Source organism: Podarcis filfolensis (assembly GCF_964270895.1).
Source record: "Podarcis filfolensis genome assembly, chromosome: 3".
Taxonomy (NCBI): domain Eukaryota; kingdom Metazoa; phylum Chordata; class Lepidosauria; order Squamata; family Lacertidae; genus Podarcis; species Podarcis filfolensis.
Window position 1 is genome coordinate 37,562,061 of NC_139606.1, and position 504,962 is coordinate 38,067,022.

The window sequence follows — 504,962 nt, forward strand, 5'->3', positions numbered from 1 at the left end:
AGCAGGGGCTTGGAGGTTGCCCATCAAGAGTTAGCAGCACCTTGATAGTAGACTAAGCAGGAACATATGTCACCTGGTCACCGTTTACCTAATTATGGTGAGATGCGTTATATCTAAATTATAACTATCCTTTCTAAATTTGCATCGGTGCATATAAACTAGTGTGTGCACATTTTATGTACGTGTGTGTCCCCTTTTTTGGGTGATCAGCCTCTATTGGTCTACAGCAGCTTTTGCCAACCTGGTATCTATCCTCCACCATCAGCCCCAGCCAGCATGGCTGTGGTGGCTGGGGCTGTTGGGAGTTAGTCCAAAACATCTGGAGGCACCAGGATGGTGAAGGCTTGACTACAGCCATTCCCATGATCAAGGTTGTATTACCTCTAGTGACAACCACATTAATTGCTGTGATGCATTATGTTCATAACTGCCCACTTCATACCTTGCATTCATTTCTTGAATTATTACATGAACCAGACCATAGAAAATCAGCAGGGCCTCTACTAGGCAATAAGCCTTTCGTGATAGCAGATCTCCAAACCCAATAAAAGTATGTGCTCAAAATCCAAAGGCATTTGTCTTGATGGTGAACATTTAAGAGAAACATAGAAACAAACAAATACCTAATTGCCTTTTATAATTAAATAGAATAAAACATCAAATCAGGTTGTTTTAAATATATATTCTACAGTTGAATACAATAACTAATACGCATGAGGAACATGCAGATTAGCTGTTCTTGCCAGCCAGCTGAAAGTGCCCACAGAATATGTTGTTATCTTAGGAGGTCTGCAAGAAAATAGGATGAAATCATTGCAGTGGAATAGTTTAAGATGATATTAAACACCAGTTCTTATAAATTAGGTCTTATGACTATGTCTCTGTTAGCTTTATACAATTCCCCTGTATGAATTAAGAGGAGATAGCAGTTTCAAGGACTTCAGAAGATTGTGCTTTTGCCTTGTTAAATTACCTCTTGTCTTCTTCAGTAGAAATGGGGTTAAGCTGTATCTGTGCCACAGGAAGAAGAAGCTTAAGCTTGTATAGTTGGGATCCTACAAAACCACCTTGAATTCTTCAAAGCTGAAGTACTTTCTAAAAATTTCAAATGCACATAGCTTGCAGACAGACATTCCACCCCCACTTCCTGGTCTGTGAACTAGTATTTAAGTTGAAAGCTTCAGAAGTGTAGGTCACATAGCTTTTTAGCTCTTTTGAAAAGATGGACAGTGGGGGGGGGGGAATATGTTATGGGCTATAGGGAAATTTAGATATGTGAAGATCTAGACCAGAGCGGCCCAACTTTTCATACCAAGTGTACTTTGACACAGAACCCGTGGGCTGCATGGAGGAGGGAGAGCAAGGCCAAAATTTGATGCCCCCAACCTTTGTGCTATCTGCCGAAAGATAGGTAAGGAGGCGCCAGGCTTTCCCAAAAGTGAGAAGGAGGTGGAAGGACTCTAGGACCCTGTCAAAGCCCTCATGCCTCCTTCTCAAAGCCCAGTGCCTCATTTTCCTGGCTTTGAGAAGGCAGCAAGAAGGCTGGGGGGCGTCGAATGTTTCCAGGGGCCGCCACCAAAAAAAGACACTGAGGGCTGCATGCGGACCTCGTGTTGCAGCACCCTGATCTAGCCCCTTCTTTGCTGCAGTTGCTGCTCAGCATTGCAGCCACTTCCTACCCACTAGTCTCTGCCGGCCTCTCATACCTAGGTGCTTTCTTATTTCCTCTCCTCTCTTTCGCTGCTCCTTGCACTGCATTAAAAGCTGCCTCTGGAGTTCCCTTGAGTTTCATAGCTTCCAGAAAAGTGTGCTGCATGGTTCTTTAGATTGTGGCCTATATCACATAACTCTTTCCATATTATTACCTACTTGCTGTTGCTCTCCATGCCACCAAGAGAAATTGCTGCATTTTGTCACTCTGGACCTTGCTGCTTGCTACTATAAATTGTTTGATTATGTTCCAGCTTTAACACAATTGTAGGCTTTCCCCTACTGAGACTGTGATTGGTATCCGCCTGAATAACTTGTATGTGTACACACACACACACACACACACACACACACACACTTTCATTTTATTCATATTCTGAACTGCCTTTTTCAGCTTCATTAGCAATGGCAATGTAAATGAAAGAAAACACTTTACCTATTTTCCTTGTAAAGACAAGAAGCCTGCACCCTTTGCAAAAATGCATCAAGGCAGATGGAGGCAGCTAATTATGTCACACCTTCCCTCCTTCTTGGTGTGCATATGCTTCAGTCTACTGGTATGTCCTGCTGCCTTAGAGGAGTTTGCACAACGCATGATCCTTTAAGGCAGAATGCAAGGTAGCTTTTCACAACACAGGCAGAATACCCTATCGAATGAGAGCATCACATTTGTTATGCTCTACTTAAGGCTTTTCAGGGAGGGGAAATCCATACACCATGCTCCTAGAGGTCATCTCATTTACTACTGTGAAGCAATGCCCCAAAGTAGCTGTTTCTGGCAAGCAAAAAAAGTGGGGCAGGCTTGACTGAACAGGGAACGGACTTGCTTGCATTTAAAAGGGGCCCAAATTTGACATGACAACAATCCATTGCTGGCTCCTTTTTTACATTCCTGTATGTTGCTCCGCCAATACAAACTTCATGTTGCCTTAGCATAGGGGTATAGGAAACTGCCTTACACCTTTGGTTTTGGTATCTAAGAATCATATCCACTGCTGGCAGCAGTTCTCCAGGGTTTCAGGTAGGAGCTCTACTTGGAGATGCCAGTGACTGAACCTTGGATCCTTCACACACAAAACATGTGCCATGCCACTGAGCTACAGCCATCCCTTACCTGTCTCATTATCTGAGTGTAGAGTGAAGCTTTCAACAATGTCCAATCTACCTAGAGGTCAGCTGGCAGCTACCATGGTGATTTTCCCCTGTAGGCAAAAAGCGGGTGATGGAGATAGGTGACACACCTAAATATTTGTTGCACTTCTGCAAACCTCGGGTCTGCTGATGCCCCCCTATAATGTGGCTGCTACCACTTTGGCTGTATCAGAATTAGAATATAAGATGATCTACAGCATTTAGGTGACCTAGCTGAGACACCCCTGTGGTGAGCTGCAGTGAGCCCTTGAAAGCATCACTGCAACAGGGAAAGTGTATAATTTGAGGCACTTTGCTGCAATTTACTCCTGTAGGATTCAGAGTCCTGTCTGAACTATTTCAATGACATCATGACATGCTGTTCTGAAAATGGAATTGGTTGCTGTGCATTCTCTTAGGCCTATTTTTAATTGTTTTTCTCCTCTGGAAATCACCCCACACCACAGCCATGAAGAGCAACAACACGTCCCTTTGAAAGCACCTGTTGCAATAGTTCCAGGCAATCTGTTGATGACTCAAGGAAGCTATTCCTGGTGTGACACTATTCCCCCTTCCTATGCTTTTACATTTGGTCGTATTCCAGCTCAAATGGCAAAAGCTGCAACTGAGCAAATGAACAAACCCTGATGTGTTAAAAAGAAAGAAAAAAGTTCCTGCCCTTTGTGTTTGGTAGAGGTGGCAACATGGGCCACTATCGCTATTTTCAGGTTGCAAATTCAGATTGCACAGTTAAAGTTGCTTTGAAGGTAGTCTGGACCAAAAATCTGCTTCCACACAAAGCTGGACTGTTTGTGATATCGAAGGTGATATGAAAATGCACTGGAAAGTATGGCACAACACTTGCTTGGCACAATGTCATCCAGCCTTCCTGTAAACAAATCAGAATGGATGCTCAGTAAATAGCCAACATCATCTGACCTCCCTGTGAACAAATCAGAATGAATATTCAATGAAGAGATCAATGGAAGTTAACCCTGGGATTCTAAAGACTTGTTCAGGCATTGTGCCTCCCATCCATACCAACAGTAGTCATTGTTCTTGAGTGTACACTTATGTGCAGAAATGTGTGTGTGTGTGTGTGTGTGTGTGTGTGTGTGTAGGGTCACCAGTTGGTTAGAATTTCTGTAAGTATGGCAGCTGAGGAAGAAGAGCTACAGTCATGCAAGCTGATGTCCACCAGTAACTGTGATAGCTTGGGTTCACATATTTTTGCTGTCCTTTTATTAATTAATTTATTTTACTCAGAAGCATATATTCAGCCAGTCATCCCTCTTACACACAAGAAATACAGTGTCTGAGATGGTGCTAAGTAGGGGTAGCTATGGCAAACAAGGATCCTTAAAAGCAAATACCTTTCTGATTTGACAGTATCTGAAATAATCATTCTAGTAATGGCCAACCATTTATTTGGCAATCCAGCTCCATGAGAGAAGAGTTTTGTTTAACAGGGAAGTGATGGCCATTTGTCCTCCGTTCTTGGCAAACCATGACAGTTCACATATCACATAGGCGTGAGTAAAAGCACTTGCAGGGAAACAGGTTTTAAAAATTGGTTCCTTGATAATAAATCTCTGAAAGCAATTCATTCTCCTGAGTGCTAAAACATGTTAAAAATGACACAATCCTTTTTGAAGGCTAGCTCTGATTCTGAATGGCACAAAAAATGCACATTTTGCACAGCAAGGTTATTGAGTGCTGTCAATACCTTTCCAGCTTCCTCTAGTTGTGTGCCTATATATCTTTGTGAATGCATGAAGAGCTTTGGCATGTAGAACTTCGGTGTTATTTTGTGATCTTCCTGCTCAGCAGCATTTTCTTATCCTCGGTGAGTCAATTAGAATTTCTACCTGTGGGATAACTGCTGGAGTCGGAGGGCAATTAGATATGTGAAGATAACATTCCTTTCTATAACAAACCTTCATGCTCTTTTGTTTTCCAAGACTCAGTCTGATAAATCCTGCATCTTGCCACCATTACACATAGTAAGTCTTAAACACTTCGGTATTTCGGCCATATTGGCAGAGATTTGCTCATAAATAGTTTTAAGTAAAAAAAAAAAAAGAAGTCTGGAAGGATAGAGCATAGAAATTTTGACAGCTTTGTGTGTTTTGTATCCATGCCAGTACGGCAACGGGTTCTGTTAGGTTTCACCGCTGTGCTATCTCTTGCAGTTCTTTTTATGCCTGCATTTGTATAGGAGCAGTGGCTGAAAATTATTTCTAAATACTTGTTAATGGAGTTGTCACACTGAGGAAGATATGTGAGCGGTCTAGAGCATTATTCAGGTCTTAACAGTGGCCAGTACCAGCTGCTTTCGGGGAAGTTGGCAGCAAGTAGTTCTGGGATTATCGCCGCCTGTGTTTGCAGAGTTTTGTTTAATGGCTAGGTTTGATGATGTGTTTCCACCACCGGATACCAGATGGGGGCAATTGTCAACTGCAATGTGGTTTCATCTTTGTGGATAGTAGTAGTAGTAGTAAAGGAACATAGGAAGTTATCTTATATTAGGTTAGACCAATGTTTCCCAAACTTGGGTCTTCAGCTGTTTTTGGACTACAGTTCCCCTAATCCCTGACCACTGGTCCTGCTAACTAGGGATGATGGGAGTTGTAGTCCAAAAACAGCTAGAGACCCAAGTTTGGGAAACCCTGGGTTGGTCTTCTCTGACTAGCAGCATCTATCCCAGGTCTCAGGTCGAGTTTTCCCCATCACCTGTTGTAAAGACCATCAGATGGTGTTTGGGGGAGGGGGTTGGGGAGAGAACACCAGGCATTTATACACAGTTATACCGGTTTGTTGTGTAAGTAGGACCACAATTATAGACAAACACCTAGGGCTTATTTCTTCCTTTTCCATGGTTGTGGTTGTCGGTATTATGACAAAGAAGGATACAGCAGGCAAATAATGAAGTCCCATTGTGCTGTTCTCAGTATGTGACTGTCCAAAGAAAAACTGCATACGGAAAAGCTGCAAAATGTTAAGAAGCATTAACTTTTCCAGTAATCACGGCCTTGTTAACAAACGTAGCAGGCAGATTGTTCAGATCCCCGTAGGGAAACTTTAATTTAATTCAATTTTTAAAAAAATAAATAAATAAATAAATAGCCCTCAAGCTGTTTAGCCTGATAGAATTTCTGTAGTGTCGGAAAGTTCAGACTAGTGAGTTTTTAAGCTAGGGTAAAGAACACATTCAAAGAGCTCTCCTCTGATTAAAACTGAAGTGTCCCTGGCATAAGAAGTCCAGCAGCTGGATGGCGACACAACTGAGTTTGACACAAAATTGTGAAACGGCAGCAAGCAGTTATATAATCTGGCTTTGAAAAGAACAACTGCATATAATTTGAAGTGGGTTTTATTTTTCTACAGTATGATGATTAAATCTCCAAACATACTGCATTTAATAATTTCTCAAAGCGCTGGGGTCTGAGTAATGCTCCCAAGCTTAATGTACAGTAAGGTGAAAGCACAGAATCAAAATGTTGTCTTTTAACAATCTTCACTGAGCCCTCTGAGGGATGACTAAACCCAGCAAGTCAGGAAACACACTGCTCATTGAATCTTGAGTTCTAAGAAGATGGGATTAATTTAAATCTGTTGTTCTTTGCACTGAGATTTCATGTATTTCGTATTTCAGAAGGTTCTCAAGTGTCTGCCTTTGGCTGCCTATCCTCTTATGCCATGTCAGTCAGAATTCAGTTTTAAGTGTTACCAATTTAATTGCTGCTATAAAAAGCCACATTTTGGTGCAGCTAATGAATGGAAGTAGATAAAGAATACTAGTATGTGTCACTCACTGAGCCAAGGGATCCCAGCAATGGGACATAGTTTGAGTAGAACAGTTCCATTTTTACTATATGCATCTTCACTTCAGTCATCACATAGGCAAGATTTTATACTAGAGATGGGTAAAATGTGGTTCCAGGGCCCTTAGCCAAATTTCATGCAGGTGACAAGGGGAAAGAGGAAGGTTAGGATCATCATCCCCCCTCATTCCTCTCTTTGTCTCTCCGTCTCTGCCTCTTTCCAGTTGTCTCCAGACTTTTAATATATTGTGGGAGGAATTCAACTGCATACTAGAAATTTAGATTTGCAGAATTAAAGTAGGTTGAAGTGTTCTGCTATTCTATCACAATGAATCTGCTTCTGGGGGGGGGGGATTACCTTTTGCCGTTAGGAAAGCGATGGGGAATGCACTAAAAGCTGTGAGATAAATGATTGGTTAACAGGACATCCATAGAACCACTCCACAAGTAAATCAGGATGACTGTTCGTTGTTGTATAACCACACACCCCAGAATGAATGCTCGTTAAAGAGCAGGCATAGTCTATCTACTCCAAAAGCTTTGTGTAGGCAACTCAGAATGGATGAACAATAAAGAAGTCATCTGGAAGAGCCCCCCCCCCACGTTCTGAAGAGAGCAAGAGAGAGAAATGGAGGGGTGGTTATCATCTTAAGAAAGAAACAAAGAGAAGGGGTGGGTGAGAAGTGGCTCTACCCCCACTAATTGTGCTGCACCCAAGGAGACTTCCTTCCTGAATCCCAGATCCCAAGCACTCTGCCAGCTGCTACCCTGCCCCATTTTGCATAGACAAAAAAACCCCTTACATTGAGGAAGGTGGATGGCATAGCAGGTGGCAAAGGGCAGGGCTCTGATGAAGAAGGAAGAGGGCTTATGGACCTTTCTTGCTTCAGGCAAAAGAATCTGTTGGGTTTTTGTAGTTTGTTTAAAAAAATAAAATGAGAATTCCTTGGATGCCTAGATCCAGGTTTCGGGCAAACACTCTTTAGTGAAAGAGAGATCCCCAGCAAAGATTTGAATTCACAAAACATGCAGCAAATTAATGTATGGAAATATAGGTTGTTAGACCTTTAAAATACCCCCTTCTAAGTTCCTTCCAAAGTTACACACTTCCCCGTAGCATAGAAACGTTTGGTAAGTTTAAAATGGTTTACTTACAAACTCTTCAAAGGTCAGGTTCATGTGTTTTTCCATGCAACAGCAAGAAAAGACAGGCGATATAACTTAGGTTCAAAAATGGCAAGGGTTTATAAATTATTTCTATAGAAACACAAAGACAGCTTGCTAAAGTCATGTGGTCTGAGCTTGGAGTGACTAGCTTCAACGTCTTTCCTTTGCAGGTTCACATAATGGAAGAAAAAATAACAAAGAGTTTGGTAACACTCCCTCCCAAGGTGAGGGGGTGTGACCTAGTTAAGCCTGGCAGGACAGCTTACTCTATGGTCTTAACCCCTTCGTGTATTAATTAGGCTTAACCATATTGGTTATATGAGGCTGGATATCTCCCACAGAATATGCTCATGTCTTTTGTCACTGGGGACTGAATGATAGAGAGAAATGATGCTGTCAGCATCACTTCCTTGAAGGAGAGGCCCCTATCCTACTTCTGCAAGGTGGATTTTTTTTTCCATGGGAGAGGGGAAAGGAGTGACCGGTGGTAGGCAAATTGTATTAACTGGGCCTTTTGTTCCTCAAGAGGTTTCAGACATTTGATAGAAATGTTTGAAGGGACCAAATGATTTTCAAAGAGAGCAATAGGCCGCTTGCCCAACCTAGTCTATGGATAATTTCTTTGCTTGATGGAGGAGGAGTGTGTGGAATGCATTGCTATGTTGTCAAGGCAACCAGGCAATGCTCCTTATCTTGTCCTGCTGTGCTGCAAGGGTGAATTTGTTGCCCACCCTTGTAGCACAACATAACAAGACAGGCAGTACATCACTGCATTGCCAAGGCAACTGGTTGATGCTCCCCCTTTCACTGAGATATGCTGTGAGGGCAGGCAATGAAACAGTCCTCAAAGCAGAGCCTGGAAAGATAATGAGCATCAACCAGTTGCCTTGACAACATGGGATATGTTCTTTTCCCCCACCCTCATGAAAATTATTTTTTGTTTGCTCTCTGCAACTAAGCTATGTTGGCAAATCTAATTGGCTATCTTGTGCCATGACATAATCTCACTCACTATGTGGTTCCTAATTGGTTGGGATAACATAGTGCGAAATAAGAAAATAGCTCTGGAAAAGCAAGAGAGGAGGGAAACAATCTAGTTGCACACAGCCACAAAAAAGGGGGGGGGAGAAAATGCTTCTTTTTTTTCCAGGTGACACTGTACAACCTCCTGAAAAAATCATTTTTTGCCCTGATTTTTTTTACAGGTGAAAATTGTGTGTAGCATTGAAAAACACATTGCAGAAGACTGCCATTAGCTAGAAGTTCCACACCACAATGAATATAACTCAGTGTCTATATAAACATATCCCACATAGATTTTTTTAAATGCATAATGAATTAATAACTCATTCCATAAATATCTGAATTCCATGTTCGTGTTCATTAGCCAGCAGTCATTAAACCATTTTTCCATTGCTTATATATGAATAAAACATGCATTTTTTTAAAAAGGCAAGGGAATTCTAAGGCACTAAAGATGAGAAGCTTTAAAAGCAGCTATGTGACTTCCGTAAATAAACACCCCTGTTCAGCAGGGAACAAGCTTGTCCTTTTGATATAGGGAATATTGGAATGATGATTTAGAAAAGAGTTCCTATCCCAGCCCCTTACATTGTTTTTTTCTGGAATGACATCATAGACCTGCCAAGTGTATAGGTTTTTACAAATTATAACTTGTCTGTGCCCTTTTCACATTACCTTTAGCAGCACAGCTTCTTTATGCATTGCCCAGTAAAACTGGAAATCTGTGGCCACATGGGAAGAGCCAGCACTGTGACCCCTTTCCATGCTGGTGTTACCATTGATGGTAATAGGAGCAATGCTGGCATGGGAAGACACCAAGGGGCGGACTCAGAGCCAGCCCAAGACGTTTCGGCGTTTGGGGGGGAAGTGAAGAGTGAAGATTTATGTTGGGAATGGGGTTGGAGGGGAATAAAGATCTACATTGGGATCAATGGGGGGGTAGGGGATCAACTGAACCTTATCCAACAGTTGAGTTGGAGATTGTAAACCATCATGGGGTGGGAGGGGGCTCACTCTGAATCATGCCCAGGAGACCCCAGAGGGCAGCCCCCTCCATTTCCTCCCTAGGGGTGGGAGGAGACTAGCAGTGTCTCCTAACAGCATGGGGGAGACAGCTGAAGAGGAGGCAGATTCAACCCCCAAGGAGCACGCCACAGCTGTTGCTGCCTGCATGGCAAGAGCAACAAGCAATGCATTCCTTGGGGGCCGGATCTGTGGCTCCTGTTGATCCTGCTGCCTGAGGCGGTCACCCCACCTTGCCTCATGGGTGTGCCAGCCCTGTGTGGAATCTTCCCCTGTGACCACACATTTCCAACACTGCTGAGCATGGAGGCCCTTGCCAAATCGCAGGCACTTCATGCAACTAAAGTTAAGGTCAGAAGAGCAGTTTTAATCACGTGATACCATCCAGAACCCATGTAAGTTAGTGTACATGAAGTCAAGTCCAACACAGTTAATCTGAAAGACTTTGTTTTTAGTGGATGTAGTTTGGTGATTAACCACATCCCTGTCTTAATCCCACTGTATGTTGGGAGTTTAATCAAATAACATTTAATCCGCTTATATACCCTTCGGTTGATTTTAGTGACTTGAAACTGCGGATCATGTTCAGCACCATCTTGGCACACCCATCAATATGTAGCAAGTTGCATTTCTTTCTGCAAATTTAAAATCTGATGGAGTTTATTTTTAGAGCCTCATCATGCATGGCAAGGCATAGAAAAGTCTGATACAGGCAACTGCAGAGTTGGCCTCATATGGTGACTGGGTTCGGGGTGGGGAGTGTCACACATTTACAATTTGATTGCAGTACTTAGATGAGTGTGTGGCATCCTAGGGCCAAGCTACACCTTGTGTAGAAGGAGGTCTACAATTTGTGCTTAATGAAATGCAGATACCTGGGTTGCCAATTTGATTGGAACAGTGCAGTAAGAATACTTAACCCTTTCCTTAGGCTATTTTGCTTATCATCATTGTGTAAACCCCTGCCCTTTTAACCACCACCACCTTGCTATTTGCCCCACAGGGAGCAAAATAAATAAGCTTACATTTTTTCTTCTCTGGAAGGATTTTAATTGGGAATGTGGCAAGTAGAAAGGTGTTAAACATACTCCCTTGCTGCATCTGATAAAGTGGGAAGGGTTCCACAGTTGCATTTAATTAAAAAGAGAAAGGTTTGGAGATCCAGTATGGATCTCCTGCATAAAGTGTAGCTTGGGCCCCCGGACTGTCTTTATAACTAGCATAAACTCTCATAATCAAGGGCTGATACGTATAACTGCATGGAACTTAAAAGTGCAACTTGCAGAGAGAACAATTCACTAGGGACTGATAACTTTTCACATTTAAGTCGCCAGGTTTAAATCTTCTGAACTGCAGCCTTTTATCTGTGCAGAAAGAGCAGGGGGGCATCACTCTGTGGTTCATTGCAGCCCTTTCCTGGTGCATTAAGTCATGGTTTAGTATTTGCATATGGTCACTAAGCGACCGGCCAAGCAGAACACAGCCCTGCAGTGATTAATAGAAGCCCACTAGGATCTCAATAAAATTTCCCCATTTTGCCTCTTGGCTCAGGTTGTAAAAAGCATTGGGGAGTGGCAGACAGGCACTTTGTGGGCCACAATTCATGGTTGGTGGATTGTGCTGGCTTGGTAGGTCAGACGTTGTACTAGCCTCTAAGAAACCCATTAAATATATGTTAAAGAGAAGAATCTGCCCTTATTTGATTGGAAAACCTTGAATTTATCACAATATTTATATTGCCAGGATGAAGAGACAAGAAATCACATTTGGAATGGCTAGTAATTTATTTTACTACTTGAAATAATTATGAGTGTTTCATTGTCTTTCTCTCTTATCATTATTTAAAGTTTCTTTTTCTCCCCAAATGGTCAATTTCACACGTTCCTCTTTTATAGGCTGGGAAGAATAGCAAATCAAAAAATAAATCTCTATTAGAGCATTATTGTAGCTTAGATGGTACTATTAGAGATTTCTGAAAGGTGCAAAATGAAGCAGAGAAAAGCAAAATGGACAATTATAGATGCTCATGAAAATATATTTTTATATCACTTCTCCTGAGTTCTTTTTGATGGATTTTGCAATAACAGTACTCTGCTGCAACAAATCCTTTCGTACCTGCGCTGGGTCGATACAGGATTTTGTTTCAATGGCTTGTTCAGAGATTTCAACATTGGTTTAGAAAAGCCTAACTTCAGATTCACTACTTGGAGATGGCCATATAGATTCAAGAAAGCTCCCTCGTTCTCCACATGCTGCTCCCCTAACCACTTTGACAGCTACTTTCTCTTTTACTTGCACTCATTTGTTTAAACCATATGTCTTTTCCAACAAAGTTCTAACATAGAAAGGCAACCCCATTCACAAAAAAATGCAGTTGTTGAGGAAGCTTAGAGATTTGAAATGCACTTTGTCAAGAACCCTGGAATTGAGGGGCAGCCCTTAATTGAGTAAGGAAGCCCTTACTCTTCTTCTTCTTCTTTGGCAATCACTTGTAGACGAGTAAGATTGTCTTCCATAAACACAGTTTTAGCAGTGAGTCTGTAAGTGACTATGGAGGCCAATTCTACAGTGTGGACGTAGAGTTGATCACTGTGTGGATTTGCCAAGCGTGCCTTCCTCTTAGCACATTTCTCCCTTTTGTCCTGAGTTTGAGCGTCTTCAAAGTCCATGGCACCTTTGGTAAAGGCTGTTCTCCTACTGAAGCACTCACAGGCCAGTGTTTCCCAGTTGTCGGTGTTTATACTACATTTTTTAAGATTTACCTTGAGAGAGTGCCCTTAATGGAGGGTGTTACAACATAGTGAAGGAGGCACCAGAACCACTAGTTCAGCAATGTGCGGGAGAATGACTACTGAGTGGCTAACATGGGCATGATCTCAATGGCCCGGAATGGGCTCTGCTTGCCATCCAGCTTGTATGTCTTTGGTGGGAAGCTGACAGTAAAAGAAAACATATATGTGTATTTCAGCATGATGAAAGAAAGCATAAAAGGTAGGGAGATGGAACCGCTTTTTTTAAAATGGTAGATATATATGGTTAAAATAAAAGAATAAGAAACAGCCTTGTTCCAATTCAGGATAATGATGATCCATCCACCAACTCTGAGTGGTTTCCCAGATTCCTATAACTAGAGATACCAAGGACCTTCTGCATACATAGGAAGTGCTCTGCTTCAAATAACAATAGAGATTTTTGTGGCAGAGCTGGCAGCATAATTTGTCAATGTCTAACACGCTGTCATGTGTGACAAGGTCTCACACAACACCTGGCCTGAGTGCCAGAAATAGTTTAGAAATAGTTGCCAGTACAGAAGCTAATGAAATCCTATACCTAGCAAGTCAGTGGTATGAGCAAGAGTCACCCTTATAAGGAGAAATATTGGTCTGTTCCTCTCAATTTCCCAGAGTCTGGATACAGAAGCAATGGCAGCCAATTCAGCACTGCCAGAGCTTCTATCAACCACAGGACAGCCCTGAGATTAGATGTTGGCGTGCCGTTAAGTCACTACATGTAATTTTTAATTCTGTAATTGTTAATAGTCTGCAGCAGACAGTGCAGTGGGGCTGTGCAATGTACCTGATCTCCTTCCTGACCAGTGGATGCTGAGGAGGAAGGGTGAGGCGGCATCAAGGTCAACCCACTGCAAACACACTGGCGGGAGCAGCAAGTTGACCCTGCACCATGCTGCCCTCCGCACCTTCCCCTCTCCATCCTGGCCTGCAGCAGTGACTCAACCATGCTTACCTGCAGCCAGGTAAGCATTGTAGCCCCAATGCATCACCTACTACCAATGGCTATATATCTTACAAAGCATGCAGATGTGAAGAGAACTTAATGCATGGAATTGCTAATAACTGTTAGTTGTATTTTTTTTTTAAAGACAACTACTAAAAGCTAAGCTAATATGCAACCGCCAGTGGCGTTTGCCCAACCTAAATGATCTTCCTGACTTCTGTGCTGCAGATAGCATGATGAATGCACAGTGGGTTAAGCTGTTTGAGAATCACATTAACCCTGAGCACTGGATCACCTTCAGCCACTCCTGTCGCTTCTGGAAAAAAGCTTCCATGTGTTCTGACAAGCCTACATTGCCACTGGTGCAAGGAAGAGAACAAATTGTTTTGGTTTCCTGCCGCTGTCTCTGCAGTGCTCCTTCATGTTGAGGCTCTCTGGCTCAGGGGTGGCTTCATTCATTCATTTACCACTCAACAGTCCAGGGCAGGCAGGGAGGGGAACTGGTATGCATGGATTTAGCTCTTATGCATACAAATCCACGTCTGTAGCACATTTTCATTCCTTTGCAGCGATGCTCATAAGATGGCTTGCTATTGATTAAATAACCTTGAGTTGTTTTCAGTGGCGTGGTATTTTTAAGTGTATTACCACAATGTACTAGACTGGTGACACACACTGTGAATGCGTGTGAAGAGCATAATGTGTTGCTTTTTAAAAAAAAAACACAACTACAATAGTCAGTGGTATTTCAGTTCTTGTCTAAAGTTTCCCAACAGGAGCAATCCACTCTAGTCACCACATAAGTTGAAGGGCAAGAGTCTGTAACAGAAGAGATCCAGCCACATTCCTTTAAATTGTCTATCTTTAATATTTGAGCAGAAAAAAGTGATTTGCGCTGTAAATCTATTTTAAAAGTATCTAATTGTCTTAAAGCATGGTGTTTCCCAGTGATTGCCCTTCTCTCATTCTTATCCAGCTTTCTACATTCATCTTCTATCTCTGTCGTTTATTTCACAACGTAATCCCAATATGGTTTTCATCGTTTGCTGTTCCGTTCCTCCTTCTTCTGCTTGTACATTTCCCAAACTATTCTCAACCCAACTTTTCAAGGTGTTTTTTTTAAAAAAAATATTATTCTATCAACCATGACTCCCCCCGCCCCCTCTTTCCAGTTTGGCTTCTCTTTCTTTTCATTCTCACACCTTTTCTTACTTCACCTTTCCCTTTTTCCACTTCCTTCCACCTTCCACCTCATACACTAACATTCCTCTCAAAGGACAGACTTCCAATAGCAATGAATTGCACATGTCCTCACACTGATTGACTTCTCCATCAGCTGAAGTGCAGCAGCATGAACTACTCCTTATGGCTTAGCTCATGGTGGCTGGGAACTTCCAAAGTGTTAGTCATGAAAAAATATTGATGCAGATGACTGAAGAAAAACTTAGCTCTGTTGCAAAAGAAAGGCTTCCATTGACTCTTTTCTATTGAAATTATATTAATATGTTTTAAAATGTGTGCCTTTTCTCAAAGAATTATGTAAATGTGGATTTTGATTTATTTAAACTACCAAGAACTGTGCTACAATATTTAGAAAAGTGGGGGTGGGGAAACAGTAGATAGCTAAATTTTGATCTGCACTGTAGCCTGAGAAGCATGAATCAGGTCATTTTGGATGGGAATTCGCAAATGTCAAATTCCTGAAGCACTTCTCTGTATTTTATTTTATTTTATTTTATTCACAACATAATTCCAAAATGGCTTTTATATCCCTGTTTGTGCCAGGTCCCCCTACCCTGTGTCCTCGAGTTGTAGCACAATAACTATTCCCCCCCCCCCCACACACACATAATCCTTATTAGTTAAGACAGTCTTCTTATTATCCCCTTCAATAGGCAGGTTAGGCCATTGCAAAGAAAATAATTTGGGATGATGTGTGAATCATGTTTCCCTTTTTTTCGAAGGAACCTCAGGTTGAATACACGCTTCTGTTTAATCAGTAAAACTGACTAAGAGTAACTCTTGTGTTTATCAGATTATAGGACATTTTATTGATTACTTGTTAAAATGAAGTTATACTTTAATTACTTTGCAACGTTGCCTTTGCTTCTCATTCAGTTAATCCTTGTTTCACCGGATTGTTATCTTCAACCGTTTTAAAGTCACTGTAATTAAAAAAACAAAAAGCAAAAAGCAAAAGAAATTGATCGAGCAGCTGAATAAATCAACAGATTGGGCATTGTGATGAGGCCATATGGGAAAAGAAGTCCTCCAGGCTAAACTCAAGCTTTCGGGGTTCAGGGCCGGCCCACTCTTGAGGCAAGGTGGTGCAGTCACCTTGAGCAATGGAATCCTGCAGGGTAGTGGCCCACAGGCATCCCACCCTTGCTGCTCCCGCCACGCAATCCCAGTAAGCAAGGCTTTGGCATAGAGGAGCAGCCTTGCGGGGGACACCTTCCCATTTTGCCTCAGACTGCCCCTGGTGCTGTTAGAAGTTAGGAACATCATACTGGAAATTTCACTTGTTCATGAACAGAGTCTGCTGCTTCAAGTCAAATGTTCATCAAGCCAAGCATCCTCTTCTCAGAGTGGCCCATGGGAAGTCCTCGCGCAGAACCCGAGCCCAAGGGCACTCTCCCACCCCCACCCCTGCAGTTTCTAGCAACTTGTTATTCAAAGTAACATAAGAAACTGCCTTAGACTGAGTCTGACCACTGGTCCATCTATCTGGGTATTGTCTGCACTGACTGACAGCAGCTCTCTGGGTTTTCAGGCAGGGAATCTTTGCTAGCCCTACCTGGAGACACCAGGGATTCATCCAGCGACCTTTCTGCAGGCAGTGCAGATGCTCTACACTGAGCTACAATCTTTCCCCAGAAAGAGAAGAATGCATACTACTTGCAACAGTGGATGTATAACAAGGCCATTGTGGCTTGTAGCCACCGAGAGAGCAGTGTGCTTCATGTAGATACTGTTATGCACCCCACCGTTCTTTGCCCGGTTTTTCAATGAAATTTGCCCGTAAGAGGAATTTTTTTAGACAGGTCATTCAAAGTCCTCTTCAAAAACAGGAGGTGGGTCCCCACTTTCTTGCATAACATTTGATTGCAGTAACACCCTTTGGTGTAAGTGAGTCCATGGAACAAAGCAGTGAAAGATATGCTCTCTCATCAGCTGAACAGTTCCTTTGAACCGCTCTGCTGACGGACAGAAACCATACCCCTTTTAAGTGGCTGATTAAGCACCTGGTTTGTGGCTGCTTTGCATCACTGGAGCAACTCGGAAACAGCCCAAGCGTAGTACAGGATTTGGCCTCCTGGGCTGATATTCAGTAGCTGCCTGCTTGGATGCTGGTGAAACAGTTGCTTTCTCATCGCTTTCAGACATCTCTCTCAAGAAATGAGATGTAGAAGGAGGACTTCAGGGTTTCCAGAACCAGGGTAGGAGTGGCGTTATTTAGGGCTATGTTTTCAAAGCCTTGCTTGGGGCTCTTAAATTGTGAGATCTGCCTGGTTGTAATGGGAGTAACATGAAATCAAATATTGCTGTGATCTTCAAATGAAAAGTGTTTTCTGAACAGCGTAAGAGAAAAATAATGGGGGAGAGAGCCTAGAGACTCACATAAATGTTAATGGGACAGAGGCAACTGATCCTACAGATGTACCCCTTAGCATGAAGTACTTCAGGCAGAACATCAGAAAGCGACACTTCTGCATACTTTTAGATGATACCATAAAAGATTAATCACAACAGATGGAGCATAAAAACAGAGTTTGTATTTGTCATGGTGTTGGTTAGTTAACCAGAGGCTCAGTTTCTGCATTATACATAGTGGCCCCTCTCCAATTTGGTGTCTTCTAGTGCATGTGTGCATGAAAGAGAGTCTTTTTGTTGTATATATGCAATTATTTTGGACAGTAAAGCAAGAAATGCAGGTTCCACACCTCAGAGCTCTTGTGTTTAAATCACGCTAACCTTGCTACGTGTTACATATACAACATGTTGCCTGCTTTCCAGTGCACTCTGTTTGTAGGTTTCTTGCTCACGTGAGATCTCAGGTCCATGTGGTCAAGACAGTATAAGCAAAGAAAGAAAATCGTATAACTGAATGAATATTGAAACCCAGCAAATATATCCAGCAACCAAACTGCTTTAGTTCACTTATCTTCCTGTTGGGGGGCGTTGGGGGATGCAGAGGGAGTCAAGACAATATTTTTATATTAAATAGTTGTGACATTATAACTGGCTGAATTTATTGTTCTTTCGATTACACTTTTCTCTGTGCAGTCACAGTTCTGACAAAGCTCCCCTGGTTGAAAGCAGTTGAGGCAGGGCAGGTTGATTTGCCTGCAGTCTCCTAAGGCATTGTGGGTATTCCAATCATGTTTCAAGGAGCAATGACAGGTTTATTCCTCAGAGCAATTGTGCCCTTTGTTCCTTGGGCCTCTAAAGCCCTGGAACCAGGCAGGAAATCTATTATTGGAATGGAAACTTTGCATTGATTTGCTGTGAAACATGAATCTGATTTAACTTTGCAGATCTTCAATTATAACCCTTAGTTACTATATGTTAACAAAAGCTCAGGTGTCACAGAGGATCATTGGGCTGCTTGGCTTATGAATCTGGCTTGTTTCAATAAGCCATAGTTAAGACGAAGCATATCCCTGAAATGTGATCAATTGAAAGCAGAAACAATCTTCTGATCATCTCACAGCTGTACTGGGCAGGGGAAGAGTAACACATAACACCAATCCTGGTCTGACTGCACTGGCTACCAATTAGTTTCTGGGTCCAATTCAAAGCGCTGGTTTTGACCTATGAAGCTTTAAACGGCTCAGAACTGCAATACCTCAAGGACCACCTCTCCCCATATGAACCAGCCCAAGCCCTGCAATCATAATCTGAAGCCGTTCTTCAAGTGGCCACTCCACAAGAGGTCTGGAGGGGCAACACAAGAACAAGCCTTTTCTGTGCTAGCTTCCCATTTACGGAATGCTCTCCCCAGGGAGCCCCACCTGGTGCCGTCATAATAAACAAACCTTTAGCCTTTTATCTGTGGCATTTTAGAAGTGTTTGGGATGTTTGTAATGTAGCTTTCTCTCCCCCCCCCTCCGGTTTTAATGTATCTAGAAGGGGGTGTTGATTATTGTTTTGGGTTGCCTTGGGCAAGATAAAGCAACTAACAAATTTAATAAATAATACAGCATAATAATGAGCCAAGGCTTGCTGTGTGTAACACTAAATGATGATTTAATACAGGGGTGTCTGCCCTGTGGCCCTACAGATGTTGTTGAACTCTGACTACCATAAGTCCCAGCCAGCATAGCTAATAGATAGCAAGGATTACGGACACTGGAGCTAAACAACATCAGATTGCTCCTCATTTGCCACCCCTGGTTTAGCATTATGTCTGAACACAGGCACTAGCTTGAATACATTTCCCATGCCATTTTGCCTTTAAGATAAAAGTACTGTTTTGTTGCTCTTTTAACCAGTGCCTTGGTAATGATATTTAACATTTCATTGAGGATTTTTACTGAGGAAGCAAGAGGCTAATAATTGGCTGAATGGGGTTACACAATTATGAGTTAATAGTTAAATAGTTATCCATTGTCTGGATAAGTTCCGGTAATCTTGTGAAACAGGAAATAATAAAGACAGTGGTTAAATCCTGAACATATTCAGCAAGAATGAACATACTAGACTTCTGTCTCTTCAAGATATCCTGGTGAAATTTTGAGGTGCAGGGGGGAGTACTTACCTGTTGTTATTGTTACTTACCTTTTGATTTGTGAGGCACAATGCTGTTTTGGTCATTCCTTATTGTACCAATGCCCCTCTGGTACTTTTTCTCTGTATTTATTTTTTTTAATCACTGAGTCCAGTGGGATAAGTGTTACTTCTAGGTAAATGTGTGTATAATTGTCACCTGAAGCCACAGAAACCATACATTCCATTATTATGTAGGCGTCTAAGGATCCTCAGTCCTATATCAGGGTGTGCAATTATTGGTAGGTAAAAGCAGGTGACTCTGGCACTGTCCAAAAATATATACCTCACTTCATCGGGATTATTAAAAACAACAACTAACTTCTCACTTGCCGCACTTTTAAAAACCAATATTAAACCCCTCCTATTTCACAATTTTGCTATGTTCCCCTCCACTTCGTGAAGGATGTACTTTATGACAGACTTACCCAACCTGCTGCCCTCCCAAATATGTTTGACTACAACTGACATCAGCCCTGGCCACTGGGAGTTGTAGTCTAACAACATCTGGAGGGCTTCGGGCTGAGAAGGCTGCTTTATCGATGTCCTGTCCCCACTGTGCTGGTGGCTGCAGCTCTTCTTGCCACACTGCCAGTTTTCTTCTTGTTGAAATGATTGAAGGCTCCACGAGCAATGCTTAGTGAATTGTTACCTGTACTTCCAGGGTGTATGTGTGTATACACACACACACACACACACTTTTCTCAAGGTGTCAAGCAGCACTTCATTTAATAAGACGAAGGCAGCTGTGTTATTATTAACATCTTCAATGTTCTATTTCCTTTTCAACTTCCCCCTCTTCTCATATATTGATTTTCTCATCTTCCCTTATTGCCATGGGTTGCACTTTTCTTTCTTTCTTTCTCTCTCTTTCTTTCTTCCTTCCTTCCTTCCTTCTCTCTCTCTCTCTCTCTCTCTCTCTCTCTCTCACTCTCTCTCTCTCTCTCTCACACACACACATCTTCTCTCTCTCACTCACTCTCTCTCTCTCGCACACACATCTTCTCTCTCTCTCTCTCTCTCTCTCTCTCTCTCACACACACACACACACACACACAGAGAGAGAGAGAGAGACACACACACAACACAGGATGAAAAAGAAATAGATGGAGGAAACAGCATGTAATTCTGTAGGTCATCCTTGTGCCTCAGGGTGCAAAGAGTCTCATAAATAGCCAAGAATTGGTTATGGGCTATACAATTAAGCTGATGAAAGAAGTAATCATTTTCATAGAGCACATAATGTGAAAATTCACCTTTTTTCTTATCAGCGCCATCTCAACATTACGACATTTACATCAGATTTTTTTTAATAAAAAAAATGGTGATGAATTAGTTATAAGCATATGATATGCAGGTTTCTCCTCTTGGGCTGATATTTTGAAATGAGGCTCCCGGCAGTGAAATCGTCTCAAGGGATTAGTTTTAGATTATCCTGAATTTTCTAACTAGGGCTTTTTAACCCCCTCTCTCATAGCAAATGCAGTCACCAACTAGGTAAGTTAGCTGTGCTGAGAAGACATCATTTTATTATCAGGCTAGTAGCAGAACACATAGACACCTTCAGTTTTCAGGACCAATCTAGATGCAGCATTTGTCATGCTGTTTAGCCTTGCAGATATCTGTAGATATAGTTAGTGGTCTATGCCCCACTTTGCACATCACAATAAATAAATATCATTGGTTATAGCTTGTAGTTAGTGAGGAGATAGTTTAACCACAAGTCCCAATTCAAATGACATGCTGAGCCAAACCATAGCTTGGCTTGGTGCAGCAGCAAAAAGAACCAGGGGCAGACCTACCAGCCCAGGAGAACCATATGAAAGTCTTTATATGTGCTCTCATTTTTTTTTTACCAGTAATATCAGCTACAGCAGTTCAGTTCAGCCATCAGAATAATCAGCTGTTTGCCTCCTGAGTTGTATATTGTATCATCCAGCGTGTGTTTTCCCCAGCTTCCACATCTTCTCATGCATTATGCGTTTAACTGACACCCGCACTGATGAAGTGTCAGCTTTTTGTTTTGGCAAACAAAATATTTTCCAGCAGCATTGCTTGTGCCCAGCTTCCCTTTGTTTGTGTGTTTATAATCATGCTAATAATGATGAATCAGTTCCCACAACAGCTGAGAATAAATAACATCTGCATACGCCAGGTCTGCAATATCAAAACACAGAAACACCGCATGTTCGTCATTTAAAATACCACTCTTTTTTATCATCTGTCATATAATGGCGTAGCTGAGAGACAAATAACCCATCCATTTAAACCCTGTTTTGTGCAGTTCAAAGGAATAAGGCAAGCCGTAATGATCTGGATGTTAATGCCATACTGCCAGGCTGCGTGAGAAAAGATAGACCTAATGACACCATATGAGGCAAAGGAGACTGAAGGAAGAGACTGTTAACATACTAAGGGTTGGTTAGTGCTTGCCTAGTCATCTGTGACAGGACTGATGCTCTTTTAGGTGAAATCGATAAGAGGTTCAATCTGCCTATTCCCCTCTTTCCACTCCCAGATGATCAGGAGGATAACCAATCATCTGATGGGGGCATCGCACACCAAATGGGGCTTCCTAGTTCCAGGAACCTGCAGTGCTTGTTTGCTTTTGTGCTTTGTCCAGCTAAGGAAACATTTTCAGAGGAGTGTTTTCTAGTTATCTTTATAAGTCCGTTTTGAAGTACTGTGCTGCCAATGCAGCGAAAACAATGTGAGAGGCAGCAGTTACGAGTTATCGGTCTCTGTAGCCACAGCAGGCACTGTGATTCTCCAGCGGTGTGACTTCACCCCTGGAGGTGTGCCCCATTGTCTCTCGAGACAGACGGAGGCCAACAGCAGCACTTGCTTTTCAGTTCTCTTGCCAGCTGAAAAGGCTTAGCACAAAATTTTCACATGCTAATCATAAGTCTTATTGCACCACCACCCTAGTTATAATGTGATGCACTGTGCATTGTGCCATTACCTCAAGCTATGATGTTGTTCTAGGGTAGCACAGATGCTACACATGTGACGTAGGCAGAACTGGCAGCGCAAATATTTAAGGTCAGAGCGCAAGCTGGCACCTGACCTTAACTCCTCAAAGGGTGAGACAGGGATCTCAGGAAGTTGGTCTTTCCCATCTTCTCCTGCCAGATCTTTTTAACTGGAGCGGTCAGAGACTGAACCTGAGGCCTTCCATCTGCAACCAATGTGCTTTGCCACTGAGTGGTAACTTCTCCCCACCTGAACTGCTCTACCAATAAGGACCCAGACTTAACATTGCCAATAGCAATGAAGGAGCAGAGGGGGCCTTCCTAGGCAGACAAAATGCAACCTGTCATAAAAGGCACAGTCAGTCAGTGTGATTTCACCGCAATGCCATCCATCAGCCTCTTTATGTGTTCGACTAATCACTTGGTATAGTAAAAATTAATTAATGGATTAAGTATTTTGTCAGAGGCTAAATGTCTTTTGCTTTGAAAGCAAAATCTCCTCAGGATTTATCCGGCGGTAGGAGACCATTATCCTGTGACAACATTATAATCCACTGAAATTATCTATGTATTACCATGAATGTTAATGTGCATTTCATTTTGGTAATAACTGGTGTAAATTTACTCCTTTGGCTCATGTTCGGAAATGTTCACTGACAGCACTTTTCAGCAATACCCGTTTCTGTTTTAAAATTAGAGAAGTGTTTTATTTTGTTTAGTCTGGGCTGAATGTGGCCTGCCAACCTACACAGCTTTACCTCAAGATCTGACTGAGAGATAGTGCTCTGTTCCATAGAGCTCAAGGACAGACTTAGTATTTTATTCCCTGGCCCCACAGGAGATAAAAGACCCCTCTGGCTGTCTTTTAGATAGGATCTCTAAAGAGCAGTGGGGGGAGGGGATATTTTATCTCTGATTTCAGTACAAAGGACCACAGTGCTGAGATTGGGAGATAAAAAATCCCTCTCACTGCCTGCTAGGTAGGATTTTTAGAGTGAAAAGTGTAAAGTTAATTCCACATGGTGGACAGTTAAGCTCTTCTTTGTAAACCAGGGTTTTCCAAACTTGGGTCTCCAGTTGCTTTTGGATTACAATTCCCATCATCCCTGACCACTGGTCCTGCTAACTAGGGATGATGGGAGTTGTAGTCCAACAACACATGGAGATCCGAATTTGGGAAACCCTGCTGTTGGGTGAGGTGAGCATGGCAACATGTCAGCCATGACTATCAAAGCCAGCCCAAATTGTATAACCCCTGCTATATCAGGATTACCCTTTCTTAGCTGAAATCTTTTCTCAATAGGTCTAATTATTAATTTCAGTTCTCTTCTCCACTTCAGAAAACAAGTAATCAGGAAAGAGGATACAGTGATTTTGAGCTCAAGAAAGTTAGCATCCGTTTCAGCGGCAGAGCCAACTATAGCGCCCCCCCCTTTGCATTTGCCAGCTGTTATTACCAATCTATCTATTGCCTTCAATAAACGAAGCAATAAGAGTCACTCAAGTATCAAAGTACCATCAGCGGTAAAATGGAAGCGTGTGACTCATGCCAGCACCGTTGAGCTGGGTTGCTGAATTGCATTTGTATCAGTTTTACTGGGCATTTTGCCACTAGGAACAAACAAAAACATTGGTTTTATTTTGAATAAATATGGCATATTAGTAGGGAATGATTTTTTTAAAAAAAAATTGTGCTGCTCTCCCCTAGTAATAAGAATAGATTCCTCTGGATTAGATTCTTAGACACAGCAACGAAAAAGACACCAGCTATCTTCAGGATGATGCTTGTGGCTGGTAATTAGATGAGAAAGAGTGAACCAAAGCCAGTAGATGCTAAATGGCGTTTAGAATAAACATTTTGTTGATTAGGAACCAAACGAGATTGGTTTCCTATCCTGATTCAAACCCCTCCATATAATTCTCTCTATTTGGAGGTTACCTATTCTGAAGTCAAATTTAATTAAAACATTAAAAAAAAACTAGGGGAAAAACTGCATTTCTATTTCAAGCCTTCTCTGCAGGATTGGCTACTGCACTCTGAAATATTAAGTCCTTGTTTTTAAAAAGGGCGAGAGGCCATCCTTAGCCTTCTGGGAATGTAGCTTGTTGAGGCTGTCATAATGATCCAGTCAGGTTTGAAATCATCTGTCAGTGCCCAGACTCCATCACTTCTTCATTGTGTATGACAACCCAAGATGCTTATTAGCAGAGAGAATTGTATCATAATTCAGCATAAGAGCTGGCCAGGCCCCAGACATCTTCAAATTTGAGAAATGTTTTGCGTTTATATTGCCGGGCCATTTCAAATGTTTTGGCTCCTCAGCCAGCACACTGATAAAACCCCCAAGTGGAGTGCCCTTTCAGGTTTGTAATAGCTCATCCAGATCTGCTAATGAGGAAACAAAGAGTACTTTGACAGGTATTAACTAGTGTCTGAATGTGGTCCTTGCCTTCCATTGAATCTGAAGCTGTATCCCAGATATGATAGATATACTGTTAGAGCAAAAATGAATGCCCATAAATTTAAGATTGAAGCACATTCCGAATGGTTCTTGAAAGTTTCATCCAACCTTCCATCTGTCGTCATTGTTTTCCTGCTTACAACCTGCGAATCCCTACACTTTCTTTCTGTCTTGCTGCTCAGCTATGCCTGATTTTGCAGCCCTAAACAAGTGGAGGTGGTGTTATCTCCAACTGTTACCACTTCTGTTGAACTCAGTTTGTGTCTTTTTCTCTTTTTTAAGGAGTTTGGTTGATTTATGAGCTCAAACAAAGCATTTGTGTGAATTCTTATTTTGCATAATTGCTTATAACCACCTGGGAGAATCTGGGTTTCCAAACGGCAAGATGCCCAGTACACTGAGGTATTGAGGCAACCAGGAGATAAAATGTAGGACCGTGAACATTTTTCTTCTCTGCATGAGGGGACAGTGCCTGAGTGCATTCATGAGTCTGTTGCTTCTCTTCCTCTGCTCTGCTTCAGTGGGTACACATGGAAGTTGTGCACCTGAACTTTCCAGGGGCCGGGTGATCTATATGCACCTGCCACATCACTGTCCAGACCTCCCTCTCTGCACTGCCAAAGTTACTCAAGATCCAAATCTTGAGAGGGAACACCAGTGAGAGGCGAACAAAACCCAGTATCTCCAAGAATGTCCTGGTGGTCCGCTTCTCTGTGCGCATGAGGTGCCAGGGGGATAAACAGGGCTTTATAGATTCCTTCACATGTGAATATTGAACCTCACATGGGGGAGAATTATATCCAGGTCACGAAATGCTTTTATTTTTCTTACAACGTGTGAATTTAAAGCAATATGGCTGCAATCCTATGCACATGTACTTGGGAGTGAACCGCAGAGTGTGGTCTGAAGACACCTGAGGCCACATCTTGCTGAAGCAAAGCAATTCTGGGTCTGGAAGGGGAACCACATATATGCCTCTTAGGGTTCCCTGCCAGGAGAAAGATGGGATGTACGTACCAAAAAATAAAAGTAATCAACATAGTGGGGCTTAAAGGTAAAGGTAAAGGGACCCCTGACCATTAGGTCCAGTCGTGGCCGACTCTGGGGTTGCGGCATTCATCTCGCTTTATTGGCCGAGGGAGCCAGCATACAGCTTCCAGGTCATGTGGCCAGCATGACTAAGCCGCTTCTGGCGAACCAGAGTGGTGCACGGAAACGCCGTTTACCTTCCCGCCGGAGCGGTACCTATTTATCTACTTGCACTTTGACATGCTTTCGAATTGCTAGGTTGGCAGGAGCAGGGACCAAGCAACGGGAGCTCACCCCATCGCGGGGATTCAAACCGCCAACCTTCTGATCAGCAAGTCCTAGGCTCTGTGGTTTAACCCACAGCACCACCCGCGTCCCTATAGTGGGGCTTACATCTGAGCAAACATGTATAGGATTTGGCTGCATAATTGTCTATAATTACATCAACATTATAGGTCTTCACAAAGGAGAGTAAATTATGGGAGTCCCTTGCTAGTGACCTACTCCAAAGCCCAACAGAAGACGCTCTTGTACGCAGACAGTTGGGAACACTCCATATCCCCAGTGATGCAAGTAGGGGAAGATTGGTTGCTGAGAAAGAAAGGATGGTTAAAGTTGCCTTCTTCTTTGTTTAATCATTGTGCTTGAGAAATTAATTTTTTTTTTTTTTTTTGGCATTCGTTCAGTTAGTCTGTCAAAGTTGTTCTGTACTGATGGAATAAAATGGCTAATACAAGTAAAGCTAAAAGGATAAGGGGGTGGGGTGGAATAACAAAGGAGAATCTATTTTAAACACATTTGCTGCAGTATTATTTTTTTTTTAAGATGTCTTTTATCATAAAGGCAAAGTAAGAACTGGAAAATTAGAGCTAATTTAACATAAAGAAGAGTACAAGCAAATGTGTAAAATCTAATTTAAGAGATAACATTGATTAGTGGGACTAGAATTAAGCATTGCAGAACATCAAAGGATGTTGAGAGTTGCAGTTTGTTTTCCTATGAATAACACATTCCAGAGGTTTCGGTTGTTGTTTTTAAAGAGTAATATATTTTAATTGAATAGCATTCACCAACCTAATTTCCCCCCTCCCCCCCCCCCACCATTCTTTCCATTCTGTTTTTTTTAATGGAAATCATGTGGTTTCAACTGTATTCCCAAGTTACAAGTAGCAAAATTTCTTTAATTCAAAAATCTTCAAAATGAGGCATTTGGATTGTGAAACCAGCATCCCTTCACTATAAAGCTCATTTACTTAATTCAGCTTGTGCCAGCGGAGTACTTTTTAAGGATCTGAGCATGAGAGACTTAGGTGGCCACCACCCATATGTACTTGAAGGCTGCTTAATTAGTTAGTGCACTAAATTTCCCTTTGGACCTGTTATCATCTCAATCATCCTTCATCTTGTCTGATTTCATTCTTCCCAAGCTGCCATTGAGAGTGCTAATGTCAAGGATAGAATAAGGACAATTTTGCAATATGTCGTGGCAGCTCTGTGCCTAGAAATCTGCACCCCTCCCCTCTCATATTTAACCTAATTTTCTGCCCTGTAACTTAAGCTTCTCCTTCGGTCCTCCTTGGCTAATGAGAACAATTGATCCCTGTTGTTTCAGTATGAAAGACCAGCACCCCTTGGCTTATCATCTAAGTTTAATTGGTTGGGTACTGGCACCTTAATTCCATTTGTACTGTGTCAGCAACAGCGAAAAGTAGTAAACTACCGAAATTCACACCGGTGCCTTTGCTAAGTGCTTTGTAACGCCTCTGACAACTTTTGTGGCAGTGACATAGAACTATTCAAAGTGTGAGGGAGGAGGGCTCCTTTTTGCTTTGCTTTTTAATTAGGGATTTGCCAAGTACATTGTGAACTTCCAGGGTTAATATTTCTTTACTATGAACAATGTAGCACAAATTATTTGAAACAGAAGATGCTTTCCTTTCCTTTCTCATTTAGCACAACTGTGCTAAACGAATACATGGCCTTTCCTTGCAGAAATGCGTACCGTTTCTAGGGGAATTGCCAGGTTGTGTGTAAGCAATGCCAGCCCCAAATTTTGAGAGGCCCTTGCCCAAGAGACCCAAAATGGGACCCCTGTATCTGACTTGATCTGCTCCCTCCTCACTGTTAGTAAGCACTGCACTATTCACGTTCTCTTTCCCTTTGGGCCCAGTCTGCACAGTTGCCCAGAGGCATACCACATGGCAGGTGGAGGGTACTGTTTCACCTCCTCACTCTTGCCATTGCCTGTATATATCGTATTTTTCACTCTATAACACACACCCAACCATAACACGCACGTAGTTTTTAGAGGAGGAAAACAAGGAAAAAAATATTCTAAACGAAACAGTGGATGTATGAGTTTTGTGGTTCATGCTGTGGCCACTGACATGTGATCTGACAGTGAGTTTGGAGTAGCCCAATGCAAAAATCCTGAGGATCCATGTGGATCCATGCTTTGTAACCACGTTTTTGCACCACTGCGGCCCCAGGCAACAGTGGGTGCGTGATTTTTTGGGTGCAAGATGTAGCCATGGACATGCTATGTGATCTGATGGTGAATTTGGGGTGACCCAGTGCAAAAATCCTGAGGATCCATGTGGATCCGTGCTTTGTAACCACGTTTTAAGTGGGGAGGGAAGGAAAAGCACTCAAGGGACAAGGAGCACGCGTGGGGTGTGTGGAGAAGGATGCTGCTAATAATGCAGAAGAGCAGTTTAAGGGGAGAAGAAGCATGCGTGGGGTGTGTGGAGAAGGATGCTGCTAATAATGAAGAAGAGGGGTATAAGGGGAGAAGGCTCCTCTCCTCTCCCACTTTGCTCCTTTAAAGCAAGCAGGCTCTGCTTTTCTCCCTCCTCCCTGCTCATCCCCGGCTTAGCGAGCTGAAAAACTTTGCTGCTATGTAGCGAGCTGAGTGGGGAGGAGAGAGGGACAGAGAACCTGCTTGCTTTAAAGGAACCAACCGGACAGGAGCCGCTTACACTCGTGTAAGTGGCTCCTCTCCTTTCCCACTTTGCTCCTTTAAAGAAGCAGGCTCTCTGTCCCTCTCTCCTCCCCACTCAGCGGCTCTTCTCCCGCTTTGCTGTTTCAAAGTGAGCCACGGAGGAGGGAAGGAAGGGGAACCATGGATCCTCTGCTCAGACTGCAGCAGATCCCCCCCCCCCGCCACCCGTAGGCATTCCCTCCATAACGTGCACAGACATTTCCCCTTACTTTCTAGGAGGAAAAAAGTGAGTATTATGGTGCAAAAAATACGGTACTTGAAGGGGGCAGTTTCAGCAAGGAGGAGGAGAGCCAGAAAGCTCCAGAGATCATCAGCAGGTGTCTTGTAGGTATGTGGGCCTTTGAAAATTGCCTGACAATGCTGTCCCTGTGTATAAGACATAGAGTTAGGGTTGCATGGAATAAGTTTATAGAAGAAAGTGTCTTTAGCCTCAAGAAGCTATGCCAAAGTTTCTGCACTGAATTCCTAGGACGTATTCCATCATCTCAAAAAGATATTGACCGCATTCAGAAACAAACCTTGTGCACGTTCATTCTAAAATTAGGCCTACACATCTTGTAATCTACCAAACGTAGGTCAAAAGTATTGTGACAGCCAGCCGCCACCCACACTACAATTCTCTAGGCTCCATTCGTGACCAGTGCTGGGTTGTATTTAGCTTATCCCAAGTTTCCCTAACCTGGTGCCATCCATATGTTTTGGACTGTGCCCGCCGAGAGTTGTAGTCTAAAATGTATGGAGAGACCAGGTTGGGAAAGGCTTGCTTAGCTGGCCACAGGTTGTGCAGAACTACCCTAAACCCATGCTTGGAAAGTGATTGGCCTTGTTCACACAGCACAGTTTGGGGGGCTCAGAGGTGTATAAAAATGTCACCATTGTATTCAGTGGAGGGTCACCAGAATTGTCACTGTCTTACCAGTTGCCTTTGTCTACCAGTTGTTGGGGATCACTGGTAAGAAGAATCATGTTCTGCTCACATCCTGCTTTGAGGGCTTTCCATCTAGATGAAAACAAGTTGCTGCACAAGATGGGGTTTCGACCTGATCCAACAGGGCTCTTTCTTATGCATTCCCTGTGCATATTGACAGTGGAACAAATCACAAGGCTCTTTGGATGATGGGCAGTGTGCCAATGTTATTTTGCCGTATATATAATTTCAAGAATTGTGTTACATTTACTCTTTAAAACCGTCCAAGACGAATAGAATGCAGCAGAGAGAAAAGGAAGAGGGTGGGGGAAGGAAAAACCTATAGCGCTCAAGAGTTGTACAAAGGTTTAGAGAGCCACTTGCCCCAGCTTCCTGATGTGGCATTATTATATTTTGAACTTAAGTCAGTGTGTTGATCTAAATGTGCAGATAGGTGACATTTTGAACAAACTGGTGATACTCTGCATGGTTCTCTTATTTCCATTTGGGTAGTTTTCTCGTTCCTGCTGAGGCTTTGTACAATGGTTGCCTTGACTACCACAGAAATCAAAATAACTTCAAAGATCAGCAAAACCATCTTCACGGTGTGCCAGTTTGCCTCTCGTTATAATACTCTAAGCTTTTTTATATTTTATTTTAAGGGGTCCCAACACCTCCTGATTCTTCCTGCTGGCTCCGGTACTGTTGTGTAGTAGTAATAATAATAGTAGTAGTAGTAGGCTTAACAAAAGCATTGTGGCAGGAGAGAGAGAGGATTTGCTTCAGTTCCTGGTAAGGCACTTTCAAGGAGGCTCTGCCATGGCTGGAAATGAGCCAGGAATATTTGTCTTCCATTTCCAGGGCTGCTGGTGGCACCTCACCACCAGCTTGGCCTGCAGTGGCACAAATCCACAGGTCATTTTACATTGGATGCATGCCCAGCGTGTGATCAGTCCACTAGACAAGAGTCAGCATACACTGAATGAGTACCCAGTTGGCTTGCGCAGCACCGAGCCAGATTTTAGAAGCACAACATGTGCTGGTGAGACAGAAAGAGAGTAATTTGCCAGAGCTGCTGAGTTCCAGGTGCCCATATGGTGACCGGAGCCAGGGACTGCTTGTCCAATAATGGAACGGCACCTCCCTGGAATGGCTTAATAATGCCGAAGTAGCTGAGGAAGGTTGTGTCTTGCAGCTCTTCAAGCAGCACACTCTGAGAAAAATAAAACCACAGAGACTTTCCCTCTCCTCTGTTCTCCCAAAGCCTCAGAGAAGCTTCACGCCTCCTCAAAGTCTCCATGTCAAGGAAGAGCCATGCAGAATTCTCACTAAGTGGCTTTCTCGGGAAGCATCAGATGTGGTTCTGAGGACACCAAGCCCTGGGATTCCTCCTGGCCTCCCTTGCCATCTCACAGGCCCTGTTAAGTGCTCAGTTGCTGCTGAGCATATCTCCATCTGCTTAATCACTGGCAATGTTTGAGCATCTCTTCTACACTAGAGTGCTCCCAGCCCTGTTATGAATGACAGGAAACCTTGATGATGATGATGATGATGATGATTTTGGCCAGGGAAGGGGGTAGCCTTAGAATGGAAAGCAAGCTCCTTTTGCTTTTTAAACTTCTGTCTCTTTATCTGGATCCATCACTGGCAAACCACATTGTGGTCTGCCATTTCTCGTTTTCCAATTTTCCCACAGTGACTGACACGAGGCAGTGATACATGCCAAGAGTGTGGTGCAGCATTTTGACTTTGCCAGAATACATTCCGGCTTTCTTTAGGGGCTAGCGAGCTCGCTACAAATCTGCAAAAAAAAACCTTGAATTTCCTTAAGTAAAGGTTTCATCTTCGGCATCCGAGTGATTTGTGAGTCAGAGCAAGGAAACTTGTAAGGCAGTGCTGAAATGGTTCTGCCAATGCAGGTTGCAAGGATCAATTGATTAGCTGAGCAGAGTGTCATCAGCATAAGAGCACAGGGAGGGGAGAGAGAATGGAAAATCATTCTATACATAGTGATATCAACCAAAGATAATAGAGTACAGTATGGGTGGAAAACAAACATGCTGCCACCCAACTCGATGCAAAATGAAATATCCAAGTACCACAACTTAAGATTTGTGCTTAGCAGCTAAGAATAGCAATGTTAATTACAGATAGAAGGGAGAGAGGTAGGCAAAATTGCAGCCTCATCCAGATGTTGCCACAGCCCTACTTCTAAAATAATTAGTAACAAGGATTTACCATAAAGCTGTCATGGTGTTAACACCTTGAAGGATGGGGAACCATTTATCTCCTGAAATGATATGCTTGTCATGCTTCAGGAAGGGCATATTAATGAGGAAAGGAATCGTGGGTGGAGTGGGGTGAATAATGGCATATTTAAAGAGACGAGGAATTAAAATCAATGACGAGAGGCACCAAAAAAAACAACAAATGAGTCATTTATTAGGCAGTGACAGATTTAGCTGAGCACCTACTGAAAATTCTGCCCTCATTGGGACGTGTGCTTCAGGCCTAAATATTGAGGTCTGTAAGCTTAGCAGCTTGACACAACTGTTGAGATAATGTACAAAGCAAACCACTCAGAATTGTTCCGAAGCCCTGTGGCCTAGACTTCATTTGAAATCTCATTTTTCCACTGGGAGAAGACAATACTGAAATTAAACTGCTATTACAGCATCGCCCTAATTTATAGCATCATTGATTAATAACGCAAATGTATTGAATGTTGCTGGAACGACTGGCTGTGTAGCTAGCAGAGAAGGAGAAATTGTTCCTTCCTCAAGGAGACTGCAGTCTAAACAAGAAGCCGCCAGCCAAATTGGGCATGATTTAAAGTTCTAAATTAGAAGTCATGGATATTTAAATGTGTTCTCTCTTTTTAGTAAATCCTCAGTGAAAGGCCAGCTTACAGGAAACACATATCCTCCTAGTGCAATGATCGCAAGGACTTTATTAGGGGGCACAAATCATGCTTCCTCATTGAGCATGAATCTCTTACCTATACATACATGCATATGTAAGCAGCCATATCTTTCCAAATAAGCACCAAAAACCCTAAAAGAGAAGCAAATATCTACTCCTACACAACTTTTCAACGATAGACATTTATCTATAATTTGGAGGTAAAATGAAAGCTGGCACGGAGCTCTACAGCAATATGACTTTGAGGAACACTGAATTTCACTTTGTAATGCAGAGAAACACAGTCAAGGCTGCATCAGAAATGGCTGCTTCTAAGAACCAAGTAAGAACCCTGCTGGATCAGACCAAAGGCCTATGTAGTCCAGCTTCTTCTACCCAACTCTAATAAAACAGGTGCCTCTGGGAAGCCTACCAGCAAGACATGAGAGGAATAACCTCCTTCTGCTGTTGTTCCCCAGCAGATGGTATTCAGAGAGACACCGCCTCCAAACCTACAAGCAGAATGTGGCATCCAGGACTCGTAACCTTGTCATCCATGATAACTTCCAGATGCTGTTGCATAGTCCACCTTGCCTCTGACACTGGGCAACCCACATTTGTCTCCTGCAGGCCCTAGCACAGGTGCCAAGCCCCACCCATCTCGATTCACCTATATACACACACTGGTTAGCTTTGCTGCCTGTGTATGAATGGTTGATGGGATATGAGCATTCTGTATAAGCCACTCCCAATGCAGCAATGATTGGAAGGAAATCACTACGGCTTATGGGTGTGCGAGGGGACCAAATATTCCATAGGTGATGGAAACTGGTGCAAGGAGGATGGCAGCTTATGATACTTGGATTTAAAATTGGAAACACTCTTTGAAACAGATCACTAGTGCCACAGTCTAAGGAAATCTGCTTTAAAATGGGGAGAGTGCAAAGGAGGAGATTTTTCTTCCCAGGTGTTCCGAAGTGCAGAACATTGCATGGGTGGAACAATCTACCATCTCTTTGTTTGCATGATAGCCCACTCCACTCCCACCTGTTTTTCTCCCCATCAGACGTACGTGTGTGTGTGTGTGTGTGCGCGCGCGCGCGCCTGCCTGCCTGCCTGTGCCTGTGTGTGTCTGCATGTGGGTGAGTGGTTCCAGTGTGTTGTCTGAATGCACATAAGGCCACCACCCTGCTGAAGCTAATCAGGTCTGTGACAGGTCAGTGCCTGGATGGCAGATCTAGAAGAAAGGTAGGGTATAATCTAATGAAATAAAAGAAAGAGTGTGATGGGTTGTAGACTTGGGGGCGCATGGATGATGCAAATACCCCTGCTCTAGCCACACCCACTGGTACAGCTGTAAAACTCTGACAAATTCAATCCAAGCATGCAAATTCAGAAGGAAGGAGATCCCGTGTATAGGATATGCACAAAGATTATTTCTATATGGGCCATGGAAAAATTAAATAAAATGTTAGGAATTTTTGCCAGGAAGACTTTTTCCTGCTGATTCCATCTGCCTTATAATGCCTATGCAGTTGCCTTTAAGGCCTCTTTAGCAGGCATTCACACTTCCTTAAGAACCATTAACACCTGATTAACACATGGCTGGAACATTTCCCTTGCTTCATTCATTGTGTTAAAATTAAAGGAATGCCATTGAGGAACATGGCATGGTTATTTCTTTTAACAGTAAGCAGATGAGTTTAAAAAACAACAACATATGTACATAATTTTCTAAGTAAATGGACAGTAATTTTGGTGGAGACCCTTAACATGATAAAGAAATGAAAGTCTCTGGAGAGTTGGTATGGGCCTTTGCAGATGTTTGTGTGGTATGAAACTTACCATATTGCAATAAAACTATGTACTGTATGATCATAATATTGTAGAATTGTAAGGGACCCCAAGGGTCATTTAGTTCAACGCCCTGCAGTGATTGGGCCTTTGGGGCTGGATACAATCCCCTCCCTTTTGTTGTGAGTGCTTCTGTGTGCTTGGAGGGGCGTGTCTATGCATGTGTAGAAGACATAGGAGCCAACTCCTAGGGGCTGTGGGGGCTTTGGCCCCCCACAATAAAAAAAATAAGGGACCAGGCCCCCACAAAGTTTATGGGCATTCCCATTCAAGTGGTGTGTGTGCACTGCATCTTGTGATTGATTATGTGGGGCGGGGGCTTACCTGGGCCCCCACAATATTTTATTCAAGTTGGCACCCCTGCTAGAAGGTGCTTCTAATGAATCTGGCAGCACCTCATGCTGCTTTGTGGGGTTCTGTTCCAGAAGGTTTCTGAGCTTCAGAACATGGGGCTGCTATTGCTAGAAAGAGGGAGTGAGAAACAACCTCACACGAGTATGGCCTCAACTCAGTGTGGTGGTGTGGTAGTTGTGGTTGTTGTGTTCTTAATTTAGCCATCCTCTGAAACATGTACTAGGAGAACCAGTTGTCTTGAATTACTGCTAATTAATAATATAAAAATTAACAAAAAAGGAAAGAATTACTGCCATTACTTATATCTGTTTGAGTTAGATTGTGTTAATGCTCTGTTGAGTGAGACCTGAACTCCAGTTTCTAAAAATTTCTCTTCCCCTTAAAAAAAAACCCCCACTCCTATTTTTCTGTCTGGACGCTTTAGAATTTCTTTAAAATTACCTATTTTATGAGAAGTAAACATGCTTTTTGGGGGGGTGGGGGATTGCATGTGTTTCTTCTTTCCATTATACATTTATCAAACACTCTCCAGTTTCACACCTGCCTATATTTACTGTAGAAAAAGAAAAGCATAGGAGACTTTACCTCAGAACATCTCCCCATGAGCTTTAATTGAAGTACGGGAGGCATGGCTGCCTGGCTACTAAGCACCTTAGATTGGTGCACTTGCTTATTTTGTTTGTTTCCTTTACCTTTAAAAACAATCATTCCACAATGATTTATTTAAAAGCAAATGGGCTTCTCATAAAAACACCCCCCCCCATGAACAGCTGTCAGGCATGCAGTAGGAATCTTCTCCACCTTCCCATGTGGAGGAAAGCACAGCAGAGGAAGCCAGGGGGTTTTCAGGAAGAGTGGGGACCCAGGAAGGCTGCAGACTACCAAAGAGATTATTTGCACTCGCAAACATCCCTTGGCCATCTAAAAAGCACAGTCTGCACAACAAAACAGCTGCACCCCACCTTTGAGAATTCCGTTGAAATTTTCTTTCCCTCATTTGTTGATAGAAAGTGGTTAAAAGGGGGGGGAGCATAATTTTTCAGCACAGCAAACTTTTCAGCATATCAATTGTAAGGTCAGGGTAAGAGTGCCTCCGTGTCATGAGTTACTGAAATGTTCCCCACTGGTGGGACATTTTTAATGTCCAGCATGGCTCCTTTCGTTCTCTTAAACAGGGACTATCCTGTTGTAAACTGCTGAAGGACATTTCTAGCAGGTGATACGGCTTTCTGCAGAGCAGAGACAACATGGGAAAGTCAGAATACCTGCAGTGGGAATACACTGAAGACTGCATGCTCCAGCCAGCCAGCCAGACAGTTGCTGGTATTAAATAATTTCTTGTTTCAGCTGCTCTCCCACTGATCTCATATGCAGTGTGCATTTCCTAGGGAAAGGTGCCTGTTTCTTCTTTATTTAGAGGATTCTGATATGTAACTGTAAAGTGGATGGGTTTAAATCAATACACTATTTTAATCCTATACCATGGCAGGCTGCCATGTAATAAAACCAGATTGCTGCTGCTTCAACTTATTTTAATCACTAATAGTGAGAAATGGAATTGCTGCTGATTTTCCCTTTCCAGCCATCATTTTGATTAGCAGGGAAACGCCCTCAAAATTGCAACAGTTTCTGTTCATAAGATCTAATATGAAATCTGAATTGATATTGGCGCATGTGGGATGGAAGTATACTGTGGTAAATGCCAATTAATGCAGATGCCCCCCCAAATACCTGCAGTATCTGTATAGGAGGAGTGGGTGGGCATGCACACTTTGATGAGGAAATGCTCATCTATTCCAAACACACATAAGACTTGCCCCTGGCATTTAGTCAGAAGAGAGGAGCGGGAGGTGTATGTTTAGTGTGGATGCAATGTCCTGTATCTAAATAAATACCCAGCATCAAACAAGGGTCACCTAAAACATTTCTCAGTCCTGATCATTTCAACATTTCAATGGGAAATGAAACTGCTTTGCTTTGGCAAGATCCTGCTCAGTGATACCAATCTTACCAGTTTTAGGTGTATTTGTTTTGTTTTGTTTCTTTTGAAAGATGACTCTTCCTCACCAGTCCACTTTGTAATTTGTAAGGATTTAGATGATGATGATGATGATGATGATGATGATGATGATTTCTAATGTTCTGTAGCTGGAATTTTGAAGATATGAAAGTTAGCAGTGAGATAGATAAAATGCGCATCTGCAAATGAGTTCCTGGGCAGAAAATCAAACCATTTAAGGAGCTTTGCACATTCATTTGCTTTTGCAGGTGTTAATTGTGCCCTTGGCGTTATTCTTCAGTTCTTGGGCCATTGGGCTCCAAGATGTATTTACCGTATTTTTCGCTCTATAAGACGCACCGGACCATAAGACGCGCCTAACTTTTGGAGGAGGAAAACAAGAAAAAAATTATTCTGAATCCCAGAAGCCAGAACAGCAAGAGGGATCGCTGCGCAGCGAAAGCAGCAATCCCTCTTGCTGTTCTGGCTTCTGGGATAGCTGCGCAGCCTGCATTCGCTCCATAAGACGCACACACATTTCCCCTTACTTTTTAGGAGGGAAAAAGTGAGTCTTGTAGACCAAAAAATACGGTATCTCTCATACAAAGGACAAAACCACCCAATTCCAAAACGACCAGACTTGGGTCTGCAGGACTAGTCCTTCTAGAAACAACCTATGGAAATATTGTGGTTCTAAACTCTAATTTGTGTTGCATTTACATTACGTGATTGTTAATGCAATCGTCTATCTACCTGTGAATATTGCAGGCCAGCAGACTTTTATTAAATTAAACCAGGCTATGGCACATGTCCAATATGTGATTGCCATTCATCTATAGCCCTAATATTTAATTATGAAGCTTTGTTATAAAAATGCCTGTAGCCTTGTCAAGGGCATTTCTCTTCATTTTCCATTTTATCTTTGAAGGAAAAGGGAAAAAAGGCTTTACGTGCTTCTGAAGGACTCTTGAAAACATTCTGGAACTGCTAGAGTCAGAAAGGGTAGCATCCTCTGAAAAACAATTCACATCCTAATTCAGCTTGGCAAGGATGGAGAGCCATTCAAGGGCTTTCTTCCCTTCTGGACAACTCTTCAGGAACCACATGCCAGTAGCGGGTATGACCGAAGCCAAACATTGGCAAAGCAACAAATGTGAAACAGCTTAGTTTCTCAACACACTCAGGCATGGTCTATCCTCCATACAGGCAAGCAAGAAGCACTGAATGTGCAAGAGCACATTCCAGCCAGGCAAAAGCCCTCAAGGAGAATGCAGAGCAGAACCAGTACAGGGAAGTGGGCTGGGGAGAGAGGGTGTGGCTTAGAGGGCCACATTTGGTTCTGGGCCCTGAACTCCTCCCATTTACACAGGCCTAATTGGATGAAGAGTTACAACACCTGTGCTTCTCCAATTTTTTTATTTATTTTTTTGAAAGCCAAAATCCTTCTGATCCAAGATGGGGAGCAGAAGCTTGTATTTATGGTTGCATTCAACAAAGTAATTTTGTTGTGTGCCAGGACTTCTGCCTGTGCAGTGGGATGTTCTGTTCATCTTCTCTCTGTGCACCCCACCCCATCTGCTCCAGAGGTTGGGTGAAACCCCAGAACATATTTTGGAAGCACAGCGAGAGGGAGAGGAAGTCCCATTGCACGGGCAGAAGCCCTTGCGCTAACAGGGCTGCTTTCTTGGAGACGACCCTTAATTCCATCATTCCCCACTAAACAGATTTTTGGTAAAATGTTTTATTCTATCATCTATCTATCTATCTATTTTTAAAAGGCAACATGTGGCACGCCTAGGCTGCTCAGTGCATATTTGGTTGGATCAAAGACTCTGTGCATATGGCGTTGAATTTACCGAATACAAACATCATAGAATCATAGAACTGTAGAGTTGGAAGGGACTATGAGAGTCATCTGGTCCAACCCTATGATGCAGGAATCTTTTGCCCAACATTGGGCTTCAACACATGACCTTGAGATTAAGTGTCTCACGGCTGAGCTACCTTGGCTTAGCTCAGTATGGTGAAGCAGTAAAAAGGACCTGGCATGAGCAGCCAAGTGGTTGCGAGCTCTGCTACAGGAGTCTGCACATTCACGTGGTCCTGCTAAGCCATAGTTTGGTTTACCATGCCATGTGAACCAGGCCATCTTGACAAATCCTAACTATAAGCTACGTACAATTGCAAACAATTTTCACTTCTTCTTTCTAGCTTCTCCAATTGTCACTAGCTATCGTAACATTAACACGTTGTGTAAGTTTGTTTTGCCTTGGAAGGGTGTGCATTTATCTTGTCTAAATATTTGTTCAACATAGGAGGCACTGATGGTCATGTTGTTTTCTAAAGTTGCAATTAATAAAATGTCAACTTTGTGGACTTTGGCAGAACTATTTTCTAAGGCAGTATTACTTCTCCGACTCATTTGTTCCAATAGGAGCTTTTCTCCCCAATACATATTTCAAGCATGGGGGTTGGAGAGGACCAGTTTAGATCAGGACCACAATGCAGTAAAATGATAAACTCTCTTCCTCTCCTACACTAGGCTTCTGATCAGGATTTGGATCCCACCATGGCAAGAAAAAAAACTGGCATTCAAGGGCAGGCTGTGAGATTAACATTGCTTGCAGTTAGACTCTAAGCATCATTCAGCTCCAAGTGCTGCAAGCTGTGCAGACTGCATTAGGTGCTTCCTTCCAAGGGAGAAAAAGCATGTTTAATATTCAGCTTTTCTTTACTGTATACATATTTTTATTTTTGTTGTGGAACTTGTATGCTGCTTGTATGCACAAGCTCTCAAGAGTGGCAAACAAATTGTAGAAGAAAATTAAAAACACATTTTCTATAATAACTATCCAAATACCTACAGATATTCCAGAGCCCGCTCAAAGGAAGGCCAAGGAGGGAATATTTTCCAAAAGAAACATTTGGAAAGGAATTACTTGTGCCAGAGTTTGTGGGATAAATCCCCACTTCTGCCGCCCAATCTGTCTTAAATGGTCTGAGAAAACTGGCACGGCTACAGAGCTGTTCTGCATGAACGCGAGAAACCATTCATCGAACAGTGATTGAAAATGCCACCATCTCTACATGAAGCAACATGCTAAGAAACTGAACAAACTGGTCTTTGCCTGTTCTGCAGAGGTGTTGGCAGTTAAAAGTAATCTTTGGGAACAGAAACCCAAAGGGAACAAAGGACCCAAGCAGGGATTAGTTGAGTTTCCCAAAAGCTGCACTGATGTTACTTCACAGTCTAAAGTGTGGAAGAGAGAACATGTTGCTCACGTTAAATCCCTCTCCAACTGAATGCCTTTTAGCCAAGGGTGATCTAGAACTATCAGTGCTAAAATATGTAGGTATATATTTTTTATTTTTTTATATGGTAAAATATAAATTGAGGAATGTTGGAGAGTGGGATGTGGAACTTTCTTCAGGCAAAGCATGTGCTCTGCCACTGAGACACGGTTCCTCCCTTGTCTCTGTGGCAGCAGTTCTGGGGGTGGGGCATTGAAGGAGCAGCCACAGAATCACAGCGCAGAAGGAGCTGCCCGTGTGTCACTGTGAATACTGGGTGTGTTTCTTTGTTAAATGAACAGTTTTGTAATACCCCTTAAAATAAGGTTACCAGACGTCCCCGTTTCCCGGGGACAGTCCCCGGATTTACAAATCAGTCCCCTGACAAAATCCATTGATGTTGAAAAGTGTCCCTAGATTCATTGAAAAAAATCTGGTAACCTTACCTTAAAATAGCCACGGTTTTAACCCCTTTATATTCGCTTTCATGCTTAATAGGGCTTTGGAGGATCCAAATAAATTTTGTGCTACCATGAGTTGAAATAACAAATTAACAAGAAATATATAAACAAATTCCTTATGTTATCTTTTTGTTGAATATCATGGGAGTTTGGCTCAAACTACTACAGTGGTACCTCGGGTTAAGAACTTAATTCGTTCTGGAAGTCGGTTCTTAACCTGAAACTGTTCTTAACCTGACGTACCACTTTAGATAATGGGGCCTCCTGCTGCTGCTGCACCACCGCTGCACAATTTCTGTTCTCATCCTGAAGCAAAGTTCTTAACCCGAGGTAATATTTCTAGGTTAGCGGAGTCTGTAACCTGAAGCATATGTAACCTGAAGCGCATGTAACCCAAGGTACCACTTTATTCTAAAATCAGTGGAGAATTTTCAAATGGTTGGATTTAGCAACAACACTAATCAAAAAAAGATGAATAAAAGAACTTAAAAAATAATAATCCAGGGATGTGGGAAAGTGGAGATTTTAAGAATTGGTTTGGATTTCCAATATTTGTTGTTTATATATCTGAAGTGTGCAGCAGCTTTCTCTTCTCTTCTCTTCCCTTCCCTTCCCTTCCCTTCTCTTCTCTTCTCTTCCCTTCCCTTCTCTTCCCTCCCTCTTCGCCTCTTGTGACTGCATTTCCTAGAAGCATGAAAAAAAAAACAGAATAATTTGCTACCTGACACAGACATCTGTCTTCAAAGGCAAATTGTTTATTAAAGAGAGGAGAAGCAGGTTACTCAGATATTCATGCAAGTTAAACATTGAAAGCTCAATTAAGTCTTCCAGAGACAGAGATTGCATTGAAGAACAGGAGAAGTAATGCAAATTGCAGCGACTGAAAAACTGAAGCCAATATCTTTCTCCTTGTGGTGTCTGTGGGATAAGAGTACCCAAAGACCACTTCACTGTCAAGTTACCTTGAAACAATGACAGTGTGAGAATCCCCATCTCCACCCCCCTCTCTTCCAGTCAAGGAAACTGACATGCCATATCAGAACTGTGCTAGATATAACCGCCCAGCAAGCTGAATCCAAAAGCATCTGAAATGCTTACCTTAGAACAATGGCTACCCAAAAATGGTCTCAAACTACATAGACACTGAACCAAGCATTGACAATTCCTCTATTCTTGGGTGGCACTATGTTCTCCAGAAAGTGGTGCTGGAGATAGAAAACCATCTTAAAAACCATTCCAATACAAATGCAGACTGCAGAAGGTCTCAGCTTAAAAAGGCTTGTTGAAAGATAAGGGTCTTCAGTAGGCACCAAAAAGACAACAGAAATGGAACCTGTCTATAAAATTCAAGGGAAGGGAATTCCAAAGGAATCTATTCAATTTATGCCTGATCCTTCTTCCTGAAGGGGCCCAGGGCAGCAAACAACAAAATAGCAAAACAATACAATTAAAATCATTTTAAAACTCCTAAGACACTTTAAAGCAGTAATGCCCTTACAGCTATTAAGTTCCAGCTTGCCAGGGTCAGTATATTTCAGCTGTCAAATGCTTGGGTGAACAGGGATGTTTTTAAAATTCCTCCTGAATGTTAATAAGGCATCCCTACCCGCTGGGGCCACTGGTAGACTTTGCCACACTAACTGACTTCCATATGGATGGGTCAGGATTTACAATAAAGTTGGTGCCATCTGGCATTAAGGGCTTCACACTTGTAGAGCACAGATGCTCAGACATAGTCAGGGCATCATTTAGAGAATTCACGGCAAGATGCCACATTAAAATGTGGGCTCTCGTTCTCTCTTTTACACCTTTAAGATCATTTCCCACCTTCTCCTCATGAGAAAAAATGAGGGGAAGCATTTCACTACTCCTTGTTTACAATTGGATTAAGGCCACCAGGAGCCAGATAAAACTGTTTCACGAGTGCACTAAAAAAGAGCAATGGGAAAAAAACAAAGCCCTATAAATTACCCAGGTCCCAATATAGCCGTACTGGGGAAAGCCGAAGGAGGTCAAAGACAGTCACTTAACATTATTTCAACTCTTATTTACTTACTTACTTAGTTACTTACTTACTTACTTACTTACTTACTTACTGTACTTATATAGCCTGCATAAGAACTTACACTCCATTACTGAAGATTGACTCACGGAGAGACAATTTGAGACTGATAAACTCTGAGAATATATCCGAGTACAGTGGTACCTCGGGTTAAATACTTAATTTGGTCCGGAGGTCCGTACTTAACCCGAAACTGTTCTTAATCTGAAGCACCACTTTAGCTAATGGGGCCTCCTGCTGCTGCCGCGCCGCCAGAGCACGATTTCTGTTCTCATCCTGAAGCAAAGTTCTTAACCTGAAGCACTTTTTCTGGGTTAGCGGAGTCTGTAACCTGAAGCATATGTAACCTGAAGCGTATGTAACCTGAGGTACCACTGTATGAAATTTATATAAACTTCATTTAATAAAAGCGAAATAAGTTTCATACTCATAAATATTGTCACAGAGGTTATCAGCATCAAATTGTGTTTCCTTGAGTCTGTTTTTTATCTTTATTGCACCCCTTCCTCCAAGGAGCTCAGGGAAGTATACATCATTCTCATTCCCATTTTATCTTCATTGCAACCCTGTGAAGTAGGATAAGTTGAGAGACAGTGACAGGTCCAAAGTGGGGATGAAAATCTTAGAATAGGGGTGGAGTCTTTCACTTCCACTGGTCTCGCTCAGATTTATTTTATTTGTAAATAATTCGGAAAATTTGATATTGCAGTTATTTTATTTCTAGCGGATTTTGTTATTCATGCTTTGTTATAACATCTCTTCTTGTAATTGGAACCTGTGGGGAAAACGCACATCAGTGGCATCTGCCCAATGAATAGCCCAGAATAGTTTTAACAAGCGTTACTGTCACTCAAGGCTTTACTGACCTGAATAGGCCAGAGCACCCATTACCAACTTTGGTTGGTGCACGAACTATGGCAATTCCTGGACAAGAGTAGCCTTTCCACCGTGGTCCATACATTGGTAACTTTGTGTTCTTTATAAGTGCCCTGTACTTGGGGCAACTCTTGTGCATGGCTCAGAAACTGCAGCTAGTGAAAAATACATTTGCTAAAGTGCTTAGTGGGATTCACACATATCACATGGGTGTTGAAAGACTGGCTACCTATTACCCAAGTTCAAGGTTTCATGTATTAAGTGAGCCTTAAAACTTCCCTGTCTTGTGCATGAGATTCCTGGCATTTTTAAATCACACACACATACACAATCAACTTACAGCTTTTGTAGAAAACAAAACAAAACCAAAGTGTTCCATTTTCAAGATACTGCAGTACTAGATAGAAGATTATTATATTGCCAGATTACTTATCTTCAACGGGACACGGGTGGCGCTGTGGGTTAAACCACAGAGCCTAGGACTTGCTGATCAGAAGGTCGGCAGTTCGAATCCCCGCGACGGGGTGAGCTCCTGTTGCTTGGTCCCTGCTCCTGCCAACCTAGCAGTTTGAAAGCACATCAAAGTGCAAGTAGATAAATAGGTACCGCTCCAGCGGGAAGGTAAACGCTGTTTCCGTGCGCTGCTCTGGTTCGCCAGAAGCGGCTTAGTAATGCTGGCCACATGACCCAGAAGCTGTATGCCGGCTCCCTTGGCCAATAAAGCGAGATGAGCGCCGCAACCCCAGAGTTGGCCACGACTTGACCTAATGGTCAGGGATCCCTTTACCTTTACCTACTTATCTTGAACGTCTAAATCTTAGGTTCTGGATCCAGTTGGGATACTCCTCATCTTCCATGTACATCAGGAATGTGGAACCTGTGGCTCTCCAGATGTTATTGGACTACAACTTCCATCAGCTCAAGCTAGCATGACCAATGTCCAGGGTTTATGGGGATTGCAGTCTAGCAACCTCTGGTGGGATGGAGGTGGCACTGTGGTCTAAACCACTGAGCCTTGGGCTTGCCAATCAAAAGGTTGGCGGTTCGAATCCCCATGACGGGGTGAGCTCCCATTGCTCGGTCCCTGCTCCTGCCAACCTAGCATTTCAAAAACATGTCAAAGTGCAAGTAGATTAATAGGTACTGCTCCAGTGGGAAGTTAAAGGCATTTCCGTGCGCTGCTCTGGTGTTGGTGTTCTGTTGCGCCAGAAGCGGCTTAGTCATGCTGACCACATGACCCGGAAAAACGCCGGCTACCTCGGCCTGTAAAACTAGATGAGCACCGAAAAGCCACCTCCGGCCTGCCCAGGAGGTGGGGTTGCGGGCTTCATGCCCACCCCACGTGAGCGGGGGCTGGTTTCAGCCCCCGCGAGAGCAGGGGAATCCCAGCCGCGTCATCAACCCAGCCAGCCAATCGGGTGGCTGGGGGGCGTGGCCTGCCCTCTTTTGCCGGCTAGCCCCCAGAAGTGGCTTAGTCATGCTGACCACATGACCCGGAAAAACGCCGGCTACCTCGGCCTGTAAAACTAGATGAGCACCGCAACCCCAGATTCATTCATGACTGGACTTAAGTATCAGGTGTTCCTTTACCTTTACCTTTACCTAACCTCTGGTGGGCCACAGCTTCCTAGGTTCTGCTCTACATCATTTGAAAGAACAGAAATACAAACTGCTAAAGGCTACTTCTACATGGCACATAGTAACCCAATGCCAGCTATTAATATTAATTTTATACCACTTTCACTGTGCACAAAGTGCTTTCATTTTAGAATTATTCGCCATCACATCCAGCTTCATATAAATTATGTGAGGGAGGTCATTATATTCCATTACTTCAGAGTGCTGAGAGATCATCTTTTTTGAAAAATCCAAGCCAACCATTGTAACTCTTATTCAAACCTGTACTGTGCAGGTATTCACATTCCATGTGTGTGGAAATAGAACATTTTGACTAAATTAAAGAGACCAATTTTCTCCATAACTATATATGTCTTTATTTCTCTCCTTATATCAGTGTAGTGAGTGTGCACTTTTCTCAACATGATCAGTGTTCTGTTCACACAGAATAGGTTTCCTTGGTGATCTTTCAGTTAAGGATTCTGCATTGGCAAGAGCTCTCTTGCCGCAAAACTCTGCAATATAAAAATACTCTTAAAAATTTACAAAATCTGCCATGGAAGGCAAATAATAACTGTGCAAAATGAATTCCTAATATTTATGCCCCAGCTACAGCATGTAACCACAGGTATCCTCTGAATTTCTGTGCTTCCACTGTCATAATATTCCTGGTAGTGACTTGCAATCTCATACATACTAAACATGTTTTTACCATACAACCCATAAGCAAGTTTTTTTCATGAATTCTGCCCCCACCTCATCCGGTGTCCATCCATTTCTGTGCTATATATTAGTAGTTGCACGTATTGTCAATGCAGGAGCATCAATCCACCAAGTTGCACCAGCATAGTATAATCGTTCAGCAAGTGACATCAAATGATGCCACTCACTGTTAGCATGTTGATTCGACAGAGCTTATTAAGTCTCAAGCATGACTAAGACCTTTTAAAAACACCACAGAGTAAAAGGAAATTAGGCTATTTCCAGCCGCCGTTGTGTATTCGTTCATTTTATGACATTTTATGGCAATGAGCTTTGACAATGAGCATTCATCCTGAATTTGCTTGTGCAGTGCTTATACATTAAGAATTTGTTCATCCCCCAAACTTTTCGGCACATTTCCCCATCACTTTCTTAATCAGAAAACAGCTATGTGTTTTGTAACTGAAAAAGGTCATGCAAGACTATACAGACTAGAGGTGACCACTGTCTGACAATGACATTGAGTATCTTTATCACCAACTTCTGCACGGCAGCCCTAACGCATGCGCTGAATGCTGTTTATTAGATTTACATCCTGCTTTGCACCTAGAATCCTCAAAGTGACCAGCAACATTTATGAACAGTCCCATTAACCATCTGACAAGTTAAACAAAAGCCCTCCAGAACGAAGAATATTTAGTTCTTGTATAGTTTCCAAAAGGCTTTCTAGAACCTTCAGAATAGGACACTGCTCCTGGAGAGGATTTTCATGATTGGACACTACATACCGTCCAGGGCAGATGCTGTCCCAAGGTCCCACCCTCTGGGAGATGCATAAAACAGGAATTTATCTCCAGAAATGTCCCCTTCTGCTGAACTTAAGGAAGGGGAGCAGATCCTGAGATGATCCCACAGCAGGCATGCCATGGTGTGTTAGCTTAAACTATATACAACAGCATACAACAGCATAAGAAGAGGCTGCTGGATCAGGCCAATGAGCCTTCTGGTCCAGATCCTGTTCTCACACTGGCTGGCCAACTAGATGCCTGTGGGAAAACCCACAAGTGGGATCCAAGCACAATCACATTCTTGACAGTGAGCTCCAGAGCCTATGTAACAGGGTTCACCTAATCCAGAATTGGATTTCTCTCCCGCATACCAACACACACTTCTATTGTTCATAAGAAAACCAAATGTAATTTTAAATTTACTTAGGGAGGGGAATAAAACACACACACACACACACACACATTTAGGCTAAAGTCCTGTACCCATCTACCTATGAATAAGCCTCACTGCAGTCAATGGGACTTATTTCTGAGTGGGCAGTAAAATAATTGCACTGTTAATCATCTGAATTTAAGTGTTATCTTCTGCAACTTGCATTTGCTCTAAACGCTGAATTCTTTCTTGTCCATCATAAACTTAGTAGCTCAAGTATACTTACATGGTTGGGATTTTTGTTTCCTTGGTTGGATTTCAAAACCATCTTTTCATGTGGACAATCTTGTATACTGCAATATTTTACCCAGTCAAGGGGAGGAGGTGAGCAACCTGAATGGGATGATTGGATAGCATGCTGAAGCTGTTAAATATAAGGATGAATGGTAATAGAGTTTGATTCCACAACTACCTACTGTGGTTGCTTCTGAAGATCAATATGCACGCTATAACTTTCCTCTCTTCTATTCTCCCCTGTCTGTTCCTGTAACTGAAAATAATCCAGTTAGTAGGTTTAGTGCATAGTATGTTTTTCCCTGCCTGTCACTGCCGGCATTTGCAGGTACACCGTGTTGAGCCTAAATTTTTAATCACCGAAGTCAATAACACGTTTGTCCCTGATTTCATGGGGATTAAAATAGCATGCTTTTTAGAAATTGCCATGCTAAACATTCTGCATAGACTTGAAGCCTGATTCTCAAACCACTATACATTGCAATTCTCATTACACCTTCAGATCATATGCTCACCAGCCCTGAAACTAATGATTTGGATTTTAAACTGCAGGCTAAGTTCTGATGGCTCAAAGCAGCTTCTCTACCCACCCCACAATGGCCCCACATGCTGTAACCCCCAGGCGCTCCTTGAAAAGCTGCTTCTGAGGGTGGCAGGGGGACTCCAGATCAACACATACCTCCCAAGTGCCCCAGAAAAAAGGGACATCCCATTTTTTTACGCAAGATCGCAGGGGCCATTTGGGGTGCCACAACCTTGCATGCTCTCACACTGTGCTCTCGTCCCCCCCAAAAGTGCAGAAAAGTCCCCCCAAAAGTGCAAAAGCGCAGGTCACAAGACTTGTCTCAGAGTGCGTCCCAGTTTGGGGCTTGAAAAGGTTAGACGGTATGTCATGCGATGCAGTACTGAGGGGGGAGATACAGGAGGGAGGTTATCAGCAGAAAATGGTGACCTCTCCCATTGTGTAATGCAGTGGGCTCCTAGAATTCAAGCCATGAAGTCTAAACTCTGAGAAGTTATTTGAGGATTGCCATGGTGTGAGCTTTGCTACCTAAAACTTCAGTCCACTGATTGTAAGAAGTTGCTGTATACTGAGTCAGAACCTTTATTCTGCCTGACTCTGTAATGTCTTCACTAACAGGCAGTGGCTTTCACATAGGAGATATTTCCAATCTTACCTGGAGACATCAGAGATTGAACAGGGAAGTTTCTGCATGAAACAAAGATGCTCTAAAATGAAGCAACGTCCGTTTATCTTTTCACTTAAAGCAACTCTGTGGTTTCATTATGACTTGTAATACTGTTCACCAACAAAATATTATGGAAAGCATTTTGATAGCTCTGCTATTTCTTTTGTTTAAAAAAAACCAGAGACTTGTGCCACTCTAAAGGCCCAAAACATTTATTATGGGACAGGTGTGGTTTTTGTGCTTAGCTGCAGTCATCTGGGATCCAGAGCAAACTTGTGCTGTTTGATGGATATATCATTCGGTTTGCATAAATGATTTGTATATATTTTGAAGTATTTTAGTAATCTTTACCTTCACCTTTATGCTGTTTCTATTTATCATTTTGTGATTAGGAATAATTCTGCTCTCTTTCTGTGTTGTGACAAGGCATCTTCTTAACACCAGTATAGCAGGCAGGTACATCAGTTTATATACTTAAGATCAGGAAGTCAAGTAGCACTTTATGATTGAATTGGATTAGATGCTGATTTGAGATCACAGAAAATGAAGCATTTGAAAAATGAGCTTGAAATCCACCCCCACCCTCAGTATAAGTGCCTAAATTGCCAAATCCACTTTTGTCTCTGCATACATAAACACTGGCAGCAAAATCCTTCCCCACATAAGTGCCTGTCGCCTGCATACAGAGTTGGGAAGAGAGAAGAAAGACTCTAATTGTGGGACACTGGCAGTCAAAATATCTAACAGTTAGAAAGTCTAGGGACAAACAACCACAGAACTGTACTGCTAGATAGGCAGACTCATACCATAGTACAGGGGTATCTCTGGTTACGAACTTAATTCGTTCTGGCGGTCCGTTCTTAACCTGAGGTACCACTTTAGCTAATGGGGCCTCCTGCTGCCGCCACGCCGTCGCTGCGCGATTCCTGTTCTCGTCCCGAGGTAAAGTTCTTAACCCGAGGTACTACTTCCAGGTTAGCAGAGTCTGTAACCCGAGATGTTTGTCACCCAAGGTACCACTGTAATGCAATTGGTAGAGAGAGAGCTCTGTGCGATGTCATTTCCTCTGTTTACTGTAGCGGAGAAAACCAATACATTTAATCCTTCCTGCCACCTCTCCCCCCCCCCCAAGTCTCCAGTGCAGACAGGTGCATAGCTGTCAACTTTCCCCCTTTTTTAAGGGAAATTCCCTTATTCCAAATAGGATTCCTCGCAAGAAAAGGAAAAAGTTGACAGCTATGGACAGGTGTCTGTCTGCACCATCCTTGAGCACAGACCCCATTTTTGTAATCAACTAAGTATCTTGAAACCTAGGACTATTTTTACCTGCCTAGTTCTGTAGCCTTTGCTGTGATCCAATGCAATACTGTTAAGTAAGCAAAGGCTATTTTTAAGTTTCCTTTTTAAGTTGTCGTCTGATTGTTTGTTAAGAGGGGTTTAAAAAGGGGGGAATCCAGCTCCCTTTCATGAGCTGGAGTTGCTCAGAAAAGGAAAGGCTTCACAGCCTAGTTCCAAAGCTTATATTTTTGTTGCTAAGGATGGAAATTTAATGCTCTGCTTAACCCACACACATGGGAGACTGGAGGGATAAATTGTATTTAGTATATCCTCTCCTAGCCATCAACAACCCATCCCACACTAATAACTTAATAATTTTAAATGTTCATTTGTCTGTTGCAAACAACTGTTTGCTGCCAGGAAATGTAACCTGTGCAGTGTATCCCTTTAAATTACCCGTGTTACTTTGATGCTAGAGTGCTACTATGTCATTTGATATTATATTATGAAATCTCCAGTATCTAGGGCTCTGTAGTGAATGCAAAGCAGGGACATGATGGATCATAATTTACTTCCAATAGGAAAGTCAAGCTCACTTATATGAGCCATTGTGTCAAGTTTAATTAAGTGGTACAGTGTCAGATGAGAGCCTTCTATCGATGGCTTCAAAGAGCCTCTCAGATGGTAGAAACTGACATGCATGGAGGGAGGGGGATAACCCAGATAACGGTGTAGTTTTTTTACATTGTGTAAACCACACTTCAAAATATATAGAGATATGGCAGCTGAATATATAAAGAGGTTTTCCATGGGTTGAAATTATTTGCAGTTTGCAGTGAAATCTCCATAAAGCAAGGAGCTTAGCCCTTTCCCCCTTTGGAGTTCAAATGTACACTTGTAATTTGTCGGGGGGGGGGGAGAGATACTATTAGGATTGTTGGTTTGCACTGGTTCTATTTGAAAGCTGAAGAGTGCTCTACAGCTGTTGTGTCATGCATGTTTTGTAAGGTTTCATAGCCAAAAGGAACACAAAAAGCAACCTCCTTTTCTGCCCTATTGCATTTCTTACTCAAACTAAACATGGATGGTTAGCAGAACTAGCATATGTCTGAAAGATGTCCAGGCTATGTCCACACTGGGGTGTTGCCGTATTCATGGGTTTGTGCATTTTTAGCCACACTTGAGCACTATCAGTTTTATGCCTCCAAAGTCTCTCTTTGTGTTTCCTGTCCACACTAGTGGGCAGTGCTTGATGAGATGCATTTGCGCTGAGCAGTGTTCTCTCCCATTAGTACTTCTGCATGCACCATAAGTTCTGGAAACCTGAGGTGTGTTGTACACATGCATGCAGGTACTCATTTTACCTGTGCTCACACACATTTTCTCATATATATATATATATATATATATATATATATATATATGAATGAAATACAAGTTTTCTTATATACCAGATTTGACCGTAAGTGCAGCCAACATTTTTTTAAATAAATGTGTTGCTTCAAGGCAGGAAAGGATTTGGAGTCACTCACACAGGAGGCTGTTACTTCCTTTCTTCTCCTTTTCCAGCCTCCTGCGCTTACAAGGGCATTAAAAATGTAATACTGCTGTTTAGAACAAGAGCAGAGCTATGCAAAAGAGCTGCTTTAAAAATACAAATACTACAAGTGGTGGAAAAAGGCAGGTGGTATTATTACCTTTGGGCTAATAGAAACAAAATGGAAGCAGGGAATGTGTTGATAAATGTGGCCCAGAGAAATGCCATCATACGCTTTTTTGGTTTTTTAAAGAGACCTACCCACTCAATGTGCGTCAATGAATTCCTAGTTGGGGAATGTGCTATCTTGTACTGCATTTTCTTCCCTCATTAAATTATTTGAGGATCAGAAACATCCGAATTTAGAAGGGGTGGGAATTGTGGGCTGCTTTTTGGACAAGGAAGACATTATGTGGATGCTGCTCTTCCCCCAAAATAGAGACACAAGCAGCTTCAAATCCACATTAAGCTCTACTGTAGACAAAATCCTTGTCCCCCAATGGGCTGTCTTTTAACATGCAAGGAGTTTGTGATGGGAGGCAGCATTCAGGCAAATTATTCCTGCACATATGTGTTGGAATTCTTGCACACAAGTGCACACCAGGTAGACACTATTTTCCTGTCCTAATTCACACACTTGTGTAATGCAGGGATTATAAATTGTACTGTACTTTATTTTCCTGTTCCTTTTGTTATCTGGGCAGTGTACTTTCAATGTTCCCTATGATGACAGCATGACCACTGTTCCTTCCAACTGGGGGGACAAGGAAACTGCTTGGAGACATGGATGGTTTACAAAGAGGCCAGTCTGGGCTCCAAACAGAAAACACTCCTTCCCACACATGATTAGTGTACATTAATGCATGTAGTCAGACATTTTATCCTTTTCTGGTATAAAAGCTGAGTTTGTTGCATAGTAGAAGTCAAACTGTTGAAATTTTATCAGTCCTTTGATTAACTATCACTGAGTTTTAAATACAACCATTCTCTCTTTTGCTCTGTCTGCAGGGGATCTGTACCACGACCACAGCATTTTTACATTTCTTCTTCTTAGCTTCATTTTGTTGGGTTTTGACGGAAGCGTGGCAGTCTTACATGGCTGTTACTGGAAAAATTAGGACACGACTCATAAGGAAACGCTTTTTATGCCTTGGATGGGGTGAGTTCATATGACTCAGCTAAGATGTTTTTCAGCTTAATGTTTCATGCACGGATAACCTTTGGAACATGAATACATGTTTCAATAATCCTGACAGGTAGTAGATTGCACGGTTTCTAAACCGAATATTAGTACTGGGAGATTTTCTATAGAATTGCAAGCAGGAATATAATTTAATTCTATTGATCTGCTTCAAGATATGGCTGGTGATGAATGTCTCATTGATTATGAGAGTTTATCACACCATAACTTACAGCCTTTAGCAGATTCTCAGTAAAGCACGGTAATAACAAAAACACAAGCAATGTTTTATTTTATTTTATTTTAAAGACCCTTACTGAAATACATCACAGCTCAGTGTGGTTTCTTTGTTGTATACTATGTCAAATGTACTGGTCACTTAGCAACATAAAAATGATGCATGCTGGGATGGAAGCTGAACTGTTGACAAGCTCCTGGTAGGTGAAGTGGGCATTAACATTACATGCTGGTGAAAAGGTTCCCCCCCCCCTATGAAATCAATCTCTATAGGTTAATATAGTAAGCTGTGGTTTTTCACATCCCATAAGAAGAAGCATGCATTGTGGCTCACAGGAATAACGATTGGTGGATAAATTCTAAAAGAGTAGCCCATATTTCAGCAAAAACCACAAAGGCACTGTGGCACCTTAGAGACTTGACAAATATGTTGTGGCAACAGCCATTAAATGTGTAGGGAAGTAATCATACAATCACAGAATTGTAGAGTTGGAAGGGATCACGAGGATCATCTAGTCCAACCCCTCTGCAATTCAGGAATCTTTCACCCAATGGACGACTCAGACCCATGACCCTGAGATTAAGAGTCTCATGCTCTGTCCAAACTTTTTCCAAACAGGGCCAGATTTGATGAAGTGAAGGGCCGTGGGGGCCGACCAAAGTTGTTAAGCTTTGTTTTTAGGATTTTACCCCAGGAAATAAACTGCCATAGGGGCCGGATTAGGCCCCCAAAACGGACTTTGGACATGCCTGACACTAAGCTAATCACTGGGGGTTTCTCTTATAGGTCTACCAGCATTGGTGGTGGCTATATCAATAGGTTTTACCAAGACAAAAGGATACGGAACCAGTAACTAGTAAGTCACTCCATAATAATAAACGTTTTCAATGACCGCCAGCTCCTCCATCCCTGTTTATCACACAACCTGCTTTTGGGTATTTTTACTGTTCTGTGCTGACATGGAAGTTGTTTAAAGGTGAATAATAAGTGCGCTGGTTAACAATGGGCAGGCCCAGTTGAGGAGAAATGTGGCAGAAAACTACCAAAGGAGAGCAAATTGCTATCTATTGAATGGGGGAATTGTCTTCCATCTTGTCAGAGCACTACAGAAGTACCTGACCCTGGGACTTCTTCCTTAGTGTGCCTGTTCTGGCCTCTTCGTTCAGTTGTTTCTAGCAAACAGTCTCTTATTCAAATGCGGATTTACCATCCCCTTTCTTCCCAGAGCTTACTGTGATTAATAAGAGTTTGGCAAAGGAGGCATGGTGTGCCCATATCAACTCCTATTCATTTATCTCTCCCTGAACAACTATTCTGCAGGATTTGATATGGAAAAGGAAATGAGATTCAGTAGTGGCAGGGTGGGGAATGCCAGTGAGTAGGAAACAGGTGGCTTAGGAATATAGCGCACGATCATTGAGATGTTGTGGACTGCAATTCCCATCAGCCCCAGCAAACTGGTAAAACTGGGGCTGATGAGAGTTACAGACAAAAACATTTGGAGGGCAACAGTTTTGGGAAAGCTGCCTTGAAGCAGCTGTTACTTCACCATTCCTTTTGCAAACGCTGGGCAAATGAGCTAAAGTTCCCAGAGCACGGAGGGCATTCAACAGCTCTCTAGAGCAGAGCTTTCCAAACTGTGTGTCGCAACACATTAGATGGGTCATATGAACGCTCCTCACACTCCTTCTAGGGCTGGGAAGGGGGTTAGTTCAACCTCCGGTTTGCTAGTAAAACCGAATTACTGTGTTGCAAAATTATGCATATCTAAAAGTGTGTTACCAACATGAAAAATTTGGAAAGCTCTGCTCTAAAGGCACTTAGAATTTAGATGGATTAAGAGCTCCTTATTTTGAGAGAGTGCTACATGTATTCCATTAAAATCATTACATCTTATTAGGAGCTTTAGATGAGTGACTTGGTGTCTACTTCATGAAGTATTTTCAATAGAAAAGCAAGACATCAATGAAGCATTAACAGAAAAATACTTAAATTGTGTCATTCAGTCTGTGAAAAAATACTTGGAAGATGTTTTGAATGTGACAAAGTGTGAGAAATTAGCATTAGAATTGTAAGTTGAACAGTATTAAAAATGAGCTATTTTAGCATTTAACACACACACACACACACACATACATAAAAAAAGAGTTTCCTTGAAGGTAGATTTCCTTTTTGCTATGGTGCCGTAACTTGAAAACTGCTGAATGAAAAATGCTAAATATTCAGTACTGGAGAAACACTTTTTAAAGGACAGTTTATTTGAAATGTTTAGCAAGCATGAAACACAATATCTTCTCAGACATATTCTTCCACACAGAAGTAAACTAGGTTTCATATTTCTTAAGTAATACACAAGATATTACAGCTATATATGCTCTGTCCTTGTAGTAGAACAGCAAGTACAGGTTGCATTCTGCAGGGTTGGATACATTGCAGACTGCAGCTAAATAGTCTTGGAAATGGCTAGTTTTCAGACTTCCTGATTTATTGGGGTGTGTTGGCCTACATGTGCAATAAATCTCTGTTTTCTGTTTGTTGTGAAAGTGTTGGAAGTGCAACAGCAGGGATCATTCCATTTGAACATAAGGATTACTTCTGTTATTAAAGTCTTCTAGCCAAGAGGGGGAGGTGTTGCTTAGTAACTAAGCAGATACTTGGTGAAATAGCATGTCTTCTGGTTAGCCGTGTAGATATGAGAGAATTGTTCCTCTGTAAATTTGGTTGAATGTCACCCTGCTATAAACAAGGCCTAAAATAAGAGAGGCAAAATCTCTGTTTATTTCTCCTCATATAATTAGAATTTCTTTTCTCTCCTGTCTGTGTTATTTAAGTGACTTTGCTAACAGAAAGTATCTTAAACATTTTGATATTCCAAGACTGAGAAATCAGTGAGGCCCCACAATCAGTAGACAGATATATAGACAGACAAATAATAAACCTTATTAATTTTTATTAGTTCTTTTCTAATGTTCTTTCCAGTTGCTGGCTCTCTCTCGAAGGAGGACTTCTCTATGCTTTTGTTGGACCTGCAGCCGCTGTTGTCTTGGTAAACATTAAAATCACCTATTTTAAGTAACCATGGTAACATAATCACTGACTGGCTAGTATGTTGAGTGTTCTAAATTCTGATATGGAAGTTATGAATGCAAACTTATTTTGCATATACTTTCAGTATCTCAAATACACAGATGATTAAAGGGCGGTTGTCCCTCTTAACACATGTTAAATTTGTGCACTTGTATTTATAAAAGGGATGTATGTGTGCCAATGAGTGGTGTGGCCTGTACAGAGGGGGCGTGGGCTGAGGAGATTTCCGAGAAGCAAATAGAGAGCTTTGGGGGTGCATTTGGCCCCCAGCTAACAAGTTCACCATCCCTGAATTTTGCCCCATGTTTGATTACTGTTGATTATTCTCAACAATTGAACTTTATAAAGGAATACTAAATCAAATTTTTCTCAGCCTGCAGTCCCAGTATGGCTGTGTTAACACAAATTCTTTTGGAACTTCTTGTATGGTTTCTCAGGGCAAGGGGAGGGTAGAATCACCTTGTAGTGAAATTCAGAAAAAGCAAGGATAGAGCATGCAAACTTACATTCTCTCCTCCTTCATTCCTTCAAATTAATAAGCTCTAGTGAAAGTATGAGGGGGAAATTAATTTAAGAAGCTTACAATCACCTACTTGCTTAATACTCACTCCTTCCCCCAGTGCACAAAAACAGAAAACGCTGACTGTGTGTCTATTGATCCTCTGAATATTCTGAATGCAGATCTGCCTCCAATCTTACTAATCCTTTGAAGTGAATTGACTTTGAGCCGAAACTACCATATATTTATTGGCTCTGAAGCACTTTGAAGCCTCAAAGAATCTATATCTCTGCCTGGTTTTGTTTTTTGTAACTAACACAGTGCAGAAGGAACAAGCCATCGAATCTGAAACACTTCAGTAATCCAAGCAAAAGAAAACAATGTCACTTTTCATAATCGCCTTCTTGTCAGAAATGCGCATTTTCCCATCAACTTTGGCTGTATGCCTTAAAAATGATAGCAGTCAAGAAAATAATCTAGGTCATTTGAATGTCATCAGCATCAACCTGCCTGATCAAACTACTTGCCTGTGTCTTCCAATTAATATCAGCCCCTTCCTTTTAAACTCAGACAAGGTTGTGGAAGCACTCCTGTAGTCTAGAGAGGGGGTGGCAAAAGAGAGATCCTCCAGACAATCTATTCATTGAGCACTTATCCTAATTCAGTTGCACAAAGCTTGCACTAAGGTTGTTTGGTGACTGCTGCTTATTGTTCTGATTTGTTTGTGGGAAAGTTATATGACAGTGATAGTTAATTCTAATTTGTTCGTGCAGACTTCCCATCTATCAGTTGTTATCCCACACTTTTTAGTGCATTTCTCCATCACTTTCCTTACCGCAAAAAGTCCCTTATATCACAAACCTAAATGCCTAGTCTAATCCTTTCTGCAAAATAGTGATTGGAGGTGACCATAGATACAGATGTGGAGTTGGATTCTGTGTTGTGCAGAGCAGATGTCAGTGAAGTGGATAAGCCCATTCGAAAGAGAGTGGAAGTGATTTTGTTTTCTAAGTCCCCCTTACCTCTGCAGCTCCAAAAATCAGCTCTGGATTGACAGGGATCCTACACCGCAATGTCTGAAAAGGGACTGGAACCTGCAAAAAAGGAGCAGGAATCGGGGGGGGACACACACTACCTTTTTCCTCTAGGTGGGAGCTTCAGTAGAATCACAGTTCCCTCTACCAAAGGAGCCCTTCCATTCATAGTGGGGCACCTCTGAATCTGATGCATTTATATAAGATATAAGAAGTGGTGCATACCAGCAAAACTATTCCCTTTCACCAGGAATGCCCTGCTATTTCCCTTTTTCTCCCCCCCCCCTTGAATGCCATGCATTTCCCTTTGCCTGTGCTGCACTACACACTTATTATCTTCCCCCCTGCCCTGTCCTTAATTCAGTATCACTTAAAGGGGTGACTGGTTTTTGTTGTTTTTTTTTGTCTGTTTGTTTTATATTTAACAGGTCAACATGGTGATTGGCATTCTGGTGTTTAATAAACTTGTTTCCAGAGATGGAATCCTAGATAAAAAACTCAAACACAGAGCGGGGTAAGCAGAAGTTGGGTTCTTTCCCCCCCAGGCCTACTGAAAATCTGTTACTTATTTTCAATTATTTATTTTGTCTCTATGTATATATTATGTTTACCAAATGTCTATTTATTTGATTGCACTTTGAATCTTTTTTTTCATAGTTTAACAAGCTGTCTAACCAATTTTATTCATCTCCAAAACTGAGGAAATGTGATTGAGCAACAGTAAAATAATAAAACACAAGTACAGTAGTATTAAGTCAGTCAAAAGCCTGAATAATGATTATGCATGTCAAACTCATTGGCTTTCTAAAATATTGGCTTTGTACAGAATGGAGACGCAGACTTATGTAATGCTTTTTAGTTAGAATGTTCCCCTAAAAGATTTCCCAAGGTAATTCCTAAGATAAAATGGGTGGTAGGCAGACCATTTGCTTGTTTGCTTATGTAATACACCACAATAAAGTATCAGAATATAACACCAGGCAAACAAAATATTACTTTGCTAATGGTTAAGGTTTTCTATAAATTGATCCCCTTTTTTGTCTGCGAGAGGAGATTCTTTGCATTGAGTGGGTTCTGTCCATGCAATTGTGAGGCATTTCCTTTCAGACAGGGCCTGGGAGCCTGAGTCCATGAAAAAGCTGGATTCCTGCCAATCTGTTGTTGCTTATCTATTCATTTCCTCTACCCATCCTTTACCATAAGGTCCCATGGCAGGTAACAGCAATTTCAAAATACAATATTACAATCAGTTAAGAGAGTAGTTTAAGCCCTAAATATATATACCATATTTTTCGTCCCATAGGACGCTCCGTCCCATAGGACGCACCTAGTTTTTTGGGGGGGAACCCAAAACTAGGACGCACCTAGTTTTTGGACCCACCAAAAGCAGGTCGGGGAAACCTAACCGGGTCGAGGAACAGCGGGATGGCGGTGCTGCGCCTCCCTGCTGTCCCCCAAGCTTCTGGGACTGGCCGATGTCTGCCCGGCGCGAGGGGCGCTCTGCTTCAGGGCGCCCCGCCCACCGGGCGGCAGGCTGCTATCCGCAGCGTGGGGAGCCCTGCGGGGAACTCCTGCAGGGCTCCCCACACTGCGGATGTCTGTCCGGCGTGCAGGGCGCTCTGCTTCAGGGCGCCCTGCCCGCCGGGCCGCAGGCTGCTATCTGCAGCCTAGACAGCCCTGCTGGAACTCCCGCAGGGCTGCCTAGGCTGCGGATGTCTTCCTGAAGCCTGGAGAGCGAGAGGGGTCGGTGGGCACCGGCCCCTCTCGCTCTCCACGCTTCAGCGAAAGCCTGCATTCGCCCCATAGGACGCACCCAGATTTCCCCTTCATTTTTGGAGGGGGAAAAGTGCGTCCTATAGGGCGAAAAATACGGTACATCTCAGGTGCCAGACACACCACTCGGATAAGGGAATTCTACAACTTAGGGGCTGTCCAGAAGAGGGTCTGGGTGCTAGATTCTGTTACCCCTGCTCTCCCTTCACCACCAAACAGCTGATCATCAATATTTCAGCTTCTTTTATTCAAGCAAGCATACATTCTCATAGATCAGGGTTCATTGATTCGGTGGGGAAGATCTAAACATGGGCTTAACTCTCCCAGTGAGACTTACATGTGCTTAACTCTGACTAGATCCTACTCCATGATATTTCATTATTGATTGTTAATGCTCTATTTAATCTTGATAAGATTGCATCCTTTGAAGAATATTGAATTAGCATGATAAGACTGCTCTGTTAACCAAAGCTATTCTTCAATAGCTGTTTCTCACAGGCAGACTATACCATGACTTGTTGACACGTGATTTGGTCCCACTTATGTCCCCTCACAAATACCAATATGTATGTATAGCCATTAGTTGAATCAGATGAAGGAGGTTCTAGGCCATGCAAACTTGTCAATCTTAAGACACCACAGGTTATGATTGTTGAAGTTATCCTCTAGATAAGGCTACGTGAATCAGCAGCCATAAAGCAGCTGTTGCCAATTTCACATTGCAAAATCGGTGTCAAGGGGTTCTATGCATTTTCATTCAAGGAATGTAACAAACGGTTATGGAATATTATAACATACCTTAAGGTGGTAAGATCCAGACTCATATGCTTTCACATAATCATCTCCTCTTTAAGACTGCTTGATCCAAGTTTCAGAAACAAGCAATTCTTTGCAGTACTGTTCTCAACTTTTTTTAAAAAAAATGTTCACTTAGAATACTTGTACCCCACTTTACAGCTTCAAGAGGCCAAAAGTTCTCCAAATAAAAATCACTCTTTACTCCGGTACAGGAACAGAAATTGCATGATGTCTGTATGGAACCCAGAATTATTCCTACAGTGAGGTGTATCTGACAAAGTCATACTCAGAGTGGAATAAAAAAATCATGGAATCATAGAATTGTAGAGTTGGAAGGGATCCTGAGGTTCATCTAGCCCAACCCCCTGGCAATGCAGGAATCTCAACTAAAGTATCCATGACAGATGGCCACCCAACTTTTGCTTAAAAATGTAGGAGAGTCCAGTGAAGGGAGTCCATTGCACTATCAAACAACTCTTACAGTTAAAAAGTTCTTCCTAATGTTTAGTTGGAGTGTCCTTTCTTGTAACCTGAAGACATTGGTTCAGGTCATACCCTCCAGAGCAGGAGAAAACAAGCTTGCTCCATCTCACATGTGACAGCCCTTTAGATAATTTGACAACAGCTATCATATCCTGTCAGCCTCTTTTTTTCCAAGCTAAATATATCCATCACCCTCAACTGTTCCTCATAAAGCTTGGTTTCCAGACCCACAGTTTTGAATCTTCCCAGCAAATGCTGACTCTGAGCTAAGGCTAACCTCCATTCTCAGGGACTATGTTATCCCCCAGACAATTTTCAATTATTTTTATTGTGTATTTGATTTTTCTTGTATGCTGTTTTATGGGCCTTTCACCAAAAAGCAACATGAAAAAAACACATTAACATAACATTCTCATTTCCAAGAACCTGTTTGTGCAAAATAAAATGAAACTTCAACATAGTTATATAGATTTTCGTGTTTATATGGATTTTGGCTACAGTATTTACATCTATATTTTTGACAGAATGTAAAACAAAAAACAAAAACTGAGCTCCATCTTTCAAGCAAGCTGATCCCTCTTGCCATATTCCTCAAAATAGCTGAGCCATTACTCCAAGAGTCCTTAGCCTTTTGGATTCTGGGAACGCATTTGAAAATCTAAGAAACTGTTATTGGCACCAAAATAATCTGGTGATGAGCAAAACTACCAACACTACCACAACCAAGGAACGCTCCAAAGGCCTACACACATTGCAAAACAAATGAAATGGAGAAAGCAGCAGGCAACAGCTTCCCTTGAAATTGGCAAAACACCTCTCAGCCAAACAAAATACAAGGATGCAAAACACACACATGCACCAAATAAACAGGAAAACCAAAAACGCACAAGGAAACAAAGCAGATAAAACACCCCTACTTGGGACCCTGAGGCATTTTGAGGAGAAGGAGATAGAGGACAGAGTGACTGCAAGCCTGCAGTTCCCTGTCCAGCCAGCTCAATACTACCCAAAGTTAATAAAAAGCGTGAAGCATCTTGCAATTTTAAAAATAAAAAATGGAAGGAGCAGCAGGGCCTTGCAAAAGACCAAGGGGGTGTCTGAGGCTGCCATGGTGCCCACATCCATCACATTAGGGACCCCAGGGCTCAAGGTGGTCACTCTATTTTTTTTATCTATTGCTTATTCCAATAGTAAATTCCATTTTATAGGATGAGTTGTTTGGTACATGTAAGCTTTCACAGGCAGATGGTGTGAGGGGGTGGGGTGAGTAATAAGATTTTTCTCTTCATTTTATAAAAATCCAGGGTGACAGCCAATATTACACGAGCAGACTTCACTTGCACAGCAAGACTCCTCCTTCCTCTCCTTTTGCCCCGAATCCTCCTGCGCCCTGCCCCATATCTAATCTGCAGGTTCTGAAAACCTTCCTGAGAATATTGGGGGGGGCATATGTAGAGCTTCAGCAGGGAGCAGAATCCATTTTGCCAATGGAGTCTGTTCTGCTGTTGGACAGACACCCATGGATTTCATCTGCAGCAATTTCTGCCAGTCAATGAAAACCGTTCCACTACATATTACTTTTTGCATTTAATACACTTAATAAAGTAATGCATCACTCTCTTAATCAAAGAAGAAAAAACATACACAAAGAAGTTTACTACAGTGAAATAATGTGATCATAAAATATTGTATAACTAATAAAACATATCCGTAAAATGATAAAAACATTATTGAGTGACCTTGCACCAGCTACTCTCTCTCAGATCTATTTCACAGGGATATTGCAAATTATAAAACAGGGAGAGGGAGAACCACACAGGCCACCTTTAGCTCCTTGGATAGAAATGTAAACATAAAGTAAAAATAATCATTACAGTAGGAGAATAATTGAAAACTGGCATCAGCAGTCAGGGAAACGCTTGGGGAAACATGCCTGTTTTTAATGAGCAATGGAAGCGCATCACTGCTGGTGCCTGCCATATTTCAGAGGTAACCTGGTCTGGAGCTGTTAGGACTTCAGATGTTAATAGCAGGACCTTAAGCCTAGCTTGATAGCTAACTGGCAGCCAGCCTGTACTTAGATGGCACTGAAACTGTTAGGATGGATGAAAGGCTGGAAATAGCCAGGCAATTCAGTTGTTATAATTTATGGGGCAAGAAAACTGAACCAGTTGTTCGATGTTGTGATACAGTGTGTTGTACAAACAAACAAACATATACTGTACACACATATATTCACCTTAATGCTTGTGTACTGTGTTTTATTAAAATGTTGTTTTTCAAGCCTGAAATAATACTTTCATTAAATTCCATACATTTCAAACCCTGTATCCAGACCAGCCTCTGGCAAAAATTTAGAGTAAGCTAAGAAGGAGCTTATTCTATATTGTTTTAAAGCTCCTTCAACCTTTCACCCAATGTCATAGTGCACATTGACTGAGCCATCTGAGTGTGTGGTCATTTTCCAACTTCGTTCACCTCTTAATTAATTAGAGGTATGCACACGCTGCCCTGGCAATTTGTCTTTCTCTTGCATTCTGAGCAAATAAATGATCATGAGCATTTTGGTCTTCTTAAAGGTCTGAATAGAGGGATCTCACCTTGTGTGTCCTACACTAGCACGTGCTTGTTTACTTCAGTGTTATTAAGTGACATTTATCTCTGGACACTGTGGGGGCCTTAAAAAAAACACGACTTAAATGAAAGAACTAGCCCTTGCATGAAATGAAACTTCCCTCCCCCAAATAACATTACTTTTTAATTTAAAAATTGTAAAACAATGTATGATTCAAATAGAGCTTTGTAAATTCTGAATAAGTCTACCTGCTATTTTATTTTCTTGCATGACATCATATTTAAAAAGCTAAATTTCAGTCGCGACTTTTTTTGGTGACAAAAAATTCAATATTTTGTTCTTTTTTGTGGGTGTTCTGTTTGTTTGCAGTCAGATGAGTGAGCCTCATAGCGGTTTGACGCTCAAATGTGCCAAGTGTGGAGTAGTTTCAACAACAGCTTTGTCAGCCACCACCGCCAGTAATGCCATGTTAGTCCTAATCATTTACATCTTCTTGTTACAAATCTTATACAGTGCATGTGGGGGGGCGGGTTTGCTACAGTGATGAAAAACTATGATAACTAATGCTGAATATAGTTAATTTAAAGGAAAAGAAATGGCAACCACACTTTTTAATTCAACTGGAGTAACATGTAGAAAATAAAATATCAATCTTTATAGATCTCTAAATATTTGTCATTGGTCTTCACATTAACTAACAAGTTGCCACCCTTAAATATGTTATCTATACATTTGCATATATATATGTGAAGAGAGGGTTGTATTGTCCACTCATGGTTCTACAGCGTCACTGTTGTTGCTCTTTTCCTTCCTCTTTGTCACTTTCTAGGGCATCCCTTTGGAGTTCCTGCGTTGTGTTGCCTCTCCTGGCTCTGACTTGGATGTCTGCAGTTCTGGCGATGACTGACAAGAGATCGATATTATTTCAGATACTCTTTGCTGTGTTTGATTCATTGCAGGGCTTCGTCATTGTCATGGTCCACTGCATTCTCCGAAGGGAGGTAAGGAAACCACTTCCCGATGGCATTTGTCATGTGCCGCTGTGAAATTTTACAGCAATACCAAATGCTCCACAGAAATTCAGTTGTATATCAAGGAAAAATCTGGGATCAAAAGCAGGGCAATTGAGCAATGTTCTTTTGTGACAAACAGATGTGACAGCCTATTGAGGAAAAAAGCCACCATGCATAGCTACAAAGAACCAGTGGACTGAATGAAAAGTCAAAGTGGAGATTGGGCAGAGCTAAAGTCTAGAGAAACCTAATTGATTTCAGATGCAAATGTGGCAAAAAAAGAAAAAAAAGCCCAATAGCCCAACAAATTAAAGGTTTCCTTTTCTGCCTTTTTCTATCTCCAAGAGGTCTTCTGTGACTCTGACATTTACAACCTTCTGGTATTTCAACCAACAATAGCAAATGGCTTCAGAATCTGGATCAGACCATTTGGTAATCACAAGATCCTTCCCCACTTGAGTTCCTTCCAGCTCCCATATAACATGCATCTGTACCACTTGTGCAGAGCAGAATCATTGAGCATGAGCCAACTGAAATCCGGGATCCTCGTAATGGATCTGTCCTGGAAACCTTATGTGATTAAACCAATGCTAATAAAATATTACACTGAAAGGCTTACCTAAGGGTTTGACTCACCATCAAAGATGGTTATCTAAAGAAACATGGATTTCATAATGCATTTTTAAACTGTAGACTGGAAAATAGTCCATTTCCTCTCATTCTCGGCAACAGACATTTTAGTACATGAAAACGGAGAAACATATATAGGTGTGGTGAATAAATGAACTGGCAACTTCAGTTTCTATAAAAAGTTTCAAATGATATCAGTGCCGACGTGAAAGCAGCTGTAGTTGGAGTTTTTTATATGTCTTAGAATGTGTCTTACTAAATCTCATCACGCTGTCCAGAAGAATTCCCCGTAATTACTTGAGTCTGCTTCAAGGGATGCTCTAGGACTGGAAAAAACCCAGGGAGGCTTCAGATACAATCTGAAGCTTCTCACAATGTTGATTTCAAAATGTTGCACAGTAAACCCACAAAATGAAGACAAGCACCACCAACCAAGTCCATTACACTGGTACCTTGGGTTACAGACGCTTCAGGTTACAGACTCCTCTAACCCAGAAACAGTACCTCGGGTTAAGAACTTTGCTTCAGGATGAGAATAGAAATCATGCGGCGGAGGTGCGGTGGCAGCAGGAGGCCCCATTAGCTAAAGTGGTACCTCAGGTTAAGACAGTTTCAGGTTAAAAATGGACCCTCAGAACAAATTAAGTTCTTAACCCAGGGTACCACTTCTTCTTCTTCTTCTTCTTCTTCTTCTTTCTTCTTCTTCTTCTTAATTTGTACCTCACCCATCCGACTGGGTTGCCCCAGCCACTTTGGGCAGCTTCCAGAATATATAAAAACACAGTAAAACATTAAACCTTAAAAAACTTCCCTAAACAGGGCTGCCTTCAGATGCTTCATAAATGTTATATAATTACTCATCTCCCTGACATATGATGGGAGGGTATTCCACAGGATGGGCGCAACTACCGAGAAGGCCTTCTGCCTGGTTCCCTCTAGCTTCACTTCTCACAGTGTGGAAACCACCAGAAGGCCCTCGGTGCTGAATGATGGGGGTGGAGACACTCCTTCAGGGGTACTGGGCCGAGGCTGTTTAAAGCTTTAAAGGTCAGCACCAACACTTTGAATTGTGCTTGGAAATGTACTGGGAGCCAATGTAGGTCTTTCAGGACCGGTATTATATGGTCTTGGTGGCTGCTCCCAGTCACCAGTCTAGCCGCTGCATTCTGGCTTAATTATACTTTCTGAGTCACCTTCAAAGGTAGAACGCACTGCAGTAGTCCAAGCAGGAAATAACCAGTGCATGTGCCACCGACATCTGGAGGGCTGGGAGTCCTCCACACCTGATGTAAATGATAGCATGGCTACTATCTCAAGTAGGCAGAAGTAGACATTATTCATATTTCAGTACAAGTGTAAAACCACAAGTCATGAATCCTTAATTACCAGGTTTTGAATTCAGCAATTTGTTAAACATGTTTTATTGAGATAGGTGATAGATATGGTGTGTGTGTGTGTGTTCAGATCCTAATTTGAATTATGTCAAAACCTAAAGATTGGCAATAAAGTGAGAAAAAAAACCTTATTTATTTTCTCCTTTTCCTGGGTTCTTAATTATTGGGATATATATCTGTATCTGTATCTTTTTAACCCGTGCCTAGCATTTAAAGCTATACTACCACCCCATATCTAAACTGCAGAGACTAAAAATAAAAAATAAAAATAGAGGACACGTGAGGAGAGAGGGCAAGTTATAAGAGCTTTGAATTGGTTACTGTTGCTAAGGAAACCACTTCCTTGGTACCCGCACGTTCAGCACATCTGTCTCTCTTGCTGTGTCTGGCTCTGAGAGAAGCTTGCAGCTTCATGTCAGAGGGTAAGAGAAAAACCTGAAGAAACTGCTTTAAAAGAATATACCTTGAGCACTGAATATCAGAAAAGCCAGAGGAGCTACAGAGAAGAATTTAATAGGATCTCACATTCAATTGTTTTGCAGCGTGCTCAAATAATGGAGATCACCCACAGGATGGGAGCCGTCGTTTGCTTGCTCTTGGCATTTGGCAAAAGCTAGCAAACAAACAGTACCAGTCTGAAGTGTTCTCCATCTGGCTGGCCTTACAAAGCATGCATTAAATTTATCACCGGGTTTGCAGCGTTGGGGGTGCTCTTGGGCCTGTCAGTGGTTACACATGCCATTTGTGTCTCCTGGCATCTGAGGTATGGGCAGGGAGGCACACGCTTGTGTGCTGTGCATTAACCCAATGGTGGTACCATTTTATGTATTTGCTTCAGTCCTGTCAACTGTACTGCATCATCCAAAGATGGCATCCTAAACACTACTATGTGACAACTGAAGCATTGCTATTATTGCTTTTTAATAGTTTTGTCTATATTTTAAAGAGGTGTGCTGAATTCTTGGCATCTTTCACCAGGTTCAAGATGCGTTTAGATGCCGTTTAAGAAACTGCCAGGATCCAATCAATGCAGATTCTTCAAGTTCATTTCCTAATGGACACGCTCAAATCATGGTTAGTTTTTATTGCTCCTTGCCTGCTATTTCCAGTTGGCTCTTGTGGGCAAAAATGAACATTTCAATAGTGTACAGGGTTTGGTTGTTCAAGGTGCCCCACAAGCATAAGTTTGCCTTCATTATTCCATTTATTTAATTATATTTCGTAAATAGAACGCCTTCTCTCTTTTGAAATCCAGCTGGCACCGGTATCGGTTGGATTTCAGCATCAGCTAAAAAAAATATATTTCTTTAGCCATGCTTTTAGTGATGTGGGGTCTTGATGTATTTAGTCACTGACTGGTATATGGAGGAGGAGTTGTAATATATATTCGCTTTATATTGTTCTAATGTTTATTGTATCTGTCAGATTATCATGTTGATTTTATATTTATTTATTACATTTATTTCTGACCTTGCCACCAAGGAGCTCAGTGTGGTGTATATAGTTCTCCTCACAACAACCCTGTGAGGTAGGTTAGGCTAAGAGTGAGTCACTAACCCAACGTCAGCCCGTGAGCTTCATGGCCGAGTGAGGATTTGAACCCTGGTCTCCCAGGTCCTTGTCCAACACTCTAGCTTCTATGTCAATGAAGATGGAATGGGAATAAAGACACACACACACACACACACACACACACACACACACACAAATATACAGTACAAAATACACACTTATACATACACTATGAACACCTTTTCTCACACATATAGTCTAGTTGCCACTTTTCCTGCATGGAATTATAATTTCTGAGAAAGAATGCTAGGGTCATGTAGGGTTAAAAATAGTAATAAAACATAACTATTTGCATAGTGCATTTCAAATGTTCAGAAGTGCTTCGTGTACATTATCGCAGTAATCCTTACAACAGGCACCTAAGAAGGGTAAGACGCAACAGAATACGGAGCAGACTCTGCTGCTTCAGAGACACAGGGCTAGAACCAATGAGCAGAACTTGCAAGAGAGCAGACTTTGGCTCGATGATAGGGAAAATTATCTAATGGTAAGAGCTGTTTTAAGAGTGGTACAGGCTGCCTTGGGAGATGGTTGCCTCTCCTCCACCGGAGGTGTTTAAGCAGCGGCTGTAGAGCCATCTGTCAAGGATGCTGTCATTGCAAGATTCCTGCACTGAGAGAGGTGACCTCCAAGGTACCTTCCAACTCTAAAATTATATGATATATGAGTCTATAGAACAATATTATACTTCCCATATTGCAGTCTAGGGGGTGAGAGTGGGTTTCTTAAGGCAAGCTCGTGCCAGAGGTAAAATTGCTAGCTCAGATGCTGGCCATTATGCTATACCATAACCGTTTTTGAAATGGTAGTGACTTTGGCAGAATTCACTTATCCTTCTATCCTGCCTTTCTCAGAAGCTCGATGTGGAATTTGGGAATTACACTGTGATTGATGCAAGGGACTAGAAGAAATGAGTATACAGATGGTCTTCTGCATAGTCATCTGAATGGCATATGGCAGAAAGGAACTTAGTGAATCCCAGCAGCTCCCTTAGAATTCCACACTAATACTAGGGAAATTGCTTTAACTAAGCTCTGCATAATAGCCCACTGCATGTACACACAGCAAATGCGCAGTAGAACACTTGGAGCACTCTGGAAGGCTCTTCTTGCAAAGAGCAAATTAATGCCCTTGAAAATGTTACAAAACGGTAGCTGTGAAATGTTCAGCTGTATATTTATGTGTACTGTGTTAAGTGTGGAAGTGTTTTTTTTTTTTTAATGTGGAAACTCATCAAAGCCACCTGCCTCAACAGAAAGCTTGGAAGCTTTATAGAGCTGATTCTTTTCGTTATGCAAATATAGGATTGCAGGGAGATATTTAAGTAAGAGTTTTCCTGTGGCATACTCAACAGCAGCATGCCTTCTTCTGAATTCTTTAATTTGGACTAAAATATTCCTTGATGTATCCCTACACTTGATGTAAATAGAGCCATCAGTCCAAGGGGCTACATTGTTGAAATGATGATTAAGTGAAGTTAGCCCATTGTTGAGTTTGAGAACACACTAGCACAGAAAGTGCAGGATCCAACGTAGCAGTGTGGCAATCATTCAATCTGTCCAATGATTTTTTGCTTGCACAAGAGAAATTTCCCCCCCTCTCCCTTGTCCAACATGCCCCTAGATTTGTTATAGGGGTTTCCCTAAACCTCTAGAGCAGTGGTTCGCAATTAGCTAAGTACTGCAGGCCCCCTGTTTTTCAAATGCCAAACCCTGAACACCCTACTTTGAAAATTTTGATATCTTTATGGTAGCTTTTGTTATATGAATGGTGCCACGGATGTTGATGAGTGGCAATGCTTGTCTTAATAAACTTTTATTTGTTATTGTTACAGACAGATTTTGAAAAAGATGTGGACATTGCCTGTCGATCAGGTAAGGCTATCAGATCACCATGTGAATGTAGGAAGATCAGATAAAAATTTACTTTGTTAGTGTAACTGAAGTGTCAGATATGCATTTAGACAAGACTTTTTCTACCAAAAAGACCATTTTACCAATATGGAGGTAGAAATTGCTTTACAGGATATAAATATTTGATGCCATGGCCAGAAATGTATTTTGCTATGCACCAGGAATATGACAAAATGTGCAAGACAGTGCAGGCACAGTGTTCTGAAAATTCAGTCTCTAGTAATCTTCATGAGTGTGGCCAAAGAAGCCAGGGTACAGGAAGAGGCTAATAAATGTCTAATCCTTATGTGCAACAGGCTTGAGAAACAGCTCCTTGTAAGCTGTTGAGTCTGCACGCACCAGAGCTCTTGCATCTGCAAGCATTCACTGGACTGGGGTAATTATATGCAGCCAGACTATCATGTAAGAAGCCTTTGAAAAGCTGCTTGTAATAGGAATAGCAATTAAACAAGCATACACAACCTTACTATCGGCCCCCCTCCCCAAAAAAACATGTTCTCTAAATATACAATTAATACTATACCAGATTAAAGTGCATTTATCGTTCTTCTGAATTAAATGCAAATTGCCATCAATGAATTCAAAAAAATCTGAATTTTAAATGGTTCAGAGTTTCTTTCTGATTGTGCTAGCTAAAAAAGGGTTCATGATCAGCAGTTTGCTTTGGCAACTGCAAACAAAATGTTGTTTAAGAGCGCTTAAGAACGGGAATGGGATATTCCTCGGTTCTAATCCTGGGCTCTGCTGTGCCACCAAATAGTCATCAGGCTACAGATTTTTTCAGTCACTGGGTTCATTCCAATTCTAGTCCTACTCAAGAGTAGATCCATTGAAATTAATGGACCTAACTAAATCATTGCATTAATTTCAATGGGTCTACTCTGCATAGGACTAGTACGGGATATGGTAAAATGTCCTAGAGTAACACTGGAAACAGTACATTAACGCTAGCTATGCACCATGATGCCTGTTTAGAACTGCATTGCCTCATCTGAATATAATCAGTTGTCATAATGCCTTTATCATCCTTCCTTAATACTTTAATGGTCCTGTGATTTTTAGGTGTGGCCTTTAAGAACATGAGCACCCAGGTCAGCTCCCTAATGACAGGGGGAATGTGGTATTGCTCTCCAGAGCATTCATGATTAGAAACTGAACAAGAAAAAGATGCCTTGCAGAAGAAGATAGGGCAGACATGACTGGACTTTGCCTTGAAAAAATAAGACATTAATTTATTTTTTAAAATAAATGAGAGTCTTAATAAGAAGTGTGTGCTTAGAAATAGTGTAATGACCACTTTAACATTTGCTAAAATGTATTTTCTCATTTTCTGTTAAGTACTGCATTGTTAGGAGATTTGAATTGGCCTTGCCTCTTCCATACGTATCCTTGCTTCAAGGCCAATATTGCAAGGCCAATATTGATTGAAAGTGGAAAGGCAATCACATCTGTCTTAATTAAAAAGGCTGTCTTGATGTATATTACCTGGATAGTGTGACATGTGTTATAATATCTGGGCGTGTGTTATCCAAAACAGAAACAATTGTAAATTGTCCCCTTCACATTCATCAGATTAATACTAATTTGGTTAGCAGAGAAGGGGTGATAACCCTCTTCCTCAGCTGAACTGCACAGATCAGCTAAGAAAGGAGGTCTGAGTGCCTGTGTGGGTATCTTCTGGGTGCATGCAAGCCTGTGTGCAAGAGTGCAGGGTGGCTACACCCACTTTGGGCCATGTCCCCCACTGGTACACAGCCCATGAGGGTTAGCGTAGGGTGAATGCAGTCCCCGGGCCAGGAAAAAACAGCCACTCCTGCCCTAAATTAAATGGGGATGATGACATATTTGCAACCAGAGTGAGAACTCTACCTGCAGGACCTTTTGAAAACTTGTGGCCCTGCTCTCTCATTCACAGTTCTCCATAAGGATATTGGACCCTGCAGAGCAGCTACAATAACAGGAACCCTTTCTAGAATTTCACTGAACGATGACGAAGAGGAGAAACCTGCCAACCCCGAAGGAATGAGCTACTCAACGTTGCCTGGGAATATAATTTCTAAAGTTATCATTCAGCAGTCTGGAGGCATGCATATGCCCATGAGCATGAGTGAGCTGGCCAATCAGTGTCTGAAAAAAGACAACACAGAGCTGCGGCGGACTGTGTATTTATGTACTGATGACAACCTGAGAGGTGCAGATATGGACATAGTCCACCCTCAGGACCGAATGATGGAGAGTGACTATATAGTCATGCCCAGAGGCTCAGTGAATGCACAGACATCTCTAAAGGATGACAGCAAATTGAATCTAGGCATGGAGACCTTGCCTCATGAAAGGCTATTGCACTACAAAGTTAATCCTGAGTTTAGTATGAACCCCAATGTAATGGACCAGTTCAGTATGAATTTAGATCAACACCTCCCTACCCAGGAACACATGCAGAACTTGCCTTTTGAACCTCGCACAGCAGTAAAGAATTTCATGGCTTCAGAGATGGATGATAGCACAGGACTAGCAAGAAGTGAAACCGGATCAACCATATCAATGAGTTCTCTGGAGGTCAGTCATATAAAAACTTAAGTGTATGCATCGTGCTGTTCTAGGTGTGTTGGATGTAGGTAGCTGTGGGTCTCTGACCCCCTTCACATACACAGCAATAGCAGCAGCAGCAGCAACAGCAGCATGGAAGTTACTTCCCCATGGTACAATCTTATAGTAGTGAGGAGTACTGGTGAATATCAAAGTTCCATTAGTACAGGCTTCCTCTACCTGGGCCCTCCAGATGTTTTGAGGCTGCAATTCCCATCATCCCTGACCACTGGTCCTGCTAGCTGGGGATCATGGGAGTTGTAGGCCAAAAATAACAGGAGGGCTGAGGTTGAGGAAGCCTGCATGAGTAGTACTCATCATTCACTAATTCAGTGAGAAAGACTGACACACACCTACATGGGTTACTGATTATACACATTCATGGATAATAAATTTGGTAGTGGCTACAAGTTATAATGACGGTATGCTATCCTCCAGTTCAGAGGCACTGTGTTTCTCAGTTACCAGTTGGTGAGGAACAACTTGGGTGAGGGGCTATTGCACTCATGTCCTGTTTGTGGACCACCCTGACCTCTGTGAGAAAGAGAATACTGGAATGATGAGCCTTTGGTCTCCTCCAGGAGCCCCCTCTTGCTCTTATGATTTGATTCTCTAGAGAGCAGTGACATCAGCTTGCACCATGAGGCAGTGACTTCCATACTGTTATATGTGTGTTTGTGTATAGGGGACTTTTGCTTACTGATTGAATGGTGTGGTTCGGGGTGCAATGAATAGTCCACTTGTTTGTTTTCTTAACATTTATATTCCACCTTTTTTCCATCATGGAAGAAAGTGTGGTATACATGAGGTTCCCAGGCAGGTTCCCATCCAGACCAGATGCAGACATCCTTAGCAAGGTGGTTGCCTCACTTGCCTTCAAACCATACCCTGGGGTGCATTTTCACCAGCCATACATCACCATGTCTGTGCTGTGCTTATGTCACAATACTGAAAATGAGCAGGACTAGCTAGCCTCGTGTATCCTTAGACATGCAAAGGAAGGTAGGGCATGTATGATCCTCAGTGATAGGGTAGATCCAAAGGCAGGGACAGCGGGTGTTCCCAAGCTCAAGAGCTTTGACCAAGTAGGACTTTGGAAGGAAGAGAAGAAGGCACCAGGCTTGGGAAGAGTGGTTCTAGGACCGAGTTGGGAAGTACGCCTATATGATTGCTCTCAGAAAATGTACTTAGTTCAGATGTACAAAACTATCCAGTGCTGAAGCCCCAACCTATTTAATAAAACTCTTCTTCCTGTTCCCCCAATGTAATCAAGGTACATTTTTAAGCTGCTTTTGCAGGGGTAAGCAGGAACTTTGGCACATTTTCCTGGGTTTTACCTTTGCTTTTTATCTTAAAAACATAATGGGATGGTTGAGTGCTGTGTGTTCTCCAGACCTTTGCCATCTTAGCAACTATAAACAGACAAGGTAGAAGTTGAGAGATGAACTGGAGGCTCTCTGGAGACAGAACTCTTTCCCTGCCTGCTGTTTCTCTACTCCAAAAAGGAAGGGTTTTAAAAATGCATTTGAAGGGCACACATGTATTTCAAACCTCCGCTTTGGAGTGATTTGTAATGCAGAAATGGGGATGTTGGAAGGCTTAGGGCACTGCTTTATCCCTCCCCTGCTTCTCAAAAAAACACATTTAAACCCGTTTTTCTTAGTCACCATCAGGACTCCAACTTACCCATTTTAGCAAAATGTGTAGTTAGCCACTTGTTTGGTTTTAATGCATCATAATCGGCTGTGCTGACTGGAATCCTGCAGTTGTTTATATCTCTTTTATGAGAGAAGGGCCGTGATGTTGGATGGGTAGAGATTTTGTGTTGAAAGGTTTGGGCAAGCACTAAGACTCAGGATATGACATTAGGGGGAGTAGATGTGCCACAAGACAAGACCTTTGTGACAGACCAGGAGGGAGAGTGATGTTGGATGTTCCTTGGGAGAAAATAGAAGAAGCTGGATTGCCTATAAGTGGGCTTATTAACTACATGTTTTTGGCTTCATTGTCATTTTCAATTATTATTACTACTACTTTCAAATGTATAAAATATCAAGAGGGACGGGTGGTTCTTTCTATTTTATGGAAAAAAAGTTTACTGCCAAATTCTTCTCACACTGGAATTAAATGGCAGATTTTGGGATCCACTTTCACACTGGAATATCTGTGATACATGCAAAATTTATGTTTAGATTTATTAATCTAAAATATTTGGATACAACAGCTTAAGGAAACAATACAGTGGTACCTTGGTTCTCAAACTTCATCCGTTCCGGAAGTCCGTTCCAAAACCAAAGCGTTTCCAAACCAAGGCACACTTTCCCTTAGAAAGTAATGCAAAATGGATTAATCCGTTCCAGACTTTTAAAAACAACCCCTAAAACAGCAATTTAACATGAATTTTATGACGAGACCATTAATGCATAAAATGAAAGCAATAAACAATGTACTGCAGTCACACAATCAATCAATCAGTAGCTGAACTGGGTTCCACACAGTCACAAAAACAAAAAACAAAAAATAAATAGCAAAAACAGACAGACTTAAGTGTAACACCCAAATTGGAAGTGTGGCACTCAAAATGGAGCATGTTCGGCTTCCGAAAAAAATTCACAAACTGGAACACTTACTTCCGTGTTTGCAGTGTTTGGGTTCCAAGTTGTTTGAATACTAAGGCATTTGAGAACCAAGGTATCACCGTATATCAAAGCAAGGTAAAGTAACAGGGCATCACAATACGCAAACACACTAGCAAAACACAAACAGTAATAAGCAGGAGCCAGATAATCTCAAGGACTGCTATGTCAATAGCCCACAAAAGCCTGAGTGAATAAATGAACTTTCATGAGGTAGCCAAATGTCAAGATAGTTAATACCTGCCTTTTTCAAGGGTGTGCAGAGAGAAAAGGTTTTACACACTGAATGCTACAATGGAATAGACTTCCCCCTGGTTTCCACTAAATGTACTTTGGCAGGTTGTGGCACAACTAGAAGGGATCATTGCAAGATCTTAATAGCTGGGCAGGTCTATATGGCTGAAGGCATTCCTTCAGATAAGCAGGTCCCAAGCTGTTCAGAGCTCTAAAGTTGAACCGCAAAACCATAAACCTGGCCAGTGCAGGGCTTGCATCACCACACCTGATTGATTTGTAACAAAGAAATAGAGCTGGGTGTCATTTGCATATTGAAAATCACTCAGAAATCTCAGTTGGATGGCTACCTGAGAATTTGGCCAATATCACTTCATTGCAATAAGAATTGTTTATTTTTACACTTATATCCCGAACAACCCTGAGATGAAGGATAAGGATGAAAGAATGGTGACTAGCCCAAAATCACATAAGTTTCATGGCTTCATGAGGACTTGAACCCTGGTCACCAAGTCTTAGTCCAACTCTCCAACCACTACACCATAGTGGCTGTCAAAGCCGTGTCATCATATAATCTATGTGGCTATAGACTGATCTGTCATATTTATGGAATTGTCCCTCTCCAGTACAGGTGTCAGAGACAGAAAGGAATTCCCTTCCATTAAGCAGAAGCTACCATTGAACATGCCATTGAGCAGATGACAGGAAGATGTGTTCCCCAATGTTCAGTCTAATCATAACCTCTGCTATCATGATAGCTTTCTGCATAATTTACATTGCCATTTTATCATTACTTCCATATAATTAATTAGTCATGTCAGTAAAGGGCACTTGTGTGATTTGTGGCCTCTGCTCATCAATTTTAAAATCTAAAAATGCAATACCAAAGATTGTTGGATGCATAATAAAAGAGAGGAAAGATTGCCAAGGTAATTAAGGGAATTGTTTAACTAGGAAATTACTTACCAAACTACCATAATACAAATAGTCCTTCTAGTTCCCATTTCCAGTGGGGACTCTGATCAACTCCTGACTTTTCTGGGTGTAGTTTATCCTCAGAATATTTTTTCACTCCAACAGGCAGAACACTGATAATGATGGAGCAATCAAATATTACTTTCCAACAGAAATTTGGTGGGTTGTTAGTGGCTCCTCTTTGATCTTGTATTTTTACTGCTAGCATCAAATAGACCTTGCAGAATTGCAACTATTGCAGAACATATAGGCCCATTGCTGTAACTGTACTCACATGCTGAAGGAAAGGAACAATTATATGAGTCATTTGAAACTAATATCCATCCTTTTCTGGGAAATCACTGGGTTGAATCCAAAGAACCTTTGGCAAAAGGAAAATAGGCATTAGTGCTGTTCTGCAATCACTGGTGGAAGAGTTTGCTCAGTCCTATAATAAGTAGGTCCTATAACAATTCTTATCCTTTTGCAAAAGCTCACGCAGTGCTCCAGTGCAAGGTGTAAAATAGCATTTCTATGAGTTTTACAGTTGATATATGCAAAGGGGGGAGCCAATGTTAGTCATACTCAGAGCAGACCATGTGAAATCAATAGACAAGTTACTAGAACATTTTGATTTAAGTGAGTCTACTCTATTATTTACTCTATATTTCACCCTGCCTTCCAAAGGAGCCAAATATATCAATAATACAAATAAAACTTTTAAAAAACTGTTTAAAACATATTTTTTTAAAAGTATGACTAACATTGGATCGTACTTCAGTAGTGGTTGGGTTGTATCATCTTCTCGGGGGGCATGCCAGTCAGGAAGCTAGACAAAACATTGCTGTCTCTGTTAAAGAAGACTAGAACAATAACCTGAAACTCCTGATGCCACTCAGAGTGCCATCTAGTATCTAAACTAGAGAAAGCGCCTGTTGCCTGTTGCCTATGGCCAATGGCCCACCTAGTCCAGTATCCTGTTCTCCTGCCAGACACCTGCAAGCAGGACCTGAGCACAAGAGCACTCTCTCCTCCTGTGATTTCCAATAACTGGTATTCAGAAGCATTGCTGTCTTCAACTGTGGAGGCAAAACATAGCCATCATGGCTGATAGCCTTTGATAGCCCTCTCCTACATGAATCTTTCCTGCTACTCATCTCTAAATCTTAAAGCCTTCTGGATTATTTGATTTGAGTAGTACCATCACTGTCAGTCTTAAAAGATAACTTTGGCAGAGCCTCAGTAGAGGAACTTGTTTTTTTAGGTCCCAGTTGTGCATCTTGCTGATCGTACCTTGTCAGGAATAAGATGGAGCTATAGTCAGTTTCTGTTACGTATTCTGCGTTCAGTTTCAACAGAATATGATCTGCGTGTTTCCTTTCCCACCACCCCATATAGTAGCTACAGCCTGCCCTGTCTTTTCTCCATTAAATTTCGTATGAACTCTTTCACCTGACTTTAAGATTATGTACACTTTAGTAGTTTAAGAGGCAGCAAGCTAATTTGCACACTGTTGTACACACCAGAGGAGGGGTAGAGATGTCTTCACCCAATGTGCATTACCTGTTTGGTTTCCCCCCTCCTTGCAGCCCATGCCTACTCCTGTTTATGAAGCTGTCACCTGTCAATATACACTATCATCTGCCCATTCACATTGGCTTTCTTAAATATATACACATCTCAGCTTAATTGCAAAGTGAATGTGGCTTACATTTTCCTTGTGTATTGAAGCCTGGTCCACAGGTCAAAAAGAAGTCACACCAAGAGCAATGCTCATCACACACATTTCTCCGAACCTGGGATCAAGTCATGCGATGATGACAGCATGCAGGCATTTTGCAGTTTTATATCCAAATGTGTCTATATTTTGGGAGTAGTATACTATATTATTCGTAAGCCACAATGCACTTAAGAGCTTCTTCCTTCTGCCATGCCATCACAACTGTGGTGTGTGTTAGTTTGCTTTCACAAACCTACTCTCATCCAGCCATTTCCTGTCTTGACAGACTGAAGTTGGTTCAACTTCCTTGGCTTCAAAGGAAATCTCTTGGAGTGCACTCCTTCAGTTCAAAGTGTTTGGTTTTCCTGACAAAATCATTTTGCATCCTTTTGAACTGGGTTGTGCTTTGAAAGAATACGCCCAGACAACTGTTCTCATTTAAAGGAAATTACTTTGAAAGGGAGCTGCAGCTTCCCAGGTGTCTCGACTCACAGATGAAGGGCGGGAGAGTCTGGGAGAAGGTGGAGATCTTTGCAAGCCACCTCCGAATTAAGCTCAACTCTGTCTTCTAATGATGTGGGGAAATGCAAACACACACACACAAAGGAAGCAGATCTTCGCCTCTCTGTCTTTTCAGAAATGTATCAAACACAAACATCCTCAGGGAGAAGGAACAGTTCATTCTCTCAAGAAATGTGGCGTAAACAAACCCCCGAGCAAAACTGCACTATGTTAATTAAGGTTGTGCTCAAGCACACACACTTACTTGGAAGTATGTTTCATTAAATCAACAGCATTTTCAGGATGTGTTCTGTTAATGAGATATTACAAAGAAAAGAAAATAAGGTAGAACTTCCACATATGCAAGCCAGGGGGTGCTGAAACAGTAAGGTGGTGGAGGAGCACATCAAGCCCTTCTTGCCTGCCACACTTATTTATATCTTTATTGAATTTATATACAACCTTTACTCCCAACGACTGCAAGGTGATACACATAGTTCTCCTCCCATAGTCTCCTCACAACAACATTGTTGAGATCATTTAGGCTGAAAGTGAGTAACTGACCCAAGATTTGAACCCTGATCTCACAGGTCCTAGTCCAACACTCTAACCACTACACCACAGTGGTGCCTCGCATGAACTGCTGATAATACAGAGGCTTTGTTCCTTTGATTCTTCCTGCTCAAAAAGGTAAAGCAAAAGCGCTGAGAACCAGGCCTTGTACAATGAGACTCAGAGGGCCTAGTTCACAACTGACACACCACTCCACTATCATGCTGTTTCAACACACACCCATGGAAAGCCTACAGTGCCAGAATAGCACTGGGGTCATTTTATGAACAATTTACACTGCAAGAGTGAGATCCCAGCAACAGCAATGGAAGGGGATAAAATAAAAACTATGGCTCACATCCTGAAATATAATATATATCTTCTAGATTCTGTGTAAAAGGAGCTATCAAAGAATGGCTCTTAGAAAGGAATAGTGTGAAAGCAACTTTTGTGCGAGCCCAAAATTTGATAAAGGCTGATATTTACATGCAGAAATTCCAGATTAATTTTGTGAATGTTCAAGAATTGATTTTCTGACTCTCAACTTTCGCTCTAGCATAGACCCAAACGAAAAGCTTGAGTCATAGTTTAGAAGAGATATGTTAAAGTAAATAGGTATGTCACTCATATGTCACCCAGAACAGTTCTGAACTGATGCACCCCATATATATTTCTGATATATAGTAACTCGATATAATAAATCTGCTCGGTATGTTTCAGCACTCAAGTGAATAACTGCATGTGTAATATTTTTATTCATACAAAATCATTCTTCTATGACTAGCCCATAATAGTGACTAATAGCCTGCAAATCTTATATCCAGCCCTCTTAAGCCTAACTTCTGAAGTAGAGAGATCCTCATAAAATGATATTTAAGTTGGGGTGGGGGTGGAGAGGGGGGGAAACAAGCAAGTAATCTTTTCAACTGCACTTTTAAATCTCTAAAACAAGCAAAAAAGGGGGCTTCACTTTTTGCATTTCATTTTGCAGAGAGAAAATGAAATCTTGTCCTGGGCTGGGATCTTGGATGTCAAGTTTAATCTGAGAGTGAATTATAAATCACCGATAATAGGGATTTGTATTAATGGAAACATGGGTACAAGCTTCACCATAATATTATATCTCTTGTTTCAATTATAGCCTGCACTGCATAATGTATCTTGAGTGATATCTTATGTAATTAATCAGGTGGCCGATTATAATAAGGAATACAGCAGGCATTCACCCTGTCTCACCGAAGGAGAGGGTTTGCATTAGTCATTGGGTGGGAGCCGTTCCCTCCTTGCTGCCAGCAGCTTAGTGCAGGTTGCTGCATGAAAATTATCCTTCAGCGCTATTCTATTTTTGTCCTCCAGTGAGCAGAGTTCAAAGTTGTTCTGGAATTATACAGCGAAAGCTCTACATGGTTAGTTCAAAGCTAAATTGACTTAAAATGAATTATTGCTGCAGTCTTCCTCTCCCTAGGTTTTTTACTCTCTCTCTTTCTTTCTTATGCTTTCTGTATAGGATGAGGCTTTGTACCTATAATGTGGATTTCATCACTGTCATATAACCATGAAAATAAGCGAGATGGAAAAGGTGCTACTGGGTCATCATTTCCTGTCAATGCAGGAGTGTGAATAGATTACATTTGCCCCCTCGCCCCCTCTCAAACCTCTTGCCCAATGCAGTGCCCACGTTAATTTGTTCTACAGTCAATGTAACTAATGGGAAATTTTTGTTCTGGCATTCAACCTAGATACACTTTTCTTAATTTCGGCCCATTGTTCTTAATGAACAGCTTCTCAAGCAACAACCACCCTAATATATGCCTAATTAATTGGTATTTATTTACTTCTAATAACTCCCCCAGACTCAGAACAGTAGTTTATCCAACCTGGATGGCTTTTAAACTTACTTTTACCTGTTGTAAAAAACTTCTTTGTTTATTTGTTTGTTTGTTGGGTATTATCTTGCCATTCAGCCTTTCACAAAACCCCCAGCTCTCACCTTTACTTTTTGACAGGGCTGGGGAACCTGTGAACTTTCGGATGTTGCTGAACTACAACTCCCATCATCCCTGCCCATTGGCCACACCGGAGTCCAGCAAGCTTTAGAGATCCACAAGTTTCCCAACCCTCCCTTTGGAGGTTACTCAGTATGCATTACTGCCACAGACTTATTCAGTCACCAGGTTTTGTTGGGGGAGGGGCAATGATCTCATCAACTATAATATGGGACATGAACCACCTATGTTTAGGTCCTGTGTTGATTCCAGGGAGAGAGTAATAATAAACGAATGAGTGAGTAATTGAGGGTCAGAGGGATATAAATGTACTTGACTATAATTGGATTTTGCTCGTTGTTATTTGTCAAAGGGCACTTACTAGGAGACAATTTTGTATATGGTGATTGATCTCCATGTACGAAAAAAGCACATAGCAGGAAAGTATAATGTGGTGTGTAGGGATGCATGGTTCAGGTTGCAGTTAAAGGTAAACCTACTTAATTTGCAATTTCCAAAACAATGCACCTACCCAAACAGCAATCCTTCAAAATTTGGCCTTCTCTAAATTTTGCAGTGCCAGGTAATATGAATAAAAATGCATATACCAAGATAATGTGTGCATTATATTAGGGGGAATTGCTTTGCAAAAAAGTATGTATATTAGAAGAAATCTGAGTTAAAATGCTGATAATACCTTATGAGAACTTTTTTTAAAACTCACAAACTAGTGTGGAAATGTGGAGAACAGAACGTTAAAATTGGAAAAATGAGAAACTCAGAGAAACCAACATTGACAAATTCACCCAACCATTGCTGTCACAAAGAGCTGTCCACTCAGATTATTTATCAAGTACAGCAAAAAGCGAAACAATAGGAAACACTGTTGGGTACATTTCAATCCTTACAGTACACAGAACATTTTTTAATATGTGAAAACAGCCCTAAGACTACATGCAGTTTCTCTCTTTGCTAATTGATATAACATTTTAGCCTGCTATTTTAATACATGACACCTATTTTTTAAGCTTGTCTGGTTGCTTACTAGAACAATGGGTGGTTGTGAACGGGGTCAATGGAAGGTGTCAGCTTCGCTGTGCCACAGTCCAAGACCATTACGTACTGCGAAAACGATGGCATTCACAAACAATAGGTTCTGAGTTGCACAGTTTATGCAAGATCCATTTCCTTTAGAAACAGAAGTCACCGAAAAGTATTTTAAGTGCATCGGTGCACAATATGAAAAGAGGTACCAGATTCTTGAAGTGACAGATTGCCACCCCACCACTCCATACGCACATTTCACAAGTGACATTACGCAGAGTATATAAGAAATAGTGCAAAAAGGTTGGCTCCAACATCTCCCTGCATTGACCTGTTTGTCATTTGTTTTGTTCTTCCAGCACAATAGATATCTTACTTTCTTGGGAAAGTAGCATAACATCATAATAACATCAGATCATCATCATGATACCACATAACTTGTAGGAAGTAGTTCAGCATGTTAAAGTATTTCATATGCAATTGCTCTATAAAGTTATTTGCTTTTTTAAAAAATGAAGCCTTGACTCTGGCACTGGAAAACAGCTGAATGCTATCACAGTCATTGTTTCCTGGGACACTGTATGGAAAAGAAATGGCTACCCCAATGGACTTCCCATGGGGACAGCCATTTAGTTCTCTGTCCAATGACCCTATCAGTAAAACTGATGAAATGCCATCATTCTCCGCTGTATCCCAGGGCAGACGTGAGGCTTCAATTTGTGCAGAGCGTTCAGCTTTTTGATTGAGTAAAAAAGACTATCCCCCTAGCAGCCTGGCCATCTATAGTAAGATATACCCTACCTCTCATCTAAAAAGAATTGGACACACTCTATTTATTTTGAACTGAGTTTGTGGCAGGGGGATGATACTATGGAGTGAAATGGGTAATTATTAATTGAAGGAAATTTGATTTTGAACTGGAGCCATCTGTGTGGGTGCTCCGCTAACTACTTGGGTTTGAGGTAATCTGGAGGAGGGCTACAAATTGATTTATGAATTTATTTGAAGTAGACATTGTTATTACTGTTTTGATTTATGACCCACACTTCACCCTAAGGTCCCAAGGCAGGTCACACCAATGTAAAATACAATACTGAAAACAAATTGCAACCAAAAGTATAGGGTGGGTCCTAAGAAATATACATCTCAAGTGTCAAAGGGCAGGGTTAAGAGGAGCACCTTCAGGATATCATGAAAATATAAATTTCTCAACTTTACCAGAAGCCTTAAGCAGACCCCTTAAGCAGGTGTTGTGTGGGCACTCAAGACTAATTGCCCAGTTATGTACTTACATACACAATGCCGCTGTATTTGTGTCACTCATTAGCAGAGAAACGGAGAGAGTGCAAAATGGATTCTAACCACTTCGTTTTTCATTTCCTGAAGTGCCGACTTCAGCAGACCACATCCATCCATTTTTTAATAACAGCTATCAAGCCAATGAGCAAAAACAAATTTACTGTCACCTGATGGTTTTTAAATGACAATTTTAACGACCTAATTAGTTGTCGAATCATCTATTTTCTCTCTGTGGTCATAGAGGCAGATCTGCTGTATCTGACATTCTGATTTAAGAGGATATCCTAACCCCTATAAAATTACTGTTTTGTAAAACCACGTTTAAGGTTTCTTGTTTAAACCTTTGGCTTTTTATTTTTGTACAGTAAGTGTTCTAAGCAATATTTAAACAGCCTCTTTAGTTACTGGGGGGGAAAGAAACCTAATGCATTGCTTTTCGAATCATCTCTTTTCTATCATGAGGGCTGCAATCCTATACCCACTTTCCTGGGAATAAGCCCTACTGAACTCTGTGAACATTCTGTGCACATTCACTTAAAAGTAAACCCAAATGAAGTGGCTCACTACTGTGTAAACATGCATAAGGTCAGTCTGTAAGCTCTTAACTTTCTGGCTGCAAAATCAGTAGAAAATATAGCAACACCTTAATTCTCTTTAAATTGCCTTCACTGAAATCAGTGGGGTTGCAAAAATGAAAGCATTGTTCGCAGTTGCCTTCTAACAGCTGGGATAGCCATGCCTTTCGGAGACTTTAGTGATCCCACTTTTCAAAAAGCAATTTTTTATCCCTCCCCCCCCGGCGCCTTTGGTATAAACTGAAGCAAAGAGTTGTCACCACACTTAAATGGCCTTTTAGACAGTACATGCCTTTTAGTTACAGTGATATAGAGCCAGACCTACCATTGGGCAAAGGGAGGCAATTGCCTTTGGTGGCAGATGCTGGTTGTTCTTCCTTAGACCACCACCCACCTCCATTTCCCTCTGTTGCAGGGTAGCAACATATAGCCTACATGGCATGTTATCTAGTGTAAGATGGGATTAGTGTCCTGTAACTAACATAAATGAATTGTAGTGAATACACACACACACACACACACACACACACACACACACACACATGTACGTATATGCGCACCTGGAAGCAGATGGTTGCCTGCCCTTCTAGTGCCTGACACATTTAAATCTGGATTGTTTTGGGCCCACCATTGTCTACCAGAACACATTTTCCTGACAGGCTCTACTCAAAATCCCACCCACCCACACAGAGGAATGTGCCTCCCCATTCCAGGAGTAGTTGCTTGGTGCTTGACCTCACTATGGATAATCTCGGTTGCCGTATTTGGGGCCAGGGAGGACTAATTGCCCTCATCTGAAGGTTTTGCCTTCCTCATAGCAGTTGCCACAACTTTGATGGGTTAGACATTGGGTAAAGCCTTACTCATGTTCGGAGGAGAGGTTGTTAGCCTCTGTCTTCTGCTGCGAGCAAATGGAGTATCCCATTAAAGGGATCCAGGAGGAGGTGCTTCTGTCTAGATGCCCAGGAGGGGGCTTCAGCCATAGTACTCCCCAAGTAGACACATACTTGATGTTTGTCATAGGTCCTCCTCATCCCTGCATCGACTGCCATAAAACATTCAGTAAGTGGGCTGGCTGATATAGGATTTACCCAATACCTAGGTCAAATCCCCTTACTTCTGTAATCAATAAAGTTGTGGCCTTATTTGATCCAAATGAATGTTGTCATGTGTGGTTCAATAATCTCAGGTGAAGCAGCAGTTTCACAGCGGTTTGGCACACAAGAAGATCATCAAGCTCATGACAGATAGCTAGTGGCATCCTCAAATATTCTTAGCTTTTTTAAAAAAAACAACCAGCAAGTTTTTTATTATCATTTACAAAACCCAGTTTAAGGAGGATCTCAGTTTTCACTTCTGTAAGTAACCAGTTACTACTGCAAACTTTGGAGCAGTAGTTGTGCAGAAGGATGGTGATTTAAAACAAAAACTGCAAGTTCACATGATGAGCTAGTGAAATCTGTTTGAAGATGAAACTGAAAAATATTTCATAAGGTGAATCTCTGTTGTCATGTTAATATTCAGTTAAGAAATGTGTGCCGTTTCTTAATGTGAAAACTTCAAATTAATATGCACTTGTGTTTTTTTGTTTTGTTTCCCTCACTTAATCCTTAATAGAGAAGAAAATCACGCTATTCTGACCTCGACTTTGAAGTAAGTTTTCTTGCATTATTTCAGCTGTATTTGATTTAAAGCAATGTGAATGTGAAGTGTTTATCTTAATAAATATTTTGACAGCTTTTATAGAGACAGCTTTTGCTAAACTTCGTTTTTTGAAAGCTATGCTAGAGTTGTCCCTTTTCAATGTATCATAAATCTTCACTTTTTAAAGTATTTCCAAAGCTCCACTTTCACAGTCCATTTTAACTTGGATGAATGGAATTTTCCCCCTATTTTAAATATCTATACAATATTCTGTGACTCCCTCCCTTCTTGAGGATTATGGCTTTCTCTGTGAGAGAAGAGGACTAGGGCTTATTTACATATGTTGATCTATTTAAACGTTTTGCACAGCAAGAGCCTCGTTGCTGAATTTTGAGATTGAGCTGGATAAAAGAAACTCTAGCTAGCAGTCAGGGCAACCAGCCAGAACAGTCAAGGGAAAAAAAAGGTCATCAAGCTCTCTTGCATGCTGAGCTAGGCTGTTGTCAGCCAGAGAAATGGCCAGATAGCATCACCCATTCCATATTTAACAATCTGGACTGAAGCCTGTGTAGGTACTTCCAGAGAAATCTGTAACTCTGTGCTGTACACATGACAATATTCCCAGGTCTTTATGGCCTCTGAAACTCTGGGGGTATGCTGTGAACGTGCAGAGAGGCAATTGTACATAGTGAGTGGGAATCAGGCCTGCAACTGAATTAGGTAATGAGGCATGGAGAGAAATGAAACATACTTATATGAAGCTGCTGTCTACCAAATCAGACCAGATCTCTGTGGTCACAGCCTTGCTATGAGAGCTTTAAGCTGAAGAGGCCATGGCCTGCAGCTCCAGCTTTCTGTGTTCTGAGACACTGTCACTTTATCATCTACTGTTCTAGATCTTCTAAGCACTTGATTTTGGAGTTTCAGGTCCATTTAGGTTATTATAAATTGGATATCTAAATATTAAAACTGATTGTTTTTGGAAAGCCTGGGCTTGATTATTCAGTCGATGGAGATATGGGTGCTGTATAAAATCTCCACTGATTAAGATTATTTAATCCTAAACACAATTGTTATCCAGAGGGTCGGGCGGGGGGGGGGAAGAGTTCAAAGTCATTAATGGAATGTATAGGATTAGTACCTAACACTCTGATCATAACCCCACTACTTGAATATGAGTGCCACCCGTTTCAGTGGAAGATGCTTTCAAGAAATGTGTTTAGAATTGAGCAGTGCCTCTGTATACTCAGAGCAGAATGTCCCTCGTCTATTCAGTGGAATATTAATGATTTGTGGAATCTTGCTTTATGCATAAGCTTCCTGTTCACGCAAGTTAACTATCTGATATAATTAATTATGTGTTCCTCTTGTGAAGCTGAAGCTTCACCATGTTTGCATAGCCAATATACACTTAGGACCACTTTATCATCGCCTGAGAAGCATGTAGTAACTGTAATTTGAAAAATAATCCATATTAATGTGAATGGGCGCAGAGCATTATAAAGCACAAGATATGCTGTGAACAGCCTTCTTGCATTTGAGAGAAGAATCTGATTTACCATTAGCACATACCTGATAAAAATGCTATTAAAAGAAAAGCCTAATGTTTCGTGAACTGTTCCTTATAAAAAAATACCTCTAATCTAAAAAGCCTACATTGTCATAGGGACACAGAGCACTCCCTTATACTGAGTCAGATCAACTAGTCCAGGGGTTCCCAGACTGTGGCCCATGGACTACATCTGATCTGCAAGCTTCATTCAGGTGGTCTGCAGCATTATCCTCATTAAATAGTCATATTAAATGTTAATTGTATTGTTATTGCTTCCTTACTGAAACTATAATGCAATAAAACACAATGTAAGTTCTATAGAATGCAAACTGTAATACAATAAAATACAATGTGATAATAATGGAAGCAATATATACAATTAAAAACCATACAGCATTTGTAGCACTGTGCAATGCAGTTATTACAGTGGTCCACCAAGACCACCAGCAATTTTCAAGTGGCCCAGGAGGTAGAGGAAAGGTATTCAAACTATGGCACTAGTCCATCTAGTTCAGTACTGTCTATATTGACAAGCAAGCAGCAGCTCTCTAAAGTTCCAGACAGGAAGTATCTCCCAGCCCTACCTGGAGATTCAAGGGATTGAACCTGGTACCTTTCTGTATGCAAGGCAGGTGCTCTACCGATGAGCTTCAGCATTTCCCAAGTAGCATCATTAGGAAGCTGTTGTTAATTCAAAGGAGCACCATTGTATGCCTATGAAGAACAGACAGTAATCTCAACCCACACCAATAACTGCAGTACAAGATTTTGATTGCAGAATGATTTTTTTCACTTGCAGAGTGAGGCTCCAATCCTACCCCATTTACCAGGGAGTAAGCAGGTGGCGCTGTGGGTTAAACCACAGAGCCTAGGACTTGCCGATCAGAAGGTCAGCAGTTCGAATCCCTGTGATGGGCTGAGCTCCCGTTGCTCGGTCCCAGCTCCTGCCAACCTAGCAGTTCGAAAGCACAAAGTGCAAGTAGATAAATAGGTACCGCTCCAGCGGGAAGGTAAACGGTGTTTCCGTGTGCTGCTCTGGTTCGCCAGAAGCAGCTTTGTCATGCTGGCCACATGACCCGGAAGCTGTCTGCGGACAAACGCTGGCTCCCTCGGCCAATAAAGCGAGATGAGCGCCGCAACCCCAGAGTCGGTCACGACTGGACCTAATGGTCAGGGGTCCCTTTACCTTTACCTTTAAGCACTGCTGAATTCACTGGGATCTTAAGAGTAGATATGGTTACGATTGCAGCTAAAACTTTCATATTACAAGCAGACAGACAGTGATTACCTCCCCCCCAAAAAAATTGATATTAACAACATAATGTCACATTTGATTAATAATAATTTATATGATTAGTTTTAAGAATGTGTCTGTAATGTATTGCTGAGCTTGAAATATCTCTAACCATTAGAAACCCTGCCTGGCCATGATTCATGTCAGTCAGCACTTGTGCCCTTGTAGCATTAGGTGCCACTTAGACAGCCACTGAACATCTATAAAGGAACCAAAGACAACTATCTTTTTTCCATATATATATTTTCCTTTGGCTAGTGAATGCCTAGCAGCAGTAAGATCAATGAGTCACTGGCTCAGGAATCTGAATTCAACAGTTAAAGGTTCTCCCTGGCAACTGACAAAAGCTCTCCAGCTGCCTCAAAATCCAGGCTGCAAACTTGCTGTAGGGCGAACTATTATAAAGCTGCTCAGGTTGCTGCTGTCTTAGCCCCACTGTGTGTGTGTGGAAAAATGGCCAGGAAACTCTGTTGTCTCTGCAAATGGGAGATCTAATAAAAGCAGAAATTCATATAACGATCATTTACCCACACACTTTGATTTGCTTATTGCTGTCTTCCCACCCACCCCCCTTCAGCCACACTAACTTCCCTTTGTGGTGGTCAAATTTTTAAAATGCCAGAGATTCTAACTCTGTAAGTGCTCTGAAGAAGGTAGACATTCTGCAGGTGCAGCTTCTCCTGACACAGTGGTGTAGTGAAGGGGAAAGTGGCACATGTGGAAGAATGCCGTGCCCTAGGAGTTCTTTAGAGGGAAGAAATTATGCCCCCTTCAGAATGTCATCACCTTAGAACATTAACTTCCATGGGGTGGAGGAGAAATTTGATTCAGTTTGCAATTGAAAGCGAATCCAGTTTGCAGTTTCCAAACCAGCATGCGAACTGAAACCTGATCATAAAATCATAGAGTTGGAAATGACCCTAAGGGTCATCTAAGTCCAGCCCCCTGCAATGCGTGAATCTCAACTACAGCATCCAAGACAGATGGCCATCCTTTGAAATTCACCCTTCTGCGGCCACATAAGGGGTAAAGTAAAGGTAAAGGGACCCCTGACCATTAGGTCCAGTTGTGACCGACTCCGGGGTTGCAGCGCTCATCTCGCTTTATTGGCCGAGGGAGCCGGCGTACAACTTCCGGGTCATGTGGCCAGCGTGGCTAAGCCGCTTCTGGCGAACCAGAGCAGCATATGGAAACACCGTTTACCTTCCCGCTGGAGCAGTACCTATTTATCTACTTGCACTTTGACATGCTTTTGAACTGCTAGGTTGGCAGGAGCTGGGACCGAGCAACGGGAGCTCACCCCATCACGGGGATTCGAACCGCCAACCTTCTGATCAGCAAGTCCTAGGCTCTGTGGTTTAACCCACAGTGCCACCCACGTCCCCACATAAAGGTTACAAAAATGCATATTTTAGGGTAAAATGTGCATGAAAATGCTTATATTCGTGAATGAAAATGTAGAATACATTATATAGGGGGAGCATAAATATTAGGGAATACAGGCTTTGCAAAAGTGTGTACATTAGACAAAACTACATACCCATCTGTATTATTAGGAGAAAATTGCACTAAAATGCTGGAGAATCCTCGCAAGGGTTTTTTAAAGAATCATAAAGCGATGTGGAGAATAGAACTTAAAACTTGGGGTGGGGGGGAATGAAAAACAGAGAGAAACCAAACTTGACAGATTAGCCCGTCCCTACTTCCCACACTTCTGATTCAGAGTGCAAGGGAAAGAACGGCAGAAGAGAAGGCAGATACAAAAGTGTGAACCAGGATAAACGGCGCTTGCTATTACATAACGAAAAACAAGCTCAGGTCAAGGAAGTGGGGAGGAGAAGAACACTCAATGCAATTCTACTCTGTACTTCTTGAAAATGTAACCACATGTCAGGGGTGGGGAACCCTTTGCAGCCTGAGGGCCATATTAACTCATGAGCAACCTTACCAGAGCCACATGTCAGTATTGGGTCAGACCAGAGGGAAAAGTAGGCAAGGCAACTGATTCCTACCTTTTGTAACAGTAGGCGACTTTCCACTCATGTAAAATTAAGAGGCTTGCACCTTCTCACACCCACGCCCTTTCATCCAAGTAAGCATAAGTGCAAAAGCATCTTCTTGTCACTTTCCACCAGATTTTCAGGGGCAGACGTTAAGCTAACCAGCCTGTAACTTTCAGGTTCCGTCCTGGTTCCCTTTCTAAAAATTGGTGTTACCTTGGCACAGCTCCAGTCCTCAGGCATGGAAGCTGATCTGAGGAACAAGTAACACATCCTTGTTAGAAGATCATATTAGAGCTCTTAAAGAACTCTCAGGTAGATGCCATCCAGAAACAGTGATTTGTCAGTTTCAATTTTGTCTGCTAGGCCTAGATCTATCATCAACCCTATTTGCCTCAGTTTTTCAGACTCCCTTCCTGCAAAAACACTCAAAGAGGGTGCAGAGCAGGGCTGGGACCTAGGGAGTGCCCAAGGAACCGGCTATAGATAGGCACAGAGGGTTGTATTTGGCCCTTCAGCTAGCCATTCCCCATCTCTGGGCTTTAAAACTGAGGTGAGGAGGGGAGAATGAAATTAAGCGTGCTTGTCTCACCTCTTCATCGCCACACATAAATGGGCTCTTCTACACAGAATCTGTGCACGTGCAACATTGGAAGGCAGGCCTGTGGGCTCAATTGTTTTCCTCCAATAACTGCCATTTGCACATGAAATGGAGAAAAGATGCAGGTTCGGTCTGCAGCATTTCAAGTTTGGACTCACAGGTCCTGATTATTCTGCAGATTTTGGCTATGTGTCGTCATCCCCTGCCCCACCGCCCAAAAGATATTTTTCCAGGCATCCACTTAATGAATCTTTATAGCGAGTAGGAAGCTATGACGCATTAACAACTAAATCAACCTACCTTAAAGGCAATTAAAACTTTTTTTTTTTTAAGTATATAAGGAGAAATTATATAATCACCGTACTGAGCAAATACTGTGACTCATAACTATGCCATTTAGAAAGTCAGATATTCAGCTTGGTTCTCTTTCTTCGAGAATTTTTCTCTATGGCAACTGATTTGAAGACATCCTTCCTATCACTGAAGAGAGCAGATTTTAGCATCTGATAAATACAGATGATGCCTTGCACGTCTAAAACATTCTGTCCTCCTTTATCTGTCATCCTGTTACATATTTTTAAATTGTCTGACAAAGTGATTGCAAGGATGTGTGTACATTTTGCCAAGCTCACCAACTGTTGCTCCTCTTGTTGTTGAAGCGGGAGTACCACAGGTGCCCCTTCAGTATGGAGAGGCACACACATATATATATTGGCTGGATCCTAAGATGGTCAGGAAGCGTGCATAAAGGAAATTTCTCATACCTCCCACCCTGTCCCACCCTTGAAGAGCCTCTCCAGTAGTTCAAGCTCCCCTCCTGAACAATGTGGGATGGGGCACAATGGAGGGCCAATGTGGGAGGTGGGAATCTCTCAAAATCAAGCTTTTGTTCTACATAAGTAAGTTCCCAAAAGGAAAGTTCTTTCTCTTTGCAGTCCCCCACAGCCCATTCCACACTGTCTCTCCAGAGAGGTCTCTGCGGATTGCTATGCTCAATGCTTTCTTGTCAGAGCTCGTGCAGTGAGGAGGCAAGAAGCCCAGTCCCACTCAGGCTTGAATCCATGTGCTATATGCAAATCATGCATGAGTAGGACTTAGGAGTAGATGAATCTGTTAATTTTGTTTTCTCTCAGCTTCTAGTTTTCCCAGTATTAAATTCAGTTCTCTACATTTCCACAACAATGTGCAATTTTTAATTAAAAGAAAAAGCCTCATGAAAATGAACCAGCATTTTAGTGTGGATTTTTTATAATAAACACTTTTCTTTATGCTGTTGTGGCTAATATTCACATTTTTGCAAGCAGTTCCTCCTAATATAGTGTATTTTTGTATGCTGTGTTCTAAAATATATGCATTATGCACACTTTTCCCCACTATGTGCATTTTTGTACCTGCTGGTTGAAAAACCACAACACAAAATTTGGAGAAGTTAACATTTTGAAGGATAGTTGGCTTTGTCTTTCATTACGCATATTGGTTTGAGAAGTGCAAATTAGGCAATTCTCATTAAAATGCAAACAAAACTGAATTTTTCTTACAGCACAATCTTACCCACATTTACTCACAGAAAGACTCAGAATCAGGGGAGAGCACTACTTCCTAATAAGTGAATTTAAGATTGTAGCCACTGTTCCACAATCCTGTTATCTTTGGAAGTGGAACCAGTTATATGTGTAGGGTCAAGTTTGCTACCTGGCATTACTAACAGTAAGATTAATACCTTGGAAACCCAGGAAATCACTTATGTGAGACTTCCTTCATAAATCTAGGTCTACAATCTCTTAGGAGAATTATGTTTTGCAAGAAGAATCTCACTGAATCCTGCAGAACCCCACAATTCTTTAGAGGTTAATTGGTTTATAATTGCTTGCTATGTTCTCATGCCCACATTGTGAATCATGTTGCCATTGCTTGAGGCATCAGAAATCTAATCTCAGATTCAGATTTCTTCTGATAACCTTGATCCTAAACTGATTTATACCGGAGCAGGACTCAGATCCAGACTTTGCCATGCTTTGAGTAGAGTAGACCCAGTGAAATCCATGGGCGCTGGCCATGATTATGTCCCATTTTTCTTAATGTGTGTACCCTAAGAATAACAGAGATGCAGCCTAGGATAAGAGTGGTCTAGAGGGGCACATTTAGCTTTCATGCCTGAGGCTGCCAATCCCTGATCTATGAGACTTTGGAACCTTTAATGCTCAACCTATTAAAAAAACGAGTCTCCCCTGGGGTTGTGTTGACATTTTCAACACTTAAGGCTCATCCACACTTTCTTTTGTGTTGCATTTCTAGGCAAAGGTCTGGACTTTCTAGCCCCATGTCCAAGAAGGTGTGTGTATCCCAGCACTTTCCCTGGGGAAACTCGTGTTTTACTGCTGAAACACAACAAACAGCAATCAGGGTTTCTGTGGATTGCTGTTTGCTCCAATTCAGCAGTAAAACGGGTTTTCCTGGGGAAAGCACCAGGACAAAAAAATGAACTGTTCGGACATGGACTAGGAAAGCCTGAACCTATATGTAGAAAGCATACAGCAAAGGTAAGTGTGGGTGAGCCCTTACTTTTAAAAACACAAAAAAAACTGGCTTTAATTAACAAGCAATGTAGCCTGTTCTTAGTGATAGCTGCTATATTCATAGCACTTATGTGGTAGCACAAAGGAATTTGGTAGTGGTTTGGGCAACTCAGTAAAGGGAAGGAGAAAAGGCAACGCTCTGTATCTGGCAAGTATATTACAAAGATCAAATAGGAGACGGTGCAATTAATTTTGAGTTCATTGTGTCTATAGGAAAGAGACAGCCCAGCCCAGCCAAATTCAATTTGCTTTATTAAGTTGGATGAAATAATGGTTCTTTTAAAACTGTGCCATGATTCATTATAAAGTATTAAGCAATTATATTCTATTTCGCAGAAGGTCATGCATACGAGGAAGAGGCACATGGAATTGTTTCAGGAATTAAATCAGAAATTTCAGACACTAGACAGATTTCGAGATGTACCAAAATCAGGCAGTATGGTAAGTATACTATTTTATTTTATTTTATTTTGCTATCCTCTTATGTACTTTTAATCTGTCACCATTTAAGTATTGAGAAAGTTGTGAATTTAAGGTAGGATCATCTCAAAATGAGATCTTATTATTCTCTTTCAGTGAGAGTTGCCTAATAAGTAGAAAGCTCTCTAGCAGCTAGAACAGGGATGGGAAACTTCAGGCTCAGGGGCCAGGTGTGTCTCTTTAGGCAGACCACCCCATACTCCAAGCCATGCTCCCCATTGGTACCCTTCCACTAGAGTACTTTTGCTAAGCTTGACTGTGTCCTTGAATTGTGTCCATGAACCTCTGGCTTCCTGGATGAAGAATGTGTATGTGTATGTCTGGGGGTGGGAGAAGCCCTCTGACTTTTATATGGCAAAAGTGTAGCTTACTGTACAAAGGTAATAATTACATCCATTATTCTATCCATTTTTGTCTATGGCTCCATCCACAACTGGCACACCACCCTCAGAAATGAAATGCAGCCCTTGAGCTGGAAAAGGTTCCCCATTCCTGGGCTAGGGCCATGAGGGTGTGGAAAACAAGAGTTCAAATCCCCTGCTCAGCTGCAAATTTTACTGGAGAGTCTTGGACAAGCTTAAAGCACTTACTCAGCTTTTATGTGGGTGAGATCAACTTCATGTATGGTGCCCTGAGTTTCTTGGGTCAAATGTGCGATACATAAATAATATCCAGTTCTTTCACTTCTGTCATGTTTCATTGTGACAGAAATTGAGAACTTGCCTGGGAGACAGCCATGCAGTTCTCTGCATGGAGTAAGCAAAACCTCAAAGCGTTCCCTCTCCCATTACTCCTTTTCATACTTTTCAGGGACTTGCACTTCTCAGATGATTAAATGCACAAATAGCTTTAAAGGGCTGCAGCCTAAGTAACATAGTAACATCAACTCCCAAATGCATAAAAAAATCGTTGCAATCAAATATTCATATTATATGTTATTGGATGTAAAACAATTGCCTTAATAATGAATATGTATTGAATATTCACCATCAGCATTCACAGAAGACCATTTTTTAATAATTGTATATATTATTCCCTCATAAAATAGTTTAGAATTACAATTTGGAGTTATAACAAAAACATTAAATTGAACCTGAAGTACGCCAAAGCCTTCCAACATCATATCTCTAGGCTGTTAATTTAAGACCAGCTGTGGTGATGTGCCTTTATGGTAGTGTTAAAAATAAAGGTTCAATATATAAAAACAGGCTATATTTCAGGGTTTACTAGCAAGCGCTTTATTAGCTTCTGTGTAAACTTGAAAAGGACGTCGTGTTAGAAGAAAAATATTCAGGATTAGTAAGGCCCATTGTTTGTTTGCTTCTCTGATATGAGAGCTTCTTTATAATGAGAAGCTCACACATTTTGTGCCACTATCAGAATTTTATCTGGCTTTCATTATTTTCGCAAGCTCTCTTCTTGCTCCCAGAGAAGGAATGGTGATATATCTACTTAGAATTTTAAGGCCATGTACAGAATTGAGTAGATATTATTATTATTTGGGATCAGATAACTAGTTGTTAAAAGATTTCCCACTTTGCTGCCAATTTTGAAGAGAATTTATGGAAACTAGCTCGTTTCAGTCCTAAAAAAAATATTTAAATATTAAATATCAGCTTAATCCCTTTGCTCCTATATCAGATCAGCCAAGGCAATGAAAAGTGACATAGACTACACATCCGGCAGGAACTAAGCTTTGATGAGTCTCCGAGGAAAAGAATCATCTAACTGTTGGGCAACCACCAATAATGGTTCCCTATATTTACCCTCATCATATATTCTTGGCATGCAACTACAATGAAAAAGACAAGTATCCTTGATTAATCTTAGATACTGTGATGGGGCTGAGGCAAGGAAAGGCTGCTGAGGGCCTTAAAAAGTCAAAAGCCAGCACTGGATAGAGATGTTTCTCATCTGGGAGTTTGGATTACACTTAGCCTCAAGTTGTCACATGCTGTATTTGAGGGACACTTACAGTGGCTATGACGAGCCTTTAAATCCCACTTTGCAATTGAGAGGAGAGCTTTCAATGTCTTGCGTTACAGGGCCCACCACTAACCCAAACACACAGTCAGTTCCCAAGAAGGCTGTAAAACGGGCAGCTAATCCAATTTGGTGGGAAGTGCTCCTTGTCAAGTTAATTCCTGCTCACCTTTCTAGGAAATTGCAAGTAAATATATAGCTGTCAGAGATGGTCAGCAAACCTTTGCTTCACTCAGTTCCAACCCTGCTACTGGGAGTTTGTTGGCAGATCTGCTGGCAAGCCTTTCAGTGTGCTGATTGCGCGTAAAAAAGGATGAGAAAACTGGCTGAATTTTGGCCAGTTTGGCACCCTTCAAAGCCATTTTATCTCTCTTGATGTCTGCTTTTACATGTGATCTCTTGGAAGATCAAATCGGCAAAGAGGAAGTTTTTAAAAGTTGTTTCTCTCTCTCTCTCTCTCTCTCTCTCTCTCTCTCTCTCTCTCTCTCCCCCGCACCCCACCTCATTCCCTTCATTCCCGCAGGAAAATCCAACAGCAGCCAGCAAGGCTCCCTGGGACACTTTCAAAAACACAAGTGACTACCCACATTATACCACAATAAATGTATTAGATACAGAGGCAAAAGATGCTTTAGAACTAAGACCATCAGAATGGGAGAAGTGTCTGAACTTGCCTCTAGATGTACAAGAAGGTGATTTTCAAACGGAGGTTTAACGAAAGAGGAAACAAACTGAAGCGAAAGCGAGATATAGAACAATTTTGTTTGCACTGACACTCCAGAGACTTGGGAAGCCTGACACGCCAATCTGAACATTGTGGCCGAGGCGTGTCAGCACCTTCATGTGCCAAATGTCAGTGGTTTCTTTTCGTACGATATATTCCCACTAGCAAAACTAGTGGAGAGCCCAGGTGTACAATTCTTACCATCGTGTCTTGTAAGTACCCGTGGAATGGATTTGTAAGGTAAATCTTTATAGATAAACCTCAAGCAACGGTTCATGTTGTAACAGCTTCATCTGGTTTAGTTTTCAAAAAACTTCACCATGAAGCACAATGTATATATTTATGCAGTTTTTAAAGTTTATAACAGTCTGTTTGGCCATTACTACACTTTTTACTTTATAATATAAAAAAGCAAAGTTTTGTCGTCATTAAATGAATGTCTGTTGAGCTACATTCTTCATTGCTTTAAATGCAATAAAGTAATAATCTCACTTTTATATGAATAATATATTTCACATCTTTATTATTGCAGTTTTCTCTGGAAAGCTCAGAGTAGCTTCTCCTGCTGCAGCTGTGTATAAAATATTTAAAATGTTGTATGGTGTAAATAAACTTTTGTCTACATATCAGTATTTTCAGTGCATTTTATTTTGGATTTGTTTATCGGAAATTTGCATATTTATAAAGTTTTCTTAAACAAAACAGAAGCTGAAAATGTATTCAGAATTTTAATAGCATACTGTTATTACTCCTTTGAGACTAATGATTTCTCAAATGTAATAATAGGTTTGCGTGGCTGTTCTATTTTTCTACTCTACGGAGGCAACACACAATGTAAATTGGCCTTGTAAGAGCATTGCCAAATTAGTTCTACTATAGGCAGGTCTTAAGCTTTTTTATTTAGCTGCAGAAAGACAACTTTTTAGACAAATACTGTTCAACAAACAGAACTTGAGGGAAATGCTTCTCTGGCTCTTACTGCCACCACCATACAGTGTAGTTTTGTTATAATTTCTTACGATTACTCTTATTATCAAGATTTATTACCTCCTTCGGTACTGAGGTACATAGCATGACTCTCTGCAAGAAAAATTAAATAATATATTCCATAAAAGATTCAGTGCCTAAGACGACAGCAAATCTTCAATCGGAACTAAGATTTTTTTAACCCAGTATTTTGTATCAATGAATAGTATGTAAAGAAGCCAATACTGAATAAATATATTAGTAAACTGGTCTGCATGGTACAATAAAACATGCTGATGCATGGGAAATGTAAATCTGTCCGCCCAATTACATAGCTTAAAACACCTGCCATTCTGCAAGATGTTCTCCATGCTTTTATAGCTTAATTGGACTGAGAAATACCCACCTCTATAAGTATTGTAAGAATGCTGCTTGGCTTTGTCTCATGACTAAAAGATTAGTATTGTTTGATTACAACTGTTGCCAGAAGCCAAATGTAAGTCAACAGCAGGAATTCAGCCAGAATTCAGTTCCGGAACCTCTCAGATGGGTCCCAGCACCTCGCCATTGCCATTCTAAGAGAATGAGGGAGGTGTTTATAGTAAGTTCCGGCACCTCATTTTCAAGAAAAATTCCGTAACTTTGCGGGGGGGGGGGGTAGCATCGTCTAGGAACTCTGAACAAAAGCAGAAACAGGCACTCCAATTGCCATAGCTGGTGACTCAGACAGAGTAATTCCTATGGTTGAAGCACAATCATCAGCATAGAAAGTGCATAAATTGGTCCAGCAAAGGTACCAGATAGGCCTGGTTTATATTCATTCACCTCTTGAATATTGCAACATCCAGCGATTGCCTGGGGTGGAGGCTATGATAGACATAGTACCACCTAAGCTTCCCTGTCATGTTGCACGCATTGCTTTTCAGTGGAGCAACTCATGCACTGAGATGCCGCTCTTCCAAAGGATGCGCAGGCCAAAATTCAGTTACAATCCCATGATACACAGTTGCTCCAAACGGTTTGTGCATAGAAGTATATGGATGTAGCCAATGCAAAGTTCAAAAATTAGGGTTCTCCCAGTTCCCAAAATGCCATGGAGGTGAATTATCCCACCATGCTCCCACCTGGGTGACGCCCCTTTCCGTTGCTGCTCTGCACCTGGCGATTGCTGCCACAGCAGCATCAACTCACAGGACTGCAACCGCGTGGCACTGTAGGCCATCTCGCAATGCCATCATTGTCAATGCTGGACGGGTCCAGCCCTCAAGCCATGGATTGCCGATGAAGTAGCTCGCTAACCTCTTCGCTAATCATTTAATATGCTGGCTTTTCCTCTTGAAATATTATAATAATGCACTCATAATACAATCAGCACTTACAGGGCTTTCTAAAAGCATGTCAGATTACAGAGCTCTCAATTATTTATTTGGCTGGCTTAGTGTTAAACCAGAAAATGTACTGTCCTCAGGGACGCAAGCATGTTTGCTAAGAGTGTTTGCTGCTGCTGTTTTTCACATGGAGCAATGCAGGATAAGTCAGGCTTGGAAGGGGGGAATGGAAAAGTACTGTGTTTTATTAGTAGTTGTATGTGAGGGACGTGGGTGGCGCTGTGGGTTAAACCACAGAGCCTAGGACTTGCCGATCAAAAGGTCAGCGGTTTGAATCCCCGCAACAGGGTGAGCTCCCATTGCTCGGTCCCAGCTCCTGCCAATCTAGCAGTTCGAAAGCACGTCAAATTGCAAGTAGATAAATAGGTACCGCTCCAGCGGGAAGGTAAATGGCGTTTCCATGCGCTGCTCTGGTTCGCCAGAAGCGGCTTAGTCATGCTGGCCACATGACCCAGAAGCTCCCTCAGCCAATAAAGCGAGATGAGCGCCGCAACCCCAGAGTTAGCCACGACTGGACCTAATGGTCAGGGGTCCCTTTACCTTTACATGCTGTACTCCCTTTCAAATGGTAGTGGGACAATCCAACCAGGAGGCATGTATGTGTGGAGGCAGACATTTGCATGTATGCCCCTTGCTGGATAAGAACTGCCTGCACAGCAGCTGGAGCTGGGTAGACATAGCGGTGCCACTATACAGTAACATGAGTACCAATCAAAAAAATTTTTTGCAAGAAATTTGCAAAATTTCTTCTTCTTCCTCCTGGGGACTGCTCTCTAGTGAGGTGCCAATCCAGTGCTCTGTGCCTGCTCAACTGGGCCACTTACGTATGTTTTCAATTTTATTTGTACTTCAATTAAATCTTGTTTTCAACAAAAATGAGAATTATCTATTACTTTAAATGGGCTTGTATTTTATGTGATTTTTTTTGGTTACTCATTATATAGTATAACAACAGCTGACCTTGCTAAATATTCCAGACTGCATACATACCATACATTTAAAGCACATTCCAAGAATTCTGAGAACTGTAGTATACTCATCGCAGAGCTACTATTACCAACACCCTTGACAAATTAGAGTTTTCATTGGGCGGGGGCTGTTTTAAATACATGAGATGCATGCAGCTTTGGAAACTTGCTTAAAACCTTTTTCAATGAGCCTACTCAGATGTATAATTTAGCTACCTATATTGGTTTTGTAAAAGTTTTACCGATTTTATCTGTGTTTCAATTATTATGATTTTTATGTATATGTTTTATGATTCTGTGGATTTTAGCTGTGCTTCATCTACAGTTTTATTATGTACACTGCTTGGAGAGCTCTGTGATTAAGTGGTTTATAAATCTTCTAAATAATTTAATATAAAGTGACATGCTTTCCATTGCTCTGTAGTCCTGCACCGGAACTGTGTTTGCGAGAGCTAAACTGGATGAAATATTAAACCAGCTAAGCACAATGTCTAAAACATCTCTTGCTACACTTGGAAAAATTGCACGCGCCCAATATGCACCAAGTGGCTCCTTCTGTGCACAAGAACTTGAGAGCATATGTGAAGCCTTCCCACAACAGTGAAGATGTGACACTCCTTGCAGAACTGCTCCATGATATCCACTAGGGATATCATGGATCACTGTTCCTGCACCAAGTCCTCAGTATTTGTTTCTATCACAGTTAGTCAAAGGGTTACTTATAATTGCTCCAGGACCAGAGAATATCAGGGTTCATAGTTGGTATCCTTGCTGTAGCATCTGGAATGTTTTCCACCATCCTGGGTGGTAGCGTGCCATGCTGGCAACAGATTGCAGGCTTCATTTGTTCCACCCACTGTTAGTTCTGTACAATAAGTCATGTTCTGTACCCCCTTTCCGCCAGAACTAGGGTTGATCGCTTAAATAGATGGAATTCTAAAATGCTTAACTCCACTGATTTTGTACCCCCATTTTCTCCAACTCCCACATCCACTTCACATAATTAATGCCTGGTGGCATCTCTGTTTTCTAAGATGGTTGTTAACAATGCTATTTTTCTCGTAAAAAGCACCTCCCTCGTTCTCTTATAATGGCAATGGCGCCCACCCGAGAGGTGCCAGAACTGAGTTCCGGTGAGTTCTGGCTGGGAAAAAAAGCTCTGGTTGTTAATGAGTTCTGTTGAAATTATATTGCAACTGCCATCACAACATAGCTAAAGTTCCAGTGGGTCATTGTGCACATAGCTGCACATGGCTGCAGATGTTACAAATACGAAGGTAGCAAAAAGCTACCTGAAGAATATCCTTCTACATCATTTTTATTTTCCAGGTAGACACCTGCTTCTTAATCAGATAGTCTCCCCTGATGCAACAATTACTGCTTTCATCTTCGCGGAAATAATGTACTACTGGAAGATAAGGGTACAGTCCATTTTGGGCACAGTTGTCTCCAATAAATGTGGCACTTCTTTCTACATTCCACTGCTCTTTTGCCTGTAAATATTTTAGGTCATCATACCTGCATTCTTGGTAAAATTGTTTTGTTTTGCTTTTCCACAATCCAGTGCTTAAATCTTTATAAGGTGATACCATGTTTGTGTATTTTGCCAGGACAATTCAACAGCTCTTTCTCTTTCTGGAGAAGTAAATACATTTCATCAGTGTCTCTCTTAAAAATGAATGATTGGCTCAGTAAATAAAATTCTGCTTTTGACAAGAGATACCAAAGCAACAGCTCACTTCTATGATCTACTGCCCTGTATGGAGGAAGTAGTGCTTTTGAAGGTGTGACTATCACTTGAAGGGAACACTCTTGCACCAAGTAAAGAGTAGAGGAAGGAGTTTCAATCAATAAAATGTATGACTGCCATTTGTTAAATAAAGCTGTGAAGTAGCTGAAGATGTCAAAAGTACATACATCATCCTCAGTGTTGCATTGCAAGCTTCTTTCCCCTCCCCATAGCTGTTATGTGAACATAAATCTCTATTCACAGTCTAATTCTGTCTGGATTGTGAAGTCACAATTCTAAGTTAGCATACATAACAGTATTTAAACAGTATTAAACTTTAGGCTGTTCTGCTTCACTTCTTGTTCTTCCAAGTGTCCTTATTTTCCTAGATTTACAGAAGCCATCCTGGTTTTCAATTTGATCCCAGAAATGTCCCACTTTTCCTTAGGATGCCCCTATTTTCATCGGAAAAATGTTGGAAGGTATAGAGTTATCCAACCCTTGAGCCATCTGAAGGCAGCCCTGAATAGGGAAGGTTTTTAAAAATATTTAATGTTTTTAAACATTTGGAAGCCATCCAAAGCGGCTGGGGCAACCCAATCAGATGGTGGGATATTATTATTATTATTATATTTAATTTCCAATCAGTACAAACACCAAACTAAAAAAACACGTACAACAAAAAACCATAACAACAATGATAACACAAATTGACAACACAGATTTAGATACCGTAATATCCCTATGTCTACTCCTTGTTTATCACCACTCTCTCCCCCCTCTATTTCCCACTGTTATCCACCTTGTCACTTATATATTCGTTCCAAATTTCTTCTTATTTTGCGTTGACAAGCAATTCTTTCATATGTAGACAGATTAGCTACATTATTATTATTATTATTGAATAGGACATCCCTATATTCATCAGAGAAATGTTGAAGGGTATAGACATCACATTATATATATATATATATATATATATATATATATATATATATATATATAAAATCTCCCACTTTACTGCTCCCATTCCAGCAGATTCAAACCACAACTTGCTTTCAGTTCATACCAAATGTGTGCTAAATTTGTTAAAGACAAATGTGAAGGCCTTGCTGCTGTTTGCTGCTGTTTGCTGCGCCTCTGTGACTTGTTCAAAGTGGAGGTTATGATATGATTTCCCGAAAATTGACTGTTTTATGGAAAGAGCGTTGAGTAAAAACGTGTCATTGTCAACAATGAGCAGGCACTGAAATAGGCAGGGGGTTTTCTTCTGCAATTGCTTAAGTCAACCCCATATTGCACAGTGTTTGCTTCCCGTTACCTTTTCATGCTTGTGTCTGTTTCTGGCTGGAAAACATTTTTGGCCATGCGGTATGATATTTCATTTTGTGAGCAGAGAAAAGTAAACAATAAAAAAAAATGTGAAGTCCTTGTATCAATGTAAGTATAAGGGTTAGGACAGCAGTCAGCAAGAGAAACTTAATGATACAGAGGGAAGGCACAGGTTAAGGGAACAACTACCAGGAAGTGATTCTGCACAGAAAGCAGAGCTGGAGGGTCAGAGAGAGAAGTTAAAGAAAGCTTGCTTAAATAGAGTTATTTGCTTGATGATACTCTAACCAGATGACCCTCGTGGTTCCTGCCAACTCTGCAGTTCTGTGATTCTATTATTCTAACACTATTTGAAACAGTCCTTATTAAAGAGGAGACCATGGAAGTAAAATTTAGCTCACTGATGGCTTTGCCTGGCTTAGATATTACCACTGCCCACCGTCTATGAATCAGGAGTCTGAGCAGTAGATACTAATACATTAAAATCACAATATTTTCTAATAAAAGGAACTTTGTTGTTTTTAAGTAATTTAATTGTGCCAACAACTCCCTTCTCTGAAATAAATCTCTGATGGATTCTTATTTTTTGTTTGTTTTAAATAAAGTTCTACAATTTCTTTCTTGTGAGTTTTCCTGCAACAATATTAAGAACATCAAATGTCTACTAGGGCCAATTTTCCCCCAGCTTTTTATTTCCATTTTTTCCTCTTCTTTACTTTTTAGTTTGACTAAATGATTAGTAAAGCCTGTTTATGTTTAAAGCAAAAAAAAAAAAAAAAAAGTAGAGCTACAAGACACATTTGGGGAGTGTGATTAGTAGCCTAAATCAAAAGTTATCATATAATTTTTTTGTTTGCAATGACAATCTAAAAATAAAGCAAAGAATATAAACAAAACATGTGAATAAAAAAACCCTTGGAAATTTACTCAATCCTCACAACTTAGGGTTAACACCATTATAGTCATTTTTTATATCATCAAAACAAGAGTTTGAAGTTGTCCTGAACGTTAGCTAAATCAAGTGCTTGTTAAACTGATATTATATTCGCTCCTCTGAGACCATTCCCCATCCTGCACTTCTGTTATCCTAAACATTTGCTGGCAAGAAATCTGGGAAGATTTTTCACAGAATTAGGAATGCCTCTATTCCTTCTCTGCTTGTCATATTTTAAGCGGTGTTATGCTGGTGTGTGTGTGTGTGTGTGTGTGTGGTACCATTCAGCTGTTGAAAGAGAGAACAAAGAGAACAAACATCCATTTTAGGATGCTAATTTTACCTTCCCCTGAGAGACATTTAAAAATGTGCATTCTAGTTAACACAAGGTTTATCATTCCATTTGCAGGCACAGAGACTCAGTTTAATAGGGATCATCACTTCCATAAAGAACTCGACTAAGAGAAAAGGGATAGAGATTCCCGGTTACATCTCATTACTGCTCATCTTCAGTCACAGAGTGAAATGGAGTAGAAGCACCAGAAATAATTACATTTCTTGACACCACCATTCCCAGTAAACCCTGCTGCTGGGGAGTACTGGATTTCACTCTCCTTATCACAGGGTAATAGTAAACAATGGTAAACAATTTGTGTCCTGTGCACACAAATATGTTCTTGCAGGAAATCTGTTGATTGTAGAGGCTGCATATGAGCGGGATATTAATTGGACTTGCTCACTAGGAACAGTTGTTAATTAAATGCTAATGAGGCATTGCCATTTGCACAGAGTTCCAGTAATAAGCTTGCAAGTGCAGGAGCTGCCTCATCTCATAAAACGTCTCCTTTCTGTTCTTCATTCGTTCTCTCAGAACTTAGTTAAATTGGGTTCAAAGAAACTTATTCCCAGGTGAGTGTGTACAGGATTGCAGCCTTAGGCATACAGCACTGCACACATTTTAGCTGCTCAGGCTGGCTGACTGACTGCAACCCCATCAGAAGGAAGGGGAACTTGGTCTCAGTTGCAACCACAGCGGCTGTAGCTTGACTAAATGGCTGTAATGCTCTTGGCATAAGGCTGCCTTTAAAAAAATCTGCCCAAAAATTTTAGCTAGTGACAAATTTAGCAGCCAGAATGTGTGTGTGTGTGGGCTAGGAAATTTGTTCATGTCAAGGCATTCTGCATCTGTTCCATTGGTTACCCAAATTGTATCCAAGCTCAATATAACTAACCTTTACAGCTTGATATAGTTTGATACCATGTTACTTGGGGGACGTGGGTGGCGCTGTGGGTAAAAGCCTCAGCGCCTAGGGCTTGCCGATCGAAAGGTCAGCGGTTCGAATCCCCGCAGTGGGGTGCGCTCCCGTTGCTCGGTCCCAGCGCCTGCCAACCTAGCAGTTCGAAAGCACCCCCGGGTGCAAGTAGATAAATAGGGACCGCTTACTGGCGGGAAGATAAACGGCATTTCCGTGTGCTGTGCTGGCTTGCCAGATGCAGCTTTGTCATGCTGGCCACGTGACCCGGAAGTGTCTCCGGACAGCGCTGGCCCCCGGCCTCTTAAGTGAGATGGGCGCACAACCCTAGAGTCTGTCAAGATTGGCCTGTACGGGCAGGGGTACCTTTACCTTTTTATGTTACTTGGAGGATCTTCTTCAAGAGGGTTGGATAAGCTTTTTCCAGCTTTAGGACTGCATTCAACCTAGGTCAACTATCTAGAGACCACATGCTGCTGGAAGGCATGGCCCCTACACGCTCTCCAGCATACACCACAACCAGGCAGCCATTACACAGGTTATCACACCCTCTCCAGTCATCAAATGATTGATCTGATGGGTGGGAAAGGCAATATTAATCCACATCATGGTGCTGGGGATGAAAAATTCCACTTGTCTCTGTGTGCTTGCCCCCCACCCCCAGCAGGGGCACTGTTGAGACAAAACTGAGTCAGGGGCTGCCACAAGGAAAGGTTTGGTGGATCATTCTTAAGCTCAGGTAGTTTCCATAGGCCAATATGCTTGCTGCATATTGACTATGTTTCCTTCCTCAACCGCCTTGACATCAGTTGAAATCTCCATACAATTTTGGTCCTGCAGTAAGCTTTTCCAGCATATACAATTGGTACCGCATCAGTGGAAAGCTTGCCCATAATGAGCTTATTACAATTTATGTGAACGAAACATACATTTCTCATCTGCATCCAACCACGGATTTATAAGCTCCTTTTGTCATGCAGGAAAAGGGTTAGTTCCACTAATGGTAGCTGTCCAAGTAAAACATGCCTCAATTTCAGAGTTGTCTCCTGGTCTCTAAGGTGATAACTTTAGAAACCGAATCCAATTCCATTGCGGAAGTTTTAGGCATGGAAGGTCAGAAACCTACTGCTTTTGGTGAAACTCTTAAAAAGCTACAAAGGCTCCAATACTTGCTCAAAACAATTTTCTTTCCTCCACCCACATGGTATTATATACATTGGCTGTATGAAATGAAATCTGGGCAGTAGACTCATTTTACTGTGGTGCACAAACGATCCCTTTAACACATGAGAAATGAGAGTAGGGGTTTTTTTAAAGCTGGGAGGCAAGGAAATGACAGCTGCTGGCAGCTCATGCCTAGGAATCACCACTCCCCAAAACCCCATGTGCAGTGGACTTTGCTTGTTCCATTGATATCAGGGCCAGCCCACCCATGGGGCAAAGTGAGGAAAGTGCCTCAGACGGCAGGATCCACAGGGGCAGCAGATTCTGATGTGTATCTGTATTGCCCCCTAGTTCCTGATGTAGATCCTCACTCACCCCCCTCTTCCCTGGTGAGGAGGGGGGTGGGCGCCATTTTGTGATTTGCTTCAGGTGCCACAATGTGTCGGGATTGTTACACAAATAGAGGGGAAAGGCCTCATTAGTTACAGTGGTTTACATAAGTCCCCAGTGTGCTAGATCTCTATGTGGTAGGGTCCAGGATGAAAACTCAGCCTCACATTTACACACACACACACACACAGAGAGAGAGAGAGAGAGAGAGAGAGAGAGAGAGAGAGAGAGAGATCTGGAAGCGACATAGGTCTACATTTAGTTCCTCAGATGCCCCATTTGTGTGGAACTCATAGACACATGTTGTGTTTCCTATAGGGGAAATACTGCATACAAATGTTAAGACTCACTCCTATACCTGACTTAGCATGTTTAGATCCTAAATGCTAGGGACCTGATCCATCATTTTATTCTGCCTTTGAGACTGCAAACTGTCCTGAGAATGCCAATGTGGTAACGGTGCAGGATAGAGCTAAATCATAAACAAAACCTGGCCCCAAGCAGTCAGGTCTGTTGACCTTGACCTCCCAGTACATGGTAAAAATGGTATACATGAACACACTACTTTAAAAAACAAAAACAAAACAAAAATATGGAGGGGGGCGTAAAGGAACAAGCTATGCTTTTGTAGTCAGCCATCCCCAGCTCCGCTGGAGGCCCTGTCAAAGCTGAGAGAAAGCAAGTCTTGTTTTCCAGTTCCGGCACAACTGGCTTCCATTGCCAGCTACTGGAACAGTAATCAGATATCCTTTGTGCAGATCTTCATTGCCTATTGTCTATTATGAACTAAATACACCTACACAAGGGCAGGTTTGTAAAAGGAAATGAAAATTATAAATCATCTACTCTTGTTCTAAAGACAGACAAATAATTCTCAAATAGTTGATGAGGTACATAAAAACAATGTTGTTTTGAATGGGCTGGGCATAACACAGCCAGCATATTTTCCTAGTGTAGACAACTTTTGCAGTTGTCAGACGCTAACCATCTGCTGGATCACACCTGTTCAAAGAAACAAAGCCCGCTTGTTTATTATGTTGGTATCTCATTCTTCCTTTTGGAAGCTCGTAGCATTTTGCATGGAACCCCTAAGCAGTCTCCCATCCAGGTCACAAGTTGTTGAATTCTGACAATGCATCATATATCCTTATTATGTGGTCTGCAGCCCTGTGAGGAACCTCTACATTTTGATGTAGTTCAACAGCACCACCTAAAGTATTTGGGGATTATAGGTGACCCACCCACCCCTCACTGTGAAGTAGCAAGAAGCATACCCAAGTCTTTAAATAAGTGTCCAGGAACATTGCTCTTTTCACAATAGCAAAATAGGTCTGAATTGGCTGGGCCTTTTAAGTTGTGAGTTAAGAGTTAGTAAGGAGGTAGAACTAGCCTCTTTGTAATTTTGTGGTAGGCCAAAGTGACCACTAACGTCTGAAATAGGGCTTATTTTGTAACTGGGCCTCAGATTGCCATAAATGTGTGATGCTCAGCCTTGGTCTTCCTGAAAACAGATGAGGAGTCCTCAGTTGCTCTTGTTAGGAGAGCTCGCAGCATGGGCAACTTACAGTTTAAGGAGTTCAAAGGCTTCATTCATGCAGGATCTATTTACAAGGTGGGTAGAGATGAAAGAGAAATGGCTGACATCTTGTCTCAACAAGTTGGGAAAGAATAACAGAAAAATGGCTCAGCTTGTAGGGGTGGAGTTGACTTAGGCAGAGAGGCTATAAGCAAGTGTTGGCTAGATTGCTAGACAAACAGTACTTGTGTGGTTTAAAGTAACACATGCATTAACTAGAAGCTAAGAAGAAGGAAAGGTATTTGCTTTTCTCCAACAGCTCCCTCTAAGCATCTCTATTCTTCAACAAACTCTGCACATGCTTTGAAACCCAAGAAGCCTGAGAAGAGATGCAAATGAAAATAATTCACACAGCAATATCAGAATGATTAGGTTTCTCGTGCCACATTCCCTTTCTTAAACAGATGATCATTCCGTCCTCTGATAATTTAATAGTATTGCACACATTCAACCTTCAGTGAATGCCACTTTTTGGTAGTACTAAAAAGCAATACAAAAGTTTATTTTGCTACTTCCATTAATGTGCCTAGCCAGGCTGAATTAGCCAATCTCTCAGTCTCAGTGCCTCATCCACATTACATAGATAATAGGTGCGGAAGTGAATCTGGCCAGAGGGCTGAATCCAGAGCTGGACCACCATCCTGTCAATTAACTGGCACCCTATCACAGCAGGTAATATAAAGTTCAAACCATGGGAGCAGGCACATGCTAAGCTCAGAAAGAAACCTCTGCTGGTGCCATGTTGTTGTACAGCTTACAATGTAAGGATTACTGAAATGGTGCTGAAACTAGAATACTCTAATAATTCCATTTCAGGGTTCAACAGTGCAAGCCTATGCATGCCTACACAGAAGTAAATTCTATTGAGCTCTGCAGGGCTTATTCACAGGTAAGTGGGCCAAGGATGGCAGACTGAGGCTGCAGCTCAAGCCTAAAACGTTACTATCTGCTACAGCTACATGACAGCATTTGTTTAAAAAAGACGAAACACGGACAGTGGCCCACCTGCTGTTTTAAGGCCAGCTTGGCTTGCGCTCAAGTTACAAGGGCCAGTTCAGGGTATGCGGCCAATCTGTGAACAGGCTCCTTTTGCCATCCTAGCAGATTGGTATAAGTACGGTGGCTTGTATAATCTGCGCATGAAGCGGCGTCATTGGGAGCCCATACGTTGTGAAATCATTCTCTCCTTAGGGCTTTTCTTTTCCTTCTTTAATGCACACAGATTTGAAAAACAATCTGTGCCAAACAAGGAGAATGGATTCAGAAATGGAGACTCGTCATCCAAAACAGCATGAGGCTTGTTTTTGATTGTCTTAAACAGAGTGGATTGGTGGAAGGTCCAGGGAGCCAAGCAAATCATGTTTCCTACTTGCTTTTGTCTCTTCACAGGGAAGCATTGGGGAAGTGGCCAAAACTAGCTTGTTAAGTTCTGCCAAATCTGACAATGAATCAGCGAGCTCTGTGTGAAAATCTGTCCCACGGCCTGCTGCTGGCTGCTGAATACCAAGAACAGGTAAATTGATTATGGACACGGCCATCACTACATGAGAAAAAAGCTGTTCTGTTCCATAAAACATTGCTATTTTAAAATATAGGGTTGCTCAGTTAGCAGGGACTGAATGAGAGCTGGTTAACATATGCATGTGCTTCATTCAATGACTGCATGGATGTAAGGGAAGAAGTGGCATAGCGTGGGTTGCCAGTGCCTGGGGCTGTGCAGAAGGGGGGGTGAGAGGCAGGGAAATGGACGGAGCACACATGCTACCTAATGGTATCTGCGTCACCCAGGAAATCACAGCCACAGAGATGAGAAAAGAAGAGTTATATTGAGGCAGCACCGGGTGTTGAAATTTTGCGCTCCCTAGCAATAATAATAATAATAATAATAATAATAATAATAATAATAATTTATTATTTGTACCCCGCCCATCTGGCTGGGTTTCCCAGCCACTCTGGGCGGCTTCCATAGAAACAAAAAATACACTAAAATATCACAGATTAAAAACTTCCCTGAACAGGGCTGCCTTAAGATGTCTTCTGAATGTCAGGTAGTTATTTATCGCTTTGACATCTGATGGGAGGGCGTTCCACAGGGCGGGCACCACTACCGAGAAGGCCCTCTGCCTGGTTCCCTGTAGTTTTGCTTCTCGCAATGAGGGAACCGCCAGAAGGCCCTCGGCGCTGGACCTCAGCGTCCGGGCAGAACGATGGGGGTGGAGACGCTCCTTCAGGTATACTGGGCCGAGGCCGTTTAGGGCTTTAAAGGTCAACACCAGCACTTTGAATTGTGCTCGGAAACGTACTGGGAGCCAATGTAGGTCTTTCAAGACCGGTGTTATGTGGTCTCGGCGGCCGCCCCCAGTCACCAGTCTAGCTGCCGCATTCTGGATTAGTTGTAGTTTCCGAGTCACCTTCAAAGGTAGCCCCACGCAGAGCGCATTGCAGTAGTCCAAGCGGGAGATAACTAGAGCATGCACCACTCTGGCGAGACAGTCCGCGGGCAGGTAAGGTCTCAGCCTGCGTACCAGGTGGAGTTGGTAGACAGCTGCCCTGGATACAGAATTTACCTGCGCCTCCATGGACAGCTGTGAGTCCAAAATGACTCCCAGGCTGCGCACCTGGTCCTTCAGGGGCACAGTTACCCCATTCAGGACCAGGGAGTCCTCCACACCAGCCCGCCTCCTGTCCCCCAAAAACAGTACTTCTGTTTTGTCAGGATTCAACTTCAATCCATTAGCCGCCATCCATATTGCACCCAAGGCAACTGCCCCTTTGCCCACCCATTCTACACCACTGGAAAGAAGGGCCATAGCCCAGTAGCAGAGCCCTACACACAAGGTCTCAAGGTTCAGCTCCTGCTATCTCCGGCTACAAAGGGACCTCAGGTATAAAAGCCCGACACCGTATTTAAGCAAACTGAACGCGGCATCGAAACTAATGCACACCTCAATTTTCAGAACCTTGAAACCAAAAAAGTATTTGCTGGCAAATGTAAATGTGCCATCAAATCTAATGTGCACCCTAATTTTCGTGACATAATTTGGCCAAAAAAGGTACACATTACATTCAGGTAAATACGGTATCTTGGAGAGCTCCTGCCACTGATGGTAGACCAGGGGTTGCCAACATCACACTCATGGGTATCAATGGGCCTATTGGTAGCTCCAGTGGCAGATATAAAAGCTCTCTGTAAATATCCCTTTTAAAAAGCCACAGTGCTATTTGCTTTTCCTGCTCAGTTCCAGTTTGCACTGGCTCAGTTCCTCTGTGTTGAACTCACCCCCTGAAACATGCTCAGATTACATTGGATGCCAATATTCAACACCCACCCTCCCTTCTGTTCTGCGGTGCAAAGAGCTTAACCGATGTTGGTGTCTTTTCCCCCACTGATGGGACAAAAGAAGTGATACATTTCTCAATATTGAATTATAACGGGACAAATAGAATTACATATTGCTCAAAATTGGTCTGCTTGTTTCATTAGCCCTTTTCACGTGTTCAAAGAACATCTGGGGCGAGACGGTGGGGGAATCAGGATTGTGTATGCAATCCCAGCTTCCAACATTTGTGCATTTATCTGAAGGTCTAAAAAGAGCTTATATGTTACAGTTGCAAATTCATAGCCATCAGGGATAATGTCCACGGAAGGGTTCCCAATCGCAGAGAGATGCTCTTAGTGTATACAACTATTCATAACTTCAGATGAACACAGTGAAATTGGGAAGCTCTTACTGAGCTTTTCCTCCATCACACATGATGCAGAATCTCACTCACACTCATTCAGAATAGACTTTCTGGACAAGGAATAAATATTTGTGTTGCTCTGTCACCAGAGTAATTCAACTAAAATCCTAAGCTCTATGTAGATGTTAAAAGCTTCTGTGTTCAGCAAAATGGGAACAAGGGGACCAGGACGCAATTCTCAACATTTTTGTTGAACCTCACAGGAACAAACAAACATTGAAATGCCAGGCTTGGGTAAATTCTGGGCCATTACAGATTGTTAGTGCCCCGGACATTAAAGGCATTGTTCATGCTACAGTCACTGCACGAATACCACGTGCCCTGTGGAAACATCGTGGAGAAGGGCATCAGATGAGGAGGCGTGGGGTGAGATCAGGGAATTGGAGGAGACTGAGCTGAGGGAAGGTCCTAGGGGGTTGGGGTATGGGAGTTCAGGACCTCAGGAGGAGTCTGACCCCAGGGAGGGCACCAGCAGCTTGGGAGGCAGATACTTGAATTCAGGGGAAGGGCTGAGCAGGATTTCAGGAGACTGACCCACCGCCAGTTACCCCCAAGTGCAGGGCCACAACCACTTGAGATGACTCAGGCACCTATTCCCAACAGTGAAGAACTGTCCCATTCTGAAGAGGCATGTGGGAATGAGCCCAAGACTGAGCCAGCTCCTTAAACTCTTCCTTCATTTCCAAGGAGGCAGAGGTGCAGTGCACACACACACCACTTGAATGGGAATGCCCATCAGCTTTGTGGGGGCCAGGCCCCCTCAAATATTTTACTATGGGGGCCAAAGCCCCCACAGCCCCTAGGAGTTGGTTCCTACGGTAGGAAACCAGAGTTGAAATCCCCATTCAGCCATGAAGCTCATACTGGGCCAGGCTAACCTAACGTCACAGGGTTGTTGTGAGGGTAAAACGGGGAGGCAGAAACCAATGTACATCACCTTGAGCTCTTTGGAGGTAAGGTGGGATATGAACATAATAATAAACAAAATTGTCCATGTGGCAGGGTCCAAATAGAAAACCAGCAGCAACAAGCCGCAAAGCAGAATATACTGTATTAACTTGAATGTAATGCACACCTTTTCTGGCCAAATTACACCGCAAAAATTAGGGTGCGCATTATATTCGATGGCGCATTAGGTCTACGTAAATATGGCAAACTGCATAAGCCCTTTAAAAAATGAAAGTTTACAGAATTTTTACATCACTGACCCTACATAGTGAATAATACATTGAAGCACAAGGGGAAATAAGTTATTCAGCAAAAGCTCATTGCTAGAACAAAGGGCCGTCTTTAATACATTATTTTTCTTTCCAGCCTATGATAGTAATATGCTGCAACCAAAATAGCTGCGGGTAAAAAAAATAAACAATTGTGCTGTTCATTTTCAGCCTCACCAATTAAAATTTGCCCTCACTAATTAAAATTAGTCCCCATTGGTTAATCAATGAAAGCTTTAGTTAATTAATCTACCGATTAAACTGGCAGCCCTAATTAAGAAACGAGTATAATATGGATGGCTGAAATATTGTAGGAATGCGGGTGCAGAGAGGATACATGATGCCAAGTCAAACTTCCGGATGCGTAAGCGAGGGCAATGATTCTCACATGACCAAATGCTTATGCCTTTGTGCGTATGTGTGGATTTGTACATTTGTAAATATACTGCATGCAAATATATGGGAACACTGGACCCTATGGCAGGAGCGACGTGTGAGTTGAGAGCTCTGTCTCCCAACACCTTATTAAAAACCTTAAACATGAGGACTCAACCATCTCAGGACCACTACACTGGCTACAGTGGGTGTTTAAACTCTTCCTCTCTGTCATACTTTCATTCAGGGGATGGTGGGGAAACAAGTACTGGCATTGCGGCTCCCAAATATTTTGTCTCCCTGTTCTTAACAGGTCCTCTGTCACAGTCTAACACAGCCTCAGATCTTCAGCCATACCCAGCTAAGAGAAGAAAGTGGGAGAAATATTATTTCTTGGAGGAGACATTTTTTGAACTAATAATAATTTATTTATACCTAGCCCATCTGGCTGGGTTTCCCCAGCCAACAAAGCATACCGAAGTGAAATAAAATGATTTGGGTTTTAGGTACAAGCTTACAACAAAAGTGTAGGTATTTGAAGGTGAAAGCGAAATGTTTAAATTTGATATTCAGAGGGGAGGGAAGTAATTTATTCTATAATGGACCCCTTGATCAACCTTCATAAAGCTAATGAAAATGGTCTGTTTCCAATTAAGGAGTTTAATTCGGCATGAGCCTGAAATTTCACCTGCTTAAGAGAAACTGTACAAGCAATTCCTTGTGGTCCAAAGGAATGCTGTAGTAACCAATTCTAGTGATTGATGCTACATGGGATTTTCTATCTTTTAAAGTGTTTGGCTTCCAATAATTTATTTTTAAAGCTCAGGTGCTTTATTCTTTCATAGCTGAGCTCCGATTAGACTGAGGGTGAAATAAGCAACAACATAAATAAATACACTGGGACATTCACTATGGCTATCAGTAAGTCTCACCCAGGGATTCTCTCTCAGCTTCCCATTTGTTTGGACCATTCCATTGACCAATGACTACACTTCCTTTATAGAACAGATGCCAGCACTCAAGCCTGCCAGGGACTCACACTCTATGAATTGGAAATTCTGCCCTCCTAATTTTAGCTATTGAGGCCAGGGAAGTGGGTGAGGCTGAGGAAATTTAGCAGTGGGGAAACTGCCAAGATTCAGGCTTATTGGAACATCAGTTCCAGTTTCCTAATTCCAGGTGGATGGGAATAAACTAATGTTGAGGAGGGAAATGCACTTTGTACATGCCCAGAGGCACTTTTGCTTGATTTAGGGCTGGACTCTGGCCTTCAAAGTACGTCATACAGGTGAACCAGAATCCCTTTTAGAGCTGTGGAAGGAAGATACTGCATTGTTGTGGGCCTGTGTTGAAACAACGATGGATCACTGTTTGGGGTTTGAACAAAAGGATCTACCGCCAAGTTGTCAGACCCGTCTTTTGTTGGGGAACCTGAATGGGCTATGAAATCCAGCAGGGTAGGTGGCCTTCCTCCCCACTCTCCACCCCAGTTTAGGAAGATGCAGGCTAGGTCTGTGATCATCTGTAAAAAGGAACCCAAGAGAAGTTGCAGTTTGATGGGACAGAGTGGCAGGCAGGGCAAGAGCTGTCAGAATATGAAGCCATCTTAGGATGCTGCCCATCTTGGGGTACTTCCTTTTGAAGAAAGCTGAAGTAGGGCAATGGATACGCTGTAGGTAGGAAGGTGTTAAGTAGTATTCTTCCACCTACACTCACCTTTTGAGCCAATGTCTAATTCTGTCTCTAGGGAACCACATTCAGCTAAGCACTGCTGAGGAAGTGGCATGTGCATAACAGTATAAATGCGCTCAGGGAATTGGAAACTGTCTAGCATGAGCTAAGGAGTGGTTCCTATGCCTGGAAAGAGCAGGGAAAAAAGCTAAGTGTGGATAAGCCCTTAAACTACTTATACTCTTGTTTTCCATTATGCAGAGAAAGTTACATATGCTTGCATGCTTGTAAAGCTATTAACTTTCCATGAATTGTGACACTGCCTTCACCCTTCAGCTCTTGACCCAGTCTACAAGCACAGGCCATTATGGGCCCACCTCCCTTCTTGCTTTATCAAAGAAGCAAAACTCAACTTGCCTCCTGTAAAAAATAAGGTGAACACATTTATAGAAAGATTTACTGCTTGCAGAACTTTATTTAGGAACACAAAGGTACATACCCTAATTAGCATGCCCCTGAACTCACAAGGTAAGGAAGGAGGGAGGGAGAGAGGGAGAAAAGCATGGCCATCTATTGCAATGCTGAGAATAACCTTTGAAAATGCTATCTAATCTTCAGACTATTGAAATAACTTCAATTTGTTTGGTGTGGAATAAGGACACATTCAATCATGTGTGCTAGGACCTTTGCAGGACTCTTAGGAAGATTTGCAGATGTAATATAATGAAAACAAGTCCTGTGAAAAACTGTGGCTTAAATCTTCTCAGGAAGGGACCTTTCCACCTCAATTTGCTATTTTCAAATAGATTCAAATTAGATGGTTCATGCAGCACTTATGGTGGGATGGAAGGAGACACAAATGTTCTCCTAGGGAGCCAAATAAATGAGAGCAGACGAACACCACCACTTTTTCAACTTATGTTCCCAAGCAGAATTAAATAGGAAGGTTGTTTATTATAGGAAACCAGCAAACCAATGGTTTACTGGTCCAGCAACATAAACTGGTGCTCTGGAATCTCAAAAGCCAATAAGCTCCAGACCTGCCTTCCTTGCAATGCTTTCTCCTGATTATGCCTATCTTGTCCATGTCATCTGCCCAGCCAACAGGACAATGCTTTTTAAATGAAAAGCTGATCACTCTGGTTTCAAAGTCAATGGATTAGTGAGTCAAATGAGGACAGGAGAGACCCATGCTCATACCCCCAGACACAAAGTTCAATGAATGACTTTACCCCCCACTTCTCCCATAGACTAGCCTGCCTTGCAGATAAAATAGGGGAGGAAACCCATGCATGCTTCCCTGAGTCTCTTGGAGGAAGGGTGGGATAAAAATGCAATTTGTATTCCTAATTTCAGCAAACTTTTTAAAAATTATAATAATGATAGTTATGATGAAGCTATTAAGGTAATGGAAGTCTCGCATTCATCTAAGTTTAACGAGGAATAAATAATCTGCAATGTATTTACCAAACTAAATAAAGCAAAATACTGGCTAGAGTGAAGTGATTTTGCCAATGGCTTTTCATTAAGTCCTTTCAAAACAAAACAGCAGAGGAGGATGATCTTCAACAATATAATATGCAAAGACAATACACCTGAGAAAAAGCAAACTTGCTATGTTAGCAGAGGAGGTGGGCTGTTAATGGGTTTTTTTCACCAACTCAAATGAGTAGCCGGAGGATTTGAAGTCATTTTGACTGGTCAGGCTGTAAAATGTCAAAATATGTGTGACCTGAAGATCATGATTTATTTATTTTTAAAAGCCTTCTATTCGCAAGTTTTCATTGCCTTGCAATAAAATAATTAAAATCTCCCACAATATCAAGAAGCGATTGAAATAAATGAAAAAAAGTGAAAGTACTATCCTGGAGTCACTAAATAAATAACCACCTTTCGTCAGATTTGTTGACCTACAGAGCTAAGTGGGTGTATAATAAATGTAAACACAATTTTTTCAGGACACCCTTTCAGTAGCCTGAAAAATACCCTCAAACAACTCACACTGGAAAACATGGGCTCCCAAATCCATGTTTGATCAATGTAGGGGTGAGGAAAAGGGTGATAACAAAGGAGAATCAGTAAACAACCCAACCATTATTTCCCACTGTATTTATCATAATGGTGGGCATTTTGCTAGTTTTTGCATAAAGCTGTTACCAAAAGAGACCTTGAGAGTCCCATTGTATCAAACTGAAAACGACACCAAATTGTCTTTATTATGCATGACACATTGCAGGCCCAGGTGCAGCAGAACGTAACAGGGAAAGTGTTGTAAAATGGAAGGGGGGAATTAGAGGTAGAAATTTACATAGCAACAGATTATTAAATCCACATAAACAAACCATATGGAGGCGCACCATCTATAATTCTATCAGTTCAAACCAAATGTGCAAGTCTGAGGAAAGGGGCAGGAGAGAGGTTGGGCAAGGAGTGATATACCACACATGGAACTCTGCAAAGACCTCATAGTGCTTAATAGCTGGAGGATCTAAGAGGAAATAGCTAGGCTAGAGAGTTTGAGACAAAAGGCAAAGTAGCTAAAAGCAGCAGCCTGCAAGGAGGAACTTGAGGGGGAAATGAGCTGTGGAACCAAGAAAAAAACCCCACAGAACTCAAATAGTGTTGCAAGGTGCTGAATCAAGGCCCACAACACAGGAATTGTACCAGTTATGGCTTCATCAGTCAATAAGCATTGTGACCTGACATCTCTAAAAAGATAGTATAGCCCAAGAAAGAATGCATGATGAGAAGGGAGGGGAGGTTGCCTAAATTTCATGTATGGATTTGCAACTAAGCAACCAATTTCTTTGACTGCAGGCTTTTAGCAGTGAAACAAACTTCCACACATTGTTGCTACTGGGACTCATGGGAGCAAGATGGCAAAGCACTGCACTTAAACGTAACGCACATAAGTGATACCCCACTCCCCGTCTCATTGACACCCCCAGAAAAGCACCAAAATGACTTTCTATTGCAGAAAGGAGCAAAATATAAAGATATGCGAGACAGGGAAAGCGAAAAGGCGTGTTGTATGTTGCACTTCATTTAGGCAGGCAGGCTCTGAACTTCAGAGCCAACGGTACACAGCAACCACTTTACGAAAGCAGAATTTGCAGGTAGCTCCAAGCCACATTCAACATTAATTTCAGCAGCAGAGCATTCATTTCCTCTCAAGGCTACCTGCGTTAAACACAAACGAAGCCTCTTTATTGAACCAGAATAGATCTATCCTGCAAGCCAGACAGAAAGAAGAATTATCACTCCAAAGGGTCGTTAATAAAGAAGTGAATTATCTTTAGAACATATTCATAGTTTAGCATCATCCCTCTGTTCTGTGAGTAAATATACCCTAATGCATCTTTTGAAAAGTGATGTCTCCCTGCGCTGCTCTGTTGCACTATTTATAATCACGCCTTCTTCCTGTGGTGCATTCTCGAAATGGCCCTCAACAAGCACCAAGTCACTTAAGAGTCTGACTTATTTATGGCTCTGGAGCTCTAACGAGAACAGGAACAGACATTTCATTCTTGTTATTTGAATGATCAGCAATTTAACAACATCCTGGAGGTCAAGTTCTCCCCTGGTTTTCTGCACAGGTATGCCTGCCACCAACCTTCTTTCCCCCTCTTGTTGAATGTGACTGGCATCTCTCGCACGAGTGACCTGAAACTATTAGCTCCACAGGTACCTTTCTGCAGCATGTCCATTCTCTCTGCGTAGAAGACTGTGGCCTCGATTGCACTGGGTGGCCTTGGGAGCGCAGGAGCGATAGCAAGATGATCATCCTCTGCCTTACATCGGTAAACTGCATTTAATGACCTTCGGATTTCTTCAGCTCTATTCTTCAATTTATTTTAAAAAGAAAAGGGGGGAAAATCACTCAACTCCACTCATTCCCATTATACAGAAAACATAGAAACAGCAACTGGCAATCTCCACAGCTGTATTAATTAATTAACTAATTGATCAAATCATCAGTGTAGGCTGAAGGCAAGGCACCACATGCGAACAGACGCAGAATGAAGGCAGTTATGCTTTTCCCAGACATCCTGGGAAAACACAGAACTGCAGGTCAGCTTCTTACCCTAACCACACAATCCTACTCAGTAATCTTCTCTGGGTTCAAGAGAATTTACTTCCAGGTTGCATTGTGCACAGGGCCTTAGCTTTCTTGAGTACAGTGGTACTTCGGGTTAAGTACTTAATTCATTCCGGAGGTCCGTTCTTAACTTGAAACTGTTCTTAACCTGAGGTACCACTTTAGCTAATGGGGCCTCCTGCTGCCGCCATGCCGCCAGAGCACAACTTCTGTTCTCATCCTGAAGCAAAGTTCTTAACCTGAAGCACTATTTCTAGGTTAGTGGAGTCTGTAACCTGAAGCGTATGTAACCTGAAGCGTATGTAACCCAAGGTACCACTGTACAGAATACACATGCACCACACCAGGAGTAGCCAATGTGGTGCTGCCCTCTGGATGTTGTAGACTACCATAATCTCTGACCACTGACCATGCTGATAGGGGCTGATGGGAATTGTAGTCCAACAGCATATGGAGGGCACTATGTTGGCTACCCTGGTCTACACTGATGGGCAGCGGTTTTCAGGCAGGAGTCTTCCAGCCCTGCCTGAGCTGGAATTGCACTTGGTACAGTTTGCATGCAGAACGTGTCCTTTACCACTGACCTATGGTCCTTTCCCAACAACAGCAATGACTGCACAAACGTACCAACAAGTAACAAATATGATTATAATGTGTGAGTCTTTCAAACATGCTCTCTCTCTCCCTGTGACTATATAAAGGGGAAATCAAATTTCTCGTGTACCTTCCTGGCATAGGATTTAAGTAATTTAAAGGCTTCCTTTAGAAGAGGTCTAAATCTTCTAGAAGGCTTGGCAAAGCTAGGTGTCCAATTAGCTGAGACACAGACACAGCACTGAGGAAATGTCTCTTTTTTAAAAAGAAAAAGCGGCCACTCAACTTTGGTAGTTCTTTGTTGATGAAAAATGAATGTGATACTCATTGTAAATGGATTCAGATTGAGTTAAACAACCCCCTATTACTCTAGAAAGATAGCTGAGCTTTTAAAAAAGAGCAGTTGCCTAACTTAATAAAATAAAATATAGCAGGAGCAGACTGGACAGTAATTAATTAAATTACAAACTATTGCTCAGGTAACCATCTGGGATGAATCCAACAGAGCTAACACCATGTACCAGTATCTTAGCAACTGACAATCTGAATAAGTCTCTGTGTTTTGCAGTTAAAAGCCCTTACTTATAGTATGGTGTTACCAAAGTGCTCCGCCTTGCTGTCATTTTAATTCTGCCCCTAAACACCTTAACTTCTAAAGTTTTTATGCGATTATGACTGCGCCAAGCAAGGGCTTGTGCATGCACAGCAGAGGGAATAAGCAATGGTGTGCACTGGCTATCCTCATAAACGTTAAGTTGGATTACCTTTGGAAGCTGTGAGGATTTGGGATATATGCAAATGACTTACATTTCACCCAATTCCTTTTGCACAGGTGTGCTATTTGGTCATTTAAGAGCTTTGGCAAGACCAAAGTATCATTCAAAGAAGGACCATCCCTACCAGGACTGTAATGAATGGTCGTTCGTGTTGGTAAATGTTGAGATGCCAGCACCAAGGGTTTGCCCACAAAGCTTCAGTAGTAAGCCTTGAAAATGACATTATCCTCTTAGATTTCCTCTTCAATTCTGTACACAGTGCCCAAATGTGCTGTGGTAGGAATGCTTAAAATCCTCAAGCTCATTCCCCTTTTCTTTAGATCGCTCTCCTTTTGTTCTATGTAACTCATCCTATAAGGAAACAGAGTTATTTCCCTTCCTCATGAGACCTCACTAGGAACTTCCTACCCCTACCTCCTATAGCCATGGGATCCTTGCCTATTCCCTGTATTTGCTACTGTATTCAGTTTTAGTAAAAAACAGAGGGAGCAGATACATACACATAGCTTTATAGTCTTCTTTTCTATGCAATTTTATTTGTCACCGATTAGGAAGGTTCAGGGAGAATCTACCTTTGATTCCCCATAACAACCCTTTACAGAAACAAAAAGCAGCCCACAGCCTGGTTTTGCAGATGAGTGGCAAGGTGTGCTCAAGGAGGAAAAGGAGACTACACAGAAGCTGAATGAATTGTTTGCATTTGTCTTCAACAGCAGAGGATATAAGGTAGATTCCCAGAGCTTGAATGAATGTTTGCAGCAGGGGAGCCAGAGGAACTGAGGCACAGAGTGGTGGTGAGATACAAAGTCCTAGGCCTAATAGACAGAATAAAATATGACAAATCACCAACCTTGAATGGCATCCACCATGAGAGTTCTCAAAGAACTGAAATGTGAAATTGTTGATCTAGCAAAAATATGTAACTAGTCCCAGAGATACTGGAATATTGGAAAGTGGCCAGCATAATACCATTTTTTTTAAAGGGAGTCAAGGCAGTCGGGGAGGGAGATACTGTTTGGTCACCTGACTTTATGGTGATGTCATTTGATTGAGAGGTGGGTGGCCCTCCCACCAGTCAAAATGGCCTGTGGTGTGCTGGGGAGCTCCAGACCCAGGCTCCCAGCCAGATCATGTCCTCCACTCATCATTTATAACAGTAAAATGGGAGGGACAATCAAAACTTGCATGAGCACAACAACAACAACAAAGCACAATTAATTAAGAAAAAATGGATACTTTCATAAGAATTAACACAGAAACTAGTGCTAAACCATATTCTGCTAGATTTTCGGAAGTGGCTTCTACGTTGAGAGAAAGCTCAAATAAACTGTGGAGATTGGGGAAATGAAATAAACTGTTATCTGAGTGCAGCCTTACCCTCAGATACTCCCACTGAGTTCAGGGGGACTTTATCCCAGGTTAAGTAGGTATAGAATTGCAGTCTAAAAATTGCCACGAATCCCACCCCTTCCCCAGGTCCGTTATGAATGCACCATTAGTTATGCAATGTTCCAAAAGTATATATTAAGTCTTTGTGGTATCTTAAAACTTTGCTGGCAGACGATATAACTTTTAATATATTTATAACAGGAATTGAAATATGCAAGGGAGAGTTCTAGCACAAGTCTACAAAGGCATAATCGTTTTAATGCACGATACAAAGCTGCTTTTTGCAACAAAACAGACAATCACTGGGTGGGTGTTAAATGATGAGCGCAGGATAGCATTAGGATGAAAGCAAGGTGTTTTGTTCTCTCAGACATGTCACTTTCTCAGAGAAATCCAAGTTAAAATTTTACTTTAGCAGATAAGAGCAATGCGGCATGTCACTTAATTGTTCCCAGCTTTTACCTGTAGACATATCCTCCCTCTCTTTGTGTGGCTCAGCCATTTGTGCTGGGGGTTCCAGCACTCCCCCTGCTCCTATTTATGCAAAATTTAAAATCTGCCCTTAACACAGGAGCAACCCCTTCTTCCTTGGAACCATAGAATGGTTCATTATAGCATTCTGCAGCTCACGGGAGGCAAAGAAGTGCTTTCTATCAGTTGAATGAATAACAAGCAACATTTCCTACCTAGGATGATCAGAGGCTGATGTGAAATGCAGAAAATTGCTCACATGGAAGATGCAACGGAAGTCATAATAAAAGTTTGTGAGTGGGAAAATAAGTTTGTAAGATGGAATTATAAAACAACCTTCATTTTGAGCAAATTATAAGGAGCAGACATTTCTCTTCAGCTTCTACCCATGATATCCCTATGCACATATCTTACTCATGTATGCAGAATTGGTGACAAAAATATGATTGTTAGTTTAGGTGTGATTCTTGTATCTGTTGGTGCATGGGGGAAAATATATAATATAGTATGGGAAATTTCCTGGATGCCAAGATCCAGGTTTGGGGCAAGTACTCTTTGGTGAGAGAACCCCAGCAGAGATTTAAAATCACAAAACGTGCAGCAAAGTAAAGTGTGGAAATATAGGCTGTTATGCCTTTAAAATATGTCATTCCATAGTTCCTCTCTTCCCCTAGCACAGAAAATGACCACACATTTGGCAAGTTTAAAATTGTTTACTTACAAACATCCCAATGGTTGGATTCATGTGCTTCCGAAAGTTGCAAAGGCAGTAAAACTTGGCTTAGTTGCAAACTGATGAAAGTGCCTAAATTTTTGGTACAGGAACTCAAGAGTGGCTTGTGAGAGCCGTGCAGTCTGAGCTGGAGCAACCAATCAAACCTCTTGACAAACTGAGCTTCTCAGGTAGACTGAGGGGACATGGGCATTAATATGCCTGGCAGGACTGCTTACTCTATGGTATTAACTCCTTAATTAAACTTACACATGTAGATTATGGAAGCTTATCCAGAAGGGAATGTGGCCCTTCAACTAAAAAGGTTCACCACCCCTTTGTTTGTTTATTTGTTAAATTTGTATACCGCCCTGTACCTGCAGGGGCCATTTTTTGGCATGTATTACTCTGTACAACACCATGTAGAGTGATAGCATTATTCTAAAATTATAAATATTCCCAGCCCACCCCACCCAAAAAAAGATTGCTTGGAAGAAGTGTATGTGTTAACCTACATTAATTTTCCAGAATCTGGGGCTCTCCATAAATATGTTTTGGACCGTTTGGTTGGGACTGATGAGCATTGTAGTCCAAACCCCCTGAAGGGCACCAGTATGGGGATGCCTTGCCAGGGGAGCTAAAACAAAACCACCATAGTAGAAAACTAAAATTTGATGGTTTCTTTCACTTGACAGTGACCTCTAGTGAGAACTGAGGCTCATTGTACTTTGTACATGCCAACATATCCAAAGAAACTGGGGTTGCTTGATCCAGATTGCAAAAAGGACTCCTATACCAATTAAAACTGAGGGACAGGGCGTGGCAACAGGGGAGATAGGACTTGGTAATATTCCTTCTTCTGTATGGCTCTTAAATGCATAGGAGCCTTCTCTAGGACTGGCACAAAAAGCCAAACAGAAATGCCATCACAGTCTGAATGACCTGTGTTTGAAAGCGACATGTCAGAATGTAACACAGATGAGGAGCACACACCCGTTTTAAATCTCAATCGGATGTGCCAAGTCAAAATAACAGGCTGTTTGAAAGTGGAGATGGCCTCGGTTTCAAATCCCATTGTCATCTGCTTCTGCCACTGGGCAGAATGAATAGCAGGCAAGAGAGGCAACCTCATCAGGCCTTGCTAAGAGATGCTGTTACTGCCAATAAACCATCTGCTATGTAACCAAATAACTTATCAACATTTAGATAGATTCCAATTACAATGCATGCAACAGTACTGTGGAGAGTGAGGAGTCAATCTTCATAGCAGGGATCATCAGCCTTCCAGAGGCAACAAAGAAAAGCCTCAGCTCCTTCCCCAAACTACAATTCACAGGGTAAACCATAACATTTGATTGAAAACAGATGCAGCTATAGATACATCTAAGCCTGAACACAGAGCAAAACTATGGATTTCCAAAACTTTGTGCTGTGAGCTTAAGAGAACTGCTAGTGTGGTGTGGAAAATAAATTAGTTTTGAAAATGAAGAAGTTTATTTTGTTGGATTCCCCCCTAATAAAACTAATAATAATAATAATAATAATAATAATAATAATAATAAAGCCTACAGAGGATGTTGTCCACTGTCTCTCTCATCTCTTTATAATTCACTGCTCTGCCTTTCCTCCTTCCAATCAGTGTCTGCTGAGGGCGGGTAATTTTGTCGCATCTCTGCATCAGGCTGGATCACTCCATCACTCCCAATGCAGAGAGACAGCAGAATTAACTACCTTCAGTGGAGGCGCACCCACAATAGTGACTCACGCAGAATCACAGAGGAGCAAGGACTGCCAGTCAGCCCAGAGAATATTAAACTGTTTCATCTTCTAACAGATGAATTGTGGCAGCTGTTTTGCAGTTAAAACACTTAACTGACTCCGTGCGGCAGGGGAGGGGGGGAACCTTCTTACTCCTTGGTCCTCTCTAGGAACATGCAACAACAGATCTCTTTATTCCACAAACCAAATCTCTAACTAAAAAATAGTGTGGGAAGGAACCATTTTAAAACTGAATAATCTTCTATGGCTTAGTTCACAAACCATAGCTTGGCAGGAACTGGCGAGTGTGCTGGTGGGTTCCCAGAGAGGAGAGCACAGCCACTGTGGCTCCTCCCATGTTCCTCCTGGTGCCACACTTCCTAAGACAATGTCATAGCTTGGCTTCACGGATCATCAAAACCCAAGCTCCATTGTTTGTCTGCTCTAGGCAAATCACAAGCCATAAACCAAGAACAGACCTTGGTTACAGATTGTGTCATGTCTGGAGCAAAACAAACCACAAATCAAGCTTCTTAGAACAGTGGTCGCAATCTCGTCTCCAGGAATCTGCATGTTCATGCTAAGCCATGGTCTGGCTTATGACTGTGTGCAAACCAGGTCTATATTTCCCTAGCTTTAATTAAAGGTGGTCCAGCATGCCATCTTCCTATTCTTTCTTGTGGGCTCCCTAAAAGACACTCCTAGCTACAACTTTATGCAGCTTTGCAAATGGAATATAGCCACTGACATACATGAATCAGACAGCAATCAGACATGTGCATCCAGGAAAAACCAATAAGCAAACCATTCATACATATTAAGAAAATACATTTCTATAGCCGCCTTCTGACATGGTTTTTAAGAGCGGAAGTTACATGTGAAGCAGTAACCTTGCCAAGTATCGGTTTGAGGGAATTTCATACTGACTTTATTACCAAGGTTTCCAAGCAATCCAGCGCTGCAAGGACATTGCTTCAGGCATTCAACAGCACAAGACTGTTTGTGAAGGTCATTCTGGAACCCAGGGTCCCATTACCATATCCAGAGGACAGCTGACCACACTGTACACAAAGCGAGGAGGGAGGGGAGCACAACATGCATCCCAGGAATTGGAAGGTGCTTTTCCTCCATCCCCTTTCAAAATCTCTGCATGTACTGCACAGTGTGTCATTCCCATCTGGCAAATGGGTCTTTGGAAAACCAGACTGCGCTGAAGCACCCAACATCTGAAATGGGAGAGGGCGCTAGACATTATCTGACAGAAAAGCTGAAGCAATACAACCATTCCCTGCTATTTAATTTGTCTAGACGTGTCGTAAAGCTCCCTTAATTATCACCCACATTCTGGCTAAAAGTTACCCCCAATCCAGCATCGCACAAGAGTAGTTCAGCCAGTTTCGTCTAGTACTGTATCTAATATGAAGTTGTTCCACATTTGTCTTTTGTGTCCCATATGAGAATAGAGAGACAAGATAAAGCGTAAGGGGCGGAGTGACATTTACTTCAGAGCATGCACCCATCTGGCTAGAGCTCCTAAAAATCTGTGTTTTGTTGTGACCTGGCTGCAATGCATTGTATTACTCAACTGCAGAAAGCTTCTTTTATTAAGCTGTTTTTCACATCAGGTTCCCTAGGATGTTTTGTGCAATTCTGTGCTACTCCAGGTGAAAAGGGGAATCAGTTTTAAAACCATCTTTAGTTTGTCATACAGCATTGTGAGTTTACAGTGCTTCTTGTCCAGCTTTCCTTCCTTTTCAGGGCACTCAAAGCCACTCAAGAGGGTGATAGAATGAAGTTTTTGATACATTAGGCCCCGAAGAAAGTAGGGCAGCAGCATTTTCCAGAGGTGCCCTGCAAGCTGAATGGCAGCTGGGGCCACTTGCTTGTTCATCTCAACAGCAAGGTTTGGGTACAATATTAATACTAGACAAGGAATCTTTCCTGTGTGACCAATCTTCTGCTTAAGCTTTCCTTTTATAGGCAAAGTAAAATGGAAACCATCTGAGCCAAGGTGTTAAAAAACACACACTACTAACACAGCGGTTGCAGAACTTGCTGTCCCTGGCAACAATTGTTCAGCTTCCTTCAACTGTAAAATGGAATAAAGACATGTACCACAAGCTTCTTTATATATTATATAAAGAAATGTATTATATAAAGGAGGATGGGAAAACACTTCTACTCTTGAAGGGCTATCTATTCATTAAAATAAATAAAAATGCCTTAAGTTAGACACTCTCTGCAATACAATTTACTGACCACAGAGGCTGTTGATAATCCACAAACCCCTGAAATGCTCTAAGATAGACCATACTACCCAGCAAACAGCCCTGGTTTATCAACTCCACCAACCGCCTCAGGAAGGAGTCCTCCTTCCTGTTTTCTCCTACATCATATAGAAATGATGTGATATACAGAAGTATACAAGCTTGTACAGAAGCGATATATAAGAGGTGGTTATGCAGAAACATGTATACAAATATATCCTTTACGAGTTAACCTTTTCCCAACTGCTGCATAAGGACAACAGTTTTATTTAAAAGACTGTAAAGTATACGTTTGGAATTGCCCTCACACTATAGATAAATACAAGAGCATCCCTCCCCCCACCCCCACCCCATGTCCTTATTTGAGTTCCTAAGAAATGTATATAATAAAAACGAATACTCAAACAGTCGCAGCCTAAACAGAGACTTCTACAGGAAAGCATGCTTTTAACAAATGCTGTTGTGATTGGCTATGGTTAAAAAGGAGGTGGCCACTCAAAATTATACATAAGCCTTAACTTTTGTTAAGCCACACATTTAAAAGTTTCTTTCCATCGTTTGGTTCCTACCTGCTCTGCTGGAGGGGAAATGTTCTCCATGTTGTAGATGCCTCAGCCTCTGGCCCCTAATCTTCCCCAGAGCAGCTGTGCTGGTTTCTATCTCTGGTGCCTAATCGGAGGCAGGTGGCAGCAACCCTAATGAGGGCTGGTAGGGAGGAAGGTGAAAAAGTGGGACTTCCAGGTCACAAAAACAAAACCTTCTTGTTGTTAAAAGGGGGAGGCCACCTACTTCCTTTCTCTGAGCCAGAAGATTGAAAAGACTGTGATCTGGCAGCCCACCTCCTCCTATACATTCCAACTGTATCAGACATTATTCCTCTCCCATCTCCTTCGCCTGGGGTCCAGGTAGGAACTCTACCTCCTGTATTATCCCCTTGTAGCACAACAGGCTGCATGAACATGGAGAAGGGCAGGGTTTGGGAAGTTCTGAGTTCAATACTATGACCCAAGCCACCCCTTGTTGTACAGCCATGCTGTGAGATCCTGTCACGCATCCCAGAGCAAGATTTGAACCCAAGCCTCCCATGTCAGGCCCGAATGTATTAGCCATTAGGCCACATGTTATCATTGATGGGCAGAGCCCACAGGTTTTGACCAGCCTTTGCAGCCAGAAAAAATGGACACTTGTCGTGAGCCTGTCCACACACATCCCCAGCACAGAGAGGGGTTGCTTGGTTTCAACACTGTGTCCAAAAACCAGAGTGTCTAGGTTTTTGCCCTGTTCCCCAGCTCTGAAGTGGAGAGAGGGCTGGTTCTAGCCCTGTTGCACTGAGCCTCAGAGACACTTCGAACGCTGCGAGGCCTTGCTTTCCAAGTGACTTGGTGTTGCACCACATTCCCCAAATATGGAGGCAGGAAGAGGATCTCTCTGGTGTTTCCCTCTCCAGGTTAAAGCATATACTTGCAAAGGGTCAGCTGATGAGGGTACTTGTAGATCTTTGATTTGGGCCATTGCAGTGTAGGTGTTGCCCTATTAAGAATGAGGCAAGTTATCAGCAAAAACATTCTTGAACTGATAGCTCAAGAGTGTACATATTTAGTTACAGCCAGATAGTTGCTTTGTATCTGCGTTTTTGCAGAAGGAGAGTGAATGATTTCCTGTTGGACCTTGAACTGTGTTACAGAGCAAGGAAGTTGTCTACATTTCCTTAAACTGCAATGGCTTATGAACATAACCAATTCTCTTAATGGTTAAGTTGCACTGATGTCAAAACGGTCCTGACGATGTACGTTTATATAAGGGAATTCTGGCTGTGACTACCTTGCCTGCTTTGTCATAAGCAGGCTTGCTCTGAAAGTGTTTTGAGGCCTCAAAAGCAGAATTCTGACTTTAATGAGCAAAATACATGAGATTAAACCCTCCCTTCCCCATCTGCATCGGTATTGCATTAAATACCACCTTGTTGGTGCAAAACAGAGTTCACCAGATAACAAGACTCCCAAGCTTACGCAAATCACATTCAGCCGCACGCTACGTTGCCAAAGAGTAGACCAGTTCGCACAACTCTTTTGTCATTGTGAAATGTGTCCACTGGTGATGTTCAAGTCACATTATTGCCTCATCCTGCACCCTGCTCAAACCCTGAGACACTCATAACATGTTTAGAAAATTTGTGAGGTACACCTATGCGCTGATACGAATCAGTCCTCAGTCATGACTCCCTCATTTAATGTGATGAACCTAAGCTGTTCCAGTTTGCAGTATCAGTGTTGCTAAGCAACACTCTCTACCTACTCAGTATTGCCTTTTTAATTTTTATTTCATTTAGAAGAGGCAGAAATTTTTGCCACACTTGTGCTTCAGAAACCTTGCAAGATCAGAATAAAATAGTGTTATGTCTAGGGGGTTTGTGGGGTTTTGGAGTAGTATTTTGTATATTGCGGATACCATCCCTTTGCCCGTGTCCCTTTGTTGTTAGGAAGAGGTTTTCGAAGGTTGTCAGGGGCCTAGTTGCTGCTGATTTTACTACTGGGTTGTTTAAGAGGGAATGTTTCTATGTTGGGGATTCCCCATCCTCCCTCTGAGGAGGGGAGGTGCAGATATTTGGGGCTTATTCTTGTTTTTTTGTGTGAGAAGATGAATAGGTGTAGTTTTTTCTGCCATTTTCGAAGTTGGATTGGGGGGATCCAGATTGGGAGGGTTTGGAATAGTTAGTTTTGGGAGAGTGATCATTTTGATCATGGATATTTTGTATGAGAGAGTGAAGTTCGTGTTGTTCCATCTCTTTAGGTCCTTGTTAATTTGCCACCACATGGGGTTGTAGTTGTGGAGGTATAATTTATTGAGGTTTCTGGTTCTTTGTACCCCTAGGTATCTGAACTTGGTGTGGCAAAGTTTTATCTTGGTGACTTTAGCTAGTTCTTTTTGGGTGTGAGGAGGGGTGTTGAAGCACATAGCTTCTGACTTTGCAAAATTTACCTGTAGGCCCATTACCATTGCAAATGTGTTGAGTTCTCTGATTAGGGAGGTTGCTGTGTTTATGGGGTCTGGCGTTGTGACCATTAGGTCATCTGCAAAGAGCCCTAATTTTGAGGTTTTGCCTTTTATTTCCACTCCCTTGACGTCTGTGGCTGTTCAGATTCAGATTGCTAAAGGTTCTAGTAATCAAAACGTAATCAAAAACATAATCCCCTAGACGTAATCAAAAAACAATGGGAAGATGACATAGGATATGAGATCCACTCAGTGGACCAGAATGTGGTCTAACCCCCCCCCCTAAATCCATATCAACGAGAAGGAGAGAACTCACTCTGAAACTCATCTACAGGTGGTACCTAACACCAAGGAAATTAGCACTAATACGCCCAGGAACCACACCAAAATGCTAGAGAGGGTGCACCTCCACTGGCACATACATACACATGTGGTGGGAATGCCCCCAAATCCAATTATTTTGGATAACAGCCATACAAGTAATATGTAAAATAACTAAGCAAGTATTAGAAATCACCCCAGAACTGGCCCTACTAAACATATTCAGAATAAAATAGTGTTCCACTAAAGGGCTTGAACAGCCAAATACCAGCCAAGTCCAAAAGATAGTGACATTTGTCCATATATATTGTTTGAATATCGAACGTGTACAAAATCTGGGGCAGGTTACATACCCAGGTCTATTTCATACATAGCATTTTCCCCATGCGGACATGAATTCCATCATAGGTGAACATTGTACTGGTGTCTATGAGCCACAATAAACATGATGTGGCAGATCTAGTTCATTTATCTCTGACAAGAAAATGATGATGATTCAGATCATGGAGGGCCCAAATCTGATTAGGCATGTGCTGCTGGGACAGGAGGAACCAATTCTACCCCACCCCAAATCCCCACTCCTCTCTCTCTCTTTCTTTCTCTCTCTCTCTCACCCTTATTAAAATCTGATATTTGCTTCATAGGCAACTAACAGGTTTGATGAAAAAGCAATTTGAACAAGGAAGGTGGAACACTGGGAAAGAATCCTCAGCACCAAAGTTCCAGTCCAACTTGCCCCCGCTGCAAATACATGGCTGCTCTAAGTGTCTGTGTCTATATATAGCTATGTCTATAGATATAGATATATCTATTACAGGTGCATGAGATCCTAAGCACGGGTATCCAGTCCCATGCCATATCTAGTCAAGCCCCATATGTTCCCACAATTACAGATGTTCAAACCCACAACATGCAGCCGTTTCCAAACACATCCTGTAGCAGCAGCAATTGCTCATCATTTTTCCTTTTTGTACACAGCATACGTATTCCTTTTTCTGTGGAGATTGTGTTACACACACACATTCACATGCCAGGTATGATCTAGCCCATAGTCCTATGTACTGTGATTTGCTTTGAATACAGATTTTCATCTTAGTGTTTTTTCTTTTTTTCTTTTTTTGGCCAAGTGACTGGAGGGGAAGAATTAAAACCAGTGTTAGTGGGAAGCCAGAGAAAGAGTGGGAATATTAATGTTCTAATTACAAGAGAAGAATTTAATATGCTCAGTGAAGCCTGTCTGCAGCAAATCAGTCCTTGGGAGGGGAATAAAGAGTGGCTGCGGTAACCTGAGATATTTCTCCCTGCCTCTCTTCTCTCAGTGGTTGTGTTGTGGTGTGTTTTTTATGTGGAAGAAATCATTTGTAGGAAAGGAGGTATTTCAATTATAAGGTGCTATTCTTAATGAAGAAAAGGTGGTCTTGCTGGGAAGGGCTAAGGGTTGGAAGGCTTGGGAAATCATCTTTCAAAAACTCTCCTGGGCAAATGCAATTGAAATGGACACATACTTTATTCCCACAGCATGTTTAGAAGGCATGTGGTGCATTAACAGGTATAACCAGTGCATAAACAAGAGATGGGAACCCTGTGTAACGCAAGCTGCCTTGAGTTCCATGCAATAATATTCAGATATTAGTGAAATTAAAATACAAAAAGGGGGGTGCATTTCCCTCCCCCAAAGGATGGTTCATGCACCTTTGACATCTAATTCTGAGACTGTAACAATTTTTTCTAATGATCCTGGAGTACTGACTAATTAGTTGGAGGCTCGGTGTCAGCATTTGAGTTGTTGGGGCCCACATGCCACACAAAGACTCACAAAGGCTAATAGTGGCATCCCATGTCTCTGTGTATTTTCCCCCCCTGAGCTTTTAAACTTTTCCATGACCTACAGCTGAGAAGAGAAAGGGTTGAGCTGGGTAGCTACAGGCTTCAACCTCTTCATTTACCCACCATATCTCTAGGTCCCCTTCTTGACATAGCAATGATACATTGGTTCTCACGGGCACTGTGTAAAAAACAAAGATGATAGCAGCTGCCCATCTTAGAACCTCTTCTTTCATTGGTGCCCAAATAAGTTTTTTTTAAAAAAAATTATGGTGCCTGTAGTGGTGGTCATAGCTGTCAACCGTCCCTTATTTGGCGGGAAACTCCCTTATCCCAGCGCCGTGTCCTGCTGCTGACCCTTATTGATGATGTCCCTTGAATTTCCTGGGTTTCAAAGAAAGCAGCTCCTCTCACTCCCTCCCTGCCAGCCAGGCAGGAGGGAGACTCCAGCGGTGTTGCTTGGTTGTCCAGCCCGCCCCCCTCTGGCCTCCTCTGACCAGCCTCGGCCCCCGGGAGCCCCTCCCCGCCGGGACTGGCGGGAGCCTCGGGCCCTTCCACCGCCATCCTCCTCGCGGCCGCCAAACTGAGTGTCTCTGCCTGGGGTAGCATCTTCGTAACTTGAACTTTGTTTTGCGCGACAAGTGGTTGCTGCTTGTAGTTATTTAATTGCAGTGTTTCATCAGCTTCAGCAGCAACCTCTGGAAACAAAGGGCTAAAAACCGGTGCCGCTCTCCAAAATTATCTGGTCCCTTTTAACTTCATATTTCGGGTGGTTGACTAAAATCCCTTATTTTGGCTGCTGATTCCTTATTTTCGAGGCTGCTGGTCCCTTATTTTCAAATCTGTAAGTTGACAGCTATGGTGGTGGTGATGGTGAGGAAGGAGCCAGCTGCTAGGTTGGTGCTGGCAGTGTTGGGGGACTCACCCTGGTTGACAGCTTTATATTGGTTCCTAACCCCAGAGTCATCCGCGACTGGACCCTAATGGTCAAGGGTACCTTTATCTTTACCTTAAAAGTGTGCAAAACGTGTCATTTCTGTCTGGAAGAGTGATTGCACAATGTGAGGACCACAACTGGGCAGGGTTAGGCGTGGGGAAGCTCTCCTATATCCAAGTTCGCTATCAGGGAAGGTTGTAGCATTTCGGACTTTGTAGTTTAGAGAAAAGACAAGCAAGAGGTGACATGATAGAAGTTTATAAAACTCTGCACAGCACGGAAGAAGTGGATAGAGAAATGTATTTCTGTCTCAGGACCCTAGAACTTACAGACACCCAATGAAGCTAAATGTTGGAACATTCAAGATGTAAAGTACTTTTTCACACGGCACAAAGTTAAACTATGGAACTCACTCCCACAGGAGGTAGTGAGGAGGACCACCAACTCAGATGGCTGATTGGGCAAATTTATGGAGGATAAGACCTATCCATGACTACTAGTCACAATGGCTATTCTTTGACTCCATGGTCGGACGCAGCAATAGTTCTGAATACCAGTTACTGGAAACTGCAGGAGGATAGAGGGCTCCTGTGCTTGGGTTCTACTTGTGGGTCTCCCAGAGGCATCCCATAGGGTGGCCATTGACACTGGACTAGATGGGTTATTGGCCTGATTCTGCAGGCTCTCCTTACCAATTCCACCAACTAATATGAGGGAGGCACAGAAGGTGATTGAAAAATGATTCAGCAGCTCACACTGGCTCACGTGTTATAATAATTTCTCCTTGCATGTGACTTTACAGATCAAAACCAGCACTGAAAGCAAACAGGGGCTGAATGATCTTTCCTCCTTGCACATATCAGGAGATGAGCTGCCACATTCTGCGCTAACAGGAACTTCTTAATAACATGCAACGGCAGCTGAACGTATAAGTACCTATGCTGTAACTGACTTGCCTACTCAGAAGTAAATCCTACTGAATTCAGTGAGACTTACTCCCAGGTAAGTGAGGTTAGCATTGCAGCCTAAAACCCTCTAGCTTGCCTTTTCTTTCATATGACACCTTCTTAACCCACAATCATCTTTGGAACACCTGAAATTAAGGTTTGGAGCAGACCTGGAGAAAACTGACCACCTTCAGGCAGTGTGTGCATCTCCCCAACCTGAACAGAATTTGCATTAAGCTACTTTTTTTTTTTACTCCTGATGTTATTTTTTTAAAAAATGAGGGGTTTAATTAACAAGATTTGTTGCTAGGATCAGTCCCCAGCTGAAATCTTCAAAGCAGAGATCCTCTGTTCACAACAAAATTAAAGGTATATACGGCATTTAGTTGTCTATCTCCAAATTAAGGATGTTAAGGGAAATCTGTGCAAAAATCATATTAGACAGGTAGACTCCTATGTTTTTAAAGCTCCTGGTTACTTTCCCAAACCAATTTTTATCCAATTGGAAAGGAAAAAACGGTGGGGGAAGGTGTCTAGAAAAACTGTGTTTTAGATAGTCTCTCTCTCTACAAATTTGATTTTGGCAAAGTCATCTTACTCAGATAAGATACACACACACACACACACACACAGAGAGAGAGAGAGAGAGAGAGAGAGAGAGAGAGAGAGAGAGAGTCTCTGACTGAAGTGCCATAGGCATCCATGATGTTCTGTTGTACAAGCTGAAGAGGTGGCTCATCCGTCTGAGCTTCTGAAGAGCTTCTTAGCTAATGGCAGATACTTAATAAGCATTGATATCCACTTGATATTGCAAGAACCTGGACCTGCAGGAAACCTTCCTCCTGCCAGGATGGGGGTTAAAAGAATCCATTCTGTAGTTTATTAAATAATAAAGGGTTTGCATTTCAGGGTTTGGTGATCAAGAAGCCCTCATAATAAGCTAACTTATAGTGTGTGCTTGCTTTTTGGCAAGTGGCTGATCGTAGGAGTCTAAAGGGTAAAGAAGGAATAGGATTGTTATTTTAAAAAACAAAACAAGCATACACACATTGTTCCCTCCTCTGAAAAATGAAATGCCAAACACCACAAAAATGATGGAGAACGTTCTGCAATGTGGCTCCCTGCCCCCCACACTCCAGGGAGTGAGAAGAAGAAACACATTAAGAAATTTTCTCTGGCAAAAAAGCATTCTGGGTTTTATTTTTATTTTTGGCTCTGCTCTAATGAAAAACCAACTTGGGCATCCCCGGCCCTCCCTGCTGGAGCACACCTACCTGCCATGTAAGGCTTTGAAATAGGAAAAATAAAACTTGAACTGTGCTCATAAATTCACTGGAAGCCAGTAGGCCACTTCTACTTTGAGTGACACACAAAGAAAAACTCAGATTGTGGGGTGGGTAAGTGGGGAGGGATTAGAAGGAAGGAGACTGAAAACTGAGTTTAAAAGTTACTGCTACCTATCTATCTACTGACGCACGGTAACACAATTTCTGTATTGCTCAGTGGTTTAGCCAATAAATTGCCCTGGTCACCTTGCAATGGATGGCAATGCTTTGGGTTGGCCCAAATACAGGGAAATGAAAAAAGTCTCATGTAAAGAGTTGTCCAATTAACCCAAATTTACATATCACTTCCGTACAACCAGCCCCATCATCTTGCATCCCCACATGCGTCACCTGACTTTTTTAAAAATTCCCTTCATTTGCTTCTAGGTCTAGCTTGCTATTTATTAATCACTGTTGCCCATATATTAAAGGAGACTGCAGGGTACTTGGGATTCAGCTCATTGAGTAGCAATTAACTGAGCTTGACTTCAGCCATAAACTTTTACCTCCAAGTCCTGCTTTGATATATGTATCAACAAGTCCAGGAGACTGAAGCTCAATTTCAGATTCATGATTGAACCAACAGGAGCGAAGCTTTGCTATTTATAAGCCTTTCAAATTGAGAGAGAGAGAGAGCCTCTCTTAGTCTTTGAAACTTACTGCTTGCTTTTAAAAGCCAGGTTAACCTAACACTCCATACTGCATGTTAATGATTCATACATCATTAAAATTTCAGATTTTTTTTTAAAAAAAAAACAGTAAAATGAAATTCAAATCACTAAATCTTCTATAATTTGGGTATGGTGAATAGGAGGATGGATTTTGATTAAAAAGTTAATGCATCACCTTTATGCAAGCTTAATATTCTGTCCAACTGCTCAGTACTCTGTACCATTTAAATTAAAAACTGAGATATACTCTTATCAGTGCAAGTCTAATACAGAGTCACTTTCTCAACTGAAAAAAAGGGAAAAAAGTGAACATAGAGATATTTGGAAACAGAAAGCAACTTTTTGACCACAGCACATCAACTGTGAACTCTCTTCCAAGGGAAGATTTGCTTGGGATCTTCTTCGTTATCTCTTAAGTGCTGAGCAGAGTCTATCTGGTAGTTAATTTTTAATTGTTCTCTCCTGCTGTTTTACCATTCAGGCTATATTTGAGCTGGTTGCTAGAGTGCCTTCTAGCATTGCTCTTCTTTCTGCTGCTGCTTTGTATTGCTAGCAGGTTGTATTTTCTGGGTTGGGCGAGATAAACTTCCTCCAGGGAAGGAACCAACTTTCAGAGAGCCTCTCTCTGAGGGTACCCTTCTCTGGGTACAGTGCTATGGTGATGTTTTGTTAATGGTGCCTTGAATGCTACGAAAATAAATAACAAGTGCAGCAGTAATCAGATTGTCAACTGAAGTGATGGAGCAATGGAGATATACAAATACATAGAAGAAAAGAAGGTCCTATGTGTTCTTCCTAGAACTGAGGGCTGGGGGGTGGTATAAGAAATATATAATTTATTGCACCACATATCCTGTACCAACTACAAGAATGCTATTGAAATATTATAGGGATAGAAATGGAAGTGATGTTTCCTTATTAAATAATATTTAACTGATCTGGGCCCTACTATACTTTATTAAATTACGCCACCCCCTCCATCCCTCCCGCAAAATCATTTAAATAATCATGGATTTCTTGGTTGATGAAATAGCATTTTAGGTGCATTCATACATAAATCTGTTCCAAGCAGTTACTTCTGGTGGGTTGTCAAGGGGTGGTGGTAGAAACAGGATGCTTTTGAATACAAAGAGACAAAACCATCTCAGACTATAGTGACCTTGAAAGAAGAGCACACTGAGCTGTCATATATGAGCGTGTGAAAAGAACAAAATGTAACATTAATGAAAGGGCATTCATTTCACTGCATTGCTAAGATAAATGTCTGCCAACCGTGTGCCGATATTTGTTTGCTACCCACAGCTTTATTCTTTGATTGGTATTTTGACTCTCAAATCTTTTCATCGTTTTATGAGTATGTTTGAAAAATTCAATACGATAAGTATCTTTCACATCATCTAGAGAGATGTGCGTGGGATCTTCTGCCACATTACAAGAAGGGGCCGGGCGTAATTTGCACCATGAGGAGGGAGCAAGGCAAGCCATCCAACCACATCAACAACTCTTTCGAGTTAACTGCATTGATGCTGCTATTTAGCTCTGGCTGCCTCCATTTAAACAACCCTTTAACTCTCTGGATTTTAATTGATCCAATCTACTCCCTATACAGGGAAGCGGGTGGCGCTGTGGGTTAAACCACAGAGCCTAGGACTTGCCGATCAGAAGGTCGGCGGTTCGAATCCCCGTGACAGGGTGAGCTCCCGTTGTTCGGTCCCTGCTCCTGCCAACCTAGCAGTTCGAAAGCACGTCAAAGTGCAAGTAGATAAATAGGTACCACTCTGGTGGGAAGGTAAACGGCGTTTCCGTGCGCTGCTTTGGTTCGCCAGAAGCAGCTTAGTCATGCTGGCCACATGACCCGGAAGCTGTACACCGGCTCTCTCAGCCAGTAAAGCAAGATGAGCGCCGCAACCCCAGAGTCGGTCATGACTGGACCTAATGGTCAGGGGTCCCTTTACCTTTACCTTACTCCCTATACTGGGTAGAGTAGTATGGGATGTAAGCATGGGATTAATAATAAGAGCTCAGACCAGATATCTCCCAGACAACCACACTTTTACTTAAAGTTTTAGTAAGATAGCAAGTTAAAACCGTTTTTGAGATTTTTTTATTTTTTTTTAGAAAACACACGTTTTGCCATTTGGATAGCTACCCACAAGAGCACATAAAAAATAAACACAAGGTAATACACCTAGTTGCACTTTTCTTTTCCTTTTTTGCTGTACACATTTTACTCCAGTCTTTTTCTTTTTCTTTCGACAAAGTAATAACCATAAATAAATAAGAATAAAAATGTGTACCCCACCACTGAGACCATTCCATTGTCACTATCCAGCCTCCCATAATTTCAACACCTCTTGCGATGGTTTGACCCCTTTCCGTTTTAACAGTACAAATTCTACAAACACCCTCCATATCTCTTCAAAATCATTTCTCCTGCATATTCCCCGTCTTACCTTAATGGCACATGTTAATTTATCATTAATAGCTATATCCCACACCTCTTTATACCATTCATCCATTTTATCTTCTGCTTGCCCCTATCACTTCTTAGCTATGATAATTCGTGCAGTTGTCAGTAAATTTGTCAGCAAGTCCTTCATAGCCTGTGGACCTTCCACCCCATCGTAAATTGATAACAATGCTACCTCTGAACTTTCGGTCAGCTTTAACCCAGTGATTTCTGTTATCTCCTTAAACACCCTTTGCAAAAAAATGTACATATTTACACCCCAGTTGCACCTGTTCTAGAGTGTTTTCACAACCAAGACAATACTTACCAATTTGCATCCCTCACTGTCTGGTTCAAACCAGATCCCCACCCCCTGAAATTTGCCTCTGGACCACAAACAGCCCATGTAATGGTGGGATAGAGCTGAGGAGCTGCCTCCCCAGCATTGGCATTGCCACAGCATACCTGGATGGAGCTGGGTCAGGGCAGGGTGCAGGTGAGGTCAAGGGATGTGCAGGCATGCTTGCAGCACCAGACTGGCAACCACATCGCCCCAACCTTACTGCTGCCCAGCTCGCCCCCCAGGACACAGGAAGTGTCATGTAGGCACCTCTGCCCTACCACACAAGCTGTTACTGCTTTGAACGCCCCCCAAGCATCCCACCATGCTTGAATTATTGGTGGAGGGGGAGAGCTGTGGCATTGAGTGCCCTTTAATGTAATTCACATGAACTTTTCCCAAAACATGGCCACTATCAAAGTCTTCTAAAGGCAGTAGATAAAATGGCCAGCACAGAAAAAGGTAATGAACTAGTACCCCTCTGGCTTTCTTGTAATTTGAGCCCTGAAGCCACATCCGCCACTACAAAGATGTTATGTCTGACTTCATTCCATTGTGTGTCCAAGCAGATCATTCTATTATTTGCCCAAGTAGATGGGAAGAAAGGCTGGGCAGGAAGGACAAAGAAAAGACTATCTCCATCCGGCTGTGTATTGTATTATCATGCTGAGAGCCTCTTTCTGCATCAGTTTGCACTTAAAGGAGGGGAAAAAGCCAACATGAAATTTCATTTTCATGCATGTTTCTCCTAACTTACATATTTTTGTATGCAATTTCACCTAAGAGACATGTTTTTGCAAGTTGTTTTGTCTAATATACACATTCCGTATGTTTTTATTATTATTCGAGAACTGGACTAACCAGACAAAATTGGAAAACGCAGATTTTGAAAAATGGCCACATTGTTTTGTTTGAGAAGTATAAACTTGGTAAGTTTGTATTAAAATGCATACTGCATTGACTTTCTCAGCCATCTCTTAATTAGCAGGGTGTATTCCTAGTCCTTGCCTTACAGCACCTGCACCTTTAAATTGTTATTCATCCAGAACTCAATGTGGTCATGTCTTGCTTAGGTAGACCCTAACCAGAGCCTGCATTCAGTGCCAGGGCTCAGTTCAGAAAGGAATTTTGGCTTTTAAAAGAGTTCAGATATTTCTCCCTTCATCCTTGCATAGTTGCAACTATTCTGTGCACACCTGGTATCAGGGCAAGATATCCATGACAAACAGCACTTTTTCAAAGAAAGTTTCATAAGATGAATCAAACAATGAATGTACTCAGAGGATGGGGCAGAGATTTAGAAAAACCCTTGGCCAGTGCTACTTAAGTAAATGTGGGCAAAATTTATAATATATGAAAATTATATTTAGTTTTCTGTCATTCCGAGTAGCTTTCAGAATTACACACAAATTTTGATAGTATCACAAATTATTAGAACACTGAATTTTTCACAAAACTTTCCTTCATCAAGATAACCTAAGCATACCAATTGTATGTTCAGACTCTGCGTTTATATACTCACTACAGTCTGCAATCAACTACGTGCATAACCATCTGCAGGTAGGAAAGGGCTCTCTTTTCATAAATAAAATCAACACAGCAGTTAGTTTGTTTTGGGGCTTTTTTACTCATACTGAAGCACATAGCTGCCATTCATTAGAATACTGCATGCGTTAGAAGCATAGCCGATATTTATATAACAACTAACAGACACAGATTATGCACTAACAAAAGCTTCTGTATGGCACACATGATCATATTAAACTGCAACCCTAAATACTGTTCCTAGGGAGTGAACCCCATGGAACACAGTCGGCCTTCCCTCTGAGTAAGCAAGCATACATCAGATTGTGATGCACATGAAAGGAGTTGCTTTCCTCTCCAAAAGCTACACAGGAGTGCATTGGTGGCCTCCAATGTGAACTGGCAAACCCCGCTGAAGATCTAACGTGTTGCTTTACTGCATTGCTTCCACTTGGCTACACCAGTCAGCTCAGGTTTGAGTAAAATCATTGACTGAACTGCACAAATAACACATTGACCTGAATTTTCCCAATGCCTTTTTGGTACTCCCGTAGCCCGGAGCAAAACATTAATGTTTAGGTACAGGGGGGAAAGCTTTTTTAAATGGGTTGGCTGCCATGTCTAACATTTTTCCAAGTTTCTAGGCAATTGCCTTGGTTTTTCCAAAAAGACAGCCGGGTAAATGGATACAAATATACCCAGAACTGCTGAAAATATATCACACAACTCAGTGCAGAAAAAGAGTTTGGCTTTATAACGCTGCATAGCAGATCTCAAAATATTTTTTCCTTTTTTAAAAATCTAGATCAAAGCTGTCAGAACAAGATTCTTGATAGCTGCTTTAATAAATAGCCAAAAGATGGATTGACTGACATGTTTTTAAAGAAGCAGGTATGAATCACTCTGTCACAGGGCCAGTTCATGTGTGTCCCACTGTCAAAATTTTACATGCATCAAGGAATTAAGAAAATAACACATATATGAGAGCATGCAGGCCCAACCTGCAAATTTGTTCTTACAGAGTGCATGGGATGGACATTGGTGTATACAAGACTTCTATATCTCATGGCACATTGAGTTTGCACACAGAAAATCGCAACTGAACTAGTCCCAGCTGGAATGATAATACCTTTGTCCCATTTGCTCATCCATCCATGCCCAGTCACAGACAACCAATTGGTTTGAATTCTAATAATACATTGGACAACATGTGGTTCCTCTTTGTCCTTAGTGTCTCTCATCCAGGCAAGTAAAATCATGCCATGCATTTATTTGTGTGGATTCAATTGTTATTTGTGCTGCAAGATTTTTGCCTACTCATGAAAGGCTGTTCTAAACACTATCGAGTAGGTGTAGGTGTCTGCAGTGATGGGAAGAGGCCTTTGCACATTCAAATTCCATGTGACTTAGAACCCTGAGGCAACTGCCTCAGGCGGCAGGATCCACAGGGGCAGTAGATCTGGCCTCCAAGGAATGCAATGCCCACTGCTGCTGTTGTAGTGGCAGCAACAGCGGCGGCACACTCCTCAGAGGCCGGATCTGCCCCCCCACAATGCCTCCTCTACAGCAGTCTCTTGGCAAATAGGAGGTGCTGCTGGCCTCCTCCTGTCCTTGTTCCTGATGTAATCTTTATTCCCCCCTTGTTTCTGATGTAGATCTTCACTCGCTCCTTCTTCCCTTGTGGGGATAGTTGGAGGCGCCATTTTGTGGTTAGCCTCAGGTGCCATAATGCCTTGGGCCAGCCCTGACCCCAGTCATGCAGGTTTTCAAGTCATATGGAAGCCTCTGTGTGTATATGAAAGCTCCTCCCTTGCAGTTATTTGCAACGCACCAGGGGAGGAAGGGCTCCTCTGCATGCATAATACTGTACTTGTTGTGTGCTAGCAGACATATCTTCTGAAGAGGGATTACACAGAAACTGTTTATACAAGCTTGCATGCAAGATCTGGGAAGTGTGGAGTGGCTGAAAGTAGACAGGACAAGAGGATATAGGAGAAAGGAGGGGTTTTATCTTATTATGCAGATGAGAATGGATATATGGAGGAGGAAGCCTTTGCCCAAGGCCACACAGAAATGCAAATGTCCCAAGGCCCATGCCTCATCAAAAATGTATGAATCCTTTCTATAGTACACCAAAGTATCCCCAAACCTTTTGCAAACGTAACTATCTTGTAAAAATAACTGCCAGGCACAGCAAAATGAACCCACAAAACAACACTTCAGGGGCTGAAAAGCAGAAGAGAATGTTAAGTGCTATTCATCGAGTAGTAGAAAGTGTGTCAGTTGAGCATGTTCACAAGATCACCCAATAAAGATAAACATATTCAGCAGAAGGAGGGGAGCTGAATCCAGAGTTGGCAAAGTAGAGAGTACCGTTTCAGTCTGTTGAAGACAAATGGCCATTTCTAATGCTTGCCTATGTAATATTGCTCTGCAAGTTGAGCCCCTAGAAAACCGACCACTGAAACTCCACACTGCATTGCCTTTCTCATGGCAGAGAGTTTTTAATGTAGGGCATTCCGTTTCCATCAGAATTCTCTGACGTTCCTAAAGTAGCCTGAATGAATAACCTATCAGCAACTAATAAAAACCATTTAATGAGCCTAATCTTACTGGGTTAAGTCCAGAGTGCGGCTTCAGTGGACAGACGGACCTTGTTATGTTCACAGAAGGGGCTTTTATCCAGCAGAGACTTCCACTGGAGGAACAAGGAGGGGGCAATTTCCAGTGGTTCTCCCTTATACCCATTTTTTGTAACTCCCACACTGTCCTGTAGCATTACCTAACCCTCCTGGGAAGCCTTTTCTTTAATAGCATAGAGGGGCTGCAGTGGGAAGGAGGAATCAGAGAAAATTGCCACACACACCCCTTGCTCAGGGGAGAGGGAAGCTGGTGGCTCCAATAGCAGAACTGCTACCAAGGTGCGGTCAAGGCCTAGTCAGTAGGGTGGCCAGTTATGCATTGCCTAAAAAAAGATCTGTGTTACCCCCCAAAAAACCCTGAGGCACCAATTTGCATATGGTAACTTATAGGTATAGGTACAAATTTAGAAGTAATTACTATAATTTAAATAGAAACACAGTATCTCTCACCACAGTTGGGAAGACGCCAGGTGACCGATGTGCTTGCTCAATCTGCTGCTAACTGTTGATCAACAGCTTGAAGGCTCCTGCTGTACTTCTAGATGGTTCTTTATAGTTAAACCTTGCTTTGGCCTTATCTGCATTATGCATTTAAACCAGCATCATAGCACAGCCATGGCTTCCTTCAAAGAATCCCAGGAGAGGCAGTGCTGAGAGTTGTTTAGTAGGCCTCTCATTTCCCTCAGAGAGCTACAGAGTTCCCTGGGAAGAGGGATTGGTTGTTAAACTTCAGCTTCTGCAAAGTTACTGCGTCATGCATGTTCAGACCATGCACTCTTTAACCTACCATTTCTGGTAATCTATCCCCATGAAGAAAGAGTATAAAAATATCATGAATGGTGAGATGTACTATTAATTACCTCACAACATATTTTATCTCTTATGTCTCTTCTCAGGATAATTTAGAACCATATATTTTCCCTTCAAGTATTTCTTCATTTCTTTTTTAAAGAAAATGGTAGTAAAAAGAAACTGTGCTCTTGTGAACAACTGCAACAAAGTAATTAAAAGTATTAGGGGAAACACTGATATAATATGAGGTTAGAATGTTTATAGATCTTCAGATTACAAATTTGCTTCAAGTGCCCTAGGGCAGCCTTTCTCAATTTGGAGTCTCCAGGTGTTGTTGGGCTGCAGTTCCCATCCCTGAACACTGGTCCAGCCAGCTAGGGATGATGGGGAATAAACTAGGCCAGTCCTGCTATTAGGCAGAGTCAGTTGCCTCAGGCAGTCAGTTTTTAGTGTCATAAAAGGGCAGTAAATTGTTAGTTATTTAATGTAATACTATTGTTTTCTGTTTTGTTTTTTTACTGCCAGGAAAGGAGAGAAGCACTTGTGGCATTTGCTGCCTCAGGTGTCAGAAAATAACTTGACCGGCCTTGGGTACTTGGCTTCCAAAGGGAGTGTGTCATGGGCTACCCCATTTCAGGCAGCAAAATGTTGGGCCAGCCCTGGGGGTAGAAGAAAGAAGCCAGAGTTCTACCAAATGAAGTCAGTGGGCTGCCCAAGTATGATGCAAAGTGAGATGTGACAGTTTTGAGGCAGCTCAGCTAGGCCTACCCTGGGAAGAATGTTAGCAGTACCCTCATTCCCAAAGATGGCAGATCTCAGTACAAAACTCAGCACCCTCTTCCCATTTATTGCGGAAGTTTTGCTTTCCTGTAAGGAAAAAGAATAATAGATTGCCATTACTGAGGAGATATAACTCTCCTTTATTTTCCTTGGAAGAGCAGCCACAATAACTCACCCAAGAATAGTTATCTTCCAGTAAATATCTAACTCAAGCAGGGTGGTGGTGATGACAAACGATATGAATCTAGCAAAGCAATGTTATAAAGATCAATATTTCCAACCACTTGAGGGGTGTATGTCTCTGTGCGTATCTCTCAGCACGCACCCCATCCCCTACCAAGTAAAAAAGAATATTTCAAACGTATTCTGCAGCTTCAGACTCTTGTTAATGGTAAGCAAAGAAATGCTACTTCAGTTCACTGAGCAAAGAGCTGACTAGAATGCTGTGAGCACAAATTTTAATCTGGGACAAAGTCTCAAACATTACAGTATATAATGGGCACATTTTGCATGGCTGGATTTTCCCCTAAGAGATGAGGAATGGGGTGCTTGCTATTTCTGGGTTTAGGAAAGATGGTAACAAAACGAAAAAGTGGTTGCATGCTACTGTTTGTCAGGGAGGAGGCAGTTGTCTTCTACCTAGGCAATAACAGTATTAGTGAGAGAGTCAAACATTAATCCATGTGTAGTGTTTTCATGTCTGAGATGGCAGTTTGCCTGGAGGAATTACCCTGTAATTGTTGTCTGTGGTATCAACTGAAAATTTAGATCAATCAGTGATAAGGCGTAGGAAACACCGGTATCAGAAATATTCCCTTGCAACTTGGCACCAGACTTGAATGTATAGCTCTCTCAGTGTAAGGCTACAAGGAATAATTCACAAGGGAAATCAATCATATTTTAAGAAATTGCCTAATACCTGCAGCAACTTTAGTAGAATTGTGCTTGCCGACAATGTCTTTCCTGTTCTGTGAACAAATACCTCAGAGAAAAATTCCTGGCTTGTCTCCCAATCCTACATCTAGTAGCTCATTTTCAAAGCGACTTCAGTGTTGAGTCCAGAAGAAATTGCACTTTTCCCTGCTGCCATGTTCACAAGCAGATACACACACACACACACACACACACACACACAAACATAAGAAGAGCATCATTCTGTTCAACAAGATACCTGTGAGAAACCTGCAAGCAGGATTTGAGCACTCTCCCTTTCTATAGCTTCCAGGAACTGGTATTCAGAAGTATTGCTGACTCCAGCTGTGGAGGCAGAGCTTAGCCATCATGGCTGGTAGCTGTCGATAGACCTCTCCTCCCTAAATTTGTCTAACCCTCTTTTAAAGCCATCTAAGTTGGAGGCCATCCCTGCTGCTGCCTCAGAGAGAGAAGGAGAAACTCTATTTTATTCCAGACATTAAAACAGGGCTTACATCAATGACTGCATAATTAACATCACTAATGAACAGAAATTCTGCTTTCTCACACAAAGAGAGGGGATAGATAACATCCCCTGGAAGTTAGACTTAGACCAATTCTTTCTTTTTTTTTTTTAGACATATGTTCCTAAAGGATCCTGAAATCCCATCCCAAAATTGAATTGACCCATTGCTGCAGCATATTAATTTACAACTGAATATAGCGATAGGGGCATATCTCTATATTGAGGTCAAAAGGGTTGTTCTGAAATGAAAGCATACTCTTGGGCCATCATTATGGGAATTTATGATAATAGCTAATTAGTACCAGCCTGGAAATTAGCATTTGTTGCCCCCACGAGTGGGGAAAACCAGCGTATGCTCTGAAATTCAAAGGGACTGTCTGAATTCATCCATGGGCGTGCTGGGAGCTCACATATTTGTTTTATTTATTCCCTGCCTTACACCTTAAACAAGAATGAGATTTGGGGTTTTGCTACTTCAGAATGCGGAACGTGGTCAGAGAAAGTCATCGTAAAGAAAACTCCCAACGTTAACTAAGTCAGCACACTTTGGAGAGGACCACTACCATGTCAGAGATGAGGGGAAAGGTTTACCTTATTGTCACTGCATATCATTGACTTCATCTACCCAGAGTTCTATCTCTTGGCCTGGTGCTAGAAGCCCTAGGTCCACATGTTGCTCATGTGTAAGGCACTCACAGTTTGAAACAGAGGTGGGGGGCCACACACGTGCTCCTGTGCCAGGACTAGCCTCACCCTGTGCTGTGCATAGTCAGCTATGGAGGAACCCCTTACATGTGAGCTTCTCTTCACATGCAGGGGGATCCGCATGATCAGGATACCCACACAGCTGCATGGCACCCCAGCTACAATTAGCCCAGGAATGTGGTGTTGGCAGCCCCGTTCCTGCTTCAAATTCTGCTTTACACATGAGTGATGCATAAGTATAGCTGGAGCGTGATGGATTTGGGACTTCTTAAGAGAATTGGAATGTGGCTGAATGTCAGGAAGTGGTTATCCTGGATGTGGATAGCACATGTATGTTTGTGTTAATGCCCTGCCTCCAGTTGGGATGAATCCTGTGCATCAGGAGAAACTGCAAGAATACATTTTGTGATGCTTCAAAGCCAGCAAGGTGTGTTGCCACTAAGTTCCACCCAGAGTAGACTCATTGAAATTAATCACTTTGTCATGTCCAGTAACGGCAACTCTAAGTAGGACTAGCATAGGATACCTACCCAGTATCTTCTGGTGGACGCTGTCTTATATGGGTGAGCCCTGGTTGCTTTATCTAGTTACAGAGGGCAGTGGTACTTTGATCGGCTTAGGTTTTTGATAGCTGCTGTTTTAATTTCCTGTAAGGTCTCTGGTAGTGGGCAAACATGAAGCTTGTGGAAACTACTTTGGGTTTTTTCCTTGACCTCCCCCCCCAAAAAAAAGTCCCCCAGTTGGGGCCAAGTGGAAGACAGTAGCTTAGAAAGCAGGATACAATATACTCTGGGGTGGCTTGATCTAATTTTAAGTGTATCTCAGCCCAGGACTTTGTTTTCAGAATGAAGACTCAGCAAACCATTCTTTGATACAATAATCCATTCCAGGTGGGTGGCTATTCCAATTCTGCCTGTTCTGTGAGGATACACAGGCATCTGACTGGACACTGCTGGAGACGAATGTTGCTCTGTATGGGATGTTTTTATCTTTCTCGTCCAGACTAAGGAAAAGCAATTCATATATTCTGATGTGCTGCCTAAATTAACAGGAGAAAAGGCAATTGAAACACACTCGGCAGCGTCTATGTTTGTCAATAACCACATAACAAGTATATTAGTTGTAATTCCTCAGCGTTCATCCTGAAATTGATAACTCTGTCAGAACAAGTAAGTAAATTAAAGTACAGCATTCACTTATTATATGTCTAGCTCTTAGCCGGAAGAGTCCTTTACAACCCTCACAACATTCATCTTCAAAATGAAACTGTGAGGCAGGCCATTTGAAAAACACTCATTTTGCACAGAGAATTAACGTGAAAACCAGTGATTTGGGATTTGAGAAGACACTTACCCAGTGGTGCAGCAGTAAAGTCTGGCGTGCAGGAGTTCATGACGACATAGCCCCATGGCCACTCATCCAATGAGAGCTAAAAAATGGCAGGCAGCTGTGTTGATTCTTGTAGAATAACTTCCAAAGAGCAGCATTAGTGGCGTAATACCCAATTTATTGTCTAATAACAGTCAAAAAACAGTGACCTGACAAGGATAGTGGTGCGGTTCACACATTGGACTTCAGCTGGGGAGACCTGGGTCCACATCCCTGATCACCTGGGGTGTCGTCCCCCCCAGTGACTTTGGGCTAGTCACTGAGCCTATCTTAGCAAAGGATCCTGTGCCAGGACAGATCTGTCCTCCAGCCCACCCGTGCCCAGTTAAAACTCCTCCAACAGATGTCATAATTGCTCCTGCTGTGAATAAAGTACCAGAGTTGCACTTTCCCACATTTGTGGGTCAGGGGGATCACAGCAGTCCATCATCCATCGTTGGTGGAAAGGACCAATACTCCTCTAGCGTTGAGGTGGCAAAATAGGCATACAACTGAACAGCCATGAAGGAAAACTAGAAAGCTTGCCACATTAGCTATTGTTCTCTGGATGAAGAATGCAGTGCTTCAAAGTGTAGTCGGATAATTCTTACCACTCACATATACATTATTATAAATAATCCATGGCTATGCCCCTGTTTTCTGGAGAAGACCACAGCCAACATGTCAGATGTCAATGATAAATGGGGTTTATGGCTGCACCGGTCACTGAGAGTCAGAAGCTTTCTGTCAAAAAAGTTAGGTGATATGAGATCCTGTCTACAGCTGGACCTTACCTCCAGACCCATTAAAGTCATCACCATGCATCATAAGTTCACTTTTACTTGCAACCCTACTGTAGTGCTTTGAAGCCCTGCCAGGAAAGGTTCTTGACTAGAAAGCAACTCTAAGCAAAGTCACACAGCCTGGATTACAAAAAAGGATTTGTAAAGCTTCTTCCCAGATCCCGAACGCCATCTTCTTTCAGTCACAACATGAACATGTTCTTTGTCCAGTCCTGTGTGAATCATCAACGGAAGCCAATTTCAGAACAGCAATTTGGTTTGATTTCTGTAAATGTAGGCAGATCTACGAAAATCCATGTGAATTCATCACCATGGTAACTCTGCTTCGGTGGCTCTCTCTCTTTTAAATTGATCAGAGGTCACTAGCTAACTTATTGAGAGCGGGGTTGTTAGGATGATGATGATTATTATTAAACGTCCATACACACCCCTTCATAACTTTGAATATAGCAACATTTCTAAGAGCTTAAATTCTAAGACCTAGCCCAAAATAAAAAGGTGGAAGGAAAGCCGGTATGAAGATTTTAAAGTATGCAACACTCTATTGCCTTAACGGAGCAATCTTAGGGGAAGGAGTGGCAGTAGGCAAAGTGCAAAATCCAAAGCTTTGTTGGCGTGTGGTGTAGTGGTTAAGAGCGGTAGACTCGTAATCTAGTGAACCGGGTTCGCCTCCCCGCTCCTCCACATGCAGCTGCTGGGTGACCTTGGGCCAGTCACACTTCTCTGAAGTCTCTCAGCCCCACTCACCTCACAGAGTGTTTGTTGTGGGGGAGGAAGGAAAAGGAGAATGTTAGCCGCTTTGAGACTCCTTCGGGTAGTGATAAAGTGGGATATCAAATCCAAACTACTCCTCCTCCTCCTCCTCCTCCTCCTCCTCCTCCTCTTCCTCCTCCTCCTCCTCCTCCTCTTCTTCTTCTTATGCCAGCTGAGTGGTGGAAGGGAGGGTGGATGTGTTTTCTCCTTAAACTGCTCCCTCCCATTTTTCTGCCTTAAAAAATCCTTTCTGTTATGCCCAGTTGGAAAGAAAATGTGTGTGCCAGTTCTGTTCCAAAGGCAAATCCAAAATTTCCCCTCACCCACTGCCCCCCTGAACGCATCTTTTTTGCCCTTTCTGCTGTCAAAGTGCTGGTGGCTAAGAGTTCCACACTTGCAGCAAAGAGGCCTCCACTGGTAGACTTTCTGCTCCATAAAATCCAGCTCCTGGGCAGACTTCCTAGAGACAGCCTTCCCAGTGCACTCTAGATCGCAGAACGCTCAGGTTGAATCATTTATGGAGATGCCAATTTGAAAAATGTTTGCATAACCTGCTTCAGTTTGTCTTGAAATGTATATTTAAGAGTTTGTGCTTTTGCAGCTGAAGTTGTGCATAAGAGCCCTATTCAGGCATTAAAATGCAATGTTCAGAAGACTCAAGAGGGATCAGTGTGGATGAGTGTGTTAGCTCTCTCTCTAACACACACATACTCTCTCTCTACATACACACACACACTTCCCATCACATGGACTAATGGAACTGCACAAAGTGGGGAGCCCCCTGTATCCTTAGAGGCTCTTCATACAACTTTGAAACCTGATTTCCAGGGTTAGGGGACCCTCCAAAGTAAATTTGAATTATTATGCAACCTATCCATGCGAAAAAGCAATGAAGTACAGAGAGAGAGAATAATGTAAGTGCTGCCTAAATACGGCTGAAATCATTATTATGCATTTAGCATTTGTCAGTGATACATGTTACAAACAAACAAACAAACAAACAAACAAACAGGAGTAACAGTTAAATGTTACAAAATGGAATGCACTTCAATGGTGGCTAGAAAATGGCATGCCATGCAATGTGAAATTTAGGGTGTCTTGTACCAGGGGTGGCTAACCTGCACCCTCCAGATGCTGTTGAAGTAGAACTCCAAGCTCCCCAGACCACTGGCCATGCTGGCTGGGGCTGGTGGCGAATGAGCATTCAGTAACATCTGGAGAACCAAAAGTTGGCCACCCTGATCCTATATATATAATAATATGTAGCTGTACTGTGGCTGATATATATATATGTTCTGCATATAAACAATTGCCTTAGAGTTTGGTTTCTCCACTCATAATGCTGCATGGGAAGCCAGTTTGGAAATGAGAGGAACTTTCAAAAATAGTTTGTGATTATCAAACCCCTGCCTTTCTAGGGGGGGAGAAACAACTGACCACACCTAAAGTACCTTTTTGTACCTCAGAAAAGCAGCACATGCCCACTGAGAAATTAATTTTAAGTACAGGGAAGTGTACATCATTAAGACAATGTGCAGCGTGTACTGAAGTGCATTGAAAGATCATGAATTAAAATCAGTTTGTCTTTAAATTGCATGGCACCCCTAAGTTAAAGTCTGGTGAACTGAGAGCCCTGCAACCTTGTATTGATCCAGTTGGCATTTATGATGGTGAGATACACAATACCATGATGGCAAGAAGCACAAAGTGTTTTGCACAGTCATATTTCCAGACTATCACACTGCCTCACTTTAGGCTCTGCAGAACTTCGTAAGATGTTTGTTTTGTGAGTCTTGTTTTTTCAGTGAGTAGAGTGCTCTAGAATTGCTGGCACATTTATCCCATACAATTAATTTGTAGGCAGGCCTAAGAGAGGTCACATGGAAAGATTAAATAATTATGAACAGGACTGTATCCAATACACCACAGTGACCAGTTCTGACTCATTTTCACGTTTTGCCTCATTCCCCTCGATGTCTTCATAGTATTAGGACAAGGATGGGACAACCTGTGGGCTCCATAACAACCATATATTTGAAGCATCCCCCCCAAAAAAAAAAAGAATTCTGGGATCTACAGTTTACCCATAACAGAGGTACAATTCCCAGCACGCTTAACAAGCAACAGTTCCCAGAATTCTTTGGAGGGGGTGCTTTAAGTTTATTTAGTGTATGCAGCCTAATTCTGCAGTGACAGATTGAATTTGAATCACTTTCTGAAAAGGTGGGAGTCATTTCAATCCTGCCTTCTCTCCCCTAGATGGAGCTCTGAAGTCATATTTAGAGAAGAGGGTATTTCATTGGCTGCATTCATTTTATCTTCCCACACTGTTATTTATGATCTCACCCTTCATCGAGAGCAAGAACAAACCACCATCTTGGCCGCAGCCCAATTTTATTTTCTTACATGGAGAATCTAACTTGTGTAAGGTGACTAGCTGCAAGCAAACTGATTCCATTCTTTGGTGGAATTGCAGGGACACCTTTTCTAATTGGCTACAAAAATTGTACAAATGTACAAGTATTATTGATTGAGCTAAATCTTTGCCATTAAAATTTGCATGGGTGGAAATATTTAAAAAAGGGAAATCTATTATTTCTATAATTTCTAAATTCTGCAGGCCTAGATCCTAAGATAGAAGTTGCAGGTGGCAAGTTAACCTAACAGCCTCTCTCTGCAGGATTTGGCCAAGGGCTGACTTCTGCACAGTGCGGGACAGAGTGCTGGGGTCTGCTGGGAAGGGGCAAATCATCCAAAATAGGAAAACCCTCTGCCTAATTTTGGATGATGTCCTGTTAACTATATCACCAGGTGAGACATAACTCAAATCTTTTTAGTTTATGTTTTTATCCCCCCCCCCCCCCAGTGCTTATGGTTTTTGGCGTTTAGAACATCCTAACATTATGCCTCAATTCTGCCCTGGAGGGATTTTTGCCACTGAATGAAATTAAAGAAAATGCTCTGTTGAATCAAACATTCTTTCTACAAATATATAAAACTAGTTTAAAGGACTGCAAGAACTACTGCTTCCATCTGGACACTCTGATGTGTTTGTGTTTCACTTTGCAAAGAAAATGGGTTGTATTCAGATTGACCTCAGGACTGCCACTTCAAATTTAGAGTTAAGAGCCTGAAGCTCAATCTTTTCCTGCTCATTTGAATTGGTTTCAAACAGTCGTTGCCCCTAAAGCAAACAATGTACTTGGAGCCTTGTGGGCAATACTTGCAAGCTGACCTTATGCCTATCCATGATGGTAAGAGGCAGCTGGGAAAGAGGGTCATTTGGTGGCTATATGCATCCACGGAAATTCAGAAGCCTATTTGCAGATACTTTGCTCCTCTTCAAAAAAGCAACAACTAACTATCCTGGACGTAGATGCTATAGTAAGTTTTTGGAGGACTGAAAAACACTGAGGACTGCAGTGGCTCTCCTCCAGTTCCACAGGGCTATTTATTTTCTGGACCCTCACACCAATCTGACTTTTGACCCAATTATGGCACTCTTACAGCCTTAGTTGACAAGACTTTGCCTAGAGATTGATAGGGTAATTGCACACCATTGATCTCATTAGATCGTCAGCGCCATTTATCATGAAGTATTGAAGATTGACAGAGATTTGTGGATCTGCTCCAGAACAATGCTGCTCATTTCCGGCATAAAGGTCAGACAGACAGATATGGCAGGCAAATTGTTCATCATCTCCCCTGGGATCTTACACAGTTCTATTTTACCCCTGCTTCAGGTTCTATATGAATAAGTCATCAATAGGCAAGATTTGACAATAAATTTGGCATGTCTTCCTCGCTGCCATCTAATTCAGCTACAGTGTAACCTTGCTGCTCAAAGTGCTTGGCCATGATGAGACTAGATGCAACTGATATTGAACCCAGACCCGATCTATCATGAGGGAATAGACTGGAATACAAGGTGTCCATTATCTCAAAACTGTAGCTGTAAATAGCCTTGGCTATGCAGCTGTGCTTGGAAGTCCAGGCTACAGGACTGGCATGGACTCCACTCTCTCTTACCAACTCCTATGTTTTGGAAGACCACAAACCTTCTGAACAAGTTCCGGGGAGAGCCTGATGAATGCCTTCCTTGCCTTGAGCCTAGACTACCCACTGGGGTCTTCTGGGACCACCCTTAGTGATGGCCCAGAAGCTTCAGGAGCTACAGAACATGGCAGCACACATTACATTAAATACGGGTTGCCAAGATCCTGTTGCATTGACTCTTTGGTGCCTGCATTGACTTCCCATTCCTCTCCTGCTTTAAAAAGGCTTGGACTCTCTGCATCTTTGAAAACGCTCACAAGACACAGGAGAGTAACCCCTGAACAACCAGAATCGCCTCCTTGACCATACCTTCCAAGTATCAAGTTCAAAGAGTAAGGCTACACCCTTCACTGCCACCCTTTCCCAATGCCATTTGAGTAATCTGTAGCAATACGAAGGTGGACATGGTGGCCCTGCCCAAGCAGCAGCCACTACTGAGTGAGTTGGATCAGACGGTGCCCTTCTATGAGTGGGGAACCTCCTTCCACGGGACTTGGAAGCAGAGGAGGGTGGAAGGGTTTTGCTGATTTCTCCTCCTTGCTGTAGTAGGGCCCCCCTCCCACGCCATGCTCCATATTCCTTTGGCAAAGCGCCCCCATTCCCTTGGAACAAAATTTTTGGGCCATAGGGGAGCAGAGACCCAAGGATGTTCCATTTGCTGAGCACAATTCTAGATATAAACCAGTGCATTCACATTTCACCATACACTTTGCTGCATCAACTACAGCCCCATTCATTTGATTTTTTCCATAGAAGGTACCAAGAATTCATCCTAGTGATTTTTAAAAAAATAATCACATCTCTTTTTAGCTGAACTCCTCACTCAGTTTCTAGAAAATGCTTGCGCTACATCAGATTATTCCCATTAATGATTTTGTGTCACTATAACAGATAGGAGGGGGTCTTCCCCTGAGTGTTATTTTTTTCCGTGTTTTAATTTATTTTTGTTGTCCTTGTCATTCATCAGTCATTATACTCAATATGGCTTTGTTCCTTTTTCCTGTAAAGACAGCAGCTATGCCAGTCAGAAATAATACAATTGTTACTTGTTTTAATCCTCTTGCCAAGCCTTTTAGAGAAGCCTCACTTGTTATTGCACTAATGGCTGCTTCTTAATACTAAAAGCCAACGTACTTGTTTGTGGTTCATTATTTCCCGCACTGTGATCTCAAAAGCCACTCAGGCAAACATAATAAGGTTATGCATTTTAAAATAAGGAGGCAAAGTTTGTTCTACTCTAGTCGTCTGGAAAAGCTACATTTCCTTACTTTTCAACAGCAGAGTTCATGCACATTAATATTGCACCAGGCAGGTTCTGAGATTCATTTACATGCGCCTGCCAACATTCCTTTACATGTACCTTCCATGACTACTCTGCCAGTCAGAGAAAATTTAAAAGCTTCTGTGCATCTGGTCAGTGCTAATGAAATATGTAGAGTACACAAGCAACATAGGAGCAGGCATTGCTTGATTATTCTGCAAATATCCTGCTATGAGCCATGCAGGTTACTTCCCCCACCCCAAGAGTGTTTGGTCCAGTCAAAAGGAACCCTAATTGTCATGCCCGTGGCTTGAGACTAGCACAGCCCTTCACTAATTCCAAGCTAAAGCGTGGGTTGCTTTCCATGACTGTTCATGGCACATCAAGTATTTGTTTTTTCTTCTTCTTCCCTCTCACTCTTAAAAGTGGGGAGCAAGCGACAGGAAAGGCTACGGGAGAGATCCAACAAACTAGTTATGTTAGCACAAGGATTTGTGCTTGGGCAACAGAACTTCCTTTCCCACTTCATTCTCTCAGCGCCTTAAGTCACAGTTATGCATTACCTAAAAAAATTGTGGAGACTCCAAGGAATAAAAAGTCTGTACTCTTACTGTTTGTACAGAATCATGGAACCAAGTTTAAACAGACATCACGAAATGAGTCTCTCATGGAATCACCTTATTTCAAAAAGACACACAAGATATATGACCCTTTCACAGAGTTGGTGGCTGGCTTCCAGTCAAGTTATTTTCTATGACAACAAACGTTAAATGAAGCCAGAAGACTTCCCCAAAGCTTATTCTTTGAAATAAACTTAGAATCTTGGAATTTGTTCTTTGAACAAAACCCTACAAGTTGTTCTTAATGATTTTGTTTCAGCAGGTATTGTATTGGCTAACTTTGTCCCTATCAAATTTTGATGAGAAAAAAAAAGCATATGGAAGGCACTAGCATCTTTTGAAGGTACATATTAACTGAAATATAGGGTAGGAACACACACACAAAGAAATTCAGAGTGATGCTGCTGAAAGATGCAAAAACATTAGAAAGCCAATGAATGATGAAGCCTTAGAACCAAGCAAGCAAACAATAAAAAGAATTAAAGGCTGTTTTACATATTATCTTTGGCTCTCAAAGAAGAAAGCCACTGTTCTAAAAAAAAAATCTGAAGGATATATTGGGAGATTGAGGAAGTGGTGGTGGACTCTGCAGTTGCAACTATGCAACAAAACCAGTGTTTTGTAGCAGCAAAGTGAAAGAGAAAAATATGGACCCATTTGGAATTGTGAGCATAGCTCAGATAAATGTCATTTAAGCTTTATACAGGTAAGAAGAACCTAGGAAACTGAGTGTCAGTCGTGGAGAGAGAAGCACAGGTATTTTTAGACTACCTGCAAGTTCATTAGAGAGATACCAAAAGTGTGTAAAGCAGAGAGACTTTGAAGCACAATATACCTCCTGTTCTTTTCAATGGAAAGACCAAAAAAAGAAAGTTTTCTCCTGAAGTAAATGGGTCATTCTGCATGCAACAGCTTATACAGACCCCTGCATACTTGAGATGCCTATGAATTAAACTTCTTTAAAAACTCATTGATAGGCAAAACATGAAGCCCTCCCAATTGTCACTGTACCCCAACTCCCATTATACCTGATCACTGGCTATGCTGGCTGTGGCCAAAGGGAGATAAATCCGGTTATAGAAAGCAAAGCAGCATAGAAAAAGCTGCTTTACTATACTGTGATAAGACAGGAAATTAAAGAGGCTGTGATTTCTCCAAAAGCATGCTAAACTCAGCATTTTGCTTTCTTGTAAGCCACTGTTTTGAGAACAGAAAACAACACTTCTATTAACTGGCAATATAAGTACTAACCGGGGTTAAACCAAAACATCTTAATGTCAAATATTGAAACAATGATCAGCATTAAATATTTCACAAAATATTCACTGAGCCAATATAGAAAAGTGCTGCAGCCAGGAAAACTAATTCACAAATATTTGGCTTGTTTAACTGCAATCATTTAATGAATGGCAGCTAAGTCAAGGAACAGTAAAGATTACTTATTTTGTAATAACGTTTAGGTTACAAAAATATGGAAAAGATACATGTCAGTAAGATCCTGATTAGTTTATTTTACAAAATGATACAGGAAAAAGTCTTTGCATGATTTTAAATGTTTATGCATTGCATTTAGGTATAACTGAACAAAATGGCAAGGGATACAAATTTCAACAGTTATTAATTAAAAAAAACTCCATCAAAATATTTAAGTTAGGGCATAGCAAATAATAGTAACTAACTTAGGTGTTTAATTTTTCAACTTATTTTAAAATTCATATACTGTTAAGTTTAGACCATGGAGAAAGAATAAAGTTTTGCCTCTCTCCGCTTTTACAGAGAAACATCTGGATATATTCATCAAGATAATACTGCTGTCTCCAGCCCACCCCTGCCATGAATAGCAAGATTGAGAGAAACATTGATCCTCTTTCACCTGTCAGTATCACTGTGCATAGTAAGAGCTAAACCTGGAGATCCCACATTCATTTGAATGTGGAATTTCGTTAACCCTGTTACAATCCCATTCTTCATAACTGGGTTACAGAAAAACCAATGTTTTAATAAGACGAGGCTCTCCCAGGGCACTTGTATTCTACTAGATAATTCTGCAGGAGACAAAGGAGGGAAATGGAAGCCCAGGTGCTGCTCCCCATCTCACTACATCCTGTTCTTATGATTATGATTATTATTTGGCCTCTCACCGAAATCAGCAATAACCCAACATTTGACAATGATGATTACAGCTGCTGTTGTGTAAAATATTTAGTGTGTTCTAAATATTAATTGTACAATCAAAAAGCACTGCACTTTAAACTTGGCGTTCCTGTAAGAAGCATTTATCAATTTGATTATATTAACTTTTCAGCACTGTCAAATTGAATCAGGCATAAAGTAATTTAAAACTCAAGAGCAGCAAAAAGGCAACTAACATAATGACCGCAGAGTGCATATTGGAAAAAAATTATAGTACTGTTTAATCATTCCTTCATAAAATTAGCTCCTTTGTGACTATATATGTACATATTAGCTTAACTATAATACAATAGTATACTTAAAGATTTCATTTTCCACATTGGCAAATATGTGAACTTTTCCGAGAGTGAAGTCCAATGGTGGCATTTTCACAGTTTTAAATTGCATGCTTTAACCTTCAGAACTTATGGGCTGTCAACCATAATAGAGGGATGGCTCGTCATCACTTATATCTGAATCATCTTCATCCACTTCACCTTCAATAACAGATTTTTTCCCTTTGCAGCATGACACAATTAATCCAATTAAGAAAACCTGTGAATTTAAATCAGTATAATGCATTATTGGTGATCAGTTCAAGGGAGTAACAGATTTAGAGTCAGGCCACATTGCTGTGTATCAAATGATATGATAATTGCAATTATGTTAAAAGGTTCAGTTGGATTTATAATGACCTCCAAATAAGTTTACTTACTGCAATGAACGCCCAATTGCCAAAGTAATATGCAGCACTGAAGAACCAAAACTGGTGAAGGAACAGGTAAGTCCGAGTAACAGTGCATTCATCTGGAAGAAAAGAAAAGAATAAAACTTAAAAGTGTGTGGCAAAAAAATGTTATTAATTTTAGTGAATACACTGCTTTAAAAAGTCACAACTGCTAAAACATGCATGGGTTCTCTTAAAAATAAAAGACAGTTACTTTAAAATTGAAGGTACCACTATCACATAAATTTATTAAGTACTAAGACATTTTTTTTTATTTCAAAGAAAAATCAATGTTCATATTTTATACCAATACAGACAGTTTTGTTTGATCAAAATCTTAGAATGCATTTACATTTTTCAAAACCTCATATGGACTCTTGCACTCTTGTATTTGAAGTGAATATGAAAATTGAATAAAACTCGCCCCTTCCTATGAAAAGTGTTCTGGATTTTTTTTATTGGACATTGCTAGGAGATTACAATAAGGCCCAGCTACATCTCACAAGCAAGATTTGGTTTTTTAAAAAGGTAAAGGGACCCCTGATCATTAGGTCCAGTTGTGATCGACTCTGGGGTTGCGGTGCTCATCTCTACTACCTTCCTAAATTAAAGGGTACAATCAGCAGAACCAAGTGACACCTACCAAGTGTTCTACTTTCTTCTGCTTCCTTCCTTTACTTACAAATTAAAGATATGCATATTTTCTTACAATGGCTTTCAAATGAAGTTTACACATACACACTTGTTCCCAATTAAGCCATTATATGGGAAGAAAAATAACAAACTGTGCTATAAATGAACTTGTGGGGGCTCCCATTTTTAACACACCAACATGATTTCAGACCCCAAGCTATTGTTAAGCTACAACTTCCTCCATCTCCGATCATTAGGCATGCTGGCTGGAGCTGATGGAGCCTAGAGTCTAAGAATATCTGGAAGGCATCACATTGACTACCTGTCTTCTACGTTAACCATCCTTCAGCATTACTCCAACATGGTTTGTATTAAACTAATATGCACCCAAACTGGTTTCCAAAGCTGCTGGGCAATGTTCAGGGTCATAATGGGTGCAGATGGGGGGGGGGGGAGTAAGAGAGCAGGATTTGTCATGGAAAACAAGAAAAAATTAACTTGAGAATTTATTTCTCGTTTTTGCCTACTTTGCATCTCAACATTGCAGAGGTTTCCCTTAAACTCACCACAACATATTTACTACTAGGATATTTTGCAAAGTACTATTTAGTAGACCTGAACAAGAAGAGGACTTATAATAAGACAACCTGAACTGCTGTTGAAGAAGATTCTGTGAAACTAGGTCAAAGTACAGATGTGCTTCTCAGACTATGCTGACGCAGTGGAGAGCAAAACCCTATGTCTACCAAGCCAGGAATCCCAGCAATATCTGCAGAGGAAGGTGGGGATGTGTTTTCCAGAAAAAGTTTCTCTGGAGACTTGATGACTTTGAACTACAGGAGCAAATATGTAGGAATGATCGTTTGACACATCTGGCTTTGAAGTCTCAGTGAAAGAAGACGAATCCAGAAAAGAAATCTGTTAAGGAGGCTTTCGCAAGGAATACGGAATGCTTTACATTGGTATGAACCATGCCTGAAAGTTGTTAGGGTCTCTTCTTTCAGAAGCGTATTTTAAAATCAGATGTAGAATACCAGATAGGCAACATTCAAAACAGCATTTAGGAGTTACAGTACTGTCCTGAAATGCAGAAGTTCATATATAGGAGCTAAGTCAGAAAGATATGGCACAGCATAATTTCATTAATACATGGTGGAAACATGCTGAAAAAGACTGTTCTAGATGAGCTGTCACTTACTTTTCACATACTGAAACACACCACAGAAAAGTGAGGCTCTTAACAGAAGGCTTAATGTAAGAAAGACTGGTATTTCTCCAACACAGATCTTAGACTGCAAGACTAATACCATTCACATATAGTATGTTATTCAAAACATTTCAAGCTTTCCAATGATTTCTATGTAACGAGCAGTATTAGGCAGAAGAGTGATTTAGTGTAGCAATCACTACAAAGTGGACATTTTCCCAATTAGATCTAATTCAACGCTGCAATTAGTTCTAGAGAACAGATTGGGTATCCCCAAGCAGTTCACTAACTCCTATTCTTGGCAATGCTACTTAGAACAAGTGCCCATTTAGATTAGGGAGAATCAAGTTCTCCTGAATTGCAAATTTCCATAACAGAGTAAATTTTAAACACCTTACACTCGGCAGTTGTGTCAGCTAGCCTTATGCTGTCATTCCCCACCCCCAAGTGAAGAGGGAGATCTGCAATTTTTTTGTGTCTGGTCAATGAACGTGCTGGGCTCCTAAACCAGCTAGCCCCACAAGACCTCATTACTCCATTTCCCAGGATACTTTCAGTATCTTTGTGGTAAGCGGAGCCTCATCAAACAAAGATTTCTGGCATAGTGGTCCTTTCATGAACATCTCACAACTATTTCATCAAATGCAAGCATAAAAATAACACCCAAACGTTCTCGCTACAGAATTTTTGAGGGATGACTAACATAGTAAACTGACCAGGCCTTCTTGGTTGCAGCACCCTGGTTGTGGAATTCCAGCCCAAGGGATGTTCAGTTGGCATACATGTGTGTATGTATTTGTGTATATATGAGAGAGATTTAGGTGAGCAGTTAAACCTTTTTGTTTTGCCAGGCCTTTGAGCAGCATTAGATTCTTGCCTGCAAAATAGGTTTGGTTTTGCTCTATTTTGTAATGCTCCCCATTTCTTTCCTATTGTATCGTATTGTTTATTGTGTATATTGTATTGTATTGTATTATTTGGTTTGCAAGACAAACTGAGAGCCATTTTGAGAGTTGAAAGGTGAAAGACAAGTGATTTTAAAAATAAAAGAAATCTAGAAAAGACAAAACCAAAATATAGGCATAGATCTAACTGGTCTGTGAAAAAGGTTTCCTACGTTGTCAGCCACTATGGCCAATGTGAGAAAAGGAAATAAAACATTTAATTAGTAGATCAGGACAGCACATTTTTAGCACCATCTGCAACCCCTCCAGCTGCTCACCTGAATTAAAGAGTAACAAACAGACCTACAGATGGCTCTCTACAGTAATCTGACTAAACAAATTATAGTAGAAATTTTGGACCTGTTTGACCTTCATGAAATATCATAATGAAACATGACACTCGTTCAGTACCTTAGCTCTACAGTTACAATGTCTTTGTTACTTCTCTAGAGCGGCAATAATATTTGCCAGGCATTATGCAATACAATTCACGTCCTGAATTGAATTGTTTATTATGGTCACACACACCAAGAAAATTAAGTACACAAATTAAAAATACAGCTTGTAAAAACAGATGCATATAAATATACTTCTCTCTCTGAAGAAGCAGTAGCAGCAGCTAGCAGTAAATTTCTCCTGATCGGCACTGAATGAGAAAAGTTTTTGCAACCCTACCAGCAATACAAAAGTAAGCATCCCTTAAGCAGAACAATACAGGCTCTTTGGGAGATTTTCCTGGAAGAGTTCTTCATAAACTGTACTATATACACTCACTATATAAGTTACAGTGCAGAGGAATATGATCAACAGAATCTATTGCTCCAGCTCCACAAAAACAAAACTGTTCATTAACCAGGATCATGTTGAATTGCCAACTTAACAGTGCAAAAGGCAGTACATTAAAATGAGCAAAGATAAATGCTCTCCTAAATGCAGAAACAGTTAATGTATGAAGATTCCATAATGTGAAGTGTATTAAGGTATAGAGGATTTGTTAGCTGCAATTCTCAGATACTGTGGATCAAAGTCTACTAATCTTTAAACAGAGAAATGGACGTTCTTTAACCTATAATTTCCCAAAACTTCAGGAGAGAGGCCCAGCCTAAATGTCTTCTTTTCCATCTTTCATCCACTGACTAACAAAATAGTCTGAGAGCAAAAAGGAGAGAAAACTATCAATTTGCAATTTATTATTGAATGACTCTGAAACTGACAACACATATTTCTGGTAGAAGCACAAGTTCTTCTATGTCATAAATATACCAGTGTTAGGGGATTTTATTGTGCGGTGGGAGATTATCTTTTTTTCTTTTTCTTTTTGGCTTTCTGTCTGTACTTGGGATAGCTGCTCTGTCAAATTCAATAAAAATCATTTGAAAAAAATATGCAAGTGTTAAGTGTCTAATTTTAGCAATTAATTTTACAGATTGTTAGCTAAGGATAAAGATGCCAAAGAGTCGTTATTCCATATTTTTTAGTCTTCAAGTTCTGCTAATGTTTAAAGATGTAGAAAATACACTTCAGAGCAGAAGCGAACTGGAGTGGAAGGTGACAAGGGGTGGGACCAGATTAAAAGAGCATACTGCGGCCCAGCAGGTAGAATGAGTAAGAAACCAGAAATGCAGCGCATAGATGAAATAGTTCTCATCACTTTTTCACTCATTTGAATAAAAACATGGCTTTTAGAAACTTAGCTGGTCAAAGATTCAGCTTAGAAAGGAAAGCCACCAATTCATTGCAATGCCTCATATAGAAAAAAAGAATGGGGTCCACCTAAAACATCTCAAGCACTCCAAAATGAAATTGCTCATTTTTCAACAACAAATATCAATTTGTCCTCAAGATCAGCCTTAGTACCAGAGGACTAGAGAGCAGCCAAAGTAGCATGGGGGTGCATGAAATTTCACGCAAGTTAACTTAATGTCTCAAACTAGTGGAAAGCACTATTAAAGATAAAATTATCAAGCATATGGAACAGTAATGAAACTGTGGTCCTTCAGGTATTACTAAACTTCAGCTCTCACAATCCCAAATGGTTGACCATGGTGGCTGGAGCTTGAGGGTCAAAGGTTCACCATCCCCAATACAGGAGAACAATTAAAATGTGTTTAGACAACTGTATGGTGCCCAGGACTATCAAAGGCTACTAAGTCATGATGGCTGAGCTCCCTCCTCACCTTGGTACCACCTCGCCTCTCCAGCCAGCTTCTCGGCACTCAGTGACTCAGGAGCTGCCAGCTCACCCAAGACTTACCGTATAAATCCATGTACAAGACAACCTCCAATTTTTGACTTAAAAAATGGGGAGGAAACATTGTCTTGTAGACAGAAAAATACAGTACATTAAAGTCTGTGGAAGACCTTCAAATAGGTATTCAATGTTGCTAAGTTAAATTTCAGTGGTTCTGATAGAAGTATATTTAAGGTACTTTAACAATGTGTTGGGAGTAGAATCCAAAGTTGTCTTACTTGCAGGGGCATCTGCATCACAAACTTTAGGCACCCACGTTGTCACATTTGTCAAGTGTCCATCCACTGTCATATTACTCTGTGTGGAGAGAAGATTATTTCATTAAACAGTTATAATATGAATACTACAGATACATGATTTATTTTGTTTTGGCACAACAGGCTACAATAATTCTTTCCTTAGTTTTGCTTGTGAATGGGGTATTTGGGTTTCATTTACTATCAGAAGAACCACAACTAAATTTCAAATTGTTAATGTTATTAAAAGTTTTGTAAAGCAATCTGTAAGTTATTTATTAATTAAGACAGAAACACAAGAATCATCACACAATTTCAGGCAAGGTCTGTCCAAAGAGGGTGCCCGTAAAGCAACAAAAAGACAACATTAATATAAAATGCCAACTTAAAATAACCAAACATTTCTAAAATCAACTGTCCTGTCAATCAAGACAAGTATCTGCTTTAATTAACTAATCAGGATTCTTACTGTCCCTGGAATGCTAATATATTTTAGACCAGGGCAAAAGAGAGCTGTGTGAATGCCACAGTTCCATTCAAGAGCAGAACGCCGTATTATGTTGCTGAAGCTAAACAAAAGCAAATACTGCAAGTTCCTAGCCCTTATGATTGCAAAGATACTCTTGAAAGTGCACAGGCAAAACCTTGTGAAATTGCAACTGACTAAATTGATGAATACAACTACCAGTGTTAGCAGCAAAACATGCTGCATATAGAAAAAGAACAAACTATGCAAAATTATTGCAAAAGTAGTATTCCAGACTTGCCCAACCTGGTGACCACCAGATGTTTAGGTCTACAGATCCCCATCAGCCCCAACTATCACGGTCAATGGTCAGGGATGATGGGAGTTGAAGTCTAACACCATCTGGAGACTAACAGATTGGGAAAGAGATAAATATATTGTGGCTCAGGCCACAGCATTTATTGGAACAGAATGTGAGTTGCTTTACTACAGAAACCAATTAAAATAAAACAAGCAAATAATATACACTACTACCGTGCAATGTCCAATACATAGTTGTCATGGCATAGGTTCAGCATGGCCCCAGCTCAACTCAATTAACTGTGCTGCTAGAAGCTGCTAGAAGCCAGTTGAATGATGCTGTGAGCTTGATCTGTGCTGAAGCAGTTCCATGGCTCCTTCAATCTGTTCCAGACTCAGCCCAAGCTTCCAGCATGTGTCCTTTGTGTTTTGGCATCACTTTTTTTAACCAGTGAAAATACTGTTGCTGTCATCCGTCTATCTCAGGATGCAGTGGAAGAGTGCAGGGATCCCTGGGAGTCCTGCCTTCTTCCATTCTGTATACATGACCAAGCCAGTGTGGATGTCACTGAGACAGAAGTGTGAACATGACGGGAATGTGGGCTTGGGAGAAAGTAAGTTCTTCTATAGACTGAATATAAGACCTACTAAAACACTGTATTATTCCCACTTCAAAATGTACCTCATTTCCCCCAACACACAACAAATCTTACCAGAGATTGGTACTTTTGGCTTCCGTACATAACATACTGAGGGGCCAAGCTGTATATCATGTAGCTGGTGTGAAGAACAATCAACAGCAGTATCATGCAGAGAAAGAGAAGCGCCTGTGGCCTTGTCCTCCCCCGTCTGATCTTGTACAGCTAAAAGCAAAAACATTAATATGAATTCCACCAACATTATGCCTTGGGCAGACCTGGTCTTTTATTTTAAAATATTTCTGTGACACCTTTCCGAGACTTAAAGAGCTTACAAAACTTTTTAAGAACAGGATTTCTATTACTGAAGTACTAATTTTCTTGATACTAATTTTCTTGATACTTGGTGCTTCACATTCAGCTTGTACTAATCATTATCATTCCTACTTTTTTATGTAGTGCAATAGGAGAACAGAGGAAGCTGCCTTTACACTGTGTTAAGGCTATTGGTCCATCTAACCTAGTTTGGCCTATTCTGACGAGCAATGGCTTTCCAAGGACTCAGGAACAAAGGCCTTTCCATTTTCCATTACCTATCTAATTTTTTCCATTTTTAAAAAATTGAAGATGCCACAAATTGAATTTGGGATCCTTAACATAGAAAGCAAATGCTGTACCATAAGAAATAATAATAATAATACTACAGCTGACACTGTAGTGGGTGGAGGAGTTTAAGAAATGTCAAATTGTTTAAACAACTGCTGTTTACGATCTAAAAACAGCCAAGCAGAGAGAAACAGGGGAAAGAAAGAATGATGAGAGGCAAGAGAAAACTATGGCAAGGGAGGAATGAAAGCAAATGCTAGTACCTAAAGTTCAAGTTATTGTGGATGGGGAATCTATCAAGGGGCTAGTTACATCAAATACTTCTCACTTTTATTTATTTTTACAAGAGATGATTGAAAGTGGGGAGGGAAGAGGGACAATTCCACACAGGTGTTTTGGGAGGGAGTTCAAGACAGAAGCGCAGCAAGGGAAAATTGATGGAAGTCATCTGCAGGAACAAGAGAACCGTGTGACTGTGTGGTAGGACTGTAAGAGCAAACACAATTTTTACATGTCATTAGCCAAACCCACTCAAATGCCTTAGCAATGGACACCACAATCCTTTCCCAACAATGGAGTGTTGTGGTAGAAAGGGGTCTTGCACTGCAATTCTATAGATGTATACTCAGAAATAAGCCACATTCATTTTGACGGCACTTACTCCCAGGTAAGTCAGTGTATGATTGCAGCCTTAAAGTATGAATTAAGAGTTTTGCCATATAACAAAATTCCCCCATTAGTCCATTTCACCAGCAGAATTAGAATAGCACATTCTACAGACTTAAGGTGGGCACAGAGCTTCAATCAAAATGAAACAGCATGGTGCTAATAGCTCTCTGGGCAGAAATGAGGCTAGGGCATCAAAATCAGAGAGGCCCTGAAGGAATATGAGCTGGTGACTGCTATGCTGGAGCAGGAAGCCTACAATAGAGCAATCTATATATAGACACTTACTTTATCTTACATTTTTGCACAGAGTAAATCACTTTCAAATTGGGCATTTTTTAAAATTAAAAATCATATTACTAGATTTTAAAAGTTCCTTTTATAGCAAGCCTCTCTTTTTAAAAAATGCCTTGTTTAAGATGAAGTATATGTTTAATAGAATTAAACATGTTGAAGTGCCTGCAGGTACTGAGCATTTGGGCTGAGGCACTCAAGAAGATTAACAGCATAATAAGGCAATCAACTGTTAAAATACAATTTTCTGTATCAGATCCACAACAAGGAAGAATATAATGAGCAATATCCAATGAAGTAGTTCTGTGCACAATGGGGCCTTCTCTCCCTCCCTTTTCGCTGCTCATCCCCTAAATGTGTTCTGGGGTTTCTCTCACTCCTCCACAGCTAATTTGGGGAGGGTATATGGGGCATGCAGAGAGAGAGGAGATGTATTTGGAAGATTTGGTTTTAAACACTGTACACATTAAACATTATACATACAGGGAACCCCAATTTGTGCAGGGGTTGCATTCCTCCCCCCCTCCCCCCATGTAGCACGTGTAAGCCGACCCTGCCCCCTTTCCCAACCACTTCCGGATTCTGGCAATGCACGCATGCACATTCTTGCATGTTTGAACATGTACAAAATGGGCATTGCCTGTAGTTCTTTACATTCTCCATATGATGTCTCTATTGTATATGTATATACACAATCATTATTCAAGTGGCAGTACTTCTGCAACACACCGAGTTTATTGAAAGAAGGGTAGGATACAACTGTAATAAATAAATCTCTGTATACTTACCCTTATCCAGAAGAACCATATTCCCATGTTTCGAATTCCTGCCATTGAGGTGAATATAAAGTACATGATGATAGTAGTGATGAGGATATAATCAAGGGGGAAGACCTAGAAGACAAAAAATAAATAAGAGTTTAAATTTCATGAAACTCTTCCAGTTTAAAACACAATTCCTGCCATAATAAAATGACAGATCTGAGGGGGGGCCATACCAGGGTTAAATGAATTTTGCCCCAAGATTACATCTAATACACTAGGGGTAAAGACTTTCACTGGTACCTGAGACACTGTGCTTTCATTATACAAAAAAAAAAAAAAGTCTAATCATCCTGGGAGCAAAGTTATGAAGTAAATGTGCAGGCACTTTCAAAGTAATTTATGTGAAATGAGCATTATTATGGTACAGAGGAATGTTCACTGTTGCTGGTGCGGGTATCCGCCTCAAATTTTGAGTTATGCCTCTGTGGCAGCCATTTTCTTACTGGCATCCTCAGCAGTCTCTCAAAATTCAAAATGTGCCCAGTGGCAATTCCAGTAATATACCCATACCAAAAACCCAAAGGTCCAATTCACATGTAATGCCAAAATTAACCATGGCCTGCAGGAACCTATTTGCCTCTGTTTAAACAATAACCTTGTTTCACTGGAGAATTCACTGAAGAGTTACCATTGGCGTTACAAGCTTCCATTGTCTTTTACTCACAGTTTGTAGAATGGGTAACAGCATATTCAATGGATTGGTCAAATTTGTTCCCAGGATTATAAATCCAGTGTCGATGCCAGCTGAGTGCAGTGCTTTGTCCAAGCTGTTGCAATTTCAAAAAAAAAAAGAGATTATTTCTTGATTTTTGAAAACACCAGCCCTACATACAGAGTGCAGGAAACTCCTTGTTTGCACGGGGGCAGTGGCGTAGCGTGGGGGGTGCGGGGGGGGCCGGCCGCACCAGGCGCAACATCTAGGGGGGGCGCTCGCACTCGCAGCTCTCTGCCCCTACCTAAAATCCACGGGTCAGGGGGCGCAAATTACTTGCCTTGCCCCGGGTGCTGACAACCCACGCTACGCCACTGCACGGGGGTTGTGTTCTGAGGCACCGCACACGTCGGTAGTCTGTGTAAGCCCACCCCACCCCGTTCTGCCCTTGTTCCCACCCCACTCACTTCTGGGACTACAAAGGGTGTGCGTGCTAGTGGTCAAGGGCATGCCAAATGCATGCCAATGGGGAGCTGCCTGTACTCTGTCCGAACTTTAGTGTCATAATTCATTCTGCAACACTTACTCATATTACCAGACCAACCTGAAATAATCCTGTTTCATCTCTTGAGTTGTATCGGGGTGAAGATTCAAAGTAAAGAAGTTCTAGCTAATGTGCACATAACTGAAGGCTGCCTCCACGGACAAACATTACTTTGAAAATAATTCTGGCCATTTTGCCAGGACCCTTCCCATTCTTTCAACCACCGCCCCAAGACCTCAATTCCTTATTAGTGTGTAGAATCACAGGGGAAATATCTTTTAAGGAACCCATAAACTAGACAATAGTTTTTTCCCATTTCATAGCCCCCCTGACTTCTCTTCATAGGCTCAAATCTAGTCGCAGCATATTAACCATTCTAGCCCACACACTTCGACTAGCAGCCCATATATTTTTTGACAAGGCAGAATTATGCACATTATGCCACTGACATCTGTTTTAAAAACTGAATTTGCTGCAAATTCTAGGTCACCTTTTCATAGGTAACAGCTGCCTACCTATAGATATTCACTACCTGAATATCTCCATATTGCAAGCAAATCAGGAATGGTTCCCTAGAAATCTTTATTCAGTTAAGAGTGTATACAGGCATTCTTCTTTTCTTTTAGTTTTTCAAGATCAGTTCGAGCAAGTTTTGCACAATATTTTACTTCAGTGTATATGATGATCATCAAGAACTAAAAGATGCAATGCAGCAAGTGCTTGCTTTGAGCGAAACACATTACAATAAGGGAAAATCCAAAAGAGAGATGTAATATTTAATAAACTGTGTTCACTTCTGTATTTAAACCACTGGATTCATACCCACTCTCAATTTTGGGGTGGTAAACAAGAAACATATTCACATGAAAGGTTAGCGTGAATTCTACTTTGCAAGTAATATAATTTCACACAGCCTCATTTTTAAATGTAGAAAACACACTATAAACTTACTTGGACAAGAAGAGTGAAATAACAAACAGCAGGGCCACAAGGATAAAAAATATTCCCCAGACAATCTAAAAGACAAATTTTTGATTTAATAAAAATAAGTATATATCACTATAACAGGGGTAGCCAACATCTGACAGACTGCGATCTACTTTCAAAATTAAAATCTGGCAGTGATCTGCCCCCTTTTTTTAGGGGTTCAGGTGGTCAAAGTTGTTGAGCTTTTTTGGGGGAGTGAAGATGCCCCGTTTTTTTGGGGTTGGGGACTTTTGCAAAGCTCTTCTGAGGGAGGGAGGAACAGAAGCAGCCACTAATCTTACAATTGCTGGCCAGATAACAACCTCCATTTCTAAACTCCGGCTTCCCTTCTGTAGCAATAGAGGCTGGCACTGGGAGAGGGGGCGGGGCCAGAAGGGGGCCAGCGATCGACCGCAATCTACCAAAACCTCGCAGGGATCACCAATAGATCGCAATCGACATGTTGGACATCCCTGCACTATAGCGTAAAAAATAGCAAACTGCTTTACAGTTATGTACACATATTATAAAAACACATACAAAATTTGAAATCTGACACAATCAACTACGTATTATGGAAAGATGTATTCTGAATTGCCCGCATAAGCCTAGCGAAACAGAATAGTTTTCAGCAGAAGTTTAAAGGGTGAAATTGAAGGAGCCTGATTAATTTCTACTGGCAGAGCATTCTACAGAGCTGGAATGGGGACACTAAATCCTCTATTTCATGTTGATGTCAAATGAGCACCACCAACTTGGGGAACAACCAACGACACTGCTGCAGACGATCTGGAGCTGGGATATAAGTGTTTAGGTGGTCTCTAAGGCACCTTGGACCTAAGTTGTTCATGCTTTGTAAATTCTAAGCTGTCACTGAATCTCGTTTTCTCAATGGCACCCATGGCTTGTACTGCATGGGTTCATTTTCAAGTACCATCAGAGAGGACAATACAAAAATGATATTTAAAAATAGATGTTATAAAATGATGAATACTTAAAAAAAAAAAAAACTGCAATGAGGAAAGCATCCCCAATACAATTTCTTACATGCATCTCATTAAATTGTAGCACATTAGAGTGGCTGGGGAAACCCAGCCAGATGGTGGGGTACAAATAATAAATTTTTATTATTATTACAGCACACACGTAGCCCTTGCGCAAGCAGCTTTCAAGAACTTGCTACGCTGTTCTATGGTCTCCACAATGGCAGACCCCACAGTACCATGCAGAATGAGCAAGAAGATTTTAGAAAATTACCCCCACCACTATACGTGTGAAAGTGACAAACATTTAAGCAAAAATCAAAATGATGCAGTGTAGCTAAAATATCCCTTCTGTATATCTAAAGGTTCACACACACTGAAATTCAGCTGGCCACTGAATTTAAGAAATTTCACACTGAGGAGATCTGCTTAAGAGAAGTGTTTTTCTGAAACTACATAGAAAGAGTGGGAAAGCAACAAGACATCAAACCTACACACTTACACAGTAAAATAATGGCATGTAATAAAGACTGAAAAGTGTTGCCTGGCTTCTTGGCAAAAGTTTTTTTTGGTTTTTTTTCCCAAAGCAATATTCTCTGAGCAATTGAAGCCACAAGATAAATATATTCATTTTAAGATTGAGAGCACAATGTAAGACCTTTTTTCAAGATAAATTTTCAGTGGAAGCTCTTAATGAGCTGCAAATACCAAATGTAGAACTCCATATGTTCACTGCTATTCTCAACTGTTCACAAACGAAAAGTCACAGTATCTGTTTTGAGATGGGGGGAGGGGGAGAAATCACACAGATCAAATATCTATAACTCTAGAGAATGACCGGCACTCTCCAAGACAAAGTGTTTGTTTATTGTAGGAATATTCTGGGATGCGTGCATTTTGTGTTACGTGAACTACAGCAGCATAGTAATAAATGTCATTTTTCCCAATTTGTACTAGCTTTTACTTGCTACCTATCAGTGAAAAAATGAATGTTAACTAAGATCATGGTGCATTCCAAGCAGTGTGCTGGTTCAATTTTAAATCATGCAATTAAAAGGAAAACAGCATAGGCAGTATCGACGATAACCGGAGGTCACTTTGTAAAACTTTCCTACACAAATGTAACTTGTATGTGTCCCAAATTATCATCTACCCTCTATTTTTCCTGCAGGAAGATAGCCTTGAGTGAAGTGGCTCCCAATAGCTAATTGCAAACAAGATACACAATTTTATTGCAATAAATTACAAAAGGGGATGTGGCATTTAACAGAAAAGGCTAACAGGTGCCATGAAAATTTACAAGCCCCTACTATGTGCACTTTCTCTACACATGGCTACCACAAACTGAGACAGTCACATGGAACCAGTAAGCACACACAGACACCGTCCAATGCTCAAAAAACCAAACTACTATTACAACAGTGCATTAAAGCTCAAGTTTGCATTTGATCAGCTTCTGCATAATTGCAACTGTGAATACCAAATGTAATAATAATACTAATTTTATTATTTATACCCCGCCCATCTGGCTGGTAGTTGGCATGCCAAAGAGAACTATGAAATTAAGTTCTACACAACAAGGAAATGGTATAGAAAGTTAACAGACCAGGCTTTTCTACAGAACTAAACTTTTGGTGCAAAACCAAACATAATTAGCCTGTATTCTACCTAATTGCCAATATGCTATTATGTGTTTGTGGTAAAAGCTTTCGTGCTGGAAAAGGTCCTTGAAGGATATAAAGTGCCTGCAAACTTGTAAGAAGCTACTACTGCATTGTGTATATATACCAAATATCCAGAACACGTTATCTGAAAAGAGCTCTAGGGAATGCTGAAGATGCATCCCTTAACCCTGGCTTTTGACATTTGAAATGTGTATTATTAGGATTCACTCTTTTTAATGTTGTGCTTTAATTGTTGGTGATATGATATCACATGGTGATAGCCATGATAGCCATGTTCAAATATATAAAAGGATGTCACATAGAGGAGGGAGAAAGGTTGTTTTCTGCTGCTCCAGAGAAGCGGACACGGAGCAATGGATCCAAACTACAAGAAAGAAGATTCCACCTAAACATTAGGAAGAACTTCCTGACAGTAAGAGCTGTTGGACAGTGGAATTTGCTGCCAAGGAGTGTGGTGGAGTCTCCTTCTTTGGAGGTCTTTAAGCAGAGGCTTGACAACCATATGTCAGGAGTGCTCTGATGGTGTTTCCTGCTTGGCAGGGGGTTGGACTCGATGGCCCTTGTGGTCTCTTCCAACTCTATGATTCTATGATTCTAACCCTGGCTTTTGACATTTGAAATGTGTATTATTAGGATTCACTCTTTTTAATGTTGTGCTTTAATTGTTGTAACTTGCCCTAGGACCTAAGAGTGAACGGTAGGATAATGATGATGGGAATAATTTATTAGGTCTGACCTCCAGACTAAACACATGACAAGTGTGTACTTCTATAAAACTGGAAATACTATGCAGTTTCTATTTATCTTCAGTATTTTAAACAATCAGGACATTGCAAGGTCATTTTCTGATTGATTTGCATGTAACTTTTGTGTCTTTAGATATGAAGAGGGTATTTTTAAGATGAAAGAATATTTTTCTGGTGACAATTCAACCCAGATATGCTGAAAGGATCTCTGGTAGAAAGCATGCATATTGAAAACCAGAAGTACTTTCAGCAGTATTCAGGTGTAATCCTGTTTATATAAGTTTAAAATCCCCAGTGTCTTCAGGCTTTTGCTTCTACTTCTGCTACATACCTTCATTTCTCCAAATTCGTGCCCTGATGCTTTTCTAACTCTAAATTCAATTTGTTGCTTATTTGTTCATCCTACAAGTCTGTTCACACATTTCTCCACCTGTCTACCCATCTTAATTTGATCCACTATTTGTCCAATTTTATCAGTAACTTCAACCATAAATCTTGCTCCTGCTTCCAACTTAGTTTATATAGTTGCTAAATAGATTGTGACCCCGTGGCACTGCAAAACTGTCAGTGGCTACAGTCCTAAGAATATTTCAAAGGAACCTCATTTCCAAGTAAATCAACAGAACTTTTTTAAAAAATCAACTTTTTAAAAAAAGAACTGATGTCACAATTATCTAGTGCTTATAGAAGAAGAAGAAGAAGAAGAAGAAGAAGAAGAAGAAGAAGAAGAAGAAGAAGAAGAGGAGGAGGAGGAGGAGGAGTTTGGATTTGATATCCCGCCTTTCACTCCCCTTCAGGAGTCTCAAAGCGGCTAACAATCTCCTTTCCCTTCCCTTCCTCCCCCACAACAAACACTCTGTGAGGTGAGTGGGGCTGAGAGACTTCAGAGAAGTGTGACTGGCCCAAGATCACCCAGCAGCTGCATGTGGAGGAGCGGAGACGCAAACCCGGTTCCCCAGATTACGTGACTACCACTCTTAACCACTACACCACACTGGCTAGTATAAATTTGTCTATCTACCACTTCTTGCTTTTACTTTTGAATCATAACACAGGCAGCAAGTGATTCAGGCATGTCCAAATGACGCGTGATCACACACACATCACCAAACCCAAAAGTAGCCCCCCGATGTTCTAAAGACATCATGAAAAGGGGTAGGGTGGGCTTATGCGCACTCAGCCAACGTCTGTGGGGGTTTGGAATGTAACCCCTGCACAAAACAAGGATTGCTTGTATTCTTTTAACTATAAAAAGGCAGAAATAGTTGAAAACTGTGCATATAATGAATTGGCAGGTTCACAAGAGACCTGACCAGACTGATTTATAAACAGTATGTAGTGCAAACACATTTGACAAAGACGCATTGCTGTTAATGTTACAAAATATTGCAAGTATTTATTTATTGAGTTTACTAAGTTGATTCTTTGTTCCAACCTAGTGTTAAAACGGAAGTCCATCCAAGTAACATCACTGCCTATTTCCCCCTACATCTTGGCAACATAAGCACCATTTTCTGTCATTCTTAAAGGGTAAAGGGACCCCTGACCATTAGGTCTAGTCGTGACTGACTCTGCGGTTGCGGCGCTCATCTCGCTTTATTGGCTGAGGGAGCCGGCGCACAGCTTCCGGGTCATGTGGCCAGCATGACTAAGCTGCTTCTGGCGAACCAGAGCAGCGCACGGAAACGCCATTTACCTTCCCGCCGGAGCAGTACCTATTTATCTACTTGCACTTTGATGTGCTTTCGAACTGCTAGGTTGGCAGGAGCAGGGACCAAGCAATGGGACCGAGCAATGGGAGCTCACCCCGTCACGGGGATTCGAACCGCCGACCTTCTGATCAGCAAGCCCTAGGCTCTGTGGTTTAACCCACAGCGCCACCCGTGTCCCTTCATCTTGGCAACATAAGCACCATTTTCTGTCATTCTTAAAGACTTATTTGAACTTTAATTAGTATAATCCGCCCAAGAATCTTTGGTCTAGAGTGTTCTAGTCTTATCCTGCTTAGCAACAACCTGGGAAAGTAAAAGTATTGATTTTTGTTTGTTTGATTTGTTCTAAAGATGGATAGTGTGAAAAATGGATAGTGTGAAAACATGCATAAAACGTCTCAGATGCAAAGAGCTGCTTTAAGTGAGCCCAAGGTGAGCAGGCCGCATTTACCCACAGATACAGCAGATTTTGAAAGCCATATCACAAATGAGCTATCAGGGTGAGCAAACTGTTACAGTTGTACCTCGGTTTTTGAACTGAATCCGTTCCGGAAGATTGTTCCGAAAAGTTCAAAAAACCAAAAACTCAATACAGGAGTCTCAAAACAGAAAAGTCAATATGGAAGCTGCATGGCATGTTCGACTTCCGGGGTGCATTCAAAAAGTGAAGCATTTAGTACCAGGTTTACGGCATTTGAGAATTGAAATATTCATCAACAGAGACATTCGAAAACCAAGGTACCAATGTACTGTGATTATTCTTGTTTTTTCCTTGCTGTTCAGCTTGGGGGGACGACCTTGAGCACATGAAACTAACTGACCATTTCTTGTCATTTCTTGTCATCATGGTAAATATTTTTAGCCAGATAGAAAAAAATACCTTTTGAAAAAATTCATTGTTTCATACTGTGGCAGCTACCTGTATCCCTCTGCCTCTAACCCGGGGTGGACAACCTACAGCCTTAGAGCTTTCATGGGGCCCTCAGTCCAAATCTCATGTTGGTGGCAAGGAGCGGAAAAAGCAGGGGGGGAGAGAAGGGGAGAGAGAAAAAGGAATGATCTACCTACCTCAGGCTCTGGGACCACCCATAACTGGCATGCATTGTCAAAAAAGGACTTTAAATTTGTGCTCTAACCAGTTAGTGGTTTTACATAATACAGGTATACATCAACAAAATTATGTGCTGTACTTTACTTTTAGTGGCCTCATGGCTCCACAGAATCTTGTCCAGCAGCTCTTCTCAATATATTCCAGACGCCTCCCTCTCCTTCGAAGGGCTCTTAGCTTGTCCTCAAGCTGTTGCAGGGTCCGCCTATCCCGAGTTGGTAGAGGCCGACCATCTTTGCACTAACGGGGGGTGTAAGGGGGAGAACAAAAGATGTAAATCTTGAAGTTTGAGTTTGTATTTTTCCATGGTTGTTTGGGTTCTTAATTCAAAGATATCCAGTATCTCATTTTAGCAGTTATGCCATTTAAAAAGGGTTCCACTCCGTGGGTTTTTTCCTGTCCAGTGTATAATACCAGAAGCTTTGCTTCCCCCTGCTATTCCCGTCAGCCAAGTGTCCTTTGCCCATGCTGGGGCTTGCTTTTAAAAAAATGGAGGGAGAAGGAATACAAAAGAGTGTGTATGTGCATGCGAAAGATAAGTGTACTGTGGCCATATTGAATTATTTTCCCTGTTACCAGGAAATGCTCTCTGTAATCAGACAATAGCATTGTTTTGCATGTGGGAAAAATCAATATTGTGTGGTCTCCACAATCAGATTCAGTACTTGGCTGACTCCGCATGGCAAGCATAAGGTGGCGGGGGGGGGGGGCAGCAATGGCTGTACTCTAATTTTGTACTATGCCACATCCCCATGGTCACCATTTTGTGCTATGCCATGCCCCCATAGCAGCAATTTAGCTTAATTTTTAGTTATTTGACACTCAATAAACATATTTATTATGGATTCTTCATTTATTATCATCAACCTTCTAATAAAAAATGATCACAAATTCAATAAAGACGTGGGAGAGGGTGCAGGAAGTGGCGGAGTGGAAGAGGTGTTTTATTATTTATCATGAAAAAAGTACCAGCATCACTTTAAAAACAAAAACAACAACCAGAAAAGCACTAGTTCTACTCAATAAACCACTTGTTCTAGTAAGCATATGTGGAGAGATATTTTTCTGATCTAAGAGTTTCAATCCAATTATAAAGCCTCAAAAATGTCCGCTCTGCAAGTGCCTCACTGAAAAGTGTGTGTGCTTAGTACTCATATTTTTAAAAGTGTGAAAATTATTGAAACTTGTAATACCACTGCCACAGTTAAATCAAAAGAACAGTATATAGCAGGAGAGGAGAGCTAATAGTTACAGTTATATACAACTGTGAAGATTCATTTTGGTTATTTCAATCTCACTAGATATACATTACAGTATATACTTTTTTAAAATTATTAATAATAATAATAATAATAATAATAATAATAATAATAATAATAATAAATATTTATACCCACCCACCCCAGGCAGGGCTGGGCTCAGGGCGGCTAACACCAAATATGAATTACAATAAAATATAATAAAAGAAAAACCACCACCACCACCAAACAATTAAAATGCAGCCTAAAATGCAGCCTCATGTTACCCTCTACCAGGGCTAGCCCACCCATGAGGTAAGGTGAGGCGACCGCCTCGGGCGGCAGGATGCACAGGGGCATCAGATCCCAATGGATATATTTATTCCCTCCTTGTTCCTGATGTAGACCTTCACTCACTCCTCCTTCTCTGGTGGGAAGGGGAAGGAAGGGGCACCATTTTGTGCTTTGCCTCAGGTGCCAAAATGTATTGAGCCAGCTCTGCCCTCTACCCAATCTAAACATATATTTCTAAAGATGTTAAACTGCTCACATTGTAAAATATCAGAGCAAGATACAGAAAGCAAAAGTATAAGTGTAAGATACATATTAGATAAAATACAGGTCAAGTCACAGCAGTATAACACCTAATAAATGGATGAAAATTATTGGCCAGAGCCTGTTTGGCCAGAGAGCTAAAGCTGTTAAAAAGCAATATTTTAAGACAGAAACCTAACCAAACCTTTGATTTAATCCTTTGTATACTTTGCTCAACCTCTTCAATATCTTCAGTGTTTTCCAAGCGTTCATAACTAGCATTTCTTGTTCCCTTTATCAGGTTCAGAGGCAAAGCGGACATGCCATAAGCCTGGGGGGAGGAAATGCAAAGATGGTTTTAATTCTCAATTGTAAGTGTTCACCTTGAGACAAAACATTGATCAGTATCCTAGAACCAACACAGAAAGTAGTTGTTTTATTCATATTCTGCCCATCAGACCAATCTCAGCACGATATAATGAATATGGTATTGGACTACTACTGGGTGCTTAGTTAGTTAAACAAATTATATATCTCTTAACTGCAACAATCTCTACCTCAATCATCTTAGAGATCAATGGAGGATGGAGGAGAAACTTAGCATTTGGAAGACAATTGGCTATAGCGGGTCTGAAAAACTGTAGCTACTTATTCAGATGTGCTGTAAATTTTGAGAAAGGAAGGTTACATGCTCAGCTGTAGTCCAATTTTATAGGCTGAGGAACTTGGCAAGAAATAAAGCTGCAAAGGGATACAGTACAAGACTGGCAGTAGTCCATAAGAAAAATAGAAAATCTTATAAACAAAAAAAAACCAGGAGACTGCAAAATTATAAAAAGCAATAAAAATGAGGACTCTGTACATCTCAGGAAAGGGAAGAAAATAAAAAACTGGCAGTTTGACAAACACAGATAAAGTATACAAGTTTCTAGAGCAACAATTCTTTTTTTAAAAGTTGTAGGAGACGAGGAAGGAGAAATGAAAGACAGGAATGAGAGAATAGAAATTCCTTGTGGAATGGTTTGTTCGTTTTCAATTTTTTTTTACTATATATAACAATAACACGAACAATAAAATCGGCAACATAAAAATGCGGTAGTCAGCCACATAAAAATTCAGTACAACCTTCTGCTTATAAGAGCAAAGAAGTAGATAGGTAAATGGGTCTGTTGTGGGGTACAGGCAGGCAGTTGAGGTAATGAGCAGAAGAGAATAAAGGTCTTATCACTCTACACTGCTAGGGGTTTGTTCTCATTTGTTAGTTTATAAATGGCTAGTATCTCCATGAACACCTCATAAAATAGGTATAGATTCCAGAAGCGGACATGCTATTTTGGCACTTGTGCACCTACATAATCCTTATCAATAAAGGAAAGAGTCTTGCCAAGTTTTATGAAAGGAGTCTGCGGCTTTGTGGTTTCTTGATGTCCTCAAATGGTTTGTTAGTTCTTCCATAATAGTCAGGTTTTGGGGGTTTTCAAACTAAAGTTGGATGGTGAGTTTCCCAATGGTCAGTAATCGTGAGATAGTGCTGCCACCAACATTTCTTATCTTTAGAGGGAGCCTCTCTGTTGCCCCCCGAGAAAATAGAAAGTAATGCCTATATTTTAAAAACTAGTTATTTGTAACCCACCGTTAATTCCTATCTACATGCCACTTTTCAGCAAAAGCAACATCATTAAGACGTCGTTAAAAAATAAAAACTGTAAAAACAATTAGTTCACACCCCAGATAAAACAGAAACCACAGCATTATTCACTAAAAGCCTGGGCAAATAAGTTTTGAGCTGGCATACAGAGCTCAGTTGCCTAGCACCTATGTAACTCTTTGTAGGGAATGTGTTCCACCACAGATAAAGCCTTGCTCTTAATCTTCCTCTAAAGAAGAATTTAAGAACTCGAGGAAAGGAATACCTAGTAATTTAGAAAGCACATAAAATAAAGTCTGTGAAATGGAAAGAAAATGTTTAATATACCCTTCCCACCCCCACCCCCCCAAAAGACAGTAACCTATAAAGCAATTCCAGTTATGACAGGAAGGGGTGGAAAAATTAAATTGAAGCGCAGGTGTTTTGTTCAAGATGAGTGACATGACAGTATATGGGGAGGGGAGAAGCTAACTTATATTGGTCTTTAAAAAAGAGAATAACCATATATTTGAAAATACAGTATATTCCCAAGCATTAAAAAAATATAATACAGAAAGGATGAGTAAAAACAGACTATGAAGCTTATAATAATCTCAAGTATCTGAAGAAGTATGCATGCACATGAAAGCTTATACCAAGAACAAACTTAGTTGGTCTCTAAGGTGCTACTAGGCAATTTTTAAATATATTTTGACTGTGTCAGACCAACACGGCTACCTACCTGAATCAATAATCTCAAGGGTTATTCAAAATCTGTTAGCATTTGGTCACGAGTACAGTGGTACCTCGGGTTCAGTACTTAATTGGTTCCGGAGGTCCGTTCTTAACCTGAAACTGTTCTTAACCTGAAGCACCACTTTAGCTAATGGGGCCTCCCGCTGCCGCCACGCCGCTGGAGCACGATTTCTGTTCTCAGCCTGAAGCAAAGTTCTTAATCTGAGGTACTATTTCTGGGTTAGCGGAGTCTGTAACCTGAAGCATATGTAACCTGAAGCGTATGTAACCAGAGGTACCACTGTATGGGGCTTAATATTATTTAAGATGAGGTGGCAACAGGTTGCTTTTCCTCTTTAGACAAGAGAAAAGGCTTTGCTTCTTCAACTCTCAGAGCAGCCTGGTGGTGTTCCCATTTGCTGCAGAGTGGCCCCAAGGGCAGGATGCTATGTCATGATGTAGAATCATTCCCAAGAGATTATTTTCCATTTTGGTGCTGGTGGTGGAATATTGTAAGAGGTGAAACCTAACGATACTAGGTATTAATATAAATCGAAAGTAGAGTGACAAAAATGTGTGAAAATAGGTTGCTGTTTGGGAGGGGGGTTAATAGCATTTCTAAATTATACTGAAGGGGAAAAACTTGGAACTGTTTATCAGACAGTAAAGATATACAGCCATAAACTGTACAACCCTCCAAGGGTAACTGAGGAATGGAGGCTGTTTATCCAGAAAGCAAAAGCTATAAAAATGCCAGAAGCAAAGATGGCATGTATGTGTACACACATTATTGAAAACTAAAAAAAGAGAAAACAGTGTAACAGAAATGAGATCACGGTGATAAATCCTGATACGAATTATGTAAGTAAATAACACTAAGGCACTGGGGCATTTCCCACTCAAAGAAAAATTTCTTTGGACTATCTCAAATTCTCAATTGACTCAAATTTTATCAGCCAATTGCATCTCCCTCTTTTCAGTTTCGTTTTTGAAAATAAACTTTCCACTTACCCAGGATCAACTGCACTGCTGTGGAAATTCAAAAAGAGATAAATGGCGTATCACAGCTGTATATGAGCTCCATTTTACCATCTATATCCTACAACAGTATTGCTCCTTGACTCCAGCTAAGCCTATTGAATTGGCAGAGTTTAAGGCCAAAATATAAGTAACTCCTTTACTCTCATACAAGCAGCATCCAACAAAACTGCCTTTATTCACGGAACAGCAGCTCTCCAAAGCCAAACTCCCATAGCTTGTGAAATGCCAATTACAAGCAGAATATTGCAAAAGGGATCTGGCCAAAACTATTGATCTTCTCCATCATCAGTTAAGCTAGGGCCTTAAAACTTTGCATGAGAAATTGGTAGTGATGGACAACCTGTTTTTTCAGGAAAACTTGAATACCATTACCGATTTTCTCAAAGTCCACCTTTCATCTAAAACTGGCTGCCCAAGATGCTTACAACAATTAAAAATCCATTATTAAGATAAAAAAAACAAGGACTAAGGAATATATGTGCATAAGGCTCTTTATGGCAGTCCATATTCCAGGCTTTGCCCTATGAAGAGGGGGCAGAAGGAGCTGAAGGGTAGACTCAGGCAATGGCTGAAAATAAACACGCCAACCTATGGAAGCAGCCCTTTCCTTGGCTTGGTCCCTTCCTCACAGAAGCTGGGCTGCAATCTCAGATGGAAAACCTCTGATTTAGAGCACAAGAAAATATACTGGCAACCACCGCTTAGTTTTGATTAAAGGTGCAATGCTTGTGCTTTTTGTTCCAGTACTAGTAAATATCATAACCATTAAGTCCCAACAGCTACTAATAATGCCCATTTTCCAAATGTGTGGCAGTCACTGAAAGTGCCACTTGTTAATTAAACCTGTAACTTCAAGTACAATTACTGCTTGGCAATAACTGTTGTGTTTTGAAATGAATACAAACTATTTGTTAGGTTTTTTAAGAATGCATAACATGCAATTTTAGACTATATAAAGCACTAAACTGAACACAAAATACTTTCAAGATGCAATTCCTGCCCTGCAATATATTTACTGCCCACATCTGCCCTCTAGCGAAGCTGCACACAATACACAAGTAGCACAGAAAGGTGGTGAATAAAATCCCTGTTACATTGAAGTTGATGCAAGCTGTGTCCATTTTTTGAATATGTAAAGAGCGTTTCTAAATAGAAAATGCTGCCTTTTGTCTCTTAATCTCTTCAGTAGGAAAATGATTCCATTTCTGAATGGCTATAAGCTAACCTGTAGTGAAGATGACAATTCTCAAAAGGTGAGAACTATGCAGTCCATCATTTGCAAATCTTCTCTATTAATTTTTCCTAGCAGAATGACAGCAAAAAAATGAAGGGGCTCAGTTTTCCTATGTAACAAATATGCACTAATGTGAACATTTAGAGGAAGGTTGGATCATAAATTTAGCAAATGCATAAATAAAAAAGAAAGAGTACAGTACATAGAAAATAAGCCTTCCGAAAGGTGGCAAGGCAGTTGATGCAGGGGGGAAACAGAACAGCCTTAGACAGCCTTGTATGAAGGAATTGCTCAATTCTGACATGCTCGGCATAACAAAAAATATTTGCTGCTAAGAGAACTTGTTCCAAAGAATAGAAAGACATTTCACCTGTGCTTCTCTACCACATGTGTTGTGAAGGCAGTAGCAGAATCCAGACTTCCCTTGACTGTTATCTATTGTGTCTACCTTAAGGTTTCCTACCTTAAAAGCTTCTGTTCATGATGATGATACAACACACTGTGTTCATACACATTGACAGTCCCTACATCTTAACCAAGGACATTTTCTCAATACATGTCAGATTCCTTCAACAACAAAAATCTAAATCCTTCTCCATTGTTTTCCTTGGATCTCTGTGCCCTCCATTCCCCCCCCCCCCACTCTCCACAATGTATTCTCATTTAGACCACAAGCCTATGGCCAGTTTCCGAAGTTACTTGTATTATTTTTATCCTGATTAAATAAATATTAATTTAAGCAAATGTATTTCACGTTTTGGTAGCATAGTTGTGAACATGCACAGTATGATTAGAGCACAGGACAAAAGTAGTAAAATAATGTATCTTGCTGTAGTCTACAGTCTCTCGTTTCCTCACATAGTACCACCAGCTCCTTGAGAGATCAGGCACTAGAAAGGATGGGAGGGGATTCTACCTGAATTTACACTGCTATACAGAATAATATAATCAGAATATGTTAAGAGTCCAAAGATCAAGTTCAGTTTAAGTAGAAGATATGCATTAAGAAAGTCATACTAGTTTACTAGCAATATTATCCTATACTTGGCAGACAAAACATTCAATTACAGTGCAATTACACGCCCGTGCCTGCCTATTGTATTTCTGTAGCCTTTCAGGGAGAAATATCAACTGAAAGAAACCCCACTAGATATTAGGGCATTCCCAGAGCTATGCAGAATGTACATGTCCTCCCCAAACTTAGTTTGCCCAAAAGGACAATGATACAATTTAATATTCTAATAATTTTAAACTATGCTGGCATTTACAAAATGAATGATACATTTTATAGAATAATTTAAGGCAAGTAAAGTATTGGCTATCACAAAGTTTTTGTGAACTAGTAATAACGGAAAAGGTCACTTAAAAGTTGCAGCCTACATATTCAAATCTATCTTTTGTATTTTTGCATCTTTTTAATCAGCACTGGAGTGCTTACCTACAGTGACATTTTCATAGAGATGCAAACATTATTAAATGTTTTGGAAAAACTAAAGCCACTTACATGTACCCTTCAAGAACAAAGAAGCAGGGGATAGAATCAATCACGTTCATCACAGCAAAAGCTATACTGTTTTACCTTGACTTCAAATAGCAGCACAAAGCCGGTGAGAGGTTCACTATTAATACCCAAGGTTATCTAAAATCATTTAAATGCAGAACATATTTAAAGCAAGCAATGTTTGTGATACAGCTTCTAACAAAGGGTAACAGGTAGCCATGTTAGCCCATAAGAAGAAAAAGAAGCAAAATCCATATGATTTATTAGGACAAACAAAATGTCACAAAATATACAAGCTTTTGAGTTCTCCAACAGCCTAGGTATTAAAAAAGAGAAGAAAAACAAAGATTGTTTGTTGTCAAGCCATCCATGTCTGCATCTGCTCCCTCCTCCCACACTCTTAAGACTCTTGTATTTTAACCATCTGGCCTGTTGAAGAGTTCTGGAGTAACTGCAAGCTTGCACCCTACTTCATGACATTTTGGTTGGCCTAATTAGCCAATGGGGTTTCTAGCAAGCCCTTATTTATCATTTATGGTGAGGCTCCATGTTTAGACGTGGTTAACGTGAGTACAAGTTAAGGGCAGATTTGTGGAGTGTCTACCCATCCGTATCCCAAATATAAGGAAAATATTGCTACCATTCAATCAAAATATGAGAGAGATTCAGTTTTGGCTGTGAAAGAAATCAAAGTAACATATATCCTGTTAAACACTGCAATGAACAACACACCAGGCCAAGCAGTAAACGTTTTTTCTAAAAACGTTTACACTTGCACAGAGATTCCTTGCAAATAATACAACCTAGCTCAACTGGATGGTTTGCTGGATTTCAGAAGTTTGCACAGGAAGGCCCCAAGCTTAAAAGCTTTTCAAAATAGTGCCTTAAGATCACTCACAACTCACAAAGTGTTTTGAACAATAGCATAAAAGGCCAGCGAAATCAGACCAACGGTCCTCCTAGTCCAGCAATGTACACCTTAACTCTGATGGTAAGAAGACCACAAGAAAAAAATAATCTGTGTTCATAAATGAGGCTCAAAAACAAGCAAGTGAAACCTTTGCATACATAAGCCCTACCACCACAACCATTGAATGAACACACACACACAAACAGCACACCGATAGGTGAGCACAAAGGCACCCTTCCCACACAGAAAAGCCACTTCTCAATAATGCAATCCCATGACACTGGGGAGTTTTTGTGCCGTGTGTGTATTTATTAAACAACCATGTGGGTGGATCCAACTGCAGGGGTCTTACTTCCTCAGGTGGTGAATACATCAAATGAAAAATGCTTTTTAAACACTAGGATTTTGTATGCATTCATGTGCTTACACACATTTTCTCCATAAAACTCATAAAAGCGCTGCAAATGTAAGGCAGCATATGTTTATTTCCATCACACAGACAGGGAGTATGGTAGAACTGGAAGAAGCATAATTGCCACTCACCGATTGTATTTTGTTTTTGTTTTTTTAATAATGCAGCTAACTGTGGACATGTGCTGCTGGCCAATGAGACTGGTATAAAGTTCTCTAAATTCTTTGCTTGATGAAGGAACAGTTACTAGAATAAACTGTTTATATAAGTATTAAAAGATTACTTTGTGAAACAGAGCTTGCTATAGTGAAAGCTTTTAATCAGTAAAGACTTTGGCCAAGATGCTGAGAAGGTCAATATTCAGAATACAGAGATCTATAACTGTAATCCCACTTCATACCCTCAGCTCTGACACATTGACTTAGGGATGGCATCAAAATTCTGCTGACTATAGTGTTGAGTCAGGAAGACATCACATCTGCACAATTCATTTTAAAACCTTTCTCTGCCAAGGTACTAACTTTTGAGAAACTGCAACCATAGTTTACTACCATTTTAAGGCAAGGAACAAAACTTATTCACACATGAACATATATATTTAGAAGAATTTAGATCATTCTTCTATCATCTATAATCGTTTGTCATCTAAAAACTCTAAAACAAGAGTTTACTATTTAACAGATTATAATCTCCACAAAATTCTTATTAAGATTAGGTTCATCAATACTTCCAACAGGAATGGTAAAGCTCAATCATGCTCAACTAAATCAAGCTTCATGGTAAAAAGCTGCCACTATGCACAATGTTAAGAAAAGTGTTTTAAACAGTTTTGAAAAGGAAAGTATTTAATTGAAGGGGGAAGATTCCAGAGTCTAGAAATTTTCTTTTAAAGGCTAAAGCATAATAGCATTCAATTGAGTTTTACCACACACTTAGAGACATGACCTAAACTCAAAAACATTTACCTACAACTCAACTATTCCAATTCACGTTTGTTACTCCAACACAACTGAAAGAATTGGCTTTCAGTATAGATTAAGGTCTGTGGAAAGACTTCCAAGTTGTTGTAGCTGAAGCAAACATCAAAATGAACCAAGACAAAAAGATGAATACTTACTGTATATGTAACAGCTGCCACCATTCCAATAAGGGTCAAAGAACTTATAGAGAAGGATAGGGCCGCCAAACCATCTGTAAGACAAAAGGGAAATGCTTTGCTGAAATTCACATTAAGGAACATTTGTTTCCATTTGTTTTCCTTTTTTCCACTGTGTGTGTCATCTCTAAAGGTAAAGGACCCCTGACAGTTGAGTTCAGTTGCGAACAACTCTGGGATTGCGGGACTCATCTCGTTTTACTGGCCAAGGGAGCCGACATTAGTCCACAGACAGTTTTTCCGGGTCATGTGGCCAGCATGACTAAGCCGCTTCTGGCGAAACCGCCGTTTACCTTCCCGCCGGAGCGGTACCTATTTATCTACTTGCACTTTGACGTGCTTTCCAACTGGGACCAAGCAACAGGAGCTCACCCCATCGCGGGGATTTGAGTGGCTGACCTTCCGATCGGCAAGCCCAAGGCTCTGTGGTTTACACCACAGCACCACCCACATTCCTAGGAAACAGCATAAACAAATATAGAAACATATGCACAGATCAAAAAGAAAATTTCAGCTGCAAGGTTATTCTAGACACAGGAATTACAATATAAATGCTTTTGCCATTGTCCAACACAATGGAATGACAGCCTAAGTAAGCAAAACAAAGAGTACACCGTCATGAAGTTAAGAGTTTAGAAGATCAATGTCAACAGTTGTTTCTGGCTGCAGGTTTTTGCCTTAAAATTTGGTATTCCCTGCATCTAGCCTTTCTGGGGTCATGAATGTGGTCCACGTGGGCACAGTGAAAAAGTGACCAATGGGGATAGTGCCCAGGACACTCACAACATTCCAAACATGTAACTCCTAGGAGCAACACTATAACTTAAAAGATTCTTAAAGATGAATGGAATAGTCCAATGAAAACTGTCTTATTTGGAGTAAGGATATACAAAATTATTCACTTCTTAGGTCTCTAACTTACGGCTGCTTCCAAGCTCTTCAAACAAAAGTTTCACTTTCTCCCATTCCGTTGTATTTTTTTGGTTGGGAATATTCAATGGAACAAAGGCTCTAACAAGGAGGAAAAAATAAAAATGTTATCCTCTGATAAAATACACTACATCAAGACTACAAATGATCTTACAATACTAGGATGGTGACAGGGCTCATCCATGTTACCATGGAAATTTTTACAGCCTTCTGCACTACATTTCGGTGTTCCTAACAAAAAAGGTTTGAAAATATTGACTCTATATTGACTTCACAATATCTGGTGACCAAAGCAGAGGTTTCTGGAAAGCCAGTCAAATGCAGAGAGAGTGAACATTCCAGAACATCAACTATTTATTGAAACTGAGCTTTGCTACAGTTTGTGACAAATACAAAGAGATATTCAACTAAGGCTTACTAAGAGGAAACCTTCTGAAATCATTAATTTAAGTTACTTGTGCCCACTAATTTCAGTGAGTGAGAACGGCCAACATTGGCTATCAACTAAAAACACTTAAAAAGACTATGAAGACCAAACCCTGCCCAATACCCCCCCTCCCAAGCTTTGAAGGCATTCCTAAATTAAATACAGAAAACAATCTGCAAAGCTAAAATGAGGGAATTTTATGTCAAAGAAGGATGCACACATCTGCGTGGCACTGAAAGCAAGCATTTTAGCTGACAAACAACAGCTGCGCCACCAACACCTACAGACTTTACAATAATAAGCTGCTACTGCTAGCGAGGGAGCCTAACTTTGTCACAGCACACTTCAATCTAAGTGGCGGTACAGGGATGAGGAGAGTTTAACTATTTTAACAATATTGGAAAAGTAGCTGATGCAGCACAATGGACACTGTTACTGGAGTTCTTGAGAATACCTAGCGCACTAGAGGAATTACTGCATCCAGTGATAACCAGCAGCATCAGTGGCAGTCCCTTGAAACACTGACTGATTGGATGCTCATGATCTTGGCTCATTAAAACGAAATATGAGCCTTTTGACCAGCATGCAGCCTCATCGCAAAAGCAAGAAAACAAACCAGGAGGTCTTCCCTTAACCAAAGCTTTCTATGTCAACTGAACCAGAAGAAAAAAAACAGCTTCAGAACAAGACAGGAACTTAAACCATTGGAGGTAGCTTAATATCCAAAGCCAGGCAGGACTCAAATTATTCTAAGATCCCTACTGTCGAGGGTGATGATTAAAAATCATTAAGATTAGTAAATGGAGGGGAGAGAAAAGAAAAACCCTGCTCACCATTCTCTTTATGATGAGAGTACATTTCCTTTTCCATGACAGCACGAAAAGCTGTCTCGCCTCCAAGCTCAGGAGGGGGCAGAACCTCATCCATGCCATGACATTAAGCATAAGGTTGGTAAGCTGCAGACTACCTGCTGAACTTTGAAATAGGCAGCATCAACTTACTGCTGCACTTTGGAGGTGCTTTAAACATCTCAAAAGTTCAGTGTGAACAGATTCATCCCACTAAGGGAGGAGCAAGGTCTGGAAAGCAGAGATTTTGGCTGGCTACCAAGACCAAACAACCTTGGTAAATTCCTGAGCAAGACATGGTATTTTAGATACTGCTTGTATTAGGAGGGGAGAAATAGACACACAAATACATGGATGGAATATGCATTAAAAATATTTAAAAGTTTCGTAAGAGGGATCAAGTGCAAATTCAAAGCTGAAAGAGAAGCAGCAGAGAGCACATATAAGAAACAAGAAATTTGGAGAAACAAAGACACAGAGCAGGAGACATAGATTAGGGAAGAGATAAGAGGCAAGATTATGAAGAGCTTTAAAATGAGAATTGGTTAAATATAGATTTATGGGGGCTGATATATGAGAGGCAGGCGGTGGTCATTTCAGCAAGCTTGAAAACTACAACATCTTGTGGTATTAGAATGCAGAAACATAACCACTTACCCAATTAGTAGAAGAGCGGAACAAACCAGAAGAAATCCTAGAGTATACTTGACTGCAATTTTAACCTGCTGTAAAATTAGAACAAAAAGTAAGAATATGTAGAAACTAATAATATCTTCAAGCTAATTCTGCCTACTGCATCTGTCTGGATGCCCCACAAAACAGATTTTTTGAAAATTTATATTGAAAATTTAAAAAATTCTCAAGGATCCTGATTTCTTCCTGTATATCATTAAATTAAGGTTAATTATGAACTTTTATAAGCTCTGCAGTTCAAGGACAGGATTCAACTAATGAGTCCCAGCAGCTTCTGCTTGCACATTGGGGTTTTCCTCTCCTCCTCCTCCCACCCACTGCCCAAAACTGTCTCTGGAGGGGTTGGGAGAACCCCTGGAACAGCACACGGGGGGGGGGGGGTTGTTTCCTCTGGAAAGCCAAAATGCTTTCCTGACAGAACAATAAGAAAAGTGTGACTTTGAATGTCCAATTATGCATTGGGCATGCTGTTTCATGCAGCAAGCACATCAAATGGTACCAATCTTCGCTGCCACTATTTCAGCACAGTTTCTTTAAAAATGAGTAATCTGCACTGCAAATATCTACTACATAACAATGGAAAATGAAGAAAGAAAGCTCATTACTGGAAGAGCCTTCTGGATATTTTCCATTAAAATGAAAATGAAAGTTTCCACAGTATTTAGGTTCTCATCAATAAAAGAGGATTATATTTTACTTCCAGCTGTTAATTCCTGTTTTCTTGCTTAAGACAATATATAGTTTCTTTAAACTAGAGTCTCTCTGTCCCCACCATTTAAATAGGGATGTTTTGGTCCCATTTACTTTTTGGCGCCACAAAGGCACTGTTGTCAAGTCAAAGAGGAGAAAAACACAATATTATTTAACGCAATAAATTATTCTCACCCTTTAAACTGATTAAATACATTCACATGTAGCTTCTAGAGAAGCACACAAACAGGTCACTCTGTGGTGGCCAAAACTGCTTTCTGTAGAAATAATTTTTGAAAGCACTTTATCAATGAAAAAATTACTGCATTAATTACTATCCTGCCTCAAAAGTCACGATCGCCAAGCATTTTATAGAAGTACTGTGGTTACTGCTGCGTCTATTCACAAACAGACTTCATGAGCATTTATATACGCACAAGTCAATCTCCCTTCACTGACTGTGTTTAGACATGATACTAAACCATTGTTAAACATAATGTAAGAAGAGTCTTGTTGGGTCAGACCAAAGATGTATCTAGTTCAGCAGTCTGTTCTCAGAATAACCAACCAGAAGCCTGTGGGTAGTCCACAAACAGGACCTGAGTGCAATAGCACTCTCCTTCTTGCGCTCCCTAGCAACCTATTACAAGGTGTTGAGATGGTGACCATCTCAACACCTTGAAATAGCAAATGCCACGCAGTACATTTTTGCTTCATTTTCCAATACTGCACAGGAGAGAAACAGCAGGTCTAAGCAACCAATCTAAAACTATCTGCTGTGCAGTTGTACTTCCTTTTGCCTGTACTGAATTTTCGGATATTAAAATTCACTGAATTTTGAACCAGCTAGAGTTCACATACCCTCTTCCTCTGGCATGGCTGCAAGGAGATTAGAAACGTTCTCCTTCATTTTAGTTTAGCATGTCACTTAAATTCTAAGCTGTGGTTAATCTTAACAATGGTCAGTTGAAAACAACCAACTTCGTACACTATGTGTTAAGGGTTTACAATGGGAGTTCTCAAAAAGCCAGCACAATTCTTAGCTCAGGATCTACCTGGTGAGCCTCTAAGTAGGTTAACTGACAGATTAAGTCAATACAATTCCCAGTACTGGCTTCAAGCATCAGCACTGTATTTTACTTTTAACACTGGACAGCATTTAATAAGATTTTTTTTCAGCTGGCAGTAGAATAAACCAGAACCTCTTTATTCACTAGATGTCCAAGTCAAGCAATTAGAAGTCCTATAAACATCTTACTGAGCATGTGTTGGCATCATCTTCATCCTTCTCCTCGTAGTAGAAGTAGACGAAGGGGATCCATAAGAACACACAAAATAATATGATGGAATAGAGTGCTAGAAGTGAAAGGATGGAAAAATAATCATTCTCCCCAAAAATGATGTTAAAGGAACATGTTAACACATTTCAAACTCTCATTTACTACTACAATATTGGTCTACTGAGGCAATACACTATATATTATATTGCAAGTTATATGAAACTCCAAGGACAAAGTACTGAAAGAAAATCTTAGAGCCGATTGCCATCTTTGTGACTTCAACAAAATTAAACATCTGCCGTTTAGCAGGGCTGAGCCTGTTATGTTCAACACAACTATGGTTACTGAAAAAGCTTCCTAACTCAAGTAAGCCTACGAAACTAGCGTTCACAGCTTGAGGTATATGCCACATGTGAATGTATGCTTTACATATTATATGTGCTTCATCTCATGTGCTTTATTGTGCTCTGTTGTCTATGCTTGGGGGTTGGGAAACAGTGGGAAAGAGTCAAGAGTAACAAGCAAACACTGACAAACTTGGGTCAATCCCATTTTCAAGTGTTTTATGTCACAATAGCTATGGGCAGGAAGCCTTTATCATTTGTTCTCAGACCAAAATCATATTTTATATCTTCCCTTACCGTGTCACTATTTTGTACAAAAATTGCCAGAACTAAAAATTCAGGAATGGTAGAAAATAATTTTTTACTGCAGAAAACAGCTCTTTACTACAACTGTCAGTACTAAACAGAAAGAGCCCTATAACTAGTACTTACTGCCACAGTCCTTTTATGCTATCAGCAAGAAACAAGAATGGTGAATTTACTCCAGAAAATGATATGTACAAATCATACAGTCAAAAGGGATCTCTTCCTTACGTTTTCTTATTGAAAAATTGCAAGTTACACAAACAAGACTTCAGTCCAATCTTCGGCAAGTATAAAATTTTGTCGCAGTATGTTTTTTAAAGATAAACATTGGTGAGCAAACAAGAAATCCCAATATGTTGTGGTTCATACATGGAAGAAAACATGCTTTTCTCTGCGGTCATTTTGGCTCACCTCTACCAAAATCTCTCCCCAAAATACGCATCAAAATCACATTATCAAAGATCCTTCAGTGCCCATGTGACTACCAGTGTCATCTTCTATTCTCAAAGCATCCCACCCTTATACTTTTATTTCCAGGCAAATACATCCATCTTTCAGCAAGAGGAATGACAACATACTTCCTAATATCCTATCACAGCCTACAGGCTGCAAAATGGCTTGCCAACACTTTCTTGATCTGTTAACACACCCACAGGCAACCTCAGACTAAAACTGAATCAAGAAAGATCGAACGACTGACCAGTATGCAGTCTTTAATAAAAAGTCCTGCAGACTCATCTAAACATCAAAACGTTTTATTTAAAGATTACAGAGGAAAGCTGTCCACAAGAGTGGTCAGGCTACAGTGTCCAAATAAAAAAATTGTGTGATATTCTGAGTATTTTTTTCTACCTTGAGTGGGGGGAGAGATTTGCTTTCAGCTTTATCTATGATGGGACCTATTCGGTTTGATTTACATTTAGTACCATTTATACCTTTGTACATTTTGGTAGCCATTTTGTGAAGTCATGGTTCCGCTCATACAGAATGCCTGGGCACCTGGTGCCTACCTCATTAATCTGACACATTTAGAATCGCCTTCTATTTATACTTAAATCATTAGCTCCATCTGGAGGTTGGTCTGTGCAACAGCATCAAGCCTACAGACTACAAAATATTTCCCTCAAGATGGGGACACTTAACTTTATTATCTAAAATAAAAGTGTGTGTGATAATGCTTCTAGAGTAGGAAATATACGGCTTTCTTGAAGCAGCTTCAAGTACTCACTAGAAACTTAGTTTTATTTCCCTTACTTGTATTCCATTATTTCAATAGCTTAAAAGCCTCAAGAGTCAGCACTTGAATAGGCTTTCCACAAGAGTTTCACATTACCAGTGAATAAAGGTGGGTGAGTACTTTACATTTTTAGCCTATTAGCTTTATGCTAGATACATTAAGTATTACACTGGAAAATTAGGAAGGCTTCTCCTACTAATCCACAGGTCACTCTTCTGTCTGGAGACATGCAACACATTATCTGAACAGCTACAGCTCTGACAGATCATGCAGCACACACAAGCCATTTCCCAGGTATACTAGCTTTAGCAGTGAAAATATTTTCAAGTTTAGAGAAAATGGCTTTGCTAAGAATGGCAAAAGACTACGGTTCTGAATTTATCCTGCTAGGAGGGGGAATCTAGAATGGAAAGAAGATTACCTCTGTTGGGGAAATCAATCAATTGATTGATTGATTATATTAGACTTGCATACCACCCTTCATCTTAAGATCTCAGGGTGGTTTACAAGATAAAAATATAAGGCAAAAGCATAAATAAATAGTTAAAACAAAAACAACAACACAGTAAGAAAGGGAGCCTCTTAACTTCCATCTGAAGAATGTTATGTTTAATCTTATTGCATCATTTACTCCTGTAAGTAAAAAACTGTTGTGCCGTGTTATGCTTAAGCTGAAAGGTGAATAGAATTTAGGTAAGACATCCTTTTCCAACAATAACCAGCTACTGACATGTAATGAATTCATAGTGCAGCAGAATAATATTTTTTCTTCATGCTCAGGAAGGGAACCACAGTTCTTTCATCATGCTCCCATAAAGAAACCCCATCAAAGTCATATTATGCAAACTGGAACATGTCCTTCATTGAAGAATTCTCCCCTTACAGTGCGATGTCATTTCCTTAACTAGAAAGGGGTATTTTTAATAAATAAATACTTCTCCTAGCAGGGGACCAAAATGCAGACATCTGCAAAGCGAGGCCAAGATTAAATCAAGGATGCTGATATCCAGAAGCAACTCTACTAAACTATTTGGCAGCATATGAGCAAACATCCTGCTGAGCACATGTTAGAATGAAATAACAATGTTTGAAAATATTTTTCTACATTCTATAATTTAACATGCCATCAGCTTTTTCTGAACTTTAGCAAAAGTAACACAAAATAATATCTCATTGCAAGCTACTACTTGGGAGGTTAATATGCCATTTCAGAAACCTTAACCAAATGACTTTAAGACTGCTATCTAAGGAAAGAGATAATTTGAATACTGCACATCAAAGATAGTCGATGTGGTGCCCTCCATATTAATGGACTACAAGTTCCGTCACCCCTGACCACTGGCTATGCTGGCTTGGATTGCTGGGAGCCAGGAGCCCAACAACATCTAGAGAGCACCACTATGGCAACCTCTGTTGTAACTTTTCTGCCTTTCCTAAATAATACCATATGGCAGCCTAATGCACTACAATTCTGAAACTAAGAGGAGAGGGAAGATACGAGTGGCATAGGGAAATGATTTATAATGAAATGAAGAAGGTGCTTAAATGCACATTTGTGAAGAAACCAGAAGCCTTTCTCCTGGGCATGGTGGGTCAATTGGTATCAAGGAAAGATAGGATGTTTTTTATGTATGCTACAACAGCAGCAAGAGTACTTCTAGCAAAGTACTGGAAGACACTGGAAGAATGGCAGACCAAGGTGACTGACTACATGGGATTGGCGGAGATGACTGGCAGAATCCGTGACCAAGGGAGAGAGACGGTGGAAGAAGATTGGAAGAAATTTAAAGTTTATCTCAAGAACTGTTGCAAAATTAATGAGTGCTAAAATGTTTTGGGTCAGGTAAAACAGAATTGCGGGGAAAAATAAATGGATATGAGAAAAAGGATTCAAAGGGGAAAAAAGTGTTATAAATTGACATTGGGGCTTGCTGGAAAACTTCAAAACAGGGATGCAGAAAGGGGAGGTATGAGGAAGTCGATGAAAGAAGGTTTAGGAAAAAAATTGTGAAGAAATTATACGTGTTTATATGTTTGTTTGTTTTTGTATTGTTTTGTATTGTCTATTATTAAGTGTTAAAAAACCAATAAAAATTTTATAAAAAAAAAAAAGATACGAGTGGCATAATGATATATATAAAGAACCAAGTTCAATATCTGTCATTTTCAGCTAAAGATCTCAGGAAGCAAGGCCGCTCAAGATCTTTTAATGAGATACTGGCAGTCTTGAAGAAAGTCAGTGTTTAACGTTCTAAATTTTATGAACAACTGATCTGATTAAGGGACCAATCAGAACTCCCAATGCATGTTTCTAGAAGGGGGTTAGGAGACCAACAGAAATACATACATACATAATTTTGATTGTATGCTGCATTTCCATAGTTAAAACCATATTCAAGGTGGCTTACAACACGAAAAAAAACCTTAATTACAAACATAACAAAATAGAAGACCTTCAGAGAACAAAAGAACTCCTGTTCACAGGATAGCCAGAAAAAAATAATGTGAAGTAGCAGAACATAGCAAAAACCACAATTTAAAATTAAAAACTAGTATACACATGAAATATGCCACAAAACTACATGATCTGAACATAAAGAGTGTTATTTTATAATACTTACTGTAATATGCATATAATACTGTGTCTTCAATTTGCCTTGTAACATTTGGATCTGCCCAAGCCTGGAAATGTTGATAGAAGAAGAAAAACAACAATATTACATTAAATAGCAATTTGTGTAAGCTGTATACAATAACTACTTTCAAATATCAACTTCTGCTACATCGCATACATGTAGATGGGCGATTGAACTTCAAAGAATCACCTCAACAAATGAAATTAAGACCCTTCATTCTACTTTCCCTCTCCTCTGAAGAGTTGCGCTACAGAGATGACAGCTGAACGTGGTGTATCTTACTGAAGAAGAACCATTCAGTACAAACACAGATTACTTTTCAGCCATAGTAGTTGTGATCTTGCATACCCAAAACAATTAAATAACTTGTTACTAAATATCTTTGTTTCCTTTTAAGGCTCAGTCAGAAACCCATAGACATTTACAATGTAAAGCAATATGGCTTGCAGTTCCCAGATAAGTTCCCACATAATGCATGCATAAATATATTTATACCTACTTGCTGATCAGTTGGTTGCACGGACCTCTTCAACTTTCAAATAATCTATCTCGTAATGAATCAAATGTTGCTACATTAGCAAGAACTCAATGCAATTCTATTTCTAAAGCAGTCACTGTTATGACCCAAGGAGGGGTGAGTAAGTCTAACAACAACAAAAAATCACTCTGACCATTAGAACCCTATTTATCTAAAGCCTTGCACTGGAGTAATTCCAGGGAAATAATAATCTTATCTGAAATGATAAAAATAGACCAAAAAAACCCCACAATCGTATCTTATTAATTTACACTGGTTTGGAAGAGTCGGACATGACTAAACGACTAAACAACAACAAAGCCCTCATTCCTCTCATCCAGTTGACAGCGATGTGGTCTATCCCCCAAACTAGGCTGATTTTGAATACTGCACGTTATTCCCTTCCAAGCTCCAGTACTGCCCGAAAAAACCACGGTCCACAAACAGAAGCATGGCTTGCAGTCTGCCTCCATCTGTCCTCACTACCAACCCAGCCAAACCAAATCCATTAACATGTGCAGAGACGAGGATTCTCTCATTTGCACTCCCTTATGGAGAAGGAAAGAAAAAGCAGGACTCTGGCAGAAATGGTTTGCATGTCCAAACTGCTGAAAATGAGAGAAGACTCCATCACTTCTCCTGGAAAGCATAGAGAGGCAGAGTCATGCTTCTCTTGCACAGGGTTATGGAAAGATTCCTGTGGCTTATCTTATCTTATCCAAAACACTGGTCAGAAATCCTCACCTTTCTGCCATGCCTTTTGGATCTGAGGAAGAACTCTTCTCAAAAATTTGGAGAATGATAAAACAGCAGAAATTTCCCTATTTCTTCCCTTCTCTGAACATCCATGCAAAAGACACAAGACTACCTTTCTTCCAAGCTCTAGCTCTGAAATAAGCATAGACTTTTCTCTCAGCTGTCTTGCAGTTTGGAAAAAGGTGCAGGGACAGGACTTGCCAGTCACATTCCAGCTGTGTCATCCCTTCTCCAAATTGCGGTTGCAGAAGCTGTCAGAAGCTGCTTGCAAACGTCCATGGGCACTTGCCCCTGATGACTTTTAACTGTGGATGCCTGCCAAAAGTGTTTAAGTAGATCACTTGCTCAGAAGAATGTGGACAGGTATGCTTAATTTGAGCTCTTTCTGAATAAACAAAATACTTAAAACACACACATCTACTTTCAACCTCCATTCCACAGTCTGTAAGGCGTAAGACATTGGAGAATCCTGGTTTCAAAGTCTCACTTGGTGCCTGAAAAAGCCATATCCAAATTACTAGATACAGCACTATGGCTGTTAAGTAAACAAAATGTGTACTTAATGTGGCACTGGGAGGCAACATTCTACTTTTAATTTGCACCCTTTATTCAGAGTCACTTCATATCTTTACATCAAGTTTACAAGGCCTTGTTTCCAATGAAATGAGGGTTCTGAAAGTAACCTTGACAAACACAGCATTTGACACAGGAGTGACCATACAGGTTTCTGTTGATTCAGCCAGAGAGACTGCTATAGCTAATGGGGGGGGGGGGCAGGGACGCCAGTGTTAGAAGCAGAACTGCTCAGGAGTTAGAAAAGAACTGTTCTGTGCTATGGTAGGGGGAAAGGGAGGTGTTTATCCCACTATGTACCTTCTACTACCTCCAAGTGCAAAGTGAAGCCACACTAAAAACATGGCACAACAAAATTTATCCGTAACAGAAAGAAGCAGGACAACAGTATTTTCCTTAAGGAAAAGACACCTGTCATTCTCCATCATCACTCCAACATGAGCTTCCACTACTACAGCAGGTATGTTAATCAAACTTCTTTTTTTTAAAAAAAGTAACATATTGAGTAGTTTATTCCCTTTTAGAGAAGGGGGATTGCTTCTGGGGGGGGGTGATCTTAATAGGATTCATATTAAAAAGCTAGACTGAATGTGCTTACAGGAATGGAAGAAATAAGATGACCTAGGAGAATGGAAGGGACTATTGCAACAGTTTAAACTTAACAGATGGGAACTGGAATTTATATCCTTTCCCACACAATCCATTCTTACTCCAGGCTGGATAACACTTTAAGAGACCCATTGCTTTTCCATAATGCAACTGTGGCTGTAATTGAACCACAGAAAAATTCAAATTACAACTTGCCCTTAAAAGATTTGAGGTGGGCATCCATTTAGGACAAATACATAAATATGTGTATATCTATATCTGTGTTGGGCCACTAGTCTTTCAAAGATGTATTTCAGGTGCTATGGCTATAGGCAGAGAGACTGAATGCAGAAGTTTTGTAACAACCCAAAGACATTTTTCCCCCTTACTGCAATTTTTAACACAATCTAGAATTTAATATGTTAAAGGCATTTAATATGTTAAAGGAATTTAGCATCTTAAGTTTCAGATGCTTCTAAAATTCATAAAGGGGAGAAATGAGTTTATAATAATTGTACATATAGCACAGCAACTGAAGTCCCAGAGTGGGCTAGATCACAAATAATCCGATGATGACTTTCCATGTCATATGCACCTCGTTAATCCTTTCTCAAGACAAATTCCCTTCCTTCTACCCTTACCTATCCAAAAATTCATATTTCCAATCATCTGAAGGCAACTCTGTTTAGGGAAGTTTTTAATGTTTGATGCTTTATCATGTTTTCAATATTCTGTTGGGAGCTGCCCAGAATGGCTGGGGTATAAATTATTATTATTATTATTGGAAGAAACATGGATCTTGGAATTCACATTAGGAAAAATAAGCCATTACACAACTTAACTTGCAAGGAGTGTAATTCATATAGCCCTGGCTATAACCTGGAAGATGTATGTATCCTAGATAAAAATATATCCTGTCACAGTGAATAGGTACAAATGAGCAACACACGCAGTAATACTCCAACAATGGACAAACCATGCCAATTTAAGATTAGTCATATGTGATATGCAAGTTATCGCCACTTCAATAAGTTATTTCTGCCTTTTTAACAAGCAGTACCATTTCTATTTATTAATTTATGGTTTTAATATATACATATGGAAAACAAACACACACAAAAAGAAAGAAGTTTATATAACCCACTGCCTTTAAAAACAAATTCAGAACATTACTGCCATTAATCCTGTTTTTAACCAAACTCAGGTAATAAAACATACAAAATTCCAATGCTGAATCAGTGCCAAACACTAACTGATCCTTCTGCTTCAGCTCTCCTAACATGCATTACTTGTATGTACAAGGCTGGAAAGAGAAGCAACTGTTTTTACATTCAGTGACACTGCACATTTTGTAATACAGCTGCCCTCTTCCTGTTGAAAATGTAGTTTTATGATATTTGACATGTGGGCCTGGTTCAGAGATAACATTGCACAATCTGCTGATTCTGGTTAGGAGGCTGAAAGCTCATGCCTTGTTTATCCCTCAGCTCAAGTTTGTACGTAACTCCTTCCCCACCCTTTCGTGTTAGAACTAACTACAGTGCACTGTTGTGTCTGCACCAGCATTAAAATAATTACCAATAGTTAAATCAAACAGCTTCCTGGTTTCAATATTTAAGAAGCTAACAAACATTAGCGTAGCTATTGGCATGCCAATGCAGACATAACACTGCACAAGGTAATGTTCAAAAGGGAAGGGAAGAGTAAACAGTGTGCAAGCTCAAAGGAGATGGAGTAGTCACACTTGATAGAATGCCTGATCTTCTAGCCATACGTTAGGAGACTGAATAATAATTAGAAGATACAATATTGCCCAATCAACAGACCAATCCTGTTCATTTGTCTTTGTTGTTGGTCTCATTTTTCATGGGGCTTATCCCCTACTAAGTGTGATTATCATTGCAGCCCACTTGAATATATTTTACGTAGCTGGAAGGGTTAATCAATACATACCTTGAATGTCCCATTTTGGTTTTTCACATAAGAAACCAGAAAAATGTCAACTGGCAGAAGTGCTGATGTAATAAGCGCTATTGCAAGAGCAAAAATAGCTGTTATAGTAGAGATTACTTCACTTTCACGTCTGCTCTGGTACTTGCGGACATAAACCCAGCAGAATATCAGGATAACCTAAAAATAATAATACAGAAGTTACTACAACCCAGTAAAAGAATCATATTCTTGCCATAATCCTATTTCTCAATACAAAAACAAAATCCATGCAAAGGTATGTACTCTCTATGGACAGATTTTTAATTGTGTTTCTTTTGAGATTTTCCCTTTCACCAGGTCAGCATTTCATCCCCCCAACAAGATGCAGCAGTGGGTTAGAAAATTACAAAGCCATTATTTTTAAGTGCAGATTCAACACTTGTAAGGCTTCTATTTTAAGCAGCTTCATATCTTATCTGAATGTTAATGTAATGAGTCAGTTCTTACAACTGGTAACTGAATACCTCAGGACTCTATTTTACCTTGTAACAGCAAGTTTCCCATTTGTTACCAGGATTGTTACCAATAAGGTAACACACATAAGGCTACCCTGAACTCCTAAAACATTTGTAAATTTATTAACAGATTGGTAAACTTTCAGCCAAATTGAAACCAACATGATCTTAATCTAGTTCAGGGTGACTTATGTAGGGTTATCCCATTGTTTACAAATCTATGATGTAACAATGATTGGTTGCCCAAGGTTAGCTAAGGGCAGCGAGTCAAGTCTCCCTTGTCTAAATCCAATATCCTATCCATTACACCAGACTGGCTCTCACACTTGCTCTTTTGGGCTGTCCAGGGTTCTACTTATTTGGTCATAGGAAGCTTTATGACTGCAGGAAATGCTTTTTTTAAGGGGGTACTCAAAGGTACACAGTACCAACATCTCTTTTCTGTTGTTAAAAAGTGTGGCACTTACTGTAACAACTTCATGGTGAGTACTGACACCTATTTTTCGGGGCGGGGGGGAGCACTGACTGCAGGTCCTCTGTCACAGTCATAAAACAAAACTGTGACATCCCAGAGCCCCCAAACAAAGCCTGACCCATGCATGTGTGGTTGCCCATTCTGTCCACTAAATCTAGACTCCCCAAATCTGCTACTACCATCTACAGTGCTCCCTACTTCTCTCTCAGATAGACACACAGACCTCTTCACATTCACACAGGGATTGTGCATGCGTAGCCCAGTTTTTTAAGGCACCTGTTGTGCAAACATACATTACATTTGCAGAAATGTAATGTTCTATGTAGATGCTTGCCACACCGAAATGGTTAATGTAATCCTAGTATGTCCTCTCAATATTCACTGAAGATCTGTAGAGAGGTTTGGCAATAAAAAGCCATGTAATGCATGCTGAAGGGCAGAGTGGGCATGTTAGACTGTATTAGCATTGGAAATTATTGAGCCATGGGGTGCTATTTAGTTTGGACATCTGCATATACGATATACACAAGCCTTAAGCAGGTACAAAAAGTTCGTTCATCAGTTCCACACTCCCTCATTGCAAGCCAAGGTAGGGATTATTTATTTCATACCATCAATACATCTGGTACTTAAAACAGGGCAGGAGAAAGAAAAACAGTTCCCCTTCTCAAGACCTTACATTTCCATACTAGTATGCTCAAGTAGAAGAATTCTAGACAGTACCATTTCAAGACTGGTGTATAAATTTCATATGCTTACCAATGCAAAACAAAAACAAACACTCCCTTCTTATTGCACATCAGAGTAAAGGGCTATAAACCAAACTCTACCTGCAAGTGTTATTACAGTGGTACCTCGGGTTACATACGCTTCAGGTTACAGACTCCGTTAACCCAGAAATAGTGCTTCAGGTTAAGAACTTTGCTTCAGGATGAGAAATCGTGCTCCGGCGGCACGGCGTAAGCGGGAGGCCCCATTAGCTAAAGTGGTGCTTCAGGTTAAGAACAGTTTCAGGTTAAGAAGGGACCTCTGGAAAGAATTAAGTACTTAACCCGAGGTACCACTGTATTTGCTACATGCAGCCCTGAGCAGTACTGTCCTAATGCCACTTTACTTTGCATAATGCCAGTCACCCCTGCTACTCTAACCTCCCGAATGGATGACAGGATCAGTAAAGGAAGGGTGCAAAAAGGGACGCCTAACCCACCTTACACTTTAACGACAAGGTGGCTTTAACTGGGAAACCTACAAGGAGACACGCACACATATATAGGGGCTCTTTCCGCACCCGCTGGAAAACAAGGTAACGATATTTAGCTATTATTGCTCGATTCTTTTCCTCCCGAGCACTTCGGCTTGCGCAGTTTTTCACTCGCTTCCTAGAAAGCAAATCCCATGGGTGCAAATTTTATTTCTAAACAGGTACATTGCGCCACGTCGTTTCTCTTACGCGCCCTAAGCAACGACGGCTGCCAGCCTATGCAAACTTAACTTGAGAGTGAGCCTGGCTTGCTTCCCAGTATACGGACAGGCGGGACAGGGTGAAAGCGTGGAAACTACGGAGCCTTATACAGTATAATTCGCCTGCTCTCCTCCCTTTCTAAACTGAAAAGAGCCCTTTAAGGCGGGGGTCGGGCCAGGTCCTCGCCCCACTCTTCCCATGGGGCGCAAAAGCCCACAAGCTTACCAGCAAAGCGAGGCCGAAGAGGCACCAGCCCGTGACCAGGTCCGTCTCCGCGGTGAAGGCCGCCATCTTAACTTCCGGCAACAACACTGACGCTCACGGCAACGGCGCCGCCGCCGCGAGGGGGAGGAGTCTAATGGAGCACCAGGGGGCGGGGCCAAGCGAGGCCCAAAGCAAGGGGAACAGCGTTACCGTAGGAACCGCTCAACAACACTCTGCACCAGAAGACTGGCGATTGCTCTTGATTGGCTGGCCCGGCTGCCGAAGGAGGCCAATGAGGGCGCGGCGGAGCAAAATCACCCACCCACGCCCAGCGGACCTTGTTGCGTGTCGATTCCCGACTAGGCAGCGTGGCGGTTGGAATCGTGGCCGCTCTGAATTAAGTTAGGGTGGTGTGTTTTTTTAAGGACGTTGTGGGCGCGCCTTAAATTATGGTTTCGGGTGACTTGTTAGAAAGGCGGAGGCCCGTTTTAGATTTCGGTATTGGGGAGTCATAAAGGTTCTCTGGGTGGAAAACTTAAAAAGACGGGCAGCTTAAAGAATAATAGACACGGGAACTAGCGTAGGATTCGTGCATACGAAGCACGGACGTTTGCATTGCAAGTTTGCACGCGCAATGCAAGCATTCTTGCTTCGTATCCATAGGCTGCGAAATGCCTTTTACCAGTAATGCAATCCTGCACGTGTCTTCTTCGGAGCAAGCCGCCCCGACCCAGCTAAATTTGCTGGGATGGCAACTTTGGAGAGGACGCAGCAGGAACAGGCGCTTCTGAGAACCGAAATCCCGTCTGAAGGTTTACTTAATCTAGGTCCGTTGCCTGAATTTAACTCCCGTGGGGCTGGCCATTCCCAGGTGCGTGAATAGGGGGTAACCCCGCAATCGCTGCCGTGCATGCATCGCAACAGGGATGAGAGGCAGCAGTAACCGTATAACTTCGTAAATCGTGGACGGGGTGAGAAAAGAAAAGGAGACTGAACCGTGACGTGCAGCAGCAGCAACAGCTACCTACCAGCAAAGCGACACTAAAGCACCACCTCGCGGTCGGGTCCGATACAATCGTAAAAATCTCCATCTTGGCTTTCGGTTGCCTAGCCTAACAGCACCGCCCTCTCTGCCGCCATTTATGGAGAACAGAAGCACACGCCCGTGTAAATAGCCTCAAGTCTCCCTCCTGTGTAACAGATCTGCCTTTCAGCCTTGAATTTAATCTTTAACCACGTCAGACGGGGGGGGGGGGTGTCACATGCTTCATTTCTTCATCAGGGGAAAAAAAGTCCCTGCACTTAGAAAAGTAGAATGTCATGGAGAAGTTAAACCAGGTTTTCTGTAAAGTATTCTTAGCATTTTTGGTGCAGAGGAACCTACATGTAGTCTTAAATAGTATAGTCTAGTAACCACAGGAGTTTTCTCTAGTATAGTCTAGTATAGTCTATAAATAGTATAAATAGTATAGTCTAGTAACCACAGGAGTAGTGGGTTGACAAAGCAGACGACACAGAGAGTCCTCCAAGTAGCTCTTTATAGTAAGCTTGAACTGAACTGAAGGGTTCAGCCAACCTGCTTATATAGAGCTCCACTACAACGCAACAGTAACAACTTTCTGTAACTATCCAATCACTGAACGTCACTTTCAATTCCTTATTTGCATATGTGGACCTGAGTGAAAACTATCTACAGTATCCCCCTGCTGGCCCAGGGTGAGAACTTCAGTACATAACATTTTCCTAATCCCCAAATGCTTTGGCTCCTACTTTTGTACATGTTCCTTATGACAGTTTGAAGCCACTGCTGTTCTTTTGCCCAACCTTCATTCTTCCTGTTTTGTAGGCCAAAAATAATTGAGGATATTCCAAATGAAAATTAAGATCTGTACTAGGAAAGGAAGGTTGGATGGTAATGTACAAACAGTTGAAGATATAGGAGACAGAAACATTAACATGGCCAGCAGTGGGAGGAGACTAGGCAGATGCTGAGTGAGTGATTTGAACCTCCATTTATTTCCAACTTTTCCTAGGTTCAGAGTGTGCAAGATTCTCATGCCAAGTGTTCCAAAAGGCTGTCAGAGATCTAATCATGCAGATCAATTTAGAAGTTAGAAGCAATACTACAATGAAAAAATATGAATAGGCATATCAGAATGAAAGGGCGTATTATTTCTTAAATAAGGAAGCAAAGCATTCACTAAGCTTGATTCAAATGGACAGCGGAGGTTAATTATAATGAGAGGGCATTTAAATCCAACAATCAGAAATAAAAGATGTCAGTTAAAATGATTACTGTATACTTCTGTTAGTAACTGACAATGGCATTCTATGCTTCTCTATTCAGAAGTAAGTTCCCCTGAGTTCAGTAAGCAAGTTGGTATATTTTGTTTATGAAGCAAGAACAAGGTGGCTAATTTAAAACAAAAGGTGCACAGCACAATCCTATGCATGTTTATTCAGATATGAGTCCCCATGTTCAGTGTAAGTATGTTCAACATGGCACCCTAAAGCACATTCAACAAATTTCCATGGATCGTCAATTAATGGCTATGTTACTAAATGCATCGCTTTAAAAGACTGACCAACAGACCATCCTTTTATTGGTCAAAATCAGAAAATAGAATATTGTAGGTCAAACCACAGAATTCCCAAAATAAGCCAAATTCAGTCTGTGTCTCTTAACTACTTGATAAGGTACATGAGATCATCAGCTGACATATCCCACCAAAGATGAAAATATCTAACGCTAGCTTGATGTCATCTGCTTTTTATATGTAGCTACAACATTCTGGGTTTGACCTCTTTTCTCAATTTGAACTTACAGATTCTATGGTGATAAGTAGAATTTTACTTTTGTTCGACCAGTGCATTATTGAAGTAGGTGTTGTTCTTTGCCAGAATTGTTATGGAACTCCTTCGTTTGAGTGGGAGCTGTTCTAACACTAGGGTGACTCAGAGTTTGCTTCAAAATATGAATCATCTCAGATCTGCCATTTCAAAACCTCCTAAGCTATGCAGGTACGATTATAGGAACTGGCCTCCGTAATCCCCAAATGGCCAAACGTTCTGCAAGAGATCACACGGGGTTCAAAATGTAACATGCAAGATTTCAAATTACATAGATGGCTTTCTTGGGACAGCCATTTAATATCAAACATGTTTTGTGACTAAAAATAGACCATTCTGCTGACATGGTGCATAATGCTAAACTGGGCTTCTCTTTGCCAGTAACCTCAGGATTCCCCCCTTCCTGTTTTCATGACTTCATAGTTTTCTTTATAGTCATGAGTACCTTGCAAGGTTTGTTTCTCTGCTTGTCCAATTGACACCGGAATTGGAGATGGCACTATAGGAGAGGGACTTGCACGAAAATAGCAAAGGTTGGAATACCACCATCTCACCTTTTCCTCAAACCATCCAACAAAGGGTTGCACATTTCTCTCGTGGCACTAGGGAATATCCCTACCAGCAAGGGGTGGCATAAACGTGCTAACCCTAGACACTATGGGGTGGTTGGGAATTGTGTTGGCCGGGAGAAAATAAGTGTAACACAATGAACCAGAATGTAGGACAATGTTAGGAAGGCCTTAGTTGCATCTCATAGCACAAGCCCATCAGTTTCATTTGCTCTCACCAATTATGGCTTTGGGGTCGCAGCAAGAGTTAAACCACCCTTCATCACCAATGTAAATGTGGATGTCATGCGCCAGTCACTGTGGAAGCAACAATGTAGAGCGCAATGTAGGAACACAAGAAGCTGCCTTATACTGAGGCCAGACCCTTGGTCCATCTACTTCCTATATACTGACTGGCCGTGTCTCTCACACCATTACCTGGAGATGTCAGGGGTTGAACCTTCTGCAAGAGCAGATGCTCTACTACTAAGCTACGGCGCTTTCCCAACCTCGTTCTGCCCATGATTCCTTGTAGTTCCTGCTTACTTGTGTGTTAACATCTAAATTCTTAGTACTTTAGTGTGCTGCTTCTGAACACAAGCATTCAAAACAATGTCAGCCAGTATCTCCTGACTCTGTTAGCATCTGACCCTGCGAAACACCCTCATCAGAATTTGACTATGTACAGTGACAGTAATACATCCAGTAGTACCTTGGGTACTTCAGGTTGCTTCAGGTTACAGTCTCCGCCAACCCAGAAATAGTACCTCAGGTTAAGAACTTTGCTTCAGTATGAGAACAGAAATTGCGGCACGGTGGCAGCGGGAGGCCCCATTAGCTAAAGTGGTATCTCAGGTTAAGAACAGTTTCAGGTTAAGAACGGACCTCCAGAACGAATTAAGTTCTTAACCCAAGGTATCACTGTATATGAAAACAGTTTCTGTTTCTGTTTGCCTTTTATAATCAGTTTTTCTGTCATTTTAATTTTTGTTGTATCATCTTGTTGAAACATAACATTAAATGTGACCCCTATTAACACTGTTATCCATTTTCTAAGACATTACAGAATATATTTATATATTTCTGTTGGTGGTGGCCTGGATGGAAACAGCAAAAAGCTGGAAAATACCTTCAGGCTGCTCAATCCAAGGATGGTTCACAAGAGTATGGCACATTATCCAGATGAAAAATTAACACATCACAGCAGATTAGTTAGAGGGTTTGTTAAATATTACGTTTTTATCCTACAGCAGGGCATGTAAACCATTTATCATTTTGGTGGAAAAGTGTTTGTTGTCGTGGAAAACTTTCCTAACAATGCATCACATCACTATTCTTCAGCTAATGTTATCTATCACCGGTAAAACTGTTTACATTTCTCTTTGTGCAAATTATAATTTGATTGCTGTTTAATGCTTATGTTTGGTCTAATCTGTTTTTAAAAATGTAACAATAGTAATTGGCCGTTTGCCTGTCTGATTTGTAACAATACAGTTCTTTATTTTTCAGTGGCTTTCCCCATACATTTTCTGCTGCTTGTAAAGATCACTTAGTGCTGCATTTTGGTTTTAGTGCTGTTTATTTCTTTCGTATGTAATTTTTATAGTATGGATTTTCTTTAATGTTAACCACTTTGATAAATATTCTTAATGCATTTAATAATGAAATTAAAACACATTTAGTCTGCAGTCGAAGACAAACTGGCTTCACAATTTGCTTCGCTTCAAAACAGAGTACCGTATCTTTGAGGCCTGACCATACAGTGGTACCTCGGGTTAAGTACTTAATTCTTTCCAGAGGTCCCTTCTTAACCTGAAACTGTTCTTAACCTGAAGCACCACTTTAGCTAATGGGGCCTCCTGCTGCTGCCGCGCCGCCAGAGCACAATTTCTGTTCTCATCCTGAAGCAAAGTTCTTAACCTGAAGCACTATTTCTGGGTTAACAGTGTTTGTAACCTGAAGCGTATGTAACCTGAAGCGTATGTAACCCGAGGTACCACTGTATAGGGTTTGTGACTACTGACCGAATTGTTCAAATCGCATGAACCTCAGGCAAAACACATTTTAGGGTGACAGGATGCAAAGGAGGACAGGGTTAGTTACGGTTATCAAAGTGGGGCTTTCAGGCGATGCGTATTTTTCTTCAACCCTGCAGAACAATCTGCACTGCTGAAAATCACTCTTCTGCACAACTAAGAAGCATATAGACAAGGACATGCTGGGGCAGAAGGGTAGCAAATAGGGGTGTCGTGCATTTTATGGTGACCACACCTGATGCTGGCAACGACAACCAGCAGACATACTGCCTAACCAGCCCCACCACTTCCCACCAACCTGTCTACCCCTCCCCTTCCTAGACCAAAGGGAGGCCTTGGCATCACTACCGCTACTAAAGCAATGACAAAACAAATATGTAGGCCGGTGAAGGGGAAGGGACTGTCACTGCCACCACCATTGCCATGAAGAGGCAGGGGGAAGCAGAGGAAAGGGGGGAGATGAAGGCAACGAAGAGGCACATAGTATGTTTGGACCAAGGCCAATCAAGGACATAACAGGGAAACATATTAGACTTCATAATCTTATTTCCCCCCCCCCTCAGTTTTTCTGGGTCTTAGCTGAGGTAATTGACTTCATTTCAGTAGGTTCTCATATATGAATACAACAGACAGAGAAAAGCTTCTGGTGTTGCATTTAGGCAGCAAACCTTGATATGAGATAATAGGTATTGAAAAAACTCAGTTGCTCCTGCTTTAATCAATGAAATCATGGAAGGTATACAATAGAAAGGTCCCCTTTTGTGCACACATACATGCAGCTTGACAGAATGACAGGCCTCTTTATTACTGTATTATAGAAACGTGGGCGGGGAACCAGTTTTCAGGACCTTTCCTCAGACCAGACTATGCCTCAGCCTTTAGAATAAATATGACGACCCAAAGTCACAGAGTATAAACTCTCACCACATGCCAAGGATTTCACAGTAGCCTCCCCAAAATCAACTACACTGCTACAGAGAGGAGGCCAGTGAGGTATAATGTATAGAAATTCACATAATGTCAGTAAAGAGAAAAATCGAATAGTACCGGAAGAAAAGGAAATTAATTTTTTCTCACACATCTTCCCTATGGAAGGCAATAGGTACAATAACAACAAAAACTACAGCTCTCATAATTAATTCTCTGTGTTTCCAACAACATGGCAATGATATGCTTCCCTCCTTGAATGAAATCTTGGGACTGAATGCCTTGGAGGGAAAATCAGGTAGTAGCCACTGTGCAGCACAGTGCTTTGGGAACAGGAAGAACCACTAGGAGCAAAGGTGCTTTCTGCCCTGCCCTGCTCTGTTCTCTTTTCAACAGTGCAATTTTAGCATTGCCTTCATTGGCATTATCCATTTGATCTGAGGACAAAGTCATGTGGAGTGGCCTGTGTACTAGTAAAGAGAAGCAACAATGAGAGAGCCTACTTTGCATTTTTTTCATTAAGGTCAATAAAAAAGAAGGGTGGGGAGAAGGAAGAACAAAGAACCGGCCAGGAATGCCGTGCATCCATTGTGTGCTTGGATTATTAGCCACCGATGGGGAAGGCAAAGGGTCTTCTTGCTCCCATCTGCTCTGCTCTCTTCACCCACTGCAAATGATTATAGATCCACACTTGTTTACCATGTTCAGACTTCAGGAAGCAGTAGACTGTAACTAATCAAAATCAGCAATCCTGGATTCCCAAACTTCAAAGACTCAAATAAGAGAATAGATGGCCCCCATATTCCCATCCCAGTTAGCTGACTGTGGTTTCACAGAACAAAAGCCACCCTAATTTTCAAAATGTCATTAAGGAAGCTTTAATAATATAAATAGGGTGTGTGCGTTGACTTGGTTTAGGAGCTAAATAACCTTGTGAATTGGGATGATTTTGCAGTATTATTAATTCTGTATTTCTGTTTTATAGCTCTATATTTGCCTATATCTCTGTGGTCCTCCCATCCATGGTTGTTTTTTTGCAAGAAATAAGGCTGTCCAAAATGTTACACACAGAGCACTTAAGAGCTCTCAGTTGGGTTTTGTTGTTGTCGAAACACAGAAATTGGGGGGGGGGTGTCTTTTTTTAAAAGATGAAAGCTTAATTTAACTTTATTTTTTTAAGTCCTATATTGATCAGCTTTAACAACAACTACAACAACAAACCTCAGAGCTCTTGGTAACGCCAAGGTTGCAGATCTCCTGGGTATTCCTGCACTGCAGGGGGTTGGACTAGATTACTCTCAGGATCTCTTCCAACTTCTATGATTCTTCAGAACTCTACAGGCAGCATTCTAGATAGCCTCATGATGCAAGGCTTGTCTAAGATCTATCGGAGGACATAAAGTAACCCTGGATAAGAAATGCAAGAATGAAGCGGCAATTTTTTTTATTAAAAAATTATTTTAAGGTAAGGCAAGAGACAACACTCCACTTCCCCAACCCCAGAGATTATGGAGAAAAGTGAATCCCTTTTATTTTCCCCATAAAATGGCTGTAATTTGACAGACTTAATCCACTCTGGAGGGGTTCCTGCGCCTTGTTTTATACAGAGTAGAAAACAATTACAGATCAAAGTGGAGAGTACACACGGCAGCTCAGAAACGGTGGATTAAAAAAAACAATGCACCGATATGGGTGAATGCAAAGTAAATCTTGCAGCCTGGGCATCTCTCTAATAATAATGATCTACCGGTAATTTGTCAAACTAAACAATCAATCTCACAAGCATTTTCAGGGAAAGGGTTCATGCTAGCACAGAATCACAGAGTTGGAAGAGGCATCAATGTTATCTAGTCCACCCCGCACCAAGGAAGGAAATCCACTGTTGCAGCAACCCTGATAGTGATAGGTGGTCAAGCAGCCTCTGCTTAAAAACTTCCAATGAATGAGAGTTCACCATCTTCCAAAGCAGTCTGTTAAGTAGCTTATAGCACCAGGAAGTTCTCCCTGGTGTTTCATCCTTATCTTCTTGTTCTCTTTTTCTTATTGTAGCTGGAACCCATTGCTTCAAGTCCCATGTTCTGGAGTAGCAAATTTGCTCTTATTATCTGTGCAATAGCCCTCCAAATATTTGAAGATGGCTATCATGTTGCTTCTTAATCATCTGTTCTCCTGGCTAAACATAACACAGCTCTTTTAACCTTTCCTCATGAGACTTGGTTTCCAGGCTCTTCACTATCTTTGTCACTGTCCTCTGGAGATGGTCCAGCTTGTCAATATCCTTCTTAAGCTGTGGTGCCCAGTACTCTAGGTGAGGTCTGACCAAAACAGAAATAGAGCGCTACCATTACTTCCTGCAATCCGGACACTATACTCCTGTTGATGCAGTCTAGAATTGCATTAGCCTTTTTAGCTGCCACATCACACTGCTGAGCTTTGTTTAGCTTGTCTTCCATTCACCACCCAATCCTTTTCGCATATACTGTTGTCAAGCTAGGTGTCACTCATCTTGTATTTATACATACATGTGATCTTTTTCTTCCAAAATACAGAACAACATTTATCTCTGTTGAAAATCATTTTGTTAGCTTTGGCTCAGATTCTCCATCCTGTTAAGATAATCTTGAACCAGTTTTTGTCTTCTAAGGTGCTGACTACCCCACCCACTTTGGTGTTGTCTGTATATATACTGAGTATCTCCTATATAATCCTTTGTCTAAGTCATTTATAAAGATGTCTAACAGCACCAGGCCTAGAAGGTGGGCCAGTATGCCTATGAGGCGAGGTGAGGCAGTTGCCTCAGGTGGCAGATCTGGCTTGAGAAGTGTGTCTCCTCCATTGCTGTTCCCTCCCACTCTTCTCTGGTCTCCTTTTATCTCCCCACAGCCTTCGGGAGGGGCAGCAGCTGGGCGCTGCAGAAGAGTAGGAGGTGGAATTTTCTGTGTTACCTGAAGCAGCAAAACATCCTGGGTCAGGAGAGAGCCCCATGGCACCTGCCTGTCACTTCCCTTCAAGTTGACAGGAAGCCACTGATGCACACTCTTTGGGTATGGTCTCTCAGCCAGCTTCAAATCTTCTCACCCAAAGTAACATCCTCCTGGTCTGAGGGTGCTCCTCACCCAGCTCTCTTACCAGAGATTCATTTGGCCTCAGTAGCAGGGATTGCCTTTTACCAGCTTCAGCTGGTAAGACAACTATTGTTGTTTTTGGACCAGGAGAGGCGTCTGACCACTGTTGTCCTTGCACTGGTAACCTCCAGGTTAGGTTATTGCAATGTACGCTATGTGGGGCTGCCCTTGCAGTTGGCCTAGAAGATGCAGCTAGTGCTAAATACAGTGGCTTGACTGATCACTGGGGCAGACTCTTGCCAGAGTGTTATGCCGCTACTAAAAGAATTTCACTGGTGGCTAATGAACTACCAAGCTAAGTTCAAAGTGCTGTTACTGGTGTACAAACTTCTTTACTGGTTGAGACTAGGAAACCTAAAATACGGCCTCACCACATATATATCCAATCGATCACTGCACTCTGAGGGAAATGTCAGATACCATCTCATTAGGAAATCCATCCCATAAATTGTAAGAATTTCTATTGTCTTCTCAGCACCTGTTGAATACCTTCCTTTTTCATCAGGCCTTTTAAGTGGAGATCTTTATCGTAGACTGTATCTGGGCTGGGTTTGTAATAATTGTTTCTATATGTGGTATTGGTTTTAATGTTTTTTACACATGTGGAATTGTTTAAAATTGTTCTTATGGTTGATGTTTTACTGTGAAATCAATTTGATATATTTTATGGGAAACAATTCATAAATGGAATGAAATAAATTAACGAAATACTGTGTTCAGTGGGCTTTGCCCCCTTGGTAACTGTGCTTAGGGCTGCAGTGTGTGAGAGCAAAATGTTGGACTAACTGGGACTTTGCCCTGATCCATCAGGGTTTATGTTCTCCTTATGGTTTAATGTTACTGGCCATTGTCACTGCACATTATCTTTCATGTCAGCTGCACGTTATGTGACCAAAAAAATCACTAATTTTGTTCGCTCTTAATTCGATCAGGTGCTCTCTTGTTCTATATTTGTGTAGAACAGTGAGCAGCTGTTCCCTGATAGAGATTTCAAGAGCTTTTGTGGTTTCATATACCTCTATCATATTTCCAGTTAACTACCTCTTTTTTTTTCAAGCTAAAGAGCAGTAGTATTTTTAACATTTTGTACAAAAATACTCCATCTACACCGCATGATCACATTTTTGTGTTTCTTAGTGCCATTCTCAGTCCTCCTAAAATGAAACGACCAGAACTATCTAGTTGATGAAATACACTGAATAGATAATCGCATTCTTTTCTGTCTTTGTCCTTAGCAGCCTTTGACATTCTATTTAATGGTTTGAGGGTTCTTTTACATTTCTGGTTACATATTAGAATTCTCATTGTTTCCTTCCATTGAGAAATAGGGAAATGTTGATTTGCTGTCAATTCCCATTTTTGAGACTGGTTATACTCCTTCTTATGAAAGGCAGGGTCTCCTTTTGATTATAACATTGGCCATGCTGGCTGGAGCGGATGGCAACTGGAGTCCAAAGGTTCCCCAGTGCTGCTGTAGAGCAAATAATTTACCATTGCCATGAACGAAGGATCAAAATGATGCTGATAAGAAGAGGAAAATGTCAGGAAGATTATATAATTTATTAGATGGAGGCTGTCATAACAACTTAATGTTATAGAGGACAAAAATAATAGCCAATTCTTAGCATATTCTAACAGTTAATGGGTATTAAAGAGGATGACCCAATATATACGGGATTACCCCATCCCATACATAACACAGGAATTAAAAGAGTAGAATGGGAAATTGTTGGTTTTTTAAAATCTATTAACCGCCCTGAGATTTTGTCAAACAAACAAACAAACAAAAAACAAGCATGGACATTAATTAATATTTGAGTGCCCTTAATTCAGAATAATTTCTGTATATTACTACTAAAGATAAAGTAAAGGACCCCTGGATGGTTAAGTCAAGTCCAAGGTAACTATGGGGTGCGGCGCTCATCTTGCTTCAGGTTGAGGGAGCCAGCGTTTGTCCACAGACAGCTTTCCAGGTCATGTGGCGAGCATGACTAAACCGCTTCTGGCGCAACGGAACACCATGACAGAAACCAGAGTGCACGGAAGCGCCGTTTAACTTCCTGTCACAGCAGTACCTCTTTATCTACTTGCACTGGTATGCTTTCGAACTGCTAGGTTGGCAGAAGCTGGGACAAAGCAACGGGAGCTCACTCCATCGCAGGGATTCAAACCAACGACCTTCTGATTGGCAAGTCCAAGAGGCTCAGTGGTTGAGAGCACCACCCGCTCCCTACATATTGCTACTATGTTGTGGCAGCATAGCACAATAGGGACAGTTGTTGTTTTTTTATATACAGCATCAAATTTCTGGCCTAACTAGAATTTTTACATCACAGGGGTTTTTTGTTGGGTTTTTTAAAAACAACAACCAAAACTTCCCAAGTTTTTTTGGATGTGAAGAAAGAATGAATATGTGATGCCATGGGGAGCTTCACTTCTTCAGCCGGGCAGGAAAGAATTTACAGCCTCTGCAACCAGCCTAGCACATTCAGCCTGCAAGGAGACACTGTGTGTGCACAGCACATAATATACGCCCACCCACACATCTGTTCTTTTTTCGTTTTAGTTTCCATATGGGTCTCTGCGTGTCTGCCTCTGGCAGACTCAAAAGTCATAGAAGTAGAGTAATAGCAGACTTGCAGAAAATGTTTCTTCTTTCTGCAGGAGAAGCGGGAAGGAGAGGCTGCAATGAAACAATGGGGGAAGTATATAGAAGTGCGCATGGCAGGCTGATGTTTGCTTGAAAGTAAGCCCCTTTGAACTAATGCACAGGGTGCATAGGTTACTATCTTAAACTTGCCACCTCCATGCTGTTTAAGAAGTTGTACGTGACAAGGTTCCTGGTGTCAGAAAAGCCACAGAAATTTGGAGGTTCTTGGGTGATATTCGACTAAATTCTACTCAGAGTAGGTCCATGGAAAAGAACAGACATATCTTGTCATGTTCACTAATTTAATTGGGTTTACTCTAAGTAAAACTTAATTGAATACCATGCACATATATTTAAACAATTAGCTTAAGGCAGTGTTTTGATTTCTCTTTTGGACAAAACAGGCCTGAGGATTCCAAAGCGGCTACATTATTTCCAAAGCCATTTGGTTTTGAAGAAACTTCACAAATACCTCTTAGGTGGTGGATGTTCTCTGGTGCAGCAGACATCTGCTTGCCTGGAGATTTTAGAGTGATTTAACATCCTTTCCTTCTGTGTCTTTTGAGAAAAGAAAAAAAGAAGAAGCAGCACAGGATAGTTTTCAATTGGGAACTGAACCCACGTTCTCCTCTTTCAGTCCTTACTAGTGATATCCTTTCAGGCAAAGTATTTAAGTTATGGGAAGAAGATACTGTACCACTGGCATCTTGTGGCCAAAGATGAATCCTTGAGGGTTAAGTCAGGGGATTTTTTTTTTTAATACAGCCAAAATGTCACAGCATTTATCCTTTTTAGATATTGGTGTGTCTTTTGCCTTTAGATTTGCTGCCCTTCGGATGGAATCAGTGCTTCCCCCTCCCCCCAAAAAATATGTTTAAGAGTACTCTCATTTTGACTCAAGAAAACCACCATTTTATAGTTCAATGCAGGAAAAATAAATACAGTAAATGGACAAAAGTATAAAGATTCACAAAATGTTTAGGGGTATGCGTACCCCTGCATACCCCCCAGAAAAAAGCACTGGATAGAATTAACTGGGTTTTTTAATTGCCTAATAAAAACTAGTTCATTTTCTTCATGTTTTCTAAACAAAGCAAACACAGTGAAGCAGCATGTTCATCCTAATTCAGTTTAAACCAGAGTACTATGATTTAAGTCTCATGGGGATCCCAGTGGAAATTCCTTAGGGAATTCTAGATATTGGCATTGGAAAGTCATAATAAAATTGGACATTGTTTATGAATTAAGATACAGTACAATTTTCATTTTCAGTTAAACCAAAAGCAGACTTTATGTGCATGCATCCTATATATTGTAATAATGGCTGAGGTAAAGGTAAAGGGACCCCTGACCGTTAGGTCCAGTTGTGGATGGCTCTGGGGTTGCAGCGCTCATCTCGCTTTACTGGCTAAGGGACCTGGCGTACAGTTTCCGGGTCATGTGGCCAGCATGACTAAGCCACTTCTGGCGAACCAGAGCAGCACACGGAAACGCCGTTTACCTTCCCACCGGAGTAGTACCTATTTATCCACTTCCACTTGGATGTGCTTTTGAACTGCTAGGTTGGCAGTAGCAGGAACCAAGCAACAGGAGCTCACCCAGTCGTGGGGATTCGAACCGCCGACCTTCTGATTGGCAAGCCCTAGGCTCTGTGGTTTAGACCACAGCGCCACCAGCGTCCCAATAGTGGCTGAACTTGTTTAACAAAACAGGTTCATAGCAATGCAATATCTTGTTCTTCCTGCTTTCCTCCCTTGGGCTGTGCTCCAGAGATCTCTTTCTTAGAGCTGGGCTTAGTTTAAAATCAATATGACATCATCTAATAAATGTGTGCAGCGTGCAATATAATGTGGATGTAGATGAAGGGGAAACTAAAGCAAATAGAAAGCACAAATGGAACCTGCAACAAAATGTTACAGTGTGGACTGTTCAAATTCCCAGCCAGCCACCGCATCTTCCATGACACTCCATTGCCTCCTCCCAACAGTCAGTCAACATTCTGTGCCCACTGAGCATTCTCAGTCTTCAATGGGCTGTTTGGGGGGGGGGAGGCTGCCCTTTTTGTACTTCTGCAAAGTTTAGGGTTACTCTTGGGTTACCCCAGGCTTGCTGACACCTCCTTCTTAAGTGCATGGATATGTTAAGTGCATGGATATGTTCACTATTAGTGTATATTGGATTGTACATTTATTCGGTTTTCTATAGCGACTGAAGCAGTCAGAGCAGCAGCAGCAGCAGCAGGAGCAACAGAGAAGTCATCATCCCCATAGAATTCTATAAGATCTCACCTCTATCATTGGGAAGTATGAGGAGTTACAGTCTGTCCAGTTGCACCATTCTCCCACCAACTAACTGGTAATACCTGATAGAGATAGGGGAGAAATTAGATTTTGTTTGCACCTTAGTGAGAAAGGACCTAATTTGCACTTCTCAAACCTTGGCCTTGGCCTACTCAAGAAGTCAACTGGTTGAATCCAGACTAATAGTGCACTCCTAATCATGTCTATTCGGAAGCAAGTCCTATTGAATGGGGATTACTCCTAGTAAGTGGCTAGGATTGTAGTCATGCTTAGTGTAGATTCATCAGAATCAATGGGACTTAAGTTAATCATGACTAACATAACCCACACTGATTTTAATGGATCTAAACGTGGATCCAACCCATGATTTACAGCCAAATCTAAAAGGCACCTGCATACTTTTCCAAACCAAATTCAATGGGAGTGCCTGGTAACAAGGAAATCTGCTAAACTCACACAAAAAAGGAAGCAGAAACCCTTCTTCATTTCCAGAAGCAAAGCATATTTTGAAAACAAATTGGTATTGTGAATAATGCAAATATTTTTTCCACACATTATTTCTATAAATATAAAAACTGCCAATTATTTTTATACATAGCCAATCCGGCATCTTTGTATTCCTCATCATTAATTCATGAATATTAAATCACCAAAAGAAAATGGTTCCCTTGATGTCATTACTTGTAATTAATTATGCATGTTATGAAACCAAACATTCACCACACATATCATGAAGAATTTTAAAAATGTTATAAAGCTTGGGAAAAGCGGGAGAGAAAATGTTATTTTTCCCAAACAGGGAAAAATAATAACGTACATGTTACATTTATAAACATTTTATGAACAGAAATACAACAGTAAAATACTATATTGCTAATAAAACACTGAGCACAAAAGGCATAATTAGTAAATGATGATTAGAACTGTAAAAATAAATTTTACAGATGCACAGTCATTTGAATTAACCGCCAAGCCTGCAGCATATAGCTTGTTATGGGAAACAATCCACAAAACAAATTCTGTTTAAGCAAATTTCTTGTCTTTTTAAGTGGTTTCTAATTTCAGTCAATCAACTAAGTAAACATACCCTCCAACATTTTCCGAATAGGCACGCCCTATTCCATAATAATAATAATACCATTATTATTTATATTATGCGGCTTAGTCATGCTGGCCACATGACCTGGAAGCTGTACGCCGGCTCCCTCGGCCAATAAAGCGAGATGAGCGTCGCAACCCCAGAGTCGGCCACGACTGGACCTAATGGTCAGGGGTCCCTTTACCTTTTTTAACTGGGTTACCCCAGCCACACTGGGCGAATTCCAACATACATAAAAGCCGGTGCCAGATTACCAAATAGGCAGTCAGCACCAGCCTACGGGCCCCATGCCTTTTATGGGCTCTGCAACAACAGATCAAAATAATATTGATTTGATCTTGAAAGGAAAGTACAAAAATGTATTAGAAGATAATTTGCAAGGAGCGCCCTGAGATTTCGACTGCCTAGGGCCCTCCACAGGGTTTAGCCAGGTGCTGATAAAAGCATAATAAATCATTAAACATTTTTTTTAAAAAAAAATTTCCTACACAGGGCTGCCTTCATAACTCCAACATTTCTCCAATGAAAATAGGGACATCCTAAGGAAAAGAGTGACATTCTGGGATCAAATCAGAAACCAGGGCAGCTTCTGTAAATCCGGGACTGTCTCTGGAAACTAGGGACACTTGGAAGGTCTGAGTAAATGGCTAATGAAATCTTTGCAGAAGAAATAATTTTAGAAACAAAGTGGAGTATTTACTTGTTATATCACCCAAAAAATACAGTGGTACCTCGGGTTACATACGCTTCAGGTTACAGACTCCGCTAACCCAGAAATAGTACCTCGGGTTAAGAACTTTGCTTCAGGATGAGAACAGAAATCACATGGCAGCTGCGTGGTGGCAGCGGGAGGCCCTATTAACTAAAGTGATACCTCAGGTTGAGAACAGTTTCAGGTTAAGAACGGACCTCCAGAACAAATTAAGTTCTTAACCAGAGGTACCACTGTAACCCAAAATGGGTTGTTTCCAATGGTTGTAAAAGTGGAAGACAGATTTCACAACGGATCTACTTCTCAAATGTGGCTAGCTTCCTTTTTCTGAGAAAAGGCCAAAACAGGTCCCCCTCTCCACTTCCAAGCTTGTGTCTTTCGTTTGCTTTTCTGACTTCATCTTCTCACTTGCAAGACACTTGCATGCCTGATCCTAGTTCAGGACTATCCACACCATAGTTGTAGTAAGAGTTACGTTTATTTCATCTTCAAACAATATATTCCACCCAGAGGACTGCAATATATTATGCATTTATTTAATTGCTGCACTTGCTGCGGGTACTGTATAGTTTGGCTTACCATGTTATCTAAACCTGGGCTCATGGTTTGCCTCCTCCAGCCAAAACCACAACCTGGAAACCCAAGAGGAAATCTTGATCACAGATTGTGGTTTCTCTGGAGTGACAATAATTTAGCTTAGTGTTACATGCAAACTAGCTGATGGTGAAATACTGGTAGTGAACACCAACCCACAGAGCAGTGAGAAAGTGTGAGCTTTATTAGAAAACTACTTGTTACTACCTGAGAGCTATTTAAAACCATACCAAAAAAAAAAAAAAAGCCTATCTGATGATAGGAATAAATAAGGAAGGCATTAATGTGATTAAGCTTGATTTGGAAATGCAACACACACTCTTAAGGAAATCTGTGTATGGGCTCATCACAAGTTATAACCTAGATCCAGTTATTCTGGGCTAGCTATGATGATCACTTCCAGGATTTTAGACTCCTCAAGCAGCTGTTTTCTTTTCAAGTGATTTGCCTGTAAACATTCATCATGACAGAAAAAGACACAAAGTCCCCAACAAGGCTGATCTGAAGAAGTATGGAATTAGTTCATTTGTCATTCCTGATTGCATGCTTGTTACAGCATGCAAAAGAACCCCCTATTTGTAGGATCTGGCCTCTATCCAGCCCCATTAGGCATTCTGAAGCCCATTGATTTAAGAGGGCTTAAGTGCTCCTGTGTGCAATGGTGGCCTCTGAGTTTACGCTTTAATCGTAATGGGGTTGTTACTACTTCCTTGTTTTGAGCAGCAGCAAGATTAAGAGCCTATGGAGATGATGTTTGTTTAATATCGGTTTACCTCTCACGACTTCTGCCTACTAATTCTAAGAATTGTACTTTTGAGCATGTTCAAAATTCTGTTACAATGCCACCAGTCTCAAGGTTTCTTTGCACAGAGAGAATTATTAATGAACTAGTTTAAGTCTATGATGTGGATGTGTCCATAAGTGTGAGGGCTGTCAGCTGATATTGCTGATTAAATAAAATAATTATCTCTGTCTGCAAGTCTGAGCAATGATATACTTACGCTGCTAGTAATGAACATACGAATTTCTATCAAAAACTGATTTGAGTTCTCTTCCAAAGTTGCGTGTACACTGAATCAATGACTTAATAAAATTAAAGAAGTTGAGGCGATTTTACATAGTCCTAATTCTAATCACACCAAAAGTGGACCCAAACAATCATGCTTACCTCTAAGATGACATGTGATACATGGGACTGTAAGAGTATATTAGTATACAAGTTCCTGGACTCCTCAAAATAGCCAGTAAATAGCCTTACTTGTGGCACAGAAGTACTGTGGGGGTAGACCAGTAGGTCAGTTTACAGCACGTGAACTCAGCAATGTTCAGATTTTCTCAGGCGTAGAGATTTTAATTCCAATGTAATTGAAGACCAAGAATGCCACTGAAATCAATTCATCCCAGACTAATACCAAAATATAAGATTGTATCACAAGCTGCACTGACTCTTGCCTTCCTCTAAGATAAGGTCTTTCAATTGTTTCAACTTGTAAAAAAGATGTATAGCAGTGGAATGATGTTCAAGCCTCACATAGCTTTAGTCTGGTATGTTTTCTCCTAAGAATGACAGAAGAGCACAACTCCTATGCTCTGCCTCAACAGTTGGGGGCAGCAATGTTTTGGAATACCAGTTGCTGGAAACTGCAGAAAATGGTAGTGCTCTCATGCTCAAGTCCTGCTTGTGGGTTTCCCACAAGCATCTAGTTGGCCAATGTGAGAACAGGATGCTGGGCTAGATGTGCCATTGGCCTGATCCAGCAGGCTCTTCTTATGTTTGACAGTAGAAGTGACACCAGCTCATATTTGCCACTTTCCCCCTTGGTGTGCATTGGCAGTTCCCTGCTCACAGTGAGCAAATTATTTATTTCCATTGAAACAGCCTAACGTGTCTGGATATCTGAATAAGTCTCTCTCTCTCTCTCTCTCTTTCTCTCTCTCTCTCTCTCTCTCTTGCATCCAAAGCAATGCGTTTTGGACTAAAACCCTTTCAATCTGCTTTCAGACCTGGACCCAGCACTGAAACAGCCTTGGATGCCTTTATTTGGGATAGAGTCGAGATGAGTGCTCTACCCTGTTGATTCTTCTTGACCTATTAGTGCCTTTCAGTGTTATTAACCATAATATTCTCCGAATTGGCTGGATGGGATAGGAGTTGGTGGCACTGTACTGTGGTGGTTCCACTTCTTTCTGCAGGGCTGCAACTTGACAGCAGTGTTGGGGGCATTCTGTTCCATCTTGGCAGTAGGCTGTGGAGTTCTGCAAGGCTGTATCTTGGCACCCATGCTATTTAACATCAATATGAAACCACTGGAAGGTGTCATCTGGGGATTTGAAGAGCAGTGTTGCTCATGTGCTGATGACCAGCTTTATCTCCCCATGCCACCTGAATTGGGAAAGGGTATGCAGGTGCTAGACCTGTGTGTGAAGGTAGTGATGAGCTGGATAAGGGCCCATAAACTGAGGTCAAATCCTGAGAAGACAGAAACTTTGTGGGTAGATAGTTTCTGGGCCCAAGAATCAGGTAGATGGCTCGGTCTCTATAGGGTATACACCCCACCCCTTCAGGAACAAGTATGTGATCCAAGGATAGTCCTAGACTCCCAGTTTGAGGCTTAGGTAGCTTCAATGGAAAGGAGCATCTGTGCCTGGCTACAGCTGGCTTGACAGTTACAGCCATTCTTGAACCAGCTTAACCTGGATATTGTTAGTCTACGCTCTCATAGCCTCCTGAATGGAATATTGCAATGTGTTTTACATTGGGGCTGCTCTGAAGACATCATGGAAACTGCAGCTGGTGATTTAGTCTGAGACAGTGAGGTGGGATCATATTACACATATCTAGAAAGGAAGGCACTGGTTGGTGGTGGCCTACTGGGCCCAATTCAAGCTGGCAGGACTAGTGTACAGAGCCATGAACATCTTTGTACCGATGTCTATGGCCTGGAAGCCATGACAGGAAATAGGGTCTTCCCAGTTATGACACCCAGGATCTCCAATTCACATCCTATTGACATCAGCCTGTCTTCCACACTATTCTAATTCAGATGAAAACTGAAGATCTATTTAATTCTGTAGACCTCTGGAACATAAAAAGATGGCTCCGCTGATTTAATCTTATCTCTAACTATGTTACTGCTGACCATGTTAGCTAGGGTTGTGATGGAAAAGTTGTTTTTTGTGTTTATTTTGCTGCTTGTTGTTAGTCACCCTGGGCTCCTGTGTGAGGAAGGGTGTAATATGAATGAATGTTTGTTGATGTTGTTTATTATGTTGCATGTTTGATTCTAATAAAAGGCAACAATCAGCCTCATCAGCTCCAACATAAATTCTATGAATACTGAGTGTTGGCTAAATTTGGTTTTATTTGTGTTCAAGAAGGGAGACAACAGCATGATAATTGTATTTAAAATTTGTCTGCCTTTACTGAGAAAACAGACCATGTGTGATTCGACACATGTTTAATTCAAGCTATTTTAGCAATGTAACATAATAGAAGAAAGTAATTTGGTACTGAAATAATATGTTTTGTTCTGTCAAGCTACTTTTCTTATTTTCAATGTAAATTTTTAAACCAACAACAGCAAATACTGCAAATGGAAGCCCAAAACAAACTCAACTGATCTAAAATGTCAACATCTAAAGTAATTTTTGTTTTTTCTCATCCCAGCTTTTCCTGCTGTTAGTATTCACTTTCGAACCATTCCGACATTCATTGCCATTCATAAACAGATTGTATGTTGCTCCTTGTTAATGTTTGGTCTGTGGCGTGCTAAGCAAGATACATATTCCATTTCTCATCACATTGCAATTTGTAACCATTGTAGGAGGGGTCATCTATAATTTCCTGCAGTAAGTATGTCATGTGTTTGTTGTTGTTGTTGAACATAGAAACAATCTCTTTAAAAGCAGAACTAACACAAACAGCATCTGTGAGGATGTGGTCACAAGCGATACTCTGGTTCATCAAACCATGCCACTCAAAGAATGCACATACAAGGGTCCTTATGGATAAACAACAGTAGAGGCTGATGGGGAGGGTTCCATTTGGAATAGCTATACACAACTTTATTCCTGTTACTATGGTCCAAACTAGATGTGGCACACAGTCATGTGTATCTTTTCCACTGACTTCTAAAAACAAAAATAGCCTGGCCAGGTGCTGGTAAATTTAAGAGAAAGAAAATCGGAGAGTGGGGTGGTTGCTTATCACCCACTGACGGCTGCCATTTTTCCATTAAAAAAATCACTATTCTCAAGCACAATGCTTAGATCTTACAACAGGTCCTGGGCACTGCTTATTTTTAAATCAAGGACCACCACTTGGTTGATGATAGGCTGATTCAAGCAAAACCATCCACTGTATCTGTGTCTCTTGGATGCTTCCAGGCAGTTGCTATCCTTGGGTGGGATTCAGTGATATATTGGCAAGCCCATGTTGCAGAATTAATAGCTGGCTGAAGTCAGAACGGTTTGCTGCAATATCATATAACCTCCCCACAAGCAAATTAGGGTGAATGCTCATTAAATAGGTCTCCTGGAAGCAAATGCTATGTCTTTTTCAAGTCTTAACATTTTCGTTTACCAAGCGAGTTCTCTTTCACAGTTACCTGTTCCATCTCAGGATAGCTGAGGTCAATTATTTCTCCTACTGTTGTTATGACATTCTGTAGGGTTAGTTGCCTCTCCAATTCCTACTTGCCTTTCAAAATCATTATCAGATTGGGGGGGGGGCATGCTTTTAAGAAGCTAGAATTGGAGAAGGTTGAGAAGGGCTTCCAGCATTTGAGGAGTGGGAATTAGTATATTGCTTTCTGCTTTTCTCTTCCATATAATGAATGCACAATGGTAGGTCTTGGGACCACCCATGCTGGAATAATGACTCACTCCCAAGTCTTGTACCCTCTGAAACAGACTTTTGAAGCTATCTCTTCTTTTCTCCCTGATAGAACTCCCTGTAGTGATCTCTTTCTTTCCTCCTGCTCACCTAGCAGTTTCATATTCAACAGGTAACACACAAACAGGTATAGAGGATGACATCATCCCATACAGATCTCCATCATACCTAATTTGGCTGACTATCATGGGTGGTAGTCCACCAATAGCATTAAGTCTTGTAGCTCTGTGCAAAACATTATAACTACCTATGAGAGCTGATGAAGCAAAAGTGGTTATGAGACCGAGCTATGAAGCAGGGAATCCCTGGTTCAAATCTCACCTCTGCTGTGAACTCACCGGATAACCTCAAATAATCCACACTCTTTTCAGTCTCAGCCCCCAATCTCAATCTGCAAAACTGAGATTATAATACTTACTTACCTTACAGGGTTGCTTTGTAAGAATTACAATACAATCTGTTTGAAGGACTTTGAATACTCATTATTATTACTACAGTGGTACCTCGAGTTACAGACACTTCAGGTTACAAACACTTCAGGTTACAGTCTCCGCTAACCCAGAAATAGTACCTCAGGTTAAGAACTTTGCTTCAGGATGAGAACAGAAATTGTGTGGTGGCGGCGCGGCGGCAGCGGGAAGCCCCATTAGCTAAAGTGGTGCTTCAGGTTAAGAACAGTTTCAGGTTAAGAACGGACCTCCAGAACGAATTAAGTTCTTAACCCAAGGTACCACTGTACTAGAAAGAGAGAGAAAATTCATTGGAGTGTTGGCATGGTCACCAAGAAAGGGGGGAGACAAAAACAAACCCCCACCCCTATTTTTGTGTGTTCACTTCTGCATATGTTTTAAAGACTGTCGCAAGGCAAATCTAAAAAAAATACTATAAACACCAACAACTGGGAAACACTTGCCTGTGAGCACTCCAATTGGAGAACAGCCTTTACCAAAGGTGTCATGAGTTTTGAAGACACTCAAACTCAGGATGCAAGGGAGAAACGTGCTAAGAGGAAGGCACACTTGGCAAATCCACAGCGTGATCAACTCCCGCCCGGAAATCAATGTCCCCACTGTGGAAGGACGTGTGGATCTAGAATTGGCCACCACAGTCACTTACGGACTCATTGTTAAAACCGTGTTTATGGAAGACAATCTTACTCGGCTACGAGTGATCACCAAAGAGAAGAAGGGAAGAAGAGAGATCATTGGTGGGGCTTTTCTTGTAAATAACACAAGCCCCCTCAAAAAGAAGGGTCCCTGCCCCAAAGAGCTAACAACCTAAATTGCAGATTTCAGCAGTGTGTGAAAGATAAGAAAAGATGTGTAGTTAAAGTGTGGTGCTGATCATGGCAAGGTTGCAGGTTTGATCCCCATATAGGACAGCTGCATATTCCTGCATTGATGCAGGTTGGACTAGATGATCCGCAGGGTCCCTTCCAACTCTACAATTCTAAATGGGCAGAGGGGAGTCAAAGGTAGCTGATGCTTGTTTGGAGGAAAGGATTATGTTAAAAGCACAGGAGAGGGTGGTGAAGGTGGAGCGGGGTGAGCTTGAAGACAAAATTTATTTAAATATGTGCAGACAGCATGTGTGAAGATCCTGCCCTCCCTTCTCCCTAAGTTTGTGCTGCAGTCATTCCCTTTTTCTCGCTATCCTTTTATCCTCTAGTTAAATCCTTAAAGGCAGTGCTAGAAACTGTCATGAGAACACTCCCAGGGCCCAAGCTAGCACAGTTTAGCATATTCAAGGGAGAATTAGCAGGAAGGCTGAGTGTCACACAGGGTTTTTTTTTTATCACAGACAGCTGATATTACAGTGTAAGAACACCCTTGCTTTATATACGATGAGCTTTAAAAAAAAAAGGCAAATCAAACAGCAGCCATCCACTATTCTCTGCAGCATCGGTGCCACAAATAGGTGCATTCCCATGGTTGGTTGATTTTAAATTTATGATAAAGTATATAAAATTAATGAGATGTGGCTACACTTAACATGCTGGGGGAGCGGAATCTACTCCCCTGCTGTTGTGCTCGTATCATGTACAGTACTTCAGAGTCGGTGCGCTGAAACCAGACACCCCTTTCATTCATGCAGTCAAACCCAGGCAGTCTTATCTGTGACACAGCTTTAGACAATCCATACCTAACCCTTTTAATATTATTACCAGATTTGCATTGCAACCTCTTAAGCATGTGTTCTCTCTCTCGCTCGCTCGCTCTCTTTTTGGAAAAACTGGTGCCAGAGCTGGGGGCTGTCCTGCCGTACAGTTGTATTCTCTCTGTGTGCTTGCTGAGTGGGAGGGTCACACCGTGTGAGACTAATAAGGACAGAGCTGCGTCCCCTTCTCCCACTCTTTAGAGACTCCAGCAACTCCTCGGCAACTACAGCAGCTTTGTACAGGCATTTGCTGCGCTTCTGGGGAGGGGGAACTTAATCAAAGGTAAGAGCCTCTTGTTTGCGATCAGCTGATTTACACCCAGTATACACTGCAAAGTACCGTGTGCTCTGCTTGGTTGGTTTGCTCTGGTTTTGACAGTGTCACAACTGAGCCCTCTATATAAATGGTATTATAGATTGTGCGCTGGTATATCAATAGCTGTCATTCTGTGCTTGTTACACTGTGCAGTCTGTGTAGCTGTGTGATGGGAAAACAGGTACTTTTTTTCCTTTTTCTTTTTGCACGGATACGCTGGTTTTAAATGAATGCCCTGTTCCATAAGGCACAGGGAACAGTTGAAAGCACATGCAAGGCTTAACATGTACAAACTGATGCAGTGATAATGAAGCTTGTGGGTATATTTTGTTCAATGTCTATATACCAAAGGAAATAACTGTGAGGGTGTGGGTGCGTTGCTCTGTCTTCTAGGGGCCGTTGCACTAAATTGCATGTGTATATTGTGAAGGAAAAGAAAGTCATAGTGGGATGCTGAAATTCTAAAGCAGCACAGCTCCCATGAGGAACTATAGTGCTTCTGCTTTTTGCTGGATTCTATTTCTCTCTCTTGCTGTCGGGGATATTTTGTTTCGTAATATTGCTAGAGATCCTGCATTTGGGACCAAGAGAGTGTTGTCCCCTCCGAGGTACACACCTGAGTAAGCAGAATGGTAGAGCATAACCCCCTATAAATGAACCCCTCTTCTCCAAATACACACACACACACACACACACACACACACACACACACACACACACTGAACAAGGATGCTATTCAATTCCCTATTTAGTCGCATTCTGAGGTGGGATGGTTTCTTTCCATATCTGTACAATTTCCGATTATTTAAATATTATACTGCTGTCATACAGAATCCCATAAGCTACCGGGGCATGTTGTAGCCGAAGTTAACAGCTTTTAAGTCCCATTAATTGGAACGGAAGAGATGTTAGGTACATGCTTAAGTGCCCCACTAAAATGGATGCAACACAGAGGTGCTCAATATTTATTTGCTTTTTTAATTAGCTAAGGGGGGGGGAAGCATGTTAAAAGTCTTGATTAAGAACCACTTTGTGGGTTCCAAGGTATGGCACTCTCAGTCTCCCCCTTTCTACCACACCGCATAAACTTCTAAAAATGAAATATAAATATTTCCCTGTGCGGGTTCCAGATGTGGTTAAGGGTGGTGCATTTCCTTTGCTGGTGGTGAGGTGCTTGGGTTGGTTCCATTGTGACCGTTACGTGATGTGGTGGAAAACGGATAACGGAATGCCCTCGTGCTTTCGCTTATACCACTGTCACTCATAATGAGCAACGCTAAACTCCGGTCGCATTACACACCACACATTTAAAGCATCTATCCCCTCCAAAGACTTCTGGGAATTGTAGTTTAAGTGTGCTGGGAACTATAGATCTGTGAGGGGCAAGTACAGTTCCCATACGGCAGTGGTGTCCAAACTTTTTTCAAAGAGGGCCAGATTTGATGAAGTGAAGGGCTGTGAGGGCCGACCAATGGGCCAACCATAGTTGTTGACCTTTTTTAGGATTGAAGTCGCTCAGCTTTTTTTAGGATTTTACCCCAGGAAATAGACTGCCGCAGGGGCCGGATTAAACCGACTGGCAGGCCCCTGACACGGATTTTGGACATGCCTGCCATAGGGGAAAGTAATATGTTTTAAATATATGAATACACCATGAAATGCATTGCTTATTAAGAGCAAAGTAACTTTTGAAAGCAATAACAATTCCCCCTACCCTCCCATCTTACACCCTGCCTCACTTTGTTAATCCTCACTACAGATCTGATCTAGTCCACTGGGGGAACTGTCTTCAGTTCTGAAGTTTTCTCTCAAGAGTGGCTTCTCTTATATTTTAAAATCAGGGTGGCTTTGGGCATGCACTTATATTGAACCATTGTTTTGCTTGCTTCCCGTCATGCTTAAAGCAAACAAACCTGTGAAGTGCATATTTCTAAGGGTTCCTAAATCAATCACTCGGTTGCCAGAATAAGCGCACACACACCTCACACTTTTCTGACATGGCAAGTTCATGGCTGGAAGCGCCCTGAGTTTGGACCACGTGTGCTCACTTTGTGACATTCAAAGGGCTCTGATGAGAGCATTAGAGGATGCCATTTCCCAATGGAAAAGGTGTTAGGTGTTGTTAATCAGGATGTGAAAGGCTTAAAATAGAAATGCCAAAGCCCCATTAGCCTTTGAAAGCAGGGGAGCAGCCACAATAAGCAGCATTGGCTTCACACTCTGATGTGACTTGCATCTAAGGCTGCCATATTTTTTTTACTAGCCTTGCTCCTGTGCTTCAATCAAAATCCTTTGCTCCTAACACACATTAGCAGGTAAGGACTTTTCTGATATGAGGATAAATAGAGCCGTCTGGAAAGCTGTACAAATAATAAACAGGCTGTGGCAAAAAGGCCATAACTGTACCTGCTGCCAGCTGAAGAGTTGGAGGAAACTACTGCCTGGGCCCAATTAAGCTGCAATAGCAAAATCAGGCAGTAAAAGCCTGTGGGGGTTAAAGAGGACTGTATCACTTCACAGGCAGCAGGGGAGCGTTGCAATCTTTAGCTGCTTCCTCATGTAAAAATTACCTCCAATTAAGTATATACTACACCAGGCTAGTCTATTCCCAGAGTTGCTGGCTGTCTCCTTGCTAAGGTTGTTTCCACCCCCCCCCCCAGAGCGAGCAGGTTAAACACAGAACAATATTTAAAAATGGGATCCCCCCTTCCAAATTCCCACAGGTTGAAGTGGTACATTCCATTCACTCTTTCTTGCCCTCATTACTACTTGTCTGCTGCATATGTAGACTAGGCCTAGGTGAGCTTTTCTTGCACATGCAGGCAAGGAAGTAGGTCGTACGTGACATCCTCCTCTCTAAAGGTAATTGATATTTTCTTCTCCAGGCAAGGGTTTTCTGAGAGGAGTCGCTCTTTCACATATGTGTGTGTGGGCTAAGCACCTGAAATTGCTTTGGAGTGAGGTTGAGAGGAAGCACAGGTAAAGGTCCATTATATGTGCTTGGTGGTCCCTTCTCAGGCGTGTATGTATGAAAGAAAGGCTCAAGTATTCTCCAGTGTGCTTTAGAAATCTCAGGTAATGGATCTGTTACATGAAGGAAATGCGCAAGCGGTCTAAAGTGGTCCAGCTTTTAAGGTTGGCTAATACCTCCTAGTTTACGATACTCAATGTTTATTTGCCCTTAACTGCCAGGAAACTCTGGGTAGGTGCTCAAGTACGTGAACAAGCCCACCTGCCCGCCATGGCTCGGCCTGTTCTGAAGCGAGTTCCAAGCTTGGGCAGAGAGAGAAGCTGGGCTATAGAGCATTTTTTTCCAATCCAATTTTGGACATGGAGTGCCTGAGAGCTTGGAGTAGAAAACGGAAGGGCGATGGGAATGGGCAATGCATAGGCACTGGCTTGAGTGTTGCACTGCACGGGAAAGGAAGGTGGGAAATCAGCAGGAACCTCTATTCTTCCCAGCTAAGAATGAAGTAGGTGCATTGCAGGGAGTGATTTGAGCCAGCAAGAAAATAACCACTGAAATCTGTTTCTAGTGGTAGGATTCAGCTCTGGAATTAAGGTGTGAAAGTAAACAGGAATGCAAGTTCATTCCATAAATCTTCTACTTTTAATAGCTGTGTGACACGGAACCTGAAATTCAACCAGTGAGGTTCTTCCATCACTCTGGCATGAAGATGCTGTACTGCAAGCTTTACCTACTGATTTTTTCTTAACACAGCTATTGAAAACAAAGGAACCTAGCTTGGAAAAGGTTGACAGCCATGCTAAACAATATCTCACGTGTGAGCAATCACACAGGTACCTCCCACGCAGATTAGGTGGCAGGAATTATAGGATGCATTTTGAAACTGTTGGTTAGGTGTGGCCTCTAGTACACTTTCTTTTAGAAATTAAGCTTCAGAATGGCAGTGGACTAATGCCCTGTGAGTTCTGCATGCACACTTCTTCCTGAAGGTGGGCACATGATAATTTAAGCAAGCCTGGCCAAAGCAGCTTGCAAGAAATAGCAATTGAAATGCATTAGAAAAAGGAGCAGCACTGCCTTGGGTCAATAAAAACAATCAGTATCTGCAAGTGGGTTTTCCAAACAAGTGATGTGACTGTTTTTGTTGTCCTTATCAAGTACAATAACTTGTGTGAATAAAGATGGAGCCACACAGATGTCTTGTCTTTCCCAGTTTCTGCAGCTCAGTTATGCAAGGAATGCTTGCAGGCCCCTCGTAATGGATAGTCACATGAAAGTCAGGGTTGCCATTGGGTTCAGCACACCCAGTCAATATCAGCAAGCCCTTGGAGAACAAAACAAATCCCAAGATCACCAGGAATGAGCGGAGTTTGGAATAAGAAGGTCTCTGCCTGCGCATGTGGGGGGTCTTCATCCCGGCTCAACCATAGATACACCAGCATGTCCAAATGAGGGTAAGCCCCTCAAAGGGGTATAGCAGGGATGGGATAGGGGGAAACTTACCCCTATTCGAAACTCCTTTCAGTTCACTCATGTGACTAGCAACCTAGCGGACATTACACTGGCAAAAAGAACAGTCTAAGTCAAACTCTATTTTAAAAGCTTGTTTTACCGCTGCTAAGCTTGGGCTGCCTCAGCTGGCAATATCTTTGCTTCCCAATAGAGTTTTAAATAAGGGTAGTTTAGGTAAAGGGACCCCTGACCGTTAGGTCCAGTCGTGGACGACTCTAGGGTTGCAGCACTCATCTCGCTTTACTGACCGAGGGAGCCGGCGTACTGACCAGTGGCCAGCATGAATAAGCCACTTCTGGTGAACCAGAGCAGCGCACAGAAACACAGTTTACCTTCCCGTTGGAGCAGTACCTATTTATCTACTTGTACTGTGTGCTTTTGAACTGCTAGGTTGACAGGAGCAGGGATCGAGCAACGGGAGCTCACCCCGTTGGGGGATTCAAACCGCCGACCTTCTGATTGGCAAATCCTAGGCTCTGTGGTTTAGACCACAGCGCCACCCGCATCCCTCTTAAGGGTAGTTTACCCCGGTATGAATTACCCTGGCTTCCTGTAGCTTGAATTGCTGTGCCTATGTTGTATCCAATAGTCGTACTCATTGAAATTAATTGGGATGTCTAACTTAGGGCCACTGATATTAATGGACCTACTATGAGTAAGACTAGCATTGGCTATAACTCTCAATAATGCCTTAAATTCAAGCTTGCAGGAATCATAGTGGGGGCAAGGATAGGTTGAAATGAAACATACAAACAGAAACACTGAGGACCTACAATGTAAGATACTGTGGGAAAGGTGGGACGATTCCAATTTTTAATGTGCATGACAGTTATTTTTAAAATATATACACACACAAATACATCATTTATTTAAAATGTTTATACCTGGCTTGTGCAACGAAAAACATCTCTATCTATAGATATGATGCAAACTAGTACAGAAAGCTAAGGCTGTGTACCCATTACTGTTTGTTTGCTCCAGTGTGTGTGCACCAATGGCGTTTGACATCAAGTACACATGACATTAGCCACAACCCATGTCTATCATGTAGTTCTTTGAAAAGTACTGCTGCTGAACAGATGCATTTTTCCTCAAACGAGCTTCCACGTGTTTTGAAAATAGAAACGCATGTTCTCTCTGCAGTTAAGCTGAGGTGAGACAACTCAGATGGCCGTGCATGCACAGATGACAGCTTCATGAATATGGCCTTGGGGGGTTGGGGGGAAACTGAACAGGTAATGTGCATCAGGTAAAGACATCCCTGCTCTCTTTAGTGGATAGCAACGTGCAAATGTGATTTGCAAATGTGACTTGCAGTACACCTAACTGTATTTTAAGCCATTAATGTGTACGTAGCCTAAGATCTGCAGATTGCCAGAAAGGTTTTCAGAACTTGAGATTCATTGCCTCTTAGGGTCATACTACACATTATGCCTGGAGAATATAATTTATTTCCCTACACTTTTTTGGTTTGTTGTGTTTTTTTTACTGAAATGCAGCAACAAGGCTGCACAGATGAAGGGATTTTTAAAAACTGTTTGTTCCTGTACTGTTTGTTTCCCCTTCTGGGCAATATACAAAGTGAGCTTTTGATCAGGAAAATAGGGCTGGAATGAAAGGTTAAAGACCCAGACACCCTTGTTTCCCTTCCCTGCTGTTCTGTCCAAATTGGCAGGCCCCACCTTTCAGGTAAAAAAAAGTTGGGAGAGTGCTCACTTTCTATAATGTGTCATTTTGGTCCTTAGAATTCCAATAAAGCCACCTTTTAAAAATGATATTTTTATTTATTTATTTTCTCAAAGAAGTAATATGTCAACCAAACTGAAAGAAAACATAAATCCAAAACCCAACTTCTGAGTCAGGTATAGAGGCTTCCCACAGTATCTTCTAATGACATTCCATCAAATCATACAAATACAGACAGATTTATTTCCTGCATGTAACCAGAAAAGAAAAACCAAGAAATGGAATAAGGCTTAAGCTGTTTGCAGAATCTTAAACTGGTTTTTGTATTTTATGCATCTGTGATTCCCATGTAATATTTTTGGCTAAAACGTATATTCAGTTGAAAAATGCACTTAAATAGTGTGCAAGAGTCTGAAAGTTGTGTTGAGTGTCATGCGTGAAAAATGCTTTCCAACTCCTTGAGAAAGGCAATAGAATTTAGGCATATGCTCCTAGAATCCTTTTATCCAAATGAGATTCAAGCATGATTTTGCCATCTCTCAACTATCTTCTTTTTTGTTTTTTAGTGAGTCTAACTTCCAAAATAAAGAATCAACCACAGCCTCTTCTTGCTGTTGGCCTTATAAAGGCAACATTAACGTGAACACAACATATAGATGGTACCAATGGATCTGAAGTAGGAGCAGCCTATATTACCCCACTGAGGGCCAAATGGGAAGATACTGCTGCATGCCGCCCAATCTCTGAGCAGTGCGAGATTCCACATGGCCACATCTATTGTCCTTCAGCTTTCATCATTGCCCACTGCAAACTGGAAGTCCCCTCTGGCATTGTCTTCTGCTAACCAGCCAGAGCACAGGGCAGGGCTAATAGTCTTAGACTTGCTGATAGCTTCTCTCTGTGTTTTCTATTAGGTCAATGACTCGGCCATTCCAGTGATAACCTCTGGATGGTTCCTCTTGGTAGCTTCTCTGCCAGGCAGTTTACAGGACAAGGATAGCTGAGTGCAGCAATCGAAGTCTAACCCTCTTAAGCAGTGATAAATTCTAACATTTACTAGATCGAGGAATTTAGGGGGATCTGCACCCTCCCCACGTACTCCTAACAATACATTAACTCAGTGGCTTTCAACCAGTGTGCTGTGGCACCCTGGAGTGCCTTGAAGGATGGTCAGGGGTGCCATGGGCAACACTGGCCTCTGTCCCTCTTTCCTTCCCTCCCTGCTCTGATGTCCTCTTGTTTATTGTAGCAGCCCGGGCTATAAGCTCCACAGGCAAATGGTGCCCCTGGGAGGCACCTCTCTTTGGGGTGGGGGGACAGCTCAGAAACCAAGGACGGCAGCGGCAGCTGTCCGGAGGACTCCCAAGGAAAGGGGAGAGGAGTTTGAGGGAACACTCCACAAGGGAAGGTGTTTGAAAAAGGGCGAGATGCTGCCAGCTCTGTAGGCAAGAGGTGACATAACTGGGCTCCTGAGCTCCACAGGGCATGCTGCAGAAAGAACGTAGTTGGTTATGGGAGCCGTAGACTCAAAAAGGGTGAAAACCTCTGCATTAACTCTTTCACTATTAAATGCAGTTTAAAGAAAAAGACAGATTGCCAGTGTAGGGGCCCTGATCTAGATTGGGATTCTAGCACAAGGGCAATGGGGTTTTGACCCTCCTACCCCACTGTGATCCTGACCTAGATTGGGGGACCCTTGTCAGCAATTCCCATAGGTTGAAGTTGAAAGTTGAAGTCCGTCCCCCCCCCCATGCAAATTGTTGGTGTACCACCATAACCGTGGATTGGAATAGGTATCGTAGTGGGGAGGCAAATGGTTAGGTCTGCATATATTCTTCCCCCATTCTATTGTCTTTATCTGGACGGGGTCTTCCATGCTTCACATTCATGTGGAAAAAAATACTACACTTACTGCATAGTTTGACCCGGACTCTTTTTCATATACAGTAAATAATCATCCTTATTTGGATTTTTTATTTTTATTTTTTTGCATTTTACTATGTTCTGTTAAAGTCTGAATTCTCTTTTCATTATAAGTGATTTAGAAGAAATGATTGATTGTGTATAGATGACAAAAATATTTTGTTGTATACATTCAATTCTTCTTTTATGCAGTCCAAAATGGAACTGTCCTTTCCCGCCTCATTTACATATTTTCTGAGACACGAAAGCTGCTGAAAAAGAAAAAAGGAAAAGAAATCTAGATATAGGAATGATACATCAGTATGAGATTGTGACTGCTCCACTCATCCTGCTCATAGTGAGTGCATGTAGTTTAGCTTTAAGTATCATAGGCTAAAAATAATCAAAAATAAAAATGCTAATCAGCTATTACTAACACATGATAATTTGGTGGTCTTTTGACCAATATATTTGACCTTAGCATAGCTGAAAACCTATTACTCAACAATCTAAAAAAGTAGCTGAGAAGTACTCTTCATTGTCTTCTTATAAGTCTAAAATTAGCCTGCAAACACCCTTTGTGTGTGTGTGCATGCTTTTTCACACTAATAAATGATACACATTGTACTTGACTGATGACTCTTCTCTCTCTTCACAACTACTTGTGATTTTTGCAGAAGTGAGAGGAAGTATAGTTCAGGGATGGAAAATTGAAAACGAAGTTCACCTTAGTTGTGTTACCATCAATCACAGGCTATTTCAGTAAGCAAAGTTACAGAGAGCCTACATAAATAACATGCAGTCAATACATATCAAATTTTAAAACATTTCTAGCAGTCATTGGTCAGCACAATGTAAAATTATTTTCTGCTCCCAAATGGCAAAAATAAAATGCCTGTGAAACAGAAATTATTCAAAGGCCGCAATAGAAAGAGGTAGAACCTATGGCTCTAGGGCTGGCCCCAGACATCTGGCTGCCTGAAGCAGAGCAGCAAAAGTCACCCCTTCCCAGCCTTGGTACCCAATACCAGTCAAGTTATTTTTGCAACTGTGGCAGAAAGTGCTACAGCTACTCCATCTCTGCCTCTACAGACAGAATAATAATAAATTAAGTAACTAACAACTTGCTATCTTTTTATGACCCCAAAATCAGCTGCTTGAGGTGACTGCTTCACCCTGCCTAATGAGAGGACCAGTACTGGGTCCTCAGAGCAGCAGTTATACTCAACATGGGCTTCTCAACAACTAGACATTGACTATATTTCCCAGGCAGAATAATGAACTAAGGATTTATTATACAGTCATGGATGTGTGTTAAAAAATTGCTATTGGTCATCAGGGATGCTCATGGAAAGTACACAAACAGCTGGTTTCCATTTTTGGATTTGGATCGTAATTAGTTGGTAGCAGGGAATTATCCAACCAATTATGTTACAACACATCTCAATTCGGAAGTAAGACCCACTGAATTTAGTCAATGAGATTTACCCCCAGGTGAGTACGTATGTATAGTGCTACATGATATGTATACATGATATGTATACATGATATGTATGTATAGTGCTACATGTATATGTATACTATACATATACGTATGTATAGTGCAACAGTCTATACGCCTCTTTTCCCCTTATAACTCAGGTGTATGTTGCTACATTTGTTTGTGTGTATGTACGTGTGTACCAGTATGCATATGTATCTAAAAAGGGAATATTTAGATGATTCATAATTATGTAGGTTTTAGATTAACTGGCAGCAATGTAGTTAAAGGGTTTGATAAGTATAGAGAGGAAGGTTGCTTCGTTGATGTGATTTTATTTTAGACTTCACAAAAAAATATGATTAATTTTAAATATAGGGGGAAGCTTCTCAAGTACTAGTCCCTGAACCCATGAAACAAAAGTGTAAAGGTGAAATCATGTGCAAATTCCTGAGACCCACAGAGGAAGATGGAGCAGCATTTCATCGCCCCTCCATCCTGTCTAGATATAGCTCCAGCTGAGAACTTCTGCTATGTACATGAAACTAAATTATCCTATACTTTTACGCAACTAATTGTATTTCTTGTAGGCTGCCTTGTGAGGGTTTTGCCTCGAAAGGCAGCATATAATTACTAATAATAAAATAAACAAGCTGAACCTGAGTCCATTGATTTCAATGAACTCAGGCATGCCTAACAATTTTCAGTGGAAGAAGTAGAGGGGCTTTAAATGAAATGTGTAAGTCCCAACTTCCCCCACATTTTAGCCAAATCATGCTCCACATAACCTTAAAACAGTACCTGTCACAGCAGGTAAGCAAGGTCAAGTCTTCTTTGGCCCCTTGTAATTTGAGCACTGGTGTCTAAATCTGGATAAGTCTGGGCTGGACATTCACAAGGCAACCTGCTTGACCACAGTGGAATCATAAGAGTGTTTTTAATCACAAATGTTTTCATTTCAGATTTCTGGTCATTTGTTCACATGTGTTCAAGAGGAGATGAAGGCAATTGGATCTTGCATAATTTGGCTTGGGTTGGCCATCCTTCTTCCAGTCTCTCATTCTATAGCAGTCACTGATAAAACAGGTATTTATTTATTCCTCTTCCTTTCTAATTAGGCACAGAAACTTTGTCAGGGTGATATCGATGCTTTTGAGAGAATAGTCCAGTCGTTTGCAAAGTATAGAGGCACAGAAGGCTTTTCGAGATGTTCAACAGGGCAGGTACAGCTATGTAGAAAGTTGTACTCTCTGCATAATAAAACCACCACATGGAAAGTGCATGTACAACGAAATGCATGGAGGGTTAATGGAGCTTTGGAAGCTAATCTGGAAAGTATTTAATTAAACTTCTCTATTAAAAGATGTTTCCACCCCAAGGTATCTAACAGCAATATTTCCATTTCCTGTCCACTCACAGGAGTCTACATTTGGAATGAGCTTGCAATCGTTTACAGTTATGTTGTGCTGCTACTGATACTTCCTCATTTTCTTAAGTTACATATTGAAAAAGAACCCAGCCCTGGGCTTTGAAACAGAGCACAGTCATGAGTGCAGTTTGGTTTGCTTGGTTCCATATGTCCTGCACCATGATCCTGACGATACTTAGATGGGAATGTCATATTGCTTTTAATGGAATTTTCTTCCATGCAATTGTGCATGAGATTGGCAATTGAAATCAGTGAGTGTAAGGACATGAATGGGCCTGTTCTTCAAAGAAGCAAATGTGCTCAGGAACCTCACTAGCCTTTCTCTGGATCAGTGCTTGTCTGATAATGTGTATGTGCTATGACACACACAAAAAAGGTTCCTAGGAAAAGTTATATAAGGTGAAGAAGAAACACTTTTCACCAGTACTTTATAACTTCTGCTGCTTTGCTATTTTTTCCTTCCATCTGTTTGATTTTTTTTTCCTTGCAAAAAACACATATAAACCTGCTGCCCTTCCACTTATACATCTCTCTGCCGCTGCTCACCTTGGCTCTCACAAAACTTTTGGACCATCTGCCTCTTAAAATCGTCAAGACAGTTATCATCTTCTGGGGATTAAATCAGTTTTTGTAATTGCAGAAATAGCTGGTTTAGTTGTATTTCATCGAACGTTGACCTGACAGTTTCTGAGGACTGGCCATAGACTGCATTCGTATTTTGATAGTTCACTGGTGCTCAGTCTACAACACCAGGTGGGATGATTCAGAATGACACCGGAGAGGGCACAACCACACTTGCCCCATGATTTCAAGTTACAGGTCCGATGGGGCTTTTTTTTTGGGGGGGGGGGGCTTCTGCTGCTTTTTCCAGGAAAACCTGCTGTTTACTGCTGAATGAGAACAAGCACCAATCGGCTTTTCAGCGGATTGACCCATGACTTTAAATCACAGGATGAACAAAAGTGTAGCTGGGTCCTAAGACATCTACATCAAATGTTGTAGGAGAGAATCTTACTGATTTACACATGGACAAAATAACAACACTTTTTGAATAGAAAAATGAAATGGGATTGATTTTCAGATTGCAACGTTGTTCATATAACCCATACAAAAAAGGTGGAAGGTATGAGCTATCCCATCTAAATGCTAAAATTTAATATAAAATATATTTAAGAATTATTTTTCTTAGACCGGCAGGAGTCCAATGTTAAGCGGAACCTCCAAGCATCTTGAAATTCCAATAATAAGTGCTAAGTGATTACAAATGTGCTGAAGGGTAGCAAGAACTGTGGATAAGCAAACCTTGCATTACAGTCCCTTTCCTAAACTCTTAAGGCAGCAAAACCTCCTCAAGACTCGCTGATCTCAGCTCCTGAGAGAAATGGAAAGCAAACTACCCAGTGAACCTACCATATCCTTCCCTTGCCCTTTTCAGGTGTGAAGTTACAAAGTTCTGGATGCAATATATCCTTAATTGGATGGTTGAATGCACAGACTATTTGTTTTTCAGGGTCTCAAGTGATCAGCACTATCAGAAATGACTATCAGAAATGAAGAATGACAAAATTCACCAGAGAAAGTTAGCAGTCCACCACTGATGCTGAATAGTGACCCTTCACTATAAACAAAAATATCTAAAAACAATATTGACACCCTGCACCTTCCCCATTTCTGCTGTCCACCATAACATAGGCCTTAAAGTATCTACAAGTTTTTGAGCCAAAATGCAAAGGATGGAGGTTTGAGAGGCAAAATGTTTCTGGTTCAGCATAAAATAATGAAAAGAGTCAAAGTTATTTATGCCAAGAGAAACTGCTGAAGTAGGCATATCAAAGGAGAGCTAAATCTCTAAGCACCTCATTCTACTGAAGTTGTCTTTTTGTACCACTATTCAGTGAAAAGTGAACTCTTTACACCTTTGGATTTCCTTTTGAGTCTGCTTCCATAGGATCCCCTTATGTCTCTGTCCCTTCCCTGCTGCCTCCTCATTCCTTAGAATCTTAGATGATCCTATATTGCTGAGTTTGCTTCTCCTTGGGTCCATGGCTGTTTTGGATTGAGACTCTTACACATCGCACACAATGGTCTAATTGCATTGAAATGATTCTCAGAACACTTGGAGCTTCACAGAAAGCTCCCAATTAACCTTGATTTTTAAAGTGGCATATACTGAAATATGAAGGCAATTACTCACGCTAAAGAAAAGAGAGAGATTACATGTGTGGGCTGTTATGAAGGAAGAAGTAAGGTTTGCTTTCTGCTTAGTATCCTGAATGAGCCTGGGGAATGACTTCATTTAATTAGCTAATATTGTATTAATTAAGGAAATGGCAAGGCTGGGGATGGGGTTGGGGGAGAAGAAGAGATGTTGCAGAGCGGCAGATTATGCTGGTTACGCTTGCAGCAGCCTGCCTGGGCATATGCCGATAGCTTTTTGGTTTATAGCAATGTTCCCCTTCAGTTTTCGCTGGTGCAGAACTGCTGGTATAAGAGCCATTTACTGGAGGGAAGTGATTACTTCTAAAAATAAAATCTAACAAATCTAAAAGAGAGGGTTATGTTACAATACTGAAGCTCACGGAGCTGTCAACAGCCATGTGTTAGACTAAAAATGAGTTATTTCTTGTAATTGTTTTATTCGTTGACTTTTCAGGGATTAAGGTGGTTTAGGAACATTTATGTTTTCACTGGATTCATAGGATTTCTCTGTTGTCAGGGCCATAAAGAGTTTTAAGTGCTAATTTATACATTTTAATTGTACACAAGTCAGTTGTTGTTTTTTAAAAAAATCCTTAGTGATTATTGCTGTGTGTTCCAAATTCCTATTATGGGCATCATTCTACTACGATCCTAATCTTCCTACAGATGGGCCCTATCTACACTTCCAAGGGGTTTTTCTTTTGACCTGCAGCATCAATCCACAGAAAACCCGATTGATGTATGTTCTGATTCAGTGATAAAACAGTGGATTTTCCTGGGGAAAAGTGGCAGGACAAATGAAAGACTTCTCAGACCTTTGCCTAGAAATCATAGGGCAAACAGAAGTGTGGGCATGCCCTTAGTCTTGACGGACTTAGGCTACAATCCTGTGCACATTTATGTCCAAATACATCCCATTGAACTGAGATGTATTACTGAGTAAGCATAAATAAGATCAGGTTGCACTTCCCATTGAAATCAATGGAAGATAGTAGGTGCAACTTACTTAAATCCATTGATTTCAGTGGTATGTGCTGATGTCCTTTGCATCCTTACCTGGAAGTAAATACCATTGAACACAGTGGGTCTTACTTTGGAGCAGACTTCCATGGGCATGTGCTGTTAGTCATGATGACTATGCTTAGCTGGTTCGTTGCTCTGAATGGTAGGGACTAATTCAGGGTCACATCCACACCATATGAAGCACCCTTATACCACTTTCTTGGAGCTGTAGTTTGTTAAGCATGCTGGGAATGGTAATGAAGGGTTTCCTAATAACTCTCAGCACTCTTAGAAGTTCTCAGTTCTCAGAATTCTTTAGGGGAGGCCATGATTGTGTTCCAATTCTAATTATAGAGATTCAGAAGGTCTCAGTCACTTCTCTATGGAATCCTACATTTCTGACAAAGAGCATATTAGCAATATATTAGCTTCCGGTCAGAATTTTAGACATGTGAATTTTGATTCAAACACCACTTGAGTTTGCCAAAATGTTCTCCAGTCTTGTAGTTTTTAATTGGTTTGTTGGAACCCAGTAGCAGTCCTACCGTTCTCTTGTTGCCATTGTTGTTTAGGGTGATTTTTTAAAAGAGGAAAAGCAGAAAGACGGATTAACAGAGAAAATGTATAGGAAAGAGAAAATAAATCAGCTGCAAATAGGGCAAAGTTCCTTTAGTTCTGTGGAAGAAGGAATGCCGCCAAATGCTGTTTATCATCCCTGCATGACAAGCTGGACAGGGCAACATTCTCTCTTCTGCAAAACTCTGAAATGTACAAGAACCTGTCCTTTCAATCTAGTCTCCCCAATGGTAAAATGAACATCGCCCTCACATGCTTTGTTTCCTCTAAAACCTGACTCTTTCATTTAAAAATATTGTGTAATTGAAATCTTATTGTATGGCATTCAGTTGCATGTGAAATCTCACAACTCCCACAACTGTACTGAGGTAATTTCCTTCTAATATTCGAATTCATTTTATTCCTAAAGCAGCACAATGAATAATTCCTCTAGTTACTTCAGTGGGACTATTCATGTACGTTTGGGCATTTACATTCAGAATTACTCAGTAGTGTACTCAGACACTGACTGTACACAAGTTGAACTCCTCACATTGTGTGTCATGTAAAAGTTAATGTTCCCAGGACTTTCAGTTCTTACAGCTCACACTCTATTTATGGCCTAGCGGCAGACGATTCAGGACAGCCTTGCATAGATGTAAAGTGCAGCCTATGATATGGTAGTTCTAAATATTTTGCTTGGAAGGCTAAACTTAATTGAATGCCAGCATTTAATATGTGCTTTCTCCCGCCCACACTGGTTGGCACAATGGTGCAACGCAACGGTCTGTGGCGGCAGGTAGAGGCACACAGTGTGACTGTTCTTGTGTTAGTCAGGATGCATAGCAGAGACAATGCAGCCATATTGCTCTTTCCAACAGAGGTCTTAAGATAGCTGTTCCCCCCCCCCCTCTCCTGGTCTTAAAAGGCAAGGAGAATGAGCCCTCCAGCTGCAAATGGGGCATATCTTCTCTATCTTTTGGCACTTACAGATTCCAGGATATAGATTGTGCATTCAGCTATTTTCTCTATGGAGAAGAGACACACAGTTTAGTGATCCCTGCATTATATATTTGTGTGGTGAGTGTAGAACTGGAGCAAATGAAGTCAGGGAGGGAGGGACACATGAATGACAGTTTTTTCTAGGACCCAGTATTTTTCCCCCTCATGGCCTCTTGACTGTTGTAGCTCAGAGTTATGTATATTTAAAACACAACTAAAAAAGGAGCACTTACCAGCTTTTAAGAACTCCCTGCATTCTACCATGTTATTTAAAAAAAATGTTGGCTGCAGTCATGTATGGGATGCAGAATAAAAAATAAGTTGAAAAAGGCAGTGATGATTCAATAACAAAAAATACCCCCCCAAAAAATTCTTCCTCTGAAAATGGCTCAGTGAAGTGTGTATAATTTAATGTTAATGTGCCAGGGTCTTGCAATAGACCAAAGCTCTATTGCTTAAGTGTTGTGGAACATACAGTGTGTGGTCCACACTTTTGTTGCTTTGTGGTTCTATTCTAAGCCCAGTTCATCAGAGACTTTCAAATAAAGGTCAGGTTCTGCAACGGAATTGAAAGGCCATATTCTGTAGCCTCAAGCTTATTGTAACTCCTCCATTTCATTGTTGTTGTTGTTGTTTAATATTCATTGAGGTATAATAATTATTAGGGCTATAATAATAACCATGTGGCTAGAGGCACAACCACGTGGATGACTGCCTCCCTCACATGGTTACTGGTGGGATGCAATAAGCAGCTATGTTGTAGCCCTGGTCACCTGATCTAGTCCTCTCCATGGTACTGGGAGAATAGCTTTGATGAGGTTAGATGAAGGGCTTTAGGAGGGAGAGAAATAGTTGAGACAGAACAAAACCTGGCGTGCTCAAAAGTCAGAGTGAGGCTATCACGCCTTCTATAGAGTAGAATAGGAGACAAGCAAGATGCGGGGAGAGGCTTAGACAAAAGAGTATTTCACAGTAGATGGGCTGATACTTGGGCACAAGTGACAGTAGCATCATCTTTCTTTCATTTAGAGTTCATTTTTTTAAACGATGATCTCAAGGATGAAAGCATATTTATATGAACACAGTGTCAGGCTTTAGAGAACATTTACAGAGTGTATGGAGGGAATCTTAATAAGTGGAAGCAGAGAGGTTCTTGCACAATGAACAGAGCAGAGGATGGCCATGGAAACATGGGAGCATGTTGAAAAGATTCAGTTCAACTGAAACAATGTCGTGATTTCTGCTCATTATATACCTTCTCTGTGGAATTTTGACACACCCGCACGCAAAACAAGCTAAGTATCTCAAAATAGCTAGGATAAAATCTGACATGGCCTTACTTTTGTTTCTAAATGTGGGCTACTCCATAGATAAAAAAGAAGAGGATGCTAATGTCATTGGATAATTCTTCAACAATAGCTTCCTTCATGTGCTACTCATGTGAAGTGGCATCATGTGATTAAAAGAGCTCTGGAACCATGCTTCTGGCTCCAGTGATACACATCGTTCCTTGTTCTGCCATCCATTCATTAGGTTCTTGGGATGGGATATTGTTTAGGGGGTTTCGTTGGGGGGTTGTTGCTGCTGTTTCTGATATTAATTTATTGTGTACTGAAGATCTGATTATGATTTAGGTGACAACTGTTTAATTTGGCTGAGTAATATTTTATTTATTTTTCCCAAATGTTAAAAGCGTTGCATGTACTTTATAAGAGTTCCAGCACCCATCTTTCTTTAAAAAGCACTGGTTTTAACTATTGAATGGTGCCATGCAAATAAAATTATTTATGCATCTGAAGAGGGGAAGCCTATGTACGTAGGCTTTCCCAGAACTTGGAACCTTGATCACATCACAGCTTCTTCAAACTTGTGACACCCCTTCATTTAAGTAAACACATGAGCAGAGCTATTGATCAATGTTTGCTTCAGTCTTTCCCCCATTCCCTTGGAAATGGCTGCATTAAATTAGCCCATAAGTAATGAACATTTTATTTACGAATATAAATTGTATTTGCCATATAAATCCAATAAATATATGTGGTTGCCCATCAGTAAAAATTCCTAGGTGGCTTACAGAAAACAGCATTACAATATGATACTGTTACATGCCAGCCCAATCTCAGAGCAGTGTGAGATTGCAGGGAGTCTTTGTGCTCAACCGGGATTTGTGTTCACCTTGGAAATGAGGCACAGTGGAGACTGTGGTGACTTTATTATATATGGTTTATTTATACAAATATACAACCCGAGCCTACAGTTGAGGGGCTTTCAGCATTGACATCCCTGGAGGTTCCTGTTTCTGCCATATCTGCTGCCTCGGATTCCAAAGAGGAAACAAGCATGCTGTCCTCCCCCGTTGCTGACACCTACAGGTTGGAGCATTTCCCTCTAGCCCACATCATCCCCAACTGCAGTCCTAAAAAAAAATTCTCCTCTCTCCTAACTATCCCAGAGCTGGGGGAAGGGCCCCTCCCAAGAGCCATATGCCATAGAGTCCCCTCTCCTTGGCTTTTCTTCATAGGCCATCATTTCCTTTTGTTTTCCTCGATGGCTCTTCTCCCAGGCGATTTCCTGAACTTGCTATGCTGACCTGTCTTTTAACACTCGCTAAATCGCATGTCTGGCCCCCAGGTTACAACTCCAAGCGTTGCTTAAATTCTAACTCCTACTGCACCCAGGAATTTAGTGGGGGCAGCCCTGAACTCACAACATAATAATTAAACCAACATTAAAGAATAAAAGAAAAAAACCAGTCAAAATATCCTGACAACAGAAAGTGACATCCGGTGTTGTGCAATAGGACTCCCTCTTCTTCTTCTCTCCCCATTATAAAAACCTCCAGCATTCTGTCTCCCCCCCAAAAAAAATTTTTGGGGGAAGCCCAAATTTAAAACAGGAAAGAGCGATCTCTTCTAGATGTTTAATTTCTGTTTACCTCCAGAATGTGGAAACATCTGGAATACTTGCCATTTTCAATGCAACTTTTTCCTCTTTTGGTTTTGGAATTCATTAATCACATTCTGCTATGCTATACCTCATCCCTTTGCACCTTGTGATACTTTGGAAAGTCCCTGCTAATATTATTTTGGCACTCTTTCGTAGGGGCTTCACATTTTAAATTCAATACAGATTCCATCTGTGCTAAATTAGCAGGCCAGCCGTTGACTCAAATGGTTCTCAGGTGGCCGCTCCTTCAAGCAATATTTTGATGCTGAAAATTGTTGTGGCGGTGTAATGTCAGCTAGTAAGTGTCAGTCTGTGCACAGACTAGACATGGAAATATCTATAGAATTAATATATAATGCCTCTTAAGCATTGACTAACATATTACCTTCAGCAACTTTTCTCTCTCTCATAGCAACACGTGACAGCAATGTTATGAGTGAGAGCCAAAACCAGGCTGCTGTGGTAATGTCATTGTAGAATTGCAAATCACAGCCACTGAGATCCTGGCTCTTACATCAAAATTGCATGTGTGTGACTCAACTGTTGGTGGGGGGGATGTGCTGTCATCTGGCTGCAAAATAAGAAGTGTGAATTAGAACTATGAACGTGAATAGGCAGGGGAAACTGACTGCACGTCCCTATGCATATTTACTTGGAAGAAAGACCATTGATCATGTATAGGATTGCAGTCTGAGATCTTAAAAGGCCTGGGTAGGATCAGTGCCCCCAGCCTGCATTTTGTGATTCATGTATATAGGGGTTAAGGTCTTTGAAAACTGACATGTTGAGGAGTTGTTTTTATATAATAGTAGAATACTGATCATTAAATCCTCAAAAGTTAATTTAATGTAGCCTGTTTTGTTAGGCTAATCATTAAACAAAGTGATTTCAAATTGTGAATTAGCATTATATGTTGGAACACTTTGCCTTTTTAAAAAGAAGTTATTTCAAACTGAATTTGAATCATAGGTTGGAACGCTGTTATAGGAGAGTGTTAGCATATTTGAAACAACCCCTGTTGTAAAATAACTTAACGAGGTAGTTTTTGTAACAAACCTTTATTATATTATTTAATGTTTTCTCCAAAAGCAATGTTGAATGTTAACACAACATTATGACAGCAATTGTCTTCACAGTAAATTATGTTTGGCTATTTCTCCTGTGATCCACTTAGCTGCTTTTATTCTTACTTCAAATGCTTTACTATATTTTTAAGGGGAGAACACAATTTAAAATTAATACTAAATATTTGTTGATGTTAACTCAGATTTCAACAGTTTTTTGCTCCTTTTTATTTCAGTGAGATAGCTAAGCCTGTACTTAATCCTCCACTGTAATTGAATTGTTTGCTATTTCATGGCCATGTTTGTGCTTTGTCTTACTGAGTGACATTACAAGTCAACATTTTATTGTGTTAGGAACACACTTTAGATTGCATCATTTAATAAAATATTGAGTATATAGGCAACTCTCAACTTACTTAGGGGTTACGTTCTGGGGATAGTGCATAAAGCCAAAATCACATATACGGTAATCAGAACAGTGGGTGGAATTGCCAGAGGTTTTTTCCACTGCTGGATGCCCACCCTACCCTATTGCCTCTTTTATTTTATTTTTTGCCATGTGCGTAAGGTAAATGAGCACAAGTTAAATGCACAAAAGTTGCGAGTTACTTGTAGTTTCCCTTTCTCACCCCCAAACCACTCAAGTCTGCTATTTAGCAATAAAGTGCTGAAGTTTGCGGCTGGCAGCCAGTCACCAAACTGATCCCTTTAGCACTGTCTAGCACAGCAAGGAGAATGGGAAATCTAAAGATATGCTTCCTCACTTTACTCCAGAAGCATTCCTCCTGTGAACCCCGTGACTAGCACAAGGCTCTTGATCCAGATTGGCTTAAGCCCTGAACAGGAATATTATTGTAGGGGCTTTCTTTTATTCTTTTTAGCTTATTGAAAATGTACAGTGGTGCCTTGGGTTACATACGCTTCAGCTTACATATGCTTCAGGTTACAGACTCCGCTAACCCAGAAATAGTCCTTCAGGTTAAGAACTTTGCTTCAGGATGAGAACAGAAATTGGGCTCTGGCAGCGCGGCAGCAGCGGGAGGTCCCATTAGCTAAAGTGGTGCTTCAGGTTAAGAACAGTTTCAAGTTAAGTACGGACCTCTGGAATGAATTAAGTACTTAACCCGAGGTACCACTGTATATCATGTTTTCTTCCATGACGTTGATACTAAATTCATTTCCCCAGTTTTGCAGATTTAATTGTGTCAGTGGTATTCAAGATGATCTGTTGTTTTCTTGTTACTCCATAAAGTGTATGGTAGGAGTGGGGGAGAGGGGAAGGAAATCCAGATATTTTAATAAATTATTTTATGCCTGACACATTCTGGAATAGTCCTTGTTCAGTTCGTCACAAGTAATGTGATGTAAAGGTATAATGCAGCCTCATACAACTTGAATAAAAAACAAAGAAAACAATATATCTGTATACGCAAACACATGCACAAAAGCTGTTAGAATTCACGAAGAGATATGCCAAGGACAAAACATTATTTGAATAAGCCAATTTTTATAACAGAAGAAGCATCTGAAGAAGGGACAACCCACAAAATAAATAAATTCTGTTCCACCTGTGCAGTACTATGCATGTCTCAGTCTTTCTTCCACTACTTGCTAAAGTCTCGGAGGTAGCAAAGATTAATATAATTAAACCCTGTGAACATGTATTAATAATTGCACACAGACACCCAAATTATTCATCTCTGAGTGAGCCTGCTTCTTCCGAAATGGACCCTAGTGCTTTCCTAGTGTCAGGCTCATTAATGGCACTCTATATAAATAAACAATAGCAGTTTTGCATTTAAACATCGTGTTATTTTTTACAATGCTAATATTACTTTTATTGCAGTGAAAAATACTACAGTCTGTATATTTTTTTATAAAGCTTTAGGACACTTTTTATTTTTTTATAGCTACTGCATGCCCAGTATTGAAAACAGAAGGACATCAATTTAGCTACCAAGAAAACCTTGATGTTTCAGGTGAGTTTTCCTTAAGCAAAAATATATAAATAGATGAGTATGTCAGCAAAGAGTGCATTTAATTCTTAGAAATGTGTTTTCATTAAAGGAAAACATTTTATTTTTGAGAGTCCTAGCTAAGTCATTTACATTCATCTTTTATTTTTCCATTCATGCTTGTTATAATTAGCACGGAGTTAGCATTCGTTTCTGACAAGCAGCACTTTTATTTTCATTCATTCAGATGGCAAAAGGAAACAGCGAGTGAATTCCTCAGAGGTTGCCAAGTCAAGTGCTAGGGGAATTTCACGCTAATATTCCTCCTACGGAGAAAATGAGATCTGGACATTTCTGTGACCAAAACCGTGGGATTTGAAATAGCCTGTCAGTTGTTAGTCTAGCAAAACAGACAAGCTTATGGCACAAATCGATAATTTTCTCCAGCCTTGTTAAATTGCATTAAATGAACAATAAATGATTCCACTCTATCATATTTTTCAGGTTTTGATTTAACCCAAAGCTTTTCTTTGAGGCAGACTTCATGTGGAGTTGGAAAGCCTTGTTTTAAGTTGGGGAATGCACCTCTTATCAGAGACTCTCAGTAAGTAATACGTTATCATTGTATAACCATGTAGAATCCCTAAACATTTCTGTATATCCTCCTTGGCTTGTATTTTTAAATTTCTTCATTTTCCACCAGTCTCTTCATTTGTGTACCTCTGCGTGAATTTCCACTTTCTCTTTTTCTGCAATGATGAACTGTGTGTTTCTGTGGATTTTACTTATTGTTTCAGCCCTGTAAGCTTCAAAAAGAAAGAAAGAAAGAAAGAAAGAAAGAAAGAAAGAAAGAAAGAAAGAAATGTTTTGGGGGGAACTTTAGGTAGTCTTCGTGTCTTATTCCCATAAAAGCAATGACATCAACATTAAATGGTGATGGAAATAAAATGGATTTATATGCTAATTATCCAGAATATCCTAAAAGATATGTAGAACGCTTCCATGTGAATGACCATTGAAATGGGGAGTTTTCAGTATTCTCTCTTCCTCAGTACTCTTCAGGTTGTTTTTGATCTCTCTGCTGCCCATCCTTTGCCTGACCTCAGTTCAGCTCAGTTGTACTTTGTGAGAATGGACAGTTCGAAAGGCCGTTTATTTTCCAGGCAATATTTCCTTGCACTGTTAAAGTTTTATAAACCTGCTTTATTCTCTCTTTTTGATCCCTGTTTTAGAGTTTGTGGATTCTGGTGGTGAGCATGTTCCCATAATGTGTGCTTGCACATCCTTTTTAATCGCTGCCACAGCAATTTAATCAGGCTAGATTGTAACAAAAGAAGGCTAGGAATGTAGACATCTGCCACTAGAACATCTTTATCTCCATTGCCCAGGTCCTGTGTGTTCAGTAAATCTCTTTTGTTGCCTTCTTCACTTCCTGCACTGTGTCAGATTTTGTGGCTTTAGACACAGCAGCATAGTCAGATGCAACATGACTTGTATGATCACGTCTTCTTCTCTTAGTATATGTAAATAGACTCTGGGTATATGCTGTGAGTAGCAGAACATTGGTCTCCTCGCCACAGGAAGCGAAAGAGTATCTGATTAAGCTGACTTGTAAGTGTCAAGTAGCTTGGCAGATATCCCCTTACATTTCACTCATTCAGCTATAGCATGAGTGAGTTGTAAACTATGCTGTGCCACTTCTGATGAGGGATGCCATTTTATTTTTCAATGAGGCTTGCAGCTATCAATGTAGTTGTAAATACGGTGCTTTTCCAAGCTGAATATAGAAGGAAGTTGGTTTCTTTAGTATATCTGTCTGGAAACAGAGTTTGGGTGAGGTACTTTCTTCTCTCTATCTCTTTAGGGTTTCATTATTGAAATAAGTTTCCCCACCCCCTGGCAGTGTGGCCATCTTAACACAGTTTGTCTACTGCATTGTGGAAAAAGAATAGAGACTTTTCTGCCTTGAATAGTAGCATATATATAATAAGCTTTCATCGACTGAAGCCCCCTAAACCAGGGGTCATGCCAGCAAACTTTTTCAGCAGGGGGCTGGTTCACTGTCCTTCAGACCTCGTGGGGGGCCGGACCATATTTTGAAAAGAAAAAAAAGAACGAATTCCTATGCCCCACAAATAACCCAGAGATGCATTTTAAATAAAAGGACACATTCTACTCATGTAAAGAAGAAGAAGAAGAGTTTGGATTTGATATCCCGCCTTTCACTCCCTTTAAGAAGTCTCAAAGCAGCTAACATTCTCCTTTCCCTTCCTCCCCCACAACAAACACTCTGTGAGGTGAGTGGGGCTGAGAGACTTCAGAGAAGTGTGACTAGCCCAAGGTCACCCAGCAGCTGCATGTGGAGGAGCGGGGACGCGAACCCGGTTCCCCAGATTACGAGACTACCGCTTTTAACCACTACACCACACTGGCTCTGTAAAAACACCAGGCAGGCCCCACAAATAACCCAGAGATGCATTTTAAATAAAAGAACACATTCTACTCATGTAAAAACATGCTGATTCCTGGACTGTCCGCAGGCCGGATTTAGAAGGCGATTGGGCTGGATCTGGCCCCACCGGGCCATGCTTTGTCTACCCATGGCCTAAACAAACATTTTTGCCTTAAATAATCTATCAGGATTGTAGTCCACTAGGTTTTACTCAGAATAGACTTGTTGGTGCCAATGTGATCTTTCCTTCCATTGCATATAGCAGGCACAGGGCTCATGATTTGGATTTGGACCATGGCAGAAGAAATAGTTTATAGCCCATCTCCTTCCATACAATGGTACCAATTTGGTTCACTGGCTCCCTGCCCTGGGTATGTATGAAAGTGCCTCAGTTACAGAGGCTTGCCTGGTACCTTTGTTACATATTGTTGCCCGCCACGTCCAAGCAGTGCAAGGTTGTTAATTTGAGGGGGGATAGTCTATATACTTGACCCCCCCAAAAGGGGACAAAGCCTCAAATTGATGTTTAAAGGAAAATATTTTTTCATTATACAGTGTGGTACGTCCAGTGTTTCAATGTCTTCTTGCCTTCTTCTGGGATGCTAAGAGGAAGGACGCCATTAAACATTTCAGGGCTATAATTTTAAATATGCCTACTAGGAACTTCTCAGCAATCATCCACAGGCTTGCACTGTAATAGTACTAGATATTTGTCAGAGATATTATTCCTCTGAATACCAGTGGCTGAGAATCACAGGTGGGCAGAGGGCTGTTGTACTCACATCCAACTTGCATGCTTCCTGCAGGTGAAGTGGTCAGGCACTATGAAAACAGGATTCTGGACTAAATGGGCCATTGAGCTGATCCAGCAGGCTCATCTTATGTTCTTGGAAAAGAAAAGAAAATACTAATTTTACAACTGCTACTCAGATTTTGATTTCTCTGTGATTTCCCAACTGAAATAGTAACAAAAGGGTAGGAGCTGTATCAAAGACAAATAAATGGGAAATGGACCAATGAAAAGAGGAGACAGGAAATGGCACCCTCATTGAAATTTTAAGATCTAGAGGTGTCTCCTAGATTGTCAAAGCAGAACAAAAAAAAATTAGGCATTAAGTGTGTTTTCTATAGGCTGAATGATTGGTTACATTTTGTTGGTTGGATTATCTATATTGTATTAATGTTGTTGCTGAGAGGGCCGTATTCTTTTTGTTTCGTTATAATAGCAAAATGCTCGCCAACAATAAATAATTCCAGTTCTGATCCTACATTCTTCTTCATTTGAATAGATATAAAAGTCTCAGGGTTGTTGTTTTTTTGTCGGTGACTCTTCTCCATTCAGTAAGCCTATGTAGCAGAACAGGGAGAGACTATGGACATTCCAACAAGGCTAATTTTCCGCAACAGAAAATTCCCTCTTTTATGAGGGACTGGCATTCTTATGGATTTTCCCCTCAATAAAATAGTGAATGAGAAGAGTTCATGTGTCCAAGAATGTTTGTGGTGTACAGTTCATTAGGATGCTGCTTAGCATATGTATTATGTGCAGGAGACAACTTTTTATGGATGCAACTCTTACATGAGTTGAAACGAAAACTGGGTGCCCATTGTGGCTAGAATCTAGGCAGCTAATGTAGGCCTAATGATTTGCAAACAGACTCTTACTTTCCCCCCTCAATGCCATATGAAAAAAAAATTATGAACCTCTCTTGTGTTTCAAAATCTGTTTACCATGTGGAATGAAGGAACAGCTGCTTGAGAAGCACATAGCTCCATGGTGTACATGGAACCAGCAGCATATTCTTGTTATTTTACTGCTTTAATAAGTATGTTTTTGTATTTCCCTATTTGATGAAAAGTTCTGAAACAGAACAGTTTTCCTTAAAGCACTGCTTTAATGTCAGGTTGCCATGTCAGATTCTAATAGGCCTAAAATTGTTCTAGTTAGATATTCAAGTTATAATCAATCATATTCTGCTTAGACCATTTATCTGCGTTCTGCTGTGTCCCATAAAAAATATTACACTGTTGTAGGACCTTAGGCTAAAATACGGCAGCCATGTAACCTGTTTTACACCAGGAAGGCCTCTATCTGAAGTGCTGTTCTGGAGAAAATCTAGTTTGTCTCACATATCTGAAAAAAGATCGCTCCCTCATGAGGATCAGCGGAATGCTTCTCTCCCTCCCCACATCATTGGGGAAGGGCATATATGCCAACATTTTCAGATGAAAATAGGGGCTTTCCATTCTACCTCAGCATCACTTCTGGGAAGTGCCTGCCCAGGATCACTTCCAGATGCCGCCTTCTCTTCAGGCCTGATCTGGCTCATTTTCTCCTTCTTGTTTTTATTCAGAATGGCCAGCTGAATGGGCAACTAGGGGCCCACCAGGCTGGAGAGGCACAGCCTCCTATGGCAAGGACAGTGGCGGCGGCAGTCCTGTTGCCTTGCTCCCCTTCCTTATCCTCCTCCTGCTTCCTGCAGTTGCTGCTGCTACTCCATCGGCTGGCCAGTGTGTCTTGTTGCAATAGCTAAAGTGAAATCAAACATGTGGTTTTGTATTTAAGGCTCAGACTCAACCTCTGACTGTACAGTGGTACCTCGGATTAGAGACGCTTCAGGTTACAGACTCCACTAACCCAGAAATAGTACCTCAGGTTAAGAACTTTGCTTCAGGGTGAGAACAGAAATTGGACGGTGGCAGCGCGGCGACAGTGGGAGGCCCCCATTAGCTAAAGTGGTGTCTCATGTTAAGAACAGTTTCAGGTTAAGAACGGACCTCCAGAACGAATTAAGTTCTTAACCCGAGGTACCACTGTACTCAGTTTCTTGTCTTGAGGGACTCACTAACCTCCATCTAGTCCAGCACACTGGGTGGGATTCACCTAGGGCTGCCATTGACGTCCAGAGGGAATTTCTGAAAGGCAGCACTTTGTCCTGGTTCTTAGGCAAGTCAATTGAAAAATCATGTTGTTTTTGAAATATGGAAGGTAAACGGCGTTTCCGTGCGCTGCTCTGGTTCGCCAGAAGCGGCTTAGTTATGCTGGCCACCTGACCCGGAAGCTGTACGCCAGCTCCCTTGGCCAATAAAGCGAGATGAGCGCCGCAACCCCAGAGTCGGCCACGACTGTACCTAATGGTCAGGGGTCCCTTTACCTTTAACCCTTGATTCACCTAACTAGCCCCATCATCTGAATCCCTGCAAAGGACTGTTTCTTGTGCAACAGGGCTTTCCTCTCCCCCCATGTGTGCCCCCACCTCCCACAATTGGCTCGGGGTTGGGAGAACCCCCAGAACAGAACACGGTGGGAGGAGAGGGGAAATCGTTCTGATTGGCAAGCTGCAACACTTGTGCAGATGGAACAACTGGAAGAGGGTGGTGTTGAATTCCACCCACTGTTAGTAGTAGTGGTCATGCCTTGGGAAGCTTAAAAGCAGCAGGGCATAGGGGCAACAGCATCCCCCCGCTACAGCAAGTTATATTTCTATTTTAACAATAGCAATGACTTAACAGCAATTTGCAAATATACATAGGAAATTTGTACCCTTTGTTTTGGTGTGGGTGGGACAATGCGTTTCCTCTTTTTTTCATCATGTGCCCGTTTCCATCCTGGCCTTCATGCCCTAAATGTTGATGTGAGCATGCACAGCTGTCATCAGGGCCAAAGTCCCCAGAGCAGCATTCCCAGAAGTCCTCCATGCTATCTCACACGTCTGCACATTTGAGTAGCAAGCCTCATAGAGAGGACATTTTATAGGTACAGTCTGCAGGGCTCTATCATGCTTCCACTGTGGTGTGACTGAGTATGAAATGGCCTTTAAAAGCCCTCACCATTTTGGAATAGATCCATTTTAGGCTTCACTGATAGGCTTTATGAAGCCTTTCTCACCTTAAGGGTACAGAATGAGACATGTCAGGCGTTGCCAAATGAAGTAGCAAAATCCCATGTTATTGCTGCTGTTTTTTAACTGTTCAGAAGCAGCCTTGGATTTGTAAGAAAATGGGTATGGGATTTCAAATAAATATCTGCAACTTACCAGGGGTGTGAAAGTTGTCACTTTTTCTAGCAAAGGCAGTCAAGCACTTAGCTATTCCAACCACCCTGATCTTCATTAAGGCTTGGTCAATTAGTAAAGCTTCCTGTCTCTGTGGCACTTCTCTGTGGTTAGCTCTTTGCAAGTTTTATCATTCTGCCACAAAGTATTTTTCACGGTTGAAGGAGACAAATTTATGAACACCTCTTTAGAAGCAAGTTTCTTTAATTTTGTATAAACAAAAATGGTTTTGTGCTCTACTTTATCCACTCAGGATGTCTGGGCTCTAAAATGGCACAGGACATAAACGTAATAGGGTTGGCATTTTAACAGTTCTTATCCTCTGCTGAATGTTCGCCACGTTATAAAATCATTTTACAGTTTGGAGGGAGTCAAATGCCATTCAGCACGAATGAAAGTCTCTCCTCTTATCTGTAGAGAGAGTGAAGACTAGAATAGGAGAGCTGTATCTTGAATCAAGAGTGTTGACAGTGTGCAGATGCGTGTGTGTCATCTTTGTCTGCTCTCATTCATCTGAGTTGATAATCACAGTTGCCCGTCTTTTGAATCCTGATTAATTTTATTCTGTTAACGATTTGAGTAAATAAGTAATTGGAATTAATGAAGTATTCTAACAGGGACATTTTGAAGTCTGTATAACTGGGTGAGAGATTTCTGCTTTTATACCTGCCAATCATAGACTCTCTGCTGCTTTCTGAATTTTTTATAGGCTTAGCACACTGAAGTCTTATTGCGTCTGTTAAGAATTTAGAGCACTCAGCACATGATCTGACACTTTTTGTTTGAAGTACAGGAGTCTTGCAGACTTAATCTCACAGTGTCAAGGCAATGGAATTACCTTACAAATGAATACATGACAGTTCCATGGACTCCTACAGCCCCTGATTTACTGTGGAAGGGCTATATTTTCTTACATCTATTTTTTTGTAATCCCTGCCCCTATTTGCCTTTGTGGGAGTTACTAAGAAGGGGGATCTTTTCAAAAGGTTCTCTTTTTTTAGTACGCAAGTGTGAACGTCAGCCTTCTCTCCAAAGTCTCCAAGTTAAATGTCCAAATTGTGAGTAGTGCACATCTTGACTTGCGTACCCATGCATGTAAATGAATATTATATTATACATATCCTTCATATATGTGCCCAATTCTTAATTAGAGGCTCTTCTCCAGTTTATTCAGTCTAATGACTAGAGAAAGGGCCTTCTCGGTGGTAGCACCACAGTTATTAAATGCTTTCCCCAGATGGGCTTGCCTGGCACTTGTGTTAGGATCTCTTTGGCACCAGGTGAAGATTGCGCTGAGCTTTTTCACTATATGAGGTTTAGTGCATTTTAGTTCTTAGAATTATTGTGCTTCCTCCTTTGCGGGATTTTAGTGTTATTTTTTATCATATATTGTTGATCATATGCTGCTTTGTAATTTATTTATTTTTGCGTGCCCAGGTGTGGCCACCCCGCTGCCCTGACCCAGGGAAGAACCAGTCAAGACACATACTTATTTTGCCTCAAATAAGGCCACAACTTTATTGATTACAGGTGTAAGAGGTTTAGCAAAGGCATTAGGTATAACCTGCAACAACCAGCCTGCCTGCAGGATATATCTTTTTTCTTGGGGTTGACCCTGAGAGGAGGTCCTATGACTTACATCAAATATGTACGTTCCTGCAGGGATCGCTTTCTTGAGGAGTGCTACGGCCCTAGCCCCCACCTGGGCATCTGGACAGAAACACCTTCTCCGGGATTCCTTTAATGGGATGCCCCTTTCCCTTGGAGGGGCAGGCAGAAGTTTACCACCTCCCCTCCAGCCATGACTAAGGCTTACCCAATGCCTAAACTGCCAAACATTGTGACAATTGCTTTGAGGTAGGCAAAAACCCCACTCAGGGCCTATTGGTCTGAAAGAAAAATTCCTCCCTGGCTCTGAATACAGAGACCAACTTTGTCTATAGCAAACTCTAGTACATAACAGAAACACTGATGGGTGCAGAAAGTAAAATACATAAAGAGGGTGGGAGGGAGATATGGCAAAGAACTGCATGCAGAGGAAGAGGCAAGCCCAAGGAGTGGAACCAAGTGAATGATGAAGGCTCAGTCAGGCCCATCCCGCAACAAGCGCCCATCTTAAAGCCTGCCTGCAATTGGTTGATTCAGCAGGCAGTCTGAATTCCAGGCCAGTGGAGACACTGTTTTGGTTCCCCGCCAGCCGGGAATCCCCTGCATGCTGTCCCCCGTTGGGAAGCACCGAGTCAGGCAGCACTGGCCTGCAACGCTGCCACACCTTGGAGTAGCTAAGTGGGTATGCTGATCTTTGTGCTGGTAGACATTTTTAATTTTGATTGTGTTTTCATTTTGGTAGTATTTGTATTTGAATGATTTGTACTTGTGTTTTAATGATTTCGTTAAGAATTTGTGAACCACTCAAAGAACCAGGTTAATTAAGTGATATTAAAAAGAACATTGCCAAAATTAGTACAGTTGTACCTCCGCTTACGTATCCCTCTGGTTACGTAAACTTCGGGATATGTAAGTGGCAAACCCAGAGGTATATTTCCAGGTTTTTGCCGTGCACGCATGCATGCACAGCAGCGGTCCCTCCGGCTGTGGAAACCTCGGGATCCGACTGGAGCTCCGGAATGGATCCCGTCCGCAACTGGAGGTACCACTGTACATCAAACAATAAATATATTTAGGAAAGTGATTGTGGTCAAGTTTGCTCTCTTCAGAAGCCAGTGCAGGACAGATTACTGCAGAGCATATAACTACAGCAAATGATAGGCGGTGAAGTACATTCAGCAATGCAATAATTAAACATTTCAGTGTAACAATGGTGGCCCTTTTAAGGGTGCTACAAAGTACAAAGAATATTCCTTTATTTTCCTCTACAAAATATTGGCAGTTGTGCCATTTAAATCTTCTGTTTCCTATGAACTGTTGAAAAGTCTGTAGTGGTAGAATCACAGAATCATAGAGTTGGAAAGGGACCATGAGGGTCATTCAAGTCTTGAAACTGATGAGACTAATAAAGTTAAGAGATTATAAGAACAGATAAGAAGTACATATCTAACCCTGTTATTTACTTTAGCCCCCAGCCCACACGATGCCACACAATTGGTTCCAGAAAGCAGAATGGCCTCTGTGAGGACAAAAGAGACGAGCATATTAGATTAAAATGGGGGCTTGAATTGAGGAGGCAGATACTAGAGGCCCCTTCAGATGTCACCTGCAAACTTTACTTTCCAGGTCAAGCTCTAGTACAAAACATGATTCCGGATGTTTGACACAGAACTTAGCTGTGAACGGTGGTAATTGGTTGGTACCTGTGATATTTATCTATTTATTTCATGCCTTTCTGCTAAGGCATCCAATGAGATATAAAGTTTTAAAATATCAAACGAATAAATGTTATAAGATGAAAAGTTGGTCCCAGCAGAAGGCAGTGGTAAAAGGAGGGCAAAGCCCTTCTTTTGCTTTCCTTCTTTTGCTCCCTTCTGCCAAGAGGCCCAAACTTGCAAAACAGTTTTGCATTTTTTTAATATAAAAAACCCCTTTAAAAATGGATGTCTGTATGTGGTGTGCAGTTTTATTATTTCTTTTCTTAAGAAGTGAGCAGCCCTCTTAAAGAACAGGGAAGGGGCATAATCCAAGGCTGTTCTAAGTGTTGGCGTTTCCGTCACTCAAATTGCAAGGCTGAGGGAGAAGGGGCTGTTGCACCAAAAACAAACAAAATCATGTTCGCCTGCATCCTTTGACTATTTGGGCCAACTGCTGCAGCCCTTATGTTCCCGAGCATCCTCTGAACAAAGTATAAATCTATTAAGCAGTTGCGGGGGGGGGGGTGACACATTCTGTCCAATATTATACTTTCTGTGGTACTGAATTGTGGAAACCCAGCTGCCAGTTGAGATAAATAATTCAAAGTAGCCAAAAGTTCAACAGAGAAAACATGAGCCCTTAGAAGACCTTTTCAAAATTATTTTAAAGATGTGACTAACTTGCGGGACGAGTGCAGCTGCTGCGTTCCACACTGATTTCAGCTTTCCACCTCAGGCAGCAGATCTCCCACAAAGTGGTGCCAACAAGGGCCAGAGCCAGTTTTCAGATGACCCTCGGCATGGTCTAGCCGATAACCCCTGCTGCCAGTGCCCCCGCCCCACCCATTGGATCCCATCTTCTGCTTTGCAGTGGTAGCTTGGGCATCCTCCCCCCCCCCCCAGCCACCACCCCATTCCTATTGCTCTCCTCACTACTGTCCCCCCTACACTGTGCTGGTGTTATTCATGGTGTGGAATTCCTCTTTACAGCTGCATTCTCTCATGGACAACATTCCTGGGGGCCACATACGATGGTGGGCAGGGCCAGAGGTGAAATGGGTGGATCAACAGGTGTACCTGTTCCCTTTGTACAGCGGGCTACATTCTAGCCATGCAAAAGTCGGAGATTTCTGCATGCGGCATTCTTCCCCATTCCTCATCCTCTCTCCTGGCATAAAGAAGCAGCACAGTTTAACTGTACATACAAATTGGCTGAAAGCGCTTGTGGAATGCCATTCAGCACGGCTGGAGGGGAAACATTTGGTCCTCTGGCCTGAAGCTCCGAACCCCTGTTCTAGGTGCTGCCACGGGAGGAGGTAACATGCAACAGGCACTAGAGCACAGGAAACTATCTAGGACACTCTCCCGCACACCGGTTGGTTATGTAAGGCACTGCTACTCTTCTGCCGTCCCTAAAACAGCTCATGCGTCTGTTGAGCAAGCCTGAATTCTCCTGCGTTTGTATACAACAATGTATTTGCATTCAACTTTCAAATGCGATATAAGACTATTTGTATATCTGGCAGCGTTGTCCTCAGTTTGCACTTGGGATGGGATCCAGAGAATCATGCATAAGGTGTGCACGTTCCCTACTTTACAGAGGATAGTCCTCTAACTGAAGGGCTGGGCTGGCCAAGTCTGGTTTGTGTTGGAAGTGCAAACAGCAGGGATCATTCTGTTTGCAACTTAAGGGTCAGTTGTGATGCTGTTGTTAACAGTTAAAATCAAGTAGCCTGGAGTGGGATGGGTGGAGTTGTTAGTTAGCAGTCAGGCGGAGTGATATGGTGTTTGCTGAGACAGCACGTGCCCTGATTGGCTGTGTAGTTCTGATGGACTCTTTCCTCTCTCTGTTGAGTGTCTCCCTGCTATGTACAAGGCCTGAAGGAGGGAAGACAAAACCTCTATTCCCTTCTCTTCAAATTATACACTGTTTTTGTTCAGTTTTGCACACTGAAGTGTTATCAGGATTCTTTTCTCTCAGGACTCTACCTGCATTGTTTAAGTGACTTTGCTAACGGTTTTAAGGTTATTTATTTATTTATTTATATAACATTTATACCTTGCTTGATTATTTAAAAAGCAACTCAAAAGCAATTTACAGTGGTTTATTTTTATTTTATTTTTTAAAAAACCCTATAACCATTGAAAGCAGGAGCCTTGGCACAGCCTATCAAAGGCTTGAACTCAAAGAGCACACTGAGCAGGCAAACTGGTTATATGTTCACAGTTTCCCCCATTATGATGAGCTGTACAGTGGTACCTCGGGTTACATACGCTTCAGGTTACATACGCTTCAGGTTACAGACTCCGCTAACCCAGAAATAGTGCTTCAGGTTAAGAACTTTGCTTCGGGATGAGAACAGAAATTGTGCTCCGGCGGCGTGGCAGCAGCAGGGAGGCCCCATTAGCTAAAGTGGTGATTCAGGTTAAGAACAGTTTCAGGTTAGTACGGACCTCCAGAACAAATTAGGTACTTAAACCGAGGTACCACTGTATTGCATTTTTAATAAAATCATACCAATTATTTTTAAATGGGTATATACACATATAAATTAGCATACAGACTTTTGTGCAAATCTGTGTATTCATTTATTTTTTCAAGGGGTGGTACATCCATCCTAACCATGCAGATAGTTGTGCATGAGAGGTGTGTGTGTGTGTGTGTGTGTGTGTAAGTGTAATCAGAAGCTTGCTGCCCAACTTGATGAGGCACTTTGGGAGTTTCAAAATCTATTTGTGTATGCAGTGTGGGGAGCTCTTGTTAGAAAATAGTTTGCAATTGCATGCTGCATTCATTTCATATGCTTATGTGTGCCTAAAGAGTCTCCCTGGAGTCTGGTATTTGAGAATAGAGAGGCCATTCTTTTATGTTCACTGGCCAGCATGATTGTATCACTCATAAAAGGATGTGTACAGATAGATGGAGATGCATTAGTAAGCAACAGCACACATTTTATCTTAACTGGTATTGTACCAAGTTTGACTAAAACCAAACAAAAAAAGAAAACCTTGTGATTCAAGAAACCGATTTCAGGGAAGGACGGTCATGGCTCATAACGGTGTTACTGTTACATTCTTTGACGAAATAATTAGTAAAGTGAAATTAAATACACTGGCTCAGTTAAGGCTCTATTAATAGTCCATATATATATCTTATTTTTGGCCAGGTTTATCACAAAATCCTTCCATCTGGCTTGTATTGAACAATGACATAGAGATAACTGTATTGGATCAAAGCCATGGTTGACTCACTGGACAGTGGCCAGGGAATACTACATTTCCTCTGAAAGACTCCGCTAGTTCATAATAGCAGAGACACAATCACAGGAGATACTCTGAGCATCTTACCTATTAGCTGCTGTTGTTCCCATCTTCCAGGAATTCTCATACATCATTCAAAGCTTTATATAACATAGTAATGCGGATCGTTATATCTGGATAATGTTTGTGTTGGCTGTTTATCATGCAATCTCTTACTTGTACTATCATGATATGCTTGTGCTGCTTGCACCACATGGTGCGTGTTGTCACAATTACCCCCAGAATTCTTCTTCTAAGACCTTCATGTAATCCTTCTTTAAATAGGAGCAAAGGATAGTATTGCATTATTCACAGTTGTTTAACATGACATGCATGAGCAGGGACAAGATGCAGCAAGATTTTGGATCCTGCCCTCCTCCCTCTTCTCTGCTCGTCCTGTGTTGACAAGAGGATTTCAGAAGCTTCTGCTTTTAGTCATCCACAGTTTGCTGTGTCACCTGGACCCAGAGTTGTGAGTAATATTAATTGTGGTTGGTTTCAGCAAGCCAATTTCAGAAACCTCAGTTTGAAGTTGGCTTGCTTGAAACTGACCATAGTTGATGTCAATCACAGTTCTAGATCTAGATAACATGACAAACTGTGGTTAACTAAAAGAAGAAGCGAACAGCCACCTCTTGGCTGCAATGGAGGAGAAGAGGGGAGCAGGGGGTATGTGAACCCATGTCTTGTTCCTGCACATAAATATCTGGTAAAACATGTTTTAGAGTGACTTGTGAACTTGGCTACTGAGGCCAATTGTCATCCCAATTGCCCAGTCTGCTTGCTTGTTTGTTTCCGTCCTCCTTACTGGGGAAGATGGGCCTGCCTGTTTGTTAGAACTTGCTTCTACTGCTCTTCCTGTTAGCCTACATTTTTGGTTGTTTTGTTCCCCTTTCCTCTCAGGTTAGGAAAGCAACAACTCCTGTGTTTTGCTTTTTTTCCTGCTCTTGGCCTGATTGCCTCCCTTCCAGAACCTCACACACACACACAGCGTGACTGGGCATGTCAAATTGTGGTTGGGCATGCTTTCCACCAGGCCATGGCAACCATTTTGTGACAAGGTCTCCCTGCATTCATCCACCCACCCCAGCAATTTTGTAGCAGTTCCTTTATTTTTTAAAAAAAAAATATTAAAAAAAAAATCCAAATATACCCATGGGCCCAGAAAGGTTGATGGCCTCCCTGTTATAACGCTGTTTGCAGGTACATTCATGCATTCAGAGGGGAAATAAAAAATGAATGAATGAATTTAATAAGTTAAATAAATAAATAAATAAATAAATAAATAAATAAATAAATAATAGTAACTCTAGCACCTGCTGTTTCTGATGTAAACTCACTTCCATTCTACCTGCCCATAACTGACCAATTATGAACTTTTTCCAGCTGCTTCCCTAGTTTGTTGTAGGGCATGTATGTGGGAAGCACTGCATGAGAATGGGATCAATAGTCGTTGAGTAAGTGAGAAGTGCACCTTGAACTTGATTCCCCTGAGGTGAATTTGTTAATTTATTTCCCATGACATGAAATAAGCTTTTGATGAATTGGGATGTAAAACTCACGGGATGGACTTTCTTCTGTTCAGGAAACCCAGGCCTGAGCGATAACTTATCCTAACAGATTTACAGATACGTTCACCGCGGCCAATGTGCAGCCAGTGTTAATTTTTTGGAGCGGCATTCACACCATGTTAGCCGCAATCCGTATTGATCTTGTCGTTTCTTGACAAATACTGCTGTTTGACGTGGTCCCCACCCTCACATCCCACCCCCGTCTCTTCAATCTGACTAGAAAGAATAGTGTGGGTATTTGAGACAACTGGTGTGTGTGTGTGTGTGTGTGTGCAGATGACAGCTTCATGTATAGGAGTTCCAGGGAGGGTGGATTGCAGGAGTGGGAGAACCAAAATGTCATGCAAGTTGGGTGAAGACATCCCTGCTCCTGCTCTGATGTGAGCAACACTTTGCAGATGCAGGTTAAAATGCAGGGGTGAGGGGGATGTGTCTGCTGCGTTTTTAGGCAGCCCTCTATAGGGAAGTTTTTTTAAGTTTTCATGTTTTACTACATTTTTATATTTGCTTGAAGCTACCCAGTGTCACTGGAGCCACTCAGACAGATGGGTGGGGTATAAATAAAACAACAACAACAATAATTTTTATTATTATTTAGGATTGCCATATTTCAAACAGTGGAAATTCGGACAGGAAAGTTGTTGAGCTGCTTTTTTCTTTTTTTCCAAAATCGCCCCCAAAAATGACGTTTTTTGAGCTATTTTTAGGAGAAATGTTGGAGGGTATGCAATGTATAGAATCATAGAGTTGCAAGGGACCAAGGATCACCTAGTTTAACTCCCTGCAATGCAGTGAACCCACAACCCTCAGATTAAGTCTCATGCTTTACCAACTGAGCTAGCCCTTTTTGTTTGTTTGTTTGTTTGTTTGTGTGTGTGTGTGTGTGTGTGTGTGTGTGTGTGTTTGTGTGTGAGTGACATAGCTATTGGAAGGAAGATAACTCTTCTTCGCCCTGAAGTTGCAGTAGTATATTCTTGCCACGGGCTTTAAGTAACAGAAGTGTTCTCTCTCTCTCTCTCTCTCTCTCTCTCTCTCTCTCTGGCCAGTACTTGTCACAAGATTAGATCTGGGTGAGAAGGCTTTCAAAGCAGTTTTCTAGGTCATATAGGAAGCATCTAATCCATTCCAACCACCCTCTGAAGGATAATGGCACGCATGCTATCTGATTTCCCTAATTGTATTTCACTGGAAGAAAGGGTGGGGGAGGTTCCAGGTTTCTGAATCATGTGAAGTATTTTTAAAACTTCTTTAAATCTGGAGTCATGCCTGCAAGCTAAAAACCCATTAGCACACTGCAGAAGAGTTTTTTAAACGGCCCTGAGCCCCAGAGGCTACAGAGCTGAAGCTTATCACGTTAGTGAGGCTTAAAATGTGGAGCTGGGCTAGGTTACAGATTCTGAAGGCTAAACCATTGAAGCTCATAACTCCTATTATTTTTGGTATAGAGCTCTGTTCATGCAGGATCGAGAGCTGTGAATCATCTGAAAACAACATTTGGAGCCTCACTCAGTATACAAACACTGAGCATAGTACAGCCTCTAGTTTGTAACTACTTTTTCTCCGTTGAGATATGAAATCATATTTTCTTTTTTTAAAATGAAATTATTTTAGACTTTCCTGCATGCACATTCCTTCAAATATGGTTCCCCTGCCTTTTAAAAGCGAATGAAGATTTTTAGGTAATTTTTTTTTCCAACAAGAAAGATTAGTGTTTTCCCTTTAGATGCAATATGATATGATATGATATTGCATCTAAATGATATGAGTATATAGCTCATCTGCTTATAAGCTAAAACCTATTTAGATTGCAACCAAATTACCATTCAATCTACATAAATATTTCTCTTTTCTATTCAGATTTCCATTACAATTACACTCCAATTGCACCTGTTGTCCAATGTGATGATTCTGATACCCCTGTCTTGGAATAAGACAGCCACCTTTGCAAGCAGAGTGGTTGATGTCTCTTGTAGAACATGCTAAAATCAGTTTGTTCTGAGGAAACAAAATACTCATTTTTCTAAACTTTATTTGAACACAGATGGGATATATGAAAAGCAAGACCTGATGAGGAGCATTGCAAATCACTGGGGAATTGCCCAAATTGTAATAGAAATTTACTAGACTAATATAATATTTTATGTTAAACATTATTTTTTAAAAAAGTTATTTAGGTGGTGGTGATGATGATGATAACAACAAAATTAAAAATAAATTCCAAATGGCCATCAGTAAGTTCTCAAGACAGCAAATCAATGAAACACATGATGGATCTATGAGGGCAGAAATGGTTTGTAGCAAGTACCTTTGCTGAATAAGTTGGTTGAATGTTTGTCTGACTGTTGTTGGACTGTAATGTTTTCTACCTGCAGCTGTCCAAGTCTCTCTCTCTGCCACCCACCCCCACCCCCGTCACTATATTTTTGCCAGGGCTTTTAGGAAACAAAATATTGTGTGGAAATCTGTAATGAGCAGAACAAAATCACCTTTCATATCACCTAGGTATAAAAGTGTACGTTTTCTTGTACCGTTGCTGAGACCAAGGTGACAATTCTGAGCATACCAGATCCAGCTGCATCAGCACTGATATGATGTGATATCATCAGCACAGTGTGCAAATTAGGCCACCATATTAGTAAACATATTATGGTTGGGTCTACCGCAGGCATGTTCAACAGGCAGATTGCTATCTACCGGTAGATTGCTGGGCGTCTGTGGTAGATCGCAGTAGATCGCATGACGCTTGGTGATTCACCCCCTAAAAAAAGCTTTGGCTCCCCTAAAGAAAGCTCAACTTTGCCTGTCAAAAAAAATGGGTAGATCACAGCCAGTATTTTTATAATGTGAGTAGATCACAGTCACTTGGGAGTTGGACGTGCCTGGTCTACAGTATCAACACTGGCTTTCAGTTGAGTAGTGCTTCTCAATGAGTTATATGCTGCCCATGTGGATAAGTTTCTAATGGCTCTGTGTATTTTTCTGAATTTCCTCAGCAGGAGTCATATTGCATTCAATTGGAGCATTGGTGGTTTCATACATTTCTGGATTCAAAACACCTTCAGAGTCAATTTGTCACATCTGAGCCACCCATACTGTTCGCTACTGTAGTATTCCCGTAACATGTGATGTCCTGAAATTGATTGTGACATCCAAATATCCAGGTTAGGTCATTCAGCTTTTGAGTCTGTGATACTTCTTGGTTTCGTCCTTGTTTTGAAGTTAGGGTGTTGCACAGAAGGAAAATTAGGAGCAGGGTGGATTTGCTGGAGGTGGCTCTCCGAGATTTGTGTTCACTGCACAAATTCAAATTGAAGGTTGACATCAGGCTATGCAGCTTATCTGGAAGTAAACCCCAAGGACTGCTAGAGCACGAACTTCTCCCTCGGGCTGTCTTGTACGTCACCTTGAGGTTCATTGCATGAGGCAACTGAAAAATACAGTAAATACATTATAAATGGTGCTGCTGCAACTGCCAAACCCATACATTTCCCTGAAGAGTCTGCCCACACATTGCTGCAGTAGAAACAATTTTAACATTCAATACACATGGGACTACCAAATATAGACACAACAGTCCCCACAGCAAATACAACTGATGCTTTAAACCTGCTGCATTTTATTATTGTATTGAATATCTGGTTTTTCAGATGTTTAGTTTAATTTTAATGGGTTATATCCCATTAAAAAAACCTAAACCTAGGTTCACTGGAATCAGTGGAACATCTCTCAGTCTTTAATAAGTTTTAATGTTGATTTAAGTAGGGCCTGATTGCAACTAATTAGTTCTGGATATAACCCAGATCCTCTATATGTTGAGGATTGCATTGAGAAAGTTGTTCTGGAATGGCATTTATCGTTTTAAAAAATAAAACAACATTTGAACAAGCTGAATAACAGCTTACACATGACTGTGAATAAGCAGTATACAAAAAGTAGAAAATAAAAATAAACGTAAACGTAAGAGTTCCTTGTGCCTTTATCCTTATTCTGAGTAGCAGACAGCAGATCTTCATTCTCATTTGAATTTGCATTCAGATATCCTGCGTTGGCACTGACTTGCAGCTGGGTCTTATTAGCTGCTCGCTGCTCTTTTGTTCTTCTTCTCCAGGGCACTTGTTGTCTGATTTTTTTTCCACATTGTAAGTGCTGTGCCTTTATGTGTTGCTGCTGACAATGTCAGCAAGAAGGATTATTCCTTTCGGTCCTTGGAGCTTCAGCTTTCCATGAGTATCATGCCTCTGTTTGTTGAATCCTCAGCGCAAACACAAAAGGCTAAGATTTCAGAGTCCTGGTTTAAGGTGGCATTAAAGACATCATCACCCATCCTAGGAGGACAGAGGTTCACGCCAACCTCACGGCCACTGATCATCAAATTATTTGTAACATGACAGGTGATGGTAGGTGTCAGCTGGAAGAAGAAATGTCTTGCCATAAATGCCAAACATCTCTCACTTCACTCTCAGGAAATGCAACTTGGATCATCTTTCTCTTCCTGGAAGACATTCAGCGAGCTAGAGGCCCCATTGATACTTGTAAATACGGAAGTTAATCACAAACTCTAATTTGGTCTCATTCAGTGTGGAAGAATTAGTGTTCATAAGATTTAAAAATAGCAGCTTTTTTCCATCAGTGCTTTTTAAAGCAAAACCCAAAAGGTAAATAAAGATTGCCTTACTAAATCTGATATGGGTACCTCTTACTACTGCTTCTCAAAAATAGCACTGCAACCAAGTCTGCCTATAGTTCAATGATTACTGTCTTCAGTTTATTGATAGCTAGGTATAAAAGCATAGAACACTTAGGAAAGCTCGAATAAAGAGTCACAGAACTAGAAAAGCTTGAAAGCCAACATAGTCCAGCACCCATTCCTGAAGCAGGGCTCTCCACAGATTAACTCAATACAATTGTTGTCATTGTGTACAATGGGTGTGTGGTGCTTTCTGCACCACCAGATGTAGCAACCAATCAGACCCATCCACTGATTGCCATGTTTCAAAAAGCATTGAGCCTACAAATTGACCCCACTCCCACACACCTTCCTGACTAACTCAGTCTGCCTCTGATGCTCTGCTTTCCATTGTGCAGTTTGCAGGACAGTGACTCAGGTCTGTATCATGCCACTGACCTCACTTTTAAAGAGCTGTTCATAGAGTAACGCTGAGTTGAAACCTGCAACTTCTATTTTGTGTTCTTTTGAGAAATGCTAGCATAAGCTTCAATTCTCCCCCCCCCCCCTTACACTTCTTTCTTCCTTCCTCTTTGAGGGTAATATATAGGCCAGTTCCAGGGCTCCCACTGGCGACGTCCGTAATGAAAAGTGTGGTTCGCTAAAGCTTGAGGCAAAGAACCGAGTCTCTCTTATTGGTATCTGTAACCAAACTCCAATTCTCTAGGCACCGAGCACAGAATGACAAATCTAATAATATACCTAAGAGAAATGTATGTGATTCTGCTCTTTTATGTACCAGTGACACTGTGGTGCAAGCTCAGCACCTGCTATTGTATTTTGAAGTTTGATACATATTTGTTCTTAAAGAAAGTGGCTGCTCTAAATTCTGCTGGGAATGTGAACATTTAGGAAAAAACCATGGCCCTCACCCCATTCTTTCAAAGTTGCAAAACAGAAATAGTATGAGGTATAGGAAATAAAAAGAATTGTTCTTTTCATGGCTGTGATAAATCTGTGGAGGATAAGTCAACAACAACAACATTTAACACTTGTATATCATCTCCAAAGTGTTTCACATGCACTTTCTAGTGTTAATCCTTACATCAACACTGTTTGGTGAGTCAGTACAATTATCCTTCATAATGGTGGTGGTGGTGATTGAGACTGAAGGAGTAGCTTTACAAAGGGTACCTACAGAGTTCATTCAAGTTACAAGATTTGAACTGGGGACTTTTGGATTCGTTGCATGCTCTCTAGCCCCTGTGACACATCAGCACATATTAGTCTTATCGATGACCATTAATCATCATTGCAAGAGATGAAGCATCTGTATTTTGGGACAGTACATAGCTGAGAGTACCAGATGTTGAGAGCAGATGACATAGGACGTTCATCACCATCATGCCTTGCTTGTCAACTTACCATCAGCTACTGCTGGAAACAGAATGCCATTCTGTGGCTGTCCTTTTGTTGGTATGACCCATTAATAGATGAAGGCCTGTATCTTATGAAAACCATATCAGAACTAATTCCCAGGCCAAGTTGTCACGGAACATTATAATTAGGAGAGCCACACAATGCACTTGCATTCCAAGCATATTTACTTGGAAGTGTCTACTTGGAAGTTTACTTGGAAGAGCTACCGATCCCAGCACCATTGGCAAATTACAGTTCCCATTATTCTTTGGGGAATATGTGCTTTAAACATGCTTTAAATGAATGGGCATGTGTATGCAGTTTAGCTGACAGCCTCTCATCATCTGTCAATGGTGGCGGTGGTCCTGGACACCACTGGTTTCTTCCTGTTCAACTTTCATAAACAGAGGTTTTCCAAAATGGCAGCTGTTCTGTTTGTTTATGTGATTTAGACTAAGCTGGTAGTGTGCTTTGGTCATTATCCTGGCACTGAAATGGAAATTTTTCACTCCCTTTAGAAAATACGGAGTTGGCAGAAATGTATTTTCCTCCCAGTCTTATGTTCATGATCAAATCCAAGAGATGGCTCTCAGAATCAACAGACATGAGAGTATAAATTGATTCATCACTCTTTCTTTGGGGGGGGGGACAGTCATAAAGGAGAGACAATTTCCCTCCCTGTTCATTGCTAATTACTTAATTGAAGGGCAGGTCAGTGTAAAATTCTGTTTATAACCTGAGAGTATTAAGCCAACATGTTGAATAGCTGCTGTATGCCAAAGCCCTAATCAGTGTAGGTAATTTTTTGGTCTCTAAAGAGGGAGTGTGTGCCAAGGCGAAAGTAAATTTTCAGCCAGTTAATTGGTGTCCAGTAAAGCAAAAGTCATTTATGATTGTCTCGGAGGATACGCTTTATATTTCATTTTCCTAGCCAGATGGTACACGCTACAGCAGTACCAGTGAGGGCATGGTTAATTGGAAAATTGGCATGCTTTAGGGTGATTAGCTCATTTGTATCAAAAATCTCGGCCATCAACCATCTCCATGCATCTCCACTGCCTAGATATACAAGTGTTTCCATACAGTATCTCATCCTTTGCCTTCTAGGATAGTACTGGAAAACATAACAACATCAGATAAGCTTGCTGGAACAGGTCAAGAGCCCATCCAGTCCAGCATCCTATTCTCACCGTGGCTGACCAGATGCTCATGGGAACTCCTGAGTGCAACAATACTCTGCCTACTAGGTCTGGGAGAGGTCAGCTTTTCAACATTGCGGTGTATCACCAGCCAGACATTGTGATATAGTGATATATTGCGATGTTGAAAAGCAGAGGAACAAGCTGCATTGGTCCCAAGGTGCTAGGTGGGAGTGGCAGCAGTTTCACCCTGGCGCCTGATGCAGCCTTTTCCTCCTGCTGGGCGCTGGCAGTGCAAGGACTCCCTCCGCTGCCAGCACCTGCAGCACAGAGGGAACAATGAGCCACACCAGCCATTCTTCCTGCTGGATGCTGGCAGGGGAGGGAGTCCCTCTCTGCCAGCACCCATCATGCGGAAGGAGTCAGGTGAAGGAGCCATCATACTCTAGCTCCCAAACTGGTCCTGGGTGATGTATGGAAACATTGCCCAGACTTAACGCCCAGCTGCAGCTTCTGGCAACTAGCACCCAGTGGCATAATATCTCACCCAGAGAAACTTCCATAACCATTTAGTGTTAGTGTACCCCATCTGTTAACTGTTCTCTGATAGCTTAGATGAAGATGTAAAGATCCAAGATCTTAATTGAAAATAATATTTTGATAGGTAAAAGCATGCAATGATGAAGCCCAAAATTACAGTTTACTATATGTACGGCTTACACAATTATTTTGATGATCCTTAGTTAGAATGAAACAGTGAGAATTTTAAAAATAAAAAATGGCAGAGCAGAATCAGCAGTGGGGGAAGGCCCTGTTGTGTTTCTCTTGAACCAGGCACTGTCAAGAGACATGGGAGGCGTAGAGTGAGTGGGAGCCCTGCTTTAGACCATAGTGATATACCCCTTATAATCCCCCCCCTCCACACACACACTTACAGAGCCATGAGGAACACAGGAAGCTTGTAAGATATGGAACTGGGCAACCACACTTCTTTTGTTTCACATTTTTTTCCTAAACGTTTCTTGCTTTTTATTGTTCTTCTGTGCGTTACTGTGCTGGAGTTCCTTAATGAGATGTAATATTCAGCTTGAATTTATGTTCCACTCCATTAACTCTTTCCTCCCCCTGCTTGAAGTTTGTCTGTACTAATCAAGATTTTTGTGAAAGCTTGTTCAGCAATTCTTCGATAAATGTATCCTCCTTACAGGCTAATAGAGGTTAAAACACTGCAGCAGAGAGAAAACGATATCTTGCAGAAGGTTGTTTATGTTATACGGCATTTATTGGACCATTAACGCTTTGATCTGCTTTCTGCTGTATCAAACCTGCACAATTTGTGACCCATGAAGCCATATGCCGCCTGCCAGCTATGTGTGGCCACCCAGGAGAAGCTCTATAAACTTCCAGGTTCTGCTGCTTACCTAGCACATAGACAGATTCATGGGTGATAATGCTATCAATGATTACTACTAGCTACAATGGCTATGCTCTACTTCTGCTGTCAAATGTGGCATGCCTTTGAATGACAGATGCTCAGAATCACAAGTGGAGAGGATGCTGTGGTACTCAGGTTCTATTTCTGGGCTTTCCACGGGCATCTGGTTGGCCTCTGAGAACAGAGAACTGGACTAGGTGGGCATTTGGCTTGATCTAGCAAGTTCTTGTTATGTTCTTAGAAAACAAAGAGTTCCGCCCAGCACCTGGCAGGTCACAATAAATGACTACTACTAGTCGCATTTGGCTTGGCAGTAGGTATGGAGGAGAAATTCGTTTCCATATGCATTTAAGGCCAAATCTATCAGTTTTGCATTTTCTGAAGCAATATGCAAACAAAAACACTGCTGTCCTTCAAAATTCACACTTATCTGAATTTTGCAGTGTAGGTTCACCAGCCAACCAGTGTTTATAAAAATACACGTTAGGAGAAACTGTGCAGGAAATGAAGAAATAATGATGAAAATAACATGCACAAATGCATTGCTTTCAAAAATGTGTACATCCGTCAAAACTGCATGTTAAAATGTTTTCATTAGGAGGAATTTGCACTAAAATTCTGAAGGATTTTAAGGAGAATTTTGTTTCAAGTCACAAATTGCTGCAAAATGTGGAGGATGAATTTTTATTTTTTTATAATAATATTTATTAAAGTTTTAAAGGTTACAAAAAGAAAAAATAGAGAACACCATATTAAACAAAAACAAAACAACACATCACAATAGTGAAAAACAAAAAAAAGAAAGAAAAAGAAAGAAAGAAAGAAAACAAAAAAACACAATTAAAAAACACAACAAACCTTCCCATAACTTATCTTTCATTCGCTTGTTTCCTTGACCTCCTCACACCTCCCTTTTTTGTATTCTAGTTCAGTTAGCTATTTCAGCAAATCCTTTCCATCTTTTCCAATTTTTGTCCTTATCTTAATATAATGTGACTTTATTTTCCCTCTTTTCACCAATTAACAGTCTGTTTTTTCTTAATCCTTTATAACATTTCTGCTAAAACCACATAACTTCATTCCAACATCCTTCTAACATTCCTTAATTTTACAATGTTTCTGTAAATAAACTTTAAATTTCTTCCAATCTTCTTCCACCGACCCTTTTCCCTGGTCTCGGATTCTGCCAGTCATTTCCGCCAGTTCCATGTAGTCCATCACCTTCATCTGCCATTCTTCCCGGGTGGGTAGATCTTGTGTCTTCCAGTACTTTGCAATAAGTATTCTTGCTGCTGTTGTGGCATACATAAAGAAAGTTCTATCCTTCTTTGGCACCAATTGGCCGACCATGCCCAGGAGGAAGGCCCTGGTTTCTTCAGAAAGGTATATTTAAATACCTTTTTCATTTCATTATAGATCATCTCCCAGAAAGTGTTAATCCTTGGGCGTGTCCACCAAAGGTGAAAGAATGTACCTTCAGTCTCTTTACATTTCCAACATTTAATATCGGGCAAATGATAATTTTTTGCAAGCTTGACTGGTGTCATGTACCACCTGTAAATCATTTTCATTATATTCTCTCTTAAGGCATTACATGCCGTAAACTTCATACCTGTGGTCCATAACTGTTCCCAGTCAGCCATCATAATATTATGTCCTACATCTTGTGCCCATTTAATCATAGTTGATTTCACCGTTTCATCCTGAGTGTTCCATTTCAACAGCAAGTTATACATTCTTGACAAGTTCTTAGTTTTGGGATCTAACAGTTCTGTTTCCAATTTTGATTTTTCCACCTGGAAGCCATTTTTTTTGTCCAAATTATACGCCTCCATTATTTGATAATAATGGAGCCAGTCTCGCACTCTATTTTTTAGTTTTTCAAAACTCTGCAGTTTTAATCTATCTCCCTCTCGTTCCAAAATTTCCCAATATTTCGGCCATTTGGCCTCCATATTGAGCTTTTTCTGAGCCTTCGCTTCCATTGGTGACAACCACCTTGGGGTTTTAGTTTCAAGCAAGTCCTTATATCTTATCCAAACATTAAACAGTGCTTTTCTGACAATATGGTTTTTAAACGCTTTATGTGCTTTGACCTTATCATACCACAAATAAATGTGGAGGATGAATTTAAGATGGGGGGGGGGAATGAGAAACTGAGAGAACTGAAATTGACAGATCTCTCCATCCCTAACAGTATTGCTGGTCTGCAGTTGCTTGGTTAGTGTTTCCAGTTTCCACCTTGCTGTTCCTTTTTTTGCATCCATGCATGGATCCTCATCAAAGTTGAATTAAAGCAGTAGCAGCAGTAAAGAAGTCTAGATGTCTGCTTGCCTTCCAGCAACCATGATACGACTTTTTTTGGTTGGTTGGTGGAAATGGCATTATATCACTTTCATAATTCTAATGTACATGATGTCTGGTGATGACATCTGAAAGGAAGTAACTTCTTGCAGCTACAGGACAAACAATATTAGTACCCTCAGTAACAAGGGTTTGGTTTTTGTATATATATATAAATCCACGCAGCTGTAGAAGTCAGACCAAGCAGTTTATATGAGATGGAGTAGTCTTCACTCTTCATAGTTTTGAAGAGGGGAGTGGTTTTTAATGTTCCCAAAACTTGAAAGAAGTTATTATTCTTTTTCTGTCATCAACTTGTTTTATAAATTATTTGTTAGAAATCATTTTTGTCTGTCTTGAATTTTAAAAAAGCTACATTTATTTTTTTTAGGTTGCATTCAAAGATCATTTGGGGTGAAATTCATCCCTGGGCAGAAGGCCAGCGAACGGCCTGCGTATCAAATAGTGCTTAAGCTGTGCGTAGCTCTTGTGCTACTGCACTGGGCCAAATGCTAAATGTCTGATCATAAATGTGCTGCGCGTATGGGCAGCTTGCCAAAATATTTGCCCGGTGAAAGATAAGAGCCCCTCTCTGCAGGGTGTGGTGAAGGAGCAACAGACAGGAACTGCTGCCAGCAGACATGACTGAGTATGTGAGCTTCCTGCTTTTGGCCTTCAGCGAACATTTCACAAGCCCTTCTCTAAACTGGGAAAGGAAAGAAGCAGCTTCATACATCGTTTCAGCGCTTCTGGAATAGCCCCCTCTTTATGCAGATAGCCTTGGGTACATTCAGAGCCTTCGGATAATTAACGGATGACACAGAATGGATCTCTGCTTACACAGGAGTTACTTAGTGCCGTGAGGTTATAGCCCTAGTCAAGTGTGTTTGTTCATGTACGCATCGTGTGATCCAGGTTGCATCTGCTGGCCTTTTCATAGTTGCACTGAACCTTCACTTGTGTACCCAAATATATTTAGGCTTCCTCTGTGTGTCATCTGGCTTGCTCCATTCTTTAGGGCAGGCATGGCCAAACTTGGCCCTCCAGCTGTTTTGGGACTACAACTCCCATCATCCCTAGCTAACAGGACCAATGGTCAGGGATGATGGGAACCGTAGTCCCAAAACAGCTGGAGGGCCAAGTTTGGCCATGCCTGCTTTAGGTTGATGAATCCCATACAGGAGCCAACATGCATTCAGGTATAGGCTTGGTACAAATGCAACTCTTAAGGCAGTACAGTCTCTTGAAGACCATACAGTTGCATGAGTATCCATGAGGACATCAATGGGAGAGGTGTATTTTAACTTACATTTGTTTTCATCTTTTCACCCAATTATCATTTCTCTCTCTCTCTCTCTCCCCTCGTCTCTTCATGTAGGAAAGTGTTTCCAAATGGGATTCCAGAGGAGTATTTCTTAACAGCCACATTCCGTGTTAGGCGAAACAGCAAAAGAGAACGGTGGTATTTGTTGCAAATTTTAGATCAGCACAACATGCCACAGGTTAGAACAAATGGTCTTTTGCCTTCCCAAGTGTCAGGTGATAGATACAGCTTTGTAGGAAAGCAGATATTTTCCTCTCTGGGATCAGAGTATACTCAAGATGTTTTTGCTGTTATGGCTATATATAGAATCAGTAACTGTTCTGTAATACAGCACTGGCATGGTAAGTGTGTAAGCTGCCACCCAGGATTGCTGTGAAACTGAAATTCTCTTTTGAGTTGTGGTGAAATAGAGACGTAACAAACAAAAAGCAAATTAAACAATAAAGGGTTTAGAACTGATGCTTGATGACGAAGCTGCATGGGAGACTTTTTTAATGTCCAAGGGTGGGATCCAAAAGAGTCTCTTGCACAAGTAGAAGGCACATCCAGCTGTGTACAGGGAGTAGTGATTTTTACCTGTATCTGCCAGCAGTAGCTCCCACACTATATCCAGTGCCATTCTGGAGAACCCTTGATCCTCAGGAATGGCTGTATGTGTGTGGGTGCACAAATGCACAAGAGACTGCAGTGGGAATGAGGAAGCCCCACTGGCCAAACAGAATTCCACTATTGATTCTCTGCATCCTACCAACATATAATGAGGTGTGAACTTTTAGTCCGTTCTTGGCTATTTTGCATTTTCATTGTTTCAAACCGCTTCTAATTTGACTGCTTTTTTCAGGTTTACATCACCATTGATGGTACGAAAAAAATTGTAGAGTACATTGCACAGTCCGCCCAGGGGGGCTCATTGCACTACACCTTTAGAAGTCGGGAAATCCACCCTGTTTTTGATCGGCAATGGCACAAGCTTGGCATCAGCGTGCAATCAAGGATCATTTCTCTCTATGTGGACTGCAGCTTAATTGAGCAAAGGGAGATTGATGAGAATACTACTACGGACTTTCAAGGGAAGATTCTTATTGCTACCCATTCTTTAGATGGCAAGCCTGTAGATGTAAGTTGGGTTGACTGTGAAAGTGTATTTCAGTGATATAAAAATGGGTGATCAAAACATATTTATCCCTACAAAAGAAAAGCTTTGCAAGTTATTAATGTTATGTACTGGGACCCTTTGAAATAAGAAACATGATTCTTAAGAGATCAAACAACAGTAGCGGATGAGGTCGTGGGATGGAGATAGTTACCTGCTCTCCTGGCAGGTGAATCACTGCTCCTTATTGGGAGGCGTGAAGTGGTGGCAAAGTCAGTGCAGTGCGAACATGACAGTGCAGGCAGTCTAGTGCTCCTGTTGGTGCATTTGCACCATGCTGTCCTCCTTGCCACTTTACTCCTTCCTCTCTCCATCCTAGTACGCAGCAGCGACTCACCTGCTGGAAGGTCAGGTAAAGATCGCCTCCACACCATGCCACCTGCTACTGTCAAACAGGTGCCACAATTTAACATATCAGGTTCCATATAGGCACATTATTATTTTTCTAGAGTGCCTTTCCTCTTGCCAGTGCAGGATAGGCAGTGGGATGGACTGCATTGCATGTAACTCAAAGCGTTCCGGAAAACTGGTTAGGAACAACTCGTGGGCTTCCCACAGGCATCTTTTTGACCATTGTGAGAAAGGGGATGCTGGACTGGGTAGGCTTTTTGGTCTGATCAAGCACGGTTCTTTTTTATGGTCTTAGTCTATTGTTGTATATACATTACTAGCTTAAGACGCAGCTAAGTCATTCTTTTTCTAACTTCGGATTGAAGCTGGTTTGGGGAGAAATGCACCAAGACACATTATTTCGGGGGGGGGGGATATGACAGAAAAAACCAGGTTAGCTATGGGGTGTATACACTGCTTTTCCAAAGCAGCAGTGGGAGTGCACTGGATGTGGAGTAAATGGGTGTGTGTACATGGCCTAATAGAAAGGACACAAAAGGAGAAAAGGGGTGTAGAGCTGAAAAGAAAGCATTTAATGAGCTGCTTCACATGCCACACTAAGCCGTAGTTCATTTTGAATCGTGCCTCCCACTCCTCGTGTGGCTTCCTTCCACCCCCACGAATGTTGTGTCTGCCACAAACAAACCATGGTTTAGGCTGTCATGGTATGTTTATTTCAAATACACCAAGGGCTTATGTACTTCCGCTTGCCCCATGCCTAGAAAGCGTGGGTCTGGGTGATTTCCCACTTCTCCTGGGCTTTCTAGGCATGGGTCCAAGCCATTTTGCCTTCAGCTTGCTGCTTTCCTCCAGACAACTCACTATTTAGCACTAAATCAGAGCAAACGTCAATCTGGAGCAAACCCAACTGACATTTGCTCTGATTCAGTGCTAAAGATCAGGTTTTCCCTGAGGAAACCAGCAGGGCAAATGGAAGTGTGGGTGAGGCCTGAGAGTGGTGATCCGGAAATAAACTTAAGAGTAAACATTGGTTTGTTTCTGGCTTATTGCTCATGGTTTATTTGAAACAAAACAAACCACAATCTGGGTTTGTATGACATGACAAACTATACTATGGCTTGTTTGTGCCACAGGTGCAGGAGAGAGCTACATAGGGATGGTTGGACATTCACATAATCCATGGCTTTAAAGTGACTTACTGTTACGTGTGAACCAGCTCTATAGGATGTAGAAAGCATTTAAATTACACATTTTAAATTTTACATTGCCTCAGCTGAGGAATATGCAAAAGTGACTTTAATATCAGCTGTGAGTCACCTCCAAGTAAGATTTCAATTTTTTTTTATCTGTAGTAAGAGAGTACTACTACCTATTTTCACATTCCCTTTATTCCCTCAGTCCTATTCTTTTGTTTGTGCATGACCACCGACTCCTTTCCATCTGTTTTTAGACTGTATAAATGTCTCACAATTCTCATGCATAGACTTTGCTCTGCAGCATGCAAACTCTTGCGTAATGTGCAACTTTTGCAAAAAAAGACGCTAGTCAACTATTTTTTCTAAGAGGATCAAAGCAGTTCAAATATATTCCAGTATTTTTATAGCAAACTCAGTGTACAGAATTCTCTGCTGCTTGCTGTGTAGATGATTCAGTACATGGGGGAAACAAATATTTGTTCATACTGTTACACATCATCCCAGTTTTCATAAGCGGTGTGAGATTCCAGGGGTTGTAGGCCTGCTTCCCAGGGTCTGTGTTGCCTTTTGGGACAACGAGACACAGTAGAGTCTGTGGTGTCTTTAGGACGTATGGTTTATTTTACACATATATACAACCTGTATCTAGATGGAGGGAGTGCATAACATTCACATCCCAAGAGGGTCCTCTTCCTGCCATTGCTGCAGCCTTGAATCCCAAGAGACCCCAAACATCATATCTGGCCCACTCTGAAGCATAAAACAGACTGCCTGCCTTGTGCAACCCCCTTGCAAAAGGGACACCTTTTTCCTGTTTACTTATGTCCTCCACCCTGTAATTCTGGAAACTTCCCCCTCGCAACTCTGGGATTGTCCTTTACTAATTACTCAGAGCTCAGGGCGGGGTCTCCCCACTCTGTGTCCTGCAGAGAGCCTTTTGCCTTTGTTGACAGCTTTCTTGATGGGTTAATGTCCTTGTTTCATAATGGCCCATCCCCAAGCAATTCCCTGGTCAGGAAAACAAGTCCAGCCTGTATTCTTACGCTGCTAAATCCATTGTTTAAACTCCAACATTTACTTTGAGCAGTTGAGGGGGCAAGAATATATATGAAGGTTTCATTTCATAACTTTATTGTGCTGCAGTGGGACATGTCTTGTCCTCTCAGTTCTGCCAAACGTCAGCCATGCCAAGAATCCTGGAACCTCCTGTGCTCTGTCCAGCATCATTTCTGTGGCTATGAGAAGCTGATTTAGCTGACCCTGGTTCACAATGACCAAGTGTTCCTGCCCTGCCTTCTAGCAGAGATCCATACTTCCACCCTAGAAAGGAACAGGGAAGTAGCAGTACCATCTCTTCCCTGCGGATTGCCAGGCCAGTTGCATGCATTAGTGTTGGAACAGACAGGCACCTGGGACAAAGCCATGTCCTAAATAATTTTACTATATTGTTACTAGTATTAAGAGTGGATGAGTTTGGAAATAAAGGTAGCACTCCTCCTAGAAAAAAAATAAAAGAAGCGTGTTTTGGAGAGATATACCTGCCAGTTTTGAAACATATCCTTAAAAAAATATCAAGTAAGTTGGCCAAAGGAATGTAGGAAACTGCAATATTCATCGTGGTAGATAAATGCAATTGCTTTTTAAAAAATTAAACAGTATAAATAAGAGCTGTGTTTGGCTCAATATACTTGTGTTTTGTATTATCAGATTAGATTATGTGGGCTGCTCCCATGTTCACAAATAATATATGCAAGTACAATATTTTAAAATGAAACACTGTAATGTGCTTTCTGAGTTTACAACCCAAAATAGAATTTGGCGTACGTAATCCCATTCATTTCTATGAGTTCAAGTGGTTTAATTTTGTGCTGGATTGTGGTCACAGAGGTTTCAGATGTGTCAGGATTGATTACCTTATAAAGCTGATAAACACCTCTGTGTTTACTAAACAGATTGAAGTTGGCCGCATGATAATATACTGCAATCCCAGTCTTGCTGCTCAGGAGACTTGCTGTGAATTATCTGAGAATATGGTAAGTTAAGAAAATAAAAAATGCAAGTTTTCCCCCCACCCCAGAAACACACAGATCGGTACAGTCCTTCTTTCTGCATTTAGAAATGCAAATAAATTTCATGGTATCACAAGATTAGTCCGTTCTTCAAAATGGAAGTGTGACCTAGATTAGTTTTTCAATGCTGAAAAATATGGGATGGAAAAGGATCAACACTTGAGAAACAAGAATTCAAGCAGAAAAGGAATATTGAAAACAAGAGAGATTTCTATGGGCAACCGTTGTCGATGCATGCCTATATCATGGTTCTGTTTGGGTCTCATTAAACTTGATCGGTACAATTGCTGATGAAGGTGGAGACGCCCGTTATATCTTTTAGGTAGAGTATTTGATAAACATAAACATCTGAATACTATCTGCAAAGAATCCTTAATGATGAGCCTTAGGTCTTATTCAGGCTTGCCCTTGCCCCACTACTTTCCCCTGGAGAAAAGCCGATCTTTACTTCTAAGTCAGAGCAAAGGTTAATTGAGTTTTCTCTGGATTGACGTTTGCTCCAATTTAGCACCAAAGAGTGGGTTTTCTGGGGGAAAGGCAAAACTGCTTGGATCCATGCCTAGAAAGCAGCGGGAAACCGCTTGGACCTGTGCTTTTTAGGAACATGACAAGCCAAAGTCTGGATGCTCTCTAATTCCCTCTCTCATTCTAGCTAGGTGTTATTTTCTGTTTTTTCTACCATTTTTCTTATTTTTTCCCCCCATTTAGAAGTATTGTGCTGTTCATATGGCTAAGAACCTAGTAGATTAGTCTGACCCACAAGCTAGCCGCTATACATAAAAAGCACAAAATATTTTGCTAGTTCATTTATAACATCCTTTAGCTACGTGTTTGACATTACTGCGATCGTATTTGCCGCATCAAGGATATTTTTTAGAAAAAGCTTAAATTGAATTTTGCATGTAAATCAGGCCCTATCTCACACATGGAATGATAATGTGGGTAATTGCAGTCATATACATACCTACTCAGAATTAATAAGCCCCACTGAGTTCAGTAAGCCTAACTCCCAGATAAGTGTGTATATGTTTGCAGTGTTAGATAAGATGCATCCCCCCCCATTGTTAAAGAATAAAATATATGTATAGCATTTAGAAGAGTGTGCAAAAAGAGTGGTTGCCCAGGCTGCAATCCTATTCCCATTTACCTGGGATTAAGCCCCATTGATCTTAATGGGACTTGCTCCTGAATAGGTAGGTATAGAATTACACTGTAATTTTCATATCCAAACATGCTAAAGCAATACATTAGATGAGGAGATTTCCACTTGCAGCCCCAAATTCCCTCCCTAGGAAGTAAGCATCACTGAACACCACGTGACTTACTTTAGATTTAACTTCCATAGAATTCCTCTGTGGTTCACTAATATTGGTTTTCTAAAATTAAAATAAAATAGATCATTCGTGGCCTGATTTTGAATTCAGGTTGCTGTTTTCATAATGCTTGCATCAACGTGGAGTTAATTTAATCCTTCCTTCCCCTACAGAGTGTAATCTCTACAGATGCAAAAGGCACTATAGAAAAAATGTTTTGATCACTGTAGATGTAGACTTAAATCGGAATAATATATATTTATTATTTCAGTGCCCTTTGGAAGAAAGCTTGAAAACTACTGCAGCATCACCATCAACTGTTCATGTGGGTGAAATACATGCACTTCCAATAATGGAAAAAAAACCTGAAGAAAAATGCTTTTGTTCTTCAAATAAGGTACAGGACTTAGTTGCTTATACATAACATTTTTTGCTTTTTGTGACCTGTAACATTTGTGCTGCTGGCTAATAACTTTGGCTTTTTGCTTGCACCTTTTGTCCCTTGTATTTTAGCTAGTATTTAACATTTGTGGAGGTTACGTTATTTTTAATATAGACTTCACAGATTAATGGAACCATGCCAATGGTGCAACAATGGCCAGCTATTATATACTCCTATATAATATATAGGGCAATAAAGTTCTTCTGCAACGGCTGAGGCAGTAATGTGTTAAAGATGACATAGAACCAATGCACATCCATAGCCTCTGTGAAACAAATTTTACCATAAAAAACCCTCAAGAGGGTTATTCTGTCAGTGTAAACACACACCTAGCATGAATGACACTGACTGTTCAGAATTACAGGAGATTAGAGGAATCTACAAGGGAAGCAAATACTATAATAAAGGGTTATTTCAGCTACCTCAAGTTGATTGGATAAATGTCACTCCAAGGTATACTGCAGAGATGAAATTTCCAAAAGGTATGAATGATTGTTTCCTGGAATAGCTAGTTTGAGAAGCTGCACAGTGTGAGGCAGTCCTTGGCTCTTTCCTAAGTGGCGCATAGAAACTGGACTAGGATGTCAATATAGCTGGACCACTATGGAAGAACAGCTCTGATGGGAGTTCAGTTCACAGGTATAGATAGAGACATAAGAGTCTGAGAAAGCGCCAGCCGTGGCAATCTTTAATAGGTGAATGAGACAAATACTGGGACCCTCAAAACCATGATTCAGGATCTTAGAAGCAGAAATCTTAGTAGGGATCTGGGCCATAGCTGTCAACCTTCCCTTTTTTGGCGGGAAATTCCCTTATTCCAGCGCCGTTTCCCACTGCTTCCCGCTGCTATCCTGGATTGTTAGATACCCTGTAAACTTTCCCTGGGATAGGTGAGGCTGCTGATCCCTTATTTTCAAATCTGAAAGTTGACAGCTATGGTCTGAGCACCCCGTGACAGCAAGAGGAATCACTTGTGAATCAGTAGCAGGTACATTACAGAGAGACTGCATATCACCTCACTAGGAGGTTATCAGCCAGACCCGTGAACTAGCCTGTTTGGAATGGGTGACAGCTTTTGATAAAGCATTGCTGTTTTAAATAATGTAATTTGCATGTCATTTTCATGAACACAGCAAATGTCAAGCTGCAGCAGACATTATGCAGTTAGAATACAATGCCTTTTTTAAAAAAAAACAAAAACCCAGCAACTTATTCTTATAGTATTTTTGTGCTGGAATGTGTGGGTGAGTGGGAAATGAAATGTTTCAGGCTTCAACGATGGCTCACAGACCACACAGAAGTGGTACGTATGTGTGTTCATGCAAGACATAAACAGCAATACAAAACAAAAATCCCAACAGAATGTAAGAAAATGTGTGAAAGATAATATAATAGTAATAATGTCCCAGATACCAGTGACCATACGCTCAAATATGTCATCCTCTTCAGCATACTGAAGTCTTACCAGAAAGGAGACAGAAAAGGAATTAATATAACTGTGTTTGGGAAACTTGTAACATTTCACCTTGGAAAAACTCCCCATCTGCAATTGCATCAAGGAGTGATACTAGTTCCCCCTTTATTAGGGAATAATTGCTTTTGTAACATCAGTAGCCATTGCAGCATGGCTGGGGAGCCTTTGGCCCTCCAGCTGCTGTTGAAGTCCAGTTCCCATCGGTGCTGGCTTGCATGGCAGTTGTCATGGACTGTCTGGACACAAAGGAATGGTAGGAGGCACCAGCTGGGGAACCCCCAAGGGTAGAAGGCTCAGAGCCCAGGGACTCGTGGTGAGACAACAATGAGTGGTAAGAGGGAGAAGTCTGGGAGGAGGAGGAGTTGGAAGCTGAAGTGTAACAGGGTTTAGTGAGAAGACAAGAGTCTGTGGCTGTGAGAAGTCCACAATTGGAAGCAGGAGAGGAGGAAGACCAAGAGGCAGAGATGAGTCAGGCTGGTGAAGAAGCCAGGAGCTTCCCCACTCCTGCTGCAACAAGTTCCCCTCCTCCCTGGTCTCCCAGGATCAGGAGAGGTATGAAGCGTGAGCAGCTAAGGCAGCCACACAGGTGTAGTCTCAGATTGCTTGGGAAAGACCCGGGAGAGGAGGAGACTTATGCAGCTGTGGGAAGGCAGGGACCTTCAGTCTCCACAACTGCTTCATAGGGACAAGACCTATCATTAGGCCTGGCACTCCTGAGCGGATCCTGTTTCTTTTAATAAAGAGTTAACTTTGCTTACTCTGTAACATCTGGAGTGTTACAGGTTCCCCAACTCTGCATTATATCATTCCTAAACTTCAGCCAAGAACTCTTGCATAGTCAGTAATCAGTGCACTTAAGGTAAGGAGCAAAAAACAAACAAACAAAAGGCATGAGGCAACAGTGAGAGTTGTTGTAATACCTGCTGAGGTCACAAAGGTGCTACTTTTTCTTCTCAGTAACGTAACCATAGAGATGAGCAAGGCTGAATGGTAAAGGGCTGAACTCTGTGTTTTCTTTTAGCATTATCGAGAATGACTATTATCCAGGCACTGCTCGTACTGCTTACTTCTCTAATGTAAGATGCTGGAATAAAACATTTCAAGCTTTACTTTAAACAGGGAGAAGCAGGTGTTCCAGGAGTACCTGGTTTGCCAGGACAGAAAGGAGGAAAGGTAAGATTCTAGCCTCATATAAGCTTCACTGGTGGCAACACTGATACAGTGGTACCTCAGTTTACAAACTTAATCCGTTCCGGAAGTCCTTTCTTAAACCAAAACCGTTCTTAAACTGAGGTGCATTTTCCCTAATGAGGCCTCTTGCCGTCAGTGCCCTTTCACTGTTCAGATTCCGTTCTTAGACCGAGGTAAAGTTCTCAAACCAGGACACTATTTCTGGTTTTGCGGAGTTTGTAAACCAAATCATTCTTAAACCAGACTGTTCTTAAACCAAGGTACCACTGTATTGTCTTACTGTACATGTTAGAGAAAGTGGAAGTGGGGAGGAATCCAGCACATTCTGGTTTCCTTTGAAAAGCAAAGTAAGACGCGCTATTTCAAAACCCGTCCAACTCAATGACATAGCAACGCAGGGGAAGTTACAATTTACTTTGACATAAATTACACTGGCTTCCTGCAGCCAGTGGATTCCTCTGCCCAACTCTAGACTGCATGGAATCCAGGTATTTGAAGGACTGTCTTGCTCCATATGAATCTCTCTGAGCTCTTTGATGGATGCTCTGCTCTCAGTGCCTTCATCTTCATACATTAGGTAGGTGGCTACCAGGGGCAGGGCTTTATTTATTGTGGGGCCCCCGATTGCAGAATGCTCAAACATATTTACTTGAGAATAGTTTTAATATTTTGTTAGATGGCTGGGGAAAACAATTTGCTTGGTAAAAGCTTTTGGTTGACTTGGATTTTGGCAGTGCTGTGATTCGGTTTGGATTTATACATTATTTATTTAGTTATTGCTTCTATAAGCTGCCTTGAACATGATAACGATGGATCCCATCTAATGTAGCATTGTTTCAGTGCCTGGTGAATTTAATCTTTCATATAAATGAAGGCAGATTCCACTTTATAATTGTCAGAGGTGCATTCACACATCACAATAACCCGGGGTTTCTGACATATAATTTATTGGACATGCTGCCCAATTACTCCTTCTTTGATCCTCCCCTTTGCACAAGTGTCTAGGAGTCTATCCTACACCTGCTTGAAAATGCAAAGGGTTGAGCCCTGGGCATTTGCCTCAGTTTCTGTTGGACTACAGTGGTATCTCTGGTTGCGAATGGGATCCGTTCCGGAGGCCTATTCACAACATGAAGGGAACGCAACCTGCAGCGGCGCAACTGCGCATGCGCAAGTTGCAATTCGCCACTTCTGCACATGCGTGTGATGTCATTTTGCGCGTCTGTGCATGCGCAAGCATCGAAACCCAGAAGTAACCCTTTCTGGTACTTCCGGGTCGCCGCGGGATGTAACCTGAAAGAACATAACATGAAGAGGATATAACATGAGGTATGACTGTAATTTGCTTCTGAGACCTTTTTTTTAAAAAAAAAACAACACAAAACTTTCCTCATCTTTGAGTACATTTAAATAATTGGCTGAACCTGTTTTAGGGATCTAATATGGTCAAAGCAGCAAAGCCAGGTTGAAAAATCTTTACTTGAGTTTGAATGCAGGTGTTCTTTCAAATCTAATTCAGCTCTGAAAGGGCTATTTCAAATTTCACATTATTCTGCTTGTCAGTCTGCTTATCGGAATACAATAAAGAGTTTATGCTTCCAGCCTGTCAAGATCAGCTTCAGGGAGCTTTGTGGTGTTTCCTTTTACCAGGGCAAAATGATTAAAAAAAATAAAAATAAAAATCAGCATTTAACAAATGCAGAGACCCCACTGACACCGTCCTTTGTTGCTAGCTCTTTAACAAAACTGTGGCCTATTTTTGTTGTTTCATTGCCATCTCGTGCAATCTCCCATTCCAAGGATTGGAAGCAATTGGAGGCAGTTTATTTTTCCTGCTTTGGAAGCTTGATATTTGTTTCTAGGCCATCCTGCTTTAGTGTAGGGGTGTGGAACAGTTTCCACCCTGTGGGCCAAATCCTCATGGGCCAAATTTGGCCCACCTGCCCATCCCGTGATAACGCAATGATCTCAGCTGATTTGGGACATTGAAGCCCCGAAATCAGAACCTGAAAGCACCATGAAGTCTTGAAAAGAGCCTTGTGCAGTACTTTAAAGCCCTTGGGGTTTCTGCTTTATTGCGCATCAGCTGATAGGTGGTAGAGCCAAAGCCCACAAGGAACTGCCTGAGTTTCAGCTTTGCTGCCCATGAGCTTGATGGGTGGTACAGCCAAAATCTGCTTTCTGCAATCATTGGTTGTGCGACTGAGTTCCATGCAGGGGTCTTGCTAGTGCAGCCAATCTAGCAGGCTTCAGTTCTGCTACTCATCAGCTGATAGCAGAGCCCTGCTTTCCCCTGCCAACACACAACTGGGAGTGCATTTTAAGGCTCCTAATTGTGTGTCGGCACGGATGTCACATATGACGTTAGGTGTGGGACAGGTGGGCGTGGTTTGGGGGAAGCAGCTTCATGGGCCACATTTGAAACCCCAGCAAGCCAAGTTTGTCCTGTGGCCGGAGGTTCTCTGACCCTACTCCAGTACTTTGGGTAGATGCTCCTAAAGTGTTGTAGTTAGGGCTTATTCTTGCCTCAAGTCCCAGCAGTAGAAGGTATTCAGACAGTTTTAGTATGTTACCAATAAAAAATCACAACCCACCCAATTTTGCAAGTTTGACTTGGGTGTATGGATGTTGTGGGGTAATTCTGACTTTTTTTTTTTTTTTTTTTTGCTGGGGGAGGCAAAATGAAGGAGCAACATGCAGAACATGTTGGAAAACTGCCAGCAGCCATCATTTTATTTGCCTAGAATCCATCTGGGAATAGCACTACAAGACGATGCCTTTCTTATGTAACCTGCTCTTCAAGGCCATTCTTATAGCTCATCTTGGTGACCCTCACTATGCCCTCTCCTGCCCCCGGCCTTGTTTTATGCCTCCTTTGACCCTGTCCCCAGCCCTGTCCCCAGACTAGTTCTGATCTAATACTGAAGCTGAATAACAGATTCTATCTGTGTCCTCTCTAGCCTTCATTTTGTGCTCAGACTGCCCTGATTCTGATGGCTTCCTACCTACTGTATATTATTATTATTATTATTATTATTATTATTATTATTATTACTACTACTACTACTACTACTACTAAATTCATTAGTTGTTTCATCTTGCTCAAGGCAACCCAAAGCAACTTACAACCAAATAACATACTTTTTGGACTGGATACTTGTGTATCAGTACAGTAATTTCAGAATAAACTCCATCAGAGTAACAAAATACCGTATTTTTTGCACGATAACACTCACTTTTTTCCTCCTAAAAAGTAAGGGGAAATGTCTGTGCGTGTTATGGAGGGAATGCCTACAGGTGGCATGCCTACGGATTTTCCTCCTCTAAAAACTATGTGCGTGTTATGGTCGGGTGCGTGTTATAGAGCGAAAAATACGGTAATTAGTCCCCCACTTAACCACAACCAACCAATACCCAATATCCATCTGGGACATGCATGTCATTTATTACAATCCCTCCTTCTCTCCATAGAGTCCTGTGCTTTATCAGGTGGAGTTATGCCTCAGTCCTGCTTGTTTGTGTTATGTGGGAATTGAGTTGGGTCCTCACTTGTGCTCAGCAGATTACCATTGGTGTTGGGAAAGATGGTGTGGGGTGACAATTTTTGCTGATTCTTCCTTGCCCCTTTGCCTGCTGAAAAGATGGTTGGGGACCCTCTGGGAGAGCAAGAGAGGTTGTACTGGGGACTGCAGAGAGACTGCAGTATTGGCAATAATTGCCACCCCACCTTCCTCCAGCATAGAGCCTCTGCTGAATCCCGGATTCCTTGTGAAAATGGAAGAAATTATTCCAGTTGTGCATGAACAAGCCTGGATCCCACTAACTGAGGGTTGGGGTTTTTTTTGTGGGGAGGGTATCTTTTTCTCTGTTTTCTTTGATATCTGCTGCTCTGTGACATTTGTTGGGTATATAATACATGCACTTTAGTTCCTGTCTTGTTAACTTCTTTTTTGAAGTCCTCCTTTGCTCTTGTATCATGATAGCTTATTTAACCCTGTGAACATTGCTGCATATCGCTTGAACGGAAATTCACTATTTAGAGGAATAATATTGGCGGCCCTTAGTACTTATCTTCAATGGAGCTTTCCTTTACTCCATTTCCAGTTCATAATTTCTAAGTGCAGACTGAAGTATTACTAATGTCAAAAACATGGCGATATCATAATTATATCTCATCCCGTTTCTGATACTCCGATGACCCTCAGTTATGTTCATTATGCCTCCTAATTTCACCAGCATATTCCAACTGTATATCAGATTTCCTCAACATCCGCCTACCAGTCATCTGAATGTAAATAAGTTTTCCAGAGCTGAACTTTGATGTATACACACTCTGCAATGTGAAAAAATTGCCTTTCTGTGCAGCCCTTTGAGTATTGTTTTAACCAGTTTCTTATCTATCCATCCACAGTGCTACCTTACAGTCCATGATTTCCAATTTAGGTAGAGATCTCCCATATGGCGCAATATCAGATGCTTTGCTGAAATCTAAACAGACTAAACTGACTGCATTGCCCTTGTCCAGAAAACCAATTATCTTTTCCAGATTACTTTGACATATTCTACCTTTCATGGACCCATGCTATGTTTCTTTTTGTTTGACCCCTTCTTCCTGTCTTGTATCGTTCTTTCCTTCCATATTTCTTCTGGGAGTTTCAGTTACGTTGATTTAAAAAACAAAGCAAAACCTGCAGTTAACACACTGACAGCTCAATGCCAAACACATTTATTTGAAATGAAATCAAATTTCTTTGAATGCAGCTAGGCATATTTAACAGATCCGTAGGACTGAAGCTATAGTCTAGCCATCCCCAACCTTGTGCACCCCCAGATGTTTTTGACAATAACTCCCATCATCTCTGGCCATTGGAAGACACCAGGTTGAGGAAGGTTGATTTAGTCCAAAGCTCTGGGTGACCTTTGAGATGACAGAACAAGGTGCTGCTAGAATGGACTGCATCAATTCAGGCTTCATGTCAGGGATTACATTTATAAGTGTTTTCTTTACATTCAAAAAAGAAATTACTTGAAAATAGCAAACTAGTGCAGAATGAAAGAGACTGGGAGAGAATAATTAATCTGGACAGACACCTTTTGTGGTACTTTGTTACTTGGGCTGTTTGTGGGGCTGCCCTCGAATATGTTTTGGAGACTGAAGCTGATAATTGTCACTGGTCATGAAAATTCTGCATTGGCTGCCAGTGAGCTACTAAGCCGAAATTTAAGGTGTTAGTACTAGCATATAAAGTTCTAAATGGCTTGGGACCCAGGTACCCAAAACTGCCTTCCCCAATGTCAACAATATTAGATCCTATGGTTGGCAGGTCAGTTCTTACTGGTGGTGCTGTCACTGGGGCTTGGCATTGACCAATGACAAGGTCTTTTCATTGATGGTCCCATTGCTGTAGACTGCCCTCACTGGTAAGGTGTGTCTGTCTCCCTCATTATTGACTTTCAGCTGGAATTTATGACATTCCTGCTTACCTAAGTGTTTGATAGCTGAAGTCACTGTTGTTGGCAACACACACTGGTTGAGAGAATCTTTAAACGGTTCTTTCTTTAAAAGTTTTTAAGAATTGTTTTTATTATTGATTTGTTTGTCACACTGGGCTCTTTGGGGATGAAAGGTGGAATAAAAATAAAATAAATATATAAATAAATTCATCCACCCATAGCAGGGCATTCAGAACCAATATCCTCCACCCGTAGTCTGAAGTGGTACAATCCATTCTACTACCTTAGGTTGGAGGAACCTGTTTTTCTGTACTGGGGTGTGTGGCACGTATGAACAAAATTCTCTGAGAAAGGTGACACATTATTGGGCCAGTGGACACATTGAGATTTTTGAGAGCGTCATGGTTGCTTCTCTTCCATCTCCCTACATGCACATGCACATGCACACACTGGATCTAACATATCTGAGTGTGCATATCATTGCCTTCTCCATTCCTCTGACAGTTCATTCTCTTCTCCTGTGACACCCCACTTTGTTCTCCCTGCCTCCCCCAGTTGCTCTGTTTTACTCCCCTGAAGTCTTCCATATCGCTCCACTTTCCCTCTTAGCTTCTTAGTTGCTCAGTCTACTTTCTGTTTGGCTGCTCAGATTGCAGCCCGAGCCTTGAAAATCACATAGATTTCAGAGGGGAAATTGGGGAGACCATTGCCCTCCTAGCTGCCTCCTTCAGTTCTATAACAATCCTCACCACCTTGTGATGATAAGGGCCATGGGGGGAGCTCAGAGGCTTCACAGGCACCAAGACCTCAAGGGTCTCATTGGGGACCCTAGAGTTAAAAGGTTGCAGCAAAGGGATTAGAAGCCTTCCCTGGTTTATAGGAATGTGAATCATCGTTGGAGGGTCTAGGAATGACTAATACCATAGGAACTAATAGACAGTCCGTAAAAACTTTGAAAGAAGTTTTAACAATTTACTCTACATTCTTATATGACTTACAGGAATCTTAATAAATAGATAATCAAAAGGGGGTGAGCGGGTTAAATAAAATGCTCAGGGTAGTATGAACCCCATATAGCACACAAACTGCCTCATGGGTCAAATGTTGGCTGCCCTGAACCTAGTTCAGCTGTGCATGGACTGAAGAGCTTGTTCGATTTGAGTCTGGCCTCTGCTTATTAAAGTGACAATTACATGATGTAGGCATAACTTCATAATCTAATTTGCTGTAGTCCATAGTTATCTTAAAGGCTTAAGGGGAGGGGAAGTTGATTTACTGTTGTCATGAAGCAGCTGTGTATATTTAGCATGGTTTCTAGTTAGTCACACTGAAGTCTTTTTTTTGTAATAAAAAAAAGAATAGCAGACATAGAACTGCATGAATTCAGAGTATGCAGTGTGTAAAAATACATTTCAAGAGACGACGAAATGGTTAGGAGCTCTCTTAAAATAGCTGGAAGCAGCACAGGAAGCAAAATATGATGTAATGCTCATTCCGTGGGCAGTCACAGAAACTGACATGATTAATTTCTGCTCACCCTCTCTTCTTCCTTTCCTAAGTGCTGGTGGCAGTTGCTAATAAACATAATCAGGATTTCATCCTGCTGCTGGTGACTGAACCAACTTAGTATGTCTGCATTCAAAACCGTTTCACTGAGAAACACTAAACATCATTACTTCAATTCACTGGGTGTGAATTTCTGGAATGAGTGCAAGCATGTGCAGCTCATTTTGCTTGATTTGCTCTCACCCCCCCCTCCCCGCCCCCTGCTCACATGCCAATAAATAAGTGGTGCCAGCTGGTTTTTACAGGTGCAGCCCTTTGAGTTTCTGCAGATGAATGCTGTGATTTCAGGAAGACAGGTATAAAAGCAGCAGGATGTAGCTCATGGAGGCAATTTAGTGTATATAAAGAAGTAGTGACTTGCAAAAATGCCTTATTTTTAGAAAATATTAACTCGATTGCTTGCCTAATTGCTTTCCATCATTTATATGCAACTGCTGTTGTTCAGACTAGCAAAGAATCAAACCATACCCTAGCCTTATGGGCAGTTGCTTATCCCAAGAGGTATTCTAACAGACTCAGCTTTCCTTTCACAAACAGCTATTTATCTCATCTCACCTGTTTTACTTAACTTTATGAGCATCAGTAGAATCTTAATAGAGTCTGGCATGAATCCGGACTGTCCCTGAAGGGCTCATTCCATTTACAGAAGGGACTGAAACACCCAGCAGCAGGAGGGCAGGTGATTTTTGCTTATTTACACTTCCCAATGCAACTTTTCAAACCATCTCCTACATTGTTCTGAAAGGTCTCCTAACCTTCCAGGGCAGCTTGTCAAAGAAAGGAGGAATTAGCAACCAACCCTTCCTCGTAGCAGGACCATCCGTGTGCAGAGTTCCACACAAATACTCTACATCCAACCCAATGTGTCTTAATATTTCAAAACTTTTTTTCTGTAATGGGGTGTGTTGCATGTATAAACAATATTCACTGAGGTAAGTCAGCTAAATTATGTCCTAATGATTCATGTGATTTTAGGGTTGGACGCAACCTAAAGATAATTCTGATTCAAAAGGAGGAGGCATTTCAGAAATATAAGCCATTTATACCTCAGAGACCTGCTTCTAATGAAATATCTGACTCATTGTGTTGGTGAGGTAACCCTCAAGCACATCAAATCCACAGCGGTTGTTCCATCTACGATATAATGGCAGAAGCCAGGAATCAAATCCACATGTAGCTTAAATTTGAAATTCCTTTTTCTTTTGAACACTCACATTTAATTCAGCCTCCTGAAATACCACTTTAACCAAACAGTCTGAACAGATTAGCCCATATATTAGAATAATGCAATATATGACATTCTCAACAATGTAAAGCAATAGGGCAGAGGGGTATAAACATTTATCATGCAAGAAGTGCCTTCAGAATCTGATTAGTTTCATAATACCAGCAAAACCTTTTTCATTTATTTATGCATTAGAAGGCAAACATATGTGGCTTGTCATTATTAATATTATTATTGTGTACTAGAATACTGCTTTCTTGTTTTCCTTTAATTCCAGATTAACTGAAACATATGATATTATTAGCACACTAGTAGACAGTTCCCCAGGCTATATAATTCCTGAAGTCTGTGAAACATGCAGAAGGGAATCTCTTCCTTAGACAATTGTTTCTAAAGACTATTGTGAGGTGGCCTTTAAAATACTTATTTTACAATATTGTGATCAGAAGGCTTTCTTGCTGAAGAAAGTACTGTACTATATAACACACGGGGTTTATCTCCAGTTTCAAAAGTAGTGTATGGTAGGCTCATACAGTTTAATTATCATTATACATACAAATGGACAGTGGGTTTTACATATTATTTCAATAGTTTTGTGAAAGCACTAAATTCTTAAAATTGGAACAAGTATGGCCTTTTGTATTCAGCATTGAGTTGTTCTCTGCAGCAAACTGAAAGTTAGCACTGGGATTTTGTAATCTACAATGTACAAGTGGATCCCCCTCCTGTGTCACCTAATCAAATGCACTTCATACAGATATTTGCGTGTATCAAATGCCAAGAGACCATGAATTCATATACTAACTGAGAAAGTGAACTTATGATTTTGAAAAAAAGTCAATTTAGTTTTTCAACATTAACCCCTACTTTTTTCTTTATAGTTTGAAGAACTGCATTTCCAATTTATGTTGTGCTTGTCTCTGTCCTTCTAACTGCAGGAGTTATGTTTCTAGATTTTATATGCTGAAGGTGTCAGTAGGGCAAGAATTTACTAGGTTTCCCCCCCACACCTTATTCCAGTAACTTTGCTTCTGATAGGTTGATGACTCAGGGGTCAGCAAACATTTTCAGCAGGGAGCTGGGCCACTGTCCCTCAGACCTTGTGGGGGGCCAGACTATATTTTGAAGAAGAAAAATGAACGAATTCCTATACCCCACAAATAACCCAGAGATGCATTTTAAATAAAAGGACACATTCTACTCATTTAAAAACTCGCTGATTCCTGGACCGTCTGCGGGCCGGATTTAGAAGGCGATTGGGCCGGATCTGGCCCCCGGGCCTTAGTTTGCCTACCTATGGTTAATGTAAATTCTGTTGTTGTTGCTATATAGGTTTGGGGGGGGGGGGCTTGGCTTATATTTTGCAGTGGACAGGACTGGGATGAACTTCATGTAGCATTAAAGAGTTATTTTCCCATTTTTCCCTAGCAGCATCCATTATCCTGGCCTTGGAAGAGATTGAACCTTGATTAATTTGAAAAAAGAAAGTCAATCAGTTCTGTATGCATTTGTGTATTGAAGCCCTGATCATTCAAAAGTGATGAATTGAGCTGCCTCTTTGACATGGAAGAACAGACACGCCCAGTTGTATTTTTGGAAAAAAAACTGTGTTGTCTTAATTGGCTATTTTGTCAATTTTGCAAGCAACCTTCATACAGATCAAAGTCTTGGATATCTGAAAATACTGTAATCTGGCCTAAAAGAATTTTGGTTACAGTAGAGAGAAATGTATAGTCTGACTCACTAGAGTACAGTGGTACCTCGGGTTACATACGCTTCAGGTTACATACGCGAGGTACCACTATATTTAATATCTATGACTTGTACTTTTGTAATATTGGCAAACTAGTCTGTGATGTTGCATGCAGAAGAAAGGTATTACAGTCCAAAACATTATTTAGGATAAAATAAAAATCTCCCGTTATGATTAAATGGTCATAGGACAGCACCTGTAGATGTTGAAAATAGTCGTGAAATTGTGATCGGAAGTCTACATTGGGGTCATAAATATTTATGATTGCTAATTTTTAGCTAGCAATGTAATATATAACAACCCTCAGGGTCCTTGATTTCCTTCTCTAGTTGCAAAGTTTAAGATTTGCAAAGCAGGATAACTACCCCTTTGGGTTTTTTTAAGAGAGATCACAGTCATAAGCCTCACTTACTCAGCACTTGCATAACGTATGCCTGCCTGTTTTAGGAATGTGGCTGTCTTCACTGAGGACAATTTCTGCTCTCAATTTTTTAAACCTGTGGTTAACACTAGTTTATATTTAACGAGGTGCCCCAGAAAATTCATGGAAATTGGAGAGGTAGGCATAGCAGTATTCTCTGAAAATTAGTGTACTGGGGGAGTGCAACAGAGAGATGAGCCCCATCAATTTCAGGATTCACTATTTGTTTTTAGGCCCGAGAAGGCTAATTCTTATGTAAAAATTTGCAGAGGTGGAGGCAATGGGAATAGAAAACTAGGTAATATTCTTCACATATAAGAAGAAACAAAAATGTTAAGACATTAGCAACACTATCTGTAACATGTTATCCCGGTCAGATCTAAAAAAAATTATTGGGAAGGAAAACAGTTGATAAATTATCTTTAAAAAGGGAGGGAGTAATAATAATAATAAAGAAAGATTAAACTATAAAGATTATAGGAGTGGGACTTGCTTCTTGCCTTGAAACACAAATTTCCTAATGTTCTTCCAGGGAAGGAGCACCAATCCATCCAATATTACAAAGGGAGAGGTTGTTCCAGCCTGCTAACAAACTTGGCCGTGCCAAGCTATCAAAAGTGAGAGGCTGTGGGGAACCAAAGCTGAAATGTGCCTATTCAACATCATTACAGCAGGAAGGGAGGAAGGAAAAGTGAACCACCCTGGGGCCTTTACATTTTATCAGTTTAACATTGCACATGCCTACAAAGACCAACTCTGAAATAATCACAGTCCTATTCCAGTTAATACCCATTTCACATATAACAACTAGGACAAAAGTGAGTTGGGGTTGGTACAGTGTGCGTGTGGTGAAAGAGAGATGAGATCAAGCAAGCAAGCCAAGGATGGTATGATGAAAGTGAAAAGGGTATTATGACCAGCAGCCACCGGCACCCCACAAATTCTTATGTTAGAAGTGAATTGAAGGAACTGAAAAAGGAATGAAGATATTGTGCGAGGTGTGGAGGGGGCAGGATGGAGAAAGCGTAAAGGGAATTCCAACAAAAGAGAGATAAAATGTTATGGCAGGAGAGGCTGTCTGTTCAGCCTTTGTCCCAAGAGATAACATCAAGCCATATGTTTGAAGGAAATTAGCATGGTGTATTTCACATCACTCTTCAGCTGGGTGTTGCGTAAGGAAGTCCTCGACTGATGCTGCATTGCGGAAGGTCCTTATGTGGCCTGCATGTCAAAGACAAAAGATTTCTGGATGTCAAATGTAAAAGCTTGTGTTTCTGTCTCTTGCCATCTGGCATACCTCTGAAAACAACTCTCAACCACCTTTTTTGGGTGGTTGGGGAATATCATAATGCACGCATTATTACAGTCAACCCAATGAAACATTCCCTTCTCTCTTGCATATTTGAGAATATCTTCCTTGGTGGGGAATTGGAGGAATTTTACAGCAAAGGCTATAGGAGTGGCCTCCTTCCTGTGTGTGAGATAAAAGATCTAGGAGCTTGATATCTAATTCAAGGGATAAATCCAAAACAGCATGCAATGGAGAGCCAGTGAAATTTGTGGGGTTCCCAATAATTCCCAAATTGTTCTGGTGAGAGTTTGAGGTTTTTCACAAGCAGCTTTGATATCAGCCTATAGGGCCTCGTATATTAATGATCTCTCTCCCCCAGTCCTTTGTGCCAGCCTTGTTTCACCTATTCCCAAATGGTTGTTTATTGTATCCACTGAGATCTGTAGCACATCCACTGATTTTTTAATATTGTTTTTAAATCTGCTGCCATTTTTTTTTAAAGTGCAGAAGAAAACCCTCCTTTGCTTCTTCTGAAGCAGAGTTGGGGGAATAGTGCTCTTAGGCCCTGGTGGGGAGGCAGCCTTAGGCCCTTGGGGAACTGCAGAATTATGGCCCATTAGCACAGTTAATGAAGGAGATTAAGGTGTGAATGCCACCCATCTGCCTTCAGTGAGGTTCAGAAGGATTCAAAAGAGGTACATTTGCTTTTAGGCACCGAGAAACACAGCTTGAAAAGACAGCTCATCTAGGCGTGTCTGATCTCATCTCCATCTTAGCAGGAAGTCCCTCGGCTGTCTGTCTCTCAGCTTGTGGTACTCTTTTGCTGTTCTTGTTCAGTAAAAATAATGGAATAAAAAATAAAGCAGAATCAAACTTTTGAGGGGCTGAATGTTTTCTTAAAGAACAACTTGGACAAGCTGACGAATCTGTCTACAATTTACTTTACAGGGTGAAGAAGGAGCTAAAGGAGAAAATGGCACCCCTGGTTTTCCCGGTGAGAAGGTGAGTTTCCTGCCTCTGACCTCACGAGTTGCAGTGATATAATTCAATCGGTGCTATTAAACGTAAAAAAAAAAAAATGTAGGACGTTTGGCAAAAGAGTCTTATATTGTTGACATCCTGAGGACCAAAATAGTTTAATATATGTAAACTAACACTGATGTTTGTTACCATTTAAAAACATAGTAGAAGCTACTTTTAAAAAAACCCGACAAATCAGATTTTCCCACCTGTCTTGGGAGGCCGGGACCTTGACTGTCAGCTACAAAAGCTGAGGCTGCTGAATGGACTCTTGCTTGCACCCTGCCTCTTAACACAGGCCATTTCGCAACCTGAGGTGAAAAAAATCATTTACACACGTAAATCATAAGACTTGTCATGGCCAACCAAAAAATGGGCCAACCGAAAAATTCTTCGATAGATCAACTTGGAAAACGCAGAATAAGAATGAGCTAATGTGTAGTCCCTGCTTATCTATGCCATATTGCAATATACGTTGTAGGCATTTCTCATCTCTGTGTTGTTTCATTTGTACATTTAATAAAATCATACCATACAGTGCAAAAATTATCTTGTTCTCTCTCTCTCCCTATGCCACCTTGAAGGTGGCAACTGCTTATTTATGGCTCAACAGATCATCTTCAGTATAAAAAGATCTCCCTGTCTTCCTGGGGAAAAAATTACAGGCCTTTTCTATTTCATAATAAGTGACAGACAAATTGTCATCATATTAAAATGGAAGAGAGATTATATGAAATTTGGAATTGGCACTGTAAAAGCGCAAAGCCAATTGCTGTTACGTGAAGGAGGGGAAGGAGTCTGATAAAATATGCAAGGCATGAATTGCTTGTATAATGGAATGTATTGAGTAGAAAGATTAGTCAAAATAAGTATTCAAAAACAAAAGTAGTGGAAAATTGTCTGTCTGACTCTGTATCTAGTCTGATAATGTTCTAAGCTAACATATTAGCAAGCACATACTCATACCCAATCTTTAGACCTAGCTCATTCACTGTTTTCTGAAGAAAAGAAAACGGATCTGATATTTCCCATTTTTAAAAAATAAAAGTATAGGTTTTAAGTATGTAATTATTTTAGTTTATTTGTACCCCACTTTTCTAAATGCATTTGTTGTTTAGTCGTTTAGTTGTGTCCGACTCTTCGTGACCCCATGGACCTAAAGTAGCTCTAAAAAACCACCAAACCAACCACAATAATAAAAATTAAAATACTAAGATTTCTCTGTTTGTTCTCCCTTCTTCTCAGCACACCTTACTACTTCTTTTTCTTCTTTTTTTTTGAGGAGCCTGATCTGGCATGTATCACTGAAACCTGGGTGGGTGAACAGAGTGGAGTTGGTCTCACCCAGCTGTGCCCACCTCAGCCAGCACACTGTTATAAGAAAAATATTGCTCCCTTTCCCTTATGGGGTATCTAAGAGCCCGTATAGAGTCCTTAAGTAGGTTCTCTATTGGTAGGAGAAAATAACAGAGGCCAACCAGAGCAAAGCAGCTAGTAAGCGTGTTCTTTATTAAACTGTTGCAACAGGGTCCCCCAATCCCCCACGCAGGGAGGGAGGAGAGGAACCCAGAACATTGGTGTGCAAGCTCTTATATAGACTTGAAATTGCCTAGCCTGTAGCTCAAGACCGCCCCGAAAAGAGGTGGTCCCCAGCAGAAATTTGAGTGTGTTGCTTCTCTCCTGTCTGCCAGTATACCTGATAATGCCTTATCTGATTGCCTGAGAGCCTGGCCATTCCTTTGAGATGGTAAATACTTAGTTCCTGAATCTCTTATGCATATTGATAGTGTGCTCAGCTTAACAGATACTTGCCAGACTGTATTTACAGGGAGGTGTAAGCCCCTACAATCTAAAGACAATTGGAAAGCTTTTCCCATTTCCTTCCTCCTCCCAGAGACATATTTGATGTCAATTTGGGAGAGTCAAAGTGGCTTCAGGATTGTTCTCCTGTACTATTTCAGACACATGGTTTATATACTTATGTATGTGCTTACCTTGTATATTTATGAACATTTGTTTTTTATATATAAGACCTTAGAATTCCTATAACAACACCTTCCTAAAACACACTTTTCCTGTCACCTCACACCTAGCTACCCTGGCAACCTTCTAAACCCCCAGTCTCCTTTCACACCTCAGGGTGTGGGGAAGGACAGTTCTCTTGCGTTGTCAATGGCGCTGTATTGTTTCTCAACAGCCCTAGCTTGGCCAGGCAAAAACCTCTCGGCTGCTCAGGGGAGAAGAGGGTGGACCCTGGGCGTGCCCGGCTTAAATTAGCTTAAGCCCCGCCTCCCCCCGGCCCTCCGATAGGAGGCCAGGGTTGCGAGCACGCCCAGGGATTCCCTCACCTCTCGCGGGGGCTACGACAGCCCCCGCGCCGAAGGGGGGGAGGGGCTAGACCGCAACCCCCTCTCCTGCCCCAGGGACAGAAAGGGCTTTCTCAACAGCCCTAGCTTGGCCAGGCAATTTTGCCTAGGCTAGCTCAGGAATTCCTCTTTAGCTTGTATTTCTCCCTTCACATCCCAAATAATCAAAGTCCTGCCATTTATTAATTTCTAGGGTTTAGGGGGGTCCCCCTTCAAACTCATAACACCATTATTGTTCCATTCACAGAACCTTAGTCTTCACTATTTCAACAGCATCTGCCCCTTGCAGTGTGTGCATTTCCACAATATTATGTATTTATTGCAGACTCTTTTAATATATTCACTCTCTGTGAGGTAGAGAAGTAGAGAAAGCAAATAATTCATCAGGATTGAAATTGAAATGAATAAAACTGACACTTGCATACAGAGGCAACTTTTACAATCTGGGTTACTTCTGGACCTGAACAGTAATGTTTCATTTTTACAAAGTTAGTGTCTCAGCCTTGCAAGGGCTGTGTAATGGATTGTGAAAACTGAGCTTGTTTCATTAAAAAGCTCTGAATTGGAATGCTTGGCTGTTTTGCCCCAGCGCTACACTCTTGTTTGACTCAAGACCAGTATGTTTAGTGTTAATGCAGTACTGGTTTGCCTTTAGGCCACCATACAAATTCCTTTTATAAACAAAGGTGTCTTAAATGTTATACATCTTAAATATGCAAATGTCTATCATACAGGCAGTCATCAGGATCAACAACTATGTGTGAACATTTTGAGGCAAACCTATATTTGCTCCCATATTATGTCTGAAATGGCCATTTGTGGTCACAAGTGTTTAAAGAACATTTTTCCAGTACTGACTTGGTTGTTAACAGCCTACTAGAACATTCTCAGGACTTTTAAGCTAAGTTACATTTGTTGAGACCACCTGCTAAGCAGTGTTACGTAAATAAAAACATTTCTTTCTTGATTTTTCACACATATTTGCTTCAAGATTTAGCTGTTTTAAATGCCTTGAAGCATTCATTTTAGAAACAAGCATCTGAGTAATCTTCAAAAAATAAAGACACGCAGATAGGAAACACAAAAAATATGTCTTTGCAAGTCTACTTGTACACTGGCTCTTCTTTTCGTTTGCAAAACCTTTTAAGAGATTAATATTCTCTTAGAATGCAAAATATTTTCTAATAGATGCAAAATATTCTAAGTGTACTCAGTTGCATATTTATATCAGCTATACAGTCAAAGAGACAATTTGCAGAGATATTGCAGGCCTGGGCAAAACCAATTTGGCAATGTGCTTGCTATCTTAAAATGTCTTTATCAAAATAGATAAATGCCCGTCGGAAATTGATGTTGATCTGGACACTCTAGGGCATGTTCTAGAGTGCCAGAACCTCTGGATTTGCATTTCAGACTGCAACTCCTCACAAATCACTCTGGAGGACTCCTTGATTTTTTTGAAAAAGCTTTTCAGGGGACAGAATGCGCTCTAGCAGGAAGGAGAATAAGAAGCCTCTCAGCTTGGATCCTTATATCATCTTGCTTAATTTATTAGCCCAGGTCACAAGCATCCCCGTAACACAATGAGCCTGAATTAAATTTATGCAGAACAATAAAGGGCTTTGAAATTATTATTTTTTACTGAAATGAAAGAATGATATGCAAGAATAGTATGCAAAGATGAAGTCTCATCAAACAAGGAATATGGCCATATGTTCAAATTTAAACACACTGAAAATGCCACCGGATGTAATTATCTACATCCTGAGATTCAGACATATTTTCACATTCAGGGCCAAGTAATGTGTATAGAATTGTTGATATATGACTTTCTGCTGTACAGTTTATTTTCTGTGTTTTTTTCTTACACCTGTTTTCTGATGCCACACTCTGAAGTAATCACTACTCTCTCACCGAAACACTTCTTTGCTAGTTGTTTATCCTGTGGGATTCAGAACTGCATGCTTAAAACCAAAGAGCAGTCTAATTCCCACCACAATAAATTGTTTCAGTATCATCTTTAGACCCTTTTGAAAGCTGTGAGTGAAAAAGAGGAAATGGTTTACCATGGTTAAATGCATTTTCTATTGTACGGCATGAAGCAATGCAACAAGACAGGGTAGGCAAAAGAGTAGTTAACAGCATGGACCTTTGTCTTCTGTAATGGTAATGTGAACCCAGTGACCTTTTTGGTCACTTCCCAAAAAATATAATAGCAGCTGTGAGAAACTTTTATTTCAGGAATTTCTTCTGGAAGAGACAAAAATGAGACTGCAGAAATTCCCTCAAAATGTGGTCAACAGAAAGCCACATCGCCATTTGATGGTACTTTATAGGGTCACATGAGATTCTACTGAACAGTTGGATGCTGTTTTTGTTAAGCCAAGCAATAATCTCCAAGCAAGATGTTTTAAAGCACCCCCAATTCCAAAGCATGACTCATTTGTGTCCTTGTTTCTTAAAAGTGGAATGCTCAGTTTTAGTGCTAATTGCTTACAGACATCTCCATTCTGAAAATTCACTAGTATCAATTTTGTTAAATGAAGCAATGCAAGCATACTCAGTGGTAGCAGCCACACCTTGCAACTGTTGGATATACACATTTCCTCACTTTCACCATGTAGGACACGTGTTTCCCTTGACAAGTTAGATGTTGAGTGACTTAAAAAAGGAGGAGGCAAGGGTTGTATGGATAGTGGATCTGTATTTTTGGAAGGACCTCTCTGCATAGAGATCTATCACTCATTCCAACCCCCATCAATGATCCAGCATCAGCATCAAGTTGTGTATCACCAGTGAGTCTTTGCTGATGTAACTACATCGGGTGTGTCCAACAGGTCGATGGCAATCCAGTGGTCTATCGCTGGGCATTCCTAGTTGATCACGTGATCCTGATAGATGCCCCCCCCCAAAGCTCAACAACTCTGATCAATTCACCCCAAAAAAAGCTCAACAACTTTGGTCAATACAATGAGTAGATCACTGGCAGGTTTTGTTTTGTTTTGTTTTGTTTTAGTGGGAGCAGATTGCAGTCTCTTGGAAGTTGGGCATCCCTGAACTACATCTGTGTATTTTATACAGTGAATATAGAATGTTTATATTCTAGTATTGCCTGTGGTTGAATTTTCTGACATGCTAAACTCTGGTTAATGTGAACCAGATAGGGAACATATGAAAGCAGGAGGAGGCTAGACTTATTCTTGTAACTCTAAACAATGATTTAGCATTATATTCAGCTGTAGCCATAGATTCTTGGGATGTTTCCAAGCAGCACATTAATATCACATATAAAATATATAATGGCTATGCAGGTTCCTAGGGCCTGCATGTAAATGCTGGGCTGCCGGATGTCCTTTCTGATAGCAGCATGACCATATGGATAGTGAGGTGTGGACCAAAGTGTATCAAACACTGTCAAATTAAGCAAGCTTATCCACAGTTCCTTTTTGCCCTGTTCATTCCAGGCAGAGGTATGTGTTTAATACACAGTGTCCAAGCATTTTTTGTTATTTTGCCCTGAGCTTTCCCTGTGAAAACCCACTCTTTAAAGCTGAATCGGAGCAAATGACAATTCAGGTTTTCCGTGGATTGATGTTTGGCCCACCTGAGCTTTAAAGAGCGGGTTTTCGCAGGGAAAGTTCCGGGCGGGGTGGGGAGGCGCTTGGACACGCAGCTTTAAATTGTGGACCGTGCCTGGAAAAAGCAGAGGAAATGTAAGCGCAGAGTGCCCTAAATATTGTACAGCAGCCTTTTCCAAACTGGTAACTTCTTGATGTTTTGGACTACAACTCCCATCAGTCCCAAACATCAGATCGGCAACAGGTTGGGGTAGGCTGCTCTATAGACACCATATTCTATATTATATATTGGGCAAATATGTTCATACTTCTATAAATATACAGACTATTCTAGCCCTTAGTGTTACAGTTGGGTTAGAAAATATCACATGGTTCTATCTATATAAGTAAAATAGGATAATGGAGAACCTTGCTATTATTTCTTCATAATTCTACATAAAATGTTTCTAGTAAGTTAGTTAATGGCTGATGGATAATCCAGTTTATCCCTGCTTCAGGGAGAAGATGGTCTGATTGGTGTTCCTGGTGCTCCTGGTGGTTTTGGTGAAAAGGTAGAACTGATTTATATCAATTTATTGCAGTTTTGTGTTTCTTATTTCTCTCATTCTCTCATTCTATTCCTTTCTGTTTTCCAGAAGTAGCAAGAGTAGAATGTTGGGTTTGGCTGAAAAAATCCCTTGAACTCACTGAATAGCTGTATCAAAGTTCCCATGTTCTGATCAAACTCAGTGGGTTGCTGTGACAATAAAATGTATCCTAAACTGCTTGATGGAAGGTCAAATATGATAAGTAGATGTATACACCAAAAGGTGGTCCAGAGATAGCAAGAAGGAAAACACAATGTTGGCTTCTTTCCAGTCTAATGTTGTGTAAAAACATGGGGCCCATTGTTTGATACTAACCTGTAGAGTAATAGTGTTCTTTTAAGCACCAGTGGGAGCATAGAAATGTGCATTGAACATGACAAAATATGTTTTGTGTACATTTGGTAATTAAAAGGTCATGGTTATTGTGCTGTACTTTATATCAGTGAATCTATTGACAGAAAAAAATTCATCTTTCCCGGATTTAGAGAGACTCCAACTTCCGTATTGTGATTCTGGAAACCACACAGCCTCTTTGTTCTAGTGTAATAGATATTGTACACATACCTTAATATCCAGGCTTATGCATTTATATTTTCTCAGCTTGAGATCTCTAGATAAGCAATATGTTCTACTTGCTGCAAGAACACATCATATCACTAAGACTGGGTGTGCTGTTAAAATATTTTTAAAAATATTCACATTTGCCTAAGAAAACTTTATAATTTATGTAGGCATTTTTGTTTAAAATCTATAACATTTTCCGGGTTTGCAACAGTTAAACAAACTTCTTTCACTTGTATGTGTGTGCGCGCATCTTTTTATGTGTCTCTGTTGCTTATACTATATAAGAATTTTTCCAGTTAACCCCTATTTTTTCAGATCTATCAATGAAGCATTGTTTTACAGGAAATAAGAGCTTGGGTGGCTATTTTGAATGACCATTTTCAAGGAAAAAGGCAATAAAATGCCTGTCTCTCAGCTACTCCATTACTAATAAAAAGTCTGCCGCTAGAAATAGCACTCAGTGTTTTATCTACCATGAATAGTAAAATGGTGATCTTAGCTATTAAGTCAGATTGTTTCTGTGCATGGCATTCATATGCCTGTTGAGAACACAAGAAAAGGGAATAGGATCAGTGAAATAGTGAACTATTGGAGATTATAACCACCCAGAGATACTTTAACAGGACGTAAGGTGGTAAGTTCTGTCTGTACATCTCAAATATATAGGATCATAAGGAAGTGTGAAGGTTTGCAGGCCTCTTTTCAGTTTGTTAAAGATAAAGATGGTCCAAGCTATTTTGATCAAACTTATAATTGTCAGGTACGTCATGGGGATATTAGATTTGACATGGTGAGTTATTCTATACAAACCTTTATTGTTATATTTTTAGCTTCCCTGCTTTAATAAAAGGAAAATGTTTCAGAACGTTAACATTATTATCAATAAAGGCGACACAGAAACATTGAGGGATGAAGGTCCTTTGAGGCTTGGTTTTTGTATATTTAGAAGCCCCATCTCAATCACTGTTATGAGTCAAAATATATTCTGTAATTCTTTTAAGAAGTGAGTAATTAGCTTTCCCTCCTCTTACATAGAAACACAAAAGGGGAAATGTAAAGCAGTATCCATTGCTGCAATGTGTTGAAATGGTTGTTTTAGAAGTTTTGCCTGCTTCTGACTTCTTACATTGCTCCCAAAACCAGGGTGAACATGGCTTGAAGGGTGACAAAGGTGAAGTTGGAGAAAAGGTAAATAATACTGTATTATATAAACTGATGTTATTTGATATTACTATATATTGGCTTAATTATTTCTAGCTTCACCTGAGACCCATTCCTCACTATTTCAGATGCAAAACTCCTACTTTCTATAAAGATAATGGCCTAGTTCGCATGTCACATTAAACTATAGATTAAAGCATGCTTCTCATTCCCATTTAAACCATACTTTGTTCAATGGCTTATTGTGAACTAGGCCACTGATAGAGCACTTCAGTGCAAGGCTTCTGCTGTTCAGTCTAGTAATAACTGTTTTCAAAAATGTGACATTTACTGTTTGAATTGAATTTGTAACCATTGTTCATATTTCATCATAAACCTAGCCTTGACAAAACACTTGGTAACCGATGTTACAAGGTCCTGATGTTGCCAGCAGTAATTTATTGTATATTTGCACTTAGGACTGCCAGCTTACCCTTTTTCATAGAATCATGTACCAACTATAGCTGCAATCACTAGAGGAATCTCATGTCCATCATCAGACGTGATGCATGGTGGACTCCATGTGATTTCCAACATCAGCTTCAAAAGGGATTCCTGCAATCTCACAATTCACAGTAGTGATGTGAACAGGCATTATTGGTGGCTGCCAGTTTTATTTGTGTCTCCATCCCATCCTCACATCCTACAACCTTGCTAGTAGCTTCATGGACTTCTGGGGCCGGCTGAGTGACTGAACTGGATTTGAGCAGGTGACATGTTTAGTGGTTATTTTTTAGAAGATTTAGGTTGATGTAGCATAGGGAACAGGCTGAATACGACATCCTTCATTTTAAAGGCCCTCAGATGACAAAAAGGTTTGCAGTGTTGGCTTGGTGCATGTGGCACCTAGACTAGGACAGATTTTATTTGCTTAAAGGTAAAAGTAAAGGGACCCCTGACCATTAGGTCCAGTCGTGGCCGACTCTGGGGTTGCAGCGCTCATCTCGCTTTATTGGCCGAGGGAGCCGGCGTACAGCTTCCGGGTCATGTGGCCAGCATGAGTAAGCTGCTTCTGGCGAACCAGAGCAGCGCATGGAAATGCCGTTTACCTTCCCGCTGGAGCGGTTCCTATTTATCTACTTGCACTGTGTGCTTTCGAACTGCTAAGTTGGCAGGAGCTGGGACTGAGCAATGGGAGCTCACCCCGTTGCGGGGATTCGAACCGCGACCTTCTGATTGGCAAGTCCTAGGCTCTGTGGTTTAACCCACAGCGCCACCCGCGTCCCTTTATTTGCTTAGGATGTTACTATTGCGGATTGGCTTGAGCTGAGATTTTTTCCTGCATGTGTAGGACCAGGGGACACTTTCCTGGGGTACAAATGCTGCTTGTAACTCTTCAAGTTTTAAAATTTGATTGAAACCCACAAACAGGTCCGATGAGTGCACCTCTTTGAAACAGATCATTTTTGCATCTAAAAATGAAGTATACAACAGATTAAAAATAACTTTGACCATCTAGGAATGCAAATGATACTGCAAAAAGAGAAAAGTTACTATCAACTTCCATTATTTCTAGCAGTTGTGAGATGGGTAAAAGGAACATGCTTGGATGATATCTGAGCATGTTTTTATTTTTAAATAATTCTCAATTAACCTTTTAATGATTTTAAGTGGCTTCCCAGCAGCTGTGTCAAAGCATCCTTATGTCTTACAATTGTATTTTATTTGGACACCGGGTTGGGATGACTGCAGCTGCTGCTGCCACTCTGGCTGCACTATTTGTGTTCAGTTTTCCTTCACTCTAATGCAGACTTTGGAAAAAATGTGCAGTCACAAATGCTAATAGCTTTCTGGTTTTGGTCTTGATTCTAACAAGTGTTTTGTGGTTGTCCAAAATATTATAGGAATCTCTGAGTGCTTAAACAGAGTTCGACATTCAGCAGTCCTTCAGTGCATAGATGCTGATAATAATCTATGGCTCTGCAAAATATACTATTGTAATGGAATTGCCTCTGACATGGAAAGCCAAAAGTGTGTGCATTCGCATTCGTGTGTGTGTGAGAGAGAGAGAAAGAAAGAGAGAGAGAGAAAGGTTGAAGAAAGGAATGTGTCAAACACCTATTCACTGAGGGAATTTAAACATCCCATTTTACACATAGCTGGGGCCCAAGCATCATTTTGGGGCGAGTGCAAACTTGTAACATGGGCCTTCACCACCACCCCTCCCTGCCCCATATATACAATATCAGGAGTCATGAAATAAAAGTTTCTATTTGAATTTGGAACTAACATTTTCTACATTTCTGAAATTGAACCACTAAGAATTTTCAACCATGCCCCAAAACAGCACTCCTCCCCCCCCCATGCAGTGGCCCCTTTCATGTGTCACACTAGGCTGTAGATTTTTGAAACCAGTAGTGGGGAACCTGTGGGCCTCTAGACTTCAACTCCCATCAGTTCCAGCCAGCATGGCCAGTGCTCAGTGATAGTACAACCATATATGGAGGGCCACAGGTTCCCAATCCTTGTTTGAAACCATTGACCTGGCTTTATCCTGCTCCCACAGATGCACAGGTCACAGTATGGCTTGCCATATCATGCAAACCTAGATCGTGGCTTGTTTGCTTCAAACTATGATCTGGGTTTCCATGACATGGCAAACCGCAAACAGTAAGCCAGATAGAAGCCAAGAACAAACACTGGTTCAGTTATGACTTACTACTGCTGTGTGCTGTGGCTTGTTTGTGCTGTGCACATTGCCTTGTGGGGTTAAGGAATCCTGTGCTGGGGGCAGGAGGCAAGTTCATGATTAAGCCATGGTTTAAAACAAACTGGCATAATGTGAGACGCAAACCAGCTCAGTATCAGATTCGGTGGCAAGTAAAGGAGTGAAGTGAGGTCCTTTTGATTCCCTCTGCACTCCCAAGCATGGATTAAAGGGGCAAGGGCAGAAGGATGTGCGTTATTAACAAAAAACAGCTTTGCCCTACAGATGGGATAGGGAAGCCATCCTGGACACAATCCTACATGCTGCACTTCTCTGATTAAGCCTATTACCATCTGCTTTGTGTGGACAGATGTCTGAGGGTGACTATTAATGTGAGCCAACACCTGTGCGGAGTACGTCTCACGGAGGAAGGTTCTTGTGAATGTCTGCATTGTGACAGCTCTTGGCTTTAAAGTTTAAGTCCTTCCCACATCTTTCTGCAGTAACTGCTCTCAATTTTTTTGCACATTTTCAGAAGCAGCACTCTTGAAAGTATGTAAGACTGGGGAACAGAAGCTGTAAAAACCTGAAGTAACCATATGTTAGCACTTACTTATAATGGAGTTTTGCTCAGGAAACATGTTGGTGGGTCAAAAATGTTGAGAGCTCTGATGGTCCTGTGGGGGGTGCGGGAGCAAACAGGGCAGTATCTTGGTAGATCAGAAAAAAGATATTAAGCTGTTTGTTTGCAAAGCAACTGTTTTGAATATTGTGGTCTCTCATCTTTAGAATGAGCCATTTTTAATTTGTGGGGTGTTGTTGTTTGTTTTGGTTGAGGGAGGAGATGTGTCGTGAGAGGAGAGGAGCTGGGGGGCCAATCACAGGCGACAGCCGCTGAGAAGATACCATTTTCTGCCAAGGAAGATAAGCTCCCTCACTTGAGGATGAGTGTGAACCCATTTTTACCCATTTGTTTTGCAATGAATGAAAGTTGAACCAAACACACTCCATTTGGTTCAGTTTTTCATTTGTTACAAAACTAATGAAGTGGTTGTTAACATGACTTAGCTTGACTGGACACTTGAAGGTTCAGGATAATTTTTCAAAGAGGAGAGTGTTGTAGCAGTAGAACATATATTGCTGTATTGTAGTTGGCAAGTGTGGTGTGTTACTCTGACAAATAAGTCTGCAGAGCTCCGGCCAAGGGCTTATTTCTCTTTCATGCTTGCAAGGAACCCCCTATTCTGAGAAGAGCAAATTATGGAAGCCTGCAGCACATTACATCGGAATTCGGCCAAAACAAATTAATGTATATAATTGGCAATAAAATAATGTTCTGACAAGAAAAAAACTAAAGAGGACAGGGTAGTAAAATATTGTTCTTGTGGCCAATTTGGGACTGTGCCACAACATACAGATTACTATTTGTATGTGAGCAATACCCTTCTTGAAAACAGCTTGCAGCTCTTTATTTTTGTTCTAAGAACGATAAAAAGTTAAGTTTATTAGAGAACAGAAATTGATTTCCACTTGCAGCAGCAAATATCCAGGTGCAAATAGTCTATTGAGGGGGGGAATTTGACCTATATAAAATCAATAAAGTATTTCTAGCAAAGAACGTGGCCTCTAGTGCATCAGTTTTGTAGTGGGCTATTGATTTTCCAGTGTTTAATAATGGTATGTGTAACATGATGAGAAAAATAAAAATTGAAACAAAATGTAAAAGGAGAAACAGCATTACCTTCTTTGCTCTCAGAGCGCTAGACATCTATAAGTGCATGTTGCAAGAAATACTGGAGGTAAGAAGATTCATTAATTCTAAATGAAAAGTCAAAATTAAAAGTAAGTCCATTTCTCGTTGAGAAAATGATGCTGTCCAATTTAATAGATATTTACTTGGAAAGAAGTCCTACTGTGATCCATAGGGCTTACTCCAAAGAAATTGTGCATAGGATTTTAGCCTTATAAAAATGTCTATCAGTCAGATATTTAACTGCCAGAAGTAACTCTCCTGCAAAATAGAGAGCCTAAGTAGATAATACTGTTGCATGCCACCCCCAATCTCCGAGTGATGCAAGATTCTGGGTGTTTCAAGTGCTTTACCTAGAGTTTGTGTTTCCTTTTGGAAATGAGGCACAGCAGAGACTGTGGTGTCTTTATGATATATGGTTTATTGACACATATATACAACCTGAGCCTATGATGGAGGCATTCACAGCACTGACACCCCAAGAGGATCTTGATTCTCCTGTAGGCATACCGGTAGCTCTGGATTCAGATGGACATCAGCCATGGCTCTCAGGTAGCTGCCTTTAACAGACTGCCACCTTTTGTCCTATGTCGCACTCCAGCAAACTCTAAACTCTGAAGCCTGGCTTTTGTTATTCTTACTCATTCTGAGCAGACGGAGACTGGGGTTTTGAGGGGAAAGCTCTGGAACAAAACAAAACAAAACAAAAAAAGCCGCTTGGACACTGAGCTTTAAAGTGCAGACTGTGTCTGGAAGAGTGGAGGTAAGGTAAGTGTGGATTAGCCTATAGTTGCCTTGTTGGGCTTAGGCAGAGGTGACCCAGATTCTATACTGCCATGAAACTCGCTGGGTGATATTGGGTCAGGCGCTATCTCATAGGATAGTTTTCCTTACAAGTTTGTTGCAGCAGCAAAGCGGGGCAGGGGAGATCTATGTACACTGCTCTGAGCTTTTCAAACGAAGGCTGGAATGGAAGTATAACAAATTAAGGAACTTGCAGAAATATAAACTGAGAGGTCACACTGGTATCAGAAGCTTGTGAAGCTGAGGCTTTACAATACATGCTCACCAGTCCATCACACATTTGACATTGTTGTAATCGCTGTGTGGAATCTGCTAGTCTCTAAACAACAATTGTAGCAGTCTGCTGAATCCACAGTAAATGTTGATGTCTTAAAAATGCATTATGTGAGAGTAATGCCATTTGTCAGCTACTGACAGGAAAAGATTGGTTCCTGACTTACCTTTTAAAAGAAAAGGGAACGGGGCTAGTTTCTGTTTCTTGTAAGGACTCGAATGTTCTCAAGCTAGAAATCAGAAATCAATCTTAAAATATGATTTATTGACCTATTGTGTGAGCAGTAAGGGCGCTTTCAAAATTTGCTTTTCTTCTATTCTTCTGGTTGTTTGTCACCAAAGCCTTTTTGGTCATGCCTTCCTGAAGAACACTGCATATGACCCTCTCCCTATTGTTTTAGTTTTGCAAAGGAGATACAAATATCCCAGAAGGAGGCAGAAGAGTGGGGATGTGGGGTGGGGATCAAGGCTATGTGATCCCAGGAGAGATGTCTGCATCCCCATTTCTTGTTTATTACTTATATTCTATTCTCAAGGTTTGTCATCTTACTGTGAGAGCATCCTTCCAGTAATTCTGGGAGCAGTCTGGTTCAGTCAGCATGAATGCAACTAGGGAATGCCTCCAAGCTGGAGAGCCTTCATACCAGATCTCTGTCTGCAAACCAGAACAAAGGCCTAAAGGCCTGTGTCTTCAGCTCAGTGTTCCAATTTGCTAAATTCAAACATCTGGAGGGGAAATGACTGACTATCACTGTTATCTGGACCCAATTTATATGGAGTTGTAAACTGGCAGTCATGAAAATGCAAGGCTAATTATAGAATTTAGGCCTGTAAGTGACCTTAAGTGTCATGTATTTCATCCGCTACTCATAATCACATCTAAGGCAGGTGCTTGTCTAATCTGTTTTTAAAATCTCTCATTTATGGATTCAGCAGTGTCCCCCTTGCGCTTTGTTATACTGCAAATATTGTTGTTATAAAAATATTTGTACATGAAAATTCTCAGCATCTAAGATGGTGACCTTTCTGCTAAAGACCATTTGTAGGAATTTAAAGTCTTCTATGTGAGAAGACAAATCCTGTTCTTCAGAGATCTATGCTTTATTCATAGCATCCCAAATAACTTGCAAGTTCAGGTACCTGATGCACTTCACTTGGCAGAGACTTGTGGATCAGGACCTTTATAAATTAGTAGTAATGACTGGATTACTACTAGTAGTAATTTTGTTGCCAAATTTAGGGCAGGTGTAGTGAACTTGTGGCTCTCCAGGTATTGTAGGACTACAACCCACATCATCTCTAACCAATAGCTACACTGGCTGAGGCTGATGGGATTTGGAGTTGACAACATTTGGAGGGCCACAGGTTTCTCACACCTAATTTTGGGTCATGAAAGTATCATAATACTGTGGCTTTTAACCCCCCCCCCCCAAATGATGGACCAGCATGGCTTCCTATGACTTTTTATCCAATTACTTTGTTCAGGGTTAAGAATAGGCAGCGTTTGTTTTGTGAATGTCATTCTAGTAAGGACTGCTGGTAGGAGACGTGAGAAATGCTTGAATTCCTCTCAGATACCATGTTGGCTACCTCAGTTCTCTTAAAAACAAAGTAAGGGAGTGTTTTTCTTCCCTCTAATTTGTTGTCAGTACAAGATGGGGAGAAAGTGAGGTGAAATAGTGAAGACATCATCATGTGGGGAGTGTGTGCACCAAGTAAGGGGGAAACGTTGGGAAATAAGTTTGAATCCTAGAGTCTTCTCCTGAGGCATTCTCCTGTCTCTAAAGGGCTTTTAAACGGCCACTGAGTATATTTATTGGTTTTGGCCAGGGTGATTTGGATATGGAGTTCTGAGATATCAGCTGAGGTAGTGGCAGAAGCTGGATGTTTGGAGATGAGCTGTGGAGGACTGTGTGGTAGAGGATGGGGAGAACTACTCAGTTGCTTGCGCAGCAGGGGAACTCCCCATTTTGATATGGTGAGAATATGAGTGGAGTGGGTCCATGCACAGCGCAGCAAGGTGGTCATTTAATTGTTTACTGCCAAATGTACACCTTGCAACAAAATCCATGTGTATTCTGCCGCCACTCAGTCCTGAAGTCTTGCATCAGTATGGCAGTTTAAGACACAAACTTGACAGTGCTATCTAGTGTTGCCACATGGTGAACCAGGCATGGTTCTGTTCAACTCGCCATCTAGTCACACCTGTTTACTAACTGGCCTTGATATGTATTCATTTCTTTCTCACTGCAGTTCCTTGTGAAGTGCTTGTAGTTCTGAACACCAAGTACACTCAAGGGGTGTGTGTGTGTTTGTGTGTGTGTGTGTTGAACAGTGTAGTGTAAGACTGGAGGTTCTGTTAATGGTGCCCATGCAACATGGGGATAGAGCCCCTACAGCAGCAACAACAAAAAGCTGCTTACATGAATACGATCCCCCCCCCCCCCAGCCATTATTGGAACTGTTTTGTGGCACTCTTGGAATTCAGTGGTAAATTATAAAAAGGCACAGGGCTCTTAGAACTAATGAGCAGTAATGTGGAAAAAGTGAAGGATAGGATGAGTTTGTTTGTAGACTCAAGGAAATAATAAAGACTTCAAGGGAAGAAGAATGCACCATATTCACTGAATGAAACCAGAGTTTCTAACAATTGCTTCCTTATTCTTTGTTCTCTGCTTTCCTTTCCACTCTTCCATTTCCATCTGGCTCTCTCTCTTCCCTTCCCCGGCATATCGCTGCCACTAGCCTTGGTTCTACATCTCTTTTCTAGCTCAGACGGCCCCAATTGATGGTTTGCAACTCCACAACAATTGTAGGACATCAGTTTTAAGGTTCTAGAATTAGAACATAAGCAATGTTTACAAAATAAAATAAAAACACTTATAAAATATTTTATAAATTTGCCAGCCTGCAAAACATTAAACTGGGTATATAGTAGTAGGCATAAAATTTGGAAGAAAATTCCAGGGTTAGTTAGGCTCTGATATGCTGGAAGTCAAGTACACCTATATTGTTTACACTTGAGAAATAGCTTTGAGTTAAGAACATGGAGCAGAAATAATCTTAGTTGAGTCAACTTAGTTCTGGACTGTTACAATAACAGAATTAAAGTGATGAATAATATAGAGACTTTGATATTGTACTCCTTTTTAAAGGGCTAAGTTTCAACTTTGGTAGATATGGGAGTTTAGAGAAACATAACCCCTTTCATTTTTCAGGAATAGCATTCATTCTCAGAACCTAGTGAATCTACATTTTAAGTTTTATAGCTGCCCTTAATTTCACCTACTGGTACTTAAAAGTTGCCAAATGTTGTGACCATATAACTGCTGGAGTGTAGTGGGATTACAGAGATCACCTATATGCAAGTCAAATTGCAGCCTCAGGTTTGTGGCTCAGTAGAAACTGATCTCAGTAATTGCTAGAGGCTTCTCATTTATACATGTCAATGCCCACACTGAAAAACAGGAATAATCAACAATAGGGACATTAATAATACTTTTTTTTTTTTTTTACCTCTTGGCTGCCAGTTTTTGCGCAGCTGAGCAGTCACCAGCTTTAGTCAAGCCATTATAGTGAAGACCTAAGAATATGCCAGACGTGTTTCAAAAATCAGCTAACTAGCTGTGCTGCTACTGTTGATGGAGAGGTTGCTTGTACTCTAATGCCTGGTTCAGAAATAAGTATTGTGCCTTTTACCTCATGCCTCACTTGCAATAATTTAAGTCTTTGGGGGTTTCTTAAACAGTTTCCCGCTACTCCTGAACTGGGAAACTGTGGTTTAATATCTGATATTAAGCCTCAGTTTCCAAGTTCAGATGTAACTGGAAACTATGGGTTAACAAACCACAAAGGTCTTTCATAACAGCGCATGTGAGAAGGCAGGGGAAAGATGCAGTGAGTACCATGCTTGTTCTGGTTGAATAAGCCATAGTTCATTAAACCAAGATGAACACACCTGAACTGATCCTAAAGATGAAAACCTCAGGGTCTTAACCATGTTACAAACAAATGTGTGTAATAAAATTTGACAGACCCATTCTTTGCTGCAAAAGAGCGATTTGTAGTGAAACGGAGAAGCGTGAACTTGACAGGTTTTTTTTATTTATAAGTTGTCTATCCTGCCCTTAATCATAAATGATCTCAAGGTAGGTAACAACAATTTAAAATACAAGAAAATAAGAAGAAGCAGAAGATAAAACTGCCAATATCTCTCACATCTGTTCCAGCACAGGCCTTACATGAAGAGGAAGGTGTTCAGCTGGCACTGAAAGATGGATAAAATCAGTGCCAGCCTAACCCTAGATGAAAGGATGTTCCAAAGCTAGGATGCCAGAAGGCCTTCTGGTAGATCATAACTCCTTTGACCCCATTCATTCCTAGCTGATTTCAAGGTCCAAACAGGGCAGTAAGGAAAGAGGTGTTTCTACAGGTAAACAGGTCCTGAGCCTTTGGGGGGTCTTATATGTCAAAACTAGCACCTTGAATTATGCTCAGTGATGTATTGTCAGCCAGGGAACATCTTTCAGGACTAGCGTCCCATGGTCCCTTGCAGAAAGGCCCACCAGCACTATGGCCATAGTATTTTGCAGCAGTTGCTGTCTCTGTACCAGCTCCAAGGGCAGCCACTGAATTGCTATCTCTGTCCAGGAATAGTTGTTGCTGGCAATCTGTTAAAAGGCATCCTGCAGCATAGCCAACTATACACCTGATCCTTCAGGTGAACTGCAACCCTCACCCCCAGCAACCCTCACCCCCACCTCTCCAGAACAGGCTGCTTTCCTTTTTCCTGGACTTAGGAACCACCTGCCACTTTTCCAGTGAAAAGCACGTTTACCTTATATGTATGCACCCACAGTGCTATTGAAGGGTAAGTGGGAAGGCACTGTTCAGCAGAAGAAGGGTGTTTGGGGAAAGGATTTGAACATGCTTCACGCTTCACCACTGCAATTTGCATTTTCCATGTGTTGCTTTGCAGTAAGGTAGCAGGCAACAACGTGGTTCTTCTTCCAAGTTGTTTTCCTTTTTGTATGAAATATGGTGACTGCAAAATTCAAGGGGCTCTCTGGCTGTTAACCAAAATCATATTAAGAAGAAGAATTACTGACAGCTAAACAGTAAGACAAAAAGTGTAAAAAAAAGCCAGAACCACAAAGGCAGGCACCCCCAAACTCGGCTCTCCCAATGTTTTGGGACTACAATTCCCATCACCCCTGACCAGTGGTCCTGTTAGTTAGGGATGATGGGAGTTGTAGTCCCAAAACATCTGGAGGGCCGAGTTTAGGGATGCTTTCACAAAGGCATGGGTAGCTGCCTTGTACAGAGCCACGCCATTGGTCCATTTATCTCAGTATTTTCTACACTGCCTGACATCAGCTCTTCAAGGTTTCAGGCAAAAGTGTTTTCCATCCCTACCTAGAGATGCTGGGATTGTGAACTGCAGGCAAAGCACATACTCTACCACTAAGGTACGGAGCATAAAAGAAAAGCCTCAAAATGTCAGTAGGCAATTATACACAAATCAAAACTAAAATAACAATAAGATGAAACAGCATCTAAACAGAATGGTAAAATACAATGTATACTAAAAGGCAGGGGGGAAAGTAACTTAAAAGCATATGTCAAGTAAACACCACTTTTGGTTGCCATTTTCCCCACATTAATAGCCCATTATTTAGGAGAGCCATTTCTCTTTAATTTTAGCTCACTTTTTGAAAGAAGAGAACTCCCGCTCTTCAGTCCTGGTTTCTACATCTGCCGTGATTTTTAAAAAGGGGTCATCAGCACAGCACAGCAGGACAAACTGCTGCAGCAAGGTTATTATCTTCCTCTCCCCTTGCACCTGAGTTCAAGTCTGTTATGGGGTTTGGTTACTGCACTATCTTCTTTGAATAGGAATTTACAGATTGATCCTATAATGGCTTGATTGCAGTTGCAATACTGTGTAGGTAAAGCTTGTGTCTACTAACCATCCGTTCCCAGTTTTTGTGTTTGTGGTACTTCTGATGACATGGAAGGCATAGCAATTTAAGTCAGTATTTTATAAGCAGAAGCTGCTAGGATAATAGCAGCAATGACAAATTTTGTGGCACTTTAAAGTCTAGCTAATTTATTCTGACAAGTTTTCATGGACCAGAGCCTGCTCTGTCAGATGCAGGTTGAAAGTTGTTGGGATGGTGATAATATGGAGGATGTGAACAAATGGTGGAAAAACAAGAATAATTAATGCCAGTTGTAGTTCTTTTGCATCTGAAATTTTCTCTGTTCTTAACTGTGAAATTCAGTTAGCAAATTTCACTGTAATTTTTATTGCAGCATTTTCCTTCCTGGTTCTGAATTCCGTTATTAAACGTAACTGAATTCATTGAGCATTACTAAACCTTGCTGAATCCATTGAGTTGTGATGCTATACGTTTTCAATTTGCTGTATGTATCTGAATTCAACTGTACTTAGTGCAAAAATAAATAAATAAAATGCAGTAGTTTCCCGATGCAGTTACACGTTATACTGAAAAAGGTCATTGTTATTTTAAATTTTCCATAGTTGTTCTCCATTTAGATACGCTTTTTGAAGAATGTTAAAAGAATTGCTTGTTTTTTTCTCCTAGGGTGAAAAAGGAGATAGCGGAGAGCAAGGAACAGATGGAACACCTGGAAGAGATGTGAGTTAATGTTTTACCTATCCTCAGTGATTTATATTATAGCTGCTATTTGTGTGTAAACTCTTCTTGTCAGCAGCAGTCACTGTGGCGAAACAGAGACACCCTAAGACTGGTGTTGCTACAACTTACCTGCACAGGGCTTGGTTAGGGGCAAAGGGTGATGGTGAGGTTGAGGCTGCATGGATACACTAATGGAGCCAATCCAGCACTCGTGCCAGTACATGTGCACAGTTCCATCTTGCCTTTACTTTTCTCCAGCCACATCCAGCTGGGCTGTGGTGACAGCGGTGTTGGGTTGGTGGCACTGCAGGTCTGCCCAAGCATACTGGCTGCTACAGCTTACTGGATATGAGCAGTTTGCTGCACTGGACCAAACACTCAGAAGTGGGTGAGCGTGCACAGAAAGTTAGTTATGGCTCCAATTTATGGTGCGCCCAATGGCTTTTCTGTACGCTCTGGCACTCGTCACAGTGTCCTGTTGTGCCAGAAGCGGTTTAGTCATGCTGGTCACATCACCTAGAAAGTTGTCTATGGACAAACACCAGCTTCCTCGGCCTGAAGTGAGATGAGTCCCGCACCCCATAGTCGCCTTTGACTGGACCTTACTTACCTGCACCCAACAGATTTGTTTAATCTCAGTGGGTTTTATCCAATGGCGCCTTCCATTTGCAGAGGGACTTTTTATGTAGTAGAAGCCTCTGTTAATGGAAGGGGGGAGAGTGGTTTTTGCCTATTCCTCCCCCTCTCCTATGGTCTCTGCAAATCTGCTCCAAAGGTTTGGCAAAACTCTCCAGAACAGCATGGGGGAGGTGATAGAGGCACCACAGTGGGGAGAAAATAATGAGCAAAAATCACTTTTCTGCCTCCTGTTCTGCTTGGTCGAACCCCCTTCTGCAAATGGATGAAGTCCTCCCGGCTGACACTATTTCTTTTCCTGCCCATGCTTCTACAAATTTTTCATCTATCTAATGTGAAAGAACTTTTTTTTTTCTGGAGCCATAAGCCTGAAACAGTGAAAGTCCATCCCCAATAGTTAACTTCCTTGCCATCATCAGATGGTTTGCACTTGCTGTCTTATTTAGTTAGTCTTGTAAGGAACTAGGTTTGAATATAAAAACTGTCTGTTAACTCCCCATGCGCACCTTCCACTTTACCATTCAGCACACTGGAGACACACAGCATGTCAGCCAGGAACTACAATTTCAAATCCAGCCAACAGCATAAATATTGATTATGAATGCCATTCATGTTGCTATTCCCAGTTTGCTTGGCATCCAATCTATGTTACCTTCCTAACTTTTAAAATAACATTTTTAATGTATGCACCATTTTCATATTTAACATAAACGGGAGATCTTTGGAGGGTTGTGTCAAAGCATTCTCCGTCGGGGCCAGTTATAGCACTCCCTGATATTCCTAACATTATTTTGTATCCTGGGAGAAAGGAAGTGTGCCTGGGCTATTTTGACAGCAGTGAGAAGAGAAAACTACTGATGCTGAATAAACCCTGATGCACATTTAAAAAAATGATATACTCCCTTGCACACAGTCAGTCACTCTCTTTCTGCGTATCTCCCCCCACCCCACACACCAATTGCACTTTTCCCGGCTCCCACCCTTGGATGAAAGAGGCAGACTCTCAGCTTGAAAAATCCCCAAACTTTATTGAGAAAATCAGCACACAGTTTCAGCATCAACTCTTGGTACAGGGCACCTGGTTCAATGGCTCATAAGCAGAGTTCTTGAATACATGACTAGGCATAAGCAAAGATGCTCCTGCTCTGCTTTGAAAAAGAGGGTAGCAGTACCAGTTTGTTGCACAGTTCTTCTCCCAAGTATGGAGACTGTGCTTGCATTTAACCCTTGGACTGAGTACAGCTAGAAGGCTGGAGAGGCCTTATTCTGCCCTCTTAGGTAAGATTCTCTTTTCCCACTAGAAACGAGGCTTATTTGTTGTGGTACTTGTATTGTATCTCACCAGACCCACTCCATTGAGGTCCCATATGGACCAGTGTAACTCTATCTGTTCTACATTCCAAGCTCTTTTGGGTTTTTGGAAGTTTATCTTCTTGCAAGCTGAAAATAGAAAAGTGCTGCTGAGATGATGTTGTTTTATATATTCCCCCCTGTGGTTTTATATTGAATTGTTCTCATGACTGGGAGGGGGGCGGCGGCAATCAAAATGCCGTTTTCAACAAGCCGCACTAGGGTGTCTCAATAGTAGCCTTGAACCCGTCATCTCCTTATGGAGCGAGGCCACATTTTTCAAAGTGTGGGCAACCATGTGTAGAGGACATTTGCCATAACCTACTACAATGTTCACTATATACACACCCAAGAAGTCAATTCATAAAACCCCTTTTCATGAAGAAAACAAATCTAACCAGGATGGAGGGGGTGAAATGACTGCTGAGTGATGCTGATGAGACTGTGACTTATAAAGTGGCTCGCTATGCCCTGGCAGCTAAGAAGATTAGGAAGAAAGAACTGGAGGGGCTAGTGGCCATTCGCAAAGGGGACTCTGACATCTAATTTTCACATTTTATTTTGAGAATTACTTTTCATTCTGTGTAATTTTGAACATGATTTTACTGCATATGTAGCGACTGCTGTGTGTGTGTATGTGTCTGTGTGTGTTTTCCTTTCCTTTTTTCCTTCTTTGGATGTTGCCATGGCCTTTGGCTAGCACAATAAAATCCACACACACACAAAAAAAAAACCAACAACTTCACACAGGCCTTAACCCAAGTGCATATCCTGATTTCATTTATTTTCTTAGCAGTTGATTATATTCCTATGCATGGAGAGGTTTGTTTTGTTTTGTTTTGTTTTTGCTGTTTACTTTGCTTTTTTGCTATCATATTTTTAGTTCCCTTGGTAATAAAGCAGGCACATTTTTCTTAGAATGCCTTTCTGCACTGGTTAGTCTTTTCTCCATTTTCTTCACAAAATGAGCATTTTTCTTTCTTTTCACAATTATCAATGCTGTTTGTTTAATACACCTGTATAAGAATGAAAAGCTTTTGAAAGAACAGAAGAAGAAAAGCAGCAAGCATTTATGGAGCAATAAAAAGTAATGGGTTAACAGGTTGTCACTCCAGGCTGTCTATCACCTTGTGTAGTGACTTCTCTAAAAACAGCTTCTAGTCAGGAAACCAGCATAAGGTAGGGTTAAAAACAATCTAATTTGAAAAGCAGGTCACAGAGCTATGCTAACTGACATGATTACTTCCCCCTTTGAAATTCTAGCTGTTTTTACTTGGTATGAAACCTTTTTTGTATATATTTTTAAAGTCCATTCTTGTTAGGAAGGCCATTGAATCAATTAGCTTTAACACCAGTTTACCCAACCCTCCTCACAGCTGGTGTATTAAAAAAAATAAATAGGTAAAGTTGTATGTTTGTGGATGTCTTCATACTGTCACTTTGTGTTTGGGTACAATGTTGTGGCACACGTAGCACATCATTTGAGAAGGGTGCACATGAGTAAAGATAGCCATGGTTAACTACATGACTATTTCGAATACAGGAGAGCAGTGGCCAGGAAATGATTATACCCATGTGTTGGATGGAATTTTAAAGGGGGGAAGTGCTATTTTTAATTGTGTGCTCCATTCTCAATTAGTGCGCTACACGTCTGTTCTGTACTTTGAGCTCAAATATGAAATGTAGCATAATAATCTTACGTTTCCCTCTGTGCAGTTTCACATTTGGGAGCATGTACGTGCAGGCCCAAATGAGAGACGGTTCTAGATCTCAGACAGAAGCCAGAGTGCTAAAGTTCTTGAATGACTCAGATACATGCTATTTTCAGCAATGAGAATGTTCAGCTGGCTCCCTAACTTGAACTTAAAAGGCCGCTGCCAGCAAGGGAACAGTCATAGATCACTAAGAGGCAATGGTACCACCTCGCTCTTTCAGCCACAAAACTTGTCAGCTCCTAATGCTGGTATACTAATTCTACTAAAGCTACTATCGTTGCTGTGACCTTGGTATCATGCCTGCTATGTGCATGAGTGGAGCCCACAGTCAACAGCATTGTGTTCTGCTTTGTCGCACCAAGCACAGATTTCACGATAGGGTATGTTCCTCACTATCACTTCCAGAGCCTCAGATGTAAGTGCAGCATCAGTCAAACTGCAAATGGCTAAACTTTCTACACCTGTACAGTTCTAGCCCTTGGCACCAAGAGGACCTAACCACCTCAGCCTGGTTGTGGTGGTAAATGATGAGCTGTCAATTCTGACACCGCAGTGATGGAACGTTCCAACAGGGCTCAGAATGATCCATCATAGCAGGGCACGTAAAATATCCCATCTAACCTGATACAGGTTCTTCTGCTTTATTGCAAACAACTATTGCTGATGGCAACCTTCCTAGGAGTCAAGTTCATGAGGCCTCTTCTATGTAGCCAGACTGTATCTATCAGTTCCTATCTTCCCATTTTCCCTTCCGGGGGAAAGACTCCTGGGAGAAGATAGCTGTTTTCAAATAAGGGCAGATAAATGTTGGTCTGATTCAACCTCACTCATTTTGCAAATTAAGCAACAAAGTTCTAAATAGCATCATGCTATGCTATGTACATACCAGTTAGGAGTGAGTGAGGTTTGTGGGTTTATTGAGCTTGTGGAATTATTAGGCAATAGCATATGTTTCCTTGTGTGTCTTTTTCTCAGTTCCATCTCTCCTGTAAATACAGTCACAGAAGTGATTTCTTTGATGAAAGATATTATTCCATTCGTGTTCTAAAGTTACCACCTAAACCAATTCCACTTTCAGGCCATAGCAATTCAGAAACCTTAAACATTCATTCAGAAATCAGATCATCATGATTTGCATTTATACCATTTCATGCACAGGCATTAATAAGCCATAGAGAAGCCTTCCTCTCACTTTCTTTTTCCTTTGCTTGCCCTGTCTCTTTTTGATAAATCAAAGACTACTTCAGATTTAACTCTTCTGTTGCTGGCATGCATAATAAAGGCCACATCAAAGCTAAATCAGAATTATTGACAACATCCACCATTTAATCCAAAGTGGATACTTAAATGCTCATATAGCTCTAAATGATCTTTCTTCCAGATGGTGAATTAATGTAATTTTTGCAGGAAGTGAAGTTGCACAAATACGAGTATTTTGAATACTTACTGATTTAATGGTTCTGTTCCCCCCAGAGCACAGATGTTGCTTATCATTTTAGTGCCACTTGCTTTCCTGTTACCGAAAAACAAGCTATAGTATTAGGAAACCTTGAAGGAGGAGGAAGGAGGACTTGGGACCATGAATCATGATTCTCCTATAAAATAACATGTATAACTTTTTTTTTCTGTGCCAATCTCAGCCACCTAAGCTGATACTACAGTGATGATATATTCATTCATTGTATTGTATTTATGTTTTTGTTCTTCTAAAAACTATAATCTGCCTGACTAGCCAGAAATAAATTCCACCAATATTTTACCACCAATACTACTACTGCTAACAATAATATTGATGACATTAATTGAATAGAAATGTCATTAATTGATGAATTTAAAGATAAGTGTGTTTTATGGTGTCTTTAAATGTCATAATGTTTATATTTTCAGAGCGAATTATTTGTTGGATTGTCATGTTTCAAAATGAAATTGTTGTTTTTATTTGTTGTTGTAATGATGTATTGATTTGCATTTTTTATGTTCTGTTGTGAGCAGCTTTGAACATATTTATGTAGAAAGGGGAAACACAAATTTTAGTAATAGTAGTACTACATCTTATCACATTTCACATTGCATTTATAACCCTTGTTTATTATCTGATCCCCAAATGTGAGAAGTCTATTCTCTGGTTCAAGATGTCTATTAGTATGATGAGAAGACTATTCCTGTTAAACAGGCATGCTTTTGAATCTCTCCCACATTCTGGATACTTCATGAAATGTCTTCTCTTCTCTAAATATCTGAAAGTTTAGTGGGGAGTACATTGGTTCCCCTTTGTTTCCATAAGCTAGTGTGTTGAAAGCAAGAAAAAAGTTACAAAAGTGAAAGGGGATGAGTTAGTCTTTCAGTGTTGCAAAATTCCCATATGCATTTCATAATTTATGTCAAGTAATTCATACAACCTGCTACAGCTCTTTGGTTCTTCTTTGATGCTTCGCTGCTCTGGTTGCAATTTTAAAGAAGCCTCAAGGCTTTATTTTGCTGGCACATGCATTAATGTATTGCTGAAGTAATGGTACATTTATTTATTATATTGTTTTTTGCTTAATCCATAGGGTTTGAAAGGTGATCCCGGTGATCCTGGAATGGCTGGTATAAAGGGAGAAAAGGTATTCATTCGTGTGTGGATACGCAAATGACCAAATCCTGATGATTTGCCAGAATATCCAGACAAGGCTTGTTTAATGAAGAAAATGGTCAAAAATCACTTTAGAACAATCACTGTTCATAAATTTAATATGCATATAATTACACTGTTCTGGTTTTTGATGCAATTATTTCTGTATCACTAAGAGATTATTGAAAAACAAATAAACCTGTAATGGTTGCTCATTTGCTGTGCAGGATCCCTGGTAATACACACATTGTAGGAGAGCACAAACTGCAATTTGTATTTCTTTGGAAAAATGCAGCCCCTCCATTTCTCTCCTTGCTTCTACTCATCTTCCCTGCAAGCAAGCAAATGCGTTGCAATGACAAGTATTATGTGTGCTAAGCCAAGCGCATCTGCCTCACCTTTACATTACAGCATTTTATAAATAGTTTAATTATTTTGTAATTATCCCTCTTTAGGTATTGATCTGCCCTATTCATATTACTGAGCCCGTTCACCTCCAGCACCCAGGAGTTGGGAATGGGTCACACCTGATCGGATCTAGTATTCATTTGTGTTCTGCTGATTGGATCTTGTATCCGTTTGTGTTCTGCATAGTAATGTGACACATCTGCACCACTCTCAGTTGTTTGGTCCTTTGCTCTCAGTTTGTAAAACACCCCCCTCCTTTCTTCTCTCTCTATATCAATGAATGCTTTGGTCATCTGACAAAATGGGCTCTGGTCCACAAAAGCTTATGCCATCCATTTATCTTCCCTCCCTCCATAAGAGTGATGGACGCCAACAAGATGATCCCTTCCTCTCTACACACACATATTACATGGATCTCCCCCTGCTTCTTTTTGTTCTTTGGAGAATGTATTCCTCCCCCTCCAGGGGGAAATATGCCTGTTAAAATGCACCAGAGTGCTTTAAATGTACAATGTGTGATGTCTCCGGGGCATTCTGCTTTTGTTCACGCATTCCCTTTTTTGCCGCGGTAGCAACACATTTTGGTACATATTCTTCCCCGTCCTCCTGATCCTCCGATGAACCTCTCTCTGGTCCTCAGCTCTTCACGCTGCTCCACTGATGCTCTGAGCTGACTGAATGGCATCGGCAGGTGCATACCTTACCTGGCCTTTGCTCCGTCCCCCAGGCTGCCGCCGTGGCATTGACTGATTTAAACCAGGGCCAGGCGGGAGCCCTGCAGCCTTGGTGGCTAGCCCAGGAGACGAAGCAATGGCCATGCAACTATGGCATGGCTCTGGAGGCTGGGGAGCCTGTGCCGGGTCACAAAAGCTGCCCACTGATGTGACTGGTGAGTGGTCATTTTGGTACATATTCTTCCATTATATATAGAGAGAGAGACCTCTGACCAGACACTGTCTGATAAGCAAAACAAAATAGCTGGTGTCATGTAATGATTATGGAGTGTTGGAACTAATACGAAGCAGATCTAGTTCAAAACCTCACCCACTTGGGTGACCTTGGTCAGCAATCATCTTTTATCCTAACCTACCTAAAAGAAATGGGGGAGAACTATGTAAGTTGAAGGAGCAGCTGAAGCTGTAAGCTTTGAGTTTCTTTCCTTTCAAAGATGGAATCCTGTACTCATCTTTCAAGTGTGCGTGTGTTCCTGTTTTTTAAAGATCAATAAAATATTTTTTTTAGTGTAATTAAGTTGTTTTTTTAGAGTGAGAAGATCACTGACTTTTGGTTTTTGCCTAATTTTATAGGGAGATATGGGACCTCCAGGACCAGCTGCCCTTAGTGTAAGTACGCTAGACAAGAGGCAAGAAGAGATTGTTCTCATGCATGTCGATGTTTATTTTTTGGGTTGCCTAATGCTGCACTTGTCAGTATATTGTTAATAAGATAGTTAAATGAGCTGCTCACTTCTTTTTCTGAAATAAAATATGCACCCAGTGATTTGTAACATACTATTGCAATTATAGCATTTTCAATCCTGAAATAGTGTAAGGAAAAGCAGATATATTTAATTGTGCACACCGTGTTTTCCTACCCATTTAAGAGCATACTTTGCTTGTCTTCTGAATGTGTGAAACAAAGCCATGCAAGCATTTTTTAACTATTTCTGCCATTTCGTTCATCACCTTTCATATCTGGCAATGGCTTCAGTGGGACAACTGAAGGATTGTAGGTAGCAGTGAGGAATTTCTGGTTTTCTCTGTGTTTTGGAGTGAACCTAAACTTTTTGCTCACCCCAGACTCATTTATGGAACATAGATCTGTGGATTAAGCCACATAATCTATTAACCAATTACAAGGTGACCTGCAGACTTCCTCTTCCTTCCAACGACATTTTATAGGTGTTCAAAGCAGCTAATACCTCCTCTGCAGCCACACAGGGGGGAAATGTCTTTTAATACGCTCCTACAAAGTGGATGTATGTCGTAATGTGCAGTCCCTTCCTAGGGAACTGTACAAAGGAAAAGATTGCTGACTTGATGTACCTATGGAGGCAGTCGTCTTTCTTTTCATACAATGTGTTTGTAAGGCTATCGGGGACATGTATAGGAAAAGAAGGGTTGATAAGCTGTAGCACTTTCTCCCTAGTGGAAACTGATGCAAATAGCACCATATTTTCTTCCTATGGCAGCTGGGATTTGTAATCTTAGTCCCATGGGGAATAGGCACTTTGCCAGGAATCTGGAGCGTCTTGGACCCCCCCTCCCCCACTACCACATGTGAGTCACTGGGCCCTCAGGGTGTAAGGGAAGGGGGCGGCAGAGGTGTCAACGATGGGCATTCAAGCATTCTCTGCTCAGTTTGAACTTACTTGCAAGGACTCAATTAGGGATGCTCATTTCTGGTGCAACCTATTAGATTTCTCATGGCATCTCTAATTAAGCTGCAGTTTGTTCATCCACACCCATATCCAATTCAGAACTGCCCCGAAACATCTTTTTAGAACTCCAACTGCCCCTGTAGGATAGCATGTTGGAAATGAAGAGAGAGAGCTGTGTGACATCCATATACTAGCGTGGGGGTGATTATTACAACTACATTTAGAACATCCAGCAGGGGGGGAAATTATTCAATGTCACATTAGGGATGGAAGGATCTGTCAATTTCAGTTCTTCAGTTTCTCATTTTTCTATTTTTACATTCAGTTCTCCAGGTTTCTGCAGTTTCTGTATTTTAACACATTATTGTCTGCGGTTTTGACAAACGCACATGTTTTTGGCAAGCAATTTATCCTCGTAAATGCATTTTTGTATGCAATTTTCACAAATATATTCATTTTATACACGTTTTCTCCCAACATCCTTTTTTATGAACATTGGTTGGAGAACTGCATTGCAGAAATTCTGATAAGTGGGATTTTTGAAGGATGGCTGTGCTCCACCTTTTGTTTCAGAATGTGCAAGTTTGATAAATTAAGCTTTAAATGTGAATGTAATCAAACCTTAGTTCAACCTTCACTTATAATCACAGCCAGGAAACTTTCATATGGAGTTAGCCTAGTACTCTTCCTTTTTAATGCTTAAGAAGCAGCATGTTACCTATACAGGATTTAGTTTAACACCCCAGTCACACATGTGTTTCTACACATTCTGTCAGCATCACTATATTACCAACGTTTTTGCATAACTGGCATATAAATCACCTGGGATTTCTGGATCAAGCCTACTATATATTTAACAAAAATGTGGATTTAGACCTCTTAATTATTTGGGGGTGTCAAGGGAAAAAAATAAGTTGAATTCATTTCCAATAAAATGTATTTTGAATTGGGCTACCAGAGATGCTGAATAATAATTACCTTTTATAATACATTATTTATACAATATAGTATGTTTTAAAAGCATTAATTTAAAACTTGAATTTTTAACCTCATCATATGAGCTAGATTATTCCCCCAACATTAAAGAGGATTTAACATCACAGTTCTAGGCATGTCTACTTGGGCGTAAGCCCCATTAAATCCAATGGAATGGCAGCCTAATTTACTGAGGACCCACATAAGTAATCATTTTCACATCTAAGATACTTAATGTGTATCACTAGGCCCATCCAGTGACTGAACACCAGAGATGACAGCATTATCTTCATAGTTTTGTCAAGGTGCTGAATAAGGCGAAGGAAGTCAGAGACTTTTATCCGAAATGACACAGTTGGCTAAGCTCCCCTCTCCTTTCTGGCATCGAGAGCTTAAGCCTGTGCATGTCATGTCACAAGAGTGACAGGTGAAGGAAGGTGGTACAGTGATCTCTCTTGTAAAGTATATGAAAACTATTCCTCTTGACATTTGATCCGTAGCTTTTAGTTCCCCAGGAAAATGAGCGTCCGTCTCTACGTTCCTGTGGGCCTATCCCTTTGCAGAGTTATAAAATACTCATCCAGATGGCACCAAATGTTTACACAGAAGCCAAGGGTTAAGTCAGTCACAAGCAGAAGTACCTAAGATTTGCTTACTAAACAGATACTTGGAATGCTGGCTCCGTACTCCTTGGGGCCTTGTCAAATGAAGCATCAGATAACATGTTCAGCGCAAAGCAAACAGAATGAGGAAGCTGGTCACTCAGGCCTGGACACGTTCTGTGGTCACTTTCAGATACAAATTCAGCAAACAAGTGACATACAGAGTACACATTGTATAAAGCTCTAAAGCTGCAGATTATACTGTTGTAGACAATAATGACTACCATTTTGCAACCAAAATGATCATGGGGCTGGAACAATTCCCTATAAACATGGTTGCAACATTTGGGGCTTTTAACTTAGAAAAAAAGATGAGTAAACGGGGACATGATAGAAGTGTATAAGGATCTTTCTGCACATAGCATTTATACCAGTATAGTTGCTGTTTGATCCAATACAGTGGTACCTCAGGTTACATACGCTTCAGGTTACAGACTCCACTAACCCAGAAATGGTGCTTCAGGTTAAGAACTTTGCTTCAGGATGAGAACAGAAATCGTGCTCCGGTGGCACCGCAGCAGCAGGAGGTCCCATTAGCTAAAGTGGTGCTTCAGGTTAAGAAGGGACCTCCGGAAAAAATTAAGTTCTTAACCTGAGGTACCACTGTAATTTAAAGAATAGAGTTGCAGCTGATGGTCTGTAACTTTGGTCACATGCCTCCAATATTGGAGAATAAGAGCAGGGTTTTCCTTCCCTCACCCAGGGCAGGTTGTGCAGTACTGTGCTCTTGGATTTTTAGTCTTGTTTAATTTTATTTGCATGCAGTGGGAGTATCTTGTCAAGGTAAACCTGTCAAGAGAATCAGAATATGTTGCTGTCATTTTAGGCTATTTTATCTCCCTTGCGCAGTTATGCAGGAAAGCTTGAGTAATATATGGTTTTTTTGGCCCCTGAGGAAAATTATGTTTTTGAAAACAACAACCCTGCAGACTCTGCAATTGACACAAAAATGATATTATATTTTTCATTAGGATAATGATGTAAAATTATTCAGTTTCTTTCCATTCCTAATGTACTTCATTGCAATGTAGCAATGCAACCCCCCTTCAAGACTTTAAATGATATAATTAGGATGTTTGGCATAGTAAGCTCTTGTGTGTTAATAGTGCAATCTTTGAAACTGAAAGACCATGACCCCCCCATAGAATAAAATAGATTTAAGTACCACTACAAGCACAAAGAAAAAATGAGAATACTTAAAAGTTTAACTATTGATATCTTGCTGTTCTCTTATTTTCCTAAATGCATGGACTACTTCCTTCCTTGCATTTTCTTTCAATATCATCACAACCCAGCCACATTACCTATGAGAAAATGCAGATCTCTATTATTATTATTATTATTATTATTATTATTATTATTATTATTAACTATTCACATTTCATTCTAAGGCCCTAACAATTTAAAATGCAACATAAAAAAACAGTTTTAAAAACTTACAAAAAATGCAGTCACAAAAATAAGGTGGATTCTGAAAATTTACATCTCAGGTGTCAAAGGACTGAGCTGGTTCAATAGTTTGTGATTGTCCGACTGTGACCTGATCTACATATACAGGCAAATAAGGAAGCTCTTGACACACCCTTGAACACTAGGTTGTAGTCAACATTTGTTGAACTCAGAGTAGACCCATAGAAATCACTGAGGAAGCCTTAATTTTGATCCATGAATTTCAGTGGGTCTACTCTAACTTATTTAGGTACAACCCTTCATATTCACTCTGAAGCACTTAGTAGAACAATGAAAAGTAGAAAATCTGTTTGTTAGATTTGGTATAATATATTTTGTTTTCATTAGACAAAACACTTACAATGCATCCTGACTTTATCCAGTACTTTATTCCTCTGAACATGTTATACATACATTATCACATTATAAAGATGTCATTTAATTTTAGCTTGCATCTGTGTAATAACTAATAGTAGCAATTTTGGCCACAGTGGTTCAGAAAAGTCTTCATGACCTCAGCTTATTAACATTTCACATAAATGCAACAAAAGAAATACCTTGTGATTAATTAATAAGGTATGAAGAATATTCTTGGGTCTTTTGAGTCTGGCAGGAAGAATGGTTGTTTTTTTTAAAGGGGCAAGAGGGAACTCCTTGAAGTGATTAAATTTTATATAAAATGATTCACAGTATTAATTTAATCAAGCAATACCTTCCCTTTGAGGCATGTAATCTAGCAGTTTTAGTATCTCCCATATTCTTTTCAATTTTTATCACCTTCACCACTGAACATAATTTTCTTTATTCCTGTTCTAGAACATGGGAATAAATTCTAAAATTCAGAGAACAATAGCTGAGTTTAAATCAAGTCCCATGAAAATCAGTGGGGCGAGCTAGCCATGATTACTTTCTCATCCCATTGCAAAGGGATTTTATAAAACTATTGTATGAGTTTTAGGTGGAGACCCAAAGACATAGATTCAAGTTGCATGTCATAGTAAACCATAGTTAATGGCTTACCTTGAATGTGCTCCCATGTCCACCACTAGCTTCGGAAGGAATGAACTTGCAACCCCTGGTTTAGTGTTATGTCTGCACCAGGGTTTGTGGTTTGTTCCACTCCAAGATACCATGATTTATAGCCAAGGTTTTGTTCTTGGGCTTACCGGTAATGTTTTGTTGGAATGAAACAAACTATGATTCTTGATTCAGATGTGGCCCCAGGGATTCCTGATGCTTGGTGTCCAAACTCACTTATCAATCTCAACTCTCACTTCACTCTTTGGCTAAAAACACTGGCAGATGGGAACAGACAGGCTAGGTTATTTCAGATAAATCACTTAGAAGAGTACCTGCACATTTTGCTTCATAACTTCCTACAAGGGCTAGAGATTTTTATTTTTAGTTGAATCAGAGTCTGGGGTCCCTGCTGAGGGTACTGATTAAGGCTTCTGTGGGTGCCATAAAAAACAAAGCTTACACGGTTCCCATTTGAGTAAACATTATGAATTTAGGCTTTGCATGGACATAGGGTTTTTTCAGACAGTAAACTGAACAGGCATAGTGAGTGGGGCTTTCTGTTGTTCCTACTCCTCATGTCCATTCAGTGTATTCACACACTAAATGTCTGAAAATGCCAAGAGAGACAACTAAAAGTCATTTTGCCACTTGAATTCTGGGAAAAGATTGTTCTGAGCGGGCTTATGCGGAAGTTCCTAGGAGTACAAAGGAACTCTCTCTCGGGATCTGATGTGAAGTTGGCTATTTTACTGCCTCCTGTAACAGCTTCTGCTTGCCTCCATTATTCACTGCTTGCATATTTGAACACACTACAAATATCTAGTGCTAAGTTATTCAAAGGAAACAAAATCTGTTATCTCTGCCCTTTGACTTCTCACCATTTGGGAAAGAGGAGAGTGTATAATAATAATGTCACTGTCTAGAAAACAAATTAAAAAAATTCCTTCCAGTAGCACCTTAGAGACCAACTAAGTTTGTTATTGGTATGAGCTTTCGTGTGCATGCACACTTCTTCAGATACCTGCTACTGGAAGGATTTTTAAAATTTTGTTTTGACTACAGAAGACCAACACGGCTACCTACCTATCTAGAAAACAGTGTGTGAAGCGGTCACATGTTGAGGCTGCCATTTATTAGTAAAATAAGTCCATCATCATCCTTTACAACATTTGCAGTATTCCCTAGTGTATTGTCTTTCTAGATCGCATAAGTGATGCTGTATCAATTTTGACCCAGCAACAATTTTGACCCAGCAGGCCTTTCCATTGCACATGCAGCTTTCTACGTACCTTTTCACACATTTAACATTTTGCAGCTCTACCCATAAGTAGATATGACCAATATATGGATATTGGGCAGGGAGAGGTGGTTGATTAAACGTTAGTGAAGTCTTTCTCACTAACATTTTGAATTCCATAGTACGACTAAGTAATATTAGTGAGAAACGTTCTAAACTATTTGTATTTACAGGGTGTGCCAGGAATAGAAGGTCCTCAGGGGCCACCTGGGAAAGAAGGCCAGAGGGTGAGTAGATTCATGAACAACTGGTTTATGCTTGCTTACCTCAACAGGCTGTTGCTGAGCAGGAACTAAGATGCTTGTGTTGCAACAGCTGAATGAGAAGCCATATTTTGCTTTGTTGAACATTGTAATGGCATCTGCAGAAATCTGTTAGGGTCAATCTGGCTTTATTTTCTGATATTTTCTGTGAGGTACTGCCCTGAACCTTTCAAGCAGCATAGTATGGCACCTCCTCCTGGTGAGATGTTGCTTAAACGCTGACACTCTTTTCCCCATGCTTAAAAAAAAATCCCTTCACTTTGCATGATGTTTGCCACCAAGTCCTTCCTTGTTGAAAGAGCTTTCTGGTAACTGCCATTCCATCTCCCCTTTTCTAAAATAAAACCTTTTTGGGTTTCAGGAAACGGAAGGAGCTTGATACGGAGAGGCCCATCTAAGTCAAGCATGGGTACTTATAACTTGGGTACCTCCACTCCAAATAATTGTTGACAGGGTTCCATTTTGAATTCCCATGGGCAAGTCAGGAGCTCTTTTTATACATTCAGTCCATGGCAAAAAAGATATATATGTGTGGGGTAGCAGGGGGAGGGTAGAACATCTTGACAGCAGGCTTTAATAAATGTTTGTAGAATGAGTTTGGAGCCTGCTGCTTCATACATATTCATTTTTCACAGAATTAGCCCCTGACAGGGACTCAGATCACAACCTTATTCGTTCTCTCAAGGAAACCTAGTGAACTGTTGTATGGAAGGGGTCAGGGACTCTCTACCAGTGAATTGACACTGACCTCTCTGAAGTGCAATTTCCAGGCTTCTCTGGGGGGGAACTATAATAGCAACACTGGTATAAGAGTCATATAAGTTTATGGTGCAGATATGCTCAAACCATGTGGGACATTCTGTGCCAGCTGTTCTTAATACATTCAGAGGCATATCATACACACATAACCATATGGTGCACATGTAAGCTAAGAATTCTGTTTAGCAACTATCTGCGGGTCTGGTTATTATGTGTAATATGGAGAAGTTTGAAGAAAGATGAGGTAGCATTTGCAGGTGAACACAACAAGATAACCTGTGATGAAAAGAAGCCATCAATAAATTAAACAGGGTTTTACAAAATGCAAAATCTAAATATAAGCTAAACAAATGTCACTTTCCAAAAAAAAATTCCTGCTCAGATGTCAGGGTCAAGGAAGAGTCTCTCCTAATTAATAATTTTCTGGTTATGATTGGAATAATTTTCTCTGTCCCATCTGGTCTGGTCTAAATGTGTAGAACTAAAAGTCTGTGGGAGTAAAGTGTACATTTTCTTAGAGAACCTTTTGGCCTCCTCACACTTTTGACACATTTATCTTAAAATAAAATACAAAATAAAGAAATGTGGGTGATTAAACCTCAGTGATTTGCAAACAAAATTACGGTTAGAAGAATAATAAATCATTTAATGTTTCATATAAAGATCAAGAGGCTTTCTGCTAGTAAGAACTTCTTCAACAGTAAATGAAATGATATCATTAAATATAAAAAGAACTGAAATAGTAGAGAATGAGAAAACAAGCGGCGTGTGACAAATATTCATGTTGGGCAGCTTAGCAAAGGTAACCCCTACCTGTTTATATAGCTGCCTTCCCCTACTTGGTGCCCTCCAGTTGGTGGACTAAACTGCCGTTATCCTGGACCATTGGCCATGCTGACTAGGTCTGATGGGAGATGTAGTCCAAAAGAAGGACTTCAGGTTGGGGAGGGCTGCTCTACATTTTTGTGTGTTTCAGAACTATTGAGCTCTGAGTATACAGAAACAGGTTTATTTAGTCTCTTCTTAGAGCACTAGGAGACATGGGAGGTATCTTCAAGCAAGGTACTTCCATGTGCTCTCTGTGGGTGCATGAAAGGAATGTAAAATGCAGGTGCTTGAACATTTGAATTAGCTCTTGGAAGTACCACTGAGAACCAGACACTAACATTAGTCACCCAAATACGGACTTTCAAAGCCTGCATTTGATACTAATGCATGTGAATCTGTCCTTGATCTACAACAGTTGCTTGTATTAAATTAGGGTGTTGATCCACATGTTCCTTAATTCCTACTGTTATGTTACATTTATGGCATTCATTCGATTCCAGATTCCATAGCTGGCCCTAGCAAAAATTATAGGAAGAGTATCAGTACATTGCCTCAGAAATATATAAATAGCTTGTTCTTAAATAACCCATTCAAATGTTCAATCACTGATGTACAGGACTTGTCAACTGATGGTACTACATAGCATTTTGTGTGGGATCCAGGCTGCTATTTCTTTTTCCCATTTGTGTCTCCATTAATGAGCACTGACATTTCGTAAAACGTTTCATTAACCAAAGCCATACCTCATTATTATTTGGGATGTGGAAGAGGAGAGTTAAAGAAAATTGTTCAATGTAAATTCCCTACCAGATTATTAAGAACTTTTTGGTTTCCTTGGTATAATGCTGATGGGTGATGATTCTGATTTAAATAATAATAATTTTAAAAAACAGTCAGTGAAGGAAGCTTATAATTGCATACCTCTTTTCAATTTTCTCAGTTATCTATTGATTAAAGATTGTTAGGTGCATTGATCATTACCCTGAGAGTTGTAAAATGTCTTAAAAGATGCTAAAATGAGAGGTCAAAGTTTAGCTCTATATTAGGTAACAGGGACCTTAAATCTGGTCACATAGTTTATGCCTGTCAATCACAGGCAAAACCTCCCTTCCCCCAAACCAAATTAGCTGGCCTTGCACTAGGAAAGAGTGCTTGCTATAAAACTAGGAGTTCTTCATTTATAGAACAAGATGGAGAGCAGTCATTTGCTTTGTGGTAGCTTTGAAGATGTGCCTTGAAGAAATATGCTGTAATGACTCCACAAGGCATGTTGTGAAGCTGCAAATGATCCATTTGAGGCCTCTGCTACAAGAAACATGCTTGTAAAACCCTCACCCACTAGAAATCATATACATGGAAAAAGAAAAATGCCAGAAAAGAGAAAGCCTTTCAGATTTTAGCTAAGAGCACTGCATATATTCTCTTCCACCATTGACTAGATTTTTTCGTTATTATATTTCCTTTATTCTGTAGCATTTAGGTGCTACAGATGCTTTTGATATAATACATTTATTCTGGTGCATGCAGACGTTACCATAGAAACAAAAGTTACAAAATGCAGAATTTAAGCATTACTGGTTTTGAAGATTGCTACAGATTGAGTAATTTAGAAGTGTTGCCTCCTAGGACTTGTGTCCAGTCCGGTGCTGCCATTATGCAAGTGGAACAGGCTTCCACTTGTGTTACAGGACTCCCTTCCTTTCCTGCCCCCTGTAGTTACCACCCGCTTTATCCTCTGGAATAGTACTAGGTGTTGTGGATTCTCTATTCACTTCTATTACTCTCCTTAGGCTCTTTCTCCTGAGCTGAGTGGCAAGCTAAGGACTCATTAGCACCTGCTACGACAAATACTAAGAGATTTTTCTAGAGTTCGCTCCTTGGGCCACCTCATTTGTACATGGGCCAAGACACAGAAAATGGGAGTATATGGGAAAACCCTGCCCAAATCACAGTTCATTGGAGGAAGAGAGGGGCTAGAGACACCCTTAGCCTACATTTTAGAAGCAAAGTAGATGAGAGAGTCCTGACTAGGTCTCCTGGAACTTCTCTTTTTCTTCACATCACTGTGCTGAGATAGGTGATGAATTAGATAAGGACCATGGCATGGGGAATAGGGTTAATCCTTTCCCACTGTACCATTTTTCTTATGCCCCCTGAAGTACTTGTGTGGAAAGTGGTCTGGAGGGAAACAGTTAAAATTTCTCCCCAGCACCATGGTCCTGCCTGACCCAGTTTGGAGGGCACATGGTTCTTTTGACAAAAAAAGAAATGAAAAAGGTAAGCATCAGGCTCTCCAGTCAAGGATTTCCCACATGTTTTCTGTTTTGTTCTTTAGCTTGTGTCACAGGGCAAAGCAAGTCTTGCCAGACATTTCATGCTTGCCCAAATCAAAATATAGCCTTGGTTAAGAATGACCAAAAATTGTGAGGGGGAACGAGAAGGTTGCCCATTGCACTCTATTCAGAGCATCTACATTAAGATACAAATTAACTCAGAAAGCACAAAAAAGGCAAAATGGAGCAAATATTTTTTGTATTAACAAGTTAATGCATACATACGTGCTCCTCTTCCTGCCATGCCATTCATTAATATGGTTATATGCGGCTTCGACCTCTAGTGGTGGTTTTTTTTGTGCTGAACAAGAGCATCATCTGTACCACTTTCATTTTTGCTATGACATCTCCAGTAAACCACATGAAAGACCATTCCTTTTTATTCGAACTTCAAGCCATGTGAAAGTGTTATTGCAGTGGACCGTCAAACCACATTGCAGCTGTTCATATTCACTTAGACACAGTTGAAATAAAGCTCAGAATGTTCTGGCCCAAATCAACCAGAAATTCTTAAAACGTTTTCAAGTGCTACTACGGCTGCAAGCCGAGGAGCTTTACTGAATCCATTTGGTAGAGCCATGTTATTGAAAAGGCCTGCTGTCTCCAACCCACTTAAGCACTCACCCTGAAAAGCTTTTCCTGGGGGTTGGAGAACCTTCTGGAACAGAATAGGATATGATGCAGCGCGCTACCATGAGCATGGAGAGGGGGTCACCCAAAATGTTGTGTTTTATCATCACATCTGGTTTGGCTCTGAGATAACAAATCACACATCTAAAGGGTCTGCATGTTTGTAGTCCCATGGACTGCAAGAAGATCAGACCTATCCATTCTGGAGGAAATCAGCCCTGAGTGCTCACTGAAAGGACAGATCCTGAAGCTGAATCTCTAATACTTTGGCCATCTCATGAGAAGAGAAGACTCCCTGGAAAAGACCCTGATGCTGGGAAAGATTGAGGGCACAAGGAGAAGGGGACAACAGAGGATGAGATGGTTGGACAGTGTTATAGAAGCTACCAACATGAATTTGACGAAACTCCAGGAAGCAGTGGAAGACAGGAGTGCCTGGCGTGCTCTGGTCCATGGGGTCACAAAGAGTCGGACATGACTAAACAACAGCAGCAGCTCTCTCTAATTCATAGAATTGGCAAGCAATCTGCTAGCTTCCAGAAGCTGGAGGAGGGAAAAGGAAGTTTAAAATTTTTCCATCGGCAAAATTCAGTTCTTCATTATGATCTGTTTTTCACTAGAAAGGCAGGGCGTAAGACTTTTGCATTCAGTTTAGGAATTCTACACACACTTAAATCTCGTTGACCATATGCAAACATTTTACAATCTGGAAAAACAAAACAAAACAGCAATATGGACAGGAAACTGAATGGTGTCGATAGAAAGATACACATACCCATCTGGATGCAGATTTTGCATGATATGGGATATATTAAGAAGCTGTTTGTTTCCTGGATGGATCTGTGATTCATTGTTTCTGAAGGCTAATGAGGGCTTTTAGTGTATCTTTCCAGCCCTTGCTCATTCATCTGAAATTGAATCAAGGTAGCATAGGGATGAAAGACAACTGCTAGCCCTTCTAGCAAGAGGTCGCTGCTGCTGCTATCCTTCCCACCCCAAAATTGCTTCCACTTAATGAGAGAGAAAAAAGCTAATTCACATTTCTTGCTGTTAATGTAAGCTGAATGGGATGTTTCTTCTCCTGGCATATAATCGTGGGTGAGCAGGGAGAGAGAAGGATCATATGGTCTCCTGAGAGAAGAAGGCTGAATGTTTTAAAATAGTGGTTATAACAAGAGAGAACAAACCCAATCCTGTTTCACAAATATTCAGAGCTGTCATTTAACAGGCATAGTGCTTTTTAACCACTAAACCACCATATGCACACATTTGCCATAACTCGAATTAGCTAAGTACTGCAGACTCCCTGCTTTTCAAAAGTCAAGCCATGGATCCTCCGCTTTTGGAAATTTTTCATATCTCTAGGGTAGTTTTTGTTATGTGGTGCCAAGGACCCCCTGGGTGGGTTACGCGGACCCCCTGCGGTCTGCGGGCCACCTTTGGGAACCGTCAATGTATACAATTGGATGTTCTGTGAATGATTTTATTTTCATTTATTTATTAAATTTGATGATGCCAAATATTTGCTGAAATCACAGTGATCCATAGGTTGAGAGGAAGAGCAGGGGGCTGGATCCAGTCCTTTCCCTTCCCCTGCCACACACGTGATAGACAGGGCTCTAGATGTTTTAACCAAGGCAATACACAACGTTGCCAGTGTGTGTGTAACTATTTATAAGCAGTTAGGCGCAACTGTAATCGCCATAGGAACAGATTAGGAGAAAACAAATGGGACCTTGCAACAAAACATTTGTTTGCTCCTATTCTGTTTCTTTTGATGGACATTGCCATTCAAATGGTGTGTGTGCACCGCGTCATGTGATCAATTATGCAAGGCGGAGCTTGCCTCCCCCCCCCCAATATTTTATTCAGGTTGACACCCCTGTATTTGTGTGTCTCTTCCTTCTGCCTCCTTTTCTGGCGATTCCATTCTTCTTTCCAGTCACTTATCAGTTCTCTGTGGTGGAAATAGAGGGAACGATAGTAATGGAGTATGTTTCGGAAGGCTCATGGCTGACTGGCACAAGGTGTTTTGGCATCCTGTTTACTACAATGTCCACTCTAACTTTGTGTATGACATCTTAGAGGGGAAAAGGTTTAAGGGTTTGCGAGGGTATAATGTTTTTCTGTGGTAATTAGCACCTGAGTCACAGTTGTGCATGTCAATCAAAGTCCCATTTTCTTTGGCTTAATGCTTTCCCTGCTACTTTGTTTAGACTGCTCCCATTTAAAGTGTCACTCTAAAGTCAATACACACTAAGTGACAGACAGACACAGAAAACTACTTTTAAGGTAGCCATTAGCATTTGATTTTAACGCTATTGTAGCACAAGTTCATTCTAATTGTAATACTTTTAAAAACTGTTTAAGATTTAGAGTATCATATTTCAGGGTCTACATGTCTTTTGTTTCCTTATTTAAGCTGTAAGTTTTTGTAAATTGGACTGGAGAAAACTGGATTCAGATTCCAAGTAATCTGGTGGCATGGAACAGCTTTCCCATTGACTTCTATGGCAGTATCATGGAAGCTTAGACACTCATGCGGCCCTATGTCCTCATGGTAGCACACAAGGCTTTTGGATTAGAACCAAAGATTCAAATAACTGCAAGTCAGCAACCTTCTCTCACAGCAGCCAGCTAGATGCCTGTGGGAAGCCCACAAATGGGGCCTGATCAATCTTCCTGCATTTTCCAGGTACTGGTATTCAGAGACATAATGCCTCTGAAAGTGGAGGTAGAGCATATCTGGTTAGTAGCCACTGATAGCATTATCTTCCATGAATTGGTTTAATCTTCTTTAAAAGCTATCCAGGGTAGTGGCCTTCGCTCCCTCTGGTGGAAGCAAATTCCATGGTTCAACTATGCTTTTGGGGGGGGGGGGAATGTACTTCCGTCAGTCCTGAATCTTCCAACATTCATCTTCATTAGATGTCCATGAATTAGATGTCCATGTTATAAAAGAGGGAGGGGAACTTTTTTTTTTAGGTAGGCACTGGTGACTTCAGGATGGGGCTACTGCAAGTGGGGCTTCCCTTTGTGCTTGATCCAGAAGCTCAGTTAGTGCAGAGTATTGCAGCCTAATCAGAGATCTGCATTGGTTTCCCATTTGCTACTGGGACAAGATCACTTTGTTGTTTTATTTAAAAAATAATAATTTCTATTGGTTTTTCCACGTATTTTCTAACATAACATTCTTTTAAACATCATTTCGAAATTTTTGGCTATCACATCCTAAGACTTCCTTCAACCTTGACTGATGGTTTTCTAAAGTCTTTCTAATTATGCATTGTGTTACTATAATTATTGCTATAAACTCAAATTTCCAATGCATCTATTCTTAATTCTTTTCACAATAATTTATAAATTACTCCTTACAAAACTTCTTTTAACCCTACAAGCGATGTCAATTGATTACAATTGCTTTCCAGATATATCAAAAACTTCTTCTATTCCTTTAGGAAAGTCTGGTCCTGCTGGTTCCAAATTTTCCCTTTTAGTCTCGCCATCTCAGCATAGTTCATCAGTTTCTCTTGCCACTCTTTTTTAGTTGGTATTTCTTCTTGTTTCCATCTTTGGGCTAATAGTATCGGGGACAAGATCACTTTGACTCGTGTATGCCTACTTAGCCGCTTCAATTTGTGGGACTAGCTCAGTTTCAGTTGCCAAATGATACTCTTTCCGCACTTGTAAGAAATATTTTAGTGTGGCAGCACCTGTATTTTGGGGCTCGCTGCCTATTGACATCATGCAAACCTTTGCTGTATTCTTTTCTGCGCCTTCTTAAAACATGGAGAAGTTATATGTGTTTTCTCTCTTTTTAGCTACTGTTGCTTTTAATCATTTTTTGCATGTTTATTTTTAAAATTCCATTTAAAAATATTTTTAATTGAGAATTTAGATGTTATATTTTATACTTTTGTAAGTCCTTAGAGGTTTTCTTACAGTCAAGCAGTATATAAATCTTGTTAAATGGTTTGGGTTTGTTTTTTTTAAAAATCCACTTTCTCCATTCTATGCATACGTATATACACTTCAATCATATTGCCTCTTGCTCAACCTTTCGCTATACTAAAAAGCTGCACATGTTGTAACACTACCCCAAAGTGGGGTTGTTGCATCCTCTTGATCATTCTGCTTGCCCTTTTGTGAAGCCCTTCTGATTCTATCCTTTTTAAGGTAAGGTGTCCAGAACTTTCCACATGCAATAACACCACATATTTGTATAATGGCATTATTATATTAGCAGTTTTATTTTCCGTTCCTTTCCTAATGGTCCCTAAAATGGAATTTATGTCTTTGACAGGTGCCACACACTGGTTCGACAGCTTCATCAAGCTATCCACTATGTTCCTAGTCAATCCCCAGCAGTTCAGACTCTAAGACAGTATATGTGAAATTAAGATTATTATTATTTTTTGCCCTGAAATGCATAACTTTACACTTGTTTACATTGGATTGCGTTTGCCATTTTATCGGCGATTCATTTAGTCTGGACAGGTCCTTTTGAAGTTCTTACAATCTCTTTTTGCTTTAACAATGCTGAGCAATGTAGTTTCATCAACAAACCCGGCTACCTTACTACTCACCACTAACTCTAGATTTATAAACAAATTAAAAAGCACAGATCTCAATCCTAAACCCTTGAGGACTCCAGAGTTCTGGAACAGCTCCCAGCCCCCCAGAGCAGCTTTTCAGAGGGCTGGTAAGGGAAGGAAGAATCAATGGAAATCTTCTCTCCCCTATGTCCCAGGAGTGTCCTGTGAACAGAACTCTACATAGGGGAACTCTATGTAGATCCAAGCCAATGTAAACAACTTATAAATTGATACAGCTACAAGGTTTCAGAAGGAAATAAAACTACTGAGGAGTTTTTTTATTTTAAAAAAATCATTTTTGTATCTTCATCGTCTTAACCTTAAAAAAAACCAAGCTGACATCTCTGGAAACAGTCAAACAAAAAGCTTTAAAAGCTATTAATGAAAAGCTAAGTTAACAGATAGCATATTGACCTAAAAATGCACGGCCATATGTGAAACGCATGAACTTAAAAGTGATACCAGGAGACACATGGCTGCTGAAAAATGTTAATCTACTGTTTTCCGGTCTTGGATTCCCATAGAATTGCTTAGCTCTTGGAATCAAGGTTTAGCTGGCTGTGACTCTTAGCAGGTGACAGATGACTTAAGTAATGGAGATCAATAAGTAGGAAGCACATAATTCAGTTCACTTACAACATAGCTGAAAATCAGTCTAGAAAATGGAGGGGAGGACATTTGTAAATGTGTTAAACACAGCCTATTGTATATGTCTGAATTATATTGCAGTTCAGGACTCGCTGAATGTTAGTTCCCTATCAAAATGCTTTTATCCCTGAACCATAACCTGTAAAATGAATGCAAGTTAAAAATATGTTGAAGCGAATTTTCCCTTTTGTTTCTAATAATTGTCTGAAAGCTGTTAAAGCTCATTGTTTCAATTGTAAGTTGCGTGGCTTCTTTCTGCCTTACAGTCTTATGCTTTGCCACTGTTTCCAGCATAAGTTCAAGGAAATGCTTGTTTACTAGAGTGGCAACAGACATAAGTACCCCATATCAGCTCTCTTATGCGTGCAGTTGTACTTTTTAAGGGCTTAAAAAGTGGTATTTATAACTTTTCTTGAATTGTAAGGGCCACTGAAGGGTCACTTCAGCAAGTACAACTTTCTGAAATATTTTCCAAAAAATTCATTGAATGTGTGAATTTTCATATCTATTAACTGCCATTGTTTCACCTATCTGCTGTACTGATATCATTCATCCCTTTCTGCCCCCTGATTAGATCTCTTTCCTCCAGCAATTCAAGGCATTTGGGACGTCACAATACTACATAGCCAATCAGCTGTGGTTCTGTGCTGATGTCACTGAGGGCAAACATAGCCAATTTAGAGTCACTGGTCACATGGACTTCCCTTTGCCAGTTAGTGATTGCTAAGTGAATTGAACACCATGACATGGAAACAAACAACTTATTTCCAGGGATATTCTTTCTGAATAAGTGAACACTGCCTTTTGCAACACCAAAAAGGAGATAGGTGGTACTGTGGCCTAAACCGCTGAGCCTCTTGGACTTGCCAGTCAGAAGGTTGGCGGTTCGATTCCGCATGACAGGGTTAGCTCCTGTCACTTTGTCCCAACTTCTGGCAACCTAGCAGTTCGAAAGCACACCAGTGCAAGTATATAAATAGGTACCGCTGTGGTGGGAAGATAAACAGCGTTTCCATGCACTCTGGCACTCGTCACGGTGTCCCATTGCACCAGAAGCGGTTTAGTCATGCTGACCACATGTCCGAGAAGCTGTCTATGGACAAACACCAGCTACCTTGGCCTGAAAAGCAAGATGAGCGCCACACCCCACAGTCACCTTTGACTGGATTTTGCCATCCAGGGGTCCTTTACCTTTTTACCTTTACCTTTGCAGCACCACATAAAAAACAAAAAAAAAAAACCAACAACACCAAAAGTGACACTGAAATTTAACCACTTTTGATGCTGTCCTGGTTTTTCCAGTCCCCTAGGAAAGCTGAGTAGGGAGGCAGATAATGAGTCAGCCTTTTTTCTTACAGATGAGAATAAAACCAGTTTGGGTTCTGTTTGCAGGAATAAAAACCATCAACATTGTAAAAGGGGTTGGGGAGGTATTTGGTTATTACTCAGCTTGCCCTTCAAGAAAGATAGGAGAGTATAAGACTTCGTTAGCAGTCTAGGAGCTAAAGTTATAGCACAGGGTCAGGTTTGAATATTTCCGGTAATAATTTCTGCAGACATTCTTGCTTCTTAAATAAATGAGGCCGCTTTATCCTTAACAAGCCCTTCTCCCTAACGCTCATTTATTCTTCTAGTAATTATCTGTTTCTTTGTTTCTTTATATCCAGGGACGACGAGGAAAGCCAGGACTCCCTGGAAAGGCAGGGCCACCAGGACCACCTGTGAGTAACTGCTGTGTGATGCTAAGTTCAGTCAAGAATTTGTAGCGGATCATCCAACGGTAGCTTTAAAAGAGCACATCATTTTCTCCGCAGTATCTAACCTTTACAACTGCACAGGGAAAAAAAGCATAGGAGTGTTGGAAGCTGCCTTATAGTGAGACAGACCATTAGTCCCTAAAGCTCAGAATTGACTGCAGAGTCTGTCTAGGATTTCAGACAGGGAACATTCCCAGCTATACCTGGTGGCATTGGGGACCGAACAAGGAACCTTCTGTATGCAAAGCAGATACGGTGCATTTGAGCCACAAGGCAAATAAAATATTTTGCAGGCGCTTGTAGAGGAATGGAGTAAGGGACTAATAGGAAAGGAACATAACTTCTGAAGCTCCAGTGGAAATGGGAAGAAATTGGTTAGTAATTCAAGAAGCCAGCTATGTGTACATTATCTGAGGGATATTGCTAATTTAGTTTACCCAAACCGATGATGCTGTGTGCTTAAGATGGGATAATTTCTGTCTCAGAGGGGTAATTGCAAAAGATGAAGGGCTGCACAGTGAGCTTGCCAATAGTCCGAATGGTGGAAAGGATTATAACCAATGCTGGAAAGAGCATTCAACTGTAGATCAAATGAGTTTGCTGAAGAATTAAAGAAGATTAAGAAATACATAAACTGTATGAAAGGAATTGCAATAACGCATCACTAGAGGCTTTAATTCTGATCTAAGCATTTGGGGATTGTTTCCTTCGTTGCTAGATTTGCATGGTTTGGAATGTGAACTTGCTCACATATCTGCCTCTCAAGGAAATTCCTCAAATCATGGAATGGATGCAGCCTCTGGAAGGATGGCATTTTGCATTAATATTATAATGGAAACCTCTGTTTCACACACAAACCCCATACCACCTTGATTCTATGCTCTTTGAAAGCACACAAACACATGGAATGTACCAACAGCTAGATGTATCTTTTTTAGTAGATGGATTTATATTTCACAAAAAAATTACTGCTTGTTGTTTTTTTAAAAAAAGAATGTGTTGATATTCTTTTGTGAATCTTTTTTTTGTAGGTTTTTATCTTTCAAATAAATGTAGTGATAGAAAGTAATGGAGTCCATGCTACAACTCTTATTGGTTTTGCAGAGATTCTGCATTTAGAATTAATGTGTTGTTTATACTCATGTGGATGCAATGACCACATACGGGGGGGGGGGCTCCACATGAGGAATGATAGAATTCTGTTCCCCACTACCACACTGCTTAGTGTGCATGCACTGGCATACATGGTGACCCAAACACCTATGACTTTGAACTTTGCATTCTTTGGCTGGGCAGTAGGGGCAGAGTGAACTGGGGTTTGGGTGTGCACTGAGAACTCTTAGGATTCCTGCTCCATGTTTGCAGTCGTGGGATTGTTGCCTATCACATGGCAGTGTATGTTTTCATTCCCCAGTGTGGGAAGTGACGGAGACAGGATGTTTTGGTATTACTGTGTTCCGTGAAGTGGGACTATTGTCCTTTGTTCTTTCTCTCTTTGCTGTCTGATGAGAAAGAAGAAGGAGCTAAGGCAGAATGCTCCGAGTGTACTATATGTAAATAAAGTAGATTAGCCAAAATGCTGAGCTATTGAGTCTGTTACATGAACTGCCAATACTCTGCAGGATCGTAAGTGTGCTGATGCTTCTTGGTATCAGTCGCTGTGATGTTTGGGCTAAGGAAAGCTTTTGAAGCTCCCGAATGACAGACCAGGAGGGAGAGAACATGCAAGTCGGGCATGTGTCTCTGCCAGGGTCCTACACAAGAGTAGGACGATCCTAACAAGAACTCCCTTCCCCTGTACTTGCCTGGTGTGCTAGATGCCCATGCAAGGGAGAAAGGGGGGAACGACCGGAATTTGTGATGCCTTGTGTATGTGAGAATTTGGTGCTCAGTATGTCCCTAAATGGGACGCCCACTTTACGTACCCAGAGGAGTGATGTCAGGAGGCTTGTAATTCTGTATGGCAGATGTTACTGTCTGATCAGTTTTCATTCTTGGCTGTGGAACATGATGGGCAGAAATCCATATTCTACAGTGCATCTCCTTTAGAGCTACAGGGAATCTTGTCTGTTTTGCAACAAAAGTGTTTCTGGAGACAGTAAAAAATTACAGCTGTGAAGGAAAGGGTGAATAAATGGGAATACACAGTGCCTTCACTTAACTAAAGACAAAAAGAACAAACAACATAACAATATATCTCAGGAAAGGAAAACTGAGATAGTGACCCAAACAGTGCCCCCATTCATCACTTGGAAAAACAAGAGGGTAATAATTCTGCTTGACATAGACACATGGAGACTATTCCAGGAATACAGTTATAACATAAAGGCAAAATCTGTGAAGAAAAAAATTCTAGTGAAATGGGAATACACTGGCAGATTAAGGTATATTAAATATATTAAAAAGTACAAAGCTGATTTGGAAATGTTCTGAGTTTGAGTTAATGCTGTTTTAGGTAGTCAACTGGTAGCAAACCTTACAGAGATTTAAAAAAATTGATTACATATATAATAATAGCTCTTTTTGTATTATAAATGCTGTACCACTTGTTCTTCTAGCATTAAATATGTACTGGGGTGGGTTTTTTTAATTTTAGGGGGGAAACAGCGTCTAAAGTTTAATCCATATAACACAGGGACATTTTAAATGATTTTCACATTAGATGCTAAAATTGTGAAAAGTTATAAAGGTGAAAACCATTGACCACACACATCTCTAAACTTTCTTCTAATTGATGGGTGAGGCATATACTGTACATAACTGTCTGATTACCCTTGACATTTTGCTTTCATTTTCATTCTTCTCACCTTCTCCTTCAAGCTGATAATATTCATGATTCTTTAGACTGCTGCCTTCATGTCAGCTGATCTGATAGGAATGTTTTGGCATCACAACTTCTGTTTGTGGCTCAACTACCTCTGTGCATTTGTCGTTGAAGCTCTTCTGCTACTTTTCCGAATGCTTTTGTCGTTAAACCATTCCGAAGTAAGCGGGGGGTTCATTTAGATTTTTAAATAAAAGGTGCTTCATCAGACTGAGAGCTTTGCAAAACAGCAAAGCAGCATTCAATAGGCAAAGATTGGGGGCGAGGGGAATGAAATGAGGATATGTTTGAAAGAGGCCAGTAATGTACTTACGTGTGGGTTAGAGTCAGCAGGTAAATATGGATGAAAAAAGAATGTGCATGATTAATAACCATACATGGTTCTCCACCCGTTCTCCACACACCAACCACCCATTCTCCACACACACTGCCCCCCCCCCCCCGCTGCCATGAATTTTCAACTTTCACTTCCTCTATACGGTGTAATGACTTTTCTGTATTCTTTCTGATATACTTACAAGGCACAGGTTTCTGGATGTAGGTCTGTCTAGGTCCCCCCAGGGGTGGGTCAGAGCAGGTTGCTGCAAGGGTAGGGAAAACGACATCTTACTGAGGCAAATGAATGTTTTGTGCGTAAGGAGCTATGGGAGCAATCATAAATCTTCACAAATGGTCCAACATAAGAAGAGCCTGATGGATCAGCCCATTGACCCATCTAGTCCAGAATACTGTTCCCATAGTGACCAACCAGATGCCTGTGGGAAACTCAACATCAGGATCGAGCACAAGACCACTCTTCCCTGCTGTGGTTTCCAGTAACTGGTATTCAGAAGCATTGCAGCCTCCAGCGGTGGAGGTAGAGCATGGGCATCGTGGCTAATAGCCATCAATAGACCTCTCCTTCATGAATTTTTCTCATCCTCTTTTAAAGCTATCTAGGTTGGGGGTGATCACTGCCTCCTGTGGGAATGTTCCATAGTTAAAAACATGGAATTGCATTTAGCTAGCAGTAAATTAAATCTTGGTTACAGCAGCATACAGTATGTGGGAGGACATGTAGAGAGCAGAGCAAGTGCAGTGTAGTGGTTTGAGTGTCAGACGAAGACCTGGGAGATCAGGGTTCAGCTGTGAAGTTTGCTTGGGTGACCTTGGGCCAATCACTTCCTCTCCGCCAAGCCTACCTCACAGGATTGGATAAACTTGAAGAGAACCATGCTTCCTTGAGGTTCTTGAAGTTAAGGTAGGATATAAATGTAACAATGTAATAAAAGGTAAAGGGACCCCTGACCATTAGGTCCAGTCGTGACCGACTCTGGGGTTGCGGCGCTTATCTCACTTTAGTGGCCTAGGGAGCTAGCATACATCTTCCGGGTCAGGTGGCCAGCATGACTAAGCCGCTTCTGGTGAACCAGAGCAGTGCACGGAAACGCCGTTTACCTTCCCACCGGAGTGGTATCTATTTATCTACATGCACTTTGATGTGCTTTCGAGCTGCTAGGTTGGCAGAAGCAGGGACCGAGCAACAGGAGCTCACCCCGTCACGGGGATTCAAACCGCCGACCTTCTGATCGGCAAGTCCTAGGCTCTGTGGTTTAACCCACAGCGCCACCCGCGTCCCTTAACAATGTAATAGATAAATCCAAATTCAGTTTTGCACAGTGCTGTTTTCTGATGTTAAGGTGGTCTGTTTTTTATTTTGATTTATTTTATTGTAACCCTTTGATCACTGTGACTTCTCTGCTCTGCACCTCCACAAATGATTTCGGAGCTATTTTCTTGTTTGTCAAAGAGCGAGCGGTTTCAGGCACCACGTGATTGGACCAGAGCAGATTGGTAGTTTACTAAGGGGAGCTATTACTTACTTTGAGATGTCTAAAATTACTCTAATTCTCACTGGACCAAATCCAGATTCCACAGAAGTCATGAAGAATATTAATTGCTTCTGTTAAGAATCATGTTACTTCTTTGACATTTCTTTTTCTTTTACCTTAGAGTATTTAAAAAAAATTTTTTTTGAAAAATCAGTAATTATGAACAAGAATTGGCATTCCCTTTTGGCGCAAAACTCTTAGATACAATTTCTTTTTCACTTGTGTTGTTTTAGAGCACTGTTCCATTATTTCACTGCTAGAGATCTCAGTAGTGTTCAGTTTAGTGTGTGGTATTTCATGCTGGAAAAAATACCCAAGAAGTTCATTTTTTAAAAAATAGAACAGCAGCTCCCTCTAGTGATTCTGTATCCACATTCTCATAGACAGTACTGAAAGCTTTTCATTGAACAGTTCATTATAGTACTTAGAAAGCTTCAGAGTTGGTCCCTCAAAATAAGAATCAAAGAGCAAGTGAAAGGGTACCTTTCACTGGAGTAGTTAGATATTTGAACTGTTCCAAAAAGCTTTGGAAAGGCACATTTTTATTACATAATTCCTTCAGAAAATAGACACCCCTGCATGCTTACTAGAGCACCTTTTTACAGCACTCCCTCTGGTTTCCTACAAATTCAGAAAAATAACAATAATAAGCAGTGGGGTGAGGGGAATAAAATTTTACAGCCCTATAAATGTTTCCCACCCAACATGCTGTAATATTTAAAAGCCTGCCATCACAGCAATGTGGACCAACAACGATGTGGACTGCATGATGGAGAGAGAAAGCCTCTCCTCCTAACAGAGGGGAGGAGTTGTGAGCAGGAGCTGGTTCCCGCGGTGGCAGGGAGGGCGTATTTGGCCCCCTGCGTCAGTTTACCCGGCTGCTGTGCCCGTAGGCCAGCCAATAGGGCTGGCTTGGGGGCAGGGTTTAGCCGCATTCAAGAGGCTGTGGCAGCTCCATGCCCTCATTCTGCGCCCTGAAAAGCAGCATCGTTTGGTCCTCCCGACATCCGGATCATTCAGCTGGGGGAAAACAACTTGGCCTTCAGGAAGAGCTTGGACTTGTTATTGAACATAAAGAAGGACTTAGATGAACTTGCTGCTCTGTTTCCCGAGTCAACCTTGTTTTGGTCCTCCCTTCTGAAGAGGAGAGTTTGGTGTGGCAGTCATTGCCCTGTGGCCATTGACAAATCCAGGAAACTCTTGAATCGTGTGGTGGCTTGCAAATTGCGTTATATGGATGGCCACATGATCAAGCATGCTGGATTCAAGTTCAGCAAGGTGGCTCTGTTTCGAGCCAATGGAGTTCATTTGTCTGATCATGGAAATGATGTGTGGTTAGCCAATATCATCAAAAGCATTAGGGATTGGTTGCAGCCGTGAGGGTATTTGGCAGCAAGCCCTTTTTTGGCTCGGGTGGCGGTTAGGCATTGGAGTATGTGTCGTGTGTTGGAGGGCAGGTTGTGGCCATCACCTACCCCTCACCTTGTTGGGTATTCCATTAAAGGAATCTGGCGGTTGTGGATCCTGTCCGATGCCCTGCTTGTGGCTAGGGCCATGACACGAACCCCGGTGACATGAGAGGAAGCTTCCAGTTGTATTTGCATCAACAAGCTCCTCCCACTGGTTGTTAACCTTTGGATGCCTCCCCGCTGAGCGGGGTGGAGTCATGTATAGATTGTTTGATCCAATGCCTAAGCCAATACCACTCACATGCTGTAACCAATAAAGTTGAGGCCTTCTTTAGCCCATTAACCTAAAATTAACCTAAAATACATGTGTCCTTGTGTCTTATTTATCTCTAAGTGGGTGGCGGATCCTTGACTCACAAATCTGGTGGTGATATTCGAAGGCACAGAAGGCTAGAGCAGAAGAGATTAATTAGTTTAGTAGGCTTTGTTTAGAGAAATTACTGGGGGCTCAGATGACTCATAACCTTTTTTTAAGAGGCCTAGTCAGAAACAAAATTTATTGTGAGAAGAAAATGAGAGATGGTGGACCAGCATCTCAACTCCCACACTTGCAAGCAACCTTGTCGCTGCTGATTTCTGTTTGTCCATCCATGGATTACCGTATTTTTCGCACCATAGGACGCACCGGACAATAGGACGCACCTTGTTTTAGAGGGGGGAGAACAAGGGAAAAAAATTATTCCGCTCTCTGCCCAGCGCCCCTTCAGCGAAGTGGCAGGAGGCGCTGCGCAGAGAGTGGGAGAATTTTCCCCCTCTTGTTTTCCCGCTCTAAAACAAGGTGCCGTTTAAGGTGCGTTCAGGCTACCTTGGAAGCCTGGAGAGCAAGAGGGGTCGGTGCGCACCGACCCCTCTCGCTCTCCAGGCTTCAGGTTCCTTTCGACCTGCTCTTTGGGGCTGGCGGGGGGAAGCCCACCACCAGCCCCAAAGAGCAGATCAGGGAGCAGCGGAAAGGCGCAGCGGAGAGCCCCCCGCTTTAGCCCCCCGCGCGCTCTCCCGGGTGGAGAGGTGACGCGGGCCTATGGAGGCTCCTGCCATAGGCGCGTGTCACCTCTCCAGCCGGGAGAGGGTCGCGGGGGGCTGCTTTAGCCCCGCGCGCGCTCTCCCGGGTGGAGAGGTGAAGCGCGGCTATGGAGGCTCCTGCCATAGCCGCGCGTCACCTCTCCACCCGGGAGAGGGTCGCAGGGCTATGGCGTCTTTGCTCCATAGGACGCACATACATTTCCCCTTCATTTTTGAAGGGGAAAAAGTGCGTCCTATAGAGCGAAAAATACGATATGTTTTTTTCCTTTCCCACCCTGCTAAGATCCTTTTTAGCAGAAGTTGCCAGAGGATATACGTGTTACTGTCTTTCCCCTTGATAATACACATTTCAGAGCAAATCACCATGTTTCAAACATACAACAATATTTATTTCTCCAGAATATCCGTATACATTCTGCTACAATCATTTCCCTTATCACACATCTTCCATTCACATGATATTGCTTTAGTTTTCTTTTGTAAAGGAAGTATCTTTTGTTGTTATGCACAGCAACCATAATAACCTTCCAAATGTTCATTTAGAGCCCAATTTTCATTGCAGCTTTTGAAATGTAAGCAATTGAGTGGTATTCAACTATGTTTTACTCAACCTATTGCAATTAATGAACATGGCCAAGTTGGATCCATTAATTTCAGTAGGTCTCTTCTGATTACATCTTAGCTGTATGCCACCCAAATGCATCATTAAAAATATCCACTGGTGAAATTGTGCTGTAAAAGTATTTTTTTAAAAAAGAACAATCTTGTGCAAGATTACCAAAAAGTAAGTTTGCAGAGTGCAACAGGGTTTATTATCAGGGACAGTTTTGTAGGATTGCAGCCTTAATAAGTGTTCAAAAAACATAATTTGTTTATTATCACTGAAAAGCTTCAATATTTGGCCTTTATTTTTCTCTTCAGCACCGTATGCAGTCCGTTCAAAAAGCCCTTCACCCCCCCATCTGCATATTAATTCTGTATAGTTATATCCTGTCATAGGTCAAGATATACATGTGTGTGCCACCACAACAGCTATGGTTGTAAGTAGCTAATGGTTTGCTTTGGAAATCGCATTTCCAATGCTTCTGGAAATATTGTCATCCTTCCAGGGTTTCTGGAAGTGAATGAATGTTTCAGTTAATTATAGTAAACAGAATATCAGAGGCATTATAAGATCAGTTCATGGGGGTATGGGTACTGCAGAGCTTTTTTCTTTCTCTTTGCATGTGTATTAGAGAAGAATTACTTATTGGGCCCTATTGTTAGCTATTTTATTAATTTTTCATCATTGGCAGGGCAAGGTTTCTTTCTTTTCTTTTTATTTATTTAGAGCATTTTTGCTCCACTCTTCATCCCCAAAGGCTCCCATGCATGAAATCAAAAGAAGGCACCCTCTCCCCGCAGGCTTGCATTCAAACAAATGGAGGGGGGAGGATACAGCACACAAGGGAAAGGGGACAAGGAGGGAAGAGGAAAATAAAACTCAGAACTCCGGCACCAATTTCTAGACAGTTGTTCTTATACTGACCAGCTGGCATAGTTCAGAGGCAGGACGTGCCTGATGGAACTGGGCCTCCAGCAAAGTGGATGTAAATGAACCCTGCTTCCTATCTTTGCTACTGAGATAGCCTGATGAAATGGCTACCCCACCCCCATGACAGCTGAGGGAGAGGAGGCTTGATGGAGCTGGCCTGTCACAACAGAGCCGGTGGAGAGAGCTCTGCTTCTCAGCTCTCCCACTGCTAGAATAGCTGCCCACAGATGACAGTTGAGATTCTGCCAGCTGTTACTGATACCTTGTGTGGCCTCTTCAGCAAGAATCTCAGGCTTATTTTCATTTGTCACAGAAATAAGGTGGGTCCTAATTATATTCCCAAGCAGGCAAATGCATAGTTTTGCAGCACAGCTCTCATTGATTTTTGGGTGGGGGGGTTGGGAGCAATTAGCATGTTGTGCTGCCTAGAAACTTGGGCTTGGGGAGAATTGGGTTCAAGACCCACTTTAGCCGCAAAAGTTCAGAGTGGACTCTTTCATCCTTTCAGCACAAATATTCTGCTTCCGTGGCTCTTAGCCGCTTCTCTTTGATGCGGCTGCGTTAAAAGATCTCCGTGTTTCATTGCAAAGCATTTAGAGGGGTGGAAAGGGAGTTGAGGGGTGGGTGGCTCTGTTTACCAAAGAAGGCATAGAGTGGGTGGAAGTGATGACTCAGAAGTGTTTTCCAGATGGGCAGATAAATTATCTGCCTTTTAATGTTCCTTTTCTTGTCCTGTGAAGAAATGTCAAAAATTCTCTTCTACCATTATGCAACCAATACTGCCTGTTTCCTATAAATAACATTGATTAATGTATAGTGTTCTGGGGCCCCATGGATAGATACAACAATTCCACCACTGCTAGAAAGCAGAGATCAAAGTGCAACTAACATAGTCTGGACCCTTCACCCCACTATTCTATACACGTATCAAAACTTAGTTTTAAATTAATATTTCATTGGTATGTGGTAAGTCTGAAAAATATTCAAAGGAGCAGAATGTGCTAAATTATTATTCAAGGCAGAGGTCTTTTTGAATGACAGGTAACCTTGTGATGTTTAAACTTTTTTGAAGGGGGTGCTGTTGAGATTTACATCTTCAATAAGTAGATTGAAATAAAGAAGTATATACATGTACATACCCTGTTTCCTCAAAAAGAAGACAGTGTCTTATATTAATTTTTGCTCCCGAAGATGTGCTAGGTCTTATTTTCAGGGGATGTCTTATATTTCCATGAAGAAGAATATGGTACACATATGTCTAATTGTGAGTCAGCCAGACTCCGTCAGGGCAGAGCGAGCAGCAGGCGGCAGCTCTCTGATTTAAAGAGACCTCGCACTGCCTGAACAGCTCCGGCTGCACTGCAGCCAATCACTGAGCTGCGCAGCGGCGCTCGCCGTTACGGTCCAGAGGAGTCAGACGCCTTACGGTAGCTTCGGGGACCTTATATTCCGGGGAGGCCTCATGTTCGGGAGAGGCCTTATTATCGGGGAGGTCTTCTCTTCGGGAGATGCCTTATATTACAGCAAGAGGCAAAACTGGAAGTAGGTCTTATTTTCGGGGGATGTCTTACTCTCAGGGAAAGACGGCACAGAGCTTTTCTTTCCCACTATACATTCAGACAAGGCTCAAATCCATGAGCTTCACCCATCTGACCATCTATTGTAGTTAGGCTTTGGAGTGGAATATACTTAAGTAGGTTATTCTTAAGCCCCCCCCCTTAAGGACCCACATTGTACCCTTGCTGAAGTGACTCTCCCTTCACAGTTTTGTGCCTGCCAGCCAAGGGGAGGAGGAAGGGATAACTGATATTTCCAGTTGTGAAGCTGAGTGGAAAGCATGCTTGCAAGAAAGGCTGCTATACCTGGAGGTGCATCTCCAAAGCTTTCGGTCAATCTTGACTGAAGCCCTCCAGATGCAGCCTTCCAGATGTGTAGCTTTGTAGCCCAGAGACCTGTAGCAATCCAGATGTGGCTGGACTACAACTCCTATCATCCCTTACCATTGGGCCATGCTGGTAGAGGCTGATGGGAGTTGGGAAGCTATCAGTATTTGAGGAGGAAGATCATTTTCTTTGAGCGTGCACTGCACAGGTGTTTACTACTGGAACTGAAAGATCGGTGGCATGTTAATTTTATGCAAACATTCTTCTAATCCTACCTTTAAGACCAGAATAGATATTTTGATCTCTTGTGATAGACAGGCCAAAGATCAGTTTGTTTATTTACTATCTTGCAGGGCAAAAAAGCAGGAAGTGAACCATGAAATTTGGGGAAAGTAGCAGAAGCAGGCATTATAATGTTTTAATAGTCAGGGAATGTACAATCCTTCAAATTTCTTCATTCCTTATGTTGTGGGAGAGATCTCACTTGATGTCCGTTGCACAGCCAAGTCCTTTGCTTACTACCAACGACGAGTGACACCCGAGAAGGTTTTTTTCTTGCTCAAACGGGAAAGGTTACAGCAAGTGATCATGAAAGTGATCAGAGGCTGAATCCTGATTTCTGTTTACAAACAGTTTTTATAGTCATATAGGTTAGACATACAAGACACCCAGTGATACAGTCTTACTGTCGGCTTAACTGCAAAGTCAGGTGTTTCCAAACCTCAACTAGCTATGCATTTTCCTGTTTATACCCTTGTTTTAAAGGTCATGCCTTTGCATGCTCTTAATAATACTTCTCTCTACACACACTCTTGTGATTTGCTCTTTCTCTGTCCCTCTCTAAAGCTATTTTAAAAAATATGGAGATGGTCTTGCTTTGGTTGCAACACTTTTGTCGTGACAAGGTTTTAGAATTGAAGTGCTGTTTGATCTAAGGTAATCCTTGATAGCTAGACTGCAAATGTTGGGCTGGGTTTGTGATTTTGCCTTAGCCAAAGAGGAAGAGGAGGACCTGTGAAGTGCAAGGTGCTCCCCACTCTTGTGTTAACTATTTAAAAAGAGTGAATTTGTAAAGTGCACGTAAATCACAAACTGTCCTTCACCCAAGGCTGCAGCAGCTTTGACTTTACTTCACAACTAATTCTACACTTCTGTATAATCTAGACAGAAAAGAGCAGTGTCTAAATAATTGTTAACTGACTTGCTTCTTCTAATCTGTTTTTTCTGAATGTAGCCTTGTGCCTCTAAGTTCCATAGAGAGTTCTAAATGAACACATCATCTTCCATTGTCTTTTGTTCTGAAAAAAGCCATTACCTGTATGAGATATCTGTACCTTCATCAGTTAAATGACCTTTTAAGTTAGCCCCTTCCACTTACTTGGGGTTTTTTCTCTTATGTTTAAAATGTAATATCCAAAGGAAGAACAAATAGGGGTTTCTGCCTTGTGGAGTATTTGTGGTGTTTGCCAATTCAGTGCATTCTTACGGAACAGATGGAGGTTGCTGGAAAAAGCTTCAGCGTCAAAATGGAAATCACGCTCCCTTGACATATCATATTTACCTCATTTGTAGCTTTGTTAAGACACTTTACAGCTTGATTATATGGGAGCCAATCTATGTCCCCCTTAGGAAATGTATCCTCAGGATAGCCATCTGACATCAACAAACAAAACAAAACCGCTGTATTCTTCATACTGTTCTTCAAATTATCCCAATTCTCATTCTTTAGATGTTAATTTCTCTTGCTTATGAGCTTGGTGTATGTGAAAAGCAATGATACTGGTATTAGAAGACTCACAGTTTAATCTTATTTGGGTTTATTTGCTAGTAACTTCCACTGTAGTCAATGGGGCTTACTCCCGGGCAAATGTGTTTAGGATTTCAATGTTGGATATTAGAAACCTTTCAAACAGGCCACCTTTTTATTTCGAATTTTCGGCTAAAAGGGAAAGAAAGATTCATTTCTCTGATATGCTAACAGATCCCTGCTTTCTCTTTGAAATGTGAAAAGTAGAATTATTTCTGAAAAAGTAAAAAATTGATCACTACTTTTAAAATGTATACTTTTGTGGGGTTGCCTTGGTAGGACAAGAATGGTTATTTTGATCGTATCCGGTAACCTCATGTTATTAATCTAAAGCAACATTTTAATACGTTATGTTACTCAAATCCATATAGAATGGATTGTTAGGAAAGAGTTATGTAATTAAAATGAAGATATACTTTCGGGTTATCAGCTATTTTCTTCAAAGAAGATAACCACTTCATTTGCCTTTCCAATCCAATAGTTTATTGTGTCTGACACCCCCCTTTTTTATATACATAAAGCAAAGGTATCACTGGAATTAATCAGTAGCTAGAACTGCAGATGTAAAACTAGTTTTTGATTGGGATGCTGACTCAGCTATGCACTGTGTTATTGAAAGACTAATGAAATAAGTATTTGTGTGAAGGAAAGTCAACAAACGTATTTTACCATTCCAAAGGGCACAGTGTTAATCTCTAAAGGCCCAATTAACTAGTTATGAAATTATGAAATTGTTTATTTACTCATTCTATTACTTCTGAATTTTTGTATGGCTAATGGTAATAAAAATTATAATACAAATATATTCGGTGGCAGCTTGCATAGATTCCCTGTTTCGTTAGCATGGACCAGTCTTGGGTTCTTTTTCTTGTTGTGATACTAGAACATGGGTAGACTTTGAACTTGTGGATATGGCTAATGTTTATAAATAGACCCATTGCTTAAATAGTATGTTGTCTAAAAGTAAAGCATTATAATTGTAACATACTTTTCAAACTCCCAGGCAGGTCTTTCCCCTCGTCTGCTCCCTGATCCTTTTTAACTAGAGATACCAGCGATTGAATCAGATAACTTCTACATGCAAAGCAAGGACCACTTAGCTATGGTTTTACCCCTAAGTGTTGGTGTAAGGCTTCCTTTCTTGGTCGAGGCTGACTTCCCATTCCCTTTGGTTCAGGGACCAAGTGCTTGACACTGAAGATCATAATCTCTCTTTGTTTATAATGCACCTGCTTATCTTTTTAAGAGTGCTGTGGGCATTAATAATATGGTGCTTACAAAGGACTCTGAACTGAAAACACTGAGTGGAATCCTAATTGATGTCGCTCCTCTAACAGAAAGCATCAGTTGGTGAAATGAGGACCCTTTTGAACAGATAAGATATGTGCATGCATTTGAAGGCTGCAAGGAGGAAATTAAATTGCCCAAAATTATCGCCCTCCCTGTTCTGTTGACAGATGCCTTCTTTCAGTGGAGTGACACCAATTGTATTCCATCCTCTGACAAGAGCATTATAATATATCGGAGATATTTAAAAATCATCTGGCTTAAGGCCAATATAAACAACAACAAAATGATAGTGTCCCTTGGTTTTTTTTTCCTGAATTGTATTTCTCTTTCTCTCCCTCCCTCTCTCTGTCTCTTACATAGTAGCTGCTTTAAAATTGCTTTGCAAGGCTTGTTTGTTTTATTTCTCTTTGGTCCTTAAAAAGTCTATATATTTGCATAGTTATAAATATTTATCATTTTGTAATTCTGGGTCTCGATGGCCGCAGCTATGATTGATCCTGTTCAGCATGCCCTGATTAGACCTTTTCAAAGTGTGGAAGCTTCTGTAGTAGGATAGCTCTCTTGGGGTGGTCCTCTGCTGAAATTTATGAACTGTGCTGAGACTAGCTTCAATTCCGCTGCTTTTTCGTGAATTTAACAGTCCTCTTAACCTGGAAAATCGTCTTGCTCTGTGATAAGGCAGGTGGAGGGGAGGATAAACCTAATACTGAATGTTTTCCCAATCCTTTTAGTTGGATTGTTGCTCTGCTTTCCAACCTTGACAGCTTCTCTAGACAGACTATAGTTCAAAATTGCACACTGGTTTGCTCTAAGTTGTATATTTATTTAAAACATTTATACATTGTCTTTTTGTCAAAAAAAGTTTGAGGTGCCAAGTCAGACCATAACATTTGCAATAACATTTAAAATACTAAAAACAGCAGTAAACACACACACAGAGAGAGACAGACACCATTACAGTATACTGCATCATCAACATACTTTCACTTGAACTGTGGTTCTGTTGTAGCATTATCACATTAAGGGGAATGGCCTCAGCTTAGTGGTAGAGCACATGCTCTGCATATATAAAGTCCAAGGTTCAATCCCAGCTTTAAGAGCTAGTGCCAGTCAAAATAGTACAGTATTGGGGTAGATGGACTATTGGTCTGACCGTGTGAGGCATTTAACTGCCAAATAAATAATGTGTGTTACCAGGAGCAGAAGGTTTGGGGATTTGATATGTCTTATAGAAGTTGGAAGTTTGCCACCACTCCCTTTCTAATGTAACATTATACACCTTAAAGTTGTTAAGCCTGAACATTTTATGTTTATGGAGCCTGACAAAAGTGATTCAGACTAAGATTAATGTTAATTATATTTTTGTTGACCTTAGACAGTAATCAAATGTCTTTCAAATTTCATCTGCTTTGGATAAGAACAGGTTTTCTTTTTCATAGATAGATATTGTACTGGGCTTGTTTTGGCAGCACTCATACTAAAATTGAATGATACAGAGAAGATGATTAGCATGGCCCCTGCACAAGGACAAATGGCAAAATTCCATAATTTTTTATGCTGGCCTGTGACAATTTTTCATATAAGATATATATAATCTCCAGTTGTGTGGAGATACTTTCAGTTCAGTTAAAATAAATGAATAATGCCTAGTACACTATTTTGTCGAGCCAGAAATATTATATTCACCAGACACATGAACTGTTTTCTCTTTCTAGGGTCCTCCAGGTGCGTTAGCACTTCAAGATTCCTTTAAAGGGCCATTTTACCAGGTATGGGCAGTTATTTTACATGGGACGTTATGGAAGATATATGTGCTTGCACAACTTCTAATTTCATGTATCATTTGACAACTTTCCCCCAAGATTTTAAATATTTGCTAAATGTCTGGGTTACATAATGGGTTGTTTAGAAAGCCATCATCTGGAAGGGAGGGGAAAGCAAGCATACAGATGGACATTCTCAACCTTTCTAGTTACAGGTCAAGGGGTATCTTCTGCAAGAATCTCTTTCATGGTTACAGATTAATTTTTCGTGTATTTTCCCATCCCGCCAGCTGACCCCAAATGCACAGCCCTTCATTTTTGCCCATTGTGAAACATGTTGGTAACATTCCTGCAGAGTTCCTGGGGATTTTGTTTTACACCTTTCGAAATTGGAAAAAAGTAAGAGAGGTTGGGTACTTAGTAATTGACGGGAGGGGGCATGTTCATACCATGTAGACACATCCCATCAAAGACTGCCCTGTAGTGTGTATGGTAAACATTAGTTGAAGAATCAAGAGGTAGAAAATCTAAAACACTCCTCTGTGGACACTCTTGCACCAATGTGCACATGGGAAAATTGGATCTGGGTTATCACTTGCACGAGATGACAGCCCTGCATTTTATATATAGCCTTTATATATAGAGCCAGTGTGGTGTAGTGGTTAAGAGCGGTAGTCTCGTAATCTGGTGAACCAGGTTCGCTTCCCCGCTCCTCCACATGCAGCTGCTGGGTGACCTTGGGCTAGTCACACTTCTCTGAAGTCTCTCAGCCTCACTCACCTCACAGAGTGTTTGTTGTGGGGGGGGGGAAGGGAAAGGAGAATGTTAGCCACTTTGAGACTCCTTTGGGTAGTGATAAAGCAGGATATCAAATCCAAACTCTTCTACTCTTCTTCTCTTCAAACTATTGGATCCAGTAAATTCAGTGCCACTACAAAATGCATTTCCCTAAATTCTAAGCTTGCCTACTCAGAAGCAGGCCCATACAGATCAATGGGACTTAACTCCTAAGAAAGTTCACATGAGATTGCAGCCTTCAGTATACATATTTATTGTGCTGTAGCTTTTACTGTCTAGAACCCCACTGGGTTTGAGTAATTTGAAATGCTGCTTTCTGCATATGTCTCCTAATCCATTCTCTGGTATGGAGCAGCTAATTACATTGAGATACCCCCCCCCCATAGTTTGTTTCTTGTAATCTTTCTTGGTGTACTTGGCATCAGTTTTAGTAGCCATCTAATTTCACATTATTTAAGATTAATTTTGTGGCAGGTGACATGAACCACAGTGGAGGTCCTCAGGGTTTGATATACATCTGTCTGCAAGATTCATGTTTCTCACTACCATGAGGCTCTACAAATTCTTAAGTCATCTCATGTTTCCCAATTAATATCTTCTGGCCAAACATGGGCCAGCTGTTTTGGCTTCAAGAAATTAATCATCTTTTAAATCCTCTTACAGTACATCAGCAAACTCCTCATTTCTGCTGCCCAGGGCAAAGCATTTAATGACTTATTTCCAAGCAAGCAACTTGCTTGAAGAGGAGTGCTAAGTTTGGTATTTGGGATGATGGAAGATGACTCACCAATCTAAACCTCAGATTTAGATACTTAGACTCTCTGGAACCAGAGATTCAACTCACAGCAGGGCTGATCCTGCAAGCCTGGTGATGAATTTTCAGAGCAGTATATCACATTAGCAGTATTTAGGAGAACAAATTGTCCTTTCTGGATGTTAAGGAACTATTAAAATGAGTGATTGGTCTTCATATGTTTGACATAAACATCACCATTCTCTTGAAATTATGTTATGTGGCCAATAAATTTCCCATCATTGAGCCTAAGAATAAATTAATTCCTATATGTACAATGCATATTACTATTACTATTATTTACTCACCCTTCCCCCTAAGGTCCCAATTTAAAACAACTTACAAACACAGAAATAGGATGGGTCCTAAAAATGTACGGTACATCTCAAGTATCAAAAGCCAAGATAAAGAGGTGTATGTGTAATGTATTTAAATCTCTATATGGTAAAGGGATTCATGCAATATTCAAACGATGTTCAGATTTTTATAAGTGTACATGATTAGTTGCCAGATCTGTTCCTTTGATTTTAGCAAGTTTTCCAAGATCCAACAATAAACTTGTAATTACTAGGCTAAGATTCATTCTTACATAGGCGCATGGCTCAATGGGCTCCTGTTCTCCACTAGAATTTGCTAAACGTATTCCTGTATTCCAAAGCTGAATGTATTCCTAGTCACAGAAAGGGAACTCTAAAGGTTCCCACCTACATCATAACTAGGTATCTGCAGATGCTTTGTTCCATTCTCTCTCCTGACAACCACCATCGTAAAAATCAGACAGTCAGGAAAGATAATACTCATCAAACCCTGGCCGATGCACCCAAAATACTTCTGTGGTACTGCGTTCAAAATTTTCATACCTCCCATACAAAAGTATGTGCAATCCTGAGATTTATTGTGTAGAACTGTATGTGTAGGTGCTCCCTGAGTTAAGTAAGCTGTCTCACATTGAATAGAGGCACAGATTCCTGATTTGTTAGGCAGTCTAAAATAAAGCTGCATTCATAGGCCTCGGCTCGAGACTTGCCATCTCTGAATGCTGATGTTAACATGACCTGACATTCCTGCTAGGTGGTTTGGAATCCAGCTTTCTATTCTCTATTCTTCCAAAGCACCTTTCCAATCCTACCCTCCTTGCTAGTTTAGCAGGAAGGAACCAACTCATACTTCTCAGATTCTTTCTTCCCCCTTCCACCCTCCCCCACATTTTGAAACTTCCAGGTTGCTTCAACAGAGCATGCTCAGAAGTTCATTTGAATAAATGGAAGTCAAAGCTTTGATTAGGATTTTAATGTTTCACTTTAAATTGGGCTTTATTGACATACTTTAAATTGGGCTTTATTGACATTTGCTTACCACAAAAGTGTCTTTATAAACCCTCCGAGAAAGGAGCAGATGCTAAAGGTTTATGGCAAGGTTAGGGAACCTGCAGTCCTGCGCCAAATTTGGCCCAGCATGGGTCCGAATTTGGCCTGCAAGCCTGTTTTACCAAAACCTCACCCACCTGATATCATATGCATGACAGACAGAGACATGGTTGGATTAGCTGCATGAATTGAGGTCCTTGTGGAAAATGTAATTGTGCCGCTGGTCCCTGCAGAGAAAGCAGGGTTGAACTCACCCCACTTCAGGTAGTAAGTCTTAAGGGCTAGCATTGTTTATGTGGCATTCACCCCTATCCACTTCCCAGTCTTGAATACTCTGGATGGACTTGTGCAGGTAGACTCTGGCTGCAGTGAACAAACTGTGTACCTCTGTTATTGCCAATTCACATAGTCAACTTGGCATGCTGTGTGAATTAGCCCTTGACTTTCTCCCTTTAGCTCTCCTGCAGGAATTTTTGCCTATAACCAGCTGTTTTATCATTTGAAGCTCACATCTTTACCATTAGAGAGCCCATTGTTACTTTGAATAGATTCACATTTAACAGTTTCTTTTGTGTATGCAAAGTCATTTGCGTGATTTATATGGAGTTCTTGAACTGGAACATTTCCATTAGAATAAATTTCCAATATTTAAAATTTATATACATTCTGAAAACGTTGTTTTGTTCCATTTCCCTGTTTTGTCATTCTGATGTATTTTCCCTCCCAATTGTGCTTTTAATGAGCAAATAAAATGCACATACTGTTCTGAAAAGTACACTTATATGCAATGCTGCGTGTTGAGGTTACAATGAAGAGCTTGGAAACGCTTGGTATCATTAAGAGACAGTGATTTTGCTTAAGGATTCCTAGTCTGTTAATTTTAAAATGAACCGAAGAACCAAAGCTCAGAGGCGATACATCCAAACGCTCATGTGAGGAACGATCCAACTATCAAGGTTAGACTTAAAGCTATTTTCATAAAAGCAGGGAAAGAGGAAACAAGAGCCACTCATTCGGTCTCCACTATTTCTACTCTAATGACTGAAGCAGGACTCCAGGACTGCCACAAGGAAGATCTATCCAGTCTCCCTACAGCTCAAATAGGGGACTTGGAGCAGGTTGCCCAGGGTTGGTTTTAATAGAATCTGGGCACATATCTGAAGAAGCTTTTTCCAAGGATACACAACTGGTGTCATCATACCTGTTAAGATAAACTGAAAGCATTTTTAACTGCACAGACTATGGACCAAGTTCCAAAAGCAAGGGCATGTTCTCATTGGCTGACCTAAGAATTTCCTTGGCCTAGATGTTGGTCAAAGTCTGAGGCTGTAGTGTTTACTTTCTGGAAGAGCTGCAAAGCTCTCCTCTATAGACCGATGGAAACTCTGCAATTTCTGAATCACAGAATCATAGAGTTGGAAGGGACCATGAGGGTCATCTCATCCAACCCCCTGCAATGCAGGAATTTTTGCCCAGTGTCTCGAACACACAACCCTGACATTAAGAGTCTCATGTTCTACTGAATGAGCTATTACGCTAAGTTCAAGATGTATATACTTTCTGAAAGAGCTGGGATACTTTCCTCTTTAGACCGACAGAAAGTGTGTGGTTTCTGGTTCACTTTTACTGCATATGTTTCTAATTTATTTAATATTTTTATATTATTTCCCCTCCTCCCCATGACCATGAAGGTGTCTGCATGTCTGGGTGTGTATTACTAGGGGCTTCACTCACCTACCTGCTCACCCCTTTGGCAACTGCCCTTCCCCCACATCTGACCTAATCCCCCTCCCTTAACAATATTGTTTTCTTTTTATTGCAAGAGTTATCAAGAAAAAATGGGCTTGAAAGGAGCAAAAGGTGAAAAGGTATGTAATTCGCCACTCAGGGATTTAGGGGTGTCATGGTTTGTTTGTCTGCATGCGTTGGCTGAGAAGTAAGCATGGCTTGCACTCACTAACAGCCCAGGCATAACTAAATGTTGCCATACTGTCCAAGTATACCCTATAATCTGCATGTGTAGTTTGTGCATAGATAGAAATGTGTCCTCTGAATGTTTTCCCTGATGCATTAGGTTACAATATTTTGTTCTGTACTCTATTACTTTTCCTGAAGCCAGCTCAATACTTGTACGTGCCTTGACGGTTAGCTCTTATGTTCCTGTGCCGATTGTTGTGGGTTACACATTCGGGCGTTTCATGTAATATAGTCCATGTAAATATTAAAATGGCTTATACTCTGTCATAGGGAGAGCCTTCGGAGAAAGGAGAAAAGGGCGATCCAGTAAGTACAGCCAAAACATGTCACTGTGGTTTCTTTCTAGTATTTATTCTTGGTTTGCTTCATACAGTCGGTGTATTTGCAGAAGTCTAAATAATAAAGTATGAATGTAAAAATATCACAGATCTCATATTGCTGCTGCTCTGTTGTCTACATGTCAACGTGAATCATTTTCAGGAACCTTCCACAACTGGTACTTTCAAGGTGTTGTCAAACTATAGGTCCCAACCAGCATGGTTAGTGGTCAGGGATAACAGGAATTGTCTAAAACATCTGGAGGGCACCAGTTTGGGGAAGCCTGATTTACAGGTAGCAAGGGGTAGGGACTTTTGGCTCTCTAGATGCTGCTGAACTACATCTCCCATCAGCTTGAGCTGTCATGGGCTGCATGGCACCAGCCGGGATAGGCAGGGATGCCAGGTTCTGTCAGAGAAGGAGGAGCCCCCCCCCTCCCGCCAGATTCGAGGTGTGGAGTGTTCAGGCAGTGGCAGGGAAGAGGGTTCTGCACCTTTGCTGCTGTACTTCCCAGCAAGGGAAGAGGATTTGGTTTAGTTAGTCTCTACACACCTCCAGAGAATGAGATTTCCAGGGTGGAGATGGGGGGCGGGAATGTTTGGAGGGTAGGACTCAGGTCCTCTCACCAAGGACTTGCTGTTGTCTGCGATAGCAAGAACATTTTTCATTCATCTATAGTTAGAAGTTTAACATGCCATTCTCAAAAACATTTTTTGTAGGGTGCATCAGGGGAACCTGGCCCTTCTGGACCCATTGGAATTCCAGGACCACAGGTACATAGGTTATATTTAGTATACAAAATACCACGTTGAAGCTCTGTGTTGCCCTTCTTCTGATTTCTAATCCTTTATTTAATACCGTTAATTTTTTAAAAACAGTCTTCTGAGCTATGTACTTGCACAAAATGCCAAAAATATGCGCAGTATTATGGGTTTTTCTCACAAGTTCTGCTGACACCTTAAAATAGTTGAATGCTGTCCAGATCCTGTGTTATTTCTTTGTCCTGTAGTGCCAAATAAACAGTTAACTTGAATGTTAAATAATCACAGCAACTGTGTTCCGATCCAATGACCCCTCTCAGTTGTCTTTTACCAACCAAATTTTGATATGCTGCTACTGCTCCCTGAAACTGATAAAGAAATCATATTATTTTACTTTATTTATGTCTGAATGTATATGACACCCTTCAGTTTGCAAAATGCATAGAGCAGCTAACAAATAAAAGACCACAAATAAATCCCAAATACATTTTTTTAAAACCCCCAGTAAAAACAGCTCTTCATTGGAAACAATAAAGTCAATTCAAACTGAAATGTACAGGTGTTTTTCTCATGTTTGAAGAGCAGAACAGAGTAAATAATAAAGAACAGCAGCTTCAACATTTCTATTCATATGTAAATGTCAATCATTTGAAAGTGCTATAAAAGTCTGAAAGTTTCACTTCTTAAGTGCTATAAAAGTCTGAAAGTTTCACTTCCCAAAGAAAAGTAAAAAATAAATAAATGCTCATTTTCAAGTTTTTTTTAAATAGAATGAATTCATTTTTTTCCTGTGAATTCACATGTAATATTTGGCATGATTGCAATAATTTTTTTTTTATGGTCTCTCTCTCATTTGCTATGAAATATACCTCAGGCACATAAAAGAGAGAGAGATGCACTTCCTCCTTGAATAAAATTAATTTATACAGCCAAAAGGCTTTGCAATTCTATGCTTTTATTCATAAAAATTCATTCTAGAGCTGTCTCCTCTATAGCGAATTTTAAAGCTAATGGTGTAGAGCTCTATTTAAAATGCCCCATTTGTTTAGATGGATTCTAGTTTATTTCATTTTCCCCCTCCCCTAACACTTAAGGAAACCGAAAGAGAGCAAGAACAGATAATGAAACTCACAGCTGGAATGTCTAATGCAATGTAGTTTAGGCAAAACTGGGCAGGATTTTTTATTATTTTTGTAGCATTTTAATAATGTCACACTTTTTTTGATTACATCCTTTGAGTGTATAAAACCGACTGGGATTTTTTGTGCTTTGAGAGAAGACAGATAGAAGAAACTGAGCCCAAGTAAATAATATCACAGGATTTTTAAGGAACCCCAAAGTATCAGTAGTGGTCAGTGGGGCCGAGCACCATAGGGCAGCATTGCTTACTTGGCTTCCCAATGTGGATGCTGCTACTGGTAACCAAGACGGAGAGGAAGGAGGTGACAGGGATGCTGGTACAATGTGGGTGCAACAGTGGGAGCATCTGATTGGCTATGCCACTGAACCATGCCAACTCCCCACTGCCTCACCCCTCTCGGTTACTGGCAATGACCTCCACATGGGGAGCTAGGTAAGTAATGCCAACCCACTGACTACTACTGGAGAGCATATAACTAGTCCTTTAACTGTACACCTGAACCATGAGGAACTAGACCCACCCACTCCAAAAAGGAAGAACTTTTCACTCTTTGAGTTACAGGATTTTAAATGGGTGTGTTCTTTGCTAGTTTTGAACACCTTCAAATAAGGCTATGCTATATGGACAGTAAATGAATTTTTAGCAAACATTTTAATGTGGCTACTATACAGGAGGAAAACCTTGGCGAATCCCACTATCTACTTAAAAGTAACCCTCTTTTAACTGGCCAAGTGACATAAAAACTCACCACCCTGGTCTTTCTTTTTAATTAACTAGGGCTTAACGGGAGAACATGGAGTACCTGGAAGACCAGGGATTAAAGGAGAAAAGGTATGTTTTGGTGATACAGAATAATAATAATTCTCAAATTAGGTGAAAGACTCCTAGGAATAACCTTTTGGGTGTAGCTGTCCAGACTTAGTTATGAGCAACATCATCCAGTATAAATTATTGCTGCCTTCTCGTTACTGAACAGAATAGGGATTCACAGTTGAGGCCAATTTTCCTGTTACTGCAGACTCATATCTGTATATCTATTGAACAGATGCAAAAAAGCAGAAACATATCCCATTGTTTACTTGTGAGATCCTTTACCAGTCTGCCCCAGAGCAGTGTATGTCATTAAAATAGGAAACAATACAATAGAAAAATAATAAATATAATGAAATGATTCAATATCTGCAGCACACAGGAGAAATTAAAAAAGCAGTACAGTATTCGTCAATTCTCAAAAAAAAATGACTTTAACAAACTGACAATTATCCATCCCTCCTCCAAAAGCCTGCCAAAAGAGGTCAGTATCATGAAGATGCAAGATCCACCTACTTAGGTGCTGCATTAGATGAGAAAGCTAAGGCTACTGTCAATATAGCTAGGAGGGTGCCATTTTTGAAGCAGTTAATTGTATTAGTAACATGAGTCCTGACAGCAGTTCAAGAAACGAAGATGTTACTAGTCATAATTCAAACCTCTAAGACAAAACATATTAATGAGACATTTCTAATTACTTTCTCTGACTTTACCATTGTTTTCATCTATATTACATAGGGGGACTCTGGTGGAATCATAGGCCCCCCAGGGCCGCCAGGTTCTAAAGGTGACACAGGACCTCCAGGATCAAGCCTTCTAGGAAAACCAGTAGGTATCATAGAGTTACGTGGCAGAAGGGACCGTGAGATCCTCAAAACCAACTCCTGTCCCAAGGCAGGGCCTTTCACATATGGGCACTTCAGATATAAACTCATATGTTAATTCAGAGTGAACACGCCACAAGCAGAGTGGCAAAACTGTGACTGTGGAGCAGAAAGATCCCAAATGTTAGTAAAGTCACTTAAACAATGCAGACGGAGTCCAGAGAGAAGATGAATCCTGTTATAAGGATTTTGTTTAGGAAACTAAACAAAAATGGTGTATAATCTGAGGAGAAATAAACAGAAAGGGCCTGTACCTAGCAAGGAGGCATTCAACCAAACATATGGAGGAAAACTCCCTCAGAACTACAGAGCACATGCTACCTCAGCATCTGCTAACATCCTGCCGCTCTGCCTGGTTGCTAAGCAACACGACCTCCACCCATTCCCTCTCTTGGTTAGTTGACTTTAATGCTGCCAGAGGTACCCATTTAGTTGCACACAGAAATTGTCATTTTTTTCTTTCTACACTTAACATCTTGGGTCAGATTTCCAGGCTTTTGACCGTACTGTGTGTGTGGTTTTTTTTACTGGTTAGAATCACCTCCAAAACAGAAAACAGCCATTTTACAGCAAAGTATACAACATACCCTCATGCCAACCTAGCAGTTTGAAAGCACGTCAAAGTGCAAGTAGATAAATAGGTACCGCTCCGGCGGGAAGGTAAACGCCGTTTCCGTGCGCTGCTCTGGTTCGCAAGAATCGGCTTATTCATGCTGGCCACATGACCAGCCATGTCAGCCAATAAAGCGAGATGAGCGCCACAACCCCAGAGTCGGCCACGACTAGACCTAATGGTCAGGGGTCCCTTTACCTTTACCTTTATATAACATATCATGGTTCCTTCACACACATGCTTTTGTTCATGGTAGATTTTCTTTTCTTTTATTTAAAAAATCAGGGACCAGCAGGCATTCCTGGAGCACTTGGTCCACGGGGGCCTAAGGTAGGGGAAACTGTTAGAATTCGTGTTTTTGCATTTCCTGAGTACTGAGTTCTTTTAAAGGTTCATAAACAATGGTTTGCTCCTTCACCAGGGTGAAAGAGGTCTGCCTGGAGTACAAGGGCCTCCTGGAGAGATGGGTCCAGCAGGAAATGGAACCCAAGGTCCTCCTGTAAGTACATCCCCTCCGCCAGCTTTTTGTGATGTTCATGCAAGGCTAATAATGCCCTATGTAAGTCACAATTACTGAGATGATACAACCTTGGTAGTGATCCTCCATTTAATATGTGATTTTTGATGCACCATTTCCTTTCCACTGTACAGAAATTGGGCATTTTCCGAAGGGATGAAGTTGTTGCAGGGTTTGCATCCAACAAAATCAGCTCATTTGTGAGAGGGTTCCATTTGTACAACAGAAATTCCCTTCCCTGTCCTCTCCTCTGTGCTCCCACCTCCTCGCAATCTCCTCTGAAGGGTTGGAGATTTGGGGGGAAGAGGCGAGCCGGGTGGGGGTGGGAGTTCCATGTTGGAACTTGAAACCCTCACACAAATGGGACAATGCCATTTAATACATCCCCTCATAGTATTTCCAGGGTCACACTGCAGGGTATGTAGTGTTTTGTTTAGTTTTATACGTTCTGGGATATCTTAAACAAGCAGCTACATAAATGCCTTCCTAATCTTGGTTTTGGGAATGGGAATGGAATTGGAAAGGAATGGAAAGAAAGGAGTTACACATTGCTACATCACAGGGCTGGTAGCATGGTCCCAGGCTTTCTTCAGAGTGTAACTGTACCTAGAAGCACAGTGGCCTACTTTATGTTAGAGATTAAGGTACATTTGGAACATATTGTTATTTGTCAGCCATTTGTTTGTTTGTTTACTCATTTACTTATAGTTGTATAGCACCTTTTTCTCCAAGGAGTGCAATGTGGTATACATAGTTCTCCTCTCTTCGTTTTATCCTCACAACAACCCTGTGAGGTAGGGTTAGGGTTAGACAGAGAGTCAGTGACTGGCCCAAGGTTATCCAGTGAGCTTCATGGCTGAGTAGGCATTTGAACCCTGTTTTATTATTTTAAGGTGTTTAATGTTTTCAAAAAATTATTCATTGCTGCTAACCCAGAAATAGTACCTCGGGTTAAGAACTTTGCTTCAGGATCAGAACAGAAATCGTGCTCCAGCGGCAGCAGAGGCCCCATTAGCTAAAGTGGTGCTTCAGGTTAAGAACAGTTTCAGGTTAAGAACGGACCTCCGGAACGAATTAAGTACTTAACCCGAGGTACCACTGTATATATATATAAAAATATGAACCTAGAAGTTTACCCCTCCTCCATTAGCTCACTGTAGTCTATACAACTGACTGAATGATGAAACAACTGGATCTCATTCCACCTGCTGAAGCATTGTGTGATCTTTTTATCTGGCTTTCAGTGGCTAGGGTTAACATACCATTTGGAGGTTTGGTTTTAGCATATAAAGCCTTCCAATATTTTTATGCTTTTAGTAAAAAAATCATTCATCATTTTATAGTTTGTTGGTTTTGTTTTGTTTTTTGTTTTAATCTGGTTACATGCCTTAAGGTTTCATGGTAGAACAATTTAAAAACACAAATCAAAACAAATGATCAATTTTTGCAATACATATCCTACCATGAGAGGAATACAACTGTGACATGCAGAGTCTCGTGACCAATACATGATAGCTGGGGAATGTTAATCTTCCTACGCACTTCACAGGGGACAATTTTTCCTGAGGATCATTGATATATCATTTCAGTCTCCCCCACACACTGGCCCTCGTGTTTCAACATTGCCCCTGGCCTTTAATGTCGTAAACAGGGAAGATGGTCAAAATGTTAACTCCAGAGCATTTGATTTTACAAAAGGCCAGCAAGTATTGTGTTTCCCATGCTGTATCATCTTGCTAGTCAAATGTCACCATATTTGTCAATAAAGAAGGATGCATGTTATAATAACCACGGTCCTGAACTGTGCTCTTAATTACAGGGATGCATTGCATTTTCTGTTTGATGAAGCCAGATTAATAAAAATTTCTTCTGTTCGAATTAGAAGCAGAGGGCATAACTCATGGAATAAATTGAAATAAATTACTGTAAATTCACATTCTGGGTTTGAAGCGAGCGTAAGCATTTTATTTAAAATATAAGTAGGCTTAAAAAAATTTGTTCAAAAACTTCCAACATCTGCATTTCTTTAAAAGATTGTGCTGATTTCAGTTTTGTAAAATAAAATACAGTTGTCTTATGGATCTCATAGCAACAATAAACTTTGTAGCAATATAACTGTGTAGGTATTTGTGGATTAATTTTACTGAATGGCCATCCAGTATAGCCAGCCAAATATATGGGTCACTCTCATACTTGGCAAATTGCTTAAGTTTTGGGGGGAAATGTGCTGGATATTATCTAAACCAGGCATAGGCAAACTCGGCCCTCCAGATGTTTTGGGACAACTCCCATGATCCCTAGCTAACAGGATCAGTGGTCAGGGATGATGGGAATTGTAGTCTCAAAACATCTGGAGGGCCGAGTTTGCCTATGCCTGATCTAAAGGATTGTTAAATCACACCCCAGGTAACCCTCCTCTCACTGGATCAGCAAGCAGAGGTGTTCATAATGACTGTATATTTCCATTTGAAATTTATACCTCATGAGAATGAAAAGAGGGCTACCCTAGAGGGCTGAAATATACAGAACAACAGCAGGCTTCATGCAGGCGCAGTCTCCTTTTGGTTAGAGAAAGCCCTAGGGATGAGGGGACTTAAACAGCTGTTGGGAGGTGGGGACTTTCAGTCTTGGGAACTGATTTTATAGGGTAAGATTTACTGGGGATGGGCTGCTGTGCTCATTAGGCCTGACACTCAGCCAAGCCTTTGAAGATCGTGTTTTTGCTAAAAAAGAGTTACCTCTAACTTTGATCTGTGATTTACTACCAGCTCTCTCTTTGACAGTGCCTGAGAACTGTAATCAAATGTACTCATGTATCACACTGCGATTCTGTACCTGTGACTTGTATTTCTCTTTCATTCTCTCTCTCTCTCTAGGGTCTTAAGGGGCCTCCTGGGGCACCGGGCTTCCAGGTAAAATACAAAATGGGAAATTGAGGTGAATGCTATTTATGCCTTTATCGTCCAGCTATTTCTTGATGACCCAACTTGTTTCCACCTCAGGGCTCAAGAGGACCTCCTGGATTACCAGGTACTCCAGGAACACCAGGGATCGATGTAAGTACTAACTTTGCAAATGCTGCAATGGCAATTTGTATCCCTTATCAAAGCCAAGAATGTAAAATACAGTACTTTTAATATATCTGTCCATAGGGTATTCCAGGACGTGATGGAAAGCCAGGACTCCCAGGGCCTCCAGGTGACCCAGTATGTATATAAACCAAGGCTCTAATACAAATGCACTTGAGGGTGAATATTGCAAATTTACCTAAAGAGCTGCAAGCATATGAAAGTTTAGGCTTATGTGTTGAATTAATTATAAATAGATTCACAGTTTCAGTCACTTAGGATTTTGTTTGATTAGATGTGGGGAACCTTTGGCCCTCCAGATGTTGCTGAATTGCAACTCCAGTCAGCCCCAGCAAGCAAGGCCAGGGGTAATGGAACATATAGTTCAAAAAGAATATAGTGCAGAAGTGTGGGAGTTGTAGTTCAACAATGTCTGGAAGACGAAAGGTTGCCCAAACCTGAGCCTGATGAACACTTGTACTGTTGTTGCCTGTTAAAAACAGTTACTGTATTTGCATTTGAAAGGTCTAAATTATCTTAACAGGAACACAAGTTCAGATGGCCCTTATAATGACCTTCCTAGCTGTCTCTTTTGCAGGACTCTTGATTGTACTACATATGGAACTACAATGCCTCTGATGGTGAAGGGAAAGTCAACAATGAGTTTTACGCTTTCCTGATGCAATTCAATTCTAGGCTAGATCTGCTGTTGGCTGTATTTTGAGCTTTGAATATTGCACTTGGGAATTTTGAATCTACAGTTGCAATTTATTTAATTTATTTGCACCTTAGACTTTCTTTTTCTTTTTGTAGTATTTCCTGCCAGTATTTCCTATGTCATTCTATTTCTTTGGAGAGCTGCATCACCCTCCTTTATTATTAAATATGGACAATGCATATAGTCATGTTTTGCAAGGGTGCTCTATTCCCTCCCTGATCTGTTTGTTTGTTTTCAGGTTGCTCTTCCTCTTCTTGGAGATATGGGTGCTTTATTGAAGGTAATTGCGTTTTCTGGTTCCCTGCTCTCTGTCGATAGTTGGCAAAACCACAGAGGCAATCAGTTTTGCAGTATCGATGCTAATCTACTCTTACCTATAGAGCCTAATTTTTATGTTTCTGCTCTGCTCTTTTGGTTTACCACCTGATGTCAGAAATGAGAAACCCTTAATGCACACTCTTGGCATATCTGGAATTAGCACATGATCACGGACCACCAGTATTCATTCTTAAACTGAAGGAGGTCACAGTGCTGACAAGGCAAACTGTTTTCCATGTTGAAATCCAGCATATATATTTTTATTGCATTTATATCTCACCTTTTCCTCAAGGTGGTATATACATGATAATCCCTCTCCTCATTTAATCCCCACAACAACCATGTGAGGTATGTTAGGTTGAGAGGGGGAAAGGAGAATGGCAGTCTTACCTGGCAGGGGTGGCCATGGACTTAAAAGTTATGGCTGCCTTTGTGACAAGATGCATTACTACTTTTCTGAAAATATTGCCCACCATTTTCGTCTTCATTAGGGTGATCCTGGTCCAAGAGGTCCCCCAGGAATCCCAGGTAGAGAAGGGCCTAAGGTGAGTTCCTGAAGCAAGAACTCTGTGTAGCTTTCTGGTTAATGAAGATGTTGAGCATGGTTGCTTATTTGTAATGTTTTTTACGTTTTATTTCCATGTGCTCTATTTTGCAATATTGCAATTGCAGGTTGCTGTTGTTGTTTTTTTAAATAATAATAATGAGCAGTTGTTTGGCTGTATTTGTTTGCCAAACGGTAATTAAAGTGCCCTCTGCACACACAAAACTGGAGCTGCCTGGCTAAGGAGCATTGATAAGACAATTCACTAACACCGTGTCCCATTGAACTGGAAGTGTCTAAGGGATTCAAGCCAAAAGGAGGAAGCTTCCATCAATTATACAGTTGCAGCTGACTTGTATTGAACAGGACTTACTTATGTTTGTAGAATAAGTCTTATAGAAGGATATTGGCCATTGGAAAGAGCTTTGCCAGATGATATAGCATAGCACTTTGTTAAGTGGCATGTGGAAACACTAGTTGAATTCTGCTTTCGGGTGATTACAGAAAAGCAATGCCTCAGCAGCACTAAAGAACTCTAATATTGCAGTAGCATACATAAAAAAGGTAAAGGACCCCTGACAGTTAAGTCCAGTCGTGAACGACCCTGGGGTTGCGGCGCTCATCTCGCTTTACTGGCCGAGGGAGCCGATGTTTGTCTGCAGACAGTTTTTCTGGGTCATGCGGCCAGCATGACTAAGCCGTTTCTGGCAAAACCAGAGCAGTGCACAGAAATGCCGTTTACCTTCCCGCTGGAGCGGTACCTATTTACTTGCACTTTGATGTGTTTTCAAACTGCTAGGTTGGCAGGAACTGGACCGAGCAACGGGAGCTCACCCTGTTGCGGGGATTCCAACCGCCGACCTTATGATCGGCAAGCCCTAGGCTCAGTGGTTTAGACCACAGTGCCACCCATGTCCCAGTAGCATACATACTCGTGCTAATTATAGTCTCATTCGCATATATCCAGGCTCCAGAGTTTGACTCCATAACTATGTGAAGTTGGACCTTTTCATTCTGTCTGAATGGATATTCCATAATTGTTGTTTTATTGGGTATTATTAGAGATGCATGCAATTTTTTTCCAGGGGGTACTCAAGGGTACGCAATACCGGCACTTCTTGTTGTATGAAAGTGCGGCACTTACCATGAAGTTGTTACAGTGAGTACCAGCACCTCTCTTTTTTTTGGTTAAAAAGTGCGACACTACTGTAAAAACTTCATGGTACCAGCAGCACCTTTTTCTAGAAAAGAAGCACTGGATGCAGGAATAACAATGTATGAAACTATCGTATCTATGTAAATAATTTTACAAGCTCATCTGCTTCATTCATCCATGTAAATATTTTGACTTCTTGTTACTCTGTCTTTCGGTACTAACAGCACAGTCTTATGGAAGTGTACTCAAAAGTAAGTCTTACTGAGTTCAATGAGACTTACTTCTAGGTCAGACTGTATATCAGCCTTACATCTACAGCTAAATTTCTCAGTGAACTCAAGTCATGCTGATACCAGGACCCAGGGCATGCAATATCATCTCAGCCTTGTTCCTTTTTTTCCAAATGCCTTGAGGGGGGTTTGTTGGATAAGGTTGTTTTTATAACCAGACCCTGCAATGACATCCAGCTCTTTGTTTCTAGGGAAACAAAGGTGAACGTGGATTTCCTGGGCTGCCTGGAGAAAAAGGTGATGAGGTAAAAACTCCTTCTGTTGCAATCGTAATTGTGTTTCCATTACTCAGATGTGAAGAGCCCTGCTAAGGTGTCCAATACCCATGGGCACCAATCCATTGAAGGGGCTTCTGAGAATGCGCCTGGTTAGCACCTCCCCCTGGATGGCAACACTTGCCCCAGCAATGACCACCACCAATGCACAGTTGACGTCAGTATGGATCCCTCTGTGAAGCTATGAATCACGGTTATTCAGGGTTTGCACTGTTAGCCTACTGTGTACAATGTCTATGGTGAGCACTGCAGAAATTGCCAGGGCAAGAGGGTGGGGACCAGAAGAGGCCCCTATGTGTTCTGTGGTGCCCACTACCTGCTACTGTTTTGCGAAGGTTAGGCAGGGGTGTGATTTCATTTAATTTGGTTGGAGTCAGAGCATAGGGCTTGTAGGTTTCATTAAATATCCTCATCTTTTGCCTCTGTCATTTGAGCGTAGGTGGTGTTGCTAAAATACGCGTTTCTGTGCTGCTCATTGAATACATGAACACCAACTGCTGGATGCACTTGGATTTGAGAAACAAATTTCCCTATACTGCCTCATGTATAAATATGACCTTGGTACTATTAATATAGATTTAAAGGCAGATTTGACAATGGCTCTGTGTTTTAAGGACAAATAGGCCAGCTACAGAAAGGGGCACAGCTTTGTTATGATGTGTTTGTTGGATCCTTTCTGCTCAGCAAATGCAGCAGGTAATTCCAGAGACCTGACTTCAAGCAACTCTTTAACAATACCTTACTGCTGAGAACCACGAGGCAACTGAGCAAGTAATAATCAAAAAGGCCAGTTTATAATTGGCATTTAGTCTTTTAAGAGACTCCAGAGCAAGTTCATTCTGGGCAAAACTTTTTATTGGTTCAGTGGGGTGCCATATGGATTCGTTCAGTTACTAAGCAAGAGTCCTACTGCTGTGCAGCTCATCAGCTCCTTAGGCGATCCGGCGCTTTTCAGTGGCTCTTACATTTTAGCAGTAGCTCTAGGTTAGTGCACTGTAAGTGGGTAAATTAATGCTACTTTCAGGAGATTACACTGCCAACAGTGATTTCATTAGTGGGTCTGAAAGGTACAAAGTTTCAGGAGCAACAAAGTGGGGTTGTACTTCAAGCCAATGTTGTAATGTATTGGGTTTCACAGAACTTTGGACAAACTTCACTGTCAGTTTCTTTTTAACAGGTGAGAGATATCCTAAAATGTAGCATCTATTGTAGTCTGTCTCTGAACCTATTTTTGCCCTATTTCTCTTTCTTTCTCTTAGCCTTTTGTTCTTGTTTTGGGGCTTATTCTCATCCAGGATAATAAAATATTTCCTTTTTACATTAGAGCAATTGCTATGGCTTGCACTGGTTTTTATGCTTTGTTGTGGCTGAAACAGAATGTTAGCCGGTGTGCCAAAATCTGGTGGCGCACACATAGCTTCTGCTTTTCTTTTTACTGTCATGCACAAACGCAGCATGTGGGAACCATGTACAAGCTCCAAATGCTGCTCAGCCAGTGGTCAGGAGTGATGGGATTTGTAGCCTAGGAACTTTTGGAGATCCACAGGTTCTCCATCCTTGCCGTAGACATGCAAAGTATGAGTACATATACTGTATAGGCAAAGGTTGCTTTACAACAAAGTAGTTTTGTTAGTGAAAGGATTTCCATTTGCACAACAGAACTTCCCCTCCCTCTCTTCTTTCCCCGTACCCTTCCCAAATCTGCTGCCTAGGTGGTGTGTGAGGAGAGGGAAAAGAGGGGAGGTTCCATTGCACAAACGTAAGTCCATAGAAAGGAATCTTAGAATCGAAGAGTTGGAAGGTACCAAGAGGGTCATCTGATCCTACCCCCTCAATGCAGGAATCTTGCCCACAGCCATACCTGGGTGGGTTTGAACCACCAATCATCTGGTTAACAACCAGACTTCATTGGATACAGCACCTAAAAAGCGTTCTGCAGAAATAATCCATCCTGCATACAGAGCATAATTGCATTACACACTTAAATTGATTTCACTATTTATTTGCAAGAATCTCTATACCACAACTTGGGGGGGGGGACTATCGTGGTGAAGAGGATAAAAGGAACAATAAAATTGCACTGTGTTGATATGTGGTTAATATACACCACATGAAACGTCCAGCCTTCCCCCAAAGAATCTTGTGAATTGTTGTTTGAGTACAGTCATACCTTGGATCCTGAACGCCTTGGTACTCGAACGTTTTGGCTCCCAAATGCCGCAAACCCAGAAGTGAGTGTTCTGGTTTGTGAATGTCTTTGGAACCCAAATGTCTGACAGGACTTCTGCAGTTTCCGATTGGCTGCAGGAGCTTCCTGCAGCCAATCAGAAGCCACACTTTGGTTTTCGAATGCTTAGGAAGTCGAGCGGACTTCCAAAACAGATTCCATTCAATTTACAAGGTACAACTGTATTCTCTGTTGCAGATCCTCAACCGCACCTCATAGAACTAAAATTCCAAAGGTTTTCTCGGAAGAGGGAAACACTGTCAAACTAGTCTGTCTGTCTTGACACTTCCTATTGTTTGTGAGGCAAAGTGTAAAAGTTGTATGGAACAGTTTAGTTATCACCCTCTGTGATGAAGCCAAATGTGTAGCTGTTTAAATCCATGCTAATAAATGTGCCATACTAGTAGATAGTCAAGTAAATCACTTTGAGAGCCTCTTGTGCGGCTATAAAATAGGATATAAGTATTCTTAAATAAATAAATTTCCAAAACATAAAACAGATCCCTGTTCACTGAGTCAAAGAGAAATAGATACTAGGTGATTACATGTTGTGCCCCAGATCCATGCTTTATTACTTTCTTCTTTATTAAAAAAAGCACTGATGTCAAAAGAAATCAATACTCTAGTTACATACCTTAGGTAACAGAGAGATACTTCAACTATCATCCATTATTGGCGGGTGGGGAAGCTGTTGATGTCCAGAAAAGGAAAAACAACAACAACAATCTAAGCAAATGTAAGACTAATCAAATGTATTTATTGTGTGACTTAATGAATAAATAAGCATTTAAAAGAAGAGCCTTCAAAATGAAAACAATTAAATGAGAAATGGAGAGGAGACTTGTGATGCGGTGGCATGATCCTTGTATTTTGCATAAAAAGAAAGCTCTCCCTACTATACAGATTTAGACTGTAATCTGAAACACACTTGCCTGGGAGAACATCCCAGTGAAAGCAATGGGGTTTGAGCAGACATGTGCAGGGTAGCACTGTTAACTATTCCAAGTAATCCCAGTGATTTAAATAGAATATGCTGTTTAACTACAAGAATGCTATTTGCAAGGATGTACATATTTTAGAAAAAAAGGTCAGTGGTTCCATATTTTCACAAATATAGAAATATGTATGTGTATCATCTTTTATTTTTATTCATTTCAGGGTCTTCAAGGTATTCCAGGACTTCCTGGTGTAGCAGGGCCTTCTGGACCTTCAGTAAGTCTGTGCACCATCCTTATCAATGAACTAATTGAGCACAGCATTGCTGCACCTGTTGATCAGGCTTTAACAGGAAGGGATTGTTCTAAGTTGAGTGAAAGGACATTTCCAGATGACCTGTTTATTGAGCATCCATCCTGATTTGTTTGCACAAACCTTGTGGGGGGGAATAGGCCACATAGGCTATTTATTGAGTTCCAATGCACTTTCTTCATCTCAAGAAGTCTGGAGGGTTGCAGGAGGTGAGGGGTGGACAGCTTGGTTGCACAACTTCAATTGTGCAACCCGAATACCACCTAAAAGTAACTACAGTCAGTGTAGCAAGACTGTTGTGTAGCAAGAGTCCTTGGTGGAAGAACCCAGGGCCAGTATTTCTTAGTTATATAAACCAGAGCTGGGCTAAAGCTTTAGAGAGCTTGTTAATCCAATTTAAACTCTTATACTCCAAAGAAGATAAGGAGATCTTCATGTGAAAGCAGACTTCCATGCATATCATTTGCTGGATTAGAAACACAGACATAAACTGGATACACATCAGAACACTGGTATCCTCTGCCCGCACTGCGTTGTTTCCAAATTGGCTGTGCATTCAAATGTGCATTTCCATTCATAGTCTGGGACAAGTAGATATGCGTAAATACCATTTTTATGCATGACCTCCACTAAATTAAGACATTTGTTTGCGCAGAATGCCTTAGCATTTAAGAGGGCAGGTAACCTTATGTGAGTTTCTAGTCCCATAGACATAGTTGATAAGTGATAGTCAGGCTGATTTTTGTTGCTATTCCTCCCCCAACCTGCTTCTTTTTCTGATTAAGGCCACAATTTTGTCTTCAGCAGACCTAATGGGTTTTGTACAACAGTAACTCATAAAACAATGCTGTCCTGAAAACTCAAATGTTAAAACTTCACATTATGTTGTGAAGAATCCCTGTTTTATGAATTGATCCTCCCCACCCCACCCCATTATATTTATTGTAAATATATGGATTGAATATGTGAAATAAGTCAAATGATGTATGGGCCTGTTTCAAATGTGACAAGAAACCGTGGTTTGTTGTGAGCATGAGTGATTCCTGCAATATCTCCTGCTCTTCCTCCTCCTCCTTTTCTGTCCTTCGTTCATGAGGGATAGAGATTAGAAGCTTCAGCGTGTTGTGCTGTCCAAATATGTTGAGCTGTGTTCGTTCAATCCATTGTTCTTATATCAGGAAAAGTTTATGGTTGCATCTGTAAGAAATGTTTGATTGCAACAACCATCTAAATATGAACTTTCTCCATCTCTCTGCCTCTCTCTTTTGCTCTTGAATGGGTGAGAAGAGGAGGGTAAAGACATAAGAGAGTTGCAGTTATCCAGATTGGGCCTCAGTAGCTTGTGATGCACTATGCTACTTAGGTAATGTGGATCACCAAGGGCTTGCTAAACCTCCTAAATAGGCTTCCTGTTTCAGACAATAAAGATCGGGCTGTCAGTCACTTGGCAGGCTACAATTCATAGCTGATGGGCCCCGTTTAGCTTGGTGAGTCATGCATTATACAGGCAGGTTGTAATTGTTATCACTTTCCTTTCCTTCATTGAGTTGTATTCAAACCAGCACAATGATGCTTGAGTAAGATGAATTCCCAGAGCTTCTCCCTAGTGCAGTTTCCAGTATGCATCAAAAAACCTTAAAAGCACTGAAGGGGAGCCTGAGATGTGGGATAGGAGGCTGCAGCTGGGTGGGGGAAATTGGATAGAGGCAGATTTCATGAGTGGTGTGCCTTGATCCACAGGATGGACTTTCAGATGCTGCTCTGGTGTTGGACGAGAAATACTCCCTTTGCATGAGCACCGTTGCATTTCAGCTGCACTGGATACAACCCCCTGTTCTTAATTTAGCAACTGTAATGAACAACATTTCAACATTGGAGTTGTCATTCGAGCATCAACAGTGGTTTCAGAAAGGATCAATATCAAATGGTTGTAGGTAGCTTACTGCAGGGCAGAGGGTGTAATCAGAAGCATAGCTTTCACCCATGATATATATATTTTGTAGTAAGCTTCACCCACCAGAGGCTCATCAGTAGGATATAGCAATTTATTAGAAGTATAATCTTGGACAAAGAAAAGTGAATCCATTTAAAATGACCTTCAAAAAGTACAACTTGCAGAATCTGACTAAAACAGTATTTTAACACACCCACACCCATATATATATATATATATATATATATATATATATATGGGAGACACATTTTATCGATCCCTGCCTATTGAGATCAAGCAGTCGCCTTCGTTGGACTCTTTTTGGCACCTGCTGAAACATTCTTGTTTAGAAATTTGAGCTCATTTAAACCTGTTTTAGTATTTACACTTTTGTATATTGTGAATTTTCATTGATTCTGTTGTTTTATCTTTTTGTCAATGGATTTGAGGTATTTTACAATCAAGCAGTGTATACATTTTATGAAATAAGTGAATGTAATAAAAAGTAAATAAATGTTTTTCAGGGGGCTGTCGGAAGACCTGGACACCCAGGCTCACCAGGGACAAAAGGTGAAAAGGTACGTTATCCCTTTACATATTATATTTACACTCCCCAAACCATTTTGTTTTTAGCCGACTGAACTTCTTTTTTCTCGTAGGCTGTTTAATGAAAACAATATCAGTACAGTCTTTATTTTGTTTAGATTGAATTTTTTTGAAATGCCAAGAGCGAAGGTTTCAGTAAGACATATCAGTCACATTGTACATAAATATATATTGTATTCTGATTTCATCTAGTTAAAGGCACAGATTTAGCCAGGTAGTGATTTGAGTTTGGCTGCATATTCACTTAGGGAGGAAATCAACACCAAGCCCCCCCCCCCCTTTTAAGGTTCTAAAACACAGGTGGGCTTACAAGAATCTTAGAGTTCTCGGAAGATTTCAGCATCAACAGCACCCCTGGGACCTCCCACATCCCATCTGCGGTTCTCATCTTTGTGTTAAGGAATTGAAGTTCAAGGCAACAGAAAACTGAGCTGCACAACGGAATGTTCTATATTATAGATAAATCAACATCAGTGCTACTTGCTGCAGAAAAACAGGAACAACAATGGACCACCTGTTTTTCTTCGATATGCTCCAAAGACAATTTTGTCAGCATGAATTGATGGTGGTTATTTTTTATATATAAAAAAATAAAATATTATCTTCAACAGGGTATTCTCATCCTTCCCCAGTCTTATTACTCTTTATAATAAGCTGTCAGCTAAATTCTGTGTTCTGCTAAGGAGCAGTCATAGATAGTACCTTGTAGCATTCACTAAGGGTTGTTATTGTGAACTCTGTCCCTGATGAAATTATGCAAGGAAAGGAATGGAAGGCATTTTATGTCCTTTAGCTGTGGTGACTCACATTGCATAGATAGGCACCAGGCATTCTGATTTATATGCAATCTTGAATTTTAAGTACAAGGGAACTAACATCTATGTTTGAAAGTACCTTTTTTGGGGGTTACTATTAAATATGGTTGTTGCTTACCTTGCTTTTACATACGTTCAAAAGAGATATTCATGGTGGGGTTTTTTATTGCACTTTAGGGAAACGAGGGTATTCCTGGAAAACCTGGACCTCCCGGACCACCCGTAAGTGAAATATATGATACTGTCAATAGCTGGGGGTCCTAAGCGTGTTTTTGCAGAAAAATTCTGTACCTCAACTGATTCCTGAGACTTGAAGCAGCGTAACTGATTTATTATGGCCTGAACCTCCATAGGAAAGGCTCTGTTTTCATGTTGATGCACCAGCTAGAATTTTGTGTGTGTGTTTGTGCTTCGTTAGAGATTAGAGTTTGTTATCCTTTCTTTTCTTCACTTTTTCAGGGTGTGCCGTACAATGAAGGAAATGGAATGAGCAGCCTATATAAACTACAGGTATTTTATGGTCTGTGGTCCTTGTATTCTGCAGTTGTAGTCACCTTGCATGGATTCAAACGCAGTGTTTCTCCCACTGTAGGGGGGTGCCAATGTTCCCACATACGCTGGTCCACCTGGGGCGCCTGTAAGTATTGCATTACTATAGTCTTTGATATGAATATAGTGTCTCAGTGATGACCTATGCGTATCTCCTCAGAAATAAGTCCCGCTGAATTCAACAGGACTTGCTCCCATGTAGGTGTGCACAAGATCGAAGCCTGAAACTACATTTCAGAAGTTGCACACAAATGCTTCTTTCTTTCTTTTGAACAACAAGCCTGGTAAAAGGAAACAGGGATAATTCATTTTACTAGTACAGACATGGTTTCCTTTATGATTTCCCTTTGTATTTTGGAGCAGCAAGGTCAACTGAAATACCCTTCCAGGTATTCTCAGGTTTCCATCTGGTCAATGCCTAAGGTGGAGACTGCCTGTGGACCTTGAGTCCCAGCGTGGAAGAAAGGAAAGATACAAACGTAATACAATAAATAAATAAAATTTATTTCTTTGTCTTTCAGGGCCCAAAAGGTGACACCGGAGCAGTGGTATGTAACTGGTTTAAATGTATCTTAAATATCTGATAGGATGGGTGTTCACTAATTCCGCCCCCCCAACCAGCCTAATTTCAAATTCATTTTCTAATTCAGAAGAAAAAAATTATTAGTATTTATTAGAACTCTGCTACCTATTTCTACCTATTAACTCAGGCTTGCTAGAGAGGTTAAAAGCAACAAAAAAGGCTTTTATGGGTATGTTCGTAGCAAAAGGAAGAACAAAGAAACAGTGGGGTCACTCAGAGGAGAAGATGGTGAAATGCAAACAGGGGACACAGAAAGGGCTGAACTCCTCAATGCCTTCTTTGCCTCAGTCTTCTCCGATAAAGAAAACAATGCCCGACCTGAAGAATTTGGAGCAAATGATTCAGCAGAGGAAACACAGCCCAGAATAACTAAGGAGATAGTACAAGAATACTTGGCTAGTCTAGATGTATTCAAGTCTCCAGGGCCAGATGAACTGCATCCAAGAGTATTAAAAGAACTGGCAGATGTGATTTCAGAACCACTGGCAGTCATCTTTGAGAATTCCTGGAGAACAGGCGAAGTCCCGGCAGACTGGAGGAGGGCAAATGTTGTCCCTATTTTCAAAAAGGGGAAAAGAGAGGACCCAAATAATTACCGCCCAGTCAGTCTGACATCAATACCAGGGAAGATTCTGGAGCAGATCATTAAGCAAACAGTCTGTGAGCACCTAGAAAGGAATGCTGTGATCACCAATAGTCAGCATGGATTTCTGAAAAATAAGTCATGTCAGACGAACCTGATCTCGTTTTTTGACAGAATTACAAGCCTGGTAGATGAAGGGAACGCAGTGGATGTAGCCTACCTTGATTTCAGCAAGGCATTTGACAAGGTGCCCCATGATATTCTTGTAAAGAAGCTGGTAAAATGCGGTCTTGACTATGCTACCACTCAGTGGATTTGTAACTGGCTGACTGACCGAACCCAAAGGGTGCTCATCAATGGTTCCTCTTCATCCTGGAGAAGGGTGACTAGTGGGGTGCCACAGGGTTCTGTCTTGGGCCCGGTCTTATTCAACATCTTTATCAACGACTTGGATGATGGACTCAAGGGCATCCTGATCAAATTTGCAGATGACACCAAACTGGGAGGGGTGGCTAACACCCCAGAGGACAGGATCACACTTCAAAACGACCTTGACAGATTAGAGAACTGGGCCAAAACAAACAAGATGAATTTTAACAGGGAGAAATGTAAAGTATTGCACTTGGGCAAAAAAAATGAGAGGCACAAATACAAGATGGGTGACACCTGGCTTGAGAGCAGTACATGTGAAAAGGATCTAGGAGTCTTGGTTGACCACAAACTTGACATGAGCCAACAGTGTGACGCGGCAGCTAAAAAAGCCAATGCAATTCTGGGCTGCATCAATAGGAGTATAGCATCTAGATCAAGGGAAGTAATAGTGCCACTGTATTCTGCTCTGGTCAGACCTCACCTGGAGTACTGTGTCCAGTTCTGGGCACCACAGTTCAAGAAGGACACTGACAAACTGGAACGTGTCCAGAGGAGGGCAACCAAAATGGTCAAAGGCCTGGAAACGATGCCTTATGAGGAACGGCTAAGGGAGCTGGGCATGTTTAGCCTGGAGAAGAGGAGGTTAAGGGGTGATATGATAGCCATGTTCAAATATATAAAAGGATGTCACATAGAGGAGGGAGAAAGGTTGTTTTCTGCTGCTCCAGAGAAGCGGACACGGAGCAATGGATCCAAACTACAAGAAAGAAGATTCCACCTAAACATTAGGAAGAACTTCCTGACAGTAAGAGCTGTTCGACAGTGGAATTTGCTGCCAAGGAGTGTGGTGGAGTCTCCTTCTTTGGAGGTCTTTAAACAGAGGCTTGACAACCATATGTCAGGAGTGCTCTGATGGTGTTTCCTGCTTGGCAGGGGGTTGGACTCGATGGCCCTTGTGGTCTCTTCCAACTCTATGATTCTATGATTCCTTTTGGTACAGTGAGGCTTAAATTTGTTTACAGAATGAAACAATACTTACTATTTTTAATTTCCACTTATTGAGAGGTATTATGTGAGGAAATTGAACAGAGCTGGGGGCTGGTGGATACATGATCCTCTTTATTGTGGTGTTTTTTGTTTTGTTTTGTTTCACTTTTTTTAACCTAATGCTACTTAACCTTGTTGCAACTCAGGTTAGATTTTACATCTGTAACTTGGAACCATAGCAACGTTAAGTATACACCCCAAAACTTCTATCTAGTAACATTGGTGATTTAAGAATGTAGCACTGCTTATTTGGTAGAAATAAGAAATAGGAAGGATGTCTGATGCACAGAGAGGGGTACTTACCTCAAACAGAGTTTTCCACTTCCAGTGAAAGGTCAGCAGGTTACTTCCCTAGTTATTCCAGCTGCAGGATTCAGCTAAGGTTCTCATTCAAGTTTCCCTTTGTTTGGGAGCTAGGAATTTCTTTCCTTTTCAACACCTGTACTTTCGAGCTTGGCAAGTATGCGAACCTCCCAAAAGGTTGCTGCCTGCCTTCGACAACCATACTTTTTACTGAGGGATATGCTCACAGGGTTCTTAAAATAAGTGTGTTATCCATTTTCCCAGCTGGCAGCACATACCCTCAGAGGCTTAGCACTCACTGAGGTGGTAAACAAGCATTTTTCAGGATGCAGGGGAGGGCTTTCATAAATGAATATTCCATACAAAAGAAGAAGAAGAAGGCTAGAGCCCTTTTCCTTGACAGGGAATTATTTGTATGGAAAAGCATTTACTCCTTGGAGCCTCTACCTGTAGTAGTACTGGCCAGACACTGATTTGCAGCCTCTGTGAGAAGTAGCTTTCTGTCACTGGATCGAAATCGGGTTTAAGAGCTGACCTTGATGAAGCACACTCATCAAATGATTCATCCATCCCTGACTAGGACTTTTAATCAAAACTGAAATGTTTATTCAGAAAATAAGCACAATCCGAATCTGGGAGCAATTTTTATTCTCAAGTCATTAGAACACTCAATAGGGTAAAAATTGCCACCTCCAAGTAAACAGCGTGGTTAGCAGCTTGTGAAATACTCTGAAATTGGATGCTTAACTTTATTTACTGAGGATGTAGAACTTTTCAGCAATAATCTTCTTTTTTCTTTACAAGGGAGAACCGGGTCCAATGGGACTGCCAGGATTAGAGGGACTTCCTGGAGAAAAGGTAGGATTTCAATAATTAAACCTGCCTGTTTCTTTTTACTACGTGTTTTCATGCATTCGTGATTGACACTGATCGCTGTTGAGAAGAAAGGGATAAATAAAGGTCACAGAGCTAGGTGTCCTTGAGCTTTTGTTTTAATTAAATCAAATTTAATAGTCTCCACACACAAAAAGCATAACATCCTTGAGCTTGAGATTATTGTTTGCGTGTGTGTTTCATTTGTATTTCCATGGGGGGGAAATCAGAGGCTATAATCTGTCTCAGTTCACATGTAATTCTAAGCCAAACAATCAGCTTATGGTTTGTCTGGACTCTGGAGCAAGTCAACTACAAGTCTGTTTTTGGATGACAAACGAAGCCAACCCATGGCTTAACCCTGCATAGATTGGCAGCAGGATAGCCAAAGTGAGATGAGAGTGCAGTGACCACAGTCTCCTCTCTGGAAATCCACATGTTCACGTGTTCATGCTAAGCTGTGGTTTGGCTTTGTGTTACATGCAAACTGGGTGAGTATTTACTGGGATTATTTGGCCTAGTACTCTTGAAACTCATTATGCCTTCTTGCCTCACATAGTCTCTCATGCACCTGATCAAGTATTTGGCCTTGAAATCAGATCTTTATTTTATTTTAATTTTTAATTTCTTAGGGAGACCGCGGACCAGCTGGTCCTCCAGGAGTTCCAGGAGTACCTGTAAGTATAGTCCTAAAGATGCTGTCTTAATATTGAAAAAAATAACGTTAATTGTACATGGAATAGGTGGTAAAGTTTGCTAGAAAGTGGCATGTATGAATTGGCGCAAACAGAGGCCTCCATTGTTGGGGAAATAATGGCTGCATTTGCATGTTTAATAAGCCAGGATATGCACAAACTGTGTGCACGCACACACAGTCCCTGTACTTACACTTTGCTTTGCTTTTTGCACAAGTGGTGAAACAAGGCCACAATTGACCGTGCCTCCCCGTTACATGTGAATCAGGAATTATGATTAATGATTTGCAAACAAGCCAAATTCTTAAGGCCACTTTATGGCATTTCACCTCAACAAATAGAGTGCAACTGCTTTTCCACTAACATTCGCTCCCCAAGTCACTCCCCCTTCCTCACTGTAAAGCTCCATGTGTGTTTGGAATCCTGGTGGGGAGAGAGTGGTGTGCTGGAAAATTTGGTGAAAAGATACAGTAAATGGAGAAAGGGTTAAGCATTGTGATCACCCAACACTTCCACTTCAAATCCCACTCTCAAAGCTCCAAAGCAACCATCAGCCTTTCATTACATGTATCTGTGTATAGCATATAATTAGGCACTTTAGGATATTAACATTCTGTGACCTTTATCCTTCTTTCCCTTGATCCATTTCCTTCCTAAGAGCCCTTCTTTCTTTGTTACTCCTCTCTGCCATTGTTCCTCAAGTCCCTGCCTCCATCACCTGCACCCATCACCACTTTTCATTCTCACATCAATTAAACCTCAGCCCTTCTCTATGTCACAAGTCATACCAGTGCAGGGGAGCAGATCACTGGCAGCTGGGTGGTAACACACCCAGTTTTGTGCTTAATTATATTTGTCCCAGGGGTGACCTTCATAAACCAGCGATTGAAAAAAACACAATATAAGCTGCTTCTGAAAATATTAGAATTTGAGAGAAATCCATTTTAGGGTATGGGCTAATTCTTTCTTAGAAGCCAGGCCCTGTCCAGTTTTGAAAGGTAATGTAACCTGAGAGTTGGTGTGGTAGCGGTGGCTTGTTTGTTTTTAGACTTTGTAAAATGGCATCCTCCCCGACATTTCGTAAGGCGGAAATGTGCACATGTGAGGTCATAGTGTTGCAAGTTTCTCTGACACTGCAAGCAGCTGCCAGCGAAGTGGAGGGTCAAATAACTGATTGTGGCATTACAGTGGTACCTCGGGTTACATACGCTTCAGGTTACAGACTCTGCTAACCCAAAAATAGTGCTTCAGGTTAAGAACTTTGCTTCAGGATGAGAACAGAAATCGTTCTCCGGTTGCGTGGCAGCAGCAGGAGGCCCTATTAGCTAAAGTGGTGCTTCAGGTTAAGAACAGTTTCAGGTTAAGTACGGACCTCCGGAACGAATTAAGTACTTAACCCGAGGTACCACTGTACAATTACCATAGGAGATGTTTTGGAGAAGCGAGAAGCATAAGACGCAGAGCTGTGGTTTTTAGCAGTGGCCGCACAGTGGCTGCAATGTATAGTTGCAACCTAAGTCTCTAGAACTGGGGTAGGGAACCAAGGGCTGCATTCCCTTAGGGGCAAATATTCAGGGGCCGCTTGCCAGTGGTAGCCGGGGGCCATGGGCTAAAGTGGGTGGAGCAATATATTACTTATGTTTATAGGCTGCATTCTAGACATATAAAAACCAGAGGTTTCTACACCGACACCATCTCTATATCTTGAATCCAGTCAAGGACACATTCCAGACAGGCAAAATATCTTGCAGAGAGTGCCGAGTCAGGCAAAAGCACTTGAGTAAGGTGTGTGGCCTGGGGGAGAGTCCCAAGAACTGAATAGAGGTGCTGCATTTGGCCCCCACACTTGAGGTGCCCCACCCCTCCTCTAGAAATTCTTTTAGAAACCCTCAAAAAGCTTTAGTGTAGATAAAAGTAAATCCACTGGCATTTTGATTTGCGTATTCATGGTCCAATGGGAAAGAAATGCATGATTTGTTATTTAAACAAAGAAACAAAAAAAAAACCTGCAGTCTCTGTTGAAAAAAGAGCCATTGAAGCTTTAGGATAATGAAGTAATTTTATGCAGATTAACTTATTACTCTTGGAAGAGCTCCCATGCAGTTCAGGAATTGCTTTTTAATTATGAAAGTGTATCATGATTTTTTTAAAAAAGGCAGCCAGTAGTTTATACAATTTTCATTAAGTGCTTTTGTGAACCCATTCAGTTTACTGTCTAGTGAAGAACAAAAGATACTAAATAGTTTAATTTTGGCAACCTCTCTAAAATAGTTAAATATCCTGAAAAAATAAGGTAATTTATCTACTCTGGTTAAGATTAAATTTATACACTGCCTCAGACATTAAAGATCAGTAGTGAAGCAGACCCTTAGGTTAACCACAAATGTTCATTCCTTGTGGGTTTCCCAGTGGATATGTCCAATGTCTTGCTCTATAGTAGAAATATTGTTAAGCATTCTGACAAGGATGCTCACATCAACCTTGTTATGCTTTTTAATAATCAAGTCCCATTAATACAAATATAGGTGCTACCCATTTGCACTTGACAACTTCCCTGTCTTGTTCCTTGTTGACTTCCGCCATGCAGATCACCTCACTAACTCCAGTGTCTTCTGCCTTTGGCATGTGACCAGACTTACTTCTCCAATTGGCATGTCCTCTCTCTCTCTCTCTCTGCTTTCTCTAAGAACTGCATTGTTTTGGAAATCTCTCTATTGTAGAATTCCTCTGCTCAAATCATCACCTGGTTGCTTTCAACATCTGCGTCTTGTTGCTTCTGTGGCCTCTCAGGCTGTTGAACACCTTTGGAGTAAACTCCCCATACATTGACAGCTGTCAAGGAGAAAGGGTCTTGCTTAGTTTTCTCTCTGAATTACTAACCTTTCATGGAGTTCTTTCTTGATAGTACAGTGGTACCTCAAGTTAAGAACATAATTCGTTCCGGAGGTCCGTTCTTAACCTGAAACTGTTCTTAACCTGAAGCAGCACTTTAGCTAATGGGGCCTCCTGCTGCCACCGCGCCGCCGGAGCACGATTTCTGTTCTCATCCTGAAGCAAAGTTCTTAACCCGAGGTACTATTTCTGGGTTAGCGGAGTCTGTAACCTGAAGCGTATGTAACTTGAAGCGTATGTAGCCCAAGGTACCACTGTATAAAGTAGGAAATAGTAACAATCTTACAGTGTAGCAGCTGTTCTCAGCCGGAGTGATGAGACATCCAATATGCTGGATATATCAAGCACAAGTCTTGGGGTCCTAGGTGGTTCCTCCTTTCCCTGCCCACACAGGACAGCACTTTCTCTTCTGCTTTTCTTCTTCAATGTTCTTTTGTTCTTATTCTCTCTTTATTCCTTCTTGGATTAGCACAACACTTTTTCTCGTGTCTCATTTCCCCCCCTCTTCCTCAAAAATAAAATGACATTCAAGTCCCTGAGAGGACCAGTGACATCATAATGCTTCATTATGATGTGAAATGTCACCAGCACCTGCAGTCAGTATGTAGTCATTTCCTTAAGTACCACTGATCTGAATTCTTCATTTTTCTCCTTTCACCCAAGTAGACGCTTTCAGGGTGGGAGGCTGTATTTGCCATCTGTCTCGAGTTTTGTCAGAACTCACAGGGTTGGCCCAAACATCTATCACGTGTTTCCCTTGGTTTTTGGTAGATGTAACTTGGCATATTGGGTATCTTATTCACCTCAGCTGGTAAGAACATTCACAGTGAATAGCCAGTGTTCCTTTTCATATTCTTAATAATCTTATTTTTCTTAATTTCCACAGGGAAAGCATGGTGCTCCAGGACCACCAGGGATACCTGGTGAACCAGTAAGTGCACGTACCTTTGAGTGCTTCTTTGCAGTACACTGGCATTCTTGTTTTTTTCAATTGTCGGAAATGTGTTATTCTTTTGTTACCTTTAGGGTGAAAGGGGCCCTGTTGGAGATATTGGCTTTCCTGGACCAGAAGGGCCAGCTGGAATACCAGTAAGTAATTCAGCATACTACATGCTAGTACAGAATTTCCCAAACTTGGATCTCCAGCTGTTTTTGAACTACAGTTCCCATCATTCCTGACCATTGGTCCTGCTAGCTAGGTATGATGGGAGTTGTATTCCAAAACCACCATTTTCCTTTCAGTGTGTCTCCATCCCCGTGTTATTCAAACTTCTTCCATTGTTTAAAACAGCCACTTTTTTCTTTTCAGTGTTTCTCCCTTCTCACTGTACTCAAACTTTTTCTCCCTCTTCTATTCCTCAACTGTCTCATGTGTGAGAGACAAAGAATGTGGAGCCCTCAATATGCCATAGTTTAACCTAAGATGTCATTTAACTGCCATTTTGCTTCATCCCTGCTTTATTCAAACTTCTGCCATTCTTTTAATCAACCACATTCCCCCCTCATTATCTCTCCCTTCTCACTCACATGCCAGTCATATACAAGATATGTGTAGCTTATAAGAGACCAAATGTATTTTGTAATAGAAAGATCATTATTATTTTTCCTAGGGCATCAATGGAAAGGATGGATTACCTGGCCCTCAGGTAGGAAAGCCATGGTTTGTTCAATCTGGGTTCTATGCAAATTATAATTCTTCTGCTTTGGGCCACAGTGGAAGATCAGTATCTAAACTCTCATAGCTAGAGGCTTGCATTCTTAAAACTGTCTTCCCTTTTCCAGGGTTTATTGGGTAAGCCTGGTGACAGAGGTCCCAAAGGAGAACGAGTAAGTTATATTTTTACATAGAGGTTTGGTTATTTGAATTTCATCAATTTTGTCAAGAACAGGGTGGTGCAGCATTTCAAATATTAGCAGCCTCTACTCTCAAATCATTAGCAGTATCTAGAATTATACTGTGGGTTCTTTGAATGTTAATCATTTGTAAGTATTTTGGACTGTTGATTAATTTGAATGGTTAGATTGCAAAGGTTTTAGCTTTGCTCCCACTCAATATTCTATCATAACTATTTAAACTCTAAACATGAATACCTTGTAGATTCAATTAGTCCAAAATTGTATCACAAGTCATAGGAGTCCTTGAACCTGAAGTCTCAATTATAGTTAGTAGCAAAGATTAAGCCAGTGGAAATCAAACTGATTTAGAGGTCAGATTGATTGGCATAAAGGTTTTCAACCTTTGCCTGTGATGCTTAATTTTCTCTCTGCCCTTTTCTCACCACGTCCATAGTTAGTTGCAAAATATGTACCATAATTTAAATGAGTCAAACATTTTATGAAATCATAATTCAGTACCACTTTTCAGGGGGCAAGTTGTCTTGCTTCTTTTCCCCACCCCACTTTATCTTCTTCTAATGTATATTTGCTGTACAGTTTGTGCTTTTGATGCACAGTTGAAGACTATGGAGAGGAAAGAAACATTTGTGGCCTTCATAGGAATCCTTCATTACGGCTGCAATTCTGCACTCAGTGGGACTTACTTCAGAATAGGCATGCATATGATTGCACAGTAAATGTCCAAAAGTATATAGTGGTACCTCGGGTTACATACGCTTCAGGTTACATACGCTTCAGGTTACACACTCTGCTAACCCAGAAATAGTGCTTCAGGTTAAGAACTTTGCTTCAGGATAAGAACAGAAATCGGGCTCCAGCGGCGTGGCAGCAGCAGGAGGCCCCATTAGATAAAGTGGTGCTTCAGGTTAAGAACAGTTTCAGGTTAAGAACGGACCTCCAGAACGAATTAAGTACTTAACCCGAGGTACCACTGTATTCACAAAGCTTTAGATTAACCCTTACAGCAGACTAGCAGTTCATTTTTAGGATGCAGTTCTTTACAACCAAAGAAAATGAGCAAGCAGATACAGATATGAAAACCATTACTGATTAGACTTCCAGTATTTGATTTATTTTTGCTCCTCAAGGAATTAAATCTTTGTTAATCATTTGCCCCGATGACAACTAAATAAGCTAATTATTTATCACCAAGGCTGTACATAACCCCTGAATAAGATTGTTATTTTTTCAAACCTGAACCCCTGTACATTATGGGAATGTCCATACCGCATGTTTCCTTATTACAGTGGTACCTCAGGTTAAGTACTTAATTCGTTCCAGAAGTCCGTTCTTAACCTGAAACTGTTCTTAACCTGAAGCAACACTTTAGCTAATGGGGCCTCCTGCTGCTGCCGCGCCGCCAGAGCACAATTTCTGTTCTCATCCTGAAGAAAAGTTCTTAACCCGAGGTACTATTTCTGGGTTAGCGGAGTCTGTAACCTGAAGTGTATGTAACCTGAAGCGTATGTAACCTGAGGTACCACTGTAGTTTGTTCCATGTATATTCTTTACATCAGATTTAGGAGACCTATAGCTCTCGAGATGATATGGGCTCCAACTACCAACCATCCGGCCCAGTCAGCATGGCCAGTGGTCAGGGATGAGATCAGCTGCAGCCTGCGAATATCTGGTGGGCCACAGGTTTCCCCATCCCTGTATTTTCATGGTCTCCCTTCACCCCAGTTTCTCATTAAAAAATTTCATTTGCTCTTCTGTTTCCTTTTCACTGTTATTTCCCTTTTTCATTTTGGGTGGGTGATCAGACATACAGCATTGGCCGCAACCCATTGTTCCCTGGACAGTTTTTATGGAGCGAAAAAGGCCACCCATATGTAACTCTAACATTTTGAGATTTATGTCCTGTACTGCATGCCACAGTAAGATTCTTGAAACGTGTGTATACTTATATGCACCTCATTTCAAGTCTTTCTCATGCTATTATCATATTTTGCTCACTATTAGATTTCCCATTAACTTCTTGGGCATCACTGCAGGGAGGTTTTTGATTAGGCGTGGCACTGCGGAAGCCATTCCTTTTTTTCCTGTCTTCCTCAAAAGACTGTACTGATTTTGAAAACCAACACTTGCCTATTATCATCTCTGAATTATCTACTTTAACTTCCTACATGCATTCGTTTTTATTTTTGCAGAGCTCAGATGTTACAGCAAGAGTGGAAATAGTATTGGCCTTTGCTTTTTCATCTAAAGCATCACAGCTTTCTATAAGGATCTTTGAGTGTTTTCTTTGCATATCGTGTTGCAGTTGAATGTGATCGTTTTCAGCGCTCTTAACTCAGCAATCAAGACAAGAAAGGGTCACATAGACAAAGGTGACAAAGCGTTGTCTCTGTTTTGCACAGGGGGATCAAGGCATACCAGGAGACAGGGGCCTGCAGGGCGAAAGAGGAAAGCCAGGCCTTCCAGGAGAGAAAGGGTCTGTAGGGCCCATGGGCCCCTCAGGGAACAAAGGGAATCCCGGATCGCCAGGGCATAAGGGCCCTCCAGGTTCACCAGGTGTCCCAGGCTTACCGGTAAGGTAATTGGCTCTTGAAGAGAAACACATGTTTCTAAGCACAAGTAAATTCAGCTAATTTTATAGTTGTTGCAATATTCTCCGTTAAACTATAATCTTTACAAATGTTTGTATAGGCGACGACCGTTTTAGGCGCATCCAATTGACACACAATCACTGATGCGCAGGTCCTTTTGGACCCGGAAGAGGGCAGAAGGGGGGTGGAAGGGAGCAGGGCTCTCTTATGCGTGCTCCGCTGCTGCTCACAGGGGCCAGGAATGGGACCCCCATGCAAAATGGGGCGAGGAACAGAACCTCCCACTGCCTGTACTGTTCCAAAGCTCTTAATGGACACTGAAAAACAAAATTCAAAATTCTGTTTGCCTTATTTTGATTGGACAACACCTATCCTTACTTTTCTTTCCATGTCTTTGCCAGGCTGACTCAGTTTCGTTTGAAGAAATGAAAAAATATATCAGACAAGAGGTCCTTAGAGTTTTTGAAGGTGAGGAAATGACGTATCAGAAAGCATGATGTCAAGAAAATGACTACAGTAGTAATATTTGCTTTCATCTGTGATTTATGTACCCATTGTACATAGCATTCGAAGGGGGGGGAGAGAATTCAGCTGCACTTATACAAGTAGTTTAAGTCCGCAGATTCTGATTAATTCGCCCACTGTGTACACTAATGGCCTTTAGATTGCTACAAAATAATTGTTATTATTTCCACCTAAATGAGTAAATGTTTCAATTAGCAGTTCAATGAGGAAAGGCCTTTGGTAGTGGTGCATCTGCTTTGCATGCAGAAACTCCCTAATTTAATCCATGGCCTCTCTAGGTGGGGCTGTGGGAAAATCCCTGCCTGAATGGAACCCCAGAGAGCTGTTGCTGGTCAATCTGGACATAACTGAGCTAGAGGAACCATTGGCCTGACTCTGTAGAAGGCAGCTTCCTATGAATGTCAGACAACAAAGGGCATGAAAGAGCATCATAAGGCACTTAGTAGACCAGACCCCTATGATTGTATTTTACCTCCAGGGGCAAACAGCAGCAGTGAAGAAGACAGTACAGAAGGGCAGATTACAATCTCTCTTCCCCAAACACCACTGTACCCAATTGAATTTCCGCCCCAACTCTGTGGCTGTTGTTAATGTCTTTAAACGTAACGTGATCCTAATCATGGATCTTCTTCTTCATGGCTAATTTGTCCCTGCAAAGGCAGATAGCACAGCCCCATATAGTTTATCCAGGGGTAGTCAACATGGTGCCCTCCAAAACTCAACCAACAGGGCCAGTGGTCAGGTATGGCCCAACATAGAGGGCACCATGTTGGCTAATTTTAATCTAGTGCTTTAAATGTTAGCACCAGAATCGAGTGCAGAAACCAGTGCTTTTTTCTGGGGGTACCCAGGGGTATGCAGTACAGGCACCTCCCCCCCCCCGAAGAACAGCTCTGGTGGAAACAATGTAATAACCAGTGCAACTTGTTCTCTGTGTCATCATCCCCCATTAATAATTTGGATCATTTGAATTTTGTGAACCACCTTCCAAGTTATCCCAGTATAGAGCACACATGACTGTAGTAGCCTAGACTGGCTGTTACCATGAGCATTGTGCTATGAAGGACTCTAAGAAATGGTAGCGCTACAGCAGGAGCCTTAGCCCTAAGCTGGAAAAATACGTCCTTGGCCAAGTGCTGCCATTTGAGCACCCTGGTATAATGACTAAATCCAGAAGCAATCCTAAACTGCAAGTCCAATCTTTTGTGGGCAGCACTGTCCTATCCAGAAACTAGAATATGTTGTGCACTTATTCCTGAAACAGGTGGTGCCAAAAAAAAGAGACTACTTCTCTTGTCTGTCTGTTTACTCACATTGAGTTCATTCACTAACCTCTTTAGGATCAGATGGATAAGGAACATAAATGGCCTGGTGTGCATATCTGTATGCCTGTGCTGAGTCAGGGTTGGGGAAGGAGAGGGTTCAATCAGCGTCAGGACACAAGGACAGGAGATGGTGGAAGTTCTGTGATGGGATCTCCCCCCCCTTTTTTTTTTAAATGACAAACACATCTGCATAGGTGTCAAACTTGGATCAAACCTTCGGTATTGGGGGAAGTATGGAGCTTAAACTCTATTCCCTAACCATTTTCCTGGTTGAAATTACCTCCTGAAGCTGCTGTTTACCCCATTGCATACATTGTACATAACTGTATGAACAGCACCAACGGTTTGGTTGTTCAGGAAACTGGAATGCCGTATTGCTTTTGAAATTGATGGATGTGTAATAATTTGAAGCTCAGACACTTTTAAAATATTTGGTTGAATGGAATGGCGATCCCTTGTTTTAAGTGTGCTCAGGCATCTAATGTAATTCATGCTTTTTGTTTGGTTTTTTATATATATAACTGAAGAGAGGATGGCTCAGTTTGTATCTCAGCTCAAATTGCCCGCTGCCATGCTTGCTTCCCAAACTCATGGGAAACCAGGTCTTCCAGGAAAAGATGGGCTACCTGGGCCACCCGGAGAACCTGGACCTCCAGGTAGGGCTTCCAAAACAAATGCCTTTCTATGTATTTTATTTTAAAAATATATCTTCAGAGTTGGGTGGACCTATATACATTTAGCTTCCTAATGATTAACTTTTAAATCCATACTACTGTTTTCCAGACTAGACCAATATATTAACACGTAGTAGGTGTGTGTTTTTGTATATTAAAAACTTCTAATCAATGCATAATAATCGTAATAACTTTTAACATTAGGATACTGATTCACACCTTTCCTAAACTTGCAGTACTCAGACCAAACATAGTAATGAGAGCATCATCTCACAAATCAGCTATTTGAGCTATAGAGTCTGTAGTCCTGTGGCTCCAATCTGTAAAATTTGAAAAATTAACGTATAAGAAGGAAATCTAAAACTTGAACTTTACAATGCATCATTCTTATTGCAAATCTAATTGTATTCACATTTTCATAATTAGATTTGCAACATATCTAGCATACATTCCTTGTCAGATTGTAAAAGGCAGTGTGCCCTGATTAACTGGGTGGGGGAAATCTGTGATTTATTTGTATTTGTTCAGCCTCATCCAGATGCCAGTGAATCAGACCTCCTCAGTATGTATCCTTGACACACACCCAATATTGTCAATTTAGATTTACAGGGAGAATAATTAGAACACATGCTGTAAAAATAAAAACAAAAACGGGGGTGGGGTAGTAAATAATGAACCATATATGAATATAGGTAGTTCTTAATTATTATCTTTTGTTAGTTTGGTCTGCTCTGGAGTCAGAGCAAGTCAGACTGGAGTGAAGAACATGAAAGCAAAGCTGAAGAAATGTGGAAACGCAAACCCTGTGAGAAGAATAAAGGCTATAGAGGCTGATAAGAGCAAATCCTTGACTGAAGGTTGAAAAGTGTGATGGGCTCAGAATGAGAAGAAGCAGGAGGAAACGATCGAGGAGAGCCTTAAAGGGGGACTTCCAGAGATTTTGTTTTTAACCACAAGTGGTTTGCTCATCATCTAAATATGCAAATTGTTGTAAATGGTCGACTTGAATGTCTCTGCTAAGATTGTTTTCATGAGGGTCACGCACAGTGGGTTTTTTAAAGATGTAACCAAGAAACAAACCAAGCTACAATGTGAAACTCCTTCACGTCGGTGTGTTTGCCAAAGTGAAGACTTGGGGAACTACATTTCATGGGGAAAATGTGTGGGGCAGGGTGGTGGTGGTGGGGAGAGATAAAGCTGCTTTTACCGCTTTTGTTGTAAGGAGATTATATGGTTGCTGCTTGTATATGACATACTCTCTTGTATGACATATGACATGCCAAGAGCAATATGATTTTTAAAACACCAGAAGGAACCATGCATTTTGAATCGCAAATCATTATATATAATTAGAAGAAGATGCACCTATGTAATAAATATTTTACCATTTCATAATTCATTCAGAAATCTTTCCCTTAAACACCCAAGGCTAATCCATTCTTAATAAATCTCCTATAAAGGCACCTTAAAGATTAACAATTTTACTGTGGAAGAAGCTTTGTGCATCTGATGGTGTGGTCTCTGGCCCATTAAAAAAAAATGTATACCGCAACAAACAAATAGTATTTAAGGTACTACAAGTCTCTCTGTTGTGTTGTGTTTTGCTGCACTATTCCTCGAATCAGATCAATGCAATACATAAACTGGATGTCTGATCTACAGTGAGGGAAAAAGCGAGAGATTAATAAAAGCACAATAGCAAATATATGTGCATAGAAAGAGCTGCTGTGATTGTCTCCCCTGCTGCCCTGGTTTGCTCCAGCCTTCCACAGCCAGTAATAAAACATGACATATAAAGTATTAAACAGACAAAATGCTTCTATAGATTTCTGTTTCCTGCCAACCTAAGAGAGGCAGGGTTAGGCTTCAAAGGATAACATATACAGCATATATTCATACTTTGCACAGAAATCAAAGAGTGTTAAATGTACTTAACTTTGTCTGAATTATCCCCTTATTTTTTATATGTAATACTACGTGTGCATGCTTAATATTCTAGATCTAAAAGAGAGAGCTGCTTTAAATCTCATGGTAGTTACTATTCACATGCAGACTTGGGTTTCTACTGTTGGAACACACATCAGGTTACACTGGGTGGGGAGAAACACCTGCACCCAGAACCAGGGGCGTGCTCATTGTACAGGCAGCACAGTGCTAGCCCCCAATTCAATTCCCGGCATCTTCAAGTAGGGCTGGGAATTTCCTCTGTCCTAAACCCTAGAGAGGGTCTGCCAGTTAGTGTAGACTGCTCAGTAAAAGGCAGCTTTTCTTGTTCTTTTTATGTACATGGAAACACCCTAAAAACAACATCAACAGACTTAATCTGAGCCTGTGCTCACTAAGGTTTACCGCCCCCCTCATATGGAGCAATAACAAAATAACTTTGATTGTGTGCAGAATTCCATCATTTCATAACCACTGTCAGTTCCCATAAATCTGAGAATAGGGCTTTCGTGGCAAAAGGAATTATCTGCCATATGTGGAAGATTTGGCCTCAGTGCCTCTTTCCTTATAATCTATTATTATAATTAATTAATTAATTAATTAATTAATTAATTAAATTTGCATACCATCCTTTATCTGAAGGTCACAAGATAAAAATGCAAAATGTGTAATAAAAAGTAAAAGCAGAAAAACCAAACCAATAACCCTGCTCCCGTGAACACATTTAAAAGGCTGTAGAATGTTTAATCAGCCACAGGCCTGGTTATAGAGAAACAATTTAGACAATGAACAAAATTAAAACCGTTTAAAATGGTGCCATGCACTGTTACTATTTTGCCTTTATAATAAAGCAATAAACATAGAAACAGAGTTATTGTGGTTGCGGGGTATGCAAGAGAATGTTTTGTGGGGTTTTGCTTCTGGCAAAGTTCAAGTCGTAGTGATTGCAAAGGGTCAGTGGGTCAAAACTAGAGAAAAAATACTAAAGGAAAATGTCTAAAGCAATATTAGTTCCACCAAAATATGCCTTTAGCTCCCCCCTCCCAGCTGTTTTTTGTCTACAAGATACAATATTCAGGCTCATTCACTCTTCCCAAAGCCAAAACATACCAGCCATCAAGCAACTACTAAACTATATGACTGCTTTGAGGGAAGTTATTTTGCACATACAGAGATAAAGCAGGAAACTTTATATGTCCATTTGCTATTTACTGGGATAAAAGTTAGTATAAAGAAAATTCTTTTGTTCATTGAGCAAATATCTATGTATGTCAGGTAACACTGGATCATAAGGGAAACTGTCTAAAAATGCCCCCCCCCCCAGTATATGGCTTTTGGATTAATGAGAAGGTTCTGAGCTAGCTTCACACAGAACATAAATATAAAAATATATTTCAAAAGATTTGCATGTTCATAGATTACCCCCCCCCAAAAAAAGAGTTGTTAAGGTGCCTTGGAGCATGAAAGAGTCCTGAGCATGTAGCTTGCTCTCTGGAAGGTTTTAATCAGGGGGAAGGGGGGTTTCAGCCAGAAACCAGAACTCAGTTCGGCACCTCTCAGGTAAGGGCCATTGCCATTCTGAGAGAACGAGGGAAGCATTCTTGATGCATTCTGGGACCTCTTTTTCTAGAAAAATAGCTGTAGTTACAATTATATAGTTTTATGTGGTTTGGATTAACATTTAGGGAAGGTATGAGGTAGAGTAGGGTCCTATGTCAATTGAGCCTCTGAATCTAATTATCAACAAGAATCCGTAAGAGAGCCATGTGTTATTAAACTACCCAAAGGTGAACAGTGTGCTGAACACCTAAAGAGGGTTCTGTTTTCAAAAATCTTCACAGTCCAATACAGTCGTACCTTGGTTCGCGAACACCTTGCGAGTCAAACGTTTTGGCTCCTGAATGCCACAAACCTGGAAGTGAGTATTCCAGTTGGGCAACGTTCTTTGGAACCCGAATGTTCAACATGGCTTCCGCAGCTTCCAATTGGCTGCAGGAGCTTCCTGCAGCCAATTGGAAGCCACGCCTTGGTTTCCGAATGTTTTGGGAGTCGGATGGATTTCCGGAATGGATTCCGATCGATTTCTGGGGTACCACTGTACATTTTTTTCTTTAACAACATTGTAGAGCAACAGGTGTATGTTCTCAATGGCATAATACAGAAATGGACATAAATGGAAATCTCTTTAATGCCATTAATTGAACTTTGTTTTCTACACAGAGCATTAAAGAAATTTCTGGAGGTTTCTAGCGGTTTCAGCAGGCATTTCCTCAGTCTCAGTGGCTCAACCCACCCCAGACTTCCACAGCCATGGGTACAGCTGTTCTCGTGGGCATGACTGATAAATACTCGAGTTTGTGCAATTGGGCATGTATACACAGTCACTTTGAGATAAGCACTGCTTGTTTATCTGAACCAGTCCTTTGCAGTGCAATCCTAGACACATTTACTCAGATGTAAGCACATCTCCCAAGTAATATTAGGCTGTATGAAATCACAGCCTAATTCTCTTTTAAACTTCCAGTATGCACTCATGGGCTGAGAGATTACAGTAATGTGATATGTTTTAAAAAATAATAATATATTTTTACTGTAAATGTTGACATTAAACATTGCAAATTTCTGATTATACTTACTGCAGCATTATAACTAGTTGGTGTAGGTGCTAAATCAACATCTTTGTTATATAGCCAAATAAAAAAAATGGATAGGGCCTCTGTGTCTTTAATAAAAAGCTAAACTTGTTGAAATTCCCTCTTGTATGGAACTATTGAAAGTGCAGGAGCCCAGTCTTCTGACCAGCCTGTTAAAAACCTTGTTTCATAGCTGTAAATCATTTTGCTCTAAAGCGAACTTAAAATCTCACTCAGGTAGACTGTGAAGTTAAACTCCAGAAGTTTAATCATTAGCAAAATATACCTCATGTAAAATCTACTGTACTGCTAGAGATCTGTTTTTGGATTGTTCTTTAATGGTGGTGTTATTACATATCTAAATGTTTTTTCTCAGTGTTTTGATTCTGTAAAATAAAGAAGTTTAGAAAGTTGTTCATGAAATGTTTTATTAAATCTGCAGTTATTTTTGTTACTCAGCGGTGTACAAAAGCATTGGTTTATATGTAACTGAGCTTTGTTTTACACCATTCATAACCTTAAAATGTGAGCAGATAGTTGTGTTATTAGCTTTCTTTAATTACTTGAATGTACACAGAACTTCTCAGCCTGTATTGATTCCTTGTGATGCATTTTCATTCTGTACATGTTATTCCAAGTAGGAATTTTGAAGGCGATTTATTATTAATATTGTTTTATTTCTTTATGGATGGTGCATGTAGAGATTCTACAGATAAATGTGCAGCAGGATTGCCCTCTTTGTTTTAATGTATATCTCAACAGAGCTTTTTTATCATATAAAAATGCTACTTATTGTAAGACTAAAGAAAACCGAGGCGGTGTAACAATTGGGAAATGCAATAGATGCCCCGATTATGGTGTGAAAGAGTAGGAATTAAAACAAAGTTTATCACATTTCTGGCAAATATAAAATATAAAAAATAATCATGGTAAATGAAGGTCAACAGTATTTTGTACAGCTCTACCCCAAAGGACACAGATTTCACAACTAACATATGAAGATAATGGGTGGAGTTCAACTAACTTTTACTCGGAGTGAAATTAGTAGACCTAACTTAGTCATGTTCCTTGATTTAAATGTGTCTGCTCTGAGTAGGCCTAACCTTGAATTCCATCCATTGTTTTTACTGCATTTTTAATTTAAAAAGGTTTTGTTTTCAGTTCCAGTGCCTGCTTATTTGTCTGTTAGTATTGGTCCATTCTGTGGTGTCATGCATGCTACCCTCGCATGTTACGTGTTCTCCCAAATATGTGCTTTAATCATCTTTTGAGTTGCTCTGAGGGACATTGGAGCATTGTGGTAGGTGAACAAAAATACCATGTTTTTGTGCTTTAAAATCAAAGGCGACTGCAGCAATTATATCATAATCAACTTGTTGAACAAGTATTTATGTGTTTTGTGATACGTTTCTATCGTTAGATCTCGGAGATATTTAAAGTAGATCTAATTTATCCTTCTGTTTCCTGAGTTTAGCCCCTTAGGTGGCATATAGAACAACTCCAAGGCTAGTCTATAAGCTTTCTGGGGCCCATTACTGTTGAGGTAACATTAGTTAAACTCATATTGATCCACACTCATGTTCTTCTAATGGCCTCTATCCAGAAACTCTAAAAAGTAGATGTCCTACCTGGCAATGGAAACTCTGGTTGGTAGACATGTGCCTCAAATGTTCTCTCTTGTCAGGAACATGGGTTTCCTCCTTGCTGATAGCTATAACATTCAGAAATAGCCAATGTCGTGCCCTCCAGATAATGTAGTGTTCGCCAGCTGGTATGGTCACACTTGAGGAATGATGGCAGCTGTAGGCCAACCACATTTGGAGGGCTCCACATTTGGCTACTCCTATTTATTCTACATCATTGCAACTGTGTCTGCTGGCTGCCATTTGCTTGCTCGGCTGCTTCTTCCCTGGGGAAAAGCCAAAAGAAGTCTAAATAATAATCAGCCTTTTCAGACCCAGGACCCAACTTCAGCCCAAACATGCATGCAACGGATCATCAAGAGTGGCAAGCTCTTTCTCTCTTGTTAAAAGGCTGAAGTTTTGGGGATGCCATTTCATTCTGTTAGCAGTACCACTTTCCACATGGGTCCTCTACATCACATAGAAGGTCTCTATGCTAGCTCCAAGCATAACATTTAAAACGAAGATCCGCTTGGTAAGCAAGGCTGCATGTTGCACATCTCCATGTGAAAAAGCTATGTGTTTTTCAGCAACCTCCCCAGAATGGCTGTAACTATAATACTTACCAGTTTCTAGTGACGCATGGCCAGGGCCAGCACGCAAAGCAGGGATTTGAACATAGGAGTCCTATGTTCAAAGCAAGCATGAATCCCTCCCATTCCTCTTACAGTAGCTCCCTTTCCCCCAAACTTCTTTCCCCTTTTTATTTCAAAGTAAGTTAAAAGTTTGATGGTGCCTAATTTTCAGGTTTACGATTCCTACTGTAATACTTTGTGAAATCCATTATGTTTCTTGTGCGCCACACTTGCTATGGATGTATGCAATTCTCTGTCAACTCCCGGTCAAAACTTATTATCAGGTTTGTTTAAAAGTGTTAAGAGAGAAAAATAAGTCATTTTGATGCCTGCTGTCATCCTCAGTGAAGGGTTTCTAATCCACTCTTGGGAGGAGCAAATCAAGGCAGGGTGGTAATTCTAGAAGATTGTGAAAGGGGAACTTAGCAAACAGCCCTTGGATCTCATGATCCATTCAGTTTCATTAGGAATTTGTGGAAGGAATGTTTTAAAAAGAGCTATCTAAATTGCCATCATTAGTGTGGGAGGGAGTTATATTTTTTTATCATTCTAATATTGGGAAAGAGGTTAGGAAAAGTATATATTCTGTGATTTCAGGGCACTCTTATTCCTTTTTTGTTTATCTCCTATAGGCTACAGAGGACAGAAAGGTGAAAGAGGTGAGCCTGGAATTGGCCTGCCAGGTGATCCTGGTCCACCTGGCCCTTCAGGTAAAAACATAAGTTCATATTTATCATAACCAGAACAGCAGATTAGCAAAAGAACTGCGAGAGGGGGTGATACTTCTAAGATTGGTTGCATATAAGCTGCCCTTTAGTGCATGAAAGAAATGCCTTTGATCTTACTTTTTAAAGCGTCTCGACCCAGTAAATGCAGCTGGTTTTACAATATTGTTGCTGTTGTTGTTATTTGCTTAGTCATTGGTATGCCGGGACCACCTGGAGCTCCAGGAGGACCAGGTCCACATGGCCCACCTGGGCCATCAGGAAGATGCAACCCAGCAGATTGCTATTACCACGTCTCTCAAACTCAACCACGAACAACTGGCAAATGAAAATCTTCTCTGGAAGTACTTTGATTCCTGGTTTACCACTTCCTTGCTTCCCTCCTGCCCTCCTACCTAATTTAAGCTTTAAAATACTTGGTACCTTTTTTTGGTCTATATACATGATATTGTGTGTAGGCATTTTACAGAGCATCTCAATGGAACAATGTTTATTTTCCAGTTAAGCCAATGCCGAGATGTTGTTGTTTTCTTGAGTTCATTCCATGTGTTTATAATTTTAAGCTAGTTTTCTATAGCAAAATGCAATTTTCTTGCATTCTGATGGCCTGTTGACCTCTTGATGGTTTTTAACCTTAATACTTGCAAAACAAAATGTACTGTCATATATCTTCTTTAGCTTTTGCTGGCTACCGTATCTTGATGGCTTGGAGTTCATACATAACACCCAAAGCTCTGCTTGCAAAACTGCATCCAGAGTGTTGAAGCTTTCGTGAATCCTTGAGCAACTCTTTGAGAAATCAGCTGATATTTTTTCATGCTCCTTCTGCCCTTGTGCAGTATTGTAGACTTTGCAAGAAATTTATTAAATTTCTGGAAGCACTTTTCACATAGGAAACTTTTTAAGAAAATGAGCTGTTGAGCCTCTCTCCCATTAATTGTGACACAGGGGGTGAGAGTGTGGTTAATGCAAGACAGAGCCTGGAAGTCGCACATTGGTCTCAGTGGAGCTTACTTCCTGGCAAATGTACTTGCTGGCTTCATATTATTGAAGGCTTAATTATGGAAGGCTAACTTAGTTACTGAGTAGATTGTTGATAATGGCTCCTTCGTATTGTTCACTTGGCTTTGCTCTAGTCCTTTGCACTTCTCTTGCAAGGCAAGTCTCCCTGACCAATTATAGCCTCTGTGCTACAGGTGCTTCCCAACCTTCAGAAACTTTTTGAGAGGCACAAGAGTTGCATTGTAGTAGTAGGGATAATCCATTATCAGGGGTCCTGCCTTTGTGCAAGTGGAAGTGCTTCCATTAGGGCAAAGCCTTAATAAGATACCACCTTATAGAATTGTGTTCTTATGCTTAAGCTAGTCATGTTTATATGTCAGGGGGCTTCTGCCTTATTTTAATATACCAAGGCCTTTATCTCAGGTAAAGTTCTGACAACAATACATTGAGAAGTTTGTGTAAATATGTTCAGATAGAAGAGGATGGTGTAGCTTGAACTAGTACCCATGTATTTCATGAATGATGTCTGCCTTTGCATTGATTAATTTCGGACTCTAGTAATGGTCCAATGTTAGCATTTTTGCTAGAGTGAGTTTCAAAGTTCAACAACATTCATGTAGGCTAGGCTAGCCTGTAGTATTAAACAACCGTTTTGTTTGAAATATTCAGTGGCTGGGGCAGATTGACATTTTGTTTTACTTGAGGATAAAATGACCATACACAGTGAAGGGAAAGAGAAAAGTTGAGCAGATATATAGCATCAGTAAATTAAAGTTCTGCCATCTAGGATGAATAAAAGGGAGATGCTTCTTAAAATAGATATTGCTCTAGGAGACAGTGGTCCTCAGCTGTTCTTGGGAGAGACGTAGCTACATCAGAACTCCATTAAGAAATGGAAGGGTAGTCAAAGACAGCAGAAGTGATAGGTCCTTGCTGATGGGACTTGGGAATCATTCGAAGACCACTTCCCATGTGCAAGTTATAACTGAAATAAGAAAATAAGGACTTAATTCATGCTGTTCTTAAATTCAGGACAATTGCAGGCCATTCTTATCAAAAGAAGCCCTTCCCTTAAGGATTTTAGACTCTTAAGAGTTGTATCCAACAAAATCCTACTCAGAGCAGATCCATTGAATCTTAATGCACCTAAATTGGTCATGTTCTTTGATTTAAATGGGTTTACTCTGAGTAGAACTAGCATGGCTACAACCCTAGAACAGGGGTAGACAATTTGGTCCCCTCCATATACTGTGGACCATGAGTCCCACCAACAATGACTGTAGCTCATGCTGGCTGGGTTTTACAGGAGTTTCCCACAACATCTGGATGTTGGCTATTCCTGATCCACAGTGTCTTGTGTGAGCTCTCTGAGAACATGGGAGTCTGAATGTGAGAAAATCCACAGAGGTAGCCATGTTAGTGTGATGTCAAAAAACAAGAGTGGCAGTTTAAAGACAATATATCGCGGTGACATAGCCTTCGTCAGATGCATGAAGTGATCACCTACTGTAGGTTGGTACGTGTGTGTGTATATATATGTATATATATTAGTACAGAAAGAAGTGAAACTAGCCCAAGCAAATGCAGGAGATATCTATAGGTGTATCATAGTACTATGGCCACTTTCACATTGCCGTTAATTGTGTGTGTGTGTGTGTGTGTGTGTGTGTGAACATAGATAGTGCAGTCTCACCTGTGAGGGGCCACATTCTGCAATCTCAGCATCTTTATGCACAATCTGAGCTTTCTCCATGTTCTTCGTCCTAAGCAATACAGCTCACCATAGCTTATAATGGCATGAGCTGCATTTTTTTACAAAAAAAGTAGCCTCATTGTTCACTCTCCATAGTCAAGACAATGCACATTATTATTTGATTGCTGTCATGATCCACAACACACGTTGGGGCATGATCCATTCCTGTGTGTGTGTGTAGCTGCACCAAATGGAATCCTCTAAAGCAGGGCTCAGCAACAAGTTTGCTGTTGAGGACTGCATTCCCTTGGGGGTAACCTAATTATCAAGGAAGCACATGCCAGCTGTGGCCAGGACTGGGGCCCTTTATAGGCAGTGCCAAGCCTAATGGTGGCCAGGTACTAGAAGCAAAATTAGGTAGGCTCACTTTTCTCTATTGGCCATCCCCTTTCTTTCCACGCCCCATGCCAAAACCTACCCCCTTCCGTTTTACAAGAAATTATACTGATGATTCGGTGAAATTAGACACCACGTGCAGCCCTAAGCCCTGCTCTTTGGTTGTGAAGACTTTCTCCTTTCCCTCTGCCCCTCCCCACTGCCAATGTCCTGTCATTGGCTGAATACAAGCACTGGACAATGGGTCCACCCAGTACCTGCCATGGAAGGCCACCCATATGGGCCACTCTCTTGTGTAGATCCAGTCAGCTTGCTGCCTTCCAGGGCTGTAAATGCAAGCTACTCTTCTCATGTGACCCTGAAGAAAAATGGTGTGCAATGGAAGGATGGATTGGCTCCCAAGTTTTTACATATATATTTTCTGCCCCCCCCCTTTAAAAAAAAGAAGAGAGAGATTAAGACAGCTGAAGTGTGGAAGATATGCTCAAAATTGTTAAATTCCCTGGAAATAAAATTTGGTCTAAACAGCTTCAGCAAGCCCCTGCTTTAAAAGAATGCAGTCACATCAACACTATTTTGATGGGGGAACTGGGTTTATTCTGTTTGTTTTCAGTACAGTTGCATGTACTGCAGGACAGATATATTGTTTGGCAGGAGCATTTTTCCTGTTCGGGTTGTCACTTCTGTCTTATATGAACTTCTCCAGCGATTCCAAATTTTGCTGAAAAAGTCTCAGTATTTTAAATTTAGAATTTCTTTTAGACTTTGCTTTAAAAGATAACAGAAATATCGAGTTGTATTTAATTAGATTAAGTAGAAAGGCTCTGATTTGGAAAGGTAATCAGAGCAGCTCAGTTGATATATTGTTTGGTGCTGTGTGTATATTTTGGGTTTTAGCTAGTTGAACTAAAATTTTGATAAGGTACCTGGCAGTAGAGGTTACTTTACTTGAATTTGTCAGAAACATTTATATATTTTGGGGGAAAATATTTTTAATTCACATTGTTTATAGTTTTGTTTGTGTCTAAGTACTTGGAAAAAGCTTTCCAACATGTTAATGATTTTAATAGTTAATTTGGATCGTTCAGATCACTTTGAATCATTTTTCTTGTCTTTAATGCTTTCCTTTTTTGAAAAGCATTAACAAAACTTTTTTTTGGTATATGAAATAGTGTATTTTGTTCTTCTAGTGTCTTCACTCACTTTTTCAGATGTGGAGCATATTCTGTATTTATAGCTAAATGCAACAAATCAGGAATAACTCTGTAGCTATTCTATTTTAATCGAGGCAAATGGTGTCTTGAAATGAGCACTCCGTGGTTTTTTCCTGTTTTATCTTGTGTGCCAGAAACCAAACATTTGCAACTTCTGTTTGTTATTTTAAGTTAAACTCTTACTTCCGTATTCCTGTTCTAATGATATTTTCTCTAACAATTTTATATATGAATATCAGCAAACTTAAACAGCAAATACCACATACAAACACACACACACACACAAACGAATCAAATAACACAGTAAGAAAATTCTCTTGCTCCTGGAACTATTGAATGCAATGAGTAACCAAAATAGAATGGAACACTGTCAGCCGAGTCCCGCAAATGGAATCCATGTTCAGCAACAAGTTTATGCTTGCAATTCCTTCCCTATTGGTTACGAAAGTGGTTTTTAAAACTGAGAAACACTTTGCACAGTATTCCTACTCCATGCAAACACTAGTGAATAAAAATCAGCCTGGTCATCCACTCTGTTGGAGTCAGACGTTGTACTGTAGAGCGGGAGACTGCATTCAGTGTCCCCTTTTCTTCCCCCACCTCTAACATCTAATCATCTGTTTACTATTTACACAAGAATATCTCTGGAGAAGGAATACTATGTGCAGACCTGAAGGCTACTGCATGTATTATTTCAGTGGTGCATGTTCCCATCATGGTGCCTTGCACAAGCCTATTATCTATCTGTAAGAGAAGATCCTTTGCTCATGCAAAACTTCTTTCTGGCTACCAGTCATACAGTGTGCAACATTTCAGACTTTGATCCAGTTCACTGTCCAATGAAGGAGAAGCAAGCAAGCAAGCAACAATTGAGTCAACCCAATTGTGCCTTATTGGGTCAGGTGCATAGTTGCAATCTAGTGATTTAAAATGGATTACCTGGGGATGAGGGTTCTAGGCGTTCCATAATATTTTGCCTTTCTTCTGAGCCCATTGATGAACGTGGCCAAAACGTTTTGCGCAAAGCCCATAATGATTTGCCTCCCACCTGTATCTTTGTTCCTGCTTTACGTTAAACTGTTGGTCATGACCCAGGTCTGGTGGCATAGCTTAGTGCATAGCCTTGCACAATTTTTCTGAACAGTTACACGGTCTTGCCTCTAGAAAAAGCTCTCAAAATGGTAGGAATGTTAGAGAAGCTAAATAAAGTATTTTGGTTTAGTGGTATAAGTAATATGTAGAATACAATGAGATGTGTTTTTATTCCTTGCATCAGATTATTTTAAAAGTTCCATTGACGCAAAATTCATTAGGATTGCTTCTGAATTCTCTTTAACAAATGCTGTGTTTAGAAGTATTTGGGTTTGTAAAGCTACTGTAGGTTAGTTAATGTTAAAATTTTGCAGAGTTCTTCAGGGTCTGTGCTATACCTCTAAAGTCCACTTGGTGGCATGAAGCACATTTTTGTTTGTGCATTTCACTTAAATAAGGATTGAATTCTACAAATGTATATAAGGCAGGAAATGGTGAAAAGTTTATTTCTATATAGTGCACTAAGTTTCCATTTTTGTGTCCTTAAGTTTAATAGATTTCTTTTTCTTTATTGGTCTTAAAAAATTATATTTTATTTGATGGATACAGGGAACAATTCAGGCAAAGTTTCCCCACCCGCCACCACTTTGAAGTCCCGCTGTTTTTCAGCATTGGAATTCATGGGGCTTGACTGTGCTTAACTTTGGCTGGATAATTCTTAGTTGCATTGCTTCTTCTTCCACCAACGACTGTGACATAATCACAATTTATGATTCAACTTGTTTATAACGTAGCTTGTAGGTAATGAAACCACAGGTAGCCCATCTCAGGCCCGCAACTTGGCGCAAGCTGGAGGGGATCCTCGCTGGGATCGTGCTGAACTGCTCTTCTTCCCTCCCACACTGTGTCACATGTCATTAGGGAAGAAGTAAGTCTCTTTCCTTTTTGCAGAAATAAACATGCTTTGTAAATTATGTGGAAGGTGTAGCCTATTTATCTTTGATATTAACATTTTAATATCAGTATTTTTGTATAAAAAGTGTATTTGGTTTCAGGGATTAATAAGAGGACATTTTATTCCCTTCTCCCTTTGTCCTAAATCTTCCTTTTATTTAAGGTATGCAAATGTTTTCTAGATAGTCGAAGCTAGTTTTCAGCACATCTGATCGCCATTAACAGAACTTCAAGTCATTATGATAAGGGTGCAGATTTCCAGATTAGCTGAAAAGCCTTCAAGTGTAATCTTGAATTGCAAGGAAAGATGTTATATATAAATAGACCAAATCCATGTACAGAATCTAGGAGAACGAACATGAACGCCACATTCTAACAGAGTTAAGTATACTCAAAAAAATATTTTAGTGGGCATAAGCCCACTTCTGTCGTAGAATTGTAAGCTCTGTTCGTTGTCAGATTTATCTAATGAAAAGCAAATGTATTTAAATGGTTTTCTGAATTTTTCTTTGTCAATACTTTTTTCAACTATTTCAATTGTGGAAGTTTATGTTTTATTGTTGCCTTTCATTTCTGAATAACTAAGCACTAGTCTTCAAAACCTGTCTATAAGGTTCTGTTGGCATCTTGCCCACAAATGGAAATTACAGCTGTTTGCACATGCTAAGCAGATTATTTTATCTACTTGGTCCCTTTAGTCTTAAATGAATTTTGAATTGAAGTGAGCCTGATACTATCAGGTATGTTTCTTGTGTACCTATAATTGTAAACAGGTAGTTACGTTTTTATTTAAAGCCACATTATAAACGTGTGGATTTCCTCCTCCCAGAATTTTAACCAAATTCTGTTTTATGCATTTTTGATGGACTTTGCATTTTCCTCCTTGTAAATTTGTTTTATGTTACTGGATTTGTAAAAACAGTTTTATTTCTCTTCTCAGATAATTTCATTGTTTATTTCTGCGCTATTGCTATGGTTAAAATAAAACTTAATTGATCTAAGCATGACGTTAGGGTTGCTTTTCTTCCTATTTTCATCTTGAACCTGACATGCCATCAAAATGGAAATAAAGTAAATTGGTCTGAATAGCACTTGGAAGTAACAATGCATAGGAATACAGTCTAAGCATTCTCTCCCATGGACTATTGCTGCCAAATTTAATTTATGCTTCTTTACATGTAAGTAGCAACTTGATGATGAAAGGAAGCAACAGTCTTTCATGTGAACAGCTTTCAAATCATTGTCTGTCTTGAAGCAACACTTCATCTTTTTCCTTTTTTTAAAGTGCTCTTTTGTGCAAATCTGGTAGATCGAAAATTGTAATTTTAACTTGTGTTGAAATTTTAACTTGAAAAGCTGCACACATGCAGTAATAAACAAATACTGTGCCTGCGTGCACAGCTACAATGGTCCTCAGGTTTCTGGTACTACTTGTGGGTAGGAAAGTACTAACTGAAGGGAGGTGACAACACCACACAGTGTGAATACATCCCACCAAACACTGCCCACTAGTGCGGATGGAAAACACAGTGAAAACATAAATGCGCACATGGAAATAGTGACCCACATGGACATTAATGTCCTAGTGTGGATATAGCCACCATTTCCTAAGACAGGAGAAATGGATTAAAAATGGGATTGGAAGAACAGTATGTTCCTGGCGGCAACTGCATTAAACCTGGTTCCCTGAAAAGAAGTTCTCCTTTTCTGAAAAATTCTAAGTGCAAAATAGAGAAGGGGAAGTAATGAAGATTAAAATAAGGGCACTTTTATTTTTGTCTTTCAAGATGACAGATCAAAGAATATATATATAAATTGTAAAACAAATTTACACAGTAGACTGATTCATACAATGCACTTTGTTTCCTTGAGAAATGAAATGTTATCCAAACATATAATGGGACTTTTCTAAGAAAGCTTACCTCCTTTGTTTTATTTGTGTTTACCATTCATACAAAAAAAAAATGCAAAGGGGTTAAAAAACATTATTTATTTCAACTTTTATACAACCAAAGATGTGACTTCAGATCATTTAAAATAAATAAATTTGGCTATGAATCTTCACTGGTTTCCAAAGATTTAGATTCCTTTACCAGTGACTTTTTAGCCTCTGTTTAATTTCAGACACGTGGTGGAGTTGGCAACAGTGTTGCTTTGAACAGAATTCAATACATGTTGGAACAGAAAATTAAAATTTCTATATGTAGCAGTTTCTTCACATGATATATTACAGGTAACATGGCATTCACACCTGTCAGAGCTTCTCAGTGTGCAAAAGCATTTCACATGTTTTCGTATGGCGGCCATGTCTGTGTATTTGAAATTAGAGGAAGCTACATGGGAAAAGGTGAATGCAAACAACCACAATTTTACAGATGCCTTGGATAAAGGCAACTGAATTACATCATTCTCTCTGATGCTGTAATACAGTACAATACAAAGAGGAGAAAGAAATAATAATAGTATTTGGGGAAGGTGTCTTTAAAAAGACACAGCGGCCTTTCACCATGATAAAAAAGAAAAGCCATCAGGTATCACTTAAAAAAAAAATAGTTGCCATGTACCTGTTTGTACAGGTTGAAGAGGGGACAACCAGTGCATGCAAAGTCTTGTCAAGCCTTGGATAGAGGAATTCCCTTACGTTTTTACTGTATGCATCTCTTCTGCTGTTTTCTCTCTGTTGTCAAATATATGTGCAGATAGTACATTGTTGCCAAACACTCACGTCACAAACTTTTGCACTTTTCACGGCCCTTTCACATTGTCCGCTCGTAGTCCTGCTTGCACAGTGCAGGCTGATGGCTCACAGTAACCAGGAGGGCCAGGGGGTCCCGGAGGACCAGGAATGCCCGGTAGGCCACCTGCTCCAGGTGGGCCTCTGTCGCCATCTCGCCCATCGGTTCCATAGCTGGGTTTGCCTGGTTCTCCTGCGGAGGGAGATGCAGCACATGGATCAGGAGAGTTCAGCATGCACGTCTATATTCACCAGCCTGAACCAAGTGTCTCATGGAATATTTGGCTTCCAATACAGTAACTCCTCATCCAAAGGAGAAGACCCTAATCTGGCATTCAAGTTTCCCCTTCTTTGGTTCACAAAAGGATAAAACAATAGAATTATTCATTAAAAACAAACAAATCAACTATTAGAAACATTAAAAAAATAAAATAAACCAGCAATATACTGAAAACACATTGGCATTAGATATCTGGGGTAAGTTTGTCTTAACAAACATAAGGAACTGCTTTATGCTGACAGTGACTTTTTTCCTAGTTCTAGTAATGCTGGGGATTTGAATGGGGAACTTACGTATGTGTTCAAGGCATGTGATATAAAGGGGAGTGGCGGCAGCTATGGCCCCTGAATAAAAAAATTGTTTCCAAACCCAATAAGCTGCCTTCAAATAAACTAGGCCATCTACTTCAACCATGTTCAATCTGATGGGCAGAGATTGCATTTGCAAAAATCACAGGGTCTTGCCCTTCCTTGGCAGAGCATTAAGGCCGAATTTCCCTCGAGCTGCCTGCTTTTGAGACTGCATAGTATTATTAGAAAGAAATCTTGTTCATGGAAAGTGTAATATTGTGGAAGAGGGATGAGATTGTTAAGAAATCAAGGCAACTTGAAAAGTTTTGCGTATCACGAATAGAAATAGTTTGAAGATATTTATAGAAGTGTATGCATATAAATACACAGTCCTTAAAAGTTGCAATCCATACTTTTAATATGGCAAATTATTTGTGGCATAGTTACCACTAGAGGGCACTTGTGTTACATTTATAAGCAAGGGTTTCTCATTCTGCAGTGCTTCATATTGGTACAGTAATACAGCAAGCTAAATTTTAAAGAGTCCTGCAACCAAAATCAGATCTAAAGGATTTGCAAATCCTTAAGCATGCCGTATATTCTGGAAGCCAACTTGCTATTTTTAACTTGATCATTGTGTTCTCGATCCCGACCTTGTACTATTTTAGCACACCCTGCAATGTTGGCAGTATTAGGTCTATGGAACTCGATTCTAAAATTTTATTCTGTGGCTTTCTGAGTTGCAGGCTAGCTTTTATTAATGAGTCAATTGAGAGCTTCCCATACAGTTTTGAAGATGTAACAAACAGTGGCACAGAAGACCATTTGAGAAGAGCTACCAGCCATAATTTGGAAGCTGAGCTGCTAGTTTCAAGGGGATGCACTGCCCGCCTTGATCATGGAGAACACAGCATTACCAAAAAAGAAGGGTGAAAGGAATTGAGACATGGGGTGGGGGGGCAGTTGTATGCATATCCTAGTAATTAAGCATTCACTCCCTTGCAGACAGACACCCACATTTCCAGGGTTGTTAAATATAGCATTTCATGCACAGCTGCACAAACACTTCTTGAATTTCCTAGAGCACAGGTGGGGGTGGGGAATCTGTAGCCTGCTGGGTGCCACTGGGCTCCAACTCCCCTCATACTTGACCGCTGGCAGGGGCTGACAGGAGATGGAGTCCAACAGTATCTGGGGAGGAGGGGCTGTTGGTTCCCCACCCCTATCCTAGAAGCAAAATTCAGTATTTACCTGGGAGTCCTGTTGTGCCTGGTAAGCCTTTGGGTCCTCGACCTGGGAATCCTCTCTCCCCCTTTTCACCTGTTTCACCTAAAACATATTAATGGAACATTATGTGCAATCTGCATGAAGAAACGTTCTGCACCCACACAGACACTTAATATCAGTGGACAGGACAAATGATCCGCAGCTCAAGCAATAACAGAGATTTAGAGCAGAGCAGATTCAGTTAAACTAAATACGTATGTCCTTAAGGGTAGCTTCCCACTACTAACCCCCCCCCCCCCTGTTAGAACTGACTGCTATCTCTATAATCACACATTACAGATCCAATTTCCAAGCAGGGACTTTGCCTTTCTATAGCTGTTTCTTTGTTCCCACTAATCTTTTTTTTTTTTTTAAAGTACAAAAACATAAGTTTACAAAATAAAAAAGGTCATATAAAAAGAAAAAGATACAAAAGAGAACATAGAAAAATACATGAAAAAGAAAAAAGAAGAAAAAAAATACAAAATACAAAAGACAAATAGCTAAAAAAAAAATTAAAAACAAATCCGTTTTTTGTAACTTTGAACTCATTAGCTTATTTCCTTGGCCTCCTCACACCTCCCCTTTTTGTATTCCCATTTAAATAATCAAATCAGCAAATCCTTACCCTCTTTCATTTATCTTAACTCTGTATCTTAACATATTATAACTCTATATTTTCATCCATTATCAATTCATTTTTGCATATTCTTATTAACTTTGTTGCTAATGCCACTTATTTTCAATCCAACATCATTTTAACATTCATTAATTTTACAGTATTTCTGAAGATAGTCTTTAAATTTCTTCCAGTCTTCTTCCACCAACTCTTCTCCCAGGTCTCGGATTCTGCCAGTCATTTCCGCCAATTCCATATAATCCGTCACCTTCATCTGCCACTCTTCCAGGGTGGGTAACTCTTGTGTCTTCCAATACTTTGCAATAAGTATTCTTGCTGCTGTTGTTGCATACATAAAGGAAGTTCTATCCTTCTTTGGCACCAATTGGCCGACTATGCCCAGGAGAAAGGCCTCTGGTTTCTTCAGGAAGGTATATTTAAATACCTTTTTCATTTCATTATAGATCATCTCCCAGAAAGCCTTAATCTTTGGGCACGTCCACCAAAGGTGAAAGAATGTACCTTCATTTTCTTTGCATTTTCAACATTTATTATCGGGCAAATGATAGATTTTTGCAAGCTTGACTGGTGTCATGTACCACCTGTATATCATTTTCATAATATTCTCTCTTAAGGCATTACATGCTGTAAATTAGTTCCCACTAATCTTGCCCCACCCCACCCCCTTCTTCCCTTTCTGCATCACATCACTACACGAGAGTGGATCACATGCCTGGATGTAAAATTTGGGTTGTTAAGCATTTAAAAAAACAAACAGGAATAGTTACACTGTAAACAGTAGGCTTCTTCTGAAATGACTAACTTGAAAGATCACCTGCACTATGCAATGCTGGCAACCAGAGACCAGTTTGCCACCCTAGGGAGTTTTCTGTCTGGCGTGTTCACCTTGGTGGCAAATAAAGTGGAGGCCTCTTTGCTGTGCACCTTCTCTGAGGTCATCACAATTTATTTCTACCTCAGGTTTTCCCCTTTTCATGGCCCGATTCTGGGGAACTGCCCAGAGTTTGACATTTTGTAATAGCTATTGGCAGTAATGTTGATGGGACACCATTGTATCATATTTTGTTATAGGCATCACAACTTGCTGCATCCTAATGTGTGCTGGCTCTGGAAACCAGATTGCTGGGAAGCTTTGCCTTCTCCCCCCTTTTATGCAGCATAATTAGCAGCTTTTAGCATTCCGTTCTTATTCATTCTGCAGAGTCATCCCCTGTTCCACCACATTTAGATGTATGTGGGTTCTTCCAGGTGCTGATTACTGTGTCCCAAAGTAATTATTAGGTTGCCAGAGATCAAGTTATTTTCATCTAAGCTTTGTTAATTTCACTTCCTTTGTCCTCTTTCAGCCACCTCTGCTCTTGGAATGCAAAGACCAAGGCACACGGTTACTGTGCTCAAACAGATCTTTGTTCCTGTTGAGCCAGCAGCCTGAATTGTTATTTCCAGGTCCATTTATCCCCAGTCTGGCATTCCAGTGCTCTAATCACTTTAGAAAAGTTCACAGTGGCAGGCCAAATTGAACTCGGTGCTGGTTCTAGACCGTTGGCTACCCATGAGCACAGTCCTATCCGCACTCAACAAACTATGGCTCATCATTCTACAAAGGCACTGCTGCACACCTAAAACTGGTTCTGTAGCGGTTTATTTGTCATGTCTTTCCTGCAAAGGTGAGTTGCTCTGTTCAAAACCCCTAGCCTACCTCATAAAACTACAGTAGCCAGGTTTGTCTATGGAGCAGTTTACTGTCTATAACTGGGTAAAAGCACGCAAAAAGCAGTTGAGGGTGGGGGCGGGGATGCTTTCAAGACGAGGGGAAATAAAGCATCTCACATCTACAAAATAAGTTAAATATTAAAGGTTGCTGTTACAAACCCAAAATAAAATACGGCCTTAAGCAGAAACTGCTTTACAACCAGTGATGTGATTTCTTTCATTTTTGGCATTTTGTCACTCATTTTTTGACAGGGTTGGGGAGAGGCAGGTGCAAGTCATTCCTTGCTTTGTGGCTCAGTCAAAGGAGAACAAAGATGAGACATTAAATTAGCAGATCTCCAGTTTAACTACAGTATTGAAAAGTGTGGTTTTCTTGCATAGTGGTCCCTCTGCAATTTGTGATTCTGAGCGAAGTTCAATATAGGGGACTAAGCCAAAGGGCTTCTCAAAACACATTTTTTTTAAAGAGAATCTCCCAACACCTTTTGCTCTATTCAGAGGTTTGCAAATGTGCCCTTTAGTGACAAAAGCCCTAGGACTAATGGCATCACTAGAGTAGGTGATGTTCCCAGACACAGTTAGATCCATAGTAACAATATGCTTAAGTGTCAAGTTAGCAGTGGGCCAGAGAATGCATGCAAACCTTGCTAAAATGCCACACTGGTGTAATCCCAACCCTGTGTAGCCTGATGTCATATTGATGCTTAGCAAGAAGTTTCAGATGAGAAACTTTACATTCAAAGGATGAATGTGCTCTATGTTTTTAATGGGAAACGACCACAAACAGCCTGGGAAGAGAAGTGAAATAAAATTCTGCATAAAGGGACTGGAGAGTGTTCTGAATGCAACAGTGAAAGGTGAGGGGGAGGTCTGTTTCTATTGCCAAGGCTGCAAAGCCTGTGCACACTTAACAGGGAATAAATGCCAATGGACTCAGCATTGCTCCCTTCCAGGTGAATGTGCAGAGGATTATGGTGCATATAGCCTATGTGATCTCAGTTCTTTCTTTGCCACTGTGGAAAAAAAAGTAGCAAATAACCCGAGTCGGGTTATTCAGCTCAGAAACAGGAAGCTAAAACGATCATGGCTGCAGCTAGTTACACAACTGTACGGCCCATTTATTTTAATGGGAATTGATGTAAGCAAGCATCGTGTGTCGCAAGACCTGAGGCAATGATTGCCCTGATCTGGTTCCAGCAGAAATCTGCCACAACTTCCACCTGCCTCAAACAATATCCAACTTGGCCTCTCTTGCATGATGCTTCAGCAGGCCCAGGTACCCTTCTGCAGCAGCACTCTGGAGTAGATGGAGGCAACGCCTTCTGCCTATTTCAGTTACTCATGGGACTCCCAACTGGTTCATTAGAGATAGTAAGTAGTACAAAGGCATCTGGTAGAATTGGACTGACCAAGAAAAAGAAGAGCAGAGAATGAAATCTCAAGAAGGGGAGTGTGCAGACAGAAGTCACAGGGGAAACACAGAAATTAAGAACACAGTGTGTTAGGGGTGCTTGCTGTGTTACATACTGAGGTCAGTAATGGGAAAAAGAAGAAATTTGCTTGTACTCTTTCCTGGAACGAAAATTAGAAAGAAACAATGATTTCTGGCATCAAAGCCAGGAACATGAACAAAGCTGAATCGATATGTATCGGTTGTATGTGACAGATCCATTAATGTAGACAAACTTCCATTAAACTGCATGTAGTAATGATCACGCCATAGCAAATAGCTTCAGTGTGTTTTATATGCAATCCTAGCACCGAGCAGCCTTCTCTTATACATGTTTCCTTGTGGTTGAGTCCCGTTGACTTCAAGGAGCGATGCTCCCAGGTAAGCATGCATTGGTCTCTTACCTTTGGGGCCTTTCAGCCCAATGTCTCCAGGAGGACCCTTAAGGCCAGGCAGTCCCCGAAGCCCAAGCTGCCCTGGGAAGCCATTGTCTCCAGGTGGCCCAGGGGAACCCGGTGGCCCAGGACGGCCTGGGAGGCCTGGAGCGCCAAACTCCGGCCTCCGAAGACTGGCAGCCAGTTGAGCCAGTTGCTCTGTTAAATGGGGGAGAAATGAAGATAAATTACAAACTAAGTTTAATCTAATCATTTGTAGTATATCTGGATTTCTTGGTGGTTGCTTTTTTTTTTAACTCATCACCCTTTTCATAAAAAGCAACATTTTCAAACCCATGCAACCATGAGGACTAGGTGCCTATTGGCTTTTTAATGAATAAATAAAGAGGCGGTTCTTACAATTCTGATGAGACCCAGCAGACTTCAAAGAAGTTTCTGATATTAGGTTTTATATTAGATGTGGCAATTCCTTGGTTTAAATACTTCCTAAAAACTGGGAGCAGAAGATTTCCATGACAAGGAGATAGAGAGGGGGGCATTTAGCATGCATCTGCCACAAATATGCAGGTAGAAAGGTTATGAGCGGTGAGCAGAAAGGAAACTGAATCCCTTGCATGATAATTTGTTTTAATTCCCCATCTGAAAAGTTCTGTGATAACGTATCGGCCACACACTGACACTGTGAAAGATGCATTTTTAATTTATTTTTTGCTTGGGATATGGCATGATGTTTCCAGTAGTCCCCCCCCCCCATTTTGCTGCAAATGCAACACTTCAGCTGCTGAATCCTCAGATAGCCTTCAAATCCACCACAATTGGCCTCACATAACCTAATGTTCAAAGAACATAGAAAGCTGCCTATACCAAGTCAGAGCATTATTCCGCCTAGCTTAGCACTGTCTACACTGACCAGCAGCTGCTCAAATCTTTCCCAGCCCTACTGGAAATGCCAGGGATTGAATCTTCTCATGCAAGACATGTGTTCTACCACTGAGCTGCAGCCCTTCCCTATAGGGACATTCTAAACTTGATAAAAGGAGATGGGAACATTTATCTTCATAGCGAAGCTAAATCTGAAGTGGAAACTAATAATATACCCTGTTGGGCAGTTTTAAAAAATAGCAGTTGTGTTGAAAAGGCCTCAAATTAAATCACAGAGTGCAATAATGCCTCTTAAACTGCTGAAATACAGCAGTGCAACATCCCAGAGGACCTCAGCAGCAGCCACTGTCAGCAGGGCACAGATTTCCTCCGCCCCGACACAGACGCAATAAATTCAAAGCTACAAATACAGCAAATTATAAAACAAGAATCAAATCAATGCTATTGCAATGTTTACACGCACGGATGACTGACGGAACACAGTTCTCATTAGCTGCCCATACTTTAGCATGTTTTATCCTATGTCAAAGTCTGCAATTCGGGAGCTGAGTCCTACCGCAGTCTATCTGACACATCATACTTTGGACACTTACAACCTTATTTTTAAGGCTTTACAAAAGCAACTTCTTGAGCACCACAAAGTACAACTAAATGATCTTGCTTGAATTGCTGGTGATCCATGTTAATTATAGCAATAGCATTGATATGGCAGTTGTACTGGCAGGGGCTGGTGGGAGTTATCATCTGGAGGGCTTTGGGTTGGCAAAGGCTGCCTTTGATGGCTTTGCTTGTGGCCAAAATAGCCTTCATGTAAAGGAGAAAAATGTCGTGGAGAATGCAGGAGCTTCTCCCCCCTTGCCCTCTTTTTGACTGGGTGCTGTGCCTTCCTGTTCTGCTGCCCAGAGTCATGCCAACAGCTACATCTAAACATTTATTCCCTATAAAAAGTTGGCGCCGATCTATTGACTTGGAACACTGTTCTTTCTGAATGGGAATCTTCAATAAGAACAAAAACCAACACCACCACACAAGACAACCCGCCACCCAAAAACTTCCAATGTCAGTACTTTTCCACCCCAAATCAGCAGAGGTTCCAGCCAACCAGCCACCAAAGCATGTGCTGCTAGGAGAAAAGCAGGCGACACAGTAAATGCAAGCTCTTGAGGGCCTGAAGCTGCCTCCATGAAGTTTAGTGTTTGGTTGAAAAAACTCATATTCAGAGTTCACAAACAGAAACATGGTTTATTTACCTTGCAGAACTCTCATGCAAACCTGCTTAATGTGTGCATCGGTTGGCTCTCTGCCCTGAAACAAAAAAGCATTCTGTAAACAGTGGGCAGAATTGCGTCCAGCAAAAAATTTAGATGGTCCCAGCAGATTGCAGGGATCTGCAATAGATTGCCACCTGCAATTTTGATTGCAAGCCCATTCATAAATCTTGCAGTGACAGAAATAGCCATGCAAAAGGATATCTTACTTACAGCTGGGCCCTGGCTGCCAGGCAGGCCGGTTGCACCTTGTTGGCCTTGCAAACCACGAGGTCCAGGGGGCCCACGTAATCCTTCTATCCCGGGCAAACCACGACTTCCTTCAGGCCCGCGTGACCCAGGTTCACCAGGATTCCCAACCTAAAGATGGCAGGAAGTGAACAGATTTCTTTCTTTCTTTTTTGCAGAGTGAGCTACTCTTCCACACTGTTCCAGGTATTAAACTGCTGCATGTACTTCCTCAGGCTCCCACAACATTCATAGTGGAAAACTAGGAGTTGACGTTTGCAGATTTGTCCTTTGTTGAATGATGGCACGGTGCTTGGGAAGGCTGCTCAGTAAAATGAAGATGTGTGTGTGTGTGTGTGTGTGTGTGTGTGTGTGTATATATATATATATATATATATATATATATATTCTTTTTTTTAACATGGCTGCCATGGCACCCTGACATTCTGAACAAGGTCCCCTGCTAGATTTGGCAATTTCAACTGAAGAGGAAAGACTTAACAAGCCTTATGTGGGACCGTAGATTTGAGTTTGCCTTTATTTTTGGTGGCGGAGCCTGATCTCTTTTAGAGGAGGACCATTTTTATGTACTGCAGTAAATAAACACATAGGGAAGAGTCTGCTGCATAGCAAGTGGCATTTGCTTTCTCTTTTCCCCACAGGCACCTCCACTGTGATACATTACTTAAGCAATATGAATCCCTGAAGCAATTCTAAACTTTTGCCTTTGCACAAATCCTATGAATATATTAAATATTTAAAAAACAGCTTAACTACCAAGGAGGCCATAAACTACAAGTGCTTTTAAGACCCCCCCCCCACTTTTGTATTCTATAAATATAACTGCAGAGGAAATAAATATTAGATAAGCTAGAAATTGGTAACACAAATGTTTGCAAACGGCTGCCTCTAAACCACTGCAGGGGAAAACTAATCGCAACTACTTCTCTTCTCAGACAAACAGAAAACTATGGCACAAATGTTACTAGTTGCAGAACTTTTCATCCCTGGGATGATAACAAAAGTGGTAAGGATCTTGCAATGATCTATTGGGTGGAGATTGGCAGACTCCTTTTTATACTATTCTGTATTACTTCATTGAGGAGAGGCATCACTGAGATGGGGGATAATCACACTATCATTTTGAAATAAAACCTATTTAAAAGCAGGCACATTTATGTTCATGTCCAAGGTCCACACAGCTCACCAATAGCCAAAGCTGCATCTTTTCAGATAGCAACAGAGATTCTGGGCAAGCTGCCCTGTGACCATAGGTGCATCATTAACTGACATCACCCAGGTACTTCACTCCTCCCTTTGGGTAGGTAAGCAAGTCAGGATATCTCCAGTTCAGTACTGTTTACGATTTAAGTCTGAACCAGAAAATGGTTTCCAAACAAGGCAGGTTATTGGGACATCGTTAAGATATCCCTGGCTTGTCTGGAAGACATTAAATAGGATATCTCAGTTCAGATGTAACACTATGGTTAACTGAAGACTTCCTTGTTGTGCAGCTTATGTGGAAGGAGAAGCAAAGTGGCTACATTAAGTGCACGGGGTTCACCTTCATGGCTTGGCTTAGGAAACCAAGATAGGATTGTTCGAACATGGCCTCTGCCAATCTCTATCTCAGCATGGACGAAAGCTATGGAATTACTTCTGGTAAAAGGAGGGGGGATTTAGATACTAAGCAGCCAAATTCTACATCCAGACTGAATGTCCTTTTTTCTGTGTGAGATGCATAGAATATATTCAACTCTGGATTATGACCTGTATAAAAATTTAAGTTCACAAGGATCGCTCTACTCAACCACTGGGAAGTTCCGCACTGACTCATTCATTTGCCCCTCTTCGCAGAAACACACAAACTCCTCCATCTCCACACACTGAGAGGTGAAATTTGTCACTCTAAGAAACCCTCTAGTAATCCACAGCATTAGAATAAAAACGATGAGTGATGGATCACATTTGCCTTAACTTCCTTGCTTGGGGAACTAAATATTGAAGCTCCATTTGCGAAGCTAAATAACCACCCCCTTGTTTGAAATATTCTGCTGATTTATTAAGGTTTTGATTTTCTGTAACAATGTAGTTCATCATACTTACAGATCCTTTAGGGCCTGGCAAACCCATGTCGCCCTAACAAAACAAGATGAATTGTGTCAGGATGGCACACGCGCAAGCAGTTTTAAATAAAATGAATATTGCACTATTTTCTAAATATTTTAAGAAATGATATCACTCTGAAAGGGAATGGAAACCTCATGGTGTACTTAAAACGTAGACTTACAGAAGCAGTGTAAAAGGATGAAAAGGGTTTTTTGTTGTTTTTTTAAAAGGCTTCTTTAAAAAAATGAGGGGTTTTGTTCGTGAAAGTGGTACTATCTGTAGTTGAACATTTTGATGCCTCATTCAAGATTCAGTATGTTCTGGAGTGGAGATGGCGAACCTGTCACCCTCCAAATGTTGTTGGATCACAACTCCCATCATCCCTGACTAAAGGCCATCCTGGCTGGGTCTGCTAGGAGCTGGAGTCCAGCAACATCTGCAGGGCCACACATTGTGCTACTCTAAAACTGCCTCTGAGCTGTAACTACATCGCTAATGGCTGTGCCCTGCCTCTGATATGGCACAACAATGTCAAGTTGCATGGGGGTAGGAAGAGCTGAGAACACAAGTGGGTAATGTTCTCAGAAGCTTATCTGCCTCACTAGACTGATCCAAAGTAGTCAGATGTGGCGGCATTTGCTCTGTGAGTGTCCAATGTCGAGCAATAGGCAAAGCAATCAGATCACATTTTGTATTCCTCTAATGTGTAATCCTTTGAGTTTCTACTCAGGAATAAGCCCTGTTGAGTTCAGCGGAACTTAATTTCCTAGAGAGTGTATATAGGAATGCAATAATATTACCCAAATGTCTACAGAGCTATCTTTTTTCGTTCATGTGGAATGTGCAGCTCTTTCAACAGCAAGTTGCATGACCCATTTGTCTGTGTTATATATGAAACAACACCTGCCAGTTTTAAAGCTGAGTGTGTAGAATGAATGAGGTGAAAAGATCTTACAAGATCGCCTCTTTGTCCAGGCTCCCCTTCTCCACCAGCAGCTCCCTATATTATAACAAGAAGCATATTATTTATAAATAAGGATAAGGCATTTTCCATAATTTCAACCTTGCTGGAAGCATACGAGAAAATGTGAATATGTGTACTCACTTGATCTCCTTTAGGTCCTGGCTCACCAACCAAACCCTATGCGCAAAACAAAAATAACATGATTTTTAAAACAAACAAACTTAAAATTAGCTACTGTAGACACAGTTTTAAAATGCCCTAAACAGTGAGGCATTGATTTGCATTTAACAAACAAGCTGTCCATGATTTGATAATTTTATTTTATTATATATATATATATATATATATATATATATATATATATATATATATAAAAATGTACTCATGGGGATAAGTAAGTTTAAAATTCCCTTGCCTAGATCCAGGATTCATACGTCTATGTTCTGCTGCACATAAAGAGCTCCCTTTGGAAGGAAATTCCCCATTTAATTAAATGGATGAGGCAATATGGGTCTCTTTATGTATCTGGAGCTATCCTCTCTACTGAAGTGAAATGGGAAGCCTTTATGATAGGGGCAGAAAGGTAAGATGCATTTTGGAACTCCTTCATCTTGTTGAACTTCCAAAGCTTAGGGGAGGGACTATTCAGCAGCCATTTTAAGTGTTTTTCCCCCTGATCTTATGGTTAACTTTAACTGGTGTTATGATGTATGATATATCCCTATTGTACACCACACAGAAACTACAGTATTAAATGGTATCTAAATTATCAAATTAAGTACAGTGGAAGCTCGGTTTTCAAGTGTCTCGGAAGCCGAATGTTTTGGAACCCGAATGCCAAAAACCTGGAAGTGAATGCTTCCGTTTTCAAAAGCACCTCAAAATTCAAACAGCTTTTGAGGCACATTTCTCCATTTTCTCATTGGAATTTGCCAACCGCCCATTGCACCTTTGTTGTCGAACGTTTCGGAAGTCAAACGGTCTTCCGGGACGGATTACGTTCGACAACTGAAGTACCACTGTAAATAATGGCAACATCATAATTTATTTGATTCATGTGTTCTTTGAGCTAGCTGCGATATGACTGCACTGCAAGTGGTTTACTCCATATATGTATAACAGTTTATTCCATGAATATTTTCCAAAATATTATTTAAAAAACCATTTTTTTAACATAAAGGAAAGAAAACCAATACAGCAATAAAAATTACAGGAATGGGGCAATGTCTGAGGCTTGAGGAAATCCAGTGTTTCAGTCAGGGCTGGTAGTGAGACAGACTTTAAATAACACTATTCCTGCTTTCCTTTTTTTCTGGTAACACTAATCAATAACCAGACAATTTCAACTCTTCCTCCTTGCTGCCAGCATGACAAACAGAGTTCAATTTAAGTGTGGGCCTAAGTAGCGTTATGGGGACAGCCAAGGTGGGTGATTAATGCTCTCAGAAATCTCTTGTGGCCATTCCTTCTTCTCCTGTAGTTGACAAGTGAACCACATGGCTTGTGCCTGGGAATTCAGGGCTCAGGAAAATTGTGCTAAATGGGGTCTGGGCAACCCCACAACCCTTGGCTGATCATCTACTTGGTATATCGTGGTTCATGCACTTGATGGAAATTGCTTTACAAAACATGGCACCAAACAAGGCTAATGCCAAACTGTGTTTGACCTGAAATAATAATAAAAAGAGTCATTTCCTCTTTTTCCCCTGCAAGGGGTGGCTTCCCCAATTTTAGGAAGTTGGAAACCCCTAACTCCAAGGCATTTGGGGGTATTTAGACCTTTGAAAAACATAACTGAGAGGTATCTGTGCATCACTGTCGGGGCAGTTAATTATTCCACATTGAATGATATGATCTTGTGTACTGATGAGTTTTCCTGCCCTTTCAATGCAAATTTTAACTCTCACTCTCAATTCCATCTTTTACATTTTTCATTTGCACATCAAGGCTGTCTCTCCTTCCCTCCCTCTTCCTCTCATATTCAGAATTCCTTGCCGGGAGACATGTTCATTGACTTATTTACTTAACAAACCACTTCTCAAGCTACCGCTAATGAAACTTGGTATTGTTGATTGCCACCTTTCTTTTTCTAGGGCCCTAGTACATTAAATAGCTGCACAGCGGACATTAAATTCAGCTGGTGAAGATTTCCACTGCTCCATCTTTACTGTGGGACAAGCGTCTCTTGTTGAATTTCTGCCAAGCCTTTCTACCTGCAGAAGACCTATTTCCGCAAGACAGATCAGGAAGGTCTCCCATTTTTGTTCTTGATTTCTTATTTTTTTTAGAAAAACAGCTTTCATTTTAAAAACACCTAGGGACTCCCATTAAACCCAACAATAGATAGAATATTAAATTAGAATTTTAATTGAGACTGCTCTTCTAAGCAGACTTTCATCCAAGATTGTAAATCTGATGGAAACAGCATAACTTAATTCCGAATAAATGTTTTGCAAATCAGAGTGCTCCTTTGAAACATAGAGATGTTTCTTTATGGGAAGGCTTAATATATGAGACAGAGTTTGCCCCCTCACAATCTGGTACTACTGCTGCCGAGTATGTGGGGGGGGGGGTGTTTGAATGCACCAAAGATTTTGGAGGTATTTATATTGAACACACACACAATACTCTTTCATCTACACTTCTTATTTCTCTTGGCTTTCATACATTGTATCATGCCTGCTGAGCAGCATGAAGGCACAAAGATGAGAGGAAAAGAAGAACAGAAGCAAACTAGATACAAACATTCAGCACTCCCTCCTACAGAATGTATACATTTGTACTATTGCAATTTAAGAATAAAGTAATAGTGGCAGTGCTTTTATACAACACCGCTGTGCAGAACCAAAAGAATAAGTATGTGGCAAGAATGTGGACATGGGTACTATTGCAACACTAGGCTACCCTGAGACTTCCAAGTCAGAATACCTGGCCAGGCACTGTTCCCATGGGATTTGTCTGCATCTTGGGCCATCACAACATCCTGCAGTGCTAGGAGGGAAACAGTGTGTTGTACCTGTTTTTGCCAATTTCAGGATGCAGCACAAATACACCCCCCAGATATGGTTACCATTCAGTGGTGTAGCATGGGTTGCCAGTATCCGGGGCCCACACAGAGGAGGGGGGAGGGAGAGAAATAGACAGAGTACACATGCACATTCAATTGCCTAACAGTGTCTGAGTCACCCAGGAAATTGCGGAAATAAGACTCATTCCGTTGTTTGGAGAGGTCACTTCCTGGTTTCCAAGGAGAAGCCATTTTCAACGGAGCCCAGCAACAGAAGTATGCAACTGTATTGAGGCAGCACCAGACATTGAAATTTTGCACCCCTAACAATTCTGCACCTGAGGAAACTGCCCCTGTGCCACCACCACCACCCTGCTAGGCCACTGCTACCATCTACCCTCTGTGTAAATAATATTCTATCAGTTACATCCAGTATGTTTCCTATGGCGTGTAGTTACACCCACCCCACACATTTACAGCAATGCCAATCACCTGACCTCCCTCACTCTGAATTGTTGCTGTATACCAGAACAGAGATGGCAGCAGCAAGCTCAGTGCAGTGCAAATACACTGGCGGAGCCAATCTAGCTCTCCTGCCACTGGGTTTGAATTGTGCCAACTCACCACCACCATGCCCCCTCATAGAAAATATCATTCTACAACAAAAGCAAAAAATAAAATAAAAATTGAACTAGATGTAACGTTGCCCTAGCTTAGTATAACACCGCTTCTTGTATTCCTTCAAGTTTCACTTCTGTCTGCCCTAATGGTTTGCACCCATTTTCATGAATAACTGAATATATTACCATGACAGACGGGGCCATCTGAGTTGATGACAAGGTATAATCCTCATGTCAAACATCTGCATTTTTAGCCATCTTCACGTGAGAACGTGAGTACCTGTGCCTACTTGTGTGTTTAAAGGATGGATTCCGACAGTACCATCAAACACTGCTTCCTTGTGGTCACTAATCCATGCATGAGTGTTTGTATCCCCTTCCTAGGTGGTTCTGGCAGACCACACAACAAGCACCCACTCTGGAATTCCTCTTGGATCCAAGTGGGAAGGAGATTCAAAAATCCCCACAGCAGCATGCATGGATCCTTGGGTCACATGGACAGGGCAGCAACTGTACAACCAAGGGAAAGTTGGAAGGTTGAGAAGGCATGTTTGAAGCAGACCTTGGTGGGAAAAGGACACTATATTCACCTGTCATGGAGACAGAGACACCTGCAGGGTGCCCCAAAGGCGTCTATTAGAACTTCACCCTCCCCACTAAGCCACCTCCGGGCATGCATGCCACTACCATGGTGAATGACCTTGGGCACGCTGCAGAAATACACCTAACCATTCACAATGTATGGAGGACCTCAGGTGCCACATTCTTCTTCCGCCCTCTAGTGCACTGACTACCACTACTAATAGGACTGGAAGTCACCAATGTCCTGAGGGCTTAGAAAAGAGCAGGCTATTGGACTCCCCAAGGAGAAGTGCATGGGGGGGGCGGCCCTGGAACAGTATTTACTCCAATGGCCTGAGATGTGGTGCTCTCTGTGAGTGAAAGGGATTGTGCCCTTCATTTTGTCCAGGAACATATTTTCATTCTGTGCAACAAGCACTGCAGCTAAGGGATACTCGGAAAAACTCTAAGGCTGATGTTGAGTTCTAGAATGCAGCAGGAATGGTTTTTGTTAATGGTAGCTATTAGTATTTTGGACGACCAAATAATCCACCAGTAGACACTTCAAGGGCCGGAGCAGAAATTTTATATATATATATATATATATATATATATATATATATATTCCATTTTAAATATAGAGAAGATCACATGAGTATGGGGAAGGCACAGCTACAATGAAGAGCTCTAGGTAGGCATCAGTAGCAAGTGGTAAAGACTACCTATAATTAGACTTCCCTTGAGAATAAACCCTTTCCGAGTTAATTCCTTGGAACTGATGGCTCTGGAATTCTATAGCACTCTGCCAACTAAGCTAATGCCATAATGATGAATGCTCATTGACAGAACATCAAATATCCCCTAGCACAGACAAGGCAAAGAATTTCAAGAAAGCAACAGCTGAAGTTAAGAAGCCTTTTCCCACAGAGAGAGAGAGAATGATCTCCTTGACAATCAAGTCAGAGCTAAGATTTTTCCTTAATTTGCTAACTAAGCAACCAGCGACTTTGAATGTGAAAGCTAAAATTACCCAGGGGTGCAAAAGGAAAAGACTGGAGGCTTGAGTGGGAAAGGACAGGGGAGAGAACTCTAATGAGCAGAAAACAAAAACCTCAGAAATAATCTGGAAAACCCTTAGCAACAATCAAAGGGGTACAGAGGCACCGAGTTCCATCCAAAATTGCAGGGGCCGTCTTGTGCATTGGGCGCTGCACTTCAGGAGGAGGCCTAGTGAGGCCTGCTGCCGCCCGAGAGGACCAGCGAGGACCACTGCCACCCAAGCGAGGCCCAGCAAGACCTGCTACTAGCCAAGCAAGGACCACTGCTGCAAGGTTGGGGAGGGGGCTCAGTCCTGTCCCAGCAGACTTGGGGGGCGGGGCAGACTGAAGACACATCAGCCCTATAGAATTGGCACCTATGAAGCAGCAGCAACGTAGGATGGAACTGGGGTTCTAATAAGGTGATCAGTTTCCCTTCTTAGGCAAAATTTTATGTCAGTCACAGCGTGACTGGAAGTGGGGGCCTTAATTAAAGTAAGGATTTCAATTAAGATAGTTGCAGTAATATCATGAGCAATATCAGCAAAGGTGAGGTGAAGGGTAAAAAACAACAAGGTGTGTGTGCTGGTGGTGGTGTTGAGGAACTTGTTGGCTACACACCACAACAGTTTTCACAGACCTGAGGACAGAAACCTATACATAGCAATTCAGGGCAGGGATACCTTTGGCCCTCTAGATTTTGGACAACAACCTGTCATCCCTGACCGTGAGCCATGTTGGATGGGCTTGAGTTAAGAGTCCAACAACGTCGAGAAGGCTCCCAGATTCCCCACCCCTGCAATATTGGTAGTTCTTAACTCCTCCCCCCTTTAAGTGGCTTCAGAAAATAATTAGACCAAGAGTAGCTGCAGCAATTCCTTATGGCAAATCGTATGCTTACCCTGTCACCTTTAGCACCAGGCAATCCTGGAGGCCCAGGTAAACCTGGGAGGCCTATGTCACCTTCGCCACCCTGTGGAAACAAAGATGGCAGATTCTTAGGGTAATTTTTAGACTAAACAAAAGAACCATTGATAAAGAGACCCAGCCTCTGAAAAGCACATTACACTTTCCCTATGGAGAGCAATAAGAACAGCCGGGTGTGTGCTTTCTTTCTGAACCATAGACTCTGCTAAATTGTTGCTGACAGTTTGCTATAATCTACTGCAGGCAGAAAACAGCAGTTCCTAGACTTTTAATACATCTGCTAAAATATTTGTGCCTTTATGGAGGAGGATGCTGTAATTCCTCAACCCTATGGTGTGAGCATTCCTCTCTAACAGGGAGCTCTTTCAGTTCCCAAATAGCCAGGCTGCCCTTCAAGCAGAAACCATGCAAATGAAGATTGAGTCATTTCAAAGAAGGCATTCACGCTCAGTAGTCATTAATGCCAGATAGCTGCTAGCAGGAAAGGAAAAAGAAAAAACTGGCCTTTCATTATTCCTGCTCCTTTTTAAATTAATAACACAAGCGACAGCTAACTTCACCATCTTAAGGCAATACACAAAGAGAGATATCTATTTTTCTTCCTCACAGTACTGCATTAAAAATGATGTGTTCCCAGTAGAATTTTACAGAACTCAAATAAGAAAATGTGGGTCTTAGTAGAGTCACAAGCTGGGAAGAGGGAAGGCAACAATGATCGTATTCATGTTTCATCTTCAGCTTCTTGCATAAACTGCTAGGTTGCTACGGATCCTAAGGGGAAACCATAAGCTCTTGGAAAAATAAAAATGAATTTGATGGGAGTAGACACTGGCTGCTTACCATTTTACCTGGCGGACCTGGAGGGCCAGCAGGACCCAGCTCACCTCTGCTACCCTTTGAGAAAACAAGGAGGCATTGTTAAAGCATTTTCCGGCAGCAAAATGAAGAATCGTTTCATTAATGCTTACTTAATTTTTTTTTTTAAAGTCAGCTAAAAAGCAAAATACCAACTTAGAAGAAGGTAGCTTCTAATACTACCATTTCATTCTGCATCATAAACACACATGTATCTCCTGTGGAAGGACAAGCACACGCTCATATGCTCAAGTGTGATTCTTCAGGTATGAGCAGCCTAATATCTCTTCATAGAGGATGCTCGGTTCCCATGGTTAAATACCAATTGCTGGAAACTGTGGGTAGTAAGAGTGCTTTTCTGGCCATGTTCTGCTTGCAAGTTTCCTTGAGGCATCGCCTTGGCCACTGTGAGAACAGGATGCTGGACGAGATGGTCCACTGACTTGATCCAGCAGGCTCTTATTACTTTCTTATTGTATCACTTTTAACCAGTTAGATGAGTGTATGCATAATCTGACAACAGTGATACATCATCAGAACTGACTTACATGAAACACTGTGGGTAGGTGTAATTCTAGCTTTCATGTCAATATTCTCGTAAGGAAACTGTAACACAACAGGTTGCGGAGCAATGAAAAGATGAAGCTACATATGAAATACATGTGATGCCGCATCACAAAATTGCATGAAATGGCTTTTCAAGCAAAGCAAAGCAAGGAAACTTACTGGAAAATAATTAAGTATCCTGGAGGGATCAAAAGAACTCAGAACTGGGTAGGTTTCCAGTCACTGCTTCTATAAAATTCCTATGTCATTAACATGAGAAGCTTTTAGAAAGGCTTGGAAAAAACCTTCAGGTGACCCAGAAAATTAATTAATCTTCTCCACAAATTTAGCTCCATTTAGTTACTTTTGTAACATGATTATTGAACATGCCTCTAGATGCAGATTCACGTGAACATAATTAAAATTAGAACAAACTGAAAACCACTTCTTCTGTTTGTCACCATAAGATATGCAATTGAAAAAACTAATATTTTTGGTAGGGAAAATTAGGTTGCTCAGGCTAGCAGTTCCAGTTTAATGTGCTTTTAAAAAAATCTATTATATGCTCACATCTTTTCAAGTTTCAATTAGGAAAATCTCATTTTGTAATGCTGCACATCGTGTGAACTTGTTTCAGGTTGACAATTCACATGAATGTGAACCCGTGGTGTGAGGGTCTAAGTACAGTCGGCTACTAGAAGCCTTGGGCTTCTATGCTCTCTCCTTCAATTTAATATAAACCAGAGAGAGATGAGATCACCGTGCTCAAGATGAGGAGAGATCATATGAGTGTGTTCCATGTTCATTCGCATAGCACCAAACCATGTTGTGGCATCAAATCTGAACATCTGTTCTTCAGGTGTCAAAAGTCTACACCTAGCTGCCCTACTGAAGAGGGCCAGGTTCTTTTTCTTGCACAGCCAATAAGGAGGTAATGCATATCTAGATATGCATCTGCATCACAATGCTTGTCTTGGGATCTTTAGGGAAAGGTTTGAAAACAAAACTGCCGTTTTCGTAACGGCATTGTACACATCTATGGTGCAACCCTAATTCTGGTCACCTCACTTCAGGAATGGTTACAACATTTGGAGCTTTTCAGTTTAGAGGGAAGGTGCTCTGAGAACATCCCAGCAAGGATGAACATGCAGGATAACAAGCATGCATGTAGGCTTTCCAGTTATTGTTTACAGATGGGAATCGAATCCTGAGCATAACTTTTAGGCCACTGCAAAGTAGTGGCTTCTTGCCACATTTGTCCCTGGCATATTGTGGGCTATATATGTTTATCTCCCTCTCCTCAGCCCCCATTTTCTGGGCACAATTTGATGTGCCTTTTGTTTTTTAAATATATTTTTTAAATTAAAGCAAGAGCACTCAGTCCATCAGTGTTGTCCCTTCCAACTGTGAGAGGGTACTCAGTGAGGTGCTCTTGGTAGCTGTCCCACTATGGTGATGCCCCGTTCCTGTGAAGCCTCATCAAAGTCCAAACTGAAGTACTGTATTGTCCCAAAGCCCCTTCATCGCCTTGTCGTGGCAAAGGGGCTTGAATAACTCCAAGAAGCTATGAGCTATGCCATGCAGGGCCACCCAAGATGGACAGGTCATAACCGAGAGTTTAGACTAAATGTGATCCACTTGGAGAAGGAACTGGCAAACCACTCCAGTATTTTGCCAAGAAAACACTATGGTCATAAAAAAAGAGCAGCTTTTTCATGCTCTGTTTCATGGGGTCATGGAGAGTTGAACACGACTAAGACGACTAAACAACAACAACATTGTGCATAAGAACTGTAAAATATCTCCATTTTAACAGCATAGCCATCTTGCTTTTGGGGGGAGGGTGCACATCTGATCCATATATAGCATCTCTGCTAAATAACAGAGTGGAAACAATGGAGGAAAAGAACTGGCAAAGACTAGCAGAGTGAGGCCAAGAATGGGCCATTGTGCCCAACTGAGCACAAATAATCTGCTTATACCACTACTGCTGCTGATTCATTTTTTAAAAAAAAAAAAGCATTATCACTGATTATGTCTGACACTTTGAAGTTTAAAAATTGATACTCTGGAGCAATTTAGCATAAAAGGAAAGCTTTCAAAGATTTTAACCAGAAATGAAGTGCGATAATCATATAGACCAATTTCCATAATGTGTGTGCGAAGCAAAGCTTCAAGTCAACTGGTAAAAAGAACAATGAAATACATGTTTTATTAATACGTTTTGATCTATAACATTAAGATATAGGAAGTTTGGCTGTAAGATTGCAGTACCCTGACTTGTGCCATTACAGTGATCTTATCCGTGTTCTTTTCCCCTTGTGCAGCAGATCATAAAAATTGGGAAGATAGTTCTAATGCTCCGAAGGAAGCTATATCAAATTAAGTGAAAGTATAGCGGTTCAAGCAGTTGGCCAATCATGTTACCATGAACCAGGTACCGATCAAGTGCTTGGTGAAAGTTGATAGTTCTGTTGATCAGGTTGTTGAGGAGATGCATGCAGACTAGGAGTCAAACTACACTTTTTATAGGAATTTTGGGTTCAGAGGTACCAAGAGAACAAAGGAAATTATTTTTGTAAGATACCACAGCAGCTAGAATGATACAGTGGTACCTTGGGCTACAAACACCTCGGGTTACAAACACTTCGGGTTACAGACTCCGCTAACCCAGAAGTAGTACCTCAGGTTAAGAACTTTACTTCAGGATGAGAACAGAAATCGCACGGCGGCGGTGCAGCGGCAGCAGGAGGCCCCATTAGCTAAAGTGGCGCCTCAGGTTAAGAGCGATTTCAGGTTAAGAACGGACCTCCGGAACGAATTAAGTTTGTAACCAGAGGTACCACTGTATATGCCCAGGGATGGGATGGAAAGAAGCAGCAGTTCCAACTAAAGAAGATTGGCAACTAAAATTAATGAAAAACGCAGAAATGGTGAAACTTACTGGAAGAATAATAAATCAAGAAGGACGACTTTTTAATATAGAATGTGAACTTTTTACTAAACTTTGTAACTACACTGAGTTTGGGGATGGTGGGAAAAGAAATACCTACCCTCCGTGCATGCTACACTCTTGAGAACTACTGGGGGGGTGTTGCAGCTTTAATTAATTTAAGAAAAGCAAGAGAAATAGCAGCCTGTCATGCATTAAGCATGATGTGCAGTTTGACCCTAAGGCTGCAATCCTAGGCGCTCTTCTCTGGGAGTAAGAAGCTCCATTGACCATAATGGGACTTGCTTCTAAGTTAACCATACTGGGCTGCATGGCTGTAAACTTATAGTAGTTTAGTTACTTGTGAGTGGGCCCCATTGAAATGAAGTCTAGCTTCCAAGTAAGTACAGTGGTACCTCGGGTTAAGAACTTAATTCGTTCCGGAGGTCCGTTCTTAACCTGAAACTGTTCTTAACCTGAGGTACCACTTTAGCTAATGGGGCCTCCCACTGCCGCCATGCCACCGAAGCACGATTTCTGTTCTCATCCTGAAGCAAAGCCCTTAACCCGAGGTACTATTTCTGGGTTAGCGAAGTCTGTAACCTGAAGCATCTGTAACCTGAGGTACCACTGTATGGTTAAGAATGATTTGTAAATTTATAAATATAACGAAACAATTGGTGTAAACTAATGTGTAAAGCAGTGTTTCCCCCACGTTTCTCATTGAAAGCATGATTTATAGAATGTTTTGCACATCTATCAGCTTATGCAAACCATTATTAGCTTACAGAAATCTAGCAGATGTCATGCTGGTCACTAGAACTAGAACGTTCAGAGTCTAATCTGAACTGCTTCCAGAGCTTGCAGTGGGGATGGTTAATAATTAACACAGTATGGTAGCTCCGGTTTCTACGCACTGCTGATTTTATAAACCCTTAGTTGCATTTTACAGGATTAAAAACATAGTTTAGAAGATTATCTTGCATTATCCGGTTAAGGAACTACCCTGTTCTTTATTAGCCAAGAGCTGTCCAAAAACATTCAGACCGGCATCAGTTTAGAGAAAGGAATTTGGGAAATAGCCAAGTATATCTAAACCAGTTCTGCTCAAAGCCACCAACAGTTTGCAATTTTTGCAAATAAAGAGTTTTTCTGGAAAAATATATATGAAGTTATTGTGTCACTAGGCAGAGCTGAAAGATAAAGCAAAGGAATAATCCCTTGACTTTGGTAGTTATTACTCTATGCAACTCAGTTTTGCATGGAGCACAATGGTTTTCAGAAAGATGGCAAGCAGTATTCCCCAAATCCACTGCCACATTTTCAGTGTTCTGTGTTCAAGAATAGTGCACTGTCTCCTTAAGTATACTTCACTTTTGATCCCCCATCGCCTTTCTTCATTTGGGTAAGAAGAATCCCTGCTGCAAGCCTGTATTAACAGTCCTGGCAGGGAGGATTATATAACACCATTTAGTGAACCTGTGATGTTACTAGCACATATTCCAGAAAGTGGGTTTCATTAGAACAACACTTGCATACTAGGTTTGAAATTGTGCCTGTGTATTGGTCTATGTGGATTCCAAAGAAATATATCTCACCCTTTGTGTTTAGTGTAGATCAAGTATCTTCAACCTTTTCAGGCCCAGAACCCACTTTTAACCCAAACATGCATTTGAGGACCCATTTCTTAATCTTGTACCATACATTTGCATGGTAGAGGTGCTCCTGTTTCGACCTACCTTGGATCAAGCCATGGCCCACAAGTATGGACGTGATACTTATATACAGCCTTATATACAGGGGCTGATGATTCTCATGTGATATGCCAGATTGATAAATAACCAGGTGTAAAATGCACTTCCACGTTGCTGAGAGATATTTCAGGTAATGTCTGAATGTAAGATTATGGATGGTAGTGATTAATGGATATTCATGAGTGTTTACAATAATGCATGAGATAGACATAACGTTCTTAAATCAGATAAATGAGCTAATAATGCACATTTAATAGTCGTATGGTTTATAATATTATGTACAATAAACAGTTATGTAAAATTATAGGTACTAGTATATTCAAGGATATTCATGGGGTAAACAATTAATGCATCATTAAACATATATGTATTATGTCCAATATATAGGATAATGTATATATTATTATTTCATGGGGTAATAAAATATAAAAGGGGCACCCTAATTCTCTGTCTAACACAGTAGGTGGCAGCACCAAACATTTTGAATGAAGTCTGGACACAGTGGTGTAGCTGAGAGGCTGACCCTTAGTGACCACCCAGGGACAGGTTCTTGAGAGGGTTCCAAGAAATGTCACGCTTCCATTCTGTCATAAACAATAGCTAAGACTTCATGCAGTGCAGCTAAAATTCATCCTCAGTTCACAACAGAAGAACCAAAAAGAACCCCACAACTTCTGGCATAGTGTGTAAGGGTCTTCAGTCCCTCTAGGGACCATGAAAGCTCTGCATGACGTGGATCTGTAGACTAGTGTTCAGCTTATCATATATAATTCTACTTACATGTTTCATGGTTTTGGTTGGAGTGTTTAACTCATTACGGAATATCGGGCTGAGTTTATTTGTATTATGACTCGGCAAATGTGAGGCAAATGTAAACAACTAATTTGGGACTGGAAGAAATTGATGTGAAAGCTAAAAGAGTTTACGTCACAGGCAAATAACACAAGAGGCTTTTGTGCAGACCTTGTCTCCTCCATCACTGGCCTATAACTGAAATCCCAGAACCTAAAGATAGAGCAGAACAAGTACTTACCGATGGGCCTCTGGGTCCGATGGGCCCTTTTTCTCCCTGTGGCCCCTGTTCTCCCTGTTTAACACGATTACAAGAACAGAACGTGCTTTAAAACTGATTCTGCACAAAATGTGCAAGTGTTATTAAAAAATAAAATGAAACTGGAGAAAAAAAAGGAGCTTACAGGTTTACCCGAATTCCCCATCAAGCCAGGTATCCCAGGAGGACCTGCATTACCCTGTTGGGAGACAAGGAGAATTAGCCACAAGTGTGGAATAATAATTAAAAAATACATCTGGAATCTTTCCCAGATTGCCTAGAATACTTTACCTGTGGTCCAGCAACACCTTTTGCTCCTGGAGACCCTGGTAAACCCTAAAACAAAACAAAGAAAACACATTGCCTTAAAATGTTTGTAATGTTCTATGTACTTACAAGGTCCAAATATTCCTTGCTCCCTCGGGCAATTACAGTCTGCATTGGAGGAGTGTCTCCCGTAGTGTTGGGAACTGTTTCTTTTTGCCAAGCTATGTCATCAAGTGAATTATATTGGACCTTTTACAAGCATGTCTCAACAGAGCCAAAATCCATTTTAAAAAACACCCCAAACTAGTGCCAACATAATTAACCTTCCCCCTCCAAAGGACATGGAATACTCTTTAAGCACATGCTTAAGTTGGTTCCTAAAAGCATGCTATGAAAACGCATTGATTTTCATACCAGAGCCCAGTTTTCAGCAACAGCAACTATCTTATTTGATTGATCTATTGGTTTCCTTATGGTTTCATCCCACCTTAGGAATATAGTGAGGCACAAGGAATTGGAATGAGAGCGAGAGATTGTGGTAAAGTGGTCTTCTGAATAAGGAAAATAACAAATTTTGATAGTAGTACATGCAACTAATCTATGCTATACATTACAAAAGATGTAGGAAAACTTCAGGAGCCAAACAGTCTTTGACATCTACTTCAGCACAGCCATAATATGCTTGCAGGGATGATGTCGTCATGTTGCATAGGCGGCACTAGATTTAGCTGTATCTGGGTGGAGCAGTGGGAGACAGAATGGCTGGGCTGCACCTTGGTGAAATGGTGAGGAAGTGAGCATGGTCTATTCTCTTAAAGAGAGATATCAACATTTTTATCTAGCTTCCTAGCTTGGGTGCCCTCTAAAGCTTCCATGACAATCCTGGAACTTACCCTTTACGTACGCAATTAACACAAACAGGATCATGCCAGTAAAACTGAATCATGCTACCTACACCCTAATTTTTAAAGGCTCCGCTCCTCATGGTTTCCCCCAGACTCTCACTATTCCTGTCATTACAGAAAATGAAGGCTTAATAAGCTTCGGTCTGGCTTGGAAATTTAACTATGTTTTACATTTAAAGTGCACAGAATACTTACTGGCAGTCCCTGAACTCCTATATCACCTGGAGGGCCTGGTTTTCCTGGTTCACCCTGGAAGGAAACGTTTGCATCAATCAAATGAAAACCGTTGTAGTACAAACTGTCTGCTTGTTTGCTATTCAGAAAAAAAGCCCAAACGAACAAGTTAGTATCTTTTTAAAAAAAATACTGTGGCATCCTTTTCCAAACCGCTAACTTATGGGAATGTAATATCCCTGTTGTTCTGGTTGTTAACAACTTGATAGTACTTGGGAGTTAACCAAAAGACTCAACCAGCCAGTAAAAAGGTAAAAGTAAAAAGGAACCCCTGACCATTAGGTCCAGTCGTGACCGACTCTGGGGTTGCAGCGCTCATCTCACTTTATTGGCTGAGGGAGCCGGCGTACAGCTTCCAGGGCATGTGGCCAGCATGACTAAGCCGCTTCTGGCAAACCAGAGCAGCACACGGAAATGCCGTTTACCTTCCTGCCGGAGTGGTACCTATTTATCTATTTGCACTTTGACGTGCTTTCGAACTGCTAGGTTGGCAGGAGCAGGGACCGAACAACGGGAGCTCACTCCGTCGCGGGAAATCGAACCGCCGACCTTCTGATCGGCAAATTCTAGGCTCTGTGGTTTAACCCACAGCACCACCCGCGTCCCCAGCCAGCCAGTATGGGTGCACAAAAGAGGCAAATAAGGTTTGCTCTCTGCTTACACCCACAGATAATGCTAGGTGCAACTTGAGTGACTGTCGTATTCTTCATGAAGATGCAGTAGGAGCAGAAGCAGACTGGCTCACCATTGACAAAAGTGGCTCATTCATAACATTTAACTAGCACACTTCTGCTTTCTGCATGTCCTACCTCTTTAAGTGGAGATCTGACTGGTTTGGCGTCTTGCACAGCATCAACATCTGGGGCTCACTAAGGACATGGCTTCCCATGAGGCAGCCCTGTGTGCAAACCCCAAAGACTGGAGAGCTGCATATTGAAATTGGGCATTTCAATATGAAGGGAAATGAATGTTAGCAATGAATTACCTTAATTAAATGGGAAATAAGTGGGGGTGTTAATTGGTGGAGGCATATGTGTAAAGGATTCCTTTCATGCATGTGTGACACAAGTGGTAATTTGGCATTTGACTGCTCCGTTAGAACATAAGGAGGTAGCTGCTGGTTAGACCAAAGTGCCAGAACACAGGACACTCCCTTAAACTTGGTGGTCCTAGCTGAGCACAGTCTGCAGTACAGCTCTCATCTTCCCTGGCTAATGGCCATGTCTGCTAGTTCTGATGGGAGTTAACAGTTCACCAACAATGGTAGGGCCAAAGGTTGCCTACACCTCTCACAGAAGTTCCACTTAGCTATCATCATGGCGCCCACTGGCATGGGAGGAGGAGCTTCCATTGGCAGAGCTGGTATAGGGAAGGTGGGAGGAGTTGTGGGTGGGGTCAAGAGACACCGTATTAGGAGCAACTTGATGGGGCAGACTATTACTCTTTCGAGACACCAGTCACCGTTATTGCCTCTGGATATGCAGGACCCAGAGAGATAATATCGCTAATCATAATCAATAGTTCTGTTCTCTATCAGTTCACCTAATCTGCACTGATTCTCTGTGATTTTCGCTCCTAATCCACACAATATGGAAGTGAGCAGTTCGTTTTGAAAATATAAATTAAACAGCACGATGAATTAAGTACCTTTGCTCCTGGCATGGCAGGGATCCCTTCACGGCCATCAACTCCCGGTAAGCCCTTGAGAAAGAAGTAACATCTTCTGTAATACGTTGCCATTATGTAAATCACACTTGTTTCATAATACATGATAGCAATGTAAATTACAAATGCTATGATTAATAATAATCAGACTATACGTACACTTTCTCCTTTAGGCCCAGGAAGACCACTAATTCCTCTAACACCTTCAGGACCCTAAGAAAAAGGAAGAAAATTAAAGCTTATTGAACATTATAGTCATATTAAGGGACACACACTTGAATGAAGCAAGGTGAATGGCTCCTCTCGAATAACTTAAGTCAAGTGTATTAGCATTAAACTACCTTATTCCCATTTTATTTCGATGTTCGTGCACACAATGGGGCAATTCACATGTACGTGGTCAAGGGCACCCCTTCCTCTCTCCACTTGGAAGAGGAATACATTTGTGCTTGGAGATAGCTCAGTCAGAAGAGCACAAGAGTCTTTATCCCAGAGTCATGGGTTCAAGCCCAACATTGGGCAAATGATTCCAGCATTGCAGGCAATTGGAACAGATGACCCTTCTGGTCCCTTCCAACTCTACAATTTTATTATTCCCTTTCCATGATTCCAAGCTTGTTGCTACATATAAAACAGAAACTGTGGTTGAAAATAAATTCTACTTTATTAAAACAAACTAATTTCCTAACCCATGGCTTGAAGTTGAGTTGTTTTGCAACCGAGTTCATTTTACACCACAATTTCTGCTTCACATCTAACAAGCCAGAAATCATAGAAAGTGAAACTGAATCGCTGTTTATACCTCTTTCCAGTGGCATGGGAGGAGGGGAGGAGAATGGGAATTGTTCGAGCCCAAGGCCCAAGGTTAGGCTCGCATTGTATGGAAACAATGGTTATCTAGTCATCACCCGCTTGGCCTACTGCAATGTGCTCTACGTGGGGCTACCTTTGAAGGTGACCCAGAAACTACAATTAATCTAGAATGTGGCAGCTAGACTGGTGACTGGGAGTGGCTGCCAAGACCGTATAACACAGGTCCTGAAAAATCTACATTGGCTCACAGTACGTTTCCGAGCACAATTCAAAGTGTTGGTGCTGACCTTTACAGCACTAAACGGCCTCAGCCCAGTATATCTGAAGGAGCATCTCCACCCCCATCCTTCAGCCTGGACACTGAGGTCCAGCTCTGAGGGCCTTCCGGCAGTTCCCTCACTGCGAAAAGTGAGGTTACAGGGAACCAGGCAGAGGGCCTGGTAGTTTTGTGGTATCAATGGTACATTATTAGTCATCCACTGGAACTCAATAAGAACTCACTCTTTCGCCTTTGGGGCCTGCCTCCCCCAATGAACCTCTTTGTCCTTGGTCGCCCTGCAAAGAAATGTTAAGCACATTAACTGGCAATTCCTTGTCATAATTAAATAAAAGTTATGTGAACGATGATGGCTAAAGGCAAGGTAAATTCCCATGTTTCTAAAGAGTTACTGTAACTGCATATTATGATGTAAGCCTCAAGATAACAGGTCAAGAAGGGCCATTTCTTAGACAAGGGTGAATTGATTGTGTGTCATTGTCCCTCATTCTTGGACAACGGGGAAATATCAAAGCCAAGCCAATCTTTAGCTTACTGTAAATCCCAAAAGCTTATAAATGCATACAGGGGAAGCACATCTATATATATAAAAGATTTCCTCAGGGAAACTTGCCAGCCACTAAACCTTTTGTTCTTTGGGAGCCAAACAAATATGTTTTCCTTTTTATTTGAGTAGCTATTTCAGCATGTTTGATAACTGTTTCTGGTTTTATGGCACTCTACTAGATTTTATTAGTTTTTATGGCTGTAGTTTCTGTGCTTATATATTTGTTTTGTACACTATTTTACTGTTACTTTTTAAATTATTGATTGCATACCACCGTGGGAGTTTTATATTGAAAGACAGCCTAGAAATCATTCAGACAGACAGAAAGTAGGGCTTTGGAATTCTGGTCTTCTTTAGCTATGTGTCAATTGCTTCAGGAGTTTTACTGCACCCTCAGTAAAGATTTCCTAGGTGAAATAGGGCTCATAATTTAAAACACAACTGAAACAATAAGCCGGTCATGAAATGGTTACGTTTACATGTGAAGACATAAAAGACAATGTTATCTTATTTTATACAAAATGTCCATCATCATTTTATACTTATGCATCACAAACATAAACACCTCATTTAAGGTACTCCCAATGTCTCATACTACTGAAAACTCATTCTTGCTATCTTCTTGAAGAACAGAGAAAATTGAATTTGATGTTTCCACATGGACTGTATGAAAATCCCATGTGGGAATAACTAACTTTATAAAAGATGGCCCCAATTTAAGATCACGAGGGGCTCTGGCTGACCTCACTTCTCCCACTCTGTTTCTGTGTGAGACACTATTCTGAGAGTACCTCTGGACTGGAAGGAGGTGAGACAAGTATAATGACATGCAGAGGTACAGCAGGCGATCCTCCTCTGGGAATGGGAAATTCTGTTTTATCTCTGCATCAACCCAGGAATGTAGGCTGCTTCCTTATACAGTGGTACCTCTGTTTTCGAATGCAATCCGTTCCGGAAAACCGTTTTGAGTTCTGGAACGTTCAAAAACCGAAAAGCCAAAAGCTGACAGTTAGGCCTCAGGATCTTGCACTAAGCAGAAGCCGTGAGGCATTTTCAACTTCTGAGGCGCATTCAAAAACGGAAGCATTTACTTCTGGGTTTACGGTGTTTGAAAACCGAAATGTCTGTCAAAGGAGACGTTCGGAAATGAGGTACCACTGTACTGAGTCGGACAATTGGTCCATCCAGCTCACCACTGCGACAGTGATGAGGAGCAACTCTCCTCATCACTCAGGCAGTGAGTCAACCCAAGCCCTACCTGGAAATGCCAGGGTTTGAACCTGGAACTCCCTGCATACAAAGCATGTGATCTACCAATGTGCCACAATCCCTCCCATCAGGAATAACTGAATGATCCAATTAGCTGTACTGAACAGTCAGCACAACAACAGCTCATTCCCAGCAGAGGCTGGTAGCAAAGAGGAAAAGAAAAAAGCAATGAATCGTGCAGCGACAGAGTATGCAGCCACATCTGTGGGTGAGTAATACTTTGGTATCCTGACAATCTTTACATTATTTAATATATTTATTATTACAGGCCAGCCAATTCCCCCACACACGCCAAACTCATGTGCCTGAGAACAAGAGATTGAGATTTACTGTATGTAGGTTTTTTTAAAAGAATGAAAACTGAGATAGGCACTCCTGAAATGTGAATGCCAGAGTAGCCGCCCTAATGTGCTTAATTGTGAATCCTCCTTTGAGGTCTTGCTGATAAGACAAAGAAACTTACCGGGGCCCCAGGAAGACCCCGGGGACCAGGATCACCATCAAGACCTCGAGCACCCTACAGTAAAAACAAACAAAGGATTATTAAGATATAAAAGCTTTTAAAATATTCTGCACACACATGTATTTTCTATTGAGGCTAAGGGGGCAGACAGCAGCTTCACACTTGCCATTATTTCGTTCCAACCCTCAATTCTTTACACCTGAGGTCAAGAGCTGGAATGACCACCAAGGATTTGTTATGCAGTTGTTACTGTGGAACTATACTCCACTGGTCTTTATAAAGAGGTTCCACAACATATGGGTCTTCCTTCATGCTGTGATCCATCACATGAAAGCTTGTTATGATGCCAGCAATCTACCTCCATCAGATCTAGCAACATATGTGATTTCAAAATTCAGAGATTACCAATGCAACCTGGGAGTTAACCACGGAAAAGTGGTAATCATGCTGCAAAATAAAGTCGGCATCAAAATCACACTGAACCTTTGTGCCTCTGTTGGATCATGCTGGGCAGCAATTGATCCGTTCCTCTGAATATATTCCACTGCAGGTCATTTCGCTCTTCAACTATTTCTCAATGCCCTGCACGTAACATATGAGTGTGCTATTCTACAGAATTATAGTGAATTGAACCAAAATAGGTTGTCCTTTATGGAACTGCTGCAAGAATGCTTTACAGATGAGACAATTGCAAGCAAAAAGAAACAGCAATAGTAGAAGAGAATATGTAATGTAATCAAGAAGCGGTACCTCGGAAAAAGCCTTTATATACACATTTAATCTGATGTAGCAACATGAGTAAATGGGAAGGGTAATAGTAAATAGCAATTCTGGTGAGTCAATAAAATAAGTACGCTGGCTATAATAACAGTGTTTCATTCTTGGTCAATAAAAGATTCAAAGTATTCAAGGTGAGCCTTGATGAACACCTCTGAAAATCAGAAAGGTAAATTTGGTTTTCTGAAAATGAGATCCACGTGTGCCAGAGAGTTGACAGGCTAAAGAGGAGCACCACATATGGACAATAAGCTATTCTGCTTTCCATTTCTAAAGATAGATTCTTGGTCCACCTAGTTTACTGGGGGTTGACAGGAGTCTTCTCCCACAGTACCAGGCAGTAGCAGACAGTGTTGTGGGGTAGCACCCCTGTGCTTTAAAATGATAAAGTTATCGTTTAAAATGATAAAGGTATCATTGCTATTACTTACCTTGTCACCTTTGGGTCCCATTATGCCAGTTATACCTCTTAGCCCTTGAGGTCCCTGAAATGCAAAATTTATTGTAAGTATGCAGTTTTGCGCAGCTGAGTTATCCTGTATGTGCAAATTTTCATACCATATTTCCTTGGATAATATACTTCTCCTTTTTTTAAAAGACCTTTACAGATCTTGATTATAAGAAGTTCTTCTCATTTTAGGCACGTAGATTTTAAAGATAGTTTACTTTTAATAAAATCAAGAATTAAAAAGCTCTATCTACTGAACATTACGTAACAAAAACAGACGGGAAAGATCTAAACATATGATAATTTAAAAAAAAAGGACAACATAGCTGTGATTTGCGTCATCTCAATGTGTCAGTTCACACCTGGTTTGAACAGCTGGAAATGAATCTTTTGCAGGTGGATTAAAGGAATAAATAGTATAATTTCTCACACCTGTACATAGCCATTAGAGATAACAGAATGCGAATAAAAAGCTAATTAAAAGGAAATACTTTACTGGTGGGCCTTGAGTGCCAACATCACCTAGTCCTCCTTGTTCACCTTCCTCACCCTAAATAAGTACAAATAATAACAAATTAGTTTATAGAACATTCTAACACCTAATCATGTACTCAGATGTAAGTCAAACTGAATTCAATTGGGCTTACTCCCATGTAAATGAGGTCAGGATTGTGGCCTCAGCCTGTAAGAGAGGGTGTGCACTATTTATTAACGTTATTGATCAATGTGTTCTTGCAACTCATATGGCCTACGTGCAGTACACAAAACATATTTTACACAGAAGGGAAGTCCATGCAGAAACTGCCTTATTGGAGAAGACATCAAAGCTGTTAGGGATTAAAACAGAAAAAAGTGCTGTGGCAATAGTGGGTAAATAAATCTAAAAGGAAAGCTACTGTTCTTTTCGTTTGTTAAAAGCATAACAAAATTAAACATGATTCCTCTTTCAACCATTGGCTTTCCAAATCATTTTAACCTAGTATTCTATTTACCTTATGGCCTTGTTTTCCTGGTTCACCAGCCTCTCCTTTTACTCCTTTGTGACCCTAAAGCATAAGAGCAAAGCCCTGTTTAATTAGTAGGTTTAAACAATCACTATCTTTTAAAATTTTGATATGTACCAGGCTCCCACAAGATCCCTTCTCCTGACTTTGGGTGATTTCCTCTTCCCACTACAGCCCCATGTATAGCAAAGCCTATGGTGGTCAGCAGGTCCCCCCCCCAATCCTCTGAAGGTCTTTTCAGGGGGTACATGGGGGGCTTCAGAATGAGAGGAGGGGGAAAGAAAGATGGCTTCTGTGTGCTGCCTTCCATTTCTGCAACTCAATGTATTCAATATGCATCCACAGTTACAACATATTCAATTACAACATATTCTCTTACCTTCATGCCCATTAGCCCAGCATATCCTGACCGGCCAGGTGGACAAGAATTGGGACACTGGGAGTGGGGGAGAGAAAACCCAAAAGCTGAGTTAAGGATGAGAAACTATTACAGAAAAGCATTTTTTTCATCCAAAAAGGTAAAATAAATATCTTACCAGTGGATCTCCATCACGAAGTCCAACTGTTCCCTGAAGGAGATTTAATAGAACAGTTTTTGTTTTTTGTTTTTAAAGGCATAGCATAACAGGAAAATGAACAAAAGGCAGATTCAACACAGTCCCCAACTTTCTGATTTCAGCAATCCACATTGTTCCCCTGCCCCCAAAAGCCATCTGTATCTTCTGCTAAAGATGTGAAGAAGAGTAATAGATGGGTGGGTGGGTGGCTAGGTAGACAGACATTTGTACACATTCATACACAATCTCTCTTTTTAAAAGCAATGGGTTGTATGCCAAAATGCACCACATTTCAGCAAGGTGGGTCCTCACTGGGTGTTTAATTCGTGCATTTGTTAAGGCACATTCTGCAACCTCTTTCTCAAAGGAGAATATGCACTTGGAATGCAACCTTGTAAAAGAGCTCAACCTATCTATTTAGCTATTTACTTTGCCTTGCCGTGTAGATGGGTAACCAAACATAAAGGTGAACTGATTAAAAGGAGTGGATTTCATATGGACTGTTACCTGACTGAGATTGCAAGCAGACCTGTCAATCTACCCTGTTACCTGTACAAAGAGCATAGTACAGGCAACGTCAGATTTACGCACGTTCAACTGATGTGCAACCATGTATCACAGTGACCTGGAATTGGCTGGAAAAGGGACAGAGCGGGACGGAACGAGCTTATGCATGCTCCGCTGATGTGCGGGGTGGGGGTGGGGAGATCAGGAACATAACCCCCGCACAAATAGGCCGTTATCTGTATATCCTCCAACACTGCTAGAGAACAAATCACAACTTAGAAGGGGGCCGGGTGGATGTTGAGACCTCCCTAAAATCTTGTGAAATGGCTCATCAAACTCTAAGGGTGTATTCTCTGGTGAAGCAGGGCATCTTCTGTACCAGAAACAGTGCATAATCCCAGACCTCGCCACCTGCTTCCACCAGCATAAATGGAAACACATAATGAAAAGAAGTCTCTTGTACTCCTTTACTCAGAAGGCTTTGAAATTCAGTACCGTACCAGGTCAACTGTGGCCACTGGAGGGAATGTCACAACAATGTAATGCTACTTCTAACCCACAGAAACATCCCTCTACACTTCAAAAGAGTTGGGGAAACAGACATTTTAATAAATCTATAATAAAATGAGTATCTCGAACTTACCATGGGGCCGGGGGGGCCTGGCACTCCAGGAGGGCCTCTCTTTCCAGGATCACCCTAAATAGTTTGAAGGTGGCACAAGTGTATATCAGTGAGCTGCATAACTGATATTTGTTCTGGCCTTATTTGTAAATAAGGCTGTAGAATCGCAGAGGAGACCATTTACACTGCTGTTAAGTTCAGAGTTCTAGAACACTCGTAGGTGCACAGAATATAAAAGAAGTTTTACATGACAGGAGGAACAGAGGCTACAGTAATCTATATCCCTTGTTTCGTCCATAAAAGAAATACATCGCAAAGATATGGGATGGTAATATCTATTACTGAAGTGCTCAGAGATGATAGCAGCTATTAAGAGGAGGAAATAACTAAAGATGCCTCATGCTCCATTCACCCATCACTAAAGCCCCTATTACATACAAAACCACTCAGAATCTTGGAAAGTAACCACCATGCAGTTAAACCTCTGCATGTAAATCCATTTGCGTGCCCAGTCGCACACACCATTTGGGAAGTTTTTCACCATGCTATCCAGCCCTTATTTCAAGGTAAACGTGGTTAGCCTTCATGTGCCAGACATTGTTTGGAAACATCCTTCCTAAACATGCATAATTAGCATGGGGAATTTAATTAGTTAACATGAAAATTTAGATCAGTGATTTTTAAAAAATATGCAGTGATATATATACTCACAGGTGGCCCAACTCTGCCCACTTCACCAGGAAGTCCTGCAATACCAGGAGGACCCTACATATGAAAAGACAGTGATTTGATTAAACTCTTTATAAACAGCCACCCTTATCTAAGGGATAAATGGCTTTCTAAACAGAAGTATCAACTTGACCTTAAGAGGTTATTTTTTAAAAATATTACCAATAGACCTATTGCACTAAAGATAAAATGTATTATTTTATTATGCTACTGATAGTTGGTGAATATCTACTTACTAGAGATCCAGGAATACCTTTACCCTGAAGGGAAAAAATGTAACACATTTTAGTTTTTTAGTATTCAGACTTCATAGCACTCCAACAATAAAATGAGTGAACAAATAACAATATGGATTCCACCCCCTCCAAACTGTGGAATAATGAAAGCATTATATTTAGCTCTCTGGGTATTTGGGATGGATAGCAATTTCATGAAGTTTTAAGCTTACTACTTTTGAGGTAGATGCTCCCTGTAATAGGTCAATCATTATTTAGAGAACCTTTTTTATTAAAAGAACAATTCAAGCCATTTTCTTTATAGATTAATCTAGGCTTAAAGATACAACTTAACATTTCTAAAGCTCAATGCCGCTGCCATAACGATGCTAGAAAACAGAAGGGCACATGTTCTGTTCAAGTTTGCGGAGATGCACGGTTTCCAGAAGCTGGGTGAGGAAACCTATAGGACCTTTCTGCCGGCAGCAGGGAGGTGGCCCTGGGAAAGGAGCCCTGTGGTTGGCCTCGCCTCAAAGCACAAAGATGGGTGGTAGTGAGGCAACAACCATGACGGGCAATGGTAGGGAGGTGGCAGCGCTGGAAGCAAGACAGCTCCAGTACTCATTCAGCCTGGAGCTATGAAGAGAAGCAATAGGTGAGGCAGCTGCAATTGTCACTGCCTTCATTATCGTCTGGTGACTCGGGGCCCTGCCCTGATGCTGGGGAGGATACATAGTGTTGGGTTGCATAGGCACTGGAGATAATTAAGTTGGTGTCCGTGGCAGTCATCAGGCCCTAGCTGAGTGCCAGGCTGTACATCAGAACATTTTAAATGAGAAATCTCTCCTTTGGGTGACTGACAGTGAGGCCTAGCTGGTGGCAGTGCAGGATATGCTAACATCACCCCCAAAGATCCCTAGGCTTGGATCTTTCCTAAAATGTCTCAGTGTTATATTGCATCTCCACTGGTTTCTCTTTTTGTTATTCTGATTCCCCAAGTAATGAAATGCAGGGTGACTTTCTTCTACTCAGTTTGCTTAAATTAGCAGCTATCACAAGCTATTCCGTGCAATCATTCGCCGCATGCTCTGCTAAATCGTTCCACTAGGAAACCGGCATCTGTAGGAACCTTCTCATCAGCCACCTTTAATTTTGCCTTCTATCAAACAACAGTAATTTGCTTTCATTATGAACAAACAGTATTGCACTCATGTTACTGCTGTCGGTAACATTTCTCTCACAGCAGTAGCATGCTTTCCTATTTATCCACAGCTCCATGTATCATTTATTTTGTTTAAAACAAACAAACAAACAAAGGCTCGTAAGGAATGCAGCAACGCCACCCTGAACACTTTTGAGCAAGTGTTCTTAGTGAATGTTCTCCTAACACTCACTAAGGTTATTTCGGTCCCTTTGCCTTCTTTAAATACGTACAATTCCCTTGTTTCATTCTATTGTTTTAATATTCGTTGGAAGCCACAGTGATTTTTTAGGCATATATATTTTAATTAGGGAGTAATCTGTATGTAAATGATATTAAATAGAATAGGAAAAAAACAGTGGTGGAGGAAGGGGCGGGGCGCACTGCAGGGCCTCCAGAGTCTGCCTGCCTCCTCCCATTCAGCCACCTTACAGCTGGCGGGGAGGCAGTGGGCAGACCGTGGGGGCAGCGCGGAGCCTGCGCATGCCCAAACCAGACGCGGTGGCTTGGGCATGCTACAGGCCCCACAGTGAGTGCCACCTGGCATTTTGTCACCCCCCTCAGTGGTGACACCAGGGGCGGCCCACAGCCACCACACACCCCTTCCTCCATCCCTGGAAAGAAACAGAAGTCATAAGAAGTTGCAGGGTTCTGGATTCAGTTTTTGCAGTTTCTGGAGGCCAAAATAAACATGATGTTTCAGTGTGTTATTGTTAATGCAGTGTCTGCACCTATTGTTATGCAAATAGTTGCTGCATGGGACCCCAAGCAGGATCAGTACTGTGGCACGTAGGGAAACTGACTTTAACCTTTCCTTTGCCACAATTCCAAAGAAAGACGAGCATATTTGAAATGGGAGGAACACTCCCATTGGTTTGCACAATATAGGTAGGCCTTTTTATTGGTGGCTCCTCAGTTCTGCAGTTTAAGACGTGTCTGTTTACACAGGAGTTCACATCCTATAAATGTTTTGATTGATCTTTTATTAGTTTTCATATATTGTAAACTAGTGCTTGATGTACACTTAATTTGTTTCTGTATATTTTGCTACCCATTCCCAGCCCTCCTGAATATGCTGGTCGATGACTTGAAAATGGGTGGGGCAGGGGAATATAAAGGGTGAGTTGTTTTTTAACACTGCACCAAGGCCATTTTTGTTCAGCTCCTTTCTCCTTGTGCACAGAAACACTTTTCACTCACAGAAAGAACTCTTTGGATTCCTGTCTCTCTAATATGTGTGTACAGTTCAAATATAAAGGCAAGGTAAAGCCCAGCATGAACACCCATGTGGCCCTAGTTCAACTCCTCACTCAGCCATTAGTTCACTGGGTGATATTTGGCTTGCCACATTCTCTCAGACTTGCCTACCTCACAGGGTTGTGGTGAATACAGAATTGAAGGAAGGAGTTTAACACTGAGCTCCTTGGTGAAAACTATGATAGAAGTGTAACATCCTGCCCAGAGTGGCTGGGGCAACCCTGTCAGATGGGCATGGTACAAATATAATATAATATAATATAATATAATATAATATAATATAAAATAAAATAAAATAAAATAAAATAAAATAAAATAAAATAAAATAAAATAAAATAAAATAAAATAAAATAAAATAAAATAAAATAATAAAATAAAATAAAATAAAATAAAATAAAATAAAATAAAATATAAAATAAAATAAACATCATCATGATAAGGCCAATCTGTAAATAAGACCTGACAATAGCTTAATAGCTCTGTTTTTATGCACAGAATGGCTGCCAGTTTTCCTTTCCAAGCACAGCTTTTCATGCTGATAATACTTCTTTTCTGGGGGAGTCCATACCAACTTCCAATGATCAGGGTCTTTTTTAATAGTCTGAGGGGCAGAAGTAGGAAGGGGCTTTTAAAAAGCCCCTTCCCAGAACTCTGGACAAGGTCCTTCGGATCCTCATCAGAAAATCCCCTGATCTTGTCAGCACAAGCAATTTCGACCATGAAATACTACAGAGGTTGTTTTTAAAGGCCAGTTTCTGAAGGCTGGCATATAAAGGCTAAGGAGGCGAAGAAATTAAATCTGCTCTCTACTGATTTCAAGATAGAAGTTCTACTTTCTATGCTCTTGTGTTATTTTAGTCTGACTGGAAACTCCCTCAGGGATTATGAGAGGGTTGGTTCTCCCCTCCCCCACTCTGCTTTCCTCTTGCCTTTGTTTTACTGTTCTAAAGCTGAAAAGAAATTCATAGTATTGATTTTTTAAAATAGATACTATATAAAAATATATTACGTACAGGCAGTCCACGGCCTCCAGGCAACCCGGGTTCACCCTGCAAAAAATAAAATGTGTATTATCTGGGAGGGTCTAAAACCAGTTATATAGTGAGCAGAATAATAAGTTTTCATGTTGGAGGTAGGGGGACATAGTGGGGAACTTTCCATAATATTCCATAATATTAAAATCACTAATCAACAGCTAGTAAGTATCTTTAGATATTTGCGACTGTGTTGTTGAGTTGTTGTTGTTTATATACCGCCCTATACCAGGAGGTCTCAGGGCAGTTCACAGAACAAAATCAAAATACAAAAGTCCTGTTAAAAAGTCCTGAGGCCAAAAAACTGAAAGAAAACTTAATAAGGGATTTTAAACTTACCTTTTGTCCTTTTGGACCAGCACGGCCTGGGGATCCATCAGGGCCTGTCAGTCCCTTGTGGAACGAAGCATATACTTTTATTACAGTGACAATTAATTACCTTTCAGTTCACAAGAAGGAACTGTTTATAAAATGTGCCAAGTTCCAAACAAGATAATCAGCTCAGTATAACATGTATGTGTGTACATGTATTCATGTGTCTGCACGTGAGTGTTGCAGCTGGATCCAAAAGTTGCCTTCCTCTAGTAGTGGTAGGATTCATTTCCCATCAGAGGAAGGAAGCTTTTTGGAAATAACCCCAAGAGAAAGCAGTGTGAAAACAGTTCCAGAAAAAGTTCCAAAATATGATGCTATCCAGATTCAAACTGGTCTGAGCCTGAGGCTGCAATTGTAAACACACTGACCTAGGAAGGAAGCCCCATTGAAGATGGTGGGACTTACTTCTTAGTAAATAGACACAGGATTGTGCTTGCGGGGAACTTGGCAGTTTGCCCAAGGTCTGTATTTGGGCAAACTGCCCAAATACAGTTTGTGTCTTTTCACCACAGACTAGGCTACAACCCAACAACTAAAATATGCTGAAACCCACTGAAACAAATGGACTTAAGCACACCCAACTTGTGTTGGACTGCAGCCTCCTCAGTCATTATTTAGAATTAACAACAATTAATGAAAAGGCTTTAAAAGGTTCTGGATATCTTGCCAAACACCTATACTACAGCAGTCCTATATATTTCATTTTGATTACTCTGGAGAAAGAGGTTTGAAGATGGTGGCCCAAAAGAAATAACCTCTGCTGAACAACCTTGCATGCACTTGAGGGCATTTCTGCATGCTTACAAAGTGCTGTATGCAGAACATCAGAGAAATGCAGAGTTGGAAGGGACCACAAGAGTCATCTAGTCCAAACTCCTGGAAATGCAGGATCTTTTGTCCAAAGTGGGGCTCAAGACCACAACCCTGAGAGAGTCTCATTCATGTTCTTCCGACTCAGCTATCCTCCCATGTAACTTGGAGTCTTTATACGGGCATAGTTCCAGAGCCGTCTTTCCCATAGGGTTTAGTGGTGCGTCAAGCCAGGGCGCCGGCTTCTCAGGGGCACCCCAGCAAGTGGGGGAGCTGCGCGGCTTTGCTGGTGGCCTCCCCTTTCCCTGCACACCCACCAACTGCGCCCCACCAACCATAAGGCTGGCAGGCGTGCAGCTTCCCTCCCAAGCCTCTGCGGGGATCACTCTCCCGCAGCGACATGGAGGAGAGTTGCGCCCCCCCCAATGGCTGGCAGTGCACAGCTACAGCCACCCCAACACTATCTGTGGTAATTTGGGGGTGCTGGGCAGATATTTGCACCCTGGCGCCATATCTGCTAAAGACGGCCCTGCATAGTTCACAAGCATGTCCTACAAATTGCCATTAAAATAAAAAAAATCATGTGTAGAATATGACCTGTGCCACATAGGTTTCTACACAGTAGGGGGAGGGAGGGCGCCACATATGACAAGCTCAAAGCTCACTCTCATGAGCTCACAATAACCAGGTGTACAATTAATTAATCAGCACCTGTATCTCTGCCATTGTTTTGGAAGAAATTATTCATCTGCTAATGTTCCTTCCAAAAAAATCAGAAACCCCATTTGAAAGGTGGGAATGTAAAGTGGGGAACAAACCTCAGAAATATTATCTTGCTTTCTCAGACAAAATATTATGAGGTATAGGAACACACAAAACCTGGCTTTGGGGCCTTGTTAGGTGCAATACATCTCCTAATTTATCGACAGTCCCAGCATCTCTCAGAAATCTGTCCTAACAAGTTGCAAAACTGTCATTGGGCAGGGGAAAGATGGATCAGAGCCAGGTGCTGATTCAACCCAAGCAACCTCTGGATCCCTGCCTTGCATTCCCTTTCCTACTGCTATGCCCTGCCCTAAACAAGGAGGGCAGCTGCAGCACATAGTACTTTTCCTGTTTGAATTCAAAGGAATTCTGGGAGGAATGAATCCTCTCCCAGAAGCTTAGTGCATCAGCTGCTTTGCTCATTCCCCCGCCACTCCCCTAGAAACGCCCAGCCCCTGTCTGCCTCTGCTCCAGAAGGGACTGTCTCTCGACTTGGAAATATCCCGCTCAGGCTAAATGCCCTGGCTTGCTATTACAACCAAAGGCCTTTCAGATTGGTAGCAACATCTCACAGAGAGAGGTTCTGCCTAGCCCCAAAGAAGAAGAAAATCTACTCACATCAGCCCCAGGTATGCCTGGCAATCCAGGGACACCTGGTCTACCTGGTTCTCCATCTGGGCCCTGCAGGAATGCATTGGAGATGGGGGGAAATTAAGGCATTAGAAGAGAGGCGATACCTATGAATCCTTTGATAAAAGCATGGTGAGAGCTATCAGCCACTTACCGCAGGGCCCATGGGCCCATTAGGACCTCTGTCCCCCTAGAGGAATAGAAGAGGGAAACAGCAAAGTAAGGATATTTTTTAAACCTGTCACATTTCCATATGCAAAAGCTTTATTCAGATATGCTTAGAAGAAATCCCTGATCGCTAGGACTGCAGAATCGCTGTTATAAATACTAATTGAACACAGCCCCTAATGCAATTTTAAAGAAACACATTATATATGCCAATTTACTTCAAGCCACTAGCACCCCCCTCGTGAAATGAGTCTTGGAATGCACATTTAGGATTCTTGGCACAAAATCCCAGGAACTAATTCCTTCCGCCGGCTAGCAGTGGGTTACGGAGAGCTGACGTACTCAAGTGTCACATGCTCAATACTGTATACTCAGAGGGACAGCTACAGGGAGGAATTCCTCGAGCAGGGATGACAGTCCAGCTTTATGCACAAAATAAACTTACGTCGATGCCGTCGATGCCAGGAACTCCTGGGGGGCCTGGCGGGCCAGGGGGGCCTTGTGGACCTGGGGGGCCTCTCTGGCAAGAAATAAAAGAGCACTTAAGACAGTGGAGCAGGGAGGCATAGAAATCATACCAGAAATAGGGGGAAGGAGTAGAAGTTGAGAGCCAGCAGTTAAGGGCCACCACAGATTCATAGAATCGTAGAGTTGGAAGGGACCCCGAGGATCATCTAGTCCAACCCCCTGCAATGCAGGAGTCTCAGGATCCGTGACCAGAGTTCAGCTTCCCTGTCCCGGTGCCCAGATAACTTTAACTGTGCCACTGAATTGTGTTCCGTTTTTCATTAGGACTCTTTAAATCCCAACACTTTGACCACACTCTCCTATCTTAATCTACAATTCAAGACGGATGCAGTCACATGCTGTACATCTGGGACTCAGAGATTAAAATGTATCATTCTGCCCATCACTGTGTTTAGTGGTTTTGTGTGGGTTTTTTCCAGAGATCCCTAGGAGGTATGTGTGCAAATAGCATACTTTGCTTTTCATTTCCCCCACACATTCTGAAGAGAAAAGTCGACTTCCCAACCATGACTACACCAGTGATAAAATGTAATAAAACAGTGCTCTTTGGATCAGATGTCCACCAATTTCCTTCCTTTGTAAATAATAATAATAATAATAATAATAATAATAATAATAATAATAAACTTTGAGAGGAAATAAACTGACCTCTGCAAGTAACCCCCAGGATCCACTATGTTTTACCTTACCAAGAGAGATCACCATTATCCCTTCAGATCCATATTCATTTTCTAAAAGGCGTGTATGATGAAGGTTTCAAAAACCTCCCATCATGGTCCTGTGTATAATATGTTGTCTTCTGTAAGAGTTTTTTTCTAAAAATAGGACCTACCTCCCCCCACTTTTTAAAAAAAAAAACCTTCCTAAATCCCTTTCAGATATGCTGCTTTCTATGTGAAACTTCAGTGTGTGCCTCATATTCCCCCAAAATAGTTTTGGGGAGGGCCCTCAGGTTCTACAACATACTCCACGGTTTCCTTTTTATGACTAAATTCCAACTGCCAGGCAACGTTAACTTCACAATAGGTGCTTTGTGAAGCAAACCTTTAAGCAGGCCCCTTTTGCTCCCCTCACACCTCTTGCAGAGAAGGTGAACTACTGACACTAAAAGCAGGGGCACCGATTTGCCAGGCAGTTTCAGGCTGTGAGAATGCCAGTTCTAGACATAATTCTTGTGTTTCCTGCCTTCTCAGACGGCATTTTAAAAAAGACTGCTTTTCCTCAGAAAGACTGCCGAAAAGTAGCTTATCCTTGCTATGCTAAACCAGTGAGTTTCTTGGGCGCCAATGACCCTTTTCATTTTCTCTGTAAAGGTGTTCATAAATAATAGATAAAACATGGCTAAGATCTGTAAAACCATAATCATTAAAATGATGTACCATTTATGTAGAATCATCCAAAATAACTACCACCTCTGCTTGGTTCCATACTCACAATGGCTGACACAGATTGGAATCCCCACTTCATATATATAACACAGATAAAAGATCCTACATTTGCCACTCTTTTAATGATGTCGATTCTTGTTTTTGAAAAGATTGCTTAAAGAAGGGGAAACGTATCCATATTAATTCCTCATGGGCATCCATAATCACCTATTGAGTTGGATCCAGACCAAGTTCGATGAACTTAGGTTACAATGAAATCTACGGGATTAAATGGTGACTAACTTTTTCCACTGATTTCCATGGAACCTCAATTCACATACCTTACTCCTGACCTGACCCATTGCACTGAACTGAATAAAAAGTATTCGATTGAGCTAAAAATTATATTCAAGAGGCAGGGGTGCCAGATTTCAACATGGGATGAGGGGTGGACTGTTCAATCACTGCATAGGCCAAAGGAAGAGGCACTACTGAAGCCAGAACTTACAGAAACTGTGTTCTGCTTAAATGGTACCTCTGCAAAGCAGTCTGATCTAGGGTAAAAGAAATAAGTACTGCCTTGTAGAACCAAACCTTCATCTATTCAGGCATCATGTTTCTTAAAAGCGGCCAGCCAAATAAATGATGCAGGGAAGTTCACCAGCAGGGCACAACAATTTCTGCATATTTTCCAACATAATAGCATAATTACAGAACTGCATATTAGCAGTTTGTTTGATTGCCAAACAAAGAGGGAAGGGGGGGGGGGAGAGCAGAGTGCTGATAGATCAGAACAGGGAGCATATAGAAGCACTTTATCCTCTGAACTGGGCAAGCATCCTGCCTTTAAAACTTACCTTGACGGCTGTCTGGCTTATCTGAAAAGAACAAGAAAAAGTCAGGCAAAACTTACTTGAGAAAGGCAAATGCAAATGACTTGCAGGAAAACCCCAAGGAGGCAGGAAAACCTCTTGCCTGGAACACTGAGAGCCATGGACTCGTCTTTGATTGCCTCAGATGGATTTTAGGATGTTAAAAAATCACCCCCAGAAGGACCCCTCCAGAACACCTAGAAAGGCACAGTCTGCAATAGGCACAGCTATTCTGCTAATGAATGGCTGTGGAGGAGGGTAACAGAGATTGGAGGAAACCTGATGGCTAGAAAGGAGGGATTGAATGACACTTGCTTTTTAACCCTTTGCCCTGCAGCCAGCAGCCTGCATCTTTCAGCAACTTTTGGCTTGATCTATGCTTTGAGCAGAATGATCAGGCAAAGATTATTGCCATTATTTTCCCCAGCCCGTTATAATATATCACTAGAAAGGAAATGCATGAAGGCACTTTGAATCCCCCAATCTTCTAAAACTAAGGCTGTGTACAAACTCCCATTTACTCTGCAATCAGTGCACACCCACTTGTTTGGGAAGCAGTGTACACGTGAAGTACACAGTCTATATTCTAGCCTGTCGTTTCTTGTGAAACACTGTGTTCTTATGCATTTCCCCCAAACCAGCTCTGATCCAAATTGAGAAAAAGAACGACCTAGCTGCATTTTAAGCTGCTGGTGTGTACACAACCCAAGCACAGACCTTACACTACAATCTTACCGAACTCCGAGCTGTAAGTTCACCGCAAGTTTCTCTCTGGGGTCGTTGAGGGTCACAATGAATCATCATCCACTGGATCTCAAACTAGGACAGAAACAGGGAAGGTGGTTTACCTTTTCATAGTGATTTAGAAACAGCACCATTCTAACTCACTAACCTTTAACATCCTTTTAAGTGTTGGATGATTATTTCATTGATTTCCAAGCCTTCCCTTTCCTGAAGGCTGGATACAGATAGCAGCATTGCCTCATCCCTTTGATCCTCACAAACTTGTGAGGTAGGTAGTAATTGCCTCCATTCTGTGGGTGGAAATGGAGGCTGGCAGAGCGATTACTCAAAGACTGCTTGATGGATAAGCAAACTGTCCCCAGATATTTGAACGCAAAAAGTCTCTGCATCACACCAGTTTGGAGCCGTGGATTACCATGCTAAAAAAAGAATGACGCCAAAATGTGACCAGAATGCATTCCTTCCAAATGGCCACAGGAATGTGCAAAACTTCTGAATGGCCCCTAGAATGCATTAAACCAAGGATTTATTTATACAGTTGTCTTTAGGGACCCGATTAAAATGGCCAAACAAAAAAGTACTGCATATAGAAGTTACTCTTTCTGGATGTATTAGCATATGAATAAACAGATGGGCAAAAGGGTACTAGCAAAGTATATTTATATCCTGTGAAGACATCCCAAGAGAACCCTGCTGTGTGTGAACTACATTCATATAACTAATTCTGATGAATTAAATCCTTAAATTGTTTTCTCATACCTGTGTTTCTTAGTATGTTTAATAGAGGAACAAATTACAGATATAGTCTTTTCTATAAGGAATGCATCATTTAACTAATCTGTGTCCATTAGTATGTTTAATGAAGGGATAAAACAGAAGTGTATAGTCCTTTATGAAAGGAAATTTGTAACTTTACCATTCTACATCTGTTCAAGAGGTAAAAGGCTTTTGTGTGTGTCAGGTGACTGGAACAACAGGTCTATTCTGAATAGACCCCTCCAAAATGTTTTACATTACTTTTCTTGGACAGAAAGGATTTGAACTCAGATCTTTATAAAGAGACCCTCATTGGTTCTCAGTCAAATTCCAGTTGTGCTGCTCAGATTAAGAAAAGGGTAATATTTGGTTTTGCTTTTAAATTAACATTTGTTGGTTCTTTTTCTTCCAAAAGTTTGAATTTAAGGCGGGGGGTCCTAGTGAGGTAAAAGAACAGACTGCAAAAGACTACAGAATCATGTAAACTTGACTCCTGTGTACACTACCATGCTCTTAAAACATTTTTTTTTTTGCAATGTTCCTATGAAATCGCCAAGATATCAAACACTTCTCTCTGTGAAGTTTACAAATGGTACATTTGAAAGTTTGCATATTAGTGGTGGGAAATATTTACAGACTGAAAACCAGAGTCAACTGCTGAACCAAAGCACAGAGGGGTCATTTCCACCTATTAACAGGTTCACCTATTAATGTAATTTTCTGCATGGTACATCAGTTGTATGGTGCTATCTACTCAGAAGAATATTCCAATGCAAACTCATTGTATTCTTTTTCAAGGAAAGGACCATTTCTGTTGCTAAATCACCCTTCCTTCTGATTCTACAAGATCTTTTGAAAATATTGTATTAGATCAGGTCACAACACTAGGAAAGGCTGAGAATCACAGATCTATTTTTCTTGAATGCTTTGGGGACAAAGTACAAGCCTGCAGCACCCATGATTTCCTTGTTTTGACCCGTGTTTTTCCAATCTGGATCATTTTGTTGATATTATCTATGTTCCTAAAATCTTTCTGTGCACAACCTTCCATAGCTTCTTGACTTCCTCTTCTATACATCATGTCATCTCATTTCCTATATTCAAACCTGCCTGTTGCTGAGCTAATGCCCTTACCCATTTGAGTCTAAGAACCATAGTATTTTGCCATATTCTCTAACTAGTACAAACTTATTTCTACATTATTCATACAATCAATGAGACTTTTAAGTCTGAACACCTCTAAGATAATATGCAAAATCACCTTTATTCCCAAATATGCTTTTGCATTTCTCTGGGGCATTTCACAAATTATCTCCTGCCTCTTATAATCATTATAAGTGATTATGGTTTCATTTTCTCTTCCTATTCTGGAGTTTCTAGGTTTCCAGCATCTAGAGTACATTTGCTTTCCTAGTGTTATCATCTCTCTTACATCCTTACTGCACATTTCAAATGCATAACTGATTGCAAATTACTTGGACCTGCCACTGAAGTGAACAGAAACTTCCAAGTGTGTTTCAGATCAGGGTTTTAGTTTACATCTAGCTGTTACTTTTATATCATTAAATCTACCAAGAAACTCTCTTTGTTCTCAGAAATCACCAGACAGGCAAACAACCAAGGGAATGTGTGCCCTGACTTTCCATGCTGGTATTATAAGATTATAAATATGTGATACAAGCAATTTAGCATGGATTTATTAATGATCCCTAGGATCTGCTTAATTCCATTATTTTTATAATCATCTGCAAACCAAGCTACCTTTAACTATTATTTTTAATTACTCTTGACACCTATGCTTTTGATGAGCGGGTTTGCATAATATGGTGGGCCAGTGTATAAATAATACAACCCATCTCTTAACTATGGTGGAAGGTTCAAGTACAGGGTGCGAAACCGTGTGCTTCTTCTCCCCGGCCCCTCCCCTCTCAGGCAAGAATCTTCTGTTTGCTTCAGCAATGTCAACAATACTAACCAGGGTTTACACCCTTAACCAAAGTCTGCAAACCAACTTCAAAATGTTTCTAACCTAGTTAGAAACAGCAAGTCCTGATTAGCATTAATCGTAGCTAAGTGTCAATGTAAATCTAAACAGAAGTTAATAGAAATGTGGGAATTAATGCCAGGAAGCCCAGGTACTGGGTGAAGGATATATGCAGTTCATCAGCTAAGTAACGTGTATTTTTAAAATGCACATGCTATGGTAATGTGTGTATATAAATGCAGATATATTACTGTAATACATTACAGAAAAGACCACAATGTACAGAAATACTGATTTGCACCTCTCCCCCCCCCCCGCCCCATCCCTAATGCTTAGAACCTGAAAATTAAACTTTTTCAACCATCATTTGAATTCCCTATGCAGGTAATCAACTTGTAGGCATCACTGGTTACATTGCCATCTAGTGGGTGATTCGGCTGAATCCAAGGGTGTCCACAGTTCTTACGCTACTGTCAATAAGCAAAAGATGTAGCCACCTGATAGTTTCCTTTGTGTAAATAAGACTTGTGGTCAGTGTAATGGAGGTCAGTGTTTTCAAGTGGAGTAGTCGGTGCATTTCATGAAACAGGATGTGATGTCTGCAGCTCTCAACCTATTTATCCTGGAGTGAATATCCCCTTGTTACAAACCTCAAAGAATGAATAAGGACAGCTCTACAGAGACGAATGCTTCCAAAAAGGCAGAGGGGATATAACAAAAGGCTGTCAGCCAGCAGTGAGCAAAGCCTTTGGAAGCATGTGGGAAGAATAATTGCTGCAGCCAACAAATCATTTAAGCCAAAGTCCTCGGCTACGTGCCAGTTTAGGCCCATTATGGTCAATTCATGTAGGAGTCTAATCAAAATGCAATAACACAAGAGCAATTTCCTTCATCTGCAGACAGGTAATAAGAATATTAATGGAGCAAATAAGTTTAGACAGGATGGGCAGCCCAATTCTAAGTGGGTGCTGTAAGCTACAGCAGCAGAACTGTGCCCTAGTACATCTAAAATGGAATTCAATTGAGACAGAACCATGTGGCTCTGTTTTGCCTTGTAATTTTTCAACAGCTAAAAGAGGCCTTCAGCAGCAGATACTGTACTCCTCAGCATTCTGACACAACGCTCTGAAAGCTCTTTGGATCCCTTTGTGCTCCCCGCCCCCAATCTCACCTCTCTGCACAGTTTAGCTGAGTCATGGGCAAACCGCACAAAACAGGCAGGTCAACACATACAGTGGTACCTCGGGTTACAAACACCTCAGGTTACAGACTCCACTAACCCGGAAGTAGTACCTCGGGTTAAGAACTTTACCTCAGGATGAGAACAGAAATCGTGTGACAGCGGCACAACAGCAGCAGGAGGCCCCATTAACTAAAGTGGTACCTCAGGTTAAGAACGGTTTCAGGTTAAGAATGGACCTCCAGAATGAATTAAGTTCATAACCAGAGGTACCACTGTATAGCTAAAAATTACCTGTTTGCTTCTGCTTGGTGAACAGCCCTGCCTCAGCTACAGTATCAAACAGAGATTAGCCCTGTTGCATCTAAAGTGGAATTCAATTGAGACCAGTGAAGTAAAATGCCTGGCTGCTGTTTCATTAACTTGACATTAGTGAAATAAAGGACCACTGCTTTGCCTATTCATTGGTCAACATAACCACAGTCATCTGCATAAAACTTGATATTGATATTTGTTTGTTCTTAAACAATTTATTCAAATGTGGGCCAACTTCCACTTCCTTTCAGACATGAACACAGTGGACCATTTTAAGATTTTGCCCCTTCAAGGGAACAGAAAATTACTATCACTCGTAGTGCCACCGCAAGTTATTTGTTGACTACCTGTGGAAGTTATCAGACAAAAGGTAGGAAGTTGAGCAGTCTTTCCTCTGTTTGCTCTTCTTGCTTCTCATTAAAAACAGCAACAACAGTGGGATAGAGGGGAAAGAATTGCACAATTGTATGTTCATGCACAGTTGATCCCTGATGAATCCACCTAGTTCCTAGTAAGGCATTATTGTACATAGGATGTGACCCAAGTGCAATTACAGTGGTACCTCTGGTTACGTACTTAATTCGTTCCGGAGGTCCGTTCTTAACCTGAAACTGTTCTTAATCTGAAGCACCACTTTAGCTAATAGTGCCTCCCGCTGCTGCCGCGCCGCCGCGCGATTTCTGTTCTCATCCTGAAGCAAAGTTCTTAACCCGAGGTACTATTTCTGCATTAGCGGAGTCTGTAACCTGAAGCGTATGTAACCTGAAGCGTATGTAATCTGAGGTACCACTGTACTAGAAACAAAATAGAAAATATCATTAATCCAAATTATTTACACTACAAATTTAGTAAAATGGGGTGAATTAGTAAATAAAAAAGGCCTTACATGTGTGCATTCTTTTAATGCCGCTATTTGCTTTCTATGGAACAAAACACCTTTTTTTTGGAAATAAAAGTGCAGCATGACTCATTATCCAAAAGAAGTATTTCCACATCTTCATGGTACAAATTATTTTCTATCTGTCATAGACGGTAGGTACTTCACACTTACTTACATACTTCACACCAATCGCAATTCCTCTCTGAAAATAAATATGCTCATTAAACAGTGTCACAGCTGAGGTTCCTGAATACCAACTTTCTTGGCCGAGGAACAGAGAAGAAAGGACTTCAAAAATTACTATGATCGGAATAATTTGGTAACAGTTTTCTCATGCAAAGCAATTATTGCTTCTGCATTGTGATGTCATAAGCAAGGAGGTGTGACTACGTCTGAAGATTCTGAACCTCTGGCCCTACTGCAGTTACAGGATTTCAAAACCAAGTAGTGATTTTATTCCATGAAATGTTATCTTGTGAGATTTTGTGTGTGTGTGTGTGTGTGTGTATATGTGGTCATGTTCTGTGGTGACCATTGCAGAAAAAAGGCCAAGATAATGTCATTTCTATCCTGAGGTTTTGAAATTAACAGGACTATAGCTCAAATATAATAAATATTACTTTCAATGGATACCCCCACATAAATCAATTGAACTTTTAATGTCACCGAGAACACAATTAATTCTTATAAGCTGCTTAATCATAATAAAGTTTAAAGATGGTCACGTTCACTGCAAATGTGTAAAGGTTTGGTGGCTTTTAATTATGTTTTGTAATGAGTTGAGGTAAGTCTTGTACTTAATTCTTTGGCAGAACATTAAATCCACAATCCATTATAATCTGGTTTATTAAATTATCTATTGTTTTCAGAATTGTCCCCCCGCTCCTTCCCCAGTATCTACAGGGTTCTTAAAGGATCAGTACAAGCAACTTTCCAGATATATGACTATAATAAGGTTTTCTAATTTAAAGCTTGTTAAAAGATAATCAATGCTTCCCTATAATATCAAAATTGCAGGGCCGTATCTTCCTGCCCCATTTGAAAAATATATATTGTGATGCCAACCTACACCTATCCCTCCACCCTGCCCCACAAAAAAGTCAAGGAAAGCTAAAGGAAATACTTTCTTTGTAAATGTAAATGTTTAAAACTTACCGGAACTGAAATTTGAGGATTATCTTTCAGTTTTCCCAGTGTGGTAAAGCCATCAACGTTGATCTTTCCTCTTGGTTTTATGGCTAAAGTCTGGATCTGAGTACAGTCAACATAAAGAGTGACAGCATTCCTTTCTATGCCAACCATAACCTTATGCCACTGGGAATCAAAGAGATACGGCAAATCCAGAAACGTTGCTGTCTGGAGACTTCCATCAATCCCTTTATATGAGTACTCAAGAGACTTGGCTTGCCCATTAAACTTCAATCCAACTTGCTCTCTTCCAGAAGAGTCTAGAACCTGCCAAACGCTCCAATACTTCTGAAGAGTAGTTCCAGCCATTCGAAAAGTCGTTAGAATGGAATATTCATTAGGTAATCCATTAGGATACAAAGACCTGTATAGGATCAAAGTAAAGCAGGCTTGTTGTTGTTTATTTGCTCATCTGATTTAGCATTTGGGATGAACTGTCAAAATGGAAAGATGACTCATTCAGTAGAGCATGAGACCCGTAATCTCAGGGTTCGAGCCCCACATTGGACAACAAATTCCTGCATTGCAAAGGGTTGGATGAGATGACCCTCATGGTACCTTCCAACTCTACAATTCTATGATTTTATAAGAGTTGACCACCTCAGGGCAGCATCCTCCCACTAGTAGTTTTGTCCCAGTCTGAGTCATCAGCTCTTTACTGCTTTACTGCTGGCCAAAGGAACTGTGACTCAAAAATATTAGCTCTTCCTATGTCACAAACAACTCAAGACAAGGCATCATGCTTACGACCTTTTAGCCAGTAACAGTGAGGTGACCTAAACCAAATCAATCCAGATAAACAGCAAGCCTATTTAGGCAACGGTGACCACATTTAAAACTTTCTATGCATTTGCTGCCAGTAAAGTTATGTTACTGAATTCATGGACACATGATTAAAGCCATAATAATAATAATAATAATAATAATAATAATAATAATAATAATAATTATTATTATTATAATTATTATTATTATTATTATATATAATTATTATTATTATTATTATTATTATTATTATTTATTTATTTATTTATTTATACCCCACCCATCTGGCTGGGTTTCCCCAGGCACTCTGGGCGGCTTCCAACAAAACACTAAAATACAATAACCTATTAAACATTAAAAGCTTCCCTAAACAGGGCTGCCTTCAGATGTCTTCTAAAAGTTTGGTAGTTATTTTTCTCTTTGACATCTGGTGGGAGGGCGTTCCACAGGGCGGGTGCCACTACCGAGAAGTGTTCCTGCCTGACTATATTTGAGACCTGCTCCTGCAGTCTTAGCTTTGCTGGGTGGATCTGCACTCAGGCTCCACTCGCTGTTTGAATATTTGACCATAACGTGTTATGTCAGCAGGCAACAATTGGTGCATACTATAGTTGCATACACAGCATATATTTAAAGCGTTGTTTTCCCCACCTCAAACTGTCCTGGGAATTGCATGTTGTTAAGGGTGCTGGGAACTGTGGGGCTGTGAGGGGTAAATTACAGTTGCCAGGATTCTTGGGGTGTGTGTGTATTCTGAATGTGCTTTAAATATACATAGCCTATGGCAGAGCTGTCAAGTGAAGAACTGATTGTTTTCTCATATTGTTCTTCCTTCCTCACCTTTAAAAACTGATTGAAGCCTATTATTATTATTATTATTATTATTATTATTATTATTATTATTATTTATAGTAAAAAAAAACTCCAGATGCTTTTACAGCTTTCCCTACTGGTTCCTTTTCTGTTCATTTCCACTTCCTGTTCCCTTCTTACCTGTTTTAATTTAATTTAATTTAATTTAATTTAATTATATGTGTTTATGCTATTACTCAAAGGACAGACATAAGCTAAATGATGGTGATGCTAAACAACAGCAATTATTTTTATTTACAACCATGATGATAGACCTATTAAATCCACCATAAATATTCCCCAGTTTCAAAGCAACAATTAAGGCCAGTTTATTACATGGTGGAAATGTTATCTGAGTGTGCTTGGGTCAAGTGCCATCAATGCTGAAAGGATCATGTGACTGACTTGTCATAAATTGTATACGTTTGCTGCCTATAAAGTCTCCAGAACCATTATCAATGGCTTTAAAGCCTCAAAAAAATTGAATCCTCAATCCACCTGTACAATGCTGGCTCTCAGATCACTTTAATTAGCATTGTGGTAGTGTGGCAAATGTGAGCTGATAAACTCTGGTAAAACACTGTTACATTTACAACCTATCTTCCTTGCAAGAGTAGTGCACGTTATCCCACTACTCTATTCCTCACAATTATCCTGTGATATAGGTAGCTTAGTGTCTGGCCTAAACCTACATAGGGAACTTAACAACAGAGGAAGGATATGAACTGAGGTCTCTTGAGCAGTAGCTATTATAACACAGTGCCCAAAATGAAGCAATCCAACAATGAAACAGGACAATCAGCTTACGCTCCTTGGGGAGGGGAGGGTTAAATAAATAATAAACATAGGATAAATAATAATAAAATATGGATGGTAAATAATTGCAATTCAAAGTGAACATTGAATTGCTGGGGGAAAAGAGACACAGTGATAAAGAATTCATTTTGTGCTATTCACTGAGAAGAGGAAAAATTGCTGAAACAAAACTGATAATCCTTTCGTTTTTATTCTTACATTAGTTTCCAAGGTTTCCTTGGAGATATGCAAATAGGAACCACTGAAATTTCCTTCATCCCTTAAAGGAGCCTTGCCAAACAATATAGAGTTTGCATGCTCAGGGGGTGGGGGGGGAATAGCTTAGCTGGTGCTGCAGTCGCAGACACATTTTTATAATATTTGCTAGAATATTTTTAATATGCCATATAAAGGATATACATAAGAGGGGATCTTTAATTCATTAACCATGGAGGCACATGAGGGGTATGGTCTACTTTTATGAACAAAGACCAACCCCCCCCCCAAAAAAAATATAAGGTCCACTTTGACACATTGAATCCTTTTCTTCTACTTTTGTTTTTTTATCCATCTCCACTAAAGTCACACTTGGGGTGGGGGAACCTAACATGCTCAGTAATCCTAATATGGTAGAGGCTGATGGATCTGTTATACAGGTGGTAGAGAACTGAGGTGGCATTTCAACAGTTTTAAATATGCATCTTGAAAATCCAGACCCAGTGATGCCTCAGCAGTTTTCCGAAGTCTGGAAACAGGTGTTTCTTGAACTTATGTGTTCTTAAATTGTTAACTGCTTGCAATAATGCCATGAGGCAGCAAAAAGACATGCTGACATAGGAACCAGCAGATGCATCCCTATTGCTGTTGCAGGATCAGCTATTCAACATCTGGCACTGACTTTCCACCCTGGGAGGAAATATCCGACAGCCAAGACCTCAAGAACTAAATAATTTGAGCAACATCACTCTGCTCTTGCTGTCTGTACATCCGGAGGATAATCAGAGCTCCTTTATCTTTTCCTTTTATACTTAAAAACTCATAGCATAAAACCCAAACCAAGATAGTATTGTTATATATGGCTCTCTGGGTTTGAGAGATGCAGCCTCTTCATTGCACAGCAGGGAGTATATTACTATATGCTTACACAGCCCAATCCTACAAATCATCACCCAGTGATGCATAGGATTTCAGCCTTAATGCTTTTTATCTTTGTATCTAATGCAATGTTCCTTATTGTGAACATGATTACAAAGAAAGGATCTCAGCCACTGACTCAAAAAAGATGAAAAGCATCCAAATTTGTTATGAGTATTTGGTGTTGATTTTAGCAATAAATGAAAAGTAACACCAGGGTTGACAACATGGTGTCCTCCCAGCTACTGCTGAGCTACATGTGCTTCTCTGAACTCAGTAAATACACACACACACACACACACACACACACACACACACACACTTCGGTCTTCCTCCTAGCAAAAGAAGAGGAAGTGATGTCAAGGGGAAATGATGTCACTGGGCTTGAATAGATGCATACTTCAACCACTCTGACCTCCACCGCACTGACAGCACCCGCGGTCCTCTTTTAACTCAGCAGATCACCTCCAATCCTGCTTTACCTGTTGAGAGACTATGGCAAATCTAAAAAATGGGGTGGGGTGTAGATGGAAATCCCATACACCCATCACAGATATAAAACAAAAGGACTTACGTATTAATGCAGGGTTGCCAACCAGTAAAATAGAAGGTACTTATAGAAACAAAATATGTCATAGCTTCTTAGGTAGGTATAGCTTCTTAAAGTGATCCTTTTATGACAAAACACTTGTAAATAGTCTAGCACTCCACCTGATATGCTTGAGACAAAGCTGTCACACCTGCTTTGCTCTGTGGCACCCTTGAGCTTAGACTTTTAGTTCATGATATCCAATTCCCAATGTAATACCAACAATGAGTTTGAACTTTTTGGGGGGAGTGGGTGGGTAGGACTAACAACACTGAAGGACTGTGACCCCTGCCCATAACAACAAAGCTAAGAATGGATAGCATATATAGAGGAATGCACTGCAAAACCAATGTGCTTCATCCTATACGCAAATCTGTAACAGAAGAATAACCCTGAGTGGCTCTTTCAGCACCGGTTTTGGTGAACAGCACCGCTGCAACTGCTTGAAGCCACCAGGTGGCACGCGATTCAATCCCTGCTTTAAACTGCTGCATTCTTTAAGGAAAGACAGTGAGTCTTTTCAACCATACCCAGACAAATTACAGGAAAGCTAGCCCATTTCCTGCATAATAGCTGGCTGCTGTTGTGCTCCAGACTAATATTAAAAATAATTACATGCTTCATATATGAATAAACGATAGTGTAGGGCGTTGAGGTGTAACGGCTTTATTAGCAGGATTCTGGAACGGCTGTATTACTCACAGTCAGGCTAGGCAAGTTGCGTAAAATATGCTACAGCCTCATCTAAGGTGGCCTCTGCAATTCGCTCACAGATTAAACACCCACTATTAATTTGGGAACCTGGAATTGATGCCTGTAAATATAATCTTCTGCGCTGCACCTTGGTAAGCCACCATGCCACATTCTTTCCCCTAGCTCACAAAAGATTCTAATTGTGGCATAAATGTTTTAAGATTCTAACATGATCCACATTGTAAGGTGGGAATATATCTTGCCCTAATAAATTGTTTTATATGCTAACATATCATTTCTCTTTAATTTTTTTATTTATTTTTTTAATGCTGGAAAAACAAGGACAAATGTAGCCAGCTGAGAGTTTGCCAACGTCAGGCTTACTGAAGTCTGTGCAAAACAGTGTTGGGTCTCTTGTTAATTTGTGAATATTGCCGATTTCAACTGACCAGTTCACACAATCACGTGTGTTGGGTACTTGAGAAGCAGTTGCAAATCTGTGCAATATCAATGGTGGGGTTTAGTTTAAGTGCATAAGTGAAAATGCATATTCAGTAGTCTCTTTTCTTTTGCTGTTTTAATAGCGGTGGAGAAGCTGCAGGGCAATGCTTGCTTGGGTGACCCTGTCGGATGTCTGTACAAAAAAATGTGTAAGATATTCCCCATAAAAGTTAGTACCTTTCTTATGAAATAGTAAGGTACTGTGCTCAACATCTCATCACTCAGAGAATTACCACTCAGTTACTTGCAGCTGAATGTGTGAAGCTCCTTGACTGGGAATTATTGTGCTAGAGGCAGCATGGGGCGATATGACCCTGTCTGTCTGGCCACGAGGCTATTTCACACATGGAAGTTGGGACTTGATACTGTGGGCTTCAGTTGATGAATATTCATATATGAACTAACTCTCAGTAATCTCTGGAAACAACAGAAAGGCTCAACTGGGAAAGAACGCAGCATGTAGAGGAGCTGCACAAGCACTTCACTCTGAATTCAGATGCTATTTGCATGCATCACAACACAAACAGCTGGTGTACCCAATAAATTTGGGTAGCTTCACCCAGAAGCAAAAGAGGGAATTAATTTGTGGGATGGAGGGCACAATTTAAATCTTGCAAGGTAGTTTGTCCCGCTAAGTAAATGGAGAGTTGTGCATTTAAACATAGATTTAAAAAGAAATAATGAAAGCAACAGTATAGATTACCTAGTTGGGATCCTGAAGTCTACATTTGTGCTTAACTTGTAAGCCACTTGTAAAGCTGTGGAGCCCACCACACGCTGGATGATGCCTCTGGAAGCAGCTTTATCAAGTTGGAACTGTGAAATCAGGTCATATCCTAAAGGAACAAATATGCACATTTTAAAAAATCTTCCATTGAACAATCATGTAGCTTGAAAACCTAGCCTGAGTTTTCCCTTTGGTCTCCTTTTTGATATGCACTCCCCTGCTGTTTTAACTCATTTTTTTTAAAAAAAAAAAAACCCTGTTTCAAATTAAATTAAAACGTTTGGTTTTTATGCAGCTTGTTTTTAATAATGTGGTGAGAAATCTTGGACATAACGATTGACACAAGGAAGCAAGATAATAGACAGATAGCTACGTCTGAAAGGATGCAGTTTTCAAAAAGGAGGTCTGAAACAATTTATTTGAAATACATCATTAGTGTATACTTGCCTGGTAGATCATCTTGGCGAAACCTAGTTGGTGGGCAGAGGTCAGTCTTTGTGTTGGAATTGAATGTAAGTGGAAATCCTGCAAGAAACACCAGACACAGGCATCTATGTCCATTATTTAATTTATCAGTTTATCAGCCTAACCTTCCTATGATGGTCCCACTGCAGGTTACATTCCAAAACAACAATAAAAACCCATTACCTTACAAAACCCAAAACCAACCTTCATGCTGTTGAATAGCCTTGGACGTTGAGTCATATCCTTGGATGTTAACTTCATAGAAATTAATAGTGTTTACTTCCAAGCTTATTTTATTTAGGGTTGGGGTGCAAAAGGTTCCAGAGGAAACATAATTAATGAAAAGTCACAGGAGGAAAAAAGGGCCAAACTGGAGCAATTGAAGCTAATGGTGAGACTATCTGAGACTGTCATCACATCCACAATGGTCAGATTATGGTAGATAATTGTGTTAGATTTCTTGGGAAATGTATAAAATAGAGAGCAGTAGAGGACACCCCTTCCCTTCCCTGCCATTTCTGAAGAGCCTCTGCCGTCTCTGACATGGGTTTGTAATATAAAGAGTTCTACAGTGCAGAGCTATTTGTGGTTTGGACAACCATGAAAAAGTTGTAGCTAGCTAGTTAGCTAAGTCAACACCTATATATAATTCAAAGAAAGCCAGTGCCAACTCTGCTCCAGCAAAACCAGCAGTTGGGAATCCAAGCTCTTGGCTTCCTTCCCTTCCTCTTTGATATTTCAGATGTTCCCACTCTTTCCTCTCCCATGTTTGATCACACAACAAGCCCTGTAAGGTGAGAGCAAGAGCTGGGAGGGAGTTCTGAAGAAGAACTTTTTAAAAAAGCCTCTTGCATGAACAAGTAGCCATTTCACTGTTTGAAACACCCCCTCTCTGTGAGCACACATCCCAGCCCATTCATGCGACACCCTAAACCCCTCCCTAAAGAACCAAAAAGGAAACTTAAACATTGGTTTAAGGTAGCTTTAGGGATTCTACCTATGCAGTATTTCAAGCCAAGATGGAAAATGTCACTGGAGGCTGGAAGAAAGGCTTACACAGCTTGAAAAGAGACACCTTTCCAGAATACAGAGAGCGTCTGGTCTATTTCAAGAACTGACACTTAGATGTAGATTTCCATTTTCCAAGCCTAGAAAATGGAACATGCAAAATCTGTTGCCTCTTCTTCCCCAAGAGCTGAGCTTGCTATTCTTTTAGGGATTTCATTTTGCTAATTAGTATTTGTTGTCCATATCCAACATGTCTTCTTAATAGACAGCTGGAGATATGTTGGTCCCAAGGAATGAAATTTACAAAGGGAAATGTTTGTTAGCCACTTACATCACAATAAAATTTGTTAATCTTTGAGGAGTCACAAGATTCTTTGTCATTATTAACAGGCTTGAGTATGCCTGTTCTACTGAGGTTGCATTTTTTATTGACTCTGCATTGTATGAGTGCTCCTGCTTTTGGGCTATATAGAACTCTTCCTCAAGTTGTTCTATACAACGCAATCCAATTCACATTCAGAAAATGTGGATCCAATAAAATCCACTACCATGCTAATTTATAAATGTGTAATTTTAAGAATATAATAACGTTCACTCTGTTTCCTTTACATTGCATTTTTTAAAATGCTAAATGTAAGAGATAGGTTTAAATGCCAGATATCAAAAGGCGCTGTTTTCCAAAAATTCAAGCTGCCTTTCTTTCTCATTTACATACCCACATTTATCATGCACACATAAGAATCTAATCCCATTGCTCAATTTGTTACAGTGCAATCTTTTACATGTCTACTCAAAAGTAATCCCCACCGAGTTCAATGGTACTTGCTCTTGTATAAATAGGTATAGGATTGCAGGAGAAGGCTCTGAGTACGGTAGAACTGTTTTCACTGCCAACATCTTTACTACATATAATAAAATAGACCCTTACTTGTCTGCTGTTGAGCAGTAGCGGATGCCAGAAACCCAAGAAAACAGCACAAATAACAGAAAAGTTGGTATTGCCTGTAAGGGAAGAAAAACAGCTTAAACATGAACATACACGGCCTAATAATGTCACCCACTTTCATCTCACAGTCGTGCATATAAAATGCATAAAAGCACGACTTAAATCTTTGCTAGCACAGATGGCAAGCAAAGCTCCAAAATTTCAGGTTTGTGTCTTTTCCCCCAACGGTACAACAAAACGTTGCCTTAGCATTTGTCTCAGATACCTGTTCTTACATATATAACTGTCAGAAGAAAAAAGGAAGACACAGAGGGCAGCAAAGCCTATTTTTAATGCAATTAATTGTTCTTTCCTCCTCTATCAGTGGCGCCCCTCAGTTAGATATGCAGTACATCACTTACCGGTTGTGCTGCATTTCCCCACCCGGTTTTTGTGCTTAGGCACCTAAGCAGCTGAATTTTCTGCCTATGGTCCCATCAAATTAAGGGTGAGAGGGTCCCAGAGTCAGTGCTCTCTGTCCTCCTGCAAGGGCGTCTGTGTGTGCGAAGAAACACCAACGGTTGGAGCCGTTTTAATAATCTGGATGAGAAGAGGAGGTGGGCACTAAGCAGGGCTACGTGTTCCCGAGGGGACATGAGGGAGGAATTTAGCTAGGATATAAAAGGGGGGGAGCAGGAACGAGGGGTGTGGATATAAGTAGGAATTCCTAAGTTAAACAATGCTGCCCAGTGAGTGAGTTACATGGCAGGAAAGGAAGGGAGGGGAGTAGCTGATGGGAAAGAAACATGAGGTTAGACCCTGGAGGTGACCCAGCAAAGATTATGTATACTTTGGCAATTCCACTAATCAGGGTAAGTTCAAATGCTGCCATGGGTGGGGGGAGGAACTTCTCATTTCTCACTGACTTCCTAATGAGGCAGTCTCTCAGCTCCCAGTCCTGCAGTAGAGGAATTTTGCTGAAACAGAAGCAAGCCATTTATGTAGGGTTCACTGCTTAAGTACGGATCTTGCCAAAGAATACAGATTACCTAGTTATATATTGCGACCCGGCAGGTTAATCAGTCTCTAACCAGTCACTTTAGTTTGGATATATTTTCAAGCACAGAAAACCACACAGGTAGATCTGTCTATGTGGATGGACAGAGGGCGAGAAACCCAGTGGATCATCAGCTCATGATAGTCTGGCGCAGGGGCCGCAGGAGAGGGAGATTGCTTTAATTCCTAGAAGACTTTCAGTAAAAGCTACAAGAGATTATAAGTCAGCACAAACCAAAGAGCTTTAGAAAGGCCTCACTGTAAAAAGCTCCCGAAGTACACAAAGGAGAAGGGCTTCTCTGTTAACGTCCAGACAGAATATAATAAAACGTGGTTGGAGCAAACTATTTCCTGACTTACACGCTCGGTTTCAAAGGGAAAATATCAGGTACTGTAACTTAGAAAGACAGCATTGTGAAAAACATGGTGCAGATCAGAGAAGGCCAGTGGTCAAAGATAGTAAGATCTATATTCCATTTCCAACAATACTTGGGGAGAACTGCATGGGCCACCACTGGCATAAATTGACTATTATTATTTAGAGTAGTGTGAGTGTCCAAGAAAAGGAAAATAGAGCTCTTGTCTAAGGCCAGAATCACATTTTTTTATGTCTGACTTTGCCTCTCTGTGGTATATCTTGGGGCACATAATTGGAATTGTTTGAACTGAGTTTCAGTTAACTGTACCGCTTTCTGCTACTTTGCATGTATGTGTCGATAAGGACAGCCATTATGAAAGACAGCAACTGTACTGAAGTCTCCCAACAGAAGTCAATGTAAAAATTATTACAGAGGAAGCCAGCAAGGTAAGTCAACACAAGGTGCATTCTCTGATCTTCCAGGCTTGTGATTTTCAGCTGTATCACACATAGCACAGCGTTCCCGCCCAAAATAGAACTTACTGTTGCTCTTGAAGCATCTAAGTACAAAGCTACTGAAGTGGAAACACAACAGGAACAGGTTTGCAGGTGTCAGTCAATATGAACTCAATTCTCAAGTCAAATTGAACAGGCATGTGATGGACAATAAAGTGACATCCTAATTGGATAATCAAATCATTATGGTTGACTCAATATAAATTGCATCTGCAAAAGATGTATGAGTAAATGTGTGTCAGACAGCCCAATCCTACTTCCTGGGAAACCAGTGAGCTATTCATAATCACTATCAGGTCCACGGTGTGTCATATACTTCATGTCTCCTCTTTCTAGTCTACTGAATTGCCCAACAGCTGCCTTGCAACCTCTTGTATTGGCTCTGTCATTCCCAAGTAACCATGTGCTCCTCAGGACCCTTTGGTTTCAATGGGAAAACTGCAAATATTTACTGCACAGACAAATTTTACCTCCTCTGAACAAGTGTTTTCTGGCTCTGGGGGTTTGCGTATTCTGACACTGCAGAAAAACAGATTTTCTGAAGTGTGCATTCTACCCTGCCATACAATGGAAAGTTGCCTAAGAGTATAGAAAACACCCCAAAAACCATGAGTGTGATTTTAAAAAAAGTAAAAAATTGTCAGTTGGATGAAAGTTAAGATGCCCTAGAGTTTTAACCACAGATGATGAGCAGGGAAGCCACAGCTGGCTATGGCTGTTGTGCAGGTGTTTCTAGTGGAGAAGGAGATTGTGATGGCTCTGAAGACATGAATATCTTTTTATGGTGCAGAAAGCTGGATGAGTGGTAGCAGGGTCTCAAAGATGCCTTCTCTGTTCCCTAAGTCCCTATCGGTCCAATCCAATAAATCCCTTGCAGGAGTGAAAGATTTGATGCACATACAGTGCTCCCCCATCCACAAGGACTTTCCTGTTGATTTTAGTGCAGCGGACAGCTCACTGATGGGTGCCAATGACAGTTTCACCTCACAGCAGATCAGAAAGTATATTATCTGTGCTATTATAGGTGCCAGTAACTGGCAGCTTGCAGACTGAATATAGCTTCCTCAAGGCTGCCATCTGGCTTTCCAGTTGCTCCCCCCACCCCCACCCCCGTCCTCTCCTGCAGATTTCCTGGAACAGCTCAGAGGAAGGAAGAAATGGTGCAAAAGGAAGAGGGAAAATTCTCTCCCTGCTTCATTCTGGAGGTGTTACGGCTGAACCATTGCTGTCCAAATCACACACATTCGCTTTGCTGTTGTTCTGTTTCATTATGGTCTCTGCAGGTTTTGCAAGTTTACAAAACAATCTGCAGAATCTGTTTGGCTGGAATGACTAGAGATGATAAAAGGGTAGAAGAAAATAATGGCCCGTACTCTGGGCAACAATGGACCTGTCAAACATCCCCAGTCTTGTTTGGTATCCCTTTGAAAGAAAGAGAAGGGACAGGTGGGAAGGAACACGGTATGTGGAATGGCAGACGGAAGAGAAAATGCAATCACCAGTTCCTGTTATTATTTCTAAGCAGATTTGAAGATGCAAAGGGGGGGGGGAATCAGAACATAAAGCTATAGTAATGTAAGAATATAATGTTCAGTTAAGAGCTGAAAATGTTTTCTGTGGCTATCTAATCCCATTGAAAGTAATGCTGGCTTTGATGTGATTTCGCTCTTGCTTCTGCTTCCTTATATTCCCATGCAAGCTGTCTCCTCCTTCATTTCTCTGCCTTCCCCTCTGCCATTGCCTACATTCCTGTATTTCACATGTGGCTGTGTGAAAGAAAACATAAGCAAGATGTTGAGATCTCCCTCTATTTCCCAACATACGGCATTCCTTTTGATGTCACTACATGCTGTGAAGTAATTAAGTTTTGAGTAACACAGATATTAACTGGGAGCTGGATACATTTCCTTCTCTGATTGATGCATGCATTGCTTGAATAAATGCTTTGTTGTTTTGTTTTGTTTTGGCTTGCTATGCCCTTCCCAGCCCCACCTGCAACATATATTTAAACCCGAGAGAGTTTACTCAGCTATATAAATTTATAATGCATTCCAAATAAATTTGTAGGTCGCCATACAAAAAAATCTGGGTCTAAGTGTTACAACTTACCCTGCCTTACACCTTCAGGGTTGGTGTGTGTGTACGTATATACACACACACAAACAGTAAAATCTTTTTTAAAAAACATTATTTCAAATGTATCACTGAAATCACCCTTAGCCACAATCACTAGATTACTGCCAAACAAAAATGGCATTTGAGCACCTTGAAAAGGTGTTCAAACTAAAGCTATGGTGCATGTAGGAAGAAGAAGAAGAAGAAGAAGAAGAAGAAGAAGAAGAAGAAGAAGAAGAAGAAGAAGAAGAGGAGGAGTAGTAGTAGTAGTAGTTTGGATTTGATATCCCGCCTTTCACTCCCTTTAAGGAGTCTCAAAGTGGCTAACATTCTCCTTTTCCTTCCTCCCCCACAACGAACACTCTGTGAGGTGAGTGGGGCTGAGAGACTTCAAAGAAGTGTGACTGGCCCAAGGTCACCCAGCAGCTGCATGTGGAGGAGCGGAGACGCGAACCCGGTTCCCCAGATTACGAGACTACCGCTCTTAACCACTACACCACACTGGCTATCACACTGGAAGAAGACAGTTGAGTCTCCAGCTGTTTTTGGACTACAATTCCCATCATCCCTGATTACTGGTATTGCTAGCCAGGGATGATGGGAGTTGTAGTCCAAAATTAGCTGGAAAACCAAGTTTAGGAAACACTGACCTAGAACATAGATGCATGCTTGAACCAGCTTGAAATGCACTCCAATTTGGAATTGGGCTGCTTTAAAAAAAAAAAAAGGAGGAGGAGAGAGTGTCTACTGGATAATTTAAAATGATTATTTTTGGCTAACCCCTATTCCAAATTGGGTTTCTGTCATATTCCTGCTGCTGATGTCACCAGCAGGCACATGACCCAGGTAGAGGTCTCCATGCCACCAACCCCACCTTTTCCTCAGGCTGCCCCCTTTCCCCACAAGTAACTCAGCTGGAAACGCTAAAAAGGAAGGGTTGACACAGACCTTTAATATCTGGATGCTGCTAGAGCACGTGGAACATAACCTAGGCAAGCCAGGAAGCATAACAAATATATTTATCTATGACATTTTAATCCCGTCATTCCAAGGAGCTGAGGGCAGGGAATGTTGTTCCACCCCACTGCATCCTTACAACAAGCCTGTGATGTAGGTTAGACTTGTGACCTTCACAGTTGAATGTGGATTGGAAATTGGGCTTCTCTGCTACTAGTCCAACATTCTAACCTCTATACCACACCTTATGTGCACCAACACATTGGGTACCAACTGAAGTCTCTAAGCAGTTGTCAAGGGCCGTCTCAGGTATTATCACTTTACTGCATTCTGATCTTAAGGTTAAGAAGGCATAAAGGACCGTCTAAATTAAGGTCCTAAATCATCTGGTAAGAAAGCAGCAGCTAAATACTGAAGTAAGTGTGCAAAGTTCAGTACAACAGCTCAGTGTTTAAATTACAATGAAAGAAGAAACAAGAGGAAAAGAAGTGCCCCCCCACCCTGTGATGCAAAATAAATAACATATCTAAATCTGCTATTGTATTCAACACGAATAGTTTAATGTACTGTATATAATATCCCTGATACAGTTTACTGGAATATAGCTCAATCATATAGTGTTGTCCAGCTCTTCCCTTGTAAAGATCAGCACACAAATATGGAAATGCAAGACTGTATCCCCACACGGCAACAGATTCATTCTTTCATCTACATCACCTCTCTTGAGTGCACAAGCTATTATTGCTCTTTGTGGAAGTATTCTGCATGCTAGGACCCTGGACAGGAATGGGCTACTCCATAGCCTATATTGAACTGGGAAGCCCCTTCTGCCCAACATTGAAGAAAATGGTCAGGCATATGTGTTTGAAACAAAATACACCCATAGTTGAGATCCATTCTCACATACATTATTCTGTGTACTGCTTACACTGAAGCGAGTGCCATTGTGCCCACTAAATTAAGCAATCTCATTAAATCAAGCCGAGTTAAATGTTGTAGCCAATAGTTCTTAATGATCACATCCTTCTAGTCATGTACTCAATCTGTTTTTGAAAAAGAAAATATAAAAATGCCCCATTTTACCTTTTAAAAAATGTAACTAATGATCACCCTCACTGTCATTTCAAACTATTTTTGTGTTCATAGTGGGGCGCACTGTGTATGTTCGCATTATTTATTTATATCAAAAAATAAAACTTTTTTTCAATTTTAAAATTCTCATAAAAGTGGAGTTTAGTAAAACAAAATGCAAACAATAAATAAATCCTAATGAGAGATAAACAAAAAATGAATGGCATGAACTGCAATTCTGGCACCTTCATTCTGTACGGCATGAGATTCTTAATCTCAGGGTTGTGGGTTTGAGCCCCAAGTCGGGCATAAGATTCCTGCACTTCAGGGGGTTGGACTAGAAGACCCTCGTGGTCCCTTCCAACTCCATGATTCCATGAAAGCCTGTCTGAAATAAGCATGCCGAATTGACCCATTCACTTTGATGTAGCATGTCTCTGGACCATCGCTAATAAAAGAAGCAGCTCTGTTGGCTGCTGAAGACATATTGATATGCAGCAGAGGTGGCACCCAAAACAACATCTCATTACCAGAATCAATGAATGGCAAGGAGCATGGAGGAAGTTGCTCTCTCAGGTTGCATAGTGATGTAAAGGTAAGAGGTGAGCAGCATCTAGCTCTAGCAGTCTTATATGCTCTTGCTGCATTCAGCTCCAGCAGAAGTTTCCAAGTTGTCCTCAGTCCTACATATTTCACATTGCAGAAGTCTAGTTACAAAAGTAAAGAGGCCAACAGTCATGGCCAAGTTATTGTTGTTGTAAGAAGGAGCACAGCTGGTGTTGAGCCAAAGCTTGCCAAACATGCTTTGGGATACAGAATCGGCCAGAAAATCCAGGAGACCCAGAACCAGGAGTGCCCACAAACTGCAGTCCTGCTATTTCAGAATGAGGAATGTGAACCATCCAGTACTGGCATTTCTGCTTTTGCGTGTTGTTCTAGGACCACCCACCGTGAGGAACTCTGTCTTGCCTTAATTATGTCAGGTTATTCACTCCCATTACCATACTTAGGTAATCATTCAAATACAAAACTGCCAAGTCTGTTTCGGGAGAGATGAAGGAGAGATGGCAAGAAGAAAACAGAGATGAAAGGTCTGATGACAACCCACTCCAAAACTCTGGACAACATCTCCCAGCTGTTTTATACAGATACTTAAAAATAAATAAATGCCATGTATGTTGAAAAGCTTGAAGGACAGAATAGACCTGTGTGGCACTCCAGAATAGAGATGACTAGTCTATAATTTCAGCCTTTGATAGTTCTCACTGGATGTTCCCTTAAACTTTGTATAATCTCATTGGCCAATTGTCAGAAATAGAAATGTATGCCAGGAATCGTTTTACCAATGCAGTGAAAGATGGCAGAAGTGCATCTCACAGCCCAAAGATTACATACTGTTGATACTGTAGAAAATAAAATGGTAGAGAAAGTTGTCATTCAAAAATCATGCATTTGTCATGTTTTAAGAATAATAAAAGGGTTTGAATTAAGAAACTTCCACTAAAAGTAGATGACTCTACTTTTATTTATGTAGGCCACTGCTAGCAAGAAAACAATCCCATGAAATTAGTGGCATGGCTGTTTTAGAGTTGGATACATCACTCTTGACTAAACTGGAATAATGCAATGGTGTTGAGCGTTCTGAAATACAGATTTGTCAGAATATAATTCCAGTAAGGATGGGCATGGTGCTGTCCTACATTGGAGAAATGAGGGCATCTAGTAGGTGGTGAATGAGCAAGAGCGTGTATTGGAAGTTTGCCCCAGGTCTAGTTGTTCTTAATTAAAATATAATAGAAAGTCCAATTAAGATGCAGCTGCTAGTTACAGTATGGTTTATTCCTTCACTCTAAAATCTGAAATAAAGAAATAAGCACTACGCCAACACATCAAACAAAACAAAAAGCAGACCAGGAGTCTGGCCCACTTATATTTCAGCGCTTAAATTGAGTATCTCCTGCATGTGAATAAGTAAGTCTTAATCAGAGTGTTTCTTTAAAAAATTCAGCCCGCGATACAAATGTTACTGTCATCAAGATGACCTTCCAAGTCACACATATAAAGAAAGGGCGGTCACCTCACTCTGTAAACATTCTGTACTGCCAGTTTTGAATCAAAAACTTGGGAACGGCAATCAGGGAGCTGCCTTCCTCTCCTTGGAAGGCCAGGAAGGGAGCTACAGCTTTTGAGACCAAACCAGAACTGCTGATACAGTTACGATCAATTCTACCACCACCATCCAGCCTGGTTGCTGATCTCAAGGTAGATAAACTTCATCTTTCTTGATAGTTTATTGCCAGGGGTCTTGATCAGAGATGACAATTTATGACCATTAGATCAAGAACAGGCATGACTCAATACACGCATTTAACAGCACAATCATAAAAATGTCTTTGTTGTTGTTTAGTCGTTTAGTCGTGTCTGACTCTTCGTGACCCCATGGACCAGAGCACGCCAGACACTCCTGTCTTCCACTGCCTCCCACAGTTTGGTCAAACTCATGCTGGTAGCTTTGAGAATACTGTCCAACCATCTAGTCCTCTGTCGTCCCCTTCTCCTTGTGCCCTCCATCTTTCCCAACATCAGGGTCTTTTCCAGGGAGTCTTCTCTTCTCATGAGGTGGCCAAAGTATTGGAGCCTCAGCTTCACGATCTGTCCTTCCAGTGAGCACTCAGGGCTGATTTCCTTCAGAATGGATAGGTTTGATCTTCTTGCAGTCCATGGGACTCTCAAGAGTCTCCTCCAGCACCATAATTCAAAAGCATCAATTCTTCGGCCATCAGCCTTCTTTACGGTCCAGCTCTCACTTCCATACATCACTACCGGGAAAACCATAGCTTTAACTATACGGACCTTTGTTGGCAAGGTGATGTCTCTGCTTTACTCAAAAGTAATTCCCACTAAGTTCAATTGAGCTTACTAACAGGAAAGTGGGTACACAGGACTGCAAGCCTAAATCCTGAGGCAGGAACTTCTGACAATACCTCGCTTGCCTTTTTGTTACTTCCAACAAGGCAACAGCAGAAAAGCACTAACTTGGAGGTTGTGCCCCTGTGCACACTTTACTCGGAAGTAAGCCCTGCTTAAGTCAATGGCTGTTGCTCTTTGGGGTGCGCTCACACTGTAAATTGGTCAAAGCGGGAAGAAAACCAGGGCAAAGCAATTCAGCTATGATGAACTAAGAGCCTTGCCTGATGCTTCTCAATCATCAGCTGGAAGGCTGCACTCCCTTGTGGCAAGCAGGGGGAACAGAGGGCAGGGAGCAGCGGCTGTACTAGGTAGAGGGCCAAGCTGTTGTGTCCTCACAGGGAGCCCTGTTGTGCTAGCCACCAGTGCTGCCAACTGACTGGGAAGGGGGCTCCATGGGAATGCTGCAACAGCCCATGCATTGTTGGCAGGGGCCAACCTAGCTAACCCCTAGGTAGGTAAAGGTAAAGGGACCCCTGACCGTTAGGTCCATTCGTGACCGACTCTGGGCTTGCTGCGCTCATCTTGCTTTATTGGCCGAGGGAGCTGGCGTACAGCTTCCGGGTCATGTGGCCAGCATGACTAAGCCGCTTCTGGCGAACCAGAGAAGTGCATGGAAACGCCGTTTACCTTCCCGCCAGAGCAGTACCTATTTATCTACTTGCACTTTGAGGTGCTTTTGAACTGCTAGGTTGGCAGGAGCAGGGACCAAGCAATGGGAGCTCACCCCGTCGCAGGGATTCGAACCGCCGACCTTCTGATCGGCAAGTCCTAGGCTCTGTGGTTTAACCCACAGCGCCACCCACGTCTCTAACCCCTAGGTATGCCCCTGCAATTAGTTCATCCTCCTGTTTGTTCCCATTCAATCGTCTTTCTATCCCTTTCTCACTCTGGAAGCCTTCTTTCCAAACAATTCTGATCTTCCCCTCCCCCAGTTATATTTCCCTTGCCACTTTAATATTCTTTCTGCGATTCTTTTTCCTTTTCCCTTGCTGCCTTAAAAAATAAACTCACCCTTGACTTTCTGCTTACAAACTTCATAAGTCAATACACTTACTGTTTTTTTACAGCACTGAGGACCAATCTAGAAAAGATCGCTGATGGGATCTGCCACCATCTTGCCCCATTTTTGCCCCAATTGGTTCCACATGGAGCTGCCAAGATTGCTGTTACATGTTTACATAAACCTGCCTTCCTTTATCTTACATGAAAGAGAAGCCTGACTTAGTGCACAGCTGGGCCATATCACGTGTGATTATCTTTAGTATTCATTCATACATATTTCATCTTTAGTTAGCATTCCTTTTAATCAACATGTGCATCATTTTTCTTTTCTTTACAAACCATAGTTTGCCAAGCTTACATACTGACTCTTCTTTAAAATAAAGACTGCATTTTCTGAATTGCTCTTATAACACAGAGAATTCAGCCCACAATTCAGTGCTCTACTTTTACAATACTGTATGCCAGAGCAAACGGCAGCAGAGACACTGTTTGGCAGAGCAAACAGACTGTTCTAACTAAAATCCTCTAAGGAAGAATTTGGACAGCACTGAATGGCTATTTTCTGATCTAAGGGCACAGAGTGTGCATAGCTTCTATGACAGTGGTCAAGTTTGTTTCTTTCAACAATTACAGCCAATAAATGATTAGAAATTTGGAATGGTTATACAAGAGTTCTGGAAAGGGAACATACGCCTTCCTCTTTTAAATTCATTAGTCGACTGGGCAGTTTTGAAAGGCATCAACTCTGTCATAATTGGAGCAATCTCTATGGCACACGTAATTACTGTTCAGTTTGATGCTGCCCTAGCTGCAAATAGAAGGGCTGGATTTATTTTTACTTTTCACACAGAACAGTCCGTTTTTATATGCAGAACTATGCTTTATTTGTATTGTACTGATAGTAAAATTCTGTATTGCCTATTCACTGGCTTTACACCAATGCCTTACATTGATTTAATGCCCATTGTGCCACTTACTGAATAATCCTTTCAAACACATATGGAAAGATTTCCTTAAATACTTCCTGTTGGCTGTTCATCATTTCCTACCTAGCCAGTATGACTCGGGTCTAGTATCAGCATGATGACTAAGCTTAAATGTAACTGTTATGTGCCAACTGATTGCCAAAAGACCGCTCTTCATACCTGAGAATTCTCCTATAAATGAAAGCTTTCTTTTGAGGTAGCACCACCATGGAAGACTGGTGGGGTATGGGCACAAGGTATACACACTTTAAATGGCTTTTATTCTCTACCTGAAAAAACAAATGTCTGCCTGGAACGAAATAAAAACTCTGCAAAACAATCTAAAAATCAGTCATGGTAAGCTTCAATAACTCAAGTAGGTCAATGTAGTCATTAGCACACTATCTTTGAATTTGTTACATTATATGTCTGATTGCATCTTCTCTTCTGTTTTCTTTTAATGAACCTTTTACCCTGCTTTGGAATATTCATGGTACTTGCTTTGGGTGATTCAGAATTTCCAGACAAACCCATATGTCTTAACCCACGTAATGCTACAGTTGTAAAGGCCCTATTCATGTCACGCCTGACTGTTGAGGAGAGTTGTTTCCACATAAGCCAGTTCCATGATGCCCTAATAATGTCAGAAATCACCTAGGCCAGACAACTGATTTGCTAACTTCATATGCTAGTCTCCCCCCCACACACACACGCAAAAATCACCTGCTACTGATAAAACCAAAGAGGTTTATTCTTTAGTCCTTTTGCTTTGACCTGCCTTGGAAACTGTGCAGTTAGAGGCCTTGAAAGACTTTTGAGCAATTTAAATCTGCTCTTCTGCAAGGAGGCAAATTTGCTTGCTGAACTTGGGTTGTGAATCTTTTTGCAAAAGATGTGAACCATAAATGATACATGATACAAATCCTTGAATACCAACTCAGGGCTACACTTCGGTGGTTTCTGTCTTCATTACCCTATAGCTCTACATCCCCTCTGTAGCATAATCAATAAATCTAGCAGGCTTGTTTACCCTGTCCCCCCTCCCCCCAAAAAAATTATGTTCTTGCATAATCTGGAATGCTCTCTGTAGTCAAAAAGGAGTGTGGCCATTGGTACTTGAAAGGGTAGAATTATAGACCCCCATATCAATGCCAGCGCCAAAATGCTCAAGGTTTGTGGGTTTTCATAGCCTTGTCACTCTATGAGAAATAAATAATTTAGCAGGTTACTCCATTTCCTGCATTAAATGACCCAAAGGATAGGTGGCATGGAGTCATACTGTTTTTATGAGGCATTTAGTGCATGGGAAAATGTAAAATATGGTAGATCTCATACCTGGACTCTAGCTGCATGTAAGTGTTGAATAACAATTAGCAGTAAACTAAAAAGGGGCTGACAGATGTGTTTGTTTCCCCTCATAAATTGTACCCTTGTTGCTGATAATCTGAATGAAAAGTTGAAGAAAACTTGTTTTTCTCTGCTGAACAGAACTTGCCTCCTCAGCTAAAGGTAGGAGCAGTTGTAAAACCAAGGCAAACTAGGTTTATTTTATTTAAAATGTATCAACTTTATATATATGTGATTATATATATATGTGTGTGTATATATATTATATAATATAATATAGAATCTTATATATCATAATATAGAATATAGAATAAAAATTAAACCAAAAGTACAGTTGGCTTCTTGTTTTGCAATAATATGTGGTTCAAATATATGAAACCAAGGTTCATATGCAGCTCAGCTAGAGGTCATTTGTCATCATAATACCCAATTCCATTTGTGTTCAATGGGAGTAATGATTACCTACTTTAGTGTTGTATCATAAATATTCAGTGACATGCACTGTTCATAGCAAGAGAGCTGTCAAATGTATAAATAATACTAATAGTAATCATCAGTGACTCACATATGAATATGGCCCCATCTACACTTTACATTTGAAGCAGTATCATACCAATTTAAACTGTTGTGGCTTCACCCCAACAATCCTGGGGTCTGTGGTTTGTTAAGGATACCGAGAGTCATTAGAATGAACCCCTCAATTCCCACACAGAGCTAAAAACAGAATTTGGGGTGCGGGGTGTTTAAGGGCAATTGCCATGAAAAAAATAACACATATGGTAACTTTAAAAAAAGAATTTTCTTGCAGCCAAGCACTGGAAATGAGATACTAAATATTGACATCATACATTCTTATGAAGTAAGTTTAAAACTATGTGTGATAAATCAAAATCGTATATAATTACAGGTTGAATCCTCCTGCAGATATTGCCTCACACTTTTACCTACCCATCAATTACGCAGTATCTGGAAAGACAAGTTCAGACACAAAGAGGACAAGTTCCAGAATTCCTGCACAGCTGCCTTGTGGAGCAAAAGCTTACAGTGCAATCCTGTTCCTACATACTCAGAAGTAAGTCCACAGAGTTCAGTGAAGACTTAGGCTGAGATCCCATACACCAGTGGGAGGGCACCTTTTTCAACCTGAGGTCTGCAAACCTTCCAGGAGTCGTGTAACAGTGGTGAGCAGGACCAGAGGCAAAAGAGGATGGAGAAACCAATGTAAACATCACCTTTGTACAGCAGGCTGGTTTCTACACACACTTGCATACCGCTCTCCATCCTCCATACAGGCAAGGAAAAAGAACGACTAGAGTTCAAGGACAAATTCCTGCCAGGCAAAAACACTCGAGCGGTGCAAGGAAGACCAGCAAGGGGGCGTGGGCTGGACAAAAGTGATGTGCTCTGGAGGGGGTGTGTCAGAGACCAGGCTGAGGACTACTGCTCTGATAAGTAATGGTGGGAGCCTCCCTCTCCCCCTGCTCCTGACCAGGATCCTGAAGCTGCCCAGGAGCAGTGGAGCAGTATAGATTTGGAACAGTGGTTTGCAGAGGGGCATAGTTCTGAAGACAAAAGTTGGGAAGAACTGGGAGGTGAACAGCAAGGTGAAGAGGAACTGGAAGAGAGAGAGCTAACAGACTCTCTCTCTCTCTCTCTCTCTCTCTCTCTCTCTCTCTCTCTCTCTCACTGTAAAGTGTCCATCCTATCAGTCTAAGGTCACGTAGAGCAGATAAGGTGGCTACACAAAAAGCACGCTGGTTGCGAGATCAGGTTACGAGATGTGGAAGTGACGGGGTGACTGGGGGGAAGTTTGTGGAAACCTTAATTGGGAGCACCTTCACTCCCAGATGGACTCTTTGTTCTTTTGCTGTGATCATTAAAATCTCTTTAAATGGTAAGAGACTATTTTTGCTTTTTCTGCTTACCCATGGTAAGGGAGGGAGGAAGCCGCTTTCCCGAAGCCTGACAGCAGGGAGACCTAAGAACAAGATGGAAAGACCTAGAGGGGCCCTTAGGCCTGAGGTTCTCCATCCCTGTTATACAAATTTAATTGGGAGTAAGCCATGCATGGGATTGTAGGCGTCTTGGCCCTCAACCAGGGTCTGTGCTCCTTTGGAGGTATGACAGAGGTTGTTGTAGCTTTAAGGAATATGATTTATTCAAATAATTACGCCTGAATTTAGATGGAGAGAGCCCAGATCTTACAGCATGGTCATCTCAAGAGGGGCTTTGTTCTCCACAACAGTGCAGTAATGGAGTCCAAGGCATCTCTCCCCGCCTGCCTTCAGCCGGCCTGCCAAGATAGTTCTGCCCTTTTCTAAACTATTCCAAGCATCCTGCCAAAGGCCCCAAACTCTTCCTGTGACATCACACCCAGTTACCTTGACAACCTTCCAAATACCCTGTCTCTGTTCACACCTCAGGGTGGCGGGAAAGGACAGTTCTCTTGCATTGCCAATGGCCCTTAGGCTAGCCTAGGAATTCCTCTGCAGCTTGTATTTTTTCTTCATATCCCAAATAATCAAAATCCTACCATTTATTAATTTCTAGGGTGGGTCACCTTTTTTTTTTTTTAACTGCCAAGGGGTACGATGCTGTTAATGAAATCTTGTTCTATTTACAGTGTGGTACTGAAATGTTTGTGTATGTTGCTATGTTTATTTCAGAAAAATTACAAATGGGTAAAAGATGTGTGTTTAGGAACACAGGTTCCATAATAAAAAAGGGTGAATTTGAGATCATACTTTATACTCTGAAAGGCCAACAATCCACCTCATGTGTGACTTGTCTTGCTTAGTTCAGAAATGCTGGCTTCTCTTAAGAGTCAAAGCCACCCTGAGGTACAATTTTATGAGATATCACCTTTCTGGCTAATGTACAGATTATCTGAACCATTCTGGGATACCTTTCATATGTACCACTTGAAACCCAGTTTGCAACCTTTCTAGGTGAGATAATACTAATACTAATACTACTACTAATAATAATGTATTTGTATCCCACCCTCCCTGGCCAAGGCTGGACTCAGAGCAGCTAACATCATAAAAACAACACAATATGCATAAAACCAGACACCAATTAATTAAAATTAATTCAGACAAGTTAATATCTGGGCAGGTGGCAATTATCAGGTTGGAATTGAGAGTGGTTAGTGGTTAATACTTGCCAGAACCAACTGTTTCTACTGATCACACATGGACCTGTGAACGGGTTGAGGGCCTCCTTCGGGCTTGTCTTATACAAAGGAAGGTAAGTCAAACTGCATCCTGCCCAAAGGCCTGGCGGAACAGCTCTGTCTTGCAGGCCCTGCGGAAAGATGTCAAATCCCACAGGGCCCTGGTCTCTTGTGGGAGAGCATTCCACCAGTCCGGGGCCACAGCCGAAAAGGCCCTGGCTCTAGTTTGTTATCTTAGGGTTGTTGTTTTTTTAATGAGAGAAAATATATATATTATCTTCTTAATGAGAGGCCCTCAGTGGTCTTTCATATCAGTGGTTCTCTACCTGTCTAACTGCTGTTACCAGTACCTTGAAAGCAAGTTACACAAAGGCCTGGTAATGTCACTTTGCTTGGATAGGCAGCAAAATGTTTAAGAATTTATAGATCAAACTTATAGATCATAGTTTAAAATTTATATCCATTTAATATTTAATAGTTTTACTGAATACATACAAAATGTTACTTTTGTCTTTCTTCTGGCACTGGAATGAAGAAGTGCCAGGCTCCATGAGGCTGAATAACAGTGTTTTATGTAGCATCTTGGGTGCCATTACGGAGGCCCTACCTGAATTGCACTGATACAACAGACTGCCTAGGAATGTTTTAGAATAGACAGCTTACATGGAAATTTAATGGCAAGAGCAAAAAAACTGGCTTCAGGGTGTATTTATGTCAACGAAACAAAGGCAAACCCTGATTATCAGGCTGCCAGGTTGCAATCCTGCACAGGTACACGTGCAGAAGTCTTGTAGTTTGCACAATGTAAGTAAAGTTATCATTGCTAAAGAGATCTGACGGACTTGTCAGGCAAACTGATGCAATTCTTTGGTGGGGTGATGTGTATCATTAGCTTTATTTTTATCTTAATTGTTGGGAGAATGATTAAATGTAACTCTTAACAGTTAACTCTTACTATGACTGAGAGGCTATAACTAGATTAGTTGGAATACCTGCCTCAGTTAGTTTAAAAGTTATTGTTTATATTTTGGAGGGTGGGGAACCAACACCACCAAAAAACCCTCCCCCAACTTTTGCATGAAAGTGTGTTAAATTGCATCTAGTAGTGTAATGGAATGGTATAAATGGTATAATGCCATTATCAACAGAAGTAGCTAAAAGAATCCTGTTTTCCCATTGGAACATTTACTGACCTATTTTTCTGCTGTGTTCTCTTGAGCAAACTAATGGAAAAATTGTGCAGTGTCAGTAACATGGCGAGAGTTTTTTTAAAAAACAAACCCGTAGTGATTACATCTAAGCCGAGCAAAAACAGATGCAACTCAGAGGTGATAAATAAAAAAAGCTTGGAGGTATGGGGAAACTTCCCTGTGAAGAAAAACTGTTAAGAAAGAGGGTGGCTGTGCAATTAAAGAACTTCCACTTTACAGCTAAAGATGTTTCGCGCCAGTCTTTTGTTTCAGCGATCCTAGGGTGTCATTGTTTTGGAGCAGCAAACACGGCTGTCAGAAGCTCAAGACCATGAAAAGCAAACCAAGTATTTATTCAGAATTTCCCCATGGCATCCTTCACAAAACATGGAAGCTAGGCCTCAGAGAGTCCATGAGTTGTGGACCATGGCCACTTCTTGACGGGCTTCGTCTTCTCAGCATTCCCACTAGGCCTCTGGCATGTCTGTCACAACCTCATTTACAGCAAATTCCCTTGACTGAAATCTCAAGAGAGTCACATCCAGTTTTTGTATAACTGTACTGTTTTTTTCTTTTTTTAAAAAAAGGTTTATACTGCAATTAAAATGATCCTTCTTTCTCTGCAAGTAATTTTTTTTGGGGGGGCAGTGATTTTGTTTATGGCAGCAGCCTGATTTGAGAGAAGTTATCAAGTTTGGAGAAACTTGCTGTCACATTATTTTTGGCATAAGGAGAAGAGCTAAACTTATTCTAGATAGGTAATTATGTTTGCCTAGAAATAGCAGAAATTCCAGGAATCGATGTTTTTGCTGGCCCTGTTCATACACACTATACTCTATGGAGTAAAATACTGGAAAAGAGAATTGCATGAACTTCTGAGAATGTACTAAGAGTAACAGCAGAAAACAATTTCACTACAAACCATTCTCAGGAGTAGGGAGTTTGGTTTTAACTGATACAAAATATTACCAATGAGATTTTACTATTCATCTGGGGAAATTATTTAGAACATAATAATCCCTAGATAGCCATAGATATAGATATAAAACAATGTTTTATTCTTCCTGCTACATGTGAAAAATACTATAATATACGTTTCAACCAAATCATAGGGGGGTTTTTTTAAATGAAAAAGTTACTATATAGATTTGTGCATATGCAATATCTTTCCAGCTGAACGAAAATTGCACTCTTAACTTTCAATAGCCCCATGTAACTGAGAGTGTGCTCCTATACACAAACTATGCTGAGAGGCAGAACAGCCAGTGTTTCCTACACCAATTCAGCCTAGAAGGGGAGGGTAAAGCACACTATTGGAACATCCAAAGACAATATTAAAAGAGCAGGCATGCAGCAGGGTATGGAAACACTTCCATAGCCCAGAAATCAGGGGCTGCAACAGAAATGAACAGTGGGGGGCGTTGCTCCTTTCTTTCATGATTCCTAACAGAGAGACCACAAACCTACTTGCTACACTCATATGCAAAACATATACACAACCAAGTGATTAAAAGAATCCATAGTAATTGTAAAACACCAACAAAGATCTACAACCATTCAAATACAAGCAAAACTAATAAGCAGATATGACATTAAATTATAGAGACAAAATACATTCTTAAAGAATAACCAAACAAGTTTTAACCTGATGAAACTGATATTCTGCTGATGAGTTATACTGACAGAGAGACAGGGATACTCTGGAACCTAAAAACAAATAAAATGCAAGAAAGATATCATTAGGTGCAAGGCACAGAGGAGATTCGGATTTAATTGGAGTAGGCATCTTTCCCACCCGCTGCGGCTTTAGGGCAAAGGATACACCAAACTCTGAGCAACAAGTTACAAGGCAATGTTTTATACAATATTGTTTCAAGCAGATAATTTATATTCAATTTTTGAGAGCAAAATCAATGTTTTTTTAAAAAAGAATATTTTCCTCAGTCTATTTTTAAATAACACAACTGCATTAAGCAATAGGAAGGAAGCCTTGTAAAATATTTATATTCTTTTTTAGCTAATGAAGTATAATATTTCTGAAACTAGATTTCAGTGTGAAAAAAATGTTCAATGATGTTAAATAGATGCTGTTATAAAAAGCTCAATAAAGGTCCAATTAAACATGAAATTAATTAGTAACAAATGTTTCAGCTTAAACAAAACAAATATTTGAGTTCACATCAAACCTGGAAACTAGATTGGTTTCTGTCAGTATCGGAACTAAGCCTGCAATTCTATCCATTTCTACCCATAAGTAAATCCTCCTGAATTCAGAGGGTGGCAATGTGGGTTAAACCACAGAGTCTAGGGCTTCCCGATGGCGGTTCGAATCCCTGCCAACGGGGTGAGCTCCCATTGCTCGGTCCCAGCTCCTGCCAACTTAGCAGTTCAAAAGCACGTCAAAGTGCAAGTAAATAAATAGGTACCGCTCCGGCGGGAAGGTAAACGGCGTTTCTGTGCGCTGCTCTGGTTCACCAGAAAGCAGCTTAGTCATGCTGGCCACATAACCAGGAAGCTGTATGCCGACTCCTTCGGCCAGTAAAGTGAGATGAACGCCGCAACCCCAGTGGACCTAACAGTCAGGGGATCCCTTTACCTTTACCTGGACTGCAGCCTAACTGTCCAATCCTACAATCCACTGTACTAGCAAGTTGGTATTTAGGACTGGGACAAATTGCTGCTCCACCAAAAAAGGTGGTACCTTGGTTCTTGAATGGCTTAATTGATGAACAAATTGGCTCCCAAACGCTGAAAACCCGGAAGTAAGTGTTCTGGTTTTGGAACATTTTTTGGAAGCCAAACGTCTGACACAGCTTCCACTTGAGTGCAGGAAGTTCTTGCAGCCAATCCGAAGCTGCACCTTGCTTTTCAAATGGTTTCGGGGGTCAAATGGACTTCCGGAATGGATTAAGTTCAAGAACCAAGGTTCCACTGTGTACAATTCTTCTGTTGTTACTTTGTTTATTATTTTGCTACTTTTGAAGCTTTTTAGGACCATTGCCTACTGCAGTTGTAAAATTCCAACAATGCTGGCAACTTGTCCAACACTGCAGAATTGCATATCCTCACCTGCGTATAGTTTTTAACAAGTGACTCTCCTCTCCACTCCCTAATAATGAGTGACCGAGCAGAACTCTGCATAGCCTGGCCATGGGCACAAGAAGAAAACATACTCTGTTGAGGATTTTGTTGATTTCTTAGATTGACGTTAACTGTACAAAACAAAGAGTAGGAACTGTGTACTGAAATGTACCAAAGTGGTAGAAAGGATATAGACACAAACAGTAGTGGCTGCAGTCAGCACTGGTCTTGAATGTGCCACAGCCGCCCACTTCAAACCATGAACCTCACTGAGTCACCATCTTGGTCTAAATTCCCTCACACGGCTGATGTGATACTTACCTGTGCCATTTTACACCTGCCTGCTCAGAAGCAAACCCCATCGAATTAAATGATATTTGCTCCCAGGTAAATGTGTATGGAATTGCAGTCCAAATCAGTGCTCTGAGGTTTGTGGAGGGAAGGTAGCACACAGCTAAAATAAATACATGCATGTTGCATCTAACTGACATGCTAGCCTGACTTCTATGTGTGCTAATTAGATTTGGAAGGAATTAGGCTGAGCAGGTAAGATGTTTTTCATCTGAAAAAGTAATCTGTGAAAATAAGGAGGAAATATGTGGCCAACCTCATGTTCTCCAAGTGTCTTCTAGTTACTGAAAAGAGTGGTTTTATCATTGTAGCTTACTGATGCCACCACCATGGTTTCAGTGTTTTGATTGGAATAGATTTAGCAGCCTTAGTACGTGTTTTTGTGGCAACCATTAGACTATCTTAAATCTCTTCTGGTTGATGCAGATAACGTGGAATTTATTGGATTACATCACAAAGTCTGTGTACATTTCTTCTTACAGAAGTGTAAGATTCTCTGCCTCTTGGTGAAAGGCAGGGATACTTTTAAAAAGTAAATATATATTACAAACATAATTGTTAAATAAATAAATCTGAGGCAGATATTTCAGAGAAGACCACTTTTAGCATCCTTTATAATAATAAAAAGGTGGCCTGTACACAGAATGTGCACAATTTGGGAATAGTGGATGAGTGGATGGCAGGGCACACTGATTCTCTACATCTGGAGCAGAAGGAAAGATGTGTATGCATGACCACTTTAGTGGCACCGATTTTGACCAATGCAATATGGTATCAAAAACTGAGACACGTAAGCACACTTGGGAGAAGTGTACAAGAAGTCCATTTGCAGACATATGGTAGTTACGCTCCTTCATTTTGTGGGATCTCAACCAAAGTGCTATAGTGTTTTCCTATTCCCTTAACAGGAAAGCTTCAAAGATACAGCCAGCCTAGAGCAGGGGCCTTTTTAGACTGGAAGTCTGTGAGCTCTTATCACCAATATCTGTAAATCATGGTGAGAGCCATTTTAAGCTGAAGACATGGGCAGCAATGCTTTAAATCAGGGCTGGCTAACCTGTGGATCTCCCAATATTGTTAAGTCTCCTTAGATATTCTATTCACGATAAAAAAGAAACTTTGAACAGAGGAGTCAGTATGAAATTAGTGTGTCTTGCTTGCTTTGTGCCCAGAAGGTCATCAGACTCTGGCTCTGGTGGTCTGCCAAGGATATTTAACTCCAGATTAAGGGAATGAGGTGTTAGCAGAGAACTCCCTGACAAGCAATGCTCTGCATGACCGTTAGCAGGACTTCCCAGTTGATTCTCAAAATGGGCGAGGAAGTGCTTTCTTCTAGGAACAAATGTGGCCTTTTCTCACATAAAATCTATCTGCTTTTTTAAAGGGGTGTGCACAACTAGTTAAACTGCTCTTTGGATCTAGGCTCATTAGCATATAGATTATTCAAAATCCTACACCACCCTATCTATAGAATTTGTATAAAAGCTGAAGACTAAAAAAAACCCAGTAACATAAAATGGAACAGCAGGAATCCAAATGTGGTATCCCAAGGCACAAAGCGCCCCACATCTACTGGTCATTTTCTTCAGTTTTGTTAGATATTCCCCTGCTCTAGTCTTATAAAGGATGAAAATTTTTCTCTTCTTCTTTCACACAATTTTAATTTTATATCATGTCCCACCTTTACTTGTGGTTCTTCTGTAGTAAAAAGCTGCAAATATTGCAACTATTCCTCATAAGGGAGTTGCTCTAGCCTTTTGACCATTTTGGTGTTCTGAACCTTCTCCATTTCTACAAGATCTTTTCTGAGGTAGCATGCACAGTATTCCAACTCGAACTGCACACCAGCTACAATGGATTATACAAGAATATTTATTACTTATTAGTGCTCATTCATGTAAGTATTCAAGCTCACTAAATACATGAACACACATTATAGCCTATTCTAGTCCCAATTAATAGTCATTTCAATAAAAAATTAAGTACACCTACATTCATTGAAATAAAGGTGCTTGGATTTGCTTAACTGCATAAAATGCAGCTGTAAACTGCGTTGAATGTGCCATTCAAAGGTACATTGTATTTACTAATGTGATTTCATTCAAGTCAGTAAAGTAGATTTATAGTGCAATCCACTGACTTACTTCCAGGTAAACTATGTAATTGGCTGCAGCCATAGTCTGAAATCCTGAATAAACTTACTAGGGAGTAAGCCCCATTGAACACAGCACAAATTACATTCAAGAGAGCAGGATTGCACTGTTGGATTTTAATTCCTGAGTTCTTCCAGTCCCTTTCCTAAAACTGACAAATAGTGCGCAACTTAACTGGCACACCACCTGAATGACCCATTTTAAAAGAAGCTCCGATAGGTCTTTAAATAAACTAGCATAGATTTAAAATATGCCCGAATTGTCTCTGCTAGAGTAAGTCAGCACACCATCTCCCCTGGAAGGAAAATAAAAGCAAGAAGACAAGGCAGATTTTATTGCAGCATGGGAGAAAATAGTTCGCACAATAACTTGACCTACTTCACATTCTCTTTATCAACTGTTCTTTGTATTGCAATACTGGAGGCTAGAAAACATACTACCCATTTCCCTTCCACTATCCTAATTTTGTTTTACTGCTAAATGCAGAAAGTGCTCTGCCAGGATAGAATCATGAAAGACAGATGAGAAAGGACTCTTGTGGCGAAAAGGCATTGTAGATTTTTTACCTGCATGATTCCCAACAGTGAAGTTTGAAAAATTTAAACACAGAAAAATGGAACAACTACAACTCACATCAAAGCTCCCACACAAAATTCACTTTCTTGTTTAGATAAAAAACAACAACTTTATTTACAGTATAGACTTTAGAATGATTATCCAATATTGTGATCTTTTGTCTAATAGTTCTGATGTTGTAATAGGGAGAAGAGCTATCCAGTAGATTTAAGTGGTATTAACCACGACCAAGCTGAATGATCTAATTCTAATAATTCACAAATATTTAAATATACATTTCCCAAAAGACCAGAGGCCTTCTTACTAGGTATAATTGGGGACGAAATCAGAAAAGAAGATAAGACATTATTCCAGTATGCCACAGCTGCCGCTAGAATATTAATCGCCCAAAATTGGAAAAACCCAAATACCCCAGCAATTAGAGATTGGCAAACAAAATTATTCGAATTTGTTGAACTAGCAAAAATGACACAAAAAATTAGAAACCAAAAAAATACAAAGTTCATTAACGATTGGAATAAATTTATGATATATATTGAAGGGAATTATAGAAACCTAAAAACTATAGCAGGTTCGATATAGATCCTATGATGTGTAAATCAGTAATAATTATTAGCTGCAGGAGAATGAAATTATTTATACTAAGAAGCCTGAAATCGGGAGGGATGGAGGTCAATAGGCGTGTAGGGGACTGATTTAAGCATTTGAAGATATGAAGATCTAAGTGTGAAGATAAAGAACTGTAATGGAATCTGATGTTATTCTTATGTTATGACTGGACATCTATTTACTTATTTTCTGTCTTTTTTCTTTGTATAATTGTTGATTTGGTTTTTCTTTTGGTTATTTAAACGAAACTCAATAAAAAGAAATTAAAAAAAAATAATAATTCTAATAATTCACATTTTCATTTTTTTGACAACTTTATCATTATTTATTGTATTTAATTTATACACAAACATGTCTCAAAGCAACTTACCATAAAATTAAAAAATAAAAATAGAAATAAGTTAAGAGCTAAAGTTCTCATCCAAAAATATATATAAGTGGAACAAATCCTACCCATCCAGTTGAAAGGATAAACACACACTCACAAAAGGCCACAGACATAATTCATAACCCTCCCAATTAAGTAACAAAATGTTTTTCTATAACCAGGGAGCCACCACTGAAAAGATCTAGTCTTTGTCTTCACACTCCACACCTCCCTCAAAGAGGGCATATGGGGAAGGGTCTTAGATGATTAACACTGTCTGGGTTGGTTCATGTGGAGAGAGGTGATGGTTGAGGTTCTGGGGTCCTGAACCGCATCAGGCTTTACAGGTCAAAACCAGCATTGGAACTGAGCCCAGAAGCTAACTGTTAGCCAGCGCTGCTCTGCCATGATTGATGTTATATGCTTCCCCACCTGTGATTTTTTTCGGATCCCCGCTTCGCCGTAGCGGTAGAACCCTAGCTCCACGAAGCCGATTTCCTCCGGAGATCAGAGGAAATCCGCCATTACGGTCGCTGGCACAGCAGCTGCAGTTTCCAAACCATTTTCAAAGGCGAACCCACATATAACACATTGGTAACCTTCGGGATAGATTAATGCAAAGTGTAAGCAACAGAAAATATCTTATCCTTGCCCAGATAGGGGTGCAGCTGTGCTACTGGCTGGAGCGGCTGGAAGGCAGGTCATGCCAGCGAGGCCACTTTTGCCTTAAATGACAATAATGGATCCCAAAGTATCCCCAAGATGTGCTACTTCAGATGCACTGTAACCTCATCCAGAGCAGCCAAACCCCACGCATCTAGTCCAAGGAACCATTCACTAACAGCCCTTTAGTCTTATATGAATTAAGCTTCAGTTTAAATTGCTCATCATGCATTACTATTAAGCCATTATTACAGCTGCACCTGCAAATACAAATTCAAAGCTCCATGTGACCCCACTCAGTAGTTTTATGCAGATGCTGAACAGTATCTACCTTAACAGCATGGTGGATAAAATTGGAACTCTGTCCCACACTCCACAAGACTAAATGCCCCACCACCACCAAACACCATCATCTGGAGATGCCATCCAAGTAGGACTGGGACCACTACAAAGTGGTACTGCCCACTCCTAACCCAGACGGTCACTGCATTGAAGTTAACCTGAAAGCCACTGCTACACTGAAGTTTCTAATAGTAAATACTGTTAGAATATGTCATCTGAAGCAGGCTGTGTTGTATTCAGATACAGTAACTACTTTGCTCCTCCTATGGCAAGCGGGGCTAACTCCTAGGAGCATAGCCTCATGGTAAAATGATAAAACCAACTTTTAAAAATCAACAGGTTACAGTGGTACCTCGGGTTACATACGCTTCAGGTTACATACGCTTCAGGTTACAGACTCCTCTAACCCAGAAATAGTACCTCAGGTTAAGAACTTTGCTTCAGGATGAGAACAGAAATCATGCTCCAGCGGCGCGGCAGCAGCAGGAGGCCACATTAGCTAAAGTGGTGCTTCAGGTTAAGAACAGTTTCAGGTTAAGAACGGACCTCCGGAACGAATTAAGTACTCAACCCGAGGTACCACTGTATTTAACATTAGGTAAGGTTTTTTTAAATGTGAATAATATATTGAATAGTTTTCCTCTGACTTTTATCCTGGAACAATGTGCGCACACACACACAAAGCACAAAGGACTGGCCTCTTGTAAACAAATAGGAAGGAAAAAATAGAGAAGGGAGAGACGTCAATTACAACTGTGCAGGGCCACTATATACGTCATAATTATGAAAAACAGCTCTCCAAATACTGTAGATAGCACGTGCAACGTGCATTAAACACACAATGATGTGAAGTGCAAAAAAAAATATAGCCAGTGTTACAAACTGAATATAAATACAATAAGCACACAACTTCTATGCATTTAACTTGCCTGCCTTCGGCTTTATGCATGTGGCCAAAAAATAAAAATAAATTAAAAAGCACAGAAAGGAGGCATGATTCCTGGAAAAATGACTTTAGCAATCCGCCATTGAACCCAATCTGTTTTAACTATATACTATCAGTACACATAACTGATAGCTGTTTCATTGCTAAAAAACATTACAGAACATTAACCTACACTGGGTGATATCTAACTTCACCAATTCCCTCTTTGCACATTTGCCCCTTGGGCCCACCCCCAATCTGTTACAGTATGTTAGGGGGCACTTCAAAACAGCATGGCTTTTGTGTTTATTTGGTAGCTGACAACTGGAGCTAAAGGAACTTACATTTGCAGCTCCCTGTGCTGTAGTGAGTAGAAAGGAGCAGCTACTTTTTTAAAACTTTATTTAAGTATTCAACCATGCTGAGTTGTTTTTTACAGGAGTGAACAAACAAATCAAACCAGAGCAAAATAGCATTACAAGGAATCTACAGTGGTACCTTGGGTTACATACGCTTCAGGTTACATACGCTTCAGGTTATACACTCCGCTAACGCAGAAATAGTACCTCGGGTTAAGAACTTTGCTTCAGGATGAGAACAGAAATCGTGCTCCGGTGGCGCGGCAGCAGCAGGAGGCCCCATTAGCTAAAGTGGTGCTTCAGGTTAAGAACAGTTTCAGGTTAAGAATGGACCTCCAGAACAAATTAAGTACTTAACCCGAGGTACCACTGTACTAAAATATATATATTTCCAATAAATTTAAAAGTTGGAGCAACTAAATTTTGACTTGCGAAAGCTTCTTCGGTTTGTATATTAATCTAGATGACACTCACAAATTATTTAATTGATACACACAATTGATGGGCATAATGACTCAGTGGTGTTTCTTCATATTTGAAAACTGGATATGACTTCACAACAGATTGATAGTTTATGATGAGGATTTAATTGAAACAGATTTTGCTGCCTATCCATCCTCATATTTAATTATGCATCTTCCTTTTCACTGATGGCATAATTAACAATATGAATCTACAGTTATTCTAAAGCACTTTTTAACCAATGAATCTACTATATCAATTATGAATGTGTATTCAATTTTAAAACTGGCAATTTGTTTATGTTTTACATCATTCTGCGTTAAATGTTGCATGCACTGTCTATTTTAGGGGCTGAGAACATAAAAGAGTCCTGCTGGATCAGGCCAAAGGTTCATCTAGTCTAGCACTCCATTTTCACAGCAGCCAACCAGATTAATTTGTAACCATCGTTTCTATTATTTATTTATTTTATTTATATCGTAAAATGTATACACCGCTTGATTGTAAAAAACCCCAAAAACTCATGGCAGTTTTCAAAAGGCAAAACAATTTATATTTATTTATTTAGAAAAGTTATAGTTTTATTTGCTTCTTCTGAATTTTTCGGTTTATTGTAACAGATTAAAATATTTTTTTGCACAGAGAATGGTTGTTATTGGACAACTGAAGAATGAAGTGAATGACTAAATTAAAATTATATACTGCTCTGCACAATTCCCAAGGCTGGGAATCAAGTAGGCAGCCTGTTTTAAATGAGATTGCACTCCCTTGGGTACGTACTCCTAAACTCCACATTGTTACTGGAAACCCAGGGGTAAGTCCAGCTGCTGTAAATCATGCTCTAGTAATCTCCTGTATAAAACTATTGCAATGTGCTCTGAAGATGGTTCAGAGGTTGCAGGTAGTACAGAAGGCAATACCTCGGAATCTTGTTGGGTTTTATGCCTAGAGACCAGATAATATTTGGTCCTCAAAGATTGGCACAGTCTTATTATCATTAGCTTTATTATTCCCCACCTTTTCCCCTGAAGGGTACCTCAAAGCGGCTTGCAGATAAAATAGGAACAGCTATTTACTACTGACCTAATTTTGGTTTGGACATACTGTATAAAATCCTAAACGGCTTGGGATATGATTGCCAGAGGGAGCCCCTCTCTCCATACTTGTGCCTTTAGGTCTGCTGGGGAGTTTCAGTGCAAAATGAAGTCTGAGAGCTGATGACCTGTTGGAGGAATGTCTCAGCCCAGTGCACTGGTTGTGGAACACACTTTCTCCAGAGGTTTGGCTGGCAACAACATTGTTTAGCTCTAGGCTCCAGTTGAACAATCACCTCCTTGTTCAGCCCCTTTCAAGGTGAGGTTCAGGCTTGTGTATTAGGAAACTGACAGATTGCTGATGAACTTACTGTGCTTTATGTTTATTGTTTTGGGTTTTTGTTGCTGCCCTAGGGTCTTATGTCAAAGAGCAGCATAGAAATTACAGTGGTACCTCTGGTTGCGAACGGGGTCCATTCCGGAGCCCCGTTCACGTCATGAGCAGAATGCAACCCGCGTCTGCACGTGCCGCGATTCGCCGCTTCTGCATATGCACGTGACATCATTTTAAGCGTCTGCGCATGCGGTGAAACCCGGAAGTAACCCGTTCCGTTACTTCCGGGTCGCCGCAGGATGCTACCTTAAAAGACGTAACCTGAACCGAACGTAACAAGAGGTATGACTGTATAGTCTATAAACAGTAATTGACCTTTTTATTTCTTTCTTTCTTTATCCTGGAACATCAAGAGTGTCTATAGTTGCAATATTAAAGGGAGAAATCAAGTGACAGCAACGACTAAACAAACAGCAAGGCTATCTTTAAAAACCAAGTCAACCAAGTCAATTCTTGAACCTTCATGAAATATTTGACTGTCCTCAAATAAAATGTCGTCAAATGACCAGCACTCACACTCAGCCCTGGTTGTATGCAATAGTTGTGCATCGTTCCATGCGAGGGAAGAGCACAGGAAACAATATGCCAGAAAGCAAACCAATGTATATGTACTGTAATATATACAGCGGAGGTATGCTTCCAACAGCAAGTGAGTGACTCAGCTGTAATACTATGGCTTTGATCCAGAGATGTCTTAGGCGGATGATAAAGCACTTCCACAAGACAGTATCCTGAATTCCTCCCATTTTCCCATCCTGCTGGAGCCCATTGTGTCCCATCCCCTACAGTTCCAGGCAGTCCAAAGACATTCAGAAGCGGCTCTGGGAGGACGTAGTTGTGGGGGAGGTAGGGGTAAAGGAGCCTGGAAAGCCCCACCACATGAGTGGCGTTCCATTCTTTTATAATCTGGAATCAAACCACTAGTGTAGCTGGGGGGGGCATACTGGATGGCAACTTACTGCAGGGACAGCACTTACCACAGTGCCTGCAGCGCCCCCGAGCCATGTGTCTTACTGTTTGAAAGTGCAATAAAGTATTTCACATCACTTGTAGCTCCCCGCCCCGCCCCCCATATTAGCTACAACAATATACCTAGGCACAATATGCACATATATTTTAGAAAGGAAGAAGCAGTTGTCACTACAGTATTCACATAAAACCCAAAGATCAGACACAGGTGGATTGAAAGACAGGGGAAGCTACTGTATTAATATGACAAAACCACAAAATAATCAAAACAATGAGAATCGTTCAAACGCATTCCAAAGTGAATCACTACCATCAAGTCCATAACTTTTACCATCTTCCCCCCAAAAAAAATCAACAAAAGACATCCTGTTAAGCTGCTCCCATCCATATTGTTCAGCATTATTTTTGTTATGTTACTCCAAAAAAATCTATTTATAGTTGAGAATATCTAGCTTTATTTCACACTGGCCCTCACAAATATTTTCAACAAAAGGCCTACATGCCACCATAGCTTTTCACACATATTATTTCAGTCTGAGAACAGTCCAACTTGGGTTGCTCTTTTTATTCAACCTATTCTTCACAACTCAGTCATGCCACAATTCACTAGGGGGTCTCAGACAAACCACTAGCTCTTAGCTTTCATTTTTCCATCTGTAAATACTAAGGGATAATATATAGCTACTTTACACAGTGGGTTCCAGAATTGCTGGAATAGTATACAGTATGTGATATGGTTTGAATACAGTACTC

General features: G+C 41.0%; 4 protein-coding genes and 4 long non-coding RNA genes across 26 annotated transcripts in view; 4 read left to right on the forward strand and 4 right to left on the reverse strand.

Moving 5' to 3' along the window:
* The window catches only part of ADGRB3 (adhesion G protein-coupled receptor B3), a 437,944-nt gene extending 340,858 nt beyond the window's left edge, over positions 1 to 97,086 (forward strand). For 2 of the 5 annotated variants that reach the window (XM_083607027.1, XM_083607029.1), the window contains 13 exons: positions 52,339 to 52,489; positions 53,535 to 53,604; positions 55,728 to 55,794; positions 57,797 to 57,882; positions 63,367 to 63,465; positions 63,827 to 63,998; positions 67,013 to 67,108; positions 69,441 to 69,480; positions 71,435 to 72,078; positions 80,712 to 80,843; positions 85,226 to 85,261; positions 93,612 to 93,716; positions 96,262 to 97,086. In XM_083607027.1, coding sequence (XP_083463153.1) covers positions 52,339 to 52,489; positions 53,535 to 53,604; positions 55,728 to 55,794; positions 57,797 to 57,882; positions 63,367 to 63,465; positions 63,827 to 63,998; positions 67,013 to 67,108; positions 69,441 to 69,480; positions 71,435 to 72,078; positions 80,712 to 80,843; positions 85,226 to 85,261; positions 93,612 to 93,716; positions 96,262 to 96,453 — 1,890 coding nt within the window. In that variant the 3' untranslated portion in view covers positions 96,454 to 97,086. Of the gene's footprint in view, positions 1 to 52,338; positions 52,490 to 53,534; positions 53,605 to 55,727; positions 55,795 to 57,796; positions 57,883 to 63,366; positions 63,466 to 63,826; positions 63,999 to 67,012; positions 67,109 to 69,440; positions 69,481 to 71,434; positions 72,079 to 80,711; positions 80,844 to 85,225; positions 85,262 to 93,611; positions 93,717 to 95,396; positions 96,182 to 96,261 lie in introns of those variants that run through there. The other 3 variants (XM_083607031.1, XM_083607028.1, XM_083607030.1) reach the window with 3 other exon arrangements.
* LOC310759874 lies at positions 45,567 to 144,067 on the reverse strand. 2 transcript variants are annotated; one of them, XR_014546597.1, is made up of 4 exons: positions 143,660 to 144,067; positions 118,858 to 119,011; positions 47,318 to 47,455; positions 45,567 to 45,683 (listed from the first exon to the last, which is right to left on the reverse strand). It is a non-coding gene; the product is annotated as an uncharacterized lncRNA (long non-coding RNA). The 2 variants fall into 2 exon arrangements; XR_014546598.1 differs by lacking the exon at positions 143,660 to 144,067 and having other exon boundaries at positions 118,858 to 119,013.
* A 13,093-nt stretch (positions 144,068 to 157,160) lies between these two features.
* Positions 157,161 to 203,102, reverse strand: LMBRD1 (LMBR1 domain containing 1). The gene is made up of 16 exons (XM_083607295.1): positions 202,968 to 203,102; positions 200,312 to 200,488; positions 195,910 to 195,970; positions 191,380 to 191,477; positions 189,396 to 189,463; positions 187,456 to 187,544; positions 186,495 to 186,568; positions 178,123 to 178,248; positions 176,233 to 176,385; positions 169,897 to 169,961; positions 168,414 to 168,516; positions 167,714 to 167,818; positions 165,435 to 165,584; positions 163,938 to 164,016; positions 158,673 to 158,764; positions 157,161 to 158,512 (listed from the first exon to the last, which is right to left on the reverse strand). Exons 1-16 carry the CDS (start codon positions 203,031 to 203,033, stop codon positions 158,393 to 158,395), a joined length of 1,626 nt encoding a protein of 541 aa, XP_083463421.1. The 5' UTR covers positions 203,034 to 203,102; the 3' UTR covers positions 157,161 to 158,392.
* A 174-nt stretch (positions 203,103 to 203,276) lies between these two features.
* On the forward strand, positions 203,277 to 205,238 carry LOC310759824. 2 transcript variants are annotated; one of them, XR_014546536.1, is made up of 3 exons: positions 203,277 to 204,113; positions 204,273 to 204,377; positions 204,433 to 205,238. It is a non-coding gene; the product is annotated as an uncharacterized lncRNA (long non-coding RNA). The 2 variants fall into 2 exon arrangements; XR_014546535.1 differs by having other exon boundaries at positions 203,277 to 204,377.
* Positions 205,239 to 210,602: 5,364 nt separating this feature from the next.
* Positions 210,603 to 229,599, reverse strand: LOC310759856. The gene is made up of 3 exons (XR_014546579.1): positions 229,561 to 229,599; positions 215,555 to 215,640; positions 210,603 to 211,622 (listed from the first exon to the last, which is right to left on the reverse strand). It is a non-coding gene; the product is annotated as an uncharacterized lncRNA (long non-coding RNA).
* COL19A1 (collagen type XIX alpha 1 chain) lies at positions 226,825 to 412,887 on the forward strand. Of its 8 annotated transcripts, none has more exons than XM_083607148.1 (48): positions 226,836 to 227,121; positions 229,418 to 229,469; positions 237,665 to 237,788; positions 248,810 to 248,878; positions 249,359 to 249,458; positions 275,918 to 276,041; positions 276,705 to 276,980; positions 280,516 to 280,596; positions 282,217 to 282,342; positions 284,981 to 285,034; positions 297,711 to 297,764; positions 304,224 to 304,277; positions 306,021 to 306,065; positions 318,160 to 318,213; positions 324,467 to 324,520; positions 326,244 to 326,279; positions 332,893 to 332,946; positions 344,443 to 344,496; positions 359,946 to 359,999; positions 364,775 to 364,819; positions 365,199 to 365,234; positions 365,966 to 366,019; positions 367,926 to 367,979; positions 368,697 to 368,786; positions 369,741 to 369,785; positions 369,877 to 369,954; positions 372,849 to 372,884; positions 372,975 to 373,028; positions 373,125 to 373,178; positions 373,997 to 374,038; positions 374,568 to 374,621; positions 376,258 to 376,311; positions 379,727 to 379,780; positions 382,274 to 382,327; positions 383,348 to 383,392; positions 383,630 to 383,680; positions 383,763 to 383,807; positions 384,241 to 384,267; positions 387,412 to 387,465; positions 388,113 to 388,157; positions 391,954 to 391,998; positions 392,094 to 392,156; positions 392,678 to 392,713; positions 392,850 to 392,894; positions 395,324 to 395,494; positions 395,914 to 395,980; positions 397,890 to 398,018; positions 398,757 to 403,036. In XM_083607148.1, exons 3-48 carry the CDS (start codon positions 237,701 to 237,703, stop codon positions 398,795 to 398,797), a joined length of 3,045 nt encoding a protein of 1,014 aa, XP_083463274.1. In that variant the 5' UTR covers positions 226,836 to 227,121; positions 229,418 to 229,469; positions 237,665 to 237,700; the 3' UTR covers positions 398,798 to 403,036. The 8 variants fall into 8 exon arrangements, with proteins under 8 accessions (XP_083463273.1, XP_083463274.1, XP_083463269.1 ...); XM_083607143.1 differs by lacking the exons at positions 229,418 to 229,469; positions 398,757 to 403,036 and adding exons at positions 405,503 to 405,580; positions 405,788 to 412,887 and having other exon boundaries at positions 226,841 to 227,121; XM_083607144.1 differs by lacking the exons at positions 226,836 to 227,121; positions 229,418 to 229,469; positions 398,757 to 403,036 and adding exons at positions 229,888 to 230,016; positions 405,503 to 405,580; positions 405,788 to 412,887.
* Positions 412,888 to 413,861: 974 nt separating this feature from the next.
* COL9A1 (collagen type IX alpha 1 chain) lies at positions 413,862 to 475,761 on the reverse strand. 5 transcript variants are annotated; one of them, XM_083607221.1, is made up of 38 exons: positions 475,625 to 475,761; positions 475,206 to 475,279; positions 473,252 to 473,329; positions 472,781 to 472,913; positions 466,716 to 467,112; positions 460,437 to 460,520; positions 459,687 to 459,707; positions 457,380 to 457,454; positions 456,921 to 456,956; positions 456,755 to 456,817; positions 454,526 to 454,579; positions 454,166 to 454,201; positions 450,716 to 450,739; positions 450,462 to 450,515; positions 449,772 to 449,825; positions 448,601 to 448,633; positions 448,444 to 448,500; positions 448,053 to 448,106; positions 447,557 to 447,610; positions 447,044 to 447,097; positions 445,836 to 445,889; positions 443,781 to 443,834; positions 442,626 to 442,679; positions 442,449 to 442,502; positions 440,763 to 440,816; positions 439,687 to 439,731; positions 439,541 to 439,594; positions 439,378 to 439,431; positions 433,098 to 433,151; positions 432,232 to 432,303; positions 426,247 to 426,282; positions 426,097 to 426,141; positions 425,139 to 425,171; positions 423,018 to 423,164; positions 422,787 to 422,841; positions 420,664 to 420,852; positions 416,442 to 416,519; positions 413,862 to 414,813 (listed from the first exon to the last, which is right to left on the reverse strand). In XM_083607221.1, exons 1-38 carry the CDS (start codon positions 475,636 to 475,638, stop codon positions 414,632 to 414,634), a joined length of 2,763 nt encoding a protein of 920 aa, XP_083463347.1. In that variant the 5' UTR covers positions 475,639 to 475,761; the 3' UTR covers positions 413,862 to 414,631. The 5 variants fall into 5 exon arrangements, with proteins under 5 accessions (XP_083463347.1, XP_083463349.1, XP_083463350.1 ...); XM_083607223.1 differs by lacking the exons at positions 466,716 to 467,112; positions 472,781 to 472,913; positions 473,252 to 473,329; positions 475,206 to 475,279; positions 475,625 to 475,761 and adding an exon at positions 465,732 to 465,870; XM_083607224.1 differs by lacking the exons at positions 466,716 to 467,112; positions 472,781 to 472,913; positions 473,252 to 473,329; positions 475,206 to 475,279; positions 475,625 to 475,761 and adding an exon at positions 465,736 to 465,855.
* Positions 451,109 to 465,876, forward strand: LOC310759835. Of its 2 annotated transcripts, XR_014546549.1 has the most exons (4): positions 451,109 to 451,349; positions 452,957 to 453,014; positions 464,932 to 465,050; positions 465,790 to 465,876. It is a non-coding gene; the product is annotated as an uncharacterized lncRNA (long non-coding RNA). The 2 variants fall into 2 exon arrangements; XR_014546550.1 differs by lacking the exons at positions 451,109 to 451,349; positions 452,957 to 453,014 and adding an exon at positions 458,142 to 458,729.
* Positions 475,762 to 504,962: the final 29,201 nt, after the last annotated feature.

Coding starts and splice junctions, on each gene's coding strand:
- LMBRD1 (XM_083607295.1), bottom strand. CDS start 203,033: ATGGCGGCCTTCACCGCGGAGACGGACCTGGTCACGGGCTGGTGCCTC. Junction 178,249..186,494: donor TGGCAGCTGTTACATATACA/GTAAGTATTCAT, acceptor TCCTCCCCCCAG/GCTTATGGCATGTCCGCTTT. Junction 167,819..168,413: donor TGTTACCCATTCTACAAACT/GTGAGTAAAAGA, acceptor TTTGTCTTCTAG/GTCTTCCCCCTTGATTATAT.
- COL19A1 (XM_083607141.1), top strand. CDS start 235,533: ATGATACATCAGTATGAGATTGTGACTGCTCCACTCATCCTGCTCATA. Junction 304,278..306,020: donor CTGGTGGTTTTGGTGAAAAG/GTAGAACTGATT, acceptor TCCCAAAACCAG/GGTGAACATGGCTTGAAGGG. Junction 395,981..397,889: donor GGTCCTTAGAGTTTTTGAAG/GTGAGGAAATGA, acceptor ATATAACTGAAG/AGAGGATGGCTCAGTTTGTA.
- COL9A1 (XM_083607221.1), bottom strand. Junction 440,817..442,448: donor CTGCCATGCCAGGAGCAAAG/GTACTTAATTCA, acceptor GTTTCCTTCCAG/GGTGAACCAGGAAAACCAGG. Junction 423,165..425,138: donor TGCCAGGCCCTAAAGGATCT/GTAAGTATGATG, acceptor TGCCATCTTTAG/GTTGGGAATCCTGGTGAACC.